Source organism: Bubalus kerabau, chromosome 2 (genome assembly GCF_029407905.1).
Source record: "Bubalus kerabau isolate K-KA32 ecotype Philippines breed swamp buffalo chromosome 2, PCC_UOA_SB_1v2, whole genome shotgun sequence".
Classification (NCBI taxonomy): Eukaryota; Metazoa; Chordata; class Mammalia; order Artiodactyla; family Bovidae; genus Bubalus; species Bubalus kerabau.
In genome coordinates this window covers 131960818-132473739 of record NC_073625.1, presented here as the reverse complement: position 1 = coordinate 132473739, position 512922 = coordinate 131960818, and the positions used below count along the sequence as shown (strand labels likewise).

Below are 512922 nucleotides of genomic sequence, written 5' to 3'. Positions count from 1 at the left end.
TTATGCACATGGAAAATAAGAAACTTAGCTTTATAAAAACATCAATCATATTTTGTCATTTGTTTACTGACATCCTATAACTAAAAAATATTTTATTGGGAGAAAATGAAAGCCCTTAAAATGCAGTTTTTCCAGGTGAGTAATATAGAAATACTGAGGACTTATAAATGTATTATTTTATGTTGATTCAGATAACACTCCTGATATGAAAATATGTAGAGCAAATTTTGGCTAAACACCAGCTGAATCTGTTAACAGCAAACTTTTCACTGTTCAGAACCACTTAAAATCTTTATTGCACATTTTTTACTACAGAAAGTATTGTATTACATCTTTTTTTCTGATTACTACCACCTGCCCTTTTCATTAAAACTTTAAGTGATAGTATTAAAATCTTCAAATCTGTTTTCCAAATAACTGCACTACTATTTCTCACATCAATTAAATTCATTGAACCAACAAATAATTTAAAGCCTATTTAAGATTATGAAAGCATGTTTTCTGCATTGGCTTTATTTACTTATTTATTTTTTATGTTTCTTGTGTGAATTCTGGAAGCAGGTAGCTGGAAGGGATATATTACTTTTACATTAATGCCAACTGGCCTTGGAGAGTAGCATGAACCCTGCTCCAGCAAGTCACCATTTTGAAGATGGGCCAGATGTTTGGCTGTGTTATGGTGGGCAGGAAAGTCTCAAAATAACATGCTACTGTATGACTCATTAGCATATGTGTATGTGTGTGTCCCCAAGCAATGTTTTCGGTCAATTGGTGCTTAAAAATACTGACAATATTTTACCTCAGCTTGAATCTTGTGGTTATCAACTGCGTATTTTCAAGAGAGACACAAAAAGGCAAATGACTAAAAACATATGTAACTAATGGAGGACTGTAGTCCTTTAGGACTGCTGCTGCTGCTGCTGCTAAGTCACTTCAGTCATGTCCGACTCTGTGTGACCCCATAGACGGAAGCCCACCAGGCTCCCCTGTCCCTGGGATTCTCCAGGCAAGAACACTGGAGTGGGGTGCCATTGCCTTCTCCGCCTTAAGGACTAGAAGTAGTTAACTAGGAGCCCAAATTGAGAATATTGCTGCATTAACTTAAATAGAAACCCGGGAAGTAACTAATATATATTTTAAAAACATATATTTGTTGAACTAGTTGGTACAGTTAGATCAAGGAAAGGAAAACATTGGACTTTTTGTTCCCATTGTTATGATCTTTGTTATAATGATGAGCTGCTATGCTTTTCTATTACTCAAAGATACTGAAAAAGACATTATCCTCATTTCCCAATTTAGAGTGCTAAAAAGACATCAGGGTCACAGACACGTGTAGATGGTAAAGTGTTTTAAAGATAGAGTGATGGATTCACTTTTATATTTTCCCAAGCTTCTACTTTAAAGCTGTGATTTTACCATATTAGGAGACATCTCTATTTTTCATGTGTTTGATTGACATTTTCACTTTGTGTCTTTACTTTTGGGGGGAAGGTTGTTTCCAGAGTGGAGTTCTGGCTTTCAAAAGTCATTTTGAGATCCTCTCTCCCCCATGGGAAGGTGAACAGGAAGGATCTGGAGGAAGCAGGTTAAATTTGGGGTTCAAATACTTGTTTTAGAAAATAGGGAAAATGAAGGGAGTAGATGTGGAATGAAAATGTGGAGCATCTTTTCTAAGAGATGCCTATTATGCTGCAAGAGGAGAGATCCTCTACATTTCCCCTTCTAAGGATGATGGTGTGGACCTTCAATGTAAGGAAGTATCAAATGTATCTTAGAAAATCCACTACTTTAAAAGATGTTTTAAATTTAATATTCAAATAGATTCTATAATCTTGTTCTTCAAAATTCAAAATATATGAAAGATTATACAGTGAAAACCCTTTGTCTTCCTTGGACCTCCCATCATGGAATTCCTCATTCAAGAAGCACAAGTCTGATTAATTTCTTTTGTTATTTTTCCAGAGATATTTTATATTTTTCCAAGCAAATTTATATACTTTTTATTCTCTTTTACATAAGTGATAGCATAACATACTTACTGTTCTGCATCTTGCTTTTTCACTTAATACAAGTTGGAATCCTTTCTTTATTCATATAAAAAAGGAATCCCTGCTCTATTTTTATGGTTGCATGGTATTTCATTGTGAGAATGTGCTATAAATTATTTAATCAGTTTAGTATTGATAAATGTTTAGGTTGCTTCCAATCTTTTGTTCTTATATAAATATAAGAAGCCTTGTGTATTGCTGATGGGAATGTGAGATAGTGTGGCCCCTGTGGTAAACAGTTTAATGCTTCCTCAAAAAATTGAACACAGAATTGCCATGTTTATGCTAAGTTGCTTCAAGTATGTCTGACTCTGTGTGACCCTGTGGACTGTAGCCTGCCAGACTCCTCTGTCCATGGGATTCTCTAGGCAAGAATACAGGAGTGGATTGCCATTTCCTGTTCCAAGGGATCTTCCCCACCCAGGGATCGAACCCTTGTCTCTTATACCTCCTGCTTTGGCAGGCGGGTTCTAGCGCCACCTGGGAAGCCCCAAGTGAGCTAAATAAGTAAGGCAAATTCATAGACACAGGAAGTAGAGTAGTAGTTACCAGGGGCAAAGAGGTGAGGATGTGAGTTTTTTTTTAAAAACTTCTGGAAATAAATAGTGAGGTGGTTATACAACAATATGATTGTACTTTAAATTTTTAAAAATTTAAATTCAAATTGAATTATAATTGACATATAATATTATAGTAATTTAAAGTGTATGACATACTGATTCAATATTTTTGTATGTTAAAAAATGATCACAGAAAGTCTGGTTACCATCTATCACAGTACAGAATTATTACAGTATTATTGGCTGTATTCTCTATGCTGAACTTTACATTCTTATGATATTTATTTTATAGCTGGAAGTTTGTACATCTTAATTCCCTTCACCTATTTTGCCTTTTCTCCTCTCCTCCCATCCCTCTGGCAATCACCAATTTGTTCTCTGTATCTACCAGTCTGTTTCTATTTTTTGTTTTGTTTGTTTTGTTTCAGATTCTACCTATAAGTGAAATTATATGGTATTTGCCTTTCTCTGACTTATTTCACTTAAGGTAATACCCTCTAGATCCATCCATGTTGTTGCAAATGCAAGTATTTCATTCCTTTTAGTAGCTGAATAATATCCCATTGTATGTATGTATGCATGTATATATATGTGTGTGTTCCTTTTTTTCCCACATCTTGGCTATTGTAATTAGTGCTGCAGCAAACATAGGTGTACATATATCTTTTCAAATTGTTGCTCTTGTTCAGTTACTAAGTTGTGTCCAACTCTTTGTGACCCCATATACTACAGCATGCCAGGCTTCCCGGTCCCTCACCGTCTCCTGGAGCTTGCTCAAACTCATGTCCATTGAGTCAGTGATGCCATCCAACCATCTCATCCTCTGTCGTCCCTTTCTCCTCCTGCCTTCAATCTTTCCCAGCATCAGGGTCTTTTCAAATTAGTGTTTTCATTTTCTTCAGATAAATATCAAAGTAGAATTGCTGGATTGTATGGTAGTTAGAAGGGCTCCCAGGTGGCTCAGTGGTAGAGTCCACATGCAATGCAGGAGACACAAGTTTGATCTGCTGGGTCGGAAATATCCCCTGGAGGAGGAAATGGCAACCCACTCCAGCACACTTGCCAGAAAAATCCCATGGACAGAGAAGCTTGGCAGGCTACAGTCCAGGGGGCCGCAAAGAGTTGGACACGACTGAGTATGCACATGCACACACATACACAGTAATTAGTGTTTTGAAAAACCTCCATAGTGTTTTCCATAATGGCTGCACCAATTTATATTCTCACCAACAACTGTACTCAAGGGTTCCCTTTCTCCACATCATTCCCAACACTTGCTATTTCTTGTCTTTTTAATAATAGCTATTCTGACAGGTGTGAGATGACATCTCATTGTGGTTTTGATTTTTATTTCCCTGATGATTACTGAAGTTGAGCTTCTTTTCATGTGCCTGTTAGCAATCAGTATGTCTTCTTTGGAAAAATGTCTACTCAGTTTCTCGGCCCATTTTTAAAAAATGGATTCAGGGTCTTTTGTGGTTCCACACAAATTTTAGAATTATTTCTTCTAGTTCTTTGAAAAATGGTGTTGGTATTTTGATAGAGATTGAATTGAATCTATAGATTGCTTTGAGTAGTATGGAATTTTAACAATATTGATTGTTTCAATCCACGAGTATGATACATTTTTCCATTTATTTGTGTCCCCTTCAATTTTTTTCTCAATATCTTATAGTTTACAGAGAGCAAGTCTTTCCCTTCTTTGGTTAAATTTAATCCCAGGCATTTACTATTTTTTGATATAATTTTAAATACAATGCTTTCTTAATATTTATTTTTGATAATTTGCTATTTGCATATAGAAATGCCAGATTCTTTTAATATTGGAGGATAATTGCTTTACAATGTTGTATTATTTTCTGCTGTACAACAGTGTGAATTAGCTATAAGTACACATATATCCCTTCCTTTTTGAGCCAACATTTCATCCCCCCAACCAACCCACAGGTCATCACAGAACACTGAGCTGAGCTCCCTGTGTTATGTAGCAGTTTCCTACTAGGTATCTATTTTACACATAAGTCTAAGTAGCTAAGTCATGTCCAATTCTTGCAGCCCCATGGACTGTAGCCCATCAGGCTTCTCTGTCCATAGGATTCTCCAGGCAAGAATATTGGAGTGGGTTGCCATTTCCTTCTCCAGGGGATCTTCCCCATCCTAGGATTGAACCCGGGTCTCCTGCATTTCAGGCTGATTCTTCGCCCAACTGAGCTATGAGGGAAGCCCTATTTTACATGGTAGTATACAGTAAGGTGAAACAGAAAAACAAATATTGTATATTAATGCATATATATGGAATCTAGAAAAATAGTACTGATGACCTATTTGCAGAGCAGGAACAGAGAGGCAGAGGTAGAGAGCAGACTTGTGGACACAGCAGGGGGGATAGAGGGTGGGATGAATGGAGAGAGTAGCTTGACACAAGGATGGGATGAATTGAGAGAGTAAAATGGACATAAGGGTGGGATGAATTGAGAGAGTAGCATTGACACCCTTATGTCACCCTTATGTCAATGCTGCTCTCTCAATTCATCCCACCCTCTTTCCCCTCCGCTGTGTCCACAGGTCTGCTCTCTACCTCTTCCTCTTTGCTCCTGCACTGCAAATAAGTCATCAGTACTTTTTTTGGCCATGCTGTGCAGCATGCAGGCTCTTAGTTCCATGACCAGGGATTGAACCCATTACCCTTGCAATGGAAGCAAAAAGTCCTAACCTCTGGACCACCAGGGAATTTCCTAGCACCTTTTAAAGTAAGTAGATATATACAGTCCAATGGAGCTGCAATAGTTATCCCTGGAAACTGGCATAATAAAAGGCAACTTGCAGATAGCTGTGATGGAACAGTTATCGCTAGGGCTCTGTTTGAGCAAATTTGAGCAAGTCTTTGGTGTGATTTCTCTTCCCTGGTGGCTCAGACAGTAAAGCATCTGCTTACAATGCGGGAGACCTGGGTTCCATCCCTGGGTCGGGAAGATCCCCTGTAGAAGGAAATGGCAATCCACTCCAGTATTCTTGCCTGGAAAATCCCATGGACAGAGGAGCCTGGTAGGCTACAGTTCATGTGGTCGCAAAGAGTCAGACACGACTTAGTGACTTCACTTTGGTGTGATTTAGACCGGGGCTTCACACACTTGTCCACTGAAGTCTCCCTCCAGCTGTAGACAGCAACACATATGCACGTGCAATCTGGTGAGAAAGCACAGAGTGATGAAGCAATGCTATACTTTGAAGTCTCCAGGTTTTATCTTAAAATTAAGTGGTTATTTTAATAATCTAATAGCAATTATGCTATTTATGCTTATTTATTTATGCTTATTTAAAGTGACAAGGTTTTTTAGTATTTACTGTCAAATGAAAGTGTGTTATTGTCTACAACTATGAGGTATCTCTGGCATACCATCTTAACGGACTTCACTTGGAGGAGAACTGGCTAAATAAAATTGATATGGTTTAGAATATTTGAAGGCCACTTAAAACAGTTATTGTCATACGAGGTCAGGGGTAAGAGGGTGCAGAAGGCAGTCTTTGCCAACCTTCAGTCTAGGACTGACCACACTTTCTAGTGGCTGCTTTCAGTCACAGCCACATGAGGTCCCTGTGTGTGGACAGGGATGGAAGCTCTCCTACAAGCCATGTGGACAAATACAATGCCACTAAGGTGACCAGTGGTGTCTCCCTGCTCCTGGGGTTCTAAGTTAATGGGACTTGAGCTCCAGTCCATGGAGCTTCCCCTTATTTCTTTACATTTCTATGGACTTATTTTCTTTAGGCTTCCTCTGGCTTAGTGTTTGGAATCTGTGAATGGTTTCTGTTTTGTTTTTGTCCACTTGGATGCAAAATTCAATGCCTCCACTAGTTTACTACCCCGTATCTACTCACATCAAGCATTTCCTGAGTTTATAACTTGATTGAATATTTCAGCCTCCCAACAATTTCACTAGCCCTACCACTTCCCTCCCTGCCCTGACTTTCTTTTCTTCCACTCCTTCCCTCTTAAAAGCAAACAAGATTTCTCTCTCTCTAGCTTCTGCCCTGTAGTTTCACCCTCTCCTCTGAATCCTTGGCCTCAGGTCGTATTCCTCCTCTGCAGTGCTCACCTACTATAAGCAGGGCTACTAAAGCATTTTCCAACAAAGGCAGTTCTCTCACTAAGAGAAATTCTCATACCAGCTGCCGAGAGAATAAAATGTTCTTCGTCTAACCCCCCTAATAATAAAGTAACAAAGGTCAAGAGTGATTTATTTTCTTTTTAAAAAATAAATTAGAACAGATTCAAGGTTATCTCAGTAATAATAGCACTGTCTCTCTCCCTTGCATTCCATTATGCTGTCTTGAATGGGAGAGAAAGGCATGAAGTTATACAACTTGTTCAAAAGGAATGGAGTGTAGGGTGCTATCTGTGTATTGCAGGGGACAAAAGAGCTTCTCCACTTCACCTGATGCCTGAAGAGTCATTATCTAGCATCTGCTTCTACATCTCCAAAGTTGGGTTTGCAACTTCCTAGAGCAGCACATAGTCCTTTGGGCAATATTGACAATTCAGAAAATTATTTTTTGTATTGAACTGATGTCAGCCTTCTGGAGCTTCCGTTTTTGTGTTCTAACCCTATTTGCATGAACTTGGACCTGACTACTTCGATTTGAGTTACCTTAACCCAGTGTTGTATATTCTCTATCCTAAAACATATATGTGAGAAACCACTTCTTGCTCAGATTGTCTTGGCAGAATAAAATTTTACTCCCTTAGCCTAGCGATCAATGTCCTTGGTAAGTGCTTCAGACACCCCTTTTCCTCTTAACCTTCTGTTTTCCCCTTGTTTTGTGTCTCCTGATGTTTGAGTTTCTTTAATTCCCTAGGTAGATATGTCACTTTATTTGGTTTAGTTCTGCTTTCCCACCATTATAAAAAGCTTCCCAAACTGCTCCATCTCCACTTGTCAGCACCTTATTTATTTTCCCATGGTATATTCACTGTGAAGCCTTCTTTCATTTCTCCTATGAGTTTTGCTTACTTTAGACATGTGCTGCCACACAATGTAGCCACTAGCCAGACGTGAGTCTTGAGCACTTGAAAAGTAGCTTGTTCACATTTTTTGAGATATGTGGCTAGTTCAAATTGAGATGTGCTGTTAAATATAAATGAAACACTAAATTCAGAGACTTCTTCATACAAAAAACAGGATATGAATATTTCATTAGTAATTTTTTACATTGATTCTGTGTTAAAATAAGCTTTTGGCTATATTGGTTTGTATAAAACTTTATTAAGTTAATTTCACCTTTTAAAGTGGCTACTAGAAAATTTTAAATTAAGTATGTGGCTCACATTATAATTCTACTGGACAACCCTGCTTTAGATCATTGTATGTAATTCAATGCTAAACACCTTGCATTATCACTCTGAGTGCATTTTAGTCCCTACTTCTAGAGTTTCAGTTCAGTTCAGTTCACTCGCTTTTGAACTGTGGTGTTGGAGAAGACTCTTGAGAGTCCCTTGGACTGCAAGGAGATCCAACCAGTCCATTCTAAAGGAGATCAGCCCAGGGTGTTCTTTGGAAGGAATGATGCTAAAGCTGAAACTCCAGTACTTCGGCCACCTCATGTGAAGAGTTGACTCATTGGAAAAGACACTGATGCTGGGAGGGATAGGGGGCAGGAGGAGAAGGAGACGACAGAGGATGAGATGGCTGGATGGCATCACCGACTTGATGGACGTGAGTTTGGGTGAACTCTGGGAGTTGGTGATGGACAGGGAGGCCTGGCATGCTGCGATTCATGGAGTCGCAAAGAGTCGGACAAGAAAGCTGCTAGAGTTTGGGTTCCCTGAACTCAGGAAACTGTAACCTCCTATTCCTTACTGCTCCCCACTTTCATTCAGTGGGTCTGCAACATATGCTAATGAAATACAATAGAAAATATTTTCTCAAAAGAGGTAAGGAACTCAAATGCTTAAGAAAACAGGCAGGTAGCATAATTATATGAAATGTGCTGGGTATAACAAGGATCTTGGTGTCAGGGACACAATAGGCTTAGAAATTGGCAAGCAGGGACTACGGTCAACTGGAGACTGGCTGCTCTGTAAATGAGGCACCACTTCTTCCTATCAGCTGAATTATTACCACATAGGAATGCAGGCCCAGAGTTGCCAAAGTTTCCAATTTTTCAAGAGAAATTGGATATCTGGACTATTTGGACTTTTCTGAAAATTTAACTGGTTTTTGTATGTTGGTTTAATTTTTAAAAGCTTTGTTTGAGCCAACCAAAATAAGTTAGTGGCCTGAATAAAGTCTGAAAATTACCAGTTTGTGCTTCTGGTTTAGAGGGTAAAACGAAATTTAACTGTAGTACCATAGTAGTAGAAGAGTAAAACAAGATTCATTATTGTGGCTTTCATCAAGAAGGGACTAGAATTGGGACCCTTAAATTTGCAGAAAACTATTGGTAGATGGTGTTTCCAAACATTCCCAAACAGTTATACCCATCTGTAGAATTTCTCAACACTTAGGTCCATAAAGAAAAAAAGGGGGAGCTGTAAGTTTATTGACAGGAGAGTAAAACTCTCAACTTAGGGCTAAAGGGAATAACATGTCTCTCATTCTTAAGTCTGTACTTGTTTCAGTTCAGTTGCTCAGTTGTGTCCGAATTTTTGCAACCGCATGAATCGCAGCATGCCAGGCCTCCCTGTCCATCACCAACTCCCGGAGTTCACTCAAACTCACGTCCATCGAGTCAGTGATGCCATCCAGCCATCTCATCCTTTGTCGTCCCCTTCTCCTCCTGCCCCCAATCCCTCCCAGCATCAGAGTCTTTTCCAATGAGTCAACTCTTCGCATGAGGTGGCCAAAGTACTGGAGTTTCAGCTTTAGCATCATTCCTTCCAAAGAACACCCAGGGCTGATCTCCTTTAGAATGGACTGGGACTCTCATGAGTCTTCTCCAACACCACAGTTCAAAAGCATCAATTCTTTGGCACTCAGCTTTCTTCACAGTCCAACTCTCACATCCATACATGACCACTGGAAAAACCATAGCCTTGACTAGATGGACCTTTGTTGGCAAAGTAATGTCTCTGCTTTTGAATATGCTATCTAGGTTGGTCATAACTTTCCTTCCAAGGAGTAAGCGTCTTTTAATTTCGTGGCTGCAATCAACATCTGCAGTGATTTTGGAGCCCATAAAAATAAACTCTGGTACTGTTTCCACTGTTTCCCCACCTATTTGCCATGAAGTGATGGGACCAGATGCCATGATCTTAGTTTTCTGAATATTGAGCTTTAAGCCAACTTTTTCACTCTCTTCTTTCACTTTCATCAAGAGGCTCTTTAGTTCTTCTTCACTTTCTGCCATAAGGGTGGTTTCATCTGCATATCTGAGGTTATTGATATTTCTCCCGGCAAACTTGATTCCAGCTTGTGCTTCTTCCATCCCAGCATTTCTCATGATGTACTCAGCATAGAAGTTAAATAAGCAGGGTGACAATATACAGCCTTGATGTACTCCTTTTCCTATTTGGAACCAATCTGTTGTTCCATGTCCAGTTCTAACTGTTGCTTCCTGACTTGCATATAGGTTTCTCAAGAGGCAGGTCAGGTGGTCTGGTATCCCCATCTCTTTCAGAATTTTCCACAGTTTATTGTGATCCACACAGTCAAAGGCTTTGGCATAGTCAATAAAGCAGAAATAGATGTTTTTCTGGAACTCTCTTGCTTTTTCCACGATCCAGTGGATGTTGGCAATTTGATCTCTGGTTCCTCTGCCTTTTCTAAAACCAGCTTGTTTAGGGTTCAGGAAATGATCAAAGAAACAAACACTTTTTGAATTTTCAGAGCTCTCGTGACCTGCGTGTTTACAGAGGAAATCTTGTGGTTGAATATTTAGCATACATGAAATGACAAGTCTAGAAGGGCTGAATGCTAGTCAGACTAATGTTATTTTTAAATGATAGGGTGCTGCATCTAAGGCAGTTTAGCATTAGTCTTGCCTTGGTTTTCATATCTTTGAAATCCATTCATCTGCTGAAATCCAAAGTCAATAGACCAAGTAATGCAAAAGAACTCTGGCTTAGACATGTATTGCCTATTGAATTATTAGTGATTTTTTGGGGTCATTTTATAAATCTCAGTAACTTGCAGTGATGATAATATCAGAATTAGCTTGTCAAAGTGTCATTATCCTATTGAGTAGGAAAATAAGTGAGAATTCGTGTAACTGCATTTCAATTTCAATTTTGTTATTTTGCATATAAACTGAGCTCCTGAAATCAGAGATTAGAGTGCTGTCTTTGAAAGTCATTCATCATGTATAAATGAACATATGAGAGTTTAAGAAAATTTCCTAAGCAGATAGAAAGAAGGAGTATGTTGCAAGATAGGACATCAATGAGTCAAAATAATAATGTTTCTTTACTTGGGCAAATTATGTGTGTATTAAAAGTGAGGAACAGTTGGTCTAGAAATCTGAAATATATTTATGGTGTTAGTCAAGTAAGTATCTAAAGTCATTCATTCTGACTTGTGGTTTGCCTTTGAATAAGTCCTCAGATCTTTCTTGTTTCTCAGTTTCCCCATTTTTAAAGTAGTTATAATAATCCCACTTATTTCTTAAAAAAATTTTTTTTTAAAGACTTGTTTATTTTTGTCTGTGCGGGATCTTCAGTGCTGCATGGGCTTTTACTAGCTTCGGAGAGCAGGGGCTACTCTCAGTTTGTGGTGTGTGGGCTTCTCATTGCAGTGGCCTCTCTTGTGGAGCCCAGGCTCTCGGCATATGGGCTTCAGTAGTTGTGGCTCATGTGCTCAGTAGTTGCGACCCACGGGCTTAATTGCTCTGTGGCATGTGGGGTCTTCCTGGACCAGGGATTGAACCAGTGTTCTCTGCATTGTGAGATGGATTCTTAACTACTGGACCACCAGGGGAGCCCTAATACCATTTATTTTTTAAGCATAATCATATACTAGTGTAGAAGATTGTGCTACTCCTGGGAAAGTGTCCTGAGATCTGGGCAGATTGATGTGGTTGTTAATTAATATAGCAGCATATTTTATAAGAGCAGGCTGCATTGCTTTACAGCATCTTACTGTTTACAGAATCAACAAGCAGCTGTTATATTATTATATAGCTCCACATGCTTATTATGAAGAGCAGACTACATCATATGTCAAATACATATTTATATAAATGATATAATAATAACATTAAAAGAAATTGTTTAATGGGAAAAAACAACCAGAATTCCAGATAACAAAAAACTGTCATATTTCATATTCCTTACCCTAGTCTGTGTGCATTTGACTGTTCCATGTAATTGTAATTATAATATAGATAAAATTTAGTATGATCTTTGTGACACACACTCTATTTCCCCATATTTCTGAATAATATCCAGCACTACTATTTTATATGACTGTGTAACTATCCATTAAATATAGGCATCATAATTAAACATTTTTCTATTGCTGGCATATGCAAGTCCATGGACTGTAGCCCATGGGCTCCCCTGTCCATAGGATTTTCCAGGCAAGAACATTCGAGTGGGTTGCCAATTCCCTTCTCTAGGAGATCTTCCCAATCTAGGGGTTGAACCCAGGTCTCTAGCATTGCAGGCAGTTTCTTTACCATCTGAGCCACCAGTTCAGTTAAGTTCAGTTGCTCAGTTGTGTCCGATTCTTTGTGACCCCATGAACCGCAGCACGCCAGGCCTCCCTGCCCATCACCAACTCCGGGAGTTTACCCAAACTCATGTCCATTGAGTCGGTGATACCATCCAGTCATCTCATCCTCTGTCGTCCCCTTCTCCTCCTGCCTTCAATCTTTCCCAACATCAGGGTCTTTTCAAATGAGTCAGCTCTTCACATCAGGTGGCCAAAATACTGGAGTTTCAGCTTCAACATCAGTCCTGTCAATGAACACCCAGGACTGATCTCCTTTAGGATGGACTGGTTGGATCTCCTTGCAGTCCAAGGGATTCTCAAGAGTCTTCTCCAACACCACAGTTCAAAAGCACCAATTCTTCTGTGCTCAGCTTTCTTTATAGTCCAACTCTCACATCCATACATGACTATTGGAAAAACCATAGCCTTGACTAGATGGGCCTTTGTTGACAAAGTAATGTCTCTGCTTTTGAATATGCTATCTAGGTCGGTCATAACTTTCCTTCCAAGGAGTAACTGCCTTTTAATTTCATGGCTACAATCACCATCTGCAGTGATTTTGGACCCCCCCAAAATAAAGTCAGCCACTGTTTCCACTGTTTCCCCATCTATTTCCCCTGAAGTGATGGATGCCATGATCTTCGTTTTCTGAATGTTGAGCTTTAAACCAACTTTGTCACTCTCCTCTTTCACTTTCATCAAGAGGCTCTTTAGTTCTTCTTCACTTTCTGCCATAAGGGTGGTGTCATCTGCATATCTGAGGTTATTGAGATTTCTCCCAGCAATCTGGATTCCAGCTTGTGCTTCATCCATCCTAGCATTTCTCATTATGTACTCTGCATATAAGTTAAATAAGCAGGGTGACAATACACAGCCTTGACGTACTCCTTTTCCTATTTGGAACCAGTCTGTTGTTCCATGTCCAGTGGGAAGCCCCCTATTGCTGGTAGATCTGGCTTAATTAACTTTCTAAAGCAGATATTTCAGAAAGGAATAGTGAAAAGTTAAAAATGTTCCAGTTTAACTGGTGGAAAATAGGTTGATGATGAGGAAATTCCATGAGATATCTATTACCTCTCTAAGTCTAGGATCTCCTGAACAACCCAGTGATCTTGTACATTAGAATGTAACTGAGGACACTGGTGAAGATGCCAATTTGGAAGACTTTCACATCTAGATGGTCATTCAAGATGTGGGGCTCTGATGATTTGAGCCAGGTTTAGTGTAACTAATGACAGGACTCTGAAGTACAGTTGCATTTAAAGGACATGTATACCTGTGGCGGATTCATTTTGATATTTGGCAAAACTAATACAATTATGTAAAGTTTAAAAATAAAATAAAAATTAAAAAAAATTAAAAAAAAAGGACATACAGAGGGAACAAAAGGCAAAGGAGACTAAGAAGGAATAAAACAGCAGCATCAGAAACCAAGAGAAACTAAGGCCAGCAGTACTGTTATGACTTGCACAGAGGCGGAGCTGACTCTGGATCTGAGATTATTGATTTCTACCCTGTGCATAGTTCCATCACTTCATGGATAGGCGTAATTTTTCCTTTAACACTTTGTATTTTGTGCCTGGGTCCAGTCAAGGACAGGATGCCTCCATGTACCTAGATCTGTTTTGATTGTTTTAAATTGTGTTAAACTAACTAATCTGAACTCATTAAAATCTAAGAACAGAATAGCTTGTTTTATAAAGCATTGCATTGTGTATTTCCACTGCTGTCTTATGGCAATGTTTTCCAAAGACTAGTTCAAGGACACCAGAAGACATGTTTCAGTATATTTGAGAAGACCTCAAGGGCTTGCACTTTTAGTAGGTTCCCAGGTGATTTGATGCATGTTCAAGTTTGGAAACCCTTGAGTTTTTAACCAGAAAACATAAAAGCTTCACAGAGATTTTAGAATGGCACATCTAGAGATTTGCCACACCAAGGTTAAATAGATATGAGGTATAGTCCCAATTTTCACGACAAATTACTGTCATAAAGAATCAGTCCAGAGTACATATATCTCTTGAACTTTTCCACTATTCAGAGTATTAGGCAGGATTCAGAGTAAATTAAAAAGAAGATAACATAAATGAATAATTGAATGCAATCATAATCTACAGAGACAATGAGATCCTTAGTGGATATTTATGAAAGGGATATACTTCAAAGATAATCTCAGTGAGTGGGAAAGGGAGTCTGGTATCAGAGGATGCTTTCTCCAGACTCCCTCACTTGTGTACTGCTTTGTTTCTTGGCCTTCTCCATGGGAACCATGTGTTACAGTAGTAGAAAGTGCCTTAGACTTGGCATGAGATGCTTTGATTTGGGGTCTTTCTCTGTCCCTTGCCAGCTGAGCAATCTTCAGAGAGTTTCTTAACTTTTCTGAACCTGGGATTCTTATCTATTAAACATGATAAAATCAGCATTGAGAAATGTTTGACAATGTAAACATGAAATAATATTATTTATAATTAACTCTGAAAGGGGGCTTCCCTGGTGGCTCAGATGGTAAAGAATCCACCTACAGTGCAGGAGACCCAGTTTGATCCCTGGGTCGGGAAGATCCTCTGGAGAAGGAAATGCCAACCCACTCTAGTATCCTTGCCTGGAGAATTCCATGGACAGAAGAGCCTGGTGGGCTAAACTCTATGGCATCACAGAGACAGACGTGACTGAGAACTAAACCACCACAAACACCACCAACTCTGAAAGGAGGAAGTTTCTAGTGTGCTTGCTTTTTATAAATATTTGTGACATATCAACATTTAAAATGTTTTAAAATGATTGATTTTAAATATTCTTATCATATTTGGGTGTGCTGTGTATTTAACTGGGTGCCTTTCAGCAATATTTCCTAAAAGCTGCTTTGAGATCACCAGTGGTTCTGGATTGGTAGATCTGGACTGGGACCTTTTAATCTATGCTTTTTCTTAATTATTTTTTAAATTTAATTTATTTATTTTAATTGGAGGCTAATTACTTTACAATATTGTATTGGTTCTGCCACACATCAACATGAATCTGCCACGGGCGTACACGTGTTCCCCATCCTGAACCCCCCCTCCCACCTCCCTCCTCGTACCATCCCTCCAGGTCATCCAAGTGCACCAGCCCCAAGGATCCTGTATCAAACCTGGACTGGGATTTGTTTCTTATATGATATTATATATGTTTCCATGCCATTCCCCCAAATCATCCCACCCTCTCCCTCTCCCACAGAGTCCATAAGACTGGCCTATACATCTGTGTCTCTTTTGCTGTCTTGCATACAGGGTTATCGTTACCATCTTTCTAAATTCTGTATATATGCATTAGTATACTGTATTGGTGTTTTTCTTTCTGGCTTACTTCACTCTGTATAATCCGCTCCAGTTTCATCCACCTCATTAGAACTGATTCAAATGTATTCTTTTTAATGGCTGCATAATACTCCATTGTGTATATGTACCACTGCTTTCTTAACCATTCATCTGCTGATGGACAGCTAGGTTGCTTCCATGTCTTGACTATTGTAAACAGTGCTGTGATGAACATTGGGGTATACGTGTCTCTTTCAATTCTGGTTTCCTTGGTGTGTATGCCCAGCAGTGGGATTGCTGAGTCATAAGGCAGTTCTATTTCCAGTTTTTTAAGGAATCTCCACACTGTTCTCCATAGTGGCTGTACTAGTTTGCATTCCCACCAACAGTGTAAGAGGGTCCCCTTTTCTCCACACCCTCTCCAGCATTTATTGCTTGTAGACTTTTGGATAGCAGCCATTCTGACTAGCGTGAAATGGTACCTCATTGTGGTTTTGATTTGCATTTCTCTGACAATGAGTGATGTTGAGCATCTTTTCATGTGTTTGTTAGCCATCTGTATGTCTTCTTTGGAGAGATGTCTGTTTAGTTCTTTGCCCCATTTTTTGATTGGGTCATTTATTTTTCTGGAATTGAGCTGCAGGAGTTGCTTGTATATTTTTGAGATTTGTTGTTTGTCAGTTGCTTCGTTTGGTATTATTTTCTCCCATTCTGAAGGCTGTCTTTTCACCTTGCTTATAGTTTCCTTTGTTGTGCAGAAGCTTTTAAGTTTAATTAGGTCCCATTTGTTTATTTTTGCTTTTGTTTCCAATCTTCTGGGAGGTGGGTCATAGAGGATCCTGCTGTGATTTATGTTGGAGAGTGTTTTGCCTATGTTCTCCTCTAGGAGTCTTATAGTTTCTGGTCTTACATTTAGATCTTTAATCCTTTTTGAGTTTATTTTTGTGTATGGTGTTAGAAAGTGTTCTAGTTTCATCCTTTTACAAGTGGTTGACCAGTTTTCCCAACACCACTTGTTAAAGAGATTGTCTTTCTCCATTGTATATTCTTGCCTCCTTTGTCAAAGATAAGGTGTCCATAGGTGCGGGGATTTATCTCTGGGCTTTCTATTTTGTTCCATTGATCTATATTTCTGTCTTTGTGTCAGTACCATACTGTCTTGATGACTGTGGGTTTGTAGTAGAGCCTAAAGTCAGGCAGGTTGATTCTTCCAGTTCCATTCTTCTTTCTCAAGATTGCTTTGGCAGGGATGCAAGGATTCTTCAATATCTGCAAATCAATCAATGTAATACACCACATTAACAAATTGAAAAGTAAAAGCCATATGATTATCTCAATAGATGTGGAGAAAGCCTTTGACAAAATTCAACATCCATTTATGATAAAAAAAAAACTCTCCAGAAAGCAGGAATAAAAGGAACATACCTCGACATAATAAAAGCTATATATGACAAACCCACAGCAAACATTATCCTCAATGGTGAAAAATTGAAAGCATTTCCCCTAAACTCAGGAACAAGACAAGGGTGCCCACTTTCACCATTACTATTCAACATAGTTTTGGAAGTTTTGGCCACAGCAATCAGAACAGAAAAAGAAATAAAAGGAATCTAAATTGGAAAAGAAGTAGTCAAACTCTCACTGCTTGCAGATGACATGATCCTCTACATAGAAAACCCTAAAGACTCCACCAGAAATTACTAGAGCTAATCAATGAATATAGTAAAGTTGCAGGATATAAAATCAACACACAGAAATCCCTTGCATTCCTATACACTAATAATGAGAAAACAGAAAGAGAAATTAAGGAAACAATTCCATTCACCATTGCAACGGAAAGAATAAAATACTTAGGAATATATCTACCTAAAGAAACCAAAGACCTGTATATAGAAAACTATAAAACACTGGTGAAAGAAATCAAAGAGGACACTAATAGATGGAGAAATATACCATGTTCATGGATCAGAAGAATCAATATAGTGAAAATGAGTATACTACCCAAAGCAATCTATAGATTCAATGCAATCCCTATCAAGCCACCAACAGTATTTTTCACAGAGCTATAACAAATAATTTCGCAATTTGTATGGAAATGCTTTTTCTTAAGAAATAAAAAAATTTCACACTCTTCTTTAATGTTATATGAAATTTGCAGATAAATTTAAATTCATGACTAATATTAAGGATTAGTTTTCAATATATGGGCTTCCCTGATAGCTCAGTTGGTAAAGAATTTGCCTGCAATGCAGGTGACCCCTGTTCAATTCCTGGGTTGGGAAGATCCCCTGGAGAAGGGATAGACTACCCACTCCATTATTCTTGGGCTTACCTTGTGGCTCAGCTGGTAAAGAATCCACCTGCAATGCAGAAGACTTGGGTTCGATCCCTGGGTTGGGAGGATCCCTTGGAGAAGGGAAAAGCTATCCACTCCAGTATTCTGGTCTGGAGAATTCTATAGACTGTAGAGTCCATGGGTCACAGGAGAGTCGGACATGACTGAGTGACTTTCACTTACACTTTGGAATATACATTAAAATTTGCATCCCTCATTATTTATTCCTCTGAAAAATTGCTGGACTTTAAATTTGCTTTTGTTTTGTTCTGAAAAAGAATAATTGTCTTTCAAAGTCTTTAATGCCTTTTCATTCTGTTGATGGTTTCTTTCACTCTGCAAAAGACATGTAGGAAAGGCAACCTACTGAATGGAAGAAATTATTTGCAAATGATATATCTGATAAGGGGTTAGTAACCAAAATATATTAAAAAAAAACTCTTAAATTCAGTATCAAACAACAAACAATCTGATTTAAAAGTGGGCAGAGAATCGGAATAGACATTTTTCCAAAGAAGACATACAGGTGGCCAATAGGCACATCAAAAGATGTTCAAAATCACTAACCATCAGAGAAATACAAATCAAAATCATAATGAGATATCACCTTACACCTATCAGAATGGCCACTAGCAAAAGGACAAGAAATAATGTGTTGATTAAAATGTAGAAAAGAAGGACCCTGCATACACTGTTGGTGGGAATGCAAATTCATACAACTATGGAAAACAGCATGAAATTTTCTCAAAAAATTAAAAACAGTGCTACTATACAACCTAGCACTTCTGAGCATTTATCTGAAGAAAATGAAAACACTAATTCAAAAAGATATACACACTCCAATGTTTATTGCAGCTTTATTTGTTATAGTGAAGATATGGAAGCAACCTAAGTACACATTGTAGATGAATGGATAAAGAAGATGTCATATGTTTATGTGTGTGTGTTTGTGTGTGTGTGTGCTTGCTTAGTTGTGTCCAACTCTTTGCAATCTCATGGGCTGTAACCCTCCAGGCTCCTCTGGCCATGGATTCTCCAGGCAAGAATACTGGAGTGGGCAGCATTCCCTTTTCCAGGGGATCTTCCCTACCAAGGGATCAAACCCGGGTCTCCTGCATTGCAGGTAGATTTTTACCATCTGAGCCACCAGGGAAGCATATATAAAATGGAATATTACTAAACCATAAAAAGAATGAAACCTTGCCATTTGTGACAGCATGAGTAAACTTAGAGAGTTTCATGCTAAATGAAAGAAGTCAGACAAAGACAAATGCCATGTGATTTCACTTATTTGTAGATATCAAAACAAATTAAAAAACAAAACAAAAACAGACTCAGATATAGAGAACCATCTGGTGGTTGCTAGAGGGGTGATGGTTGAAATGGGGGGTGGGAATTAAGAAGTACAAAATTCCAGTTGTAAAATAAATAAGTCACAGGGATGTAATGTACAGCATAGGGGATATAGTCAATAATGTAATAACTTTGTATGGTGACAGATAGTAACTAGACTTGTCGTGGTGGTAATTTCAGAATGCATAAAATATTGAACTACTCTATGATATACCTGAAACTAATATAATATTGTAAGTCAAGTATACTTCAATGAAATGTAAAGTTTAATCAATTATTTTCTTTCATTCATATTTATTCTTTTTAGCTAAGCTAAAAATATGATCTTTCAATTGCCAATATACATACCTATCTTTATTTCTCTTGTTCTTAAAAGATATGGTTTTGTTTTTATTATTAAAGCTTGTGTGCTTTTAAAATCTTTCCTTCAGTCTTATTAATATTATTCCCTTCATTTTACATGGCCTCTTAGAAGCAACAGGTGTTTCTTTGTGGTGAGATTTGACATAATTAAAATTGAGTGAGAGGAAGGGAAGGAACCTGCTCTGTAGGTTTAGTGCTCTCAGGAAGCTCTTCAGCAAGCATGGTAATGAACTTCCTTCTATTTGCTGAATGAATGGATCTTTATTTAGAGACTCCGCTAGTTGGGAAGAGTAATATTGAAAGACTTTGCTTTAAACAATATCTTAGAGCTAAAAAGACCAATTTGAGTAACTTGTCTTTCCCCATTGACTTAGAATTTAAAGTCGTGACTACTGCCATTTTTCCTTGTCAGTAATTTCCTAAAGGCTCTCAGTGTAAGACTTGTGTGTATGCGCTCAGTCGCTCAGTTGTGTCCTACTCTTTACAACTCTTTGGGCTGTAGCCTGTCAGGCTCCTCTGTCCATGGGATTTTTCAGGCAAGAATACTGGAGCGGGGTGCCTTTTCCTCCTCCAGGGGATCTTCCCAACTTAGGGATCGAACCCACGTCCCCTGCATTTCCTGAATTGCCCCTGGATTCTTTACCACTGAGCCATCAGGGAACCCAATGTGTGAGACTGTAGGTGTAGGGCTTAGTTCTGTGATTTGTTTGAGGTCTCTGTCAACTTGTCTGTGATATTGTTAATGAATTAACAATTTAAAACATGTTTAAGTGCATACCTTAAACTATGAATAATATTCTAATTTTCTTCTGAAAATCTCAATTCCAGAGCCTTAGTGGCCTCATCTGCCTGAGGCAGCAGTGCAGAGGCCTCCTATTTCATCCTGCTGAAGACTAGACTTGCTCCTGTCCCTCCAGGTCCCTTTCGCACATTTGGTCACTTCTGATGCTTTTGAAAGTTGTTTGCTTACTTGTTCTTTGTCTCTCTCCCTCCTCTACAATGTGAACACTGTAAGATCAGAGACTTTTATTCACTGCTGTCTCTCAGTGCATAAAGCAATGGTTGGTCCTCAGAAATAATTTATTGAATGAATATATGCTTTATTTTTTTAATAACAGGGCACACCTATTTTCTGAGTTGTCTTCTTTCTTATGTTTTGACTAATATTTTTTCCCTTTGCCATCTGGAAATCTTCATTCATTTTAAAGGACTTTACCATCTGCTGCTGCTGCTGCTGCTAAGTCGCTTCAGTTGTGTCCGACTCTGTGTGACCCCATAGATGGTAGCCCACCAGGCTCCCCCGTCCCTGGGATTCTCCAGGCAAGAACACTGGAGTGGGTTGCCATTTCCTTCTCCAATGCATGAAAGTGAAAAGTGAAAGTGAAGTCGCTCGGTCGTGTCTGACTCTTAGAGACCCCATGGTCTGCAGCCTACCAGGCTCCTCCATCCATGGGATTTTCCAGGCAAGAGTACTGGAGTGGGGTGCCATTGCCTTCTTCTTACCATCTGCTAGGAGTTGCTAAAATTCTGATTTTCATCTGCATAGAAAGGCCAGCAGGAAGTTATAGAGGCTAGAAGTCTAAGATCAAAATGCTCCCAGGGTTGATTTCTGGTGAGGAGTTTCTTCTTGGCTTGCAGATTGTTTCTTTCCTTTTGTGTCCTCATATGGCCTTACTTTGGAGAAGGCAATGGCACCTCACTCCAGTACTCTTGCCTGGAAAATCCCATGGATGGAGAAGTCTGGTGGGCTGCAGTCTATGGGGTCGCTAAGAGTCGGGCACGACTGAGCAACTTCCCTTTCACTTTTCACTTTCATGCATTGGAGAAGGAAATGGCAACCCACGCCAGTGTTCTTGCCTGGAGAATCCCAGGGACGGCGGAGCCTGATGGGCTGCCATCTCTGGGGTTGCACAGAGTCTGACTTAGCAGCAGCAGCATGGCCTTACTTATGTGTGTGTGTGTAGAGAGAGAACTCTCTGGTGTCTCTTTCTTTGTTTATTAGGACACTAGTCCTATTAGATTAGGGTCACCCTTATGACTTCATTTGACCTTAATTACCTCCATAAAGGGCCTTTCTCCAAGTACAGTCCCACAGGGGGATATGACTTCAACATATGATTTTTTTTTTGGCGGGGCGGGGAGGTGGGGAGGAGGGAAACACCCATTAGTTCATAACAGCAATTATTTTCTTTCAACACCTAACAGTAGTCATTCCATTGTCTTCTGACTTCCATCTTTCATCGTTTCTGCAGGAAAGTTGCTTCTCTGAAGATAATGTCTGTTTTCACTCACCAAAATAAGAATACAATTTTCTCTGTTTTTTATTTGCAGAGGTTTACTATGATGTCATCAGGTGTGCTATTCTTTGTATTTATCATACTTGGAAATCATAGTTGACATCTTTTTTCAGTTTTAGAAAATTTTTGGTCATAATCTTTTCAAATACTATTTTTCCCCCATTCTCTTTCTCTCCTCTCTGTACACCAGTTATAGATACGGTAGTTGTTTTCATCATATCTCATATGTATCTTAAGGTGTCTTCTGTATTTTCCATTATCTTCCTAGTCTGGATATTTTTACTAACTTATTTCTCAGATCACAAATCCCTGATTTAGCTGTATCTAATCTTTTGATAAACCTATTCACAGCATTACTAATTTTATTTCTTTTGTTATTAACTGCTATAAATTTCATTTCATTATTTGACATAGATGCTTGTTCTCTAGTGAAATGTTTCATCTTAGCATTTGTTTTTCTAAATGTATTAATCACAATGATTTTAAAGTCTGTGTCTGACAATTCTAATACCTGGATTATCTGTGGTTCTGTTCCTATTGGATATTTAAATATTTTTATCCTTACTCTTGGTATTAAAAATCATAGAATTCCTGACTGGTTTCCAGAGAGGGGTTTTCTTCAGCTGCTGGTAGATATTTAGAATAGAAGCAGATCATTTTGACTATAATATTATTACTATTAATATGTTATTAGGATGATTAAGATTTGGATTGCAGTCTTTGTAAGGTTCAGGTTATTTCCACATCATTGTTACTTCTAAGGTAGAATTTTATAGGACTCCCAGGTGAAAATTTGGAATTTTTACCAAGGTCTTTTTTCTTAGGCAAATCATGAACTCAAGTTTTTATTTCCCCAGTCCTGTGAGACTACTTGAAACTCTTCTTAGCATCTCAGTCTCTTTGAAACCATATACTTTTCTGCCTGTTGACCTATGCCATTTATGAATTGGTGAATGCCTTGAGAAGAAAAATGACTTAAACTTTTGGTCTCATGTCTCTAAACTTCCTTTCTCTCTGGAACTTCATTCCTTTAAGCTCTGACTGCCTTGGTAGCTCTGAACCCTAATTTATGTCTCTCCAGCTCCTTGAGGCTGCAAAAACCTCTGCTCATCTATACCTTCTTGTCCACTTAATTGCTATTTCCTGCTAGGTCTGTCAACTTCTTTGTGTTACCATGAATTTGGCAGAAGACATATGATTACTGGGTCAAAGACAAGGAATGGTTTATTACTCACAGAAATAGCAATCCTAGAGTATCATCATTTTCTTGTGCCAGTTCCCCAAGCCTCAATTTTCATAGGGCAATATAACAAGTAGTCATACACTTCCAATATAGTAGGTTGTATTACAGTAGAGGAATCCTAAGCTTAGGGAATCCAGTCTTGGGTTACAAATAAGTTTGTCCTTTGTTACCAAAGGAGACATGATCTTTAATAATAATGGGAAGCAAACAAAGTTGCCCTTTGCTATGGAGGCAGACAATCTCTCTGTCTTCCAAGACTATTCATTATACAAACATCCTTGAAGGTAGTTCTGAAAACAAGAGCTATGAGTGTTTCTACTTATAAGAACAAATAATCGAATCAGAACCAATCCCTTAAACCATCTAAGTTTACTATATAAAGCTAGGTGACTTTCATTTTAAATTTCTATATTGTCTTTTCTACTTAGCCTTAAGTACTCTACTTAGGTATAGCACGTTGTGTTAATGAATCCATAGACTCCACTCAGGGATGTGAGGAGAAAGTTTAGGATAATTTTGTCACCTGTAATAACCTTAGCTAATGCAATGAACCTGATCTGAATACAGAGCCAATATGGTATCACTGATCATTTGAGCTAAAGTCAAGAATAGGTTTATAACTGGAAGACTTTCATTAAAGAAAAACTGCTTGTAGGGTGAATATAAATAATGAGTTGGTTATTCCTTTGAAAGCTCCTTAGAGCAACCAAAGGAGGTCTCATTTTGGTGAGATATTTTCAGTTATCTGGGGATTACATGATCTACTAGTTATATTTCTTTAAATATTTAAAAGCTTTGCATTTTTAGATATAGATTCCTGTGTGAGAGGGAAGTCAGTGTTCAGCTTCCACACAAGTTGCAATTGGGAAACAGTCCAGGGACACATATGATACTCTTGGAAAAAAATGTTGTTTACAATTGTTGTGTCAGGTGGCAGAGTGGAGATAAAGTTTCTCCCAGAGGGATAGCTAGTACCTTTTCATGTATAGCTGAGATGCAGCTAAGGCTATGCCAGCAATAGGGATGTACTATTCACATTTGACATGTGAAGCTCGATGGCCTGTTGCAACATGTTAGTCATTAAGTCTGAGTTTGTTGTTCGTTGTTGTTCAGTTGCTAAGTCATGTCCAGTTCTTTGAGACCCCATGGACTGCAGCATACCATGCTCCCCTGTCCTTCACTATCTCTCAGAGTTTGCTCAAATTCATGTCCATTGGGTCAGTGATACTATCTAACCATCTCATCCTCTGCTGCTCCCTTCTTTTGCCTTCAATCTTTCTCAGCATCAGGATCTTTTCCAATGAGTCAGCTTTTCTCATCAGGTGGCCATAGTACTGGGGCTTTGGCTTCAGTATCAGTCCTTCCAGTGAGTTTGCTCAACCTCAAAATGAGAATACTAGGGTGGAAAGTCATAAGACCTCCATGGGTCAGAAGTTAAATTCTGAAAAGGTCCTAACAGCAAGCTAATAGTTACTTTTCAGAAGGAATATATCTAGTATCTGTGTTAGGGAAGCAAGGAGTCCAAAACCCCAGAAGCATCTATGGGTGCAATCTGCCTCCCTTTGCTTGGGCTCCAATAGTCAAAATCATTCGTCCCAGAGCTTTGTAGCTCAGTAGGATCATTAGGCTGTAAGAGCTCCAAAAGCAGAGAGTGTGCCAGAGCTTTTGTATTCCTTAGTTTTGAGGTTGAATGGAAAGACAGTGAGGATATTTTCCTTCTACTTGAGGCCTCAGGCCGAGTAATAAGATACAGAGGGCCACGACCAGAATGAAGCCTTAGAAAAGGGCATGATGCTGGCATCTTAGGCCACTTCTGGCTTAGGTCTTAAAAGTGGAAAATAGATCATTGACTTTATTTCAAGTCTAGGCCTTCAGGGCTGAAGAAAATATGTGTATTGGGGCTCAATGTTCCAGCCAGGAAGAAATAAAGTGGTATCATTTGTGTAGAGTGTTTCCTATACATCCCTTTCCTGGAGAGGTCAGAGTGTGCCTTCTTTAGACTGTACTTTATGCATTAATTTTTTTAAATTGTAAAAAATCTTTGATGTGTGTGTGTGTGTGTGTGTGTATACATGCATGCTAAGTCACTTCAGTTGTATCCGACTCTTTGTGACCCTATGGTCACCGACTTTTTGTGACTGTAGCCCCCAGGCTCCTCTGTCCATGGGATTCTCCAGGCAAGAATACTGGAGCGGGTTGCCATGCCTATATATATATATATATATATATACACATATAGTAAAAAAAGAATAGTCCATAGATTGCATTTTGAAAGTGCATTAGTGAGCCTCTCACTCATGCTAGATCTTCTAATTTCTTTTAAATGGTATTAGTTATAGAAGTGTTTTCATCCTTCTCCCTTTTAATTGTTTATAATTTTTCAAAAAGTAGTTTTTGAATTATCAACCTTGCCCCTGAGACAAACAAGTACATACAACCAATTTCTGAACAGCAATGTTATTGCCAACTATTTCCCATGTCACTCATGTCAGAGAGGATCCGGTTTCATCACCAGTCTCCTGTCCCAGCTTCCCTTTTCTCCTTTTTGCTGATGTCTGGGGAATCTGTAACCTCAGTTCATGGTTCTCTTTTAAGATCCAGACCATTATATGCAACACCTTACCAGACATCTACATCAGGATACAAATCTCGAAAGTGGCATTAACAAAATAAAATAATACATTTCTCAGCCTTGTCCACCCTCAAATCTACTCCCACATCATTTTTCCTTCTCGCAGGCATCAGTCACTTCATTACCCACATCAGAATTTAGTCCTGCCTCCTGATTGTCTCTTACATCTGCCTCCTCTTTGTCACTCCCTTGGCCCTTCCTTGATTCATACTCCCATCTGAACTATCTAATAACTGCCATGATTGCTGGGAATTGGCCATTCCATTATCCACCCTGCAACCCATTATCCACCTTGCACCTATATTTAGAAAGTGATATTTCTAAATATAGAGTTGATCATTTTACTTCTCTACCTGAAATTCTTTAGTAATTCTTGCATCTGTGGAAGGGTTAGACTCCAACTCCCGGCATGGGGATACTGGCCCTTGTTTACCTCTTAGACTAAGTGCTGCTCCGGTGCCTAATGCTGAATTTTTTCCTATTAACCCAGTATTCCATATAACCAGTACGTTTGAAATGGAGTTTGACATGTGAGAATAGAATACTAATTTATATTTCTACATTTAAAATGGCGAAAAGAGAGATGATTCATAGATCTTTTGAAATGACTCAAAAGTCTGATGAAAGGAATCTGTGATAAAAAGTGACTATTTTAAAAACTGAATACAGGACATATATCTTGAAAAAGATTTTTTTTCTGTCTTACGTATACACTTTTATAAAAAGTATTGTTAAGATATAACATTATTGTTTTAAAAAATTTATTGAAATGACAAGAAATTAGGATTATTCTTCCTAGGAAATTTAAAATCTATGATTGCCAAACCTGAAGGAAATTTAATGATTTAAGGCAATTTACTGTTGTTAGAAGTATAAAAAAATGACTTGATAGGATTTTTAAAAAGGATTTATCAAAAGAAATTTATAAGATTCAGATATGTTCTAGGATTTCTTAATTAGAACTCAACTAACTTAGATATTTCTAATAGTTAACCTAATAAAATCTGTAATTCCTAAGATCATGTGGAATTTTACATGGTTTGAAATTTAAAGACATAATACATATTTCAATTAAAAATTTTATTTTTAAAAAAGTGTATTTTAATGTGTGATACAATCACATACTTCAAAATCAAAATATATAATAACTTGTACAATGAAGTCTCTCTCTACTCTGGGTTTCATCTGCTCAGTCTCCTTTTCCCAGAGTCACAGGCAGGAAACCAGGAATATCAGTTTCTTATGCATTTTTCCAGAGTTCCTTTACATACATACAAGTAAATACAAATATGTATTTTTATTTTTATCCATTTCTAATGCAAATGGTAGTATAATGTATACATGATGTCCGTACCCTGGGTTGACATGTTTTCTGCACAGAAAACTCAGGAACTAACTCATAGAGTGTTTCATGGAAATATCAAAGATTTCTGAAATATGTGTTCTTTATATGTACTTATCTGCTTAAGGATTATCTGAGGCAAATAATCCAAGGCTGAACTCTCCCAGCCCCTGAGTAGGCTTCTGAGACTTTCTCCCTTCCCACCAACTTGCTTACATTTCTTTAATAGAAATTAAGTCTAATATTAAGCTACCAGGCTCCTCCATCCATGGAATTTTCCAAGCATGAGTACTGGAGTGGGTTGCCATTTCCTTTTCCAGGGTATCTTCCCGACCCAGGGATCAAACCCGGGCCTCCCACATTGCAGGCAGACACTCTACCATCTGAGCACCTGGGAAGCAGCCTAATATTAAGCTGCAGAAACAGAATTGAAGAGGTAAAATTGCAACAAAGAAAAGAAAATAATAAAATAAATTTCTGGCATTAAATATGAAGAATATTTCTATTTTCTGTAACAGAAAAACTGTGGACATAATTTAAAATGCTCTCATTCTAATCATGTCAGGATGAATTTTACGAAAGTAGGTCATCATCATTCCCTCTCCTGTTGCCTGCCCCTAATCTGTGCTGCTGTAGAAGACTTTAATGTGGAGGGGCCCTTCTCACCAAGATGCTCCAGGTGCCCTCCCAGTCACGTGCCCTGAGGCAAAGACCGAATAGGTTGTAGGAATCAGTACAGATTAGGAAGAGAGCAATCCATTTGCAGTATAAACTGTAGGTTCTAATCCTGGCTCTGCCTCCTATTAAATAGGTAATCTTGTCAATTTGTATAGGTTTATAAAGTTTTATAGGCACCAATATTATGTGAATGAGGCTGATCATTTCCATCCTACCTTCCCTGGTAGGTAGTGGGTAGTACCAAACATGAAGTGTTAACATGCCTCACCACCAGTGTGGTGCCACGTGAATGCTGTTCCACCATGAGCTCTTTGGAATTTCTGAGGGGGAGCTTGTTACTCGATTTTCCTGGTAACTCTGTAAAGGCTTGTGCCCAGCAGTGGGAAAAGAAGTTTTCCAGAAAATCAACCTGAGGGTTTGCCACTAAAATTTTGTTCTTTGGTTTGTAATATTTGTTTTGTTGTTGTCCTTTAGTTTTACTCTTAGGCATATCCTGTTCAGTCTTTAATAATATTATGGTTTTATTTTGGTGGCTAATTTGCTACTTTTTGTAGATTTTGACTTAGAATAGCCTTTTTGACAACTACACAAAAATGTTTAGGTTGTTTCCAAAGACATGTTTCCCTTTAAGACATGATGCAAAACCCCAGGTGTGCCAATAGGACCTGATATCTACTTCATTGGGATCCTTCCCCTCTTTACTTGACAAACGCAATTGTCTGGGTCAGAGCTTTGCAAACTGGAGTGATCATTGCTATCAGCTGGAGGGCTGTTAAAATACTGGTTGACTCACTATTTCTGTTTCACTGTCTCGGGTGCAGGTCCAAGAATTTGCATTTCTAATGGGTTCCAGGTGATGCTGTTGCTAATGATTCTGGTTTGGGGGCCATGCTTTAAGAACCACTGATCTAAAACCTAAGGCAGGGTTTCTTTAAGATGGTTTTAAAAGGACTGCCTTGCTCTTAAAAGGACTGCCTTATTCGGTAACACCCGGCATTTGGTAAGAAGGCAGATCCTTGATTCCAGCCCCAACTCTGAGGAAGCAGATTCTCTGCATTTCGGGAACTACAGATTCCGTCTCAGAGGTGAGTCTCCTGCATTTTAATGTTTGAGAACCACTGGTTTGTGCACAATTCTCATCCCTGTATGCACATTAGAATTATGTGGAGAGTTAAAAAGCAGCCAATACCTACTCCTCCTCCCACACCCCTAGAAATTCTGTTTCAAGTGGTTTGGGGTGGGACCCAAGCAACAGGATTTTTTTTTAAAAAAGCATCCCAATGATTCTAATGTGCAGCCAGTGCTATGGACTAATGAGAGAACAGGTTGAGCTTATTGTTCTATATCTTGGGGTGTTAAGAATCTGTAGGAACTGGCTTGGGTCTTTTGAGGTTCAAGGTTGTTTGGGAATGCAGCCCAAAGTGGTGATAAACTCATTTAAGGCTAAGACTGCTAGTGAAGACGTACCATGGGAAAAGCTGAAAAGCACCTACTTTGAAGAGAGTGAGTTATCCATTTGTAATTATATGTTTATAATTGCAAGCTATAAATCTAATGTTATTTTGCTAACTATATTTTGTTTAGTCTGATATTTAATTAAGTGTGTTTGTCTTATTTTGTGTTAACTGGTTATGTGTCTGATAGCTCTGTTAAATATCTTATACTCTCCTATGAAGACACTTAGATTTATTCCCTATAATAGCAGAGAGAAGAGATAGGTGGTCAGATTTCAATTTAAGATTAATGCAGGAGCTCTGTGGAGGGAGTTTTAAGCAGAGACTGAATGATTAGGGATGGGAAGAGATGTTGAAATAAAAGCAAATATAGGAAGTGGTCATGTTTAAATCACAGGAAACTAGGATTCTACATCCATGAGAATGTAGGAAGCAGTAAGGGGGTCAGCTGTGACCAAATTCTCCTGAACTTTCCAGGATATGCAAAACTTGCTTTTGAAGACATTTTGTATTTATAGCTCCCTCTTTAGTCTTGAAGACCTGGAATACTTCCAAAGGGTCTAGGAACATGAAGCAAACAGTGCCCAGCTGGTCCGTGGAGTTGAAGCTTCTTAGGATAGTGTCTTGGAAACCATATGGAGTTTTGTCCCTGTAGGATTTCACTAGGGCTCTAAGTCTGCAGCTCTGAAGCAGAGACAGTAGACATAGGGCATTAATGGAGTTCTCTGACCTATTTATTTTGGAGGTGGCAGTCAGGACAGTTCAGGTTATCTGGGGAAGTTATACTGGGAGCTCAGTGACCTTGTCTTGCAAACATACCACCAAGTAACAGGCTATTTGAGGTCATTGAAATTGTGGATGTGAAGGGCCTGTGGCTCCTCAAGGATGTGAGTTCCTGTTCCTAGCAAATGCTATTCTGGGTCTGTCTGTAAGTGTGAGCAGTGTTCAGGGTCATTCACAGGGGAGAGAAGGCTCTGTGTCTGTCACTTCCTGATAGAATAAGCACAACAATACACACAATATCTATTTCTCTTCAGTCTGTGGGGATTTTTTTCAGCACAGCTTTTACACATCTGGTCCTGAGAAAATCCACACTGTTGCTACTCACCCAGCAGCCCTGACCACAATATTGGCAGTCATTTTGGAGTTCTAACAGATGAAATCAACCATTTTCAATAGACATTTCCTCCCTGCTTTGCATATTTCCTCTAGCTGCACCCCCTCCTCACTTGACAGATGCTGCTTTCTCTGCATCGGTGGAGTTTTCCAGGCCCCTCCTCTTTACACTGGCCCTTTAAGCAGACATTTACAGAAATTATCCTGTTCAGTGTCATTACTCTGCTCTCACAGCTACAGTCTTAGCTCACTTGAAGGAGAGCTTGGTTGAATTTTTGTCTGCTTCCTAGTTCCTGGAGTTCCACCTCCACTCATCTCGGCTCCTCCTCCTATTTACCTGAGTTCTCTCTGTTGCAGGAAAGCAAATGGAACAACGGAGGCCAGGTTTTCCAGACATCATCAGTCTGTTCAGTATGATAATTTTCAATTAGCAGTCTACTATTCTTAAATATCATTGAGACCATTCATTTTCTCTAAAACATCTTTTGTGTTCTAACAAACATTTTCCATTTCTTAGTACTTTTGTAATACTGATTGATTTTGATTACATATTTGTAGAGTGTTTCTTTTTTCCCTGAAGAGACATAAAAAGCCCTAAACATTTTCTTCTTTCTGTTTGTTCAGGGAGTCTCTGAGACAGTCACACTCACACATAAATGAATGAATATAAATGAGAATGATTGGCCCAGATGAGAGGCCACTAGAATTTTCTTCCTCTTCCAACTGCCTCTACTGGATAGTGTCCTTCACATCCACCTGTGTTGACCCCAAAGCTGCCGTGGCCCTTCCTCACCCTACGGGAGGCCAGTTTTTGCTTCCTGATCTAACTTAATGCAACCCAGGATAGGGTTTGGTGTGGGTGTGGGGTGGGGGTGAATGGTCAGCCAGAGAGTAGCATGGAGGAAGGGAAGAGGAAGCACCAGGGCTGTCTTCACACCTACTTACTGCTCTGGCCCCAGGACAGTCTTATTCTGGCTTCTCCTTCCACAAAGCTCTCTTCCTGGAATCCTCTCTTCCAGCACTTGACATAAAAACAGACATCTGGTGCTCTCCCTGTGCATTGTAGAAACTCTTACTTCATTCATGGTGTCTTGCATGGCCTACTGATGACACCTCCGTACTCTATACAACCTGTGGGTTTAGGTCTCCATGCATGGCCCTCTGGTAGTCCAGAGACCCACTGAAACTATAAAAGAATATGTTTAAATGTGTATGCATATATACATTTTGTTTAAATTGTCTACACATGAACATTCCTCTGAATATGTTTTCCTGGGGGGAGAGTTCATAGCTTTTTATCAGATTCTCAATGAGTAATATGATCCAGAGATACTTTAAAAGGTCAAGGAATAACCACTGATGTGGCAGTAGATGGCCTGGAGACTGTGTTTAGTTCAACAACAAATATTTATTGAGTTTATATAATGTGGCTTCCATAGTGGCTCAGACAGTAAAGAGTCTACCTGCAGTGTGGGAGACCCAGGTTCAATCCCTGGATTGGGAAGATCCCCTGGAAAAGAAAATGGCAACCCACTCCAGTATTCTTGCCTGGGAAATCCCATGAACAGAGAAGCCTGGCAGGCTACAGTTCATGGAGTCACAAGAGTTGGACACGACTGAGCGACTTCACTTTCTTTCTTTCTTTGTGTAATGTGCCAGGAACTGTTCAAGGCTCTTGATACATCAGTGAACAATGACAACATTCCCCCACATCCTTACCACATGAAGTTTTACATTTCAGTTTGGGGAGACAGGCAGCAGACAGTATACACTACACAATCTGAAGTACACTAGAGGGTGTAAAATGCCGTGGAAAAATAAAACAGAGATCAGGGAGGTAGCAGGGGAGAAGGGTGCTATAGTTTCAGGGTAGACCTTATTGAGAAAATGATATTGTAGGGAAATCTTAAAAAGGACAGGAATCATGTGGATATTGAGGGAAGACTTTGCCAGGCAGAGTGAACAGCTGGTGCAGTGACTCTAAGGTGGGAGTAACCCTGGCTTGTTCAGAGTGGTGGGGTAGAGCGAGTGAGGGGGATTGGCAGTGAGTCAAAGGGTAATGCCCTGTGCACGTGTCTGTGTGTGTGTATTTTTGGTTGGGTTGGGAATGCATTATTCTTTTTTTCATTTAAGACAATGAAATATGATCTACTACAATCTGATTTTGTTACTAAAGATCCTTTCAGCAGTGGCTAGGTTTTGGATAATAAGGGATGCCAGAATTAGAAATTCAGTAGTGGAGGGAGGATGAGTTTGAATTATTTGGGTTATAAGGATACATCCTGTTTCCTTGATTAAAAGACCCTCACTCCCTCAAAGAACCTCTCTTCTCTATCCCTACTTAAAACCAATTAAAAAGTAATACAATAGAAATCAGATGGAGAGTAAATCTTATCAGTTTTATTGATGATAGATTTCAGTATTCTAAGCAGTAACACTTTCTAATGTTGATGTTTCCCACTGAGCTGGGTGTAGCAAAAAGGAGGTTGAGATCCGATGTTCCCCACCTGGGACTTTGGCTTAAATCAGCTTCACTGAACTGAGAAATTTGGTCCGATTGCTCTGGTCCACCAAGTGACTAACTCGACCAACCTCCAGGGTGAGATGTGAGGGGCTGACTCTGTGCGATCCCATAGATGGCAGCCCAGCAGGCTCCACCGTCCCTGGGATTCTCCAGGCAAGAACACTGGAGTGGGTTGCCATTTCCTTCTCCAATGCATGTAAGTGAAAAGTAAAAGTGAAGTCGCTCAGTCGTGCCCAACTCTTAGCAACCCCATGGACTGCAGCCTACCAGGCTCCCCCATCCATAGGATTTTTCCAAGCAAGAGTACTGGAGTGGGTTACCATTGCCTTCTCCAGTTATAATACAGGGAGTCATAATTGAAAATTTTCCTCTCTAGCATTGTAGCTGCCAGAGTCACTTTGGTGTTCTTAAGAGAATATGATAGCAGCTCCCTTTTGATGGGGAAAAGGTTTAGTGTGCCACCTGGAGACCAGGAGGCTAGACACATGCAGGCATACACTTAGGGGCCCTTAGTACCCAGGAAAAGAGATGTAATTCCCAAGTTTTATGCTTTGAGTATCTAAAAGTGGATACTATGAAGGATGCTTTTGGAGCGAAGGTGGGAATAGATGAGTACCTGATTGTCCTTGCTGCCTTTTTGAAAATTAGTTTTAGTGCCAGAATATATTTGTTAGGAAATCATAGGCTCCTGTGTATGTGGATGTTTGGGGAGGTGTTTGTGATGGAAGGGAGAGATAGGGAGAAATATAATGATATTTTATTTTTTTAATTTAAAATGAACTTGTAAACTTGTGGCTTTCATTTTTAAAATTCAAAATAAATACTTAAACATTAAAAAGGACTGTAAAAATAAGTTCTCCCTGTTTTTCTCTCAAAATTCCCCTCTCAGAGGTATCCACAATTATCAAGTTTTTGTGAATCCTTCCAGAGATATTTTGTACAATAAATATTTAGTTTGTTTTACATAAATGATTAATGATAAAGACACTTCCAGAGAAATACATTGGGTAGTTTAGTTAAACTTAGAGGCATTTGTGATATATGATGTCAATATTAACTCCACTATGTGATACCTTACTGTAAGAAAAACCCTTTTTATTAGGCATAATTTACATACAATTGATGACTTAAAATCCATTGAAGAGAAAAGAATCCAAGTATAATGGTTATTGAAAAGGGCATCATTTGTACCGATGTGTTTCAATGTGTGTATTTTAGATTTGTTTTTCCTGCAGTGTCTGTCATGTATGTTTCCATGGTTACCAGATAATAGACACAATGGAAATAAAAATGTATAGAGAACTAACGTGGAACAATTAGAGCAGATTTCCTCCACAAAGGACATTCACTGTTACCACTGTTTCCTTTGGGTTATTTGGAAACTTACAGGGCCTGGATATAAAAGGTAGATATATACTTATTGGGTAGCTGGTACTTTTCTCTAAGTATGTCTTTACGTACTTTGGAATTACATTAAACTATCTTCTGAAAACCAAATTTGCAGTAAACAGTGGAGTTAATATCTAGGTAAAAACACTTACTACATTCCCAAAGTTATCAATTCTGGAAGAACTGCTGTGAGAATGAGGTACACTGGCAGTCACAGAAAAAAAAAAAAGCAAAAACTTAGAATCTGTTCTTAAAAGCTGGTGAAGACAAAAGTTGCACAATTTCCTACTTCCAATATTCTGAGGTTTTAAAAAAGGGAAAAAAAGTATTCCCCAACGATAACAACAGAAAGCAGGTAGGGTGGGGAAGTGGCCTGGAGAAATGGAAAACGCTCTGCCCTAGAAATAGTTGTGAGTTATTCTCCCAGCTTTGCGTCCACATGGATGACCTTAATCTTGACTAGATATTCAGCCTCTTCTGGCGTCAGGTTTTCCATCTCTCAGACTTGGTAAGTAATCTCTCAGGTTGCTTCCAAATTCAACATTTTATCATGTTAAGAAAGGACTCAAAGTGATCCATTCTTATCTCAATTCCACACTGAGATTTTTGTCTGATAAATTACTGCATCTCTCTCAAAATACTTAAGAGCTGCCTAGTCCTGCTAATAGTAGTTTTTGTTTAGTTATTCCTCAGCAGCACAATTGGATAATCACAACTAGTCTCAACTGAAAGTTTTTGGTTAGTTACTGAAATCATGGCAGCAGTTGTTTCAATTGCTCATATATATTTTCTTTTTCTTTAACTTATTGCTTCCCTCATGAGCCACAAACAGATTAAACTGAGATTTTAGGAATTAGTAATAATAATTCATTGTTCATTTTTAAAATATACATTTTAAAAAATGATTTAAGGACATTAAAAATTTAAGGACACTAAAAAATTTAGTGAAAACATGCAGGAAAAAAAGCACAAATCAAGAATTTAGAGCTCAGTGAATTATCACTAGGTGCCCATGCCCATGTAATCACTATATGGCATAGAGATAGAATATTGCCAGCGCCCCAAAAGCTTTCCTCATGACCTCTTTATACTCTTCACTTTTTGAAACAAGACTAAACTTTCTTAGTCTTGCCTGTTTTTGAACTTTATGTAAGTGAACTCATATACTATGTATTTTGTATCTAACTTCCTTCACTCAATATTAAGAGATTGTTCATGTCATTACTTGTAGTTCTTTCATTTTAATAGTTAGTATTCTCTTGTATCAGAGAAGGAAATGGCAACCCACTCCAGTGTTCTTGCCTGGAGAATCCCAGGGACAGCGGAGCCTGGTGGGCTACCGTCTATGGGGTCTCACAGAGTCGGACACAACTAAAGCGACTTAGCAGCAGTAGCAGCAGCATACTCTTGTATATCACAACAATTTATGCCTTGATTCTACTCTTAGTCCACATTATGGTTGGTTTTAGTTTGGGGTTTTTAAGTATAGTGCTTCTGTGAACATTTTTGGGCATATATTTGGGGCACATGTGCACAGTTTTATACTGAGTGAGTGACACTCAGTTGTGGCCGACTCATTGTGACCCCATGGATTGTAGCCTGCCAGGTTCCTCTGTCCATGGAATTCTCCAGGCAAGAATACTGGACTGGGTTGCCATTTCCTTCTCTAGGGGATCTTCCCAACCCAGGGATCAAGCCCTGGTCTCCTGCATTGCAGGCAGATTCTTTACCATCTGAGCCACCAGGGAAGCCTACTACTAAGAGACTCAAAAGTATTAAAACTACTAAGAAGCCTACTATTAAGAGTTTTATACTGAGCATATACCTAAGTGTGAGGTTGCTGGATCATCGTATACATATAAATTTAGTAGAATGTCTACCAGTTTTCCAAATTGGTTATTTTAGTCAGTTTGGGCTGCTATTGAATATAACAAAGTATCATGGACTTATAAACAATAGAAATTTATTTCTTATAGTTCTGGAGACTGAAAGTCTGAGATTAGGTTACCAGCATTAGTTAGGCTCTGGGGAGGTTTCTTTTCTGGGTTACAGGGTTACAGACTGCCAACTTCTTGCTATACTTGTATGTGGCAGGCAGAGAGCAAGGGAGCTCTTTAGAGTCCCTTTTATAAAGGCACTAATCCCACCATGTAGGCTCTTGCCTAATTACCTCACAAAGGCCCACCTTCTAAAGACCTCACCATCACATTAGGGGTTAGGATTCAACATATGAATTTGGGGGGGACAGAAATGTTCAGTCCATTGCAGTGATTTTTGCTAATTTACATAATCATAGGTAGTAGATGAGAATTTTCATTGCTCTAAATTCTTGACCTTTGGGATTGATAGTCTTACATTTTAGATGTTTCTATGAATGTGTAGATCTTATGATTTTAATTTTCATTTCTTTGATTACTGTCAAGGTTAACGCACTGGTGAGAGTTCTCGAGAGAAACAGAACCAGTAAGGCATATATAATATTTATATTTATATTTTTTATTTTATAATGCATCTATAAATATACATTTATTTATTGTGAAGAATTGGTTCATGTGATTATGAAGCCTAAGAAGTCCCATGATCTGCCATCTATGAACTGGGACCTGGGAAAGGTGGCATAATTCAGTTTAACCTGAAGGCCTGAAAACTAGAGGAGTTAATGGTGTAAATCCAGTCTTAAGGCCAGAAAAGATGAGATGAGGAGTCCCAGCTGAAGTGTTGAGACAGGAAAAAAGGGGCAAATTCCTCCTTTCGCCACCACTTCATTCAAACCCAAAAGGGATTGGATAATGCTCATCCACACTGGGAAGGGCAATACAAATGCTAATATCATCTGAAAACATCTTCACAGTCATACCCAGAAATAATACTTAATTTGGTTTCTGTGTGCCCAATAAAATTGATGCATAAAATTAACCATTACCCTTAAGTCGATTTTCTGAAGTTTATGGGCCACTGATTTTGAATTAAATTTCTTTATAATCTGATTACTTAAAATCAGGTTCTGTGATACTTTGATTTAATATACCAATATTGGATCTAAATGGTATTCTGTACATGCTTAAATTAGTATTAGCCATGATCATTCTAACATCTATGATAAATAATAAGTAAATAAGGCAATGTATTTAAAAAAAATTATTGGTCATTTTCATTTTTGTGAAGAACTTGGTCAAATTTCTTTATTTTTTCATTTTTCTTTTTATGTTTCACAAATATCTTTCCACAGAAATTTGACATTTTACTCTTGTCTGTGTTTTGATTAGTTGTTGTTCAGTCACTAAGCCGTGTCTGACTCTTTGCAACTCCACGGACTGCAGCACACCAGGCTTCCCTGTCCTTCACCATCTCCTGTAGCTTGCTCAAACTCATGTCCATTGAGTCAGTGATGCCATCCAACCATCTAATCCTCTATCATCCCCTTCTCCTCCCACTTTCAATTGTTCCCAGCATCAGGGTCTTTTCCAATGAGTCAGCTCTTCACAACAGGTGGCCAAAGTATTGGAGCTTCAGCATCAGTCCTTCCAATAAATATTCAGGACTGATTTCCTTTAGGATGGGCTGGTTTAATCTTGGTGTCCAAGGAACTCTCAAGAGTCTTCACCAGCACTACAGTTTGAAAACATCAGTTCTTCAGTGCTCAGCCTTTTTTATGGTCCAACTCACACATCCATACTTGACTACTGGAAAACCATAGCTTTGACTGTACAGATCTTTGTTGGTAAAGTGATGTCTCTCTCTCTTTTTTTAAGTTGTTTAAAAAGATTCTTTATTTTCCTCTCCTTTTAATTTAGATGTTTCTCCTTTTTAATATACTGTCTAGGTTTGTCATAGGATTTCTTCCAAGGAGCAAGGTTTTTAAATTTCATGACTACAGCCACTATCCACAGTGATTTTAGAGGCCAAGAAAATAAAATCTGGCACTGTTTCCACTTTTTCCCCATCTAATTGCCATGAAATGTTGGGACTGGATGCCATGATCTGAGTTTTGATGAGTAGGAAACAATTTTAATGTAATCAAATTTTTGAAATTTCTTTGTATTGTTAGTGCTTTTTGTAATCTGTTTAAGAAATCTTTTTCTACTCAAAGGTCAGGAATATATTCCTAATCTTAGTTTCATTGTTTACTTTTCATGTTTAGATCTTGAAATCACCCAAAACTGAATTTTTATTTTCTATGTGAAGTGGCCAAATTTTGTTCTTTCCTATATAAATAGTTGACCCTGCATATTTTTTTGAAGAGTTGATCATTTTTCCCACTGCTCTAAGTGTTCTATTTGACATTATTCAAGTAGCCATGTAAATATGGATCTATTTTTCCGCTCTATTACTTTGGTGTATATATCTATGCTTATATCAATTCTACACTGTCCTAATTCGTACAACTTTGTAATAAGCTATGTATGCCATCTGGTAGAATAAGGTCTCCCACATCAAGAATTTCTTGGTTATTTTGACCACTTTTATTTTTTTCATGTGATTTTAAAATCAACTTGCCAGTTTCCACACAAAAGCTGTTAGGATTTTGAATGGAATTTTACTGAATCCCAAAGAAAGGCAATGCCAAAGAATGCTCAAACTACCACACAATTGCACTCATCTCACATGCTAGTAAAGTAATGCTCAAAATTCTCCAAGCCAGGCTTCAGCAATATGTGAACTCTGAACTTCCTGATGTTCAAGCTGGTTTTAGAAAAGGCAGAGGAACCAGAGATCAAATTGCCAGCATCCGCTGGATCATAGAAAAAGCAAGAGAGTTCCAGAAAAACATCTATTTCTGCTTTATTGACTATGCCAAAACCTTTGACTGTGTGGATCACAATCAACTGTGGAAAATTCTGAAAGGGATGGGGATACCAGACCACCTGATCTTCCTCTTGAGAAATTTGTATGCAGGTCAGGAAGCAACAGTTAGAACTGGACATGGAACAACAGACGAGCTCCAAATAGGAAAAGGAGTACGTCAAGGCTGTATATTGTCACCCTGTTTATTTAACTTATATGCAGAGTACATCATGAGAAACGCTGGAGGACTGGAAGAAACACAAGCTGGAATCAAGATTGCCGGGAGAAATATCAATAACCTCAGATATGCAGATGACACCACCCTTATGGCAGAAAGTGAAGAGGAACTCAAAAGCCTCTTGATGAAAGTGAAAGTGGAGAGTGAAAAAGTTGGCTTAAAGCTCAACATTCAGAAAACGAAGATCATGGCATCCGGTCCCACCACTTCATGGGAAATAGATGGGGAAACAGTGGAAACAGTGTCAGACTTTATTTTTCTTGGCTCCAAAATCACTGCAGATGGTGACTGCAGCCATGAAATTAAAAGACACTTACTCCTTGGAAGGAAGGTTATGACCAACCTAGACAGCATATTGAAAAGCAGAGACATTACTTTGCCAACAAATGTTTGTCTAGTCAAGGCTATGGTTTTTCCTGTGGTCATGTATGGATGTGAGAGTTGGACTGTGAAGAAAGCTGAGGGCCGAAGAATTGATGCTTTTGAACTGTGGTGTTGGAGAAGACTCTTGAGAGTCCCTTGGACTGCAAGGAGATCCAACCAGTCCATTCTGAAGGAGATCAGCCCTGGGTGTTCTTTGGAAGGAATGATGCTAAAGCTGCAACTCCAGTACTTTGGCCACCTCATGTGAAGAGTTGACTCATTGGAAAAGACTCTGATGCTGGGAGGGATTAGGGGCAGGAGGAGAAGGGGACAACAGAGGATGAGATGGCTGGATGGCATCACCGACTCGATGGACGTAAGTTTGGGTGAACTCCGGGAGTTGGTGATGGACAGGGAGGCCTGGTGTGCCTCCCTCATGGGGTTGCAAAGAGACGGACGTGACTGAGCGACTGATCTGATCTGATGGATAAATTGTCATTTTAATGATACTGAATATTCCAATTTTGAACATAGTATGTCAATCAATTCATTTAGAGTTAAAAAAAATTCTCCCAATAAAGTTTAGATTTTGTTTACAAGTCTTAAATCTTTGTTAAATTGATTACTGATTATTTTGTATTTTTGTATTATTGCAAATAGTACCTTTTAAGGTTTTTTACATACTACTTGTAGCCAACATATATAAATCAATTTCCATATATTTACTTTATATCTGGCAATCTTATTTGTTCTGATTCTAATAATTTATCTGTAGATTCATTTGAATTTTCTGTCTATAACTATTTTGTGAATAATTATTTTTTAAATCTTTTTGAATACTGTCTCATTTCTTTTGCTTTTTTATTCCATGTATATTTGAAAAATGTATATTTCATTTTTTATTCATTATTAAAAATACTAATTAAGTAAAAAGTAAAATATACAGTTGATCTTCGAACAAGATAGGAGGTGAGGTACTGACCCTCTCTCTGCAGTTGAAAACCTGAGTATAACTTATATGTATAACTGACTATATGTGGTTCCTCAGTAGCCATGATTCTTCTGTATTCATGGTACTACATTCATGGATTCAGTCAACCTTGGATTGTGTAGTACTGTAGAGTTTACTGTTTACAAAAATCCACGTGTATGTGGATCCACACAGTTCAAGCCTGTGTTGTTCAAGAATCAGCCACATATGATAGCTGTCAGCTACCTATGATTAAAAAGCAGAGACATTATTTTGCCAACAAAGGTCCATCTAGTCAAAGTTATGGTTTTTCCAGTAGTCATGCATGGATATGAGAGTTGCACCATAAAGAAAGCTGAGCAGCTACTTTTTGATATAGTGCAGGGCTTCTCATCGTGGTGGCTTCTCTCATTGCCAAGCACAGGCTCTAGGCATAATGGCTTCAGTAGTTGCGACTCTTGGGTCCTAGCACTTGTGAGTCCAGTAGGTGTGGTGCATGGGCTTTTAGCTGCCCACTGCATGTGGAATCTTCCCAGACCAGGGATCAAACCTGTGTCCCCTGCATTGGCAGGAGACACTGTACCACCAGGCAAGTCAGATGACTCAGTTTTTATTTGTCTGTTAATATCTATATTTCCCTTTCATTCTTAAAGGGTACTAGCTATAGACTTTTTGGTTGGTGTTTAATATTCTGTTTTCACACAGTTTGGGACAAAGGTATTTGTTTAAGTTGTACTGGGGAGGTTTAGGAAAGATGTTTGATTAGAAAAATTATTGATCATGATGCAGCATATCCTACAGTATATTCTGCAGAGCTAATTCATGGGCTTCCCTAACACAAAAAGAACTTCATGATATCAGATTTCATGAAAACACGTATCATCTATTGCTTTTATTGAAATTCAGTGCATTTTATACCCTGAAGAGGCTGCTGTGATAAAATCCATTTAACTTTGTTAATTCAACATTATCCAAAATTATTTATCAGGAAACCATAGTTCTGGGTTATTGCTAATAAATATTTCAAGCACTTGGTGATATGAAGGCTAACTTTTGGGAGAGCCTTTTTAAGGGCTACATGGTCCTGGGATACCAAAAAAAAAAGAAAAAAAAAATCTGTGTGAGCTTGTTTTTTTTTTTTTTTTTTTTTTTAGGATATTCTGTCCCCTGAAATACTCTTAAAATCTGTTGTTTCAATTTCTGACAAAGTCTACCATGGAACTCAATTTTATAACTGTAATCACAGCACAGTGCTACTGATAAATAGAAGGAATTCTGGTGCAAGTGGTAAAGCTCCTATAAACTGAGATTTGTACTGAGTTAGAGATCTCCATCGGAGAAGGCAATGGCACCCCATTTCAGTACTTTTGCCTAGAAAATCCCATGGACGGAGGAGCCTGGTAGGCTGCAGTCCATGGGGTCGCTAAAGTCGGACACGACTGAGCGACTTCACTTTCATTTTGCACTTTCATGCATTGGAGAAGGAAATGGCAACCCACTCCAGTGTTCTTGCCTGGAGAATCCCAGGGACGGGGAAGCCTGGCGGGCTACCTACCGTCTGTAGGGTCGCACCGAGTCAGACATGACTGAAACGACTTAGCAGCTGCAGCAGCAGCAGCAGAGATCTCTATAATCTGTGCAGAGGGGCATTCTGGTAACACATTTTGTTAAATAGGGAAGCAAGCAGTTATTCATTGTACTCTGAGGACTTCAGAAATTCAGGAAGGGCATGGAGGAAACAGTGAGTCAATCTTATTTAGAGATCTGGTGGGGTTTATTTATAGAGGAGTATATTGTGTCTCCACCCCCACTCCCTGCCTGGCCACCAAAGACCCATCACCCTTTCATTTAAGTCTGTGCAGAATAGGATGATTTTTCTATCATCTTCAAGCCCAGCTGGCATTAAGATCTGATACTAGAGATTACCAATAAAAGCCTCCCAAAGTTGGTGCATCCATAGATCCCTTGGGGGATGTAGAGGCTGTCACACTGGATGTATGTACATGGACAAGGTTGTTGGTGACCTTGAGCAATTAGAGGACCAATGCAACGGCTTCCAGCAACTCAGCCAACAAAAGAGCTGCTTTGCATGTCATCATGTATCTCTATGGCAGCCACCAGCTTCCATGCTTTCTGCTTTCCTTGTAAACTGTCAAGGAACTCAAGAAGCAAACCCTTGCTGCAATCCCCTTCTTATCTTTGATACTGCACACATGTGGCTCTGACACATATTATATTATTAGTTCCTACTTTCTCAGTTTTAATTAAAAACAGAAATGAATTATTTTAATCTACCATTTTGAGAGTCAGCATTATTGCATGTGATTATCCACTGAAATGGGGTTGGCACAGAAAATTAATGATATTTAAAATATTATCTCTACTATTTTAGTTTGCTCTCCCAGCAAATCTTAATTTAGTCCAAAAATCTTCTCTTTACACATGATCCTAAGTAAATAGGCATTTATCCAGTGGATTGAGACTCTAAATGTTAACTTTTCAAGTATTATTTAAACTGTCTTCTGTCATTAAAAACCTCAATCTTTTGGCATATGTAACTGTATAGTATATAAAATATGTTAAACATAAATTATATAATTAAAAATATCCAGTAACTCTTCTATGAGTAGAGTGACCATAGGGCACTCTGTTTTGCCCAGGACAGTCCTGATTTACCCTTGTTGTCCTAGGTCAATTGCAAATAGTAACTCCTTTCACTTTCAAAAGTGTTGTGGGTTGGAGAATTAATTTTATAGTCATTCTATCATAAGCCAATTTCATTCAATATATAAATTATTAGGAAACAATTATTCATTTTGACATTTAAGGACAATGGAAGTTTTTGATTGACAATTAAATATCCTCTGGTAAGTTAGTAGTTCTGGTTGGATATCAGAATCACATATAGATCACCCATAAACTAATTAAAGTTTCTGGAGGTGGAGCACAGGTATCAGTATGTTTAAAACCTTCACAGATAATTTTGACATGAGGTCAAGGTTGAGAATCACTGGATTATATAGATTGTGCATTTAAACTTGACTTCTTTTCAGGATTACTCAAAGATATTTTAAATAATTCAAATTATTTTAAATAATTTTTCTAGCTGACATACCTAGCTAGTGTTCTAATTCAGTTTCAAACTTGTAATGTATATACAGTAAGCCATATCAGTGGATGCTTTTTGAACCAACTATCATAAGCAAATAATCTAATAACTCACAGGCCAATTTAATCATGAAGATAATTCTAATAATTGAGTTAATCTTTGGTTTCTTTTTCTTTCTGCTAACTTAAGAATTTGATAAAGCTTTGAATGGTGAATGTGTAGTTTGGAACTTATAAATAGCTGGTACAGTTGATCTTTTATACATAGATAAAAGGCAATTATTGAGGTGAATATTGTCTTGGGAATTACTGGAGTCATTCATGAGGAGTTTAGGGGTACCTGATAGTTTAGAAGATTAGAGAAATATATGGTCATATATTCTGGAAATGGACCTGAGTATTCATCATAGTATGAGAATTATTATCTCATAGGAATGATATCTACAAAATTACAAAGGGTTTGGGGATTTCTGACTCTTGGGAACAAAAAAATAGCATTATAACTTTCATCTGTGTATTTCCTATAAGATCCCAAAGTCAAAACTCCCCTCAGGAGAGGTCCTGCAATGAGCTGCTGCTGCTGCTGTTGCTGCTAAGTCACTTCAGTCGTGTCCGACTCGGTGCGACCCCACAGACGGCAGCCCACCAGGCTTCCCCGTCCCTGGGATTCTCCAGGAAAGAACACTGGAGTGGGTTGCCATTTCCTTCTCCAATGCATGAAAGTGAAAAGTGAAAGTGAAGTCACTCAGTCGTGTCCGACTCCTAGCGACCCCATGGACTGCAGCCCACCAGGCTTCTCCGTCCATGGGATTTTTCCAGGCAAGAGTACTGAGACAGAGGTAATTCTGTGATTCTGCTTGGTGTCCCTCTATACAAATTTGTTAAATACTTCAGAAGAAAGTAAGTCTTCAAAAGACAGTGAGTCTTCAATATTAACAAAAGATTTAAATATTTTTATTGTTTAAAATGATTTTATTGAATTTATGATTATAACCCCTGTAAATGACTATGTTAATTCTGAGTATCTATAACATAATACTGCTTCATTTTAGTTTGATTTAAAGATAGAAATCTTCTTCTAACATTACCCAGTTATTATGCTTTGAAGGAACTGACACATTACATGAAGTTTGCCATATAGAAGCCATGGTCAATTTGTTCTACAGTTTTTTAGAGTAGTTGATGTTCTATTATAAAATTTCCTCTGAGTCTTTAAGGTGAAAATATTTAGCTGCATTAAGATTACATGACTTCAAAAAGACACAGAGTAAGCATTTGAAAGATCTCAAAACTCAAGACAATGTACCATTTGTTAGAAGGAATTTATCTCAATTTAAATATGCTTTAGAAAAAGATAGAAATGAATTTCTTTGAAGAATTTATTTAAGCAAAAAATACTTTTAGATGAGTTTTACCTAAAGCATATATGAATAAGCTGACTTTAGCCTCTCTCACATGTGACCTGCTATTCATATAATCAAATACATAAGCCTAAGGATAACTTACTGGAGTCTGAGATTTTGAAAATGAATGTGTGTTTAAAGATGAATATTCCAGGGTAGAAGCTTTCAGAGTATGGTCCCTTGATCAGCAGCATCAGAATTGCCTTGAACCTACTATAAATTCAAATTCTTGATTCCCACTCAAGACCTACTGAATCAGATCTCTGAAATGATGCTCAATAATCTGTGTTTTATCAAGCCTTCCAGGTGATTCAGATGCATCCTAAAGTTTGAGATTTTTTTTAGGGACTGAAGTATCAGGTCAATGAGTTAAGGGTGAAATTGATTTGGCATAGCTAGATGATATAGAAGCTTGACTAGTTTAACTGTGTGTTCTTTTAAGAATTCATTAGTGAGACACATTTTAAGGATTGTATGTGCTTGTGGGTGTTTCTTTTTATTTCTCTCAATAAATACAACTCACTTTTTAGCCATAAATATATAGCTAAGAACTGCTCCTTTGAGCATTTCTTTTGCTTTTCCTTAAATCATATAGATACGTATGTTTTTTAAACATGAAGATTTATTGAATAGCTCATGTTTCTGTAATGAAACTTCACAAGACTGAGCAGTAGATTTTCTATGATGTTTTCCCACCTCTAATATCAATTTTTCTTAGAATTAAAAATTAAAAATAGCCTAACACATAGGAAGCATATCACTGAATAAAATAAACAAGGATTCCTGCCCTGTAGACCAACTTTTTAGCAAGTTTCATATACTGTAAATCCAATTTAGAAATAGTTTATAAATACTTGAATTGATAACCTTTATTCTATTATGATAGTTCCTTTTAGAATGAAAAGCTTCCCATGTGTCAGCCTGAGATTAGTTTTAGAGGTGACAATATTGTCAGTGTTCTGTCTTTGGTTTGAGACTGGCAGGTCTTTCAGCTCAGAGTTCCTCAGAGTCACTGGCCCCATGTGTCAAGTAAATGTCTCCAGTTTCCTTGGTCAGTGCTCTTAACTATGAGTTCAGTAGTGGTATACTCAAAAGGAATCAAATGGTTTACATTAGAAATGTCACCTGAGACCAGCCATTTTTTTTATCAGTTTCTCTGGGATGCAAGTGTCGAGAACAGGGAGGAAGTTGGTCAAAAAATACGCAGATGTGCTCCATGCTGAGAGATGAAGGGAGGATCTATAGCTCTTGGTAACTTCATCTTCTCAAGGATGGGCCTTTTGTCCATTGTGGAACTGATTTTTATGGCCTTTACAATTCCTGCTTTCATATTCTGAAAGTGATCATGTGGTTTCATACAATACTTGCTGCCCATCCTAAATTTCCCTGTGATAATTCATGTATGGTAGGTCCAGTAGGGACCTTATCTTTATGAGTCCACGAGGCCCCAACCCCCCTCTTGACTAGTCAAGAGATTGTCAGCACTTCTTAACTATTCTTCCAGAGGTAGTCCAGCATTGACTGCTGAATATGGAGGACTCCTTCCATTTTTATTGAATTTGAGAAATTCAGTAAATGATTTGAAATCATTATTTCAGCCAATTCTAGATACTATAATTATACCCTCCCTCCCTTACAGTCCTAGCATTATGAATATTTATTGTGTACAGTGTTTATGATTAGTATATTTATGTTACATAGTTGTCTTTAGACAAATTGACCAGAGACTTGTGTGGGTGAGAGCTGTACAGAACACTTGTAGAACTGGGTGACACGAAAAAAGTACCTGATTAGGCCTTTGTGGAGAATGTCTGTTGTGACTGTTTGTTCATGTCATCCATCTCATGGCTTTTTTTTTTTTTTTCTTTTGTACTGATACTTGGATATATATATAATGATATTCTCTTATTTGCCATGATTGGGCTGGTATGCTTACTTATTTTTCTGACAAATTTAACAGAATAGAAAAGGTAGTAAGAAGATATTAGATAACAGGGCAAAAGTTGGAAAAGAGTTGGGAAGGGAAATATAAAAATGTTGCTGCCTGAGATGGAGAACTTGAAGAGATGTGGCCTTTTACAGATTTGTAAGCTAGCCACAAGGTGGCATCATCATCTGCTGCTGCTGCTAAGTCGCTTCAGTCGTGTGCGACTCTGTGCGACCCCATAGACGGCCGCCCACCAGGCTCCCCCGTTCCTGGGATTCTCCAGGCACGAACACAGGAGTGGGTTGCCATTTCCTTCTCCAATGCATGAAAGTGAAAAGTGAAAGTGAAGTCGCTCAGTCATGCCCGACTCTTAGCGACCCCATGGACTCTTAGGCTCCTCCATCCATGGGATTTTCCAGGCAAGAGTACTGGAGTGGGGTGCCATTGCCTTCTCCAGGTGGCATCATTTAAGGACAGCTTAGTTGCTTTTCAGGAATTAAAGATAGTTTGCTCTGGGTGCAAGAGTTATTCTAGAATGGAAGAATAAGGTAGGGACCCTACAGCTTTCTGTTCATATGTAAGATATGAAATCTTACAAAGAGCAACTTAGTGAATATTTATTACATTAATAAGTGATGGCTTCTAAACAAATACTTTTATTTCACTGACTTCAAGTAGTTTTTTCTTTATCTTCCCGTTTTGAAAGGAGCTTCATTCTTTTAGTTATCAATATGCTAGTAAGAGAGTAAGACTGAAAATTTACAATGTAAATATCTGCTGTTTCTTCATTGGATTGTTATTTGTATGTGACTTTATGCTCAGCTTTAAAAAAGTGAAGTAGTTGCATATCTAGAGAATACTTTTCTGAAAGTCTGGGACATCATGCAAAAAGGTGTAGTCAAAAAGAGCAGGAAAGAAAACTAGGTAAAGATTAGCGATCACAAGAGGAAGAAGATACAGTTCTTGAAGCTCCATCAGTTGAAAAACCATTAGAGTTTTAGGGATGAGAGGATGCAGTTAAAGTATAATTGTTGTTGATGGTGTTTGTGCTTAAATCTATGAGACTTTGGAAAGACATAAGATGTTTGCAAACTACTAAGAGGCAAACAGGACTTTTCTAACGTAAAAAAGGAGACCAGACAGGCCTTGACTCTGGTTTGGATAGAAAATACAAGTTCAGTTCAGTTGCTTCGTCGTGTCTGACTCTTTGCGACCCCATGAACCACAGCACACCAGGCCTCCCTGTCCATCACCAACTGCCAGAGTCTACCCAAACCCATGTCCATTGAGTTGGTGATGTCATCCAACCATCTCATCCTCTGTCATCCCCTTCTACTCCTACCCTCAATCTTTCCCAGCATCAGAGTCTTTTCAAATGAGTCACCTCTTCGCATCAGGTGGCCAAGTGTTGGAGTTTCAGCTTCAACATCAGTCCTTCCAATGAACACCCAGGACTGGTCTCCTTTACGATGGACTGGTTGGATCTCTTTGCAGTCCAAGGGACTCTCAAGAGTCTTCTCCAACACCACAGTTCAAAAGCATCAATTTTTTGGTGCTCAGCTTTCTTTGTAGTCCAACTCTCATATCCATACATGACTACTGGTAAAACCATAGCCTTGACTAGACAGACCTTTGTTGACAAAGTAATGTCTCTGCTTTTTAATATGCTGCCTAGGTTGGTCATAACTTTTCTTCCAAGGAGTAAGCATCTTTTAATTTCATGGCTGCAGTCACCATCTGCAGTGATTTTGGAGCCCCCAAAAATAAAGTCAGCCACTGCTTCCACTGTTTCCCCATCTATTTGCCATGAAGTGATGGGACCAGATGACATGGTTTTTGTTTTCTGAATGTTGAGCTTTAAGCCAAATTTTTCACTCTCCTCTTTCACTTTCATCAAGAGGCTCTTTACCTCTTTGTTAGTCTCTAACTTGTTTTTTGCTTGTCAGAATATTTTAAAAGTGTGTAAATTTATTTTCATTGTAATTGTTGTACAGCATGAACTTTTAATATAAGCATATAACAATTTATTTTTGTTTGTAATTTTGTGATGCAGGGTTTAAATTGGGGAATATTAACTTCTAGCATTAACCTAACACTGAATCCTATTTTTCAAGTTAGTGGGTAAATAGCAATTACAATTAGAAAATGATGACAAAGAAAATAAAAGCCTTTGTTATCATAAAGAACTAACTTTTTTTATAACTACTTGCTCAGACAAGGGATGAACCCTCATTTAGGTTTCAGTTGATTGCAGAGTAGACCATCAATAAAAGAAGACAAAATAATTCAACAGCAGGAAAAATAAAATTTTATGCCTCTAGCCTCAAACTTCCTCATTAGTGGAAATTCTTTTAAAATACCATGAAGTATTCTCATTGCCTTAAAAATGTAATTTTTAAAGAATATTGTGAGGAAGAAAAATGCCACAATAGAGCTGAGAAAGGTTTGTGTATAATTGTGACTTTTCTCCTGGGCCTCAGGCCCATAAATGCCTCTCCTTCCCAGCTAGCACAGTGGTAAAGAACCCCCTGCCAATACAGGAGGTGCAAGCGACACGGGTTCGATCCCTAGGTTGGGAAGATCTCCTGGAGGAGGAAATGGCCATCTGCTCCAGTGTTGCCTGGAAAATTCCATACACAGAGAAGCCTGATGGGCTGCAGTCCATGGGGTCACAAAGAGTCAGAAACCACTGAACACACACACACACACACACACACACACTAGATGTCTACACTTATATTGTACATACACTTCAAACTTACATGGGAACATCCCTCAACACAAAGAAATTTTCCACTGAATCAGTTCAGTTCAGTCATGTCCAACTCTTTGCGACCCCATGGACTGCAGCATGCCAGGCCTTCCTGTCCATCACCAACTCCTGGAGCTTGCTCAGACTCATGTCCATCAAGTCGGTGATGCCATCCAACCATCTCATCCTCTGTCATCCCCTTCTCCTCCTGCTTTTAATCTTTCCCAGCATCAGGGTCTTTTCCAATGAGTCAGTTGTTTGCATCAGGTGGCCAAAATATTGGAATTTCAGCTTCAGCATCAGTCCTTCCAATGAACACCCAGGGCTGATCTCCTTCAGAATGGACTAGTTGGATCTCCTTGCAGTCCAAGAGACTCTCAAGAGTCTTCTCCAACACCACAGTTCAAAAGCATCAATTCTTTGGCACTCCTCTTTCTTTATAGTCCAAATATTTCCACTGAATATTTCTGTTATATTGATTTATTTTCAATTCCTTGCTTGGAATATGTTTTCTTTTTTTTAATGACTGTACACTCCCTTTTCTCTGAACTATCCCTCCCCTACTCCCTTCTTGACCACCCTGGGGCCTCTATTTTCTATGTTTACATACTCCTGTAGCCTGGAGTAGGAAATGGCAACCCACTCTAGTATTCTTGCCTGGATGAAAAATTCCACAGACAGAGAAGCCTGGAGGCTACAGTTCATGGGGTCACAAAGAGTCAGACTGAGCACAGATACACACACTCATCTAATATACTGTATCTCTGCCTTTATAGCTCTTACAGCACCTTTTCTTGTCAGTATTACTCACTAGATTTAAGCTCTGTGATGGGAGGCCAAATTTACTTTCTCCACTACTACAACCTCAGCAACCCCCTGTCTGGCATATGTTAAATCAACAATATTTGTTGAAGCCAGGACATTGAAGCAACCTAGATGTCCATCAGCAGATGAATGGATAGGAAAGCTGTGGTACATATACACAATGGAATACTACTCAGCCATTAAAAAGAATACATTTGAATCAGTTTTAATGAGGTGAATGAAACTGGAGCCTATTATACAGAGTGAAGTAAGGCAGAAAGAAAAACACCAATACAGTATACTAACACGTATATATGGAATTTAGAAAGATGGTAACAATAACCCTGTATGCAAGACAGAAAAAGAGACACAGATATATTGAACAGTCTTTTGAACTCTGTGGGAGATGGCGAGGGCAGGATGATATGGGATAATGGCATTGAAACATGTAAATTATCATATGTGAAATGAATTGCCAGTCCAGGTTTGATGCAGGATACAGGGTGCTTGGGGTTGGTGCACTGGGATGACCCAGAGGGATGGGATGGGGAGGGAGGTGGGAGGGGTGTTCAGGATGGGGAACACATGTATACCCATGGTGGATTCAAGTCAATGTATGGCAAAACCAATACAATATTGTAAAGAAAAATAAATAAATAAGTTAATTAAAACAATATTTGTTGAGTAAAAATATTCACTTTTATATTCATGAAAATATAAAAGTTTCATGTTTACGGCAAGAATCAGCATAAACAGCACATCAGATACAAAAGGCAGGTTGAATTAACCTTGCTGCACCACCAGCCTCTCATTGCCGATGAAGAAGTATGGGTGCACACAGATGAGTGACAGGTGGATGGTGATGGTAGTGGAGGCAAATGAAATGGAAAACCAGCTTCTTCCTGGTGGGTGCTGGAGCTCTTTCCAGCTGCCCACCTTCTCTCTCTCTCTCTCTCTCCTCCCCCCATTCACCCTGGTTCTAATTATCACCAGCTGGAGCCACTTAATCCTAGCAGTTTAAATATTGCTAAAACATCTGTGTGGAGAAGGCAATGGCACCCCACTCCAGTACTCTTGCCTGGAAAATCCCATGGGCAGAGGAGCCTGGTAGGCTGCAGTCCATGGGGTCGCGAAGAGTCGGACACGACTGAAAGACTTGACTTTCACTTTTCACTTTCATGGCTTTGGAGAAGGAAATGGTAATCCACTCCAGTGTTCTTGCCTGGAGAATCCCAGGGACAGGGGAGCCTGGTGGGCTGCCGTCTATGGGGTCTCACAGAGTCGGACACGACTGAAGTGACTTAGCAGCAGCAGCAAAGCATCTGTGAGAATGTAGTGTGTAAGCTTCAGATGGCACCAAAGCAAACAATTCTTTCCCCTCATTTTTCTTGCTATATCTTTACCTTTCAGAACTGCCAACTCGGAAGAATGATACAGATCAGAATATTTATTAGGGATATAAGAATCTACCTCCTTGGGTCACATCCCAGGGATCAGTCACTTCTAGACTCATCCTGAATTGCATTTTTTATAGCATCATTACTTAATTGATGGATTCAAAGTCCAAAAAATTATGGACAAGAATACTTGTATTTGTCCATAAGATATCTATCTATCCTCCTGGAAGAAACCCAAAGGGTGGTTTTTGAGAACCTAATTCATGTTGTAAAACATTTTTATGAATTAGAGAAATACTGTCCAGCTTATAAACTTGGACATTGGATATTTACGATTTTAGAAGACATTAGACATTAGTTGATTTGCTCATTGTCTTTGATCTTTTTTTTTTTTTTTTTACATTTAAAGTCACTCAGTTGTGTCTGACTCTTTGCGACCCCATGGACTATACAGTCCATGGAATTTTCCAGGCCAGAATACTGGAGTGGGTAGCCTTTCCCTTCTCCAGGGGATCTTCCCAACCCAGGGATCAAACCCAGGTCTCCCACATTGCAGGCAGATTCTTTACCAGCTGAGCCACAAGGGAAGCCCAAGAATACTGGAGTGGGTGGCCTATCCCTTTTCCAGGGGCTCTTCCTGACCCAGGGGTCAGGGTCAGGAACCAGGGTCTCCTGCATTGCAGGCAGATTCTTTACCAACTGAGCTATCAGGGAAGCCCATCGTATTGACCTACTTTTTGTCTACTTAGTCTTTTCTCTTGGTAAAGGAGTCCCTGGAGTGCCTCCCCAAGTCCTTTGCATGGGTAACTTCTGTGTGGTCTGTAAGACTTACCTCAGCCATCACCTGATGGCTCCATTCCTGCTCTTTCTCAACATTTCTTTAGCATTATGGCTACCACAATTCCCCACGCTTTGTTTTCATGGTATCCTATATCTCCTCAACCAATTGTCTTCAGAAACTTTTTTCAGAAAACAACTCCAAAATTCTGCTCTACTAGAAAAGTCAGGCAGTTTTGACCTTTCCACAGAATATGTCATTTATGCCCAGAAAGACTAGAGCTTGGTCTTCTTCCTTCAGGTCTGTCTGCTCTCCATGTCTTCTGAATGTTACTCCATCCCCATACCTCTTTAGTATTGAGATTTCATATCCTGATCACAGCTTGTGACAGGGAGTAAGCTTATGGTATTTCCTTCTGAGAGAGGAACATGCAAGCTGTTATGGACTGAAGGTATGTTCCCAACTCCCTTTCCCCTGATATCAAAGAGTGAAGCCCTAACCCCCAGTGCAGTGGCATTCAGAGGTAGATATTTGGGAGATAAATAGGTTTAGGTAAGATCATGAGGGTAGAGCCTCCACGGTGTATTTACTGTCATTTCAAGATGATGATTCTGGAACGTGCTTTTTCTTCACCATGTAAGAAAACAGGAAGAAGACAAATTTGCAAACCAGGAAGAGAGACCTTATCAGACACCAGATCTGCCAGTACCTTGATCTTGCACTTCCCAGTTCTTAGAAATGTGAGAAATAAATGTTTGTCATCCAGTCTACAGTACCTTGTTATAGGAACTTGAGCTCACTTTTAGTGTTGTGGTAGGGTCAAAATAGCCTGGGTTAGAATGCCAGTGCCTCTGTTTACTAGCTGTGAGATCTTGGGCAAGTTTCCTAACTTGTATGTGGCTCGGATTCCTCATCTGTAAAATGGAATTGATAATATTGTAGTGTCTACTTATGGGGTTGTTATGAAGAATAAATTAATGCATGTAAAACACTCAAAATGGTACCTAGTGCATAGAGCTCAACTGATGTTAGCTGTCATTTTACATGTCCTACAGCTGAACATGAAACACTAATCTTGATGAATGTGACTGCTGCCTCACTCCAGGTCCCTGGTTCCTATATCATGTCTGGCACAAACCTGCCTGTCCTTCCCACTGGAAGGTGGCTGAGCTCTGCCTGGATGGCTAGCATTCCTGCATCCCGCGACACGAATACAACCTCAACATAAACCTTACAAGTCTATTGCGCTGCAGAAGGGCCACTGCTGCACAGCTCTGGAGACAGTGTGATTTCTCTCCAGCCCACGTCTCTCTGCACAATTCTTTCCTTAGCATCCTCCCACAGGCTCCCAAACTAAGAATTCTTATTTCGCCCAATATAGGGAAAAAATGGTTGTTAGTACATAGGTCCCAGTCATTGTTCTAAAATATGCATCTGAGTATATTCAGCACCTTGTTTGCTAAACATTGAATAATTCCTTCTCTCCCATGGGCTTCCCTAGTGGCTCAGACAAAAAAGAATCTGCCTTCAATGCGGGAGACCTGGGTTCGATCCCCCTGGTTGGGAAGATCCCCTGGAGGAGGGAATGGCAAGCCATTCCAATATTCTTGCCTGGAGAATTTCATGGACCAAGGAGCCTGGCAGGCTACATACAGTCCATGGGGTTGCAAAGAGTCAGACACAACTGATTGACTAAATATAGCACAGCATGGGATAAAATGCAGTCATCCTAGAATGCCTTTTATACTTCTTTACTTACGTTCCTGAATCTGGTGTCTTTCCTTTCTAATTGCCCTTTGTTCTCATGCCTGCATATTCTGTCTTCTTACATCTCTCTCTGCCTTGTGCACCCTCTCCTCTCTACCAAGAAAGTTCTTTTTGGCTTGGTGAACTCTTATTATCCATGAAGACTCAGTTCAAATTACCCCTTTTATGTTTTATTGATTCTTGTGGGCAAAGCTAGTTATTCTCTTTCCTAATACAGTCTTTGTATCATCTTATACCTGGTTAGCAGCTTCCCTGGTAGCTTAGCTGGTAAAGAATCTGCCTGCAGTTCAGAAGACCATCGTTCGATTCCTGGGTTGGGAAGATTCCCTGGAGAAGGGATAAGCTGCCCTCTCCAGTATTCTTGGGCTTCCCTGGCAGCTCAGATGATGAAGAATCTGCCTGCAATGCAGGAGACCTGGGTTCAGTCTCTGGGTTGGGAAGATCCCCTGGAGGAGGGCATGGCAACCCATTCCAGTATTTTTGCCTGAAGAATCCCCATGGACAGAGGAGCCTGGTGGGCTACAGTCCAAGGGGTCACAGAGAGTCGGACATGACTGAGTGACTAAGCACAGCAAATACCAGGTTAGTGGGAGCTTCAGCAAGAGAGACCTCCATTTAAGAGTTACCCAGAGCTTTTCTGTATGGGAGGAGACAGCATGTCATCTTGGAAAGATCATTTTTAGTCTATGAAGTATCACCCATGGGGCCTTTCTTAATTGTATTTTGAAGGCTGTCTTGTTTGTTAACCTTTGTGATGAATGGTTCTGATTCTGAAGAGAAACATGTATACTTCTTATCCTATACATTGCAGTGTGGCTGTATTATTGAGTCACATTTTGTTCAATTGATAAATAAATTTCAGGAGTGAGTGAAATGATTTCCCTCTGTGTAAGCTGGTGAAATACCATTGAAAAGTACTGTCGTAGAAAGACTTTTCTCAAGTGCAAAGCCATGATATTAGCTTGTCATCCTGTTGTGGAGTTTCCTCTTTTAATTATGGGTATGCCGCCTGCCTTTAACTATTGTGTTTTATTTACTCGGTTTACATCCATGGAGATGCTCTTGGCCACATACTTTAAATTCCTCAAGATTCACACTTTATGGCTTTTTGTCAACCAATTAAAGTTTATAATCTTCATTACATAATTTATTATATAACAAGTTTGAGCATATATTGCTTTTTATTTGCCATTTGAATTACAGTTATCCAGAAGCATTAAAATATACATTGATAAAGTAGTACACAGATTTTTTTACCCAAAAATTCTGGAACTTCATAGAGGAGTTACGAAACATTATGTTACAATGGTGGCACCATTTTTTTTTTTAAAGTAAAAGCAAGTTCTTTTAAATGCTTTACTTTTCTAGACCTCCCACTCCCCTAGAAAAGGGGAAGCACTGGGGAGGTAAAAGAAAAAATTTTAATTCTGAATATTGTGATAGTGAAAAGGAAGAGTCTATATACATGACTGTATCTAATGGAGTAGCAATTCACTCCAGTTTTCTTGCCTGGAAAAACTCTATGGACAGAGGACCCTGGTGGGTTACAGTTCATGGGGTCTCAAAAAGCCAGCACAACTGAGTGACTGAGCACATAGATATAGGATAAGAAAGTCAAAGGGATAAATTTCTCTTAGGGGGAAGCTCTAATTCACACTTGTCTTAATGTCATTATCAACAATGTCTATCCCATTGTAAAGCCAGCTGACCAGGAATGCTGTCTTTGCCAAAAATAGTCAAATTAAATGATGGAGGAGGGGCTCCCATTGAAAATATACATGTGAATTTTGTAGTGAATGAAAACTGTCATCTTCACATTCAACTCCTGAGAGGATCTGTTGAGGAAAAAGGACTTGGACTGACCCACCTCTTGAAGGATTTTCCATAGATAGAGGGAAGAAAGGAAGGCATCCTAAGTTGGGAGATAGAGGAAGGGTGTTTTATAGGCAAAGTGTAGAGGCAAGGACTCATCATTTTAGCTGGGAGGATAGTAGGTAGATCAGCTCAACTGGCTTGGAGAGTTTGGGAACCTGAGGGTTGACTGATAAGAGTGGATATAAATCAAGGCTGGGTTGTGAAGTAACCTGAATATTACCCATAAAAAGTGTGTGGACCTCGTAGGAAATGGGGAGGTATTACTCTTGGAAGGAAGAGATGGTGTCTCATAACATCTTTTTCTGTTCACTGTCTTTAATACATTGTCTGCCACACTGAAGGCATTCAATCACGTCTGAATTGAATGAATGACCCTGTCAGTCCTTTGGGCTCCAGATTAAAGTATTCAGTTGATATCTTCACTTGGTTGATTGAAAGGAATTTTGAAGTCTATATGTTTCTTATGATTTTACAATTTCCAACCCAAACCTAGTTTCTTTAGTTTTCTCTGTTTCAGTGAATGATCCCAACTATCCACTTACTTACATAAACTGAAAGTCTGAGTCTTAACCTATCCTCTTATCCACCATGCCCAACACATCACCAAGTTTAACTGACTTCTATATTTACCAATTTATATATTTCACCAATTTATATTGGTTTTACCTTACCTTCTAAATATCCCTCATATACACTCACTCTATCCTCACTAGTCCATGTTGTGGGCAGTTCACCCCAGAGCTGCCACAGTCACTTTATTTTTTCATTTAAAACAAGTACTTATTTGAATTGGAGGCTAATTACTGTACAATTTTGTGATTTTTTTTTTTTGCCATATATCAATATGAATTGGCCATAGACATAGGTTTCCCCTCCATCTTGAAGCCCCGTCCACGTTCTCTCCCCACCCTATCCCACCAGGTTGTCATAGAGCACTGGCTTTGGGTGCCCTCTGGAGTCACTTTTGAACTTTTTTTTTTGTAACTACTTTGATTTTCCTCCAGAAAAACTTCTACTCAGCAACCAAAGGGAATTTTTTCTATAGGAAAATGAGATAAGAAAGCTGTGGTACATATACACAATGGAGTATTATTCAGCCATTAAAAAGAATACATTTGAATCAGTTCTAATGAGGTGGATGAAACTGGAGCCTATTATACAGAGTGAAGTAAGCCAGAAAGAAAAACACCAATACAGTATACTAACGCATATATATGGAATTTAGAAAGAAGGTAACAATAACCCTGTGTACGAGACAGCAAAAGAGACACTGATGTATAGAACAGTCTTATGGACTCTGTGGGAGAGGGAGAGGGTGGGAAGATTTGGGAGAATGGCATTGAAACATGTAAAATATCATGTATGAAATGAGATGCCAGTCCAGGTTCGATGCACGATACTGGATGCTTGGGGCTGGTGCACTGGGACGACCCAGAGGGATGGAATGGGGAGGGAGAAGGGAGGAGGGTTCAGGATGGGGAACACATGTATACCTGTGGTGGATTCATTTTGATATTTGGCAAATCTAATACAGTTATGTAAAGTTTAAAAATAAAATAAAATTAAAAAAAAAAATAAATAAATGCTTATGTTACAAAAAAAAAAAAAAAAAAAAATCTTTCAAACTTAAAGTGCTTATAGGCATTCCCATCACCTTTCAGTATCAGTATCAGTTTAGTCGCTCAATCATGTCCAATTCTTTGCAACCCCTTGGACTGCAGCACTCCAGGCCTCCCTGTCCATCACCAACTCTCAGAGTTTACTCAAACTCATGTCCATTGAGTCAGTGATGCCATCCAACCATCTCGTCCTTTGTCATCCCCTTCTCCTCCCATCTTCAATCTTTCCCAGCATCAGGATCTTTTCAAATGAGTCAGCTCTTTGCGTCATGTGGCCAAAGTACTGGAGTTTCAGCTTCAACATCAGTCCTTCCAGTGAATATTCAGGACTGATTTCCTTTAGGATGGACTGGTTGGATCTCCTAGCAGTCCTTAGGATAAGGCCAAATCCTTAACATAGCCTACAAGGTCCTTTGCCCTGAGGCCTTACTTCCTTCTCAGGTGTGTTCAGCTTTTACTCCTAATCTTTGTTTGGATTTCCACTGGATCTCCATTTCTTCAGGGAAGTCTTTCTTGCCCTACTGTTAGTTCCTCTCCTATTATACCATATATCTTGGTTTTCTAGCTTTTTATTATAGTTGAAAAGGTTCATTCATCTGTTTGGTTATTAACACTGGTCTCTTCCACAGATTGTGTTCTCTGTCAGGGTTGAGTCTGTTTTAGTTAGCTCAGGCTGCTATAACAAAAATGCCATAGATTGGGTGGTTTAAACAGTAGATGTTTATTTTTCACCATTCTGAAAGCTGATGAGTCTATGATCAAGTTGTGGTCAGATTTAGTGTCTGGTGTGTGTGTGTGTGTGTGTGCTCAGTTGCTTCAGCTGTGTCCAACTCTTTGCAAACCCATGGACTGTAGCCCACCAGGATCCTCTGTCCATGGGATTCTCCAGGCAAGAATACTGGAGTGGGCTGCCATGCCCTCGTCCAGGGGATCTTCCCCACCAGGGATCGAACCTACATTTCCTGCATGACAGGCAGATTCTTTACCACTGAGCCACCAGAGAAGCCCTTGGTGTCAGATGAGGACCCACTAACTTCCTGGGCTGTAGATGGCCACCTTCTTGCTATATTTGCACATGGCCTCTCCTTGGTGCATGTACATGGCAAGAGAGTTCTTATGACTCTTTTTCTTCTTATAAGGGGATGAATCCCTTCAGGAAAGCACCACTCACATTACCTTATCTAAATCTAATTACCTCCCAAAGACCTCATCTGCTTAGAGCCATCACACTGGGGGTAAGGGCTTCAACCTATGAATTTGGGTGTATACAAGTATTAAGACCATGCAGAGTCTGTTCAGTATTGAATTTCCAGTGGTTAGTACAGCAACCAGTGGCCACTCAATAAAAGATTATAAATTATATGTATGTATATTACTGTAAGAGTTTTGCTAGTGGCTCAGTGGTAAAGAATCTGCCTGCAGTGTAGGAGACATGTACAGGAGACACAGGTTTGATCCTGGGGCCAGGATATCCTCTGGAGAAGGAAATTACAACCCATTCCAGTATTTTTGCCTGGGAAATCCCATGGACAGAGGAGCCTGGCAGGCTAAAGTCCATGAAGTCACAAGAGAGTTGGACACAACTTAGTGACTCAACAACAATATGTATGTAAATATATATCCACACCACTAGTGGACTATATATTGACAAATATATGTATACAGTATATAAGTGTGAACATAATATACAGTCTGGTGATGGCCCAGAGGCTAAACAGGCGTATGTGGAGTTAGGGACTATTAGAATGTTCCAGTCGTGAAATAACACGATCCTAAACTGCCTCTGTGGCAATGAGAAGAAAAATATTGGTTATATGAAGTATTATGAGGAAGGAGTTGATAATGAGAGAGGCAAGAACAGCACAGAGAACCCAGTTTTCTGAATACAGAGCTAATGTCTGGACCTCCGCAAAAGAATTCATGTGGTATAGATGATGGACATCATCCCTCTGCTGCACACACACAGACACGCAAAGGAGCCTTCAGTATGCATATGTTCAGGTGGGACTGATAAATGGACGCTGAAACAGGCGCTTCTACACTGTTTATATTAAGGCTGCCCTTTGATTTGCAGCTGTGGCATCTATTTGCAGAGTTTGACTAATATTTCATTTTAGATTCACGTCCTTCCCATTGTTTTAGCTGAGAAATAAACAGCGTGCTTAGAGTCATCAATGAGAAAAGCAGCTGAAAATCCCAATTTCAGTGCTTTTAAACTGATTGCAGTCATAGTTGATCCTCATGGGTTTACTGCTGAAGGATGTCAACTAGACAAAATGCGAAGCACACCTTGATTGCTCTGTGATACAGAGGTCACAATTTGGTTCCTGTGAAGGACTCAAGGGATATACTTGGAAATTAATTAAACAGATTTCCTCCCTAACTTTTTAAAATCATAAAAACAGAAACGTCATACAAATCATTTGTCTATTTTTATTTTGCATATTTTCTTCTAGTCTTTGAGCATTTACATCTGTGTCTCAGTTATGCTTTAAGTTTTGTTTGCTATATTTCATTTAATATGCACAGTATTTTCCCATGTTTCTGTATATTATTTCTAAATACCTTCTGTCATGAATCCATGATAGCTCCATAGATTTAGGTACCTTTATTTATTATTCTTCTACTTGAATATTTTAGATTTTTTTTGCAAATTTTCACTTTCAGATGATGTTGCAGTACATGTAAGTTTTGTCTTGTTCACTTATTTACCCAGTTATTTATTAATTCCTCAAGATGGGAATAGTAAGTTCAACAGTAAAAGCCCTTTGAACTCTTGATACATGTTGCCAAATTGCTTTCCTAAGTGGTTTGGCAATTATATAACAAAAATAAATGAGTGCAAACAGATATGGTTGCATACTTACCACGTACAACGTCCTGTTTAGGTATAGTTTGAAGTATGAGATATCTCTGGAAGAGAAAAAAATGGCATTACCAGGTTACAACTTGGAATTTTGCTATGGTTGGAAAAACAGAAACACAAGCAGGAAGCAACTCTTAGGATATAAAATTGTCATGCAAGAAATGTTGGAAACCCAGGGAATATTGAGAGAATATCAGGCATATTAAAGATGGGAAACTGGAGTTCTTAAACATAGAGTTGAGGTTGAGTGAGAGAGCCACAGAAATGTTTTAGAATGAACCATGTATTAATTTCCTGGGGCTAAAGTAACAATGTTCCACAAACTCTGTTGCTTATACAACAGAAATCGTCTTGCAGTTTTAGAGGATAGAAGTTAAAAATGAAGTTGTTGGCCAAGTTGGTTTCTCATGAGGGCTGTGGGGAGAGTGTTTCATTTCCCTCTCCTAGCTTCTGGTAGCCTCTCCCTGGCTTCCTTGGCTTGTAGATGACCCTTTCCCTGTGTCTTGCTTTACACTGTCTTCCCTCTAAGTCTCTGTGTCCAAATTTCCCCCTTTTCATAAGGACACAGTTATCTCTAGATTAGGGCCCACCCTAAGAGTCTCATCTTAATTCGATCATCTGCAAAGACCCTATTTTCAAATAAGGTCACACTCACAGATACTTGAGGACTTTGGATTCCAGCATCTTTCTGGGACACTCCAGTCAACCTGTAACAAGCCCTTAATACAAGTTTTTGTGCAGATAAGGGTGGATTAATTGTAGTATAAAGCTTGAGGTTTGAAGTCAGGTAGTGTTCAAACTGCAAATTGAGTTTGAATCCCAATTTGGCTTCTTACTGGTACTGTGATCTTGAGTAATTTATTTATGTCTCTGAGCCTCTAGTTGCCTCATTGTAAAATTAAATGGTTCTTTGAATCAGGTGGCCAAAGTAATGGAGCTTCAGCTTCAGCATCAGTCCATCCGATGACTATTCAGGGTTGATTTCCTTTAGGATTGACTAGTTTGACATCCTTGCAGTCAAGGGACTCTCAAGAGTTTTCTTCAGCACCACAGTTCAAAAGCATCAATTCTTTGGCACTCAGCCTTTTTTATTGTCCAGCTCTCACATTGACAGGTGGAGTAGGGATAATTTTAGCATTTTGTAAAAGAAGAAAAAGTAACTGGAGTAGTAAATGAAGTACTTGTGGCATACCCAGATAGGAATAGGTCTTTATTCAGTGAGAATATGGGGCTACTTACCTGCTCTCTGACCGTGGGCTTTGAATTCATTTAATTGTCATTTGAATTCACTTGGTTCAGATGTGTCTTTCTAAAATTGTTCTTACTTGGGATTTTTAAAATAAAGATACCAGAAAGAAATAATTGAGAATGGTTGAAATGATGCTATGAAAGAATGGTATAAGGTTTATTAAAGTTGTAATAACCAACAAACTATTCCTAAAACTTTAAATGTCTTTTTCTAGTTTGGAAAGTAGTGAAATCCTTAGATTGGTGTAGATATGTCTGCCTGATCCAGATTGTATTTCATTTGTATTTGTGTGCAAAGTGTAATTGTGGCTGAGCTGTGTGTCATTAGTAATCCTCAGCTGCAGCCCATGCTGCTTCACACTTCCTCTATCTTTTGAACTGGTCTTGTCATTGGCTTGAATCAGAGTCTAAATACTCCTTGCCTACAGTTCTCAGCCTCACTAATTGCTTCAAGTTAGAACCTTAGCAGCAAAATTTTGGTACATGGAATGAAATCCTTGGAACTTGTGCTGTTTTCCATGTGTTGCATCTAGAGGAATGGAGAGCCAGTTTCTGGCTTGAAAGATGGTGCAATACTCAGTCGGAACATAAGTAAGACAGGGCATGTTCTGAAGTTAGCAGGTATACTATGGGAGATACCCAGGAAAGTTTTTTCTGTATACTGACTTTCTCTAAGAAGCCTTATAATGTTATATTATTACTTTCTGGGTTGTTCCAGGGACCCAGTAATCCACTAGGTTTTAACTGGCCTTGGAGACATGAGATTGGCCTCCTGGGGATGGAATAACTAGGCCCTCATCTGCATTGTGGGTCCACTGGGAGTTCTAACAGTTTCAACCATAGCAGTAGGTCATCTGTTGTTGCACTGTAATTCTCTAATGGTCAACAAACCATAAGAAGTTCTTAGAAACCCTGGGCTTTTAAAGCAAGAGCATAGAAAAGAAAGCAACTCTTATCTTCTCCCTCCCAGCCCTCAGGGACAGATACTGTCAAAAGTCTTGGTACCCTTTTGTAGGATGTATGTGGTTGGCATCAGAAACTGGAGGGCAGGATCTTCCTGAAAGATAGTTCCTGTTTGAAATGCCTGAGGAGAAGGGATGAGGCTTTGGATAGTCATAGAATACTATAGATGAAGAAAGTTAGTCTTGGCAGTCTGAGCCTAAGGCCATGGCTCAATGTTTTCATTGTGTTTTCTCAAGTTACCTCTCTTGGCCCAAGTGAAAGTCTGTTGCACAGAGCTTTCCGAGGATTAGTCCATTCGAAGGAGGGGTTTCCTTTACATAGCTCAATTGCTTAATCTTGCTTACAAAAAAAAAGTTTAATGCCACTGAAAATTACGACATTCTTTTGATAAAAATCAATTCAAAATACAAAGTTTTTTTTTTTTCTCATTTATTCACTCAAATGATACATTACAAACTAAAGCTTGCATAAGGTAGAAACATTCAGTGTGACCATTGCTTTTTCTTTACACAAGTCAGGAAAATCATGACAATGTTATATTTTCAAATGTATTATTTGTTTATTATTATTTTTATTGAAGCATAGTTGACTCACATATTAGTTTCAGAAGTACAACATACTGATTCAATATTTTTTACAGATTATGCACCTTGCAAAGTCCCTGTGTTATACATTACATCCCTTACTTATTTTATAATTGGTGGTTTGTACCTCTTAATCCCCTTCACCTATTGGCTCATTTCTCCACCACACTGCCCCTCTAGCAAACACTAGTTTGTACCTGTGAGTCTGTTTCTATTTTGTTGAATTTGTGGTCTTCCCTGCTGGCTCAGTGGTAAAGAATCTGCCTACAATGCAGGAGGCATGGGTCTGATCCCTGGATCAGGAAGATCCCCTGGAGGAGGAAATGGCAATCCACTCCAGTATTCTTGCTTGAAGAATCTCATGGACAGAGGAGCCTGGCTGACTTCAGTCCATGGGGTCACAAAAAGTTGGACACGACTGAGTGACTGAACACACACACACAAACACACATATTTGTTCATTTGTTTTGCTTTTTAGATTCCACTTATAAGTGAACACATACAGTATTTACCTTTCTCTGTCTTAGTTCACTTAGCATAATACCTTCCAGATTTATCCATGTTGTCTCAAACAGTAAGATATTATCTTTTTTCCAATAACTAATAAAGAGTAATATTTCTATGTGTATGTATCTTTATACATTAATCTGTTGATGGACACTCAGACTGCTTTCATATCTTGGCTATTATAAATAGTTCTGCAATGAACATTGGAGTGTGTATATCTTTTTGAATTAGTGTTTCTATTTTCTTTGGATAAATATTCAGAAGTGGAATTGCTGGGTCTTATGGTAGCTCTATTTTAAATTTTTCGAAGAAGCATAATGGTCTTCAAACCGTAAACTGTAATGACTGTACCAATTTACATTCCCATCAACAGTGTATGAGTGTTCCCTTGTTTCCACATTCCCATTAAATACTTATTTGTTGTCTTTCTGATAATATCTATTTTGACAAATGTGAGGTGATGTCTCATTGTGCTTTTGATTTGTATTTCCCTCATGATTGGTGATGTTGAGCACCTTTTCATGTACCTGTTGGCCCTTTGAGTGTCTTCTTTGGGAAACTGTCTATTCATATCTTCTGCCCATTTTTAATTGCATTGTTTGTTCTTTGATGTTAAGTTGTATGATTTTTTAAAGATATACTTTGGATATTAAATCCTTATCAGACATATCAATTGCAAATATTTTCTCACATTCAGTAAGTTACCTTTTCATCTTGTAGATGGTTTCCTTCACTGTGCAAAAGCTTTTTAGTTTGATGTGGTCTCATATGTTTAGTTTTGCTTTTGTCGCCCTTGCCAGATGAGACATATATAAAAATATTGCCCAAGACTGATTTCAGAGAACATACTGCATATGTCTTCTGCTAGGAAGGTCTTATATTTAACACTGTAATCAATTTTGAGTTTATTTTATTTATTTATTTTTTTAAATTTTATTTTATTTTTAAACTTTACATAACTGTATTAGTTTTGCCAAATATCAAAATGAATCTGCCACAGGTATACATGTGTTCCCCATCCTGAACCCTCCTCCCTCCTCCCTCCCCGTTCCATCCCTCTGGGTCGTCCCAGTGCACCAGCCCCTAGCATCCAGTATCGTGCATCGAACCTGGACTGGCAACTATTTCATACATGATATTTTACATGTTTCAATGCCATTCTCCCAAATCTTCCCACCCTCTCCCTCTCCCACAGAGTCCATAAGACTGTTCTATACATCAGTGTCTCTTTTGCTGTCTCGTACACAGGGTTATTGTTATCATCTTTCTAAATTCCATATATATGCGTTAGTATACTGTATTGGTGTTTTTCTTTCTGGCTTACTTCACTCTGTATAATAGGCTCCAGTTTCATCCACCTCATTAGAACTGATTCAAATGTATTCTTTTTAATGGCTGAATAATACTCCATTGTGTATATGTACCACAGCTTGCTTATCCATTCATCTGCTGATGGACATCTAGGTTGCTTCCATGTCCTGGCTATTATAAACAGTGCTGCGATGAACATTGGGGTACACGTGTCTCTTTCCCTTCTGGTTTCCTCAGTGTGTATGCCCAGCAGTGGGATTGCTGGATCATAAGGCAGGTCTATTTCCAGTTTTTTAAGGAATCTCCACACTGTTCTCCATAGTGGCTGTACTAGTTTGCATTCCCACCAACAGTGTAAGAGGGTTCCCTTTTCTCCACACCCTCTCCAGCATTTATTACTTGTAGACTTTTGGATCGCAGCCATTCTGACTGGTGTGAAATGGTACCTCATAGTGGTTTTGATTTGCATTTCTCTGATAATGAGTGATGTTGAGCATCTTTTCATGTGTTTGTTAGCCATCTGTATGTCTTCTTTGGAGAAATGTCTATTTAGTTCTTTGGCCCATTTTTTGATTGGGTCATTTATTTTTCTGGTGTTGAGCTGTAGGAGTTGCTTGTATATTCTCGAGATTAGTTGTTTGTCAGTTGCTTCATTTACTATTATCTTCTCCCATTCTGAAGGCTGTCTTTTCACCTTGCTAATAGTTTCCTTTGAAGTGGGCTTTATCCCAGGGATGCAAGGATTCTTCAATATCCACAAATCAATCAATGTAATACACCACATTAACAAATTGAAAAACAAAAACCATATGATTATCTCAATAGATGCAGAGAAAGCCTTTGACAAAATTCAACATCCATTTATGATAAAAACTCTCCAGAAAGCAGGAATAGAAGGAACATACCTCAACATAATAAAAGCTATATATGACAAACCCACAGCAAACATTATCCTCAATGGTGAAAAATTGAAAGCATTTCCTCTAAAGTCAGGAACTAGACAAGGGTGCCCACTTTCACCATTACTATTCAACATAGTTTTGGAAGTTTTGGCCACAGCAATCAGAACAGAAAAAGAAATAAAAGGAATCCAAATTGGAAAAGAAGAAGTAAAGCTCTCACTGTTTGCCGATGACATGATACTCTACATAGAAAACCCTAAAGACTCCACCAGAAAATTACTAGAACTAATCAATGACTATAGTAAAGTTGCAGGATATAAAATCAACACACAGAAATCCCTTGCATTCCTATACACTAATAATGAGAAAACAGAAAGAGAAATTAAGGAAACAATTCCATTCACCATTGCAACGGAAAGAATAAAATACTTAGGAATATATCTACCTAAAGAATCTAAAGACCTATATATAGAAAACTATAAAACACTGGTGAAAGAAATCAAAGAGGACACTAACAGATGGAGAAATATACCATGTTCATGGATTGGAAGAATCAATATAGTGAAAATGAGTATACTACCCAAAGCAATCTATAGATTCAATGCAATCCCTATCAAGCTACCAACAGCATTCTTCACAGAGCTAGAACAAATAATTTCACAATTTGTATGGAAAAACAAAAAACCTCGAATAGCCAAAGCCATCTTGAGAAAGAAGAATGGAACTGGAGGAATCAACCTACCTGACTTCAGGCTCTACTACAAAGCCACAGATGTCAAGACAGTATGGTACTGGCACAAAGACAGAAATATAGATCAATGGAACAAAATAGAAAGCCCAGAGATAAATCCACGCACATATGGACACCTTATCTTTGACAAAGGAGGCAAGAATATAAAATGGATTAAAGACAATCTCTTTAACAAGTGGTGCTGGGAAATCTGGTCAACCACTTGTAAAAGAATGAAACTAGAACACTTTCTAACACCATACACAAAAATAAACTCAAAATGGATTAAAGATCTCAATGTAAGACCAGAAACTATAAAACTCCTAGAGGAGAACATAGGCAAAACACTCTCTGACATACATCACAGCAGGATCCTCTATGACCCACCTCCCAGAATATTGGAAATAAAAGCAAAAATAAACAAATGGGACCTAATTAACCTTAAAAGCTTCTGCACATCAAAGGAAACTATTAGCAATTTTGAGTTTATTTTTGCATATTGTGTGAGGAAATGGTCTAGTTTCTATTTTTTATATGTAGTTGGGCAGTTTTCCCAACAGCACATATTGAAGAGTTTATCTTTTCCTTATTGTATGTTACTGACTCCTTTGTTGTAGATTAATTGACCATGTGCGTGTGAATTTGTGTTGGGCTCTCTGTCCTGTCCCTATAGTCCAGGTGCGGGTTTTGTTCCAGTATCACACTGTTTTGATTACTGCAGCATTGTAGCACAGTTTGACGTCAGGGTGTGTGATATCTCTACATTTGCTCTTTCACGAGATTGCTTGGCTATTCAAGGTCTTTTGTGGTTCCATACAAACTTCAAAATTATTTGTTCATGTCATGTGAAAAATGCCATTGGTCAGACTGTGGTCCACTGGAGAAGGGAATGGCAAACCACTTCAGTATTCTTGCCTTGAGAACCCCATGAACAGTATGAAAAGGCAAAATGATAGGATACTGAAAGAGGAACTCCCCAGGTCGGTAGGTGCCCAATATGCTACTGGAGATCAGTGGAGAAATAACTCCAGAAAGAATGAAGGGATGGAGCCTAAGCAAAAACAATACCCAGCTGTGGATGTGACTGCTGATAGAAGCAAGGTCTGATGCTGTAAAGAGCAATATTGCATAGGAACCTGGAATGTCAGGTCCATGAATCAAGGCAAATTGGAAGTGGTCGAACAAGAGATGGCAAGAGTGAACGTCGACATTCTAGGAATCAGCGAACTGAAATGGACTGGAATGGGTGAATTTAACTCAGATGACCATTATATCTACTACTGAGGGCAGGAATCCCTCAGAAGAAATGGAGTAGCCATCATGGTCAACAAAAGAGTCCGAAATGCAGTACTTGGATGCAATCTCAAAAATGACAGAATGATCTCTGTTCATTTCAAAGGCAAACCATTCAATATCACAGTAATCCGAGTCTATGCCCCAACCAGTAACGCTGGAGAAGCTGAAGTTGAACAGTTCTATGAAGACCTACAAGACCTTTTAGAACTAACACTCAAAAAATATGTCCTTTTCATTATAGGAGACTGGAATGCAAAAGTAGGAAGTGAAGAAACACCTGGAGTAACAGGAAAATTTGGCCTTGGAATACGGAATGAAGCAGGGCAAAGACTAATAGAGTTTTGCCAAGAAAATGCACTGCTCATAGCAAACACCCTCTTCCAACAACACAAGAGAAGACTCTACACATGGACATCACCATATGGTCAACACCGAAATCAGATGGATTATATTCTTTGCAGCCAAAGATGGAGGAACTCTCCATCTTTGGAGAGTTTGTTTGACTATACAATCAACAAAAACAAGACCAGGAGCTGACTGTGGCTCAGATCATGAACTCCTGATTACCAAATTCAGACTTAAATTGAAGAAAGTAGGGAAAACCACTAGACCATTCAGGTATGACCTAAATCAAATCCCTTATGATTATACAGTGGAAGTGAGAAATAGATTTAACGGCCTAGATCTGATAGATAGAGTACCTGATGAGCTATGGAATGAGATTCGTGACACTGTACAGGAGACAGGGATCAAGACCATCCCCATGGAAAAGAAATGCAAAAAAGCAAAATGGCTGTCTGGGGAGGCCTTACAAATAGCTGTGAAAAGAAGAGAAGTGAAAAGCAAAGGAGAAAAGGAAAGATATAAGCATCTGAATGCAGAGTTCCAAAGAACAGCAAGAAGAGATAAGAAAGTCTTCCTCAGTGATCAATGCAAAGAAATAGAGGAAAACAACAGAATGGGAAACACTAGAGATCTCTTGAAGAAAATTAGAGATACCAATGGAACATTTCATGCAAAGATGGGCTCGATAAAGGACAGAAATGGTATGGACCTAACAGAAGCAGAAGACATTAAGAAGAGGTGGCAAGAATACACAGAAGAACTGTACAAAAAAGATCTTCATGACCCAGATAATCACCATGGTGTGATCACTCACCTAGAGCCAGACATCCTGGAATGTGAAGTCAAGTGGGCCTTAGAAAGCATCACTACGAACAAAGCTAGTGGAGGTGATGGAATTCCAGTTGAGCTATTTCAAATCCTGAAAGATGATGCTGTGAAAGTGCTGCACTCAATATGCCAGCAAATTTGGAAAACTCAGCCGTGGCCACAGGATTGGAAAAGGTCAGTTTTCATTCCAATCCCAAAGAAAGGCAATGCCAAAGAATGCTCAAACTACCGCACAGTTGCACTCATCTCACATGCTCGTAAAGTCATGCTCAAAATTCTCCAAGCTAGGCTTCAGCAATATGTGAACCGTGAACTTCCAGATGTTCAAGCTGGTTTTAGAAAAGGCAGAGGAACCAGAGATCAAATTGCCAACATCCACTGGATCGTGGAAAAAGCAAGAGAGTTCCAGAAAAACATCTATTTCTGCTTTATTGACTATGCCAAAGCCTTTGACTGTGTGGATCACAATCAACTGTGGAAAATTCTGAAAGAGATGGGAATACCAGACCACCTGACCTCCCTCTTGAGAAATCTGTATGCAGGTCAGGAAGCAACAGTTAGAACTGGACATGGAACAACAGACTGGTTCCAAATAGGAAAAGGAGCACATCAAGGCTGTATATTGTCACCCTGCTTATTTAACTTCTATGCAGAGTACATCATGAGAAACGCTGGACTGGATGAAGCACAAGCTGGAATCAAGATTGCTGGGAGAAATATCAATAACCTCAGATATGCAGATGAAGCCACCATTATGGCAGAAAGTGAAGAGGAACTCAAAAGCCTCTTAATGAAAGTGAAAGTGGAGAGTGAAAAAGTTGGCTTAAAGCTCAACATTCAGAAAACGAAGATCATGGCATCTTGTCCCATCACTAAATTGGAAATAGATGGGGAAACAGTGGAAACAGTGTCAGACTTTATTTTTTGGGGCTCCAAAATCACTGAAGATGGCGACTGCAGCCATGAGATTAAAAGACGCTTACTCCTTGGAAGGAAAGTTATGACCAACCTAGATAGCATATTCAAAAGCAGAGACATTACTTTGCCAACAAATGTTTGTCTAGTCAAGGCTATGGTTTTTCCTGTGGTCATGTATGGATGTGAGAGTTGGACTGTGAAGAAGGCTGAGCGCCGAAGAATTGATGCTTTTGAAGTGTGGTGTTGGAGAAGACTCTTTAGAGTCCCTTGGACTGCAAGGAGATCCAACCAGTCCATTCTGAAGGAGATCAGCCCTAGGATTTCTTTGGAAGGAATGATGCTGAAGGTGAAACTCCAGTACTTTGGCCACCTCATGTGAAGAATTGACTCATTGGAAAAGACTCTGATGCTGGGAGGGATTGAAGGCAGGAGGAGAAGGGGACGACAGAGGATGAGATGGCTGGATGGCATCACCGACCCAATGGACGTGAGTCTGAGTAAACTTCGGGAGTTGGTGATGGACAGGGAGGCCTGGCGTGCTATGATTCATGGGGTCGCAAAGAGTCGGACACGACTGAGTGACTGAACTGAACTGAACTGGAGACTGTTTTGGATAATATGGACATTTCAACAATTTTAATTCTTTAATCCATGAGCACATTCCTTTCCATTTATTTGTGCTGTCTTCAGTTTCTTGGATTATTTTCTTACAGTTTTCAGAGTATAGGTCTTTCACCTCCTTGTCTAAATTTATTCCTAGATATCTTATTCTTGTGAGGTGATTGTAAATGAGATTGTTTTCTTGATTTATTTTCCCAATAGTTCATTATTAGTGTATAGAAATGCAACAGGTTGCTGTATATGAATTTTTTATCCCGGAACTTTATTGAATGCAGTGATTAGTTCTAGTAGTTTTTGAGTGGAGTCTTTCTTTAAGGTTTTCTGTATGTAGCATCATGCCATCTTTAAACAGTGAGTTTTACTTCTTTCCTTTCAATTTGGATGTATTTTATTTTTTGTCTAATTGCTATAGGAAGGATTTCTGATACTATTGTGAAAAAGTGGTGAGAATGGGCATCCTTATCTTTTTATTAATCTTAGATATAAAAACTCTTAGGCTTTCACTATTATATGATGTTAGCTGTGGGTTTGTCATAAATGTCACTTATTATGTTAAGGTGTGTTTCCTCTAAACCCACTTTCTTGAGAATTTTTATCATGAGAAGATGTTGAATTTTGTCGAATTTTGTTATGGCCTTTTCTTTTTCACTTAAAGAAGACTCTTTAGCATTTCTTGGAAGGCCAATTTAGTATTGTTGAGTTATTTTAGTTTTTGCATGTCTGGGAAACTCTTTGTCTCCTTCAGTTCTGATTGCTACATTGCTGGGTTACGTATTCCTGGTTGTGTTTTTTTTCCTTTCAGCACTTGATCATGCCACCCTCTTCTGACCTTCAAAGTTTCTGCTGAAAAATCAATTGATAGCCTTATGGGGGGTTGTTTGTATGTGACTCTCTGCTATTTTCTCTTGCTGCCTTTAAAATTCCTTCTTTCCCCCCACATTTGCCATTTTAATTAGGATACATCTTGGTGTGAATCTCTTTGGGTTCATCTTGTTTGAGACTCTCTGTGCTTCCTTGATCTGGATCTCTGTTTCCTTCCCAGGTATGGTAAATTTTCAGCTATTATTCTATCAAATATGTTTTCTGCCCTTTTCTTTCTCACTTATTTTGGTTCCCCTATAATGTAAATGGTAGTACACTTGATGATCTCAAAGATCCCTTAAACTATCTTCATTTTTTTTTAATTCTTTTTATCTTTTGATTGGGTGATTTCCACTATTCTGTCTTCCAGGTTGCTTATGTGTTCTTCCATATCACCTAATCTGCAGATGACTACTTCTAGTATATTTTTCATTTCAATTATTCTTCAACTCTGATTTTTAATGTTTTCTTTTTTTTTTGATGCAATTGTTTTCTTTTATTTTTTAAATTTTATTTTATTTTTAAACTTTACATAATTGTATTAGTTTTGCCAAATATCAAAATGAATCCGCCACAGGTATACATGTGTTCCCCATCCTGAACCCTCCTCCCTCCTCCCTCCCCATTCCATCCCTCTGGGTCGTCCCAGTGCACCAGCCCCAAGCATCCAGTATCGTGCATCGAACCTGGACTGGCATTCTTTATTGAAATTCTCACTGTGTTCCTCTCTTCATCTGAGTTTGGTGAGCATTTTTTATGACTGATGTTTTGAACTCTTGATCAGATAAATTACTTAGCTCAGCTTCACTAGGATTTTTCTCTGGGAGTTTTATCTTGTTCTTTCTTTTGGAACATACACTTATCTCTTCTCATCATCTTTGATTTTCTGTGTTTATCTCTATGAACTTGGCAAAAGTTACCTCTCTAAGTCTTGAAGCCTGTTCTGTGTAGGATCATCCCTTTGCATGTTGCTTCTGCCAGGTGGCTCTGGCAAGAGCAGAAGAAGGCTGGAGCTGAAACAAATGCAGACTGTGGGTTTTCCAAGGTGTACTGGGGAAAGGGGAATTGGAGCTGGAGGGGCATTGGAGATGGAGCCTGGCCCAGGCTGGAGTTTCCCTTTGAGTATACTGGGGAACTAGGGTGGGGCTGGAGGCAAAGCCCATGACTTCTCCTAGGGTGCACTGGGGGCTGCTGCCTTGGTAGGGTAGGGTTGGATCTGGAGTTAGGTATGGGCTGAGAGTGTACTGGTGTGGGCATGGCAAGCGGGTGATAGTACCAGGTAGCTATCTACTTCTGCTCTGGGACTCAGAGCAGGTAAATTTGTATATATGGCCTTTAAGAGCTGAGTCTTTTTTCTAAAACTCAGTGGCTCTTCAGGTAATAAGTGTTGCTGGTTTTCAAAACCAAATGAGGGGATTTATCTTCTAGTTGCTGGTTCTTAGAACTGGGGTTCCCCTCACCCCTTAGGGAGAAGCTCTGAATTTGTGATATCCTTTTCCTCTTTTGAATTGCCTGCCAGGAGTGTGGGTCCTAACTAAATCGCTTCTTTTCTCTTTTTACCCATTTCAGTGTGACTTTTTTCTTTCTTTCTATCCTTCATTGCAAAAGAGCTATTCTGTTAGTCTTCATGTTGTTCTCAGAGAGAATTGTTTTATATGTAATTGTAGTTTTGGTTGTTTGGCCTGAGGTGATCCAGTCTTGGAGTCTAGTTTTGGTGTGTCTGTGGGAAGAAGTGAACTCAGGACCTTCCTACTCTGCCATCGTGATCCTGCCTTAAATCTAACTATGTTCTTAAAATATTCCCCCATATAGTTATGTTAATATTATATCATGAGTGATCCATCATTTCCTCGCAGATTTGAGATGCCAACTTTTATGTTCACATATGTGCCTGGTTTTATTTCTGGGTTCTCTTCTCGCTGACCTATTTTTCAATTCCTATAGCAGGACCACTTTGTTTTTAATATAACATTAAGACATATTTTGAGTGGGTTGGACCAGGCTCCATTTTTCATGAATTTCTGTATAATCCTGCATTTATTCTTTGGGAAAGTCTTTTTACTTTAAAGCAAATGTGTTGATATCAGTGAGATTTTTGTTGCACTTTTGAATTTGTAGAGTAACTAAAGGATAAATATCCTTAGCATATTGAACTCTCCCATCCAGGAATGTTGTATATTTCTCCACACTGGAAGTTTTATTTTCTCTCAGCAAAATTTTATGGTTTTCTTTATGCATTGTATAAAGAAAACTTTTCTTAACCAAATTGTATATTTTTTGCTAAACTTATTCTTAATCAAATTTTGTTATAAAATTATGAAAATTTTGTATCTGTTTTGTAAATTAGATTTTAAAAGATTATAGGATTATTATAAAAATTATTAACTTTTGGTATATTTACCTTATATCCAAAATCCTAATAGAAGTAAATTATTATTTCTACTATTTTGTCAGTTGATTTTTCTCTTTTTGAATTGCCTTGGGTCAACAATCATATAGTTCTGTCTCTGATATTTATGCTCTTGATTTCTTGTTCCTGATTAATTTTATAGTCTAGAACCAAAGAGTAATAGCTGTGGGTAGTGGGCATCCTTATATTGTCTCTAGATTTAATGAAAATACTTTGTATTTTATGTTCTTTTAGTTTCCAGTTCTACTGAATTTGAGGAATTTAAATAAATTTCAGTTCAGTTCAGTTGCTCAGTTGTGTCTGACTCTTTGCGACCCTATGAATTGCAGCACACCAGGCCTCCCTGTCCATCACCAACTCCCGGAGTTCACTCAAACTCACATCCATTGGGTCGGTGATGCCATCCAGCAATCTCATCCTCTGTCGTCCCCTTCTCCTCCTGCCCCCAATCCCTCCCAGCATCAGGGTCTTTTCCAATGAGTCAATTCTTCACATGAGGTGGCCAAAGTACTGGAGTTTCAGCTTTAGCATCACGCCTTCCAGTGAACACCCAGGACTGATCTCCTTCAGAATGGACTGGTTGGATCTCCTTGCAGTCCAAGGGACTCTCAAGAGTCTTCTCCAATGCCACAGTTCAAAAGCATCAATTCTTCGGCGCTCAGCTTTCTTCACAGTCCAACTCTCGCATCCATACATGACTACTGGAAAAACCATAGCCTTGACTAGATGGACATTTAAATTCTTTGTAAACTTCTTTATTTCTTGTCTACTTATCCTGTCCTTTTCTGAGAGAGATGAGTTAAGGTTTTCTATTATAATTTTGACTTTGTGACTAAATCCATCTTTTTCTAATAGTTTTTGCATTATATTTTGATGGTACTCTATTTGGTTCTGATGGTTCATGACTGTAGCTATCTTCCTGGGGGAATTACAGCTTATTTCATTATAAACCTTCCTTATCCCGTTTCATGCTTTTTGACTTGAATTTTTACTTTTTTATGTTAATAATGGCACACATGCTTTCTTTTATTGTGATTTGCCTGACATATGTTTATCTATATTTTATTTTTTAAACTTTTGTTATCATAAGTAGCATATTGCTAGAAGTAAAATCTTTAGTTTTACTGATATATTTGGTCTTATTTCTACCATCTTATTTTATGTTTGCATTTTATAATACTTTATATAAAGGGTGTACATGTATATATACATACATATATATCTTATCCTGATTTTACCGCCTAGATGAAATTATTTCTCTGTTCCTTTTCCTCTTTTAATGGCTTGAAAAGAATTTATTTCTTTACCTTAAAATTGTTAACATATTGATATACTTTTCTATGCTAAAAATTAATGATTGGACATTTAGTTTGCTTCTAGGCCTGGCTAATATAAATAGTGCTGCAGTGAACATTGGGGTATATCTTTTTGTATTATGGTATGCTCAAGGTATATATCCAGTGGTGGGATTGCAGGGTCATCAGTTCAACTGCTCAGGAACGTCCAACTCTTTGCAACCTCATGGACTGCAGCATGCCAGCCTTCCCTGTCTATCACTGATTCCCAGAGCTTGCTCATACTCATGTCCGCCGAGTTGGTGATGTCAGCCAATCATTTCTTCCTCTGTCATCCCCTTGTCCTCCTGCCTTCAATCTTTCCCAGCATCAGGGTCTTTTCTAAGGAGTCAGCTCTTCACATCAGGTCCCCAAAGTGTTGGAGCCTCAGCTTCAGCATCAGTCCTTCCAATGAATATTCAAGGTGATTTCCTTTAGGATCAACTGCTTTGATCTCCTTGCAGTCAAGGGACTGTCAAGAGTCTTCTCCGACAACACAGTTCAAAAGCATCAATTCTTCGGCGCTTAGCTTTCTTTATAGTCCAACTCTCACATCCATACATGACTACTGGAAAAACCATAGCTTTGACTAGATGGACCTTTGTTGGCAAAGTAATGTCTCTGATTTTTAATATGCTGTCTAGGTTGGTCATAACTTTCCTTCCAAGGGGTAAACGTCTTTTAATTTCACAGCTGTGGTCATCATCTACAGTGATTTTGGAGCCCCCAAAATAAAGTCTGTCACTGTTTCCATTGTTTCCCCATCTACTTGCCATGAAGTGATGGGACCAGATGCTATGACCTTTGTTTTTTGAATATAGAGTTGTAAGCCAGCCTTTTCACTCTCCTCTTTCACCTTCATCAAGAGGCTCATTAGTTCCTCTTCACTTCTGCCATAAGGGTAGTGTTATCTGCACATCTGAGATTATTGATATTTCTCCCCACAATCTTGGTTCCAGTTTGAGCTTCATCCAGCCTGGCATTTCTCATGATGTACGATGCATGTAAGTTAAATAGGGTGACAATATACAACCTTGATGTATTCCTTTCCCAATTTGGAACCACTCCATTGTTCCATGTCCAGTTGTAGCTGTTGCTTCTTGACCTGCATACAGATTTCTCAGGAGGCAGGTTTGGTAGTCTGGTATTCCCATATCTTGAAGAATTTTCCACAGTTCGTTGTGATTTGCACAGTGAAAAGCTTTAGTGTAGTCAGTGAAGCAAAAGCAGATGTTTTCTGGAACTCTCTTGCTTTTTCTATGATCCAACAGATATTGGCAATTGATCTCTTGTTCCTCTGCCTTTTCTAAATCCAGCCTGAACACCTCGAAGTTCTTGGTTCACATACCACTGAAGCCGGGCTTGGAGAATTTTTAGCATGACTTTGTTAGCATGTGAAATGAGTGCAATTGTGCAGTAGTTTGAACATTGTTCAGCATTGCCTTTCTTTGGGATTTGAATGAAAATTGACCTTTTCGAGTCCTGTGGCCACTGCTGAATTTTCCAAATTTGCTGGCATAGTGAGTGCAACACTTTGACAGCATCATCTTTTAGGATTTGAAATAGCTCAGCTGGAATTCCATTACCTCTATACTAGCTTTGTTCATAGTGATGCTTCCTAAGGCTCACTTGACTTCACACTCCAGGATATCTGGCTCTAGGTGAGTGATCACACCCTTGTGGTTATCTGGGTCATTAAGATCTTTTTTGCATAGTTCTTTTGTGTATTCTTGCCACTTCCTAATATATTCTGCTTCTGTTAGGTCCATACCACTTATGTCCTTTATTGTCCCCATCTTTGCATGAAATATTCCCTTGGTATCTTTAATTTGCTTGAAGAAACCTTAGTGTTTCCCATTCTATTGTTTTCCTCTATTTCTTTGCATTGATCACTTAGGAACACTTTCTTATCACTCCATTCTGTTCTTTGGAACGCTGCATTCAGATCGGTATATCTTTCCTTTCCTTTGCCTTTCACTTCTTTTCTCAGCTACTATTTCCTTTTTGCATTTCTTTTTCTTGGGGATGGTCTTGATCACTGCCTCCTATACAGTGTCATGAACCTCTGTCCATAGTTCTTCAGGCTCTCTTATCAGATCTAATCCTTTGACTCTATTTGTCACTTGCACTGTGTAATTGTAAGAGATTTGATTTAGGTCATACCTGAATGGCCTAGTGGTTTTCCCTAATTTGTTCAGTATAAATCTGAATTTTACAATAAGTAGTTCATGATCTGTGTTACAGTCAGTTCCTGGTCTTGTTTTTGCTCACTGTATAGAGCTTCTCCATCTTTGGCTGCAAGGAACATGATCAATCTGATTTCAGTATTGACCATCTGGTGATGTCTATGTGTTGAGTCTTCTCTTGTGTTGTTGGAAGAGGGTGTTTGCTATGACCAGTGCATTCTCTTGACAAAACTTTGTTAGCCTTTGCCCTGCTTCATTTTGTACTCCTGTTGCCTATTACTCCAGGTATCTCTTGACTTCCTGCTTTTGCATTCCAGTCCCTTATAATGAAAAGGACATCTTTTTTGGGTGTTAATTCTAGGAGGTCTTGTAGGTCTTTATAGAACCATTCAACTTCAGCTTCTTTGGCATTAGTGGTTGTGGCATAGATTTGGATTACTATGATATTGAATAGTTTGCCTTGAAAATGAACAGAGATCATTTTGTTGTTTTTGAGATTGCACCCAAGAACTGCCTTTCAGACTCTTTTGCTGACTGTGAGGGATACTCCATTTTTTCTAAGGGATTCTTGCCCACAGTAGTAGATATAATGATTATCTGAATTAATTTCACCCATTCCAGTCCAATTTAGTTCACTGATTGCTAAAATGTCAGTGTCCACACTTGCCATCTCCTGTTTGACCACTTCCAATTTATCTTGATTCGTGTACCTAACATTCCAGGTTTCTATGCAATATTTTGTCTAACAGCATTGGATTTTACTTTCATCACCAATCATTTCCATTATTGAGTGTTGTTTCTGCTTTGACTCAGCCTCTTCATTCCTTCTGGCGCTATTTCTCTGCTCTTCTCCAGCAGCATATTGGACATCTACCAACCTGGGGAGTTCATCCTTCAATGTCATATCTTTTTGTTTTTTCTTACTATTCATGGGGTTCTCAAGGCGAGAATGCTGAGGTGGTTTGCCATTCTCTTGTCCAGTGGACCACGTTTTGTCAGAACTCTCTACTATGACCTGTCCATCTTGGGTGGCCCTACATGTCATGGCTTATAGTTTCATTTAATTAGATAAGGCTATGATCCATGTGATCAGTTTGGTTAGTTTTCAGTGACTGTGGTTTTTTTCTGTCTGCTCTCTGATGGATGAGGATAAGAGGCTTGTGGAAGCTTCCCGATGAGGGAGGGACTGGATAAGGAAGTCTCTTTATGATCTGTTCCCTGGTTAGCAGTGTGGCCTCATCTCCCTGCTCCAGATTTACACTCTGGCCAAACTGAGTCCCTTGCAGTTCCAGAACATCCCACCCATTGCCTTGAGTATATGAGCTTCTCCCTGCTGGATTATCTGACAAGCAGCTACTGATCTTCCTGATGTCAAATAAGCATAACCTCCTCTGTGAAATCTTTTCTGACTCCCCAGGTGGAAATAGAACTCGAACTATAAACTGGCTTCAGTGATCATATTTATACTAAAATTGTTTATGTCTCCTTTCACCGAACCCAAAACTCCCTAAAGTCAGGGTGTCTTTTATTGCCAGTATATACACTTAGTGTTTGGTATCGAGGAGGTATTAAATAAATGCTAGTTGGATGAACAAGTGAATAAAGAAATTAATATATCCAAGGTTTTTGGGTAGATAGGAAGAAGAATATGACTTTGTATTAGGGAGATAAAATAGTGCAAGAAGGAAACTTTGCTTTGGCGGTGGTGATGAATTGAGGAGTAATATTAAGACCTCACCAAAATAATTTAGCTTTAAAAGTGTATCTGCCATTTTTAGTCTTGAATTAAGAGAACTGTTTTAGAAACTGAGATATAACTTGATTCTAAGAGACTGTGACAGTATGAAAATTGTACCAGAATTCACTGTGCTCTGTTGGACTCCTCATCAACAATAGAGACTTGCAAAATAAATTGATTTAAAAAATACTTATGACTTTTTTAGAAAATCATAGCAAACAGAGAAGTATAGGCAGAAGAATAAAAATCATAGTCCCACAATCAGAGATAACCACTATTAAATATTTTGTTATATTGTCCTTTAAAGTATGTTTTGTTTTACCTGGTTGAAATCATATTCAATGTTGTAGCTTCCTTTTGCTTATTTAAAATTTTATCATAAGCGTGTTCTCATGTCATTAAATGTCTCTATAAACATTTTAATTGCTGCATGTTATTCTGTCTTGTGGCTATACCATAACAGATAATTGTCCATGTAAATTATACATCCTTATTTTAAAAATGCAGACAAAAAATCTAGGAGAGATTGTAAGAATACTTTCTAGAGAGAAAATTACACATAGAGTTTATGTGCACAAATATAACACTGTCTCAATTTCAAGTGAGATGGGATTTTTGAAGTTATGCTGTGTGAGCGTGACATATATAGCACATGTTATACCACAGTGAAAAAGGTAAATGTTAGTGTGTGCAGAGGGCACCAGAGACGCCATGAGAAGAGACTCTAAGAGGCTTTAGGAGAGTGCCATAAACTGAATGTTTGTGTTCTCCATGGCCCACAGATTCTTGTGTTGAAGCTTAATCCCTAATATAATGGTATTTGGAAGTGGGGCATTTGAGATATGATTAAGTCATGAAGGTGGAGCTGTTGTAAATGGCATTAGAGTCCTTGACTTGCCAGTGGTAAAGAACCTGCCTGCCAATGCAGGAGACATAAGAGACACAGGTTCAATCCCTGGGTCAGGAAGATACCCTGGGGGAGGGCTTCACAACCCACTCCAGTATTCTTGCCTGGAGAATCCCATGGACAGACGAGCCTGGCAGGCTACTGTCCATGGCGTTGCAAAGAGTCGGACATGACTGAAGCAACTAAGCACAAAAGAGATTCCAGATAGTCTGGTAACCCTTCCCCTGTGTGCTGCTGCTACTGCTGCTAAGTCGCTTCAGTCATGTCCGACTCTGTGCGACCCCATAGACGGCAGCCCACCAGGCTCCCCCGTCCCCGGGATTCTCCAGGCAAGAACACTGGAGTGGGTTGCCATTTCCTTCTCCAATGCATGAAAGTGAAAAGTGAAAGTGAAGTCGCTCAGTCGTGTCCGGCTCTTTATGACCCCCTGGACTGCAGCCTACCAGGCTCCTCCACCCATGGGATTTTCCAGGCAAGAGTACTGGAGTGGGTTGCCATTGCCAATATAGTAAATAAACATGGCCAGTTATGAACTAGGAAGTGGGCTCTCACCAGATACCAAATATGCTGACACCTAATCTTGAATGTTACACAGCCTCCAGTACTATGAGAAATAAATTTCTGTAGTTTATAAAGTCATCCAGTCTGTGGGATTTTGCTATAGGTTCCTAAGGGGACGAAGACAGGGAATCTGTATGAGTGGTGGAAGTAAAGTCTCCTGATCCATTAATTCATTAAAGAGCCCTTTCTTAATCAGGTCTGTGGTATTCCCCATGCATTTCCTTTAGGCCATGTGGACACAGGGGACTTCAGTCTGGCATCAGGAAGGGTCTATGGATTAGGTATATGGTACCTAATTTTGATTATTTCTTCCTTTGGAAACTATTGGGGAAGCCCTGTTTCCCTGTTTGCATCTCAACCCATTCACAAACATGGAGGGTCAACAATACATCAGTAACGTGTGAATTAAACATTAGATAGTGTTCTAGCTTTTGAGAAAAGCAATAGATAAATTGCAATGAAATGTTGTAGGTGATATATATAGAGAGAGATGAGAAAAAATAGAGAAGAGGGTAAGTAACTCTGCCTGGGAAGGTACCTTTAAAGCCAGATCTTATTGGTTGAGAGGAAGATGAAGGAAGGGTAGGGTTGTGCAGGTTATTCTACATGTGCCCCTCTCAATCAATTCTTTACTGGGCTCTGCCCTGTTGTGTACTCTTGGAAGTTATCCCTCAGAGTCTGCATCAGCCAGGATCCTTTCTGGCTTCCATTTGGATTCAGCAATTGGAGATTATAGCAGGAGGTTAGAGGATAGGAGGAGAGAGACAGTGGAGTATTTCTTTTTCTGCTCCCTCCCAGCTTTGCCACATCATTCTGCCAGTGGTTGGTCTCTCTACATCTGGAATGATAAATTGGAGGCTGATATGACCATCACTGTGTTTTGGGAAGATGGTGGCTGACAGTGCTAAGCTTAGAGTGTAGTGGGAAGAAACAGGATCAAGAAGACTAAAGAGAAGTAACTATTATAGTAGTTCCCACAAGAGATGAGGAAGGTCTGTATTAAGGCCTTTTTGGACAAGGGGGCACATTTCAGAGACATCTCTGAGGTAGCTACTATGAGATTTAGAAATCAGTTAGAATAAGGAGTGAGAGAGGAGTTAAATGTGACAAAGGGTATTTTATTGGGGAAGTTTTTATAAGGAAGTTGGTGACAAGATGATGGGAAGGTGGGGGTGTGAGGAGAAATGGGAAAAAATGAGTTTGGAATACAGTTTTGAGCCGATTAAGTCTTCATTGCCAGAAAGACGCTGGGTTGTACCTATATGCCTCCTTGAATTTATTAAGGAATTTTAAATTAATTTGAGTATCTAAAAACCTACTATGTGCAGCACACTTAAATTACCATGCAGAGATTATAAGATGGGAGTTTTAGCCATGGAAGAGTTCAGTGACTCTCAAATTAGTGATGATACGATAAAGAAAACTTTCATCCAATGCTTTAAAAATATAAAATCATAAGTGAAAATATTTTTGGGAATGTGGAAGCATGGAGAAGATTTGAAGCACTTGAGAATGAGTGCAAAAATAAGTAGCTTCTGTTGTTTATACACATTTTTCTTTTTAAATTTGACATTATTCCTGGCAAAATTTAGTTTTTAAAGGGTAGCTTTATAAACCATTACTGAAGTCAATTTCCAAGGCTAAAGTGTGAGGGATGATTTTCCTGTCATTTGTCACCCAAGAGCCTACACTTTCAGTGCTGTGATTATTTCAAGGTGAAAGGTGAGAAGAAATGCCCCTTAAGGTTTATTCAGCTAGGATGTCAGGAATGGTAATCTCAGTCACTATCGTGTTTGAGCCTGTAGGCTCTGAAAGGATTTACTCTTTTTTCACAAAGAGAGAGCAGAATGGCAGTGTCAAAGATAAAAAGAAATGAGATTTAGAAAAAGTGGATTTCTGTGTCCACAAAATAGCTTTTTATTCAGGGAAGCTTTAATAGGAATTAGTAGTATTGTTTTACATAAAGGGCCAGATCAATGCAGTGCAATGAAAGGTAGATGTATTTATAGTTAAAAATGTATACTTCTCTGTGACATAATTTGAATTAAACAATCAGCGATGCATGTAAGGCTATTTCTTGTGCAATTATTAAAACACTTCTATTTTACATTTATAAGCATATACATAGATTTAGTTTAAACATTTTTAAACTAAAAACTAGAAAGTTCCTTTTTTGTATCTGAGGTGGTGGAAGAGAGCAGGCTAACCCAGGCACTGGGAAACCGGAAGGACCTTCCTTTCTGTAATTTCAGTCAAGGGCCAGATCTCCTTGTTGTTTGACTATGATTTCTGCAAATGGTGGCATTAGACAAACTTTTGGGGGAATCATTTTATATATACTGGAAAAGTTGCAGTGAACAAGAAGATACAGTATCAGCTCTCTAGGAGTTTATAGACAAAATCAGTGGCCTTAGAAGTAAATAGATCTCATTTTAATTGCTTCTGGTCTTGGAATTGGGGTTTTAGAGATAATATCCAACCCATTCATTCATTTTTCAGATGAGAAAACTGATGCTTGGAGATGTTAAATAACCTGCCAAATGTCTCAAAGCTAGTCTGTGGCAAAGCTAAGACAATTTACTTAAGCCCAGTTCATTTTCTGGGGGTACAGCACAGCTCACTTTGAGCACATCAGAGGAAAAGGGAAGAAAATAGGGGAGAAGTATGTTAGTAGGGTCACTCTTTGACTCTGAAGTTTTGGGGTTTTTAATAGTTCCTGCTCATATTTACTATTTTCTCAATGCTGACTTCATTATTTCAGGATTAAAGGTTGTTTTAGAGGTTAAAGTCATAAATTCAGATGAGTGAAGTAAAAGGGAATAGAAGTGAGAGGTTAATGTCAGAAAATCAGATGAGTGGGGTAAAAAGGGAATAGAAATGATGTATGTGTCAGAAGTTTGGGTTTTCTGTGAGCTTCACTGGCTGTGGGATTTTGGACACAGCTTCTCAGGTTCCTCAGCTAATACTTGCTTTTTGATATTACTGTGATGGACATTTATTGGCCTCCCAATATCTCTTTCTCTCTCTCTCTCTTTTTTTTTTTTTTTTCAAAAAAGACAGCAGCTTAATATCCTTTTGGGGATTTATTCATCCCCCTAGTGAGACTATTTCTCAAGGTGTCCTGACTTTCTCTCACCAAAGAGTGGACATTCAAACTAGTCTATTAGTCTTTCTCTGGGACTGTATTTCCTGAGAGGATTTACAGAAAGGTGAAAAAACATGTCTTATTTCTGGCTTATGTTGGTGGTGAATTCCTGAAGAGGCATCTGTCAGTTCTTGCTACTTGGATCCCTAGAATTGTCTTTATTCTTATTTCTTCCCAGATGAACAGATGCTGCTTCGGCCTTCTCTTCAAGTCATCAAAAAGGTAGCTAGATTTAGTTTCTATTGCTTACAACCTGGGTTGATAAACCAATAGACTTACCATGAGGCTAAAATAAGAACTAAGCCTCTGCTCAGATGGATGTTATCATTACTCATGCATATTACTTCTTTCATTCTCCAGTATTTTCTAAATTACATATCTTTTTGGTGTTACATGTCTTACCAACTGGGTATGTTGTGTTCCTCAGTTATTTTATATTTGTGCTGCTCATGTCCACAGAGTATTATCCCTTATTTCTCCCCCATTCCCATGTCATTAGCCCTCTGAGAGAATGAAACATTAAACAGGAAATGCTATATTAGTCAGGAGGCCACCCACAGTGCTTCTTCTACAATGACACTGGGAGAAACCTGTGAGAATACCTTAATCATTTTGTGGGAGGTCCTTTTAAGTAAATATACATAAAGCAGTTGTTCTTAAATTTTAGCATGCATCACAGTTCCTTAGGAGGCTGCCTAAAATGAGGGTTTTGTGTACCCATCTCTAGAATTTTTGATTCATTTGGTCTAGGGAAGATCCAAGAATCTGCATTTCTAATGATGCTAATCTGAGGGTCATGCTTTGAGAACTGTTCATCTAGGATAATATTTTAAGTAATTAATATGCTTTCACTTATTTTGGGGGTACTCAGATTGGATGTTATGATTACTCACATATATTACGCCTTCCATTCTCTGGTATTTTCTAAATTATGTATCTGTTTGGTGTTAAATATCTCATTAACATTTCTCTGAGATGAGGGTTGGGGATTAAATTACGGTTGTAACTGTAGGGGTGTAAAGAAAAAGAAAAAAAAATTAACTATTCCAAAGAAGAGTTTTCAAGCATACAAGGTTGACAGACTTGAAAGTGAGGGTAGGTTGTTAAAGAAAAGAATTCTGTAAACTCCATCTCTTCCTTTAACAGAAGAGGCAAGCCAGCAAACCAGATCATGAAGTTTTTGTTTTCTTTTGCTTTTCTGACTATAGAGTTTTAAATATGAAGGGACTTAGCAAAACAGGGGAAAAAGGAAAAGCTGTGTTTTTTTTTTACCCTCCTAGAGTTAGGGTAGGAAAACTGGTAATGAGATGTCTTTCTATGCTGCAGTCTTACAGGGGGAAGTCATAGATACAGGGATTCTGCTCTAGCTCCTTTTGCAGTCTGGAATCAGGTTACTTCAGCAGCCTGCCTGGCTATGTCCAAGTTACTTTGGCTCAACACGGTTGAAGAGAGTATCCAAGTTATTAGATCTGAGTCTCCCTTAGATCCCATGTATTGTGGAAAGGATCCAGAAGTTCACTTGTGCCCTATGGAGAGATAGGAAAGATAGCTGGTGGTGCGCTTATCTAAAGGGTCTTTCCTTGTGATGGGGACCAAGTCTATAGCCAAGGGCTGTGGTGTAGACACCTGAACCAGAGACCAACTGGGAGTCCCCAGGCTACTTTAGGGAAGATCATAGCCCCAGTGAGAGCTGGGATGGGGCCTAGTTCAGCAAAGAAGTGACCAGTGCTCCCTGAGAACATTGTCTCAGCCCAGAGAACACCTGTAGCCTTCAGCAGCATCAGGTGCCTGCAGAATGATCAGGGATGGAACTAGTCACACCTAACTGGTCAGCAATCTGTGGAGCAGCTAGAACATCCACTCTACTGTGGAAGTCATCGAGTTCCAGGAACAACTTGTGGATGAGAGAATCTAGTTCTCCTCCAAAGCCCCCAGGGCATATTTCTCTCTTACACACCTACATACTTTGTTAAAGAGTCGTGGTAAAGCTCAGAGCTTTGAAACACTGCAAAGTCTTTTAAACAGAGACTGAGTTAAATTAATGGTTTTAACTGAGGTTACCACATAAAACTAGTGTATTCTCCACCCTACCTTCCCCACCTGATACTACACAATCACAGAGAAATAAAGATGCTTTCTTTGTACAATTGAGGGTGGAATGTTAGCTTGTATATTGGGAAAATCTAATAAGAATATCAGGCATCGTTGCCTATAGGGATTCAAAAAACATCTGCAGAATTTTCTTTCTATCTGTCAGGTCTGTTTTATTTTGTGTTGACTTTACTTTCAGGCAGGATTTAACAGGTGGTGGTAAAGAAGTACTCTTACCTGGAAAATCCATGGACACAGGAGCCTGGTAGGCTGCAGTCCATGGGGTCACTAAGAGTTGGGCATGACTGAACGACTTCACTTTCAGTTTTCACTTTCATGCATTGGAGAAGGAAATGGCAACCCATTCCAGTGTTCATTCTTGCCTGGAGAATCCCAGGGGCGGGGAAGTCTGGTGGGCTGCCGTCTATGGGGTCGCACAGAGTCGGACACAACTGAAGCGACTTAGCAGCAACCTGTGCTAAGTAAAATTATGCTTAGTAAAATCCTAACATGCTGATCAACCCTCTGAGGCAGACTCTGACACTGTGCGGTCACATGCTGTCCCACTTGGTGGGAGGGGTAGGGCTAGGTAATCGACATCCTCACCTGGTTGATGAGGAGTCTTTTCTTAAAAAAAAAAAAAAAAAGAAATACTGAACAAGCACTTAAAAGAAATGGTCCAGAACATAATTGTGACCATTGGCCCCACTGTGATCACGATTCTGCCTGATACCTGGGCGGAAATAGCTTAGGGGAAATTATGAAGTGCCCCAGTGGCATTTGCCTGTGTGCTTTTGGAATTTGGAATCTGAGAGAGGCTTATTAAAGGAATTTGAGGAAGCAGTATCCTCCACATGTGTGCCATTACACAATTTTAGTGCAAAGGAAATACCTGTGTTAGGAAAATACTTGAGACAAGATACCATTAGCTCAACTTGGATGTCTGCTAGGTCCTCCACCCTCTTCTTCTTTTGGTTAATTCAGTCTTTATCACTTACCTCAGGCAGTGTTTCCTCCTGGAAGCCCTCCTAGTGCTGGAGAAAGTACCTTTCCATGGTTGCCACAGTATTCCTATGAATATGATCACATAATTTATTTTCTACCCTGGGACACATTTGAAGTCAAAACTATTAATAGTAACTTAAAAAATTATGCTAGAATAAAAGGTGTAAACTGGATTTGTCTGACGCAGTGGAAACTGCGGTCCTCCTAACTACAGATGCCTTGATATGGCAATTACTTACCTGTTTGTCTTCCCAACTAGCTGGTGAGCCATTTGATAATGGAGATTATTTCCTATTCCAAATGCTCAACACAATGCTTGATGAATGCTTTTTAATGTTGAACAAAAAAGTCCCCTGTGGTTCTTGAGGGCTGGCAGATTTACTTAGTCTCCCTAGACCTAGAGGGGTTAATACATGCTTCAGGTACATTTGATCATTTCCCTTCCCCTTCCTCTGTTTATTCTTGAATTTTGATGCAGATACATGTATTTTAAAGGTCTTCCTTCCATATCTCTCCAATTGGATAAGGCTAATTACATGACTATTTTTATCAAATCTGAGCCACCAGTAAAAGGGAATCAGGCTGGTTCTACTAGTGTTTAGATCCAGTAACTAACCCTTTCCTTTAGCTTTATTTGAAAATTCTTATTTCATATATTATCACACTATAAAGCAACAGACTAAACACAGTAATAGCTTAATTTATTTTGCTTTTTTTATGGTAGGTTTGTATATAAATGCATTTTAAAATATAATCTTCTAAACTCACTGATATTCACGATCATTTAGAAATGATTTTAAAAAGTTGTCAAATACTTGTAATTATAGAAATTGTCACTCAAATTACAGAAAGCTTAGAAAAGCTTTATTGCTGTTTAGTTTTGTTTGAATGCTCCCGAGTGTGCTATTGAGAGAGTTGATAAATCGAGAGGGCTGAAAGAAGGAAATGGTCATAGTGTTTAAGTTATGTTACACTTAAATCCATTTAATTAGCTATTTTCACAAATATGGTGTTCTTTTGTAAGAAACATTAAAAAAATCATTTTTATTCTGTGTTTTCCTCTATAGAACCCCCCCAAAAATTATCCCTGCTTGCTTTTGTATTTCTCATTCTTTGGTTTTCTTCCAATGCATGTATATAATTATATGTTCATGTTGTCATGGTGATTCAGAGCCTGAATTGTAAGACTGTTGTAATCATTTGCCTAAGCCTGAAACCTGCTGTCCAGCCCAGCTAAATCAGCAATGTAATGATAGATGGTCAATGTATTCTTTGCTGAAAATTAATCTGTTGTTGAAATATTCTTAAAAATATTTCTTTAACTGTCAGAATTTATTCAATGTATAGCAACAATTTGTATTAGAGAGTTAAAAATGTAGTTCTTCAGCTTCTTATATTTAAATTTCATTATGATTATTTTTTTTCAAAATCATATTGTTAGATGACATCTTTCTTCCTAGCTGTTTTTCTTCCTCCTAAGCATATAGTTTCTTCCAAAAAGGTGTGTGTGTGTGTGTGTATATATATATGTATATATATATAAATTTGTAAAAGTAAAACATGGCATTTAAAATATTAAAGTGTAAAGCGTTGGTCGCTCAGTTATGTCTAACTCTTTGCGACCCTATGGACTGTAGCCCACCAGGCTTCTCTGTCCATGGACTTCTCCAGGCAAGAATACTGGAGTGGGTTACTATTTCCTTCTCCATTAAAATATTAAAAAATACATAAATCCATAAAATAAATGCTTTCTCTATTTTAACTTCCTCCGCCCAACTTAATAGTATCATAAGATAATCCCCTTTCCTTCCTTTTCAGCCGCACAGAACTGGCATGCAGGATCTTAGTTCCCCAACCCGGTATCAAGCCCATACTCCCTGCAGTGGAATCTTGGAGTCTTAACCACTGGATGGCCAGGAAAAGTCCCCCACAAGTTTACTTTATCCTTTTTAACATCTGCATAGTATAGCATCTTTGATAAGTCCCTTAAGTGCCTCGCCTTTATATTGTTTCTTACCTTTCCAACTACAAATTTTAATACCATGGATGAGCATTAGATACATATATTTTTTTGTACTTGTATTTTTGTGGGAAACATTCTTAGTCATCCTTACCTACAAGCTCAATTATATAATACATCTGAATGTGTTTATAGTGGGTCAAAGAGATATGTACACATAAAACCTCAGAATGTGACCTTATTTAGAATAAGGGTCTTTGCAAAAAGAATTAAGCTAAAGATCTCAAGATGGGATTATCCTGGATTTAGGATGGACTAATGATTGGTATCCTTATAGGAGAAAGGAGAGGGAGATTTGACAACAGACATGGATGATAGAGTGCCATGTGAAGACAGAGGCAGAAATTAGAGTGCTGTGTCTACATTCCAAGAACACTAGTTGGCAATCAAGAGACAAAAATTTACCAATCTAGAATTCTGCATCATGAAAAATTATCATTCAAAAGTGAAACAGAAATAGATTTTCTCAGGCAAACAAAAATTGTAAAAATTTGTCACTAGTAGTCCTGCCTTGCAAGAAATATTAAAAGTTCTTTAGAGCAAGGAAAATGATAGTTGGATCTTCATAAAGAAAGGAAGGACTTCAAAGAATGCATAAGTGAAGGTAAACTAAAAATGTTTACTCTTATTATTCTTAATTGATCTAACAGATAGCATATGAATACTTATGAATGGGTATGTACAGGTGAAATGACTGACAGCAATGATACAAGGTGGAGTGATTAGGAATATTTTGTTATAATAAGGCACCTGCACTACCAGTAAAGTGAAAGTGGACTTGGAGTAGTTTCAAATATATAGCCCAAACTTTGGGGCAGCCACCAAAAAGTAAAAAAGTTCAAGTGATATCCTAAGGAAGAAGAGAAAATGGAAGCAAATAAAATGCTCAAACTCATAAAAGGGAGAAAAAAAAACCTAGAGTACAAAAATAGGAACAAATAACAAGAGTAACAGAGAAAACAGTAACAAATATGGGAGACAGATATCTAACCATATCAATAATCACCTTATACATCAAAGGTCTAAATATACCCATTGAAAGATACAGATTGTCAGAGTGGATTTAACAAGACCCAACAATATTGGCTTCATGAAACCCACTTTAAATATAAAGACCCATGTAGATTAACTAACCCATATAGATTGACTGTATAGATCACAACAAACTGTGGAAAATTCTTAAAGAGACAGGAATACCAGACCACCTTACCTGCCTCTTGAGAAACCTGTATGCAGGTCACAAACGGACTTGTTCAACATTGGGAAAAGAGCATGTCAAGGCTGTATATTGTCATCCTGCTTATTTAACTTACATGTAGAGTACATCTTGTGAAATGCTGGGCTGGATGAAGCACAGCTGGAATCAAGATTGCAGGGAGAAATATCAATAACCTCAGATATGCAGATGATGCCACCCTTATGGCAGAGAGCAAAGAGGAATTAAAGAGCTTCTTGATGAAAGTGAAAGAGGAAAGTGAAAAAGCTTGCTTAAAACTCAGCACTTGAAAACTGTTATGGCATCTGGTCCCATCACTTCATGGCAAATAGATGGGGAAACAATGAAAACAGTGACAGACTTTATTTTCTTGGGCTCCAAAATCACCATGGATGGTGACTGCACCTATGAAATTAAAAGATGCTTGCTCCTTGAAAGAAAAGTGATGACAAACCTAGATAGCTTTTTAAAAAACAGAGACAATACTTTGCTGACAAAGGTCCTTCTAGTCAAAGCTATGGTTTTCCAGTAGGCATGTATGGATGTGAGAGTTGGACCATAAAGAAGGCTGAGCACCGAAGAATTGATTCCTTTAAACTGTGGTGTTGGAAAAGACTCTTGAGAGTCCCTTGGACAGCAGGGAGATCCAACCAGTCCATCCTAAAGGAAACCAGTCCTGAATATTCACTGGAAGGACTGATGCTGAAGCCCCAATACTTTGGCCACCTGATGTGAAGACTTGACTCACTGGAAAAGATCCTGCTACTGAGAAAGACTGAAGGCAGGAGAAGGGGATGACAGAGGATGGGATGGTTGGATGGCATCACTAACTCAGTGAACATGAGTTTGAGCAAGCTCTGGGAGATGATGAAGGACAGGGAAGCCTGGCATGCTGCAGTCCGTGGTGTTGCAAACAGTTGGACACGAATGAGTGACTGAACAACATATAGATTAAAAGTAAAGGTATGGAGAATGATATCCATGGTAACAATAATCAAAAGAGTAGGAGTAGAGTAGGTATGTTAATTTCTGACAGCAGGATTCAAAGCAAGGAAAAATATCAGAAAAAAAGAATGGCCTTAATTAATAGCATAATGCTAGAGGGATTAATATGCTAAAAAGACATTACACGCCTTAATGTATATGTACTAACAGTAGAATGTCAAATTATGAGGCAAACCTTGATAGCATTGCCAGGAAAGAGAAAAATCCACTATTAGCAAATCTCCAGCTAACAGTCCTCTATTAGAAATCAACAGATTCAGCAGAAAATCAGTAAGGAAATAATTGAACTCAAAACACCACCAACAACAATCAACTGGATATAATAGAACTTTTCATAGGTTATTTCACCTAACAACTGCAGAAAACACATTCTTCTCAAGTTCACTAAGATTATATTCTGGGTCAGAAAATACACCTAAAGTTAAAAGTATAGAAATCCTACAATGTCTGCTCTCAGACTAAAATAAAATTGAACTAGAAATTAATAAGAGGGAGAGCTGAAAAATCCCAAGGTTAAATGACATACTCTTATATAATACATGGATTAAAGAAGAAATGCCAAGAGAAGTGAAAAGAAAATATTTGGAGCTAAACAAAATCACAGCCTATAAGAATTTGTGGGATGCAGCTAAATCAGTGTTTAGAGGAAATTTATAGCACTGAATGCATATTTTAGACAAGAAGAAAGATTTAAAATGAATCATCTAACCACCCCTTTTATGAAATTAGAAATTGAGGAGCTAATTAAATCCAAAGTAAGCAGAAGAAAAGACTAATGAGCTATCAGGCAAAAGTCAATGGAATTTAAAAAAAATCACAAGAGAAAATCAATGAAACCAAACACTAGTTTTTTGGAAAGATCAATAAAATTATAAGCCTCTAGTCAGGCTAAGAAAAAAAGGAGCACAAATTACTAAAATCAGAAATGAGAGAGAAGTCATCTCTATAGATCCCATGGACATTAAAAGTATAACAGGTGAATTCTATGAACAACTCTATGCCTACAGAATTGATAACCTAGATTAAATGGGTCAGTTCCTTGAAAGACAGTCTTCTAAAACTCACACAAGGAGAAATAGAGAATCTGAATAGGTTTATATCTACTATGGAAATTTAATTAATAATTAATAAACCTCTAAAAGAGAAAGCACAAGGCCCATCCACAAGATGGATTCACTGGTGAATTCTACCAAACATTTAAGGAAGAAATTACATCAGTTCTCTACACTCTCTCAGAAGATATTAATAGAAGCAGAGGGAGTACTTCTTAACTCATTCTGTGAGGTTGGCATTACCCTCATACCAAAATCAGGCAAAGATATTGCCAGAAAAGAAAACTACAGGCCAATATCTCTCATAGGTGTAAAAATCTTCAAATTATAGCAAATCAAATTTAACAATGTATAAAAATATTCATACATACAACCAAGTGAGATTTATTTCAGGTACACAAGGCTGGTTCCATGCTAAAAAATCAATTAATATACTTCATCACAGCAATAGGCTAGAGAAGAAAAATTACATAATTATATCAGTAGATGGAGAAAAAGCCCTGAAAAAATCCAACATCCATGAATGATGAAAATTCTCAGCAAACTAGGGATAAAGGGAAGTTTCCTCAATTTGATAAAGAATATTTACCGGACTTCCCTGGTGGTACAGTAATAATCCACCTGCCAATTCAGGGAAAATGGCTTTGACCCTAGTCCAGGAAGATTCCATATGCCTCGGAGCAACTAAGCCCATGCGTCCCAACTACTGAGCTTGCACTTGAGAGCCTGGGAGTTGCAACTGCTGAGCCCACCAGCCACAACTACTGAAGCCCATGTGCCCTAGAGTCTATAACTCCTGAGCCTGTGTACCTCGAGTCCATGCTCTGTAGCAGAAGAAGCGACTGCAATGAGAAGTCTCCACACTGCAACTAGAGAAAAGCCCACGCACAGCAATAAAGACATAGTGCAAGCAAAAATAAATAAATTAATAAAAAAAACTTTTTAAAATATAAGTTTATTTATTTTAATTGGAGGCTAATTACTTTACAATATTGTATTGGTTTTGCCATACATCCACATGAATCCACCACAGGTGTACACGTGTTCCCCATGCTGAACCCCTCTCCCACCTCCCTCCCCATACCATCCCTCTGGGTCATCCCAGTGTACCAGCCCCGAGCATCCTGTGTCATGCATCAAACCTGGATTGACGTTTCGTTTCACATATGATATTATACATTTTTCAATGCCATTCTCCCAAATCATCCCACTCTTGCCCTCTCCCACAGAGTCCATAAGACTGTTCTATACATCTGTGTCTCTTTTGCTGTCTCACATACAGGGTTATCGTTACCATCTTTCTAAATTCCATCTATATGCGTTAGTATACTATATTGGTGTTTTTCTTTCTGGCTTACTTCACTCTGTATAATAGGATCCAGTTTCATCCACCTCATTAGAACTGATTCAAATGTATTCTTTTTAATGCTGAGTAATACTCTGTTGTGTATATGTACCACACACAGATTTCCTATCCATTTGTCTGCTGATGGACATCTAGGTTGCTTCTATGTCCTGGCTATTATAAACAGTGCTGCGATGAACATTGGGGTACACGTGTCTCTTTCAATTCTGGTTTCCTCGGTGTGTATGCCCAGCACTGGGATTGCTGGGTTGTAAAGCTTTTGCACAACAAAGGAAACTATAAGCAAGGTGAAAAGACAGCCTTCAGAAGGGAGAAAATAATAGCAAATGAAGCAACTGACAAACAACAAATCTCAAAACTATACAAGCAACTCGAGTAGCTCAGTTCCAGAAAAATAAACAACCCAATCAAAAAATGGGCCAATGAACTAAACAGACATTTCTCCAAAGAAGACATACAGATGGCTAACAAACACATGAAAAGATGCTCAATATCACTCATTATCAGAGAAATGCAAATCAAAACCACAGTGAGGTACCATTTCATACCCGTCAGAATGGTGCTATCCAAAAGTCTACAAGCAATAAATGCTGGAGAGGGTGTGGAGAAAAGGGAACCCTCTTACACTGTTGGTGGGAATGCAAACTAGTACAGCCACTATGGAGAACAGTGTGGAGATTCCTTAAAAAACTGGAAATAAAAAAAAACTTGTAAATTTACAAAAACCTACAGTTAACATCATAATTAATGGTGAGAAATTTGAAACTTTCACTTAGTATGCACATGTTTACAGATACATTCTTTCTTAACTGTGTGGAATATTTTCCAGGGTAGACCTGCCTCTTGAGAAACCTATATGCAGGTCAGGAAGCAACAGTTAGAACTGGACATGAAACAACAGACTGGTTCCAAATAGGATAAGGAGTACGTCAAGGCTGTATATTGTCACCCTGCTTATTTAACTTCTATGCAGAGTACATCATGAGAAACGCTGGGCTGGAAGAAGCACAAGCTGGAATCAAGACTGCCGGGAGAAATATCAATAACCTCAGATATGCAGATGACACCACCCTTATGGCAGAAAGTGAAGAGGAACTAAAAAGCCTCTTGATGAAGGTGAAAGAGGAGAGTGAAAAAGTTGGCTTAAAGCTCAACATTCAGAAAACGAAGATCATGGCATCTGGTCCCATCACTTCATGGGAAATAGATGGGGAAACAGTGGAAACAGTGTCAGACTTTATTTTGGGGGGGCTCCAAAATCACTGCAGATGGTAACTGCAGCCATGAAATTAAAAGACGCTTACTCCTTGGAAGAAAAGTTATGAACAACCTAGATAGCATATTCAAAAGCAGAGACATTACTTTGCCAACAAAGGTCCGTCTAGTCAAGGCTATGGTTTTTCCAGTGGTCATGTATGGATGTGAGAGTTGGACTGTGAAGAAAGCTGAGCGCCGAAGAATTGATGCTTTTGAAGTGTGGTGTTGGAGAAGACTCTTGAGAGTCCCTTGGACTGCAAGGAGATCCACCCAGTCCATTCTGAAGGAGATCAGCCCTGGGATTTCTTTGGAAGGAATGATGCTAAAGCTGCAACTCCAGTACTTTGGCCACCTCATGTGAAGAGTTGACTCATTGGAAAAGACTCTGATGCTGGGAGGGATTGGGGGCAGGAGGAGAAGGGGATGACAGAGGATGAGATGGCTGGATGGCATCACTGACTCGATGGACGTGAGTCTGGGTGAACTCCGGGAGTTGGTGATGGACAGGGAGGCCTGGCGTGCTGCGATTCATGGGGTCGCAAAGAGTCGGACATGACTGAGCAACTGAACTGATACCTTATACTAGCCGATAAAAGAAAAGAAATCTTAATATACTTAAGAGGATTAAAATTATACAATATGAACACAGTGGAATTAAATTAAAAATCAACAATAGAAAGAAACTTGGAAAAATTCTCAATTTTGAAAATTTAAAAATACATTTTGAATAGCCCATGGGTCATAGAAAAAGAAAAACCCACAAGAGAAATTAGAAAGTATTTTGAACTAAATGAAAAAAAAAATACAACATTTAAGATTTAAGGTATATACCAAAACAATGTTTAGAGGAAAATTTATATCAGTAAAAGCCTTTACTAGCAAAGAAGAAAAAATTTAAATTAGCTTTAGATTCTGCCTTAAACTTGAAACAATTAACCAAAAGCCAAAGAAAGGGGAACGAAAAAAATAATGAAGTTAGAGCACAAATCAGTTAAGCTGAAAATAGGAAAATACAGCAACATAATTGACAAATGACTGAGTCTTTCATCCCCTGGCAAGGAATGGAGAAGGCAAAAATTACCAAAATCAAGACTGAAAGAGATTTTCTTTCTACAAAATTTAAAAACCAATTTTATGCCAACAAATTAGATAGCATGGATTAAATGGACAAATTCCCTAAAAGAAACAAACTACTAAAGTTGATTAAAGAAAGAATATTTAAATAGACCTGTAACAAACATACAAATTGAATTAGTATTAAAATCTGTCCACAAAGGAAAGCCCAGGCCCAGATAGATTTATTGGCATATTCTATCAAATATCTAAAGAAGAAGTTATATCAGTATTTCAGAAGCTCTTCCAGAACATAGAGTAAAGGGGGACATTTTCCAGCTCATTTTACGAGGTCAGTGTTGTTATTCTGATACCAAATACAGAGCTATCATAAGAAAAGACTAGAGACTGATATATGTCATAAATATATATACAAAAAATCTACAACAAAATATTAGCAAACCACATCCAGAAACCTACAAAAAGGTTATACCTTGTGATCAGGTGGAATTTATCCCAAGAATGCAAGATTTATTTAATATGTGAAAATTAGCGTAATACACTATCTTAAAAGAATAATGGAAAAAAGTCACATGGTCATTTCAATAGATGCAAAGGAAGGGCATTTGGCAGAACCCAACACCCATTCATTTGTGCAGACACCAGGAGATAGTGAAGGACAAGGAAGCCGGGAGTGTTGCAATCCATGGTGTCGCATAGTCGGACACGACTTAGCAACTGAACAACAACTTCCATTCATAATAAAACTCTTAAATTAGGGATAGAAAGGAGCATCCTTGCCCTGATAAAATGCATCAGTACTTAAAAAAAAAAAAAAACCTTAGAGCTAAAATCATACTTGACAATGAAAGACTGAATGCTTTTCTCTGTAAGTTTGGAAATAAAGCAAGGATGTTTACTCTTACCAGTTCAGGTCAACAGCATTCTGGAAGGAAAGAAAGGAGAGAGAAAGAGAGAAGGAAGGGAGGGAAGGATGAAAGAAGAAAGAAAAGAAATTGGAAAGTAAGGAAATAAGGGAGGCAGGGAGCTAGGAAGGGAAAAGAAGGAAGGATAGGAAGGAAAGGGAAGGTAGGGAAAGAAAGGTCAGGGGAGAGAGAGAAAGGGAAGAAAGGAATAAAATTAAATTGGAAAGGAAGAAGTAAATAATTTGTATTTGCAAAAGATATAAAACCTTAAGGAATTCATCGTTGTGAAGAATTTGCCTGCCAATGCAGGAGTCATAAGAAATATGGATTTGATCCCTGGGTTGAGCATGGCAGCCCACTCCAGTATTCTTGCCTGGAGAATCCCATGGACAGAGGAGCCTTGCAGGTTACAGTTCATAGCATTGTGCTGAGTCAGACACAACTGAAGTGACTTAACACACATAATAAATATGCAATGTTGCAGAATATAAGACCAGTATACAAAGATCTATCGTATTTCTCTGTAAAATCTCAAGAGGCATATTTTTGCAGAAATTTGACATGGGAATGCAAAGGATACCAAACAGCCACAATAGTTTTGAAATAGAAGAACAAAGCAAATGTAGGACTTAAACTTCTTGCTTTCAAAAATGACTCTAATGCTACAATAATCAAGACAGTGTGGCACTAGCATAAGTATAGACTAAGAGTTTAAAATGTTTATGGTCAATTGATTTTGGACAAATGTACCAAAGCAATTCAGTGGAGCAAAGGATTGTCTTTTTTATCAGATGTTGCTGGGGAAATTTGATATCCATATACACAAAATGTAAAAGATTGTATCTTCAATATAAAAGCCAAATTATTAATTTCTAGGACAGAATATTTGTGACCTTCAGTTCAGTTGCTCAGTTGTGTCTGACTCTTTGCGACCCCATGGATTGCAGCATGCCAGGCCTCCCTGTCCATCACCAACTCCCGGAGTTTACTCAAATTTATGTCCATTGAGTTGGTGATGCTATCCAGCCATCTCATCCTCTGTCATCCCCTTCTCCTCCTGCCTTCAATCTTTCCCAGCAACAAAGTGAAAGTGAAGTCGCTCAGTCGTGTCTGACTCTTTGTGACCCCATGGACTGTAGCCTACCAGGATCCTCTGTCCATGAGATTTTCCAGGCAAGAGTACTGGAGTGGGTTGCCATTTCCTTCTCCAGGGGATCTTCCCAACCCAGGGATCAAACCCGTTTCTCCTGCATTGGAAGCAGACGCTTTACCATCTGAGACACCAGGGAAGTCTCCAGGGTCTTTTCAAATGAGTCAGCTCTTTACATCAGGTAGGTGGCCTAAGTACTGGAGTTTCAGCTTCAACATCAGTCCTTCCAATGAATATTCAGGACTGATTTCCTTTAGGATGGACTGATTGGATCTCCTTGCAGTCCAAGGGACTCTCAAGAGTCTTCTCCAACACCACAGTTCAAAAGCATAAATTCTTCAGCACTCAGCTTTCTTTATAGTCCAACTCTCAAATCCATACATGACTATTGGAAAAATCGTTAACTTTGACTAGACAGACATTTGTTGGCAAAATAATGTCTCTGCTTTTTAATATGCTGTCTAGGTTGCTTGTAACTTTCCTTCTAAGGGTTAAGCGTCTTTTTATTTCATGGCTGCAGTCACCATCTGCAGTGATTTTGGAGCCCTCCCCCCCCCCAAAAAAAAAATAAAGTATGCAACTGTTTCCACTGTTTCTCCATCTATTTGCCATGAAGTGATGGGACCAGTGCCATGATCTTAGTTTTCTGAATGTTGAGCTTTAAGCCAACATTTTCACTCTCCTCTTTCACCTTCATCAAGAGGCTTTTTAGTTCCTCTTCACTTTCTGCCATAAGGGTGGTGTCATCTGCATATCTGAGGTTATTGATGTTTCTCCCAGCAATCTTGACTCCAGCTTGTGCTTCTTTCAGCCCAGCATTTCTCATGATGTATTCTGCATTTAAGTTAAATAAGCAGGGTGACAATATACAGCCTTGACATACTCCTTTTCTTATTTGGAACCAGTCTGTTGTTCCATGTCCAGTTCTAACTGTTGCTTCCTGACCTGCATATAGGTTTCTCAAGAGGCAGGTCAGATGGTCTGGTACTCCCATCTCTTTCAGAATTTTCCACAGTTTATTGTGAGCTGACTGTATAGAGCTTCTCCATCTTTGGCTGCAAGGAATATAATCAGTCTGATTTCAATGTTGACCATCTGGTGATGTCCATTTATAGAGTCTTGTCTTATGTTGTTGGAAGAGGGTGTTTGCTATGACCAGTGCATTCTCTTGGCAAAACCCTATTAGCCTTTGCCCTGCTTCATTCTGTATTCCAAGGCCAAATTTGCCTGTTATTCTAGGTGTTTCTTAACTTCCTACTTTTGCATTCCAGTCCCCTATAATGAAAAGGACATCTTTTTTGGGGTGTTAATTCTAGAAGGTCTTACAGGTCTTCATAGAACCTTTCAACTTCAGCTTCTTCAGCATTACTGGTTAGGGCATAGACTTGGGTTACCATGATATTGGATGGTTTGACTTGGAAACAATCAAGAGATCATTCTGTCATTTTTGAGTTTGCATCCAAGTACTGCATTTCAGACTCTTCTGTTGACCATGATGGCTACTCCATTTCTTCTAAGGGATTCTTGCCCATAGTAGTAGATATAATGGTCATCTGAGTTAAATTCACCCATTCCAGTCCATCTTAGTTCCCTGATTCTTAAAATGTCAGTGTTCACTCTTACTGTCTCCTGTTTGACCACTTCAAATTTGTGACCTTGGGCCAAGCAGATATCTTAGATACAACAGAACCATGACCAATAAAAAATAAATTGATAAATTAGACTTCTTCAACATTAAAAACTTTTGCATTTCAAAAGACATTAAGGAAATGAAAAGACAAGCTTACAGGATGGAGAAATACTTTCAAATTGTATATCTGATAAAGGATTTATATCTAGAATATATATATAGAACTCTCAAAACTCAATAATAAAATAAAGCAATCTGATTAAAACTAAAAATTTCAGTAAATATTTCACTAAAGAATATATGCAAGTGTCTAAACATGAAAACATCTTGAGCCATTAAGGAAATGAAAACTGAAACCACACTGAGATATCTCTACAATGTCTAGAGTGGCTCTAATTAAAAAAAAATTTAAAAACACAGTATCTAGTGTTGAAAAAGGTGGATAAACTGATAGGACTATGAACTTGTAAAACCTTTTTGGAAAACAGGATGGTATTTTCTTAAAAAGTTAAACAGAAACATACTATATAACCCCCAAAAATTTTATTCCATGAAAGCTACCCAAGATACTTGAAATCAAATGTTCATATAAAGATGTGTACAAAAATATTCATAGCAGCATTACTTATAATAGACAACCACTGGAATAATGCAAACATCTAAGAACTGATAAATGAATAAGCATAAAGTGGTATATCCACACAATGGAATATTATTTAGCCATAAAAGGGAATGAGGTACTGACATGTGCTACAACATAGGTAAACCTGAAAAAAATAATGGCTAATTAAAAGCAGTCATGCACAAAAGATTATGTAGTATATGATTCCATTTACATAAACATTTCAGGAAAGGCTAATTTATAGAAACAGTAAATCAGTGGTTATCTCAGGCTGAGGGTAGGGATGAGGGCTTACTGCAAAATGATATGAGTGAACTCTTTAGGGTAATGGAAATATTTATAGTGATGGTTGTATAATTCTATAAACTTACTAAAAATCATTAAATTGACCCTTAAAATTTTATTATGAATAAAGTATGCCTCAATAATGCTGTTTAAAAATATTGCTGAGGACTTGAAGCCTATAGGAGCAGATTTTTCAAGTTCCTAGAACCTCTTAACTAAAAATAAAACTGAAAGTCTGTATGTTTACGATTTGAGGACTTGTGGCAATATTAAGAAATGTATTGTAGGTGTGATCTGCATTCTGGGGTGTGAGTATGTTATGAAGGCAAAGAAGAAGTTGTAATTTTGTTCTGGAAAGAGAAATCAAGTTAGAGTGGGCAAAAACTGAGGTGGTAGTACACATTTATCATTATTATTAAGTCGGCTGTTCAGTTTCAGTCTCTTGCTAGGCAAGGAACATGTTAATAGTCTTATCCAGATGTCTTGAACAACCACACTTTTATTGTTAAGGCTTGCTTGTGCTTGGTGTGTGGTACAAGATTAGGGGCAGAAAAGTGGAGTGATTTTGAGATTGGGAAAGACAGAACACAAATTCACCATAACCTGAATTGAAACGTACCTAAAACAAATGTTCTGTTTTTTAAAAAGACTTTATTTTAGACTAATTTTAGGTTCACAGCAAAATTGAAGAGCCAGATACAGAGAATTCCCATATACCACATGGTACATTTGTTACAATCAGTGAACCTACACTAACACATCATTATTACCCAAAGACCATAGTTTATATTAGGATTTTTTTTTTTTTTTTGGTAGCACTACATAGCATGTGGAATCTTAGTTCCCTGACCATGGATTGAACCTATGCCCCCTGAAGAGGAAGCAATGATTCTTAGCCACTGGACCACCAGGGAAGTCCTTAGGGTTAATTCTCAATGTCCATTCTATGGGTTATAACAAATTATGATAACACATTATCTACCATCGTAGCATACTACTACCCTGCCCTGAAAATCCTCTGTGCTCTACCTGTTCATTCCTTCTTTCCCTCAATTCCTCCATACTTTTGCCTTTTCCAGAATGTCATATAACTGGAGTCATACAGTATGAAGCCTCTTTAGATTGGATTCTTCCACTTAGTAATATGTATTTAGGGTTTCTCCTTGTCTTTTCATGGCTTGATAGCTCATTTCTTTTTAGCAATGGGCAGTATTCCATTTTATGGATGTTGCGTAGTTCATGTACTCATTTACTGAATGACATCTTGGTTGTTTCTAAATTTGGCCAATTATGAATAACATCTGTGTACAGGTTATTGTGCAGATCTGTTTCCAGTTCATTTGGGTGAATAACAAGGAGTGCAGTTGTTAGCTTGTATAAGCAAAGGCCTTTTTGATAAAGAACAGTATGCTACCATTACTGAAGAAAAGGCATAATGTTAACAATAGATTTAATTGTTTTTTAAATTGTCTGTTGTTTATTTTCCTTGCTACAACTGAAACTCTTTGGGGGCTGGAGCTTTGTTTATTAGCTTAATGCTGTGTCTCTAGCACCTAAAATAGTCATAACCATAGCATCTAACACTTATTGAATGCTTACTTTGTGCATGTCATATATTTTCTTTCATTAAATACTTAAAACAACTTTGTGAAGTGGATACTATCAGTATCTCCATTTCCCAGTTTAAGAGACGGAGACAGACAGTTTGGGTAACTTGCCTCAAACCACACACTGTTGAGGCGGAGCTATGATCTGGACCCAGGCAGCCTGATTGGACCTGTGCTTTTAACCACTGGATTAGACATTTAGTTTAAAGGATGCAAGGTCTAGAAGAGACGTGTCTGGATCCAGTGGAGATAAGGTCATGGCACCTTCAGAACTTCTGGCTAGATGCAGAAACATACACAGCTTTGGGTTGTTTTCCTTGTGGGAGAAGTGAGTGCTTTCCTTTACTGTATGTGTACATGTTGGCATAGCTATGTTAGAATAGATGTCTGTTGATGGTGTAAAGTGCAGTGGACTTTGGTAGTTTTTATCTGCCCAGCACACCTTTCTCTCTTCTTTAGGTATTAGCCTCCCTTTTGCTTTGAAGGGGCTTCCCTGATGGCTCAGGCTAAAAAATATGTCTGCAATTCAGGAGACCTAGGTTTGATCCCTGGGTTGGGAAGATCCCCTGGAGAAGGAAATGGCTATCACTCCAGTATTCTTGCCTGGGGAATTCTGTGGACAGAGGAGCCTGGCTGGCTACAGAATCCATGGGGTCACAAGAGTCAGACTCTAATGAGTGGCTAACACTTTCACTTTGCTTTGAAGAATTTTTCTCCCTGCTTCAGTCAGAGCAAGCTGTCTCCTGCAACTGTCTACTAGAGCATTTCCCTGGGATTCTTATATACTAGACTAGAAAGGGAGCCCCTTCTGTCTTTTTCTCCTCCTTGAGTGTATTAGCATTTGAATTTAGAATTCCATAAAGACAGCAAAGAATTTTCCAAGATTGACTGCCCCTATATTATGGAGTAAAATTACATTCAATTTACAGTAGAATTAAGTTAAGCAAAATTCTTTTCACATAAATGCCAGTAATTATGCCTACTTTAATTCCCAAATATCTCATTAAAGCACTAGGAAAAGCACTTAATTGAATATGATTTGTCTTCTGGTCCAGGAGGTTCCTTTTCTTGTACAAAGTTCTGTTGGTCTTCTGTGAGTTCTACTGTGCTCCTGTGTCTCTCAATAGTCTATGCCAGGGTTAGTTACTTCCTTTCATTGGAGCAGCTTGTTCTTGTAGTGGCCTGAAATATGTGCCCTGCACCCTAGAAAGATATCAAGTCTTAATCTCTGGAATCCGTAAATGTTACTTTATTTGGAAGAAAGATCTTTATAGATATGATTAAGACTCGGGATGGGAAGATCATCCTGGTTTATCCTAGTGGATCCTAAGTGCCATCATGTGTATCTTTATTAGAGGGAAGCAGAGGGTGATTTTGTTCAGAGATGGAAATATGAGGACAGAGCAGAGGGAGATTTCAATATACTGACCTTGAAAACTGAAGTGATATGGCCACAAATTAAGAAATGTTAGAAGCCACAGGAAGTTGGAAGAGACAAGGAACCGTTTCTCCACTAGAATCTCTGGAGGGAACGCAGCTATGCCAACACCTTGTTTTTGGTTCAGTGACACTGGCTTCAGACTTCTGGGCTTTAGAACTGTAGGAAAAGAATTTCTATTGTCTTCAGGCACCAAGTTTGTGGTAATTTGTTACAGTAGCCATGGGAAAATAATACAGTACTATTTCCTGACACTTATTTATCCCCAAATCCTTTGAATTCAAATCTTTGTCAATAGTATTATCAAGGTGGTTTTCATTTTTTCCAAAAATGTTTTGTAGAATGTTGGTTGCCTGCTCTGTTTATTGACTCACATGGTACGCACACCTTTTCCTTCTCTCTCACCTTCCCTCTTTTCCTCTCTCTTTTCCACACACCCTTTGTTTTGGCTATGATATTTTAGTTTGGTCTGTTTCTGTGTTGACTGCCCTCTGGGATGTATCAGGAGAGTCATATTCTCATCCTTCTGATAAAAAGTAACTTTAGTATTGGGAGCCAGACTGATACAAATTTCTCCAATGAGAAGAAATGTGAATATCCCTTATGGCTGCAAAGACCTGGCAGTCACTATTAATGTCATTTTAGATCAGGAAGCAACATTTAGAACTGGACATGGAACAACAGACTGGTTCCAAATAGGAAAAGGGGTACGTCAAGGCTATATATTGTCACCTTGCTTATTTAACTTCTATGCAGAGTACCTCATGAGAAACACTGGGCTGGAAGAAGCACAAGCTGGAATCAAGATTCTTGCCGGGAGAAATATCAATAACCTCAGATATGCAGATGACACCACCCTTATGGCAGAAAGTGAAGAGGAACTAAAAAGCCTCTTGATGAAAGTGAAAGAGGAGAGTGAAAAAGTTGGCTTACAGCTCAACATTCAGAAAACAAAGATCATGGCATCTGGTACTATCACTTCATGGCAAATAGATGGGGAAACAGTGGAAACAGTGTCAGACTTTATTTTGAGGGGGCTCCAAAATCACTGCAGATGGTGATTGCAGCCATGAAATTAAAAGATGTTTACTTCTTGGAAGGAAAGTTATGACCAACCTAGATAGCATATACAAAAGCAGAGACATTACTTTTCCAACAAAGGTCTGTCTAGTCAAGGCTGTGGTTTTTCCTGTGGTCATGTATGGATGTGAGAGTTGGACTGTGAAGAAAGCTGAGTGCCAAAGAATTGATGCTTTTGACCTGTGGTGTTGGAGAAGACTCTTGAGAGTCCCTTGGACTGCAAGGAGATCCAACCAGTCCATCCTAAAGGAGATCAGTCCTGGGTGTTCGTTGGAAGGACTGATGCTAAAGCTGAAACTCCAGTACTTTGGCCACCTCATGCGAAGAGTTGACTCATTGGAAAAGACCCTGATGCTGGGAGGGATTGAGGGCAGGAGGAGAAGGGGACAACAATGGATGAGATGGCTGGATGGCATCACCGACTCAATGGACATGGGTTTGGGTAAACTCTGGGAGTTGGTGATGGACAGGGAGGCCTGGCGTGCTGCAGTGCATGGGGTTGCAAAGAGTTGGACACGACTGAGTGACTGAACTGAACTGAATGCTCAGTAGCATATAAAGTACATTTTCTTTTTGGTATGTCTTAAAATATTTTTGTATACTTTAGTAAGTCAAAAGAAAATTCAGAGGGCTTTATTCAATGTGAATATTTTATTGTGTGAGAAACAAACTGCTAACAGAGAGACTTCAAATGGAAAGTGGTTAGACCTTGGCTTTCAGTAGTTACACTTTTGCTTATAAAGCCTGAATGAATAAGCACATTGTTTTCTCTTGTGATTGGTTAATTTTGTGTTCGTTTGATTGCCTACACTTAACTTGTTTGTAGCTGGCAAGCAAGGAAGCCGAAAAGTCTTGCTGTAAGGACATGAAGAAAGCTTAAGTTTTGTTTATGATCAGCATTTCTAGTAAATTAGGACAGTTCAAGTTTTGGTTATTGACTGAGTTTTTTATTCAGTGGTAAAAAGAGTGACCTCAACTTTTTTTTTCTTTAGCAGAAATAGAAGTGGGCATCTGAAATCAAAGTACCTAGGATTAAATCTCAACTCTTGCACTTCTTAATTGTATGACTTTTTGTAAATTGTCTACACTAACCTGTTTAAGCCTTGGAATTTCTTATCTGTAAAATGTGGATGGTGATAAGGTTATTGTAAGGATTAAATGAATATATGCAAAGCACTGAGACAGAGACAGTGGCACATGGCAAATGCTTGTCAAATGCTGCTTCTATCATCATCATCAAGATCATTGTCAATGTCTAGGGTGAAGACTGTGCCCTCTTAATCTGTTTTTCTGTCAGAGCAGGGATGGTTTTCATTTCTTAACCTTACCTACCAGCTCTTGAACTTGCCATCTCTTTAACCTGGCTCTTCTGCTGTAAGTGGACCCCAGGCATTTTATACATACTTGAGCAGGAGGAATTAGCAAAAGGTTTTCCATTTGAGGCGGGTCTTATTTTTATGAGCATTTATTGGCTGTCAGAAGGAATAATTTGGTGAATTACTTAAAAGAATATCTAAATTTCTCGATTTCACTTTGTACTATATGGGTTCAGGCAAATTTTTCATATATATATATACATACATACACACATTTAAGCAAAATTTTCAAACACCTTTGAAATTTAGGAATGTCTATGGTTTTGTTATGTTAATTTTTTCAGCAAATATATTTTGAATTCCTACTGAGTGCCCAGCTCCTGAGTCAAGTCCTGGGTGCCTAGCAGTGAACCAGACAGACATGTTCCTTCCCCATGGAATTTACAACCCAGTGAAGACAGACTGGGTTGGATGGCATCACCCAATCCCAGGGAAGACAGACTGGTTGGATGGAATCATCGACTCAATGGACATGAAGGTATCATGTCCATTGGACTGGTTGGGTGGTCCATGGACTGGTTGGATGACATCACTGACTCAATGGTCATGAATTTGAGTAAACTCCGAGAGTTGGTGATGGACAGGAAGGCCTGGCATGCTGCAGTCCATGGGGTCATAAAGAGTTGGACATGACTGAGCAACTGAACTGAACTGAAAACAGACTGAAAAAACAAGCTAATAAAATAACAGCAAGTTGAGTCAGGTACTAGGAGGACCACAAGCCAGATTCTGAGATGGAGTCAGAGAACAGCAAGGTTACATGGGGCAGGATGGGTTCCAAGGTAGCTGGGGAAGGGGTGGACATTGAGGAGAAATTGATAGGATGAGAATGAGTCTGATATAAGAGGAGCTGCAGAAAGAACATTCCAGTTAGAGGGTATAGTACATGTTTATGTGTTAGAAGATGACAAAAAATACCAGAGTGTCAGTAGGGAAGAGGACAGGTCTAGGAGCTATAGGAGATGGTTTTGTGGCCATAGGCATGTGCTGCATCATGCAGGAAGTGACGGGTCCTTGGAAGGAGTTTGGATTTCATTCCAAATGCAGTGGGAAGCCTTTGAATAATTTTAAACTGTGGAGTTTTTAACAGGGTTATGGCTGTAAGGGCTGGGGAGGGAAGTGGGCCTTGTTGGTTGGAGAAGGGGAATGAGAGAGGTCAGTTGGTTTGCCCTTGGCATCAGTTCAGACAGAGATAATGTTTTCTGGACTAGGGCCCCAACAGCCTATAAAGAGATTGATCAGCTGTTTTGGGGGAAGGTAAAATCAAAAAGACTTGTCCACTGATGGGATCTGGGGTCTGAGGAAAAGGCAGGGATCAGGAATTATGTCAATGTTGTAAAGTAATAATAGAAGTGTAACTCATGAAATCAGTCATGGTTCTTCTTGTTAGCAAATCATTTTTATCTAGAATGTATGCAGGTAGGATTAGTATATGTACCATACTATCATATAGTTATCTATGTTTCCAAATCAATTTGATTTTTCTCTGGGACCAAAGTGGTTCCAGTGCTTAAAAAGCTCTGCCTTGATCAGTGCCTTTAATAGCCATTAATATAAATAGAAGTGTTTTAAATTTTGATTAGGATAGCTAAATTTTGCAAAATCAGACTGATTGCAAAATTGACTTAAATAGTTTGAGTTATGTAACATTTTTCAAGGGAAATCAGTTTTATTACTTTGAAATTCATAGAGCATCTCAAACTAGACTAAGAAAATACTGCCAAATAGAGGAGATACCATAGGACCCACTTTAGTGATTGATAAGATGGTTTTAATTAGCACTGCAAATATTCTTAATTGAATGTTCCTATAATTTTTGAAATTTTTATTCTACAGTAAATTAAGTGCATCCATTTCAGTTTTGCTTACATTATTTCCTTGATAAGATCCTTTTAAAAATAGATACTACAGGTATTATTCTATGTTCAAATTACTTTCATTTGTTATTAATAGAGTACCAATAACAGAGCTTTATAATTGTATAACTTCTCAGTCAGTATTTAAATGTCTTCAAGTTATACAACATGAAATGTCTGCTTAAAAATTGAAGCTGAGAAGAACTGCAAAGTATCTGTGCACTTGCTTATTTTTCTGTATTGTTATCCCGAGTAGCTATTTCTTAACTTAACATCCATCCATTTGAAGTAGACTAACCCCTCTTCCAGTTAGGCCTCTCACAGCTCTTGACAGACAGAAACAACACATGTGTTCCCTCTATAATCTTTAACCCGAGTGGTAGTTCAGCCTGTCTGAACATTGTAAGTGTTAGGGATAAACCCCTAAATGAGCTCACTTTATTTGATTAGGGATCATGTTAAACTAGATAACTTGTTTATGTTGATATGAAAGTCTCTGTAGCTTTTACTCATTAATTTCAGTTTGACTTACAGAGCTACGCAGGACATATCTGTTGCCCTTCCCCACAAGAGAATGTGGGTATTTGCTTCTACACCCGCGTCTAGATTGACACCCACCTCCACATCTACTCCCCACCTGCATCACAGTCTATGTCTCTGTCTCTCTCTGTTTTGGGAGCTGCATTCACTTAAATGTGAAGCAAAATTTTTCTTTTCTGAAAGGTGTTTTGACTGACCTTCTCTAGTTTCTCTAGATTTTTCCCCCTCATAATAATGAACCTCAGGAATACACTGGTGCATTTTGGGTTGTCCTCTGCTGGACAGATAGCATTTCTTGAGTTAGTTCTGGGGCTATTACCATTTGAAGTTTTGCTACCTCAGGTGTGTTGAGTTCATGACACTGCCATTCTTAGAGTTGAAAACTCCCTTTCTATGCTCAATTTGGGGAATCGTGCAGAAGTGAGGCCACTTTCCCTCCTCAATCATGGAACTCTGAAGCCTTGGTGTTTTCCCTTCCAAAACACTCCAACATGATATCCACAGGCCTAGGGCTTTGAAAACAAAGACCTGTTCAGGGTTGACTTGGGAGTGGCCCAGCCCATCTAACTCTCTTTTTTTTTTTTTTTTTTTTAAACCATAAAAGACTCACCTCCCCCTTAGACCAAGGCAAGTCCAGATTTGAAGGACATAAGGCTTGGCCAGTATTCCATTTTTTCAACAAATAATTGTTCAGTGCTTATTCTCCCTACTTTCTGTCAAGCACTATTTTAGGTGCTTGATAAATAATGGTAACCAAGCCAGACATGAATGCAGTATTTCTGCATTCATGCAGCTTATATTTTTGGTGGAGGGGACAAATGCTAAATGTGGTATACAGCTAAGGATGATATAAGCGTTAAAGGTGATATGTGCTAAAGACAAAGTAAAACACTCTCCTGTTTCATGTGGGGAGTCCCCTTTTTACTCCCAAGTTAAAATAAGAAGTTAGATTTTACAATGTTATTCCCTTATATTAAAAATCCCAATAAATTGCCTAGCTGTAATCATCACTGCCATCCCTGAGTGCCTACCGTGTGGCATGTGTGTGGTAGATATTGTCATATTTAATTCTTACACCAGTACAAATATTACAGAGCACTTACTATATTCTAGGTATATTCTAGATACACACATTCTAGATACTGTGTTAAGCATTTTATGCAATGTTATCTCACCTATCTTACCCTTGGAAAATTAAATATAATATCCTCATTTTGGGGGGCTTCCTGGGTAGCTTAGCTGGTAAAAAATGTGCCTGCAATGCAGGAGACCCTGGTTCGATTCCGGGGGTCAGGAAGTTCCCCTGGAGAAGAGATAGGTTACCCACTCCAGTATTCTTAGGCTTCCCTGGTAGCTAAGATGGTAAATAATCCCCCTGCAATGCAGGAGACCTGGGTTTGATCCCTGGGTTGGGAAGATACCCTGGAGAAGGGCATGGCAACCCACTCCAGTATTCTTGCCTGGAGAATTCCCATGGACAGAGGAGCCTGGCAGGCTGCAGTCCTGGGGTCACAATGAGTTAGACACAGCTGAGTGACTAAGCACATACTCATTTTTCAGAGGAGGAAGTTGAAAACCTATGAGGTTAGGTAGGTTGTTCCAGGTGACACAGTCCTACAGGACAAAGTAGGAATTCAGAAATGAATGAAGTCAGTCTAGCTGAAGCCCACAGCCTTCCCTCAGATTCTGGGCCACCACTCAAAGGTATTACTTTGTCCCTGTGTGGTCCTCTGCTGCCTCAACACTAGCATTTATAGTGGGACATATTTCATTAATGCTGTTATTCATTCATTCCTGGAAAAAACATTGACTGTGCTAGGATTCTGATTTTCAAAGATGGAGAAGCAATAGCCCCGACCCAGAAAGAACTCATGGTCTGATGAGGAAATAGATAAGCAAAAATTTATTTTCATAAAATGTAATTAGTTTTATAATAAAGGTATGTCCACCATGGGGCTTCCCTGGTGGCTCAGATGGGTAAAGCGTCTGCCTGCAACGTGGGAGACCTGGGTTTGATTCCTGGGTCGGGAAGATCCCCTGGAGAAGGAAATGGCAATCCACTCCAGGACTCTTGCCTGCGAAATCCCATGGACGGAGGAGCCTGATAGGCTACAGTCCATGGGGTCGCAAAGAGTTGGACACGACTGAGCAACTTCACTTTCACTTTCACCGTGGCAAAGCTCTGAGGCCCTTCTGACCTCTGAACTTAGAGAAGGCATTTTAGGGTACTTTAGGACTTAGAGTTTTGGGGGTTTATACCTACAATAAGAAATGCATTCTAGATCATGACCAATACACTTGTACACATGCAATTAAAAGTACAATGTTCGACTGAAACAAATATTTCATGGAAAAACAGCTCATGCCGAGTGCAGACACTATTCTAATATGTTTTCTTTAAAACATTTATTTTCTTGAAACAAAACATTTGGTCTTAAGACCTTGTATGAAGATGTGAGATGAATCAGGTATTGCAGGATGAGGTAGGGAAGGGTAATCTGGAAAAAGAATGTCTTCTACAAAGGCCCTGAGGCAGGAAAGGAGTGTGGAAGGGTGAAGGCTGAAGCTGAAGCTGGAAAGATACATGGGCAGCAGCTTGTGAAGGTTGTGACCGGCCTATGGGTGATGAGCTCACATGTGTGCATGTGTTCTAAATCGCTTCAACTGTGTCCAACTATTTGCGACCCTAGGGACTATAGCCCACCAGGCTCTCTCTCCATGGGGTTCTCCAGGCAAGAATATGGAGTGGGTTGCCATGCCTTCCCCCAGGGGATCTTCCCAACATGGGGACTGAACCCGTATCTCTTGCATCTCCTGCATTTAGCAGGAGGGTTCTTTACCACTAGCGTCACCTGGGAAGCCCATTGGTGAACTCACAAATATATTTTATTCTTTAGATCAGTGTGTCTCAGATTTAATGCCCACATGAAACACCTCGAGATCTTGTTAAGATGCAGATCTTGTTCAGGAGGTCTGGAATGGGGTCTGAGTTTTTGCATTTCTAACAAGCTCCCAGGTGATGTATTTTGGTTAGCGCAGCTCTATATCATGGGGGTACTATTGAAGAATTTTAATCAGAAGTGAAATGAGTAGATTTTTCCTTTAGAAAAATTATTGTAATGTCCAGGTAGAGAATAAATTTTGAGAATCTGAGTGGGAACCCAGTTTGGACATTGTAGTTGGTTAAGTCATAGCTGCTTCAGATCCAAATGAGAACAACAGGAATTTGACTAAAAAGAAGAGGAGAAAATGTAGAGGAATTTATAAGATGTAATTCAGAGGTTTTGGTGAGTAATAGGGGTTGAGACTGAAAGACCAACAAGCATGGGCTTGGGATTTATTTCTTGAGAAAAAGTGTTGCTTTTTGCCCAGATAGAAAAGGAAGATTATTTGCTCTGAAAAATGTTTGTTTGAGCTGCCCTTCTCTTTCCTTTCCCTCCCCTTCCCTCACTGTCTCCTCTTATCACCCTCCCCTTTGTCTCTCCGCTCCTGCCCCCACAACTTGTTTCTCCCATTCCCTGAAGCCTTGTGGAAAACAATGAGGTTAATTTTTTAACATAATGAGCGGGCTTTAGGACTAGAGCAGGGGAGTGGATTTGGGAACCATTAGCATACACATCATTGGAGAAGGCAATGGCACCCCACTCCAGTATTCTTGCCTGCAAAATCCCATGGATGGAGGAGCCTGGTGGGCTTCAGTCCATGGGGTCGCTAAGAGTTGGACACGACTGAGCAACTTCACTTTCACTTTTCACTTTCATGCATTGGAGAAGGAAATGGCAACCCACTCCAGTGTTCTTGCCTGGAGAATCCCGGGGACGGGGGAGCCTGGTGGGCTACCGTGTATGGGGTCTCACAGAGTCGGACACAACTGAAGCGACTTAGCAGTAGTAGCAGCAGCAGCATACAGATCATAGGTGATCTTAAAGAGAAAAAGGTGGCCTGAGAATATGTAGAGAGAAGAGGATCAAAATAGAATCTTTCAGGGATAAGGGAGAGTCCCTCAATGAAATTGCTGGAGCCAGGAATGTGGAATTAGAGGCACTGGAGAATCAAGGAGGTGGTCAGAATCCAAGAAGCCAGGGAGAAAGAGTTTCAGGAAAGGTGAGTTAGAGAGTCAACAGACAGTAAGTCAAAGGAGAGAATTACTGCTTTCCTGAATTAGGCCATGGAGAGAGAAGATGAGAGGGTTAATTACAGAACCTTGAAAAATTATATCTTATATTTTTAGGACTGTATGTGACTTAGGAAAGAGCTGGAAGTCTGAATATAGAGATCAAGGAGAAAATTGACTCATATTTATTGCCTGTGAAGCACAAAAGAAAGGAATGATTCAGATATGTTGTTGTTATTTTGGGTCTGGGCACTTATGATAATACATGAACAGAATCAGAGGGAAATCAGAAGGAGAGGGAGCTGGGTTTTTTTGTGTGTGGGAAAGGGCATATAAAGATATTTGGATATGTTGATTTGAGGCTTCAGTGTCATAGCCTAATAGCAATGTCTTATCATTTACCATCTGAGCCACCAGGGAAGCCCATCAGTTCAGTTCAGTTCAGTCGCTCAGTCATGTCCGACTCTTTGCAACCCCATGAATCGCAGCACGCCAGGCCTCCCTGTCCATCACCAACTCCCGGAGTTCACTCAGACTCACGTCCATCGGGTCAGTGATGCCATCCAGCCATCTCATCCTCTGTCGTCCCCTTCTCCTCCTGCCCCCAATCCCTCCCAGCATCAGAGTCTTTTCCAATGAGTCAACTCTTCGCATCAGGTGGCCAAAGTACTGGAGTTTCAGCTTGAGCATCATTCCTTCCAAAGAAATCCCAGGGCTGATCTCCTTCAGAATGGACTGGTTGGATCTCCTTGCAGCCCATAGTTTACCTGAAATGTAGCATTAGTTTGGATAAAAGGCCAGGGTTGGAAATGTAAATTTTCAATAAAATTTATAAGAAAAGGGAACCCTCCAATACTGTTGGTGGGAATGTAAACTTGTGCAGCCACTATGGAGAGCAGTTTGGAGGTTACTTAAAAAACTAAAAATAGAGTTTCTATATGATCTAGCAATCCCACTTCTGGGCATTTATACAGAGAAAACCTTAATTGAAAAAGATACATGCACCCATGTTTATAGCAGCACTATTTACAATAGCCAAGACATGGAAGCAAACTACATGTCCATCAACAGATGAATGGATAAAGATGTGGTATATATATGCATATATATATGTAGTGTGTATATGAATATACATATATATATATACACACACACACACAATGAAATATTAGTCATGAAATAATGCCATTGGCAGCAACATGAATGGACCTAGAGATTAGCATCCTAAGTGAAGTAAATCAGGCAAATATAGTCTGATATCACTTATATGTGGAATCTAAAAAGTGATACAAATGAACTTATTTACAAAGCAGAAATAGACTCACAAACATAGAAAACAAACTTATGGTTATCAAAGGGGATAAAGGTGGGGGAAAGGATAAATTTAGAATTTGGAATTAACAGGTACCACAGTGCTATCTATAAAGCAGATAAAGTCCTACTGTATAGCACAGTAAGTACTCAAAATCTTGTACTTCTTTCCTATAATGGAAAAGAATAAAAAATAATACATATACACATATATATTTACAATTTTACAGTATATGTACATCCATATAAATATATGATGGAATCACTTTGCTGTACACCTGAAACATTGTAAATCAACTATACTTCAATAAAAAATAAATACCATTCACAGAGATGTGATTGTAAGAGTTGGGTTCCTTGTAGTTCTGAAAGGAACACATATTTTAGACCTTGAGTTATTTTGTCTATTTTAGGGAACTCTTGTCTATTTTAGGGGCTTGCTATGTTGAGTCACTTTTAAAATTTGTACACTTCACTGAGATGCCAGAGCGGCAAATAGGGGGTAAAATCTAGCCAGGAGTTATGCTGATCCAGTGTATGCCCTGGGGTGGGGAGGAGGGTGCCATTTAATAACTCATCCTCCCAGAGGAAACATCTTTCATTAATTTGCAGAAAGGCACTATATGTATCAACATGCCTTGAAAGGGAGCCAGGCTGATATGTGGACAGATTAAGGATAATTATTTAGATTATTTACCAACATGAATGGTAATGTTGGTTATGTGCTCTTTGTAAATGAATTGGCCACCAAGTCCCTGGGAAAACCCTTCTGTCTGAGTTTCAAGCTCATTGTTTTATTCTTCACATGGTCTTCCCTGTTGTCAACACAGCTATGCCTTACTGAAGCGTATAAGGTAATAGCACCATGGACATGACTGAGCAACTTCACTTTTACTTTTCACTGTCATGCATTGGAGAAGGAAATGGCAACCCACTCCAGTGTTCTTGCCTGGAGAATCTCAGGGACGGGGGAGCCTGGTGGGCTGCCGTCTATGGGGTCGCATAGAGTCGGACACGACTGAAGCGACTTAGCAGCAGCAACAGCAGTAGCAGTATACGTAATTGGATGTATACCCAGAAGTGGAATTGCTAGTATGGCACTTCCATATTCTAGAAGTTTTCTTTTTATTAACAGAAATTTCTTGCAAAGTCTAGCACTTAAACTGCCATTGTTTTTTCCTTGTAACCAAGGCATAATATATATGTAACTCCTATACCGAGTAATCTGTATTTAGTTCTCTTCTCTGCACCTTCAACTATGCTCTGTCATGTTCCTGGCAGTTAATAACATCTTGGGATATTCCATAACTTTCTAGTCACATATTGTTGCTAAATTCTGGTGCACCCAGTTAAATACTCTAGGCTTCTTACTTTCCCTCCCTTCCCTCGCCCCCGTCCCCCGCCCCCACCCAGTTCAAGCTTGACTGAGCAATTAACAGGGGTAAGGGGTAAGGTCTGCTCTTCTATGTACCTCCCTTCCTGTGTTTATGTTATGGCTCCCCATGGGTACAAGGAGAAAAAGGCCAAGTGCCTACCTCTTGGTCTCTACTCTCCTTTTCTAGACATTTGCCATAGAGAAGCATTTCCTTGGCTGCAACCTGCAAGTCTCTATATTTAGCTTCACCTGCAACAGATTAGGTTACTACTTGGGCCCTGTTGAAACTTCTTAGGAGTCTTTGGCTTTGTCTTCTGCCCCTAACTGATTGGATCTCAGTTGTTTGTGTTGCACAGAATCTGTATATGTTGGTACATGCCTATCTTCCCCTGTTGTCTGATGCCTCTGTACTGACAGCTCCTTGGGGCAGGAATTTTTGTGGATCCATTATGTTTGGATTTTGTTTGTATTTTAAACTTTAAGCTTAGCAATTCCCAGTTGTGGAAGCACATCTCATTTCCTTATCTTAGTGCTAAACACTGAAGCAGGCTTTGGCATAGATTCTAACTTCCCCCTTAGCCTGTGTGCTGTGCTAAGTTGCTTCAGTAGTGTCTGACTCTTTGCAACCTTATGGACTGTAGCCCACGAGGCTCCTCCTCTGTTTATGGGATTCTCCAGGCAAGAATACTGGAATGGGTTGCCATGCCCTCTCCCAGGAGATCTTCCTGACCCAGGGATCAAACTGGCATCTCTTATGTCTCCTGAATTGGCAGGTGGGTTTTTTACCACGTAGCACCACCTGGGAAGCCCTCCCCTTAGCCTGGCCTACCTCTATTTCATAAATACTGCTTGTGGTTTGGTGCTCCTCCTAGTTTTCCTCCTCCTTCATAAACCAACTCATAAAAATAAGAGTTAAAAAAATGTTTAATTTCCTTTAAAAATTGAAATGTAAAAAGAAAATAAATGTCACTTGAAATTACATTATCTGAGAATAAATACTATCGCCACTTTTAATGTACATATCTATATTATATATATAAAACACATACATTTATTTATATATACATATATTTATATATATCAAATATATACATATATAAATATATGTATTTATATATATTTATATACATATATTTATATATATCAAATCTGTGTGCTTAGTCTCTCAGTCGTCTCCAACTCTTTGCAACCCCATGGACTGTAGCTCACCGGGGTCCTCTGCTCATGGGATTCTCCCGGCAAGAGTTCTGGAGGGGATTGCTATTTCCTTCTCCAGGGGATCTTCCTGACCCAGGGATCAAATCCAGGTCTCCTGCCTTCTCTACCATCTGAACCACCAAGGAAGCCTATTTCAAATATACATATTTGAAATCACGTAATATATGGAGCTTTATATCCTTAATTTTTATATATATATATTTTAATATATCCTTTATATCCTTAACTTTTCAGTTAGTATGAATATTTTCCCATGTCAGTAAGAAAAGGACCTCTAATGGGCATACTACATTCTGTTGTATTTATCACAATTTAGTTGATAATTTCTAAATTTAAGCATTTATAATAAAAATATCTAATACCTACTTAGTACTTATGATGTTTCAGCCACAGCTTTAGTGCTTTATATATATTAACTCTTTTAATTTTTGTAATATACTTTTGAGATCCCCACTTTACAGATGAGAAAACTGAGGCATAGAGAGGTTAGTAATGAAAGTCATGAGGTTGTCATTGGAAGCTGGCGAAGTTAAATTGGAACTCAGCAAGTCTGGCTCTACAACTTGAAGTCCTAATCACTATCCTATAACTGTCTGACTCATTGTATAATTATCTTTGTGGAAAAAAATCTTTATCTGCATTTCTGATAGTTTGTACTAGGAAGATTCCTAGAGATGGAATAACTGGATGAAGAGTTATGAAGGCTTTCAAACTCTTGAAGAATGCTGTCCAGTTTACCCTTTGGAAAGCTCATATCCATTTCCATTTACACCAATAGTGGGAAGAGCTTGCAGGCACACTGACTTCCACCAGTGTAATTTAGAGCCTCTTGTATTGCCTTGAAGTTATGGTCTCTCTGAGTGGTTAAAATAGCTGAAGGATCAAGGGTCCCCTAAAAACAAAGGAGGTAAAATTTTATCCAAATGAATCATTTGGGTATATGCCTCAGATAATACTATAACCTTGTTTTCTTGATCTTTACACAAGGGACCTTCTGTATGTCATTACTACTTTATATATGAGTGTATACTCAGACTGCTTGTGCCCAGGATTTGGGGGTCATTACACCTGTCAAGGGTGCCTTTCAAAATGTAGCCTTATTTTGACAGCTGCTGTCAAATTTTTGATATTTACGGTTCTTTCTCAAGCTTTCAGGCAGTTGGAAGCCCTTTTATATTAATGATCTTATACTACCTTTTGGTTTAAAAAATAGCACAGTAAAAATATATCCTGCTCACATGTCTTTTTGCTTTTCATTTGCTTTATGTGATATGCAGAAAGTGTTACATGTATCTGCATTTCCAGGTAATAATAACCTTTAGTAACCCAGGTTTTATCTCTCTGAGACATGAATTCTCTACTGTCATCCTGAATTCAAGGAACACTAAGACTAGCAGGAAGAAATTCCAATTATTTTTTTAAAGAGAAGCTGAAATTTCCTTGCAAGTATAATAGGGAAGAAGATTTTAGCAATTTCTACAGTGATCTGGGCAACTTCAATGGGGAATCTAAATTATTCCTTGTGGTTGGATGAAAATCAATCACCTTTCTTACACTGCTTCTTTGATTTGTATTTTATCATCACTCTTCTTCAAAAGAATCTTCATAGAATCACATGTTTCATTAGGCTTCATTAAGATTCTATTTCTTTTAGTCACAGGTCCAGCTTAGACTTCAAATGATTTAAAATCTAAGAAAAACGTGCACACGGAGAGGCAGGCAAGAGGCTGGTAACCTGGAGCAAAATAACAAACGCATGTTCAGCTGTGTAATATCTTAAAGCCTGTGCTGCTTGGGATTCTTTCTAGTTTTTATTTTTAAGTGTGACTCTTGGTTGAAGCTTTGTCTTGAACACAATGCTGTTGTTAATAGTGAATGAAATGACTGGAGCTGTGCTGAAGAAAAAAAAGAAGTCAGCTGAAGGATTTAAAGCAGACCACTGCAAACCAAACGTTGCAATTATCTGCAGCTGAAAACAAGTAGCTTTTAATGTGTCCATTTGGCCAAGAAGAGAGGAGAATTACAGACCATTGCTCTTTCCTCTCTCACTCTCACACTCTGTCTTCTTCTTTATATAGTTTATCATCCATAATTTCAGGATGTATTTTGCTTCTTTAAGCTGTTTTATCTGTAGGCTTATGAGGTCACTCATGTGTGAATTCCTTTGTTAGTCATCTCACCTTTTGCCTTGATGATAGAAAATTGATCAGGCCTAAAGTACAAGTTCAATAGACAACCCCCTTGGTCCTTTGTCTAGGAGAATAGCTACCATTGAAGGCCATGAGCAGGTTGCTATTAATATGACAGCCTGCTCTATCTCCCACTGTAATTTATAATGAAATACCTAATCTCCATTATTTTGATCCAAGCAGGCGATCCCATGAAAAAGTCTTTTCATCCAGTTCCCAATGGCTGTTACATGAGAAATGGCAAACCAATAATTTTTGTCAAGTTTTTTAAGCCAACAGAAATGCTTTTCCACTGCTACAGTTTCAAAAGGCACAGATAAAGCTCATTCACTGAGATGAATGAAAAAGCCATCTGGGGTTTTTCTTTTTGACTTCCTTTCCTTTTCTCCATCCTTGTAATCAAATTTGAGCAAAATCAAATGGGGCTTTCTATGAAAGTACCTTTTGTTGATCTGAACGAGCTGGTAATTTACAAAATACCCTTCCTTTGTGAGGAAGGCTAAAGAAAAAAAGAATCAGTAGCTTTTAAAGCTGGGCCTTAGTGGGACTCTAAATGCAATGAAAGCAGTCTGTGTTGAGAGATTGAAATGCATTTCAAAGCCAGGCCTGACTCGGGTACAAGGAAGAACAGACCTATGTGCATTTGTAGGAAGAAAAATGTGAATGGAAAAGAGAGAAAGGGAGAGAAACAGGGGGAAATCTGGATAATACTTTAAAGTAACCACAATTTTGGAGATGCATTCGTCTTACTGAAATTGTGTATGTAACCAGTGATACGGAAGTCGGATATTTGCTCACTCAGGATGCTCAGCAATTTAGCCTTTAAAGTTTGGAGCTGCATGGGTTTGTGGAGAAAGTCGGCTGGTGATGTGTGTGATGTTTTTCTCCAACTTTTTCTTCACTGGTTTGGGATCCTTTGGGAAGTACTTCAAGAAAACCTGAAGATGCTAATTTTCAGACAACTAATATTTGCTATTTTTCTCTCCTTTTGCCTGATAGATTTCCTCGTGGCAGTGATTCCTCTTCACCCCTTTGAATTCAGAAGGGTGGCATAGATGTCTTCAAAATAGTAAGTAATGTGTGATATTTTTTTCAATTACTGTTAATAGTTAAACATAGTAAAGCTGAAATTCGGTTTTTGGAGGAGTTTGGAATCAGCATGCATGCTCAGAAGGAAAATACGTTTTGTGCAGCATTTGCGTTATTTGATGTGAATGACTTTTGGTTCGATTTAACTGTTTATCACAATATTGTGCTGATGAGTATCTTTTTCACTACTACTTTACTCTGTGTATTCTGTAATAGCTAAGTTTTGTGTGGCATGTAATGTATGCATTCTTAGCACAACAATTCAAGAAACAATGCACAAAATTGCAGGGAACTATCTTGGAGATGAAAGATAGAAAACTGTCTTTTCTCCATGTACCACACAGTCTTCCTCACACATTTATAGTTCTGACTCCTATCAATCATGCCCTTTCTACTTGTGCTTGAAATAAAATTCTTGTGTAAGCTACATGAGCTTACTTCTTTAAAGTAAATATCCAGAGAGAAAGGCAAGAGTTGTTTTGATATTATAAACTAATCAAACATTTTTAAGGCTCTTTAAATTACATTTCCTGTAATTTAATAAAGTATTATAATTGCAATGAGCTTTGTTGAGAGAGATTATCCCTTTTTAAGAAAAGTGAAAAGTCTATTTTCAGCTTTCTAAAAATAATGGCATGTGTTGTTTAAAGACATGTTACTTTTAATGAAAGCACATGTCACAAGTATTTTTTTTAAACATACATGGAGCATTGGCATTTTTACATAACTATGGTGCATATTTAAAATATGTAAATACTTTAAATTGGAACAAAGGGATATGGGGCAGCATCAGTTCTAATGTCTCCTAGATGAACAGTATCTTCATTAGTGTGGGCACTGCCAACCCGAGTGTGACCTGAGAATTCCACACAGGCAACCCTGAGACCTTTCTCTCTGAAGCCAGAAAACAAGTTTAAATGAAACCGAGACCTATGTTGTTTAACCCTTAAGGTAACCAGTTTCTTAGAGATGATGAAATGGGAAGTAGGATCCAGAAGGTTTCACAGAGGTCTCTATGAGGGCCAAACACTTTCACTTCTAACTATTCCTCATAGCAAAACTAAATTCCTGGAAGTTTGTATTTAAGATGAAATCTGTTTTCTATGTTTTTGCTGCTTTGGGTCTCTTTTCCAACTTCCTACTCATTTATCTTTGCCTGCAGTTTTGAGCCATTTGCTGCCTCCTAATGCCTAACCGTAAAATAGCATGCATGGCAGACTGCCAAGACGGTGGCAGTGGGTATTGGTTTGTATTGGAATTGAAGTTCCAAGGTTGTTGTTACCCATAATTTACAACAGTTGCTACAAAACAGATGATTAAAACCTGAGGGGTGGGAGGGAGGGAGAAGAGTAAAACTAATTGGCACACTTTTTCATGCATCTAAGTGGTTTTTTCCTGTGAAAGCAAGTTGAATTTTTGTGTCATCTACATAGACACCATCATGTTCTAGACCTTCTGTACTGTACCATTGTAATCACTGCCTGTGATCTCAGACTGATAGAGAAGCTCAACATAAAAGAGCTTTTGTTTGAAAGATGTATTTAATGGTAACAGTTACACAGATTTTTCTTATAATATTGATTTCATTCCTTTTTCTAAAAATTAAACTTGTTTGGTAAAGATTGTTGCTAGTTCTTAAAGAGTAAGTTTATTATTTAGATGTCATTTTAGTTTTATTGCTAAGCCAAATTGGTACCTGAACAATAATACTTTGTCTTTTACTTACTAATTTCATGTCTAGTCAATCTTGTAAGCATTTTGCAAAATTGCTCTTGTATGTTATCTTGAAGTACTTGTGGTAAGGGCTAGAGGTAATTTGTTTTGGTGTAGTTGTAAAGAATGATGACGGTGAAGACTTGCTAAGGAATACATAATCCAGTCTGAAATTCAGCGAAGGTTCCTGTTTGCTTGGTTTGTCAAGGACTGCCTGCTCTAGAGCTCTTGCTAGTGGAGAAATGAGTGTTTCCTCTTTCCCTCAACATAGGTATAAACACTGTTCTGTAAACACCTGGATTTGGGGAAATTGGAGAGCATGGTATTTCCCAGCTAACCACTGGGGCAAGCAAGTCTTTTGCTTACAGCCTTCTGTTCCTGGATATAACAAATGATATGCCGTATGCTGTACTATTTGCTAAGCCAAAACAAAACCAAAGACAAACAAGCGAAAACCCACTTCTGGAAAGTTTAGAAACTTTGGTCTTTGTGCTGTCTTCAGAAGTTATCAGAGGAAAGGAAAAGGGCACACATTTGTCAGAACTCTGAAGCACCTGAGATTTATTTTAAAGTTCTGTTTTCTTTTGTGTAAAATTAAAACTTCCTTGGGTTTTGCACTAGGAACTGGATGCTACCTTTCCATTACAGTGATGGTATTGAGGTTTTGATGCTTTCGTGAACTAGCAATAAATTTCAAAGGTGGAGATGAAGCTTGTATAGCTCTAATCTTTCCAGGGTGGGGGCTCTGGCCCCTGCATAAGCTGTGTCATCAGATGCTATTGTCTTCAGTAGAATCAAATAAATGTGCCCATGACTTGATGTCCTGACAAGCTATGGATTGCCTGAGTAAACAAGTGTGTTAAGCACTCACCTTCTGTAGTGCTGAGAATGCAGGAAGGTGATTGGCTGGGTTTTAATTGCAGTTTTGTATTGATGATGGACTGATCACTGGCATTTTTGGGCCTTGCTTCTCTCAGGTGTGATAGAAATGTTATCTGTTGCTTGTTTCTTTTCTTGCCTCCTATGGATGGGGCAGGCATTTTGGTGTGATTGTGATGGTTGGGTCTGATCAGCTTAGTTGGTAGTGATGCAAAGATAAAGAAGATAAAACCAAGTTTCCACAGATGATGCCTCATTGCTAGAGCCAATGCTAGATAATAACGGGGACAAGGCAAGACAGTTTGGGACAGCTTTTAATCAATGCCATGGTCACTCCAAGTATTGGTCATACAACTCCATGAAATTATAGGCAGGGCAGCAGCATTTAACATGGAAGAAGCATGCATTTAACATGCTCCAATTCCCTTCATGTGCTAAAATTCACTATGGGGATCTGGGGAGGATGATAGAAATTCTTTAATACCACTTTTTACAAGGGTTTTGCTGCAGATTGTAATACAACAGAATAGATATAGGATGAGTATATAATTATGAGTAGAAAAAATAAAATTTAGTTTAAAACTCAGGAAGAAACATACAATACATCTGAAGACTACATTTCAATTTTTGTTTGTTTTTATTTTTTTGAGTCATGGACTTGATTCAGGGTTTTCAGCAGCTACAGCAAAAATGGGAAAAAACATCATTAAAAAAGTAACTTCCATATAGTGAGTATTTTGTACATTTTAGCCGTAATCCTTCTGAAAACCCCAAAGCCTGCTATCATTACGCCCATTTTATAGTGGAGATACTGCAGGATCAGAAAGATGCAGTGACTGTTAATATAGGCAGTATGTGACTATGTGGATTAAGTCCCAGTCTGATTTTTTTTGCTCTTTCTTTTTTAAGTTATGAAAGTATATTAACACATTTACCTGAGACTTGGAAAATACAGAACAAAGTTAGATATAGTTATACTATATAATACAATTATTTCTTAAGCAGATAAATTAAGATTTTTAGTTGGTGTTTCAATATCAGACTGTCGAAAATTAATAGAATGAATATACAGAAAAGTAGAAGGATATAGTGGACATGAAAATCACCCTGAACCAGTTCAACATAGTTAAGATTTGTACAATTTCTCTCTGATACCTGGGCCTTCTTGGGGTAACACGGATATTAGCTGACCCTGCTGTCTCTGCCACATGCATAACCTCTTTCTGGTTTTGTCCAAGGTCAACCCACAGTCACAGATATCAACTTTTCCTTATGTTCACCAATAGAACCCTCTTTCACAGAAGAGTGAGCGAGCAGTGAAGATTTTACTGAGGGAAAAATGAGGGGAATAGTTTATATGTATATCTCACGTCAAACCACTCAAACATTCTGGTCTGCAAAGTGCGTTCGTTTGCCAACACTGAAGGTTCTTCTCTGGCCCTTCCCTCATACTTTACCCAGCTTCCCTAGCTCTTCTATCCCTGGCTCCCGCCTTCTGTTTCCATCTTTAAATTACTCATACCTCTATTATGCAGGGGCACATTGACTCGCCCAGCTCCTAAAACTAAAGATGGATATCTAAGCCCATTGATCTGCTTAGCACACCCTCAAAGTCTTCCAGGTAGTAGATCTTATCCTACTTAATAGTCTTGAGAATTATGTAGCAATTGAAAAAAAAAACCATTACACGTTTTCCATGAGGGAAAAAAAATATCAGTATCTTAGCTTGTCAGGCACTTAGTTATGAAAACAGTATTTTTCAGTAGGACTTCTTGGAGGATGCAGAGGACAGCCTCCATGATTCTAGGACATAAAAGGAATTTCACGCACATTTGCTTGTTGCTGCCCATGGGGATGAGTCCAGGGTGCTAAAGCAAAACTCAAACCTTGCTAATCTGTATGGAACTTTGAACAGAAAGTTAATGATGGAGGAAAGGACAATATTAAGACTGAGAAAAGAAATAGAAGAGGGAGAAATAACTCGTTTAGTAATATGCTGGACATGAATTTGAGTCTCTTTTTTCAGTTGTGTATCATAAATTCTACTGTATACTGCAATAGAAACTATATTCTTAATATGCACATTAAATGATCAATGAAGAATCTACTTAAATGATAATAGAAAGTTAATGCCTAGAAAGAGGGCACTGACACCGAAACCAAGTCCGGAGCTTTAACACCACAAAAGTATAGACTTGCAAGAATACATGAAATCACATGATTAGGTACAAGGGCTTTTATCAGTTTGGCCTCTTTTAGAAAATTTTAAGGAAGTAGTGCATGCATTAACTATAATGGCTCAACACATGTAATTTGGAGTTTGGGGCGTGGAGTGAGAATTGAGAAACACTTGACAAACCCTTTTGAAAAACCAGGTTTAGAAAGCTTTTAGCAGTCTTTTGCCTACACACTCATATACTTTCTGCATAGGTTTTCTCTTAAGTTGATTAGGTCTTTGCTTCTGCTTTTTGGCTTAAGCAATTGGTGTTATAAGGTTCTTGGAGCCTTAAACTTGACTGTCAACAGTGTAACTCTTAGGCAAAGATGTCCAATCTGTCAGCCATTCAAGATTGCCTGCCTATGTTGTGATAGTCTAATGAGTATGTCCTTCAAAGAGGAAATTGAAGGCTAAAAGAAATGCCTTTTGATATTCATAGACTCCTTATAAAATGCTCCAAAACCAAGAGCAAGATTGTAGTTTTTTTCTTACAATAAGACAGTTACAAAAACAGATTTAATAATGTTTAGTTTCCTTCATTGAAAGCTTTCTTAACATATATAAGCTAGCTCAATGAGGGTAAATACATAGGTTAAATGGCAAAAATGTACTGTGAAAAAAATAGCCCAAAGTTATTTTCAATTTCTTTCATAAACTGAAGGAAGGGCAAAGCACTTTATCCTATAGTTTAGCAATTTTAACATTTCTAAGATAGGGGCAAGCAGGACACAGTGAAATAAAGATGTGAGCAGAAGGAATGTTAAGACTTCCCCTCTAGTTTCTGCTGTGCAAAAAATGTGAATTCAGCTATGGCTTATGCATGAATTCAGTGAATTTTTCTTGTTTGCTTGGGAATCCAGATCTGGAAAGAAGGCCTCTCTTCTCAACAATGCTTGGATGATTTCCCCAAAGCAACTCAGAAATTTTTTCTTTTTTTGGACTTCCATGTATAACCAAGGACGTGGTCACTTGCATTTATTCATAGAAAATTCCTAAACAGACAAGTTGCTTTTCTGGCCTCCCAAAAAAGAAATGTCCAGCTGTCCACAGGGATAGCACAATCCATGACCAATGCAGTGAAAATAAGAAAAATAAAAGGGGGGTGGGGTTAGAAGTATGAACAGAGGTTAGAGGACAGAGGATGAGGGAAAGAAATGGAAAATGCCCCAAATATTCAGAGATCAAAAACACTTAAGCTCTTTATAACCAAATGTTGCACAATTTTTTAGCTTTGCTCAGTATTAAAGAGCTTCTAACCCTGGGGTTGTCAACTGGGGGGATGAGCAGTAGGAAGGGAAATGTGACTTCAACCCACTATGGGCAGCAGAATCTTCCAGAGGCTGTATACTGTTTCAAAAAGTCTATGAATACATTTAATATTACAGTATAATTTTACATTTGGAAAATTCAACAAGTACTATTATTTTAATAGTTTAAACACCAGAAGCTAATGCTCCACAGGATCATCTTGGTCTGATGGAAATGTACAATCATGCTCAAGCTGCAAAAACTTCTGGGTGAAAGGTGGGCAGCTGTGTCAGAATGTGTTTGGTACTGAGGGGCCATCAGATTTTATATTCTAATAATAAAGAGGGTACAGGATGAAACAGGCTAAGAAATGCTTACCTAGACCAAGAAGAGCAGACTTGGGAGGTATTCTCCATTCAACTAATATTATTGAGCACTCTACTGGGTTTAACATTCAGTTGAAGGTGTCTTTGCAGACAATGGGATCTATAAATATGGAGCTCAAGTTGAGTTTGGGGCTCAAGACAAAAACTTGGGACCATCTTAGAACTGAAGTGTCAAGTATGTTAAGGACTGAGAACAGCACACTGTATTTAGCAACAGAGAGATTGCGATTGACTTTGCAAAAGCATTTTGGGTAGAGGGATGATGTGGAAACCAGATTGTGGTAGGCTAAGAAGAGGGTAGGAAGTGTGAGAGAGGAGACTGCATCCATTCCATGGGCAGTTATTTCAGGCAGCTTCACTGGGGAAGTGTTTGGGTCAAAGGGTTTAGGTCAAAGTTAGAGATGAGCTTGAGCATTAAGGGGAGTTTAAAAAAATTTTTTTTAAGAAAATAGGCTGATCAAATATGACTCAGAAGGAAAGAGGGTGTTGAATCTGAGTGCACCTAGAAATAATCACATTCAGCATGCCCTATTTGCTGATGAAGAAACTTGCTTCTTGAATTAAGGGAAAGTGTTTTAGATAGGAGATAATTAAATGCAAAGTATTTAATATATATAGCTAACCAACTATTAATTCACTAAAAGTTCATTGAAAATACATTATGAGATGGAATGTAAAATAAAGAATGCACAGTTCTTGCTCTAAGAAAGTTTGCAAGCTAGGTCACTCAATAAGGCCAGTCACTAATCACAGTAATAGGCTGGAAATATTATGACCCATCAAAGTAGTATAAATAGTCCTATGTTGATTAAAATATCAAAGATCAAAAGTTATTCACCCCTGTGGGATCAAGAAAAGTATTATGGAGAAAGCAGACCTTGAAAGGATGAAAGATTACAACAGAAGGAGTTTGGGAACCAAACACAAAGAATGTGAAAGGCCATATTAGGTTTGGGGTTATACAATAGTCTTAAAAGATCATGGAAGGCACACTGGACTTTTACTGTGGGGTGCTGAATTCCAAATTCATATGTATGGTTCAATTCTGTGAGCAATTGGAAGGTTTTTGTGTAAGATAAGGATATGTTCCACATATCTACATTAGGAAAATTAACTTGGCAACCACACCTGGAAATGTTTGGAGTAGGTTGAAAGTAAGGAAGCTGGTTAAGAAACTTGTAAAATAGACCTGGTAAGAGGGAACTAGAGTCTCAATCAGAGTAGTGACAGAAGGAATGGAATGAAACAGAATTTACTCACTCATTAATTCAACAGATGTTTACTTCGTGCTTACTATGTGTTAGGCAGATATAGAGTTTTTTAATCTCAAGGAGCTCTCAGCCAAATGTGTGATGTGAATAAGTTCTGTAATAGATAGATAAACTCAACAGTAAGATATTACACAGGAAGGAGAGAGATGTGTGTAGAGGAAACCAGAAACCAAAGGAGAAGACTTGCAAGAAAGAAAGAGTGCTATAACCAAAGGCAAAGAGGAAAAGGAGTCCTGAAATGGTTCAAGACTGCTGGTTTTTCAACATGGAGGATGTTAGTGATGTTAACAGCGGCAATTTCACTGAAGCAGAACTGTTATAGATTCAAGATTGATTGGGAGATGAACTGAGGACAGGGAGACAGGGGAAACATTTTAGAGATAAACATATGGTAGCTGCTGAGGTCAAGGTAATGAAAGATAAGAGAAAGGAGCGATTCTATGATTTTAAGTCTCAGGGAATGATGACATCACTTGGCAAAATAGAGAAGTCAGGAGAAAGACTTAATTTTAAGGGATCTTTGGTTTTCCTCTTGATTGAATTTGAAATATGAATAGATATTTAGCCTATGATTTGAAAAAAGAATAAAAAACTTTAATGTTAGGGCTACATACAGCTAGTTTTGATTTGTATAAAACAGGCAGTTGAAGCCAAAGTCATAGAAAATACAGTTGACCTTTAAACTCGATGGGTTTGAACTGCACAAGTCCACTTACATGCAGTTATTTTTCAATAGTAAACACTACAGACCACATGGTAGTTGGTTAAATCTGTAGATGTAGAGCGACCATGCATGTGGAGGGCCAACTATAAACTACATGTAAATCACACACACGCCTTTCCCCACCCACCACCAGATGCTCAAAGGTCAACTGTAAAATTATAAAAGGAGAAAAGAGTATGGAGGACAGGAGAAAGGGATGAGAAAGAAGATTAGAAGCCAGTGAAGCTGACTAAAAAGAAGTGGTCAGATAAGCAAAGGAAACCACAAATGTGAATTATGGCAGCCAAGGAGAGCTTAGCTTTCATGGTGGTTTAATCTTGGTTAGAATGTTATTTACTCTAAAGCAGAATAAGTACCAAGTAAATGCCATTGATTTTTGAGAGCTAAGAATTTTTGGTTTTCTTGGGAACCATTTGTTCCCAATTGGGAATAGCTGTTTTAGTAGATTGATCAGAAAAAAAAAAAAAAAATAGAAACCGAGTTGCGAAGGGTTAAGGTGTGAGTGGGATTTCTTTTTTATTTTTGCAGGGAAGGTGAGACAAGAACTTAATTTGTGATTGTGGCAGGGCTGAGAGGAAAACTGAGGAAGTTTATATGTATAACTATGTGCAGAGAAAAATAGAGTTATCGGGGTGAAAACTGAGGAAAAGGGGATAATTGATGAAGAAATTTTGGGTAGAACAACCATACGATTTATCTTCCATCTTGATATTTCTATCAGAATTTAATGAGGTAATGAATATGAAGTATCTGATAGATTACTAGTTCTGTAACAAATGTGATCTATTAGTAATTTGGAGTCAAGTGGAATGAAGAAAACAGTCATTGAGCATCTGCTTTATACCAAGCCCATGTTGTTTTTTTTTAATTTATTTTTAATTGAAGGGTAATTGCTTTACAGTTTTGTGTTGATTTCTACCAAGCATCAACATGAATAAGCCATAGGTTTACCCATGTCCCCTCCCACTTGAACATCCCTCCATCCTCCCTTTGCATCCCACCCCTCTAGGTTGTTATTGAGTCCCAGTTTGAGTTTCCTAAGTCATACAGCAAATTCCCATTGGCCATTTGTTTTATGTATGGTAATATATTTTTCTGTATTAATCTCTCCATACATCCCACCCTCTCTTTCCTCCCCTCTACGCAGCCATGCCCATAGGTCTATTAACATTTGTGTCTCCATTACTGCTCTGCAAATGTGTTCACCGGTACCATATTTCTAGATTCCTTATATACGCATTAGTATACAATGTTTTTCTCTTTCTGACTTACTTCACTCTGTATAATAGGCTCTATGTTCATCTGCCTCATTAGGACTGATGCGTTCCTTTTTATGCAAGCCCTTGTTGTTTAACTTCACCTTCACAACAGCCCTCTAAGCCAGGTGTCATCAGTCAGTTATACACACAATAAAACCTAGTGGTTGAGGTCTTGCCTAGGGTCACAGTGACATATTAGCAACTGCAGAGCTGGGATTTGAGCACAAGCTTATCAGATACTAAAGATACCATTAGGCCTTGTAAGTTTTTTTGAATAGTTTTGGTTTCCCATGGGGTAACAGAGTAAGAGAAGTAATTTGAAAGCATTCTTACTGTGCAGGCTTGATGTTCTTTATAAAATGAGAGATTAGATACCTGCTGAGAAGGAGGAGGTCCGTAAAGAGAGACGGAAATGGGGAGGTCCTTATAGAGACAAAGAAATGAGTTGAAATAGCAACTCTAGGGCATTAGTGCATCAGTAAGAGATGAAGAGAAGAAGTGAGGTTGAGGTAGCATGAATTTCAATGAACCTTGTTACATATTGATACCTCAAGGTGAGGTCTGATTCTACAGCTGCTGCTTCTGCTGCTGCTAAGTCGCTTTAGTCGTATCCGACTCTTCAGTCGTGTGCGACCCCATAGACAGCAGCCCACCAGGCTACCCCGTCTCTGGGATTCTGCAGGCAAGAACACTGGAGTGGGTTGCCATTTCCTTCTCCAATGCGTGAAAGTGAAAAGTGAAAGTGAAGTCGCTCAGTCGTGTCTGACTCTTAGCGACCCCATGGACTGCAGCCCACCAGGCTCCTCCATCCATGGGATTTTCCCGGCAAGAGTACTGGAGTAGCGTGCCATTGCCTTCTCCAAGGATTCTACAGCAGGATCTGCTAATTCAGGGACCAGCAAACTTTGTGTAAGGTGACAGATTGTAAATATATCAGACTCTGTGGGCCGTGTGGTCTCTTGCAGCTACTCAACTTAGCTGTTGTATCATAAAAGCAGCCATAGATAATGCATAAATGAGAATTAGCTGTGTTGTAGGAGAATTTTATTCATGTTGGGCAGTGAACATAGTCCTATGATGTCATGATGGACAGTGCCATTATATACTATACACTTATCCAAACACACAGAATGAACAACACAAGAGTGGACCCTAATATAAACTGTGAACTTGGGGGTGATGATGATGTGTCAGTGTAGGCTTATCAGTTGTAACAAATGTCCCATTCTGATGACTGACGTTGATGATGGGGAAGCCTGTGCATGCATAGAGGCAGGGGCTATCTGGGAAACCTCTGCATCTTCCTCTCAATTTTGCTGTAAACCTGAAACTGTACTGCTAGAAAAATGAAGTCCTTAAAAAGAGACAAAATGAGGGACATTGAAATGTTAATATCTACATGTCATGAAATAGTCTTCTTCTTTTGATATTTTTTAAATCACTTAAAAATATAAAGTGAGGATAGCTTGAGGATAGTATAGAAACAAACAATGAGCCATGTTTGGCCTATAGACAGTAGTTTGCCCACTCTTGTTTTGGGTACTTCTTAAAATATAGATTACTGGGTTTTACACTAGACCAACTCAATCAGAATAATTGGGGTGGGGTCCAATAATTTGCATTTTAAAAGGGAGAGAAATTTTGTGTGTGTTTTAATATACCATTCTGAGGCAACTGCTTAAGGCCAGTGCTAGTAAATAGAGAATAAACAGTTCCCTAAAAAATAACAGAGTCCACAGATCTCAAATCACAAGGCAATGCTCAGCAGCACAGGACTGGGAGCCAAGGAGGGCCCATAGTGGTCTGGGACTTGGCGTGGAAGCAGTGGCAGAAAATACAGGGGCAGGGAATTCTAGACTTGTGGTTAGTGCTTCACTGAATGACCATCTAGGGGACCCAGGTTGACAGGAAGGCAAAGAAAGATAGGAGGAGGCTGATGAACTTAAAAAATCAGGAGGGTTAAAATGATTAGGTTCCTAAGAGTAGGACACAGACTTGGAAGTCAAGGATCAAAGGGAGATGAACAGATATCCATGGTCAGAGAGGACAGCAGAAGCGATGTGAACTGTATTGGAGAATGAGGTAGGACTGTGTAAGGAATTGTATGGTGTTGTGGAGCTGGGTATTACTGGAGATGAGAGGTCAAGGACTTTTGAGGCCAGGGGCCTACAAAAAATTATATAACACAAATGGACAACACAGCTAGATAGAGTATCCAGGATAGAAATGCAGATGGCCCGAGGAGTAAGAAGAGAGGCTTGTCAGCCTAGGCTAGCCTGGCCAAGCAGGCCTGAAGAGTGTAAATATGATGTTTAGTAGGTATAAAGCAAGAGGAGGAGGAGGGGGAAAGAGATAGATCTTGGTCATCTGCCCTGTTCCTGTTTAGTGGCTCTCACTCATACCAGCTCATTTGGCCTTTGCAACAAACTGCCCATTGGAGCATTATACACAGTCAGAGGTGAAGAATCTAAAGTTTATAGAGGTCAAAAGTCCAAAATCACACAGAATAAACTGAGAAACTGGTCTTTATGGCTGAGAAGGCTATTGACTTTTTCTTTTTTATTTTGTGTATCAACTCCAATAGGTTTGTCAGTAGTAACTTCCTAAAGCACTGTGTTCAGAAATATTCTGAGGTAGAAACTAAGATCAGAAAGAGTTGTGATTAATGAATTAATGTGCCTTGGGTACTGGATGGGAGGGGGCTTCCCAGATGACACTGCTGCTGCTGCTAATAAATTGCTTCAGTCGTGTCCGACTCTGTGCGACCCCATAGACGGCAGCCCATCAGGCTCCAACGTCCCTGGGATTCTCCAGGCAAGAACACTGGAGTGGGTTGCCATTGCCTTCTCCAATGCATGAAAGTGAAAAGTGAAAGTGAAGTCACTCAGTCATGTCCAACTCTTCGTGACCCCATGGACTGCAGCGTACCAGGCTCCTCTGTCCATGGGATTTTCCAGGCAAGAGTACTGGAGTGGGGAGCCATTGCCTTCTCCGCCAGGTAACACTAGTGATAAAGAATCCGCCTGCCAATGCAGGAGATGTAAAAGACAAGGATTCAATCCCCGGGTCAGGAAGATTCCCTGGAGGAGGCCATGGCAGTCCACTCAGTATTCTTGCCTGGAGAATCCCCATGGACAGAGGAGTCTGGCAGGCTATGGTCCATAGGGTCACAAAGAGTTGGACATGACTGAAGTGACTTAGCACACTTGCACACATGCTATGTTTAATAATAGATTATGGCAGGACCTGGTTGGATGAAGAACTCAGAGGCATGGAAGGAATAAGCCTGTGAATAGGATAACAAGTTCCAGGTTTGGGGTTTGACTTGATCCTGGGAGCAACAAAGGATTTTAAAAAGGAAATGGCATAATAAAAACAATGGCTTAGGAAGTTTTGTCTGGTGGCTGAGAACAGGAATCAACAGAAACACTGTTCTAAAGTTATGAAATGCTGGAAGCTTAGATCAGGGGAGTTATTCATTAGTATGCGAATAGCAGGAATGGAAAGAAAAGAGATATTTCAGAATTATTAGTATTTGTTAACTACTTAGATACAGGAAATAGCATAAATAAACGATGGGAAAGTCAAAGATGACTAAGATTTTATGTGTGTTTTGGTGCAGCTGGTTCTTTCTGAGAGCACCTTCCAGAAAGAGTCCCATAATCAAATATATTTGTAAACAGTATATGCTCAATCCTCATTTTGGAGATTTCATAATACACATTAGCATATAAAAGGCTCTGAGAAGTCCTGAAGAAAAGAAACCTTTTAAATTGTACTTAACTCTTCTTTCCTTCAAATTAACTGAACATGTATCCCTTTCTCACATGAAAGAATGGATATATGACACATACTCTAGAAAATTATGCAGAAAACTGTGATGCCATGGTCAAAAAATGAGGAAGCTCTTTTGAAGAGAAAAGAAGGAGTTTTGTTTGCAGCTATGTTGAATTCGAAACCAGGTATCTTTGAGTGGAGACACTCTAAAGCTTGGTAAGGAGATTAGGGCTAAAGATGTAGATTGCAGAGTAATAAGCAAAAAGGATATTGTTGAAGCTGAGCTATGCTTAGTGACTCAGTCATGTCCAACTCTTTGCAACCCCATGGTCTGTAGCCCACCAGGCTCCTCTGTCCATTGAATTCTCCAGGCAAGAATACTGGAGTGGGTTGCCATACCCTTCTCAAAAAGATCTTCCCAACCTAGGGATAGAACCCAGGTCTCCTGCATTGCAGATAGATTCTTTACCATCTGAGCCACCAGGGAAGCCCAAGAATATTGGAGTGGGTGGCTCCAAAATCACTGCAGATGGTGACTGCAGCCATGAAATTAAAAGACGCTTACTCCTTGGAAGGAAAGTTATGACCAACCTAGATAGCATATTGAAAAGCAGAGACATTACTTTGCCAACAAGGGTCCGTCTAGTCAGGGCTATGGATTTTCCCTGTGGTCATGTACGGATGTGAGAGTTGGACTGTGAAGAAAGCTGAGCACCGAAGAATTGATGCTTTTGAACTGTGGTGTTGGAGAAGACTCTTGAAAGTCCCTTGGACTGCAAGGAGATCCAACCAGTCCATTCTGAAGGAGATCAGCCCTGGGTATTTTTTGGAAGGAATGATGCTAAAGCTGAAACTCCAGCACTTTGGCCACCTCATGTGAAGAGTTGACTCATTGGAAAAGACTGTGATACTGAGAGGGATTGGGGGCAGGAGGAAAAGGGGACAACAGAGGATGAGATGGCTGGATGGCATCACCAACTCAATGGACGTAAGTTTGAGTGAACTCCAGGAGTTGGTGATGGACAGGGAGGCCTGGCATGCTGCGATTCATGGGGTCGCAAAGAGTCGGACACGACTGAGCAACTGAACTGAACTGAACTGAGCCTATCCCTACTCCAGGGGATCTTCCCGACCCAAGAATTGAACTGGGGTCTTCTGCATTGCAGGTGGATTCTTTACCAGCTGAGCTACTAGGGAAGTCCATAGAAGCTAAGAGTGTCTAACAAAAGCTGTTAGTTGGGCAGAGGGGTAAATGCTTGTCTGTTCTCTAATTAGGGAATGGGAGATGGTAGAAGAGTCAGCTGAAGGATACAAGGGATCAATGGACAAACAAGTATAAAGAGAACCTGGGTAGGATATGCTACAAAAAGTAAGGGAGAAAATGATTTCTGAAGGGGTCTGAGCGTCAAACACTTTAGAGTATGAGGCAAGGCCACTGTGTTTGGCAAGAAGGTGGTTCTGGTTACCCAGTAGTCAGGTCATGTTAATGCTAAGAATTCATTCCTCCAAAGGGTCTTGAACATCTTCTCTAAGAGAAAACAGCATGGTCCCTGCTAGTCAGTAACTCAGATCATCTCCTGAGAAGACAGTTGTCACACATAAGTGACACATATGCTAACAGAGATGTCAACTGTTACTGAAGTGTGGGAAAGGGAAAGAATATTCCTGCTTGTCAAAAGCCTTACATGTCTTAGCAGAGGTGGTTCTTGGTGACATTGTGAAGTTGGGGACATGTGTCTGTGGTCGTTCCTGAGCCCCAAGTCTCTGGCCTCTTTGTTGCTGCCCCTTCTCCATCTGCTTGAGCCTCCCCTGGTTCTGCTTACTCTTAGGCGAGAATCTGTCATTCTTCACCTTGAAGCCAAATGGGAAGTTTGATATGCCTCCTTTTAAGTGCCATTACATTATAAAAAGTGATCAAAGCCAGAAATAGAATGCCTGAATTTCTGAAAAGTTTTTCCCTAAACACAAATGTTTAAATGACATTTTAGCATACTAATAGTATATAAGAAAGTGGTTAAAATATTATGTATCTTACATATAATAATGATAAACATTTATAATGGATATAGCACATATGTAGTTTAGTCATGTCCTACTCTTGTAGCTCCATAGACTATAGCCCACCAGGCTCCTCGGGAATTTTCCAGGAGAGAATACTGGAGTGGGTTGCCATTTCCTGCTCCAAGGGATCGTCCCAATTCAGGGATCATACTTGCATCTCCTTTGTCTCCTGCATTACAGGTGGATTCTTTACCTGCTGAGTCTCAGGAAAGCCCATATAGTATACTAATGTACTATATTAATATATATTAAATGTATGTTTATATATATATATATTTTTTGTAAACAAGCATTGACTTAACTCATCAATTAGAAGCCTGTAATCAAAATAGGGGTTCACTATGTTCAAGATTTAGTCATTTTTAATGCTTTTAAGGCATAATATGGAGAAGGCGATGGCACCCCACTCCAGTACTCTTGCCTGGAAAATCCCATGGATGGAGGAGCCTGGTAGGCTGCAGTCCATGGGGTCGCTAAGAGTCAGACACGACTGAGTGACTTCCCTTTCACTTTTTCACTTTCATGCATTGGAGAAGGAAATGGCAACCCACTCCAGTGTTCTTGCCTGGAGAATTCCAGGGACGGGGGAGCCTGGTGGGTTTCCGTCTATGGGGGTCACACAGAGTCGGACATGACTGAAGCGACTTAGCAATAGCAAAGGCATAATATATGAAAATAAAATAATAAGATATTTATAGTTTATTAGCTGTGGTGAGAACAGAGAAAGAAATGAAGTGAATAGCCTAACTATAAAAGAGACATGATTTTACACTATAGGTTCAATTCAGTCCCTCAGTCGTGTCCGCCTCTTTGCAACCCCATGGACTGCAGCATGCCAGGCTTCCCTGTCCATCACCAACTATCAGTAACATTTACACTATCAGTAACATTAAAATTAAACTTTGAAAATTAAATTATGTTCCCCAAAATAAACCGTATCTGTTTCTACAAAATGGCTAATATATTATGTTGGCCTCAGGAAAGGTAACAATTTCATGGAGTGACCCAGAGCAAGACAATTTACATCTAGATGAGATTCCTATGCCTCAGAAATGTGAATAACAATAATAATTGTAATTTAGGAGTGCCTACTCATGACTGCATGACTGAGTGACTGAGCATGTATGCACTCGGTGCCAAGCAATTTATAAAGCATATTTTATGCTATCTTCTTTACAACAATAGGAAGGTAAATATTACAGCAACCAAGCAGGTAAATATTATTACCCCAGATTTATAGATGATAAAACTGAGGCTCAGAGGGGACAGGAAACTTGCCCAGCATCATAAATCTGGGATTTGAATTTGGTCTGTGTAAAACCCCATATACTTTCCACCTCTCTATGTGTGAAGTCCTAGTACTGTTTTGTGTGTGAAGTCCTAGTATTGTGACAAAATTTCTTTTAAGTTGATGTCAGCATCTTCACAAATAATAAAAGGTAGTGGTAGATTATCAGAAGCTTCTTATGATAATAGCAAATGAAGCAACTGACAAAGAATTAATCTCAAAAATATACAAGCAACTCCTGCAGCTCAATTCCAAAAAAATAAACGACCCAGTCAAAAAATGGGCCAAAGAACTAAACAGACATTTCTCCAAAGAAGACATACAGATGGCTAACAAACACACGAAAAGATGCTCAACATCACTCATTGTCAGAGAAATGCAAATCAAAACCACAGTGAGGTACCATTTCACGCCAGTCAGAATGGCTGCGATCCAAAAGTCTACAAGCAATAAATGCTGGAGAGGGTGTGGAGAAAAGGGAACCCTCTCACACTGTTGGTGGGAATGCAAACTAGTACAGCCACTAGGGAGAACAGTGTGGAGATTCCTTTAAAAACTGGAAATAGAACTGCCATACGACCCAGCAATCCCACTTCTGGGCATACACACTGAGGAAACCAGAATTGAAAGAGACACGTGTACCCTAATGTTCATCGCAGCACTGTTTATAATAGCCAGGACATGGAAGCAACCTAGATGTCCATCAGCAGACAAATGGATAAGAAAGCTGTGGTACATATACACAATGGAGTATTCAGATCAGATCAGATCAGTGGCTCAGTCGTGTCTGACTCTTTGCGACCCCATGAATCGCAGCACGCCAGGCCTCCCTGTCTATCACCAACTCCTGGAGTTCACTCAGACTCACGTCCATTGAGTCAGTGATGCCATCCAGCCATCTCATCCTCTGTCATCCCCTTCTCCTCCTGCCCCCAATCCCTCCCAGCATCAGGGTCTTTTCCAATGAGTCAACTCTTTGCATGAGGTGGCCAAAGTACTGGAGTTTCAGCTTTAGCATCATTCCTTCCAAAGAAATCCCAGGGCTGATCTCCTTTAGGATGGACTGGTTGGATCTCCTTGCAGTCCAAGGGACTCTCAAGAGTCTTCTCCAACACTATAGTTCAAAAGCATCAATTCTTTGGCACTCAGCCTTCTTCACAGTCCAACTCTCAACATCCATACATGACCACAGGAAAAACCATAGCCTTGACTAGACGAACATTTGTTGGCAAAGTAATGTCTCTGCTTTTGAATATGCTATCTAGGTTGGTCATAACTTTCCTTCCAAGGAGTAAGCGTCTTTTAATTTCATGGCTGCAGTCACCATCTGCAGTGATTTTGGAGCCCAGAAAAATAAAGTCTGACACTGTTTCCCCATCTATTTCCCATGAAGTGGTGGGACCGGATGCCACTCAGCCATTAAAAAGAATACATTTGAATCAGTTTTAATGAGGTGGATGAAACTGGAGCCTATTATACAGAGTGAAGTAAGTAAGCCAGAAAGAAAAACACCAATACAGTATATTAATGCATATACATGGAATTTAGAAAGATGGTAACAATAACCCTGTATGCGAGACAGCAAAAGAGACACAGATGTATAGAACAGTCTTTTGGACTCTGTGGGAGAGGGCGAGGGTGGGATGATTTGGGAGAATGGCATTGAAACATGTATATTATCGAATGTGAAACGAATTGCCAGTCCAGGTTTGATGCATGATACAGGGTGCTCGGGGCTGGTGCACTGGGATGACCCAGAGGGATGGTATGGGGAGGGAGGTGGGAGGGGTGTTCAGAATGGGGAACACGTGTACACCCGTGGCGGATTCATGTCAGTGTATAGCAAAACCAATACAATATTGTAAAGTAATTAGCCTCCAATTAAAATAAATAAATTTATATTTAAAAATAATTTTTAAAAAAGCTTCTTATGAACGTATATCAGGCTATCTATGTAGTATTATAATATTAGGGAAGAGTTCCAAGACATTCCTTTATTACTTAACACTCAGGTGTTGAATTATGGAATATTTTGAAAATCCTTGGAGGTAGTCTTAAAATTGAACAGTTATAAACCAGAAAGGTGAGTAAACACTAATGGCAGTGAAAAAGAAATTGCTTGTTGACTTTGTTCATCCTGGAGACATATGATAAGTTTGTTATAAACACCAGATGAAAAGTACACACTATCAGGGGAAGTAGTGTACAGAAATATTGTGCCCTGTGTTTCAAGCTATTTTAACCTGTAAGGGAGAAAATCATTATAGGTCATGGTTAAATTCTTTCTTGTTTAGAAAGATTTTACCCAAGGTAAGTTGGAGGCAGAGGATGAGATGGTTGGATGGCATCACCAACTCAATGGACATGAGTTTGAGCAAACTCTAAGAGATCATGAAGGAAGCCTGGCGTGCTGCAGTCCATGGGGTCACAAAGAGTCAGACACGACTGAGCGACTGAACAACAAGTTGAACTCAGTAACTGTATGTTTCAGGGAAGTTTAATCCTTGTTGCTCTCTGCCCTGAATGTGCCCTTCCATTCCGTTGATCCCTGACCTCTGCTCACTGCACGAAGTGTTCCACTCTTCTTATCAAAAATTTCTTGTTCATTTTGTCTTTTTTTTTCTTTTAAATTTTATTTTTAAACCTGAAACACTGTATTAGTTTTGCCAAACATCAAAACGAATCCGCCACAGGTATACATGTGCTCCCCATCCTGAACCCTCCTCCCTCCTCCCTCCCCACACCATCCCTCTGGGTCGTCCCAGTGCACCAGCCCCAAGCATCCAGTATCGTGCATTGAACCTGGACTGGCAACTCGTTTCATACATAATATTACACATGTTTCAATGCCATTCTCCCAGTTTGCTGTAGCCACTCCTAGCTTTGGACTGTCATTATTTCATCTACCTGTTTGCATTTTGTTTTCCCTTTGTGTGGGGGGATGGAAGTGCATTTTTCTGGACGAAACCCTTCAGTAAAGGTTTGTTCTTTCCTCTTGCAGCTTTTGTTGTAATCATGTGCAGCAACACACCCCTATCCCACTTGCTTCCCTTAACTTTAGCCCAAGACCTTTTACCATTCCCTCCAACTCTCTACCAAAATTTTATAGTTTTTACTGTTACTTTTTAAAAGATGCTCGTTTAAGACATTATTAAGTTCTCCAGAATAGTCTCTCTTCATCCTACCTTTCTCTGTTTTTCTTTATTCCTTTATGCTGCTTTCATTTTCTCTCTGATTTAATTCTATCTTTCCTCTTATTTGTACCTTCATATTCCTGCTTTTCTCTTTTCTAGAATTCTGGATGAATAAATTTCTCCCTGTGGTATTCCTTTCCCATAACTTTTCTTGGAAACTCTCCTTTATCTTTTAACTTTAATTCCCTTTACTCTTATTAAACTCCACCACCCCCAAAACCATTAACTTTTCTTCATTCTTCAACTAAAAACCTTTCCTTCAGTCTATTCCAAACCCATCAGATGTTTGAATCACTTCCTCACCTCTGACTTTCTTCTTGACCTTCTCTCAACTACTTTCTCACTATCCTCTGCACTGAAATTGTACTTACCAAAGAAGTTCTAATGACTTCCTTCTGGAGAAATTGAATGTTCTTTCATCTGTGAGCCTCATCTTTCCTGGCAATAACTATCCATAGGCTGGTAGATCATCTTTGAAATACTTTTGAAGCAAGATAGGCTTTTTTTTTTTTTTTTGAACTAACAAAATATCTTCTAGAAAGTGCATTGTTTTCTTTACTTTGCTTATGAGAGTCAGAGACAACTTTCTGTTTGCATTTCTAACAGCTGTCTTTAAAAGTGTCTTGACATTTTCCAGCTGGTTTTAAATGGTCAGAAAATGGCTTTCTGAGTATGGGTAAGGTTCTTTTCCCTGAAGGACAGACTTCTAAGTCAGTGTTATTTCCTTCCCTGCTCCCCGACCCCCAAACATACACACAATTCTATTTCTCTAAATCTAATTCGCAAGTTATTACCACAGTTAGGAAATCTAAATAAATGACTTTTGGGAAATGCTTTCTTTGGTCATTTTAAAGGTCATTTCCTTTAAACCTCCCCAAACTCAAATTCAGTTGAAAATTAGAATTTTAAATATTTCTGAATTAAACTTGAAAAAGTAAAAACACCTTTTTACAATTCTAATTGATGATGAAAAAAACACTTTATGGAGTCTTTACAGGGCTCCATAAGTATATTTTTTATTTTTTTGACTATTTTTGTTCTTGATAAATGTTTATCATATGAGAGTAAAAATAAGAGTAAGAAGTTCCAGTGATAAGGGAAAAAAATGATATATAAAGTATAAATGTTGCTGCTTTGTAACAAAAGCTTAGAATTCCAAGCTCAGGCTGCTGCTGCTGCCTATTTTTCCTTGCTAACTTCAAGGGAGTGTAGTCTTAGACTTCAGTGATTACTTCGTGCAGGTTTATGTCACTCCTATTAACATTATTTAAATATAGCTTTCTTAATTCCTGACAATGGTGCTGAAAATAGTGTTTTGACTTGTTAAATGGAGAAGACAAAGAGACTGAGACAAAAGCGAGATATGCACTGACTGATTTATGTCATTTTAATAACATAATTACTTGATAAGCACTTACATGATTTAGTTACTGATCTTCAATCTTTCAGAGCTAGGGAATGAATTGCTGATATATCATACCAAGGTACTGTCAAAAATTCAGAGCAATGCTGTATTCTGTGGTATTTCAGGAGGCATATTCCTGAGTTGTATCATTAAGTAGCTCATCATATAAAATAGGGGAGTTTAGAGAAAATATTTCATGCTTACATGCTAAGTCGCTTCAGTCATGTCCGACTCTTTGTGACCCTATGGACTGTTGCCTGCCAGACCCCTCTGTACATGGGGTTTTCCAAGCAAGAATACCGGAGTGGATAGCCATGCTCTCCTCTGGGGGATCTTCCTGACCCAGGGATCCAACCCACGTCTCTTACTTCTTCTGCATTGGCAGGTGGGTTCTTTACCACTACACCACTTGGGAAACCACAGTATTTCATAGTAGAACCAGATTGTTTTTGAATTGGTGCTCTCCTTAATTTCTCCAGGCTGGATATATTTTAAAGTAGGGAAGAGAATAATGTACATTTTTTCCTGATTTATGAATAATGAAAAAATTCAGAAGTGTGGTCTAGTCAATATTCCATCAGGATTAGGCAACTGATTACATTTTTAAGAACATCAAGTCTAGGCACTGCCTTGGACTTAGATTCATCCCAAAGAGGTGTGTCTTCTAATACCTGAAAAGGAAGTACTAATCATAATTCTTAGAAATAAACATGCTAGTTAGTCTGCCTGCAGTGAAATCCTGTCCTTAGAGCAAATTACCCAGTGTGACCCTGTCCAACTTCTCTTACAGTGGTGAAATCAGGTTTCAGTGATCATTATGGGCAGTCTCTAGGAGATAAATGTCAACATCCATTTATTCACCAACTTTTTTTTTTAATTGAGTGCTTATTTGATGTAGATATTCTTTGAGATGCCAGGGATGAAGCAGGGAATAAGAAATTGTTCTTAACACATTAGGGGTGAGAGGTGATTAAAATTACAAGTAATTCCTGGTTTTATGGATAATATAGTAGGATAAGTACTACCATAGCTTTAATCCAGTGGTGTAACAGGAACACACAGGAAGTTCATTTAGCCAGGTCTGGAGGTGCATTGGGATGGTTTAGAGGAGATGTCCTGAAGAAGTAGGGGTGAAACTGATATTTGAATAATGAGTAGTGTTGGACAGGTGAAGAGATGGCAGGGAAGGGAGAATATTTCAGGAAGCAGAAACAGTATGTGCAAAGTCCCAATGGTGAAAAAATGTGACTCACTCACAGAGTGTTATATGGTGATAGGAGAGGAGCGGGGAGAAAGAAAGATGGAGAGAAAAGTAAAGCCTGAATCATGACTAGCTTGTATATCCCGTTAAGGAGTATGGCATTTATTCTAAGCGTAATAAGGAGATATGTAAGTATTTTGAACAGAAGACGTATTTGTATTTTAGAAAGATTACCTTAGTTACATCATGATCGCCTTAGTTGCTTCATTTCAGGTGAAGTGGGAACAGATAGAAATGGAAAGCAGGATTTGGTTGTGATATTTTAAATAATCTTTTGGGAAAAGATTTTGGTGCCTGAAATAAGGAGGTGAGTAGATTTGAGGGAGATATAGGAGACAGAATTGATAGAATAAGGTGACTGGATATTGGGAATGAGAGAGAAGGAAGAGAATAGAAGGACTCAAGAGTCTTTTGTAGGCAATTTGAAAAAAAAAAAAAGTGTGCTATTTAATGAGAGAGAACAAGAAAGAAGGGTTATGTTTGGGGGCATAGAATTGAGTTCAATGGATATGTTGACTTTGAATGAGTATTTCAAAGAGGACAGGGCAATCCTACTCTTCTTTGGGGGGTTGCTAAAGGAAGTTTTTCATCAGGCAATTATAGAAGTAGTATCAAGAAGTCTTTTCAGCATTAATTTTATATTTTAGAACTATTTCCCAAAGAAAAGCTGATTACTCACAAAAATAGAGCTGAAGTTTGGCAGAGACTTGTTCTTAGCTCTTCTCTCAGGACTGGCAATAAGGGTTTTCATGGGTGAACAGGCTTGGTGGACAGTGGAGTTTTGCTGCCATGAATTGCCAATGGACCTCTTGATACACCTTGAAGGAACAGGCAGTTGTGTGCTGCAAACTTCAGGCAGGCTAAGGGATTGTCTGTTCTTGGAACCTTAACCAGAAATGCAATCCAATTAAAAACCAAACAGGCAATGTATTCAAGATAAAAACAGAAGCTAGGTGTGCGTTGTACAGTTGAGGAGAAAAGAAATTAAGAGTCTGATGTGTTACAAAATGAAAAGCATAAATATATGAGCTAGGTTATCAAGCAAAGGATATGGAAACTCAGAGGCCTAACACAGAAAGTAATGAGTTTGGTTTGTAAGCAAATGAGCTGCTGTGGGCCTGTCCCAGAGGCTGATGCTAAAGGCAGCCTTTTGAATGTTCTCAGGGTCACCGTGCTAGATATTCACGAGGTCAGCAGTAACACTGTTATCTATGTCTCCATCTTAGGTTCCTTTTTCTTGTAGGCCTGGAACCTCTTCAATTTGGAGGGTAGTTTTAGTGTTAGAACTTTAGGTTCGAATGCTGCTGCTATGGGGGAATTACTTGCTTGGGATTTTGAGTTAGGGAAGGATGGCTGGAATGGAGGAATTTTGGGATATGTAGGCAAAGCTGGTGCCTAACTCTGAGAAGGATTGTAATGTGAATCTTCTTAAAAATGTCAGGGTTATGAGAATCCTTTAAGGAGTGCCTGAAAATAAAGTGTTGATCTGAATAATGTTGTGCTCAGTTGTGTCTAACTCTGGACCCCATGGGCTGTAGCCCACCAGGCTCATCTATTCATGGAATTTCCCAGGCAAGAATACTGGAGTAGGTTGCCATTTCCTACTTCAGGGGATCTTCCCAACCCAGAGGTCAAACCCTATTCTCTTGTGTCTTCTGCACTGGCAGGTGGATTCTTTACCACTGATCTGGATAATAGGTGGTAGTTAACAGCAGCTTCTTTGAGTGGTCCATATGCTGTTCCAAGGAGCCAGTCTCTTGGGTCACTGGCCCTAGCAGGAAAGCTCCTTAACATTTCCCTTGACTGGAGGTTGGTTAGTTAGGAAACTAAGCTTTGGGGGTGGGGCTTTTTGATGATTGATTTTATGTGTCATCTTGATTGGGACACTGGGTGCCAGATTAAACATTACTTCTGGGTATGTCTGTGAGTGTTTCTAGATGAGACTGGCATTTGATTCAGTGGGCTGGGTGGAAGAGATTACCTTACTAATGTGGGTGGTCATTTGCCAATCTGTTGAGGACTTGAATAAAATGAAAAGGTAGAGGAATGGGGGGTTTACTCTGTCTGCCTGACTGGTTGAGCTTGAATATTGGTCTTCCTTGCCGTTGACTGGAACTTACATGATCCACCTTCTGGTTCTCAGAACTACACTGCTGGATTTTCTGGGCCTCCAGCTTTCAGACTGCAGATTTTAGAACTCCTCAGCCTCCATAATCATGCAAGCCAATTCCTTATAATAAATTACATATGCGTGAGCACACACACACATCCTGTTGCTTTGGTTTCTCTGGAAAAATACAAATTTACAATGAAAAGCTCACCTTTGTCTCTCATTGTGTTCTGACCTGGATCTGGAGGCATCTGCCTGTTACCAGCAAAAGGAGACAGGGTGCTTCTGCTGTCAGAGGTCTGCATTGCCATGGAGACCAAAGGTGAGTCCCACTGGCGATGAGTGTCGAGCTTTGGGAACTGGGACCATGCTGAGTGGTCAGACCATTAGAGCACAAGCAAATCTAGCTCTCTGCCCAGGCATCAGTTTTGTAGGCAGCAGAGAAGAGCAGGTTTGGATGAAAATCCACATGAATTCTTGTTTCTCAGGAGGAATGACTGTGGGTGACACATGCAGGGCTCTGAACAAGAACACTTGTGAGCATGGACTCTGCCCCCCCTGGAGCTGACACCGGTTAATGTAAACCATTCCTTTCCCCTAAGAGTTGTTTCCTTCAATCAGTTCCCAGCCATCTGGTCACCTCAGCATCCTGGCTTGGGCACTTCCTCTAAAGCGTCCCAAGGCACACTCATCCTGCATAGGATGGTCTTGATCACATTTAGGCAGAAATCCTAAAGGACACTCAATGAGCTTTCTTTCCTGTCTAGGAACCTGTTGATTTGGCTTTTGTGTGAATCTACTTTGGAGGAACTTCTGAGTTTTCTGTTGTCATATGATTGTGGTCTCTTGTTCCAGTGATTCAGGAGCTTTGACAGAAGGTGGGGGTGATTCATGGTGACAAGAGTGCCCTAGATATATTTGGATGGTGTCAGGGCACATTTAACAGGCCAAATAGAGTTTTGGCTTATATTAAAACAAAAAACCCTCATATGTCAAGCTGATATGCTTATTCTGAAAAAGTTCCAAAGGGATAAAATCCCATCTAACCACTATTCATTCATTTCAGTGTCTCACAGCTTTTAAATATCCTCAGATGTTTTTTGTTACATAGGCAGGGAGCCATGTTTAAAGCATAGAATTAATTAGGATTATAAGGGATGATGGAAATTATAGTTTATTAGTTTCATACTGTTCTGGGGGATAGAAATGAAGGTCTGAGCAGGGAGAGCTGCAGACCTTATTCTTATCCTCATCACAAATACGTAGTATTAATAGCTTCACTTTCAGGTAAGATTCCTTTGCACGGTGCATTTCTTAGCTAAAAAACAAAGAGTTTAAAAATCATTAGTGTACTATGGGCTTTTCAGGTGGCGTTATTGGTAAAGAATCTGCCTGTCAATGCAGGAGATGCCAGAGATTCAGATTCAGTCTCTAATTGGGAAGATCCTCTGGAGGAGGAAATGGCAACCCACTCCAGTATTCTTGCCTGGGAAATCCCCTGGACAGAGGAGCTTGGTGGGCTACAAAGAAGTCCATGGGGCTGCAAAGAGCTGGACACAACTCAGTGACTGATGATGCACACTCACAGTATATTTTATTTTCTTATTTGTAGATGTAAAACCTATTCCTTAGAGCAGTAATATGACCTGCTGAAGAACCCAGAAGCATTGAATCAAGGCAGAGTTTTAGCCTCCTTACTCCAGTCTGGTTCCTTCCTAGTTGTCTCCTAAATTCTCAGTGTGGTTCAGGGACAGCCAATGGCCTGAGTGATTCTGTCTTAAGGCACATTAGAGATACACTAGTTCCATGCAAATTTATTAGAGATTTATGAAGAGAAAAATGTGACTCACGTTAAACAAACTTCGGAAATTCTAACCAAAGTTCTATAGTTTTATCTAGCTTATTTCTCCCCACAATTTAAAATATTGCTAATGTGAATATCAGGCCTTTAACAAGGAGAAACAATATGTGCAGTTTCTCAAATTTAGGTGACTGAGAAATATTCTTTTCATGGAGTAACCTAAAGGGGAAAATCTTCCATGAAACACACCCTGGGAAGTACTGTATAAAAATGTAAACTTACCTCTGAAGATATTGAATCATTGATAATCTAAAAATATTTTGGATATGGAATGTCTTAAGCAGAGTGTGCTCACGTTGAATTGTATGTGTAACAGCACTGGCTGACCAACTGGAAGTTGAGAAGAAGGTTACCCAAGTAACTGCATAAAATGAATTATTGAAAATATCCTTTAGGGAAATGTACATCTGCCCATGATGCTAACTTGCCAACTATATGGATGTTGTAGGTGATATGGGGAGAAGGGGGTGGGGGAGACCACAGTCCCTTTTCTAATTGCAAATGTCTTCAGCGCATCGTAAGTTCAACCATTACAGTCATTCTCTGGGTTACTATACCATTATAATTACCAGTATGAAAACACGACTTAATGTGCCACTCTAAAATATCTATCATTTTACCAACTTGGTTAATAGAAGAGATAGTACTGTACATAAGTTAACAGCAGAGGTTCTAACAGAAAACTTCTCAGATTTGTGTCCCTGCTTTGCCATTTACTGGCTCTGTGATCTTTATATTAAGTCCTAACTCCTCTGTATGTCAGCTTCTTCATCTATAAAATGGGGATACTATTTTTGGAGTACAAGTGTAAGGTTAAGAAACAGTAAAAGATACTGAAGATACACTATAAGATTGAACTGGACTTTCCCAGAGCTAAGACTATTAAAAGATGACTAGAGTAAATTGCAGAGAAGGCAATGGCAACCCACTCCAGTACTCTTGCCTGGAAAATCCCAAGGACGGAGGAGTCTGGTAGGCTGCAGTCCATGGGGTCGCTAAGAGTCGGACACGACTGAGCGACTTCACTTTCACTTTTCACTTTCATGCATTGGAGAAGGCAATGGCAACCTACTCCAGTGTTCTTGCCTGGAGAATCCCAGGGACGGGGAGCCAGGTGGGCTGCCGTCTATGGGGTCACACAGAGTCAGACACGACTGAAGCGAATTAGCAGCAGCAGCAGCAGCAGCAGCAGCAGAGTAAATGGCAACCCACTCCAGTGTTCTTGCCTGGAGAATCCCAGGGATGGGGGAGCCTGGTAGGCTGCCGTCTGTGCGGTCGCACAGTCGGATACAACTGAAGCGACTTAGCACCAGCAGCAGCAGAGTAGGGAATGGCAACCCACTCCAGTTTTCTTGTCTGGAAAATTCCATGGACAGATAAGCCTGGTGGGTTACAACCCCCGCAGTCGCAAGTAGTCAGACATGACTGAGTGAGCATGCATGCGTACAAAGATGAATGTAGGAGTTGAGGTTGCTACCTGAAATATTTACAATGGAGAAGGGAGATTTGACAAAGTAGGCATGAAATTCCATTCAAGGAGGAGAACAAAGTTGGTATCTTCTCTCAGTCTTAAGAACCCAGCTCATCTAATGAACTGATTGTATCTATTGACTTTGTATTCCCACTAGACAGTGGACTTCTGAATGGCAGGAACTACACATCTGATCTGACACATCTTAATTTCTCATTCAGCTTTGTCTTGTTAGCAATTAGTATACTGCAACTTAACTTGTATTTTTATTGGGTGTTGAAAATAAATAGTAGGTTTGGGTTGGAGGATGGATTTTTCTCAAGCAAAATGATGTAATCATTATCTTAAAAAATATGAAAGAAAGCGAAGGCAGTGGCTTCTAGATTAAATCTGGTTGATCAAGCACAAAGTTCAGAAGATTATTTTCTGGTTTAAGAGTTGTGGAAGTCTACCAAATAGAATGATAAGTAGTTGGGAGGATTGATACCACTTTGTAGATGTAAGGTAAAAAATATACTAACTCAAAAATAATTTGAAGTACCTTTGTAGTCTAATCATTGTGCTCTGTGCATAGTTGCTCAGTAGTGTCCGACTCTGCAACCCCATGGACTGTAGCCCTCAAGGCTCCTCTGACCATGGGGATTCTCCAGGCAAGAATACTGGAATGAGTTACCATGCTCTCCTCCAGGGGATCTTCCCAACCTAGGGATTGAACCCAGGTCTCCTGCATTGCAGGTGGATTCTTTACCATCTGAGCCACCAGGGAAGCCCATTGCCTTCACTCAAAATTATCCCATGTGATAATTGTAAAAAAAAAAAAAAAAAGGCTTTATTCTTAAATGTCTCAATAAGTGAAGTTTTATAAACTCCCTGGGAAATTTAAATTTTTATTCATAATTTTTATCTGCTTTATTTCCCCAAATGATTTGAAACTTCTAGTAGTTAATTTTATTTTTAATTAATGAGGTTCATCTTCATTTGGTGCCTGGATTATTCTTCATTTCCTTCAAATCTGCATGGTAATGTTATATTGTCTCAATCTAATTTGGAATTTACAAAAAAAGTTCCAACTATTTTCCTTACAATCCAGATTAGATTTAGGCATTATCCTAAGGATTTAATTGCTGTTGAGTAAAGTAGTAGTATAATTTTCAAGTTCTTTTATTCAATCCTGTATATTGAAATGGGGCCTCAAATGTAGTGGCATCTGGTTTTCTTCCAGAGCCAGATTCACATGCTGCTTTGACGGTCAGTGGCAGAGATAAATCATGACCAACCAAGCTTAGGCGGCAGTTCCAAGACCTCCTAGTACTGTCTGCAGAGCAGTTAACAGTAAACTCATGGCTGGATAATTCAGCAATACGGTTAGTTAATTAAGAGCCCTAAAAGAAAAATCTTTTATTCCCCAACTGCTGAATTATGATTTTTATAATTATAATAATTGTTAAAATATTTTTATCATATTTTGTTTCACAAGTCCTTTACAACTATAATACTTTAATTGGCTCTTCATTGCAAAAAACATTTCTGGATGTTTATCATTTTTCTTCTCATTTTGGAGATGAGGAAACCAATAAAGACTTGTTCTTTGACTTTTGTGAATTTAAGGAATCATTTCTATATTTTATTATCTATTCTATTAAGGTATTTGTGGAATTTGAAAGGGAAATAAAGGGTATTTTACTTAAACATTGATATATCTGGTAGTAATTAGCTCCTATTATTTTAGAGAGATGTTCATGTCAAATTCCTAAATGTATTTGGTTTTAGACCCTTAATATTTAGGCATGTTCAGTGAGCTGGTTGGGTGTATAATTAGGGGAGTGGTCATATATTTTTCTGTTCGTCATTTCATTTGGGGTTTGTTAAACAGAGGTTAGAATACATGGTACGTGTACATCCAATTTTTTAAAATTTGAAAACCACAATTATCTGAGACATTCCCTACATCATTGACTGTAATTAAACAAATATGAGGAAAAAATGAAGTTCTGACTTGGATGCTAAACAATCAAAATCAGGAAATAGTAGACTGAGATTTCATGTCAGTACCCCCAGAGCTTTTACCCAAATATCTTCTCTTGTCATATTGTTCAGTGTTGGCTGTATTTCACTTCCTTTTTATATTTATTTAATAGAAAATCAGAGCAAAATAAACAAAACTCAGTCATCAGTGTTTATGGAGTAACTACTGGGGCCAGAACATGGTTCCCAATGCTTTGGAGAATTGTGATGAAGCCAAGTCCCAAGTCCTTAGGGAAAAAAAAAACCTATCTAGTGGGCAGTGAAGTGAAAGTGAAAGCCGCTCAGTTGTGCCTGATTCTTTGCAACCCCATGGACTATACAGTCCATGGAATTCTCCAGGCCACAATACTGGAGTGAGTAGCCTATCCCTTCTCTGGCAGATGTTTCCAACCCAGGAATCAAACCAGAGTGTCCTACGTTGCAGGTGGATTCTTTACCAACTGAACTATCAGAATGGGAAGTGGGGATACATAAATAGCAATCCTTAGACACTTCTATTTCTCTAGAAGGCATGAGATGAAATTATTCCATAAAGCAAGAACAGAAAAATAGAAATAGACAAGCTGGTAGTCAAGGATGTGTATTAATCTGACATGACCTCTTCTCTAATATGAAATTAGCATGAAAATCTTGAGTCTTTTAGGATGTAGGTATGAAGAGAAACATGTGCTGTAATGTATATGTAAGCGTCGCTAACTCCATGTTTCCAGGATAAAGGAAGGTTCTCTAACTACAGAAGCTTAGCAGGTTTTAGTTTCTACTCACTCCAAGCAGAGTTTTGTGCCAGAGGGGAAGAGAGTGGGTGGAATTATCCCAATAGTGGAAAGATTTTTTTTTTAATTAATTGGTTTTTTTTTTTTTGGCTGCTTCTCATGGTTTGCATGATCTTAGTTTTCTGATCAGATTGAACATGAACCCTTGACAGTGAAAGTGTGGAGTCCTAACCACTGGGATGCCAGGGAATTCCCAGCAGTTGAAAGATCCTTGGGGAAAATGGGTCCTTTCTTGTTCAGTCAGAGGAGGGATAGCCCTTCTGTCAGCCTATTGTGGGTAGATGGTGACTGCAGCCATGAAATTAAAAGACGCTTACTCCTTGGAAGGAAAGTTATGACCAACCTAGATAGCATATTCAAAAGCAGAGACATTACTTTGCCAACAAAGGTATATCTAGTCAAGGCTATGGTTTTTCCAGTGGTCATGTATGGATATTGAGAGTTAGACTCTGAAGAAGGCTGAGCGCCGAAGAATTGATGCTTTTGAACTGTGGTGTTGGAGAAGACTCTTGAAAGTCCCTTGGACTGCAAGGAGATCCAACCAGTCCATTCTGAAGGAGATCAGCCCTGGGATTTCTTTGGAAGGAATGATGCTAAAGCTGAAACTCCAGTCCTTTGGCCACCTGATGCGAAGAGTTGACTCATTGGAAAAGACTCTGATGCTGAGAGGGATTGGGGGCAGGAGGAGAAGGGGACGACAGAGGATGAGATGGCTGGATGGCATCACTGACTCGATGGACGTGAGTCTGAGTGAACTCTGGGAGTTGGTGATGGACAGGGAGGCCTGGCATGCTGCAATTCACGGGGTCACAAAGAGTTGGACACGACTGAGCGACTGATCTGATCTGAAGCAGTGGTATAGACATAGCAGTGACCATGTGTCCTTTTAGGTTGGTTTATAGGGGAAGCCATCAGTGTCTTCTGTTATAAGGTCAGTAAATGTAGTCTTCATCCTTAAGTGACCAGATCGGTAGTAGTAGACCAGATCTGGAATGCCCAGATCAAAACGACCTCTCACTCCCCTTAAAATGTGTAGTTAAATACCAGTCACACACACATTTCAAACATTACATTTGGGCTCAAATACAGACTCCTGTGATATGATAAGGCTGCATCAGCCTGCAAGGACTATAGTTTTAGGGGTCAGTCTATTGACCGAAGAAAGGAAGTTTCATTACAAAGTGTGTCAGTTTCTTGGAAACCTGACAAATAGTATGGTGAATTGAGTAGTTTTCTTACTGGAGCATAGAGCGCTATCTAATTTAGATCTTATATCGATTCTTTAATATAGATTCTAACATAGAATAGCAATTCTAATCTATATTTTAAGAATTAAGAACAGTTCGAGAAGTTGCCATGTGATCCAGCAATCCCACTCCAAGGCAAATATCCAGAAAAGATGAAAACTCTAATTCAAAAAGATATATGCACCCCAACGTTCACAGTGGCACTATTTACAGTAGCCAAGACTTGGAAGCAAACTAAATGTCCATCAACAAATAAATAGATAAAGAAGACGTGGTGTGTGTGTGTGTGTGTGTGTGTGTGTGTGTGTGTACTGGTACATTATTCAGCCATAAAAAGAATGAAATAATGCCATTTACAGCAAGATGGATGGACCAAGAGATTATCATACTAAGTGAAATGAGCCAGAAAGAGAAAGACAAATACCACATGATACTATTTATATGTGGAATCTAAAAAGTGATATGTGAACTTATTTACAGAAACAGACTCACACAGAAAACAAACTTAAATTTATCAAAGGAGAAACGGTGTGGGAGAAGGATAAATTAGGAGTTTGGAATTAGCAGATATGAACTACTATATATATAATACATAAACAACAGGGCCCTACTGTATAGCCACAGAACTATATTTCAATATCCTGTAAATAAACCATAATAGAAAAGAATATTAAAAAGAATATACGTGTGTATATATATGTATATACGTGTGTGTGTATATATATATAGCTGAATCACTTTGTTGTATGCCAGAAATGAACACAACATAGTAAATACACTTCAATAACATAGATAAATAAACTATAAAGAAAAAACAGAAGAAAAGAGGAGCTAATTGGCAGAGAACAGTCCCATTCTTAATTTTGAATTTTGAGTAAATATTAGGAGAAAGTTGGATTTTTTGTTCTGGAAAGAGTTTATACAATGACAAGAGATAAAGGTAATTTTTACTGCCATTTAGAGAATAGCAAAAGGAATGTAATATGGAGGATTCTTATTCAGATATTAAGTTTTTTGGATTGAAGGAAAACAGATAGTACTCTGTTCATTTTATAGATGAGAAAAACTAAGGCTTAGAAAGGTTAATTATTTTTTTTCCTGAGGTTACATGGATAATTAGTACAGGTCTGGGGCTTGAAACAAAGTGTTTCTGAACCCAAAAATCCATGCTTTTATTCTTGACATAATGTAGATATAATAAATATAATAGATGAAATAATTATAGAACCTAACAGTGGATTCAGAGACAGGGAAAGAAATTTGCTTGAGGAAATTGGAAGATAGTGGTACATTTCCCTATGGACCCTCACTAATATTGCTAGATGTTGATTTAATTTATATCAAGAGGCTTTACAGCATCAAGAGTTGGCCATTGACAGATGAATGGATAAAGAAAATGTGGTACAATGGAACACTGTGAAAGTCGCTTAGTCATGTCCGACTCTTTGAGACTCCATGGACTACATAGTCCATGAATTCTCCAGGCCAGAATACTGGAGTAGGTAGCCTTTCCCTTCTCCAGTGGATCTTCCCAACTCAGGGATCAAACCCAGGTCTCCCGTATTGCAGGCAGATTCTTTACTAGCTGAGCCACAAGGGAAGTCCAAGAATACTGGAGTGGGTAGCCTATCCTTTCTCCAGGGGATCTTCCTGACCCAGGAATCAAACCGCGGTGTCCTGTATTGCAAGCAGATTCTTAACCAATTGAGCTATCAGGGAAGCTACTCAGCCATAAAAAGGAACATATTCAAGTCAGTTCTAATGAAGAGGATGAATCTAGAGCCTATTATTCAAAGTAAGTAAGTCAGAAAGAGAAAAACAAATGACATATGTTAATGGATATATATGGATTCTAGAAAGGTGGTACTGATGAACCTATTGACAGGGCAGCAGTGGAGATGCAGACATAGAGAATGGACTTATGGACAAGGGCGGGGGAGAGGAAGGGAAGGAGAGGGTGAAATGAGTGGAGAGAGTAGCATGAAACCATATACACTACAATATGTAAAACAGCCAATGGAAATTTGCTATATGACTCAAGGAACTCAAACCAGAACTCTGTAACAACCTAGAGCGAGTAGGAAATGGTGGGAGGTGGGAAGGAGGTTCACGAGGGAGGGGACATATGTACACCATGGCTAATTCATGTTGATGTATGGCAGAAATCAAACCAGTATTGTAAAACAATCATCAATTAAAAATAAATATAATTTTTTAAAGTTTCTGAAAATTGAATAAAGTATAGGCTCCTTATTTTAATCATATAATAATTATTTTACCAAATTTTTTATTATGAGAAATGTCAAACACAAAGTATACTACAATTAATAACTATATATTCATTATATAACTTCAATAATTTTCAACATTTTGCCAGTTTAATTTCACCTATTTCCTCAATGTTACTGTTGTTTGTATGAATATTTAAAGAATCAACCATTCTGGGGTTTCAATTCTAGATTTTTCAGTATGTATCTCCAATAATAAGGGTTTTAAAACTATAACAGTGATATTATCATCCTTAATAAATAGTGACTCAGTATTCTCTAATATCCTGTCCATTTTCCTGATTACTTCAAAAACGTCTTATATTTAATTTGTTCAAATTAGCATCCAAACAGCATATTCATGTTACATTTGGTTGTTTTGTGTCTTAAATCTCAGTTATTTTGTAACATTTTCTCCTGATTCTTCCTCTCCCTCCACCCTCATCTTGCATGCCATAACACATTTGGAGACACTGGGCCATTTGCTCAGTAGAATTTCCTACATTTTGCATTTGGCTGATTGCATCTTTACAATGTTGTTTATGTTCTTGATATTGTTCCCAAGTCCATTGTACCGACTTTAAATTGGTAATTAAATTTAGAAGCTTAATTAAATTCAGTTTCACTTTGTTTTTTGAAGAAAGTTTTTTTCTTATTTCCTATTGTCTTACACCATGAATCACATTATATTTAGTTGTTCTACTAGTTTCTATAGTGATTGTGGTGGTATGTTGGCCAGATCCTTCCATTATAAATGTTCCCATCAATATTTTGTTAATAGTTTATCAAGCATTAATATTCATTGTCTAGGTCAATTATTTTGTTAAGAGTTAGAAAATGGTGATTTTGTAATATGACCATTTGTTTTGCATTAGCTGGAATTCTTCCATAAATAAATTTCCTTCACTAGCCCTGAACTACTACAGTTTGCACAGGTAGGGCAAGATACTTGTTTGATTCCTTAATCTAAATTATCAGTTTTCATGGTAATGGATTGGTACTCTAGCAACCTCCAATGGTGACCAATGAAACATTTTTAGTATCATTATGAACTTGTGTGTGTGTCTATATAAAATTAATTCAGGTACAATCATTATTCTTTTTGATGCTCAAACTGACTCCCTTAAGGCCAGTGAGAGCCCTTTAAGCTAACTCCTTTATTCTTCCAACATAACCATATTCAGTTAAGTTCAGTTCAGTCGCTTAGTCATGTCCGACTCTTTGCGACCCCATGAACTGCAGCATGCCAGGCCTCCCTGTCACTCCCGGAGTTCACTCAAACTCATGTCCAGCGAGTCAGTGATGCCATCCAGCCATCTCATCCTCTGTCATCCCCTTCTCTTCCTGCCCCCAATCCCTCCTAGCATCAGTCTTTTCCAATGAGTCAACTCTTCGCATGAGGTGGCCAAAGTATTGGAATTTCAGCTTTAGCATCAGTCCTTCCAATGAACACCCAGGACTAATCTCCTTTAGGATGCACTGATTGGATCTCCTTGCAGTCCAAGGGACTTTCAAGAGTCTTCTCCAACACCACAGTTCAAAAGCATCAATTCTTCGGCGCTCAGCCTTCTTCACAGTCCAACTCTCAACATCCATACATGACCACTGGAAAAACCATAGCCTTGACTAGATGGACCTTTGTTGGCAAAGTAATGTCTCTGCTTTTGAATATGCTATCTAGGTTGGTCATAACTTTCCTTCCAAGGAGTAAGCATCTTTTAATTTCATGGCTGCAGTCACCATCTGCAGTGATTTTAGAGCCCCCCAAAATAAAGTCCAACACTGTTTCCACTGTTTCCCCATCTATTTCCCGTAAAGTGATGGGACCAGATGTCATGACCTTCATTTTCTGAATGTTGAGCTTTAAGCCAACTTTTTCACTCTCCTCTCACTTTCATCAAGAGGCTTTTTAGTTCCTCTTCACTTTCTGCCATAAGGGTGGTGTCATCTGCATATCTGAGGTTATTGATATTTCTCCCGGCAATCTTGATTCCAGCTTGTGCTTCTTCCAGCCCAGCGTTTCTCATGATGTACTCTGCATAGAAGTTAAATAAGCAGGGTGACAATATACAGCTTTGACATACTCCTTTTCCTATTTGGAACCAGTCTGTTGTTTCATGTCCAGTTCTAACTGTTGCTTCCTGAGCTGCATACAGGTTTCTCAAGAGGCAGGTCATTAGTCTTTGATAAATTTCTATTTTTTTGTCACAATAGATACTGGAAACTCTCATACATTTCTTGTTCCACTTAGAATCAGCCATTTTCCCTAGTATCCCTGGTTCCTTTTTTGGAAATGGTATTTAGAGATAATAATATAGTAATTAGAGAAAAACATCATGTGTTTATGCTAATATTATAATTTAAATGGAAAACTATGGATTTTTGCTGAAGTTTTATATTTTATGCTTGTATTTTTTTCTCTTCCACTAAAAATCTTGCTCTTCACAATATTAGAATAATCACTTATTTGCTTTATGCTACAATAAACCTATAATAGCTACACTAATAATGATACCAATATTAGTGCTAACAGTAAGACTAAAGAATATAATTTATCTTTGAGACTTTGTGTCCTTATAATATATTCCATGAGAGATTTATAATCAATATTCTGTTTTGAAGTTATTTGAGGTATTTCTCTATGTAGTTATGCCACCAACTTGATGTACAGTTCAGTTTATTTGTTTTCATTTATTTTAATTCTTAAATGTTCTTTTCTGTTTTGATTTTTAATTATGTAAGACAATGACATGATTCCAAGTTCAACCTATGTAAAAAGATACAGTAAACAAATGTTTTCACCCCTGCCCCCTCCACATTTCCTCTTTTCTTCCCCATAGAAACCAGTTTTTATTAGTGTTTGGTTTGGCTCTATATTATTTCTTCTTAAAAATATAAGGAAAATTATTTTCACAGTAGTATTTCCCTTTACCTTTCTTAAAAAAAAGGGAGACCATACCACAAATATTACTCTACATTTTGCTTTTCAAAAAACTTAATATATCTTGGAGACCAATCTTTATTAGTATGTTGCTGCTGCTGCTGTCGCTTCACTCATGTCCGACTCTGTGCGACCCCATAGACGGCAGCCCACCAGGCTCCCCCGTCCCTGGGATTCTCAAGGCAAGAACACTGGAGTGGGTTGCTATTTCCTTCTCCAGTGCATGAAAGTGAAAAGTGAAAGTGAAGTCGTTCAGTCGTGTCCGACTCTTAGTGACCCCATGGACTGCAGCCTACCAGGCTCCTCCGTCCATGGGATTTTCCAGGCCAGGGTACTGGAGAGGGGTGCCATTGCCTTCTGCTATTAGTATGTAGCTGCTGCTGCTGCTAAGTCACTTCAGTCGTGTCTGACTCTGTGCGACCCCAGAGACGGCAGCCCACCAGGCTCCCTTGTCCCTGGGATTCTCTAGGCAAGAACACTGGAGTGGGTTGCCATTTCCTTTTACAATGCATGAAAGTGAAAAGTGAAAGTGAAGTCACTCAGTCGTGTCCAACTCCTAGCGACCCCATGGACTGCAGCCCACCAGGCTCCTCCGTCCATGGGATTTTCCAGGCAAGAGCACTGGAGTGGGGTTCCATTGCCTTATCCTGCTTATTCCTTTTTACAGCTGCATGGTACTCTAGTGTGTAGTGATGCCATAATATATTCAGCCAGTCCCCTGTTCATGGACATTTTGTCTCTATCCAGTCTTTTTCTATTACAAATAGTGCCATGATAAACACCTTTGCACATAGAAATTTTGTTTTGCTTGTTTATATCTTTGGTATAGATTCTAAAAGGTATATCTGACATAAACCTCAAAGGTTAAAGGCACAGGGAAATTACCCTCTGTATGTAATTGTGCATTTTGCATTCCTACCAGTAATATATGAGAGTGCTTGTTTTTCTTAGACTCACCAATAGAATATGTTCTCAATCTTGATTTCAGGACAGACCACTTATAAGGGAGAAAATTATTGTAGACTCCCTGTGTTGACTTAAATGACTTATGTTATTGCTTAAATATGAGAAAACATTAAACTATATATAATATCAATTTTTACACTTATTTATTGTTGCTGTTCAGTAGCTCAGTCCCTCATGTATTTGCCATGAAGTGATGGGACAGGATGCCATGATCTTCATTTTTTGAATGTTGAGTTTTAAGCCAGCTTTTTCACTCTCCTCTTTCACCTTCATCAAAAGGCTCTTTAGTTCCTCTTCACTTTCTGTCATTAGGGTGGTGTCATCTGCACATCTGAGATTATTGATATTTCTCCTGGCAATCTTGATTCCAGCTTGAACTTCACATGATGTACTCTGCTGCTGCTGCTAAGTCACTTCAGTCGTATCCGACTCTTTGCGACCCCATAGACAGCAGCCCACCAGGCTTCCCCGTCCCTGGGATTCTCCAGGCAAGAACACTGGAGTGGGTTGCCATTTCCTTCTCCAATGAATGAAAGTGAAAAGTGAAAGTGAAGTCGCTCAGTTGTGTCTGACTCTGTGAGACCACATGGACTGCCGCTTACCAGGCTCCTCCATCCATGGGATTTTCCAGGCAAGAGTACTGGAGTAGGGTGCCATTGCCTTCTCTGATGTACTCTGCCTATAAGTTAAATAAGCAAGGTGACAATATTCAGCCTGGACGTATTCCTTTTCCAATTTTGAACCAGTCCATTGTTCCATGTCTGATTCTAACTGTTGCTTCTTGACCTGCATATAGGTTTTTCAGGAGGCAGGTAAGGTGATATAGTATTTTCCACAATTTGAGGTGATCCACACAATCAAAAACTATAGCATAGTCAATGAAGCAGAAGTAGATGTTTTTCTGGAATTCTCTAGCTTTTTCTATGACCCAGTGGATGTTGGCAGTTTGATCTCTGATTCCTCTACCTTTTCTAAATCCAGCTTGTACATCTGGAAGTTCTTGGTTCCCATACTGTGAAGCCTAGCTTGGAGGATAGTTTTTATAAAACTGTAAAAGCAAATATACATATTAAGTATAAATAAACTATAAACCCAATACAATTTGAAATCAGTTTATTATAGTTAATGATTTTTCTGAAATGAAAATTTTTCTGCAATGAAATGGCCACTTGAGAGTGTGAATATGGTACTGCCTGTTGCAACGCTCAGCTTCTTTTACATTACATATGAATGTGCTATTGTGTGCCAGATATATTGATCAAGACCCTTTTGGTTACAGGGACAGAAACTCAGTTAAAACTAACCTAAGCAAGATAATAACAAAAAAATAACTTTGGGAAATATAATGGACCACACACACATAATCTGGAATGTTGAAACCAGTATGTAACAAATGGGTAGACCCAGGGGTTTTAGTTCTTTTATTTAAGTTCTGTCTCTACTTCTGCCCTTAGTTTCTTCCATGAGAACTTCATTCTCAGACTCTCTCTCTCAGTCCATATTATAGCAAAGTTGGCCCATAGGCAGCTCCAAGACAAATTCATCTTTACAGATCAAGACTGTCCTGGAAAAAAGATCCTCCGGTTCCTTCCCAGTATCCGTAACCACCAACCAAAAAGGACTTTTAACTGGCTTGCTTAGATCACATGCTCCTCTGAACCAATCACTGAATCTTTTGATCAGTCAGCTCAGATCTTATGTCTAACTCCAAGAAAAGAAGATGGTAGCTCTCTTGACTTTTAGTCTTATCAAAACTACCAAAAGGAAGACTTGCAAGACAGAAAAACTCTTACAGCTATCCACACCATTGTGGAAAGACTCAATTTCCCCGCTACTTTTCTCTATAGAACCTATTGAAAAATCTTAGTCTGGACACTGGTTACCATTATGTGACTTGTTCTTCACTAGATATGGTACAAATTCCTCATTTACACATTGGGTCTTCACTTAATCTTTCTTTCAGCCAGACTGTAATACTGCAATAGAGTTACTTGAAAGAAACATGGTCACTGAAATGACATTACAGTTCTCAGTACTAGCAGGTCATTCAGATACTCAGATGATTTTAATTTGAACTGTCATAACAATGATAACTCAAGATTAAAATATTTGAGGAAACATCCAGGAACCCGTCCCTCCTCTTAATCTATCCAGATGCCATTGAGGACTATTTAAAACATGATTGAGGTTTCCCAGGTGGTGCTAGTGGTCAAGAACCTGCCTGTCAATGCAGGAGACACAAGAGATGCAGGTTCAATTGCTGGATTGCGAAGAGCCCCTGGAGTAGGAAATGGCAACCACTGTAGTATTCTTGCCTGGGAAATCCCATGGACAGAGAAGCCTGGTGGGCTAGAGTGCATACGGCTGCAAAGAATCATACATGACGGAGCACAAGCTAAAGCATGAATAAACATGCAATAATTGATTTCATTAATATAGTTTTCTAATGATCTGAGTGCTTTTAAATCTGCTAATAAATTGAGTATCATATTTGGTATCCAACCTGAAATTTATAAAAGCAAATATTAGCAGAAATATAGAATGAAAACAAATATAATCTAAGTGTATGTGTCAAGTTCAGAACTTAATGTCCACAAGAGCTCCAGCTTTATTTGGTTTACTTAAATCCATTTTTCTGGACTCTCTCCTCCGTATGGTAAGAAATCCAAGTCTCTCTGAATAGCTTTTCTGATACTTGGGACTGTCAGGTTTCTCTTTTCTATATCTTACCTCAGTCTCCCCTCACCTATAATGTGAATTAATTAGGGGTGGAGTTAAAAGATTAGAGAAATTCACTGTACTGCTTAGGAAGTTCAGTCCTAGGAACTGAGAAAAATCTTTGAGATACTCTTAACTATTTAAAAGTATATAGACAAAACTTATTAAGACAAAACTGTCTTAAGAAAACTCTTTTTTAAAGATAGGTGTAACCACTTCAGGATGTGTGTGCATGCTAAGTCACTTCAGTTGTGTCCAACTCGTTGTGACCCCATGAACTGTAGCCCACCAGGCTCCTTTGTCCATGAGATTCTCCTGGCAAGAATACTGGAGTGGGTTGCCGTGCCCTCCTCCAGAGGACCTTCCTGACCCAGGGATCAAACCCTTGTCTCTTAAGTCTCTTGCATTGGCAGGCGGATTCTTTACTACTAGTACCACCTGGGAAGCCTGCTTCAGGATGTGAGGGACAGCAATAAAATGAAGGTTAATGGTTTTGCTTAGCTTCAGAGGTTGTAGTACAGCACTGAGAATATCTAGCTAATTCAGCAAGCACTTCTCATACACCTTATCACCTCTATTAGCCAAAGTTTTCTCATATATAGAATGATACGTGGGCTATATCACCTCCACAAATCCTTGGTATCTTTATTTTGGTTTATAAGACATGGTCTTTAGTGCTGAAGGAATGAAACTGTGGATAAATATAGAAGTTAAAGTAAGACATCAGAAAAAATTTGTTTCCCTGTGAATTTTTACCTTTAAGCAAAGATACCTTTTCTCTCATAAGGACAGATATGGTAAAATGGAGAATCAGCTTTGTGGTTGGCATGAAGCTATCAGGCCTTTGTTTTGAAGTTTCAAATCTTCTCTAATGCTAGAAGTAGTTCTTATAGAAGTAGAGATATAGTTACAAAAAATGAACTGGAACCAGAACTTACAGAAGTTTGCTTTATTAAAAATCCCATATAGATGTATTAAAAAGGAACTCTGATGATAGTTTTTATATTTTGAAAAAAAATTTAATGGAAGAAATTGCCACCAGTAGCTTATAGACCATACTGAAATTATTGTGGAAAGACTGAAGTGACTGAAATCAAGAATAGAGATACTGATTTGCAGATGTGTCCCATGGTGAAAAGAGTAAGATACCAAATCCTGGGTGAGGCTGACTTTATAAAAGATCCATTTTCATGTAAAAACTTGCACCTTTTTAATGAGCCAGAATTTTTGTGGGTGAGTTATGTTAAAGACAATGAGACTTAGGTGTGCAAAACCTTCTCTGTGTCATTGAGAGATGGGATCCTTTAGTATGTAAAGTGTGTTGAAATCAAAGGTAACTTGCATAAGATCCATATTGGTTGCTTAATGCATAGTATGGCTGACATCTAGTGCATGCTAAAAAGCATCCTGAAAACCCCAAACATAACATGGTTTTGTGCATTAATGCTGCTGAGGAAAGTGCTAGCTATTAAATATTTTCAAAGTATTCAATATCTGATATTCAGTCTTATGCAAGATTTTTTAAATCACTTACCGTCATGTTGCAGTTGGTATGTAAATTTTTACAGTTTTACAGTTTAATGCACTTAAACTGTTTAAAAATGCTTCCATTTTAAAATAGTTTGCATCATGTAAGAGTTAATTCCAGCTCTCTCATACCAGTAAAATAATTATTTCATCAAGTGGAATTGAATCTTTATCTCTCAGTTTGTACAAAAAAAAAGAAAATTCAAAAGTGGAATAAGAAATTAAATTGAAGTGTAAGTGATATGTTTTTAGTAAAACCATAATAACATATGGCTGATGTTTTCAAAGCTTGGTTTTTATTTTATTTTAAAATGTGTTTCATGTATAGCTTCAACAGGGTTTTCCAGCAGGTGTCACTGTAGGCAAATATAAAATGACAGATACATGGTTTATGCAGCTTGCTGCTGGTGGTTCCTTGAGAAAAGAGCAGGTTATGTTCAGACTTCTCAATTATTATTTTGTATTTTGTTGTTGTTGTTAATATCAGTCTCCTAGTATTATTTTCTGTTCCTGCTGATGCATTCACAAGTTAGAAATACTACTCAGCTGAGTGAACAGAAGCAGCACAGTGTACACTCTGAAATGATGACATGACAAAGAGCTCCCATTTTCAGGGGTAGAACTGTTATAATTTTGTAAGAGAGAATCTTGAAAAGTCAAATTAAAGACTAATATTTTAATTCTGATGTCTCTTGGGCATCTTCCCTAACAGTATAATAAATTTCTAATTTTTATGGTTACTGTATAAGATTGTTATAAAACTAAAGTTTCATCAGGAAGGAAAAGCTTTCAAATTATTCAGCAAAAGCATTAGTCTGGGATAAGTATGAGAAAGGGAAGAGTAGTAGTAATATTATTGGTTCCTTGAAATTATGCTTTAATAGGTGAGTTAGATTTGAATTCATATTATTCAGCCTGCAAAGAATATCTCATTAGGCCCCAGAACAGCCATTTCTGAGTATATTCTCAAAAGGAAATCCAGAAAACCCATTATTTCTGCCCCCCCTCTTCTTTTTAGTATGCACAGCACAGGGAAAGGGAAGCAGGGTGTTAAGGTACTGATGGGAGGAATTTTTCAGGAGTTATTTTTGCTGATTTCAAAGTTTTGCTGTTTCCTGGTGGCTAAGAGCATCTCTGCATAGCTTTCATAGCTTCTAAAGCAGGGTTTACTCTGCATCTGTAGACTAGATTTGGCTGTTGACAATTTGACATGCGCATATAGAGTTTAAAGAGAAATGCACAACAGAAAGTGGTTCAGCATTCTCTTCTGATCCCATTCTCAATGAAAAAGGTCTGCATGATGGGAAAAATTACATAGTACACAGTTCATTCTTAGGAGGACAAAGTTATATTACATACATCCAGGCAGGTAAGTAAAAATATTACTTTATTCATATTACAATCAACTCACAAACTCTCGGGGAAAATTGCTGGTTTCTCTGACTAGAGTTCTTGAGCCCAAAATAGGAGCCACATCTCCTGACTCACTTCTTTCTTCTAGAACATGTTGCCTAAAATAGGAAGTCTTGTGTTTTTTTTTCTCACATCTGAAAACACATTTTCTTTTTAATAAAACTGCTAGGGTTGATTAAGGCTGATTCTTTACCTGGACTGTGCTAGGTATGTCAAACATGTTCTCTTGGTAGATTTCTCCTTCCTCCTCTTTCCTAGGAGGTGGGGTATGGTGTCCTCCTATGACACTGAAACAGGAACAGATTCAAAGCACTTAACATGTTCCAGGATCCTGTAGCCAGAAAGAATGGAGAAGGGGCCTGGATTTGGGTCTTTTCAAGTCCCAAAGCCTTTTTGTTCTTTTTTAAAAAATTAATTTATTTTTAATTGGAAGATAATTGCTTTACAATTTTGTGCTGGTTTCTGCCACACATCAACATGAATCAGCCATAGGTACACGTATGTTCCTTCTTCTTAAACCTCACTCCCACCTCCCACCCCAACCCACCCCTCTAGGTTGTCACAGAGCACCAGGTTGAGCTCCCTGTGTTATACAGCAACTTTCCATTAGTTATCTATTTTACATATGGTAATGTTTACATTTCAAAGCTGCTCTCTCTATTCGTCCCACCCTCTCCTGTTCTCACTGTGTTCATACTGCTACTGCTAAGTTGTTTCAGTTGTGTCTGACTCTGCGACCCCATAGACGGCAGCCTACCAGGCTCCCCCGTCCCTGGGATTCTCCAGGCAAGAACACTGGAGTGGGTTGCCATTTCCTTCTCCAATGCATGAAAGTGAAAAGTGAAAGTGAAGTCACTCAGTCGTGTCTGACTCTGAGCGACCCCATGGATTGCAGCCTACCAGGCCGCTCCGTCCATGGGACTTTCCAGGCAAGAGTACTGGAGTGGGATGCCACTGCCTTCTCCAACTCAGTATCTGCTGCTGCTGCTAAGTCGTTTCAGTCATGTCTGACTCTGTGCGACCCCTGAGACGGCAGCCCACCAGGCTCCCCCGTCCCTGGGATTCTCCAGGCAAGAATACTGGAGTGGGTTGCCATTTCCTTCTCCAATGCATGAAAGTGAAAAGTGAAAGTGAAGTCGCTCAGTCGTGTCGGACTCTGAGCGACCCCATAGACTGCAGCTACCAGGCTCTTCCATCCATGGGATTTTCCAGGCAAGAGTACTGGAGAGGGGTGCCATTGCCTTCTCCGACTGTATTCATAAGCCTTTGTTCTTAACCTCTACACAAAGTGGACTGTTATATAGGAGAATAACAAAACTCTCATTGGCAAGTCACACAAAAAAACAAAAACATCCCTTTTCCTGCATTTTGTGGGCTTTTAAGTTAAAGCCAGCTTCAGCATGTCTACAGCGTTCGGGTACAATCCTGTGGGGTGACTGGCTATTGCTCAGGGTGATGATCCCAGGATCCCCAGTGCTGTTTCCCTGATTTTGCTTATTAAGCAGAACCATATATTTATATGTTTAAGGCAAGATTCTTAACAAAATCAAAAGCTCTTCTGGGTAAAGAGAAAACTCAGGAGCTACAAACTCTGAGCATTATAATCTCATAGCATATTACATTTAGGGTTAGGGTTAGGGAAGGGTTAGGGTTCTTAGAAGGACTAAGAACTACCTTGAAGTTCAGTTTGTGACATGTTAGAATGGTTCCATTTGAGGCTTTGGAGTCATTTAGACTGTAACTGGTATAACTGTAACATGATTAAGAGTTTACAATGGATTTGAAGTCAGAGAATCCTGGAATGAAACTGTGACTAATCTTCGTAACCTCAATTTTCTCATCTCTAAGATGGGATAAGAGCAAATACCAGCAAAAAAAAATCCAGTGGTTAGTATGTGCGAGGCACTGTACTAAGTGCTTTAAGGCTATTTCACTGTATCTTTCCATAACCCAGTAGGACAGGTGATGTTATTTTATCCCCATTTTACAGAGGAAAGAACTGAGGCTGAGAGGTTAAGTCCTTCACCTGAGACAGTGAGCCAGTAAGTAGTAGAAATGGGATTTCAACAAAGCCTTTGATTCGTAATGGCTCTTAACTACCATAGGAATAGTTATTATGAATATTAAGAGAAAAATTTAAATGAGGTAATGTACAGGAGGCATTTATGTAGGCATATAGTAGAAAGACAATTTTTTGGTCTGTTTTTGAAACTACAGAGGAGTCTGATAAATTTAACCCTAAGAATACAAGAGAAACTAAGAATCTGTCTTAGGGAAATAAGAATCTATTTTAAGGAATCACTGATTATTTGGTTCTCATTTTCCTAGTATTTCATTAGTTAATTCTTATGGTAAAAATTATGCTCAGGTACTTGTGTACACACACAGAGTTTTTAGTTAAAAATAGAATATACAAGAATATACAATATCTTAGAATCATAAAAGTTAATTTAAAAGTTTATGTAAGATATCAGTTTACTTTTAAAAATATAACTATCTACAATATCAAAGGTATGCTCATCATAGAAAACTTGGAAATTAGAGAAATTATATATATAGAGAGAAATCATGATCCTAGCAAACGGAAATAAGTACAGTTAACATTGTATTCTTTTTTAAAATATATATTCTTTTACTTAATCCACATGACTTTATAGTCTTTTAAAATATGCTATTTCTTTATATTAAAATTTGTTATAGATTTGTATTTTTAAAAAAACATTTGAAGTCTCTTGTGATTCTTAACATTAAGACATGACACACTTGGCAATGGAGATTTCACTGATCAAAGTGATTTCTTTTCGGTCCAACAAGGCAACAAGGTGTTTGGTTTTTTTTTTCCAGTATTTGAAAGCAGTCTTCCAGCTGTCTATCCCACAGTGCATTAAACATGTCAGGAGGTTCTTGCAGCACCACTGAAGAGAGATGCTGAGGATTGGAGCAGACTGGAGGTTGTGTGGACTGAGGGGAGGTGGTGTGCTGGGCAGAGTGTGGGAGTTCCATCATTGGGGTCTAGCAGGGTGGAAATACGGGGCTGATGGTATCATGACAGACTGCTGAAGGGAGAGAAGTAATGAAGCAACAAAGCTCCATGCAAGTGCTACGTTAGTCTGGTCAGGCTGCTATAGGAGAACACCATAGGCAGGGTGGCTTATAAACACTAGGAATCTATTTCTCATGGTTCTGGAGGCTAGGAAGTACAAGATCAAGGTACTGGCAGATTTGATTTCTGGGGAGGCCGTGCTTCCTGGTTCATAGACAGTCACCTTCTTATTATGTCCTCATATGGCAGAAGGTGGCAGAGAGCTCTCTGGGGTCACTTTAAAAGGTACTCATATCATTCATAAGGGCTCCACCCTTAGGACCTCTTCTCCTCACAGAGGCCCTACTTTCTTAATACTGTCACATTGGGGGTTAGGATTTTTAACAAATGAATTTTGGGAGAACACGGGCATTCAGTCTACCCAATACTCTATTATGGCTTACATGAGAGAAGAATCTAAAAAAGAGTGGGTACATGTATAACTGAGTAGCTTTGTTATACACATGAAGGTAACATGACATTGGAAATCAACTATACTCCAATTAAAAACACATTCAGTCTGTACCAAGTAGTTGTGCTTTGAAACAGGAAGATACAATAAGCTTAAACTCAATAGAGAAGTGGGAGGACAAAGCAATGTTTTCTCTCTGATAACTATTAGGAGAGCTCTAAAGGCTATAGATGTCAAGACTCTCCAAGACCTTGAAATACTTGATCAAAAACAACAGAAAGATATGGACGTGCCTGGTTCTGTGGTTACTTGATGCTGGAATCCAAAGTATGAGACATTTAAGGCTTTTACCTCAAAGTAAGATGAAAAAAACTGGGATTAGATTAAAATGGTTTAATAATTGTTGAAGCTTAATGGAAAAAGTACTTAATTTAAATTTCTTTCAATTTTGTCCTAAGTTACATATTATAGTCGCCTTATGCTTTTTGTGACCTCTGATCACCGTTTCACTTGGCATACAAAATTATTTACTTCTTTACTTGTGAAAATGGACTTCCCTGGTGGCTCAGACAGTAAAGCGTCTGTCTGTAATGCAGGAGACCCGGGTTTGGTCCCTGGGTTGGGAAGATCCCTTGGAGAAGGAAATGGCAATCCACTCCAGTATTGCCTGGAAAATCCCATGGACAGAGGAGCCTGGTAGGCTACAGTCCATGGGGTCGCAAAGAGTCGGACATGACTGAGTGACTTCACGTTCGTTACTTGTAAAGATGTAAATCGGGTCCCATCACCTGTCTGCTTACAAGTTTTCCTAAATGGCTTCCTGAATGTGACTGGTAGGGCTCTTCACTCATAATTCCCAGGCCAGTGGCCTTTTTAATCTCTATGGAGCACTCTGATTCCAAGCCTGTTCCTGCTTCCACATTTACTTGCTGATGTCAGTTCTCAATTTGGTGTCCCTGCATCCCAGACAAATACAGACCTAAGTACTAAAGAGAATAGAAGCATAGCATTCACTGGAAAAAAGAACAGGTTGTTCTTTAAGAATTATTTATGAAAATGTATGTACACGTATATAGGTGTACACAAACTCACACAGACACACACCTGATATCATTTCCAGGAGCTCAATCAAGTGATTTTAAGGATTACTCGAGAGTATTTATGATGTCAAAGTAGTTTTTATAATTTGGTGTGGGTCACTAACTGGGTTAAATTAAGAGAAAAAATACATAGTTTTAAAATGAGAAGGTGAGATGCTGGTAAAGAGGGGGGGAAAAAGCAGAGATTTGGGCAGTGGACACTTATAAGATTCTAATGTCAATCTCGGTAAGCATGACTTCTCTAAGTAAACTGCCTGAGGTGATATGTCATTTATCCATTCATTCCCTTCATTCTACTATGTATCTTCCTTTTTAATCTTCCAAAAAAATTTTAAAGTATCTTTCTACATTTCCCAGGAGAACTGGCTGTAAAGCATTTATTTTTTAATCCAAAGAAAAAATTGGGGAGATTAAAACTAAGAAATCTTTAACCATTCCCAAAGGCCCATCCATCTATTCACCTATTCATTAATCATCTGTACATACATACATCATTCATTCACTATTAAATACCAACTCCATTCTAGATTCTATCCTGAGAATTGGCATTCAAGGACAAATATCCTTCCCCATTGCTGGGGGTGAGTTTATTACACTATAAAACAGGTTCAAGTTTTAGGATGATCATTGAACTGAGAATCAGAGGAACTGAGTCTGCCTTTTTCTTTTACCCTTACTCATTTCCCTGTTTTCTTCTTTCCTGAGCCCTGGGTACCCATTTCCTCATCTTGTCTGTGAAAAAAAAGTAGACCTCTGACACTTGAGAGGCATTCTCTTGGCTCTAAACATACTGCCCAATATGTAGGCACCTTTAATAACATTTTATCAAATAAATGAATGAATGAATAAATAATTTTACCCAGAGGTCTTCAGGAATCCATATTTGGGAATGATAATAGCAACCTTTCCCTGTCAAATCAATCAAAATATAGCTAGTTGAAATAACCTGTTCAGATGGGAGCAGATGGTAAATGTCAAATTGTGAAGCTCTATCATGATGACCTTTCTTCCCCAACTTAGACCATTTAACCCTTGCATGCTACAAGATCATCCAAGGCCACCTCTGAGTACCTTATGGTAGAGAAAAATACTCATTTGTTTAAAATTATGAGTAAATCCAGAATAAATTTTATGATTTTTACATTCTCATGTAGTGGATAAAAATATAAAACTGCTATCATGATATGTTCTGAGAAATTTTTAGAGTTGGAAAAAAGCTCCTAATGCTTGGAAATATAGGGAAATCATCCTGTGAAATATTATCTTGGGGAAGTACGTTATTACAGGGAAGGCTAGACTGAATGAATGATAGTTAATATTTTCTGAGTGTTCTGGTGCTTTACATGTATTAAATCATTAATTCTCACAGCAACCCCATAGTTGAGCCCTATTATCACTATTAAGATCTGTATTTTAGAGGTGAGAAAAGGTGCACAGAAAGACCAAGACTTAATTAAGTTCTTTGCACTGGTAAGTGGTAGAGCCAGGATTCGAAGACAGCCAATCTGATTTTAAGGTTCACATTTTAAACCGCTTCTTATTCTGCTTCCAAAATATGTTTTGTTCTTCTTTGGTGCTATTTTTGTTAGATCACATCAAGCTAAAAGTTGAACAAAAGTATGTAAGGAAGATGGTTACACACCCAAAAAACCCAGTGGCATCAAACTGTTAATATGCATGTTAAGGAATTTTACTTGTATTTAAAAACTTTAATTTTGGCATTCTTTATATGTAATGATAAAATATATGTATATATTTCTTCTCATTTCTAGGCTCACAATAATTATGTAATTTCCTTCACTTAAGGTAGAATAAACTGTTAATAAATTGAGTGGTTGGCACTTAAAGACTGTTAAAAACCACTTCAAATAACATGGCAATCTCATCTTTATAGTAATACCAGCTTGTTAATTAGATGAACTACCCAAATACAGAGATTATAGTTAAAATCGCTTTGAGTAGGTGGTGGTAATGATGCACTGCCTGTTTTACAACATCCTCTATGCCATGCACTTCAACTCCCATTTTTAAAAATAAAAATTTCCTGCACTACTTAAAAGTTCCTTTTCCTAAGCATGAGATTTTCCTGAAAAAAAAAAAAAAATAAAGGTCTTGCTAATTAAATAGTTCTATAAACAAAGCATCTGTATCAATGTGGAAATATGTAGGAACAAAATGCTCAAGGCAGGAAATTACTTCTACTCTAGGTGCAGAAGGGGAAAATGTCATTCCCATTGAATCTTTTGGTGATGCTAGTTTTAGAAAACTTTAAAGTACCCAGATAGCTGAAGTTTTAAAAAAATATTTTTAAAAAGTCATTTTTACTTTCAGTAGTGGCCACCTTTGTATACTTCTGAGCACAGTAAAGATCTCTCCAGTCTTAATGTCACCACTCATCTCCAGAGAAGGACCCAAGATCTTTTTTCCCATGGTCTTTGATTGTTTCCGCATTCCCAGTAGCAGCGTCTCTCATCAGGATTGAGTCTTGAGCAGTCATAACACTTCTATTTAATTCTGTAGCCAAACAGCATTTGTTCCATAAACAATTCTTAAGTATTGTCAATGTCCCAGGCCTTGAGCAAGAATGGGGGAATACCTTTATGAGTAAGAAATGGCCTTGAACTGACCTTAAGGAAGAGTCTGTCTAAGAGTGTCAGAAAGAGCATTTCAATCAGAATGAAAGGACTTAAAGACTAAGACTGGGGCTGAGGAACTGGTCAGGCTTGAATTTGAGGTCTGTGCTGTGCAGTCTGAACAAGAATCACTGGGAGGATTCATGATAAAGGTATATGATTCCCAGACCCAGTGCCAAGCACAGATATTTTCATAGAGATTCTTTGGGGTGGTTCAGGTCACCTCCTGACCACCCTTTCTAAAGTTACCTCTTACCCCAGCCAGGATCTTTATTTAGTTACATAATGATTACCAACCTCCACCCCCCATCTCCAAGACATACACTGGAATGTAAGCTTCATGAGGGCAAGGGTTTGTCTTGGTCATTGCTATGTCTCCAGCACCTGAATAGTGCCTGGCACATAGTAGGTGCTTAATAAAGATTACCAATATTACTAATGGTATAAAGCATGGAAGTACATGGTGATTCATAGACATTGTATTGCTGTAGATCAGGGCTCATTTACGGGGTAGAGGAGATGAAGCTAGAGGCATACTCAATGTTTTTACTGAAAGCTGCTAAAGGGTTTGGATTTTATCTGGCAGGTATTAGTAGATATTTGAAAAAGAATCAAAGTTCACCTTGTTTGTAGTCACTGGGAGCAGAAAGTCGTCAGCTGATTCTTGGTGTTGTGATTTTAAAAATGCTAAAGCCTCACTTTGAGAAAATTCTCCCAATTTTTCTTCTGAAGGCACTGAAGTCCTATGTGTTTGGAAGGAGTCACACAGACTTTCTCTTCCAGACAAACACTATTCACCTCCATAAAGAAGTAGAATGTTTATCATTTAGATAAGCAGATTTCTATGTTGTTTCTTATTGGTTCAAAGAGAATTGCAACTGGACTTGTTTTTAATTTTGTGAGGGAGGAATGGAGTCTACCCAGATGGTTGTAGAGCCTCTGGTTCTCCATTACGTTTCTTCTATGTGCTCCACTGTCTTTCCCTCATGTTTTGTCCACCTGGCTTCCCTAGTTTGTTCTTCTGGTGAAGCTGCCATTCACAAACTCATTGGGCACAGTGATTGGTTCAGGGATGTGCACCTAACCCAAGCAGGGCAAGTTAGAGTCACCCCTGGGGTAGATACAGATCCCTAAAGGATTACTCGATGTTTGAAATTAAATGTCACTCATTAAATGAGTGGGTTGAATAGGTCATATTTATGTCTTGTCAATATGGGATTGCCATATAACAGTTCACAAAATAGGAACTTCCCAGTTTTATGACATATAATATCTTCCTAAAAACCTGCAGTATTATAGAATAGACTAAACATGAGCTATTTAATTATTTGTTAGATGATGTTACATAGCAAATTAGGTGGTGATGGCATCAATATAGTATAGGATATTTATTTGGCAACACCAAATGAATAGAACCAAGAAATGACATCTTACCTGTCAAATTTATTTCAACTGGATTTATGCTTAATGTTCCCAAAGGCTGCTAAAAGTTTTATGATTATATTAAAAAGATAAAATATTAATTTTGTCCAAAATTGACTCAAGGTGCTTTGACAACATGTATATTTAACCTTTATAAGTATTTTTGTGGACTTCACTGTGAACCCTAGCACTTTAACAACATGTACTTTACAACATATATTCTACAAACATTTTATGCCATGCTTTTCTTTGCTCTTAGCTGCTATAGTACACATCAGGCTCAAAGAGGTTCTTTTTCTCTCCTTGGGCTGAATGGTCCATTTTTCCTGTGGTGTAGTAAGCATCATTTACACATGTGTTGTAGACATTTAGACCTCACTGCCTTGCCAAAGGCTCTGTGCCAAGTGCTGTATCTATAAAGATGATTAAGATACCATGTCTGCCCTCAAGAAGTTCACAGTCCAATGACCAGGTTTATTGTCTATCTGGAACTTTAAAGTTCAAGGGCTGAGCAAAGAGACTAAGAGGTGGCAAGAGATAAAGATGGAATGGCAAGCACAGAATGGATAGTAAAAAATTCTGTTATCTCCCCATTCCCAAATTTGGCCTTTTATTCTGGAGGCTGTCTTCTCTTTGAAAATAAGGAAATAACAGGATTAGATTTGAATGTTAGCAAAAGCACTTTGGTGGGACTGAAGAGCAGGTTAAAAGAGATCTGTTATGAGTTGAACTGTGTCCTCTTTCAAAAAAGACAGTTGATTTTCTAACTCCTAACCCCTCAGATTGTAACCTTGTTTGGAAATAGAGTGTCACTGCCGATGTAATTAGTTATGATGAAAACATACTGAAGTCAAGTGGTTCCCTAACCCAGTATGATTGGTGTTCTTCTAACAAAGGGAAATTTGGACACAGAAACAGATGTGCACAGAGGGAAGATGATGTGAAGAGGCGCAGGGAGAAGATGGCCATCTCCAAGTCAAGGAGAGAGGCCTCGAACAGATAGTTCCCTCATAGCCCTCAGGAAGAACCAGCTCTGCTGTGACAGTAATTTTGGACATTTGCTCTCCAGAACTGAGGCAATCAATTTCTGTTGTTTAAGGGAGCCAACTTGTGGTAGTTTTTTTTATGAAACAAATAACTGAAGATTGTAGGCCAGTTAAGAGGACCAATGAGGGCCTAAACCAAGGTGGGACAGGGTGAAGAGAAAGGATTTGAAAAATATTTTGGAAGGAGAATTGACAGACCGTGGTGACCAGTTGGATATGTGGAGTTAACATAGTGATTAAAATGAACCTAGATTTTTGTCCTGGCTCTCTTCCTCCTCACCTGTTTGAATCTGAACCATAATCCTCTTTATGCTTCAGTTTCTTATCTGTAGAGCGAGTCATGATAGTTCCTATCTCACTGGGTTGTTCTGACAGTCAAGAGAGTGAAGGTTAAAATTTATTACAGTGATATGGTAAATACTTAAGATGATAATCTTGGTAAATACAGTAAATAATTGTTTTTTGTGTTTTTTTTTTTAAATATGTGGGTTGTATGAAGGGGATTGAGAATGACTCAGATTTCTGACTTGGCCATCAGACAGGGCCATGCTGTTATTCAGGGAGAAGAAAAAGAGAAAAATGGATTTGGGAGGCAACATAGTAAATTCAGTTTTAATTAAATTTAAAACATACAAGCAAATTATTTGTCATTAAAAATATACTGCCTTACCTTTTATGTTGACTTTCATAGAGTTCGAGTTTATATTTTTAACTTAACAAAAGTTTATGTTTAACTTAACAATTGGAGATAATCTCACAAGGAAAATGAGATAAGCACCATTGAGTTTTTAGGTTGCTAGAGGGAAAGGATTGTAAAATCATATTTGTTTAAAATTCCTTAAAAAATCTGTATTGATTAAAATGGCTATTATAGTGGTGAATTGAAATATTGACTTGTCAGTTCAACCAATAATTAGCTGTTAATTAACCTTCAGTTGTCACTTATGACCACCCTATCCCTTGGATAATGACATTAGATGTGGTGATCTATACCAGAGAAATTGAGTCATCTGATGGAGGTTATCCTTGGCTAAGTTTTAGTTCTAAGTTTGCCAGATAAAATACAGGAGACCCATTTAAATTTGAATCTCAGATAAACAATGAATACTTTTTAATCTTCAATATACTTCCCCCCAAATTGCACAGGACATATTTATACTAAAAAAAAATTTTTGGCATTTATAATGTGTCACTTAAATCCACCATTAAGTGATATCCTGCATTTTTGTGTGTTAAATCTGGCAACCCTATCTTAACTGTCTTGATGGAATATAGTTCTGTAGAAATATTTTTAAAAAGTATACCTGTGGCGGATTCATTTTGATGTTTGGCAAAACTAATACAATTATGTAAAGTTTAAAAATAAAATAAAATTAATTAAAAAAAAAAGTGAGCTTATAATCATCCTGACTTGAGACACAGTATGCTTATAACTTGGTATACACTATTTCTCAAAAGAATTTCTTGAGCTCAGGGATTTGCAATTAATGAGTTAATGGTGAAAACATAAGCAAGTACAATGGGAATAAACACTGCCAAAGATAACGCATTATTTAATAATGTATAGAGGTCAAAAGGATCAACCACATATACAATTTGTTAGAGTGATATTTTTTGTAAGACTTTATTTAACAGATTAATTCCATGAGCAGCTATTTTGTTTTCTGTCTACTAATGAGTAGATTAAAATATAATGACTGCCTGCTTGTTTAATGAAGATGACAAACCCCCCATGTTGTGCTTATCTTTGTATGATGTTTCATATATAGCTTATATAATTGTACCCTAAGAAATACAGTCATAAGCTACTTTAAAAATTATTAGACTCAGAGTGACATTTTAGATAGAGGATGCTGCTGCTGCTGCTGCTAAGTCACTTCAGTCATGTCCGACTCTGTGCGACCCCATAGACGGCAGCCCACCAGGCTCCCCCGTCCCTGGGATTCTCCAGGAAAGAACACTGGAGTGGGTTGCCATTTCCTTCTCCAATGCATGAAAGTGAAAAGTGAAAGTGAAGTCTCTCAGTCCTGTCCAACTCTTCACAACCCCATGGACTACAGCCTACTAGGCTCCTGCATCCATGGGATTTTCCAGGTAAGAGTACTGGAATGGGTTGCCATAGATAGAGGATGAGATGTGGTTAAATGCCATGTGATTTCAATTTAGGCTTTGATTTTATTCATGAGGCCCCTTTTTGCTTTCTTTCATCTCATCTATTCCTATACCTTTTGAATATGACTAGAAACCATCATGGTTTCTAGTCATCACCATTCTACCTCTGTCTTGAAAATTCATAGCCAAAATATTTGGCACAAATGGGAAAACTGGTAAGTTTTTCTTCTAAATCTAGGCATGTGATTTTGTTTGCTGCAGAATTGTAGTGGTTAGTTTGTGTTTGTTCACTTAAAATTAATCAGATCTTTTGCTACAAGTCATGCTACTTTGACTTTTTAGAATGGTTTATCTTCTTACTTCCTGTAACTTACTATAATGCTTGTGAAGTCATCATGAAGAGATGAAAATTATACTTCTCACTTTCCCAAGTATTTGCTTAAGTATTTTAAATGAATGCTAGTTATTAAAAATACCCAAGAGAAATTCAAAACACAAATACTTTGAGATTCACTCCTAAGAAGAACAAAATAATATCAAGCAGTTCCCAGATTACAAATTGTCTGAGAAAATTCTAATTTATGTTTGAAAAAAGGCAATACAGAGATTGTGCTCATCATTTTTTTTCATTACCCCATGATCACAGAATTGCTCAGACCTGTCTTGCCACTTCTGGAGGCATTCGGGTAGAAATGATTCTTTTCCTTCAGCAAATAAGCACCTCTTTTTCCCTTCATTTTTTTGTTCTTTATTTCTAAGGGACTGTGGAGAGGAATAGAGGGATACATTCATTACAAGAACCATAAGACTACCCTGTAAACATTTGTTACTTCTGGGTTTGGGATAAAAGCAATGCTGCAAAGGAATTTTACAGAACTACAGCATGCATAGGGAGCTTTGGAAGCATTTAAGAGGAGTACCTAACCAATGTCATGATTGAGGGAAGACTGCTGAGAGGAAGTGACTTCTAAACTGAGAAAGAGAGGATGAGTAGAAGTAGATGGTGAAGAGAATATTCCAGGTGGAGGGAAAAGTACATAAAGAGACCCAAGAGCTGATAGAGATCTGCTAATTAGAGAATTGAACTTAGCTTAATTTGCCAACTAGAGTTCTAGGCCAGATTAAGAAAGTGTCATAAATCATAAAAAAGAATTTTACCCTGAAGACTTTGCTGAAGAATCAATGGAAAGTTTAATGCTGTGGAGGACATAGTAAGATTTATACTGTTTCAGAGATGTGGAGAATGGACCTGAGGGTTAAATGAAAGTTGGGAGAGCTGGTATGATGCTTTTCCAGTAATCCAGGTGAGGCGATGGCGACCTGACCAGGAAATTGGCTACAGGAAAGAGAACACTGAAGAGCTCCAAGAAATATTTAAATGGCAGAGTTGACTGAACTTGATTGTTGGGTCATGGAGAATGAAATGAGGGAGGTCAGAGGATGATTTCCAAATATCTGGATTGGGAAATTAGTTGGATAAGCTGTGATATAATAAAAAGTAGAGGAACAGATGTGGACATGGAAGAGTTAAGGGCAAGATAAAAATGAGTTAAATTTTAAGCATATTTTGAAAACTTGTGGATACTGAATTATTCAGTCAACACATATTAATGAAATACCAACTACATGCCAGATAGTGTGAATAAAGGTCTTAGAAGTAGAGGCAGCAGTGATATATTTTAAAGATTATAATCTAGTCGAGATATACAGTATGTAATAAAAATAATAAATATATACAATAAATATGATTCTTGCATGTAGTGGAGGAAAACACATTTATGAATTGATTTGTTTCTACTTAAAAGTATGTTCAGAGACATCAAGTAGATACAATACTGCCTGGCAATAGCATGTTAGTCTCTGATCCACCTTCTCTTTCCTCAGAGTACCAGCAGCCCCTTTTCTCTTCTCACTTTCATCACAATTCACAAAAGAGAAACAATTCATCTTTCTGTTATAAAAATCTATCAGCCAGATTTGTAGATTTATATCCACATATTCTTTCTTCCCATTTGTGCACAAGGATAAGGTGTCTTTATCCTTCCTGAGGTCAAGTTATCTCCTTGTACACGGAAGCCAGTCTTCTCTTTTCTACTCAAGGGCACCGTGTAATAATCCCATCTTAAAAATAAACCATCTTCTCTGACTTCATGTGTTCCTCTACCCCCTACCTTATTTCTCTGCCCTCCTTTATAGCAAAACTCTCTACAAGAGTTGTTGATTCTTTAATATCAACTTCATTGAAATATAATTGCCATGTAAAACTGTAAGATATTTAAAGTGTACAATGTGGTGATTTGATGTGCATATACATAGTAAAAGAATTTTCAGCCATCTAATTAATTAACATGTTCATCTCCTAACATATTTATCTTTTATCTGGGGAAGGGAGTGAGAGCATTTAAATTCTGCTTTCTTAGCAAATTTAAATGGTATGTAATATTTAAAGAGGAATTAATTTATGACAAAATAGGCAAGATCATTCAAGAGGGCAAGCATTGTCTCTTCAATAAATGGTGCTGAGAAAACTGGACAGCCACATGCAAAGAAGTGGTCTATTTTTTTGACAATTAATTTTTATTAATCTTACTCAGTGAATGCATAGAGTATTAAATAATTTTGTAGTGAGATTGCTGAGGAAACTTCAGGGGTCATACTTTGTTTCTTTCTGGCCTTTACTGCTGACTTGGTGACCTTTCTTGCTGAGGATGACTTCTTATCCACTGCCTCGATGACTCCAGTGACCACTATTTGTCTCATGTCCCACACATCACAATGGCCTAGAGGTGGGTACCCAGAGAACATTTCCACACATATGCCCTTGCTGGGGACTATCTGTGCATCTGCACAATGGCCTGACTTCAGGGTCTTGGGGTTCCCTCCAGTTTCTTGCCTGAGCATCAGTCAATCTTTTCCCGCAGCTCAGCAAGCTTGCAGAAGATGTGGGCTGATTGGGAAATAGTTGGGGTGGATCTTCCAACTATTGTGTCAAGACAATCACTTGTGTCATAAAGTTACCAGCCTCCATCTGGTGGGGGAGGGGTCATTCCAGCCATATTTCCATGATGAATGTCCTTCACAGATAAATTCTTCACACTGAAGTCCACCTGTCATCTGGAAAGGCCTCAGGCAGGGTCTCCTGGTGCATCTACCCAGCCTTGACCTCTGAGGTGAGGTTGGTGGGGCAAAGGTGACCTCCATCCCAAGTTTCAGGAATCTAGTTTCCAGAAAGTCCACAGACACAGGGCCAATATTTCCAATCATGTGCACGTCTTGCAGAGGCAGCCTCGGGGCTCATTGACCAGTTGAATGGGTGGGAAAATGGAGTCCAGAGCGTCCAGGAAAGTCATCCCTGTGGCATTTCCCTCCTTCCTCTTGACCTTCCAGCTCTTGAACATGGGCATGTGGATGCTAGACTATGCTAGCCTGAGATGGGCATGAAGGCCATGGCAGCCGAATTATAGCTGATCTTCTTGATGTAGGCTCTCACATCCTTGGTGATCTTGTGGAAGCATGCAGCACTGTGGGTGGGCTTGGTGGAGTCTGTCTTGTTGGCAGCAATGATGAGTGGCTTCACACCCACTGTGTAGGCCAGTAGTGTATTTGCAGATCTGCCTATACTTCAAGAGGCCTACTTCAGATATTCCCATGTTGTTGGCCACAATGACCACAGCACAGTCACCTGGGATGAGCCAGTGATCATGTTCTTGATTAAGTACCTGTGGCCTGGGGCATCAATGATGGTGATGTCGTATTTGGTTGTCTCAGACTTCCACAGTGAGATTTCATGGTGAAGCCACACTCTCTTTCTGCCTTCATTTTGTCCAGCACCCAGGCATACTTGAAAAAGCCTTTGCCCATCTCTGCTGCTGCCTTCTCAAACTTTTCATGGTTCTCTTATCAATACCCCTACACTTGCAGGTGAGATGTCCAGTGGTGGTATACTTGCCAGAGTCTGCGTTGTTGATGATGATAATATTGATATGGGTCTTTTTTACCCGTAATGGCGGGTTCCTTAGAATTGTTGATCCAAATATTACCAAGAGCTTCACAGTCTGTAAAGCAGGAGCTGTGTATTATTGATGCTTCTGTTTCCTACCTCCCTTTCTGTTTGTAAGCCATGCAAAGGAGTATTTTTCTCTTTCACTCCACCGTAGTCTCCTTTCCCGAGGTGTTGGTGACCTCACCAACACCTTCCATCTTACCAAACCAATGTTCAGTTCTGAGTTCATTTTATTTTCTCTCTCAGCTTTTATTGACATCTCTCCCCTCCTTGAAACTCTTAGATTTCCAGATACCAAAGCTTCCTAAATTTCCATCTATTATCCTCAATCTCCTTTGCCAACTCTTTCTTTTGGCTTTTTCTTATGTAGTTCTAAATATGAATTTCCTCTTGGTAATTTCACCTATTCATGTGGCTTTATATACCACATATATCCTGATTTCTAAATTTATAACTCCAACTTTTTTGAACTGCAGTCATATATTCAACTGCTTATTTAATCCCTTGAGATATGGCAACAGAATTCTTAATCCTACATGTCCTACTCTTGCTACCCCTACACCACCAAGCTTGTTCTTCTTCATTCTTGCCCTCTTCATTCTTTTTTTTTTATTTTATTTTTAAACTTTACATAACTGTATTAGTTTTGCCAAATATCAAAATGAATCCGCCACAGGTATACATGTGTTCCCCATCCCGAACCCCCTTCCCTCCTCCTTTCCCATTCCTTATTAAATGGCTTCTCTTTTCAACCAGATGTAGGGTTAAAACACCTAGATTGTGTGCACTACCATTCTCTTTCATTTATGCTCCCCATATTCAGAAGGTTCTGTTGACTCAATCTTTAGAATATATGCCAAGTGTTATTAAATTTTTACTAAATTTACTATACAACATTAACCACCATTGTAGACTATGTCTGTGTAGCCCACTGTTTTCCCCATGTTCCCATTTCTGGACCCTCTCATAATTATTTCTCCACAAAATAATTAGGGCAATCCAATAGTTTCTCATTATATTTAGAACAAAATTCAGACTACTTGCCATGACCTATAAGACCATTCATGACCAGCCCCACCTACATCTTCATTTTGAACCTTTCTCCCCCTTGCCCTTTATAATCCAGTGTAGAGAAGTGAAATGATTTATATCTTAGAAGCTGAATTAATAATTTTGTTAATGGATTAGATATAAGTGATGAGGAAAGCAGTGTATTAAGGACAACTCAAAGGTTTTGGTTTGAGCAACCAGGTGGGTGGTAGTTTGCAAAACTGACCATCAAATGAATGGAATGATGCTGTGAAAGAGCATCTTTCTTCTGAAAGAAAAAAGGAGAAGAAGACTTTTTATTGGTTTGCATTTTTCGTGGAAGAGGGTGAAATAAGTTTATTTAGGACCAAAATACAGTAGCTTTGATTCCTTGTGAATGGGATCTATAGGTAGTTGATTAATTGAAAAATATTTAAGAACAGATTCATTAAAAATAGTACTAACATAACAGAAATCTTTTATTTTGGCTAAGAACATATAAAACTATTTTCATTCACCAGTTTTTTTTTATGTAGGTTCGAGGTATGTTTTTTGACATGGCTCCAATAATTAAATTTCTTCTTTTACATAAACCACATCCATAATATATTATATAATATTTCTAGCTTTGATTTATGTAAAAACTGGAGCTAAAGCTAAAATTCACATCTGAAGAAGTTGTGAGGCAAAAAAATTTCCAGATTTTTATAATTTTCTCCAGTCTTTTACATTTTTGTTCCCCATAAACAATTTAATAGAAATTACTTGTTAGCTACTTGTTCTTATTTTAAAGCATCTGATATATTTTTAGACCACATCGTTTTGTTTTCTCACTTACATTTCATCAGATATATAGTAACACTAATTAAAATTACAAACTCACAATAGCAAGTACCGGTGAAATGAAAAAGTTTGGAAACAAATTTAATCAATTCTTGGTAAGCCTAAATACAACTGAAGATGCAGTTGCATTTGTATTTTCTAGAGAGCAATTTACTAGTTGTGACTATTAAGTATGACTTAGGTTTCAATTACAGTATATGGAGATTACTTAAAGACAATTTCTACTGTGTATATACACTAGATTTCACATACATAAAAATCTATTTTATGTACATACAGTGTAAATACCCTGAAGGCCCTACCTTTCAGGAAAAAATTCTCACAACAGTTTTCCACCCCCTCAGAGTAGTATGGGGTGGGGATGCTCAAGATTGGAGAGCATGACAGCAGTTATCAATCTGAGCAGGATTTTGCTAACTGCAGAGTAGTGTCTTTAAAGAGAACATAGAAATAAAGCAACTAAAATGGCTTTTGTTGAACTTCAAAGTCAACATTTTAGTGCCCCCAAAATGTGCACTAGGACATAATGACTATGTTTGGCAAGAAGGAGGATTTTCTGGGATTGAGAGCACCAGATGGTAAAGACAGCCCTGTCAAGCTTGAGAGCAGGGCTGTGTTCCTGTTTGGGAGGTCCTGGTGTATGTATCAACAGAACATCCTTAAATGTCAGTGTTCACCAACACAAATGAAGTAGATAATGACTGTTACTCAGTGACTTGTGTTAGATAAATTAAAGCCTTAACTATTGTCTTTCAAGTCAACAAACATTTATTGATTGCCTGCAATGAGCATGGCACTGTGCTTTTTGGCTGGTGCTGCTGCTGCTGCTAAGTTGCTTCAGTCGTGTCTGACTCTGTGCGACCCCATAGATGGCAGCCCACCAGGCTCCCCCGTCCCTGGGATTCTCCAGGCAAGAAAACTGGAGTGGGTTGCCATTTCCTTCTCCAATGCATGAAGGTGAAAAGTGAAAGTGAAGTCGCTCAGTCGTTTCCAACTCTTAGCGACCCCATGGACTGCAGCCCACCAGGCTCCTCCATCCATGGAATTTTCCAGGCAAGGGTACTGGAGTGGGGTGCCATTGCCTTTTCTGGTGCTTTCAGCTAGGGATTCACAAATGAAAAACATGATATATCGCAAGTTCATACTCTAGTCACAAGCAGGCATTTCAGAACTAATAATGATATAAATCAAATTAGACAGTGCTAGAATGGCCATATGAATTTTTATTAATTTCCCTTTTCAGTGAATTTTGGTTCAGTGAACTGGTTCCGTGCTTTATGAGGTAAGTCAACTTTCATAACCACTCTTAACTTGTATAGATTTCTCACCTTTCAAATGAGCCAGTCATATTCTGGGCAATAATTCATTTTATTAAAAATGATATTTTCACTGGATAATTCCATTTAAGAGATGCCAATTAATTATCTATCATTTATAGCTGAAATTTGTTTCTTTGGCATCAGCCTTATGTGTCATTCTCCTAGTGTTTTTTTGTTATTGGAGATCCCAGTAGTCTGTCCTTGAAGCCCTGCCACTGAAATGAGTATGAATTTTGGTTAAATTGGATGCTTTAGTGTACCCTGAATGTTAAAAAAGAGTCTGGCTTTATTTAGTAGGCGTTTATTGCTTTTTAGCCTGTTACTTCAAATTCTACCTATCTCTAAGATATCAGCACACTTCCAAATAGTGTCCTTCTAGTTAGGTCAAGGCTCATGGCCAGACACTGTCATAGGACCATGTGCCTTTTCTTCAGAGTTTTGATCTGTTATAATTTTATATTATTGGTGTGATTTTTTAGCTATTTATCTGTCACTCCATTTAGGCGCTAACCCAGTTGGCTCTAAACTTAACAGATCAGGAACCACAGAAGTTTTACTCTTCAGCACTGTCTTAGCTTCTAGCCTGGTGCTTGGCACTGAATAGAGGAATGAACTTTGACTTGAAGTCTTTATTTCCTTCTTGTGTTAACTTTTGTGGGAGGGAGTTTGGGGGTGATGATGCAGATGAATTTGGGTTCTGTAAATTTGCTAATCACTTCTTCCTTCTAGTTTCCTAAACTTATTTTTACTAAAGTTTCAAGGATGCCCCACCATTCTGTTGGGGAACAAGCCTGTGACCATGTTACCCAGATCGTTTGTAATTGTATAAATTTTAATCAAGTTCCCCATTAAGAAGTTGCCTTTCCAGGCTGAAGAGGCCAGTGTTTCAATGTGCCTCAAATAGCAACACCTTAACATGTTGGTTGCTATTTTCTCTGTTCTGTGCCTTCTCTAGCTTCATTATTAAAATTTATGATATGTAAGGAGAAGGCGATGGCACCCCACTCCAGTTCTCTTGTCTGGAAAATTCCATGGATGGAGGAGCCTGGTGGGCTGCAGTCCATGGGGTCGTGAAGAGTCGGACAGAACTGAGCAACTTCACTTTAACTTTTCACTTTCATGCATTGGAGAAGGAAATGGCAACCCACGCCAGTATTCTTATCTGGAGAATCCCAGGGACGGGGGAGCCTCGTGGGCTGCCATCTATGGGGTCACACAGAGTCGGACACGACTGAAGTGACTTAGCAGCAGTAGCATAATCTCACTTAGCATTCAAAAAGTGTAAGTACTGAAGCTTTCTAGGATGCTAATTTCAGTTGGGTTTCTACTCTTCTTCTTTCATTTCTCCTTTCCTCTCTCTCCCTCTTCCTTCCTTCCCACACCCACTCCACCTTACTGCTGCCCCTCAACCCCTCCCATCCCATCCCCCTCCTCTTCCTCCTTATTCTCCTTTTTTCCTCACAGAACTTTTTATATAACTGGAGATTTGTACCTTTTAATCCCCTTTACCTATTTTGCCCCCACCCCACTCCCCAACCTTCTGGCATCTACAAATTGTTCTCCATTGCATCTATAACTCTGCTTTTGTTTGGTTTGCTTGCTTTGTGTCTTTAGATTCAACTTGTATTTAGTATTTTTCTTTATGCATTGATGTTTTCTTCACTTTTCAACCCCATAGATGATTCAGTTAGTATTTTTGGGAAACTAGCAACGACTCCTAGACATGTACTTCCTCTGCCTGAAGCTAATGGTTCAGAGCTGTTCGTTTTATGCCGATGTCATTTATCATAAAATATGTTACCATATACTTTCTAAGTTGAAGTCTACTTATTATTTTTCTATCCACTTGTACAAATTGGTAAGATGTTCCTGATGGCTCAGACGGTAAAGAGTCTGCCTGAAGTGTGGGAGACCTGGGTTTGATCCCTGGGTTGGGAAGATCTCCTGGAGAAGGAAATGGCAACCCACTCCAGTATTCTTGTCTGGAAAATCCCATGGATGGAGAAGCCTGGCAGTCTATAGACCATGGGGTCCCAAAGAGTCGGACATGACTGAGTGACTTCACTCACTTCACTCATACCTATGCTTTACCTTTTTTCTTAGCTACAAATTGGGAGCTTTCACACTGAATAAATTCAGTCTTTTTGAACATTTATAAATGTGTTAAATATGATTGACATTAATCTTGATTCCCAAAGAACTTCACTCTGGAGGAAACTACACATTTATCCCTATTCTGAGTAAAAGTCATTCCTGGCCTACATCTACCCATGATAAAACTGCCCTATGGCACTACAGTGTCCATAGGGATTTCTGTCCTCCTGTTATTCAAAGGTAGGCCAATCTGTGGCTATCGTGCACTAGTATGGCTGTGCTGATGGCTTATGCACAGTGTCCTTTCTGACTGAGGATTCTCTTCTGATTGCTTGAAGCCCAAACATTGCCTATTGTTAATATTTTGAATATTTAAAGTGATCACAAAATCATTAAGCGACATCAGGATTACGTATTATCTCTGGGCTTCATATCCATCTTCTAGGATAAGCCATAATGGATAATTGAGTCACTTTACTGTATCGCAGAGATTGGCACAACACTGCAAATTAACTAAACTTCAATAGAAAAAAAAATGAACAAGAAAAAATAACATTTAAAACTATTGTTTCACTTCTCTTTACTGGGTAGAGGACTAACATAGCCATAAAATAGGCTGAAACAAGACTACTGACGTAAAATAGAGGATTTGAATTATTTGCACACTATAATTATGAAGTAATGGTGCTTTTATAGGTCTGGCTTTAAGGTCATGAATCTGAGTCTTCTGGAAACTGAAAGTTCTTTGGATTTTTCAAATAATGGGAGGATATGTTTCTTGTCTCAGGGAAAAGGAGTGAATCCACTAACTTAATGTCATTCCTCTTATCTCCTTATAAAATAACAGACTTATGACATGTTTTTGTCAGCATGGTCAAAATATATCAGAGCTGTGTGAGAAATCTTAGTTTTCTTTAAAGAGGCTGGGCTATGGCTGCAGAGTCACTGTTAGAGACATGATGGTTCTCTTTTTTAGTATTTTAGTGGAGTCATGTAGACACAGTGGTAAGAGGGGAACATGTCCTTAGCCTGTCATAGAAACCATGGTTTGTATGAAGATCCAAATATTTGTTTTTGAATTTCATAAATCATTAGCAGAAGGAATCCATTTTGAATTGACTTCAATAGGTTGAGATTTAGCAATTATTTTTCAGTAATTTTGCTTAATTCTATAAATTGTTTGTGAAAGTGAAAGTGTTAGTCACTCAGTCATGTCTGACTCTTTGTGACCCCATGGACTGTAGGCCACCAGGCTCCTCTGTCCATGGAATTCTCCAGGAAAGAATACTGGAGCCATTTTCTTCTCCAGGGGATCTTCCCAAGCCAGGGATTGAACACGGCTTTCCTACACTGCAAGCAGACTCTTTACCCACTGAGCTACCAAGGAGGCCCCAAAGTGTTTTTAACTGATTGCTATTCACAATAAACTGTGGAAAATCCTTCAAGAGATGGGAATACCAGACCACCTGATCTGCCTCTTGAGAAATTTGTATGCAGGTCAGGAAGCAACAGTTAGAACTGGACATGAAACAACAGACTGGTTCCAAATAGGAAAAGGAGTTCGTCAAGGCTGTATATTGTCACCCTGTTTATTTAACTTATATGCAGAGTACATCATGAGAAATGCTGGACTGGAAGAAACACAAGCTGGAATCAAGATTGCCAGGAGAAATATCAATAACCTCAGATATGCAGATGACACCACCCTTATGGCAGAAAGCAAAGAAGAACTAAAGAGCCTCTTGATGAAAGTGAAAGTGGAGAGTGAAAAAGTTGGCTTAAAGCTCAACATTCAGAAAACAAAGATCATGGCATCCGGTCCCACCACTTCATGGGAAATAGATGGGGAAACAGTGGAAACAGTGTCAGACTTTATTTTTCTGGGCTCCAAAATCACTACAGATGGTGACTGCAGCCATGAAATTAAAAGACGCTTACTCCTTGGAAGGAAAATTATGACCAAGCTAGATAGCATATTGAAAAGCAGAGACATTACTTTGCCAACAAAGGTTTGTCTAGTCAAGGCTATGGTTTTTCCTGTGGTCACGTATGGATGTGAGAGTGGACTGTGAAGAAGGCTGAGCACCGAAGAATCGATGCTTTTGAAGTGTGGTGTTGGAGAAGACTCTTGAGAGTCCCTTGGACTGCAAGAAGATCCAACCAGTCCATTCTGAAGGAGATCAGCCCTGGGATTTCTTTGGAGGGAATGAAGCTAAAGCTGAAATTCCAGTACTTTGGCCACCTCATGCATAGAGTTAACTCATTGGAAAAGACTCTGATGCTGGGAGGAATTGGGGGCAGGAGGAGAAGGGGACGACAGAGGATGAGATGCCTGGATGGCATCACTGACTCGATGGACGTGAGTCTGAGTGAACTCCAGGAGTTGGTGATGGACAGGGAGGCCTGGCGTGCTGCGATTCATGGGGTCGCAAAGAGTCGATGACTGAGTGACTCATCTGATCTGATCTGATTTTATACATAGTAGTGTAAATCTCAATCCATCCCCAATAAAACATTAAAAAAAAAACTTATTGCTCAATTTTCCCCTGGTCTAGACACTGTTTCCAAAAAGAACCTGAAAATAATTAAGATTTCACTAGGTACAATGTTGTATTACTTTATGGAGTTAAGATTTTCTCTATTCTCTATTCTCTATTATTGGCCCCCTAAGAATGTTCAAGATCAGGCTTGATGATCAGTTGGTGATTTGTTGTAAGCAAATCCTTGCTCATCAAAATGTAGTCCATGGATCAGCAGCATTGCCATCATCTGGGAGTTTGTTAGAAAGGCTCCCTAAAGCCCCAGGTGGACTTCCCAGGTGGCACTAGTGGTAAGAACTTGCCTGCCAACTCAGGAGACACCTGTTTGATCCCTGAGTGGGGAAGATCCCCTGAGGAGGAAATGCCAACCCATTCCAGTATTCTTGCCTGGAGAATCCCAGGGACAGAGGATCCTGGCCAGCTACAGTCAATGGGGTCACAAAGAGTCAGACATGACTGAAGTGATTTGGCATGCACGCATGCAAAATCCCCAGACCTACTCAGTCAGAATCCACAGTTTGTCAAGATACCAAGTGATACATACATACATTAAAGTTTGAGAAGCTTGTTGTGAAGTGTATCTAATTAGGATGAAGTTGGGGAAGGGCCGTGGTAAATATAAATTATCTTTCAAGTTTTATGTGATTAAGTTTCTATGATACACTTTCAAATGGATGTTATTTGGATCTTTCAACATATGACTAGATGGAAGATGGTAGATGGTAAGTTCTAGATGACTATATGGTGAAGGGCATGGCAATTTAACTTTCTTTCACTTTTGCTGTATTCCAGTGTGTACAGGTACTCTAGTTCTTGGCATTACCAATTTTGATTCTGATCTTCAAAAATATGACTGTGGATTTGAAGGCCCTATGAGAAAAATCTTGAACTGGATTTGCCATTTTTATAATTTATCATTGTTAATTATCTCTTATGTTCACATTTTTCTGATCTTTAATTTAAAGCTGGCAATAATGTGTAATATAATTTCAAAGAATGAATTTGGTCTCAGATTTCTTGGCTCTACTGACAACCGTATAACCACACTTTTCTAAAACTAGTCCCCAGGTCTTGCTTTCTACAGTGAAAGTTATACAAATATGTATTTAGCTATTAGCAGCTGCTGCTGGTGGTGGTGGTTTCCTTTTGCCTTTGGATCTGAAAGCAGCTTGAAAATAGAATAATACTTAAATAATTGAATTTTGGGTAAATTTTCTCAAATTCATTTTACAATTCTTCATAAAGCAAGCAAATATGGACTAGTACACACACACACACACACACACACACACACACAGTCTTTGTATAAGTACTTTGAAAAATCTTTAACAAATGAATTGAAAATATATTCAGTACTTTCCTCTTACAACTGTTTCTGAAACCCTTTTCCATTTAATTTCTTCAAATCTGTTAAATCGTCTGGGGAGGTTTGACCATAGCTGCACGCATTTTGTTACAACTAGGGGCTGGGGGTGGGATGGTGCCACTGGCATCTGGTGGTTAGAGTCCAGACATCTTGCCTGAACATTGTACAGTGTTCAGAACATTCTCGCAGCAGAGTTAGCCAGTCCCAATTGTCAATAGTGCCAAAGTTGAGAAGGCCTGTGTTAAACTGAATTGGTTAATGTTTAAACTTGCAGTTAACTCCTGTGCATGGGAATATGCTATTTAGAGACAAAACAATTTATTGACTGTAAATATAAAGTCTAAATACAGTATCATTATTTTTACAAAAGCAATTGAAATGTCAAAATTCAGACTATAAGGCAAGATGAATCCAATAGAGGATATATGATGTTGCAAATGTCAGAAATAAGTTTGACAAGTATCTTCCCTCCCTTTTCCCTTCAACCTCAGCAGTTGAATAGGTTTCCTGTTAAGGGAAGCTAAGCAAAATACTGTCATGAAAATATTGGATATTTCAATTAATAAATTCCAAATAAAAGTGGAATTAAGCTAAAAATTATAAAGAGTCCTTGAATGGCTTGTTGATTAGAAACTAATGTAACTCCTTGTCTAGGATAAAACACCAAACAGGCAGCAGCTGCTGGTAATTTGGTGCAAGTAATTGTAGAGCCAATAAGTTGAAGAAGTGCTTATTAAAAGAAACTGCTTTCCTATCTGCTTGTAAGTTCAATTGAGTAATGCACTCTACATGTGGTCTGACACTGGGTAAATTATACACCTGATTTAAAAACACTCCATCCATAAGAGCTCCTATTTTGCTCATCCATAAAATTTTTACTTTCTTCATTACTACTTGCAGCAGTGTATGGCATAATATCTATCAAATTAGGCTTTGAGGACATCTCAGGCTGGCACCCTGCTGACTTGAAACATGTGCTTAGTATTACTGCAGTGCTTTTAACCCCATGAGTGCCCTGGGTTAGCCCATATAGGCTCACAGGATCTGTTATTTTTATTTCCTCTCTTTACTGCTATATCCTCCACCTACAGAGAATGAGAAGCATCAAAAATAAAGGAGTGGGGGTGGAATTGGGGTGTAGTCACTGGATAGGAGAAATAGTCAAAGTTTATAGAAATAAGATGGACAAAAATGAAAACTGTGTGGTCGACTGTTTCACAATTTTCAAATCTGTGAGCCAGATGTAAACATTTGAAATCAAGGCATTCTATTCATTTGACTTCATAATTTTGAAAAACAAGGGTAAAACCCCACACAGTAGGACTTCTGATGAACTCACATTTAAAGCTAACTTTGAAAGGTATTTTGTTTATGTGTCTGAATGATTTAATTTTAATAAGTATTTATTGCCTTCTCTACTAAGTGCTTGGAGAAGGGCATGGCAACCCACTCCAGTGTTCTTGCCTGGAGAATCCTGTGGACAGAGGAGCCTGGCGAGCCTCAGTCCACAGGGTTGCACAGAGCTGGACGTGACTGAAGTGACGTAGCACACTACCAAGTGCTAAGCAATGTGCTTGATGGTAAAGATGCAGTGATGGGCCTATGTGGCCTGTGACATCTTACAGCTCAGATTTTGCAAAGGGATCAATATTTCAACAATTAACTATAATGTAATGGTAAAATAAAAATAACCTCAAGACTCTTGTTCAACATTCATTCATTCATTTGTTCATTCAGGGCAAATGATGCCTTTAATAATTATTTTACTTACTGGGTCCCATCGGCAGCTCTTGCTCTATTATTGAGCTAAATACACCTGTGACTATCAGACTGATGCTGCTAAATATTTGAGTCATGTGATTATTTCCCCCTATTCTTATTCCATGCTGACCTAGTAGTCTTCTGAATATAATTTAACTTCCCACCTGGAACATTCTTGTGGGGAAAATGAGCTTATGAAAGAACTCCAGTGGTCATTCTTTTTTTTTTTTTTGGTAATACTACTACTTGTTCTAAATAAATGAACTGGTATATTGGTCATAATTTTGCTGCCTATGTAATGCTCTGGGTTGCTGAGCCTTTGATATACTACTTTTCATTATAAGTGAATACTTCATCATTTATCTTGTGAGATTGGTTAATGCGACTTTATCGTCGCATTTTTTTTTGGACCCACTTTCTGAGTGCTGACAAGTCAGGTTTGTGGCCAATCAGATTCCAGAAATTAGTGCAAAGAGTAGAAGTTACTCGAAGATGCGAGACTGTTTAAAAAATAATGTGTGTGGAGAGAGAAAGAGGGAATAAGAGTCATATCAAGGCTAACTTTCAAGGTGTGTCAACCAGCAAAGAAAAATGGAGGACCTGGCTAACAGGAACCCAGAGAGAAAAGGGTCTAGAAAGGAGCAGGGAGGCAGAGATTGGCGAGTCTGAGAAGCAGGCCACTGAATAAGGTAGTTGAGTCCTTCAAGAGAGCAGTGTCAGTGGAGAAGTGGGAGGGAGTAGGGAACCAGATTTCATGAAGTTATGGAATAAATACCTGGCAGAGAAGTGGATGTGGCAAGTGTGGGCTTCCCTTCAAGGAATTTGACAAGGGAATGACAGCTTGAAGTGTTCTCTTCGGAAAGAAAACACCGCAGTGTTTGTGGACAAAATGCAAAGTGCTGCTAGAGAGGAAGGGAATACACGACAGAGTAAATTTCCAGGTAGGCATTCATGCATATCTTTGCTATTTACTCATTCATTCTTTCGTTCATGTAGAGAGCACAGAGTAGTGGTTAGGCACACAGATGTTGGAACCAAATGGCCTGGGTTTGAGTACCAGCTCCACTATTACAGCCTTGGACAAATTAACCTCTATCTGCACCTGCCTCAGAGGGTTATTATAAGGAGTAAATGAATTAATATTTTTAAAGCATGTAGAACTATACCTGGTATATGGTAAGCATTTAATCATATTTGATAAGAAAGGAGTTAGCCTGGAAAAGGAATAAAATATCTGATCCTCTAATAATCAATAATAATTTTTTTCTATATTTCTTGAACTTTTCATAAAATGTATTTGAGATCCAAAATTACCCAGAGCTTGTAGTGAATAAAATTGCTATATAGATCAGCACAAAATGTTCTGACAATCTTATTCCTAGGTACAACTAGGTAAAATTGCAGAATTCCATAAAGGAGTTAAAGGAATTTCCTGAAGAAATTGCCAACTAATTTTGTCACATTTTTGTGGAATTTGGTGGATCTAACTCCAGGCTACTTTCAGAATACCTCTGGCTTCATATCTTTCTTTGAATTTAACTGCCCTTTCTACCCTCTCTCTTTTACTCTAGGTATCATTCAGAGCTCAGAGAAGTAAATCTGTAAAATTTAAAAAAAATTTACTTCTTGTGCTTCTCAATTGACGTTGGCTCAGAGCATATAGGGTTAATTTAATAAATGCATCAGATGGCTCTTCCCTTGGGCATCTCAGTCGATGGGAATGTAATTGCTTATTAATTTGTTGAGAACATTCTGCTATTAATGAGGAAAGATGAGTGAATAATTCACTAAACTCTCTCCCTCCTTTCCTTCTCTTTCTCATGGATATATTCTTTCATTTCAGAGAATCATAAGCATTGTTCATTTTGACTAGCAGCCCACTATTTTTTGAACTCAATATAGGAAAATGAATACATGAATAAATTATTAAATACTTTGGTGGTGTTAGTGGTAAAGAACCTGCCTGCCAGTGCAAGAGGCATAAGAGACTTGGGTTCAATACTTGGGTCAGGAAGATCCCCTGGAAGAGGAAATGGCAACCCACTCCAGTGTTCTTGCCTGGAGAATCCCATGGACAGAGGAGTTTGGCGGGCTACAGTCCACAGGGTCTCAAAGAGCTGGACACGACTGAAGTGACAGATCTCTCGCTTCACTTTTCACAAAACCAAGTGATAGCTTATTCAGAACAGCAACCTGTCTCTCTTTTCCCTAACCTGTTGCTAATCTTGGCTTACTTCATCTCTGTTGTACAAGGAGAGAAAAATGCAAGTGTATATTTAATTTTTAAGTTGCATATTGGAAAATAATCCTAACAGCCACCTTGAGAATAGACTAACAGCAGATGACTGTTTTCATCCTCCTGTCCATCTGGGGACTGTCTCCAAGGCTGTGGTAAAGGATTCTAAGTGGGCGCATTCCAAGGTTTAACTCAATGGTTATTTGAGAACTTGGATCTGGGAGCAGGTCTGGGATACTCTCTTGATTGGAAATGGGAGCTGAAGGAGCTGTCCGCTGGACAGAAGGCATATCATTTAAAATTGTAAATTTCAGATGGCTGCAAAGAATGTGCAGATTCCAAAGTTGAAATCATCATCCCTGTGCTCACCAGAATGTGAATCTCAGGCCCTTTGTATTCTAGCTTTGTGAGCTGGTAAAAATTGTTTAACTTCCTTGGGAATACTCCTTAGACTTTATAAACTTTAGTATACTGCAGATGTTGATGTTTCTCCTATGTTCCCACACAGAAATAGTCTGAATTGGATAAAAGAACATTGTGTACCACATGGAACAACTCTTAGTATTATGATTAGGATTAATCTTAATATCAGTGTTATTGTAGGTATGTGCATACTAAGTTGCTTCAGTTCTGTCCAACTCTTTACAACCCTATGGACTGTAGCCCAGCAGGCTCCTCTGCCCATGGGATTCTCTAGGCAAGAACACTGTAGTGGGTTGCCATGCTCCTCCAGGGGATCTTCCTGACCCAGAGATAGTTAAATTAGAACAGAAGTTGAATTAGAAAGAAGTTGAATTTAAGAGCAGAATTAGCCTTAGTTATTTGACTGAGTAGACTTCAAAAATAGTTAGCATCTCTCCTTTTAAACAGACTGAATAGGACAGAGATATGTGCCAGGAAAAAGATAGGATTTAGAGGCACCAGAGTCCATGACAGTACCTGCTGCACATAGACACTTAAGACAGGCAGCTTGCATGAATGTGCTGGAAAGAAATTTAGATTATTTTAAATTTCTCCTTTATACTTTTTTTGGTTTCTTTCCAAGTTTGATGCAAGCAGGACTTATTAATTTTAAAATTATTAACACCACTATTTAAAAGAAAATATACCAAAACCTAAACATGCAAAATGAGAGTACCACAGAAAATAGGAACAGTGATATTTAGGGGAGGAAACTTGGGGAATGACTAAAAGACCTCACATTTTTGGCAGACTTTTGTACGAGGCATGTGAGAAGTGCTCTGTATGTTTTATTGTATTTAATCCTCTTAACAAGTCTATATGGTAGATGCCAGTATTAATCTCACTTTGCAGATTAGGAAATGGGCACAGGAGATTTCCAACAGATTTCCAAACTCTTATGTCTGGTTGGTGGCCAGGTCAGGATTTACACCCAGTTCGTGTGGCTCTAAAATCTGTGCTCTTAACACTGAGCTGTGTTAACTTCTGAGATGATGTGGACAACTTCCCATCTTGGAAATAACTGACAAGAGCTGCTGTTCTAATTTCAAACAAGTACAAAAACAGATCAAAACAGTCTGCCATACTTAGCTCACTCATTAATCAGTGCTGCTGCTGCTGCTGCTGAGTTGCTTCAGTTGTGTCCAACTCTGTGCGACTCCATGGACGGCAGCCCACCAGGCTACCCCGTCCCTGGGATTCTCCAGGCAAGAACACTGGAGTAGGTATTAATCAGTGCACTATGTCTTAACCACAATCTTTTTTCCTTTCCTCTAAGCTGTATACTTATGTCAGGTTACCCTTGTAACTTGCTAAATTATCCAGCATTCTGATGCTTCTAGCTTTTTCTCAGAAGTGTTCCTCTCTTTTCTCTCACTGGGACTCCAAAAGGGCTAGTCTTTACCTATCTTTGTGCTTATGTCCTTCTTGCCAACTCAGTTCAGTAAAGTTCAGTCGCTCAGTCGTGTCCGATTCTTTGCAACCCCATGAACTGCAGCACGCCAGGCCTCCCTGTCCATCACCAGCTCCCAGATCACCCAAACTCATGTCCATTGAGTCGGTGATGCCATCCAGCCATCTCATCCTCTGTCATCCCCTTCTCCTCCTGCCCCAATCCCTCCCAGCATCAGAGTCTTCTTCACATCAGGTGGCAAAAAAACTGGAGTTTCAGTTTTAGCATCAGTCCTTCCAAAGAAATGGAGAAGGAAATGGCAACCCACTCCAGTGTTCTTGCCTGGAGAATCCCAGGGATGGCGGAGCCTGGTGTGCTGCTGTCTATGGGGTCGCACAGAGTCGGACACTACTGAAGTGACTTAGCAGCAGCAGAAGCAGTTCCAAAGAACACCCAGGACTGATATCCTTTAGAATGGACTGCTTGGATCTCCTTGCAGTCCAAGGAACTCTCCTGAATCTTCTCCAACACCATAGTTCAAAAGCATGAATTGCTCAGCACTCAGCTTTCTTCACAGTCCAACTTTCACATCTATACATGACCACTGGCAAAACCATAACCTTGACTAGACGGACCTTGTTGGCAAAGTAATGTCCCTGCTTTTCAATATGCCGTCTAGGTTGGTCATAACTTTCCTTCCAAGGAGTAAGCGTCTTTTAATTTCATGGCTGCAGTCACCATCTGCAGTGATTTTGGAGCCCAGAAAAATAAAATCTGACACTGTTTCCACTGTTTCCCCATCTATTTCCCATGAAGTGATGGGACCGGATGCCATGCTCTTCGTTTTCTGAATGTTGAGCTTTAAGCCAACTTTTTCACTCTCCTCTTTCACTTTCATCAAGAGGCTTTTTACTTCCTCTTCACTTTCTGCCATAAGGGTGGTGTCATCTGCATATCTGAGGTTATTGATATTTCTCCTGGCAATCTTGATTCCAGCTTGTGCTTCTTCCAGCCCAGCGTTTCTCATGATGTACTCTGCATAGAAGTTAAAGAAGCAGGGTGACAATATACAGCCTTGATGTACTCCTTTTCCTATTTGGAACCAGTCTGTTGTTCCATGTCCAGTTCTAACTGTTGCTTCCTGATCTGCACACAGGTTTCTCAAGAGGCAGGTCAGGTGGTCTGGTATTCCCATCTCTTTCAGAATTTCCCACAGTTGATTGTGATCTACACAGTCAAAGGCTTTGGCATAGTCAATAAAGCAGAAATAGATGTTTTTCTGGAACTCTCTTCCTTTTTCCATGATCCAGCAAATGTTGGCAATTTGATCTCTGGTTCCTCTGCCTTTTCTAAAACTAGCTTGAACATCTGGAAGTTCACGGTTCACATATTGCTGAAGCCTGTCTTGGAGAATTTTGAGCATTACTTTACTAGCGTGTGAGATGAGTGCAATTGTGCGGTAGTTTGAGCATTCTTTGGCATTGCCTTTCTTTGGGATTGGAATGAAAACTGACCTTTTCCCGTCCTGTGGCCACTGCTGAGTTTTCCAAATTTGCTGGCATGTTAAGTGCAGCACTTTCACAGCATCATCTTTCAGGATTTGGAATAGCTCAACTGGAATTATATCCCCTCCACTAGCTTTGTTCATAGTGATGCTTTCTAAGGCCCACTTGACTTCACATTCCAGGATGTCTGGCTCTAGGTGAGTGATCACATCATCATGATTATCTGGGTCATGAAGATCTTTTTTGGACACTTCTTCTGTGTATTCTTGCCACCTTTTGTTAATATTTTCTACTTCTGTTATGTCCATACCATTTCTGTCCTTTATCGAGCCCATCTTTGCATGAAATGTTCCCTTGGTATCTCTAATTTTCTTCAAGAGATCTCTAGTCTTTCCCATTCTGTTGTTTTCCTCTGTTTCTTTGCATTCATTGCTGAGGAAGGCTTTCTTATCTCTCCTTGCTATTCTTTGGAACTCCACATTCAGATGCTTATATCTTTCCTTTTCTCCTTTGCTTTCGCTTCTCTTCTTTTCACAGCTATTTGTAAGGCCTCCTCAGATAACCATTTTACTTTTTTGCATTTCTTTTCCATGGGGATGGTCTCGATCCCTGTCTCCTGTACAGTGTCATGAAGCCCCATCCATAGTTCATCAGGCACTCTGTCTATCAGATCTAGTCCCTTAAATCTATTTCTCACTTCCACTGTATAATCATAAGGAATTTGATTTAGGTCATACCTGAATGGTCTAGTGGTTTTCTCCACTTTCTTCAATTTAAGTCTGAATTTGGCAATAAGGAGTTCATGATCTAAGCCACAGTCAGCTCCCGGCCTTGTTTTTGCTGACTGTATAGAGCTTTTCCATCTTTGGCTGCAAAGAATATAATCAATCTGATTTCGGTGTTGATCATCTGGTGATGTCCATGTGTAGAGTCTTCTCTTGTGTTGTTGGAAGAGGGTGTTTGCTATGACCAGTGCGTTCTCTACTCAGGGATGCACCAAAACCCTGTTAATTAAGGAGTACTCCTTTAAGAAAATGAGTACACAATTATACATTCAAAATAAAAGAAACTATTAATTTTAAAATAAAAACAATAGATTACATTTAAAAAAAAAAAAAGCTGACAAATACTTTGGCACCTGATGATAGGATGTTTAGATAGCGTTACTAACTCAATGGACATGAATTTAGCAAACTCGGGGATATAGTGAAGGACAGGGAAGCCTGGTGTGCTGCAGTTCATGGGGTCACACAGAGTCAGACATGACTTAGTGACTGAACATACACACACACACACACACACACACACACACAGTTGCATGACTAAGGTCACTCTCAAGACTGTGCAAATGGCCCATGCAAGTGAGAATACCTGAACTCCCAGAGTCACTGTCTCTGCCCCAGCTTCTGCTGAGATCAACTGAGCATTGTTGTAACACAACCCCTGTCAGCTCTTCCAGTCCTAAAGAAAAGAGCAGTGATGAAAGGCTTTTCTTTTGGTCTCACACACAAAATCAGAAATTAATAATTAAGTAAACAAAACAGAGACTTGTCACAGTAAAACTTGAAAAGATGGATTTGATATCAATGAATTGGAAAGCAAGGGCAAGGCTAAGTAGTAGGTGTAACACTATAGGCTCCCCACCCCTCCACATTGTGTACTCTAGCAGAGGGTCTTCCAAAGAGTGAGACTGAAATGCCTAGAGAATGAGGTTGGAATCCTGTGTGTTAATAGAGTCAGAGCAATTCTAAGCAGAGAAGAGTATCTCTAGGCTTTTCTCCATTTTGCCTTAATTCTTCTTGAGTAGAGAGGACAGCTTTTGATCTTTTCACTATCCTTGAGGTCCTACCTAAATTGTCCTCCTACTGGCTTCTTAGGAGGTTGGACTTGTCCATAGTGTGAGGTAAAGTAGATGAGATCTCTGGTATAGAGGGAAATCAAGATTTCCTTCAATATTCCATCTTTAAAAAACAAAACAAACAAACAGAACATTCAGCAACTTTGGAAACTGAAATATCTGGATCTAAGTAGGGCTATAGGTTGAAGGCTCAAAAAAATCAGACAAAATAAGTTTAGGCTTCTGCTCAGAGCAACAAGTTAATACAATGATTATTATTTTTTTCTGTAAGGTATTGTTGACTTACAATATTATGTTGGTTTCAAGTATACAGCATAGTGATTCAGTATTTTTATAGATTATACTCCACACAAAGCTATAATAAAATGTTGGCTATATATATACATTATATCCTTATATCTTATTTATTTTATACCTAGTAGTTGGTACCTCTTAGTCTGCCTTCCATATCTTGCCCCCTGACATCTCTCCACACTGATAACCACTAGTTTATTCTCTGTATCTGTGCATCTGTTTCTGTTTTGCTATATATTAAAAATGTTTTATGTTTTAGATTCGACATGTGTGAGAAAACATATAGTGCTTGTCTTTATCTAACTTATTTCACTAAGTATAATACCCTCCAGGTCCATCTTTGTTGCTGCAAATGGCAAAATTTCATACTTTTTTGTGGCTCAGTAATATTCCCTCATATATGTATGTATGTATATGTATTTGTGTGTGTATATTGTTGTTGTTCAGTCACTAAGTCATGTCTGACTCTTTGCAACCTCACAAACTATAGCATGCCAGGCTCCTCTGTCCTCCACTATCTCCCAGAGTTTGCTTAGATTCATGTCCATTGAGTCAGTGATGCTATCTAACCATCTCATCCTTTGCTGCCTCCCTCTTCTTTTTCCTTCAATCTTTCCCAGCATCAGGGTCTCTTCCTCTGTGTTGGCTCTTTGTATCAGGGGGCCAAAGTATTGGAGCTTCAGCATCAGTCCTTCTAGTGAGTATTCAAGGTTGATTTCCATTAGGATTGACTGGTTTGTTCTTGCAGTTCAAGGGAGTTTCAAGAGTCTTCTCCAGCACTAGTTTGAAAGTACCAATTCTTCATATGTGTGGTGTGTTTATGTGTATATATGTGTATCACACATACATATACATATGTACATACATGCTATGCTATGCTAAGTCACTTCAGTCGTGTCTGACTCTGTGCGACCCCATAGATGGCAGCCCACCAGGCTCCCCCGTCCCTGGGATTCTACAGGCAAGAACACTGGAGTGGGCTGCCATTTCCTTCTCCAGTGCATGAAAGTGAAAAGTGAAAGTGAAGTTGCTCAGTCGTGTTCGACTCTTAGCGACCCCATGGGTTGCAGCCTAACAGGCTCCTCCATCCATGGAATTTTCTAAGCAAGAGTACTTGAGTGGGGTGCCATTGCCTTCTCCAAATGTACATACATACATACACATATATATGGACTCAGTAGTAAAGAATCCGCCTACCAATGCAGGAGACATGGGTTCGATTCTTGGGTTGAGGAGATCCCCTGGAGAAGAAAAAGGCAACCCACTCAGTACTCTTGCCTGGGAAATCCCATGGACAGAGAAGCCTGGTGGACTATATAGTCTATGGGGTTGCAAAAGAGTTAGACAGGACTGAACGATTAAAACAACAACAACACACACACACATACACATATACACAACACATCTTCTTTATCCATTTATTTGTTGATAGATACTTAGGTTGCATCCATATTTTGGCTATTGTAAATAATGCTGTTATGAACATTGGGATGCATGTATCTTTTTTTTTTTTATTTTATTTTTAAACTTTACATAACTGTATTAGTTTTGCCAAATATCAAAATGAATCCGCCACAGGTACACATGTGTTCCCCATCCTGAACCCTCCTCCCTCCTCCCTCCCCATTCCAGAGGGATGGAATGGGGATGCATGTATCTTTTTGAATTAAGTGTTTTCATTTTTTTGGATATCCTCAGGAGAGAAATTTCCAAATAATATGACAGGTATATTTTTAGTTTTTGAAAAAGCTCCATACTGATTTTCATAGTGTCTGAACCAACTTATGTTTTCACCAACAGTGAACAGTAAGACCCCTGTGTACAAACCTTCAAGTTGAGAACTTTCAAAGATGCAAACGTGTTTGTGTGTCCAGTCGTGAAGGTTAGTTTACATGTTTGGCATACATTGTCACATGCGTATATCCTCTACTAGTGCTTGTGCTTTTGTGTACTTTATAGAGTACAGTAGGACAGTATCTTTATTTCAGTCCCAGCATGTCCAGAAGCAAGTGTAAAAGCAGAAGTCAGTGATGTGGCTGGTAATGCTAAGAAGTGCCAAGCAATAGTGATGGAAACAAAAGTGAAAATAATTGAGAAAGTGGTGTGAGGCAAAAAGATGGTAGACTTTGCTCCTTCTTAGTACATGAATCATTCAACCATTGGCGTGATTCTAAAAAATGAGGACAAATCATAGAACATGTGAAGTCTGCTGTGCCAATGATATTGACAATAATGTTGAAGAAGCAGGGAAAAGTATGGAAGAGATGAAAAAACTTCTCAGTGTGTGGATGCAGGATCAGCATTAGTATCAAATTCCGTTCAGTTTAATGCTGATTCAAGAGAAAGTTAAAAGCTTCTATGAGGACCTGAAGAAACACAGAGAAAAATCATAGGGCCCATCTTTTAATGCCAGCCATGGCCTGTTTCATCAATTCCAGTGCTAGAGTCTACCTTCACAATGCCAGAGTAAATGGCAAGGCAGCGAGGGTAGATATGAGAGCAGCCCATAAATTTCCTGAAATACTTCAAAAATTATTTGATTTTTTGATATGTGATGAATGCACATATTTACTCGAGCAGGTTTTTAATGTGGACAAGACAGGACTGTACTGGAAGAGGATACCAGACCAAAGTAATATCAGTAAGGAGGAAAAGTTGATGCCAGACCAAAAATCAGCAAAGTGAAAGTTAAGTCTTTCAGTTGTGTCTGACTCTTTTTGACCCCATGGATGGTAGCCTACGAGGTTCCTCCATCCATGGAATTTTCCAGGCGAGAGTACTGGAGTGGCTTGCCACTTCCTTCTCCAGGGGATCTTCCTGACCCAGGGATTGAACTCGGGTCTCCAGCATTGCAAGCAGACGATTTTACTGTCTAAGCCATCAGGGAAGCTCAAAGGGTAGGCTAACTCTGATGTTTGGTGGCAATGCTTCTGGCAGTATGAAACTGAAGCCTCTCTTAGTGTATCAGGTAACCCAAGATTTATTAAGAAAATAGCCATGGGCTCCCTTCCTGTTATGTGAAAGAGTAACCCCAAAGCCTGGCTTACACAGGCTATTTTTCAGGACTAGTTTTTCCACTCCTTTCTCCTGGAGGAAGAGAAATATTACTTAAAGAAGGACATCTGATTCAACATTCTTTTGCTGCTTGACAGTAAAGGCCACTTCCCATTCATGGACAACTTTCATCCTAACATCAGTGTAGTGCCTCTGCCACCAAATACTATGTTGCTCATCCAACCTATGGACCAAAAAGTTATATCGACTTTCAAGAAATATTATTTACATCACACTTTTCATCAAGTAGTAGAGGTGAATGACAAATCAGGAACAATGTTGAAACATTTTTGGAAGGACTACAACATCTACAAGACCATTGACTTTGCTTGGTGCGAGGTTATGGCTGTCACCATGATGGGGTTTGGAAGAACCTTTGCCTACAGTGTGTTCACAGTTTTCATGGATTTGAGAAGGTGGACAAAGAGTCCAAAGAAGTCTTCAGCAACTTAGTGATCTTCAGTGAGAAGTTGTAGCTAGATCTGCAAGAGAATGACTTCATTGCCCTCCTTGTTGTGCAACATGAGGTGCTTATTAATGAAGACCTGATGGAATTGGAGGCCCAAAGAAAGGACAAAGACAGAGAGAAGTAACTGAAGAGCTGAACAGACTCATGACACAGGAAATGGCAAGGGGATTGTCTTTATTTGAGGAAGCACTGCTAGTTTTTGAGGCACAAGACCCAGAAGTCGAATGGTACATGAAAGATGCAGCAGCTAGCTGTTCAGAATGCAATCCAGTGCTACTGTGTCATCTATGATGAGAAGAAAAAAAAAGAGCTACTACCCAGATATCAGTGGATAATTTTTTCTTTAAGAAAAGTTCTTTTGGCCACACAGCACAATATGCAAGATCTTAGTTCCCTGACAAGGGGTTAAACCTGTGTCCCCCTGCAATGGAGCATGGACTATTAACCACTGGACAACCAGGAAAGTCCCTGAATCATATTTTCAAAAGGGTTCAGTTCAGTCAGTCACTCAGTCGAGTCCAACTCTTTGCGACCCCATGAATCACAGCACGCCAGGCCTCCCTGTCCATAACCAACTCCCGGAGTTCACTCAGACTCATGACCATCAAGTCAGTGATGTCATCCAGCCATCTTATCCTCTGTCTTCCCCTTCTCCTCCTGCCCCCAATCCTTCCCAGCATCAGAGTCTTTTCCACTGAGTCAGCTCTTCGCATGAGGTGGCCAAAGTACTGGAGTTTCAGCTTTAATATCAGTCCTTCCAAAGAATACCCAAGGCCGATCTCCTTCTGAATGGACTGGTTGGATCTCCTTGCAGTCCAAGGGACTCTCAAGAGTCTTCTCCAACACCACAGTTCAAAAGCATCAATTCTTCAGCACTCAGCTTTCTTCACAGTCCAACTCTCATATCCATACAAGACTACTGGAAAACCCATAGCTTTGACTAGACGGACCTTTGTTGGCAAAGTAATGTCTCTGCTTTTCAATATGCTATCTAGCTTGGTCATAACTTTGCTTCCAAGGAGTAAGCGTCTTTTAATTTCATGGCTGCAGTCACCATCTGCAGTGATTTTGGAGCCCAAAAAAATAAAGGCTGACACTGTTTCCACTGTTTCCCCATCTATTTCCCATGAAGTGGTGGCACCAGATGTCATGATCTTCATTTTCTGAATGTTGAGCTTTAAGCCAACTTTGTCACTCTCCACTTTCACTTTCATCAAGAGGCTTTTGAGTTCCTCTTCACTTTCTGCCATAAGGGTGGTGTCATCTGCATATCTGAGGTTATTGATATTTCTCCCGGCAATCTTGATTCCAGCTAGTGCTTCTTCCAGCCCAGCGTTTCTCATGATGTACTCTGCATAGAAGTTAAAGAAGCAGGGTGACAATATACAGCCTTGACGTACTCCTTTTCCTATTTGGAACCAGTCTGTTGTTCCATGTCCAGTTCGAACTGTTGCTTCCTGACCTGCATATAGGTTTCTCAAGAAGCAGGTCAGGTGGTCTGGTATTCCCATCTCTTTCAGAATTTTCCACAGTTGATTGTGATCCACACAGTCAAAGGCTTTGGCATAGTCAATAAAGCAGAAATAGATGTTTTTCTGGAAATCTCTTCCTTTTTCCATGATCCAGCAGATGTTGGCAATTTGGTCTCTGGTTCCTCTGCCTTTTCTAAAACCAGCTTGAACATCTGGAAGTTCACGGTTCATGTATTGCTGAAGTCTGGCTTGGAGAATTTTGAGCATTACTTCACTAGCATGTGAGATGAGTGCAATTGTGCAGTAGTTTGAGCATTCTTTGGTATTGCCTTTGTTTGGGATTGGAATGAAAACTGACCTTTTCCAGTCCTGTGGCCACTGCCGAGTTTTCCAAATTTGTTGGCATATTGAATGAAGCACTTTCACAGGTTCATCTTCCAGGATTTGAAATAGCTCAGCTGGAATTCCATCACCTCTACTAGCTTTGTTCGTAGTGATGCTTTCTAAGGTCCACTTGACTTCTCATTCCAGGATGTCTGGCTCTAGGTGAGTGATCATGCCATCGTGATTATCTGGGTCATGAAGATCTTTTTTGGACACTTCTTTTGTGTATTCTTGCCTCCTCTTCTTAATATCTTCTGCTTCTGTTAGGTCCATACCATTTCTGTCCTTTATCGAGCCCATCTTTGCATGAAATGTTCCCTGGTATCTCTAATTTTCTTGAAGAGATCTCTAGTCTTTCCCATTCTGTTGTTTTCCTCTATTTTTTTGTATTGATCTCTGAGGAAGACTTTCTTATCTCTCCTTGCTATTCTTTGGAACTCTGCATTCAGATGCTTATATCTTTCCTTTCCTCCTTTGCTTTTCACTTCTCTTCTTTTCACAGCTATTTGTAAGGCCTCCCCAGACAGCCATTTTGCTTTTTTGCATTTCTTTTCCATGGGGATGGTCTCGATCCCTGTCTCCTGTACAATGTCACGAAGCTCCATCCATAGTTCATCAGGCACTCTATCAGATCTAGTCCCTTAAATCTATTTCTCACTTCCACTGTATAATCATAAGGAATTTGATTTAGGTCATACCTGAATGGTCTAGTGGTTTTCTCCACTTTCTTCAATTTCAGTCTGAATTTGGCAATAAGGAGTTCATGATCTGAGCCACAGTCAGCTCCCGGTCTTGTTTTTGCTAACTGTATAGAGCTTCTCCATCTTTGGCTGCAAAGAATATAATCAGTCTGATTTTGGTGTTGAACATCTGGTGATGTCCACGTGTCGAGTCTTCAGTAGAATTTTTCCTCCCTATGTTTTCTTGTTTCAGCCTTTTCTTTTTCACTTAAAAAAAACCCTCTAACATTTCTTATACAGTTGGTTTAGTACTGATGAACTTTTTTTTTTTTTTTTTTACTTGTATGGGAAATCTTTATTTCTACTTCAGTTCTTGATGATAATATTGCGTATCCTAGGTTTTAGGTTTTTTTCCTTTCAGTACTTTAAAATATATCATGACACTGCCTTCTGGCCTGCAAAGGTTTTGCTGAAAAACCACTCAGTAGTCTTATGGGGCATCCCTTGTATATAACTCTTTGTTTTTCTCAGTTGCCTTTAAAATTCTATTTAGCTTTTGTCATTTTTATTATGATATGTCTTGTTTGGGCCTCACTATGCTTCCTGAAACTGGGTATCTGTTTGCTTCTTTAGGTTAGGGACATTTTCAGCTATAATTTCATCAAATACATTTTTTAACCCCTTTCTATTTCTCTTTTTCTTCTGGGACCCCTATGACATGAATGTTAGTATGCTTGATGTCATTCTAAAGGTTCCTTATACTATTCTCATTTTTATTTTATTTTTAAATAATTTTATTATTATTATTTTTTAAAATTTTATTTTATTTTTAAACTTTACAATATTGTATTGGTTTTGCCAAATATCGAAATGAATCTGCCACAGGTATACATGTGTTCCCCATCCTGAACCCTCCTCCCTCCTCCCTCCCCATACCATCCCTCTGGGTCGTCCCAGTGCTCTGCTGTTTTGAATAGATGATTTCCACTATGTTATCTTCTGGATTATTTATACATTCTTGTGTAACACTTAATCTGCTATTAATTCCTTCTCATGTATCTTTCATTTGAGTTATTGTGTTCTACAGCTCTGACTGGTTCTTTTTTTATATTTTATATGTCTTTGTTGAAGTTCTCACTGTGTTCATCTAATCTTTTCCCAAGTTCTGTTAGCATTATTATTACCATGGCTTTGAACTCTTAATCAGGTATATTATTTATCTCTGTTTCACTCGTTTTTTTCCAGAGGTTTTATCTTATTCTTCTCTTTGGAACATATTCCTTTGTGTTCTCGTTGTGTTTAACTTTCTCTATTTGTGTCTATTAAATAAGGTAAAACATCTAGCTGTCTGGGTCATGAAGGCATGTCCTTGAATTGGAGCATCCATATGTAGTCTACATGTGCCCTGTGGTTCAGTGAGAGGGCTAGATCTGGGGTGAGCGCAGGCTGTATTTTCCCCCAGGGTGTGTGTTGGCAACTTCTGACTTGATGAGAAGTAGGGCTGGATTCAGAGGGGCTGGAGTAATATCCATTGTGAAAGAAGGTTTCTTGAATTTTAGCCTACCACAGCTGTGTGACCCAAGACCTTTAAAGTCACATATTTTCTCTTTGGAATAAGTGTAATAATTCCTTCTTCATTATACCTCACCACAAACTCACCTATAGTGAAATTGTTATGTAAAATGAATTTCTCATCACAATTAAAATATTTTTTCCTAAATGAAGTTTTATACTGACTGAGTAGCATCTTAGGGGCTTCCCAGGTGGCACTAGTGGTAAAGAACCCACCTGCCAATGCAGGAGACTTAAGAGACAGGGATTCAATCCCTGGGTCGGGAAGATTCCCTGGAGGAGGGCATAGCAACCCAGTCCAGTATTCTTACCTGGAGAATTCCATGGGCAGAGGAGCCTAGCAGGCTACAGCCCATAGGGTCACACGGAATTGGACACGACAGAAGCGACTCAGCATGGCACTGCACAGTAGCATCTTAGAGATCTTGAAGGCATGGGGAATACTTGAAACTCTACCTAGTTTACTTTGGTAGCTATACTATACACTGTCTTACATACAGACCTAAAGATCAATGAATGAGCTTTAGATATGAAATAAAAATAATTTATTTTATTTGTTCCCTTATTTGCAAGAAGAATAATTTTCTGTATTCTGGCTTGACTCCAAGTTGTGAAAGTATCACTGGATGTAGGAAATCAATCCTTGGAAGTAGGCACTAAAATAATACAACATCTAAGAATATCAGATAAATAGCAGAGATGAAATTTAAATGCTTTTCATAAAGATTCTACTTTATATTTAGCTAAGTAATATATGGAAAAATTGCCACCTTTCAACACTGAAGTGATTACCACCACTGTTACTGCAAAGGCTGATGCTTGGGCAATACCTGCAGTGGAATTAAATTAATGGAATTGATTTGTAGATTCTTTGTTTTTGTTTTTTTTTTTTTTTTTCAAAAAAGTTGCTTTTGGAGAAAAATACAGATTTGCACTTAATTTTCAAATTTTTCCCATAAATGGTACCTATTTCTAATTGACTTCCTGCTATTGAACCCATATTTCTAGAACAGATCAAGACTTGCTTATTAGACATTTCATATTTTATTAGAAAAACACAGTGATGAAAGCAAAGCTGGTAGCACTTTATATGTAAGAGAAAACATTTAATGGATGCTTATTACATGCCAAATCTGGGCTAATCACTTTACATATGTTGGCTCATTTAATTACTCAAAAGAACAATGTAGGTATTACTGCTATCATATTTTTGCATATAGGCTCTGAGAGATTATGTAACTTGTTCAGAGTCACATAGATGATAAGTGTGGACCTGAACTAGAACCCAGAGTGTCCAAAGTATTTTCTCTCTAGATTCTTCATTTTTCATGAAATGTGCTGAGTGGCACTCTTGACTACCTGTCTTTTCATCACTGCCATTTGATTTAATTTTGCTGTTCAACAACTTGTATGTTTAGGAGATCTTTGATTCTAGAGGGGAGCCATGGGTTTTTTTCTACTCACTTCAACCTTATTTTTATGGATAGATGATTGTGAAAAACTAGGGAAAATGGAGATAATGAGAAGTTCAAGGTATATATTCTATGTGTTAGAATAAAAGAGACAGAATTTTATCATAGTCACAGCCCCATTGTGATTCTTAGAAATATTATTACTAAATAGAAAAGTGAAAGCATGTACTTTGTAATATTTTCATGTTTTCTCTGTTCTAAAAATCTAGTTTTAATTTTGTTTATAATGGAACCAAACCAAAGTCAATGAAGTGCAAAAATAATAATTATGTGTGTGTATGTGTATGCATACATATATGTACAGCTGATCCTTAAGCATCAAAGGTTTTAACTGCACCTGTTCACTTATCTGTGGAGTTTTTTCATAGTATATACTGTAGTACTACACAATACACAGTTGATTGAATCTGTGGATGTAGAACTGCTGAGGTAAAAGCTGGATAATTGACTGCAAGGAAGGCTGGCACCTCTAAACCCCTGTGTTGTTCAGGAGTCAACTGCATATATGTAAATAAATATATATATATGTATATATTTATATTCAGTTCAGTTCAGTCACTTAGTCATGTTCAACTCTTTGCGACCCCATGGACTGAAGCACACCAAGCTTCCCTGTCCATCACCAACTTTCAGAGCATGCTCAAACTCATGTCCATTGAGTAGCCGGTGATGCCATCCAACCGTCTCAACCTCTTTCGACCACTTCTCCTCATGCCTTCAGTCTTTTCCAGCATCAGGGCCCTTTCCAGTGAATCAGTTCTTCATATCAGGTAGCCAAAGTATTGTAGTTTCAGCTTCAACATCAGTCCTTCCAATGAACACCCAGGACTGATCTCCTTTAGGATTGACTGGTTGGATCTCCTTGCAGTGCAAGGGACTCACAAGAGTCTTCTCCAACACCACAGTTCAAAAGCATCAATTCTTCAGCTCTCAGTTTTTTTTATGGTCCAACTCTCACATCCATACATGACTACCGGAAAAACCGTAACTTTGACTAGATGGACTTTTGTTGGCAAAGTAATATCTCTGCTTTTTAATATGCTGTCTAGGTTGGCCATAACTTTTCTTCCAAGGAGCAAGCATCTTTTAATTTCATGGCTGCAGTCACCATCTGCAGTGATTTTGGAGCCCCCCCAAATAAAGTCTTTCACTGTTTCCATTGTTTCCCCATCTATTTGCCATGAAGTGATGGAACCAGATGACATTATCTTAGTTTTCTGAATGTTGAGTTTTAAGCCAGCTTTTCACTCTCCTCTTTCACTTTAATCAATAAGCTCTTTAGTTCTTCTTCACTTTCTGCCATAAGTATTGTGTCCTCTGCATATCTGAGGTTATTGATATTTCTCCCAGCAGTCTTGATTCCAGTTTGTGCTTCATCTAGCCTGGCATTTCACATGATGTACTCTGCATACAAATTAAATAAGCAAGGTGACAATATACAGCCTTGATGTACTCCTTTTCCTATTTGGAACCAGTCTGTTGTTCCATGTCCAGTTCTATCTATTGCTTCTTGACCTGCATACAGATTTCTCAGGAGGCAGGTCAGGTGGCCTCGTATTCCCATCTCTTGAAGAATTTTCCACAGTTTGTTGTGATCCACAGAGTCAAAGGCTTTGGGGTAGTCAATGAAGCAGAAGTAGATATTTTTCTGGAACTCTCTCTTTTCTATGGTCTTACAGATGCTGACAGTTTGATCTCTCATTCCTCTGCCTTTTCCACATCCAGCTCGAACATCTGGAAGTTCTTGGTTCACATACTGTTGAAGCCTCACTTCGAGAATTTTGAGCTCTACTTTTCTGGCATGTAGGAGGAGTGCAATTGTGCAGTAGTTTGATCATTCTTTGGCATTGCCTTTCTTTGGGATTGGAATGAAAACTGACCCATTATTTAGATGTATCAATTGGTAGATAAGGTATGTAGGTACATTTGTATGTAGGTACATATGTAAGGTATGATAAGGTACATTTGCTAGGACTGATGTGACAATCTATATACCTTAGTTGAGGATGGGGAATTATTTATTGAACCTGATTCTAAAGTTCAAATTTATACTTGCAAGGAATTTAGTCTGGAATCTCATGTACAAATAGCAACAATAATATTGGTAGCAGCTAATATTTAAGAAGCAGTGCTTTGTGCCCCTCACAGTGCTCATTGCTTTATGTGTGTTCTCTCATTCTTATCTCCATAGGATAAATTAGGAACTTTCAGAAGTGAAGGCCTCTGGCAGAATCTCAGTGGCCACAATGACAATGCATTGCTTTCTTTGGGTGCTCCTTGTCCCCCTCTTCTGCCCCAAATAGCCTTAGATAAAGGTCTTGAAGAAAAATGTCCTTCTGCCACTATTTTTGTACTAAGTAGCAGTCAGATTTTGGGGGCTTATTGTGGCCATTAGCTATGCGCTTGATCTTGGTGTTCAGGTGTGTTACTGAAATGTTACCTGCTTGTGTTTGCATGAATATTGTCAACCTAGATCCAGCCTCTCAAGAAAACCTGCTAATAACCTGCAGTGCCGAGAGTTCTGTCATTGGCTTCCAAGAACAGTGACTTGCTGTAGGCTGGGTGATTTGTCCTTCTAACCCAGCAGAAAAGGGCAGGACATAGATAGAAAATACAGCAATTTCTTTGATGCATCCTAAGTACTTTCCCAATACCTTAGTACTTTACTAAAACGGAATGAATGACCAATCTGTGCATTAATATATTTCTGTACATCACCAACAAAGAGAGGTTGGTAGTGGATTTTTTTAATTATAAAAATTCCTTGACTTATTCAATACTGCCAAATTGGTGGCACACCTATAGTGTGGTGGCACAAAAATAATTTTTGTGACTTTGCAATCATTTGTAACTATTTGCAATCATTTTAACTATTTGAAAAATAGTTTAAAAAAAAACAAAACCCTAATGAATAACAAATAAGATCTGTGAAAGTGAAAGTCACTCTGTTGTGTCTGACTCTTGGTGACTGCAAGGACTGTACAATCAATGGAATTATCCAGGCCAAAATACTAGAGTGGGTAGCCATTCCCTTCTCCAGGGAATCTTCCCCACTCAGGGATTGAACCCGTATCTCTTGCATTGCAGGCAGATTCTTTACCATCTGAGCCACTAGGGATGCCAAATTGCTATGTTAGAAAACTTTAAACAGGCCAGTAACTTGAGTTAACTCTGGTACCCACTGATGGAATTATTTGAATGACTGATTAGTTCTTTCCTGGCTTCAGATCCTAAAGTAGGGAAGTAAGTATATAGCAGATTTATAGGAACTTTTCTTCCTTGTGTCAAAGGGCATAGCACTCTTTCCGAGGATTGGACACAGAATGCCCAAAGTAGGGCTTGACTTAGCAGAGCCAGAAGACTGACTGGTTTCTATCAGAAGCATAGAGAGAGGAGGTGGGACTTCACAGAAACTGACTTCACTTGCTAATCAAGTCATACTTTGGGTTTTAATCACAGTTATGACAACACTTAGCTCTGTGCTCTGGTAAAAATCACTTTATTCTGTTACTCTTACCCCGTGCACGCTGTGTGCTAAGTTGCTTCAGTTCTGTCTGACTCTGCAACGGCATGGACTGTAGCCTGCCAGGCTCCTCTGTCCATGGGATTCTCCAGGCAAGAATATTGGAGTGGGTTGCCATGCCCTCCTCCAGGGAATCTTCCCAACCCAGGGATCAAACCCACATCTCCTGCATTGGCAGGCAGGTTCTTTACCACTAATGCCACCTGGGAAGCCCACTCTTACCCTCACCATCTCTCAAATGAGTGAGTCTCATGAAATGACACCAAAGGCCTTTCTAACTTCAAGTCGAAGAGCTCTCACTCTGACCATTCACCTGCTGAAACCTTGTGTGGGAGTCTGAGGATTAGTTTGTGAAGGTCTCTGAGGCATTTGTGAAAGTTTCAATTTAGAAAGTAACCAATTTTGCATTGACTACATGAAGCCCCTTATGCATATTTTTGGAAGGGAAATGTGGGGCCACTTAATATTTTTTAACTAAAAGAATCCATTAGTTTGATCTTCAGTGTCATATTTTTCTTAAGAGGAGCATGTAACTTTGTGAATGGAACATTGAGTTTACATTATAGAGGCATCGTCATCATTATTTTTTCTGTATTACCTATATATGATGAAAGTCATTGGATGAAATGCTTCTTTGACATGAATAAGAAACTTAGCTTTTGTGGTTATGGAAAAAGTGACAAAAGATAGGAGTCAGAAAGGTCTGGCTCTTTTTCCCCCTCTAAATTATTTGACTAGAAGTTCACACTTGCACATCTATAGAAGCTTTCATAAGCTTTTCTATGTTGACAGTAAATTCACATCTTTATACCACTTCCCACATTAAACTGAAATCTTGTCTTCCAAATAGCCTGTTGCCCACCACCTATGTCTGTACACAAATGTGGGATATTTCTTGTGGAAGGACTTTAAATGGTACATATGATGTTGTATATTTAGAAAGGTAGAATTCCTTAGTGTATAAGTGACTGCTAAACACACACATATGACGTCTCTTATGTGCAGGATTTTGACTGATGAAAAGCTTAACCCTGTTGTATCTGTAATACTGAATGAAGCCTCACAGAGTTTGGGGGAAAATCTTGCTCCCTGACAAATATTTTCAAGGGATAATAGCTGCTTTTCCAGTTGTAAAAGGCAAGCTGAAACCATCCTATAAGAAGAAACAGTGGACCTAGTAAACCAACATTTTATACTTGGACAAGATATGCAAATTTAAACAGAATTTTTTAAAAAGACAAAAAGTTTTTTTTATTGTTTTTTTTTTTAAATATAAAGTCCTTGCAGTAAAAGAAAAAATTAGTTGTTTTTTTTCCCTCCTACAAGAGGTTTAGGACTGTATAGAGATAGTTACATACATGGGCATCTCAAAGGAGAGGGCACTGAACGCACATGTAATTGGTTGCTTTTTTCTTTCCCTCGGCAGTCTGTAAAAAATGTGAAAATGCTCCTGCTTCTGCCTAGCCATTAAAAGGCAGTGCCTGCACCATACTGTGATTTGGGAGCTGAAGAAAATGGCCAGAACTGACTGATATCTGATAAACAGTAACAGGAGTCAGTTTATTGCACCAATCGTTAAATAATGGTGCTGATTATAAGGCTGCTAACTGCAGATGCTGTAATTGTCTGTCATAAATCTTAGTCATTTGTGACAGGAGCACAATGAAAGGGAGCATCTGCTTGAGGGCAAATGACTTCTGATAAATATCAGCTCTACGAAAATGTACTTGGATGTGTCTCAATATTTTGGAGAGCCATTCATGTTGCTTCCACAAATGTGAAGTTATTATTGGTTTGTATTGATTTTGCCACCCTTTTTTTTAAAGAGACAGAGAGACTCAAGGTTGAGTTGAATAGCATCTCAGCTCTTTATCTGATCTACTCATTTCTCTCAAATGCATGTTTGAGTGAAAAAAAATAATTGCACTTTTTTTCAGTAGATTGCTGTTCAGAAACACAGCCTGGGAAATTCAATATGCAGCTTATAAAAAAATAACAAAAGCCAACATTTGTTGAAGGAGGAGGGAAGGCTTTTGGATTTTTACAAAGGTTATTTTTTAGAAAAGATTTTAAGTCCTAAAGTGCCAATCTCTAATGAATTTTAACTGCATGAAAATGAATTACATATTCTATTATGCCTATTACATATTCTATAGAAAAATAGTGAATATTATCATATTCATTATAAAATTTACTCAAATAATAAAAACCATGTAACAAGGACTTTTAAGTTAAAAAAAGCTTGGAAAAGTTCGTATCACATAAAACTAACAGCCACATCTTTAAAATAGCTGCCTTTTTCCTGAAATATTTATTTCATATTAAACATTTAGTTGCTACATCAAAGACATCTTAGAAAAAGTGCAAAGCAAATAGAGTGAGGAAATACACATTTCCTGATGTGGAAAATCAACCTTGTAATGAGCTCAGACTTACAAATGTGGTTTGAAGATGGTGAAAGTTATTAATAAGTGCAGGCTATATCTGTTTATGGCTGTTGATGATTATCAGAAATATGGGTCTCTTATCAGAAGTTTCCATATTAAGAAAGTAAAAGTTTTGCGATCTGTTCCATGTAATTGCTTAGTTTGGGAGAATCCAGCTGAAGTGGTACAGGGGTGGCTCAGGGTATAGGGCTGAGGGGATGTGAGGACGCATCGTGGAAGTGGGGGGATGCACTCAGAGAGGGAGTCAGCAACTTTCTTCTGGGCTGCCTGGACTCTTTCCTCTAACTTCCTCTGCCTCTATTTACAGCTCAGTGCCTTAGGTTTAAATACTGGGATATAAAGTCACCCATACATCCATAGAACAGACTCTGGGGACCACCTCAGTGATAGTATTTTTGGTTTCACCATCTTATTCACAAGATACACTTTTTCTAAAAAGTCATCTCAGACTTTTCATTCTGTTCTTGACCGCAGGACAACTTGTGCTCTTCGGAATCCCTAATAACTCTAATAATCATAGATATAAAGAGCTTCCTGGTAACAGCCAGGATGTGGGACTGTCTTTAATGACGGATTCCTTTAAAAGGAAGAGTCTCTGGTATTATTATAACTAAATTTCCTGGGAGAATATCTGAAATATAGTGCTCTATAGTGACCCTAATTTTCAAAAAGGCAGATTTGGACAGGTTAGGTAGTCTTCATTGGTATTTTGAAGAAATAGAAAAATAAGTCCTAAATTTCAACCTTTTAAAAGAACATGGGAGGAAGGGAGATATACAAAAAAACAGTATACTTTGGCATCAGATCAAACTATATTTGATTCTCAGCTCTACCAGGCAATTTTTAACCTTTATCATCTGCCATTTTTATAAGAAAGACCATTTTTATTAATACTAGAGTTGTGAGCAAGATCTATAGTATTTATGCACCATTTGGTACAGTGCTTGGCACAAAGAAGACATCCAATAAATGTTTATGCTGCTGCTGCTGCTGCTAAGTCGCTTCAGTCGTGTCCGACTCTGTGCGACCCCATAGACGGCAGCCCACCAGGCTCCCTTGTCCCTGGGATTCTCCAGGCAAGAACACTGGAGTGGGTTGCCATTTCCTTCTCCAAAGCATGAAAGTGAAAAGTGAAAGTGGAGTCACTCAGTCGTGTTCGACTCTTAGCGACCCCATGGACTGCAGCCCACCAGGCTCCTCTGTCCATGGGATTTTCCAGGCAAGAGTACTGGAGTGGGTTGCCATTGCCTTCTCCAAATATATTATATATTAGTAGCAATTATAAATTGTATATGCTTATCTGGATTTGCATTTGCTTGTCAGTCATCTCCTGATTTTAATATTATGATTTATCTTTTTCTTCTGGAAATAAGCTGCTAGGAAACTTAGATAAGTTGTCGATTTCTACTTTTATGGGTATATTCCTATGACTAAGTGAAAAGGTGAAGCAACTATATGTTAAACACCTAGGTCTTATCCTACTGGGGTTGGAGATAACCAAAGGGATTCAGGGGAATAAGTGCTCTGACATTCATCCTTGCTTTCTCAAAGCTTGCTGTATTGTTGGATAGAAAAACAAGCATATAATTATATATCAGTTGCCTCATTTTTATTAAATAGTGTCATGTAATAAAGTGCTGGAATAATTGGAGAGAGGACCTGAGCTAGGCTTTCAAGACCCAATGTGATTTGGATAAGTCTAGTCACCTGACTTCAGGGAGACCAACAGCGTGAGTTGAAACTTCAACTCATGCTCATGTCATAAGCATGGCATGGAATGAGTTTGATGTATTTGAGGGACTCATTGAAATAAAGCAGAGAGTATGTCTTGGAGCAGCATGGGAATAAATAAAGTTGAATTGGTGGTGGTGTTTGAGGTCTGAGTAGTGGTATTACCATTTTTCTCTTTAATACCTAGCACTTATTAACTCTAATGTGCCAAGCATTAAACTAAGTTCTTTCATGGTTGATTTCAGTTATACCCAATGGCAAGCCCATGTGATAGGTAATGTTATTAGTCCTAATCCTCAGGTAAGGAATTATAAATCAGTTTCGATGTGAATTGGTATGGTATGATGGTAAAGAGCTTCATCACTATAACTGGACTGCCTGGGTTTGAATGTCAGCTTTATTAATTACCAGCTGTGTGACCTTGGGCAATTACTCATTCACTGTGTTTCTGTTTCCTTGTCAGTAAAACAGGGATAATAACAGTACCCAGCTCATAGGATTATTGTAAGGATCCAATGAGTTAAGTTTACTTTTAGATATCCTTTGGAATATTACTCGGTATATAGTCACATGTTATATAAGTGTTTGCTCTTAAGTAAATAACGTACAGATATCAATTTTGTGGAAGAAACAGAATCACTATATGACTATTACTTATGTTGACAATTAGTTAAAGCTCAGAGGATAATATAAAGTAATTTATATTCATTATATAAAAAATAGAACATACAAATAAGAAAATTAAAAATCTTTATACTCTATTTCTCATGCATAATCATTACTCTTTGCATGTTCTTTCAAAATGTGTATTTATGAATGTATTATATGACCTGATTTTCACTTAATAACAATTAGAGTTTAGAAACATTTTCTATATGAAAAAATATAGCTACATTGTATTTTTAATGGTTAGTAATACAATATAAACATATGGCATATAAAATTGAACTAATCACCTACCTTTTTATGCTATTTCCAGTTTCTTTTTGCTATTAAAAACAGTGCTGCAATTTATAGAATTTATAAAACTCTCTCCTTAGGATAATTCCTAGAAGTGTAAGTCCCGACACAGAATTATTCCTATTTGTCAGTTACATTATATTTATATATATAAATTTATATACACACACACACACGCATATATATATATATATATATTACCAAACAGCCCTACAGAAACTTTTTGATAATTTCCAGTTCAATCAACAGTGTACGAGAATTGTCATCTCCCATTACCTTTGCTAACACTGGTAATTGCCCTCCTTTTAAATAGCTTTCAGTCTAACATATAAAATGGCATATCATCATTTGAAATTGCTTTATTATTACTGATGACCATAAAACTTCCAATATGCTTACTGAACATTTTAAAATAAATTTTCTATTAATATTATTTCCTCCCAATTTTTTAAAGAAGTTTAAATTTTGTATTGAAAAGAAATTTTCATGATTATGATAATAACCTTTTGTTAAGCATATTTTAAAAATATGTGTGTGAATATGCTTTGATTAGAGTGTGATAAGGGAAAAAGGAATTTGGATCCATTGGAGAGACTTTTCCTAAATTTCAAATATAAGCATATTCTACCCTTGCTTTAAAACCTTTGATAGCTTCCCTTTAGCATGGGATAAAGTCTGCAGTTTAAAACTTGGCATGTTAGTTCCACCATGATTCAGTTCAGTTGACTTTTCTTGCCTCTTTCCCAGCCACACTCATGAACTGGTAGTATGCTAGGGCACAAGAGTTTGTGCAAACAGACTGTGCACATCTCTTCTCAGCTCCACATTTAGTGATGTCACATGTCATGCTGGTGGCTTGAAATCAGCCATGGAGAAGTATTTATACCATGTTACTATTCAGCCACCCAGTCATGTCCGACTCTTTGCAACCCCATGGACTGCGGCACACCAGGCCTCCTTGCTCATCATTTCCCAAAGTTTGCCCAAGTTCATGTCCATTCCATTGGTGATGCCATCCAGCTATCTCATCCTCTGATGCCCTCTTCTCCTTCTGCCTTCAATCTTTCCCAGCATCAGGTACTTTTCCAATGAGTCAGCTGTTTGCATCAGATGACCAAAATACTGGAGTTTCACCTTCAACATAAGTCCTTCCAACAAGTATTCAGAGTTGATTTCCCTCAAGATTGACTGGTTTGATCTCCTTGCTGTCCAAGGGACTCTCAGGAGTCTTATCCAGCACTGTAGTTCAAAGGCATCAATTCTTCGGTGCTCCACCTTCTTTATTGTACAGCTCTCACAACCATACATGACCACTGGGAAGACCATAACCTTGACTGTATGAACCTTTGTCATCAGAATAATGTCTCTGCTTTTCAACACACTGTCTAGGTTTGTCATAGCTTCCATAGACACCAGCAAACACTAGAAATTAGTTGAGTTTTTATTTTTTCTTCCAGAGACTCAATCATTGAATATTTATCAGCATTCCACTACATAATACCCTCAACTCTAGGCATCCTAAACATCTTAACATTTCTGATCCAGTGCACCACTGAGACATGTAAGCATCTCAGATAGGGTAGTAACCAGTTGCTCCTGCAAACCATTATTTGGTCAACATACATCAGCAGTGTGTGGGAGAAGCAGGGAAGCAGGCTCTCTAGTGGCAGGACTCCTGCCTCTTGCCTTTGTTCTGACCAACTTGTTCTGCTCCAACATCGCCTACTCTTTTTAATAACACAGAAAGTGAAAGTGAAGTTGTGTCCGACTCTTTGCAACCCCGTGGACTGTAGCCCACCAGGCTCCTCCATCCATGGGATTCTCCAGGCAAGGATACTGGAGTGGGTTGCCATTTCCTTTTCCAGGGGATCTTCCAGACCCAGGGATCGAACCCAGGTCTCCTGCATTGTAGGCAGACCCTTTAACCTCTGAGCCAGCAGGGAAGCCCTAATCACACAGGACCTGCAGCTAATCAACTCATCCTTATGAAGTCTTAGGCCCACCCCTTGATAGTCTTACCACTCCCTCATCCCCACCTCAAGTGGCTTATCAGAGCAGTTCCTCTAACCATATATGGTCCCTTCCTTGAGGGCCATTCTTCTAAATATAGATTTTTTTCTGTCTTGTTTTAGTACCTCTTAAAGAATAGGATCTAAGACCATAGACTGGCTACCGCCACCTTTAACCTGAATCTACCCTCAAGATAACTTCCTTCCCTATCCTGTGTCTAAGTACGTGTGTTCTTGCTTCCTTTCACCTTCCCCTGCCCATCTGGTTGATAAGTTCCTTCTGACAGTAATCTCTTCCATGTCTACACCCTGTAAGTCTCAATAGTAATAGGACTTATCACATGAGCCACTTTAAGCAGTAACTTTGTATCCATGAGTTTGAGCTAGCTCCAGGAGTTGGTGATGGACAGGGAAGCCTGGCATACTGCAGTCCATGGTGTTGCAAAGAGTCGGACATGACTGAGCAACTGAACTGACTGACTGTATCCTCATCAAAGAACCTTACATAGACAGACTTAGATCATGCTTGGCTGTATGGATATGCTTGAGGAGATAGTGCCACTAAGGAAACATTTTATTAAGGTGAATATTTGGCAGAAGTGTGCAAGGTGACTGAAAGGAAAGAATTAAAATGGTCATTGTTAGGAAAACTGGATAGGGTGTTGAAATTTTGTAGGGAAGATCATCTAGTCATGAGGGGGTAGTGAGCTCCTGGAGGTGGGTGGTAGTAATGAGGACAAAAAGAACAGACAGACAGCAGAACTTAGTGAAAGGCAGCCTAAGAGAAGAAAAGCTAGACAAATTTAAATATCTTCAAGCTTCTAATTTAGAAACAGACATGGAGTCATCTGTGTAAGACCATGAACTCACAAGGAAGAGACCTAAAAAGTAAAAGTAAAAAGTAAAAGTTGAGTATTAGAAAATTTTTACATCTGGAAAAGGGGTACAGAAAAGGAGAAAGAGGAAAAATGATTAACGAACTAGAAAAAGAATCTAAAAATTGTAGTATCCTGAAACCTAAGGGAAGAGATTTTAAAAGAACAAATATGGTTTTAAGGATTTTAAATATTAGTCAAAGGCAAAAGAAAAAAAATTGCAAACCATCACTACCACAACAACCAAAAAACCAAAGGGTAAAAGGACCAAAAAAAAAAAAAAAAAAAATATATATATATATATATATATATATATATATCATAGGTGTTGACAAGAAGGAGATCTCTAGTACCTTTGGAATTGACAGCCTCAGAAGTAATAGAACAGTGGAAAGTCACTAGACCACAACTCAGTGAATCCAGTTCAAATTCCTGTGCCACCTACTGACTGTATTACCTTGGGTAAAAGTCTTAATATCCCAGAAATTCAGTTTCTTTTATAAAGGGAAGATAATTATTGTCCTACTTATTTCACAGGGTTAGTGTGAGGTTCAAAAGACAGATGTTTATGAAAGTATTTTGAAAACTAAGTTTAATAAGAGTTTAATAAGAGTTACTTATTTCCATTACTATAGTCATGAAAGTGTGTTAGTCACTCAATCATGTCTGATTCTTTGTGACCCCATGGATTGTAGCCTGCCAGGCTCCTCTGTCCATGGGAATTCTCCAGACAAGAATACTGGAATGGGTAGCCATTCCCTTCTCCAGACTATTGTCATAATTGGAGCCAAATGAAAGGCAAGAAGGGTTAATGTAATCCTAGGAGGGTTAATGTAAAGAAAGGTAAAGGATGAGAAGGGGAAGGAAGAGATTGAGCAGTACTAGAAGAAGGAATAGGGTAAAATGAAACCCTTATTTACTTTTGTTTGAAGGCACAGGGACCCTGAACATGGGTGAAGACACAAGGGGGTACTTTCAATGTAGAAGAAGGATGATTGCGGGGATGGGGCCCAGAGGAAATAAAGACTGTGATCTTTAGACATAAGGACAGACATCCCCTCCTCTGAGACTGGTAGGAAGGGTGAGACCTTGATATAAAGACATGTCAGGATGAAGATAACATAAATAAAATTGCTCTTATGGAGCACTCTAACCATGTGCTCATAGGATAAGGGAAGGGTGTCCAAGGAGGGTCAGGGAGAGAGTGACGGCATCTGGCTGGAGAATCAGAACTATCATAGCAGAAATACTGTTTGAAATTCTGCTATGATAGTATCTCCTTATGTTGGAAACAATTCCTTGAAAGGAATTGCAAAGTCTAATATCTATGATCTCAACCCCATGTAATCACTGAGCATTAGCTTAGTCCAAGTAGCACAACATGGCCTAATAAGAAAAAGAATTATTCAACTCCTCTGCAATTGAATTAGATAACAAATGTGATCATCTGATTTTCTGCACTGAAGATTTAAGTACATGGTTGGATAAAAAATTTGTATATATTTTCCAGTTTTGAAAATCCATCTTGAAGGTGAACTTTGTACACTGAAATGTTGCATTCTCCAGGACATTTTCATGGTTTATAAGTTGAAAGGAAGAGTCATTTTGCAAATCAGGACTGTCTTCGAAATATGAATCACATGATGCACATCTATGGTGACTTACATCTTGGATAACAAGGGACTCACATTAGGATGTAAATGTGTAAGGTAGAGTCGAGGTGGGATGAGAATATACCTCTATTCCAGCATGGTAATTGATTGGTGCTGAGTAGTGGTTTTTTGTAGAAGTAAGTGCCTTTTCCTCTGCAGTTTGCCTCTACCAGATGTTAAGGTAAAGAATCAATTATCTTTCAATACCACACAGATTCTGTTACTTCTCTTACAATAAAAAAAAATAAGTTCTCTCGTCCCATGACCCTATCAAGTGTGGAAAAGGAAAAGTGAGAGGTTTACATGGTTTACTTTGTCGGGAGAGTGTGTTATTTCCTCGGTTCTGTCTCACCATAGCAAAAATTTGAAGCGATGGACAGACCAGTGTTATAGCTCAGTTTTATTTAGAAAGCAAAGGAAAATACATCCTCAAGGTGTGAGGCCGGATCAGCCCAAAAGACACGAAGAGAAGCCCCCAGCTCAATTTTGGCTCTTCTTTTTATATGTTTTTTTCCTCCTCCCCCTGGGCCTGCCCTATGTAAATTGGTCTAGCCAGGAGGGCTGTTTATTTTACCTGAGGTCCTCCAACCTTCCTTGTTTTATTTTCACGGGCTTTTCCCTTCTTTGCCTTTTAACCACTGCCATTCTGGATTCCTTTTTCCTATTCTAATTACCTAACAACTTCTTCTCTTACCTGACTCTGGTTGACATCTGAGTTTGGGAATCCTACTATAACCCAATGGTTCTCAAATTTAGCTTGTGACACATGATTATACTGAGATCAGTCCTGTGGTATGTTAACTACTTATTTAAATTGGCTAAAGTTGGGATAACTGTAAATAGTAAATTTTGATACATTAAACACTGTCCAAATTTGTCCTGTAATATTATTTCCTTATCACTTATATTCTGATATATAATTTCTTAGGCAGGTGAGAAACATTATGTTAAAGTTAGAATAATGGGAACATCCATGGAATTATGCCACGTGAAGGTACCACTTATCTGTGTGTCCAGAGGGGAAAAAAGTTGAGAACTGATGCTCTGGCAGTTGATGGAGCAATGGCCCTATAGTTATTTTAGATATCACTAAAAAATCATACATGGTGAAGACTTTCTGCAAAGCCATATTCTTTAATTTGATTTTGGTCAAACACATGCCTGGTTGAAGGAGTCAAATAGTTATTATAAGATTCATCTTGAAAAGCCACAGGTCTCCTGAGACTGTGGTTCCCCACCCTGTTCCCACTCCCCTGAGACAACATTTGGGTTAAATGAATAATTTGTATTTGCTTTATGGTAATGTAAATTTTCTTCATAACAGATTCTTTTGTGTTTGGTTGTGTCTGACTCTTTGCAACCCCACGGACTTTACCCTCCCATACCCCAGGCTCCTCTCCATAGGATTTTGCCAGCCAGAGTACTAGAGTGGGTTTCCATTTCCTCCTCCAGGGGATCTACCCAACCCAGGGATCAAACCTGTGTCTCCTGCATTGGCAGCCAGATTCTTTACCACTGAGCCACCTGGGAAGCCCTTGTTATGCTAGTACTAATGTACCATTGGGTCACAAAGAGTTGGACTGAGCGACAGAACCAACAAACAAAAATTGGACTTAATCATTGCCTCATATTTTGTTAGGCTTTTTCCTTAAATTGTCTGTTAGAACTATATTCCTGTCAAATTGTCAATATGTTAGATAAGTTATCAGTTTCATTTTGATTTGGGACATTCCTCCTGAACCCCTCCTCCTTTTTTGCTCCAGCCCAGACTAATTGCTTTCTAGGCTGTTACATAAGCATCGTCTGGGATTTCCCACTGCCTTAGTTCTAGAAATTTACTTTGCTTCTGTCGCTTGGTTTGACTCCCATGTCTAGTTTTTCTCCTTTATTTTCTAATTGTGGTGGTTTCTAGTAGTTTCTTGAGAAAATGAGTAAAAGGGATAAATATTTTTAAATCCTTCATGTCTGAAAATGTTTATAATCTACCTTGACATTTGGGTAGGTGTAGAACTCTGGTGTGGAAGAAATGTATCCTCAGCATTTTAAATAACATCACTTCACTGTATTCTAGCTTTTCAAGTTCCTATTGAAAAATTTAAACTCTGATTGCTGACCCATCAGCTATAACCTCTCTAGAAGCTTTTAGGATCTTCTTTTATCCCTAAAGTTCTAAAATTATCACAGTGATGAGTTCTGACATATAACTTTTGTGGTCTAGTTTGGAATCTGTAACTTTAAGTCTTTTAGGGGTTGGGAAATTATAGTGGTTAGTTTGTGATGGTTTCCTTCCCTTTCTTATGATTTCTCTTTCTGGAATTCCTGATTGTCAGATTTTAAGATTCTTGGATTGATTCTCTATTTTTCTTATGTTTTCTCTCCTACTTTTGCATTATTTTGTCTTTTTATTCTACATTCTGGAAGATTTCTTCAACTATATCTCCTAAACATCTTGTTGAAGTTTTGCTGTCATGTTTTTCAAGATTTCAAGAGCTCTTTATTGGTCTTATTTCATGGATGCAATAGTTTTCTTATCTCACTTTTAATTGCTGCTCTCTGACTTCTTTGTTTTCCTAAAACATTTGGTGATCTATGGATTCATTTCATATTTTTTTAACTTTTTATATACATGTATCCATTCTCCCCCAAACTTCCCTCCCATCCAGACTGCCACATAACACTGGACAGAGTTCCATGTGCTGTATGTAGCAGGTCCTTGTCGGTTATCCATTTTAAATATAGCACAGATCACCAAGAAAGTATTGGGAGCTCTGTGTGTGTGTGTGCGCACACACGTGTGCATATGGGTATGTATACATATGCACGAGCATGTGGCAGGGACAGATTTCCTGATCTAGTTGGTTACCCTGCCTGATGTGAGGTGGCTGCCTACAAAGCCCTGGGGTGTTCTGGGGTTAGTACTGGTGGGCAGAGCCAGGTTCTGGGGTGGATTGTTGTGTGGCCAGGAGTCTCAGATCTAGTGTTGGCCACTGATGAGTGAATCTGGTTCCTAACATAACTGGCTGTGGGGCCTTCAGTGTCCTAAACCTCATGTCACCCTGCTGGTATGTGGGATTGAGTCCCAGGGCAACTGGCTGGATGGTCCAAGATGTCTAGGAGCTGGTGCCAGTAGGCCGGTGGGCAAGCTGTGTCCTGACATTGCAAACTGTTGGCCTGCGGTGGTCCTGGACCTTCTGTTTACCTGCTGATGGGCAGGGTCAGGACCCACTGGATCCCTGGGCTATTCTTGCCCACTGATGGGTGAGGCTCGTCTTGGGGCTAGGCTGTCCTACTGTTGGGCAGAGTAAGGGCCCAGGGTCTCTGGCTGCAGGGACCAAGCATCCCATAGCTGGAGTCAGTCTGCTGATGGGCAGGACTAAGTATTGCCTGCCTAGCTGTTTGCCCTGAGGTGTGCCAGTACTGGTGCTAACAGGCTGGTGGATAGGGTCAGATCCTGGTACTAATACACTACAAGGAGGATTCCAAAACTGCGCTTCTTAGAACCAGTGTCTTTGTGGTAGAATGAGCTTTCAGATGGAGAAGGCAATGGCACCCCACTCCAGTACCCTGGCCTGGAAAATCCCATGGATGGAGGAGCCTAGTAGGCTGCAGTCCATGGGGTCGCTAAGAGTCGGACACAACTGAGCGACTTCCCTTTCACTTTTCACTTTCATGCATTGGAGAAGGAAATGGCAACCCACTCCAGTGTTCTTGCCTGGAGAGTCCCAGGGACGGGGTAGCCTGGTGGGCTGCCGTCTATGGGGTCATGCAGAGTCGGACACGACTGAAGCGACTTGGCAGCAGCAGAGCTTTCAGAATGACTGCCAATACTGTCTATGTCCCCAAGGTGAGCTCCAATTGCTTCCTACCTCTCTGGGAGGCTCTCCAAGTTCAGCACATGGGTCTTACTCAGACTTCTTTCAAATGACTGCTTCTGCCCTGAGTTTTGGAGGGTGTGAAATTTTGCGGGTGCCCTTTAAGACTGAGGTCTCTATTTTCCACATCCCTCGGGTTTTTGAAAGAAAGCCACATTGGCCTTCAAAGCCAAATGACCTGGGGACTCCTCTTCCTGGTGCAGGACCCCTGGGCTGAGGAGCCCAACGTGCAGCTTCAACTTCTTCTTAGGGAAAACCTCTGCAATCGTGTGGGTTGCTCATCCCACACGTGTCTGGACCATACCGTGTCTCTCCTCCTCCTACCCATCTTACTATGGTTCCATCTTTATCTTTAGTTGTAGAATATCCTTTCTTCCAGTATTCTTGTCTTTCTCATCAATAGTTACTCTATAAATAGTTAATTTTATTGTGCTCATGGGAGGAGGTGAGATTAGGATCTTCCTGCTCTACCACCTTGGACACTGGGTTACACTTTAAAAAAAAGGGGGGAGAGAGAAAGATGAAAGAGTGTGATTTCCAAAAGAACAGTGCTCTATAATACCCATAAATTATGCAAAAAAATCCTATTTTTTGTATAATACAGGTGTCTCAAAGGCAAGGCTGCTGGTGTGGTTTCTCGTTTTGTTCAGTGTACGAAGGTGCCTGACCAAGGAACAGGCAAGGGGTAACTTTTTATTCACTCTCAAGATCCCGCTTCTAATTGGCCTCTCCAGAGGGGAACATTTAAAAAAAAATTTTATTTAAGTATAGTTGATTTACAATCTTGTATTAACTTATGCTGTACAGAAAAAATGATTCAGATATATATATATATATATATATATATATATATTCTTTTTCATATTCTTTTCCCTTATGGTTTATAACAGGATATTGGCTACAGTTCCCTGTGTTATACAGTAGGACCTTATTGTTTATCCATCCTGTATATACTGGTTTGTACCTGCTAATCCCAGACTCCCATCCTTCCATCCCCACCATCCTTTCCCCTTAGCAACCACAAGTCTTTCTCTTTTACAGATGGTTCATTTGTGTCAAGTTTTAGATTCCACATATAAGTCATAACACATGGTATTTGTCTTTCTCTTTCTGTTTTACGTCACTTACTGTGATAATCTCTAGGTCCATCCATGTTCCTGCAAATAGCATTATTTCATTATTTTTTATGGCTGAGTAACATTCATTGTGTGTGTGTGTGTGTGTGTGTATACCACATCTTTATCCATTTGTCTGTTGATGGACATTTAGGTTGTTTCCATATCTAGGCTATTGCAAATAGTGCTGCTATGAACATAGGGATACATGTATCTCTTCAAATTATACTTTTGTCTTGGATATATGCTCAGGAGTGGGATTGTTGGATCACATGGCAACTCATAGGGTAACATTTTTAAAATCATCTGCCCAGAGAGTAGCATCTTTTCCTAATTACTGCAAAGTACCTTAGAGGTAGTCCCATTGCAAGATGAGTCCTGAACTGAAGGTCAGAAGAAACAAGACATAAACAATGGCTCATCCCCTGGTGCATAAAGATTTGGAGAGGTTATTGGAAAGCCATAGGAGAAATAAAGCAATATTACAAATACCTCAGAGGAATCGTAGAAGGAACGGATGTTATTTAACTTGGAAAAGAAAAGAGAGCACATATTAAAAGATGTTTAAAAAATAAGAGATGAACTCTTTCAAAGAATAGAATGACTGGTTGCTCTTAAAGTTTGTCCCAAGAGGATCAATAGTGCTTTACTGGAGAAACAAAATCACTTCCTGGCAACGAAGACAATCATCAACATTAGAAGTTGTGGCAGATCCTCTTTAAGAGATGTTATAAAATGAGATGTATGCCCACCTGGGAGGAGTGTTAGTTGATTCCCCTTTAGTATTACAGGATTAACTAAAGTTTCTAAATATAAAAGTTTTGTAGTTATTGTTCCTTTTGGTTGAAAAGGAAGTATGGGAAGCCCTTGATTTTCATAGACACTTAGTTCTAGAGTTCTCCAGTGGGGAGATTCCTGAGTTCCCAAAATTGCAGGGAACTGCTGATGATATTGAGAGTGGTGGGTCTAGAATCAGGAGATCATTTATACTAGTATAAATATCTCTTTGCAAAAAATGTTTCAGTCTTTTTCCTTTCTGCTCCCTTACCTTTCTTTTCTGATAGTCAAAATTTGGTTTCTGGTACAGGCTTTTTTACTTGAAAGTTTATTAAGTTGTAACTACTGTTATTATTATATTAACTTCCTGCTCTGGGCACACAGTGTTCTGCTCTGTTTCCAGTATATACTTCCTACCTTTTCTTACATTCATTTATTCTTGCATTCATTCAACAAATATTTACTAGAGCTGTGTATGTATCAGTAATGTGCTGGTCATTGAGGATTAAATGGTGAACTAGATATGACCCTTACATTCAAGAATGTCTCACTTTAGAGGAAAGATAGGCAAATAAACAAAACTACTTCCCACATCAGATACTCATATCCTAAATGGTTTCCTGCATATGTCAAATAGAAAGATTCTATCTAGTACACCCACCCAGACATTGACTTTGTTTACACATGTGACTTTTCTCATTTATTACTGTATGTACACAGTGTATGTATATGTGCACACACATATATATTGAGTGTGTGTATATACATATATACATAGTGTGCATATTGCTATCATCTATATCTATCTTAAGCTCAACATTCAGAAAACAAAGATCATGGCATCCAGTCCCATCACTTCATGGGAAATAGATGGGGAAACAGTGGAAACAGTGTCAGACTTATTTTTGGGGTCTCCAAAATCACTGCAGATGGTGACTGCAGCCATGAAATTAAGACACTTACTCCTTGGGAGGAAAGTTATGACCAACCTAGATAGCATTTTGAAAAGCAGAGACATTACTTTGCCAACAAAGGTCCGTCTAGTCAAGGCTATGGTTTTTCCTGTGGTCATGTATGGATGTGAGAGTTGGACTGTGAGGAAGGCTGAGCGCCGAAGAATTGATGCTTTTGAACTGTGGTGTTGGAAAGACTCTTGAGAGTCCCTTGGACTTCAAGGAGATCCAACCAGTCCATTCTGAAAGAGATCAGCCATGGGATTTCTTTGGAGGGAATGATGCTGAAGCTGAAACTCCAGTACTTGGGCCACTTCATGAGAAGAGTTGACTCATTGGAAAAGACTCTGATGCTGGGAGGAATTGGGGGCAGGAGGAGAAGGGGATGACAGAGGGTGAGATGGCTGGATGGCATCACTGACTCGATGGACGTGAGTCTGAGTGAACTCCGGGAGTTGGTGATTGACAGGGAGGCCTGGCGTGCTGCAGTTCATGGGGTTGTGAAGAGTCGGACACGACTGAGCAACTGAACTAACTAACTAACTATATCTATCTTGTTCCCAAACTAAATTTTAAGCTAATTAATAACTAATATTTTATTGGTAATTTACTAGATGCTTGGTGGTGTGCCAAGTACTTTATATATAATCATGTTATTTATTCCTCATAGCAATCTCTGAGTGTTGGTTCAATTACTTTCCCTATTTGCATATGAAAAACCAAGCACTGAGAGGTTAGATAACTCGCCCAAGACTAAAGAGCTAATAAGCTGCAAAGCCAGGATTTGAACCCAGAGGTCTGACTTCAAGGTTACAAAGAACTTTAGCTTATATTATCCTATCTGATCCCTGCAATGTTCTATCCAGCAATCAGGGATTTCATTCTCATTATAGATGAAAACCTTCATGGTTTTGTTGACTGAGGGATATTGTTTTTGAAATTTTACTTTTGCAAGGACAAGATGATACTTGCTGGTAATATTTAATGTTCATTTGTGAGTGTATATGTGCATGTGTGTATGTTCAGTCACTTAGTCTTGTCAGATTCTTTGTGACCCCATGGACTGTAGCCTGCCAAATTCCTCTGTCCATGGAATTTTTCTAGGAAAGAATACAAGAGTGGGTTGCCATGCTTCCATCCAGAAGATCTTCCCAACCCAGGAACTGAACCCACATCTCCTGCATTGCAGGCAGATTCTTTACTGCTGAGCCATACCAGGAGAGCTCCTTTGAGAGTTTGTGATGTGAAAGTCACTCAGTCGTGTCTGATTCTTTGTGACCCCATGGACTAAACAGTCCATGGAATTCTCCAGACCAAAATACTGGAGTGGGAAGCCGTTCCCTTCTCCAGGGGATCTTCCCAACCCAGGGATTGAACCCAGGTCTCCCACATTTCAGGTGGACTCTTTACCAGCTCAGCCACCAGGGAAGAGTTTAGTTGCTGCTAAATACATCCAGCAAATTTGGAAAACTCAGCAGTGGCCACAGGGCTGGAAAAGGTCAGTTTTCATTCCAATCCCAAAGCATGGCAATGCCAAAGAATGCTCACACTATCACACAATTGCACTCATCTCACACGCTAGTAAAGTAATGCTCAAAATTCTCCAAGCCAGGCTTCAGCAATACATGAACCATGAACTTCCAGATGTTCAAGCTGGTTTTAGAAAAGGCAGAGGAACCAGAGACCAAATTGCCAACATCCACTGGATCATGGAAAAAGCAAGAGAGTTCCAGGAAAGCATCTATTTCTGCTTTATTGACTATGCCAAAGCCTTTGACTGTGTGGATCACAATCAACTGTGGAAAATTCTGAAAGAGATGAGAATACCAGACCACCTGACCTGCCTCTTGAGAAATTTGTATGCAGGTCAGGAAGCAACAGTTAGAACTGGACATGGAACAACAGACTGGTTCCAAATAGGAAAAGGAGTACATCAAGGCTGTATATTGTCACCCTGCTTATTTAACTTATATGCAGAGTACATCATGAGAAACGCTGGGCTGGAAGAAGCACTAGCTGGAATCAAGATTGCGGGGAGAAATATCAACAACCTCAGATATGCAGATGATACTACCCTTATGGCAGAAAGTGAAGAGAAACTAAAAAGCCTCTTGATGAAAGTGAAAGAGGAGACTGAAAAAGTTGGCTTAAAGCTCAACATTCAGAAAACGAGGATCATGGCATCTGGTCCCATCACTTCATGGGAAATAGATGGGGAAACAGTGGAAACAGTGTCAGACTTTATTTTGGGGGACTCCATGGTGACTGCAGCCATGAAATTAAAAGATGCTTACTCCTTGGAAGAAAAGTTATGACCAACCTAGATAGCATATTCAAAAGCAGAGACATTACTTTGCCAACAAAGGTCCATCTAGTCAAGGTTATGGTTTTTCCAGTGGTCATGTATGGATGTGAGAGTTGGACTGTGAAGAAAGCTGAGCGCCAAAGAATTGATGTTTTTGAACTGTGGTGTTGGAGAAGACTCTTGAGAGTCCCTTGGACTTCAAGGAGATCCAACCAGTCCATTCTGAAGGAGATCAGCCCTGGGATTTCTTTGGAGGGAATGATACTGAAGCTGAAACTCCAGTACTTTGGCCACTTCATGCGAAGAGTTGACTCATTGGAAAAGACTCTGATGCTGGGAGGAATTGGGGGCAGGAGGAGAAGGGAATGACAGAGGATGAGATGGCTGGATGGCATCACTGAATCAATGGACGTGAGTCTGAGTGAACTCTGGGAGTTGGTGATGGACAGGGACGCCTGGCGTGCTGCGATTCATGGGGTCGCAAAGAGTCAGACACAACTGACTGAGTGACTGAACTGAACTGAAATACATCCAGAGCATTAGGAGAGCAGCAGGATGATGGCACCTTGAAGGCTGTCACCTTTTGATGCTCCCTCAGTTTATCTAATCCCAACCCCAAGTCTGAAGAGCCAACAGCTTAAGGGCAGAATTTAGGGGGCAGGCAGATTTGCTTACATAACAATGCTCACTCATAAACATTGCCTTTGCTAAATTGGTTTTCTTTTCAGTTTTTGTAGTTCTTATATTTTGATATTTATCAAATGTTGAAATACTTGCCATCCTTCCAGTTAATCTAGATTTGAGACTTTTGACCCATTCCTAGACTTTCTCCATCCCATCTCATTCAAATCCCTCCCAATTCCTATAGCTGCTTCCTTTGTAAAAGGTTTTGAGTTCCTTAGTACTCAATTCTTTCACTATCTGTTCTCAGTATGTTATGCATGCTTATAGGTAATGAGAAGAAAATACAGAATGAAGACTTTCACTGGCATAGGTGACAAAATTTGTTGTTCAGTCATTCAGTCCTGTCTGACTCTTTGCAGCCCTAGGGACTGCAGCACGCCAGGCCTCCCTGTTCTTCACTATCTCTCAGAGTTTGCTCAAATTCATATCCATTGAGTTGGTGATGCCATCCAACCATCTCATCCTCTGTTGTCTGTCCCCTTCTCTCCTGCCTTCAATATTTCCCAGCATCAGGGTCTTTTCCAATGAGCCTGCTCTTTACATCAGGTGGCCAAAGTATTGGAGCTTCAGCATCAGTCCTTCCAATGAGTATTCGGGGTTGATTTCCTTTAGGATTGACTGGTTTGATCTCCTTGCAGTCGAAGGGACTCTCAAGAGTTTTCTCCAATACCACAGTTTGAAAGCATCAGTTCTTTAGTCTTCAGCCTTCTTTATGATCCAACTCTCATATCCATACATGACTACTGGAAAAACCATAGCTTTGACTATATGGATCTTTGTTGGCAAAGTGAGAGAATAGTGGACAACTATTTTCCTGTGTTTAAAAAATCTTTATTATGAATATATACATAGTAATAATTTTCAAATAATATCACTGAAATTATATGTTAATACTAATTGTACAAAACAAACAGCAGTTTAAATCAGACTGTCTTACACCTAGCTGATGCTATTTACCCAGGATAATGAAGCAGTCCTATTGTAAATGGCAAATCACTTGCTGAAAGAGAATCAGACTTTGAATAAATGAGATTTTACTGTGTTTATGTACCATAGGTTTCTGACCTTAGAGTTAGAAGGTAGGTCCTTGGTAATATCTAGCAAAACCCCTTCCCCACCACCTGCTACAGTGTCTCTTTTACATGTTGAAAGGGGTGATATTATGGACTCATTAGTGCCTCCTCCATTCGTATGTTGAAGTCTTAACCACCAACACCACAAAATGTGACTGTACTTGGAGATAGGGCCATTAAAGAAGGTATTAAGTTACTATGAGGCATTAGAGTGGGTTCTTGTCCAATCTGACTCGTATCTTGACAAGAAGAGTCTGAGACATATAGAGGCACACCAGGATTGTGCATGCACATAGCAAAGGCCATGTGAGGACACAGAGAGATGTCAAAAGGCCTCAGAAGAAACCAGTCCTGTTGACACCTTGATCTTGGACTTCTAGGTTCCAGAACTGTGAGAAAATAAATTTGTGTTGTTTAAGCCACCCAGTCTGTGGTATCTTATTATGGTGGCCCTGGTAAGCTAATGCAAACTAAAACTCTGGCCTTTAGTTCAACTTCTCCAGTGACAGAAAACTTTTGATCTCTAAGCCACCCAATTTTATATTTGGCCTATATTAATTATTTTATAGATCTTTCTAGTATTGAGCTATAATTTTCTGTCTTGTAACTTCTTCCCATTGGACTTATTTCTGACTAGAGTCATATTAAATCTGTTTTTGTTTTATCTTTTTTTTTTTTTTACAAATGATGTTTTCAAATATCTGAAGGTAATTATTTCCCTGTATGACTTGTTTTTTCGACAGAAACATTCCCCACCATCAGTTATTTTCACTGTCTTCACATTCTATTGTTTTCCTGTCTTTATGATGATCATGTTCTTTTCAATCTTATAAATATTCTATTTGTGCTGTGCTGTGCTGTTCTTTGGAGAAGGCAATGGCACCCCACTCCAGTACTCTTGCCTGGAAAATCCCATGGATGGAGGAGCCTGGTAGGCTGCAGTCCATGGGGTCGCTAAGAGGTGGACATGACTGAGCGACTTCACTTGCACTTTTCACTTTCATGGCTTTGGAGAAGGAAATGGCAACCCACTCCAGTTCTTGCCTGGAGAGTCCCAGGGACAGGGGAGCCTGGTGGGCTGCCGTCTATGGGGTCGCACAGAGTCAGACACAACTGAAGCGATTTAGCAGCAGCAGCAGCAGTGGTGTTCTTAGTTACTCAGTCGTGTCTGACTCTGTGTGACAGTATGGACCATAGCCTGCCAGGCTCCTCTGTCCATGGGGATTCTCTAGGCACAAATACTGGAGTGGGTTGCCATGCCCTCCTCCAGGGGATTTGTGAGGACACATAGAAGAAGTTTCCAGGTGGTATATTTTGATCACTAATGTGCCAAATTAGGACTTCCCAGGTGGCACAGTGGTAAAGAATCTGCCTACCAATGTAGAAGACACAAGAGACAAAAAGTTTCAATTCCTGGGTCAGGAAAATCCCCTGGAGATGGGAATGGCTACCCACTCCACTATTCTTGCTGGCGAAATCCATGGAGAGAGGAATCTGGTGGACTATAGTCCATGGAATCACATGGAGTCAAACACAACTGAGCACTCACATATTACGTGTGCCTGTAATGTGCCAAACAGACCTATTTCTTTTAGGTAGGATGAAATTTATGGTAAAAGAGGGAACCAGGAATTTGAAACATCTTTTTTTCCTTAGATGTCTAAAACAAAGTAATCATGCATTTAAGGTAAAAACATGGAGAATTAGTACCACGACTCCTTGTTGTTCAGTCGCTAAGTCATGTCTGACTCTTTGTGACCCCATGGACCGCAACACTTCAGGATTTCCTGTCCTTCACTATCTTCTGGAGTTTGCTCAAACTCATGTCCATTGAGTCAATGATGCCATCCAACCATCTCATCCTGTGTCGCCCCCTTCTCCTCCTGCTCTCTGTCTTTCCCAGCATCAGCGTCTTTTCCAGTGAGTCAACTCTGCATCAAGTGGCCAAAGTATTGGAGCTTCAGCTTCAGTATCAGTTCTTCCAATGAGAATTCAGAGTCGATTCCTTTAGGATTGGCTTGTTTGATCTCCTTGCTGTCCAAGGGACTCACGAGAGTCTTCTCTAGCACCACAGTTTGAAAGCAATTCTTTGGCACTCGGCCTTCTTTATGGTCCAACTCTCACATCTGCATGTAACTACTGGAAAAACCATAGCATTGACTATACAGACCTTTGTTGGCAAAGTAATGTCTCCAGTTTTTAACATGTTGTCTAGATTTGTCATAGCTTTTCTTCCAAAGAGCAAGTGTCTTTTAATTTCATGGCTGCAGTCCCCATCAGCAGTGATTTTGGAGCCCAAGAAAATAAAGTCTATAACTGTCTCCATTATCCCCCATCTATTTGCCTTAAAGAGATGGGACTGGATGCCATGATCCTTGATTTTTTTCAATGTCTAGTTTTAAGCCAGGTTTTTCAGTCTCCTCTTTCACCTTTATTAAGAGGTTCTTTAGTTCCTCTTCATTTTATGCCATTAGTGTAGTATCATCGGCATAACTGAAGTTGTTAATATTCTTCTGGCACTCTTGATTCTAGCTTGTGATTCGTCTAGCCTGGCATTTCTCATGATGTACTCTGCATATAAGTTAAATAAGTAGGGTGACAATATACAGTTTTGATGTACTCCTTTCCCAATTTTGAACCAGTCCATTGTTCCCTGTCTGGTTCTAACTGTTGCTTCTTGGCCTGCATTCAGGTTTCTCAGGAGGCAGGTAAGGTGGTCTGGTATTCCCATATCTTGAAGAATTTTCCACAGTTTTGTTGTGATCCACACAGTCAAAGGCTTTAGCATAGTCAATAAAGCAGAAGTAGATGTTTTGTTTTTTTTTTCCTGGAATTCTCTTACTTTTTCTGTGATCCAACTGATGTTGGCAATTTGATTTCTGGTTCCTCTGCCATTTCTAAATCTAGCTTGTACATCTGGAAGTTCTCGGTTCGTGTACTGTTAAAGTGGTGTTAAAGTGCTGCATTCAATATGCCAGCAAATTTGGAAAACTCAGCAGTGGCCACAGAATTGGAAAAGGTCAGTTTTTATTCCAATCCCAAAGAAGGGCAATGCCAAAGAATGTTCAAATTACTGTACAATTGTGCTCATTTCACATGCTAGCTAGGTAATGCTCAAAATTCTTCAAGTCAGGCTTCAACAGTACCTGAACCATGACTCCTTACTACAAGGCAAAACTAACACTGTGTGCTTGTAGATAGAAACCTACTTTTCTCTACCATCTGTAGCTTGACTTTAAATTTTACTTAAGGGTAATTGGCTGAATGGATACAAAAACAAGACCCCTATATATGTTGTCTACAAGAGACCCACCTCAAAACAAGGAACACGTACAGACTGACAGTGAAGGGCTGGAAAAAGATATTCCATGCAAATAGAAACCAAAAGAAAGCAGGAGTAGCAATACTCATATCAGATAAAATAGACTTTAAAACAAAGGCTGTGAAAAGAGACAAAGAAGGACACTACATAATGATCAAAGGATCAATTCAAGAAGATGATATAACAATTATAAATATATATGCACCCAACATAGGAGCACTGCAATATGTAAGACAAATGCTAACAAGTATGAAAGGGGAAATTAACAATAACACAGTAATAGTGGGAGACTTTAATACCCCACACACACCTATGGATAGATCAACTAAACAGAAAATTAACAAAGAAACACAAACTTTAAATGATACAATAGACCAGTTAAACCTAATTGATATCTATAGGACATTTCACCCCAAAACAATGAATTTCACCTTTTTCTCAAGTGCACATGGAAACTTCTCCAGGATAGATCACATCCTGGGCCGTAAATCTAGCCCTGGTAAATCCAAAAAAATGAAATCATTCCAAGCATCTTTTCTGACCATAATGTAGTAAGATTAGATCTCAATTATAGGAGAAAAACTATTAAAAATTCCAACATATGGAGGCTGAACAACACACTTCTAAATAACCAACAACTCACAGAAGAAATAAAAAAAGAAATCAAAATATGCATAAAAACAAATGAAAATGAAAACACAACAACCCAAAACCTGTGGGACACTGTAAAAGCAGTGCTAAGGGGAAAGTTCATAGCAATATAGGCACACCTCAAGAAACAAGAAAACAGTCAAATAAATAACCTAACTCTATACCTAAAGCAACTAGAAAAGGAAGAAATTAAGAACCCCAGGGTTAGTAGAAGGAAAGAAATCTTAAAAATTAGGGCAGAAATAAATGCAAAAGAAACAAAAGAGACCATAGCAAAAATCAGCAAAGCCAAAAGCTGGTTCTTTGAAAGGATAAATAAAATTGACAAACCATTAGCCAGACTCATCAAGAAACAAAGGGAGAAAAATCAAATCAATAAAATTAGAAATGAAAATGGAGATCTCACAACAGACAACACACAAATACAAAGGATCATAAGAGACTACTATCAGCAATCATATGCCAATAAAATGGACAACATGGAAGAAATGGACAAATTCTTAGAAAAGTACAACTTTCCAAAACTGGACCAGGAAGAAATAGAAAATCTTAACAGACCCATCACAAGCACGGAAATTGAAACTGTAATCAGAAAATTTCCAGCAAACAAAAGCCCAGGTCCAGATGGCTTCACAGCTGAATTCTGCCAAAAATTTAGAGAAGAGCTAACACCTATCCTACTCAAACTCTTCCAGAAAATTGCAGAGGAAGGTAAACTTCCAAACTCATTCTATGAGGCCACCATCACCCTAATACCAAAACCTGACAAAGATGCCACACACACACACACACACACACAAACTATAGGTCAATATCACTGATGAACATAGATGCAAAAATCCTTAACAAAATTCTAGCAATCAGAATCCAACAACACATTAAAAAGATCATACACCATGACCAAATGGGCTTTATCCCAGGGATGCAAGGATTCTTCAATACCCACAAATCAATCAATGTAATTCACCACATTAACAAATTGAAAAATAAAAGCCATATGATTATCTCAATAGATGCAGAGAAAGCCTTTGACAAAATTCAACATCCATTTATGATAAAAACTCTCCAGAAAGCAGGAATAGAAGGAACATACCTCAACATAATAAAAGCTATATATGACAAACCCACAGCAAACATTATCCTCAATGGTGAAAAATTGAAAGCATGTCCTCTAAAGTCAGGAACAAGACAAGGGTGCCCACTTTCACCATTACTATTCAACATAGTTTTGGAAGTTTTGGCCACAGTAATCAGAGCAGAAAAGAAATAAAAGGAATCCAAATTGGAAAAGAAGAAGTAAAACTCTCACTGTTTGCAGATGACACGATCCTCTACATAGAAAACCCTAAAGACTCCACCAGAAAATTACTAGAGCTAATCAATGACTATAATAAAGTTGCAGGATATAAAATCAACACACAGAAATCACTTGCATTCCTATACACTAATAATGAGAAAATAGAAAGAGAAATTAAGGAAACAATTCCATTCACCACTGCAACGAAAAGAATAAAATACTTAGGAATATATCTACCTAAAGAAACTAAAGACCTATATATAGAAAACTATAAAATACTGGTGAAAGAAATCAAAGAGGACACTAATAGATGGAGAAATATACCATGTTCATGAATCGGAAGAATCAATATAGTGAAAATGAGTATACTACCCAAAGCAACCTATAGATTCAATACAATCCCTATCAAGCTACCAACGGTATTCTTCACAGAGCTAGAACAAATAATTTCACAATTTGTATGGAAATACAAAAAACCTCGAATAGCCAAAGCAATCTTGAGAAAGAAGAATGGAACTGGAGGAATCAACCTGCCTGACTTCAGGCTCTACTACAAAGCCACAGTCATCAAGACAGTATGGTACTGGCACAAAGACAGAAATATAGATCAATGGAACAAAATAGAAAGCCCAGAGATAAATCCACACACCTATGGACACCTTATCTTTGACAAAGGAGGCAAGAATATACAATGGAGAAAAGACAATCTCTTTAACAAGTGGTGCTGGGAAAACTGGTCAACCACTTATAAAAGAATGAAACTAGAACACTTTCTAACACCGTACACAAAAATAAACTCAAAATGAATTAGAGATCTAAACGTAAGACCAGAAACTATAAAACTCTTAGAGGAGAACATAGGCAAAACACTCTCTGACATAAATCACAGCAGGATCCTCTATGACCCACCTCCCAGAATATTGGAAATAAAAGCAAAAATAAACAAATGGGACCTAATTAAAATTAAAAGCTTCTGCACAACAAAAGAAACTATAAGCAAGGTGAAAAGACAGCCTTCAGAATGGGAGAAAATAATAGCAAATGAAGCAACTGACAACTAATCTCAAAAATATACAAGCAACTCCTGCAGCTCAATTCCAGAAAAATAAATGACCCAATTGAAAAATGGGCCAAAGAACTAAACAGACATTTCTCCAAAGAAGACATACAGATGGCTAACAAACACATGAAAAGATGCTCAGCATCACTCATTATCAGAGAAATGCAAATCAAAACAACAATGAGGTACCATTTCACGCCAGTCAGAATGGCTGTGATCCAAAAGTCTGCAAGCAATAAATGCTGGAGAGGGTGTGGAGAAAAGGGAACCCTCTTACACTGTTGGTGGGAATGCAAACTAATACAGCCACTATGGAGAACAGTGTGGAGATTCCTTAAAAAGCTGGAAATAGAACTGCCTTATGACCCAGCAATCCCACTGCTGGGCATACACACTGAGGAAACCAGAAGGAAAAGAGACACATGTACCCCAATGTTCATCACAGCACTGTTTATAATAGCCAGGACATGGAAGCAACCTAGATGTCCATCAGCAAATGAATGGTTAAGAAAGCTGTGGTACATATACACAATGGAGTATTACTCAGCCATTAAAAAGAATACATTTGAATCAGTTCTAATGAGGTAGATGAAACTGGAGCCTATTATACAGAGTGAAGTAAACCAGAAAGAAAAACACCAATACAGTATACTGACACATATATATGGCATTTAGAAAGATGGTAACAATAACCCTGTATGTGAGACAGCAAAAGAGACACAGATGTATAGAACAGTCTTTTGGACTCTGTGGGAGAGGGCGAGGGTGGGATGATTTGGGAGAATGGAATGGAAACATGTATAATATCATATAAGAAATGAATCTCCAGTCCAGGTTTGATGCATGATACAGGATACTTGGGGCTGGTGCACTGGGATGACCCAGAGGGATGTATGGGGAGGGAGGAGGGAAGGGGGTTCAGGATTGGGAACATGTATACACCCGTGGCGGATTCATGTTGATGTATGGCAAAACCAATACAATGTTGTAAAGTAAATAGCCTCCAATTAAAATAAATTTAAATTTTTAAAAACCTGTTACTGAAAAACAAATAAATAAATTTTACTTAAGGATAATTAATATTTTTTGTGATATATTTAATATTAAAAGTAATTTTTTAAGCCTAAAACATATAATTTTAGAAGTAATTCTAATAAACATTAATTTTTTGTCATTTTTGAGGATTCATTCATTTTAAAATATTTATTATCTATCCATTTATTATTGAAGTATAATTGTCCTATAACACTATTTATTCCATTGCACAACATAGTGATTCAGTATTTCTATATGTTGCAAGATGATCACCATAATAATTCCAGTTATTATCTGTTACTATACAAAGTTATTACAATATTATTGACTAGATTCCCCATGCTGTGCATTTCATTCTGGTGACTTATTTTATAACTGAAAATGTGTACCTCTTAATTTTCCTTACCCATTTCACTCCTCCCCCAACCTTTCTCCCCTCTGGCAACCTCCTCTTCATTTACTATATCCTTGGATCTGCTTCCGTTTTCAACAAATATTTATTTAGTCTCTATCACATGGCAAGGTTAGTTTGAATTGGGGGCGGGGGGTAGTTTAGAAATCACATGTATCACTAATCAGCAATTCAGCAGCAATAATTTGAATTATCATGCATGTTGCATTTATACTGTTTGTGTCTCCTTTGACAAATGGTAACACAATAATGTATTTTAAAATTAGCCCCCTATGGCCTGGGGTTCAGGGTTGTCCCAGAAAGTGCTAGGAGTATGAAGAGAAAATGAGAAAGGTGGCCAGACATGTGCCCCAGGAAGAATTAGGAGAGGGTGCTTTAGAAGAGTAAGCTTTGTGGATTCACCCACACTGAAAGGAGGAACAGTTCCAAAGATTGGTCTTTTTATAAGGTACCAACTTTGTTTGATTAGTCCAGGAGTTTGAAAGTGATCTGACCCTATAGATCAAAGGCTTTTAGTAACTATAGCTTCAGAAGCAGACAGGACTACTTCAGATAAGAGTAAGAATGGCAACAAGGCAAAACCAATACAATATTGTAAAGTAAAAAAAAAAAAAAAAGCAAACAGGTGATTGAATAAATGAATGAGTGAAAAAAAAAAGTAGCAATGGAAGCACTAATAGCAGTTACCTCAGTACTAATAATAGTTATATGAATATTTATCACCCTCGGAAATGGCACCCCACTCCAGTACTCTTGCCTGGAGAATCCCATGGATGGAGGAGCCTGGTAGGCTACAGTCCATGGGGTCGCAAAGAGTAGGACACGACTGAGCGATTTCACTACTACTACTACTAGCCACTGTTTTAAGTGCTGTACCCTCAAATTCATTTACTCGCTGGACAAACATTTACTGAATGCCTATTATATGCAAAGTCCTGTGAACAAAATATACAAAAGCCTCTGTCCTTAAGTTTGTCTTAGTGAAGAGGTATTTTATTTCATCTTTATTAAATCAAGGACCTGGAATAGGTCCCAGTGAGAAAGTGAAATTTAAGCAAATACTTGAAGAAGAAGCCACATTGGCAGGCAGGTCTGTAGACCGGGGGAGGGTTCCAGGTGATGGAAGCAGTAAGAGCAGAGACCTAAGCGCAGGAGTGTGCTTTTTGTGGTCCAGGAGCAGTGGATCTGTGTGGCTAAAGCTGCTTGAGTGACTGAGGGGAAAGTGGGAGGGTATCAGCAGAGCCAGACAGAGCAGTGTGGAGGACGTTGTAAGCTGTTGTGAGGACTTGAACTTTTACTCTGAATTAAATGTGGAGTCTTCACATGATTTTGATCAGAATAGTGACTTGGTTTGACCAAATATGAATAGGATGACTCTTGGCAGTCATGTAGAGAATAGATCTGTGGGGTTGGAAAACTGATTTGGAAACTAGAGACGGTAGTGACAACCATGGAGGTAAGAGTGGTCAAATTCTAAATTTATGTTGAAGGACAAAGGGATTAACTTATCTGAGGTTACGAAGCTAATAAAAGTCTGAATGGGAAATTGAACACAGGCAATACAGACTCAAAGATAATTCTGATACACAGAATAACCTGACCAATATAAAGAGATGGTAAGAAGATAGGCATCAACTTAGTAAAAAGGCACAGCTTTCTGACTATAAGCTTTATGCCTTATTAGTCATATTATGCCTAACATTATGCCTTATTAATAAGGCAGTGATGTTCTGTGATTAGAGGGGTGTAAGATGAAACAAGAATGCTGTTTGTCTTTGACAGTAAGGAAGATTCATGCATTGGGGATAGGGAGTTATAGAATGACTTTGAGTTCCTTACTAACTCTAATATTCTATAATCCACATACAAAATAACAAGGTTTATTGTTTGTCAGTAGACATTAACAATTCTAATTAATAATTACTACTATTTTAAAAACCATTTTCTTGCCTTAATCTCGTATACTAAGGTATAAACAATACTAGATTTGGCCTCTATCCTTAAAGAAAGGGTAAAACCTTGATATATCTGATAAACCTCTGTTGTGACTCAGAGTGAACCCATGGAAATTGACCTTTTAAATGCACATTTGAAATATCTGTGTATTTGCTGTGTCAGTGCTACTACTAGGCAGTTCAGAGGAGATAAATTAATAAATAAAATAATAGATGGTGGTCTCAGGTTAGGATTCTCCAAAATCATTGCAAAACATCCTTCAATACTCCTCTGAGGGTCTTGGCTTATAGTTCATATATTTCAGGTGCTGTGTCCTGACTGTGTGTGTTGATGGAATATCAAAAGTGAAATATTGTGTTTGAGTTTCTGTTTATGAAACAGACAGCCCTATTCCTGCTTATAGTTGTGGGTTGATGTGCTGGGAGGTAATCCAAAAATATGACTTTATATAAATATTTTTAAATATTCTTTAGCATAATATCAAAGTGTTCTGAAGAAACTCCTTCGGGATATGAAACATCCCACTGCAAGCAACATATGACAAGTCTATAGAATCTACTATCTACTCCCAGTGTATTCAGCAGACAGGAAATGTGGAAATCTGGGAGAAACGTTTTGGAATATTTCTGACTGTACAAAGAAAATATGGGGAGAATAGATGAATGCACGATGTTTGGTGGAATGGGAAAATGAGGAAGCAAAATGAAGTTGAAGTAGATCCTGACAATTGACCAAGGAGATGGCAGGGCCCCTATTTTGGATGAAAGTTTCTTGAAATTCAACTCATCTTGTGAAGGGGGAAAACTGTAGGTTAATATGCTTTACCTGAATCTGGTATATCTGGAGTCCTACTGACTAGTCTTCTCAAAGAAGGAAAATTAAACCCAAAAAGAACAAAGAAAAAAACACTCCTTCCCCACTACATATGAAGTGGAATTTTGGATAGTGTCCCTGTTGGACTGGATTCTGATCTTAAAAGGAACTTCCCAGGTGGCGCTAGTGGTAAAGAATCTGCCTGCCAATACAGGAGAGGTAAGAGACACAGGTTCAATCCCTGAGTCTAGAAGATCCACTGGAGGAGGGCATGGCAACCCACTCCAGTATTCTCCAAAATCCTATGGATAGAGGAGCCTGGTGGGCTACAGTCCATAGAGTCACAAAGAATCTGACATCACTGAAGAGACTTATCACACATGCTGCTCTCAAAAATTAAACCTGGTTCTTCTTTATACTGGTGGTGGTGGGGTGGGTGTGTGTATGTAAGTACTTTCATCATGCAAATGTTCTAAGATATAACAGAGAGAGCCATTAGTTACATGAGGCAATTTACCAGCCTACTATAGAGCATAAGTTCATATCTTAATGGTGACTTCTTCTCATTTGCACTGTTTGAATGGTATATCAAAGGAAGAGAATCTCAAATAAGTTGTCTAAATTTAGTAAAGAAACCTCTTCTCCCTGGTGGTTTTGCTTTATATTTCTTTTGGAACACCATAGATATAATAGATAGCATTAAGAAATCCAGGGCTGATACTGTACTTTGTGAAAAGCTGTGACTTTCATTTCAGATTTTGTTTGATACTAGCAACTGATGTCTGAACCATGAAACAAGACCATATCAATCTTACCTCTTAGAATGTAAAATTGCACTCCTACTTGGACTCTTGCTGTTTAATTCATAGTGCAATTTTAATGAGTTCTTTTTTTTTTCTTTTTTGTTTTCTTCATGTGTAGCATGCAACTTACATACTCTATTAGAATTTTAGGTCAACTTTTATAATTCCCAAATATTAATTGTGGAAAAGTTTTGGTTTGTAAATGTGTACATGTAGAGAACTAGCACCCCCTAGTGTATTAACTGACCCCAAATATTTGGTTTGGCATTTAATAAGCTAATAACAACAAACAGGAATGTGTTCTAATGGACAGGTTATTTGTTAACTTTTATCACTGCCATTATGACATACCTGGTTTAGGCACAGGGCAAGCATGTTTTTAAGTTAACAAAAATCATCAACGGGCTATAAGGATGGAAGTCACATTTCAGATATTGAAACTAAAATTAGATAACCATTGTTGGCTGTTTGAACTGTTGGTGATATTTTAAGACTGTAAAATAAAACAGTAATCTGTGGTCATGTTGTTAATTTTCTAAATTCTTTTTCTTTTGAAAAATTTCAGCAACATACTTACATGTTTATGGAAGACTATAAAACTGAAAGTGTTTAGGATTTCTCTTCTTTGGGGAACTGTTATACTGTGTGTTGCTTAATGAAACTGTAAGCTGAAAATTATAGCTTCATTCCAGAGAGTGAGAGGACTTATTCCAACAGATGGCATCAAAACACCGGTCTAAACTGTATGATCGCTGATTGTTAATTGCATCTGTAAAACAATCCTTTTAAACAGAGTAATGCATTTTATCATACAGATTATAGTTCTACGCTTTTTGGTTTTTCAATGTGTGTTAACATTTTCTGCTCCAATGTAAGATTTAGTGCTTGCATAATTATCAGATTAAACAAGAGAGCAACAGTGACTCAATCATTTTTTAAGAACTGTGTGTAAGAAAGAGAGAACCATGAATCACATTTTTTGGGGGGGGGGCATGCTATTTGAGAAATGTTTGGATTCTTATTTCATTATATAAAACAAGAAGAATGGGCTGGATCTCACCCTCATCAAATTAAAATGGTGGAAACCTATAAAAAGATCTTAAATATATGGTAAACATATACTGTATTTTTAAATATATCTCATGTAGATAAAAGTATGTTTAATCTACATGGATATTTTCAATGAAAAGGAAATATTTGAGGAGCATAGTAAGAAAGGACTGTTCTCTGAAAGATTTAGAGATAAGGCACACAGCTTCCTTTTATAAACTGTTGCAGTGAAATCCTGCCTAGACACAGAGGGATGGGTTAGACAACATCGTGAATATCCTTTCAGTAAGATTCTTCTGGTACAGATGCATTGGGAAGATGGAATATGAAGACTTGATTGTTTGGTTAGTTCTTCAGCCTAAGTGATTTGAATCTTGGAGCCTAAGTGTAGAGATGTGAAGGGAATAATTTAACATTCGTGTCATTGTGAGGCAGTTTTTGGTTTGTGCGTGTCACATGTAATTCTGTTTACATCTAATTATTAAATGTAAGCAGAATTAATTCCCCGCCCCCAACTCTTTCTATTTTGAGTTCTTGTGTAACTACTGGGAAGGGACTATAAATTTGCTTATTGAATTGGAATATGCATTTAGTAAATTAATTTGTGTTAATTCCACTTCTAAGTTTTTGGATATCTTTATCTGATATTTAAGTGCCACTAAGATAATGTCTGATACATGATTCCTCCTAAGTGAAGTATTATCAATATAGATTCTATATAGAAAACATCAGAACCAAAAGCATGAATATAACCACAGAGGATGTCTAAGTAGCAAAAAAGAAAAAAAAATTTTTTCCTTAAGAATCTGCAATAAACCTTTGCCCAGAGCCCACTTCTTTTATTTTATTTTATTTTTAAACTTTACATAATTGTATTAGTTTTGCCAAATATCAAAATGAATCCGCCACAGGTATACATGTGTTCCCCATCCTGAACCCTCCTCCCACCTCCCTCCCCATACCATCCCTCTGGGTCGTCCCAGTGCACTAGCCCCAAGCATCCAGTATCGTGCATCGAACCTGGACTGGCAACTCGTTTCATACATGATATTTTACATGTTTCAATGCCATTCTCCCAGAATTCTGACAAGTTTTTTCTGATTTTAACTACAACAGATTACAAAGGCACCTTACTAGAGGTAAGCACACGGAGTGAATTCCAATGCCTCGCTCTGAGTAAAGAGTTGGAAAACTGTATTAACAAATCAGAGAAATACTTATTAATTACCACAGGGGAGGTAGGACCTTGGAATATCCCAGCAGACACCACCCAAAAGATGATCAAAGTTAACATTACCAGTAATAAGATACATTGCGTCATGGTCCCTGATGTACCAAAGAAATGGCATGGCCTTACGTCTGTTGTGTTTTTGCCAAAAATGTATGCCCAAAAGTCCCAATATAATCACTGGAAAAGCCAGAAAAATTTAAAGACATTCTACAAAATAGTTAACCAGTACTCACCAAAAGTGGTAAGATCATGATAAACAGGTACATGCTGAAGAGCTGCCACAGGTTGGAGGAGACCAAGGAGACAAAACAAACAGTGTGAGAATCTGGGTTGGATCCGGAAACAGAGAAAGGACATTAGTGGAAAAACTGGTAAAATTTGCATAAGGTTGCATGATGTTTATTGTACTAATATTAATTTTCTGTTTTTAATGATTACATTGTGGTTATTTTAAGATAATAGCATTGTGGAAATTGGGTGAAGGGTGTATGTAGAGGTTCTCTATACTATTTTGCAACTTTTAATTAAGTCTAAAATTATTTTAGGATAAAACTATTTTTAATCCTACACAGCTCTAAGTGTGTAATAGTCTGAGGCCACTTAATACATCGACAAAAAGCCCTGTTATATACCTGAGTTGTATAAAATCATTGATAGCCAATATGATGAGCTTCAAGGAAGAGTTATTTTCATTATCATTTGTTTCATGTAAATCATCATGAAATATAGTTTAGAATAATTTATATTAAAATTTTTAATATAAAAAATTTGAAACTATAAATGAATAAATTTCAATTATTTGGAAAACTATTTTTTTGGAAAATTTTATTAATAATGTTGTATAATGAACCATTATTCTACCATAAGAATTTTCTTACCTATGCCAGAATTTTCCCTCAATCCTCTACCCAGAGAGAGGTAAAGTGTTACCTATCTTGTAGCAGTTGTGTAGCTCTGTGACATATCCAGATCTTAATTTGAACCTGCGATAAAACTAGATTTGAAAACTGAGCTGTAAGTTGAAAGAGTTCCATCATTCTGTGATCTTGATATTGTGTGGGAATGGGAAATTCAAATGATTTCCTTCAAGGCTTATCTCTGATCTCTGCTTTACAAACAGAAGTGGGAGACTTGAGTATTTATAGATCAGGTAGTGTTAATCAATCCACAGTTCTCATCCTCAAATCTGTCTGCTAATAATCTCTTATTTTTCAATAAAGAGTGACAACTAGGGTTTTCACCAAAATCCTTATAAGATGGCCCTGAATGCAACAAAGAGTAGAAAGCTCCACTGTTTGGGCAATCAATAAGGAATGGAATCATATTTTTTCATGCTTTTTTTAGCCTACAATTTAGCAAATACGCCTGAATTTCTCTCATGTATACCATTACACTTAATTGTCTGAAAGAAGCTTGTAACAAGTATTTGTTGAACACACACCATGTATCAGTTTGGGTGAGGTGCTGTAGGATTTAGAAGTATGCTTTAGTTCTTCTGTATCTCATAAGAATCTCTTTAAAGGCCTCATGGGGTCTTACAAGATTAAAGATTGTGTACAATTGGAAACCAACAAGACTGTATTCACTTAGGTGTTTAGACCAGTGGTTTCCAACCTTATTGAGATTAAAGGTTCTTTTTAAATGTTAAATATCTCACAGACTCTATCTGATAGTTGATCTGTGTGTAGTACTTGAAATTAGAAAAATACATATAGCAGAAAACAAATATGAATTATTTCAAATTGTGTATTTTATTAGTCTAATGAAAATGAAAGTGAAAGTGTTAGTCACTCAATTGTGTCCGACTCTTTGCAATCCCATGGGCTGTAGCCCAGGCTCATCTGGCCATGAGATTCTCCAGGCAAGAATCCCGGAGTGGGTTGCCATTCCCTTCTGCATGGGAGCTTTCCAACCCAGGGATCAAACCCAGGTCTCCCTCACAGCAGGCAGATTCTTTATCATCTGAGCCACCAGGGGAAGCCTTAATGGTATCTACTTATTTTGAAAAAAACAGCAAGTACTTGTGAGTTGCATATAATTTAGTATATACTTTGGTCCATATAGGAATCCGTAACCCATGAATTCTCCCCATGTCTATCCCATGGATGCTTATCCTCAGGCTGTGAGCCACACTGCTGGAGCAAAATTCCTATAGGAATCCAACTGAGAAAGGTTGACATTGTTAGGGAAATCACCAGAGACTCCCTGGTAGGGCTTAAGGTATGCCCCAGAGTCTACAAAAAACTAGAGTATGCCCAAGGGAAGTCATGGAGAAGCGAGAATGAGGTAGGCATACTGAGAGGCAATGAGGAGCCAAGGCTGGCCAAAGGGAGGGCTGTGTTGGGGAATTAGAAAAAATAAAATGGGTTAAATGAGGCAAAGGGAGATTATAGAGATAATGAAAATCAAGCATAGGAGTGACAAACTTCCATTAAGACAAAGCACTGGAGTGGGACCCAAAGGAATGGTTGTAGTCCTGGCTCTACTGTTGCTAGCCTCAGGCAACTTATATTTTGGAGCCTTGATTTTTATCATTAATATGACTGGGATAATAATACCTGCCACTCAGAGAAGACAGCCATCTGTGAAATTTCCTAGTGGGTTTTCACTGTATTTTGGTTGCATCTGAAATAGGGAACTATCTAAGATTATTGAGCAGGGAATCAGCATGATGAAAGTGATATATTAAAGAAGATTAGTTTGGCAGCAATGTGGCAGGTTGGATTAGAGTCAGGGAAGCCAATGAGAAAACTGCCCCAGTGATCCTGAATCAAAGACTGTGAAAATAGGGACAAAAGGAGGTTGAGATGAAAATTGATTGGCTTTTTTATTTGATAAGGTATCAGGGATAATATGAATCAAAAATAATCTTGAGATTTTAAATAGCTAGTGAATGTAGAAGGATGGTTGAAATGCTGAAAAAGAAAATGGAGGGGAAAGTGATTTGTAGAAAAAGGATCTTGGGTTTGGACGTGGTAAATGGTATATGACTGGTATGCCAACAGTCAAGTAGAAATTGAGTCTAAACTCTTGGGAATATGCAATTGGAGTGAAGGTGAAGTTTGTGCTAGAAATGGCAAGATGTGGGGCCCAGGAGCCGAGTGGTGACGAGCTGTGAAGTGGATGTGCCACTTAATAGAGATTATAAATAGAAAACCAATGATGTAAGATGAAGCCTATGTGATACTTCTCTTAAGAAACGATTCCCAAGGCTGATCAGTTCTTTACTCTGTAGCTAACATAAGATGGAATTGAATTTTAATTATCTTATGGGGTATTTAACTTTTAATTTTTTTTAAAAAATTCTGATGCGCCAAAGGAATATAAATACATTGCTTTTCCTTTCAAGGGAATGACTGATTACTTGCTTTTAGCACTCCTCCTAAGATGAGGCATCGAATGACTCCTTTCAGGTGCTTTCCTCCTGAGTTATGGCAGGGAAGTATGACAACATTTCTGGAATTTCTGGTTGGCAAAGCCACTCACGACAGGCCTGTAACCAAGGGAGCTTCTCTGGCATTCAAAATTCCTCTTGATCTGACTTCTTCATTGTGTATTATTGCCCAGTTCCTTCCATCTGCATGAGTTGGGAGCTAGTCTTATGCTAGCTCTGAGCTCTCTTCCTCTACATGGAATGCCCTTCTCTCTGAATCCTTCAAGACCCAGTCCCAGTGCCTCCTCATCCCTGAGGCCCTGTTGCTAATTCCCCAGTAAGAAAGAATCCTGTCTTCACTGGTGCTTCCACCTCTGTGACACACTCCTTCCAGCCTATATTGCATCATCCTTGTTTGTTTATATCCTTGTCCCCCCCACCCCCCACACCACTACATGGCTATGAACTCCAGCCAGTGGGGGATATGTCTGACTCCTACAGTGCCTGGCCTAGTCTCTCACTCACTGCTTAGCCAACTGTGAAGAAAATGGCAATTTCCTAGCAACAGTTTAGTAAATCAAAAAGAGAGAATAGCAGCCATTGGGGAAAAGGGAAAGAAGAGTTCTCTGTCTTTAGTTGGAAATTGAACACAGCAGAAAAGGAGCTGGTGATGGTCTTAGGGGAGGATAGCCATTTCTGTGGGTGGCTCAGGAGAAAGACACAGGGGGTTGCTCGAGAGTAAACATGAAAGTCTGACCTCCTGTGGAGCTCTGAATCTCAAAGCATTGGAAGTACATACCAAGGACATGACTCCTCTGTGGAGAGTTTTAGGTAATGTGGTGAATTTTAGGAGAACTACTCAGTTGGGGTAGCCATGCGGTATTGGAGGTGGGTCATAGGTTATAAGGCTCTGAGAGGGGCAGCCAGGGGTTGTGGAGTGGGTTGAAAGGAAGGATGTCCAGTCTGAGTACAAAAACTAAATATTTGAGAACTTAAAATTTCAAAACAGGGTAGAGGAAAAGTAGAGGGATTATTTTGGAAAGAGAAAATCCAATTCAGGCTTGATTAATCCAACCCCCAAATTAGCAAGTAAGTAATAACCTATCACATTTGGTTAGAGCTATAGAGCCTTCAATTAAATAGAGTCTGAACATTTAAATTTGATTAAGTAAGGTGACTTCTAATAATACAGGCAATTAGCCTGTGGAATGTGCAGGTGGAGAATGAGAAGGAGGAAACAATGCTGCCTTTTGAAAGCTGGTCTAGTGATTTTTAATATAATAACACCTTCTGCTTTTATAGAACTTTCCATTTACAGTAGTCCCTAATCTTCATTATCTCATTTGAGCCTTGCATCCCCCTGTTGGGCAGGTTAAGAAAACTGTGCTCACATCTGGGTCTCTTCACTTCAAGCCTGGACTTCCTGGGTTCCTTCCACAGGCCTTGCTACCTCTCTGATGGAGATGAAGAAAGATCCAGTGTGTTTAGAGTTCTTAGCTGTCACTTAGTTAATACACAAAAATGTGATTTGGCATAAGCTATTTGAATGAAAGTCTTGCAACTATAGTTTACTTTTGCAACTATTCTGTACACTAGGTGGCACAGTGCTATGCGTGGTAAATATCCACTGATATTTGGGAAGCAAATGAGCTGTTGCATAGTTCCCCTGGGCATCCTAGAGTTTCTGGAAAGGTACCTGAGAGGTAGCTTGGTGGGGGACCTGAGGTGGTGAAGGTGGGCAGGGGAGAAAAACGAAAGGACAGGCCTCTGATGCTCTAGTCTCTTCAACCCCAGCACCCTTTTCTTGATCTTATATAGTAAGTGTTATGGGTTGCCTTGTGGGTCCCACCCCAGAATTCATATGTTGAAGTTCTAACCTCCAGTACCTCAGAATATGAATGTATTTGGAGATAGTCTTTAAAGAGGTAACTAAGTTAAAATGAGGTAATGGGCCCTAATCCATTCTGACTGGTATCCTTGCAAGAAGAAATTTGTATACAGAGGGAAGACCCTGTGAAGACACGAGAAGACAGCTATCCACAAGCCTAGGAGGGAGGACTCAGAAGAAACCAACCCTAATGACACGTTGATCTTCTACTTCTAGCCTCCAAAAGTATGAGAAAGTAAATTTCTGTTGTTTATGCCACCCAGTATGAGGTACTTTGTTGTGGCAGCCTAGGCAAATGAATGCATTAAGATTCCAAGCATTTAAGGAAATTAGAGAAAGAGAGAGAGAATGTTCTTAAGAGAGTTATAAAACTATGATTTTATGGTTTAAGATTACTTTCCATGAGGGTCAGATAAATACTTCTTTTATCCTTAAATCATATAAACTATCAGTAAGTAGTGGTCACTCTTTGAGGTGACCAAGTCTATAGTTTCATTGGGTAAATAGATCAAAACAGCTTCTAAACTTGATTTTCTGGCACTAGAATATTAATCAATCTAGGCACACATTGCATCTTGCAGCATCATAACCACTGTTCTTGAAAAAAGAGGTTAACAGTTTCTAAACTGCATGTGGCACAAACTGATTCCATGGCTGCTGAGTTCTCCACTCTTTTGCACTAACACTTCAAACTAAAGTCCATGAAGAAAAAACTCAAACCATTCCACAAAAGCTGGAAAAGAAACATGGCCTTTTTTGCATAATTTGAACCCTCTGGGGAAGAATTCTAGATTTGTTAATACTACTATTTGTTTCAAAATTATCTTGGTTCCCCTGGAACTGAGCAAATTGCTGAGAAAAACCAAACTAGCTCCCCAAGAAGTTTTAGGATGGTGTGGTCAAATCATCATCAATTAAGGATGTCTTTTTCAGGAGTATCATTGTGAAGAAAACTTCTGCTGCTATTTACAAAAAGAAATTGGTGGGAAGGCATGAAACAAAATTGTTTCTAAAAGTGCTATATATAAGCATTTATGTTTGGGAGCCATTGTCATTTTCCTCGATTTCATGGCTGTATCATTTGCAGATGAAATTAATGTCAGATTTCTATTCTTCATGCCTGCTATGGTAACAATGCTGAAACTGCTCTGAAGGACCCATATTTTGTACTCTCAAGTTTGAACCTAAATTTTAAAGAGATTTGAATGGAGTAAAATGTGAAAATTTCTTGTTTAGTTAAAAAATTAAAGAACAAGCAAAAACAAAACTCACATAGGACAAGAATATATGCTTGCTGCCTTGCACAGTAGACATTGTCTGTATGGTATTCTTTAAGAACGTAAGTGGTTGGAGCCTTTTGAAAAATGATCAGACAATTGTCTAATTAGAAAGTGGAGAAGAAAACTATTTGTTTTACTTACAGTCTAGAAAAATAATGATTCACATGAAAGCATAACTTATCCTGAATGATCTGTTCTGTCAGTATCTGGTAAGTTTTTTAAATGAAGACAATTACGTGTGTATATGCAAAACAGACCATCTATCATTGACCATTTTCTGGTGATGGAATCTGCCAACTGCTTCTTTTATAGCATCATCCTTTCAGGCTATGATGTAAGTAGGTAACAAGACCAAAATGCATATGTGATTACCTTTTTGGCACTCAGAATCCTGGCAGACTCCTCCCATAGAGTCTATTGTGTGGAAAAGGCCTATTGTTTGTAAAAGGTCATCGGTTAGACTGGCTTTGAGCCCAATATTATTTATTTACATAAGTACTGGAGCACATATGACCAGTCACCTTAAAACCTAGGGTTGGTTGGGCAATGAATGACAGAAGTCAACTGCTATGCAAAGGACAAAAACAGAGCACATCTTGTATACGCTGGGAGCTGGCAGTCTTACAGAAGTAATTCTAAATTGTCATTCCCAGCACTCTCTCAAAGGTGGGGATATCTTACAGTCTTGCACTTACTGCCACAGATCACATTAGGTTTGCATAATTTAAGCTGCTTATGAGTGAGACTGACTACAGTATCAGGACAAGAAGCTGTATTTCACTCTACATGAAGGGACTAAAGCAAATTCCCAATTCCTCATGAGCTTGTAGTTCACTGCTGTGAGTTCTAAGTCAGCGTCTCTTTATGGTTTTTAGTATCATGCATTGTTCTTGAAATGATAAATATTCCCTAACTTTTTAAAAGTTGAGTCTCATAAATTTGTTTTCAAATTGGTTCAGAATTCAGAGGATAATTTTTTCCTTTAAAACATGGTTACAAATATGTCAATAAAAGCCTGCGTTTATTAGAGCTAATATAGTCAAAATACTGCAAGGTTTCAGCTGTATTCTTCACTAACAAACAAAACTAGAATAAACTGCAATTAGAATAGTTTCATATTTATCTTAGTCACTGGGGTCTAAGGAAAAGATTTAATTAGAAAAAGATGAGGAAGAAAATGGGGACTTCTGAGTACTTGAAGGACTTTAAAAGGGTGAAGACCTTAATGATGTCAAGCCTAATGATGGAGACGGTTTACCCTTCCTTGACACACATGTGTTGTTAACCATTCTTTAATGCTTATCGATAATAATTAGTATTGTTCTTTGGGCTCACAATGGTGCATAGACAGAGGGTTTGAGAGGGTAAGGGAGAAAACTATTTCTGAAGAAATGAGCAAGGATTAAATGTGTTGGAAAGAGAAAATGAAGTTAAAGAGATATAAGTACATATATGAAAAAAATTTATCAGGATAAAATTTATGATGATTTCAAGGTTGAAATACAAGGAAAAATTATCTAACCTATCATCTCCTTGCCTGCAGGGAGAAAAAGGAGAGAATGGACAGAGGCTTGGGGCTCAATGACTCCCCATTACTATTATTCTGGGTGATAGTATAGCTTGACAGCTACTCGGAATGGGGAAAGGGCAGGAGATGGCAACAAAGAAGGGCAGGAACCCATGGACCAGCTACTTAAATGGGGCTCAAGGATAATTTATTATACTAGGTGTGTTAATATTATACCATTAGAGAAAGATATTATTTATGAGATCATAGCCAGTGCAGTTTTGTGTTGTATGCTTACTATCTTCCAGATACTGTTTATAACATTTATAAGCATTATCTCATTTAACCCTGTAATCCTTAAAGAGATATAATTGCTACCATTTTCCAGATAAAGAAACAGAAGTTACATTAAAGTATCTTGCCCAAAAGAGCAGAGCTCTGAACTGGAGTCCTGAGAGTTGACTCCTGAACTGGCTGCACTGAGCCAGTGCTCTGGTCTGGAATGAGACATGATGGCTCCTCTCCTATCCATATTGAGGTATCATTCCATTAAAAATATAAGAAAAAGTGTACACTTAGTACAGTACTGAGTGCAGACTGAATGTTCACTAAACATTGTGATTATCATCTACCAAAATAAAGTATTGCTTGTTAAATACCAACACGGCCAATATGGGGTCTTGGTATTCACTCTTGATTTTGCTTCTTTCTGCATTTTGGTAGTTTTCTCTCTGCCCTTCAGGCATCTCACTGTCATATATATCTATCTTGGGAATCCACTGATTTCCCTTCCATGTGTTTGCCAGCCTATCATCTCTGTGAGAGTGAGGGACTGTTTTGGTACATAGTAGGCACTCATTAAATATTTGTTAGATTAAATCATTTAATCCAACAGCTGAACTGTTTACTTTGGATGTGTGCATGCATACTTAGTCGCACAGTCGTTTCCAACTCTTTGTGACCCCATGGACTGTAGCCCATCAGGCTCCTCTGTCCTTGGAATTTTCCAGGCAAGAATACTAGAGTGGGTTGCCATTTCATACTCCAGGGGATCTTCCCGACCCAGGAATGGGACCTGAATCTCCTGAATTGGCAGGTGGATTTTTTACCACTGCACCACCTGGGAAGCCCCTTTCTTTGGTAGTAGGGGACAATAGAAAAATTTAGTTCTATGGACAAACACCTGTACTTTAATATATTACAATAAAAAATTTGAAGTAAAACTTTAGAAACATAGGGTATTTTTTGTCCAGAGACTGTGATAACACATTTCATAATTTATCATTAGGCTTTTGAATGTAAATAGTGTATTTTCGTGTTTTCATTAAACTACCAACACGAACAATTTAAGCATTACTCTTCACCAGTTATATAAGACACTTCATTTGAATTCTATTAAACACATAGCACTATGCCTCCCTTCCTACATTTAAAAAAATTACATTTCAAAACAAGAGTGAATATTGTAGCTAGCAAGTTCATAATCATGTCTCTGAGATTTACAGTCTGCCTTCTTTGCTCTGGCTGTGTATCCATTCGTGGGTGTAGAAAACAAGACTATTTTATTCTTGTTCTGATATGTCCTACTAATACATGTTTATGGAATAAAATTGCCATGGTTATTAAAAGAGTCTATGACATTTTCTAAAGAGTGTGGATATTGCCTGCACAGCCTGGCTGAATTCCAGTTTGGGTAATTACATTCTGCTGTCTGGTTACCTTAGCGATCCTTGCTTTTGCTCTGTGGGTCCTCACGGCGGTTGAGCTCAGCTGAGATATTCCTGTTTGCCATCCCTAGTTTCAAATAACAGGAGCTGAAGGGAATCTAGTCTTTGGAAATTTATATTCCATCTATTTTAACAAACTTAAAATTTTGTACACATTCTGAGTCATATAGTAAAGCTTGGTTTTCTAATCTGAATTTTGTTGAACTAGAGTGGGCAGTCTAATCAGGGAGAAAACTGTGAACCTTGGGTTTTTTTCTGGTTTTGATCATATTTATTATTCCTATGGAAACTGGAGCAATTTTCTAAGTCTATTTAATCTCTCCTATCTCTGAGCCTTCATAGCAATTTGCTAGAACTTCTATTATTGTTCTTACAATCTGCCTTGAGGTAGAGCTGCTTGTGGGTTTATCTTAGGCCCAGGATGAATGTTAAATTTCTAGATTATAGGGCCTCTATATTTTTCTTTTCATACTGATAAAAACTTTCACAGAATTGCATGTTGTAGATGTTCAATAAATGATGGATGAATGACATTTCCTTTGGGTTAACATTATTTACTATTAAAGACTGAGCCTATGTTTTGGACACCAGCAGACAATTTATTATGCAGCCTAATGGGATTGTTTCAATTGCAATATTTCAGTTTCTGGACATGGGCATCACTATATTGTGGCAGGTTGCCCATAGAGACAGCTGGTTCCCTCCCTTGTACCCTCCTACACCAATTTTCTCTTAGAAAGCTTAAGGGTCCCAAACCAGGATTATTATAAGATTATTATTGGGACTGCAACCACAGTTTGCTCTGCACTGGAAGATTCAATTTGCTTAGAAAGGGCAATTCAGAGTGGAGAATTTGTAAACTTTGATCTACTATACCAAAAAGAATAGAGGATCTACCTATAGCTGTCCCATTTTTTCTCCCATGGCAGGAAGCATATTAAAATGCAAATACCTTAGAATGACTTTACTATAGAGTTAAATTGGCTCTAAGTTTTGAAATGTAAGTAATTTATAAATGTCTGTATTTTAAGGAATGAAATTCTTGGTCCACATTCCTCCATAGAGCTCCACATGTTCATATCTTACTTCAGATTCCAGTTGTTCTCAGGGACCTCTCAGGAAACTCTGCTATGCATCTCATCTTGGGGAATGGCTCATCCCATTCTTGATACTCCAGTAACATCAAACTTCTATTCATTCCCTGCACACAATGGATACTTCTTTGGCCTGGAATGCCATGTTACTGGCCCTGTCTGGCTGACACGCATACATCTTTAAAGACTCAGTTTCACCAGAAGTGAAAACCCTAGAGGCAGGGTCAGGTCTCCCTCATCCGTGGTTCCCTAACATCTTGAGTATAGCTTTATATATAGTCTTTTTGGTAGAAATGATTTTTATTTTATGTCTTCCTTTATTCTTGGTGAAATGGAACTAAAATTCCTTATGTTGCATGTACATAGCAGAAACACTTGCTGGGGACTAATTATCTTTATTGTGGGGTGACTCTTCTCAGGACTGTAGTCTGCAAGAAGAAAGTAAATACAAAGGACAATGAAAATAAGATGGAGTCAGAGCAAGGAAAATCGTTTTTACCTATGTCTCCTTTTCCTCTTTCCATGTGTTAAAAGTAGTTCAAGTATTTACTGTTTTGCTTTAAAAAAAAAAAAAAGAATTTGTTTTATAGTTAATAAGAAAAGAATTTAATTGCCTTCCAGTTCAGTTCTTAGGAACATCTTTGTAAAAGATTAGTCTGTAAACCTCAATTCTAGCTTCTCTTTTAGAATTGATATTTTCTGTTTTTCAAATTTTGAAAGTTGAACCTTTATGCTCTAGCGAGGAATGAATCATTTTGGTAAATACTTAAAATATTTAAAAGTCAGAAGTTCATAGGTTTTATTCATGACTGACTCACTGCTATGGTGCCATGGTATCAGTGAATACCAAATAAAAAATCTACATTGTACTTGAAATCTGAAAAATGATTATTATATTCTTCAAAATACAGTGTGATATAGTCAGAAGAGTACTGACATAGGGCAGTTGAAGGCTAACATTCCAGTCTCAGGTTTGTAACCAGCTGTGGACTTTGGGAAAGTTATTTGGCCTCTTTGAGGCTCAGTTTCCACTTTTGCAAAATCATGATATTTGGAAGCTGGGCTGATGACAGTAGCAATAGTAGAAACCACAGCAAAATCCAAACTAAAAACTGGAAGACATATCCTGCTGCTCCATGCAAGACAACAATTGGAGGGAACCTAGACAGTTTTTAAACATCCTCCCTTTCATATGAAACATTGCTGGGAAAAAGCTGGCATTGTGGAACCCACAGGAGACTAGATAGAGGTATTGAAGCCATGCCAATCAGCCTCAGTCAAATCTAGGGAGGCAATATAATCTAGTGTTTAGGAACAAGGGCTTTAAATCTCGGGTTTGCTCTTTATCAGTGTGACAATAGACAAGTTGTTTAACCTCTGTGGAAATCAGTCTTCCCATTTGGAAAAAGAAAATAAGGTCTAACCAAAGGGTTTTAAGAAAGATTACTTGTGTCATTGTATGTTAAAGATACAATAAGTGATAACAGTTATTGTGAGGTAGTCTATATGAGTCTCAGAGTCATCTGGTATTGGGCCCCAACCTTGTTAGGGTCATCATTCTCAGTCTTAGTGGCAAGAATCATGTTAATGGTAACAATATTTATAGAATATTTATAAAATAGGTTATAGACTTGCACATAGATTACCTCATTTCCCATCATAGTAATCCTGGAAGCAAGGCAGGTATTACTCCATTTATGGATGAGAAAACTGAATCCACTAATTTAAATGATATAGCTAAGATCGCCCATCTAGTATGTAGCAAAGTTGGGCTCAAATCAAGGTCTTCTGTCTTCTAATCTCATCTGTTCCTTGTGATCCTAGTTATACTTATGATTTGTGGTCTCAGGTCAATTGCCTAACTTGTCTGTTCAGTTTAATAAAATGATTAGAAAAGCTTTAAGATGCTTCTGTGATTCCAGAAATGTCCTGTCCAGTGTGGAGGGTCACTATCTCTTTTGCAACCTACTAGAAACACAGGTGCTGAGTCACGGGAGGGAACACTCCCTGTACTCTTGCAGGAGGGGTGGGGCTGCCTGCATCAGGACTCGGTCTTACTTAACACATGTTGTGGCAACCATTGGATGGAACCACCCTTTGTCCAGTCCTAACTGAATCTCCCGGAGAAGGCAATGGCACCCCACTCCAGTACTCTTGCCTGGAAAATCCCATGGGTGGAGGAGCCTGGTGGGCTGCAGTCCATGGGGTCGCTAAGAGTTGGACACGACTGAGCAACTTCACTTTCACTTTTCACTTTTATGCATTGGAGAAGGAAATGGCAACCCACTCCAGTGTTCTTGCCTGGAGAATCCCAGGGACGGGGGAGCCTGGTGGGCTGCCGTCTATGGGGTCGCACAGAGTCAGACATGACTGAAGCAACTTAGCAGCAGCAGCAGCAACTGAATCTCCTGAAGGAATCCACATAACCTTATGTCAGAGATGTTTTATACTGGATAATCACATCATGGGGAAAGTTTATATTCCCTAATAATCCTGTCACTTCCCATAGTTAGTCTTGACTTTAAATTTGGGACCATAAATTTATTTATATTTCTCTTCCCTGGAACTGTGGGATTGGTTGCAGGACTGTTAAGAAAAACTAAGAAAATCAGAACTTTTGAACAAGTTGTCTTGTTCATGAACAGTCCATTTTGAGGCACAGTTTCAAGTTCCTACTAATCAAACAAAGGTGCAAATGGACAGCACAACTGCCAGCGAGTCAGAATCCTTATGCCATCGCTGCCAGTGACCTAAAGTCACACTGGCACAATGCTTTACAGTTTACAAAGCATGTTCATATATAAGTTGCCTGAGTGTCAGTCACTCAGTAGTGTCCGACTCTGCTACTCCATGGTCTGTAACCCACCAGGCTCCTCTGTCCAAGGGATTTCCCAGGCAAGAATACTTGAGTGGGTTGCCATTTCCTTCTCCAGGGGATCTTCCTGACCCAGGGATTGAACCTCAGTCTCCCCCACTGCAGGTAGATTCTTTACTGTCTGAGGCACCAGGGAAACCCTCATACATAATAGTGTGCTAATACAAATGGTACATCAATTGAAATTGCTAATAATGTTAAGTGATCTTGCCAGTTGAAGACATCAAGGGGCAGAATCTAGGATCAATCAGCTGGTGAAGGCTAGAGCTGGGACTGGTACTCACATTTTTTACTGTAGAAGGCCAAATTGTCTTGGTACTGTTTTATCTGTATTTGCAGCCCTCCATCTAGTGCTTGGGCTTCCTGGGTGGCACTAGTCATAAAGAACCACCTGCCAATGCAGCAGACATTAGTGACACGGGTTCAGTCCTTGAGGAGGGAAGATCCCCTGGAGAAAGACATGGCAACACACTCTAGTATTCTTGCCTGGAGAATCCCGTAGACTGAAGAGCCTGGCAGTCTACAGTCCAAGGGTCAGACATGACTGAAGTGACTTAGCACGCATGCATCTAGTGCTTATTAGCTGGTGAGCTAGTCACTTACACCAGATTGCTGTTATCTTGGTTTTAACTTTCACCTTGCTTCCCTGGTGGCTCTACTGGAAAAGAATCCGCCTGCAATGTGGGAGACCGGGGTTCAATCCCTGGGTTAGGAAGATCCCCTAGAGAAGGAAACAGTCTCCCCTCTCCAGTATTCTCTCCTGGAAAATTCCATGGACTGTGTAAGTCCAGAGGGTCACAAAGAGTCAGACATGACTGAGCGACTTTCACTTTTCTTCAGTTTTAGAGGTTTTAGCCTATTTCCTACTGAAATGATTAAATGTAACCAAAACGCTCTAGAAGTTACCAAATGTCCACAGATTTTAATGATTCTGGGCTATTTATATACTTTACTACTACTCTTTAGAATTTTCCTTCTAGGAACAGGAAAGGGAAGTTGACTTCACCAGAAATAAGGATATCAAGACAAATAGTCCACCACAGATCTGTCACTAAACTAAACAATAATCATGGTTCCTCTCCTGGGGCCCAGGATTTTGTCAGTGGTTCAGGTTAATGCAGAGGTTTTCTTTGCATTTTTGTCTTGGCGTCTAACACATTGACTTGTACAAATTTGGAACTCAATTGATTTGCTTTAATTTTACCCTAGGCCTTACATTCTCTACTTCTAGCCTGTTCTGCTGTGGTTTAAAAAAAAAAAAGAAAAAAGAACAGTTGTGCTCAAATCAGTCAAAGTGATCATTAAAAAGAGAACTACTTCAATGATTTTCTGAAATTGGTGAAATTATTTACACAGGGACTTATGCCTTCTTCTACTATACTTTAAAACTTTATGCCATGTTTTTAAGAATTTCATTGTAAATATCCATTCTTAGTGTGAATTTTACTTATGAGATAGTTAATTAATATTTTCCAGTTACTTTTCTGGGAAATGTCTTTTCTTCCTAGTAATTTATCCAAAGGAAAAATTATGTTTTATTCTTACCAAAGATGAAGACCCTACTAAGTGAACAATGAGTTTGGTGCTTTCACCTGCATGGTGGCATTTAGTTCTCATCACTGACCCTAAGGGATAGGTCACATTATCCCAGTGTTACAGATGAGCAAACAAACTCAAGGAGGTGAAATAACTTGCCATTTACCTGCCATACAGCAAGATGTTACAGAGCAGGTGGATCTGAATCTTTTCATAACATCACATTCTGTACAGAGATGAAAATCAGTGGTGGAGTAATCATTTTGTTTATCAATCCCATAGCTTCTCAATGGATATACAATTAAATGACCAACTACTGTCTTCATGAGATGTCTGGCTTTGTGGCCCACTTCAAAGTGAATTGGACCATTAGTTCAGAAAAAAAGCATTCAAAATTGTGCTTGAACTTAGAAGGAGCCTATTTTCATATGCACTGATTCAGCTAAGCAGAGCAATCTAATCAAAGTCCTACAAAATATATATTATCCTCAAGAGGTCCAGGACGAAACTCATTTCAACTCAACAAACATTTTGTGTGTGTGCATACAAACTTACTAGGTGTCAATACTCTCAAGTGACCATTAATGGTACTCAAAGATAAATAAGATGTGATTTCTGCCCTTCAGGATCTCAAGATCTAATGAAGAAGACTGAGGTCTCTAAATACAAGGCAGGACACGGATTTTTTTTTTTTCTTCTAATTCCTTGACTAGGAGCCTATCCTCAGTCATTTTCTTTTGTTGCTTCTTTTCTTACCCTAAGAAAATCATTTATGTTCTTTATTTCAACCATCACATAATGAACTGTATGATTCTCTCTCCTAGATTCTAGTCTCCTATTTAAAACTATCTTCTGGACATACCCAACTGTGTTCTTCAGATATTTTAAATGTTATATACCCAAAATGAAACCTTGCCTCCTTTTTAATATTCTCTGTTTGATTTGATGGTATCTCTGCACATCAGTTTTCCACGCTAAAAACCTCAAATGCGTGATTTATCTATCAGTCTTCCATTCCTCATGTTCAATTGTTCATCAAATCCTCTGAATTTTTATCTCCTAAATATGCCTTGAATTTGATATTTTATCTCTATTTTCATAGCTATGATTTTAGTTCAGCTACATTTCATCTCTTATCTGAGCTAATACAATCATCTAACTCATCTCAGCCTTTTATTTCTTTTCTTCCAAATCCAGTCTCTATAAGTTGCTTGGTTGATCTTTCTAAAATATAGTTGCTAACATGACTTTCACTTGTCTAAAACCTTTCAATGGTTCCCTCCTATCGACTAAAAGAAGTTCACATTATCCCACATTATTATCACATTATTAGCCCTACTAATCTGTTATTGACCTCAACCTTCCTGCCACTCTTTTTGTGCCAAGCACATTCATTGATTTTGTTTAATTGACTATGCTGGCATGCATAGGTAAGACCATTTTTAATTCTGATTGGTCAGCATACACATCCACTAGTTGTTAAGTATTTTGAATACCATCCTTTTCTTCAGTAATCTACTGTTTTCCATTCCCCTGTCATGTACTTTTGAGCCCTTTGAATAGTCAGTTTTATATGGCAGGAACATTATTCCCTTCTTCTCTACCTGGCAAATTAATATTAATTCTTCAAGATACCTGCTCAGATATCACCTCCTCTGTAGCATCTTTCCTATTTTTCCCTATATACAGCAGAATTTTTGTTTCCTCTGGCCTTTCAAAAACACAGTGTGAATATGCTGGTTATAGCACTTATCACATTATATTGTATCACTTACCAATTTAGGAAATATTCAAGAAAAGTTTTTAAAAATCTCTGTTGTGTAGCATAGTATTTGGTATACAGCAAAAACTATAATAAAATGTTTATTGAATTGATAGATGTATCTAGAAACATTTAACAAAGTGGGATTCAAGTTTTATTTTGAAGATGAAAGAGATTAAGGAGTGGTGTTTTTCAAACTTCATTTCAGCAGGGCCTCTCTCATTAGCACTATGCTATGATAGTGGAAGACGGGGAGCCTGTGAGTGACCACAGTCCAAGAAGGGTCAGATGAATAAAGCTCTATCTAAGTTTAGGGGAGTGCAGAGTTGGAAATAAAGATGAGATTCACTTTGGAGGCAGAATTGGCAAGATTTTGTAACCGATAAAGTGTAAGGTTAAAGGGAGAGAGATTAACAATAATTACAGTATTTCAAAATTGAGGGATTAAGAGACCAGACATGGCCCATCACAGGAGGCTTTGTGGAGTTTGAGTTAAATAAGGCAGAAGAACATAGATGCTGACAGTTATAGACTCATGTTTTCACCCTAAGAGCCCCAATTATAAGGCTTACTTCACATATTTTCTGTGTTTATCTTAATTTCCAGTACAAAACTCACTAGAAAATTCAGAAGCAGTGCTGATAATCATTTCTAATCACTATTGTGTAGACTTGATGAAGATAATTCAACTCACATATCCAGTTAGGAATGTTTCATTTTTACGGGATTAGGGAAGTACAAGATCCATCTCAAACACACTTATTGCCAAAGGCTTTGTTTCATATATTGGAAAATACATTATTTTCATATCATTTGCTATGCCAATACATTATTAACTTAGAGCACAAGAGAAAAGACAAATCTCATTCCATTAACAGGGTACAGAGTGTCTGTGCTATCGGATATGGTAACTACTAGCCTTACATGGTGGTATGCCTGTATTAGTTGTTCAGTCGTGTCCAGCTTTTTGTGAACCCATGGACTGTAGCCCACCAGGGTCATCTGTCCATGGGATTCTCCAGGCAAGAATATTGGAGTAGGTTGCCATCATGCCCTTCTCCAGGGGATCTTGCCAACATTTCAAGTATTCTGTACATGGTTTATCGATCATTTGAAATGTGATGAGTTTAAACTGAGGTATAAAATGCACATTAGATCTTGAAGACAGTACAAAATGAAATATCCTCAAATTTCTCAATTATTTGTTATAGTCATTACATGTTGAAATGATACTATTTTGGATACATTGGTTATATGAAGTGTATTATCAAAATCAATTCCACCTGTTTCTCTTTACTTTTATAATGTGATTACTAGAACATTTAGAATTATATACCATGTTCACATTATATTTCTATATTTCTATTGGGTGATGCTGGAATATTTTTCTTACTCAAAAAACCACCCAACAGATATTTAGTTTCTAGTGTACAGATGGTTATGCTATGTACTAAAATCTTTGAAGTTAGCTGAGGAGTTGCAGTTGCATAAATTATGTATATTTAGAGCTTGATAACATTTCGATCAATATACAGGACATTGGTTAGAAAAGTGGATTGAAATGTCTGTGGATTTGCTCTGTCCCCCTTTAAACGTTAGTTTTATTCCCTTGCACTTTCTCCCCAATATCCTATTTAGTGATTTGTAAGGAACAACTGATTTTCTGTCTGTTATATAACAGTGGGGACTTTGATTTACAAGGTCTTAGAACCCTTGGGCTAGTAGAAAAGAATTAGCTCATATCCACATATGGTGGCCAGGATGCAGAGCCCTGGAATATAATCATTATGCTTAATTCTCAAACTATACTCAACATATCTTACTCTTTTTCTGAAGCATCAGAAGAGACTTACCAGTGTTATAGGCTTTGGGGTCATCCAGAATATTACCTGCTAGCCATGGTACAGAAAAAGAAGAAGAAAGAGGAGGGAGAAGTGGAGAGAGGAGAAGATTATATGCAGTTTATAAATATTGGAATTTTAGATAAAAAAGAATTTAGTTTGTGTTGAAGGCCTTAGTGATAGTGTATTTACACTACCCTTCCAGATAAAACATGTGAATGTGTGTCATTGTATAAAAACAACTGTTTTTTAAAGCAAAATGACTTATTATTGGCCAATATCTTAATTTTTATTTTTTGAGCAAGGCATTTAGTTTTCCATGCCTTGGTTCCTTCACCTTTAAAAATGGAAGAGATTTTTATTCTTTTGTGTTTTGTTTTTATGGAAATGAGAAGTAAATGCTTTATATTTTTAAAAAGCTAAGTTTCTAATTATAATGGAAAGTGCTTCAATGCTACAACAATGTACTGAATAGACTAAAGTTGCAGAAACGAAGTAATACAGAAGATGCAAAATATTCTTTGAAAATGGCGACTTCATTTTAGCTGAGTGTTTCACTGGGTTAGAGTAATGTCAATGGAAATAAATAAGTAGCTGAAAACCATTTATGAATACCAAGATACAAATGCAGTTTAGCTTTGCAATTCTCAATTCCTATGTGGGAACATCTCTTATTTAAAAAAGGGCTGCCTGAATTGAAGTTGTGTTCAGTTGCCGAAGTGCCAGTCTGGCTATGGTTTTTTTTTTTTTTAATTTTGATTACTAAATAGGATTTTATTTCCTTTTTAAAAAGATAATTTGCATCACTTACTGAATAGCCCACATCGTGGACTAAAATGCTGTAAAAGTATGCACAAGCAATGAAACACCAGGAAAATGGCTAAATTTTCAATGAGTAGTGCTCATTTCATGTGTAAAGAATTGCACTATTCAAGGCTAGACTGCATATTCAAATATGAGCTATGCATTTTGCTGAAACATTGTTAACATTTTGTTGACTCTGAATAAGTGTTAATAATACGCAGATTGTACCTGTATATTCTGGCTGCATAATATGCCAAATGTACCAATGTTTCTATGCATTTGGAGTGTTTTTGAGTCAGTATTAAAATATATGCTACTAACATCAGTATCTACTCAGTCTTAAAACATCTATGGCAATAGCATTGTTTCTTTAAAGAATTTATATTCTTTGAAGTATCAATGACACTTAAACATTTTGGTTTTTACTTAAAGCCTTACAATAAAAGGAATTAAACCATTAAAAAAAAAATAGAAGCAGCTTACTCACTGAAGCAAAGGTAGATGAAGTTCTGTCTGTTAGGCTAAGCCCTCACAGAATTAATGAAGTAGACAGGTCTGAAAATATGGAGGAACTGCATTGGCAGCTAAAATAACTGCGAGATTCATCATTCTTCAGCTTCCAACCATGTCTTTGTATTGCGCTAAGTGCTCAGTCATTGGTTCAATAATTATTAAGTTCCTATTATAGGTCAGGCTTGAACAAATAAAACATGATTGCTGGCTTCATGGTACTTCCTAACTAGTGTATGGGAGGTTAGAGTTTACAAATAGTGACTAGGTAATTGTGTAAATAAATATGGCAATAAGAAGTGGCTAACAGCACACACTCAGGACCCAGACATGGGTTGAGTCCTGACTCCACCACTTTGTAGCTGTGGAATCTTGGGCAAGTGATCTAATGTCTCCACTCCTTCTCAACTTCCTCCTCAAGGTTGCTGTAAGATTTTGGTTGGAATATCAATTAGCCTGGCCCATCATAAATGCATTATATTTGTATTCTTCTTCTTTTATTAAACTGTAATAAGGGCTATGAGGGTATGTAATAACACCAGTGATCTATTCTGGAGCTGGCAGTAGGGGTCAGAGAAAGCTTTTCTAAGGAAAAGTTGTTTGAATTAGGATCTGCAGAATGGGTAGGACTTCAGTAGATTGAAGGGATCAGAGGTAAAGAAAGTGGGGTTGAAGTTGTAAAAGAACTTTCCAAGCATAGAGAAAAACATGTGCAAACACTCTGAGGCAGGAGAGAATATGCCTCCTTCAAGGCCCCAAAGTAGCCTTAAGTGGGGTGCAGGGAGAGAGAGGAGGAATGCTGAGACAAGAGGTGGTACTGACTTTGCTCACTGCAGGAACTTGAGCTCCCTTAGACTATTTTTTTTTTTTTTTTTACAGTTTTTCTTTCTCTCCCCCATTCCCACCACTCACCCGCTCCAAGGAACAAATAATTCTTTGTGCTCAGCCTTGCAAATAAAAATAATTCACAAGTGGCTCTACATATATAACCAAAATGCAACATTGTGTCTAAATATTAGATGTAAATTAAATTGCTTCTTGGTGTTCAACTTATCTTTTTGTATCCATTATAATCCTCTATTTATGTTTATGCTCCACAGCTGGAAAGCTGCAACTAGCTATGGAAAAAAAATTATAATACTCCATACAAAAGAGGTGGGGTGGATGGGTACTAATTAAACCTAAGTAGTAAGAGACTTAAGTAAAAAGAGATTTCTGTATCTCTCTTAATGGGATGAATGTCATGTTCCAGTTCCTACTTTATGTAAAATCCATTATACAATATGTAAAATAATTCTCCAAATCTTGATTTCCTCAATTGAAAATGACCCTGAGCAAAAACTATAAGTAGAGGAAGGTTTGAATTTCTTGATCTTTGCACTCTTTTGTTCTCTCCGTACGTGATGTCTTAAATCAGCAGAATAATTTAGGAATGGTAGATATTGAAACAACGAATTTTTCTTTTCTGTAATCTGCATAGACTTCAAAATGCCTACAAAGCACAAAGTGCCAGTTCATATAATTTGTTGGCAAGGATAAAAAGAAGAAAGGAAATTATTTCCTAAGCGTGTGAATCAGCCCAGCTTTAACAGATATTTTTCTGTCATGTGCAGCCTGAGGGCTTATGCCTATCTGAGCTTTATTTGACAATTACCACTTGCCAGCATAATTAAATGATAATTTATAAATACTAAGAAAGCATAATGGGGAAGAGCAAATAGGTGCTTATCAGGGCATTGAATAAAGTTGATCTGCTTCAGTGGCAATTTTCATCTCTTATCTTGGTTGTTAACTGGTCTCACTTTTGTCTGTGTTTTGTTTAGGTTTGATATTTGTTAGGGTGATATTATCTACCTACATATACACATTTTCCTTCCATACAGAATTCTAATATTTCTTTTATTGTTCATTTTGAAGCCAATGTATTTATGAAATATTCCTTGTATTTTAATTCAAAACATAGATTTGGCACCTAGAATTTCACATATTTCCAGAGAAACCCTAAACAAATTAGTAATTTTTCTGTTTACTTCCCCCTCACCTTTTTTTTTTTTTTTCCAGTGAGTAAGTTCTTTTATGTGTTGCATCTGTGATTTTCTTTAATCGGTTTTTTAATCACCTGGGCTTTGCAGTTAATTACATTCCACAGAGTCTCTTCATCTATCTCCTAGAATGCTGGCAGATTTTTTGTAAGAAAGAGTGAAAGCTCACGTTTAAGCCAGGACTGGTGAGAAGGGCTTCCTAACCTTGCGGTGCTAAGAATGATACTTGATATGCAGCACAGAAATTTTGCTGTGTTCCTACTGAATATAGAAATTGCCCACAGAATTCTGTAGGGTAGACAGCTTTTGTTGCATCAGTGTTTCTTCTCAAGGTTCCTTACCTATTATAAATATTAGGGCGGTTCTGCAGAAGCTGTTGTGGGGCCATGGACAGAAACGCAGATTTGTCCTGGGTGACCTACATAAAGCAGTGCAAGAGCAATCCTCTACATGAAAGGCAACAAATCACTAGAATGGCAAATAGACATACATACTGAATTTCCACACTTTTAGAAAAGCATGTTTGAAGAAGTCAACAGGGTGGGGAAAAGCAAGATATTGTTAGTGGGTCGCAAAGAGCCTGAAGTCTTTTTTTTTTTTTTTTTTTTTGACATCATGAAATTAAATAATTTTAGCAACTGCTGATTAGAGTTGTGGTGATTTGAGTGAAGAGCGTGAGGTTGCTTTATCAGAAAAACAACAAAATAAAAGGCTTTGGTGTTAAAGTCGCCAATTCCTTGAATTATTCAGCATTTTGTCCTTATAAATAGCAATTATTTGCCTTTTTAGCACTGAAAAAATTATCTTTCATATTCAAATATTTAAATATACAGAGCCATCATTGGGGCAAAAAAAAATCCTAATGTCAGAACAGATTTTTTATACAAGAAATAATTTGAAAGTGGTGGATTAGTTTCCACCTTTTGAAACACAGTGCTTTCTATAATCTTCAAACATTATTTAGGATAATGGAAGCCATCATCCTGGTTCTCAAATGTTAGCACTTCCATTAGAATTTGCAGCTACCTCTTATTTTTTATATTAAAATACAAGGCTTAAAAGGTATTATCTTACTAAAGGGGGGCAATTGTAGAGATGATTTGATTGAATAAAGGAAAAAGCTGTACAGGCCTTTTAAGATCAAGGATGTATTGATGGAAAGCTATCATTAGAGACAATTAATGTTCTCCAAGGGAAGAAATTGATTATGGACAAAGATGGACCCTAAGGAGCAGATATGTCTTAATGCTCTAAGGCCTTAAGGATTATGCATTTCATTCACAGCATCTGTATTTTAACCCTTTGAAGTGACTAAATACTAGCTTATTCTTGCAGAATGGCATGAATTAAATTTTTTTTATAAGATTGTGTCTTGTAAAAGATGTGATTGACATTTGATTCTTTAAATAATAATAAAATAAATTTGTAGCATCATTTCTCTATATTGCCCTTCAGAGTAGATCTAGACATAAATACATATAATAGAAGGAATGAAATTAGATAGTGATGGCCATTCTTCAACATTATGGAAGTATGGTAATGCCCAATAATTGCACTAAAGATGTGCTTTCATATGGAACCCCTGAACTTCAGCTGCATTTATGTTTCCAAATAATATATCCTTTAACTTTGCTTGTCCTTTCTATAGATCTTATACAAAGCATTCATCATGTTTTTAGCCAGTCCCTCGCAGCCGTGGATCACAATTGGGTACTTAATAAGGTGGCAACCCCACTGGGAACATTTCATATAATTATTCTTAGCAGAAAGAAGATTGTTATGGCTTTTTTTCCCCCTTTTTGAGTTTGGCAAAATTCCAAGTGATTCAGTTTGGGCTCCTAAAAACCAGTTTTATACTATTGGTCAATTATACTTCATGAGTACTCTGTATCCTCACTTCCCAGGAGAATGCTGTATTGCAGGCCAGCAGAGTCAGTTTAATTGTACAGTTGGTCTCCTTGAATCTGTGACCACACCAGAACAAGTGATTGATAAAAGCTGCTTTTTGGCCACAAATTTCAGAAGGTGTCGATCTGAGCATGGAACTGTTTTTAGAAATCAATTTCTCTCCAGACTTCAGGGCACTCTCTGATGGTGTATTATTCCACTGTGCTTAGTCGCTCAGTTGTGTTCGACTCTTTGCAACCTGATGGATGATAGCCCACCAGGCTCCTCTGTCCATAGAGATTCTCCAGGCAAGAATACTTGAGTGGGTTGCCATGCCCTCCTCCAGAGGATCTTCCCCACCCAGGAATCAAACCCAGGTATCCCACATTGCAGGTAGATTCTTTACCATCTGAGTCACAGTACAGTATGCGATGCTATGCTATGCTAAGTCACTTCAGTCGTGTCCGACTCTATATGACCCCATAGACGGCAGCCACCAGGCTCCCCCGTCCCTGAGATTCTCCAGGCAAGAACACTGGAGTGGGTTGCCATTTCCTTCTCCAATGCATGAAAGTGAAAAGTGAAAGCGAAGTCACTCAGTCGTGTCCGACTTCTAGCGACCCCATGGACTGCAGCCCACCAGGCTCCTCCATCCATGGGACTCTCCAAGCAAGAGTACTGGAGTGGGGTGCCATTGCCTTCTCCGACAGTACAGTATGGTTATTGCTAAATATTAGGAGAAGCTCACTCATAGTAGTAAATACCTTATCCAGAGAGCTCTATGATTTTAAGTGTCAGTTAAGGGAAGGGAGGGCTTCCCTGGTGGCTCAGACAGTAACGAGTTTGTCTGTAATGCAGAAGACCTGGTTTTGATCCCTAGGTTGGGAAGATCCTCTGGAGAAGGAAATGGCAAACCACTCCAGTATTCTTGTCTGGAGAATCCCATGGACAGGGGCTCCTGGTAGGTTCCAGTTCATGGGGTTGTACTGAGTCAGACATGATTGAACAACTAACACCTTCATTTCACAAGGGAAGGGAGGTTAGATCCTGGGTCCTAACTTTGGGCTTACTGAGTTTAGAAATAACCTATTTAGTTAGCTCATATCCTTAAAACTGTTTAAATTCCGATATTTAAAGGTATATCTTGATGTTCTTGGACCTTAAAGATGATGCATTTCATTCATCACTAAGTGAAATTTGTCAAAAATTTCAAATAATTTTAAACAAATTATTTTAAAGAATAGTGGCTGAATATACATGATACATTCTGTTGTGGTGCAACTGGATTATGGGTTTAAGTCTCCCAGCTGCTATTGCCAACTAATGTCCCTGAGCACTCAATACTTACTTACTCAAGTGCATACATTTGGTGACTATGTGAGTGGCTGTAAGTGGCTTTTTTGGGTAAGACAAGCACATGTGAGAAGATAGTCTCCTATATGGTTCCTCTTAACAACAACAAATAGAGCACAGGGCATTAATTATCCAAAGGTCTAAATTAAAGAAAGATTATGATTTATTTTTCATATAATTCAGATAAAAAGAAAAATGTAATTTTTTCATAATTTACATAATTTGCATTGGCCACATTGGGCTGGTGAGAAGTGGCTTATAGAAGTCCCTTGTGTGGTTTATGAAAAGAGTGAGAAAACTAATAGGAACTCCAAGTCAGCTAAATACCTATGCAGTTTTGAATTTGAGTGCCTGGGGAGATTGTGGTACCATAGTAAAAATCAATGAGGGAAGCTGGGGTGAGGCATATTGCTTTCGAGGTCTGGTCAAATTGAAGTAGAGATGCTCAGCATGAAATTGAAAAGTTTAGAAAAGAGGTCAAAGTTTAGAATACTGGTTTGGAGATATAATAAAGAATCAAAATGGTAAGAGAAAGAACAGGATAATGCTGTGAAAAAAAAAAACCAAACCAGAGAAGAAACTTAGGAAGAGAGTAGTTAGGTGCCATTAATGAACCAGGGAGTACCAGTGAGAATGAGAACCTAGAAGAAGGCCATTGTGTTTGACCTTTGATAGCTCATTAGTATGCTGAGAAGTCAGATGTTTGTTGTCATTGTTCAGTCAATAAGTCGTGTCCAACTCTCACGCCCCCATGGACTGCAGCAGGCCAGGCTCCTCTGTCCTCCACTAGCTCCCAGAGTTTGCTCAAATTCATGTCCATTGAGTCGTGATGCCATACAACCATCTCATCCTCTGCTGCTGCCTTCACCTTTTGCCTTCAATCTTTCCCATCATCAAGGTCTTTTCCAATGAGTCATCTCTACTCATCAGATGGCCAAAGTATTGGAGCTTCAGCATCAGTCCTTCCAGTGAATATTCAGGGTTGATTTCCTTTAGGATTGCCTGGTTTGATCTCCTTGCCGACCAAGGGACTCTCATGTCTTCTCCAGCACCATAGTTTGAAATCAGATCTGCTTAGGTTTAAATGCTAATTCCACAACTATTAGGGGAGATTTTTGCATCCTTGGGGAAGTTACTTCATCTCTCTAAGCCTAACTAATTTATTGCTCACAGCAACCCTTGAAGTGATAAAGTTATTAGGACACAACTGAGTTGCAAAGAAAAGAGTAGCTTCCCCACAAGAACCACAGCTAGTAATGGCTGGATAGGGATTAGGGTCAGTAGCCAGAAATACAGGAAGATTAAACAAATTGACTAAAGAGGCAGAGTCAAGATCCAAACTCATACCCATCTGAAGCTCAAATAATATCTGTTCACTCCGTCTTTTCCAACTACTGACTGAGATTTTGGAGAGGGGACAATTTACAAGGATAAAAAAATATTGGATATATTCACTTAACATGGCTCAATTTAATGACCTATGACTTCTATAGCCTGATATTAGAAGAACCCAGAGTATATTTTCTGGTCCAGCTGCATTGGCATCACCAGGAAACTTGTTAGAACTGCAGATTTTCTGCCCCACTCAGACCTGCTGACTCAAACTCTGGAAGTGGGGCCTGGAAATCTGTGTTTTAACACACCCTCCAACTGAGACTCTCATGCATGTTAAAGTCCAAGAACCACTGTCTTAATCTAACTTTGTTTACAGGTATTTGTTTCTGTTGGTGACTACTGCCAAGCAGCCAGGTAGATCTGAGTGTGGCTCGAACTGTAGTTCCCAGCCTTGAGAACGTCTAAAGGTTATTGAAATATAGGTGCTATTTTCAGAAATTTTTGTTTAATTGGTCTGGTGTATGGACCTAGGCATTGAGAGTTCTAAAACTTCCCCATGATTTTAATGCACACCTCGGGCTGGAAACATCTTATCTAGAACCATTGTTCTCACACTTTAGTAGGAATCAGAACTTCACCCAGAGATCTGGTTAAAAGTCAGATTATTGGACACTCCTCCCTCTGAGTTTCTAATGCAGTGGGTTTGAGATGGGGTCAGAGAGTTTGTATTTCTAACAACTTTCTAGGTGATTTCTGCTGCTCTGGGAACCACACTATGAGAATTGCTAGTCTAGAAATCACATGTTCAGCTTGTGACATGTGATGAACTGAGCTGGTAATTTTAGTCAGAGTTCCCATTCCTGCCCCCAAGTCGAGGTGAAAGTCCCAGCCAAAGTGTCCTAGTGATTGCTCCATATCTGTGTCTCACTGACAGGGGAGACTTGGTTCAGAAATATATGTACCTGGATAGGGGCTTCTCAAACGTTAGTGCACAGAGCACCAAGGGATCTTGCTAAAGCAGGTTCTGATTCAATGGGTCTGGGACAGGCCTGAGAATCTGTATTTATGACAAGCTCCCTGGTGATGCTGAGGCTGCTGGTCCATGGACCATGGTGAATAGCAAGACACTAACAGTTTTTCTCAAATGTGCCTAATCATCCAAATCACCTGAAATGCTATGGATTTTTGGCTTCATCTCAGTCCTGTTGAATCAGAATATCCAAGGAAAACAGGCTCAATATCATGTCAGTATCTTTGTTAAGCAATTCATTAACTTATTTAAAAAATACTGAACTCTATGCTAGGATCTATGCTACATGCAAACAAGACAAATGCATAGTTCCTGACTTCACGTGGCTTACATTTTAACCAAAGAAACAAACAATAAACAAGTTTGTTTTTTAAAAGTAACTTACAATAGTGACAACTGCCTCAAAGCACACAAAGCAGGGTCATATGTCCAAGTTCATGGTGAGGAAGCATTGAATAGGGTCTTCAAGAAAGACCTCTTAAGGAGGAGCCATCCTGGTCTCACTCAGTTTTTGTGAAGACCGTAAGAAGGGAGGTGCAGAGACTCTGTAGACTGAATTTGGCTGATTGCCAGGAGTTTAGAAGAGGGTGAGGCAGAAGTAGAGCAATTGAGTTCCCCTGGGTGATTTTCATACTTCAGAGGGTAAAGAATCCACCTGCAATGATAGACACCTGGGATTGATCCCCAGGTTGGGAAGATCCCCTGGAGGATAGCATGGCAACCCACTCCAGTATTCTTGCCTGGAGAATCCCCATGGACAGAGGGGCCTGGCAGGCTACAGTCCATGGGGTTGCAAAGAGCTGGACACGACTGAGGGACTAAGCAGGAGCTGCACATTTGGAAAACACATCTAAACTTTCTTACTAGCGGTCAGAGAAGAGTGTAATGCTTGTTGATGAAACCATCATCAGTCACCCCATCACTGGTCCCTAGAGGAGGAATGTAGAAGCTGCCAGTCCCCTAATGGCCAATAAAAAGAAATTACCTCTAAAATGCATAGGATTAAAACTATAATTATTTCCTACTAATTATTTAACTATGCAGAGGTGATCATGTTCACAGAAAGTAATGAAAGGATCAGAGAATTGTATTCCACTTCGAGAATGTTTCTACAACATTGAGGGTCATATAGCATAAAAATACATTTTGGAGGGTTTGTGTAATTTCCCAGAAACACTGTAATTGAAAGGAGCCAGAGAAATTCAGAGAGTCAGGAAAAATATTTGAAAACAAGGAAAGAATAGTGGGGTTTTGGGGAGAAAGTAAGCTTATGGGGTTTTAGCATTGTTACAAATTTGTCTTATGGATACTATTTATATAGATAATAATTTTGATAACATTTTTTCCATACATGCTACATTCAAGAACTATGTAAATGGGTATGAGAGAAAAAAAGAAAAAAGTCTTTGGGCAGAGGCAGCTTTCACCTGTATTTTTTTTTCCTTCAAGCTGTGCGCACTCTTTAATTACAAGTTAAAAAAAAAATTTAAGATTGGTAACATATGTTGTTGTCAGCATGTATTTAGCACCTGCAGAAATGAACATGAAAAATGTGACAGCACATAGGTGGAACACCCACTGCGTTGACTGTGAACACTGTCAACAAATTTTACTTTGTTAATTTTTTCTTATTAAAAAGAAAAAACCTAAGAAAAGAACTTAATAGTGCAGGTGTTCAGAACATCACACAAGATGATATAACGAAGGGGAGGTTATAAACCTTTAGCATGAAAGCCAGGGTCTGGAGTTGTAGATCTTTAAGCTTTGTTTCTCACACACTTCCTTCTCGTTCCTTTAAAAAAAATAAAAATTCTCTCTACTTCTTGGTCTTGGCAGTCTCAGTTGTGGTGGAAGGCATAGGCATGTCTCCCTGAAGTAAGGGTGAGAAGCAGTTGGGACAGATCAGCTGACACATAGGACGAGACACCTTAAATAGTCTTTTCTAGAGCATGGGAATTGAAGTGTTCTGTTTGCACTTAATTTTCTATTAATAAAGTTGTAATAACTGTTGATAAGAGGTCCCATTTCAGCTACTTCCACAGCAGAGGTTTTTTGAGTATAGGTTCTGTCTTCTGAACTCTGTGGTCCCTCTTACTTAGAGCAGAGGCCATTTCATTTAGCGATGGCATTCATTACAATGCAGTGCTAGGCAAGAAATAAGACCTTCCTGAATGATGCTATGCTACCTTCTGATCTTACTGGTTTCTTCACTATTGAAGGAGAACCTTGCGAGTTACTTTCCGTGATCTCCCTTCATTGATGATTTCATTTCCAAATTCTGTAAACTGGTTTACTCAAGAGGAATGAATGGGTAACGCTTTTCCTTTGAAGAGTCATTTCCTCCCCCACAATGAATTTGCCCAGACTGAAAATAAATTACTGATAGGTGTGTTCATTTTTATTTTGAAAATTTTGAACTTCTCAAGTTTTCAGAGTACCCACAGGATCTTTCCATTCTTTCATCCCCTCATTCAACACTTCGGTGTTGGCCTATGATCAGTCCTTTTTTCTGGTAGTTCATCAAAAGACATTTCATAAACCCAAAGTATTTCAGAGGCACAAAATAGAAGGATTTAGGTTAAGTTTGTTCGACCAATTCCCAGGCTCAGCAAAGGCTCTTGACTCTGGCTGCGTGTGTGGGAAACATTTGCACTTCTCACAGCTGAGAGAAGACCCTGGAAATGATACGTTTTTTACACTTCTTAGATGAGACATGGGAGCTAGAAAGCATTTCACTCCCATCCCTCTGGGATGAAGAATCTGTTTGCAGTAATCACTGGCGGTGTTGACAGAGTGTTCAAAACCATCTGCTCAAGGGCAAGTGTTAACTCTATCAAATCCTAATATTTTAAGCACACTGATCCCCAGGCCCAGGAGACCTCCTGACAGAGCTCTCCTTGGGCTATGTGTCAGCCTGCCATCAATTATTACTGCAATGTAGAAAGGCCCGATACACCCGCCAAAACTCAGCGAGGAAAGCAGCAGCCGAGTCCCCTTCATTCAAGTCTTGTTATTAGGAATCTGAGGCTTTCTGTGTCTTGAGCTTCTCTGTAATACATGCATATTTTTAGCCTTTAATTTGTTTGTAAACAGTCTTTTGTGTTTTTTTAGGCCTCATGCATACCATCTTCAGTATGGATTTTATATAAATTCATGTAGGCTCTCTGTACAAATATAATTCTCTACAAGTAAGCACACAAACAGGTTTAAATTAAAATCCTCTACCAAAATTACTTAATAAAACATACAATCCAGCTGGGAGGTTTTTGCTGTATCACCTCACAGCCCTTATTAGCAGCCATCAAGTTGTTTAAACTGGTCAGAATATTTACTTATTTAGTGTTTATATAGTTTGCCAGTACAACTGCACCTCAGAAAAATTATGTTTTAGAATTCAAAGTATAAAGAACAATTTTTTAAAAAGCATGTAGCAGTAAAAACATTACAAAGTCCAATGGGCTGAAAACATCGCCTTATTAAAAGGAAGCCAGTTCAAAATTTCAGGGACATATCTGAGCCACTTTCCCCCAGTAAGGACCCCACTGGAAAACAAATGCCCTGGCCTGAGCCATCTGTAAAAACGTCTTCTTTGTCAGAGACATCTCAGTAAAGCTGATATTATTTGCCATAATAGCTCAGAAGCATTAAGGGAAATGCTAAGAATAAACTCAACACTGAGAGAAAGTTCTCAGCCACAAAACTTCAAAAGCTCAAATACGACATTTTTATTTTTAAATTTTATGTATTTTGAGAATTTCATCCCACGCCACTTACCAGGTCAGTCCATTGTAGATACTCAATAAATAATATGTGTTGAATAAATAGACATAGGTTTTGCTGTACTAGAGCACTAATATTATCTGGATTTATGTTCCAGATATAAAGGAGAGTAATTGGGAGAATTCTGTGGTTACGATCACCACCACCAATGCCACCCGTATAGCTAACATGTGGTGTGTGCTATTACATGCCAAGTACTTTAAGCACATTATCTCATTACCTAACTAAATCAACAGTATTAAGTAGGATCTATTATTATTATTAGCCACATTTCTTTCTGAGGCTTAGAGAGCTAAGTGGATCGGCCAAGATCATGCAACTAGTAAGTAGTAGAGTCTAAATTAGAACCTGGGCAGAGAGTTCCAAAGCTCATCTTCTCAACATAACACTGAACTGTCTCTAAAAGAAAAGTACTTAGTGTCTATGACATTCTTAGAGGCCAAAAAACATAGATAGGACTTCATATTTTCCTGTAGACTCCCACTGAATGCCATCCACTCATTATTGGTCTGACACTATTGAAGGCCAGAGGACATGTGGAGATTGGTCTCAGAGCATAGAACAGAAGTTCTTTACTTTTTTTTTTACTTTTTTTTTTTTATTATTTTTTTTTATTTTATTTTATTTTTAAACTTTACATAATTGTATTAGTTTTGCCAAATATCAAAATGAATCCGCCACAGGTACTTTTATAGTTGCATATCCTATTGAAAGTCTGAAGAAAGTTATGAAATATCATTCCCAGAAAAATGTCCAAATGCATAATTTTGCATGTATTTGCCAGTGTTTTCTTTTTGGGGGGTGGTGTACGGGATGTGGTGTAGCTTTTGACTGTGAACTTGTAGGAGAGGCTGCCATGTAATTAAATAGAGTAAAACTTAGTAGACATTAACAAAAATTCTAGAATAGTGCAAAGAGAAGGTTTGGTAACTGACTTGGAGAAGTCAGGGAAATGAATGTTATTAGAGTTCTATGCATTAAACAATTAGACTAAAACCTATCTGTAGGGTCTCACCTAGCACCCAAGAGTTCTATATTTTAGTTGCTTCATCTGAAGATAGCCTTCAAGATTTCTCATTTGACAGTTTCTGGAGGTGATATAATTCCATATTTCTATTATTTTGTATTTATTTCTGCCATCCAGAGCACATTGTGTGTTGCTCTCAGCATTCAGTGTTTTTGCTGTAGCTCTCATTTTAACTGACCATGGGACTTTGTCTTTCAGTGTGTATGTATGTGAGAGAGAGGGAGACAGACAGAGACTTGGTGAATATATAAACAAATTACAAATTTACTCATAGTTAGTCCTGGTAAATAGAAGCTCTTAGATCATCTGGGCCTCTTGGATCAGTTGCTTTAAAGTTCTGAGCTTCAGTTTCCTCAGCTAAACAAGAATACTTAGTTTTCAGGGTTATTATAAACATTAAGATAATATGAAAAAAGAATCAGTACTTTATCTGGCTCATTTTAAATGTTCAGTGAATATTAATTCCCTTCTCTTTTCTCCTCTTCTCATCTTGGGTTTTCCATTTGCCATTTGTAAAAGCAAACAATGTTAGTAACCTTGGTTCACAGGGAAAGAAAGGTACCATAATGGCATATACATATAAAACTCTATGGAGAAAGGTTCCTTGAAAATTAACTTTTGCTTATGTTTGATTATTGTGCCTTTTGTGATTGCTTGAGATAAGGCTACAAAAAATCCTATAATTAAAATAATACATGGGAATGATAGTTGCTGTTTAAAGATTTTTTAGAGGGGTGATTTTTCCTTGTGCCTGTATCTTGAGGGCTAACCTTTGGAGTTCTTCTGAAATATGTAGAGCTCTGCACTGGTGCTCTCCCCCTCAGTATGCTACCATTTATTTTTTCAAACACCTGTGTTGGGGTAGAATGCAGCACTGTCCCAGGTGCTGAAGGGACTGTCAGAAATTAGAAGAGCCATAGATTCAAGACTAGGTGATTATGAGCAATAATTTTTATATGTATATGTGTGTACAGGTAACAGATGTTCTCAAGGGTGTCCTGTACCTCTGACAATGGAATTTGGGAATGATATACAAAAGCACTCTCTAAAATTCCAACTTTAAAAATTAAAGCAGATAATAAGCATAAAGCATCTGTTGTTGTTCAGTTCCCCCATCATGTCCGACTCTTTGTGACCCCATGGACTGCAGCAGGCCAAGCCTCCCTGTCCCTGTTAATTCACAGTAAATAAAGCCCTGTGTTAATGTAAATGACTATTTTTACCTCAATTTCTAGGATAATCCCCAGGAATAAAATGAAATCTTTATAAGGTGTGAGTGTTTTTTGCTTATTTACATTACTAGTAAAGAAGTTTAATATTTTGTATAAACAGTGACTTCCAAAAGTATAGACAGAGCATTCAACTTCTCACAGATGGCTGGTTTTTTTGGTTTTGTTTTGTTTGAAAGGTCTTCTGAAGAATGTTAATCTGTTATTTACTCTCATTTACAAGATGTGTTCTAATCTCTCTAGTGCCCAGGAATTATATTCTTTCAAGAATCTTGACTCTTGGTCATTTGGATTTTCCTGAATGATAGGAAGCAGGAGGTAGCATTCACCTGTGGAAGGTGAGAAGGGGAGAGTGAGTCCCAGCTACCACTTAGAGAGAATAACAGTAGTGAGCATCCCCTTTTTTTTCATAGTTAAGGCCTAATATAGATGAATGGCTTTACCCTTTGGGAAATGAGGATGCAATAGAAGAATTGCCAGTGTGGATATATGTCTTGGGAGAGCCTTGATCACAGAGGCCATGAAGGTTCAAAGGGGCAGATGGAAGACTGAAATGTGTATTAATTTTTTCTATAGGCTGAAATGGGAAGGGGGAAATTACCTAAGTCCCCCTTAGAAGTAAGGGTCTTCCTAACTCTCTGTGGGCATTTAGGGAGTATCACAAGCTGTGAGTGTCTCTGAGTGCATCTTGTCTCTTGCTTTTGCCTCGCTGAGCCCTTCCCTCTGTGGATCCATTCTTCTAACTGCTTCTGTAAACTCTCCCCTGTGGCATCTAATTCCCCACGGCTGCTCAAATATGATTCCCCCAAGCCTCCCTTCCTCTCCAGCTGCATCTGTTCACCTCCCCTGCTGATCGGTCCACTTCTTTAGCTCAGGGACAGTGAGAGAAAATGATTCCAGCAGCTAAACAGCTTTTATGCAGAGAGAATATTTAAATATTCTCAGTTCGCATGATTCCCTTCACCTCATGCTATGATCAGAGGTTAATGGAGACATTTGGGGCTTCTCTCTGATGGTATAGACAGGAAAACTTTCTGAAATGAAGGCTAAGGTCTTGTCAACACCTTCCCTCAATTTCCCCCCAAATGCATTTGTTTATTTAAGAGAGTAACAGTACCTTTCCTTGTCAAAGTCCTTTTTAGATAGTAGACCATTATCCATACCCTAACTCTGGGTAGGATGCCAGCCAAATCAGAAGCTGTTATTAATATTTATTGTTTCTGGTGGTTGGAATTAAAAAATGAATTTTGAATTCTAAGTGTTTATATCACTAAAAATTATCTTTTGCTATATAAAGTGTATTTTTATGATGATACTTAGATTTTTTCCCTTTTTTTGAAATAAGTTTATTTTTGCAAATTTGAGCTGTGAGACATTGTACAAAGTAACTTTCCAGGCAGGCTTGTCCTAGGTATTAAATATACTGATAACCTAGCACAATGCCTGACCAATAATGCCTAATAAATTAATTTATAAATATGTATTAGGAGCTTTGTGCTTCCCTGATGGCTCAGATGATAAAGAATCTGCCTGCAATGCAGGAGACCTGAGTTTGACCCCTAGGTCAGGAAGATCCCCTGGAGAAGGGAATGGCAACACACTCCAGTATTCTTGTCTGGAGAATCCTATGGACAGAGAAGCCTGGCAGGCTATAGTCCATGGGGTTGCAAAGAGTTGGACATGACTGAGTGACTAAGCATACATATATATATGTGTGTATGATATATATCCTTTATACACTTGTCCAATATATGTTTATCGTTTCATTGATTTTTGGGGCTGCTCATTGCTGCTTTCTCTAGTTACAGCAAGTCGGGGGCTACTCTCTAGCTGCTACATGTGGGTTTCTCATTGTGGTGGCTTCTCTTGGTGTGACGCATAGGCTCTAGGGTATGTGGGCTTGGTAGCTGTGGCTTAGTTGCCCCACGACATGTGGGATCTTCCAGGGATCAAACCTGCCTTGGCAGGCAGTCTTAAGCCACTGGACCACCAGGGAAGTCCTATACATGTTTATCTCTTAACTGATTGTATAGTGTCTCCTTATGTTGTAATATCAGTTTTCTTTTCTATTCCTTATTCTTGACAATTTATTTCCAGTTTTCTTTATCTCCCTCTCTCTCCTTTCCTTGTTTTCTTCCTTCCATTCACCCTTGTCATTTAAAAATTTCCCTCTACAGCTTTTCTTTCTACAAGCCTTCTTCCTTTATTTTTTACTTTGTTTTGTTACTCCAAGAGATATTGAGAAGAACACCCCCATATGTCTCTTTTTGGAGTCTTCACTGTTGTATAATATCCCCAAATAAAATTCCTAGATCAAGAATCGGAACAATGCTTGTCTAGACTGGAGTTGAGCCACATTCTCACAGTAATGTACACTCTTATATATGCCAGATTCTTCACAGTCCTACCAGCAATGGGTTTTCTTATTTTTCATTTATTTTTGTGTATTTGGTGTTTCTAATGGGACTTTCAAAAGTTTTTTTATTCTATTAGCAATTATAATCTTTCCATTTGAAATTTTCTTATCTGTAAACTATCTTCTTATACTTCTTATTCTGTGAAATCTGGGTAATGATATAATATAGTCCTTACAGAGTATTACATATTTTGAGTAGTAACCCAACTAGAAATATTGAGTGACTATTTTGTGCTAAGTGTTGTTCAAGGAACAATAGGGAACTGGAGATATAATGGCAAAAACATGGTTTCTGACTTTCAAGAGGTTTGAGAAATATATCTAGTGAAAGGTGACAAGTATATAAACAGAGTGCATCATAGTGTAACATATTTTGTGATGGAAATATGTCTAGGGTTCAGTGGCATCACATAGGAAATGGGATGATTATTCAAACCAGGGAATAAAGAAAGTTTTTTATCATCGAGGATCATAGAAGAAACCTTCACCAGTTACATCTGTCATTTTTCTTCTTTTTGATTCTGTTGGATCTGTGCTTGATAGTTTAACAAATCAACTCCTTTGCTTCCATTTGCCTGGTAATGCCATAGCATTTATGACTCGATGGTAATATGTGTATGCAACACAGCATCAGGTACATTTAATATGATGAACATTTTAGGGTTTAAGGTGAAAATAGAATGCAATTAATGCTGAAAGAGACATATTCACCCTTGCATTGTTTATTTGAAGCCCCAAGTAGTGATCTTGCACACAAGTGCCATTTGGGCTTGATCCTCTCGTGCCTACACACCATGGGACTCTAATATATTCCTACCAGGAAGTGCATGGGAAAGTGTCTTAAGGAACATAGTGACCTCTGAAATGTTTCCCTCCAAACTTCCTACTCCTGAGTACTCAAACAACTGCAGAAACTTTGACCTTTCTGGTATATCTTACAGAAAGATCTTCAGAAAGCTCTTCCAGTCTTTCTAAATGATAGTGGTGCAAAAAGGTCCTGGATTCTAGGGAACAGAGTTTATCTAGTTTTGTCTTCTGCTAGCTTTGACAGATCATTTTTTGGGTGGACCAATCATAGCTATGCAAGAACTACTTCCATGCAATTTTTAAGAAGAGCCACATGAAAATGTCCACTTTTTTCGCTTTTGGAGACCCAGCCTCACTTTCCAGATTTTTATTTCTCTTCCCCCTGTACTACTTGCTTTTCTCAAATGTGATTATGTAAGTCCATGAGCTGCTTGAGGGCAGGCGTTCTGTTCAGTCTTCTTTGTATCCCATACATATAGCACCAGGGCTGGCTCATGGCGGGCCCTCAGTAGTGCTTGCCATATGAATGGAGCATGCTCATCTTGTCTCTGCAGTTACCCTAACTGTGGCTCTTCTTTTTCTTCAGTTCCGTTCATTCGCTCCGTCATGTCTGACTCTTTGTGACCCCATGGACTGCAGCACACCAGGCTTCGCTATCCATCACCAACTCCCAGAGCTTGCTCAAACTCATGCCCATTGAGTTGATGATGCCATCCAACCATCCCATCCTCTGTCATCCCTTTCTCCTCCTGCCTTCAGTCTTTCCCAGCATCAGGGGCTTTTCCAGTGAGTTGGCTCTTCTCATCAGGTGGCCAAAGTATTGGAGCTTCAGTTTCAGCATCAGTCCTTCCAATGAATATTCAGGGTTGATTTCCTTTAGGACTGACTGGTTTGATCTCCTTGCAGTCCAAGGGACTCGCAAGAGTCTTCTGAAACACCACAGTTCAAGAGCATCAATTCTTCGACACTCAGCCTTCTTTATGGTCCAACTCTCACATTTATACATGACTACTGGTAAATTTATTTTTCTTAGTGTCCAGTAATAATATGACGTCTTTATGTGCCCAGATTTCCAACTCATGACCAGATTCCATGTGAGAGAATTGGTTTGACTCCAGGAGTTTGTATATCCACTAGAGGGCACTGTTTTGTCAGAGGCTTTCTTTGATACCTAGATAGATACCTTAAACTTCATGGTCCATCCCAGCTTCAAGTTCTTTTTATATTTGCTAATAAATGACACTGAACTTCCTATCACAACTGCACTTGTAAAAATAGAATCACTATAGTATATCATGACCAAAGATAGTTGTAATAAGTTAGATATAAGCTAATATTACTAATTGATATGGCAAATATGTATTTAACAACAGAAGGACATATACTGAATATGAATGCTCATACACATATTTCTCTGTTCTTGCTCATTATTTTTTAGATTTTCTTCTAACCAAAACTAGAAGGGCAAGTGAAGTTTTCATTGTCTCCAACTTCATTTTTGCATGTCCCAAATATAAGCATTATGCTGTGACTGGACAAATTCCAAGCTAAATACTTTATATCTGAATTCCAGAAGTAACTCCCAAGGAAATTTGTTTTAAATAGAATGGCGATATCAAGTCTGCTGCTACTTTTTAAGCTATAAAATCTACATTTCCTGAAGGTTATTTTTCCCTTTCCATCAGTTCTAATCCCACAGAACTATCTTTAGGCAGAATCAAATGAGTTTCCTGGTCTTTAATGTCAAACAGTTCAAGTTTGCAAATATTGTCAGCTTACACGTGAATCAACACAGGATACATGAGAAGACAAAGCTGCTTGCACTGTCAGTGAGCTTCCAAACACGTCATTAACCCAGTGGTAACTCGTGAGGCCCCACTGGAGCTGTCTAAGGAAGCTGCAAAAGAAGGAGAAGCCAATAGGGAAGGTATCTATCCCAAGTTTAAAATCTTAACTGGGAATCATGTCATAGAATTTAAGGAGCTAGTGGGGCCCAGTACCCTATCAAATACAAAGGGATAGACCTGTAAATAAGAACTCTTAGAGTCTTCTCCCAAGAATTTGTGATGATCTGTTAGTAAACTCTATTTAAATTATGCTTAAAGGCTTAAGCGTTAGTTGCTCAATCCTGTTCGACTCTTTGCCATACCCACAAGGCTCCTCTGTCCATGGAATTCTCCAGGCAAGAACACTAGAATGGTAGCTATTTCCTTCTCCATGGGATCCTCCCAACCCAAGGATTGAACCCAGGACTCCTGCTTTGCAGGCAGATTCTTTACCATCTGAACCACCAGTGAAGCCCTGAAGACTTGAAAAAAAGTGGGACTTTTTTTGTGTATCAGGCAGCAAAGCCATTTGTGAAGTGTTTAATTAAACTTACTCTGACTAAAAATGTAGGCTTAAAGATTTGTTGATTTTGTGACAAATTATAGATGCTAATTGTCTTGACTGGTTTTATTTTGTATTTTCCAGACAACAGGATCATATATGCATAACTGTGGTTGGGGGAACAGGAGAAAAAATACAATTTTTGAGAAGAAACATGTATTTAAGTTAGCCAAATGTTATAAAACCATATATATAGGAACCATATATATTTTTCCTGAGAGAAAAATTTGGAAGACATAGAAAAGGAAAAAAATGAAGTTCCTCTCTCTCAGAATTTGCATCTAAAAGAAATGGATGATAGGTTTTTTTTTTCTTTCACAAACTTTGAAATCTAGCTTCCTACTCAGTAATCCTAACATTTAGATGCTTGTAAATGATACCATTCCCTTAAATACTATACTTCTTTTCTGGAAGGCTTTATAACTTTTAATAAGGGGAGAAACCATTTCTCTCCACCTATTTGATGTAGCAGATTATTTATGGCGCCAACATGTTGACACACTATAAACTGTAAAAAATGAGACCTAATAAGGTTAATTGTCATCTGAACCTTCCTCTGTAGGCTGCAATCTGTAGGCTTTGATTGTTTCTCTGGGGGAAACTCTGCCCAGATGGTGAAATCTTCAAGGCCCTGACCCACAAGAGGCCTGCAGAGATGGAGAACAAGGTGCTTCTCCACAGACTAATTAATTTACTAGTATAGCACCTGTTCCAGAATAGATAGGGCTGGAAGGGAAGGCAGTCCCTGGGCACAGTGGCAAGCTCGCGAGTAAATGGATTTCAGCTGATTATATTAAGCTGATGCTTTGATCATCTAAAGGCGTTAAAATGGAAATATGTTTTTTTCTGGCTGTTGGCCTCTGTGAGTGTGGCTTATATTATTATTATTATTATTATAAATGTTGGGAATAGAAAAGGCTGTTTTAGATTTCAGCACGTTCCATTTGGAAAGTACGCCATATATTTGTCTATTTCTTTTTCCAGTTTTAGAAATGTGTGTTGTCATAAAGCTGTATCTTTTAAACAATTCTGCTTTCTTGTTTCCATTTTATTCCAGCCAAATTACTAGCTGGAAATCAAACACCAGCACAGATTCCTTTTAGCTAGAACATTTTATTATGTACTCACACCTTTAATTCAATGTGTGTAATTAGGCTTTAATCAGCTGAACACTATTTGTGAAAAAATATCAGACACTTCTTTAAAGAAAATTCTGGTAAAGTCATGCTATTAAGCTTTGGTGACTATTTACTGGCACAAATAAATCCTTGAGTAAACAAGGCTTGGTAGTAAATGGATTTACAATGTGAGTCTTTCTGCACTCAATTTCACTTTATTGCCTCTTTGATTCCCAAAAGGATTAGAGGTAATTTTTTCAGTCCTTTAGATGCCATGAAACTGTTTCCCTTTCCAAATTAACACTGTGATCTTCCATGTAATGTGTTTGGCAAACACTAGGAATTTATAAGACCATTAGTCTGATGTTGCATAGTAATAGAGATACAAACATGATGTTTTAGATGTCATGACCTTATAGTGGCCAGCTTTCACCAAGGTTTTGAAAGTTTAGTTTTTTGAGAATAGAAAAATAATTATTGGTTATATGGAAACCAGCTTAAAGAATGCTCGTGATTTGGTTAGCTAATGACTTGAACTATTTCTTTTACCATTATGTGTTAAATTCTGACGTTGCAATGGTGAAGTGACAACAACTAAACTTGTCCTCCTTTAGGAAGATATCACACAGAAATATGAAAACAGAACAAGTACATGAATTTAGTATATAATCCTAGGCCTTATTTCCAGAGAGTCCTATCTGATTGTGTCCTCATAATCCTTGGAACTTTTTGTTTTGTGGAAGAAATTGAAAATTTTATGGCTGCTTTTCTTTGGTTTTCTCTTCCAAAATTCCAAAAGCATCTTTTAAATGTTTGTCTTAGTGGGTTTATTTTTAATATACGTTCTTTTTTTAAAAATAAGTACAGCGATCTATATAGTGAAAATAGCTCACCGTTCCGCTCCTCACCCTGGTCCGTCTCTTTAGCTCCCCTCATTGACCAGTTCTCTGTGTGGACCTCCAGAGGTATTTTAACCACATTTGGTATAAACTAAAGGACATTTGGGTTGCTTCCAGGAATTGACTTTTAGAATTGCTGCTGTAATATCCCTGAGTATGTATCTCTGGGCCAGATGCACCTATAGGATATATTTCTAGAAGTTTTTGGATAAATATTAAGTGGTGCTCCAAATATGATGTATGAATGTGACTTCTTGCCCATAACCAGCTTTGCTTCCCCCTTCCCAATCTGAAAGTTTGTACTGTATCTTATTATATTAATTTGCATTTGTTTACTTATGACTGAGGTTGAATATCTTTTCAAATGATTCAAGATAAAGATTACGTCGTTTTCTTTTGATGTGAACAGCCTGTTTATGTCCTTTGCTAGTCTCTCTATTGGGCCATCAATGTTATTCTTGTGGGCTTGAAGAGCTCTTTATGGAATAAGGAAATCAGTATCTGTCTGCCAATGTGCAGCATTTGTCACCTCAGTGGCATTTCCCCTCATATCTGTTGTCTCTAATTTACTATGCCTTCTCTTCCTCCTCTTTTATCATTGCAGTCTGGATTTAGGGTTGCTTAATAACTCCTGGAAACTGGAAATGATAATGTCATGGGAAAGGGGTTAATTTAGGTGGTTTTCTAACTTTGACTTTTGATTAAGTAGGAGGAGAAGGACTGAAAGGGCAAAATTAAAAAGAGGGTAAAGTGACTACTTTAGTGATTTGAAAAAGGGGCTTTTATACTGACAAGACCTTGAAAAAATAATATTTATACAAAAAAAGCAATTTATTTTACCCATCATTTTCTGCTTGCTTCTGCCATTATTACAGGTATTTGTGTTAGAATAAGAATTCCCTTTCTAGAAGCTTTGGCCATGCAGTCATATTTCTGCATTTTGGACATTATAATTTGTGGTCATGAATTGAAAGTGATTGTTGGACCACAAATTCAGCACAGTGACCTTGATCTTGGATGGAGTGGCGAAGGAAGAGTGAGAACAGCAAGACTGAAAGCTTTTTTTTAAGCACAAGTAACTTTTTATGTTCAGCTCCAATTGATAACAAAGTAAACACAGAGACAGGTTTTAGACATTTCGGGCTCAATGTCAAAATATCTTTGTGATGTCCTGAAGTTATCACTGTTATCTTCAGAGTAATGATTAAAAACATGGGCTTTGGAATTCAACAACTTGGGTTCAATTCTTGAGTCTTTGACTTTTTAGCTGCATGACCTTGGTTAAGTTCACATCTATAAAAGAGATATCATCAGAAAAATGACTTCATAAGTTGTTTTGAAAATAAAATGAGGTAATATATGTGCCTGTCAAAAATGCCATTAATTTCAGTTCTCATTAGCTTTACTAATTACCAGAGAATATTTGTAAAATATTATCTAAATTGTTGTGTAGTCAACCTGATTTAAAGTAAGTGAATGAATGTCTGTGAAACTTTCTTACATGTGGTAAATATGTTGCAGCCTTCACTTAACCACATCTGAATAGTTTCTTGGTAAGTTACTTCATGATATCTTTCCTCTCTTTGGAATTCTTGTCCAAACCAAGTTTAAAAGTTAAAAACATGATACTGTAGTAGAAGCTATCAGAATGAAGTTTGCCCTTGCAAGAGGTCTCATATACACCTCAAGTCTTACAGTAACTAAGACTAGCTTGAGTCCACCTCAGTCCCCATGGCCTTCATGTGTTTGCTCATGCTGTTCCTCTTGTTTGAAATGCTGTTCCTGGTTTTACCATTCACATAGAAATATATACGTTACTCTGTCAGTGAAATTGGTAGCTAATTTTTATTCTGTTGATGAAGAATATCAAGGAACACTGCTAAATTGGATATGACTATCCAGTATTATGGAGAAGGCGATGGCACCCCACTCCAGTACTCTTGCCTGGAAAATCCCATGGATGGAGGAGCCTAGTGGGCTGCAGTCCATGGGGTCACAAAGAGTCGGACACAACTGAACGACTTCACTTTCACGCATTGGAGAAGGAAATGGCAACCCACTCCAGTGTTCTTGCCTGGAGAATCCCAGGGACAGGGGAGCCTGGTGGGCTGCCGTCTCTGGGGTTGCACAGAGTCGGACATGACTGAAGCGACTTAGCAGCAGCAGCAGCATTCAGTATTATCAGGAATATGTGTGCTTACTTATTAGTTTTAAGTGAATGACTTTCAATCACTTCAGTCAACATTTCTAATGTGAATATTTCATGTGATATTACTGGTATTGTGTTGGTTAGTTCTGCAAATCAGAACTTGTTTGCAGAACCCTATTGGGTTAATATATCTTATCATAATATTTGCCAATACCACAAGTTTTACAAATTAGTTATTGTGACTATGGTTTTCTATTAACATGAATTTACTGATTAATTTATTTACTTTATGAGAATTCATATAGCACAATGCCCGAGTTCAATGGCTAAGAGTGAGTACAGGGATTCGTGGTATTAAAGACAACTGTCACTCATTGGACATTTTTATTCTGGGTCTACATGCCCAGAAAATACGTGGTAGAAAAGATTATAAAATAGTCACTTAGGAAATTAATTAGTAACATTTCAGGCAAGATCCTGAATCAAACCTATTCAATTTATGAGGGTTCCTTCATGAGTAATTGCACTTCATCAGAAGAAGATCACTAGAATTGTAGTTCCTAACAACAATTTTCCCCTAGATAAAAAAAATGAAAATAATGACCAAATGTCATTTCTATCTATCAAATAGATAAAAGTTCCTAAAGTAATGATAAGTTTTTTAGAATGTAATGAGATGGGTACTCTCACTGAATGGTTGGTGAGGTTGTGTATTAGTGCAACTCTCCTGGAAAGTAATTTGGCAAACATATGAAGAAACTAAAAATGGCCTTCTTGGCAAAATGTTTAATGGAGCATATGCATCTTTCCTCCCTGCCCTGCAGGTTTCCATTCTATCACCAATAACATGTAGAGATTGTTAAGTACATAGACTATGCTACTGCTATAACTACTGCTATTACTATCTGAACCCAGAATGCTAGTTAACAAAAAAGTTGGGAAATGGTTGAGTGAAGGACAAGGAAGAAGTGAAGCGTGCTATTTCTTATCTAATTCAGGAGTCATTAGATGCTGTTTCACTATGGGAAAAAAAATGTGCATGTATGTGTCTGTGTTAAACTTAGTCACTAGAAAGATTCAAACAGAATATTTTCCATATTACCAGGGAAACAAGTATAGGACAAAATAAGCATGGTGCAAGATGCCCCCCGCCAAAAAAAAATAAATAAATAAAAAGAATAAAGAATGAAGAAAGTAATATAATAATAATAGAGAAAATAACCAAACAGATAGCATATCAAACTTGAGTTCAGTGATGTGTGAACAACAAGAGCAGTTAAATTTTATAATTCAATTTTTAAATTGTAAATAATGGCTATAGAGGGGGACACAATCTGGTAACCAGAATAAGCAAGAGGACTCATTCTGGATGTCAACAGGCATGGCCTGGCTCTCATATTAAGCCAAGAACTCTGGTTATAAAAATAATCTCAGTTACCAGAATAAGAGGGTTCATAATTTTCAGTCTAGAAAGATTCAGTAACCCCAGTTAATTTCCATGGAAATTGTTATCCCTTATTATACCTATTTCAACCCCAGGAAAATTATAATTAAATATGAAGGGGCAAAAAGAATCAAAACTATAATATATAAATATTTTTGTGTTTACAAGTTACATGTACATATTTAGTATCTTATATATTTGGAAGTATTGAAATTAACTTGCTGTATTAGAGTCAATTCAAAATTGATTAACTTGGGTCTATTATAACTTGTAACTCCAATTTAAATGTATCAGATGGTTCAGTTCAGTTCAGTTGCTCAGTCGTCTCCAACTCTCTGGGACCCCATGGACTGCAGCATGTCAGGCTTCCCTGTCCATCACCAACTTCCAGAGTCTACTCAGACTCATGTCCATTGAGTTGGTGGTTAATTTTATATGTTAAATTGAGTAAGTGTTTTAGATTTGCATTTTAAGTTGAAATCTAAGCACCATATTTGCAACTAAAATAACAATTATATTTTTAAATGTAAACATTGAAATTTTTATTTCTGCACCTAGAAAAGTTAGGTTTGTTGAATCAGGTAACTGAAGTACCTAAAAACATATCTATATATTAAGTGTACAAATAGAGTGTTAAATGTTTGAAGGTGTTTAATTATCTGCAAATGTGATTGAGCATTACCAAAATTCCCTTAGAAATGATTTCTGACATCTCCAAACTTATAAATAGAATTTTAAATTTCTTAGTTCAGTTGCTTAGTCGTGTCCAACTCTTTGTTACCCCATGGACTGCACCATGCCAGGCTTCCCTGTCCATCACCCACTCCTGGAGCTTGCTTAAACTCTTATCCATTGAGTAGGTGATGCCATCCAACAATCTCATCCTCTGTTATTCTCTTCTCTTCCTGCCTTCAATCTTTTCCTGCATCAGGGTCTTTTCCAATGAATCAATTCTTCGCATCAGAAAGCCAAAGTATTGGAGCTTCAGCATCAGTCCTTCCAATAAATGTTCAGGACTGATTTCCTTTAGGATGGACTGGTTTGATCTCCTTGTAGTCCAAGGGACTCTCAAGAGTCTTCTCCAACACCACAGTTCAAAAGCATCAATTCTTTGGTGCTCAGTTTTCTTTGTGGTCCAACTCTCACATCCATACATGACTACTGAAAAAACCATAGCTTAAGCAGAGACATTACTTTGCCAACAAAGGTCCATCTAGTCAAGGCTATGGTTTTTCCAGTGGTCATGTATGGATGTGAGAGTTGGACTGTGAAGAAAGCTGAGTGCTGAAGAATTGATGCTTTTGAACTGTGGTGTTGGAGAAGACTCTTGAAAGTCTCTTGGACTGCAAGGAGATCCAACCAATCCATCCTAAAGGAGATCAGTCCTGGGTGTTCTTTGGAAGGAATGATGCCGAAGCTGAAACTCCAGTACTTTGGCCACCTCATGCAAAGAGTTGACTCATTGGAAAAGACTCTGATGCTGGGAGGGATTGGGGGCAGGAGGACCAGGGGATGACAGAGGATGAGATGGCTGGATGGCATCACTGACTCGATGGATGTGTGTTGAGTGAACTCCGGGAGATGGTGATGGACAGGGAGGCGTGGCGTGCTGCGATTCATGAGGTCGCAGAGTCGGACACTACTGAGTGACTGAACTGAACTGAACTGAATTTGGCTAGATGGACCTTTGTCGTCAAAGTCATACCTTTGCTTTTTAATATGCTGTCTAGTTTGGTCATAGTTTTTTTCCAAGGAGAAAGTGTCTTTTAATTTCATGGCTGCAGTCACCATCTGCGGTGATTTTGGAGCCCAAGAAAATTAAGTCTGTCACTGTTTCCATTGTTTTGCCATCTATTTGCCATGAAGTGATGGGACCAGATTCCATGATCTTTGTTTTTTGAATGTTGAGTTTTAAGCCAACTTTTTAACTCTCCTCTTTCACTTTCATCAAGAGGCTTTTTAGTTCCTCTTCACTTTCTGCCAGAAGGGTGGTGTCATCTGCATATCTGAGGTTATTGATATTTCTCCTGGCAATCTTGATTCCAGCTTGTGCTTCATCCAGCCTGGCATTTCATAGGATGTACTCTGCACATACGTTAAATAAGCAGGATGACAATATACAGCCTTGGCATACTCCTTTCCCAATTTGGAACCAGTTAAGTTAGTTCCATGTCTGGTTCTAACTGTTGCTTCTTGACCTGCATATAGGTTTCTCAGGAGGCAGATCAGGTGGTCTGGTATTCCCATCTATTTCAGAATTTTTCACAGTTTGTTGTGATCTACACAGCCAAAAGCTTTAGTGTAGTCAGTGAAGCAGGAGTAGATGTTTTTCTGGAATTCTCTTAAGCTCAACTTAAAAATAAGGAAAAACCAGATTTTAAAAAGTGTACCTTATTTCACATCTATTTCATATCTATATGGAAGATTAATAAGGTGGTAATTTGGGAGTTTATTTCTTCACTGCTGTAGACTTTGCACCTAGAGTGGTATCTGGCAGATAATAGGTGTTCAATAAATATTTATTGAATTATTAAATTGAAATGCACCCAAGCATTAATAATGATGATTTCTGAGTGGTAGGATCATGGGTGTTTTTTGCTCTCTTTATACCATATTTTCTAATTTTTTTTACTATATATATTTATTATATTTAAAACAACAACAGCAAAAGAACCTTTAAATTGGGCCAGAAATTCCTCTATCACCAGTCTTTATACTAAGAAGAACCCATTCTTTTCTTCCCTCAAGATTTTTTTCCCCAAGAGACAGCAACGATGGTGTAGTCTTCATCATCCGAGGTAAATCGTATCACCCTGCTGCTTAGGAGTTCTGAATGTTTGCAAGCCAAATTTAGCACTCAGATTCTAAAATATGGTCCCAATATAGCTTCCTAACTGAATCACCAACTCTTTCATGTTAAGACAATCCCTTACCATGTTCATTCTCTGTTCTTGGTCTTTGCTTCCAGGGAACATCCAAGACTATTCCAGTCAAATGGTCATCTTGCTCTCCCTCTATCCCAGTCTTCACAAGTCCTGCCAGTCCTCACACTCCCTCATGATTTGTCTCAGTGTCTCACCCCACGTGAGTTCTCTCTCTCTGTTGTCCTTCAGCACATATTGCATCTACAGATTCTTTTGACTCTTACCTGTGCCCTCTTACTGTTTTTCTGAAATGTTTCATAAGTGGTTGTTTGATTTCCCCAAGGTACTAGTAAACCTTGTTGGGTTAGGGAGAATGATGCTTGCTTCTTTAAATCTTATCAAGCCTGGCACTGTACATTGAATATCATAAACACTGAACATGTATTTATTGAAAGTGGCTAGATGCTGTTCAGTTTTGACACTGGTCAGAAAAATTAAAAAAAGGACAACTTGGGAGTATGATAAACTGGGATTCCCACCTCTGTTGATTACTATTTAACTTTGTGATCTTATATTAGTAAATCTCTTTGAGCCTTTAATAGCAGTTTACTATCTTCCCTCATAGCTCAGTCAGTAAAGAATCTGCCTGCAAGGTAGAAGACCCAGGTTTGATTCCTGGATCGGGAAGATCCCCTGGAGAAGGCAATGGCAACTCACTCCAGTATTCTTGCCTGGAGAGAAGTGCCTGGCAGGCTACAGTCCATGGGGTCACAGGAGTCGGACCCAACTTAGTGACTAAACCACCACCACCACAGAAATTATAAGATTTTCCTCCATCTTCTTGGCTCTGTCATTTACTGTTTGATCTTGGGAAATTTTTTCTGCCTCTTTAAGCCTCAGTTTCCTCATTTGTTAAATAGAGACATAACAACCCATCAACTCATGGCATTGTCACAAAGATTAAATAAAGCTTGGCAAATCCCTTAACATAGTTCAGAGCATATTTGCAAGGCTTGCTCATAAGATTACATTTATTTTGGTATTTGAGAGGACAGTAGTGGCAAATAAATGGTGTTATTTCTGAATTTACCTAATAGAATTCCAATAAATGTTAAATGAAAGATGCTTAGCCTGATTCTGGCTCAATAGGTGCTGGTGATCATTATTTTAGCTTTAGGTACAATGGATTAGTAATATTTACTTTGAAGAGCTTTGGTTTGAGTTCAATGTGAAATTTGTATAATGCATGCAATTCATAGATTATAATTTTCCTCTTTATCCTCTTATTTCTCTTCCTTTAATCCCTATACCTGATTACTAATTTTGGACCAATTTATATCAGAGTACTGAACACCTGAAGGACTGTTGGGGTATTCTAGTAATGTCTGAATGTAGAAATGCCTTGTGGAAAAATGCTGGTCTCCACCAAGTTTCTCTCTATGTTGTTTGCCCCCCAGTGGCATTTACTTTGTATGTTTTCAAACTGAAGGGAAGATTATATTCAGATTGTAGCAGCATGAGACCAAATGGAACCACAAATTCAATAATTTGTGTATGTAAAAATGTGAGACCCAGACAGGTTCTGTTGTTTACCTAAGGTCACACCACATGTTGTCTCTGTAGTCCTATGCATTGTGCAAATCTACATTGCCTTTCCTCTCCTGAGCTTGGTGATTAGCTGTTACAACTCTAGGACCCATGTGAGAATTGCATGTCATTCTTCAGAGAGCTGCAATTAAGTCTACCTCATCTTCTGCTGGATCTCCCAGAAAATACATTTATATTAAGGTTCTTTGCTCTTATTTTTTCCCCAAAGCTCATGTTAGTCATTAAATGGCTATTTAATATAAAGAAACAAATTAAACAGGGGAGGGGAAGAAACGCATTTCTTTAATTTTTTTTTTCCCAGTTGCTTTTTGTGCAGGTGGATTGCTGCAGGAGTCCCCTCTTCTGAAGCCCATCTGGGATGTTAGTTTAGCTCTATTGATGTTTAAGACTCCGTCTTTCATCATAACCACATGCCAAGACAATAAGTAATTGAACCACATGTTTTGCCTTTTTAAAAAGGTGTAATCTCCTTCTGAAGTGTAGAGATGTTTAGCAGGATTTTTCTAATTTATCTGTCATCACACCATGCAGGCTAGGCTCCAAGCCCCGAATGCAGTGTCTCTTTATCACCGTCTTTTGATGAACACCTGTTTCCAGCATACAAGTATATCTGCTGAAATGCAAAATTAAAATAATTTCAACAGTATAGGAATAATTAGGAACCTTTTTTTTGAAAGGTCCACCTGTTCCAAATATGAAAATATCATATTTAGTTGTATGTACTTCCCTTTATCACTATATATTCTTTATGCTAGGTATGTATATACTTGATAATAATTCTCCTCTGATATTCCATTAAGTAAAAAAAAAATATTTTCATTTTTAGATATTCAATTGTAAGCAATTTTTAAAAAACAACCAGAATTATCTAAGTTGCTTGGGAAAGAGAAATTCTCTTTAGAAATTTATCTCCAAAACTTTTCAAGGGAAATTACTCCAAAACTTTTTAAGGGAAGAGACTTTGCAAATGGTCTGTTATTTATGACTGACTGTACCTTTTGTTAAGGGTTTGACTTTATAAATATAACAAAGATTATGTGAATCTTAAGTTAGTTTCAGTAGATATTAGTTTTTAAGTGGTAAAGATATAAGAGCTCTTGAAAATATTTTTTCCAAAGTTTGGTATATGAAAACAATTAAAGCAACAGACTTAATATGAAGAATTACTTTTTAATTATCATTCATGTCACTTTATATTTAAGACTTTATCCATCATGTTTCCTTTTGGCTTTCCCATAAACTATGGGTGGTTGATGCCTTCAAAGTGAAATTATGTAGCAACTGTAATCCCCTATTTGTGGCCTGACAATGTGAGAGAAAAGATCCCCATTCCCAAGAATTCATATTGCAAAAAGAGAAGCCCACACAGATTTATATATATATATACACACACACACACACCCAGAGCAAGAGACCTTATATACAACAAGCTATGTAATGATTTCCATTTAACATTAGTCATAGTGGTGTTCACTCAATAAGAAGTAACCTTATATTTATTATCCAAACACCCAATAAAGCAAAATTCTCAGATGAAAGCCAAGTTAATGTAGAATTGTATTATAATTGGTCTTTATTTCAAAAAGTGAGATCTGAAGTGCCAGATTTTGTGTTTTTCTGACAGCCATGCAAAAAAGTAAATCACCAGTTGCCTGGCTGTTGTTACATGCAAAGTTGTCCACTAGGCATTTATGTGGCTGGTTGCTTTTTAGCTGTCAGGGACATTTTGGGCAGTCTTATATACATAAGACTAATTATACTAATTAACCCACACCAACGTGTGAGCAGTAAGCATGACTACTATTAGGATGTAATTTTTTTTAATCCTTTATTGTGTACATTTAGAGACACAGCAGTTTCAGATTTACCATACAATAGGAAAAGGAGTTATCCAAATTGATTAAATATACATTTTAAGTTGGGCAAATACATTAATGTATGGCACATGTAACCTACACTTGTGTTACAAATATGCCCTTGCTTAAGAATGATTTTCTGTGTAGGTGTATGGATTGTAGCTTTTGTGGTCATTAAATTGTGGGGCTCTCTATTCACTTTGCTTAATATAATGTAGCAATATCACATTAAGTCTATAGCTTTTACTTCTGATGTGAGTAGTTGTATTAGGTGGATTAATTGCCCCTCAGAAATATCTGTATTCTAATCCTCAAAATCTATGAATATGTAAGCTTACATGACAAACAAAAACAAATAACCTAGTAGATGTGATTTAGACAAGAATTTTAAGGTAAGGAGCTTATCCTGGAGTATTTTAGTAAACCAAAGTAACCCCAAGGGTCCTTCTAAAGAGGGAGGTGGGAGAGTTGGTGTCGGATATGATGTAATATAAGAAATGAATCAGCCTGTTGGTTTTAAAGATAAAGAAGAGGCCATGAGCCAAGGTATACGGGCAGCATCTAGCAACTGAAAATGGGAAGCATGCTAATTCTTCCCTGAACCTCCAGAAAGGAATATAGCCTTGCTACACCTTGATTTTAGCCCACTGAGACTTCTAGAATTATAATATAATAAATTTGTTATGTTTAAAGCTGCTAGGTTTGTGGTAATTTGTTACATCAGAAATAGAAAACTAATATGGTTGGTTTGAGGGGGGATTTTTTTCATTTCTCAGAGCCCCAGATTCCTTGTCTGTAAAGAACTAATAACATTTGCTTATTATTTTTATAAAAACTAATGTATGTAAGTTCAGTTCAGTCGCTCAGTCATGTCCAACTCTTTGCGACCCCATGAATCACAGCACGCCAGGCCTCCCTGTCCATCACCAATTCCTGGAGTTCACTCAAACTCATGTCCATCGAGTCGGTGATGCCATCCAGCCATCTCATCCTCTGTTATCCCCTTCTCTTCCTGCCCCCAATCCCTCCCAGCATCAGGGTCTTTTCCAATGAGTCAACTCTTTGCATGAGGTGGCCAAAGTACTGGAGTTTCAGCTTCAGCATCACTCCTTCCAATGAACATCCAGGACTGATCTCCTTTAGGATGGACTGGTTGGATCTCCTTGCTGTCCAAGGGACTCACAAGAGTCTTCTCCAACACCACAGTTCAAAAGCATCAATTCTTCAGTGCTCAGCTTTCTTCATAGTCCAACTCTCACATCCATACATGACTACTGGAAAAACCATAGCCTTGACTAGATGGACCTTTGTTGGCAAAGTAATATCTCTGCTTTTTAATATGCTATCTAGGTTGGTCATAAGTTTCCTTCCAAGGAGTAAGCATCTTTTAATTTCATGGCTGCAATCACCATCTGCAGTGATTTTGGAGCCCCAAACAATAAAGTCTGACACTGTTTCCACATGTATTTCCCATGAAGTGATGGGGCCAGATGCCATGATCTTCATTTTCTGAATGTTGAGCTTTAAGCCAACTTTTTCACTCTCCTCTTTCACTTTCATCAAGAGGCTTTTGAGTTCCTCTTCCTTTCTGCCATAAGGGTGGTGTCATCTGCATATCTGAGGTTATTGATATTTCTCCCGGCAATCTTGATTCCTGTATGTAAAAGTGCTTTTAAATATTTAAAATATTACAACATAAGGTCATTTATAAAATAAGTAAAACTATTTTTAAATTTTACAGTAACTAAGAGACTGTCAGTGTAAGACTTAATCATTTAAAAATCTTCCCTAAATCCCTATCAATTAAGAACTAGTGACTAGAGAACATGGAATATGTCCAGCTTCATTAGAAAGCATCTGTCAGAACGTATCCAGGCAGCCAGAGAAAGGGATTGAGTAAATGACCTGGACAGTATGAAAAGCCAAGAACATAACTGATGTCAACAGGGCAGCAAAGATTCAACGGACAGGAAATTATCTCAGCAGGGCTGAGGAAAACAAAAAATACAGGGACTCATTAAAAGACCAAGCTAGATTATTTACAGCAAAAAAATAGCTTAAATGACCCTTAAACACTATTTTCTGAAAAGATGGGTAAACAATTCTTTTTGCTCAGGGGCATTCAGCATTAAATTATTTTAATTAGAAAAAAAATTGGAAACCATCTTTTATGTCCAACATTAGGGAACGATTAAGTAAAATATGGTTTAACAATAGCATTTGATACTGTAATTAGAAGTACTTATCAAAAGCTTTTAATAACCTTTGGGGGAAAATAGATACATATATAGAGTATAATAACAACTATGTAAAAATTCTCTTAAAAAGCTAGGAGGGAATATACAAATTAAAATGTTATCAGTGGCTACCTCTGAAGATGGAGTAATGGTGATGTTTTCCTTTTTTCAATTTTTCCCTTTCCAGTTTATAAAATACATATGCATAACTTTATAATTTTCCCAAGACAGCACATATTTCAGAAAAGTATACATAGTCTTAAGAGGATCTTCTAACTGGGCAAATTTATTCACTCTTGCTATTTAGCAATTAATGTCCATCTCCTCTCACTTTTACTTTAACCCAGTGACATTTATTGGATACTTTGTTGCACTTACTTTGCTTTGTTGGCTGTTGGTTTAGTCCTTCAGTTATGTCTGCCTCTTGCAACCCCATGGACTGTAGCACACCAGGCTTCTCTGCCCATGGGATTCCCCAGGCCAGAATATTAGAGTGGGTTGCCATTTCCTTCTCCAGAGGATCTTCCCAATCCAGGAATCAAACCCAGGTCGCCTGCATTGCAGGCAGTTTCTTCACTGACTGAGCTATGAGGGAAGCCCTGAGCTATGAGGGAAGCCCAAATTTACTTTGCTAGGTGGTATGAAAAATATAACAGTGAGTAAAATATAGTATTATTAATGTAGTACTTAATTTACTATAATATTGACCTCTGGGATTTATAGGCTAGTGGGCAGGAAATGAAAATAAACATTACATCCAGGTTTGAGGTATAAAGACAAAACTGGGGAAGAATAGGGCTAAGTGAGAGTCACCTTCCATGAGGTGACTCATGGAAGTCATAGCGTCTTAGCAGGGACTTTCTAGGTGACTAGGACATGAGTAAAGAGATTGGGGAGGAGGGGAGCATGTGTGGGTAGACATTGCCATTGGTGCTGTCATAGAAGGAGGAGAGGACAAGGGTATGTTTAGAGAACAATGGATTTTCCCAGTTAGAATTTGAGGAGAGTCATAAGAGGAAGAGGTGGAAGGAGAAAAGAGAGTTAGAAAAGAAGCTGAAGGCCTGGTTGTAAAGGGCCCTGAAGTCTTAGCTGATAAATCTGGTATTAGCTTTGTGCACATTAACTTCTTGACACTTGACCATCACGACAGAAAAGCTAAGAAAGAAAGGCTACACCATCACCTGAATGGTTGACAGCAAGATGTTTGACTACCTGTTAACTCTTCATTCAAATGATTTACAATGTTGAAGTCACACCCATAGGAAAAGTGGATTCTATTCATTATGTTTACTCTTCATTCAAATGTTTTACAATGTTGAAGTCGGACCCATAGGACACATGGATTCTATTAACTATATCTTCTGAGGCTGAATTTTATTTTATTTTTAAAATTTTTATTGAAATATAGTTGATTTGGGTTTCCCTGTTGACTCAGTGGTAAAGGAAATGACAACCCACTCCAGTATTCTTGGCTGCAAAATCTCATGGACAGAGGAGCCTGGCAGGCTATAGTCCACGGAGTGCAAAAGTGTCAGACATGACTTAGCAACTGAACAATCGTTGATTTACAACGTTGTGTTAGTGTCAAGTATGCAGCAAGGTGATTCATGTATATGTATCTGTGCTGCTGCTGCTGCTAAGTCGCTTCAGTCGTGTCCGACTCTGTGCAACCCCATAGACGGCAGCCCACCAGGCTCCCCCGTCCCTGGGATTCTCCAGGCAAGAACAGTGGAGTGGGTTGCCATTTCCTTCTCCAATGCATGAAAGTGAAAAGTGAAAGTGAAGTCGCTCAGTCATGTCCGACTCCTAGCGACCCCATGGACTGCAGCCTACCAGACTCCTCTGTCCGTGGGATTCTCCAGGCAAGAGTACTGGAGTGGGGTGCCATTGCCTTCTCCGTATGTATCTGTAGCAGAATTTTAAAGTGATTCCGACTGGCCTTCTTGTCCCAGCAGACCCCTGGGGTGAATCTTGAAGCAATATGTAACTGGAATTCAAATTCAGAGCTTTAGAGCCTGGCTGCTTCCATATGCAGGAAGTCCCCCTCTCCTCTAGCTTCTTTATTTGGTATTTGTACACATACTATTTCCTCTCCAAAACCATAGCTTTTCAGTGGACACGAATAGTGTAATCTTATGTTTGTTCATCTCCTTTCTCCTATTTGAGCATAGACAAATAACCATAAAGTTTTAATATTAAGTGAACTGTCATCCTATCCATTTGTGTCAATTCATGTGCAGCAGTACCTGCTCAGCATTTAGATTTAAAAGAGTTCTTTGGAAGAAGCCATTGCCTGAGATATTTGGAAGGATCATGGCAACATTCTGAGTCCTCTGATGTTATTTTACCATTTTCCCCATTTCCACTACATTTTCTGACTGAACATGTAGCTTTGGATGGCTCATAATTTAATTCTCCTTTTTAAACTGCTAATGTAAGTGTCTGGACTGAGAAAAATAATCTGTTTTTTTTTTTTAGGAGGTTTCTTTCACATGGTATTTTAAAATCTTTTCTGCCTTCATCAGTTGTCTGATCGAATGGCAGTTCTTGCTCCATTCTCTTAGACTCTGTTTAATGGCATGTTTTCCAAGCCTTTTGTCATTATTACTACCCTTTGGATTCTTTCCAAATTAGCAATCTTATTTTTTTAACATAGAAAGAGCCCAAAATTGCATGCAGTTTTCCAGACAGAGCTTTAGGAGTATGGTGAATAATAGGATAATTACTTCCCGTGTGAACTTTATTGACACCCAAAGAGATTTGTAGGCATTCTCTTTTCCCTTTTTATCCCAAAAGATGATGTTCACTAAGAAATGATCAGATCTTTTATTAGGGAAAATTTAATGAGAAGTTTTGCTAAGTAACAAATTAGGTGATACCAAAATACTGTTAATTATCTAAAAGATGGACATTTCTCTTTGGAAATACTAACTTTGGTATAAATTTTAAGCTCCATTATTTTGTTCAGTAGTAAGAGTAGAGACACTCTCAAGGAGTGGTTTGGGGTGGGAGAATACCTCATTAACTCCACATTTAATCATGCAGCATGGGAACTTCCATAAAAAAACGGTCAAGAACATAAGCAGGGGTGAAACTGACATCAGTTAGCATTGCATCCTACATATATTTATATATGTTCATTAAATATTCTGTGTAGTGCATTAATCTGTAAGCTCTGGCTGTAAATGTGAACAAAACTGTTTCTGGCTATAAACCAAATTTTTTCACTTCTCAAAAATCTCTAGTAGCTTCCTCTCTCACAAGGATAAAATACACATTCCTGACTCTGGTTTACAAGACACTTTGGAATCTGGGCCCTGCTCCCTCTTTGACCACATCAACAGTCTGCTGTCACACAGAGGGCCTCTGCCAGAATAGCTGGGGCCCAGCGTGGAGCTCAGAGAATCACTATCTGTTAACTCTTACCCTATGCCAAGCACTAAGCTAAACGTTTTACAGACATTGTTGTAGTCAAGCCAAAGAAGAAAGATACCTTTAACTGATTCTATTATTTTTTACTAGTAGTATGTTGCTGCTGCTGCTGCTGCTAAGTCGCTTCAGCCGTGTGACTCTGTGCTACCCCATAGACAGCAGCCCACCAGGCTCCCCCGTCCCTGGGATTCTCCAGGCAAGAACACTGGAGTGGGTTGCCATTTCCTTCTCCAATGCAAGAAAGTGAAAAGTGAAAGTGAAGTCGCTCAGTCATGTCTGACTCTTAGCGACCCCATGGACTGCAGCCCACCAGGCTCCTCTGTCCATGGGATTTTCCAGGCAAGAGTACTGGAGTGGGGTGCCATTGCCTTCTCCGAGTAGTATGTTAAAGATTACTAATATTAGTAGTAATATTAGACCATTATTACTGTCTTATTGTTATTATTAAAGAAGAGAAAAAGTTATTGAAGAGAAGTAGTTCATAGTCATTCAACTAATAGTTGATTGAACCAGACAACTGTGTTCGAAAGACTTCCTTGTCCTTGGATACTCTGTTGAAAGATTTCAACAGAGTTGAATTGTGTAGATAATGGGAAAAAAACTGCTTTTCTTCAAGAAACTTTCAATTTAGTACACTTACTGTATGGGTAACAGTCATTCAGTTTACTTTCTGAGTCTAAAGAATAAACTGTTCTACAACTGACTTCCAGTTCAAGATGATTATTTGGATCTAAGTATTTAATGTTCCCCCTTTCCAAATTTCTATTGAAATTAACAAAGAAGTGTAAATTAGGAGGAAAAAAACTGTTTCAGACCTAGAAAGGTGGAAAAGATTGACCAATAGAGCAGAAACCCAGAATTTATGTTATATCCTGCAAATAGAATTGCATAACCTCCTGCTGTTGGAGTGCCCCAGGACTTTGGCCTAGGTACCTTCTTTCTTCAATTATATACAATGAAACCTATCTCTATTGCTGCTTTGAATTTTCTCCAGAACTCTAAATTTGTATACCCAACTGACTCTTGGACATCATCCATCAGTACTCAATGGGAACGTCAAATTTAAAGTAGTCAAAACAGAACTCATAATTCTTCCACCGTCTGTCAAACCTGTCCCCCAACCAGGCATTTCCATTTCAGTAAACACGCACCATTATCTACCCAATTGCTAAACATAAAAATCTAAATATAATATTGGATACTCCTCTTGTTCTTACCACTCACCCACCACAAATTCAAACCATCAGCAGGTCCTGTGATCTCAGTATCCAAAACATGCCCTGAAACTGATGTCTTCTCTCTGTCTCCATCACCTGTGGTCCTATTGATGCTCTTGTTTCTCCTAGAATAGTTTCCCACACAGCAGAAGTGGGAGCTTTTACAAGAAAATTGTATTATGTTACTCCTTCCCCACAGCAAAAACAGACACAGAAACAAACCCCACAATTTAAAACCCATAAGAGCTTTGCATCACACTTAAAAGCCATACTCCTTGTGATTTATGAAGTCCTACTTTATCTGGTAACTGCCACCTTTTATCACTTTCTCACTCTCTTAATATGCACCGGCTCCTTTCAGTTTTTCAAAACTCACCAACTCAGAGGGTGGGACAAATTGAGAGTCTAGTAGTGACATAATATACCACCATGTATGAAACAGATAACTAGTGGGAAGCTGCTGTATAACACAGGGAGCTCAGCTCGGTGTTCTGTGATCACTAAGTGGGTGGGATGGGGCGGGGTGGGAGGGGGAGGGGATATATATATATATACTTATGGCTGATTTCACATTGTACAGCAGAAATAACACAACATTGTAAAGTGATTATACTCCAATTGAGAAATACATTTTTAAAAACCCACCAACTTTTCAATCTCAGTGTCTTTATACTAGGGCTTTCCTTTCCCCAGTCTCAGGAGAATCATTACTGATCTTCACCCTATTGGCTGTTTCTCATCAAATTGATGTTTGTCCTTTAGAGAGACCTTGCCTAACCTCCCAATTTGAAGTATGTAACCCTTCTTTCTCTATGTAGTAATTATTACTGGCTGAACCTTTTCCTGTATATTTGTTGTCTATTGTTCTTTTCACCTTCTAAGAAAAATCCCCCAGAAACAAGGACCATATCTGTTTTGTTTAGTGCAGAATTTGTCCTAACTATGTGATATATAGTAGGTACTCAATGAATATTTTAGTGAATGAATGATTTTTAGTATGGTTTTGAAATGTAATACAAATATCAAAAATAATAATTATTATAATCTAAATATAAAGATCATTTCACCAAAATCTAACCAGTATGGTAAATCTATATAAAAGAGTTATCATAAGAAATACAAAATAAGATGATAGAAGCTAGACCAAATGCTACCAGTTACTACAGCAACTTTGGGATAAGCTCCACCATTAAACAACAAATATTTCAGATTGGGTCTCAAAATTTAATAAAACTGCTTGATATTTATAAGACATACCTAAAGTAGAAAGATAAAGAAGAGCTATAAATGAGAGGAAAGGCAAAGAAAAATCTGGAATATGGAAAAATGGGTTGTAATAACAGACAAAACAGCAAAAAAAGAGACGTGTATTTTACGTTGATAAAATGTACAATTACAGAGAAACTGTAACAGTGATATAGTGATACCATTGTGCACTCAATAACATAAAATTAAAATATATAAATTAGTAAACTTAAAAATTCCACATTAAAAAATCACAATCATAGTAGTCTTTAGTATACCTTTTTTTGAGACTTTGATGAAACAAATATAGAGGAAATAACACTGTCACTGATAACTTTTTGTTTAAATACATATGGATTTTTATACTCTACTAACAGAGATGAGAAAACCAGACCACTTGACCTGCCTCTTGAGAAACCTATATGCAGGTCAGGAAGCAACAGTTAGAACTGGACAAGGAACAATGACTGGTTCCAAATAGGAAAAGGAGCATGTCAAGGCTGTATATTGTCACCCTGTTTATTTAACTTCTATGCAGAGTACATCATGAGAAACGCTGGGCTGGAAGAAGCACAAGCTGGAATCAAGATTGCCAGGAGAAATATCAATAACCTCAGATATGCAGATGACACCACCCTTATGGCAGAGAGTGAAGAAGAACTAAAGAGTCTCTTGATGAAAGTGAAAGAGGAGAGTGAAAAAGTTGGCTTAAAGCTCAACATTCAGAAAACGAAGATCATGGCATCTGGTCCCATCACTTCATGGGAAATAGATGGGGAAACAGTGTCAGACTTTATTTTGGGGGGCTCCAAAATCACTGCAGATGATGATTGCAGCCATGAAATTAAAAGACGCTTACTCCTTGGAAGGAAACTTATGACCAACCTAGATAGCATATTCAAAAGCAGAGATATTACTTTGCAACAAAGGTCCATCTAGTCAAGGCTATGGTTTATCCTGTGGTCATGTATGGATGTAAGAGTTGGACTGTGAAGAAGGCTGAGCACTGAAGAATTGATGCTTTTGAAGTGTGGTGTTGGAGAAGACTCTTGAGAGTCCCTTGGACTGCAAGGAGATCCAACCAGTCCATCCTAAAGGAGATCAGTCCTGGGTGTTCATTGGAAGGAGTGATGCTGAAGCTGAAACTCCAATATTTGGCCACCTCATGCAAAGAGTTGACTCACTGGAAAAGACTCTGATGCTGGGAGGGATTGGGGGCAGGAGGAGAAGGGGACGACAGAGGATGAGATGGTTGGATGGCATCACTGACTCAATGGGCATGAGTTTGAGTGAACTCAAACTCAGGAATTGGTCATGGACAGGGAGGCCTGGCGTGCTGTGATTCATGGGGTCGCAAAGAGTCGGACATGACTGAGCGACTGAACTGAACTGAAGCAGTATCAAACTGCAAGAAAACTAAACATTCTATTTAAAAAAAGTATTTCTCAAAAAGAACTGAAAACTTCCACTGTTAATGAAATTAATACATTTCAAAATTTGTGAGATGCAGCAACAAACTCATACAGAATAAAATTCATAAATTTAAGTGCTTTCATTAAAGGATTAATAAACTAAGCATATGAATGAAGACTTTTAAAAGCAACCGAAGAAGCATGAAAAAGAACAGATATTAATGAAGAATAAAATAGAAAATATTGAAGTATATTTCATTCTCCTATGAAGGCTGAAGGTCCTGATCATATTCTCCCTGGATGGAGGTCCTCTGTACATCAGCAGTGGAGCAACACAGTAGTTCAATCAGATCCATGTTTTGAAATCTAAATATTCAGAAGCCCTTCCTTTCACATCATTTCACAGATACTGCCTCCATCCTCTCTGAGTGCTTAGTATATGCTGCCTACTTGATAATCATCAGTTCAGTTCAGTCGCTCAGTCGTGTCTGATTCTTTGCGACCCCATGAATCGCAGCACGCTAGGCCTCCCTGTCCATCACCAACTCCCGGAGTTCACTCAGACTCACATCCATCGAGTCAGTGATGCCATCCAGCCATCTCATCCTCTGTCGTCCCCTTCTCCTCCTGCCCCCAATCCCTCCCAGCATCAGGGTCTTTTCCAATGAGTCAACTCTTCACATGAGGTGGCCAAAGTACTGGAGTTTCAGCTTTAGCATCATTCCTTCCAAAGAAATCCCAGGGCTGATCTCCTTCAGAATGGACTGGTTGGATCTCCTTGCAGTCCAAGGGACTCTCAAGAGTCTTCTCCAACACCACACTTCAAAAGCATCAATTCTTCAGCGCTCAGTCTTCTTCACAGTCCAACTCTCACATCCATACATGACCACAGGAAAAACCATAGCCTTGACTAGACAAACCTTTGTTGGCAAAGTAATGTCTCTGCTTTTGAATATGCTATCTAGATTGGTCATAACTTTCCTTCCAAGGAGTAAGCGTCTTTTAATTTCATGGCTGCAGTCACCATCTGCAGTGATTTTGGAGCCCAGAAAAATAAAGTCTGACACTGTTTCCACTGTTTCCCCATCTATTTCCCATGAAGTGGTGGCACTGGATGCCATGATCTTCGTTTTCTGAATGTTGAGCTTTAAGCCAACTTTTCCACTCTCCACTTTCACTTTCATCAAGAGGCTTTTGAGTTCCTCTTCCTTTCTGCCATAAGGGTGGTGTCATCTGCATATCTGAGGTTATTGATATTTCTCCCGGCAATCTTGATTCCAGCTTGTGTTTCTTCCAGTCCAGCGTTTCCCATGATGTACTCTGCATATAAGTTAAATAAACAGGGTGACAATATACAGCCTTGACGAACTCCTTTTCCTATTTGGAACCAGTCTGTTGTTCCATGTCCAGTTCTAACTGTTGCTTCCTGATCTGCATACAAATTTCTCAAGATGCAGGTCAGGTGGTCTGGTATTCCCATCTCTTTCAGAATTTTCCACAGTTGATTGTGATCCACACAGTCAAAGGCTTTGGCATAGTCAATAAAGCAGAAATAGATGTTTTTCTGGAACTCTCTTGCTTTTTCCATGATCCAGCGGATGTTGGCAATTTGATCTCTGGTTCCTCTGCCTTTTCTAAAACCAGCTTGAACATCATAACTTTATTTAATTTTTGCAAAGACCTGTGGGTATTATTGTCAATTCCATATTGTAAATGAGGAACTACCCCAATTCATGCAGCTAGTCAATAATAAAACTAGGGGATTTAAACTCATGTCTGTATGACAGCCCAAGCCTGTGATTGCAGCCACCACTAACCCACACCACCTTCTCCCTAAATTACCAAGAGTTCTATAATGCATTAGTGTCAGCAGTATTTACCCTTGATACAAAAAATACATTAAAGCAAGAAAGTAGGTTTTGTCTACTCAGTTCTAACATATGATTTTTTCTCATTTTACAGTTGAAAAAGTAGCATTTAGGTTGTTTTACAGTTTTAGGTGTTATAGAGTTTTGGCCAGAGTGATGCAACTCAGACTTTAATGTGCATCTACTCAAGGATGTTGTGAAAATGCAGATTCTGTTTCAGCAGGTTTGGGGTGGGGCCAAGAGTCTACATTTCTAATAATTTCCCAAATGATGCTGATGCTGTGGTTCCACCAAACATACTTTGCATATCAAATGACTAAAGGATCATCACCAACTTTTAGTTTTCTAAATCTGGAATAGTTATTAGGTATGAGATGTTGTTCAATTTGTTGTTCAGTTACTCAGTTGTGCCTCACTCTTCGTGACCCCATGGACTGCAGCATGCCAGGCTTCCCTGTCCTTCACTGTCTCCTGGAGTTTGCTCAAATTCATGTCCATTGAGTCATTGATGCTATCTAACCATCTCATCCTCTGCCACCCCCTTCTCCTTCTGCCTTCAATCTTTCCCAGCATCAGGGTCTTTTCTAATGAGTCAGCTCTTTGCATCAGGTGGCCAAAGTATTGGAGCTTCAGCTTCAGCATCAGCATCAGTCCTTCCAATGAATATTCAGGTCTGATTTCCTTTAGAACTGATTGATCTCCTTGCAGTCCAAGGGACTCTCATGAGTCTTCTCCAGCACCACAGTTCAAAAGCATCAGTTCTTTGGTGCAGGTATGAGATGAGGAGGATGAATCACTAGCCTCCAAGATGACATAATGCTTTCCAACAGAAGAAATTGGATGTATAAACAAGTTCTAAAGGCTTTGATTACATATTTGCCTAGAGGTTCTTGGCCAAAATTAGCTCACGAGTTGAAGGAGTACAGGAACAAATATTTACTGAGTGATCAGGGCCAAGCTCTGTGCTGGATACTTCTGTTATCTTGTTAGTCCTTCCCAGATCCCTGTGAGGAGGATGGTACACACCCTGTACCCCTACATATCATAGAAATGGTATAATGTGGAGGACGATGGAGGGCAAGTGTAGAGAGGAGCAGAAACAGCTTGTGAGCAACACCATGTTCTTATATTGCACCAGGCACTTGCATTTATGTCACTTCATTTCAACCTCATGTCTGACATGTGAAATAAACATTCTTACCTCTGTTTTTTCTAAATGAGAAAACTGAAGCTCAAAGACTTGTCTAAATTTATTAAGCTCTAAGGTGACAAGTGTAAGGTTAAAATCTAGAATTGCCTGACTCCCCAGTTCCTGTTTTCTGCCACACCCTAATGTATTATCAACCTCTCCTCACTTTGTAGAGACATGGATGACAACGTTTTATTATAATTAGAGCCCATGATTCATGGTTTATAGCACACCTATTCTAACTCATAAACACAGGTGTAAAACAAGTCAACATGACTGAAGTCAGCCTTGTTTACTCATTTTACACACATCTAGGTTTGTGAAGTCTTTCTTCACCCAGAGATTAGAAAAAGGAGGCTGCTATTTTGTAGTGATAAAACTGTGTTCATTGCCCCAGTTGGGCCGTATCCAGTAATGGATTCCATAAGCACTGCATGCCTTTCTCCTTACATTATCTCCATTGGGCTTTATCTCCTTTGTCCTGGGGCTGTTTCTGGCATCTTCATTTTGATTGTTGAGCTCTAGGAAGGAGAAGGCTCAACTCAGCACCTCATTTGACAGATCCAAAAGGAGATCAACAAAAGAATAAAAAATTGAGGTGGCATTCTCCCCCTATTCCCTCCTTGGAGACACTGCTGCAGTGAATCCTTTTCCACATCCTGGACCTTTGGTCCTTTCACAAACCAGCTGATTTTTGTCTGGAAGCGCAGTGATGATATCGAGATGACTCCCTCTGGCAACCCTGCTCAGAGTGGTTTCACGGGTCATGAATTAGCTAATCTGAAGAGAGCAGATCAAAAGTAAAAATGTGAGTCCAAAAGTAGCTAGTAACTTAAAAGTTCTAAACAGAAAGTGTGTTTGTGTACACATGTACGTTACATTAGAGGATGCCTCTGACATCTAATCAGGTTATTATGTCCATGTATTTGTTTAAACATAGGCTAGAAAAAACAGGGTAGGGAAATACAATTGAAAATGTTTCCTACAGATGGCTACTGATGTCGGACAGTGTTTTCTGTACAGAATCAAATGATGGCTGAGACTGGAGAGGAGGGGGGCAGAGAGGAAATCAGGAATAGAAATACTCACACAAGAAAGGAGACAGAAGCAACAACCTCCTACTAGCCCCTCGGAAAGAGAGAGAAGAAGCTTGATTGTTTTCTGGGGAATAGTATAGGAAGGCTGAACAGGAGGTGAGTGTCTGAGGGAATTTCAGAATTTCTTCTGAAAATTACTTCTCTGGAAAAGCAAGAGAAATGAGTCTTAAGGAGGGGGAAAGTTTGTTATGAACAGACTTGACATTTTGCCAACATTCTGAACTTAAAACAGAGTAAAATGTATTTCTGACCACTGCAAGAGAGTTCTTTTAAGTTATTTTGTTACTTTCCTTATCAAGACACGCAAACATTTACATTTTGCATAATTTTAAGTTGGTGAATTGTCTCCTAAAACCTTCCCATAAAAGCACCAGATGAGTGTGGAAGTGAGGTGAACATGGTCAGTAGAGGAACTAGAAGGAACATGGGTGAAGAAGGGAAGGAAACAGAATTGGAATTTTAAAGAGAACAGTGAGTTCTGTTTCATTGGATTCTAGGATTCTTGATGTGGAATAAAACAGTAATTGGTTGGAAGTTCATTTGGGATAAGATCACAGAAGTCTTAAAATTTTAGAGTGAGGAGTTTGGAGTTTGTTCAATATACAGAGATTTTGGAGACAGAAGTGGCAACCCACTCCAGTGTTCTTGCCTGGAGAATTCCATGGACAGAGGAGCCTGGCAGGTGATAGTCCATGGGGTCACAAAGAGTTGGACATGACTGAAAACATACACACAGTTTTGTTCTGGGTACTAAGTCACTTCAGTTGTGTTCAACTCTTTGAGACCCCATGGACTGTCGCCTGCCAGGCTCCTTTGTCCATGGGATTTTCCAGGCAAGAATACTGGAGTGAGTTGCCACTTCCTAGCCAGAGGATGAACAGTCTGTGAATGCTTAAACCTCCCATCTTTGAGACATTCTGAACAGTTTTCATGTGGTCTGGCAAGTCAGGTCCCTAGTTTCCACAGCCATGCATTTGATATTGGTCTTTCTTCCTTCCCATCTCTCACTCGCCCTGTTTCCTCCCTCTTCCTTCCTGAACTCATCTCCTTCACCCAAGGCCTTGTCTCTGTCTCTGCTTAGTGGGAACCCAAACTATGACAGTAATACATACTTTCTAGAGCTAGTCAATTACACAAATCAGCCTGTCCTATATAGATCCTGTTTGTTCTTATTTCAAAGTGAATGTGTAAGTAGTTTTAACTTTTCAACCAATTACTGTGTACCTATTATGTATTCAACACTGTGCCAAGTCTTAAAAGAATGCACTTTGGAAAAAAGCATGATGTTGGCACTCAGAAGACCAGGTTTCAGTCTTGGCTTTGCTGTACACCATCTACTACTTGGAACATTACTTAAATTCCCTAACCCTTGCCTATAGAATAAGGAAAATAATAAAGTCTCTTTCTGGGGAATGGGGAAAATATTGCTAATATTTTAATTAAGCATGACAGTGTATGTATGCATTCATACATACATATGACAAATTCATACATACATATGTACAAATACAAATGTATTTGTCAATTAGTAAATTATAGGTTGGCTTAAAAATATGGAATTGTTGTCTAGGTAAGTGACACAATCAGGGTGGTCACTTTTCAAGTTGCTTGTACATAGGTTTTCTAGATTCCTGATTTGTATGCTAAAGAAAATAGCATCTTATTAGTTTTGTAATTGTAAATGATAATTTGTGTGTGTGTGTGTGTGGATGAGACAGAGGCAGAGGCACAGGGACAGACACAGAGGGAAAGGGAAAATCAGCTCCCAAATGACTGTTTGCATCTCCCCAAAAGCTGTATCTTTGGTGACTAGGAAAAGATCCTACTGAGATAGGAGACAAATGGTAGCATGCAGAATAAATCTACTAAATGTTAATCCATTTCAAGAACTTGTGTAAAGCAACTATCAATACATCAAGGCTCAATCTTGAAATTTGAGCATATTGGTTTAGATGGCGATTTTAAGACACAAAGCAAGCAAAGATCATTGAGACAGAGGGTAAATATAAGCATTTGTGCTATTACAATAACTTGACATCAGTAAATTTTTCAAGGTTTCTCCAAATAACTTGGAATTTCCAAAGGATTCTTATGCAGTGCTATCTGGAACTACCCCAAAACTAGAAATGTGTTTTGTTTTAGTTTTTGTTATGGAAAACAAACTGAAAGTAATGCTAATCAACTTTCAAAGACAATGACTTATATCATTTCCTCCTGCCTGATGGGTTTATCTTTGTGATCCCCCCTAGTAACCCCCCAAGTGTTTCCTATCTAGTTTTAAGAATAGATTAAAGATTTGGCTGAGATCTTTGGACCAGAGTTAGAGCCAGGCTTTAGAGGTAGTGGGGATTGTCTATCCCTGTGAGTCTTATGTCAGGGGGGTCAGAGCCCTGGACCAACAGGCACAGGTTCATTCTTTGTGGCAGCACTTCATGAGTCTGATCCTTGATGATAACAAGGTTGGGGGAACAGATAAATTAAAGCAGAGGCAATCTAACCCTGCTGTAGGGCTTCCTAAATTACCACTGGTGGTATCTGAGATAATTTTAAGTGATTTATAAAAGACCACTTTTTAATTTTAAAAGATGTATGTTTATTTCAGTATTATGTACCTTCTATATTATGATAAGTAATTACAGTTGTGGAAAATAAATACATAAAAAGGAGCGAGTCAACTAAAAGATGTTGGCTGCTTTCAACAAATAGGATTCATATGACACATTAGATGGTTTTAGATGATACAGAGATGAATATTTCTTAACCTTTTTAAAACTGGGAAATAAAACATATATACAAAAATGTACATAAAACAAGATATAGAGTTTACTGATTTGTCAGAAAACAAACACCCATGTAACTACCACCAAATCAAGAAAAAAAAATTGGCATTACCTTAAACTCTGCATTTGCCTACCAATCTCTACCCTCTGCTGCCCCACAAAGAACCACTATCTTAACTGTTGCTGTACTAGGTTCTATGCTCTTCTTAGTTTGTCTGTATTAGGATGCACTCCTCAATACCATCAAGTTAGTTTTGATGATGATTTAAATTATTTGTGAATGGAACTGTGTATTATGTATTATTTGTGCCTGGCTCTTTTAGCTTTTGCTTATGAGATTCATCCATGATGTTGGATGTAGCTCTAGTTTCTTCATTTTCATTGCTGCATAGTATTATATTGCTGCATATGCCATTATTTATTCTGCTGTGGATAGATATTTATACATCTTCCAGTTTTCAACTATTAACATTAATACTGATTTGAACATTCTTGTACATGTCTCTAGGGATGTATATGCACGCATTTCTGTAGGATATGTAGTGAAAGAATAGAATTGTTGATTAATTCAGCTTTACAAGATGTTGAAACTGGTGATGATGAAAACTACTTTCATAGTTTTACCAATTTCTATTATATGATTGCTTCAAATCCTAATTTATACTTGTCAGTCATTTTAAATTTCAGTCATTCTGGTGATATGTGTAGTGATATCACGTTTAGTTTTAATTTGCATGGTCCTGACTCTTAATGAAAATTAACACCTTCTGATATATTTTTGGACATTTGAATATCCTCTTCTATAATGTATCTGTTCAAATTTCTTGCCCTTTTCTATTTGGTCATTTTGCTTTTTCATATTTATTTTCTCTATATATTCTAGGTACTACTTTTGTTGCTAAGATATGAGTTGGTTATCACTTAATGAGAAGTTTTTAATTTTAATATAATCATTTTTTATTGCTTAAAATAAGTGCTTTTTGTTGTTTTAAGAAATATTTCCTCTCTCCATATCCATAAGTCTAGGAGGAGAGGGTGAGATGTATGGAAAGAGTACCATGGAAACTTACATTACCGTATGTAAAATAGCTATCTATTATGCCAATGCGAATTTCCTGTATGGCTCAGGAAACTCAAACAGGGGCTCTGTATCAACCTGGAGGGGTGGGATGGGGAAGGAGATGGGAGGGAGGTTCCAAAGGGAGGGAATATATGTATACCTATGGCTGATTCATGTTGAGGTCTGACAGAAAACAACAAAATTCTGTAAAGCAATTATCCTTCAATTAATAAATAAAATTTTTAAAAAGTATTAAGTAACCAATAACAATAAATCAAGGAATCAAATACAGGAAAAAAAAAAAAGAAGAATAGGTCTGGAGTTGGGTGAAAATCTGGGCTAGAGGTATAAACTCGGAAGTGGCATCATGTAAGACGTTTTATTGCATATGATTAAATATGAAAATAGGAATGTGGTTCTAAAAATACAAAATTATATGAAGCAGAAAGAAAAGGTATTTCCTATCTTAAGGTCATGAAAATATATTCCTATATTATTTTCCAGCAACTTTGCTGTTTAGTCTGACATATTTAAATCTATAATCCACCTGGAACTTAATTTTTGAATAAGCTGTTAGATAGGGTGCAATTTTCTATTTACATCACTATTTATGGAAAACACTATTCTTTCTTCACAGCTCTGTAGTACCATCTTTTCATAAATTATGCCCTAATATGCAGAGGTCTGTGCCTGAGATCTCTATTCTATTCCATTGTTCTATTTGTCTATTCTTTGCCAGTACTATTACTATATTGCCTTAATTCTTGTTGCTTTTTAATAAGTCATGATACCTGGTAAAGCTTGTCTTCCCACTTTGTTCTTTTTCTTCAAATCTGTCTTAATTGGTCGGTTCTTTGTTGTTGTTCATTTCTGTATCAATTTTAGAAGAAGCTTAGTAGTGTGCAGGCTAATGGGTTCCTAGGGGGAAAAAATTTTCTGATTTGTTAGTATTTGTCAACTTCCATAGGTTAAATATTTCCAAAATGGTTGGTTTCAAGCCACCACAAACACTAAAATAACTATTTTGGCTTGGGTTGCATTGAGCCTATACATCAGGCTGAGAAAAATAATATAATGTATAATATAGAGTTGTCCAGCCCATGAATATTTTCTCCATTTATTTAGGTCTTTAATTTCTCTCCATAATACTTTATAATGTCTTTCTTTTTTATATACTTTTTTGTAAAGATCTTGCTCATATTTTTTAGTTAACTTTATTACTAGGAATTTGACATATTTTATTAAATGTAAATATATTTACATATAAATATATAATTTATAAGGGCTTCTCTGGTGGTTCAGATGGTAAAGAGTCTACCTACAATGAAGGAGACCTGGATTCCATTCCTGGGTCAGGAAGATCCCCTAGAGAAGGGAATGGCAATCCACTGCAGTATTCTTGCCTGGGAAATCCCATGGACAGAGGAGCCTTATGGGCTACAGTCCATGTGGTCTCAAGAGCTGGATAGGACTGAGCAACTAACACACGTGTAATTTATATGCTATTAGAAGTTTGTTTTGTTTTTTTAATGTTTGTTGCTGATATAAAGAAATGTATTTTTTAAAAAAGGTTATATTGTCATTGTACTCAGCAATTCCCTAACTCACATACACATTTTAAAATTTATCCGTACATTTTTTTCATTTTCTATGTATGCATATTTTTGTGTGAATGATGATTTTATTTCTTTTTTATTCCTTGTTCCTTATATTTCTTCTTCTTGCCTTGCTGCACTGTATTTCCGGTACAATGTTAGATAAATTAGTGACTGCTTTCATTCTTTTTCTATTCCAGGTTTCAGAGTAAAAGCTTCTAGCATTTTACTGTTAAATATGACTTTCTGGTATAGGGTTTTTTTTGTTGTTTTTCGATTTGTTTTTCTTCATTTGTTTTTATACATTCCCTGTATTGAATTATGGAGGTTCCCTTCTTGTCTTAGTTTGATAAAGGTTTTTAATTATATATGAATGGTTGCTGAATTTTATCAAATGCTTTGTCTCCATTTATATAGACCATATTATTTTTTCTTTTTTATGCAAATGTAATGAATAACACTAATCACTGTTTTAATGTTATATCAATCTTAAATTCTATATAAACTAGTAAATATATATTACTGGTTTCAGTTTGCTAAGTTTAACATTTTTACATCTATGGATATGAATATAATTACCTGTAATTTTCCTTTTATCTTAATATCCTTGTCAAGTTTTATTATCAAAGTATTCTGTTTTATGAAAGAAGATAGGGAGTATTCCTTTTTTTCTATTCTCTGGAATAATTTGGATTTATTTCTAGGATTGCATTGGATTTATTGTTTGGTTGAATTAACTATTAAAAATAAGAAATTATATTAAAGAAAATAGGGCTGTTCAAGTTTTTTACTTCTTTTTGTGTTAATTTTGGAAAATTGTATTGTTAGAAATTTCCATTACTTAAACATTTTCAAAATTGGCAAAAAGTTGTCCATATTACCTTAAACTTTTCCAGGTCTATATAATCCATACTGATCATAAGGATGTCCCCGTTTTGTTGCTGATACTGATTTTTTCATGCCTTTCTCTTTTTCTTTCATTAATATCAACATAAGGTTTTAAAAATTTTACTAATATCCTAAAAGAAACAATATCTGAATTTTGTTGATCTTTTCTGTTATTTATTTTTTATATCACTTTATGCTGTTAACTTTATTTCTTCCTTCCCTCTATTTTCTTTGGATTTTATTTTATTGTTTTTTAACTTTTTAAGATAGATGCATAACTCACTTTTAGCTTTTTTTCCTTTTGAATACATAAATTTTTTTTCTTTTTTTAATATTTTATTTTATTTTTTAACTTTACAGTATTGTATTGGTTTTGCCATATATCAACATGAATCTGCCACAGGTATACATGAATACATACTTTTTAAACCTTTAAATTTTCTTTAAGCATGGCACCATATCTTATGTATTTTGATACTTAGTAACTTCATTATCTTCAGTTAAAATATTTTATAATTTTCAATATATTCTCTTCATTGAGCCCTAATTTACTTAAGCCTGTATTTCTTAATTTCTAAATTAACAGAAATATTCCAGGGAAATATCTGATACTGATTTCTAGTATAATTGCATTGTGACCCTAGAATATACTTTGCATGACTTTAGTTGCTTGAAATTTGTAGAACCTTACTTGATTCATAATATGATAAATTTTTGAAATATTCCATGTGTATGTAAAAAGAATGTGTATTATTCAGTTTTTGTCTGTATTATTCTATACATGTTAATTAGGTTGTTTACTCTTCATGTCTTTCCACTTTATCCGAACTGATTTTCTGTTTGCTTTCATTATAAAGAGAAGTATATTATCACCTTTCACTATAACTGTGTGTTTATCTATCCCTTTTTGCTGTCAGTTTCACATAGCTTTTGAAGGCTATGTTCAGTTCGGTTCAATTCAGTCGCTCAGTCGTGTCTGACTCTTTGCAACCCCATGGACTGCAGCACACCAGGCTTCCCTGTCTATCACCAACTCCCGGAGCTTATTCGAACTCATGTCCATCGAGTGGGTGATGCTATCCAACCATCTCTACCTCTGTTGTTGTCCCCTTCTCCTCCCGCAAAGCTATGTCATTAGACACAAAAACATACAGAATTTTCCATAAAATATTCTTACTTTTTCCTTAAGCTCTGTTTTCTGATATTATGGTTATGCAAACTTTTATTTAATGGAATTTTTTTTACTTGCAATCTTTTTATGTCAGTAGATTTTAGATATTCTCTCAAAAAGAATATAATTTTTAATGCAATCTGATAATGTTTATTTTTTAATTGGAATATTATGCTCTTTATATTTAGTGTACTTACTGATATTTCAGTTTAAATCTACCATTCTATTATGAGCTTTCTATTCTGTCTGCTTTGTTCTTTCCTCTTCATTCTCAACTTCATTTATATTGATAAATTATTATTCTATTTTCCTTCTATTTCCCACAAAGTTATACACCCTTACTATTAAGTGGTTGGCTTACTTACTGTAGCATGTATTCTTGGCTTATGAAAATCTAGTTATCAATTGGTTCTTTCAGACTCTACCCAGAAAATGAAAGTAGATCAAAGACATTAAATAATTTCATTCACCCTCATTTTACTTAGATTGATTTAATTTTATGTATCTTCCTTTTAAGTATAAATGCTATTATTTGGTATGTATCTTATTTATGTATATATTACAAGCCAAACAAAACCCAATTATGACTCTCTTACGTAGCCAATAATCTTTTTTACTCATTTATTTAGCTATTACAGTCAGTTTTCAAAAATAGAATAACCACTCAGCCAAAAATTTGTTTAGTTTTCAATACTGATGATGCCATACACATTTAAACAGGGTATGAAAATGTTTATTACTTACATAATGAAGCTGACTGAGGAGAGCAGGGCAGATCTCCTAAGATGGTCTCAAAAATTTGGGAGAATTAGAAGATGACACTTGTTGTTCAGTAGCTCAGTCATGTCCGACTCTTTGCAACTCCAAGGACTGCAGCACGCCAGGCTTTCCTGTCCTTCACCATGTCCTAGAACTTGCTCAAACTCATGTCCATTGAGTTGGTGATGCCATCCAACCATCTCATCCTCTGTCATCCCATTCTCCTCCTGTGTTCAATCTTTCCCAGCATCAGGGTCTTTGTTAATAAGCTGGTTCTTCACATCAGGTGGCCAAATTATTGGAGCTTCAGCTTCAGCATCAGTCCTTCCAATAAATATTCAGGACTGATTTCCTTTAGGATGGACTGGTTGGATCTCCTTGCAGTCCAAGGGGCTCTCAAGAGTCTTCTCCAACACCACAGTTCAAAAGCATCAATTCTTCGGCACTCAGCTGTCTTTATAGTCCAACTCTCATATCCATACATGACTACTGGAAAAACCATGCTGCTGCTGCTAAGTCGCTTTAGTCGTGTCCGACTCTGCGACCCCATAGACGGCAGCCCACCAGGCTCCCCCGTCCTTGGGATTCTCCAGGCAAGAACACTGGAGTGGGTTGCCATTTCCTTCTCCAATGCATGAAAGTGAAAAGTGAAAGTGAAGTTGCTCAGTCGTCTCCGACTCTTCACGACCCCATGGACTGCAGCCTACCAGGCTCCTCCATCCATGGGATTTTCCAGGCATGAATACTAGAGTGGGGTGCCATCGCCTTCTCTGACTGGAAAAACCATAGCTCTGACTATATGGACCTTTGTTGGCAAAGTAATACCTCTGCTTTTTAATATGCTGTCTAGGTTGGTCATATCTTATCTTTCAAGGAACAAGCATCTTTTAATTTCATGGCTGCAGTCACCATCTCCAGTGATTTGGGAGCCCAAGAAAATGAAGTCTCTCACTGTTTCCATTGTTTGCCATGAAGTGATGGGACTGAATGCCATGATCTTAGTTTTTTCAATGTTGAATTTTAAGCCAGCCTTTCACTCTTCCTCTTTCACTTTCATCTAGAGGCTATTTAGTTCCTCTTTGCTTTCTGCCATAAGTGTGGTGTCATCTGCATATTCGAGGTTATTGATATTTCTCCCGGCTATCTTGATTCCAGCTTGTGCTTCATCCAGCCTGGCATTTAGCAGGAGGTACTCTGCATGTAAGCTAAATAATCAGGGTGACAATATACAGCCATGACATACTCCTTTCTCAGTTTTGAACCATTCTGTTGTTCCATATCCAGTTCTAACTATTGCTTCTTGATCTGCATACAGGTTTTGCAGGAGGCAGGTAAGATAGACTAGCTTGGAGTTTTTATGGTGGTTAGAGGGTGGGCTAACATGAGGGTTTGTATGTAAGTAGGGGCCTAAATCATTCAAATCTCACACTGGTACCAGAGGGAATACCCAGACATTTTTCTTAACCAGTTCAGAAATGGAGCAGAACAGAAAGTCAAGAGGGAGAAGGGGTAGTTTAAAAACTTTTAGCATTCAAACATCAAAACATGGAGCCAGGCTCCCTAATACATAGGCTTTCCATTGCTTTTAATGACTTCCTACATTTCTAAGTTTCCATCTGAGATGGAAACTTTTCATTGTACCTGAAGAACATCCTTTAATATTTATTTTAGTGTGTCTCTTTCTGGGAAATTATTTTGTCAATCTGAAAAGATTTCTTTCACTATCAATTTCAGAAGATATGAGGTTGAAAGTTGTTATGGGGCGGTCCTAAGATGGCGGAGGAATAGGATGGAGAGACCACTTTCTCCCCCACAAATTCATCAAAAGAACATTTGAATGCTGAGCAAATTCCACAAAACAACTTCTGAATGCTGGCAGAGGACATCAGGCACCCAGAAAAGCAGCCCATTGTCTTCGAAAGGAGACAGTTGACATCCACCAGGAGGGTTGCAGCCAGAGATCAGCTCCACAGAAGAGACACATGGCACACTGGAGACAGGCACATCTACTGCAACCCAGGAATCTGAGTAGCTGGGATGGGGAAGTGATAAGATGCACTCGCCACCTGCGGAGAGTGCGCTTGCCAAGCACCTGGTCGCCTGAACTGCTCGTACCTGGGAAGGGGACAAAACGCAGGCCCAACCAAGTCTGTGCCTTTGTGGAGTACCTGAGAACCTGAACCTGAGTGGCTTAGACCTGGGAAGTGCACGCAACCCAGAGCCTGCTCCCTGCAGAGCAACCTGGAGCCAGAGCAGTGTAGACTGGGAAAGCACACTTGCCGTGAGTGGGGGCAAACCCAGTGTGGCCCAGACACTGTGAGCACTCCCCACACATGCCAGTGATATTTGTTTGCAGTGTTCCTTCCTCCCCACAGCACAATTGAACAAGTGAGCCTAAATAAGAGACCACCTTTGCCCCCTTGTGTCAGGGTGGAAATTAGACACTGAAGAGACCTACAAACAGAAGAAGCCAAATAAACTGAGGGAACCAATTTGGAAGTGACAGGTGCAACAGATTAAAATCCCTGTAGTTAACACCGGATACATTGGAAGGGGCCTATAGGTCTTGAGAAGTATAAGCTGGAACAATGAACTATCTGAAACTGAACCGACCCCGAACTGACCCCACACTGCCCGCAACAGCTCCAGAGAAATTCCTAGAAATACTTTTACTATTATCATTTAAAAAATTTTTTTCTTTTTTTATGTCCTCTATTACTCCTTTAAGTTTCATTTTTATAACCTACTATTACCCGCAAAACAAACAAACAAACAAACAAAAAAAACCCTATTTTTAAAGCAAACTTCATATATATTTCTTATACTTTTTGTGATATTGTTTGGTTTTTATTAATATTGTATTTTTGAGAGCCTAATTTTTAATCTTTGCTTTATGGTGCTGCTGCTGCTAAGTTGCTTCAGTCGTGTCCGACTCTGTGTGACCCCATAGACGGTAGCCGGTATTTGTTATCAATTTTGTACATTTAAGAATCCAATCTTCAGTACCCATTTTTACTTAGGAGTGTGATTACTGGCTTGATTACTCTCTCCCCCTTTTGACTCTCCTTTTAGTCCCCCAGGTCACCTCTATCTCCCCTGCCACCTTCTCTTCTCTACTCAACTCTGTGAATCTCTTTGTGTGTTCTGGGTTGTGGAGAACACTTAGGGAACAGAGTAATGCCTAGATCTATCTCTCTCCTCTTGATTCCCCCTTTTCTCCTGCTCACCTCTATCTCCTTCCTCCCTCTTCTCTTCTCTATGTAATTCCGTGAACCTCTCTGAGGGTTCCAGACTATGGAGAGCACATAGGGAATTTTTTTACTGGCTAGATTGCTTTCTCCCCTTTTGATTCCCCCCTTCTCCTCCTGGTCACCTCTATCTCCCTATCTCTCTTCTCTTCTCCATGTAACTTTGTGAACCTCTGGGTGTCCTTCACTGTGGAGAATCTTTTCACCATTAACCTAGATGTTTTATCATTGGTGCTGTATGGATGGAGAAGTCTTGAGGCTACTGTAAGAATAAGACTGAAAACCAGAGGCAGGAGGCTTAAGCCCAAAACCTGAGAACACCAGAGAGCTCCTGACTCCAGGGAACCTTAATTGATAAGAGATCATCCAAAAGCTTCCATCAGATCAGATCAGATCAGTCGCTCAGTCGTGTCCGACTCTTTGCGACCCCATGAATCGCAGCACGCCAGGCCTCCCTGTCCATCACCAACTCCCGGAGTTCACTGACCTACACCAAAACCAAGCATCACCTAAGATCCAACAAGTTCCAGAGCAAGACATACCATGCAAATTCTCCAGCAACGCAGGAACATAGCCCTGAGCTTCAATATACAGGCTGCCCAAAGTCACACCAAACCCATAGACATCTGAAAACTCACTACTGGACACTTCATTGCACTCCAGAGAGAGGAAATCCAGCTCCTCCCACCAGAACACCGACACAAGCTTCCCTAACCAGGAAGCCTTGACAAGCCACTCATCCAACCCCACCCACAGGAAGGAACCTCCACAATAAAGAGGAACCATAAACTGCCGGAATACAGAAAGGCCATCCCAAACACAGCAATTTAAACAAGATGAAAAGGCAGAGAAATACTCAGCAGGTAAAGGAACATGATAAATGCCTACAAAACCAAACAAAAGAGGAAGAGATAGGGAGTCTACCTGAAAAAGAATTCAGAATAATGATAGTAAAAAGGATCCAAAATCTTGAAAACAAAATGGAGTTACAGATAAATAGCCTGAAGACAAGGATTGAGAAGATGCAAGAAATGCTTAACAAGGACCTAGAAGAAATAAAAAGGAGTCAATCAATAATGAATAATGCAATAATGAGATCAAAAACACTCTGGAGGGAACCAACAGCAGAATAACTGAGGCAGAAGATAGGATAAGTGAAGTAGAAGATAGAATGGTAGAAATAAATGAAGCAGAGAGGAAAAAAAGAAAAAAAGAATTAAAAGAAATGAGGACAACCTCAGGGACCTCTGGGACAATGTGAAATGCCCCAGCATTCAAAGCATAGGAGTCCCAGAAGAAGAAGACAAAAAGAAAGGCCAAGAGAAAATACTCAAGGAGATAATAGTTGAAAACTTCCCTAAAATGGGGAAGGAAATAGCCATCCAAGTCCAAGAAACCCAGAGAGTCCCAAACAGGATAAACCCAAGGTGAAACACCCCAAGATACATATTAATCAAATTAACAAAAATCAAACACAAAGAACAAATATTAAAAGCAGCAAGGGAAAAACAACAAATAACACACAAGGGGATTCCCATAAGGATAACAGCTGATCTCTCAATAGAAACTCTTCAGACCAGAAGGGAATGGCAGAATATACTTAAAGTGATGAAAGAGAAAAACCTACAACCCAGATTATTGTACCCAGAAAGGATCTCATTCAAATATGAAGGACAAATCAAAGCTTTACAGACAAGGAAAGGCTGAGAGAATTCAGCACCACCAAACCAGCTCTTCAACAAATGCTAAAGGATCTTCTCTAGACAGGAAACATAGAAAGGGTGTATAAACTCAAACTCAAAACAACAAAGTAAATGGCAAGGGGATCATACTTATCAATAATTACCTTAAATGTAAATGGGTTGAATGCCCCAAGCAAAAGACAAAGACTGGCTGAATGGATACAAAAACAAGACCCTTATATATGCTGTCTACAAGAGACATACCTCAAAATAAGGGACACATACAGACTGAAAGTGAAGGGCTGGAAAAAGATATTTCACACAAATGGAGACCAAAAAAGCAGGAGTAGCAGTACTCATATCAGATAAAATGGCCTTTGAAATAAAGGCTATGAAAAGAGACAAAGAAGGACACTACATAATGATCAAAGGATCAATCCAAGAAGAAGATATAACAATTATAAACCAACATAGGAGCACAGCAATATGTAAGGCAAATGCTCACAAGTATGAAAGGGGAAATTAACAATAACACAATAATAGTGGGAGGCTTTAATACCCCATTCACACCTATGGATAGATCAACTAAACAAAATTAACAAGGAAACACAAAGTTTAAATGACACAATGGACCAGTTAGACCTAATTGATATCTACAGGATATTTCACCCCAAAACAATAAATTTCACCTTTTTCTCAAGTGCACACAGAACCTTCTCCAGGACAGATCACATCCTGGGCCATAAATCTAGCCTTGGTAAATTCAAAAAAATTTGAAATCATTCCAAGCATCTTTTCTGACCACAATGCAGTAAGATTAGATATCAATTACAGGAAGTAAAAAAAACAACCTAATAACTCCAACATATGGAGGCTAAATAACATGCTTCTGAATAACCAATAAATCATAGAAGAAATCAAAAAAGAAATTTAAAAATGCTTAGAAATGAATGAAGAAAACACAACAACCCAAAACCTATGGGACACTGTAAAAGCAGTGCTAAGGGGAAGGTTCATAGCAATACAGGCTTACCTCAAGAAATAAGAAAACAGTCAAATAAATAACCTAACTCTACACCTAAAGCAACTAGAAAAGGAAGAAATGAAGAACCCCAGGGTTAGTAGAAGGAAAGAAATCTTAAAAATTAGGGCAGAAATAAATGCAAAAGAAACAAAAGAGACTATAGCAAAAATCAACAAAGCTAAAAGCTGGTTCTTTGGGAAGATAAATGAAACTGACAAACCATTAGCCAGACTCATCAAGAAACAAAGGGAGAAGAATCAAATCAACAAAATTAGAAATGAAAATGGAGAAATCACAACAGACAACACAGAAATGCAAAGGATTATAAGAGACTACTATCAGCAACTATATGCCACTAAAATGAACAACTTGGAAGAAATGGAAAAATTCTTAGAAAAGTATAACTTTCCAAAACTGAACCAGGAAGAAATAGAAAATCTTAACAGACCCATCACAAGCACAGAAATCAAAACTGTAATCAGAAACCTTCCAGCAAACAAAAGCCCAGGGCCAGACGGCTTCACAACTGAATTCTACCAAAAATTTAGAGAAGAGCTAACACCTATTTATAGCATATTCAAAAGCAGAGACATTACTTTGCCAACAAAGGTCCATCTAGTCAAGGCTATGGTTTTTCCTGTAGTCATCTATGGATGTGAGAGTTGGACTGTGAAGAAGGCTGAGCACCAAAGAATTGATGCTTTTGAACTGTGGTGTTGCAGAAGACTCTTGAGAGTCCCTTGGACTGCAAGGAGACCCAACCAGTCCATTCTGAAGGAGATCAGCCCTAGGATTTCTTTGGAAGGAATGATGCTAAAGCTGAAACTCCAGTACTTTGGCCACCTCATGCGAAGAGTTGACTCATTGGAAAAGACTCTGGGAGGGATTGAGGGCAGGAGGAGAAGGAGACGATAGAGGATGAGATGGCTGGATGGCATCTCTGACTTGATGGACGTAAGTCTGAGTGAACTCCGGGAGTTGGTGATGGACAGGGAGGCCTGGCGTGCTGCGATTCATGGGGTCGCAAAGAGTCGGACATGACTGAGCAACTGAACTGAACTGAGCACCTATCTTAGTCAAACTCTTCCAGAAAATTGCAGAGGAATGTAAACTTCCAAACTCATTCTATGAGGCCACCATCACCCTAATAACCAAAATCAGACAAATATGCCACAAAAAAAGAAAAGTACATGCCAATATCTCTGATGAACATAGATGCAAAAATCCTTAGATGCAAAAATTCTAGCAAACAGAATCCAACAACATACTAGAAAGATCATACATCATAACCAAGTGGGCTTTATCCCAGGAATGCAAGGATTCTTTAATATCCACAAATCAATCTATGTAATACACCACATTAACAAATTGAAAGATAAAAACCATATGATTATCTCAGTAGATGCAGAGAAATCCTTTGACAAAATTCAACATCCATTTATGATAAAAACTCTCCAGAAAGCAGGAATAGAAGGAACATACCTCAACATAATAAAAGCTATATATGACAAACCCACAGCAAACATTATCCTCAATGGTGAAAAATTGAAAGCATTTCCCCTAAAGTCAGGAACAAGACAAGGGTGCCCACTCTCACCACTGCTACTCAACATAGTTTTGGAAGTTTTGGCCACAGCAATCAGAGCAGAAAAAGAAATAAAAGGAATCCAGATTGGAAAAGAAGAAGTAAAACTCTCAGTTTGCAGATTACATGATCCTCTACATAGAAAACCCTAAAGACTCTACCAGAAAATTACAAGAGCTAATCAATTAATATAGTAAAGTTGCAGGATATAAAATCAACACACAGAAATCCCTTGGATTCCTATACACTAACAATGAGAAAACAGAAAGAGAAATTAAGGAAACAATTCCATTCACTATTGCAACAAAAAGAATAAAATAATTAGGAATATATCTACCTAAAGAAACTAAAGACCTATATATAGAAAACTATAAAACACTGGTGAAAGAAATCAAAGAGGACACTAATAGATGGAGAAATATACCATGTTCATGGATCAGAAGAATTAATATAGTGAAAATGAGTACACTACCCAAAGCAATCTATAGATTCAATGAAATCCCTATCAAGCTACCAATGTTATTTTTCACAGAGCTAGAACAAATAATTTCACAATTTGTATGGAAATATAAAAAACCTCGAATAGCCAAAGCAATCTTGAGAAAGAAGAATGGAACTGGAGGAATCAACCTGCCTGACTTCAGGCTCTACTACAAAGCCACAGTCATCAAGACAGTATGGTACTGGCACAAAGACAGAAATATAGATCAATGGAACAAAATAGAAAGCCCAGAGATAAATCCACGCACCTATGGACACCTTATCTTTGACAAAGGAGGAAAGAATATACAATGGATTAAAGACAATCTCTTTAACAAGTGGTGCTGGGAAAGCTGGTCAACCACTTGTAAAAGAATGAAACTAGAACACTTTCTAACACCATACACAAAAATAAACTCAAAATGGATTAAAGATCTAAACATAAGACCAGAAACTATAAAACTCCTAGAGGAAAACATAGGCAAAAGACTCTCCAACATACATCACAGCAGGATGCTCTATGACCCATCTCCTAGAGTCATGGAAATAAAAGCAAAAATAAACAAATGGGACCTAATTGAACTTAAAAGCTTTTGCACAACAAAGGAAACTATAAGCAAAGTGAAAAGACAGGCTTCAAAATGGGAGAAAATAATAGCAAAGGAAGCAACTGACAAACAACTAATCTCAAAAATATACCAGCAACTCCTGCAGCTCAATTCGAGAAAAAAAAAATGACCCAATCAAAAAGTGGGCCAAAGAACTAAACAGACATTTCTCCAAAGAAGACATACAGATGGCTAACAAACACATGAAAAGATGCTCAACATCATTCATTATCAGAGAAATGCAAATCAAAACCACAGTGAGGTACCATCTCATGCCAGTCAGAATGGCTGCTATCCAAAAATCTACAAACAGTAAATGCTGGAGAGGGCTTGGAGAAAAGGGAACCCTCTTACACTGTTGGTGGGAATGCAAACTAGTACAGCCACTATGGAGAACAGTGTGGAGATGCCTTCAAAAACTGGCAATAGAACTGCCATGTGACCCAGATATCCCACTGCTGGGCATACACACCGAGGAAATCAGAATTGAAAGAGACACGTGTACCCCAATATTCATCACAGCATTGTTCATAATAACCAGGACATGGAAGCAACCTAGATGTCCATCAGCAGATGAATGGATAAGAAAGCAGTGGTACATATACACAATGGAGTATTACTCAGCCATTAAAAAGAATACATTTGAATCAGTTCTAATGAGGTGGATGAAACTGGAGCCTATTATACAGAGTGAAGTAAGCTGAAAATAAAAACACCATATATACTAACGCATATATGGAGAAGGCAATGGCACCCCACTCCAGTACTCTTGCCTGGAAAATCCCATGGATGGAGGAACCTGGTAGGCTGCAGTCCATGGGGTCGCTAGGAGTCAGACACGACTGAGCGACTTCGCTTTCACTTTTCACTTTCGTGCATTGGAGAAGGCAATGGTAACCCACTCCAGTGTTCTTGCCTGGAGAATCCCAGGGATGGGGGAGCCTGGTGGGCTGCTGTCTCTGGGGTCACACAGAGTCCGACACAACTGAAGAGACTTAGCAGAAGCAGCAGCAACGCATATATATGGAATTTAGAAAGATGGTAATGATAACTCTATATACGAAACAGCAAAAGAGACACAGATATATAGAACAGTCTTTTGGATTCTGTGGGAGAAGGCGAGAGTGGGATGATCTGAGAGATAGCATTGAAACATGTATATTATTATATGTGAAACAGATTGCCAGTCCAGGTTCAATGCATGAGACAGGGTGCTCAGGGCTGGTGCACTGGATGACCTGGAGGGATGGGATGGGGAGGGAGATGGGAGGGGGCTTCAGGATGGGGAACACATGTACACCCATGGCTGATTGATGTCAATGTATGACAAAAACCACTACAATATTGTAAAGTAATTAGCCTCCAATTAAAATAAATTTTTAAAAGAGTTTTTATAACACTTTATAAAGATACTATTCCATTCTTAGGTGATATTCATTGTTTCTGCTGAGCAGTCAGCTATGTGTCTGATTATCACTCTTTTAAAGGTAATAGTTTCTATAACTTTTAATTTTTTTCCATTTGGGGGTTTTAGCAATTTTATTATTTAGTGCCTCAGTGTAGATTTCTTTTTAGGATATTCTTCCTGGGATTTATAGTCATTCTTGAGTAGATAGCTTGATGTCTTGGTTTTAGAAAATTCTCACCTACTATCACTTCAAAATTCACTTCAGTCTAATTATATCTCTCTTTTCTTTGTACTTCAGGTCTATTATTTTTCTCCTCCATTTTTAGGACTCTATTGAAATGTTATACCTTCTCACTGCATCTTCTACATCTGTTATCATCTCTTCTGTTATTATCATTTCATTTTTACTGGGCTTACTAAGGATATTCCAAGTTATTAATCTCACTTAGATTGTGTATATTCTACTATTAAACCCATCTATTGATTCCTAATTTCAGTTCTTATTTTTAGGTTTAAAGATTTCATTGAGTTTTCTTTCTCTGCCAAACTTCTTGATCTATTTTTTATTTTCTTGAACATGAGAAGCAGATTTATTTTAAAGCTTTTACTTGGTTATACCTATTTCTGAAGTTCCTACAGATTAATTTCTACTGTTGTAGTTTCTGCTGGATTTTTCTCATATTCTCTTGCTCATCATGGAGCCGTTTTAAAATTATGTGCTAGAAATTATAGCTTTAAATTGTTTATAGGAATAATAGAGTGCCTGAGATATATTACACTATGTAGAAAGGCATTTGAGAACTTCAGCAAGATCTGAGTGCACAGGCATTCTTGGATACCGAAGACTAATAAATTGGTATTACTTTAATTCTATTTCAAGGATTAAGATAATTCAAGGCTGAGCTACAAGAATTTGTCTATTCTGACTTACCCTGTTCCTTAGGATATATCCCTTTATGGTCTCATCCCAAAACAGGAGTATTCAGTGTGTCTGTTCATCACCTTGCAGGGCTCTGGACTAAAATCTTCTTAGAGCCTCATGAAAATGTCAAAGTTTCACTTAGCCTCTCAGTTGCTTATTCCAAAATTAGAAAACTATACCAAGGGAAATGGAGCTCTAATCTTCGGTTTCACCTCTGACCATCTCCCTCTCCTGCACTGTGAGCCAGGAATTCTTCATTATCTTGTTGGCTTTTTAGTACCTTCAAAATAAAATTTTAAAAACTATTTTGCCTGATTTTTGTCTTTTGTCAGAACAAATGAAAAAGTTACATAGTTTGACATTACTGGGAGTGGAAACTGGTAGAGTGAATATTTTTACAACTTCAGTAATTAATTGTTTATATAAATTTATACCAGAAAGACTGTTAGTATATCCAAACTATTATTTCATAGATATAATTTCTTAGAATGAATTAAAAACTTAACCAGCCAATTGGAAGAATATATTCAGGTAATAATAGGTAATGATGGCAAAAATTATGAAATTTGAATGAAATTAATTATGTGAAACTACAGTTCAGTTCAGTTGCCCAGTTGTGTCTGACGCTTTGCGACCCCATGAACTGCAGCACGCCGGGCCTCCCTGTCTATCACCAACTCCCGGGGTTTACTCAAACTCATGTCCGTTGAGTCGGTGATGCCATCCAACCATCTTATCCTCTGTCATCCCCTTCTCCTCACGTCTTCAATCTTTCCCAGCAACAGGGTCTTTTCCAATGAGCGGGTTCTTTGCTTCAGGTGGCCAGCTTCAGCATCAGTCCTTCCAATGAATATTCAGGACTGATTTCCTTTAGGATGGACAGGTTGGATCTCCTTGCAGTCCAAGGGACTCTCAAGAGTCTTCTCCAACACCACAGTTCAAAAGCATCAATTCTTTGGCGCTCAGCTTTCTTTATAGTACAACTCTCACATCCATACATGACTACTGGAAAAACCACAGCTTTGCCAAGACAAACTTTTGTTGGCAAAGTAATTTCTCTGCTTTTAAATATGCTGTCTAGGTTGGTCATAAATTTTCTTCCAAGGAGCAGGCATCTTTTAATTTCATGGCTGCAGTCACCATCTGCAGTGATTTGGGACAGAAGCCCCCAAAACTAAAGTCTGACACTGTTTCCACTGTTTCCCCATCTATTTCCCATGAAGATGGAACCAGATGCCATGATCTTTGTTTTCTGAATGTTGAGCTTTAAGCCAACTTTTTCACTCTCCTCTTTCACTTTCATCAAGAGACTTTAGTTCTTCTTCACTCTCTGCCATAAGGGTGGTGTCATCTGCGTATCTGAGGTTACTGATATTTCTCCTGGCAATCCTGATTCCAGCTTGTGCTTCATCCAGCCCAGCATTTCTCATGATGTACTCTGCATATAAGTTAAATAAGCAGGGTGACAATATACAGCCTTGACGAACTCCTTTTCCTATTTGGAACCAGTCTGTTGTTCCATGTCCAGTTCTAACTGTTGCTTCTTGACCTGCATACAGATTTCTCAGGAGGCAGATCAGGTCATCTGTTATGCCTTTCTCTTGAAGAATTTTCCACAGTTGGTTGTGATCCACACAATCAAAGGCCTTGGTGTAGTCAATAAAGCTGAAGTAGATGTTTTTCTGGAACTCTCTTGCTTTTTCAGTGATCCAGCAGATGTTGGCAATTGGATTTCTGGTTCTTCTGCTTTTTCTAAATCCAGCTTGAACATCTGGAAGTTCAACAGTTCACAGCACTGTTTAAGTCTGATGGAGAATTCTGAGCATTACTTTGCTAGCTTGTGAGATGAGTGCAATTGAGTGGTAGTTTGAGCATTCCTTGGCATTGCCTTTCTTTGGGATTGGAATGAAAAACAGACCTTACACAGCTTCTTAGAGTAATTCAGCTTCTACAAATATTTTCTTCCAGGGAATCCACTATTGCCCTAAATAATTCCTTACTAGAAAAACACTTTCTGTAACATTGAGTTCACAATTTTGTGTACCTTGTGCTGAAAATTAAGTACCTATTTATTTGAATCAATGCTAATACTGTATAATAAAAAGTTAGACATTGTTTTTTTTTTTATCATTGGCTCTTTATATGAGATTATTGATGTTGTGATGGGCCACAAAATTCCACTGAGGCCCCAGAGGAGTCCTATTTTATTATGGGTATAAGAAAGTTGCAAGTCTGTCACCAAACTTTAACTGTTCTAGTTATTTTCCTCCAGTGCTTTCTAATGCTTTATTATACATATAGTACTAAAGTCAAACATGATTGAATGACTGAACTGAACTGAAAATATTTTCATTTTATTTTTGACTAAACATTTTTCTTAAAGCCATGAAAATATATAATTTCAAACCATAAGTTTTCTGTTTGTTTTGCCACATTCACTAGAATTCTATTTTTTCATCAAAGTGTAGTTGATTTATGCAATATTGTGATAGTTTCAGATGAACAGCACAGTATTCAGTTATATGTACATATATATATTCTTGCTCATCATAGGTTTTATAAGATATTGAATATGGTTCCCTGTGCTATACAGTAGGTTCTTACTGTTTATTTTATGTATCAGTTCAGTCCAGTTCAATTCAGTCGCTCAGTCGTGTCCAACTCTTTGTGACCCCATAAATTGCAGCACACCAAGCCTCCCTGTCCGTCACCAACTCTCAGGGTTTACTCAAACTCATGTCCATTGAGTCAGTGGTGCCATCCAACCATCTCATACTCTGTCATCCCCTTCTCCTCCTGCCCCCAATCCCTCCCAGCATCAGGGTCTTTTCCAATGAGTCAACTCTTCACATGAGGTAGCCAAAGTATTGGAGTTTCAACCTCAGCATCAGTCCTTCCAATGAACACCCAGGACTGGTCTCCTTTAGGATGGACTGGTTGGATCTTCTTGCAGTCCAAGGGACTCTCAAGAGTCTTCTCAAACACCACAGTTCAAAAGCATCAATTCTTCAGCGCTCATCTTTCTTCACAGTCCAACCCTCAGATCCATATATGACCACTGGAAAAACCATAGCCTTGACTAGATGCACCTTTGTTGGCAAAGTAATATCTCTGCTTTTGAATATGCTATCTAGGTTGGTCATAACTTTCCTTCCAAGGAGTAAGCATCTTTTAATTTTATGTATAATGGTGTGTATTTGCTAATCTCAAACTCCTGATTTATCCCTCCCCTACTTTGATAACTGTCAGTTTATTTTCAATAAGTCTGTTTTGTAAATAAGTTTTTGTATCTTTTTTAAAACATTAGCTTCCACCTGTGAGTGATATCATGTGATATTTGTCTTTCACTGTGGGTTACTTTACTTTGTATGATAATCTCTAGGTTCATCCATGTTGCTGCAAATGGAATTATTTCGTTCTTTTATATGGCTGAATAATATTCCATTATATGTATATACCACATCTTCTTTGTCCATTTATCTTCTGATGGACAAATAGATTGCTTCCATGTCTTGGCTGTTGTGAGTAATGCTGCCTTGAAAATTGGTGTGCATGTATATTTTGGGGTTTGAGTTTTCATCCTTTCTGAATATACGTCCAGGAGTAGGATTCCTGGATCATAGGGTAACAATTTTTAGTTTCTTAAGGAACCCCCATACTCTTCTCCATACTGGCTGAACCAATTTACATTCTCTTTACAATAGCATGGGAGAGTTCCCTTTTCTCTACACCCTCTCCAGCATGTATCATTTGTAGACTTTTTGATGATGGCCATTCTGACCAGCGTGAGGTGATACCTCACTGTAGTTTTGACTTGCATTTCTTTAGTGAATAAAGAATAATTAGTGACATTGAGCGTCTTTTCCTGTGCCTGTTGTCCATCTAGATCTTTCTATAGACATGTCTACTTAGTATTTGGAGTTTTGTTCCAGCCACCCTGAAGGAAAGGTGTGTTGACCTGAGTACAGCCTGGCCTATGATGACCATGACAGCCTAAAAAGTGGCCTTGCCCCACCATGGGCCACACTGCTGCCCCACTGGGGCCCAAACACTCCCATGGGACAATGTGGCCTGGATAGTACGGTCATTTTAACAATATTGATTTTTTCAATCCAAGAACATGGTATATCTTTCCATCTGTTGTGTTGTCTTCAATATTATCAGCATCTTATAGTTTTTTGGAGCACAGGTCATTTGCCTCCTTAGGCAGGTTTACTCCTAGGTGTTTTTTCTTTTTTGATGCAATGGTAAATGGGACTGATTCTTTAATTTCTCTTTCTGATATTTTATTGTTAGTGTACAGAAATGCAACAGATTTCTGTATATTAACTTTGTATCCTATAACTTTACCAAATTCATTTATGAGCTCTAGTTGCTTTTTGGTAGCATTTTAAGGATTTCTTATTGTTTAGTTGCTAAGTCATGTCTGACTCTTTGTAACCCATGGACCGCAGCACACCAGGCTTGCCTGTCGTTCACTGTCTCCCAAAGTTTGCTCAAACTCATGTTCATTGAGTTGGTGATGCCATTCAATCATCTCATCCTGTATCATCCCCTTCTCCTCCTGCCTTCAATCTTGAAAGTGGTTGCATCACAGCCTTGCCCATCCCAATGGCCTATGAATAATTTTAATATTTAAAAAATATATAGAGAAGTTGTATCATAGGAAATAACAAAAAACAAAGACAGATCACCATCTAAGTCAGAAGTTATTATTTGAAAAGATTAATAAAATAGATATATCTCTAGGAAGATTAAGAAAAAGCAAAATGGGGAGATAATAAATAAAAGAAATTATATAACTATAGGTGGAAAAGAAATGATAGATGATCATAAAGCTGGGGATTTAGAGGATTGGAGGATGCAACTTATTCTCATATCCCAGAGTAAAACTGAGAATGCTTCTAAGTGACAAAATCTGATTAAAACTTAACTTTGGAGTCATAGGCTGAATTAAAGATGTTAGGGGTGCCTTAGGTTGAATTGATTATTGTGATAGCTGGTCAATCTTTTCAGGGACACAAATGGCTTAAAAGAACCTAAAGGTATAGTGCCCTCAGAGAAGTCTGATAAAGTTCAACAGAGCCTCCATGGAAGACTGGAGAAAGAGAGGCATGTCTTGAAAGGAATTGCCTATGTGGCTGTTGGTACAAAAAAGCTGATGAACTTGTTGGGAGAATTACGCTGCCAAAATAGCCATGAGCCTAGGATAAAGGAGATCGTGTCTGTTCTAAGTATAAGAGCAGGAAGCAGGAAATTCTTAGCTCCCAATAGTACATTTTCTCCAGTGCCCTTTTCAGAGGTGGCCCATTAGAGTAATAGAAAAGGAAGAACTGCCCAGAGGTTTGAGTCAAGAGTTGTCTATAGCGATGGGCTGGGGAGCTGGAGACAGAGCGGAATGAACTTAATCCAGAGGCATTTCCACCCCCAGTGTTGGAGGGCCCTCACAGCATTTGCCCAGTGGAATTTCAGAACTGCTATACTTGGCAGACTGTTTTAGTTCATGGGTCTTCAAATGAAGAGGGACTATATCTGGACCCGATGTTCTGGACCTGATGTTAAGGTGATCATAGAACCCTGGACCTAGAATCTGATGATTTAATGGATACATCATTTAAGCTGTTTCCCCTGAGGTTGGGGAAAGTATATCATTACCTGGAAGAACAAGAAATGAATAATTGTAACCAAAAGAACAAACTTGGGTCAGTTTTATTGTTTCCCCCTATTCACTGTCATTTCCTAAAAGATGATTATGCATTCCTGTCCTTGGCCGTGTATCTTGTAGTGCTCCTCCCTGTGATATACCTTACTTACTTATAACAGGCTTGGCCAGTGAAACGTGATGGAACTGAGCCATTTCCAGCAGAAGTTTTAAGAGTCATCCATGGTGTTGCCACTGCTCTTTTTCCTTTGCAATGAGACTGAGATGGAGCTACTCCTGTAGTCTGAGTCCTGGAATGGCAAAGACCCAGAACAAAGTCAAGGCTGACTCACAGACACACAGCCAGCCTGTACCAAATGTGTGCTGCTGCTGCTGCTGCTAAGTCTTATCAGTAGTGTCCGACTCTGTGCGACCCCATAGACGGCAGCCCACTAGGCTCCCCTGTCCCTGGGATTCTCCAGGCAAGAACACTGGAGTGGGTTGCCATTTCCTTCTCCAATGCCTGAAAGTGAAAAGTGAAAGTGAAGTCGCTCAGTTGTGTCCGACTCTTCGCAACCCCATGGATTGTAGCCTACTAGGCTCCTCCGTCCATGGGATTTCCCAGGCAAAAGTACTGGAGTGGGGTGCCATTGCCTTCTCCGGTACCAAATGTGTACTTGAGCAAAATATTCAATATTTCTTTGTATAAGTTACCACTGAAGCATAACTTAGCAAAGCAGATTAATATAGGAAATATATATAAGTAAGAAAAATTGAAAGGAAAAACAAGAGAATTGTAAGCACAAAATTTGAGATAATAATTACCTTTAGTGGGGAAGCAAGGGAATACAGGGAGGAGCACATGGGTATTTAGGTGATGTATATATGGGTGTTCACTTTATCATGGTTTTACCTGACAAATACAGTCAGTTGATTGACAGAGCATATTATATAGTACATATATACACGTGTATAAATACATACATATGCATATATACATATGTACAGTCTTTATACAAATATAGTTTTATATTCTATTGCTTGTGCCAACATTTCATAATCATTAAATAGGAAAGTATATTAAAACCATGAAATAATAAACTGAATACATGCTTTGACCTATTCTTCACAAAACCATACTAAAACGACAGCATGAAAACAAGGAGAACGGGAGAGGAAAAACAGCAACCAGATTTTTGACTTAACAGCCCAGAGAAAGCTGAAACCTAGACTAGCAGCTTGACAAGCCTAGACTCAAGATGCTTCAAATCAAATTACTCCAGAGAAGTTCAGGAACTGTAGGCACAATGGACCTCTGAAGAAGGGTGTTCAGTTAAGGATGAAAACAGAAGAGTTACCTTAAAATGCTATAATTTGCAGTTGGACCCTCAGATCTGCTCCTTCATCATAAGAAGCTGAGTTACTGTTCATTCTCTATCCTGCAGAAGATGAGAGGTTTAATTCTAAAGATGTTGAACTCCAGGATGTCAGGCAAAGCTGATCACAAAAATAGCTTTCTAAAAAACAGATCAAATAAGAATCCACAGTAAAAAATGTTCCTCCAGTTTTTGCAGTATTCAATACCAGAATTACTCTGAAAGAATAAGCAGTTAGTCCTACAAAGAAATTAAAGTGATCATTCTCCTAGGGCCATTACAACTCCTAAAATGTTGTATATGTGGGGAATCCTCAATTTAGTTGTTCAAAAAAATATTTGAATAGCTTCTTTATGGCAAGACTGCCTTAAACAAGAGATAAAGAAATTGTCCTGAGTTCTTTCAAGAGGTGAGTGTTAGAGGGGATAACAAAGCATTAAATAAATGATTATACAAATTATTAACCAATTACAATGGTAATAAGTGCTTCACTGGTGACCAACAGCCATATTTGTAAATATTTTGTACATAAAAATATTTAACTGTTATGGCGTGGATATCAACTAGACTAGACTGGTAAACATTTCCAGTGCCTCCCAACTAAATACTGTCACTGAATATAGGAAGTAATAGGCTCTCACTCAAAGTATGGTTACTCCATATTTATTACTAAAATTGGAAAAATAGAAGGAAGACCCTTTAGACTTGTCTAAAGGTCATACTATGATATTGCTCTGCGGCTAAGTCACTTCAGTTGTGTCTGACTCTGTGCGACCCCATAAACGGCAGCCCACCAGGCTCCCCTGTCCCTGGGATTCTCCAGGCAAGAACACTGGAGTGGGCTGCCATTTCCTTCAGTGCATTAAAGTGAAAAGTGAAAGTGAAGTCACTCAGTCGTGTCCAACCCTCAGCAACCCCATGGACTGCAGCCTTCCAGGCTTCTCCATCCATGGGATTTTCCAGGCAAGAGTACTGGAGTGGGGTGCCATTGCCTTCTCCAACTGTGATATTAACAACAGTTAAACTGGAGTGCCATTCTTGAGGTCACATGACATAGTATTCTACTTAAACACAGTTAACTGATTTTCCACACTTTCAGGACAAATGAGGAACAGTAAAAAATAATCATAAAACCCTGGATTATTAACTGACCAAACAATTCTACAGTACTCATTTAATTTTTACATGCTAAAGTTAATATATTGGGGAGTAAGAGAGTTGGCAGTCAGGGAAATGTGGAAAGCAGGTTTTTGAGATGACAATATTAAGACCTATAGTTAGTACAGAGGTTAGTTTTCCCCTTCCCTTAACTATAGGATCTGGGATCTTAAATTTGGATTATGGAAGTCTGAAAGGGTAGGAATCTAAAGGGTATAAGAAATCACCTACAGAGTGGAGGTTAAAAAAACAGTCTTCTTGATGTGTTTTGAATTCTTCGAGAGCATCTATCTTGTACAAAGCAGCCTTTTTTCTCTACTAACTCTGCTCTTTCTGCCTCCCTCATATTCTTTTTCTCTCCTATCCCCCCTTCCAAACTTCAAGGTGACCTCCCCCTCGTGGTGGGCAACTGATGTATGAAGGAGACCACCCGGCTGGGCCTACCGCACACTGCAAGTGCCAGCCCAGTCTGGTAGGGTTCAGGAAGGCCCCCCCATTTAGCACGCTTTGTATTTTTTGTTGTATTGTTCCCCTAGCACTGGATAAAAAACATGGCATGAACAATAGAGCTGTGTGAGATTTAAAATATCTGAATACATAATAATTTTACCCAGCTTTCAGAAAAAAACTAAAAAGTAAATAACAAAAACCACTCCTCAGAATGTGTGAGCCTAAATTTTCAGTCACTTTGGAAGCATTTTTCTTCCTTTTCTGGTTTTTCATTATCTAGGCCAGTTGGCAATAAAACAGCATTTAATTATACACAAACGTGAGAACTCTGGTGAGAGAATATGGATTGTGATCTAGTCAGAACTAGTTTAGGGCCAGAAATTGTTCATTCTTGATGGCTTCATTCTTATCTGCTTTTCCCCTATTTATTTTGTACTTTTATTTTCCCCTGCAGTTTTCTTTCTCGACTTTTTTTTTTTTTTTTTTTTTTTTTTTTGCTATATGGTCTTCATTTTCTGTTCCCTTTCATTATTTTCTCTTTTAAAAGTCCCACCTTTACCAAGGTACAAGCAGTCTCCTGGCAAGGAAAAAAAAAAAGAAAACTATTTTGTTCGGAAATAATTACCCAAAATTGGCAAATTTTTTCTGCAGCAATGTAAATCATAGTCACATTAATGAGATCACATTTTACAGTGAAAGGTACTTTTAGGGAAGGTATGATAAAACATGCTCCATTTAAGTCTGAAGCCTCTCCTGGAAATACATCGAGGGCTTCATTTGAATAAAATTTATCCTATGAATCTGTTGCTTCTTATGGATTTTGAGAAAGTGCCCTGTTCTTCCTGTCAGTGGCAGACGGCATCTCTTTAATTTTTTTTTTCCCCAATAATATTGCAGTACTTCGGTACTCATTTTAAAGATAGATGGATTTTTTTCTCTCATAAAGAAGAACATTGTGGGGGAAAAAACGCTGGATGTGATTTCAAAAAATGTCAAAATATGTCAAACGCAGATACCACTCAAGGGTTTCATTAACTGAAGCTTTGGTGATAAGTGTCATCTTGTCAAAGACCCACCCATCTCTTCCAATACATTACCAAATGTACTAATTTCCTTGCCGAGCTTGATGTTTATTGTATAGCTGAAATTGAAAATGGTCGGTAATGGAGTGAGCTTCAATCCAAGACCAATTCTGAATCTAAATTACTTGCTTCTTTCAATAGCATCGACAGAGGAGAGCTTTATGCACCTTGTACCTAATCAACCCTTACTGTGACCCTAAATTCAGCAGTCTTCAGAGATTAATAATAAAATCCTCAGTTCAAACAATTATTTGCCCTGAACAAGTTGCCCATTTCTTATGCTGAGAATGAAAGAATGTGACATTATTTTTTAAAAGCTCTGCATGTTGTGGCCCACCATTTATTTTTGATCTCTGACCCCCCCGCTGAAGCATGATTGCAAATCCTACATGCTTGCTTGAATATTTTTTGGAGGGTGGGGGGGAATTGAGAGGAGATTTCTTTGTTAGCGTTTTAACATGCCTCTTCTCATTCCATATCCCCTTACGACTGTGGTTTTCACAAAATAAATGAGATACATCCTAGCAATATATGTATTACTAAAGTTTTTAATACAGGTCTTTAATGATCATGGAAAGCATGACCTAATTCTGGCTTTGTATAAAACTATTTGTAATCTCTAGAAAATAAACTCTGGGAAAAATCAACTATATCTCTACTTTTTCAAATAAAAAATATCAAATTCAGGGAATGTCTTCCTGAGACTCAAACCATAAATTTTTTAATGAAATGTTTTCCTCACTCAATCCCATTGGGCATTATAGCCCTTGAGAGATTAGCTGAGCAATATCATTCTTTTACTCATATTTACAGTGAAAAAATATTCCTTCACATTCAGGGCCACAAGGTTGTGGGATTTTTTTTTTTTTTGTATTTTGTGTTTTCAACTTCGTTTTGTCCAGTTAGTATTCATTAGTGTGGTTACAATGATAGACAGAAAGGCTCAATCTCTGCTTTTTATAATGTTTGGGTTGGAGGAAATATCTGAATCAAAAAGGTAAAGGAAACATTTGGACACCCGAAATGGATGGTTTCTTAGATTGATCAGTAAGAGTCACTTCTACGTCCGGGAACCTGCTGGGGGAGGGAAGAGACCCATGGTACGTTGCTGCCCTAGAAATTCTGCCTGACATTTGACATGGTCGACATTTCCTCTGGCTGGCTGCTTTTGGAGGGAAACCCTCCCTAAGGACTGCCCTGGTTGACAAAATGAGTGTTTCCAGGAGAGTCTCATGCCTCTTGAATGCACTTTTTAATGCCCGACAGCAATAATGGCCATCTAAGTATTGATTATATAATATGTCTGCTGAGGTGGCAACTACGTTATTGTTGCAAGAGGCCAAGAGGCTAAGAAACTAGGTTATCTATGAACTGTCTCAGCCATTGAGCATTTTCTTGAGCAAAGGTCAATATACAAAGCTATCTTTGGACCTTATTATACCTTATTCTATGATTTCAATTGACAGATAATACAACGAGATGGCCAGCATGTTCCAAGTCCTTTGAAAACAGCCTCAAGTTTATCATGGCATAGGCATAATTTGTTCATCACCACAAGGGGACAGTAGTCTTATGGAGGTCTGATTCACGAGGAAGACTAGGAATGGCCCAGGCTGTTGCTCTATGAGGGCACCCTGATGCTAATTAGCAGCAGTGAATTGGTTAAGTAGACTTTGAAAGGCAGTCAGGAAATAATTTAATATTTTTTCTTTCATCCAAAAAAATACAATGGATGGTATATAGTAAGTCTGCTGCGTATAGTAACAGCAATAAGGGCACTGAGCTTTTATTATACACTGAATTACATCCCCTGTGTGGGGACACTAGACAGCCTATCATGTATTAAGAATTCAGCTGAGATCACAAGCTTGCCTCACCTAAACCTTCTGTGATGTGATGAGAATGACTTTTGGTTACTGTACATCAAAGAGGGTCTAGCAGGCTAAACAGTGATTGATCCATTCTCCTCTTTCAAGCCCTCTCTTCAAAAATAGCTTTAAAGCAATCATCTAATAAGTGTCAGAATAGAAGACAGAAAATGTTAGTACAAGCACTAGGCATATATCTACACCAGCTAAATTTCTGCAAGATGTTCAATGACTGAACAAGGTTTTTAGAGCAAATGCTATCATCTCATAAGAGGCAAGAAGTACCAAGTGGACTGCCATTGACATGGAAACTAGGCTGAGACTTAAAATGATTCAAGGCGAGATACTGTGATTTGCTCGACTAGCAGAGAATTCTATTAAGAAAATTTGTGAATAATTTTATTTATGCACAAAATCTGCTAAAGGGGTTACCTTCTTGCTTATGCACACAAAAGCAATAGTATCTTCACAATATTTATTCACAAAACTGCATTGATTGTTTCTTTCAATGAAAGCTGAGTTAAATGGACCAACCATGTGAGTGTTCCAGCATGGGGATCATTAGAGCTATTCACAAGTACTGTGATTCTCTTCCTCTTCCCTCAGGTCAGATCTGGCTACATGATTTTCTCTGGACAATTAAACGTGAGACAAAGTAACCTGAATAACATGTGGATGGGAGCTTTAAGAGCTAGTAGAGGATTTGCCACATCCTTGTTTCTCTGTCTTGATGACTCAGAAAGCTTGAGTCAATATGGAGCCTCTTTCAGTTTCTGAGTCATTAATGTAAAACCTCTCTGCTGACCTGCACTGGACAAGTAGCACAAACAAGAAATAAATCTGTTCTATGTTAAGCCACTGAGATCTTTGGAGCTGTTTGCTACCACACCATAACCCAGCCTATCCAGACAGATACATAAGAGCTAAGTAACTTAAGAGCTCCATTAGGTCTCTGAATAATGAAAAATGGTGTAGAGTGGGGCATCGTTATGGATCATATGCTTTCTTTTGTCCAGGCAACAAAGATTTATTAAGTGCATACTATGTGCCAGACAAGGTGCACATGAGGATAACAAATAACTGGAGAGTGTGGTTTGATGTGTTACCTTTTGTCACCTCTTTGCTAAATCCCCAAGGAGTAGATGAGTAATAAAGCTTGAAGTTTTCACTACTTTAAGATAACTAATCAAGAGAAAAATAATCTAAGATTAGTGGTGTTTTGACATCCTTTTGAATGAATGGCATTTTTCAGAGGACAGTTTATTGGAGAAAAATGATTTTGGCAAATCCTGAGATTTCTTACATTGTCCAAAAATCTGTAATTGTTAACCCTGACAGTCCAGTCATTTATAACCACATCAGGCATTTCCTAGGCTTGTTCAGGCTGTGCTCTCTACCTTGAGCACTCTTAGCCTCTTCTCATCTTTCAAAGATCAGCTCATGTGTCGTCCTTTACATGAAATTTTCCTTTCTCTGCCTCTCCACAGCATCAGGTGAAAGTGAAACTGAAAGCTGCTCAGCCGTGTCTGATTCTTTGAATTCTCTAGGACGGAATACTGGGGTGGGTAGCCTTTCCCTTCTCTAGGGGATCTTCCCAACCCAGGGATTGAACCCAGGTCTCTCACATTGCAGGCGAGATTCTTTACCAGCTGAGTCATAAATGAAGCCCAAAAATACTGGAGAGGGTAACCTATCTCTTCTCCAGCAGATCTTCCCAACCCAGGAATCAAACCAGGGTCTCCTGCATTGCAGGCAGATTCTGTACCAACTGAGCTATCAGCATCGGGTACCTATCTCTGAATTGAAAGTGTTAGTGGCTCAGTCGTGTCTGACTCTTTGTGACCCCATGGACTTCTACAGGCAGGAATACAGGAGTGGGTAGTCATTCCCTTCTCCAGGGGATCTTCCTGACCCAGGGATTGAACCCAGGTCTCCTACATTGCAGGCAGATTCTTTACTATCTGAGCCACCTACTTAGCATTTATTTCAGTCTGCATTATGTTATGATTATTGTTTACATGATAACTTTCTGCTGCAAGATTCACTACCCCCCACATTAAGGCTGTGCATTCATTATAAGTAAAGGACTTTTTATTCTGTTTTATGTATCTCCAAACTGACTCCCCTGTCTACCACTTGGTTCATGTTAATTGATATTTTAATTGATTTGAGAGATGTGTTTGGGTGGATCATGGATTTCTTAAAACAGATAGCAACTGCCCTGATTTGGAATATTGAAGAAACAAAGAAACCCTTTCAGCTGATACTTTTGGCTACTAGGGGGAATTAGTTCTGTCTTGGCCAAGGACCAAAGCCTGCCTCCTGAACACCCATCACACTTAGCTAATTTCCATTCTCCCCAGGGACCAAGACAGAAAGACAAAAGAAGAGGGAAGTAGGCATTTCAGAAGAGTTACCCACCCACAAAGAGCTAGTTGAAAGGGAGAAATGAAGAGGGGAGGAGGAAACTGGTGTTAAAAAAAATTACCAAATGAATGTAGAATTTAAATTGCATTTCATTATCCATCTTCTCTGCACCATACCAATAACTCTCTAGACTTGCTCTCTCTCCCCGGGATGAGTCCCCGATTGCTCAGAGATTGCTGCTACTGGAGCAGAGATCAGAAACCTTCAGTGTTTGTGCCAAAAATACCAAGCCACTACATTCAGTCCTTCTCTCTCCTTACCATTTCTTCTTCCTCACTCGACCCCAGCATTTACCAGCCAGGACACCACTATTCCCTTGATACTTGACCTGATGAGTACTAAATATGAGAGATGAGCAAGTGGTTTTTCTCTCCTGATTTATCCACCACACAGGCAGTTTCTAACCTTTCATTCTTCAGCAAGGTAGAGAAAAAATGACTTTGGCTTCAAGCAGATGGAAGATGTAATCCTAGTTTAAAAATGTGCCTCAAATACCTTAGAATGTTAACCATTTAGCCTATTTCCTCATCGTGTGAAATAGAGTTAAGTACATCTATATAAAGTGATTGTTAATATGGATGGGTGAGATATGATTGTAGGCACATAGTGATCAGTAAATATCTTACTATTGTTATTACTAGTAAATATTTCTCCATGATTTTTCTCCTCTCCATGATCTTTCCACTGTGATGATCTTGATTGTATCCTAATGATCCCATGTCTAATATCATGCAGTCTCTTCTAAGTCATCTTCCTAAAACTAGAGATCAGAGCATGACACCTTCACAGAAGACCATTCCATGTCTCTAAAACTTTTAAAAATTTTCCAACTTTCCAGTCATTCTTAGGGATTTATAAGGAAAAAAATCTTAACATAGTATAGCACAGGAAGGCTGAAGCAATCTGGCATCTATATCCAGTCTCATTGCCCATCATTCCCCTCGTTGAAACAGTGAGAGTCTGTTTCTCTATAGAATCCCAAAGAATCACACCTCCAAGGGTCCATGTAATAGTGCCCTCACATCTTGAGAATGGGCTTGGCTGTGTGACTTGCTTTGGCTACTAGAATATCAGCACATGTGACTCAAGTAGAAACTTGATAAGTGTTTATGCACTGGAGCTTCCCCTCTTGAAACTCTGCTGGCACCATTTGAAGAAGTACAGCCCAGTCTTTTGGGAGTGAATGACTTCTCGGCAAGAGGAGCTTAGTTAGCCCAGATTTTCCAGCTGAGTCCAGCCCAAGCCAAGCCTCCAGAAAAATAAGCTGCATTTGTGCATGCAGCCAAAGCTTCAGAACATCCATCCAGCCAACCCACGCAATTGTGAAGAATTTTAAACGTTGTTTAAAGCCATGTTTCGGAGTAGTTTGTTACACAGCAATAGATAACTGATACACAATGCCTTTATCTCCAAAATAATGAATAACTACAGTTCAATGAAAATGTTATTTTTTGTCACACACCCACTTTTTGTGCTTGTAATGCCCTATACCCTTGTCTATTACCCTTTGTATCCCGGTGAAGGCTGGTATATACTAAGTGTTTGATAAAGTTTCAATGAACACACTTAAAATGTCAAAATATGCCACAAAACCTCCAAAGGTCTACACTAGATTCACCATTGTTCTGATGGGATCTTACATAGAAATGCATCCATGTTGCTGCTTTTGTGAAAGGAAATACTAGTTTATATGCAACCATACACTTATATATCTGCTACTACAGAATATGTCTTAGCTTCAAAAAAGATTTAATTTTTTAAAAAAGAAATTTAGTTTTAATAAAAAGGAGACAAATTCTTTCACTACTTAGATAGCAACTTTAAAATTATATGCCATCAGACATTGCTTGTACTTGGGAAAATCAGGGTAATATTTGAGAGATGAATTCTGGTGCATGTATTAAGAGCCACAAAATGTATATAGGGCTCCTTTGATACACTAATTCCATTTATGGAAACGTAACTCATAGGAATAATACAAAATACAGAAAAATATGCACAAGAACCCTGAGCATGCACTGTTTGTTTTGAAAAGTATAAATAAATTAGATTCTGATCACCAGAGCTTGGCTCAGTCACTTTTGGTGCATCCATTCAGTGAAACATCATGTGGCCATTTAATAGCTATGAAGTCTGTCATGAAAAATACAGAAGAGCAAATATTAAAAGAAAAAATAAGATACATAATAATTGTATGCACCCAAAGATGACAACAGTATAAAAATATAAATGTGAAAATAGTTGTAGGAAATTATGGATCCCTTCCTCCTCCACACCAGATTTTCTATAATCTTGTAACATTATAATTTAAGTAGAAATTAAAAAAAAATAATAAATTATATCTCTAATTCTGTAAAATATAGTATTATAGAAGTAATTTTGATGCTGAGCTTTTAATTTAATTCTCTACCTGAGAATGATCCCTCATAGTAATTGCTATTACTTTACAGAATCCAGGAATCATGGTGTTCCACCATCTGGTTTATGCCATCTCTTTAATCAATATTTATGAATATACTTCACAGGAGTTTTGTGAGTCACTGTACCTTATAGAATTTTTAAATGGAATCATTTTGTGAATATTACTGACACTCCTGCGTTTGTGAAAATTATTAATACTTATTGCCTTTTGCATGGGTCAATTTATATTGGGAAGGTTTCCTCAAGACAGTGGGAACATTCTTTGCCAGGATGGATTTGCATATTCCATTTAAAGAGCTGCATTTTAGAGAGAGATCCCCTAGCCCCAGATACATCCCCAAAGAAAATCAATGAAGCATGACTCATGATAAGGGCCCAGTGACTTCAACTCTTCCTGCAGGTTGGAAGATCTCCAAAATTTCTATCTCAGCTGTTAGGACTTCCAAAAGGTCCAATCACAGACTTCTAGATATATTTCTACTGGCATGATCTGCTTTCACTGAAACTCAATACAACTAAAGTGGCCCCAACTGATTCTTCTCCTGACTTCCATGTTTCTCACGTAAGTCACTTAAACTCTCCAATTAGAAAATTAATGAGTTTTCTCTCTCCTTCATACATACATATGAAACCAGTAAGGCCAGTCAGTTTTAATAATGCTTCTCAGATCAAAATCCTTCTCTTTGCTTTTCCTTGTCTTCATGGTTGTTTAGGTTTCATCACTCTACCAAAAGTCTCCTAATTAATCTGTCTTCCTCTACTCTTCTTCTCTATCTAATCCCACTATTATATGAATATATCTTGAGTGGTCATATGCAACTCCCCAGGACACTAAAAAAATTTCAGTACTTTTCTCATTACCAGCTGGGCTAAATCAGGTGCAGCATTCAAAGCTCTCTGTCATTTAGAGCCAGTCTACTGTACTAGCTTCTTTCTCTCAAGGCTGCCACATTACACAACTCTGAGGGCACCCTTTACACTGCAGAGTACGTAGGTTACACCATACGATGTAACCTTACACCACAGCGGGACTGCTGCTTCTTGGAAGCATGTGAATCGTGGCTCTGTAACCCTTTTCTCTCCTATACCACCCAGCCAAAACCCATTCTCGAAAAGGCCTTTTGGCATCTGCACCTTTAGACCATCTCACCTAGCAAGTCTTGCCCACTCTTTAATATCCCTTCTCCTGGAAATCTTGCTTGGTTTCCTCAACCCTTTTCCTCTCCTCTGGTATCACTCTAATTACAGTTGTTAACTGCATGTACTGAGATAGGTCAGAATTGGACAGAGTAATTTTTAGTTGTTCCTCATTTCAGCACTGTCTCTATGACCTTGGAGAAGTTACTTCTCTACGCCTCATCTGCCTGTAGACAGAGATACCTGTACCCATTCCCACAGAGCATAGGGAAGATTAAACGATATCATGAATGTCATGTAACACTTTTAGCATGGTTCCCAGCACATGATAAACGCTCTGCATATGTTAATTGTGGTGGTGGAGGTGGCAGCTACTGCTGAGGGGACAGTTGTAGGTTTTATTTATTCTATTAGCTGAGAAAGTAGAGCCTGGGGAGATGGGTTTTATGCCAGGCTCTGCCATGCAAAAGCTGTGAAGCCTTGAACAAGCTCTCTTTACCCTGCTGAACCTTGTTTTCCTTTCCAATAAAATGACCAAATGACACAATGGAAAAGAAAATGCTTTGCAGACTAGCAGACTATATAAATGTAAGGTGGCAATGGGAGCAGGTTGGCAGGGTTTTCATTCATCTCTTATCCCCCTCTGGACCTTGCACTCAGTGTGGGTAAGTACATTCAGTGTACTACTGTACAACCTATTAAATATTTGAGGAAAATTTTGTGAGTCCAAAGGGTTGTGGAACATGGTTGTTAATGTATGTTCAGGGTTTCAAGAGATTTCAGAGGTTATTTGCTTCAATGCCCCATCTCACTATCACCTAAAGTCATACCCAGGGTCATAAAGAAATTAAGCAGTTGAACTCAGATCTGTATCTAATTTTTCAGGTTTTTCTTCCCATCATTCTTGGCTAACTCCCTGGATTAAGATCTCTTTGATGAAAAAGGGAATACATTTCAATGTCATTAGTTTTATTTTAACCCAAATCTTAGCAACCTAGTTAAGGAAATTCATGGAAAGTTTTCTTAAATACAGTAGAAAAATTAGAAATAATGACTACTGGAATTTAGCACTGTTCTGCTCTTCAATGTTTTTTTTCCTTCTACATGGAACAACAGTCATTGTAGCTTTGGGTCTGAGTCCTCTTGAGAAGAGAAAGGTGTGGCTAGTGACTGACATAGAGCAAACAACTGGGGCCAGACACCTGGGACTTGACTTCTCTAAGCCTCATCTGCCTGTCAGTGGAGATAATAGTACCCAATATAATTCAGTGTAATGTGTACCCACTGAATTCTATTGAATTCACATTATATTGAATCATAATATATTGAATCTTTTGCCAATGTTTAAAAATTGGGAGATGTCACATTTTAAAAGAATCCAGATTTTTCTGGAAAACCTCAGCAATGGTGAGCTCATATTCCCATTCCCTTTTGATAAAGCAGACACTGTCCTGTGTGCCACGGTAGTGGTCACTGACCTAGACAGTAGTCAATTGCCATCTATTGGTCATGTTCAAAGTCTTAAAAATCCTCACTCACATTGCTTGCTTACATGACTTGCTTAGCCTCATTAGGTGTTAAGAGCTTACACCTTTGGCTTTAGTCAGTATCACAGCGCCTGCCCACACTAAAGAGGAAAAAAAGATGAAAGGGAGAGAAATTTTAAGTTAGTAGTAATAATAGTTACTGAGCTGTTGCCATGGGTGTGCACTACGCTCTTTTACATACCCTCACTACGTACTCTGTGCATGAAGAACTAGTCTTATCACCATTTTCTAGCCAAGACTATGGTTTTATATGTTAGGTAACTTGTCCAAGGCTACAGTTCATGAATGTTTATAATTTGGATATTTCTGCCTCCAAAGCCTATCATTGGAACTGCTACACAGCTTTTGTACTCTTTCTTAACATATAAATGATGAAATCAGCACCATAATATACTTTCTTCATCTCTCAGAAAAAGCAAATATTGATTAACTACACTCAAGCAATTTTAAATTAGGCAGTCAGTCTTGAAGTGCTCCAAATCTTGCCTATTTGTGTTCGTGCAGTGGTGGGCTGGCATTAATAATACGCCTGGGTAAATTCTCGCAGCATTTGGTAGTTTGAAACATCCAACATACAGGTGGGAGGATGTGTATAGCAAAGTAACAGAAAATCTCTTTCTTTTCTTTCCAATTGAACTTATTGTGACATGTAGGGAATTCATTCTGAAAGATGGTGGGTTTCTTAAATGGTGGCTAATTCTGATGCATCTGCAAACACTTGACTCCTTGGGTACCCAGGCTCCTTCTGCAGTTATCTATGCAGAAGGGGACATTATCGCTGAATTAGAGGAATTAGAAGCAACCCACACTCTCTGTGTCATATGCTCAGGCCCCCTTGCAGAACGGAAAGGCTTTTTTGCACTCTTTCCAGTAATAGCTCCTATGTCTTAATCAAATACATTTCTCCCTGTTTCAGTTTTTTTCTAGCAACCTTTCATGTTTTTTCTTTGTAGTTCTGCCCTGTGAATTTTGGGGGTGGGATGGGAATTCTTATCTAAACCAAATCTCTATCCCTCCCCCCCACCGTTATTAAGCAGCATTATAATAGCAGATCTTATTGGCTGTTCCACATTGTGCTGAAGCCACGCAAGGCCTTATCTAATTGTTTATATAAAGGGCTATGTATGGAGAAACCCTGAGCTCATCTGGTGAGGCTGCAGTGGAATAGAAAGTTGCCTCATTCAAGGGATAACCACGGTATCAGAAGGATTGCTGCTTTGTTTTTAAGTGAATGTCTTGCAAAAACAAGTGCCCACAACCAAGGCACAGGAACATTTATTAAACCTATTTATTGCACATTTCATTACCATAAACCTTCTAGGGAGTCATAGCCTAAGCAGCAGCTTGGCCACATGGGGACAAATGATCAGTTAAGTCTAGTTGGAGACAATTTTATAGATTTTAAATTGTTTTTCTCCTAGTGGGAAGAGTGTGTTCTTATGGCTAATGTAGACATTTGAATTCAATCAGAAATTGCATTCCTAAGAACATCCTGGATTACATTGTATGTTAGGATATCAGACTGCATATTAATGTCTTCTTAAGTGTCCAGTTCACTGGTTTGTGCCCTTTTCATTTGACAGCTGCTACGAGAAGCTCCTTTCCGAAGCAACTCTCTAGAAATGTGATTTCTGGGGTGCTGAAATCCACTCTCAAATCCCCACCCAAGAATATGCTACCCTCAAATTTTCCTCCAGGCTGAGAATTCCCATCATTAGTCACTGCTCTGAGAATGGAACTTTGTCCCTGAGAGAAGGTCCACAAATCTGCCACTGTAAAATTGATACATTGAAGACGCCTCTGGTCTTACCATCAGTTAGTCCATCTCCATACCTAGGCAGATATTTGGAATGGTCTTACATCTCTTTGCCCCTTCTCCACTTACTTCTCAAAATCAAAGGTCTGGCTTAAATATTACATTCCCCTTAAAAATCATCCCTAACTGTCCCAGCCAAAGCACTGCCTACCCATATTAATGCCTTTGGTGCATATTTATGCCTTCACTTATTCATCATTAAATGTAGACTAGGAGCTTAGAAAAATGGTGAGAACAGAAAAATAAACATGGGCATTTACCCTTGGGTCATGTCTTCCAGGGAAGCTCTTCCCAAAGTAATAAATATCCCAAGGTGGGGTATATGTAATGATTTTAGATTATGAATTGATTATTTTTTAAATTTCAATTATTACATATTTACATTTACATTTACTGTCTAATTACATTTACCATCTAAATGATCCTGGTTTTTCAGTCATGGAGTGATATAAAGGTGTTTTAACAATAAATGTATTTAACTAAAAAGCATTAACGGAAAGCTTTTTAAAATTATAACACAGGCAATACATAGATGTAGGGGAAAAAAACAAAAGCAAAAAGCCATGAAGTACCGAGCAATTATAGGCATGAGAAGAATCATTAAGGGAATATGTGAAAAGCAAAAATTTAGAAAGTTGTTTTAGGAAAAGCAGTTTGATAAAGACTGTGATAATGTTATATAAAGATATTAATACCTCTGGAGGAGCCTATCGAGGTATCATCAGCTTGGGATGGAGCATCAGAGCCAAACAGCTTGTTTACTGCTCATGTGATCCCCCATATCTGATCATGTTTGGGTGTGGATCTCTTTTCCTTTGAGACCATGTAAGGTGGCCCTGAGGGAAGGATTCACTCTGCAGCCTTATCCCTCCACACAGTAGTGCATGGTGTGAACTAATCATTGTTCCTATAGCTAATATCTAAGGAGAGGTATTATTTTTCAAGGATCTAGCAGATAAAATAGAAATGTATATGTATGTCAGACTTGTCATGTTACTACTTCCAGATTCATAATCTTTTGTTTTTGAAGTATACTTGACCTCCAGCACCATGTTAATTCCATTTGCACAACTTAGTGATTTGATTTTTCTATACATTACAAAATGATCATCACAGTAACTTTAGTTACCACCAGATTTACAATCTTGGTATCTTTTAATCAGTAATCAGAATGCATTCATTTTTTATAATGTGTCCTGGCAAGTGAGCTAAAGATCTTGGGATACACCTTTCCAAAAGAGATTCTGTTTAAGAATAACCAAAGTCTGGCAAAATAGGGCTCTGTGTATGGGGCAAGGGCTACCTATAAATCCTAAAACTCAATATTTACAAGATGACGAGACCTCCATAAAACAGATGAGCTGGAGACCTGAATAACTGCACCTCCTTTGGCTCTTTCCTTTCTGATTTCTACTGCTTCTGCCCTCTGGAGTGTCCATGGAAGGCATATCCCCTGGAAAATAGCAAAATGTCTGAGAAGAGCCCAAGATTGGGTGTCACACACCCTGAATTTGAGTCCTAGGTCTGCCCTTTTGAGCTGTATGACCTCAAACATGTTACTTAGACTCTTTATGTTTTTTCATCAGTAAAATGAGCTTCATAGCACCTTATCCTTGCAAGATTTGCTCTGAGAATCTGAGATAAAGAATATAAAGCACTTGGCATATATCATAAGAATCATTTTGTAATTATTATTGTATGAAGGAAAATCTCTCTGAAAACAGTGTTATGACATTAAGTGGTAGAAACACCCCTAATATCCAAAGTTCAAGATAAGCCAGCTGGTAAGAAGGAAAGAGAAGTCGATAAAGCAGTGAAGGAGCTGTCAGATCCTTTCACAGCAGCTGAGATATTGTTAGAAATGGGGAATCTCAGGCCCCACCCCATATCCACTGACTCAGAATCTGCATTTTAACAGGATCCCCAGGTAATAGGCTTGCACATTAGAATGGGAGAAGCACTGTTGTCAGATACTTCCTCTGCTCACATTTGTTGTTCAGTTGCTCAGTCATGTCCAGCTCTTTGCAGCCCCATGGACTGCAGCACACCAGGCTTCCCTGTCGTTCACTATCTCCTACAGTTCCTTCCTTTTTTACAGACGAGAGGATCTTGTCAGGCAAATGCAGTCACAAATTTCTTTTCTTTAAGCAGCTCAAAAATAATGATAATAACAAAAGGAGTAATGGTAAACATCATGTGTGTGCACTTGACATATATTAATTTAACACCCATGAAAGAACTGGCAATGGATACTGTTACCATTCCCATTTTACAGTTGAGAAAACCAAGGCACAAAGAAGTTCTTTACTAGGGGTTATATAGTAACTGCAAGTTCTGGGATGACAACCCAGGAATTTTGGCTCTAGAGTCCTTGCTGTCAACCACATTGATTCCATTGATCCAAGCAATGACGCACTTGCCTCTTCCCTCGAGGCAAATATTATTCCCCTAAACTTCCGTGAATCTACAAGCAAATCTAGGAGTGTAGGTTCACCAGTTTTAGTATTTCCCCGCTGCTTCTGTCCGAGTTCAGAGCTGAATTTCTTCTTCCTAGACTTAGGTAGTAGCTTCCTCAGCTGACTTGCCTGTGGTCTTTCTCCCACTCTAGGCTGTTCAAATATTATAGTCACAGATATCTTTCTAAAGGACAGCTCTGATCACCTGTTCCCATGTCAAAACTTCAAAAGCTTCCCAATTTCAACATAACCCACCTGCCTCTACTCAAGATTCCAGTTTATGCTTTGATCCCACCTTTCCAAAATTATTTCCATCCCCCCAACACATGCGCACTCATGGAATGACCCAGGTGCATGCTCATTTTTGGAGGTCACACCTTTGCCTGTCTCTAAAATGCCATTTCCCACATTCCACCTGTCTGAGACAACTTTAGTCCCATGTAGGTATTATATTCTCAAGAGGCTTTTTTACATGTGTAGAGCCAAGAGTCATCTTTCTCTCCCCTCTTTTCCTGTTCAAATTTGTGACTGGCTCTTGGAGACATCTTGTATTAATATTGGGCAGGTGCCCTTTACAAGGCTAGTTAAATGTTCTTTGAGTTAAAATATTGACTGTAAGTAATGAATTCTACTCAATCTACTTTCAAACTTGACTTCCTGAGACACATATATCCAGGTTTCTCTGTGGAGTATGTGGCATTTAGTCAATTATATGATAGTATATAAGGGGAGGAGATAGTGGCATTTAAGCAATTATATGAATATCAGGGGAGGAGATAGAAGTTCCCCTTCACCCTGCAGCGGATCACTCTGAGAAACCTGATTCAGTCATTGATTTTCAACAAACTTGAAAAGCCATGAATCTTGCATGAATTGCAGTGAATAGCTTCATGGTGTCCTACTCCATTCATCTATTCTCCCATTTTACCTCTTTGTCTTACACACATACATATGTTTTTAAGCATTTGTTGTTGTTCAGTTGCTCAGTTGTGTCCAATTCTTTGTGACCCCATGGACTACTATCTCCTGGAGATTGCTCAAATTCATGTCATTGAATATTTCCAATGAATATTCAGGGTTGATTTCCACTAGAATTGACTGGTTTGATCTTCTTGCAGTCCAAGGGATCCTCAAGAGTCTTCTCCAGCACCACAGTTCAAAAGCATCAATTCTTTGGCACTCAGCTTTCTTTATAGTCCAACTCTCACAATCCATACATGACTACTGGAAAAACCATAGCTTTGACTTGAGCTCTATCATTTTCCAAAGAAGTTCATTTTCTAAAAAATGTGCATACCTTTGATGTGACAGCTTACCTGTAGTAATCCTAAGAAATTATCATGGTTGTTCAACTGCTCAGTTGTGTCCAACTCTTTTTGACCCCATAGACTGCAGCATGCCAGGCTTCCCTATCCTTTACCATTTCCCAGATCTTGCTCAAACTCATATATCATGGATACATGCGAAGATTATGATACAATATGATCTATGATACATGCAAAGATGGTGATATAAACCATTACAGGGTGGTTTATGTTACCAAAAATTCCACATTAATTTAAATGTCCAAAATGGTAGTGATTTAAAAAATCATAGTATGTTCTACCCATGCTTTAGGGTAGAACTTTAGGGAATAGTGATATTTACTATTTACTTTAGGGAAAGTGATACTGAAAATATTTTGTGGGAACAGGTTCATAATATATTTTTAACTGAACAAAATGTGTATGAAAAAATAGAGAACCTGGAAATAGTCCCACACAAATATGTCCAACTGATTTGTGACAAAGATGCAAAAGTAATTCAATAAAGGAAGAATAGTCTTTTCAACAAATGATGCTAAAGCAATTGAACATCAGGCAAAATGTGAAATAAAATAGGTAAAATCTTGACATATTGCATTTTATAAAAAATTATTTTGTAATGGATCATAGATTTAAATGTAAAGTGTAAAACTAGGAAATATAGAGAAGAAAACAGGAGAAAGTCTTTGGAACTTAGGGATGGGCAAACAGTTCTAATGTATGAAACGCTAAAGATGATCCATAAAAGAAAAAAATTACAGTTGGAACTTCATCAAAATTAAAAATTGTTGCTCTGTAGAAGACCTCACTTAAGGGCTGAAAGGATAACCTAAAGGCCAGGAGAGACTACTGCAAACCACATATGTAACAAAGGACTTGAATCTAAAATATGTGAAGAATTCTTAAAACTCAGCACAAAATAAAGGATAAAAAGACCAAAAATCTGGCTAGAAAATGGGTAAAAGACATAAATAAAACTTCCATCAAAGAAGAGATATAGATGATAAATGAACACATGAAAAATTGTTCAATATTATTAACCATTAAGAAAATACAAATGAAAACCACGAGATGTTACTTCACATGCATCAGAATGGACAAATGAAAACTGATAATATCAGATGTTAGCGAGGACATGAAAAAACTGAATAACTTGTATATTGCTAACTGGAATGTGAGATGGTGCAATCATTCCCAAGTCTAGTTCAGCAGTTTCTTCAAAAAAAAAAAAAAAACTAATCATGTTCTTACTGTATAACCCAGCAATTACATTTTGGGGCATTTATCCCAGAGAAAGGAAAACTTAAGGCCACACAAAAACCTGTGAATGACGGTTCATAGAAACAACCCAAACAATCTTTAGTGGATGAAAGATAAAAATAAATTTTGGTATATCCATTCTGGAATACTACTCAGCTATATAAAGGAATATATTATTGATGTATGTAACAATTTGGATGAATCTCAAGGGAATTATGCTGAATGATAAAAGCCACCCTCAAAAGGTTGCACATGCATGATTCCATTTAACATTTTCAAAATGAAAGATTATAGAGATGAAGGTCAAATTAATGGTTACCAGAGGTTAGAGATGAGGTGGAATAGGGAAAGATGTGACTGTAAAGGGTTAACACAGGGATCTTCATGATGATGGATAGTTCTGAATCTTGACCGTGGTATAGATTACATGAATCTACATATGTGTTATAACTACATAGGCTACACACAGATACAAACACAGGAGTGCAAATGAGTATATGTAAGATTGGTGAAATCTGATTATAAGATCTGTGGATTGCACCAATATCAGTTTCCTGGTTTTAATATAGCACTGTAGTTATCTAAGATGTTACCATTGGGGGAAAGGTATACAATACCTCGGTGTAATACTTACCTAACATCTTGTAAATCTATAATTATTTTAAAATAGAAAGCTGAAAAAAACCTGATTTGCTACATGTGATAACTTGGACAGATCTCAAGGACATTATACTGAGTGGAAAAAAAAATCTCAGTTACATACTGTATAACTTCATTTATAGGAGACTGTGTATTGGTTGGTTAATGAAAATGTTACCAGAGGCCCACAAGAATTTCACACTAACTTCCCCCAAGAGATATTATCTAATATTTGCATGTTAGTATTTGCAGTGACTTTATAGAACAATACCATGAATAACATGAATCAACTGTATATAATTCTCACAATAGCAGATAGATAGAACAAATTAGTAGTTGCCTAGGGATAAGGATGAGGAAGGTGGTAATGAAGGGGTAGAGTGTAAAAGATTTCCACAGGAGAGTTTTATGTAATGAAACAGGTTTGTATACGGTTATGGTGGTAGTCATACAAATATATACATGGGATTAAAATGCATAAAAGCATATACAGGTGTGTTTGTGTGTATGTGCCCATACATGGGTAGAACTTTGTAAATTCTCAACAAAGCAAAATATTTAGTGGTATTGTACAAATGTCATGGGCTTCCCAGGTAGTGCAATGGTAAAGAATCTACCTACCAATGTAGGAGACATAAGAGATATGGGTTCAATCTCTGGGTTGGGAAGATCCCCTGGAATTGAAATGGCAACCCACTCCAGTATTCTTGCATGGAGAATTCAATGGACAGAGGGGCATGGTGGGCTACAGTCTATAGGATCTCAAAGGATTGGACATGACTGAGCACACACATACACACAAATGTCAGTTTCATGCTTTAGCTACTGTATTACATTTATGAAAGATGTAACCATTTATGTAGGATGTAACCATTGGCTCCTCTGTCCATGGGATTCTCCACACAAGAATACTGAAGTGGGTAGCCATTGCCTACTCCAGGGAATCTTCCCGAGCCAGGGTTGAATCCAGGTCTTCTACATTGCAGGCAGATTCTTTACCATCTGAGCCACTAGGGAAGTTCTCAGCCATTGGGGGAAGCTGGGAAATTTTGTACTACTTTTGCAACTTCCTGTAGTTTATAACTATTGCAAAATTTTAAAAGTCTACAAAACAATATGTATAATACAATCGCATGCATATATAATTTAAAACATATCCACAACTTAAAATTTCAAGTCTTAATAATAATTGCTGATCAATATAAAAGTTAATGAGGAAATACCAAAATCATCTCAGATATAATTGTGTGCCAGCAGCAAAATTTCTTTTCATTTAAACTTAGACTTGACTATAATTAATTTAATTAGGATTTAGATTTAAATTTTATTAAATATAGAGAAAAATTTTAATGTAACATAAATGTAACACACAGTGTTAGTGTTTTTCCTATAAATTTGAAAATCACCTGTAAATATTGATAGTTTACTCTTTACTTTCATATAATATTTAGTTAAATTGGAATATTAGAAGTTCATTGACCACTCTAATGTATCCAGTAGATTAGCTTATGTTCCCATTTAAAATATATCAAATTATTTAAAATTTTAGTTTCGATTTGAAAGTAAAAGAATTTTATTAAGATTATAATATTATTGGAAGTTTAAGAAAATTTAAGGTTTGTCATATTTAAAGGTTTGATATAATAGATTTTAAAAAGTTAAGTATTAGAGGAGATTTTTTTTAAACAGTTGAAGTATTTAAAATGTTAATTTCATCTTCAACATATAAAATATCATGTTTATGAATGCTATAAAGCTTAAGGGAATTTTATTCAAGTTATTAAATACTTTTAAAAGTGATAAGGATATATCAACAGAAAATTAAGATAAGTCAAGTTTAAAATCTTAAGGAAAAATGAAATTTATGATTGTGTGACTTTAATAGATAGAATGTTAATATTTTAAAAAGTAGCCCCAGAATAGTCCCTTTTGTGTGTCCTCAAAAGCCAAATATCATGTTTATATTGTGGGATGTAGATACTGACTTCATTGATATGTTGGCATTACAAAAATAACTTTTTGTTTTTGTATTTTTAGTACATTGTATATGTGTTTCATCATATATGTATATATAATATATGTGTATTTTATTATGTAATTAACATAAGAAAATGATGGTAATAAAAAAAAGGTAACAATGGCACCCCACTCCGGTACTCTTTCTTGCCTGGAAAATCCCATGGACGGAGGAGCCTGGTAGGCTGCAGTCCATGGGGTCGCGAAGAGTCGGACATGACTGAGCGACTTCACTTTCACTTTTCACTTTCATGCATTGGAGAAGGAAACGGCAACCCACTCCATTGTTCTTGCCTGGAGAACCCCAGGGACAGGGGAGCCTGGTGGGCTGCCGTCTATGGGGTCGCACAGAGTCGGACACGACTGAAGCCACGCAGCAGCAGCAGGCACTTTATTAAAAGGATGTCCTGCCTTTCCCCTTAAAGTTATTGTGAATCTTGTACTTAACCATGCCTGGTGTGTGCTTCCTAAGCTGCTTCAGTCGAGTCTGACTCTTCGCCACCCTATGGACCATATCCCACCAGGCTCCTCTGTCCATGGGATTCTCCATGCAAGAATACTGGAGTAGGTCCTTCAGGGAATCTTCCTGACCCAGGAATCAAACCCACATCTCTTATGTCTCCTGCATTGGCAGGTGAGTTCTTTACACTAGCGCCAGTGAGTCAGGTAAAATGGGATATGTATTTCTGAATGTGCATATCACCCTTGGCCTTAACTATTTTTCAATCTTTATTTCCCTTTTGTCTTACCTTTCTCTGGTAAATACAGTAATCTCATTATATTTTTGTCTGGAGCCATCTTAAGTCCTTGTGGAAGCTGTTAGGTGGAAGGCACTGAATAACTGTTGGCTGGTGTTGGCTGCACCATGATCAGACACCAGAAAAGACTCCCTCCCTCTGTCTCTGCAGTGGACAGGTCTTCTTGGGTTTATGAGAAACCATCCTGCTCTAAGTAGACCCAGAGTTCCATTTAGAGTAGGATGCTAAAGCTGAAACTCCAGAACTTTGACCACTTCATGCGAAGAGTTGACTCATTGGAAAAGACTCTGATGCTGGGAGGGATTGGGGGCAGGAGGAGAAGGGGACGACAGAGGATGAGATGGCTGGATGGCATCTCTGACTCGATGGACGTGAGTCTGAGTGAACTCCGGTAGTTGGTGATGGACAGGGAGGCCTGCCGTGCTGCGATTCATGGGGTCGCAGAGAGTCAGACACGACTGAGCGACTGAACTGACTGACTGAGTGAAGAAGTGGCAGTCAGAATCATCTAATACATTCAGCACTTGACTCCTCAAGTGACTATTAGCTGCTCTGTGTAAAGTTTACAGCAAATTCTTAATCTTCAGCCAGCTTTCATCTGTCATCTAGCTTTTATCTGTCATCTAGCTATTTTCTACATCTAGGGAATTAAAGTTGGTGTTTGTAAGTAACTAAGCAAAATACAATCAGAAAGAAAATCTGTATTTTAAAAGAAGTTTATGATACATTGTCTGAGATTGTAATCTGGCTTTTTGTTTAATCTCAGCAGTTAACGGTAATTTATTTTCTCAATTATTGATCAGATATATAATTTTTCCCATTAAAAAGTGTTGTCATTGAAAGAGAGAGAACTCACCTTCTCTAAATTTTAAGAGTGAAAAAATCCATATACATATAAATATGAAAATATGTTCTATGGTTTTGAGTGAGATCAGTGTATATGTATGCTATATATATGTTTAAAATTCTTCCACCTGGTCAAAATGCTTTCGAAAGAGAAAGAACAGCTGATGCCTCTTGTTCAGACTGGAAAGTATTATGATTACACTGAAAAGCATAGCCCCTCTTGAAGTTTAGTTTTTTACTTCCTTTATTTGAGTATAAAGCAAAAAACGGAGGTTTCTCTAAGATGTCCTAATAGAAGCTCTTGAATGCAGAGGTAGCATTGAGGTGAATGGAGTCCATCAAGATTTGCCAGAAGTATGAAATAATTATCAGAAGGATTCCATTAGAGACAAAAGCTACCTAGACTTAATAGACACAGAAAAGGCTGACCCTTTTCAGACTCCTTAACTTTCTCTAATGGATGGCCTTAAGTTGAAATCAAGACTCAACTGAATCATTGATTCTTAAAAGAAAAATATTGAACATAGAGGCATATAAGCAAAAGCTGGAAAAATGGTCATAGATTTATCTTTTAGTTAAAGCTTGCTGTTGGCTTTTGTTTTTATTTGGTTTGTTTTTAATTTTGAGCTCACAGGAATGGAGGCTAAATGATGGGATATGTTCTGATGACATAAACTTTCATTTTAATAAATAAATGAAGGCTTCTTTCAACAAGTACAGCATGATTGTCAACAAAAAGGAATCTACAGATTTTTTAAAAACAGTTTCCATTGTATGTTACCTATTAGGTAATGCAGAGGATTCTTTACCTAGTAATTGACCCATGTGTCAAATTTTGCACTTCCCTTTGAAGGGACCATGGTAGTATTTCTCCCACACAAAGTCTTAGAATCTATATTTTGCAGTGCACACTTTTGTAGCTAATATGTAATGCACAGACACATACCTTTCCAGGGTAAAAAGGATCAAGTACCTGAAATTATCTAAAATTTCTTGTGTTTGTTGAAAGCAGCAACTGATGCCTTTGCCTCTAGTTATTCCAAAGCACATTGCTGCTGTATAGAAGGTTTTGAGTGTCAGATTGGTAATTAAGTGGTCCCTTATGGAGGGAAAATTGTGAATAATAAATACATGTACAACTATTGTCTGAGTATAGAGAAATCAAGAATGTTAAGGAGAGAAGTGAAATTGTGGATCAAGCATTTTGGTTGTCATTTAAATTAATATTACGCTGCTCTTGATAAGTAAGATGGGTTGAAGGTAAGCTAAGTCACTTCAGCCGTGTCCGACTCTGTGCGACCCCATAGACGGCAGCCCACCAGGCTCCCCCGTCCCTGGGATTCTCCAGGCAAGAACACAGGAGTGGGTTGCCATTTCCTTCTCCAATGCATGAAAGTGAAAAGTGAAAGTGAAGTCGCTCAGTCATGTCCGACTCCTAGCGACCCCATGGACTGCAGCCTACCAGGCTCCTCCGTCCATGGGATTTTCCAGGCAAGAGTACTGGAGTGGGGTGCCATTGCCTTCTCTGAGGATGGGTTGAAGTGGCCAGTAATATGAAAGTGGAAGTAAAGAATCTATTTTAAAATCTCAAACATAGAGCCAGGATGAATAAAAAAAATCTGTATCATTTTAGTGGGCAGGTCTGTGTATTCAATATATGGTTAAATACTAGATCATTAATAAATAAAATACTAGATCATCAGTACTCAAATTAATAATATCCTGAGAGACTATAGGAAAACTGAGAGTACAGTTAATGAATTTCTTAAAGGGAAATTGTATACAGTTGGTATCATTTTACATTGAGTGTAACAAATAATTCCATATCAATGACTCAGCAGATTCTGGAAACATTTCTATCAGAATTTTCTAATTTATCTCATTGAAAACTATACATGTTTTAAATTAACAAATTAAGTACTATTTAACCAATAAACAAACATCATTTATATAAATCAATATAAACACTTAAATATATATAAGATAAAGTAAAATCATATATAGTTTAACTTATTAATAAAATAAAATGTTTTATGAAATATAAAATAATTTCTCTTAAATATAATATGGCCCTAAATGTTACTCTGAATATTTCAACTTTAGAGTAACTTTTCCTTCATCATGTCTCTATTACAATAACTGTACAGTTATACTTTTCAAAACAAGTTTTCATATATATATTTTTCAATCCTCCTTTAACAGTTCTATGAGGTAGATGAGACAAATATTACTGTTAGTTTTGTTCTGTGGATGAGAATACTGAGACTCAGAAGGTTCAAGAAAGTGATTTACCTAAAGTCATATAACAAGAAATTGGTGGAGTCTGGAATTGAATGTCTTCTATGACTCCAAGGAGTACAGAGTGTGGGTATGGGCAAGTGGAGGGTTCTTATGACTCTTCATAGTTGAAGATGCTCATGCTGAAGGTCTTTGTGATACAGAGATTTGCTTAGTAACAAAGATATGGGGGAGAGGGAGAGAAGAAAGAAGAAAGAAAATAAAACATCTATAGATGGGTCCAGTTCATACAGTGCCTATTTGGTGATGTTTGACTCTAAGATGATGTTTGGTGAATGTTGACTTATAAGATGTTTTTGTTTTGTGACTTGCTTTTATACCTTCCCAACTACATGACACCCTTGTTCAAAAAAGATAACTGCAGCACAGAAAATGAAAATTGTCAGCCAAGCCAGCATCAACTCATGGGGACTAAGTTATTTGCAGGAGAGCATCATCACAAGTATGGCCTTTGGGAACATGCCATAGGTTGAAACTAAATTAGAATAGATGATGATAGCACTTGATAGTATTAGAAGGTTTATATTAAAGCTTTTGAAATAATTATATCAGTTCAGTTCAGTTGCTCAGTCATGTCTGACTCTTTGTGACCCCATAAATCACAGGATGCCAGGCCTCCCTGTCCATATATTGGAGTTTAAAAGTGAGACTAGAAGGTTTATTGTGATTTTTGCTTAAAAATCTCTTATATCTAACTCATGAAAAAAAGTATTCTCTGTACTATACTATACCTAGAAATGCCTGCATGGACCTTTTAGTATGGTGAGTACAATTATTTCATAATTCACTATTCAAAATATAGTGAATTTTATAATATTCACAGATGTAATGTGTCTTAATGGGCTAGGGTAATTTGTAGTTAACTCTTAGACATGTCTTAAGAGGTAAATAAATCAATGATTATGAAGTGCCTTCTACAAATTTGACTCTTGCCATAAGGGAGTGACCCAAACTAAGTTTCTAGCAGCATATCTGTGTCATCAGATGGAGTACATAAATTGAGGATTTATCAAAGATCTTAAGATATGGATAAGGAAAATATTGAAATGCCTACTCAGTTATCTGCATTACAGTGAGAATCTGGTTGAATGGGTTTCCCCTCCTCACCCAGTATGTTTATAACTATAATTTGCTTGTAAAGCAAACTCTAATGAAGTCAGAATATTTAAGTATTGCATACTTCATTTGTTGACAGAATTGATCAAGTCCAAATATTATTTTTGGTCTTGCAGACATCACTGATGTATAATTTGGAGGGGAGAACACTAGAGTATGAAAGTTCTCGAAATGCTGAAATGTTTTCAGTATACATCAAAATATAAGTCCCACTAATTATGCATTTATATTACACTCTGAGCAAAAAAAAGGAATTCTTCTCTAGTATGTTTTTCAGATTTCCAGATAACTATCATATGCTGAACAGATAGCCCAGCTGGAGTGAGTGGGCCCAAAGTGGTGAAAATATATAGGGTAATTGGCCTGCCAATAAAATGAAAGGGTTTTTAGGTTTCTCAGTTATACAGGAGAATCTGAGAGTCCACATGTCATGTCAATGAGTAAGTAACAATATTTATGTAAAAATTTAAACCAAGCTAACCTTATGGATTAATGTTAGGATACAATGTTATAATATACATATTCTATATAGTAAGAAAGGAGACAAAGCATTTGGCTCTTATATGAAATTAACACTCTAAGAATATTTTCAGGGCCAAGTGTTTCAAAACATTGACATGTTACTAGGGTTCTTTGCCATTAAATATAGACAAGTATATTTAGAATATAGAGAAAATATCCAATTGAGGAACCCTTGGAGAAAATCTGCCTACTCAGTCAGCTGGTCCTGAGACATGGTTCAAGGGCAAACAGAGGAAGGGAGGAAGGTTCATTTAAGTTTAGATTGATAATAATAATAAATTTTGAATTGGGTTTGCATCCCCTTTCAAATGGAAAAAAGTGATTCCTTGCTTTTTCTATTTTGCATAAAGAGAAAGAAAAAAAATCTAATATTATCAAAGATTTAACAGGTTCAGAGGTCTAAAGAAAGAGCTTATCCCCCAGTTAATAGCTTTATTCACAATATCTTTAGTTGAAAAAGTTTTAAATGCGATTTACATGGAACAAATCAGTTTTTGGTTCCAACATATATTTCAGTCTGAAGCAGTGTGCAAAATCCAGCTAAAGATAACCACCAAACATTTCATTTATTTGAGGTAAGCATGGGCATTTGCAAATGAGTTTCCCTTTATAATAGAAAAATAGCACCAATTTTTACTTAGAATTTTATTTTTTTGTTGTTATACCTTAGGTCCTAATTTTAGTTATTATTGCTTTCTTTCTCACCTTAATTAAATAATTTATTTAGAATTCTGTCAGTTTCTGCCTCCCTCCAAAATCTACCCTATTAAGGGTCTGCCTAGTTGAGGTTATATAACCTCAACAGTTGACTAAATGCATCTTTTTTATGCCTCAGTTTTTGTTTTGAGCAAATAGAAAAGCAACTAACATTAATTTGTTTTTCTTTTTGCTATGTTTTGTGAGAATCAGTCAAATTATAGGTGTTTAACTGAAGGTTGGGCCTTATTTATAACCATTGTGCACTAAAAACACTTCATTTTGTGTCTACAAAGATATAGGTTACAGAAATGTCAACACAAAAATAATCTGAAGTTTTATTTCAAAATGCTGATGTATGGAGATTGGGGCTGCCATTGTGCTGATAGGGAAATGAATGAAGTATTTCCCATGGATAGATGAAAATCTTGAGTTAGACCTTGAATTTCCGATTTTTCAATTATATACATTAGCATTTGGTACATAGACATTGACCAGGCTATTCTCAAAGATGGCTATTCTCCTTATTTTCCAATGAGATGTCCAGTGGAAGATTACATACTGCATCTCAGGAAGAATCAAATGCTGGATGGTGTTTGGGCTGGTGCAAAATGAAGCTAATAAACTAGAAAAAAATGTTCCACACTTGCTTAACAAACTGTTAAGTCTCCAGTGTTTTACCATTGTTTGAAATGTTTAAACATTTTGTCACATATTTAAATTACGGATGGGCCATTGAGTCATTTCCTTTATAGCACATCACCCACTGTTTGTAAATTATCTGTGAGCTTGGGACAAGCAGCCATCTGTGTGTGGGATTTAGGGGAACGGAGTTCTTTTCTTTTGTTGCAGAAAGTATTACTTCTGCCTTACTTCATTCACTTGATTTAACACTTCAAAAACTGACTTTTTTACCTGTCCATGATTTTCCTGCCTGTTTTGTACATCGGACAAGTAACAAGCAACATCTTGAATTAGGATTTAATATCAGATCTAGGTATAATTTTCTATGAAAAATAAAATGATTATATTTTTAAAATTATTCTTAAAAAATAATAGCCAAAAGAGAAAGAAAAAATTTTTAGACTAATATTAATATAAGTTTGAGGATGAACATTTTCTAAGCCAGTAGAATAATAAGCCTTTTTCCTGACATATAGCCGCAAGTAATACTATAGAATTAAAAAATGTAACCTTAAAGATGTCTCATTTTAACACCTCTATTTACAAGTGAAAAAGCCAAAAACTCCTAGAGTCAGGTGCCTTGCCTAAAATTATACTACAAGTGACCAGGAGAGTTATGTATCCACTTATTAAAAAAAAATATCATTGGAGAGCCTATTATATATTAAACATGGTGGAAGATTCAAAGATGAAAAAGATCCAGACCATATTTGATGCTCATAGGAAATTTTTGTGGTAATAGAGAAGAAAGATATACAGAAGTAACTAAACTATATATAAAGAGAATATGATTTATATCATAAGGCTGATACAATAAAAGGAATTTAGGATTTGAGAAAAAAAAGCAAAGTTTAGAACTCTGATTTTTTTCCCCTGGTTTATCTCTACCCCTACTAGAGTATTAGCTCCATGAAGGCAGGGGCCTTACCGTGCCTGATAAGTGGGGTATATTAAAACGCAGTGAATGAACAATTGAATGTTCTTTCCACACTTTAATGCTGCCTCTTAAAAGTAGCAAATGTGTATGTTTCTCCTAGAAAGCATTTATCCTCCTCACAGTGATTACAAAATCTGTTCTTTTATTGACTATCCTGTGCTTAATACCATTCTGGTGATCTGTCAGAGTATAATATTCCTACTTTACCGTATTTTAGCAATCTCAATGTTTATCTTTCAACTTAAAGCATACAGTTTGCAAATTATGAATTCTACGGTACAGAGTTAAAAACATGGACAGAGTCAATCTCATTGTTTCTAACATGTTCCTAGCACATATACCATATGTGTCTTGTAACTGGGAAGATGGGTTTTTTCCCCTATATAAAGAAAGAAAGAAAGTGAAGTCACTCAGTTGTGTCCAACTCTTTGTGAACCCATGGACTGTAGCCTACCAGGCTCCTCCTTCCATGGGATTTTCCAGGCAAGAGTACTGAAGTGGGTTGCCATTTCCTTCTCCAATAATAGCACTTGAAAAAGATAAATTTGGCCACTTACCATTGTGAAACTTTTTGATTTCTAGGATACAGATTACTATTTAAGTCCTCAAATATACATGCTCACAATTAAAGAACTTGGAAAATTTTCTAATAAGAAAAGTGGGCATTGTCATATGACCATGCAAGAAATCCTTATGCTTTTAATTATAATTTTTCTGGTTTAAAGGAGGAAAACAGGATAAAAAGGAAAGTCATTTCTAGGTCCTCTATTTCATTGCATAAGGGATGGACTGACCCAAAATGTGCCACAACCCTGTTTGGCCCTTCATATGTAAAACAAAATAAAAAACAGAAAGAAAAATCATGTTATTTTCAGGCATGGGCACTTGTTCTAGCCAGAATTTTTCAGATAGTTTTCTTTAATTACTTCTTTACTGTGGCATAAACTTGTTTAGAAATTTTCATGAAACCCATCACTCTGGACATGAATTATTATTGAAGAGTATAAGGAGTGTATTTTTTTTTTTTTGCTGAGGAAAATATGTCAAATAGGACAATACTAGAAGTCAATATTTTTGGTAGTTTCATGTAGCATATTATTTACATAAAAATAAAAGCATAAGATAATACCTTTTTACAATTTTTCTTGGATAATATTCAGTTATAGGAATTCATGTTAACGTTTGGGGGTCTTCAGGTAGATTTCACCTCTGAATTCTAAAACATGAGCTAACGTATATGTTATATATTATATAACATATGATAATCAAGTTGAAATTCTGGGCATATCTAATACATGGATCATTTGATAGAAAATAAATTTTCTTACCTTTACCCAGAAAGGGGAGAGAACATCGATTTAGGTTTAAGGAAGGGCTAATTTGGATAATTATAGATATCATTGGTGTTCATATATTGTAGGTTACTTGAATACCATATGAATATTTGAGTTTAAATGTGAAAATTTCATATACAAGTATCCTTAGAAAAATCTGATTAAAATAAAGAAAACATATGTATTTAAAATTGAGGCAATAATAGAGATGATATAACATTTTGAGAAATCCACATTTTAAAATTATTTAGAGATGTTATGAAAAGTACTCCAGCACTTTTTGGCATTCTTGCTGTTTAAACAGATTAAATTTCAAAAATATATAATTGTACATAGCTATCAGAGTAGTCCTGTGTCATGAAGGAATTCGTCACTATGTACTTGAAAAGATCTTAATGATGATTATATAAGATTTTTTGAAATCACCTCAGATTTGGTTAATCATAAATTATTATTGCTACATGGCAAGAAGTTATAAAGTCTCATAGTGCTGGCAAAAGCTGTTTAAAAAAAGTAATCCTAACTAATGTAATGCAAAAGTAAGTGTCCCTCCCTAGTAGTGGAGGTAAATATTTTAAATTATGGTGGTTTGTGACTCGGTATTCAGCCTAATGAAGTCTAGGGATTATGCAATAAGTAAAAATCTTATGACAAGACTATAAAATTTCTAATCCAAAACCATAAAAGTAACTGCTTGACATTTTATAATTTTGTAAAGAACAGGGCAAAAAATACAACTTCTGGTTACAAAAGTCTAATAAATAAACCTTTGCATGGCTGACTTTGAAGTTCTTCCTTATAAATGGACAACGCATTTTGTATTTTTTGGTCGTATTCCCCAAGTGCCTTTCAGTTTTAACAATCTGAGTTCAGTTTTCCTAAGAAAGAAGCCCCTCTTTCTCTTTCGTAACATCTAAGAGGTTAGAGAATATGTTTAAACAGATATATTTTCTTTTCGTCTAACCTTGTCTGGAAGATATAGGAAAACTAATTTGCCTTATTTACATATGGCACAATCTATCCAGTATTCAAGGGTTTGTCAGAAACAGGAACCTTGTGCATTTCCATGGTAACCGATGGCATGCTGACAGTATCTGGCTTGTTGCAGCTTCGTCTAGGCAGGCCGGCAATTAATCAGCCATCTACATGCACAAAATTCTTTGTGAGTGAATGGCAGCGCGCCTCTGTAGTGCTGTCTGTGCTTTTACAATTTTGTATTCCTGCCGGGCAAAGTACTTTTTTGTCTCTTCTATTCATTTTCCATAGCTCCCCAAAATGTGCTCGAAAAGAGTGTGAGGGGGTGGGGGAAAGGGGAACACATCTACCTGTAATTTCAAAATGACATTATTTCTTCCTGGCATCAAATACACCAGAGTACATTTCTTCCTTTTATTTGTAGTGGGCTTGCCTTTTATTTCTTCCTGAGTTTTCTTGGGTTAGTGCTAGATGGTCCCTTAATCTATGTCTCAAGGTCCTTTATTGTTGGTGCAAGTGGGACATACCTACTGAAGCCCAGTCTGTGTGTAAATCATGGCTGAGTCTGTGGTATGAAGCCTGCAGTCCTTTTACTCCTTATGTAAGACCTATAATTCAATCAGTCTTTTGTCCTTGAAAGATGACAAAATGATTTGCATTGAACGGAACTGAGTAAATTTCTTTCTTCAAAAAGGAAAAAGAAACAATCTGGGTAGTTGACAAATCTCAGAAGGATTTGGTCATTAGTGATTTCACAAAATTCACAGAGCAAAAAATTTGGTTGTCTTCAAACTCAAGTGAAATATCTGAAGAAAATTTTAAGTATATTGGGGTATAGAGATATTAAGTTCTTGAGAAGTTTCACACCGTAAAAGAAAAGTTTCTGTTGGAAAAGTTTTGATGCAAAAAAACTATCAGCAAAGCTGTTTATTCATAGAATGGAAGGAATACAGGTGAAAATACAAGTAATTTTTAGTATCTCTGTAATATATAAGGTCATTTTTATTATCTTAAGAATATAAATATATATACCTACTTTAATCAGGAAGAATTACTTATTTATCATGTAATTTTTCTTTAAAATTAAAAACATTTCTTAAAAATGTGATCTCAGTTTGAAAGTCAAACCCATTTCAATAAAATAATGATACGGATGCTTTTTCATGCAAATATTTTGCCACTCTCTCTTCCAGTTATGTTTCATTTATTTAATGAATGACAAGATTTCTAATGTAACTGTTTTCTCCAATTTTGTCTTTCTGTTTAGAAAAAAAAACAACAACAACAGTGAATTGTGAGCACAAAGCTTCTGTTTTCTTCTAACCAAGTACTGTTTTCTTCTAACCAAGCACCTTTTAAGTGCTGCAAACATAAGGGCATCATTTGTTCTTCCATGCTCACCTTCTCTTACTTGTTTATGTACTAAGTAGCACACTAAATAATATTTCATCTAACATTTAACCCACTTTATAATTTTATTTATTTATTTTTGTCTTTGTTGCTTTGCAGGATTTTCTTTCGTTGCAGTAGTTGTGGTGTGAGGGCTTCTCATTGCAATGGCTTCTCTTGCTGTGGGGGCTTCCCTGGTGGTTCAGCTGGTAAAGAATCTGCCTGCAATGCAGGAGACCTGGGTTTGACTCCTGGGTTGGGAAGATCCCCTGGAGAAGGGAACAGCTACCCTCTCCAGTATTCTGGCCTGGAGAATTCCATGGGCTATATAGCCCGTGGTGTCACAGCAGATGACACCATCCTTATGGCAGAAAGTGAAGAAGAACTAAAGAGCCTCTTGATGAAAGTGAAAGAGGAGAGTGAAAAAGTTGACTTAAAACTCAACATTCAGAAAACTAAGATCATGGCATCTGGTCCCATCACCTCATGGCAAATAAATAGGGAAACAATGGAAAACAATGACAGACTTTATTTTTTTGAGCTCCAAAATTACTGCAGATGGTGACTGCAGCCATGAAATTAAAAGACGCTTGCTCCTTGGAAGAAAAGCTATAACAAACCTAGACAGCATATTAAAAAGCAGAGACATTACTTTGCCAACAAAGATCTGTCTAGTCAAGGCTATGGTTTTTCCAGTAGTCATGTATGGATGTGAGAGTTGGACTATAAAGAAAGCTGAGCACCCAAGAATTGATGCTTTTGAACTGTGGTGTTGGAGAAGACTGTTTTTTTTTTTAATTAATTAATTTTACTTTACAATATTGTATTGGTTTTGCCATACATTGACTTGAATCCGCCATGAGTATACATGTGTTCCCCATCCTGAACCCCCCTCCCTCCTCCCTCCCCATCCCACCCCTCTGGGTCATCCCAGTGCACCAGCCCCAAGTACCCTGTATCATGCATCAAACCTGGACTGGCGATTCGTTTCACATATGATATTTTACATATTTCAATGCCATTCTCCCATATCACCCCACCCTCACCCTCTCCCACAGAGTCCAAAAGACTGTTCAATACATCTGTGTCTCTTTTGCTGTCTTGCATACAGGGTTATTGCTACCTTCTTTCTAAGTTCCATATATATGCGTTAGTAGACTCTTGAGAGTCCCTTGGACTGCAAAGAGATCCAACCAGTTAATCCTAAAGGAGATCAGTCCTGAGTGTTCATTGGAAGGACTGATGTTGAAGGGCTGAGGTTGAAGCTGAAACTCCAATACTTTGGCCACCGGATTCGAAGAACTGACTCATTGGAAAAGACCCTGATGCTGGGAAAGATTGAAGGGGGGAGGAGAAGGGAAATGACAGAGGATGAGATGGTTGGATGGCATCATTGACTTGATGGACGTGAGTTTGAGTAAACTCCAGGAGTTGATGATGGACAGAGAAGCATGCTGCAGTCCATGGGGTTGCAAAGAGTTGGACATGACTGAAGGGTTCTAGGGTGTATGGGCTTCCGTAGTTACAGCACATGGGCTCAGTACTTACTTCCTGGCTCTAGAGCACAGGCTCAATAGTTGTGGTGCTCAGGCTAAGTTGCTCTGTAGCATGTGGTATCTTCTAGGATCAGGGATCGAACCCATGTCTCCTGCATTGGGAGGTGGATTTTTTTTTTTTTTTTTTACTACTGAGCCACCAGGGAAGCCCTAACCCATTTTAAAACATCCTATTTCCTCCAGAGTTCAATTAAATTTATCAGTGATATTCCAAATCTGAATGCTGTTTTGCTCTTACACCTAAGTCCTTTCTTCCCCAGTTTAAGATATCTTATGTTTATGTAAGAATCTGTCCATTTTTTTAGTATAATATAGCTCACAGTATGTGATCTCTATAATTTTTTGCTGTTTTAGAAAAATCAGCCCCAAACCTTCTCTGCATGGATAATGTTACCATGAGTTTTGCAAGTTCTCATTTTTTCATATTAGTAGTTTTAATTAAGGAGGGATTCTGTCACATCATTCACTCAGTCATTAATCAGGTATTTTTTGAGCTGCATTATTTGACTGTTTGGCAATCTACAGCACCACTGCCACCTCCCAATAATAAAAAATATGGGAAATCTTCTCTATGGTAGAAATTATTCTTATCAATTTGGATATAATAAATTTGAACACAGGTAGTAGTGGATTAGTTTCAGATGTGACTTTATATCTACCTTTTTAATTTCTTTATATCTATCTTTTTAATTTCCGAGGTTATAAATGAGGATAATAGTACTTCATAGAATTTTTTTAGAGTTAAATAAAATGCATGAGGCATCTGGCTGATTTTACACACTCCAAAATGGTATAAATCTGAGGTATCCAGAGCAATCAAATTCATAGAAACAGAAAGTAGAATTATGGTTACTAGGAGTTGGGAAGAGGGGAGAATGGAAAGTGACTGTCTAATAGGTACAGGATCTCCTTTGGGGTAGTAAACAATATTCAGGAACTAGATGGAGATGATGGCTGTACACTGAGTGTACTAAAAAACATTATATTGTACACTTTAATTGGATAAATTTATGGCATTTGAATTATATCTCAACAAAGCTATTTTTTAAGCTAACGTTAAAACAGAATATTGTACACAAAATTCCAATTTAACCTCCTTTGGAAAAGTCCTTTGATCTGATACCACCACCCACATGGTCCCTCATAAGGTTTCTAGTTGTTTAATGGGTATGGAGTTTCAGTTTTGCAAGATGAAAAAGTACTGGAGATCTGTTTCACAACATTGCAAACATACTTAGCACAACTGAACTGTGCACTTAAAATGGTTAATAGTAAATGTTATTTACATATTTTTAGCACAATAAAAAATAATAACAATTAAAATTAAAAACAATGAAATAGTTGATAATGTGTTATTAAGATTTTTATGTTTATTATCATTATTACTTCTCCTATTAACTTGTTAGTCTTTAATTTATTGAAAAGGTTAGGCAGAGACAGAGAACTCTGGAGTAGTAAAACTTAATAATGATATGTATATTAGATCAAACCATATGCAATCACAATATTCAGCCATGTTTGACCCACAAAATGGCAATTTCAAATGATTCAACCTATTAATTAATGAAAATGTCCTAATGTAACTAAGAGTATAACATAGTGATTTTATTGATTTGCTGTTATACATATTTGAATTCAGTACAAAAGTATATTTATTTTTAGCTTCTTAATGAATCTCCACTTCAGGGCCCAATAGAAATCATTGCTTTGTTTTGTTTTTCTTTCTGAGTAATTTTCAACCTTGGTTTCCTTATCTGTGAAATAAATGACAAATAGCACTGAGATCAGGAATACATGAAACAAATTTTGAGAAATGCTAAATCCGGAACCTGGCACAAAGTAGATACTCAACAAATACAATACTTCCTTTCTCCTGGGTAGCAATATATGTGACAATATGGCATATTGTTAATGGGTATATGAACTTGAGTTAGATATGAATTCCAGCTGCTGATTGTAGGTAGATTACTTTTCCTCACTGAGCTTTAGTCTCATCAGAGAAGAGCTACCTCAAAGGAATGTGAAGATTAAAACACCCTACCCAGTTCTGTGAACATATTAGGTCTTGACAAAGTACCCTAACCATGGATTTATTGTTTTCATAATCTTTTTTCCCCAGTGGAGAGGGAAAGACTGCGGAAAGAGGAGAATGGTCTTACAAACTTAAAAATGCACCCATTTCCTTTCCTCAGAATGTTCCTCCCACTTTTGAACATTTATTCTTTTTTCTCTATGCATGTCCCTGATCCCAGGGTTGTCCCAAATCCTATATGTAGGCCAGGATTTCTCTTACCTTCCATCTTGGGCACTTTGCCATGTTCCCAAAGTCCAAGCAGATGGTGAGTAGAAGAAACATTAAAGTGGGCTCCAGTAACCACTGATTTGTAACATTGGTCAGTCATTGCCCCTGTGAAGCATTTGGAGCAGTTCAGAGTATTCTAAACTCCAGTTATGACCAGTCTAAGATGAAGAGAAAAATAAAGACAAATTTATGTAGCTATAACATTTAATGTATATTTATATTTGTATCTATCTTTCTATTGCTATACACTTATACCTGTCCTTGCTTAGGAGAGGCTGTCCTTGATACTGAGATGATGCTGTTCTTCCTCTTTGTTTCCAAATGCCTATTCATTTATGGGATCACAGCTAAATAGATGGTAGATTGTATGTAACTTCCTCACTTGGCGAAATAAAAGGCTGGCAACTGTCCATCTTTCCCCATAAAAATTGTAAAGACTAAAAGGCTGGACCTTTTGACTTAGTTAATTCAAGGATATTTCTCAATTTGACATTCAGTTCTTCTAATTAGAATTCATCAAACCCATAGATCCTTAAGTGGTTCTTTGGCTTAAGGATTAGAGAGGCAGCCCTTTTATAAACTCAATGAAATCTGCACTTCTCCAGGTTTTGTCCCCAAACATCTTTGCTTCACCAATATAGAAACATGGATTGCTTTTATGACTTTATTTTTTACAGCAGTTTTAGATTTACAACAAAACTGAGAGTGGGATACAGAGATTTCCCATACATGCAGAGCCTCCATCACTCACCAAACATTTGCTGACATATCACAATTACCCAAAGTCCACATTTTACCTAAGGGCCCCTCTTATACATTCTGATTTTGAACAAATGCATAATAACATATGCATCACTATCATACGCTGAAGAATATTTTCATTAAACTAAAAAGCCCCGTGTTCTACCTATTTATCTCCTCACCCTCTACCTTTTTTCAACTGCTGATGATTTTACTGTCTCCATAGCTTTACCTTTTTCAAAACATCATATCGTTGGAGTCATACAGTGCGTAGCCTTTTCAGATTGGCTTCTTTCACTTAGCAATATGCATTTAACTTTCCTCCATGTGTTTTCATGGCTTGATAGCTCATTTCTTTTTAGCACTGAATAATATTTAATTGTCTGCATATACCACAATTTATCCATTCACCTACTGAAGGACTTCTTAGTTGATTTCAAGTTTTGGCAATTATGAATAAATTTGCTATGAACATTTGTGTACAGGTTTCCATGTGGACATAAGTTTTCAACTCTTTTGCATAAATACCAAGGAGTACAATTGCTAAATTGTATGCATGAGTATGTTGGGCTTTGAAGAACCCTTCAAATTGTCTTCCAAGGTGGCTGTACCATTTTTAGTCTCACCAGCAAGTGTCCCAGTTGCTTTGCATCCCACCAGCATTTGGTGTTGTCAGTGTTTTGGATTTTGGCCATGCTAAAAATTATGTATTGACAATTTATTGTTTTAAATTCATTTTCCAGATGGCACATGATATACAGTATCTTTTCATATGCTTATTTGACATCTATATATCTTCTTTGGTGAGGTGTCTGTTAAGATCTTGCCTGTTTTTTAATTGGATTGTTTTCTTATTCTTGAGTTTTAAGAGTTCTTTATGTAATTTGGGTAACAGTCCTTTATCAGATATGTCTTTTGCAAATATTTTCCTCCCATTCTATGGCTTGTCTTCTTATTCTCTTGAGGTTGCTTTCACAGAGCAGAAGTTTTTAATTTTAATGAAGTCCAGCTTAGCAATTATTTCTTTTATGTATCATGCCTTTGGTGTTGTATCTAAAAAGATATCACAATAACCAGAGTCATCTAAGTTTTCCCCTGTTATCTTCTAGGAATTTTATGGTTTTGCTTTTTTACATAAAGATCCTCATGCTGGGAGGGATTGGGGGCAGGAGGAAAAGTGGACGACAGAAGATGAGATGGCTGGATGGCATCACTGACTTGATGGACATGGGTTTGGGTAGACTCTGGGAGTTGGTGATGGACAGGGAGGCCTGGCGTGCTGTGATTCATGGGGTCGCAAAGAGTCTGACACGACTGAGCAACTGAACTGAACTGATCCAGTTGTTACAGCACCATTTGCTGAAGAGACTAACTTGCTCCATTACACTGTCTTTGCTCCTTTGTCAAAGAACAATTGACTATCTTTATGGGGGTCTATTTCTGGACTCTGTTCTATTGATCTAGTTGTCTATTCTTTCACCAATACCACACTGTTTTAACTACTGTAGCTTCACAGTGAGTCCTAAAGTTGGGTAACATCACAGTCCTCCAACTTTGTTTTTCTCCTTCAATACTGTGTTGTCTATTCTAGGTCTTTTGCCTCTCCATATAAACTTTAGAATCAGTTTGTCAGTATCTGGATACAAGTAAATTGCTGGAATTTTCTTTGAGATTTCATTGTATCTATAGAGTAAGTTGGGAAGAACTGACAATATGGTGTCTTTTTGTCCTTGAACATAGACTATATTTACATTTATTTAGTTCCCCTTTGGTTTCATTCATCAGAGTTTTCTAGTTTTCCTCATATAGGTTTACACATATTTTTGTTCATGGTAAACTTTTGAGAAAGAAAAACTTTCTTTGTGCAAGTTGGGTTCTGGCACATCCTAGTAAGTATGAGACATGTGTTAGGTTAAACAAGGAAGCTCATTATATAGAATTTTGTAAACAGGAAAAAAGTATGTATTATATGCATCATCAGTTATTGAATTTTTATTTTTCTCCACATAATGCATAATATCAGAGTTTTCTTTTACAGCATTTATTATAAATGGAATTATACCTTTACTAGTTATAAGTATATGGGGTTACCTTCCTATATTTTAAGCTCTGTGAGGGCAAGGATGATGTTGGTATATTCATCATGGTGTGGCTGGCATGTGCTCTGCAAATATGAAAAAAAGTGGTGTGTGCCATAAGAGACGGGGGAGGATCTCAAGTTCTAAAGTGAGATCAGTGAAAACCTTTCCAAAAATGGTAGGTAAAGCAGCTTAAGTCGTGGCTGGTGTTTCAGCATACAGATATGAAATATTACATGGTGTTCAGTATAATTATAAAATAGAGTTCACTTTAGTGTATACTGGTGACTTGAAAATTGGTAATTTCTATTTATAAGGCAAACCTAGACAGCATATTAAAAAAGCAGAGACATCACTTTGTCGACAAAGGTCCATATAGTCAAAGCTATGATTTTTCTAGTAGTCATGTACAGATGTGAGAGTTGAACCATAAAGAAGGCTGAGCACCGAAGAATTGGTGCTTTTGAATTGTGGTGCTAGAGAAGACTCTTGAGAGTCGCTTGGACAGCAAGGAGATCAAACTGGTCAATCCTAAAGGAAATCAACCCTGAATATTCATTAGAAGGACTGATGCTGAAGCTGAAGCTCTAATACTTTGGCCACTTGATGTAAAGAGCTGATTCACTGGAAAAGATCCTGATGCTGGGAAAGACTGAGAGGAGGAGAAGGGGATGACAGAGGCTGAGATGGTTGGATGGCATCACCGACTCAATGGACATGAGTTTGAGCAAACTCAGGGAGACAGTGAAAGATAGGTAAGCCTGTTGTGCTGCAGTCCATGGGGTTGCAAAGAGTCAGACACGACTGAGTGACTGAACAACAACAACTTAAAGGAAAAGAGGAGCTGTAGAGATTAACACAGATAAAGAAATAAAGAAAACCTGACCTAGTAACTCAAACAAGCAATTCTCTTAACAGTTCCATGATCACTTTTGTAGGAAGAAGTTTGTAAGAAGTTATTAAACTCAACAGGCAAATATAGCCAGGGCTGTTATGAGTCAGACACGACTTAGCAACAAACAACAATTTATAAGGCAGCTTCTGAATAATCTGGAAAACAAAAAAAAACCCTGAAATTATCAGATCCGTTTACCCTAAAGCCAGTCTAGGAAAAAGGAAGTTTCTCCATATGAAAGGTAACATAGAGGAAGGGACTGCAAAGTCTTAGCCACTAAAAGATGTCAAGAGTTAAGCATTATTCCAAATGTGTTAACTTAATAGACCAGTGAGCACAATCTCCTTTTGATAAAGAGACTGAGCCAGAGAAGAATTTATATAAGAGATAAGGAGCTCTGTTTCCATCTACCTGCAAAGTAATTGATAAAGCAGAAAACGTAGAGACAAATTGTAGGCACAAGGCAGCTTGCCATGTGGAAAGAGCTTTGGTATTAAACAGATTTCGTCTTTACCTTCAGCTCTACCACTAACTAGCTGGTAACTTGGGACATATGAAATAAACTTACTAAATCTCAGCTTCTTCTTTGGTAAAATGAAGATAATACTCTTAAGATTTTTTATTATAGATAAAATAATACATGTAAAAAGGACTAGCACAGAATTTAAAACATAGTAGGTGTTCAGGAAACACTTTTCTCTCCACCCTTTCTTTGTCTATTTTGTCTGTTTCAGGTCTTGAGTTTAGCTTTTTCTAAGAAGAGACCTATTCCCTGGTTACCACATAGGCACTTTGTATGTTCCCAAAGCTGGAAGCAAATATTTAAATAGAATAACAATTCAATGAGTCTAATAGTAATACCAAATTAACCTGCAGCATCAAAGGCTTGAAAATTAAAGTTTGGAGTCTTCACTTCTGTAAAATGCTTAAAACAATTTATTCATTTAGTCTTCTTTCTCTGTTATTTTATCAAATTAAAAGAGAATTAGAGGTCAAGTTTACAGCTCATATATAGATTACTGTATATCAAATTCTGTATCAAAACTCATTAAGGTCAGTGAGGTCCTGGAGTGGTGACACAGAGTTTCCTGTGGGAGGAGGTGACTGGAAGAACTATGGAAGTTAAATGGAGCAGGAGCCAAACCATTTATCACTATGTGCTGACAAGCAGCTTATGACTGTTCAGACTGCTGAGTTTATAGTTAAAAGAATTCTGCTTGAGCCCTTGGTCTCATGCTTATTAGCTTAGCATCCTGAATAGTACCCACCTGAGTTCCCAAAAGAAAAATGGTGCTTCGATAGTGCTGACCTGAAGTAAGTTCTTCCCCAATGCCTCAGCAGTAAAGAATCCACCTGCAATGCAGAAGATGTAGGTTTGATTCCTGGGTGGGGAAGATCTCCTGGAGTAGGGCATGGCAACCCACTACAGTATTCTTGCCTGGAGAATCCCATGGACAGAGGAGCTTAGCAGGCTATAGTCCATGGGGTCGCAAAGAGTCATACATGACTGAATGAATAAGCACAATAAGACGAGCTCCCCCGCAAAAAAAAAAAATTGTGCTTCCATAGTGCTGACCCAAAGTAAGTGCTTAGTAAATATTTGTTGAGTGAATAAATGTGACAGAAATTGACATCAATCCTTAGTTCTCATGTGTTTATGATGTGGTCCCCTACAGCTTCCCTTAAGCCCACAGACTATGTAAAATCACATTTAGATAAGTTAATCCCCAATATTTGACCAGAAATATGTGTGTGCCTGTTATTCAATGAAAGTAACTGGCCAAGAAGACTGACGTATCACTTGTCATCTTTAATGTTCCTTCATCATACGATCCCTTCATGGATTCATGTATCACCTGTCAGGTAATCTTCTGGAGAAGCTTGACTATAGCAGTTTGTTCTGTAGTTTGGATGATGAATGAGATGAGTTAGATCACTTAATTCACTATATGGCACCCAAATGTTAAAGCTGAAGAAAAAGAATGTCTGACAAATTGTTTGTTGTCATTAAGGTTTATTTCTCAAATGTCTTAGATGGTTTCCCCCAGCTCACTCATTGTCCCAACACACAAAGCTAACTATTATAAAGAAGACAATACTTAATGGATGCTAGACAAATGATAGTTGAAGCTGTCTGTTGTATTGCCCGATAAGTGAGAGCCAAATTATAATGTCATTAGATGGGATGCCTCAAGTTATTATAAAGTTGTGCTTCCCACAATGTCCTTCCTTTACACCCAGCATGTTTCCTCCTGGCATCTGTTTTCACTCAGCAGCTGCATTGTTTTTATAACAGCTGAGATCAAGCTTTGAATCTTCTGTTAAGCCAATTTTTAAATGTCCTCAACCAATACCTACAAACATATTTGGGGATCATACAAACATCAACTTTAAAAGCAATAGAGCTCACAGGGACATTGGGTATATATTTCTGTATGTATCCACTTAACACTATCTCTGGGGCTATTTTCTCCAGGCACAAATTATCTTCTTAGATTGTACATTCTTGTGTCCATTTCACAGCCAGCTTGGAATAGTAACACTCAGTTAATAACTGAAGAATGAATGAAGGAAGGAAAGTACTTTCAAAAATACAGATAGAAGCATACTAAATGCATTTTGGTGTAGAATATTTTGGTACTAGTTGACTACAGAGAAAATGAATTCTACTTATAGTACAGGAAAGTTAGGATACCTTGGCATTTTTATTGGCAACAAACTGATTATCTTCATTATTTTTTTTAAAAGTGGCTTCATAAGTACACTTACCTTTCTCAGATTTAAACAGTGCCTGACAAACAGAGCTATGGATTTACTTGTGTATTTGAAATGCAAAAGAGGAAGCTTTGTTCTTTTTTGGTATTAAGCACAGCACCCAACCGAATTACTCATTTGACTTAATGACAATTCATAATATATACTATATTAGTGACTGTTACATTGTCTCCTTAAATAGAGCTCAGAAAATGTACTGACACATTTGAAATGTTGTCTTGCCATTTCACTGATGTGAAGGCTTTGAAGTTAGATATATCTGTGTTCAAATCCTGACTTTACCAATTATAGACTATGAGATAAACTACTTCAACTGTGTGCCTCAGTTTCTCCATTTTTAAAATGAGAATAAAAGTAGTTTCATCATAGAGTTGTAATGAAAATTGTTCACCTATAGAGAATTTAGAACAGTTTGGCAGTTAATAAGTGTCAACAATGTTAGCCAGTATTATAAGGTTGACTTTAGCTTTAGTCTTGTTATATTTATAAGGGATAAAGCAAAAAGGATTAAAGGCTGCCAGTTTCCCTTGCACATCTGTCGTTAGTCCCAGCCTGGTCCCTATACTAATACTGAATAAATATAGTGAGAGCTGCATATATAATTTCAAATTTTCAGTAGTAGGATCAAAAAAAACTAAAAAGAAACAGGTGCAATTAATTTTAATATTCTTTTAACCACACATATCCAAAATATTATCATTCTAATATGTAATCAATGTGAAAAATTAATGAGGTATCTTATATTCTTTTTTTCCTACAGAAGCTTCAAAATCCAGTATATATTCTATACTTGTACCACATCTCAATATGGGAGCTAAATTTTGATTAGAAAGATTTGATTTACATTACATAAATTGACAACTGAAAAAAGCAAACTCACATATCTGTTGTTCCAAACATACTTAAAAGTTTTACATTAAATTTAGTTTTTAAATTTAAAACTCAGTTCCTCTGTCTCACTAACCACATTTCAAGTTCTCAATGGCTTCATAAGGCTCGTGTTCATTAGCAATCTCAAGATGAACATACCTGAGATCCTACCACCCTACCCAGCATGAAGCTGAGCTGCACCTCCAGCTGTAATGTTGGGAGCAGGATGGGGCCAAAAGAAGAGGCTGACTTCATATGACATCCCGAACCCGCTATAAAGGAGAAGAAACAATGGTGGGGTTGGTGGTTAGGGCGTAAGTGACCCAAAGGATATCCATAGAAACAGAAACTTTGGCTACTCATGACTATGCAGACTGCTTGGTCCCCTCTGCATCTTTGTCTGTACTACCCACCCTTTCTGGTTATAAATGGGCCTATTGACCTGTGACTAGAACTCTCAGGCAGGTATCACAAACATATGAGCACAGTTCTTTATTAGTGTCCAATAATATAAATACCCAGCTTTGAGGGCTAAGTGTTCCTCAGAACCTTAGGTTCTCTGAATCAGGAGGTTTACTTGTTGGCTTATTTTTACTCTATATGTTTCATTAAAAACATCTTATCTGACTTTATAATATAAAATTTTTAAAAATAGATTTACCACCAAGTCCACTAAATAAGTGGACTTTAAGAACTATTTAGTAATACCTACTTTGTTGCATGCTCTCTGTTAAGTACTGAGAACACAATGGTGAACTGTCATAGACAAGCCTCTGTCCTCATATAACAGCATCTGGTGAGTTTACAGGTTAGTAAATGGATAGCTGTATCTCAAGGTGACATATCTTAACAATAAAGGCAATAGAGAGGCTACAGGAGCAGAGAAGAGAGGGAGCTAAGCTTGAAGCAAGGCATTGTGGGGGGCGGGGGGGGTTGGAGGTCAGAAAAGATTTTGGAAAGGAAATTATGTCTAAATGGAGACAGAAGAATAAAAAATTATTTAGGGAAGACACGTCAGGAAAAAAAGGAATAGATGTGACAAGACCTGGGGGAAAGGATGAGAGAAATGTGCAAGGAAAATTCAGTATGACTGAAATATCAGGATGAGGACTGAGTCAGAGAGATTAGGCTGGGAAGGTTAGCAGTGGTCAGATTATCCAGAGCTCTGTGAGCACAGTGGAGAGTTGGAGGATGACATAATGAAGTTTACATTCAAGAATCATCACTCTGGCTGTGATGTCAAAGAAGAAGGCAAACAGGACAGGAGGCAAAGGGGCTTCATAAGAGACCATCTCACAGTAATGCAGGCAAGAGATGAGGCTGGGTTGAACCAATAATTTAGCAGTGGGGATACAGAGAAAGGATGGACTGGAGAGGGATTTGGGAGGTAGAGGTCATGGGGTTCAGTAATAGATGAAGGGGAGACACAACAGAATCAAGACCTATGCCCAAGTTTCTGACTTGGTAGTGTTTCCATTATTTGGACTGGGGGGAAGAGATTGAGTGGTTCAGGAATAACAGTTCAGATTTAGGCATGTTAAATTGAGATATTTGGGGGATAAACTAGTAGAAATTTTCAATTGACAGGTATGGCTGCAGGTTTAAAGCTCAGGTTAAAAAAAAAATCAGACTGAGATGGGATTCTTGGAATTAGCATGTAAGGAGTAACTAAATCTGGTAACATTGTGAGGACACCTGAGGAAATTATATGGGAGAGGAAGAGATCAAAGGCCAAGATAAACCTCTGTGTGTGTGTGTGTTAGTCAGCCAGTCATGTCTGACTTTTGCAATCTCATGAACTGTAGCCTGCCAGGCTCTTCTGTCCATGGGGAATCTACAGGCAAGAATACTGGAGTGGGTAGTCATTCCATTCTCCAGAGCATCTTCACAACCCAGGGATCAAACTGGGGTCTCCTGCATTGGCAGGTGGATTCTTTACTGTTTAATTTACTAGGCAAGCCCAAGATAAATCCCTATGGAATGCCAAGCTTAATGGAAATAACAGAGGAAGCAAAGTGTACAAAGGAGACGAATAGCCGAACAGGTAGGTGCATATCAAGAACACAGAGTGTCAGGAAAGTAAAAGGACAAAAGGATGGCACGAACGAAAGAGTGGATAATGGTGGCAGAAGTAACAAGACTATTGGTGACCTTGGTGAGGTCAGTTTCAGAGGTGTGGTGGAGACAGAAACCAGCATGCAGTTGGCTGATGAGAAAATAGGATATGAGGGAAGTTGCATTCTTTGACTTCTTGAGTAAATTTCTCATCTTAATTTTTGACCAAAATGCAGTGTAGGAAAAGAGAATATTGTGTTTAATGCACAGTTTTCCCTGGTAGCTCAGCTGGTAAAGAATCTGCCTGCAATGCAGGAGACTCTGGTTCAATTCCTGGGTCAGGAAGATCCCATGGAGAAGGGATGGGCTATCCACTCCAGTATTGTTGGGCTTCCCTGGTGACTCACAGGGTGAAGAATCCACTTGCAATGTGGGAGACCTGGATTTGTTCCCTAGGTTGGGAAGATCCCCTGGAGGAGGGCATGGCAACCCACTCCAGTGTTCTTGCCTGGAGAATCCCTGTGAACAGAAGAGCCTGGCAAGCTGCAGTCCATGGGGTTGCGAAGAGCATGACTGAGTGACTAAGCACACACACACACACACACACACACACGCACGCACACACACGCACACACACACACACGCGCGCACACACACACACGCGCGCGCACACACACACACACACGCGCGCGCACACACACACACACGCACACACGCACACACATGGCCAGAGCCACTGGTAGTACCACATTTTTGACGTCAGTCAAGTAGTCCAGAATAGAGCAGTATTAGTAATCACTCTAGAGGTCAGGGTGCCAAGCCTTTCTTTAGTTGTTCTCCTGTAAACAAACTGGAAGCAGAGAGATGAGAAGACTGATAATATAGGTTCTTGGAAACCCAGACTAGGAATGGAGAATAGAAATGCTCAGCAGGGAAATTCCAAGTACTCACCCCCTCTTCTTAAATTCCCTCCTTCCCCCTTTTGTGCTCTCCTTTTATTTTTCCTTTTGAAATTCCATTTTAAAACGCAGGGTCTTTGAAAGTTCTTAGCATCTCAATTAAAAGTGAAGTTTTATCAGAGTGATTGGGAGATGAAATACTGAGGAGGAGAGAGCAAGTGCAGAAGCAAAGAGCTACAAAACCTGACTTTTGTTTACCTCACAAGTTTTACTTAAGTGTCAGCTGCTTTCCAGACTCGTTGTGAAAGCCATCATATTCATGGGAAGTCACATGAGAGCCATTTCTGTCACATACTCATTACCCCTGACTACCGTCATCTGGACAGTGTAAGTTTTGTAAGTGCTAATCTGACAAACAGACACATTACAAAGGTCATTCCTTGTTTCATTTGGTAAGGAATCCGCCTGCAATGCAGGAGGCTGTCTGCAATGCAGGAAACCTGGGTTTGATCCCTAGGTCTGGAAGATCCCCTGGAGAAGAAAATGACAACCCACTCCATAATGCTTGCCTGGGAAATCCCATGGACAGACGAACCTGGTGGGCTACAGTCCATGGGGTTGCATGACTTAGCAACTAAACCACCAGTAATGGTGAATCTAGAAAAAACTTAAAAGGTGTTAAAAATTCTCTTTAAAACCAGAATTCACTCAGAAGTCTGTGTTGGGTGGAGATGGATGGATGGCTAGTGAGAAGAAGGAAAGCAAGAAGGTCTTCATAAGAGGTCCTGTGGTTATAGTTATTATTGTTAACCTTGTTTTAACATTAGAACATATTACATGCCATTCACTCCATTTATGGTGGGGAAAGCACAGGTTTTGGAATAAGATGACTGTTACCTTCTGACTTGTGTTCTTAGGGAATTCACTTTCCTTTTCTGAGTCTCATTATCTCATCTGTCGAGTGGTATTATACTGCGCACATTATGGAGATGTTACAAGCGTAACAAATCTTTTATGTAAAAGATCACGTATGTAAATTATGATGCACTCCACATACACTAGTTATTATTCGGCATCCGAGTACAATTTATCTTCCTGGAGGGAGGATTGCCTAGATATAACCTATTGTGAACAAGTGTGAGAACTTTTAATACACTAATAGCCTTAGGCCTCAAATCCTGGAGAGCTTATTAGTGCTCGTTAGTGCCCATGCAGTAAGACCTTGCTGACTCTTCTGAGTGTTTTGTGTGCTATAATACTCTTTCAAACTGTTTTCAGTTATTTTCCCCATATACTTCCCCTCCAAAGTGCCCACTTTTTTCTCTTGCAAGCTCTTTCTCCATGCTTAGCTTTTCCATTTTATAAAGTAAATAATCTTACCCACTGCCACCCACTGGCATACTTTTAATCGCTGCTGATACTTAAGCATAGTTTTATGCTTCTACTTCCTCTGTGACAAACATACTCCGAGTGCTAATTAGGACCAACTTGAGCATATGTCAGCAGCCCTTTAACTGTTCTTTTTGAAACAGTTCCAGTTAGTCCTCTTAAATGAACTTCAGAAAAGAACACAAATTAATTTGCTTCTCAATGTCCTATGGTTCAAACATTGGGTTTCTTTTTCTGCATGGTGACTTCTGGTTAGCAATCAAAGAGCTGCTTTTCTACATTATGATTTTAGCTCAACTTCCTGGGAGTGGAAAGATTCAATCATTTATGAAACTCCATGATTACTCTTGTCTTTACATTTTGTACTTCCCCAAAATGCTTTCCCTTCTCCTTAACTCTATCTCTTGTTTCATTTAGATTATTCTTTGAGGGCAATATTTCTCATGAAGAGTCATACCAGAAAGTCTAAGATAGGAACATATCTCTAGGGCTTAAAACTGGTCACACAGTCAGCACTGGCTACAAAATATGTGGGTCCCCAGACAAAATGAAGCTGTTAAAGTGTTGCACTCAGTATGCTGACAAATATGGAAAACTCAGCAGTGGCCACAGACTGGGAAAAGGTCAGTTTTCGTTCCAATACCAAAGAAGGCCAATGCCAAAGAATAGTCAAACTACTGCACAGTTGCACTCATTTCGCATGCTAGCAAGGTCATGCTCTAAATCCTGCAAGCTAGGCTGCAATAGAACATGAACTGAGAACTTCCAGATGTACAAGCTGAATTTAGAAAAAGGCAGAGGACCCAGAGATCAAATTGCCAACATCCATTAGATCTAGAAAAAGCTAGAGCATTCCATAAAAACATCTACTTCTGCTTCATTGACTACACTAAAGCTTTTGACTGTGTGGATCACAACAAACTGGAAAATTTTTAAACAGATGGGAATACCAGACCACCTTACTGGCTTCCTGAGAAACCTGTATGCAGGTTTCAAGTTGCAACAGTTGATTCAAGAAGCAACAGTTAGAAGTAGATATGGAACAACAGACTGGTTCCAAATATTGGGAAAGGAGTACATCAAGGCTGTATATTATCACCCTGCTTATTTAACTTATATTCAGAGTACATCATGCAAAATGCTGGGTTGGATGAATCACAAGTTGGAATCAAGATTGCAGGGAGAAATATTAGTAACCTCGGATACACAGATGACACCAGCCTTATGGCAGAAAGTAAAGCAGAATTAAAAAGCCTCTTGATAAAGGTGAAGAGGAAAGTGAGAAAGCTGGCTTGAAACTCAACATTCAAAAAACAAAGATCATAGCATCTGGTCCCATCACTTCATGGCAAATAGATGGGGAAAAATGGAAACAGTGAGAGACTTGATTTTGGGACTCCAACAGTACTCTTGCCTGGAAAATCCTATGGACGGAGGAGCCTGGTAGGCTGCAGTCCATGGGGTTGCTAAGAGTCGGGCATGACTGAGCAACTTCACTTTCACTTTTCACTTGCATGCATTGGAGAAAGAAATGGCAACCCACTCCAGTGTTCTTGCCTGGAGAATGCCAGGGACGGGAGAGCCTGGTGGGCTGCCGTCTCTGGGGTCACACAGAGTCGGACACGACTGAAGCGATTTGGCAGTAACATTACTGCAGATGGTGACTGCAGCCATGAAATTAAAGGACGCTTGCTCCTTGGAAGAAAAGCAGTGACAAACGTAAATAGCATTTTAAAAACCAGAGACCTCACTTTGCCAACAAAGATCCGTATAGTCAAAGCCATGGTTTTTCCAGTAGTCATGTATGGATGTGAGAACTGGACAATAAAAGAGTTGAGTGCTGAAGAACTGCTGCCTTCAAACTGTGGTATTGGAGAAGACTCTTGAGAGTCCCTTGGACAACAAGGAGATCAAAGCAGTCAATCCTAAAGAAAATCAATTTTGAATATTCATTGGAAGGACTGATACTGAAGCTCCAACATTTTGGCCACCTGATGTGAAGAGCGGACTTGTTGGAAAAGGCCCTGAGGCTGGGAAAGATTGAGGGCAGGAGGAGAAGGGGACAACAGAGGATGAGATGGTTGGATGGCATCACTGACTCAATAGACATGAGTTTGAGCAAACTCTGGGAGATAGTGGACAGGGAAGCCTGGAGTGCTGCAGTCCATGGGGTCACAAAGAGTTGGATGTGACTGAATGACAGACAAGATGAAAATGCAGGGATATAAAATACTTTTAAGAATTTTAGGACAAGAATAGCATAACATTGAACCAGATGCACAGACTTCCTGCACCAGTATCCTATGTAACGGGTCACACATGAGGTCCTGCATACAACCAGTGTGGTGACACAAATTGATAGTCTTGTTCACTTTACATCCTAATCATGAACTTCACATTTTAAAATAGGTACGTACCTTCGATAATCTCTGTAAATAGGTTCTTACTAGATGAGAAACTCAACCCATTTGGCAACTTTTAGTAACTCAGTTATTTTACTTTTATGTGAATTTTCTGACACCCTTTAGCCAATGCCTACCTTAGCTTTGGATTGTAAAACTAATTGGAACGTTTCAGGGAAATTGGATTCTCAGATAGCCATACTTCAATAATGGCATTAACCCAGAAATTGCATTTATTGCGGTTTCATTTGTTAACACAAGTACATTTATGGTGCTGAGAGCTTTTAAAGTCCAAAAAACACTAGAAAGGCATAAACACGAAAGAGTATGCAGTCTGGTAAAACCCTGAAAGCATTTCACGCATGTTTGGGGGCAACCTACGGTATCTGAATTGATTGTTAAATATATTTAATGCTAAATTTGATGGCATCATTACAGTGCCTTGTGTTCTTACATGCATATTTTCAGACCTTCTCCTCCTCCACCTGGGCTAGCCACCACTTAGCCCTGCAGGAAGCTGAGTTTCTATGCTTATCTGCAAGGCTAGGGGAGAGCGAGTGGTGTTGATTTTGCTGTATGTGGCCAATTATCTTGACCTTTATGATGGATCAAGCCGTGGCAGGACTAGGAAGCCAAGTCTCCCTCCCATTTACATCTCCTTCGAGGGAGCATAGCACATTGCAGTCATGTCAGTTTGTGGTCTTATATTTCACTCCCCAGCAATGCACATCTTGAGACACTGTGATTAGCATCCCTAATTCCTAAAAATTGACTTGCCTTGTTATAACTGGAGAGCTGTCGCCTAAAAATACTTCACCTACTGTTCAAAAGGGTATTATTTTAGTGCCCTGGGGATAGGAAAAGTTTTCAACCCACCAGTGCAGGGATTCGTTTTATTTTAAAGTATTTGAAGTGTTTTAGATAACTTAGCTAAGAATGATCCAAGTTCAGCGGCCTCCCAAGAGTCTTTAAAAATCTGCTTCAAGTCCTTATCTGACAACAGTGTGTAAAAAGATGCTTTCATTCTGCATAGCATATTTGGACATCAAGCTCTCCCTCCCCTACGTGTCAGAAAAATTAAGGCACCTTCTGCATCAACCAAACACAAAGGGTGATTTGTTGGGATAAATAGCTTTCTCTTTGAATAGAATTTCTGACTGAATCATCTAGATTTAATCATATGTCTATTGAATAGCATGTGCACTTTTCCTTTTTTTCATATCCCTGTCCACTGAGCAAATAAAGGCATTTCTCTTTTTATTAATTGGGGTATTCATAATTGCCTGTATAATTTTAGAGAAATACACAATTTTGTGATTCACTTAGAGTCAGGTTAAAGTTATATCTCTGAGACACTGAAAGAGCATCATCTCTTCAAATGATCTCTATTCACCAGCTTCATGAGCCACTGACTGACTTAAACCAGTCAGATCAATGTATATGTGCAGACAGTTTGAGTCAGACAGCTAGCGTGAATAGGTTTTTTTCCTCCCAAACCATTGAATTAACTGACTAAACTAACTGGACTTTTCAGTGGTAATTTGGAAGTGGTATATTTTCTGTTTTGTTTATGAACCTGTGCAGTGAAACCATATGTACAAGGCACATGAAGAAAGCATCTGTTTTCATTTTTTTCATGGTTCTTCACCTGGGTAGGAAAGGATGACATGCTGTCCTTCCCCTCAATAGCAACACGATTGATGAGAGCTGCTATCAAAGAGCTTCCATCCTCATTCATGATTATGACTCCCCTTCCTAAGTCTCATTTTTGAGAGGGAGAATCTGAGACAGCCATACGAAGTCAAACAGATTAATCAAATAGGTGTTTTGCTTCTGTGAGTTTCTAAGGTATTCTCTGACCGTGTTAATGATTGCTCACAGCTGCACAGGTATTCAGTGTGGTTTGACAAAGTTATTTTGCCAGTTATTGCTTGAATGCCAGGCTACTGTCCTCCTGTTGGTACCTACAACTCTTCATCATTTCATGTAGAGCTCATGATCTAAGTAGGGCTCTTAGATGATACAGTTAAAGAAGTCATGTGTCTAGAGTTTAGCATGTTCAAGCCATAGGTTACTACTCTTTCTCTATAGACATGTGATTGGTGCATGTTGGTTAGAGAAGAATGATAAACTAGTTAAAACCATGTATTCATATTTTTATGTATTTTTTGTTTTTGTTTTTTTAAATTAATTTATTTTTTTTTACTTTACATTATTGTATTGGTTTTGCCATACATCAACATGCATCCACCATGGGTGTACATGTGTTCCCCATCCTGAACCCCTGTCCCACCTGCCTCCCCATCCCATCCCTCTGGGTCATCCCAGTGCACCAGCCCCAAGCTTCCTGTATCCTGCATCAAACCTGGACTGGCGATTCATTTCTTATATGATATTATACATGTTTCAATGCCATTCTCCCAAATCATTCCCCCCTCCTTCTCCCACAGAGTCCAAAAGACTGTTCTATACATGTGTCTCTTTTACTGTCTCGTATACAGGGTTAGTGTTACCATCTTTCTAGATTCCATATATATGCGTTAGTATACTGTACTGGTGTTTTTCTTTCTGGCTTACTTCACTCTGTATAATAGGCTCCAGTTTCATCTACCTCATTAGAACTGATTCAAATGTATTCTTTTTAATGGCTGAGTAATACTCCATTGTGTATATGTACCACAGCTTTCTTATCCATTCATCTGCTGATGCACATCTAGGTTGCTTCCATGCCCTGGCTATTATAAACAGTGCTGCGATGAACATTGGGGTACACGTGTCTCTTTCAATTCTGGTTTCCTCGGTGTGTATGCCCAGCAGTGGGATTGCTGGGTCGTATGGCAGTTCTATTTCCAGCTTTTTAAGGAATCTCCACACTGTTCTCCATAGTGGCTGTACTGGTTTGCATTCCCACCAACAGTGTAAGAGGGTTCCCTTTTCTCCACATCCTATCCAGCATTTATTGCTTGTAGACTTTTGGATCACAGCCATTCTGACTGGCATGAAATGGTACCTCATTGTGGTTTTGATTTGCATTTCTCTGATAATGAGTGATGTTGAGTATCTTTTCATGTGTTTGTTAGCCATCTGTATGTCTTCTTTGGAGAAATGTCTAGCTCTTTGGCCCATGTTTTGACTGGGTCATTTATTTTTCTGGAATTGAGCTGCAGGAGTTGCTTGTATATTTTTGAGATTAGTTGTTTGTCAGTTGCTTCATTTGCTATTATTTTCTCCCATTCTGAAGGCTGTCTTTTCACCTTGCTTATAGTTTCCTTTGTTGTGCAGAAGCTTTTAATTTTAATTAGGTCCCATTTGTTTATTTTTGCTTTTATTTCCAATATTCTGGGAGGTGGGACATAGAGGATCCTGCTGTGATGTATGTCGGAGAGTGTTTTACCTATGTTCTCCTCTAAGAGTTTTATAGTTTCTGGTCTTACATTTGGACCTTTAATCCATTTTGAGTTTATTTTTGTGTATGGTGTTAGAAAGTGTTCTAGTTTCATTCTTTTTTTTTTTTTTAAACTTTACATAATTGTATTAGTTTTGCCAAATATCAAAATGAATCCGCCACAGGTATACATGTGTTCCCCATCCTGAACCCTCCTCCCTCCTCCTTCCCCATTCCATCCCTCTGGGTCGTCCCAGTGCACCAGCCCCAAGCATCCAGTATCGTGCTTCGAACCTGGACTGGCAACTCGTTTCATACATGATATTTTACATGTTTCAATGCCATTCTCCCAAATCTTCCCACCCTAGTTTCATTCTTTTACAAGTGGTTGACCAGTTTTCCCAGCACCACTTGTTAAAGAGATTGTCTTTTTTCCATTGTATATCCTTGCCTCCTTTGTCAAAGATAAGGTGTCCATAGGTGTGTGGATTTATCTCTGGGCTCTCTATTTTGTTCCATTGATCTATATTTCTGTCTTTGTGCCAGTACCATACTGTCTTGATGATTGTGACTTTGTAGTAGAGCCTGAAGTCAGGCAGTTTGATTCCTCCAGTTCCATTCTTCTTTCTCAAGATTGCTTTGGCTATTCGAGGTTTTTTGTATTTCCATACAAATTGTGAAATTATTTGTTCGAGCTCTGTGAAAAATACCGTTGGTAGCTTGATAGGGATTGCATTGAATCAGAAAACGAAGATCATGGCATCTGGTCCCATCACTTCATGGGAAATAGATGGGGAAACAGTGGAAACAGTGTCAGACTTTATTTTTCGGGGCTTCAAAATCACTGCAGATGGTGACTGCAGCCATGAAATTAAAAGATGCTTACTCCTTGGAAGGAAAGTTATGACCAACCTAGATAGCATATTCAAAAGCAGAGACAGTACTTTGCCAACAAAGGTTTGTCTAGTCAAGGCTATGGTTTTTCCTGTGGTCATGCATGGATGTAAGAGTTGGACTGTGAAGAAGGCTGAGCGCCAAAGAATTGATGCTTTTGAACTGTGGTGTTGGAGAAGACTCTTGAGAGTCCCTTGGACTGCAAGGAGATCCAACCAGTCCATTCCAAAGGAGATCAGCCCTGGGATTTCTTTGGAAGGAATGATGCTAAAGCTGAAACTCCAGTACTTTGGCCACCTCATGCGAAGAGTTGCCTCATTGGAAAAGACTCTGATGCTGGAAGGGATTGGGGGCAAGAGGAGAAGGGGATGACAGAGGATGAGATGGCTGGATGGCATCACTGACTCAATGGACGTGAGTCTGAGTGAACTCCGGGAGTTGGTGATGGACAGTGAGGCCTGGCGTGCTATGATTCATGGGGTCGCAAAGAGTCGGACACGACTGAGCGACTAATTTGATCTGATCTGATAGATGGCTTTGGGTAGTATACTCATTTTCACTCTATTGATTCTTCTGATCCATGAACATGGTATATTTCTCCATCTGTTAGTGTCTTCTTTGATTTCTTTCATCAGTGTTTTATAGTTTTCTATATATAGATCTTTAGTTTCTTTAGGTAAATATATTCCTAAGTATTTTATTCTTTTCATTGCAACGGTGAATGGAATTGTTTCCTTAATTTCTCTTTCTATTTTCTCATTATTAGTGTATAGGAATGCAAGGGATTTCTGTGTGTTGATTTTATATCCTGCAACTTTACTATATTCATTGATTAGCTCTAGTAATTTTCTGGTGGAGTCTTTAGGGTTTTCTATCATGTCAGGATCATGTCATCTGCAAACAGTGAGAGTTTTACTTCTTCTTTTCCAATTTAGATTCCTTTTATTTCTTTTTCTGCTCTGATTGCTGTGGCCAAAACTTCCAAAACTATGTTGAATAGTAGTGGTGAGAGTGGGCACCCTTGCCTTGTTCCTGACTTTAGGGGAAATGCTTTCAATTTTTCACCATTGAGGATAATGTTTGCTGTGGGTTTGTCATATATAGCTTTTATTATGTTGAGGTATGTTCCTTCTATTCCTGCTTTCTGGAGAGTTTTTATCATAAATGGATGTTGAATTTTGTCAAAGGCTTTCTCTGCATCTATTGAGATAATCATATGGCTTTTATTTTCCAATTTGTTAATGTGGTGTATTACATTGATTGATTTGCAGATATTGAAGAATCCTTGCATCATGGGATAAAGCCTACCTGGTCATGGTGTATGATCTTTTTAATGTGTTGTTGGATTCTAATTGCTAGAATTTTATTAAGGATATTTGCATCTATGTTCATCAGTGATATTGGCCTGTAGTTTTCTTTTTTTGTGGCATCTTTGTCAGGTTTTGGTATTAGGGTGATGGTGGCCTCATAGAATGAGTTTGGAAGTTTACCTTCCTCTGCAATTTTCTGGAAGAGTTTGAGTAGGATAGGTGTCAGCTCTTCTCTAAATTTTTGGTAGAATTCAGCTGTGAAGCCATATGAACCTGGGCTTTTATTTGCTGGAAGATTTCTGATTACAGTTTCAATTTCTGTGCTTGTGATGGGTCTGTTAAGATTTTCTATTTCCTCCTGGTTCAGTTTTGGAAAGTTGTACTTTCCTAAGAATTTGTCCATTTCTTCCACGTTGTCCATTTTATTGGTATATAATTGCTGATAGTAGTCTCTTATTTTTTGAATTTATTTTTTAATTGGAGGAAAATTGCTTTATAATGTTGTGTTGGTTTCTGCTATACAACAACACAAATCAACCATAACTAATATATATATTTCCCTCCTCCTCTCCCCCCATCCCACCCCTCTAGGTATCACAGGGTGCCAGACTGGGTTCTCTGTGTTATATAGCAACTTCTCACCAGCTATCTACTTTGCACATGATAGTGTATTTATGTCTATGCTACTTTCTCCATTCATCCTACTCTCTCCTTCTCTCACTGTGTCCACAAGTCTCTTCTCTATATTTGCATCTCCCTTCTTCCTTGCAAATAGGTTCATCAGTACCATTTTTCTAGATTCCATATATATGTATTAATATACAGTATTTTTCTCTTTCTGACTTACTTCATTCTGTATAACAGAATCTATATAACATTCTGTATAACAGACTCTTCATTCTGTATAACAGACAGGTTCATCTGCCTCACTAGAACTGACTCAAATTTTTTTTCTTTTTTATGGCTGAGTAATATTGCTGAGTATATATGTAGCACATCTGTCAATGGATATCTGGGTTGCTTTCATGCCCTAGCTATTGTAAATAGTGCTGCAGTGAACATTGGGGTACATGTGTCTTTTTCAGTTATGGTTTCCTCAGGGTATACGCCCAGTAGCAGGATTGTTGGGTCGTATGGTAGTTTTGGAGAGGGAAATGACAACACACTCCAGTATTCTTGCCTGGGAAATCCCATGGACAGAGGAGCCTGGCAGGCTACAGTCAATGGTGTAGCAAAGAGGAGGACACACCTGAGTGACTGAACAACAACAACAATGGTAGTTTTAGTCCTAGTTTTTTAAGGAATCTCCATGTTGTTCTCCATAGTGGCCATATCGATTTACATTCCTACCAACACTGTAAAAGGTTTCCCTTTTCTTCACATTCTCTCTAAAATTTATTTGTAGATTTTTTTATTATGACCATTCTGACTTGTGTGAGGTGATATCTCATTATAGTTTTGATTTGCATTTCTCTAATAAAATTAGTGATGTTGAGCATCTTTTCATGTAAAACCATGTATTTAAAGAGGCAGTTACCGTGATTATATTACTTAGGGCTCGGCTGAAGAAGGAATTTCTTAGTAAGACCCTGAACTGTAGACTGAATGAAGTCAAAGGCACTGGTAGCTCATTGCATAAAAGTAAGTAATAATATAGAGCAACGTTTCTCAGCCTCAGGAATATTGATGTCTTAGATTGGATAATTCTTTGTTGTGATGGGCTGATCTGTGCATAATGGGATGTTTAGCAGCATCCCTGCTCTCTACCCAATAGTTCAGTAGTTTACCCTCTCCCAGTTGTAACAACTAAAAATGTCTCTAGATATTGCCAGTTGTCTTCTCAGGGCAAAATTCCCTTCACTTGAGAAATGTTGGTACAGAGCTTTCCAATATGGAAAGCACGTTGATCTTGTCAATAATTCTGTTAGAGATTTTTTTAAACCCTTATTTTACAAGAGGAAATTGACGTTCAGAAAAGTAAAGTTACTTGCCTAAAGGCTCACAAGTAGTATGTGATGGAGATGGAATTCAAACTCAGACAGGCCTTCTGAAACCATATTGGGTGTTCTTTTATTACACAAGTGAAAAAAGATATAGTATCATTTCTGAATTCTGTTTTTACTTCTTTTAGTTGGGTTTCCCAGGCTTTACATTATTGAATTGAACCAAAATTATTCTCAATGTCCCAAGGGGCACTTAATGTTCAGTCTTTTAGTAGGACATTAATTTCTTATTTGGTCTTTAGTGCCAATAGCCCAACATTCAATATGTTGACAAGAGTGCATCAGGTTAGTGTTAAGAGCTGTACAACTTTTCTTAGAAATCATCTTAGATTTTAGTAAGATGAAGAAACATTTTTTTTACTTCAGAAAGGTTGTAGATATAGATTTCTCTTCAACTTAAAATTTGTTAATGCTTCAAGTCCACATTAACAATTCACACTCAAATGTTGGTTGATTAAAAAATAGATTCACTTTTTTATGTCACAATCTCTAAGCAATCAAGAAGAGAAAAATTGTTTAAGATATCCTCATGTGCAAATAAAGAACTGTCTTTAAGAACCAACTTCAGATCAATCTGTGTTGGCACATTGAGACATATTCCATGGCTACTGAGTACCAAGGCTAGTATTCAAATATTTATTCTTTACCACAGTGAAACCTTTCTTACAATGCCAGAAATAAAATGCAGCATATCTTTGTCATAAGACAAAATCATTTAGTCAAATAAATAAATGGACAGTAACCTCTAAGATTTATTTAAGTTTCAAGGTTCATTCATAATAGAACCTGTACATAGGCCTACAGTTCAGCAAGACAACTCTGTAATGGCTGAATTTTAATGTACTCAACACATATTTCAATAAAGAGACTGAGGAAACTGTTCTAATTTCCTCTTAAAATGTTCCTCTGTTAAAAAGGAAGAAGAATGGTATGAACCTGCCAGTATTGCTAAGGAGGCATATAGTTTCTGCTACTAGATGATAGTGGCATTTCTAAGGCATACAGAGTAATGGTAGTTTAGTGGTTTCTCAAAATGTCAAGCATAGACTTGCTGTATGGCTAGACAATTCCACTTCTAGATATATACCCAAAAGAATTGAAAATAGAGATTCAAACAAATGCTAGCAAAAGTTCATTAGCAGCGTTATTCATCAGCATCCATCAACAGATGAATGGGTAAATAAAATATGGCATATATAAACAATGGAATATTATTTAGCCATAAAAAAGGAATGATGTTCTGGTACATGCTACAACATGAATGTATCTTAGAAACATGCTTAGTGAAAATAAGGCAGACACAAGAAAGCAAATATTGTATGATTCCATGAGTATCTATAAATATCTGGAATAGGTAAATTCATAGAGACAGAAAGTAGATTAGAGGTTATCAGAGACTAGGAGAGGAAAAAAAGGAGGACATTTAATGGCTTCAAAGCTTATGTTTGGGATGATGAAAAAGTTTTGGAACTAAGTAGTAGTGATGATTACACAACATTCTGAAAATGATTAATGCCAATGAGTGAAACACCTAAAATGGTGAATATGGCAAATTTAATGTTATGGGTGTGTATATTTACCACAAAAAGTGAAATATTTTAATTTATGTGATAAATTAAAGGCTGAAATTCCTAATGCACAAATCAACTTGAAAGCCATAAGGAAAAGCTCAATACTCATCAAAAAATGGACAAAGGAAATAAGTAGGCAATTTACAGAAGAAATCTTATGATAATAAATATATAAAAATATGATAATATGATCATCCTTGCTTGTAGTAAAATAAAGAAAAATAAGATATTACTTTTATTCCTAAGGGAAAAGGAGTTAAAGGACACTATGCAATCAAAGAGAGTGGCTGAGTGGATTAATAGACAGAACCCAGCTACATGCTGCCTATAAAAGACTCACTTCAGAAATAAGGACACAGAGGGAAAATGAAAAATGAAGGGATGGAAAAATATATTTTGTGCAAATGGAAATAAAAAGTAAGCTGGTCTAATTACACTCATATTAGACAAAATAGACTTTTAAACAAAAACTGTAATGAAAAACAAGGGTGTTACCTAATGATAAAGGAGTCAATCCAGCAAGAAGAAATGACATTTATAAATATATATGCACCTAACATAGGAACACAAAAACATATAAAACAAATATTAAAAGACCTAAAGGGAGAAATTGAGAGCAACACAATATTGCCGGGGACTTGTACACCCCATTTACATAAATGGCTAGATCAACAAAAAAACATAGAGCATATGTTAGGCCATAAAACAAGTCTCAATAAATTTTAAAGGATTGAAATTCTTTATACCACAGTGGTATGAAACTAGAAGTCAATTACAAGAAGAAAACTGGAAAAATTACAAATGTGTAGAGATTAAACAATATGCTACTGAATAACCAATGTATCATTGAAGAATAAAAAAATTAAAAATACAGATAGACAAATGAGAACAGAAATACAATATACCAAAATTGACGGGTACAGCAAAAGTGGCTCTAAAAAATAAGTGCACAGCAATACAGGTCTAACTCAAGAAACAAGAAAAATCTCAAACAGTCTAACTTCACACCTAGAGGAACTAGAAAAAGAAGAACAAATGAAGCCCAAAAATAGTGGAAGGAAGGAAATACTAAAGATTGGAGTAGAAAAAAAATGAAATAGAGACTTAAAAAGCAAGAGAAAGCAATCAATGGGAAACTAAGAGCTGGTTCTTTGAAAAGATAAACCAAATTGACCAACCTTTAGCTAAACAAGCCAAAATAAAAAGAGGGCTCAAATAAACAAAATGAAAAGGAAAGATAAGAAATTACAGCTGACACCACAGAAATGTGGAAGATCATGATACTACTGTGAACAATCTTATGCTAACAAACTGGACAACCAGTCACAGCCATTAGGGAGACAAAAGTATTCAAATTGGAAAGAAAGCTATTCAGATTGTAAAAAAAGAAGTAAAACTCACTGTTTGCAAATAACAAGACTCTTTATACAGAAAACCCCAAAGATTCCACCCCAAAACTGTTAAAATTAATAAATGAATTCAGTAATGTTGCAGGATGCAAAATCAATACAAAATGTGTTTCATTTTTATACACTAATAATGAACTAGCCAAAAGAAAAATTAACATGATCCCATTTACAATTGCATCAGAAAGAATAAAATACCTAGAAACAAATTTAACCAATGATGTGAAAGACTTGTACACTGAAATCTAAGACACTCGATGAAAAAAAACTGAAGAAGAGGTACAGCTGCAAGTAAGGTAAAACTGAGGTGAAACAAACAGAAAATTGTGGAGGTTTTGTTGGGATGGAGGTGGGATCAAGATGGTGGAATAGGAATACTCTGAGCCCACCTCCCCTCATGAACGTGTCAAACTGTATATAGAGCAACTCTCTCTGAGAATGACATGAAGACTGGCAGAACAGCTCTTCTACAACCAAGATTATAAAGAAAGAACCACAAGGAGTCTGGTAGGAGGGGAGAAGTGATTTTCAAGTCAGGACCACACCCCGGTGTGGGACCCAGAAAAGCAGGGGGATATCACAGACTCTGAGGTCTTCCCTGAGGGTTGAGGGGCTCAAGCCCTGTACTGGTATCTCAGTCGTGGAATCCAGCACTGGGAAGATTAATCACCTTGGCTGGTTTAAAAATAAAACAAATGAAGATAACAAAATAAAACTCCTTGATACAGAGAACAAAATAGTGATAGCCAGAAGGGAGGCAGTTGGAGGTGAGGGTGGGGAAAATTGGTGACAGAGGTCAAGAAGAACAGTCTTTCATTCATAAAATAAAAATGCCATGGGAAGTTGAATTGAACATAAAAAAAGGTCATGGAGATGTAATGTACAGCATGGTGATTATAGTCAATAATATTATATTGACTATTTTGTAACTTTGGTGACAGAGGATAACTTACTGTGATCATTTCACAGTGTATTCAAATATGAAAATATTATGTTCTGTACTTGAAACTAATATAATGTTATATGTCAATTATACTTCAATTTTTTTTAAAGAAAAAGGGATATTATATGTATGCCTAGTTTTTCTATTTTGTATCTTTTACAATAAAGAGGTAAATAAAGGCTAATAAAGAGGTAGGCAAATGGGAATATTTCTTTACAGGAGAACTTTGTGCTATGTCTGTGATTAAATCAATCACATGTATTCTTTAGGTTAAAATAATATGTAAATCACAGTATTTCTATTTACTGCCTTTCAGTTCAAGAACTGAATATGATAATTTCAGTGTTTCAGAGGGTAAAAATAGCCCAAGACTCATAGAAAAAATTTAGAAAAATTAGTTACTTACTAAAAAAAAAAAAAAATTGGAGTTGGTGGTAATGAAACTTCACTTTTAAAATTCAGTGAGGCATAATCACTAATCTTCAGGGAGGTCAGGTTGAGGAGAGAAGAAAGATGTGGTTTAGAGAACACTTTTGAAGAGGATGAATGATTTAAGTACTGAGGGGCTTCCCAGGTGGCACTAGTGGTAAAGAACCTGCTTGCCAATGCAGGCAATGGCACCCCACTCCAGTACTCTTGCCTGGCAAATCCCATGGATGGAGGAGCCTGGTAGGCTGCAGTCCATGGGGTCGCACAGAGTCGGACACGACTGAAGTGACTTAGCAGCAGCAGCAGCCAATGCAGGAGACTTAAGAGGCATGGGTTTGATCCCTGGGTCAGGAAAATCCCCTGGAGAAGGAAATGGCTAGCCACTCCAGTATTCTTGCCTGGAGAATCCCATGGACAGAGGAGCCTGGCGGGCTATGGTCCATAGGGTTGCAAAGAGTCAGACGTGACTGAAGCAACTTAGTACGTACCAGGCATGGTTAAGCCCAATGGGGATGAGTGAGGACAGTGGGTCTCCAAGCCCCATGCTCACCGAAGACCTCCTGTGGGCTAGCCAGTTTCAACACAGAGATATCCTGACAGGTCAGGCAGAAGGAAACTCTCTTGCCCTGGTACCAGTCATACCAACTGGGGTACACTGAAAATCGATTTTTGTAAATATAATTTTTATATTGACAATCATATAGCATTGTATTTTACATATATTTATAGCACTAACATATTAGGCATTAGTGCTATAAATATAGCATTTTAAACTTTAAATATAAAACACTTTTGCTAACTCTGCTTTAAAATATTTTAATAAACCAGGAGTTTCAAAATATGAAAGGGCCTGGGCTTTGTCCAACCTCTGAGAGGCATTTATCATGGATTAACAAATTGGAAATGCTGAAAATCCCCTTATAGGGTTTGTCAATTTGCAGATTATTTACCTGGATATGTAATTGAGCAATACTGTGACTGGTCTGCTAGTTGTGATTATGGGGGCCTCCCAGGGGGTCATATTAATACCAAAATTACTTAGCTCTTTATTAATCAATTATGGGCTGCTTTATTTAAGAGATGCAGGGAGTTTGCAGTGGTGGAAAATCCACTGGGCTTTAAAGTTTCTTATTAAATCTTCTGCAGGTTTTTTCCAACATGTGATACATAACAGAGTTCTATGACATGATAAGAAAGCAAAGTATACCATTTGCAATTCTAAAAGAAAATTACAGGTAACTGAACTCCAAAAGCAATAATAATTAGAATAGCAAGAGGTGCTGAGACAACAGCAAATAAAATCCTATGGACATCTTGTGGTTGTTTTGGAGAAATCATTACCTACTTTAATCATTTGGATTATGTGTACTGGGAATGCACTCGTCATTAGGGGTTTGATAGATGTGTAATTTGACTCTGGATGTCAATAGGATCACAACTCTAGATAGTAAATATTGTAAACAGTAAATATTGCCAGTTGCTTATGATGCCTGCATAACAAGTGGAAAAAAATCTTACAAATTGTAACTTGGATCTCATCAGTATATTTGCTCTATTTATTAGTTTATGGCTAATAAACTTCTTTGTGAGAAGGAACATGACATTTCTCTTGGGAAGTTTTATTTTCTCTTTCATTTTTTTCAACTTGAAAAAATGTTTCTGGTCCAAATGGACTGATATACAGATCATTCAAACTGATATTTTTGTTTGCTTGCTTGTTTCCCTTAAAAAGACTAGTCTTTCCTGTTGGTAATAAAAAATAGTGCATTGGTCCAGTGGTTAACACAACTATATTAAATTGACAGTATAACTGCATACTGATCAGACTATCCAAGACACAGAGGTAAAGCCTGGTACTAGGGAGAAAATCAGAGGGACTCATTCATGTAGGAGATATGCTCTGAACTTAATATGTGCCAGATATGATACCAGATGCCCTGGGTATGTCCTCTTCCTTGTTATGTGGCCAACACCAAAAATTGCTAAATTCAACTCTGAGTCTTTACTGGGAAGCCACAAATTAAGGAATGCCTTTGTTGGGTTTGAAGTTAATTATTAATAAGTGGATGACCAAAACATCTTTTTCTCTCATGAATTTCCAAAACCTTAAACCCTATCGTAAAAACAATGTTAAACCTTGTAGAGGATGAAACTACCTTAAAATAAATCAGTATTTTCGAAAGTTTTGCTATTTATAGTACATATTTGAGCGTTTTGCAGTAGAAAGGTGATTTGTTCTTTACTTCCTAGAAAAATGACCAAAGTGGAAAGATGTGATGATACATTTAGTGGAGAAAGTTAAATTGTGGATTTATCAGAAATTTGGAGAAATGAAGATAAGGATTGGGGGGCTGTACTTGGTTACCTATTCCAGTGATCAAAAACATGATGCTGGTACAACAGCAATACCAAAGAAACAGATCATTTCTGACCCAGCATTTGCATGACTCAGCTTCACTCACCTCACCCTAATTCAGGCCTCAGCACCATGTCACCAGCCCAATGGCCTCTCACAACCATTCTATCCCTCTCCTTTGACAGATGGGGGTTGGGTTGGGTGAGGTCTCAGGAACCTGAGCTATATCAGGACTTATTATCTGCAGATGCAATTGCCAATATTAATAGCAGGGTCCTAAAAGAAAGGTAGGTAAGAGGCAGAATAAATAGCCCACGCTGGTGGAGGGCAGGGAGGTGGGGGTGGAGCGGTTTCAAATGGAACTCAAGGTAGAAAGGCAGCCAAAGGACAAAGTTAGAGACAAAGATAAATGTTGCTGCTGAATGAGGATGTGGGAAGATGAAGTATAAATCAGTGTTGGTCGCTTAGTCGTATCTGACTCTTTGCAGCCTCAAGGACTGTAGCGCACCAGTCTCCTTTGTCCATGGAATTCTCCAGGCAAGAATACTGGAGTGGGTAGCCATTCCCTTTTCCAGGGGATCTTCCTCACCCAGGGATCAAACCTGGGTCTCCTGCATTGCAGATGGATTCTTTACTGCCTGAGCCACCAGGGAAGCTGGAACCTGTGATAGTTCCTGAGTCATCTGTGGACAGTCTTTTGGTATCCAGTTTCCATAGCTTTTAGGAGAGCTCCCAGAGCTTTGAAAGTGCTGGCCAGAGACAAACCATTTATTTGTTTTGGTATTTCTAATCATCTGACAATACACCCTGCTGAATTTATGTACTTTCCCCATTATATCAACCTTATACTACTTTTATTTCAGTCTTGAGAGAAGGGAGCTCAAGATACTGGACATGTGCTCTCCTTTCTGGAAGACCGATAATACGAGGACACTCTCAATGGGGTTGAACGCGGCCTCTTAGCAGTCCTACAGTGGACCAGGCAGCTGCATACCTGAGGCTCAAAAAGGCTGAATAAATTATCCAAGAAACTGGTAGAACTTGAATGAGCCCAACCCAGGAAGGCTACTAAGGAAAGTTCGAAAGCTTGAAGTGTCAACAAATTTAGCAGCCTCTCAAACAACCAAGAAGCATTTCTCATATGCACTTTCTTCTACCACCATCATCACCACCAAATTCACAGGGGTACATTTCCCGAGGATAGTTTGTCTAATGAGCTAGTCAATCTGAAAACAAAAGCCCCTTCTGGGAGTTTCCATTGTGAGGAAGTTTTCTGCTCTTTGTGATGAAAACGGAGGAAGCTGATGCCCCAGAATCTAAATCTGCCTTGCTCAATTTCTGCATAATAGGTTAGAAGGTACAAATGAGAGAGAGAAGAAAAATGAATATTTTTAATACTTGCATTTGTTTAATTTCTTAGGAGAGTGTATTAATAGACTATTCTTTTAGAAGAAGTAAATTAACTTTATACAATGTTTAAGGAATACTGTATATGTAAGATCAAATGAGGGGAAAGGATAGTTTTGCCAAAGGCAACTGTTATCAAGGTTCTAAAATTAATTGGATGCTTTAATTGAGGTAGATTACTAGCTAATGCTTGCTTGAATACAGTAATTCTCCTATTAAATTATCTTTGAATAATTACCTGAAATTTCTCAGCTGCAGGGACTGATGGCTATTTAATTGCACAGTGATGTTGCTATATAATTACTTAACAAGGTGTCCTGTAATAGTTTAATTCCCTTTTTACTGAAAAAAGTGGATGATAAAGTAACTACAAATACCTCTTTCATAAAAAATAAATTGCTATAGATTTTTTCCTTCAGATTATTTGATATTCCAAGGTAAATGAAATTATTTCTAAATTTTTTATTTATAATTCAAGTATTGATTTTTAAAATAGACTAGAGCCTCTCTAACACATAATACATTAGATAACATTTCAAAGGGTTGGAATTGTCATTTTTAATTTTTACTTATCATGAGTATTTTATGTTATTAAATGCCCAGGAAGCCACTCTTTTCATTTTTATTGCATAGTTTATCTAAGGTTTTCAAATTAGGTATGTAATCATTAAATGAATAATTAAATATTATTTAAATGTGGCCATATGTCATGTAACAGTAGTATGACAGAAAATTAAATTAATTTCCTTAAATTATTTTGCAAACAATCTCCAAAGCAGGTAGTTTCCACCAAGACATCAATTTATTAGCATTTAGAATATTGCTACAAACATTACTGGAATATCAATAGCAAATATCATCTTATCAGGTTAACCTAATTGACCTCTATAACAATCTTGACACTAAAGTCAAAAAGCAAAAGACACAATATATTTTGACAACTTTTCTTTCTTATATAATTTGGTGATATAGAAACTAGTAAAATCTTAAGAAGGTACCACTGATTGGGATATTGCCTGAAAAAGCAAATTAACATTAGTATATTTCCAGTCTTGCACATTAAATATATTTCCAAGATTTGTCCTAATGATTTAACATTGTATAAATGACCTTGGTCCTAGAATAACATGTTTGTTGAGCTTGAAAAACTAGAATTGAACACTGTTTAAATAAATTAGGAGGATGGGTCACAATAACAAGATGAAGTTTGACAGATTCAAGGCAATTTCATTCCCATACAAAAGATAGACAAGAATGGTCTTTTCCGTATGGCAGAGATAGTACTGAGTCACTGTGGAAAATAACTAAATATGAGACTTTCTGTTAGACCTTTCTTTAAGCAAAACTAATACTGAAATATATAGATGAGAATGCAGAATACAGGTCTAACCATCTTAAACACTGGTTTATAAAGAACTGGGGATACCAAAGTTAATTTCCATTTTTTTTAAAAATCCAAGTTCATAGGTATAATATATGCATCACACGTATTATTAAACCCTTCAGTATCTTCAAGGTATTTGTCCTGGCTCCATTATGAACAGTTTAATTCTACTTGTGATAAAATTTTTAAATCAGGTGAAAATATGGCACAGAATACCACTTGTGATTATTAGCTAGGAATATAAACAATGCAGATGAAATCATTCTCATACATTACAGCTATAGCTGGATCCGCTGCCTGAGAAGTACAGCACACAGGGAAATGTATACTGTGATTTGTGCAAGGATGCATAATCTAACACCCTGGCCCCATGGACGTAGGTATAATGAATTCTGATTCTGCAGCTAGGGAAAACTATAGCAGCCACTGTATCTTTGAGATCTTTAAGATTAAAATGGAGTTTTAAAATTATGTTAAATGAGAAAGCAGAGCCAAGGTGTTGGGTCATTTCCATCTTTTGGCCCCTAACAATGTTTAAAACCAAAGTCAAACAGAAACCACTTGCTACAGTCTGTGAGGAAGAAGGAGTGAGGTGATGCAGAGTCAAGAGGGAATTTGGTGGGATGGGAATGGTGGAGATGGAAGTGAGGAAGATACAGAACATGAAACAATAATCTTAGTGATTCCCAAAAGGTTGTGTGTCCCAAGATGAAATTCTTTGGTTGCTTATGAACACTGCAATTGCGATCACTCTTTTATGGCCCATGTCACTCATATTCTTCTAGTATCATGGTTATTGTTTAGTCGCTCAGTTGTGTCTGATTCTTTGCAACCCCATGAAAGGCAGCACGCCAGACTTCCCTGTCCTTCACGATCTCTGTCCTTCACTAGTATTGTGGAGAGGATGCCAAAAAGCAGCAGGATTCTGTCTCAAACCTGTGACGAAAAGGAAAATTGGTAAAGTCCTGTTTTTGGAAACCTTCTCCACAATGCAGACACCTGGCCAAGCCTGTGATGAGCACGTACGTATGGCACTCCTTCCCAAGAACCTGTCCCACTGGTGTGTGGGGACAAGGCACCCATGGTACAAGACGGTGGGCCCATTTGCCGTGTACACTCTGGTAGTTAATTTTTCTCTTTAATAATAATACTATGGCAAGCATAACAAATAGCCTCAGAGGTTTCCTGTGGATGCTACAGTTTCTTGTTTCTGCAAGTAGCAATTGTGGATAAGTCTCTCTTTTCATTTAGGAAATATGTTCTTTACCAGAAAACTCAGTACCATTATCTTTTTTAAAAAAAAGGCCTTAATTTTGTTTATTTAAAATTGGAGCTCTATTCTAATCACATGATTTAATCAGTGGGAGTGGTAGTCTCGTACCACTGTTGTGTTTGACTTCAGAATCAGCTATGTTTGCTTTCAAAAATAGAAGTGGTCCTTGAATAAAATGAATAGTCTGATTTATTAAGAATGGACTTCATTTTCTTGTATGGCTTTTCCTCAAATGGAAATATGTATCTCAGAAGTAATTACACAGGAAATCGTCCCTCAACTCACACATCCGCTCACCCCTAAAATAAAATGAAACTTCTTCATGTGGTTCCAAAAGGAAGGAGACATCATCTCTGTTCCTTGTCTCAGTAATGCATCTTCTGCCAAAAGACAAATGTCAAATTAAATAGACAAGACAAAACAGAACTGTCCGCATCGGGAGCAAGCAGCTCTGTCTTGCATGGTGTAGATGTGTGTCTACAGTTGTGTCCCTCACTGTTCAGTGATTGAGATCAATTCTTCATTGGGATTCATGTTTTCACCATAAATGAAAGACCACAATTAGGTCAAACTTTGATCAATCTTTCTGCCAACAGATCTGAAATCAAATTTTAAACCTGACCAGAGCTCATGTTCTTCCTTTATTCCAGTACAAAAGCTTGGAACCACAGCATCACTGAAGCATCCTTGAAATCATTTGTGTTTCACTGGTGATGTGAGATACGGCAGTTCTTTCATTCCACAAACTAGATGGCTTTTTTCTACTTTCATTGAAGGAGAATTATTTAAGCTTTTATGGCCTTGTCCTCTCACTGGCAGACCTATGATTTCAAACGATGATGAGTATTTCCCAAACTTTATCGTGCTTCATAATCACCTGAAGCTTGATAAAAATGCATTTTTCTAGGCCTTCCACCAGAGATTCTGGTTTAATAGGACTGGGGTGGGCCTCAGGTATCTGCATTTTTAACACATTCCCCAAATGACTCTTCAAACTTTGAACACACACTTAGATATCTCTGTGGTCTCTTTAAGATTCTAACAACTGCCATCCATTTGTGAAATCCTAGAGCTGGCAGGTCTGCTAAAAATTGAGTGCAATTATGTATAAACTGGTTGCATAATACAGATGATGAACTGTGTCAGGTAACAATAATTAAACAACTAACAAACATTTGTTGAATATTTCTTAAATTTAGGCAAATGTTATTTTAAGGACTTTGTATTAGCTCATTGATCCTCAAACAGTATTAGGAGGAAAGTAATATTACTATTGTCTGTTCCAAAGGTGTGGGATCTGAGGCCCAGAGAGGTTAAGTTGTTTACTCAAGATTGGACAGGACTTGGGGGATGGGCAGGCACCTGCCTGTGTTGAAAAGAACATTCTAGGTGGGGAGAGCGGAAGGAGCAAAAGCCCAGATCTATTAAGTTTAGGAACTATTCAACGATAGCAAGTACTACTATGCCTGGGGCTCAAGTGGCTTTGGGAAGAGTGTGAGAAGGGAGGAGGGAGGGGAGAAAAGAGAAATTAGACCTACCTAAAACCGAAAAAATAGCTCAGGATCTCATTTATGGAGGGACTTAGGTGGTATGGAATTTGGGCTCTTTTACCTTTTTACTTTCTGTTATAGAGTTAAACTGGCAAAAGAAAGGTCAGTTGTATTTATAATGTCCATATCCTTTATAATCCAAATAATTTCAGTCCTAGACTTTTAAATGCATAAACAGAAATGCATGTTAGAAGTTATGTACAAGACTATTTTTATCACAGTTTATAAGTAACTTTCAAATTTTAACTAAAATTTTGGCAACAATGTAAATGTTTGACAATAGGAGATTCCTGCAATCAATCTTTGTATATGCATATGATGGAACTTCATTTAGCCATTCAAATAATTTTGGCAAATATTTAAGGTCAAAAAAATGTTCAGAATATAATATTACTCTTAAAAGCAAATTTATGAAACAAGTACATAGAACAGTATAATTTCAATTTTATGAAAATTATGTAAAGATGTAGAGTTATACTATTATGATGTATACTTAATACTAGTACAATGTATGCTTAATATATATGTATTAAAAATACTGAAACATTGACAGGTTCTCACATCAAACAGTGATTATGCATGGTTTTCATATTTTTAATATTTGTCCATGTTTTATAGGTTTTTCTCTATGAATCAAAGTTTTATTTTGTAAAATAACTATAATAAAACATATCATTTAGAAATATTATCAATATGAACTGAAGCAAAAAAAATTTTCTAGTAACCAAAGCATTTAATCAGGAAACCCTAATTCTATGAATTCCAGTTAAATTTGTTTCCATTTTCCAAACACAAATCTTCAGCATCATCCCAAAGTTTTGTTTGTTGCTTTCGTATCTATTTTTTCTGTGAACTCACCTGCATGGAAATTCAGAAGCTTTGCAGCTTAGCAGTGTTTCCTCACTGCTCTGCAAATTCACAGCGAGGCATAATGCCATAACATAACAGTGTCCATGCCGTGGCTCAGGGATCCTCTGTGTGGAGGGTGAGAGGGAGGGGGAAACTAGATTATTTCTTCTTTCTCTTCTGGCCAAGCAATGTAGAAAGTGACTGTGGCGGTGGTAGCTGGCTATTTCCAAAACTTCCCAAAGCTTCCTGAGGCTAACCACAATCAATACTCATTGAAAAAAGAGATTAAAAGCTGTTTACAATTCTCCCCTTAAAGTCTAAAAGGCTTTGCTGAAGAGTGGCTAGCGCATGAAGTCTAGCTAGCACATGAAATTTTTGAGGCATATGGCAGTTGTTTGGACAAAAGAGTAATGGTCTTACGTACAGACAATAGAGTCTTTGGAGGTGGAGAGTCTGATGTTTTTTATTCCATAGACAGCATTCTAGGTGTACTCTCTAGTGCTGCCACCATGGTGTTAGCCAGCTATAGGGAAATAATAATAAATATAGTGCTCCCTCTGTGCTCTATGTGTTAACTTGACATATAATATTCACAATCACCCTATGATATAGGTGACATTGTTATCCCCTTTTTACAAGTGAAGAAACTAAGACACAGAGAGATTTAAAAAATTGTCCAAGGTGATATTATCACCATATCTTGGGAATTTATACATGTCATTCACCAGTGGCTCAGGATGACAAAGCACTACACTATAAGCACTTTATGTGGTCCACCAGAGAAGGGAATGGCAAACCACTTCAGTATTCTTGCCTTGAGAACCCCATGAACAGTAATGAAAAGGCAAAAATATAGGACACTGAAAGATGAACTCCCCAGGTCGGTGGTGCCCAATATGTTACTGGAGATCAGTGGAGAAATAACTCCAGAAAGAAAGAAGAGATGGAGCCAAAGCAACAACACCATCCAGTTGTGGATGTGACTGGTGATAGAAGCAAAGTCCAATCTGTAAAGAGCAATATTGCATAGGAACCTGGAATGTTAGGTCCATGAATCAAGGTAAATTAGAGTGGTCAAACAAGAGCTGGCAAGATGGAACGTCGATATTTTAGGAATCAGTGAACTAAAATGGACTGGAATGGGTGAATTTAACTCAGATGACCATTATATCTACTACTGTGGCAAAAATCCCTTCAAAGAAATGGAGTAGCCATTGTAGTCAACAGAAGAGTCCAAAATGCAGTACTTGGATGCAATCTCAAAAACAACAGAATGATCTCTGTTTCCAAGGCAAACCATTCAATACCACCGAAATCCAAGTCTATGCCCCAACCACTAATGCTGAAGAAGCTGAAGTTGAATGGTTCTATGAAGACCTACAAGACCTTCTAGAACTAACACCCCCAAATGATATCCTTTTCATTATAGGGGACTAGAATGCAAATGGAAAAGGCAATGGCACCCCACTCCAGTACTCTTGCCTGGAAAATCCCATGGATGGAGGAGCCTGGTAGGCTGCAGTCCATGGGGTCGCTAAGAGTCGGACACGACTTCACTTTCACTTTCACTTTTCACTTTCATGCATTGCAGAAGGAAATGGCAACCCACTCCAGTATTCTTGCTTGGAGAATCCCAGGGACAGCGGAGCCTAGTGCGCTGCCGTCTATGGGGTGGCACAGAGTCGGACACAACTGAAACGACTTAGCAGCAGCAGCAGAATGCAAAAGTAGGAAGTCAAGAACTACCTAGAGTAACAGGCAGATTTGACCTTGGAGTACAGAATGAAGCAGGGCAAAGGTTAATAGAGTTTTGGCAAGAGAACACACTGGTCATAGCAAACACCCTCTTCCAACAACACAAGAGAAGACTCTACACATGGACATCACCAGATGGTCAATACTGAAATCAGATTGATTATATTCTTTGCAGCCAAAGATGGAGAAGCTGTATACAGTCAGCAAAAAAAGACCGGGAGCTGACTGTGTGTGGCTCAGATCATGAACTCCTTATTGCCAAATTCAGACTGAAATTGAAGAAAGTAAAGAAAACCACTATACCATTCAATATGACCTAAATCATATCCCTTATGATTATACAGTGGAAGTGACAAATAGATTCAAGGGATTAGATCTGATAGATGAGTGCCTGAAGAACTATGGATGGAGGTTTGTGACACCGTACAGGAGACAGGGAACAAGACCTTCCCCAAGAAAAAGAAATGCAAAAAAGCAAAATGGCTGTCTGAGGAGGCCTTACAAACAGCTGAGGAGTCAAAAGCAAAGGAGAAAAGGAAAGATATACCCATTTGAATGCAGAGTTCCAAGGAATAGCAGAGAGAGATAAGAAAAGCCTTCCTTAGTGATCAATGCATAGAAATAGAGGAAAACAATAGAATGGGAAAGGCTAGAGATCTTTTCAAGAAAATTAGAGATACCAAGGGAACATTTCATGGAAAGATGGGTACAATAAAGGACAGAAATGGTATGGACCTAACAGAAGCAGAAGATATTAAGAAGAGGCGGCAAAAATACACAGAAGAACCATACAAAAAAGATCTTCATGACCCAGATAATCACAATGGTGTGATCACTCACCTAGAGCCAGACATCCTAGAATGCAAAGTCAAGTGGGCCTTAGGAAGCATCCCTATGAACAAAGCTAGTGGAGGTGATGAAATTCCAGTTGAATTATTTTGAATCCTAAAAGATGATACTGTTAAAGTGCTGCACTCAATATGCCAGCAAATTTGGAAAACTCAGCAGTGGCCACAGGACTGGAAAAGGTCAGTTTTCATTCCAATCCCAAAGTACTACTACTACTAAGTCACTTCAGTCGTGTCCGACTCTGTGCGACCCCATAGACGGCAGCCCACCAGGCTCCCCTGTCCCTGGGATTCTCCAGGCAAGAACACTGGAGTTTTTTGCCATTTCCTTCTCCAATGCATGAAAGTGAAAAGTGAAAGTAAAGTCTCTCAGTTGTGTCTGACCCTCAATGACCCCATGGACTGCAGCCTTCCAGGCTCCTCTGTCCATGGGATTTTCCAGGCAAGAGTACTGGAGTGGGGTGTCATTGCCTTCTCCGAATCCCAAAGTAAGGCAATGCCAAAGAATGCTCAAACTACTGCACAACTGCACTCATCTCACATGCTAGCAAAGTAATGCTCAAAACTCTCCAAGCCAGGTCAACAGTATCTAAACTGGGAACTTCCAGATGTTCAAGCTGGATTTAGAAAAGACAGAGGAATCAAATTTCCAACATCTGCTGGATCACTGAAAAAGCAAGAGAGTTCCGGAAAAACATCTACTTCTGTTTATTGACTATGCCAAAGCCTTTGACCGTATGGATCACAACAAACTGTGGAAAATTCTAAAAGAGATGGGAATACCCGACCACCTGACCTGCCTCTTGAGAAATTTATATGCAGGTCAGGAAGCAACAGTTAGAACAAGACATGGAACAACAAACTGGTTCCAAATAGGGAAATGAATATATCAAGGATGTTTATTGTCACTCTTATTTAACTTATATGCAGAGTACATCATGAGAAATGCTGGGCTGACTGAAGCACAAGCTGGAATCAAGATTGCTGGGAGAAATATCAATAACCTCAGATATGCAGATAACACCACCCCTATGTCAGAGAGAGTGAAGAACTAGAGAGCCTCTTGATGAAAGTGAAAGAGGAGGGTGAAAAAGTTGGCTTAAAGCTCAACACTAAGAAAACTAAGATCATGGCATCTAGTCCCATCACTTCTTGGCAAACAGATGGGGAAACAGTGGAAACAGTGACAGACTTTAATTTTTTGGGCTCCAAAATCAGTGCAGATGGTGACTGCAGCCATGAAATTAAAAGACGCTTACTCCTTGAAAGAAAAGCTATGACTAACCTAGGCAGCATATTGAAAAGCAGAGACAGTACTTTGCCAACAAACGTCCATCAAGTCAAAGCTATGGTTTTTCCAGTGGTCATATGTGGATGTGAGAGTTGGACTGTGAAGAAAGCTGAGCGCCGAAGAATTGATGCTTTTGAACTGTGGTGTTGGAGAAGACTCTTGACAGTCCCTTGGACAGCAAGGAGATCCAACCAGTCCATCCTAAAGGAATTCAGTCCTGAATATTCATTGGAAGGACTGATGTTGAAGCCGAAACTCCAATCCTCTGGCCACCTGATGTGAAGAACTGACTCATTTGAAAAGACCCTGATGCTGGGAAAGATTGAAGGTGGGAGGAGAAGGGGACGACAGAGGATGAGTTGGCTGGATGGCATCATCGACCCAATGGACATGAGTTTGGGTAAACTCCAGGAGTTGGTGATGGACAGGGAGGCCTGGCATGCTGCAGTCCATGGGGTCGCAAAGAGTCAGACACAACTGAGTGACTGAACTGAACTGAACTGATAAGCACTTATAGATTTTTAACTTAAAGCCTTGTAACAATCCCGAGAAATATCAGTATGTCCATTTTTCAGATGAGGAAACCAAAGCTCATTTTGAGAGACCATAAAATAACTAAAGGAAGAATTGCCAGGTGGGGAGGAGCTGCCATGCCAGGGCCCCTGTTTTTCCTGCCCTGTATTTCCCCTTCCCCCTTCTGCTGTCACCCTCCAGGCTTCCACTCCTTAGAAATCAGATCCAAATATGGATTCAGACACCATCAAGAAAGACTCTCATAAGTCCCTGAGAAGAGGAACACAAGTCTACAGAATCAGACAGAAACAACTGAATCCGGACTGTGCCATTTAATGGTGGTTTGATTTTGAGGAATTTTTTTTTTTCATTTTCTCAAGGCCTCCTTTTCCTCATCTGTCAAATGGATGGTACTTATGTCGTATAGTTATGGTGAGGATTAAACAAGGTTATTCTTATCAGGAACTTAACAAAATGTACTTGGTAAATAATAACAATAATAATATTGGGGGGAATGTTGATTTTTAAGGGAATTGATTATACCAGTATCAAACTGTGAATCATTAGTTCATGATATAATAATGGAACTCTATAAAAAGGAAGAGGAAGGTAAAAAGCATAACAAATATAGGAAATTTTGATATAAAAGATTTTATCATAGAACTCTACCTAGCCTTTAATAACCACCATTATTGGTGAAGCTGTTTGAAGGCAATATAGGAGGTAAGTTTTCCTAACTCATTTGATCATTATTTTTCTGGAGTCCTGTTAATTTCTAATGAATCTTTGGGAAACTCTCAAACAGACAAACTCTGGTTGTAACTTAAATTATTCGGAGAAGTAGGGAATTGTTTTATTGCCAAACAATATGCTCCCACATCAGAGACTTTGAAAATATATATTCTAACATTTTCAAATTCACATAGCATCCCATAGGCTAGAAAACCTAGGGCTTTAGGAAAAGTGAGTTATGATTCCAGTATTATTTGATAGTAACTAACATGGGATTGAATCTCTCAATACAGAAAGAAAGCCAGGCTTGGGGAAGGACAGAGCGGAAGGCAAAAGAGACTCCCCCAACCACCACCACCACCTAGGAGAAGGGGGAAGGGAGAAGATGTGGCAAGTGGGCACCTTCTGGAAAGATGCATGTGGATGGGCTCCAGGTTTCAGAGAAAGACAGGAAAGAGAAAGGAAAATATCCTTGTAACCCTGGGGAATCAACTAGGAGGGGCACCCTGAGGATGCCAAGCACAGGGTCCCGACTTTGCTAAGCACCACCTTGTTTGCCCTCAGCTGTTTCTGTGTAACCAGAGGCAGTGTGTGTAGGAATTTTTGTCCCACACAAGTGCACTTATTTGCAAGTCAATGGAAACAATACCAGTGAAAGTCAACACTGCTTTGAATGATTTGTCAGTTTCTTTGGAACACATGGTTGACTGTGTCGTAAGGGCAGCTCCCAGGTGATTCCATAGTGAAAGTATGACTGCATGTTCTTCATGGTGGAATTGGTATAGAGTGGTTGCTGAAGTCCAGAAAGATTTCTTAGGGCACCCTAAGGCCAGCTCACAGCATAAACCTGGGGGAACACACCAGTGAGATGCACTACCTGCCTTCTTCTCATTCGCCTCCTCAATTCAAGTCTTCCTAACAACATCCAATGTTCTATTTTGTTTTGTTGTAAAATTGTTAAATAAGTGCTTCCTCATAGAAAAATTGACAAGCGGATGAAAGGAAAAAGAAGGGGAAAATCACTCTTGATCCCACTGTTAGTATTTACTAGTATTTTTTCATTAAATTTTCTATCAATTCTAAATACAACTTTGAGTCCAGATTCTTTTCACATATATATATATATATATATATATATATCCTTTTCCATTTTAAGTTGTTATAAGATATTGAATATTGTTCCCTATGCTATAGAGTAAATCCTTGTTGTTTATTTTATATATAGTAGCTTATATCTGTTAATCCTATACTCCTGATTTATCCCTTTCCTCTTTCCCCTTTGATAACCATAAATTTGTTTACTATGTCTGTGAGTCAATTTCTGCTTTGTAAACAAATTCATTTGTATTATGTTTTAGATTCCACAGGTAAATGATACCATAAAATATTTGTCTTTGTCTGACTGACTTAGTATCCAGATTTGTTTGTTTGTTTTTCCCCAAATCTATTGTTGACTGTCTTGCTCTCCCTCATTTACTGCAACTTTATTTCAGACCTTTTCTCACTTGAAAGTATTTCTCATCCTTAAGGACACGGGAGTGACTGAAGAAAGCAAGAGCCCTTCTCTCATACAGCCTGAAAGCAATATCAATCAATCTTTTCCCTTCTTCAACAGAGGTCTCATATAGTTCATATTCTTCTGTGGCTTGTTTTTCCCTCTTAACATTATATCTTGAAGATCATCCTCACTCTTTCTTATTAATACATTGTCTGTTATTTCCTTGTATCCTTGCGTCATAATGTAACCAACCCATGTTGACGGGCCTTTAAGGTGTCACCAGTCTTTACTACTGCAAATAGTACTACAGTAAACAACCTTGTACATGTGTCATTTCACACATGTGGGAACAGAGCTGTAGGATAGAAACCTGGGAGTTGGCTTGGGTAGACTTGCCAGACTGCCCGCCATACAGGTTTACCAAGTAACATTTCCTCAGCAACCTGTCAGAGGGCCAGTTTCCCCACCACCTTAAAAAGCTCTCCTCTTTCTCCTCTGAAACCCACTTCGTGGCTCTGGGAAATCCCATAGCAGAGAGAACTGAAGGAGATGGGAAGGGAAAGGGCAAGCTTTCTTTCTCCCTCGGGCCACCAAGGAACTTTTCTCCATGGAGGTCTGGGCTGATTTTTTAAGGTTCCTTTATTCCTTAAAGAAAGAAACTGCTACAGCGCTACTATGTAGGGGCCCTTTGAGGGGACGGATTTCTCTCCTGTGTTTCCATCTAAGCCAACCACTTAAAAAGATAAGGGGCACCGTTCAGGGTTGTTGGAGCAGTAGGGGAACACATGGCTGATCAGCAATCAAATGACCACTCAGGAGAGCAATCTGTGTGCTCTCCCCACCGAGCAGCCAGTTTCAACCGGCACCTAGGCAGAGCCCATTTGCCAGCTTCTTTGTGCTGTGGCTATGCTCCCCGTCTTGGGGGCTGGGGCAGGTTAGGAGAGAGCGCCCATGTTGTACGACAGGATATCTGAGCCGCCCTTTATGCCTACCTATTTCTTTCCCTGTTTTCACCCTTTTGTGTGTTTTTAATGGGGATAAGTGTGAGATGTACTGGAGTGCAATCACATTGTGGTCTTAAAAGGATCTCTGATGACAGAAAATATGTCAATTTATTATTTCCCTCGGGACAGAGGGAAAAAGTACAAAGGTTCAATGGATGATGAAGATAATACTTGTGCGCTGTATAGCATTTTCCAACAAAAGATTTTAAGGTGATTTTCCTTCAAAAAAAATATTTTAGTCCCATTTTGTAGGTGGGGAGACAAGAAGATTTCGTAGTGACTGAAACGTCCTAGTGGTGGGACCCTGCCTAGAGTCAGCATCTCTATGATCCTTTCTGGGCTCTTTTCACTCCCTCTAGCGGAATTTGGTTCTTCACATCAGAGTTTCATACAGCAAATAGCAAGCACTGTGCTATTGTGTGTGATCTTTTGGGTACCAGGGCCACAGTTTCATCAAATCTTCAACCCAATGGCTCTGTCTGTGATCAGAACCGTCTCCTGTACCTACAGCTCCATTTTCCTTAAATAACAATTAGCCCAACAGATCCTAGGCTGTTCTCAAACGCAGGCAGCTTTGTGGTGAGGCTCAAGCAAGGAGGTAGCCGCTTGTTATTTGTCACGCAGGGTCATTCATAATGAATCAACAAAGCATTGACAATAGTTTTCTTGTAAACTGAACAAACCTTATAAATGGTGTGTGGTCTCCCCTCCCCCATGAATTAGTTCCTTTGTCCTGAAATGTGTGGTTAGCACAGATATTCATTCTGCTCTGCTGGGAGAGTGGCGGGAGTCTAGGGAGGCACCCGGAATGTGCAAGACAAGTCGACATTTTATCTTTTGGTTTTCTGTATCAGAACTGGAAATATCTCACGTGTACCTTGAAAAGTCAGAGAAAAACCTAGGTGGAAAGCATAGAAAACTTTCTGGACTGAGTGATCAATTTTAGGACATGAACGTGATGGCTACTTCCTCTCTTTTATGTGTACAAGGATGAAAGGAAATTAAGACTGTAGAAACAGTTTTTTAAGCGCTTTGTATGGCTGCTTGAAATTCATTGTATGATTGCCTGTTTTTTAAAAACCTAAAGAAGGAGGCCGAAGGTACTTAGAAGGAAACTAATTGCTCTAAGCTTTTCCTCCTCAGTGTATGCTATTCTCTGCTGTTATATAATCTTGGATACTGAGCAACTGAATGAAAGAAGCAGTGTCTTACTTAAAGTAAATAGACAAACATTATTTGCTGCTGGCATCTTCTTTGGCTCCTGGGATAGGGGTGAGAGGGTATATTTTGTAGTTAAAGTTACCATGACTTAGAGTTCATAATATCGATTATCAAAAACTAAAACAAAAATTCACAGAATTGCAAAGAGCAAATTTATGTGGAAGGTTTTTAAAATCTTGAAATGTTCAAGTATTGCTGCTTGTCTTTGTAAAAGGCAGATTATGATGGCATAATTTCTGATGTGTTGTTACCAGATAGTGTGTCGGAATGTGTATTAGATCAAACTGATAGACTGCCACATGAAAGAGCTGCAATATTCAAACGACTTCACGTATAAAATTATTTACAGAATTATACCACATTAATAGCATTTATTTCGTGTCAGATATAATTTTACTTAATGGTAAATTTTTATTAAGGCCTATGAATGTGTTTTCACCTCTTTAAAAGAATTGCCAAAATCACTGCTCACACATGAAAACAAGTCAGTGATTAAGATCACATAAACCCATGTAATATGTATATTCAAGCCAGAGTTGTTTTAGGGTCATTGTAGCCATAGAGTTTTCAAATAAATTATTTGAATATAAAAGTAGATTATGTATTTCCCCTGTGGCTGGCCAAATGTCTTTTCAACAAAGGGTAAAATAAGAAGGCTATTTTTTTGTGTAAAAGAGTGATCTTTTTAGTCATGCTTGGCTGCCCTTTCAGGACTGTCTCCATTTATAATGAGATATTCTTGAACTCATTTGAACCAGAAAGTTTAGTAAATTTGTGGCACATTTTTACATGAAATATCATGATTTGTTTAAAATGATCAGGGTAGAGCAAAGGGAGAGTAGATTAATGGTTGTTTTGATGTCTAGATTATAATTTTTGAGCTGGCATTTAAATTGGACAAAATCTAGAATATTGAAAATGTATATGTATTTACTTTATTTCAAACTTCTTGGCAGTTCTCATTTCATCTTATTGCCTGCTGAAAGGTATACTTGCCATTCGGATCTCAGTTAACTCTCAATTGAAGCTGTCATAAAGACTATCATAACAATAGTTTTTATAGTAGTATTTTTCAGGGTTCCTGACATTGAAAGGTGGTGATGGCCCTTCCAAAATATTGAAGAAAAGTGTTTTTCTATAATTTCATGGCTCTGATTTGTAGTAGATGTGACTTATACGCAAATTTATAAATCATGAGTTTTTCCTTTTCTTTATAAACATACTTAAAAAAAAAAAAAAAATCCTGAAAATGAAAACATACACACACCAGTGGTGAAAGGGATCTTTGGAAAACTGAAAGTAAACTTTGACATGTTCATTAACATATGAAAACACATTTATGTTATTCTCTTATATTTTAACTTTCTCTACATTTAATTATTTTTCCTCACATACCTGAAGGTCATTTAAAAGACTCTTAGTTATATATATTTTGCCATTTCAAACAGAAAAATCAGTTAATAGACCTTAACCTGGTATCAGAAATCAATTCTATATTGTACTCATTGCCAATCTTATTTCTTTAATTGTGCTTTGAAATGGCCTCATTACTTGTTTTACATTTGTGTTTCTCTCAAACCCCCTATTTTCTCTATAACTGCTCTACAACAAATGCCATGTTTTTCTATTTTTTTGCCTTTCCCTGATTTTTACAGCAAATGATGTGTCATCTCTCTCCTGAAATTGGCCATTCTTTTCAGAAAAGATTTTTTTTTTTTTTTGGCCTGTGGTGTTACACTGAAAAAGTCACCCAGCTAAAATGAGTTACTTCATTTCCAAATAAAAACAATGGTGTTTTCATGCCTGCACTTATTATTATTCTGAGAATGTACTAATTTGTTACATCCAAGATGACGGTTCGTTGGGTCTGTGAAAAGGGCAGTGTGCCAACTATCGCAGGGAAGTAAAAGGCCTTCTTTCACGGGCAGTAGTGGGACAGAAAGTAGCCCGCGGTTCAGTGGTAGCAGGAGGCTGCCAGTGGAGTCATCCCAGTGTCAGGGTTTCCTGTGCTGGGTTCTGAATCAAGCAACAACTATGATTTCACTTAATGTCAGCCTGGGCAGCCAAATTTTCAAACCCACTATTGCTCTAAGGAGCAACTGATAAATGTTTTATCCCTGCAGGCACTGGCTGATGTGGCACAAGGGTTTTGAATGTGTGCAGTGCATTATTACTTTTGGCATTAAGCTTAGATAATTGTCTACTTACCCTGAGCCGGTAATAGCAAAATACAAGTGGAGGTTACTCTTATAAAGTAAAACTACAAAATAGATTTATCTGTATTAGGATGAATTTTTTTATTCCTGTCCTCCCCCCTATTAAATTTAAATGATAATGAAGTTTGATTCTATACCTTTATTTGGCTCTAAACCAGGGTGGTCTCATAATTTTGCTTTACATGCATGACATTGCTTAAGGTCATTAGCTGTAAATCGTAGTATAAAAAGGCTGAAAATATATTCAGTACTTTGTAGTTTCCGAATACACATTTAAGAGCTGCTATGAAAAGTCGAGACCTACATGGCAGATTTTCTGGCACTGAATGGTCAATTTAGTGATGTAGATTAGTGAATCCACACAGTAAGTGGAGAGAAACGATAATAATGCTTTGATATGTCCCTCTGTTGAAGCATATCCTGGCTGATCTATTTTCTGTTGTAATATTTTTCCTTGTCCTGTGGCAAAATGCTCTCTAATTTTTAAAAAATATAACCCAGATAAAACGATCAGTTTTTAAAAATTATTTTCATCTGCTTTGGGACCACTGAAATAATAAATGAAAGGCATTTGGATGAATGAATTTTATTTTGTTGGAGTAAAAAACTTCCCTTTGAGAATGTTTGCTTTTTGTTCAACATGTATTTGTTGAGTTTTCTTTTCATATAAAGTTTTAATTCATGGTCATTTTTTATTTTAAAGGGGAGTGTTCTTGTTTAACATTTAAACAACTCTTTTAGTAATAATGATGATGACGATGATATTTTATCTAAATCTTGAAATAGGTCTTGCTTAAAATATGACTGACCTTAACATGGTGCTTTAGTCTTATTTCATTTTTTGTAACTGTTCATGTTCCTGGAAAATGACAATGAGTTCTGCATTTTGTAATTTTTCCTAGGTTACAAATTTGATTTTCTTGACAACTTCAAAATTAAGGGCGTATGTATTATTATTTTTCATTTCAAATGGAAACTAGCTGAATTTACAATAAAGGCAACTGAAAATTGGGATTGTTTAAAAATTAAAACAAAAATACACCGTTGTAACAGATTTTAAATGAAGTAGATTATCAAGTGGACTGCTAATTTTGCCTTTCCAAAATGTTGGATATTTAACCCTCAGAATAATTAAATATTTGTAATAAAGCAGTTAATTCAAGCAGTTTATTGCTGTAATTTGCAAAAGTACATTGAGCTGCTTTCTTTTCAGCTCATTGATGGAGGAACAAACATTTCTTTAATAAGACTACAGCACATTCTAATTTTGTTGCAAAAGCTTAGATAAGGATCAGGCCCCCTCTGAATCACTGCATTGACCTATGACATTGAAAGTGCTGAAGCTCTTTGGCAAAAGAAGAGTTAGACAGTCATTATTATGCACAGGACTTTCCAGTTCTAAAGGGGCTCTGTGCTTTCTCTCAGATAGACTTTGTTTGTTGGAAATGAGAACTGTATTTTGGCAGCAAAGGACCAGAACTGAAGCTACTCTGCAGGCAGACTCATTATGACATAATCCTTCATTAATCCTCATTCTCTATTAATAGATCATGCAGCAGTTTTGCTTTAGTTGATCATCTTCATCAAGGAGCTATGAAAAAGCATTATTGGTGAAATGCCCACCTCTGGTTTTAAGGCTGCTGGTTTATATTCATCTTTATTAGCTGCAAAGATTAATGGTGAAAATAATTTCTTGGACTTTGCTTAGTATACAAATGACATATGAGCACCTAAAAAATCTAAAGTAACTGGATCTTGGTGTTTGGGTGGGGGAGGAGTAGGTAAAACTCACCTGGGAAGAAAATATACCATTTAACAATTTAAAAAAGAAAGGTTTATCAGGCTGAAATTTCCTCTGGAGAGATAAAGGGGTTCTAGTTGTAGAAGTGTGGGAATAGTGGCTGAACAGTCCAAGTTCCCATAGTGCTTCAGAAAACTAGTGATCATAAAACATAATCTGTTACTGTGTAGATTGGAACAATCTTGAGAAGCTGAACTTTTCGAAATGAGTGGGTAGGGGCGCATTTCCCTTAGAAATATGTATGTGTGCTTGTTTTCATCCAAGTTATCTGCCCCAATCAGAGATGAGAGCTGTAGCATTCTGTTAGATTTTCATGTTACCCTACTGCATTTTGGAACCCATGTAAAAATGTAGGAACAATAAATAAATGTGCTTTGCTGGGGTGTTTTGTCATTTCTTAAATTGAAATCTATAACACTCTTGGGGTCACTGCTGAGCCAGAAGTTCCCACAGCAAGTCTGCTCCTCGGCTCAGCCTGATATTCCCCGAGTCCAGTGACCTCCTACTTTGCCTGACTCTATGCACCAAGACTTTGATGTACATTTGTTGATAGACCCAAACCTTATCAGAAGGTATAATTAGGAGCAATAGGAGGAGGTTCTAATGATATTTCTTTCATCTTAAGTCCACAGAGTGTGAATATTACAAAATAAAATACTATCAATGGGGAGATTATTTGGCTGAGAGTATGAACATTTTACTAGAGGAATATACTGGAAAACCTTTTTCTGTGGTTGACAGGTGATTGTTCTGGTACGAATGTACTCATAGTGTTGAATCATTAATGGAGATTGTGCCTCTTTGGAACGGGTGACAGCCCTACATTGATCCCTGATAGTAATGCCACTAATTCTTAAAATATTAGAAAATATGCAGGCTGCAACAAAACTGTGGGGATGTATTTTTTGTATTGTCTTGCACATATTTGTGAGTTGAATAAACCTCAAGGAAGGTAATGAAGTTGTCCCTAAGCACCCAACTGTAATGGTTTAATTTGGTTTTTATCCAGGCCTTCTCATCTCTTAATGTTTGGTCTTGGGTTTTCTTGCTGAGTTTTCTGGTGTTTGGATATTAAAAATTTATATTCTATAGTAAGAGAATTAAGGTTTACTGAACAGCTCTTATAAATGTACCACCTCCCTAGGCACTTTACATAAGTTATCAAAATTAATTTTAGAGTTAATAGTCTAAGCTAACTGAGGGAGAATTATTGTAGAACTGTGTTTTCTAGGCTCTTGATATTTAAACTGTGTTGGAACTTGGGTTGACACCATGGTAGAGGACAGTCCAATCAAAGCCTGAGAGATCAAAATATGACTGAGGCTTGAGATCTAGTGGCTGTCTTTCTTCACAAGAAGTGGCTGGCGGTGGATGGAAAGGCAACATAGACTCCATGTAGAGAATATTCAGCCCTCAAATGGGTATCTTTACAATAGCAAATAAGAAGCTGCTAAATAAGAACTTTGAAATTACCATGACCAAGCTAGGACCTGCAAACCTGAAAAATCAGTCAATCTCCCCAAGGTGGACAGCTTCTTAGAAATGTTTGACCACCTCTTCATTGATTTGATTTAATCTGAGGCTTTGCCTGGGGCTTCCCTGGTGGCTCAGATGGTAAAGAATCCGCCTGCTATGTGGGAGACCTGGATTCGATCCCTGGATTGGGACAATCCCCTGGAGAAGGGCATGGCAACCCACTCCAATATTCTTGTCTAAAGAATCTCATGGTCAGAGGAGCCTGGCAGGCTACAGTCCCTGAGGTAGCAAAGAGGCAGACATGACTGAGTGACTAAGAACAGCACAGCAGAAGCTTTGCTTCGCAGCAATAGCATGGCATTTAGTTAGTTTCTATTTAAGGAGATTCAACACAGCAAAAGTATTGTTGCATATAAAAAAATAAGGACCAGACAATGTCTAAGAAATGTATTTAACATTTAATAAAAACATAGATCATAGCAATTTGGTCTTGGGTTTTCTTGCTGAGTTTTCTGGTGTTTGGATATTAAAAAGCCTCAGAGTTCCCCATAAAACCATTGCAAATTGCTCCTGGACAGAATTCATTCTCCCCTATGTTATTCTCCTATTGTTGTGGTAATAAATTAACCACAAACTTAGTGGCTTAAAACAACCCAAATTTATTATCTTACAGTTATGGAAGTCAGATGTCTAAAATGAGCCCACAACACTGCATTCTTTTTGGAGACTCAGGAGAGAATCTATTTCCTTGACTGTTTCAGCTTCCAGAGGCCTCATACATCCTTTGGCTTGTGGCCCCTGTCTCCATCTTCAAAGGCAGCAAAAAAGCATAGTATGTTCACATTCCCTTCTTTCTATCCCTTTCCTTCTGGGGTCACATACCTTCTGTCTGATTCGGACTCCTGCCTCCCTCTCATAAAACCCCTGTGGTGACATCTCAGGCCCACCTGGACAATCCAGGATAAACTCCCCATCTCAAGATCTTTACCCTGATCACCTCTGCAGAGTTCCTTTGCCATTCCAGGTAACATTCATAGGTTCCAGAGACTAAGGTGTGAACATCTTCAAGGACCATTTTTCAGCCTAACACATCCCCTGACCCTCAGGAAAGAATAGGGCTTGTATTCCTTTTCTTCAGGCATGAAATGGTGCTGAGATCAGCAGTTCCCCACCTTGGCTGGGGATTTTTTTTTTTTTAACCCTAATGCCTGCAATGTACCCCAGATCAATTACATCAAATCTGTGGGCGTGGCTCACAAGGCATAGGGTATTTTATGCTCCCCAGATGATTCCAAAGTGCAGCCAAGGTTGAGAGCTAATCATTAAGAGTGTTTCCTTTTCTTTTTGAAGGCTGTCTTGGGGCATGACCTGGATATATGAGAGTGCCTCAACTTTACCAAACTAATTTCAAATTTTGTTAAGAGGTACATGAAAATGTCTAGAAGAATGCATATTTTTGTTCATTTTTATTGAAGTATAGTTGATTTACAGTGTTTCAGGTGTACAGCAAAGTGATTCAGTTAGACATTGATATATACACATATATGGAGAAGGCAATGGCAACCCACTCCAGTACTCTTGCCTGGCAAATCCCATGGACGGAGAAGCCTGGTAGGCTGCAGTCCATGGGGTCACTAGGAGTTGGACACGACTGACTGACTTCACTTTCACTTTTCACTTTCATGCATTGGAGAAGGAAATGGCAACCCACTCCAGTATTCTTGCCTGGAGGATCCCAGGGATGGGGGAGCTTGGTGGACTGCCATCTATGGGGTCGCACAGAGTCAGACAGGACTGAAGCGACTCAGCAGCAGCAGCAGCAGCATACACATATATACACACACATCAGTTATGGTTTTCTCTGGATATATACCCAGGAGTGAAACTACTAGATCATATGGTAGCTCTATTTTTAGTTTTTTAAGGACCCTCCATCCTGTTCTCCATAGTGGCTGTACTAATTTACATTCCTACCAACAGTGTAGGAGAGTTCTTTTTTCTCCACGCCGTCTCCAGCACTTATTACTTACAGACTTTTTGATGATGGTCATTCTGACTGGTATGAGGTGGTAGCTCATTGTAGTTTTGATTTGAGAATGCATATTTTAATTGTTCAGAATTTGTTAGATTAGCCTTAGGATGCTATAGTCAAGAGAGTGGGATGAAGACAATCTATTCTGTAATTACCGAGTTCAAGCAATAATGATTTAAACTAAGCACTTTTTAAAAATAATTTTTCCCTTAATAGTGTGAATTCAAAGCAGTCTCTTCCATGCTGTTATGAGCTGTAAATCAATGATACTGAATGTAACCCAACATTCTGAAATTGAAATTGACTTAACAGTGAGTTGCTGCTGCTGCTGCTAAGTCGCTTCAGTCGTGTCCGACTCTGTGTGACCCCAGAGACAGCAGCCCACCAGGCTCCCCCGTCCCTGGGATTCTCCAGGCAAGAACACTGGAGTGGCTTGCCATTTCCTTCTCCAATGCATGAAAGTGAAAAGTGAAAGTGAAGTTGCTCAGGTTGTCTACTTGAAAGTTATACAGTTGTGTCCGACTCCTAGCGACCCTATGGACTGCAGTCAACTAGGCTCCTCCGTCCATGGGATTTTCCAGGCAAGAGTACTGGAGTGGGGTGCCATTGCCTTCTCCAACAGTGAGTTATATGGATTCAAATATGAAATAATTCCTTCCTTTTCATATTTACACTGTATTTCTTCACTTAAAGTTTACCCTTCCACATGGCTAGAAGCCTTGGTGATTTAGAAGGGCTTATGTTGGTTGACATTTGAATAATTGATTAACTTATTGTCACTGAATCATCAAGACCTTTAAGTCATCACATAATCTTGACTCTCTTCCAGTGTGAAAATATACATTATATTGTATCTCTAGATAATTACTACTAAAAAAGAGAGACAAAAGAGTTCAGATATTTTCCTCCCTTGACTATTTAAATTGTCTGTAGGCTTTACTGGTCAATTCTGTTTCCTAGGATTGGAAAAGGTCAGCTCTGTATTGGGCTCCATCGAGAAGGGTTTAGGAGACTGTTACAAGATGCCATTAACATAAAATGGTCTGTTGGTGTTTATGCTTTGATGCTACAGGACAAGGAATACAGTGGCTACATTTTTTTGAATTAGGACATAAAGTCTAAGGAGCAACATTTGCCCTATTTCCACATAGAAGAGGAAGTGTGGAAAATGTTGCATCCATACTAAATGATGGGAGATTGCTCAGGACATTTTCATATATCATGGGGGCAATGAATAAAACATTTAAAATCAAACTGATTATTTTCAAAAGTAGGTTTGGTTGTAGGTAATTTATTAGATTCTTATTAGTAATTTAAATAATGGAAACTATTCATTAAGAATAAATAAATACTAATATAATAAATAGCATGGACTGCAGCCCACCAGGCTCCTCCGTCCATGGGGTTTTCCAGGCAAGAGTACTGGAGTGGGGTGCCATTGCCTTCTCCAAATATATCAATTTGTTCAATTACATTTGAGAAAGGAACGTGTTCTATTAGGATTTTTGACAAACACTAAAAGCACACAAAAATCCTACACTGAAAGTACTATATCAATGCATATGTAATAAATAATAGCTACTACTTAATACACTTTATTTAAATTTATTTAATACACTTTAAATAAATTAGCTCATTTAATAGTCACAGTAACTTATATAAATGCAAATACCCCATTTTACAGATGAGAAAACTGAGAACTAGAGAAGTTTCATAACTCCATCAAAATCATACAACTAGTAAGTGGTAGAAGCAGCAGGCACACCTGAATGTGAGTCTCAACTCTCCTGACCACTTCAGTTCCAAGGAGTGAAGGCTGTAACTAACTTTCAAATGCTCTGAATTCACAGTTGTTAAGTACTGTAATCCCAGATCAAGAGATAAGAATAAACACAGGCCAAAGCTTTGTAGCCAGGTTGGTTTTCAGGGCATGATGAGATAAGAATGAGAATTTTACTACAAAGAAGAGGTCTCCAAGAAGGTTGATTTTTCATTTGGAATTGTATCATATGCATGTTAAACTATCCTCAAGATGATATTGATTCCTCTATTTGTGTGTGTTCCACTTTGAAAATCCCGATCATTTAGAGGTAAATTAATTTGCTTCGTTTTATTTTAGCCTATATATAAAATATCTAGTTTTATTTTTATGAATCAGTGTTTCTTAACCCGATCCTTAAATCACAAGGATTAAAACTACCTGCTTGTTAAAAATATACTTCCTGGATTCCATTTTAGATCATCTGATTCACAGTCTCTAAGGTCGGGGCTTGGAGAAGATGTTGTTCATTTTATAAACTAATCAGGTGATTTGCTGTAGAAATTAATTTCACTTGCCCAAAATTTAGATTCTAAAATCAATGCTCATTACAGTGATTTAGAGACAGTGCAAGGCTTCCGAGAAGGACAAAGCTAATAATATACTTCATATACTCTTTTCCTCTATCTTCATTTCTTCATGTTACTTCTTCCTTCCTTTTTCTTTATTCATCAAACACTAGCTGATGCTCCCACAACGTGTGGCCACTTGGCTAGCCTGGATGCATGACTACTGTCACAGTTTGGGAGATTTCACTGTCCCTGCTCTTGCATATTAGTAGTTCCTGCTCTAAAGAAATCTGTTTGATATTGTTAAGTCCACCATTTTCCAATCATATTTACCCACATATGTATCCTTTTTCAAAGACTATTTGTTATCCTGGAGAGCAACTTTAGAAAAAGGGAATTTGACAATGATATTTTAAAGCATATTAACATATAAGCAATAATTGGCAGGATTTGCGGGTAGTGCATTTATTGCCTTTTTAAAATAACTATTGCCAGGATAAAAGACTTCTGGTAGATTACCCATGCCCTGAAGTTTCTCTTGGAAGACTTGACCTGTACTAAAAGGAAATAGAGACAATCCTAAGCGTTTTTGATTATACCAGACTTTAGGTAAGAATCCTAATATATATTTCTACTCCTTTTTAGAAAAGTGCAAACTCAACCAATTCACCTATTTTGTTATAAATTTGGGTAAATGATTCAGTATTATCATCTTGATCTCTAACTGTTAATTTTCAGTTTGTCTTTACTTGTTTTTAGATGATTAAAGGAACATGTATATTTTAAAAACACACAAATAAAACAGAAGCATATAAAGTACACAGTAAGAACCAAAAATGATTTCCCATTCCTATTATGTCAGTCTCATTCCCTAGGCATGCTTCTGCATCTCTTTCTGTTTTTCCTCTATTGTGTTTACACACATACATGCAATGTATGAGGAAATCAGTATGTATAATATGCAACCCTGGAATTCTCTTGCTTTTTCTATGATCCAATGGATGTTGGCAATTTGATCTCTGGTTCCTCTGCCTTTTCTAAAACCAGCTTGAACATCAGGAAGTTCACGGTTCACATATTGCTGAAGCCTGGCTTGGAGAATTTTGAGCATTATTTTGCTAATATGTGAGATGAGTGCAATTGTGCGGTAGTTTGAACATTTTTTGGCATTGCCCTTCTTTGGGCTTGGAATGAAAACTGACCTTTTCCAGTCCTTGTGGCCCCTGCTGAGTTTTCCAAATTTGCTGGCATATTGAGTGCAGCACTTTCACAGCAACGTCTTTTAGGATTTGAAATAGCTCAACTGGAATTCCATCACCTCCACTAGCTTTGTTTGTAGTGATGCTTCCAAAGGCCCACTTGGCTTCACATTCCAGGATGTCTGGCTCTAGGTGAGTGATCACACTCTCGTGGTTATCTGGGTCATGAAGATCTTTTTTGTATAGCGCTTCTGTGTATTCTTGCCACCTCTTCTTAATATCTTCTGCTTCTGTTAGGTCTATACCATTTCTGTCCTGTATTGTGCCCATCTTTTCATGAAATGTTCCCTGGGTATCTCTAATTTTCTTGAAGAGATCTCTATTCTTTCCTATTCTGTTGTTTTCCTCTATTTCTTTGCACTGATCATTGATCTTTCTTATCTCTCCTTGTTATTTTTTGGAACTCTGCATTCAAATGGGTATATCTTTCCTTTTCACTTCTCTTCTTTTCACAGCTATTTGTAAGGCCTCCTCAGACAGCCATTTTGCCTTTTTGCATTTCTTTTTCTTGGGATGGTCTTAATCACTGCCTCCTATACAATATCATGAACCTCCGTCCATAGTTCTTCAGGCACTCTCTATCAGATCTAATCCCTATTTGCTCAGAATCTATTTGTCACTTCCACTGTATAATTGTAAGGGATTTGATTTAGGTCATACCTGAATGGTCTAGTGGTTTTCCCTGCTTTCTTCAATTTAAGTCTGAATTTGGCAATAAGGAGTTCATGATCTGAGCCACAGTCAGCTCCTGATCTTATTTTTGCTGGCTGTGTAGAGCTTCTCCATCTTTGGCTGCAAAGAGTATAATCAATCTGATTTCAGTATTGACCATCTGGTGATGTCCATGTGTAGACTCTTCTCTTGTATTGTTGGAAGAGGGTGTTTTCTGTGACCAGTGTGTTCTCTTGGCAAAACTCTGTTAGCCTTTGCCCTGCTTCACTTTGTACTCCAAGGCCAAATCTGGAGTTATTCCAGGTGTTTCTTGACTTCCTACATTTGCATTCCAGTCCCCTATGATGAAAAGGACATCTTTTTTTGGTGTTAGTTCTAGAAGGTCTGGAGAAGGCAATGGCACCCCACTCCAGTACTCTTGCCTGGAAAATCCCATGGATGGAGGAGCCTGGTGGGCTGCAGTCCATGGGGTCGCAAAGAGTCGGACACGACTGAGTGACTTCACTTTCACTTGTCACTTTCATGCATTGGAGAAGGAAATGGGAACCCACTACAGTGTTCTTGCCTGGAGAATCCTAGGGACAGCGGAGCCTGGTGGGCTGCCGTCTATGGGGTTGCACAGAGTCAGACATGACTGAAGTGCCTTAGCAGCAGCAGCTAGAAGGTCTTGTAGGTCTTCATAGAACCATTCAACTTCAGCTTCTTCAGCATTAGTGGTTAGGGCATAGACTTTTAATACTGTGATATTGAATAGTTTGCCTTAGAAATGAAGAGAGATCATTCTGTCATTTTTGAGATTGCACCCAAGTTTTGCATTTTGGGCTCTCTTGTTGACCATGAGGGCTACTCCATTTTTCAAAGGGATTCTTACCCACAGTAGTAGATATAATGGTCATTTGAATTAAATTCATCCATTCCAGTCCATTTTAGTTCACTGATTCCTAAAATGTCAATGTTCACTCTTGCCATCTCCTGTTTGACCACTCTAATTTACCTTGATTCATGGACCTAACATTCCAGGTTCCTATGCAATATTGCTCTTTACAGCATTGGACTTTATTTCTATCACCAGTCACATCCACAACTGGGCATTGTTTTTGAGTTGGCTCCATCTCTCCATTCTTTCTGGAGTTATTTCTATACTCTTCTCCAGTAGCATATTGGGCACCTACTGACCTAGGGAGTTCATCTCTCAGTGTCCTATCTTTTTGCCTTTTCATACTGTTCAGGGGGTTCTCAAGGCAAGAATACTGAAGTGGTTTGCCATTCCCTTCTGCAGTGGACCACGTTTTGTCAGAACTGTCCACCATGACCCTCTATGGGTGGCCCCACACAGCATAGCTCATAGTTTCATTGAGTTAGATAAGGCTGTGGTCCATGTGATCAGATTGGTTAGTTTTCTGTTTTTGTGGTTTTCCTTCTATCTGCCCTCTGATGGATAAGGATAAGAGGCTTATGGAAGCTTCCTGATAGGAGAGACTGACTGGGGGGGAAACTGTGTCTTATTCTTATGGGCAGAGCCATGCTCAGTAAACCTTTAATCCAATTTTCTGTTGATGATTGGGGCTGGGTTCCCTCCCTGCTGTTTGACCTGAGACCAAACTATGGTGGAGGTAATGAAGATAGTGGCCACCTCCTTCAAAAGGTCCCATGCACACACTGTTGGACTCAGTGTCCCTGACCCTGCAGCAGGCCACCACTGACCCACGCCTCCACCAGAGACTCTTGGACACTCACAGCAAGTCTGGGTCAGTCACTTGTGGGGTCACTGCTCCCGTCTCCTAGGTCCTGGTGCGCACAATATTTTGTTTGTGCCGTCCAAGAGTCTGTTCCTCAGTCCTGTGTAAGTTCTGTAATCAAATCCCACTGGCCTCCAAAGTCAGATTTTCTGGGTGTTCTCAGTCTCTTTGGCAGATCCCCAGATTGGGAAATCTGTTGTAGTTCCTAGAACTTTTTTAACAGTGCAAGAATTTCTTTGGTATAATTGATCTGCAGTTTGTGGGTCATAAAAAAAGCAAGAGAATTCTAGAAAAACATCTACTTCTGCTTTATGGATTATGTCCAAGACTTTGACTGTGTAGATCACAATAAGCTGTGGAAAATTCTTAAAGATATGGGAATAGCAAACCACCTTACCTAGCTCCTGAGAAATCTGCAGGTCAAGAAGCAACAGTTAGAACTGGACATGGAACAGCAGACTGGTTCCAAATTAAGAAAGCAGTAGGTCAAGGCTATATATGGTCACCCTGCTTATTTAACTTATATGTAGAGTACATCATGTGAAATGCTGGGCTGGATGAAGCACAAGCTGGAATCAAGATTTCCGGGAGAAATATCAGTAACCTCTGATGTTCAGATGACACCACCCTTATGGCAGAAAGTAAAGAGGAACTGAAGAGCCTCTTGATGAGAGTGAAAAAGTTGGCTTAATATTCAGCATTCAAAAAACTAAGATCATGGCATCCAGTCCCATCACTTCATGGAAGATAGATGGGGAAACAGTGGAAAGAGTGACAGACTTTATTTTCTTGTGCTGCAAAATCACTGCAGATGGTGACTGCAGCCATGAAATTAAAAGACACTTACTCCTTGGAAGAAAAGCTATGACAAACCTAGACAGAATATTCAAAAGCAGAGACGTTACTTTGCCAACAAAGGTTGGTCTAGTCAAGGCTATGGTTTTTCCTGTGGTTATGTATGGATGTGAGAGTTGGACTGTGAAGAAGGCTGAGCACCGAAGAATTGATACTTTTGAACTGTAATGTTGGAGAAGACTCTTGAGAGTCCCTTGCACTGCAAGGAGATCCAACCAGTCCATTCTGAAGGAGATCAGCCCTGGGATTTCTTTGGAAGGAATGATGCTAAAGCTGAAACTCCAGTACTTTGGCCACCTCATGTGAAGAGTTGACTCATTGGAAAAGACTCTGATGCTGGGAGGGATTGGGGGCAAGAGGAGAAGGGGACGACAGAGGATGAGATGGCTGGATGGCATCACTGACTCGATGGACGTGAGTCTGAGTGAACTCTGGGAGTTGGTGATGGACAGGGAGGCCTGGCGTGCTACAATTCATGGGGTCGCAAAGAGTCGGACACGACTGAGCGACTGATGTGATCTGATCTGATTGCTTTCTGAAATATCTAAGTATAATGTGGTTAGTTAATAATGCCTCAGCACATTATTACATGAGAATGTATTCTCATGCATCAGTTGTAAGTGTGCCACATGACTTTCGCAACCACATTCTATACAAACACATTTTTGCAAAACAAATACTCTTTAAATATGCTAGAAGACATTTACTATTTAAAGCAAAGCTGGCACAAATTCTATTTTACATCTAGGAATTCCACTGAAAGATAATTCCTCCCTAATTCATGAATCTGAGAAATCTGGGCTTTTATGAATCAAACATGTGGTTATTGGGAAGACTTTACAACCTTCCAAAACAACAAGATAACAAAAACTTACTATTACAAGGTTTATGTCATTTCCAAATCATGAACCATAAGAAAGATAAATATAGTTCAGTTCAGTTCAGTCACTCAGTCATGTCCAACTCTTTGAGACCCCATGAGTAGCAGCACGCCAGGCCTCCCTGTTCATCACCAACTCCCGGAGTTCACTCAGACTCACATCCATCGAGTCAGTGATGCCATCCAGCCATCTCATCCTCTGTCATCCCCTTCTCCTCCTGCCCCCAATCCCTCCCAGCATCAGAGTCTTTTCCAATGAGTTAACTCTTCACATGAGGTGGCCAAAGTACTGGAGTTTCAGCTTTAGCATCATTCCTTCCAAAGAAATCCCAGGGCTGATCTCCTTCAGAATGGACTGGTTGGATCTCCTTGCAGTCCAAGGGACTCTCAAGAGTCTTCTCCAGCACCACAGTTCAAAAGCATCAATTCTTAAGTGCTCAGCTTTCTTCATAGTCCAACTCTCACATCAATACATGACCACTGGAAAAACCATAGCCTTGACTAGATGGACCTTTGTTGGCAAAGTAATGTCTCTGCTTTTGAATATGCTATCTAGGTTGGTCATAACTTTTCTTCCAAGGAGTAAGGGTCTTTTAGTTTCATGGCTGCAGTCACCATCTGCAGTGATTTTGGAGCCCCCAAAAATAAAGTCTGACACTATTTCCACTGTTTCCCCATCTATTTCCCATGAAGTGATGGGACCAGATGCCATGATCTTCCTTTTCTGAATGTTGAGCTTTAAGCCAACTTTTTCACTCTCCACTTTCACTTTCATCAAGAGGCTTTTTAGTTCCTCTTCACTTTCTGCTATAAGGGTGGTGTTATCTGCATATCTGAGGTTATTGATATTTCTCCTGGCAATCTCAATTCCAGCTTGTGCTTCTTCCAGCCCAGTGTTTCTCATGATGTATTCTGCATATAAGTTAAATAAGCAGGGTGACAGTAATACTTTTCCTATTTGGAATCAGTCTGTTGTTCCATGTCCAGTTCTAACTGTTGCTTCCTTACCTGCATGTAGGTTTCTCAAGAGGCAGGGCAGGTGGTTTGGTATTCCCATCTCTTTCAGAATTTTCCACAGTTTATTGTGATCCACACAGTCAAAGGCTTTGGCATAGTCAGTAAAGCAGAAATTGATGTTTTTCTGGAACTCTTGCTTTTTCGATGACCCAGTGGATGTTAGCAATTTGATCTCTGGTTCCTCTGCCTTTTCTAAAACCAGCTTGAACATCTGGAAGTTCATGGTTCACATATTGCTGAAGCCTGGCTTGGAGAATTTTGAGCATTACTTTACTAGCATGTGAGATGAATGCAATTGTGTGGTAGTGAGCATTCTTTGGCATTGCCTTTCTTTGGGATTGGAATGAAAACTGACATTTTCCAGTCCTGTGGCTACTGCTGAGTTTTCCAAATTTGCTGGCATATTGAGTGCAGCACTTTCACAGCATCATCTTTCAGGATTTGAAATAGCCCAACTGGAATTCCATCACCTCCACTAGCTTTGTTTGTAGTGATGCTTTCTAAGGCCCATTTGACTTCACATTCCAGGATGTCTGGCTCTAGGTGAGGGATCACAGCATCGTGATTATCTTGGTTGTTAAGATCTTTTTTGTACCGTTCTTCTGTGTATTCTTGCCACCTCTTTTTAATATCTTCTGCTTCTGTTAAGTCCATACCATTTCTGTCCTTTATCGAGCCCATCTTTGCATGAAATATTCCCTTGGTATCTCTAATTTTCTTGAAGAGATCTCTGCTGCTAAGTCACTTCAGTCATGTCCAACTCTGTGTGACCCCATAGATGGCAGCCCACCAGGCTCCGCCATCCCTGGGATTCTCCAGGCAAGAACACTGGAGTGGGTTGACATTGCCTTCTCCAATGCATGAAAGTGAAAAGTGAAAGTGAAGACGCTCAGTGTGTCCGACTCCTAGCAACCCCATGGACTGCAGCCCACCAGGCTCCTCCATCCATGGGATTTTCCAGGCAAGAGTGCTAGAGCGGGCTGCCATTGCCTTCTCCAAAGAGATCTCTAGTCTTTCCCATTCTGTTGTTTTCCTCTATTTCTTTGCATTGATCGCTGAGGAAGTCTTTCTTATCTGGTCTTGCTATTCTTTGGACCTCTGAATTCAGATGCTTATATCTTTCCTTTTCGCTTCTCTTCTTTTCACAGCTATTTGTAAGGCCTCCTCAGACAGCCATTTTGCTTTTTTGCATTTCTTTTCCATGGGGATAGTCTTGATCCCTGTCTCCTGACAATGTCACGAACCTCCGTCCATAGTTCATCAGGCACTCTATCAGATCTAGTCCCTTAAATCTATTTCTCACTCCACTGTATAATCATAAGGGATTTGATTTAGGTCATACTTGAATGGTCTAGTGGTTTTCCCTACTTTCTTCAATTTAAGTCTGAATTTGGCAATAAGGAGTTCATGATCTGAGCCACAGTCAGCTCCTGGTCTTGTTTTTGTTGACTGTATAGAGCTTCTCCATCTTTGACTGCAAAGAATATAATTAGTCTGATTTCAGTGTTGACCATCTGGTGATGTCCATGTGTAGAATCCTCTCTTGTGTTGTGGAAGTGGGTGTTTGCTATGACCATTGCATTTTCTTGGCAAAACTCTATTAGTCTTTGCCCTGCTTCATTCCATATTCCAAGGCCAAATTTGCCTGTTACTGCAGGTGTTTCTTCCTACTTTTGCATTCCAGTCCCCTATAATGAAAAGGACATCTTTTTTGGGTGTTAGTTCTAAAAGGTCTTGTAGGTCTTCATAAAACCATTCAACTTCAGCTTCTTCAGCGTTACTGGTTGGAGCATAGACTTGGATTACTGTGATATTGAATGGTTTGCCTTAGAAACGAACAGAGATCATTTGTCGTTTTTGAGATTGCATCCAAGTACTGCATTTCGGACTCTTTTGTTGACCATGATGGCTACTCCATTTCTTCTGAGGGATTCCTGCCCGCAGTAGTAGATATAATGGTCATCTGAGTTAAATTCACCCATTCCAGTCCATTTTAGTTCACTGATTCCTAGAATGTCTATGTTCACTCTTGCCATCTCCTGTTTGACTACTTCCGATTTGCCTTGATTAATGGATCTGACATTCCAGGTTCCTATGCAATATTGCTCTTTACAGCATCAGACCTTGCTTCTATCACCAGTCACATCCACAACTGGGTATTGTTTTAGCTTTGGCTCCATCTCTTCACTCTTTCTGGAGTTATTTCTCCACTGATCTCCAGTAGCATATTGGGCACCTACTGACCTGGGGATTTCCTCTTTCAGTATCCTATCATTTTGCCTTTTCATACTGTTCATAGGGTTCTCAAGCAAGAATACTGAAGTGATTTGCCATTCCCTTCTCCAGTGGACCACATTCTGTCAGACCTCTCCACCATGACCCGCCTGTCTTGGGTGGCCCCACAGGCATGGCTTAGTTTCATTGAGTTAGACAAGGCTGTGGTCCTAGTGTGATTAGATAAACATAACTCTTTGAATAAAGAATAATGTTCTTTCCACAGTGTCATTACTGTCTTCAGTCTTTTCCCTTTTGGTGGGATATCAAATGGAAGATAGTTTTAATTTATTTATACTGAACTATTGATGATTTATTTAAAACAAAATATTTATTTGAAGCGATTAGCCATCATTATATTTAAAAATTGTATTTACAGTGTTTTGTAAAATAAAGCAAACCATGTACTTGATAAAAATGCTCAGGTGGTTTAAAAAAGATACTCAAAGTGAAATCTCCCTTTTCAAATCTCATCCCCAACAAGCAGTGCCACCCCCCAAGATAACTATGGTTTATAGTACATTGTGTTTATCCTTTCTGAAGAAAAGTCTGTTATACTCCAGACCTATATATTTTTTTATTATTTTCAGATAGGATCATACCATTTATTTTTTTATTCTCAGATAGGATCATACCATATGCAATTCTGAACCTTATCTTTTTCATTTAATAATATATGTTAGGATTCATCATATTGACATGAACAGATTTATTTCATTGTTTTTTAACAACACTGCATTCCTCCTTATCACTTCACTATGATTCATTTAATTTAGCCTTTGTTTGGGATCACTTAGATTGTTTCTTTCTTCTTGCTAATATAAACATTGCTACAGTGAACATCATTATGCTTACCTACCTTGGCACAGTTTTCAAGAATATCAACGGATAATTTTTAGCAGCGATGTTACTCACAGAGGTTAAGATGCATGATAATACTCAACATTCAAAAGCATGTCAAATCAAAAGTTTTCTAATACCGTAGCGGTAGTACAAATTGATGCATACTCCTGGGAGGGCAATTTGATGATGACCCAACAAAATCTGAAACTCTCTTAATTTTATCTAGGAATTTTGCTGTCAGAAACTAACATAATGATATATGTCAATTATATATCAATGAAAACAAAAAGAGAAATTGACTCTATCAATGTGTGCTAAGTTGCTTCAGTCATGTCTGACTTTTTACAATCCTATGGACTGTAGCCCCCCAGACTCCTCCATCCATAGGATTTTCCGGGCAAGAATACTATCAATTCATATAATAGCTTTTTTGCATAGAAAGTTTTTGTTATTGAAGTATAATTGATTTACTGTATTATATTAGTTTCAGATGTACAGCATGGTGATTCAGTACTTTAAAAAATTATGCTCCATTTAAAGTTATTATAACATAATGGTTATATTTCCCTATCTTGTTTACTTATTTTATTTATTTTATTTTTCTTTTCTTTTTTTATATATATATTTTTTTTAATTTTATTTTATTTTTAAACTTTACATAATTGTATTAGTTTTGCCAAATATCAAAATGAATCCGCCACAGGTATACTCTTCCCACTGGTAACTGCTAGTTTGTTCTCTATATCTGTCAGTCTGTTTCTATTTCATGCATTCATTTGTGTTATTTTTTAGGTTCCACAAATAAGTGATAACAGGGTATTTGTCTTTCTCTGACTTGTTTCACTAATCTTAATGCACTCTAGGTCCACCCACATTGTTGCAAATGGCAGAATTTCATTTTTTTATGGCTGATTAATAGTCCATATTCTTTATCCATTTTTATGTTGAAGGACATGGGTTACTTCCATATCTTGGCTATTGTAAATAGTGCTGCTACGAACATTGGGGTGCATGTATCTTTTTGAATGGTGTTGGCTCTCTTTTCTGGATAAACACCCAGGAGTGGAAGTGCTGGATCATATGGTAGTCCCGATTTCAGTGTTTTGAGGAACCTCCATGCTGTTTTCCATACTGGCTGCATGAATTTGCATTCCCACCAACAGTGTACATGAGTTCCCTTTTCTCCACATCCTTGCCAACATTTGCTATTTGTAGACTTTTTGATGTTAGTCACTCTGACAGGTGTGAGGTGATGTCTCATTGTGGTTTTGATTTGCATTTCTGTAATAATTAGCAATGCTGAGCATCTTTTCATGTGCCTGCTAGCCATCTGTATGTGTTCTTTGGGAAAATGTCTGTTCAGGTCTTCTACCCATTTTTTGATTGTGTTGTTTGGCTTTTTGATAATGAGTTTTATGAGGTGTTAACCCCTTATCTGTCATATCATTGGCAAATATTTTCTCCCGCTTAGTAGCTTGTCTTTCTATTTTGTCAGTGGTTTCTTTTCCTGTGCAAAAGCTTTTAAGTTTAATTAGGTGCCATTTATTTATTTTTGATCTCATTTCTTTTGCCTTAGGAGACAAATCCAAAAAAAAAATATTGCTACAATTTATGTCAAAGAGCATTCTGCTTTCTTCTAGGAGTTTTATGGTTTGGGGTTGTACATTGAGATCTTTAATCCATTTTGTTTATTTTTGTGTATGGCTTAGGAAATGTTACATAGTATCATTTCTTATGGACACAACCTCTTATATTACATCTGTAAGAATATTATGTAATATAAGAGGAAAGGAATTTGGAACTTATCTACTCCAATTTCTGAGATCTAAGAGGGAAAGTTACATAGCAAACAGATGCCCTGTAAAAACTATTACACAAGTTCAGGACTACCAGCTAGCTATGCTAAAAGAGATGGATAATTAGACACATCCTTTTCCTCTCAGACCTCCATATCATTGATCATAGTCACTGTATTGCTCTCTCTTTCCCTTGCCATGTCTATTCTTATGTTGTTATGTCAGATCTTTATCAAAGGTATAGCTATGGAACACTGTTCTAGAAAATAGGTCCACTTTGTATGGTTGAGGGCAGGAGAGAATAGGAGCGAAACCAGGGTTAGATTAGGAGAGCGAGAGAAGGGGCCTGAAATTTGTTCCATTAAGATAGAAATTAAAAAGAGTCAGGGGTCAGGGTGGTGTCCTTAGTTCCCAGAACCGGTCCTGATCTACCATGACCTCAGTCATTTCAAAGAGGAAAAGCATCTACTAGTTATAGGTTTGTAGAACCCACAGTGTGAGACATAGATTGCTGCTGCTGCTGCTGCTTAGTCGCTAAGTCACGTCTAACTATTTGCAACCCCATGGACTGGAGCCTACCAGGCTTCTCTGTCCATGAGAGAAGGCAAGAGTACTGGGGTAGTTTGCCATGTCCTTCTCCAGGGCATCTTCCCCACCCAATGATCGAACCCATGTCTCCTGTTTGGCAGGCAAATTCTTTACCACCTGGGAAGTCCCATAGATTTCTGAAGCTGTCATCAATTGACTGGTCAGTTAGCAGGTGTTTTATCAAATGATGATTTTACCTGTAGATTTTTAATACTCAACATCTCAATATACTGTATGTATGGCAAACAGGTATACATACATGTATGTAGTAGGACATCACCAGGCAATTGAAACAAACAAAAAAGGGAATTACTCACCAGAAATGGAGGAAAATGTTCATTTTAATTAGAAACAAAATAAAAACAATCAAAAGGTACTATTTCCTGTTCAACAAGTTAACAAAAAATGTATTTTTCCAAAAATACTTAATTATATTAAGTATTTAATATACTTAATTATACGGGGACCTTGGGAAAATACAGCTGAGGGTACAAACCTAAACATCGAAACATCTGGGGCCAGTCATCCTACTACTAGGAATTTAGCCTGAGAACATCATTTGGAAATGAGGTTGCTTGCTATAAGCTGTAGGATATTCCCATCAACTTTATTTTTTAACTAGAAACACTGTAAACAGCCTTCAGTCCTATCAGCGAGGAATGGTGGGTGAAATTGTGGCACGCCAAATGGATTAAACATTAAATAGATGATGATTACCAAAGCCATTTAACTCTATGAGCAGATACTGTGATAGAGCCATAAAACAAAGACGTGAAATTGTACACAGTGATTGGCACACTGAGTGTATGTCTGTGCTTGGATAAATTTTGGAGGAATACCCACACATACAACATACAAAATAGACTATATTAGAAGAAGAATATGCTGGTTTCTCTCCTTTTGTAATTTTCTGATTAACAATAATAACAAAATGAAACAATGAAAATAACAAATCTAAAAAGGTCAATAAATATTTTCACTTATAAAATTTTCTCCTGCTCAATCTATATGTATTCTTGGTTGTTCCCACCTAGGATGTCAAGAAGGGACATATTTTGGTCAGTATATATAATTTCATGTAGATTCTTTCAGAGTTTAAGCACAATTCCAGTGTGCTCTCTTAATTCATTTTGGAATAAGAAGACTCTAACAATGTAATAGAATAAAATCAAGCAAGACTTTAAAAGTGGTTATTTTTTTTTAATTGAAGAAGATGTGTACTGATTCAGTATTTCAACAGCATATTCAATTTATGAATTTCCATTCACTCATGATAAAGGTATTAAGCTGATTCTCTGTTTAGAATGACAGTAACAAGACTGAAAGCGGGGAGACCAGTTTAGAATCTTTCTCATTAGTGTTGATGAGAAATGATGAAAACTGAACAGAATCAGCACCAAAAAAGCGGAAGAACAACTTTAATACATATTTAGAAAACAGATCAATCAGACTTAATGACTAAGTCCAGCCCAAATTCAAGGAGAGAGTATTAGTTTTCACTTCTTAATAAGAGGAATAGAAAAGAATTTATGGCTATCTTTTGCCTGACACATCCTCCTTCCATATTCTATGCATTTGTTTTAAAAATCTGAGCTCATCAGAAACCCCAGACATCTACAATGTTTCCTCTTTTAATTTTAAAATCTCACTTTTCTTCCTCCACTAAGAGACACTTTTCTTTTTATGGTTTTAAGGATTTTTAAAATTCTGTTAAGATTTGTGTCCACAGAATAATCTAGATCTTATATATTAACTTTAAAAAATCCATTTTTCAGAATTCTAAACAGTGCTTCTCAACTGTGAATGTACACACACATCACTAGGAGATCTTGTTAAAATGCAGTTTATGATTCTGTAGGTTTAGGTGGGGCCTGAGATTCTGCATTTCTCACAGGCTCCCCAGATTATGCCCTGTTGCTAATCCTCACACCATACTTTGTGTTGCAAGAGTCTAGAGAATCCTATCTAATTCCAACATTGCTTAGCTCATGTGGCTCCATGACACTCTATCAGTCAGTTCTGCCTTTGGGGAAAGAGTAAATTTCAGAATGATATTATTTCCTAGACTTTTTCAAGTGATGTAATTGGAGACACGTCAAACCAATAATTTATCAAAGACTCTGCTTAGTGAAATAAAAGTCCAGATAGCTATAGATACATCTTGTCACTGTACCTATTCCATACGCTGTAAGGTACTGATAATATTTTTATGGAGTCACATAGCAGTCATATGAAGCATTTATGATTATCTTCTCTAGATGAAGAAACAGGCTCAGAGAGGGCAGATCCAACAGCTGGTATTCAGTTAAGTGCTGCTTCCCTAACTTGGATCATCAGACTCTTAATTATATAAACCTGAAAGAAAAAAAAGTCTGATGAGGGTTCCTAAGGTCAGCATTGATTATCTACTAATCATATGAACCAGTATCCCAAACCCAGAGTACCCCTAAAATACGGGATAATAAAACTCAAGTGAGGTAGCTGGGTATTTGGAAACCATATATTTTCACATGAGATCATCCTTGATCCATTTTCCATCACAAGGCATAGATGAAGAGACACTCTCACTACCTCCGGACCCGCAAACATTAGTTTGCCATAATGACATGAACGACAAGTCTCCCCACTCCCCAGTCCCCCAAGAACACGCTTAGGTGCAGCGCCGGCACTGTCATGTTGCGGTTGTATTGAGAGCTTTTCTTCTTTGTTGAACACCAAGAATCAGGTCTGGGGAAAAAAATCTGTAAGTACTATAATTAACTTCAATTTAATTTCTGGGTGTCTTTTTTTTTCTCCCAGCTGCTGCCAAGGTTCTCCTTCTGCCACATCAGTTAGAGCAATATACATGAAACTCAGGTCGGACATCCTGGAGCAATTTTTGTGAGGTTTCAGGGTGATGTACTCAAGCCCTTCTAGGAAACGGGAGTCAAACTAAAATCAGGATTGATTGTTTTTTTAAAAAAAAAAAGCATACCAGTTTCAAGAAGCCAGTTTATTTTCTCAGTTTGGGGAAAAACTTTTAGGAGCTGAAATTTTAATACTTCATGGTTTTCAACTTGTTCGGGTAGAATACGTTTAATCTTCAGTTCATTTTCTTTGTCATTTGTTAATATTTTTATTATTCCTTCCTTACCTATTACTATTACTTTTCCCTATGGGTGTTAATTGTTCCCCTGGTGGCTCAGAGGTAAAGAATCCACTTGTAATGCAGAAGACTTGAGTTCAGTCCCTGGGTTGGGAAGATCCCCTGGAGGAGGAAATGGCAACCCACTCCAATATTCTTGCCTGGAAAATCCCACAGAGGAGCCTGGTGGGCTATAGTCCATGGGTCGCAAGAGTTGGACACAACTTAGCATCTAAATCACAACCATATATCTTCATACATAGCTCTATGCGCATTTATTCTGCTAAGAATGAAGATCACTAAATGTCTCAGAAAATGTATCCCTCTATTCTACTCCAGGGCTGTTTAAATTAAGGTCCTCACTTCTTTTAAAATCCAATTTATGTTACTTGGAAGCCACATTTCATATTATCCATTATAATGCCTGTTTACCCACAAATTAATAGTGTACCAGACAGAACAAATGGAATAAAAATAGGATCTATTGTAGAAGTTAGGCTTCAGGCATAAAAAAGGCCTACTGTATAATAAGCCATAGAGAGAGGGCAGGACGAGGGCACTGGTGACTGGCCCAAAGGCTAGAAGGCATCCAGTATTATTCTGGCATTAACTGAGGAGTAAGACTGTGCATAGTGTACTAATTGGGGGTTTAAAACATGTACACGATTTCTGTCTTCAAGATGCTCACAGTGTATACAGGGAGACAGATGAGAAGATAGAAAGTGAATAGAAAGAGTAATGCCATAGGAATAGTGTAGGAAAGAGATTCCTTTCCGTGGAGGTAGAGGAAACTGGGAAAAGTTCACAGAGATTATTGCATGTGAACCAAAACTTACAGAATGGATAAAAATTAAATAAACAGGAATGAATGGTAAGGATAGTTACAGAAAATAGATTACGCTATTATCATCTACAGAGGTGGGAAGGTGGAAGGCATGCACAAAGAATGTGTGATTAATTGAAAAATTACAGACTGTAGAATTGAAAGTTAGAAAAGTAAACCTCCTTTTTCATTATTTTGCCAGTGGTGTATATCCTCTAAGACCAAAGTGTCTCACTTATTTTTTTAGCCCATTTCCTTTCTGTAAGACTCCTAAGAATAAAAATTGAGATTTTTGTTTTTATTGATAGGTATAAATAACAGGTTTAATTTTCCTTGTTGGGCTTCATAGCAATGTGTCTCCTATATATAATTCCCTATCACTTTTCAAGCATGTCCATATTCCTGCAAAGTGTAGATGTCTAGTCACTTAAAGATAAGATTAAATATTTTAAATATGAGATGGATAACACAATTTATACTCAGGGTTTAATGAAAGCAGAATATAAGTCATTGACATGTCTTTTCCTTGCTCAGTTTACTTTTAATTCTATTCCATTGTGTAGTTCATATAGGATGTTTCCATTTATATCTTGAGAGCAATTGAAAGATACTGATTAAAATAATTTAATAATAACTAAATAATTATTAATAAGTAGTTAGTACTGAACTGATTTGACTTGATCCTAAATTGCCATATTCTGACTTTCCTCTTGGCTCAAGTGTGAATGTCTGTTTTTGTTATATTCTTAAGTTCAAATTCAGTGTCATACTTTCCCAATAATTCTGACTAAAACACATCTAAATTTTATCCACTCTCTGGGCTTCAATTACTTCCAGAGTAACATGGATATTACAGAATTTTAGGAATGCCATTTCTTTTCTCCAGGGGATATTCCTGATCCAGAGATCGAACCCAGGTCTCCTGCCTTGCAGGCAGATTCTTTACCATCTCAGCCACCAGGGAAGCCCCTTTAGGAATGTCAGTCATTCTAAATGTATGCAAACTGCCTTATTCTTTAAATTTGTCCCCTTATAGAGCGTAGCTTAATTATTTAATCCATCGAAAGGTTCTGAACAAGACTTTTGACAGGACAGGAATTGAGGGCCATCCTCCACGTCTGGAATTTTCTTTTTGACTCTCCCACTTCAAAATCCTACTTTGGACAGCAAGAAAATGTTGCATTGTGGAAGGTTATTTGATTTTTGATAGGTTTCCCTAGGCTTACATCTATCTATTATCTTAGGAGCCAGAAATCCTCTTTTTTTAGGAAAGTGTTTCATCATTATTTTGTTAGACTTATAAAAAATCACAGTATTTCAAGTGACTATATTGTTTAAAGTGACTATTCATGTGCGTATTGAACATATCGCAGGTCACAGATAACTCTTCATCCAAACGTTTACTGATAAGGGTAGCTGGGTTCTGTTTTCACTTTCATTTATCTCTTTTTCAAGATGTGAAGGCAATACATTTTTTCTTGCCTCCATCTGCTTCCCTCACCCCCTCTTCTTTTGCTCACAGCATGGAAACTAGAGTTACAGCTTAGCCTGTTTTGTTTATGGAACTGTGCCAGAAGCAGTTTTGAAGGTGTTTTAAAAATGAAGACATCTGGCAGCTGGCATACTTACAATTCATTTGCCAAAGACAAGTTGCACGCTGCTGGAATTTTTAACTGAAGGTCACACACCAGGTAAGATGCAGTCAGGTGGAGCTGGTGTGTAGGAAGCCACACTGAAAATTTGTTAGCCCTGTGAAGTTGGGTGAACTAAATCAAGAAGCATGCCTGCCTCCTTGTCCACCATCTCCCCCATGTCACCAGGCCCCCTTAGAAGAAGTAAGAGGAAAATAAATCCAAACCAGAAAAGCTGACAGTGAATCACAAAGCTCTGACATGTCCTCAGAAGCCCTGGAAAATAGACAAGAGGAAAGTGTTAAGAAAATAGAGATGAAAAGAGTTTTTAGCATAGTGTTGGATACACATGGTTCTTTAAGTTGAATGGTTCAGTTTTTCAGAAAGAAATAGCCTAAGAGATTATTGGGTTTATGACTCACCTCACCAACGAATAACCCACTCCAGTATTCTTGCCTGGAGAATCCCATGGACAGAGGAACTTGGCGGGTTACAGTCCATGGGGTCACAAAGAGTCAGACATGACTGAAGCGACTTAGCACACACACACACAAACCACTTAATGCTCTGTGATTGAAAATTGACTTGGTGTCTGATAGATTTAGAGTAGTTTTTTGGGGTTATCTGTTTTACAATCTTTTATTGTAACTGGAAATAACTAAACACTAGTGCCAGATCAATTTGTTTTGTAATTCTACACTGGGATTAAATTAATCTGTGTTTTATACTTTTGTTTTTCTGCAACAGGAATTTAACATATAAACATGGGCATTTCATTATGAGATTAACACTTAACCTAACAGAGGAAAGGAGGGAAATTATCCCACTATGTTGACAATTTCGCTCTGACAAATTTCAGCACTTTAAAAGTAGTGTGGGCCATATTTGACATATAGGCAATGAGATACACGTTTATAAATCAAGAACTAGAGATGACTTCTGTTAGACCTTGATATATTTCCATGTAAAAAGTCTGAGCTTTTTTCCTTCTGTTCTAAGTCTAGGCCTGTTGTCTTGAGTGTTCTTGTTCAAAATATTATGTCTAGGGGTATTGGTTAGTGGAGAAGGAAGGAGATAGTATTGCTGTTATGATTCTGTTGTTGGACCCTTACCTCACTGCAGATGGAGACAGAATTGCTGCCCTTACAGAGGCTGCAAACCTGTAGTCTAAGTGCAGGATCTAGTCCAAATATATGTTCATGTGACTCACTCACTGTCAATTTGCAGAGTGTTCATAATTTTTTAAGTAAGTTGACAGGAGAGTTCACATTTTTAAAAATTTTGATTTCTGGTTTCTTTTTCAAAATCAGAAAATCAGGCATCACCACCCACAATCCCTCATGAGAGTGGTCTGTTGGCCCTGGCCCCCACGATGCTATGGTGCAGGGGTCCTCCAGTCACCAGGCCCTGACACCCCTATTCTCTCCCCAGGGCTGAATGCAAATTGCTACTTCTCTTTGTTTTTGCTGTTACTTTTCCAAACTCAGAGTCAAGAGGAAAGTGAAATGTTTCTTATATCTTTGTCTCTGACAAAAATGTGGAAATAGAAACAAGTCAGAGAGACATGTTTTTCTAACACCAGGCCCTTTACCCACAGTGATATTATCTCTCTTGTCCCAGTCCATTTCCTTCCTTACATGAAGCACCTCCTCTGTCCACCTCAAATTCTGGGGCTGGAGACTGCAGGAGTTCAAGCTGCTTCCTGGCCCAGCCAGGATCACAAAACCTGTACCCCACATCAGAACTGCTGCAATATCGCAAGTGGAGTCTTCTATTTTAAAAAATGAATTTATTTATTTTAATTGGAGGATAATTACTTTACAATATTGTGATGGTTTTTGCCATCCATCAACATGAATTTGCCAGAGGTATACATGCGTCATCCTCCCTCCCTCAGTTCAGTTCAGTTCAGTCGATGAGTAGTCTCCAACTCTTTGTGACCCCATGGACTGCAGCATGCCAGGCCTCCCTGTCCATCACCAATTCCCGGAGTTTACTCAAACTCATGTCCATTGAGTCGGTGATGCCATCCAGCCATCTCATCCTCTGTCGTCCCCTTCTCCTTCCACCTTCAATCTTTCCCAGCATCAGGGTCTTTCCCAGTGAGTCACTTCTTCACATCAGGTGGCCTGAGGATTGGAGTTTCAGCTTCAACATCAGTCCTTCCAGTGAATATTCAGGGCTGGTTTCCTTTAGGATGGACTGGTTAGATCTTCTTGCAGTCCAAGGGACTCTCAAGAGTGTTCTCCAACACCACAGTTCAAAAGCATCAATTCTTTGGCGCTAAGCTTTCTTTATAGTTCAACTCTCACATCCATACATGACTACTGGAAAAACCATAGCTTTGACTAGACAGACCTTTGTTGGCAAAGTAATGATTCTGCTTTTTTAATATGCTATCTAAGTTGGTCATAGCTTTTCTTCCAAGGAGTAAGTGTCTTTTAATTTCATGGCTGCAGTCAACATCTGCAGTGATTTGGGAGCCCAAAAAATTAAAGTCTGTCACTGTATCCACTGTTTCCCCATCTAATAGCCATGAAGTGATGGGACTGGATGCCATGATCTTAGTTTTCTGAATGTTGAGCTTTAAGCCAAATTTTTCACTCTCCTCTTTCACTGTCATCAAGAGGCTCTTTAGTTCTTCTTCACTCTCTGACATAAGGGTGGTATCATCTGCATATCTGAGGTTATTGGTATTTCTCCCAGCAATCTTAATTCCAGCTTGTGCTTCATCCAGCCCAGCGTTTCTCATAATGTACTCTGCATATAAGTTAAATAAGCAGGGTGACCATACACAGCCTTGCTGTACTCCTTTCCTTATATGGAACCAGTCTTTTGTTCCATGTCCAGTTCTAACTGTTGCTTCCTGACCTGCATACAGGTTTCTCAAGAGGCAGGTCAGGTGGTCTGGTATTCCCATCTCTTTCAGAATTTTCCACAGTTTATTGTGATCCACACAGTCAAAGGCTTTGGCATAGTCAATAAAGCAGAAATTGATGTTTTTCTGGAAGTTTCCTGCTTTTTCGATAATCCAACAGATGTTGGTAATTTGATCTCTGGTTCCTCCTCCTTTTCTAAAACCAGCTAAAACATCTGAAAGTTCCCAGTTCACGTACTGTTGAAGCCTGGCTTGCAGAATTTTGAGCATTACTTTACTAGCGTGTGAGATGAGTGCAATTGTTCGGTGGTTTGTGCATTCTTTGGCATTGCCTTTCTTTGGGATTGGAATGAAACCTGACTTTTTCCAGTCCTTGTGGCCACTGCTGTTTTCCAAATTTCCTGGTATTTTGAGTGCAGCACTTTCACAACATCATCTTTTAGGATTTGAAATAGCTCAAGTGGAATTCCATCACCTTCACTAGCTTTGTTCGTAGTGATGCTTTCTAAGGCCCACTTGACTTCGCATTCCAGAATGTCTGACTCTAGGTGAATGATTATACCACTGTGATTATCTGGGTCATGATGATCTTTTTTGTATAATTCTTCTGTGTATTCTTGCCACCTCTTCTTAATATCTTCTGCTTCTGGTAGGTCCATACCATTTCTATCCTTTATTGAGTCCATCTTTGCATGAATGTTCCCTTGGTATCTCTAATTCCCCTCCCCCACCCCAATGGAGCCTTCCTAAAGATACACAACATATGGGCCATCCCTGGTTTCAAAGGCTGTTAAGGGATTGGAGGATGGAAGGGTAGGAGACCTGGGAGAGGGGGACAGTGCACTCTTTGATATTATTTCAGTTAAAAATGTACTTTTTTTTTTTTATTGTTGTTTAGTTGCTAAGTCATGTCCAACTCTTTTGTGACTCCATAAACTGTAGCCCGCCTGGCTCCTCCGTCCATGGGATTTCCCAGGCAAGAATACTGGAGTGGGTTGCCACTTCCTTCTCCAGGGGATCTTCCCCACCCAGGGATTGAACCCAAGTCTCCTGCATTGGCAGGGAGATTTTTTACCACTAAGCCACCAGGGAAGCCCTTTGTTCATAAATTTACTCATAAATTGGTATTGCCTGTGAGGGATTTTTCTACAATCAGGCTCTACTGCTTTTATTGAAACTGACTAGTTATAAAACCTGGGAATGTTTCTCTTTCTTTTTCTTAAGAGAAACCACTATAAACACATACAGGGAAAATGGTACATGGTAGAAATGAAGACATTTGCCTGGTGATTTTAGTGATTGGTTATGAAAGCAATGATGCAGTAACTACTCTTTTTACCGGTCCATCCATTTAGTGTAATTGCTCTCTAAGGAGAATTTTATAGTGCTTGGAATTGTCACTCTGTGAAGTACTAGCAAACTCTACCTCATGTAATCTATACCAAAGTCTCAAGAGATGAATTATAAATGCTTAGAAATGGGTTTCAGAAAGAAAATTGATGATTTGTTAACTCTCCATCTTTCCTTTAAAACTTGTTTGTTATTGACAGTCAAGTGCCTATCAGATGAGGCCAGTCTAAAATCTCTGCTATGTTTTTTATTCATCACATAAAGCTATTTATTCAGACTTTATAATATATAAAGCTAAACCTAAGGAGTACTGTTTAATTACAGGATCTCAGATCTCTAAAATGACCATGGAAATTAATTTCTATAACTTTAGTTCTCATTCTCCTTGTGGATAATTTTAGGTCTTTTCTTATTTATATAGAATTTTATTACTGGGTTAAACAGAAGCAAAGTGTACTTTATAGACAGCAAATATAATCTTCAATAAGATCTCTAATCAAAAGGGAGGTGGAAAAGTGAAAAATGTAGATTATTGGAAGTAGGTGCATTTTCAAAAAATGATTTTTGGTTGTGTGTGTATGTGTGTTGGTAGTAGAGTGGCAGAAACACAATTTATTATTTTCAGCATTTAATTTTAAAAGGTAAAGGAGATGGTTATGTTCTCCTTGTTGTTACTATTGATTTTAAAACATAAGAGTTTGCTCAGATGGCATGATCTGGAGATTTTGTTTTAAATTTCAGGTTGGTCATTCACTCAGCCAACATTGAACAAATGCTAAACGGGTTTTCCAGGGGACACAATGGTAAAGAATCTGCCTGCAAATGCAGGAGACATAAGAGATGTGAGTTCAGTCCCTGCGATGGGAAGATCCCCTGGAGAAGGATATAGTGACCCACTCCAGTATTTCTGTCTGGGAAATTCCATGGTTAGAGGAGCCTAATGGGCTACAGTTCCATGGGGTCACAAAGAGTTGGACATGACTGAGCTACTACTGAGCATATATGCTAAATACTTTAAAAGGTTCTGGGGCTACAACTCAAAATAAAACAGACATGACCAGAAAGTTTACAGGCTGATTGGAAAGAGTATCATTAAATGAAATACCACACTTACTTGTAGCCCAGGAACATACTACGCCTGCTCCTGCTTTGGGCCATTTGCACTCACTATTGCCTTTGCTCACACTTCTCTTCCCCCAGATAACTGCATAGCTCCCTCCTTCACTATTTTCAAGTCTTTACTCAAATGTCACTCTCTCAGTTGAACAATGCAGAATTCTAAATCTAGCTAAATGAACGCCAAATATTAAGATACGATGAAGGTATTTTTTAAGAAATCCATTCAGAAGGAAATGTTCAAGGAAGTAGTCAAAGAAAACAAAAAAGATTTCAGGAGAAAGAAACACATTAAATACAAAAAATAAGAGAGAAAGAGAAACCAGTGAGACATTTGACTAAGTGTAGATGCTAACAATCATGTGAACTTTTAAAAATACTAATAATTTGGAACAGAACTCCAAATCAGTTCAATATGAAAGCTGAAGGTGATACCAATGTCATTGAAGGGAGAAATGATAGCATGCTGTGGTTCACTTTCTTTTATTAGGAAAAGGTTATATATTTTGGGCTTCCCTTGTGGCTCAGCTGGTAAAGAATCTGCCTGCAATGTGGGAGACCTGGGTTCAATCCCTGGGTTGGGAAGATCCCCTGGAGAAGGGAAAGGCTACTCTCTGCAGTGTTCTGGCCTAGAGAATTCTATGGACTATACAGTCCATGGGGTCGCAAAGAGTCGGACACAACGGAGCAACTTTCACTTATACACATTTAAACATATAAGTTTAAAAATTCATGGCTAACCAATACAGGAATAGACACAGATATATAATTCTTAAATCTCTAGAGAAGGAAAAAGTGGAGAAAACGAAATTAAACCCCTCCCCCAAAAGACAGAGAAAGTAAAGAAAAAAAAATTTTTTTAAGGTAAATATTAAATATTTACTAGTGGTAATATCGGAGAAGGCAATGGCACCCCACTCCAGTACTCTTGTCTGGAAAATCCCATGGATGGAGGAGCCTGGTAGGCTGCAGTCCATGGGGTCGCTAAGAGTCGGACACGACTGAGCGACTTCACTTTCACTTTCACGCATTGGAGAAGGCAATGGCAACCCACTCCAGTGTTCTTGCCTGGAGAATCCCAGGGATGGGGGGGCCTGGTGGGCTGCCGTCTATGGGGTCGCACAGAGTCGGACACTACTGAAGCAACTTAGCAGCAGCAGCAGTGGTAATATGGCCAAATATTTTAATAATTACAATGAATGTAAAATGTTAATTATCCTATTAAAAGGTAAAGATTATCAGATTTTATTTTTATCTAACTATGTACTAATTCGCTGCTGCTGCCACTCCTAAGTCACTTCAGTCACGTCAGACTCTGTGCAACCCACCAGGCTCCTCCATCCCTGGGATTCTCCAGGCAAGAACACTGGAGTGGGTTGCCATTTCCTTCTCCAATGCATGACAGTGAAAAGTGAAAGTGGAGTCACTCAGTCATGTTCGACTCTTAGCGACCCCATGGACTGCAGCCCACCAGGCTCCTCCATCCATGGGATTTTCCAGGCAAGGGTACTGGAGTGGGTGCCATTGCCTTCTCTGACTAACTCGCTGCGACACTTCCAAAACAAAATGACACAGCGTAATTGAGGAGATGGACACAGGTATATCAGAAAGATGCTAAGTAGCCAAGAAAAAGATTAGTTAAAATAATATCAACATGATTTAAGAGGTCAGACTCATTTATTTGGACAAAGAGGAAGATTTCACAGTATAAACAGAATAATCTGTCAAGATACAAAAATCAATAGAAAACAAAAATTTTATGTACCTAACCATCCAGCTTTCACATATATAAAACAAAAACTATTAAAAATGCAAGTAGATATAGGTAAACCCATAATCTTAGCAGGAGTATTTAGTGCAGCTCTCTTAGAATTTGATGATTAGAGTAATAAAATTATAATAATAAAGGTACATAGGGTTTTAATAATACATATAACAAATTGCATATGTATACACATACATGTCCAGTAAAAAAAGAATACACATTTATTTCAAATGCAAGTCCATTATTTATTTTTAAAAATGTATCACATATTATGCTTCAGTAAATAATCTCAAAAATTTCAAAGGAAAACTGAAACTACACACACATGTACTGACTTCAGTTCAATAAAATCAGAAATCAATAACAAACTGATGACTAGACACAATCTAACTACTTAGGTACAGTTTTTAAAACTATTAAAATAATTCCTGAGCTAAGAAGGATATTTACAAAAGTGAACAATAATAAAAACACACTGTAAAAAAACATGGAGCTTCCCAGGTGGCATAGTGGTAAAGAATACACCTGATAATGCAGAAGATGCAGGCTCAATCCCTAGGTTGGGAAGATCCCCTGGAGAAGGAAATAGCAATCCACTCCAGTATTCTTGCCTGGAAAATCCTATGAACAGAGGAGCTGGTGGGCTACAGTCCATGGGGTCACAGAGAGTTGAACATGCCTTAGCACACATACACATACAAATACATATAAAAACATGTGATATAATTCTAGGTAAATATATAGCAAAATATAAAAAGAATAATATTTTAGGAAAAGATAATTTAACATTTAGAAATGTATTTATGTCCTTCACTCTAGTAACAATAATAAAGAATGATAAAAATATGGTCATCTCAATATATTTCAAATTAAAAAAAATTCAATAACATTTTTTGTTAAAATTCTTAGTAAACTAGGAAAAGAGATAAGCCTCCACACTTTAACAAGAAATATTTATTCATCTTACAGTATACCAAAATCAATAGTGAAACATTATAAAGATCTCCATTAAAGTCAGGAATAAGTTTCCATATTCAAGATTGTACTCTCTGTCCTAAGCAATGCAATAATAAAGAATAATAAATTATATTAATTATAGGACTTAATAATATTAAATAAGAGTTATAAATGTTAGAAAGGAAGAGAAAATTCATGATTTATAAATAATATAATCTTATATCTTGAAAATCCAAAAGAAATAATTAAAATTACTAGAACTGAGAAAATTTAATAAAGTAAATAATAATTTTAAAATGCACAGCTTTCATATAGACCAATTAAAAACAATTAGAAAAATTTTGAATATTGTCTTTAATTGCAAAAAGGGAAAAAAACACAAAATAAATAGGATATTAATATAATAAGAAATATACAAGATTTACATGGAGAAAGTAGTAAAATATGGCCTCAACGATGGATGGAATTAGTATAGTAAGCTCACAATTCTTTTCAAGTTAATCTGCAATTCAACGTATACCAAACAAAACTTAAAAGCTAATTCATTTTAATATATATCTGTAGGTGAGAATAGTCAATAGCGTAAAGAAAAATGGAGGTAGAGTATATTTTTAAATCTTCTAAAATATCAGGACATGTTAAGAAATTAAAAGAGATTGATACTGGGGGCAGAAAAATAGATAAATAAATGGAATGGAAAGTCCATAAAAACAAATTTAAGATATCATAAAAAATTGCATTTTAAACCATTAAATACAGGAAAATATTTTTATAATACTCGAGTAGTACATGCACTGTTAAGAGAAAAACTAAAAGCTAAGAATCAAATTATTGATAGATTTGATAAAATTTAAAACCTATGTATGATCCAAAAAATATGCACAAAAAATTTGTCAAATGCAGTATATTTGGAGAAAATGTTTGCTTATATATATATATATAACAAAGGATTCCATATAGGATATGTAATAAAGGATTATATATAAGACATATGAAGAATTCCTAATAATTAACAAGAAAATGATTACCACACCACAGGAAAAAAAAAGTCAGCAGAATATGATCAAGCAATCTTAAAAAGAGGAAGCATGCATGATTAATTAACAAGTAAAAATGTATTCCACTTCAGTAGTACTCACAGAAATGGAAATTAAATCAGAAGTTAGATATAATTTCTCAGTCATCAGATTAGTACTTTATTTTTAATGGCAGAGTTCCAGCGTAATGTAGTATCATTAGAGCCAGCACTTCTACTCCGAGATGTCTGTGGTGGACACTGTTAGCTGCCCATCTAGCATTTCATCCTTCCAGAGCACTGATTTCTGCAGTATTGCTTTCCCCTCCCACCCCAGGGACGAGTCTGATTGAACCAAAAGGTAATCTTAAGCCCTGCCCTCTCAATCAGTGATTGGTCAAAATTTTTGAGAGGCACGAGAGAGAGAGATAATTTTGCAAGTGTTTAGAACAAGTTCTTCCTTACTCTTAAGGAGAATATCAAGAAGCAAAACTTACTTTCTCTCACAAGATATGAAAAAATGGCACAGAAGTCCAAGTATGCCTGGCATGTTTAAGGAAGAACAAGAAACCCTGAGAAGAGAAACTGTTTTATGGTGGTGGAGGGGAGACATCAGGGGTTTGGTTCAGTTTCTCTGTTTGAGATAGTGTATTTCAACGTGGAGATGTCAAGTAGACATTTGGATACTCAAGTCTGGTTTTCAGTGAAAATATTGGTTTGGAGGTAAAACTTTGGGAGTTATCAGAATTCACAAGTCATTTGATCATGAGAAATGTTTACAGATCACCAAGGAAGTCAATAAAGAGAGGACACTGAAGGACATGGTTCTAGGGTCCCACTCCAGTGTAGATATTTAGGAAAGCCAGAAAGAGGAACAGGCAAGAGGAATGGGAAGGAGAGGTCAAGAAGATAGGGGAACACAGGTATACCTGTGGCGGATTCATTTCGATATTTGGCAAAACTAATACAATATTGTAAAGTTTAAAAATAAAATTAAATTAAAAAAAAAAAAAGAAGATAGGGGAAAAGTTCAGGAAAGCATAGTGTCCTGAAAGTCAAACAAAGAAAGTGATTTAAGGAGGAGGCAGCAATCAACTGAGACAAATACTAGTGAGTCAGTATAATGTAAAGTCTAAGATAAGGCTCTGAAGCCATATGCCAGGTTCAAATCCAGCAGTCAAATTTACTTGCTGTGTGACCATAAAAAAGTCATGATACCTCTCTGTCTCCACTCCTCATGTAAAAAAGGTATTATAATGGCTCTGATGTCACATGTTATTGTAAGGCTTAAGTGTCTAAATATGTTTAACACACTTAGAATAGTGCCTGGATATGGTAAGTGCTCAATAAATGGCAGCTAGGATTACTTTACTGTTGGATATTTTTTATTTTTCTCTTCAAGTTTTATTGAGGTATAATTGACGCAGCACTCTAAGGTCTACAGCATAATGACTTTACTTCCCTATCCATATATACATATATGTGCTGTGCTTAGTCACTCAGTTAGGTCCAACTCTTTGCAACTCCATGGACTGTAGCCCCCCTGGCTCCTCTGTCCATGAGACAGAGTTCTGCAGGCAAGAACACTGGAGTGGGTTGCCATGCTGCCTCATATACATATATATACACAGACATATATACATATACTATTTTTCAGATTCTTTTCCATTATAGGTTATTATAAGATTAAATGTGCTATAGTAGGTCCTTGCTGTTTTTCTATTTTATATATAGTAGTGTGTATCTGTTAATCCCAAACTCCTAATTTATCCCTCTCCCCCCCAACCTTTCCCCTTTGAAACCTTAAGTTTGTTTTCAGTGGGTCTATTTTTGTTTTATATATAATTTCATTTCTATCATTTTTTTTAGATTCCACTATAAGTGATATCATAAGATACCATCGTATTTGTCTTCGTGTCATTTCAATTAGTATGATGATCTCTAGATCCATCCATGTTGCTGCAAATGGCATCATTTCATTCTTTTTATGGCTGCATAATACTCCATTTTAGGTAAATACCACATCTTCTTTATCCATTTATCTGTTGTTGAACATCTAGGTTGCTTCCATGTCTTGGCTATTGTAGATAGTGCTGCAAAGAACTTTAGGATGCATGTACTTTTTAAAATTAGAGTTTTCATCTTTTCTGGAAATATGCCAAGAGTGGGATTGTTGGGTCACACAGGAACTCTATTTTTAGTTTTTTAAGAAACCTCCATACTGTTATCCATAGTGGCTACACCATTTCACATTCCCACCAATGAGTGTGGGAAGGCTCCCATTTCTCCACACCCTTCCCAGCACTTATTATTTATAGACTTTTTGATGATGGCCATGCTGACCAGTGTGAGATGGTACCTTATCATAGTTTTGATTTGCCTTTCTCTAATAATTAGCAGTGTTAAGCATCTTTTCATGTGTCTGTTGGTTATCCATATGTCTTCTTTGGAGAAATGTCAATTTAGGTTTTTTGCCCATTTTCTTATTGTGTTGTATATGTTTTGGATATTAAGCTGAATACACTGTTTGTATATTTTGGAAATTAAGCCCTTGTGAGTTACATAATTTGCAAATATTCCCTCCCATTCCATAGGTTTTCATTTTGTGTATAGTTTCCTTTGCTGTGCAAAAGCATTTAAGTTTAATTAGGTCCCATTTATTCATTTTTGCTTTTGTTTCCACTACTCTAGAATGCAGATCCAAAAAAATACTGCTGCAATTTATGTCAAAGAGTATTCTGCCTGTTTTCCTCTAAAAGTTTTAAAATATCTGGTCTTACATTTAGGTCTTTAATCCATTTTCAGTTTATTTTGTGTATGGCATTAGAAAATATTCTAATTTCATTCTTTTAAGTGTAGCTGTCCAGTTTTCCCAGCATCACTTATTGAAGAGACTGTCTTTTCTCCATTGCATATTCTTGTTCCTTCTGTCATAGATTAACTGACTATAAGTGTGTACATTTATTTCTGGGGTTTCTATCTGCTTCCATTGATCTATATTTCTGTTTTTGTGCCAGTACCATACTGATTTGATTACTATACTGATTTGAATAGTCTGAAGTCAAGGAGCATGATTCCTCCAGCTCTGTTCTTTCTCGAGTGTTTTGCTATTCAGGGTCTTTTGTGTTTCCATACAAATTTAAAAATTTTTGTTCCAGTTCTGTAAAAAATGCCATTGGTAATTTGATATGGGATTGCACTGAATCTGTAAATTGCCTTGTATGGAATACTCATTTTAACAATATTGATTCTTCTGATCCAATCTTTCCATCTGTTATCTTTCATTTCTATCATCAGCATCTTATAGTTTTTTGAGTACAGGTCTTTTGCCTCCTTAGGTAAAGTTATTCCTAGATACTTTCCTCTTTTTGATACAATGGTAAATGTGATTGATTCCTTAATTTCTCTTTCTGATACTTCATTGTTAGTGTATAAACATGCAACAGATTTCCATATTTTCCATGTATTTTGCATCCTGCAACCTTATCAAATTCATTGATGCACTCTAATAGTTTTCTGGTAGCATTTTAAGGATTTTCTATGTTTGGTATCATGTCATCTATAAACAGTGACAGCTTTACATCTTCTCCAATTCAGATTCCTTTTATTTCCTTTCCTGCTCTGATTGCTGTGGCAAAGACTTGAACAAAAATGACAAAGAGTGTATATGCAAATCAATCAATGTGATATACCATATTGAAAAATTGAAATATAAAAACCATATGATAATCTCAATAGATGCAGAAAAAGCTTTTGACAACATTCAGCACCCATTTATTATAAAAACTCATTAGAAACTGGGCATAGAAGGAACCTATCTCGGCATAATAAAGACCATATGTGATAAACCCACAACAAATATAAGTCTCAATGGTGAAAAACTGAAAGCATTTCCTCTAAGATCAGGAACAAGACAAAGGAGCCCACTCTTGCCAGTTATTCAACATAGTTTTGGAAGTCCTAGCTATGGCAATCAGAGAAGAAAAAAATAAAAGGAATCCAGATTGGAAAAGAAGAAGTAAAACTCTCACTGTTTGCAGATAACCTGATACTATACATAAAAACCCAGAGATACCATTAGAAAACTATTAGAACTAATCAATGAGTTTAGTTAAGTTGCAGGATACAAAATCAGTACACAGAAATCACTTGAATTCCAATATACTAACAACAAAAAAATAAATAGGAATTAAGGAATCAATCCCATATACCATTGCAACAAAAAGAATAAAATATCTAGGACTAAACCTACCTAAGGAGAAAAAAGAGCTGTATACAGAAAACTAAGACACTGATGAAAGAAATCAAAGATGACATAAACAAATGGAGACATTCCATGTTCCTGGGTTGGAAGAATTGATACTGTGAAAATGACTATACTACCAAATATAATCTACAGATTTAGTACAATCCCTATCAAATAACCAATGGCATTTTTCACAGAACTAAAACTAAAAATTTCACAATTTTTATGGAAACACAAAAGACCCCAAATAGCCAATCTTGAGAAAGAAGAATGGAGCCAGAGGAATCAACCTTCCTGACTTCAGACTATACTACAAAGTTACAGTCATTGAGACAGTTTGGTACTGGAACAAAAACAGAAATCTAGACCAATAGAACAAGATAGAAAGGCCAGAGATAAATCCACACACCAATAGGTACTTCAGATCAGATCAGATCAAATCAGTTGCTCAGTAGTGTCCGACTCTTTGCGACCCCATGAATCGCAGCACGCTGTTGTCCATCAGCAACTCTCGGAGTTCACTCAAACACACGTCCATCGAGTCAGTGATGCCATCCAGCCATCTCATCCTCTGTCATCCCCTTCTCCTCCTGCCCCCAATCCCTCCCAGCATCAGAGTCTTTTCCAATGAGTCAACTCTTCGCATGAGGTGGCCAAAGTACTGGAGTTTCAGCTTTAGCATCATTCCTTCCAAAGAAATCCCAGGGCTGATCTCCTTTAGAATGGACTGGTTGGATCTCCTTGCAGTCCAAGGGACTCTCAAGAGTCTTCTCCAACACCACAGTTCAAAACCATCAATTCTTCAGCACTCAGCCTTCTTCACAGTCCAACTCTCACATCCATACATGACCACAGGAAAAACCATAGCCTTGACTAGCTGGACCTTTGTTGGCAAAGTAATGTCTCTGCTTTTGAATATACTATCTAGGTTGGTCATAACTTTCCTTCCAAGGAGTAAGCGTCTTTTAATTTCATGGCTGCAGTCACCATCTGCCGTGATTTTGGAGCCCCCCAAAATAAAATCTGACACTGTTTCCACTGTTTCCCCATCTATTTCCCATGAAGTGGTGGGACCGGATGCCATGATCTTCGTTTTCTGAATGTTGAGCTTTAAGCCAACTTTTTCACTCTCCTCTTTTACTTTCATCGAGAGGCTTTTAGTTCCTCTTCACTTTCTGCCATAAGGGTGGTGGCATCTGCATATCTGAGGTTATTGAGATTTCTCCCAGCAATCTTGATTCCAGCTTGTGTTTCTTCCAGTCCAGCGTTTCTCATGATGTACTCTGCATAGAAGTTAAATAAGCAGAGTGACAATATACAGCCTTGACGTACTCCTTATAAACACAAAAAGATGTTCAACATTGCTCATTATTAAAGAAATACAAATCAAAACTACAATGATATATCATCTCACACCAGTCAGAATGGCCATCATCAAAAAATCTACAAACAACAAATGCTGGAGAGGGTGTGGAGAGAAGGGAACCCTCTTGCACTGTCAGTAGGAATGCAAATTGATATAGCCACTATGGAAGACAGTATGGAGTGTCCTTGAAAACCTAGTAATAAAACTACCATATGGCCCAACAATCCCACTACTGGACATATACCCTGCTGCTGCTGCTGCTGCTAAGTCGCTTCAGTCCTGTCCGACTCTGTGCGACCCCAGAGACGGCAACCCACCAGGCTCCCCCGTACCCAGGATTCTCCAGGCAAGAACGCTGGAGTGGGTTGCCATTTCCTTCTCCAATGCATGAAAGTGAAAAGTGAAAGTGAAGTCGCTCAGTCGTATCAGACTCTAGCGACCCCATGGACTGCAGCCTACCAGGCTCCTCTGTCCATGGGATTTTTTAGGCAAAAGTACTGGAGTGGGGTGCCATTGCCTTCTCCACATATACCCTGAGGAAACCATAATTGAAAAAGACACATGTACCCCAATGTTTGCTGCAGCACTATTTACATAGCTATGACATGGAGGCAACCTAGATGTCCATTGACAGATAAATGGATAAAGAAGGTGTGGCACATATACACAATGGAATATTACTCAGCCATTAAAAGGAACACATCTGAGTCACTTCTAATGATGTGGATGAATCTAGAGCCTGTTACAGAGAGTGAAGTCAGGAAGAAAAAAACAAATATTGTATATTAATGCACCTATGTGGAATCTAGAAAGATGGCATGGATGAACCTATCTGCAGGGCAGCAGTGGAGACACCGACATAGAGAGCAGATGTGTAGACATAGAGGGCAGGGGGAAGGAGAGGGTGGGACAGATGGAGAGTAGCATGGAAGCATATGCACTACGATATGTGAAATAGATAGCCAGTGTGATTTTGCTGTATGACTCAGGGAACTCAACCTGGGGCTCTGTGACAATCTAGAGGTGTGGGATGGGGTGAGGGGTGGGATGGAAGTTCAAGAGGGAGGGGAGATATGTATACCTATGGCTGTTTCATGTTGATATATGAGAGAAACAAGCATAATATTGTAAAGTAATTATCCTTCAGTTAAAAATAAATAATTTTTTTAAAAATGGCAAGATTAGTCATCCTCATCTTGTTCCTGATCTTAAAGGGAATGCTTTCAGCTTTTCACTGTTGAATATGATGTTAGCTGTAGGTCTGTCATATATGGCCTTGATTAGGTTGAGGTATGTTCCCTCCATGCCCACTTTCTGGAGAATTTTTATCATAAATGGATACTAAATTTTATCAAAAGTTTCTTCTGTATCTGTTGAGATGATCATATAGTTTTTATTCTCTAATTTGTTAATGTCATGTATCACCCTGATTGATTTGTGGATATTGTAAAATCCTTGCCTTCCTGGGATAAATTTCATTTGATCATTGTGTATGATCCTTTTAATGCATTGTTGGATTCAGTTTGTTAGTATTTTGTTGAGGATTTTTACATAATGTTCATTAGTGTTATTGGCCTATAATTTTATTTTTGTAATATCTTTACCTGGTTTCGGTATCAGGGTGATGGTGACCTCAAAGAATAAGTTCAGAAGTATTCCTTCCTCTACAAATTTTCAGAATAGTTTCAGAAGGATAGCTCTAAATGTTTTGTAGAATTCACCTGTGAGGTCATCTGGTCCTGGATTTTGTTTGTTGGGAGTTTTAAAATCATTGATTCAATTTCAGAACTTGTAATTAGCCTATTCATATTTTCTATCCTGTTTACTTTAAATATACCTTTAATCAGAGGTTGGCCTTAGAGAAGTCATTCTGAGGACTTGCTGGTGGAGGACAGAGAAGATGGAGGGATGCGGAGCTCCAGGCACTGCATGTTAAATGTACTTATTTGTTATTATATCTCTATCACATACTACAATGTAAGCTCTGTAAGAGAGGGCCCTTATTTTAGTCCCTGCTATATCTCCATCACCTTTAACAGTTCCCAGCACACAGTAGGTATCCAGTAAATATTTTTAAATGAATAACTACTTTCAGTAAAAATTTGAGGCCCAGAAAAGTTAAATAAAATGCTTTCCCACCTTATTATGTCAGAGTTTGATCTAAAACCTGAGTCTCTTGGTTCCCATTACAGGGACTATTCCAGTAATAGGAAAACCTGGGTTTCAGAATTTATATCCCATCCTTCAAAATGGTATCAAAGTTGTAACAATTTCAAAGGCAGAAATGAGACAGAAAAGAGTAGAATGAATTCCCACTTCTTTTCAAGATTATCTGAAGTCATTGCATACACAGTTTTTATTTTGCTGAAAAGTTAAAACTTTTGTTGATGATGTGGCTGCTAAATAATTATAATAGAAGTCTTAAAAAAATCCATAAATAATCTAACAAAATTAGTCATTTATTGAACATTACCTCCTTCTTGTTGCACACATTTTATGTATTTTTCAAGGACTACAATTGAAAATTTGAGAATATAATTCTTTATAGTAAAAAGTTAAATTGTGTATAAATATAACAGATACTTATTTCCACAAAACTCACCAGTAATATGACATTTATGCAATTAGAAATAACCTTGAATCTCTTATCCCTCAGTTTAATAATCTATATATAGCATAAGACTGAAAGGTTAAGAGAAGAATTATATTTCTCTGTACTATTTACTCTTAGATATTTAAGTGGCAATATTAAGTAGCGATGAATCACTTCATCCATATGTAAAACTTCATAGTTCTGTAAATAACTAGCTAGAACTCGGGAAATATTTTTAGAATAGCCAGGGACTATAAAATGAAGCTAATTCATAGAAGTCTCCAGTTAATTATAGAGAGATTACTAGACGATTTCTGTAAAAATATACAAAGTAGGTCTAAATCAACACAGATGGCAACATGTAACATGTCTGTATAAAGAAATTGAAAATTGTGTCTCCAACCATGTAATCATAAAAATGTCCCTCTTGCTAAGTTTCTAAAAACCATAACATTGTAAAATAAAACAAATAGTTTGCCAGAGTTTTTTTAAAAAAATTTTTATCTTAAAAATGGCCTTAATTTTTGATCTAGAAAAACTCACTTTTAGAAGATTACTCTATGGAAATAGTCAAAAGGAAGGAAAATGCTATATGTTTTGAAGATGTTCACTGTGGTATTATGTATATAACTGGAGAATCTAAAAACTTAGATGTCCAACAACAGGGAGATATTTAATTAAACTGGAGTTGATCTACTTAATATATATTCATTAAACACAGTATAAAATGCTCCTTGTAAAAAAAAATGTTTAATCTGTATGTGTATCATTAAAGAATTCAATCCAAATCAACTCAGCTACTGTCATATATGTGTGTGTGTGTGTGTATGTGTGTATACACATACATACATAACTGTGTGAATGCTACTTAGCCTTAAGGGTAGGGAAAACAAAAATAGAGAAGTTGCACCCCTTATACAATTCTTAAGAATGTTTAATTCTGACTGGTTAAGCCACATGCACATGACACAGTGATAAAGACTTTTAGGTTCCGAGGGTAATTACAAGTCACACCTAAGCAATCACCATTTAGACTTCCTGATTCATTGCAGCTAACCTGAAGCAGAGAAATTTAGTGTATTTATTCTGGGTATTTTGCTAGCCTCTTCGAGTCATTTTGGAATCCTTTATAGGCGATATGAAGTAACTGTATATTTCAGTGCACATCTTTGCTATAGAAACATGATTTTCAGCTTTGCAGCCCAAGGATGCTTTCCATGTATGAATAGGGTCTTTGTGAAACAAGAGTAAAGTCATCAGCTTTTATGCTATGAAGAAGAAATGTTCATCTTCTAATGTGCATATATGTAAGCCACCTCTTTAAAATCAGCCCCCTTAAATGGCAATGAGTATGCTTGTGTGTATGACACATCAATGTCCATTAATTGCATGAAGAGAACTGAGATTCCAATGGCAAAATCTGTAAAAGTAGATATACAAAGAAAAGTGGAAGCATCTGTTTAATATATACGACATTAGAATTTAATTTTACCTCTGTGATGCTTTTGTGTGACTGCAGTGTTACAGCAGAGCACATAAGCATAGCCGTGCAGTGTCAGCAGGTGCATGCCACCAAATTACTGCTTTTAATTTGCATATTCATCTGCTAAGAAGCATGTCATTATCATATCAAAGGGATACTAAGCAACATCTAGCTTGGAGAGATGTGGCATAGTTTCAATAGGAGCAATTAATGCAAGATGAGGACTCTCTTTCTGTCATGTCTCCCAGGGCTAGCTGTAATCGGGCTGATTATTGGATACCAATAAGACCGAGGGCCCAGTTGGCACAGAATAAGAGAAGAACTGGAAAGAGAGCCTGCGAGTCCTCTCCACTGTACACTTGATGGCAACGTGATGCTCTGGTCACTCAAAAGAATCCTGTCCTTATTATAGATGCTATCTCTCTGCACTCATCTATTTCAGATGTCATTAAATGACCAAATGCATCCCAAAAGTAATTTTATATTAAAAGAAAAATGATCTTGACTTTAGAGAGCATGGGAAAATTTTTTTGAAAAAGACATTAAAATTGTATTTTAATAGAGGTTTTAGTACTTTAGGTAAATTTCATTCAAGCAAACATTTCTCTTCCTCCTTCAAGCAGTTACTGAGCACCTGAGTATATATCAGTGGAGAAGGCAATGGCACCCCACTCCAGTACTCTTGCCTGGAAAATCCCATGGACGGAGGGGCCTGGTGAGCTGCGGTCCATGGGGTCCCTAGGAGTCGGACACGACTGAGCGACTTCACTTTCACTTTTCACTTTCCTGCATTGGAGAAGGAAATGGCAACCCACTCCAGGGTTCTTGCCTGGAGAATCCCAGGGACGGAGGAGCCTGGTGGGCTGCCGTCTATGGGGTCGCACAGAGTCGGACACGACTGAGCAACTCAGCAGCAGCAGCAGCAGCAAGTATATATCAAACAGTGCCAAGTGATGGAGGTGCAGATGCAAACTAGTCACAGTCCCTAATCTCAGCTTGCAGTTGAACAGGAGGAGACAAACATGTAAACCAAGCAAAACTTGAGTAACATTTCTTACTTACTGTTTATTAGGAGAGGTCACAAACATGCAGAACCATCTTTTTGATATAATAGTTAGGACATGTGGTGTCATTTCTTTGTGGAAAGACTTTAAGACCAGAATTTTAAATTTTATTTTACTTTTAGAAATGATCTCACTTTCTCTCTCCTAATGGTAGTAGCTAAAACAGTGTACAAATATGAATACTTGAACAGTAGAAGTAGAGACAATTGTTTCAATTATTCTGTTGTTCTTTAATCTTTTATTGGATGTATTAGTATAAGCAAGTGCTTTTTAAAAACAGGAACCATTAATAGCTTGCTTCCTATGGTGTATAAAATGGGATGGTATACACACACACTTTCATTAATTTATTCAACAAATATTTTTTGAGCACTCACTATGTGGTAAGCACTGCTGTAAGCACTGAGGGTACAGCTGTGAACAAAATGAGCCAAGTGCCTGTCCCTGAGTTTATACTCACACATGCTCCTCTGTGTGAATATATGCACTGAGCATATGCCTAATGAAAAGTTCAATGACATTCATTCAACAAGCACTTAATAACCACCTTATGTGGCAACTTCACTTTCACTTTTCACTTTCATGCATTGGAGAAGGAAATGGCAACCCACTCCAGTGTTCTTGCCTGGAGAATCCCAGGGACGGGGGAGCCTGGTGGGCTACGGTCTATGGGGTCGCAAAGAGTTGGACATGACTGAAGTGATGCAGCAGCAGCAGCAACAGGAAAATGAAAGGAACATGAAGTTTACTTTGGAAACTACAAGCCAAGAATGAGTACAAGAGAGCTACCAAATGATCAGTAGACCTAAAAACACATGTCTTATGTGAAACTAAATTAAATCGGTATTCTTTCATGGTTGTCCAACCTTATAAGTAATTTCAGATATCAACCAATCATCTCAGTATAACCCCAGAAAGTTCATCAACCACCTTCTTATCAATTGCTATTAAAATTTTAGGGGCGAAGTGTTGAACCTTATTGAGCATCAGAGCTAGGCATTTTGGGTGCATCATCTTTCTTAATACTCAGACGAACACTCTGATAAATGCTAATATACCCAATTTGCTAGTAAGGAAACTAAAGCTCAGAGAGTTTTATATCTTCCAAGGTCACTCAGTTAGTAAGTGCCAGGTAGAATCAGAACTTGGAATTTGCTAATGCCTAATATGTGTTCTAACCAGTTCTTTGGGCTTCACTGGTAGCTCAGCTGGTAAATAATCCACCTGCAATGCAGGAGACCCCTGTTCAATTCCTGGGTCGGGAGGATCCCCTGGAGAAGGAATAGGCTACCCACTCCAGTATTCTTGGGCTTCCCTGGTGGCTCAGTTGTTAAAGAATCCACCCTGCAATACAGGAGACCTGGGTTCAATCCCAGGGTTGGGAAGATCCCCTGGAGAAGTGAATGGTTACCCACTCTAGTATTCTGTCTTGGAGAATTCCATGGACAGAGGAGCCTGGCAGGCTATATAGTCCATAGGCTCTCAAAGGGTTGGACACAACTCTTTTGCTTTATTATAGTGGAAATTATGGGTTAAATGATATATATCTCATTAGAACTACTGACTGAAAATTTAAACAAATGAACAAAAATATAATCTCTTTAACTGTATATTACTACTCTGGCTGACCTTTTCAGCAAACGAAGAGGATCTTTTTTCTTTTTAATTAACCTTATGCTGAGAATTGTAGACTCATTTTGTCTTGTTTAAATTGGTTGTTTCATAGAGCTGAGCTACTGACTTAGAGTCAGAAAGTCTGAGTTTAAATCCTAGTTGCTTGAGGAAGATCCTTAGCTGGTAAGAGCTTCAGTCTTCTCATCTACAAAATGAGGAATTTAATCTATATGCTATATTAGGTTTCTTCCAGGTCTGGCTTTCTATGAGTCTATGAAAAACAGCTAGAGAGGATCATAAAATATTTAAACATCCTATACTTCCTGTATCCTACTTTCCTGCAAAAAGAAAAATAAAATTCTCTGTTATGTTTTTAAATAATACCTTTAGGTAAAACATCAGTAAATACTAATTACTGATTAAATGTTTTCTTCTCACAAAAGTTGACTTCATTACAGCACTGAATGTTCATTTATTTCTTTTTTTACCAAGAATAAAGGAATGAATGGAGGAAGGAAATAGAAAAGGAAAGAAAGAAAGCCATATATGGGTATATGTACATTTATATTCATTCATATAACAACAGTTGTGTATGCGTGCCTACATGTATGTACGTTATATGTACACAAATGAACATATTGAAAACCTCAAGTTCTGTAATTTTTTTTCTGCCATAGCAGAAGGAGGAAAATGTTGCCCTTTAACAAATTCATATTTCAAGGAGCTTATGGCCTTCTTCCTCTAAGTGAAATGGTGGGTTCCACAAATGGTGGAGTGTCACAGAAAAGTTTATTTAGTTCTCCTGTTTTATCAACAGGAGTCAGCTTTATGAATCAATCATGAATTGGTTGGATGTATATCTATTTATAACTATTCATAGTTTTTACAACTATTAGGTTAAATATTATTCAATTATCATCTACTCTGGCATCTGGGCATTTTCTAATTGGTTTGTTTAAGTCTGCATTCACACAAAGAGGTCTTCAAAGATCACTCTGTTCTTTTCAAGAGACTATAATTCATATCAAAACCTTAACTGATCTCAAACAGAAAAACTTTAATCACATACACGACTCAGTTGAGGACATACTCAAAAGACAGAATCTTTTGCAAATAAATCACATCTTCACCTATCAGTTCATCTTGTGTCCTTCTGTCAGTACAAATTCCCAAACTTCTTTACAGTAATTGTAGGCCTCAAATAAATGCTAAAACTTTTCAAACTATGAATAGGCTTTTTAAGCATAATTCATGAAGGAAATTTTTTTGTCAGTTCCTATCTTCATGGCTTATATGAAATTTGTCAGCAAATTCACTCACAAACCTGTCCGCTCCATGTTTGTCTGCTATGGTAGAAAATGAGAACCTCAGTGCTCTTACAGGGATGATTCAAAGTACTGCATCCACCTTAAGTAAACATAAGTTTATTAGTATTTGTGTAACATGTTTATTGTCATCCTGCTTATTTAACATATGCAGAGTACATCATGAGAAACACTGGGCTGGAAGAAGCACAAGCTGGAATCAAGATTGCCAGGAGAAATATCAATAACCTCAGATATGCAGATGATACCACCCTTATGGCAGAAAGTGAAGAAGAACTAAAAAGTCTCTTGATGAAAGTGAAAGAGGAGAGTGAAAAAGTTAGCTTAAAGCTCAACATTCAGAAAACTAAGATCATGGCATTTGGTCACATCACTTCATGGGAAATAGATGGGGAAACAGTGGAGACAGTGTCAGACTTTATTTTTTGGGCTCCAAAATCACTGCAGATGGTGATTGCAGCCATGAAATTAAAACACACTTACTCCTTAAAAGGAAAGTTACGACCAACCTAGATAACATATTAAAAAGCAGAGACATTATTTTGCCAACAAAGGTCTGTCTAGTCAAGGCTATGGTTTTTCCATTGGTCATGTATGGATGTGAGAGTTGGACTGTGAAGAAGGCTGAGCGCCAAAGAATTGATGCTTTTGAACTGTGGTGTTGGAGAACACTCTTGAGAGTCCCTTGGACTGCAAGGAGATCAGTCCTGGGTGTTCATTGGAAGGACTGATGTTGAAGCTGAAACTCCAATACTTTGGCCACCTCATGCGAAGAGTTGACTCATTGGAAAAGACCCTGATGCTGGGAGGGATTTGGGGCAGGAGGAGAAGGGGACGACAGAGGATGAGATGGCTGGATGGCATCACCGACTTGATGGACATGAGTTTGGGTAAACTCTGGGAGTTGGTGATGGACAGGGAGGCCTGGCGCACTGTGATTTATGGGGTCACAAAGAGTCGGACACGACTGAACGACTGAACTGAAAGGAAAGATATAGAAGCTGCTTTCATTAGTGTATGGGTGTATGTATTAGCAACAGTAAAGCCAAGTGGTGTTACTGGATATGGTAGAATAAGAAAATAGGTGTTCTTTAGGAAAAAAACTAAACTTTATTGATACAATTCAAATGGCCAGAGATAACATTTATTTGTCTCCAAAAGAGAAAACTACAAATGAAAAATATTAAGTGATGTCTACAACAAATTATTGCAGTTGAAACTGAATAAAGAATTCCAGTATCACACATCAGCTTTTCTATTGGTACAGGAGGAGAGATATGAATAGAAAGAGATAAAATTATGCCATTAATAACATGGGAAAAAGTGAATCATAGACAAATCTATTATTTTAACTATATAAGATATAAAGAGTAGTAGATTCATCATATGCTTCTGTTATGCAAAGTCATAGCTATAAAGCCTTGGTCCATTTCTATAGCTATATGTTGATAGATATTAACTAGACTTATGATCATTTCACAGTATATACAAATACCAGAACTTTATATTGCACATCTGAAACTAATATTGCATGGCAATTATGCCTCAATAAAAAAATTAAATAAGAAATCCTTGATCTAGTTAGGAAGAAATACTTGGTAGAAAGATAAATAATTGATTACTTAATTAAAATGCAGCTAAAACAAGAGCAAATTTTGAAACCATCCACACCATTTAACAGTAATATATTTACATGGCAAAAGAGAATTAAAGCAGAACAGAAAATTGGTGACACCCAGATATGGTTGGCTGCTTTAAAAGAAGGGAAATATTACCATAAAAATATCTAGAATTTCTTTCTTTTTAAAGAAAAACAAAAGATCTGAAAGTACTGCCTGTATTCCTATATGACAAGTGGCAGGAGCTAAGCAGTGAATGTCACCTTTAGTTGAGTCTCTCCTGGTTTGCTATAGTCGCCACCAGCCCTTCTCACCTTCCAGCCATATTGCTTTACCTTTGTGATGCCTTGGTGGCTTTTGAGTGTTCAACCCCTGATATGCTAAATAGCACTTTCTCTGTAAACAGTACCTTAAAGATTAGAAAGTTCAGGCCAGTCATTCTCAAAATCAGCTACATATTAGAATGACCTGAGAAACTTAAAAAAAAAAAAAAAAAAATATATATATATATATATAGATAGATAGATATATGGACCCTGTCCCAGGCTATAAATCAGAATCTCTTGAGGTGGCATAGGTTTTTTTTGTTTGTTTCTCAGCTAATTTTAATACATAGCCAGGGATGTAGTTTAGGTATTAAAGATGATTTCTAGTTTGCTCTTAATTCTGATTTTTTTTTAGTTGTGTGTATGAAAATGAGAGAGTCATTTCCTAGGCAGGTTGATAAGGAGTCTAGGGGTCCCCAAGGAGAGAGGGGTCTGGAATTCTCAAGGAGGAAGAAAGGACAAACTTTCTTTCCTTCTCTACATTCCTTAGGATTATATAACAATAATGTATGCTGCCTGAGGACAGTCTTTGGATTAAACCTTCTGGCTAATTCTGTTATCTTAAAATGTAAATTATGGGAGTAGGTCTGATGAGGTCTTTACAACCTCCAGAAATTCTTTGGAATATATAACTTCATTGTTAACACTAGAAAGCGGGTACTCTTTCTGCCCCCTTCTGATGCCTATGTCAGAAGCTTTCTCTATCTCTTTTATACTTTAATAAAACTTTATTACACAAAAGCTCTGAGCGATCAAGCCTCGACTCTGGCCCCGGATAGAATTCTTCTCCTCCGGGGGCCAAGAATCCCCGTGTCTTCACGTGATTCAACAACAACCTTTCAAAAACACATACACAGAGACAGACGTTTGGCATTACAAAAAAATCCTGCACTTGTTGAATGCTTTTAACATTTGAAAGTGTATTATATTGTTGTTGTTCAGTCGTTCAGTTATGTCTGACTCTTTGTGACTCCATGGACTGCAGCACACCAGGCTTCCCTGTCCTTCATTATCTCCCGGAGTTTGCTCAAACTCATGTCCATTGAGTCAATGATGCCATCCAACCACCTCATACTGTTGTCCCCTTCTCCTCCTGCCCTAAGTCTTTCCCAGCATCAGAGTCTTTTCCAATGAGTTGGCTCTTTTCATCAGGTGGCCAAAGTATTGGAGCTTCAGCTTCAGTCCTTCTAAAGAATATTCTGGGTGGATTTCCTTTAGGATTGACTGGTTTGATCTCCTTGCTGTCCAAGGGACTCTCGAGTCTTCTCTAGCACCACAGTTCAAAAGCATCAATTCTTCAGTGCTCAGCCTTCTTTATGGTCCAACTCTCTCATCTTTACATGACTACTGGAAAAACCATAGGTTAGACTATACAGACTTTTGTCATCAAAGTGATATCTTTCCTTTTTAATAAGCTATTTAGATTTGTCACAGCTTTCCTTCCAAGGAGCAAGGGTCTTTTAATTTCATGGCTGAAACCACTGTCTGCAGTGATATTGGAGCCCAAGAAAATAAAGTCTCTCACTGTTCCCATTATTTCCCCATATATTTGCCATGAAGTGATGAGACTGGATGCCATGATCTTAGTTTTTTGAATGTTGACTTTTAAGCCAGGTTTTTCACTCTCCTCTTTCACCTTCGTCAAGAGACTCTTTAGTTTCTCTTAATTTTCTGCCATTAGGGTGGTGTCATCTGCATTCGGTTCAGTTCAGTCACTCAGTCACAAAGTCCAACTCTTTGTGACCCCATGAATCGCAGCACGCCAGGCCTCCCTGTCCATCACCAACTCCCGGAGTTCACTCAGACTCACGTCCATCGAGTCAGTGATGCCATCCAGCCATCCCATCCTCTGTCGTCCCTTTCTCCTCTTGCCCCCAATCCCTCCCAGCATCAGAGTCTTTTCAAATGAGTCAGCTCTTCTCATCAGGTGGCCAAAGTATTGGAGTTTCAGCTTCAACATCAGTCCTACCAATGAACACCCAGGACTGATCTCCTTTAGGATGGACTAGTTGGATCTCCTTGCAGTCCAAGGGACTCTCAAGAGTCTTCTCCAACACCACAGTTCAAAAGCATCAATTCTTCAGCACTCAGCTTTCTTTATAGTCCAACTCTCACATCCATACATGACCACTGGAAAAACCATAGCCTTGATTAGATGGACATTTGTTGACAAAGTAATGTCTCTGCTTTTTAATATGTTATCTAGGTTGGTTGTAACTTTCCTTTTAAGGAGTAAGTGTTTTAATTTCATGGCTGCAATCACCATCTGCAGTGATTTTGGAGCCCAAAAAATAAAGTCTGACACTGCTTCCACTGTTCCCCCATCTATTTGCCATGAAGTGATGGGACCGGATGCCATGAGCTTAGTTTTCTGAATGTTGAGCTTTAAGCCAACTTTTTCACTCTCCACTTTCACTTTCATCAAGAGGCTCTTTAGTTCTTCTTCACTCTCTGACATAAGGGTGGTATCATCTGCATATCTGAGGTTATTGATATTTCTCCCGGCAATCTTGATTCCAGCTTGTTCTTTTTCCAGCCCAGCATTTCTCATGATGTCCTCTGCATATAAGTTAAATAAGCAGGGTGACGATATATAGCCTTGACGTACTCCTTTTCCTATTTGGAACCAGTCTGTTGTTCCATGTCCAGTTCTAACTGTGCCTCCTGACCTGCATACAAATTTCTCAAGAGGCAGGTCAGGTGGTCTGGTATTCCCATCTCTTTCAGAATTTTCCACAGTTTATTGTGATCCACGCAGTCAAAGGCTTTGGCGTAGTAAATAAAGCAGAAATAGATGTTTTTCTGGAACTCTCTTGCTTTTTTGAAAATCCAGCGAATGTTGGCAATTTGATCTCTGGTTCCTCTGCCTTTTCTAAAACCAGCTTGAACATCTGGAAGTTTATGGTTCACGTATTGTTGAAGCCTGGCTTGGAGAATTTAAGGTCAGTTTTCATTCCAATCCCAAAGAAAGGCAATGCCAAAGAATGCTCAAACTACCGCACAATTGCACTCATCTCACACGCTAGTAAAGTAATGCTTAAAATTCTCCAAGCCAGGCTTCAGCAACATGTGAACTGTGAACCTCCAGATGTCATCTTCATATCTAAGGTTATTGAGTTTCTCCTGGCAATCTTGATTCCAGCTTGAGCTTCATCCAGCCTGGCATTTCTCATGATGTATTATGCATATAAGTTAAATAAACAGGGTGACAATAAACAGCCTTGATGTACTCCTTTCTCAGTTTTAAACCAGTCTGTTGTTCAATGTCTGGTTCTAACTGTTGCGTCTTGCACACATGTTTCTCAGGAGCAAGTAAAGTGGTCTGATAAATTTTCATCTCTTTAAGAATTTTCCAGTTTGTTTTGATCCACACAATAAAAGGCTTTAGTGTAGTCAATGAAGCAGAAGTAGATGTTTTTCTGGAATTCTCTTGCTTTTTCTATGATCCAACAGATGTTGGCAATTTGATCTCTGGTTCCTCTGCCTTTTCTAAATCCAGCTTGTACAGCTGAAAATTCCTCGTTCATGTACTGTTGAAGACTAGCACAAAGGATTTTGAGCATTACCTTGCTAGCATGTGAAATAAGCACAATTGCACAGTAGTTTGAAAATTCTGTGTCATTGCCCTTCTTTGGGATTGGAATGAAAACTGACTTTTTCCAGTTCTGTGACCACTGCTAAGTTTTCCATATTTGCTGGTATATTGAGTGCAGCACTTTAACAGCATCATCTTTTAGGATTTGAAATAGTTTAGCTGTAATTCCATCACCTCTACTAGCCTTGTTCATAGTAATGCTCCCAAAGGCCCACTTAACTTCACTCCAGGATCTCTGGCTCTAGGTGAGTGATCACACCATCATGGTTATCCAGGTCATTAAGATCTTTTTTGTACAGTTCTCCTGTGTATTCTTGCTACCTCTTCTTAATATCTCCTGCTTGTTACTGTATTATATAGACAAAGAATTAACAAACCTCCTAAACTGAGTTTGTTTTGACCCAATTCTACATGGAGTTTGTATAGCCTGGTTTGTTAAAGTACTGAAACAAAGCAAACCTTTGAATATTGGTGCCTGTTTGCTGTAGGGATCAAATATCTTCACAGGACTAACATTCAACTTCGCATGTATTAGGCCCAACCAGGCCTCTAGCTACTTTGAATAATTAAGTTTTAGCACAGGTCATGGCAAAGCTTGTATCTTTTCTGATGCTTCAGGCCTGTTCTTGGTACTATATGCAAAGCTCAGTTTGATCAGTCAGTCAAAAAATGATATTGGTTGTTAACTTTTTTAAAATAAGAAATTGGACTAATTTAACTCATCAAATCTACTAAGGTAGATTAGTTTGTATGTGTAGACCATCTACAATATTAATGCCATTATTGTATTTTATTAAGTTGTTGAAAAAATTCAATGTAATTTTTATGTGGATCAATTCAAATATTACTAGATCTGGAGAGAAGGAAGAAGAAAGTAGAAAATATAATTATTTAGTCCTGGCAAAATGTGACACAATTTTTGCTTTAAAATAAACTCCATGCATTATAGATGAGTATTTGTTTTTAGAGGCTTGTTCAGTCAGGGGAAAAAAAAAAAAACAACTTGCAAATTACTTCCTTCTTTTGGAATATGTCTTTACCAGTAAGTGTACTGGAAATTATTCTACATTAGAGTGGTTTCTAAAGTGGTCCTAAAATTAGAAAATTTACTTCAGACATAACTTATTTTGATACATCATAAAATTTTGTGAAGAATAATTTTGAAGCGAGGTTTAAGATTGCAGTGTTCTCTATTTTAGTGAATAGAGAGCTGGATAGTAAATTTCAGAATTTGGATATTCATCCAAAATTAGAAGCTAAAGAAGCACTGGAGTTTGCCACAATTAAGGCATGGATGTGTGGAGGCCTCATAAGCCTACTTTCTCAGGTCACCAGTATATGTTAAATAATCACTCAGCATCTGTAAAAATCTGTCTCAGTTAATTTTAGCTCATTTATTCTCAAAGCATCTTCATCAGTAAGAACTGATAAAAATCTATTTTACACACAGAATACAGTAGTGGTAGTTTACTCTCTAAGTCATGTCCAACTCTCTGTGACCCCATGAACTTTAGCCTGCCAGACTCCTCTGCCCATGGGATTCTCCAGGCAAGAATACTGGAGTGGGTTGCCATTTAGAGACAAACTTTGCTAAAGATGAGGTTGAAATTGCATAAAGTTTAAATTGCAAACTGAGTACAATATTGCAGCCTGTATAACATGTGGTGGGTAGGAGGAGGGAGGGTATGTATGCATAGGCATGTATGTATATATACATATAATACACAAATATCAAATATATATAATACTTATAACAGACTTTGATATGAAGGTCATAATATCAAAATTTTAAAAAATTTTTATTGGAGCAGAAAGTGAAGAGGAACTAAAAAGCCTCTTGATGAAAGTCAAAGTGGAGAGTGAAAAAGTTGGCTTAAAGCTCAACATTCAGAAAATGAAGATCATGGCATCCTGTCCCATCATTTCATGGGAAATAGATGGGGAAACAGTGGAAACAGTGTCAGACTTTATTTTTGGGGGCTCCAAAATCACTGCAGATGGTGACTGCAGCCATGAAATTAAAAGACGCTTACTCCTTGAAAGGAAAGTTATGACCAACCTAGATAGCATATTCAAAAGCAGAGACAGTACTTTGCCAACAAAGGTCTGTCTAGTCAAGGCTATGGTTTTTCCTGTGGTCATGTATGGATGTGAGAGTTGGACTGTGAAGAAGGCTGAGCGCCAAAGAATTGATGCTTTTGAACTGTGGTGTTGGAGAAGATTCTTGAGAGTCCCTTGGACTGCAAGGAGATCCAACCAGTCCATTCTGAAGGAGATCAGCCCTGGGATTTCTTTGGAAGGAATGATGCTAAAGCTGAAACTCCAGTACTTTGGCCACCTCATGCGAAGAGTTGACTCATTGGAAAAGACTCTGATGCTGGGAGGGATTGGGGGCAAGAGGAGAAAGGGACGACAGAGGATGGGATGGCTGGATGGCATCACTGACTCGATGGACGTGAGTCTGAGTGAACTCCGGGAGTTGGTGATGGACAGGGAGGCCTGGCGTGCTGCGATTCATGGGGTCACAAAGAGTCGGACACAACTGAGCGACTGATCTGATCTGATCTGATAGTTGCTTTACAATGTTGTGTTAATTTCTACTGTAAAGTGAAACAGTTATATACGTATGTCCCCTCTTTTTGGATTTCCTTCCCATTTAGGTTACCACAGAGCATTGAGTAGAGTTCCCTCTGCTATAGAGTAGTTTCTCACTAGTTATGTATTTTATACATGGTATCAATAGTGTATACATGTCAATAAAAATCTCCCAATTCATCCCGCCCCCCTTCCTTCCTTCTTGATATCCATATTTGTTTTCTACTTCTATGTTTCTATTTCTGCTTTGCAATTATTTACAATACATTGATATTATCTATAGCAATTTCTTCAGATTCCACATATATGCATTAATATACAGTATTTGTTTTTGTTTTTGACTTCGGTCTATACAACAGTCTCTAGGTCCAGATACATTTCTACAAATGATCCAATTTTGTTCCTTTTTATGAGTGAGTTGCAAAGAGCTGGACATGACTGAGCAACTGAACTGAACTGAATATTCTATTGCACCTATGTACCACATCTTCTTTGTGCATTCCTCTGTTGATGTACGTTTGGGTTGCTGCCATGTCCTGGCTATTGTAAATAGTGCTACAGTGAACACTGGGGTGCTTGTGTCTTTTTGAATTATGTTTTTCCCTGGATATACACCCAGTAGCAGAATTGCTGGATCACCTGGTGGTTCTACTTTTTAAGGAATCTTCATACTGACTGTATCAACTTACATTCCCACTAACAGCGCAGGAGGGTTCCCTTTTCTCTACACCCTCTCCAGCACTTATTGTTTGTATATTTTGTGATGATGACCATTCTGACTGGTGTGAGGTGAAATCTCATTGTATTGTTAGTTTTGGCTTGCATTTCTCTAATAATTAGAGATGTTGAGCATCTTTTCATGTATTTGTTGGCCATCTGTATACTTTCTTTGGAGAAATGTCTATTTAGGTCCTGCACCCATTTTTTGATTGGGTTGTTTTTTTGAATGATATCAAATTCCTTATGATAACATAAGTTTTTTAGTTAGAAACAATAAACCCCAATTCAAACTAACAAAAAATAAATCTTATTTATTAGCTGACATAGACCTGGCTTCATTCAGTGGCAAGTGGTGCCATCATGGAATCTCTATCTTGGATTTTTTCGCAGACTGTCTCCACTTGGCATCCAGATGTACTGAGAAGCCTCCCTCTCCCCAAACCTCCCTTCTGTTGTGGACATTCTAGCTACCCCTCCAGAAAGAATTGTTCTTCAATAGCTCTAACAGAAAAGCCCAGGACAGCACCCTGATTAGCCTGGCTTGGGTCACCAGCCTGCCCTGTACCAATCACTATGGCCTGAGGGAAAAGTGTCCTCTTACTACCTAGGGCTAGGTCATTTGCCCACCCTTGTATCTGGGTGAAGAATGAAGGGGCTTGGGTCATTCTGCCTCTCCAAGCCACGTGCAGAGGGTCCTCTTCCTGGAAGAGAGAGCTCAGTTACCAGGAGGGTGTGGAGAAGAACAGCAGTTAAACAAAAACAACATATGCTCCACTTGAACATACAAGGCTCATTGCATTTGGCCCCTGCCTTCCAGCAAAGCCTTATTAGTTCTCATTTCCCATAAATACATCAGTTACTAGAGTTTCCTGAATTTGATATGTTTGCTCGATGAATTAATGAACAACTGTATCAGTAAAGGTGAAAGTGAAGTCGCTCAGTCATGTCCGACTCTTTGCCACCCCGTGGACTGTAGCCCACCAGGATCCTCCGTCCATGGGATTCTCCAGGCAAGAATACTGGAGTGGGTTGCCATTTCCTTCTCCAGGGGAATCTTCCCGACCCAGGGATTGAACCCAGGTCTCCCGCATTGCAGGCAGACGCTTCAACCTCTGAGCTACCAGGCAAGCATTGAGTTTTGAGGCAGAGCACTTTCTGTTTTCTGAAAATAGGATGGCTATTTTCCTTCAAGCAGCTATCAAGTGCTATAATTTACATATGTTTATTTAATAAAGAGACTCTGCTCTAAGTATAAACATTCTGACTTCATAGTAGTTGTCCAGATCACCCTGTATAATAAAAATTGTGTTGTCTTGTTTTTAGGTTGACGTTGAGTACTGGATTGTTTTAGAAATATTAGAGTCTATGGGTGAGAGATTTCCCTCTACTATTTGCAGCCAGATTAGTGTAACCTGTTTTTGTTTGTTTTTTTTAATGATATGGAGATTTTTAGAAGGCAGTAAGAATATCCACAAATTATAATTTATTCTGTGAACTTTTTCACTTTAAATATAGGTCAAATCTTCCATTTATGCTATTATTAATAAATAATATTAGCATAGTAGTTTATAGTCTATAAACTGCTTTCCTGTTTATAAATTTCTTAAGGTCATAAATTTCATAAGTCACATAAAAAAACCACTTAGGGTTTTAGTTGACAGCAAGTGAACCAATAAATGTTTAGTTGCCAAGAAATGTAACACAATTTCAGACTGCATTAATAGAAGTGAAGTATCTGAACTAAGGAGGTGATAGTTTCACTGCGGTTTGTGCTAGTTAGAAAACATCCGGGCCATTGTGTTCAGTTCTAGGCGTCACTGAGTCTTAAGACAGGCAAAGATTGACACAACTGGAGCTTGTCCAAAGGACAGCAACTAGGAGGATGTGAGATCTGGGAAGGCCAAGTCACATGAGGAACACCTGAAAGAGCTGATGATATTGGGTCTAAAAACATAATTGAGAAAACAGCAACTGCCTTTATTAATAGGGCTATCATAAGAAGGAAGAATTAGACCTTCCCAGATGTCTATTTAGAATACAGAACTGTGACCGAGAGCTGAAAGCTACATAATTCAGTTCAATATTTTTTAAAGCCCTACCCCTCAAAAAGTTGTTTTCAATGACATAATAATTTACCTGTCACTGGAAGTGACAACTCAAAATCTACATGATTATTTATCAGGAATACCAGCTCCACCATCTGTTAGTATGTAACTTGGGACAAGTTACTTTCCCTCTGTAAGCCTCAGAGTTTTTTTTTTATCTTGAAAACAGATTTTTAGGATTGCTGTAAGGAATACATGATGTGATGCAAGTTAAGCCATCAACACAGTCAAGCATTATTATCAGAACAGCTTGAGAAGGGCATCTCTAAACAATGCAAGAATAACAAGTAAGGTAAATATAAGAGTTTAATGACGTAGGCTCTTAAACACAACCCAAGGTTGACAAAGGTTTGCCCTCATTATGTCATACACTGATTTTAATGATTCTCTTGTCTTGAATTTTACTGTAAGCCTTAGCCAAGGGAATTACCATTTTTCTTAATAATAAAAAACTTTTTATGGAATATCTCACTGATTTTATGGAATGCCATAGAGTATTAATGGTAAGCATTTGGGAATGAGAGTTACTCAAGAGGCAGCAGAAATCAAAGAGTGTGGTTGTTGAGCCAAGTAAAGGTCAACTTACAGTTTGTGATGTACCATATGCATCTGAAATAACTCAGGACACTTAAAATGAAATACTGAGAACAGAAATATATAATTTATGGGAATTTATCCCATTCACATTGCAAACATTTATTAAGCACCACGTGTCAGCACTGAAAGAATAAAAGCTGAATACAGGAAATATAGAAATAACTATAGGAAATGATGCCTGTCCTGAGGATTTTATACAGTATAGTCTAAGACAGAGAAATACTAGAACTCAGCATAAATCCAAACAAAACAATTTTAACCAAATGCTGTCAGAAAACAGAGTAAGAAGCAATGAATATAAAAGAACCATAATTCTAGTGCAGGGAGCTGGGCAGGTTTTGCAGAAGTGAAATTTGTAGGTCCCATCTTTGTTTCCATGATGAAAGGAGGACAAACATTTAAGACCTTGGGGATAGCATTAATCAAGGTGAGGAGATATGGAAGAGCGCCAGTCTTGCAGGGATGGCAAGCTGTCTGGAGTGACTTGAATACAGGAGGTTGTGGGGAAGAAAGGAGTGACAGATGAGCCTGGAAAGGCAAGTGTGGTCAGATGTTAAGAAGTGGAAAACCATGCTAAGTAAATAAATCAAGATAGGATAATTGGGGCATAAGTTTCATGAAGTATATTCACTGTTATGTATTCCATGTGGGGCTGTTAATAACTTCTTTAGACCAGAAGGCATCAAAACATCCCAGAAAGGTGCTTGAACTTATATTGAGACAATAGGTAGATATGGTTCCTATAGTCAACCACTGTCCTGAGTTTAAAACAATAAAAACATAAACAAACCAAAGAAAAAAATGAACACACTATCTTATTAAAAGTCCACTTGTTTATTTCCCAATTTTAGTTCTATCCGATCTCAAAAGCCTCTTAAGCATATAGTTCCTGCACTATGGAAGGAAACTCCTGCATATGATACCTAATTATTATTCATTTCCACCAGTAATACTTGTAAGGAGTAACCAGCAAATAGGCTTTTCGCTCTTTGAAGTTTTCATGAACAAATCTACATGTAATTTCTGCTATTTACAACCTGGAGTATTCTGAAGATGACAGTAGAGCAAGCTTTTACGTGTGTGTGCACGACAATTCTGGGCTGCTACTAAGCGCAACCTGTGAATAGGGATGCAATTTCCTCTCAGTTTATTGTCTTAAACTAAAAACATATCAAAAATATCAAAGATCATAATATTTCCAATACCCTTTGACTCAGCTTTCTAAGAATTTATCATTGAAAGTTTTCATACATATATTCAAAGATTTTATTGCATGGATATTTTTGCCTTCAAGAACAAAAGGAGGGCAATCTAAATGTCCCATAAAATAGAATTAATTAAATTATGACACAGCTATATGACGGCAAAATATTTTACAGCCTAATAAAAACAGTATCCATTATGCTCACAATATAGTGTTAAGTGAAAAAGCATATCACAAAATAGTCTGTACTATATACTTATTTTTATAAAAATTAATGCACATGCATAAAAAATGGTATTTATTTTTACATTATTCTTTGGCCTTTCTGTATCTTATTGAATAAATACATAGAAAATAATATTTCTTAAATAAAGGGAAAGAACTTGAAAGTTATTATTTTAATGGCATGTCAGTAGACTTTTATTTTGAAGCTTAAAACATCAATGCATTTGTAACATTCAATTGGTGGTTAAGGCATTTTTCAAAACAACTTTAATTCTTCACTTATGTGAAACTCGTAACAGTGAGAATGATATCGTCTAGGACCCCCAAAAGAAAAAAGATGAATAGTTTAATTGTAGTTGAGAAGTGATTTTTTTCCCCCTGTAACTGTATAGTCAGAATGATTCTTTGGGTCTTTTGGTTCAATCTGACAGTCCCAAGCTCTACATCTGTTGGTCGTATATGTGTGAACCACATGGAGTGAGTTTGGAAGAAGTCAAGGGTATAAAAGTGATGAAAAGGGGCTTTCTGCTTGGATGGGTCTGCTTTGAATGCTAGTACAACTGTGACAAGAAGGGAAATACCTTTGAAAGAAAGAATCAGGAAGCTACTTGGAAGAGAGAGAGAAGGATCTCTGTGGTTAGAAGGAAAGCTTTATAGCAGCACGTTTTCATGCTAGAGATGAAAAAAATGGCTTTCCAAAGAGCAGAACTGAGATTATGAAATGACTGATGTGACTTTCAGTGTCCTGGGCTGTGTGATGATCAGATGCAGGATGGCCAGTGTGTGGCACTGTGCTCTGCAGAACTTGAACTGCTCACCCACCCCTTGGCCAGGTGACTCAGATAAGAAACCTGAGACCTCTCATGAAAATGATGGGGGAGATAGGGGAAGAAAGAGAAAGGCAAATCTTGAGATATGTGTATAAAAACATTGGCATAAGAAAAAAGCACAGAAACATAATTTGATATGGTGTGATAATCAAACTAAAGCCCTTAGTGAAAAGAGATGTAGTTTCTCCATCAGTCAACCCAGTGAAAGATGAAATAATACAGATGAAAGGTTAAGAAAGTCATGGCTATCATCATGACCATAGGAGCTACTTTTAAAGAAAGATACTGCAACCAGAGAAAGTGGGAGCCCTCTTGCATGGTATGCCTGATTTAACGTCCAAATGCACAATTCTGATAGTTTTCAAGACTCCGTCCTCAGAAACCTTCCATGTCCACCCACCCACCCAGTGCCTATGAGAGGAAGCTCAGATGTATTGGAAGTATTCCCTGAACTAGATTCAGCCTCCTCCACAACTTTACCTCCCACTGTTCTCTTTCACACTCTCTCTGCTCCAGCCAGGAGGCTTCCCTGATGGCTCAGTGGGTAAAGAATCTTCCTCCAATCCAGGAGATGCAGGAGACACAGGTTTAATCCTTGGGTCAGGAAGATCCCCTGGAGAAGGAAATAGCAATCCCCTCCAGTATTTTTGCCTGAAAAATACCATGGACAAGAGAAGCCTGGTGGGCTACAGTCCAAAGGATTGCAGACAGTCAGACACAACTGAGCTACTAAGCTCCAGCCAAATAGGATTATGCACTGACCACACTCTGCCTTTCCCTGTTTCCCACTTTCGCATACATTGTTTTCTCTACTTCTTCCTCATTGTTAGATAGCTACTCTCAACTATGCTTCAGGGTCTCATCTCAAGTGCCATCTGATCCTTTCCACTGTCACAAATAAATTCTTCCAATGCCAAACTTCCTCTTAGTTCAGTTCAGTTCAGTCGCTCAGTCGTGTCCAACTCTTTGCAAACCCATGGACTGTAGCACGCCAGGCCTCCCTGTCCATCACCAACTCCCAGAATTTACTCAAACTCATGCCCATTGTGTCGGTGATGCCATCCAACTATTTCATCCTCTGTCGTTCCCTTCTCCTCCCACCTTCAATCTTTCCCAGCATCAGGGTCTTTTCAAATGAGTCAGTTCTTCGCATCAGGTGGCCAAAGGATTGGAGCTTCAGCTTCAGCATCAGTCCTACGAATGAATATTCAGGACTGATTTCCTTTAGGATGGACTGGTTGGATCTCCTTGCAGTCCAAGGGACTCTCAAGAATCTTCTGCAACACCACAGGTCAAAAGCATCAATTCTTCAGCACTTAGCTTTCTTTATAGTCCAACTCTCACATCCATACACAACTACTGGAAAAACCATAGCCTTGACTAGACAGACTTTGTTGGCAAAGTAATGTCTCTGCTTTTTAATATGCTGTCTGGGTTGGTCATAACTTTTCTTCCAAGGAGCAAGTGTCTTTTAATTTCATGCCTGCAGTCACCATCTGCAGTGATTTGGGAGCCCCCCAAAATTAAGTCTGTCACTGTTTCCACTGTTTCCCTATCTATTTGCCAAGAAGTGATGGGACCAGATGCCATGATCTTAGTTTTCTAAATGTTGAGTTTTAAGCCAACGTTTTCACTTTCCTCTTTCACTTTCATCAAGAGGCTCTCTAGTTCTTTGCTTTTTGCCATAAGTGTGGTGTTATCTCCATATCTGAGGTGATTGATATTTCTCCCAGCAATCTTGATTCCAGCTTGTGTTTCATCCAGTCCAGCATTTCTCTCAGGTTCTTTCTATTCAATTTAACCAGAATTTATTGATTACACATGTATGAGATACTCTACCAAATACCAGAAATACCTCTACACATGCACACAAATTTCATGTCCTCAAGAAACTAACAGTATCAATGAAATAATGAGACTAATAACTGTGTATCAGTGTGAAAAATTCAAAGAGAGAATCATGTACTAAATATACCACCAGGGTCCCAAAGGAGAAATAAGTCCCCATCTCAGTAAATGGCCCTAGCATTTACCCAATTGCTCAAGCCAAAAACTGTGGTGGTCATCTCAGAGTCCTTTTATCCACACAGCCTCCACATCCAGTCTGTCAGCAAGCCTGTAAACCCCCATTTCAATGCATATCCCAAATACTTTGCTCCTTTTCTACTACCATCATTTTTCCCCCATCAGTCTCCTTGTGAGTCTCTCTGCTTCCAGTCTTGCCTTCCTGCAAGACTAGAAGAGAAATTAGGGTGAACTTTCTACAACATTGATTGAATCATAGCCCTTTACTGTTTATAACTTACTGTAGTGGTTCCTAGCTACACATAAAATCAAAACTTCCATGGCTTATGAAGTCTACGTGATCCAACCTCTGTTCCCCTTACTACCTTTCTCATCCTCTCCACTTTTTTCCCATTCATTCTGTCCCCATTTCTGTCCTCAGATACAAATTTGTTCTAATTTTGCCATCTTCACATTGTCTGTTCCTCCTGCCTGGAGCACACTTCTTTCAAATCCTCTCATAACTCTTCACATTATTCATCACTAGTAATGAAGACTTTTACTCCCCCATCACTTAAAGGTCACTTCCTTGATCATCCTACTTTAAATAGATGACAATGACAACTAATATTACTACTCTCTATTATCTCTCTGCTTGTGTCCTTTTTTTTTTTTTTTTTTTTTTTTTGCTAAATGCAAGTAAATCAAGTGTTTATCTTCAATAATTAACTAAACGACAGCTGCTGCTGCTGCTGCTGCTAAGTCGCTTCAGTCATATCCGACTCTGTGCGACCCCATAGACGGCAGCCCACCAGGCTCCCCCGTCCCTGGGATTCTCCAGGCAAGAACACTGGAGTGGGTTGCCATCTGCTTCTCCAATGCATGAAAGTGAAAAGTGAAAGTGAAGTCGCTTAGTCATGTCCGATTCTTAGCGACCCCATGGACTGCAGCCTACTGGGCTCCTCCATCCATGGGATTTTCTAGGCAAAAGTACTGGAGTGGGGTGCCATTGCCTTTTCTGTGTTTGTGTCTTTTATAAAACATTTGAAATTCAAAATTATCTTTATTTACTTATTTATGGTCTGTCTCTCTCACTACAAGGCAAGGAACTATTTACTTCACTTCTGCCTCTCAATAAAGCTTAGCATGGTACCTGGCATCTTGTAGGTACACAATAATTATTTTTGAATAATATTAACTCCAGTTAACATTTATACTATACCTACTGTGTCCCAGGTACTGTTCTAACACTTTATAGAAATTAACTTAATCTTTGCAACAATGTAATAAAATAGATTAAATATTACTATCATCTTTATTTTATAGGCAAGAAATAGAGACTCCAAGGGGCTAAGTAACTTGTCCAAAATTATATAACTCCTTAAGTGTCAGAACTAGCATGCCAAACCTGAGTCTAACTTTAGAGCATTTGTTCCTAATGTCTACACAATATCACTTCTGCAAATGAACTCAGTGTTGAACTTTGCTTATGTGGAAAGGATAATTACTCTGAGAAGAAAATGCTCAGGTGGAGTTTTGAAGGACAACTAAAAGTTTGCCAGAGAATAAAGGACAGAAAGGCATTCTAAGTTGAGGGAAGAGTGCATTTAAATGTTTGTATTTTGTAAAATCATTTGTATATATCTTTTCATATCTGCATATACTTTACATTTCAAATAGTACTTATTATGTACCTACATGCCCTGAGTGATGCACATATACATTAGTTTTTGTTTATTTATTTATGGCTGTGCTGGATGTTCATTGCTGCATATGAGCTTTCTCTAGTTGAGGCAAGTGGGAGCTACTCTTTGTTGCAGAGTGTGGGCTTCTCATTGTGCTGGCTTCTCTTGTTGCAAGCATGAGCTCTAGGTGCACAGGTTTCAGCAGTTAATGGCGTGTGGGCTCAGCAGTTGCAGCAATAGGCTCTGGAGTGCAGGCTCAGTAGTTCTGGCACACAGACTTAGTTGCTTCATGCACATGGAATCTTCCTGGGCCAGGGATTGAACCCATGTCCCCTGCAGTGGCAGGAGGATTCTTAACCACTGGACCACCAGTGAAGCTGCAAATGTTTTTAACATTTTTTCTGGAAGGAGCTTTGGACAAGAATCTAGAAAAATCTGCGTTCTATCCCCTAGCATTCTAGCATTTAAAATTTCTATGACCTCTTAAATGTACTCTCATCCTCAGTTTCCTTACCAGTAGAATGGGAATGATAATCCTACATTTGGAGATGCTGGGAGTGCTGAAGGAGATCATGGATGTAAAAGATGAGTGACGACCATAACAGGCAAAGAGAAACTTTATGTTCTCTCCCTCACGTAACTTAGTTTAATAATTACAATAATTTTCACAAATCTGTGAGATCTTTAGTCTTGTTCTGACATTTATACCTTTTCTATTTTCCCCTTCATCAATCATACTTCCTCTATAAATTTTTCTTTTCTAGTTTCTAGAGGTAAATGTCTATATCTGTTATGTCTAGTTTGGCTTTACATGACCCTCAAAGCATAACTTTAACTGTATTCCACAAATTTTGATATGTAGCATTTTCATTATCATTGAATTCAAATATTTTCTAATGTGCAGAATAGTTTTTTTCTTTGACACCCCCTTGCATATTTAAAAGTTTATTATTTAATTCCTAAATCTGTGGGGTTTTCAGCATTGTTGTTATTGGCATCTAATACATTTCCACTGGGTTTCCCAGGTGGCGCTAGTGGGCAAGGACCCACCTACCAATGCAGGAGACATAAGAGGCACAGGTTCAGTCGCTGGGTCAGGAAGATCCCCTGGAGGAGGGCATGGCAACCCACTCTCGTATTCTTGCCTAGAGAATCTCTTGGACAGAGGAGCCTGGCAGGCTACAGTTCATGGGGTCACAGAGTTGGACACAACTGAAGCGACTTAGCACACATGCACATATTTCCACTATGGCCACAGAAAATGCTCTGAATTATTTTAATCTTTTGAAATTTTTTGTGACTTGTTTTATAGTTTGGCTCATATAAATTTGGATAAATATTCCACATTCACTAAAAAGAAAGCAGTCTAGGGTGAAGTTTAAATCTTGTGCTGTTTAAATCTTCCATATTCGTATCATTTTTTGGTCTGCCTGTTTCATCAGTTATTGGGAGAAGTATATTAAATCTTCCAACGTGATTGTGGACTTGTCTCTATCTTCTTTTAATTCTGTCCATTTTTCCTTTGTATATTTTAAATCTCTGTCATTTGGTGCCTACAGTCAGAAACCTTAATCTTCTTGTTGAGTTGAAACTTTTATCATTATGAAATGTATAAATGTACCAATGTGCTATCTTTTAATTTTGTCTGAGAATGCCTTCATTTTTGAAAGATGTACTCACTGAGGATAGAATGCTAGGTTGACAATTATGCTCTTTCAATGCCTTGAAAACATAATTCCTTTGTACTTTGATTTACATTGTTTCTTTTGAGAAAATATATTATTCTTGCTTCTTTGAAAGTAATGTTTCTTTTTTTCTCTCTGCTTTTAAGATTTTTATCCTTGATTTTGGTTTTCAGTTGTTTCAGTATTATGTGCTTAGCAATGGTTGTCTGTAGTTGTTCTGTGTAGGGTCTGCCATGCTTCTTTAAAATGTGGTTTGGTATCTTTTAGCTGTTTGGGAAGTTCTTTCCTATTATCTCTTCCACTAGTGCTTCTTTCTGTATACAAATATATCTGATATGCCTCTGCTACTTTTTTTCTGTATTTTCATTGTTTTATATGCTTGTCTGATGCTTCTTCCTGAACTGTGTTCTGCTTCATAAATTCTTTCTTAAACTGTGTCTAATGGGCTGTTGAATCCAGTTATTCTATTTTTCATTTCTAGAATTTTTACTTCATCCTTTTTATAACTTTCAATTTCCTGTTGCGGTTCTCTTCCTTGCCTTGCCTTTTAATTCCTTGGACATATGAAACAGTTATTTTTAAGCCTATGTCTGATAATTCCATTATCTCCTGTGTATTATTTTCTAGTATCTGCTTTCCCTTTTTCTTCCATTATTTTACAGATATGTTGAGGCTTCAGATAATAGTATTTTTCTCTAAAGAGGATTTACATTGTGTGCATGCTAAGTTGCTTCAATCGTGTCTGCCTCTTTGCAACCCAACCCTATGGATTGTAGCCCACCAGGCTCCTCTGTCCAAGGAATTCTCCAGGCAAGAATGATGGAGTGGGTTACCATCCCCTCCTCCGGGAGATCTTCCTGACCCAGGGAATGAACCGACATCTTTGTGTCTCCTCCATTGGCAGGCACATTCTTTACCACTAGTGCTACCTGGGAAGCCCCAGGTCTACATTGATTTCTGGTAAAAAGACAGGCTCGGACCACTGCCAATCTTCAGATTATCTTAATCCAATTAGAAAATGAATTTATTCAAATCTGGGCTTTAATTCTGGTAAGGTACAGTAAGCCTAGGCTACCCATGAGCTCGGGCAGGTGGTGGGGTGCTCATGAACATTGCAAGTTATCTTCCTATAAGGGATGCTACTGAACTTTCTGAGAAGCTGGCCAGAGTGCCTGGGAACTCAGCAGGAACCTGCTTGCTGGGGCAGCTGCTCTATTTGCCAGAAGTCACCTTCATGTCAGGGGGAAGGATGTCTGAAATTCACTGGGTGTGAGCCCCAGTGGGTACACAAGAGTACTCACTGAGCAGCACCACAGCAAGGAGGAGTAAGAGCACACTCAAACCAAGCAGGAGAGAGGTTTAAAACTGCTCATTCCCACATTATGTTATTAAAGAACTGAAAAGAAACGTCCAGCATTAGTGGAACAGATCAATAAAATATACTCATAAAGAAGTTTCACATAAAGTAACTTGGTCCTACATGCAGCAATGTAGACATATATCAAAATATAATTTTTAGTGAAAATTACGGTATTATAAAGTAACTTTTAAAATATACAAAGCCATACAAATGTGATATATACATAGGAATGTATCAAGTTCAGGATGTTGGCTACCTCTGGGAAAAGTAAGGAGAGAATAGGATTGGAAAGAGACACACAGGAGAATTCAATTATTTCAATAATATTTTATTACATCTTAAAAGATCTTATCAAATGGAAAATGACTAATGTGTACCCATAGTTTTATAATATTCTTGTTTTCTATATGTTTGTCATTTTATAATAAGAGACTTTTTATAAGACAGGATGGGTGGAGTGTCTATTATTTGTCTGTCACAGAAGGTATTTCATAAGTAGTCATAAGCATTACTGTTTCAAGAAGGCCATTCCACAGAGATGATTGAAATCTGAGACTTGCCCAATCTGTGCACGTTGCTATTGTTGTTCAGTCACTCGGTCATGTCCAGCTCTTTGTGACCCCATGGGCTGCAGCACATCAGGCTTCCCTGTCCTTGACTATCTCTGGAGTTTGCTTAAACTCATGTCCATTGAGTCTGTGATGCCATCCAACTATCTCATCCTCTGTCACCCCCTTTTCCTCTTGCCCTCAATCTTTCGAAGCATCAGGGTCTCTTCCAGGGAGTCAGCTCTTCTCATCAGGTGGCCAAAGTACTGGAGCTTCAGCATCAGTCCAATCTGTGCTCTGGATGATTCTAATAGACATTCCGCAAGAAAAAAAAAAAACTTCTTGCTTAAACAGATGACTCTTGACTGGTTATAATATATATTGGCATATTCTGAAGGACAGGAGAACATTTTTTTAAAAAATCCATTTAACCCAAACTTTCTTGGCCCCAGATCTTTCTTCTGTGTGATACTCGTTGGTATCTTACTGAACCCTCTTCTATGCAGCACAACAAGTGCTGATCTGCTAAATAAACTGTGGTTATAACACACATAATTCAAGCTGTAAATTTAAGAGACAAAATTATGCTATTAAAGAAATCATCCCTTTGTTTAAGTTGAGTATGATTTCTCAAGTGATAAAGACAGTTCTCCCAGTATTTGATTTTACAGCCATACCTTATCAACCCATTTGTGATACCTTAGTTTAAGGCTTGATTTTCAACTGAAGCATCATTTATAGTAGAAAATATTACAAAGGAAAAGTGGTGTGACCTGTATGTCCATTCCAATCCCACCAATTTTCCTGATTCTACACAAGCTCAATCAGTTGTAACACCCTTTAATTATCCACTAAAATAGTCGTTTTCCAGTTCAAAGCATTCGAAACCTACAAAAGCTTATGTTTGGGGCAGTGATTGACAGTACTCTTTAGGGGTGGGACCAGAGAAATGCAGCTAATTCTTCACTATTTCTTCTTATGGATGTTCTCATTATTGAAAAGCACAAACTCAGATTTTGTAAATACTACTTGTCTAGTCAAAGTGTTTGATTCTTAAGTGAATCAAGGAATGCATAAAAGCAATCTAAATGAAAATATACCATCAGGTCACTTGCTGGAACCATTTTATGTAATTTGCAGACCTCACCATTTGTCAGTTTTTCTATAAACACATAAACTTCAGTATAATCTTAATTTGTAAAACAGTAAGAAAGGCTTGCCAGGGATGACTTATTCAACAGTTGAAAATTGGCACTACATTTAAGCATTGAGAAAGGATTATCCTCCTTTAAAGTTCTTTCATATAAGCAGTTGACTCTCTCTGGTATCACAAAACTGTTTATTCCCTCATTCATTTACTCAACAAAGGTTTGCTTTTTTAACATGCCAGGCATTAAACAGCTTTAAGCTAATTTTGGCCAAATCAACTCCTCTATAAAAATGATCAGTGAGATAACAGAAAAAGCTTTATGACCTTGGAATGGCATTATCCCTTTATTCAATGAATTTTTGAGTACCTACTATGTGCCATACATTTTTCAAGGCACTGGGATTATAACAGAGATGAACAAAAAAGACAAAGTTTTCTACCAGTCTAGTGATTAAGAGAGATATTAGGCAAGTAATCATGATAAAGTATGATTATTATGACTACATGGGAAATACAGGCTGCTCTTTGAGAAGTTCATTTATTGACCCTTGTTCATTTATTTAGCATATATTTTTATTATTTAATATGTACTAGTCATTGTTCTAGGAACTGCTGGTCAGCAAGAAACAAATCAAAATACCTGTTCTCATGGAGCTTCTGTTCTCATGGAGGTCAAATCTACAATACTGGTCTTTATCAGCACCACACACCAAACCAGTACTTTCCAAAGTGTAGCATTCGTAACACATGTGAAATCTGAAATTATGTAGGCGGTACACAGACTAATGCATTAGTAGTTTTACATTTATATGTTATTAAATTTTATTCATGATATAGGCTGTTTGTGACAGTTTAGGCAATGACTTCTTCCTAATTGAATTTAATTTTAAAAAGCTGAGTTCAGTCAAAGAAAAGTATTTAGTAAATAAGTATAGACTGTATATTGACTTGGGAAGATGTTACGGTGATACGTATATTGCCAAAAAAAACAAAACAAAACCAAAAAAAGAGTGGAACACAGCTTTCACCTTAAATAAAATGTTGTCCAGATGTCAACAGTATCATTACATTGCCCAAATTCTCAGGATAAACTTTTCATTATTTTAAAGTTTTACAGCTATATGACATAAACTCAATGGAGTGGGGAAGAGGGAGGTAGGGGTAGAGAAAACAGATTTACATTTTTTTTCTTCCACTCTTCTGTAAACTGAAAGTAGGGAAATTCTTATTCATAATTTTCAACATAGTATACAGCAATTAATAGATGCTAAATAAATGCTAGGTGAAGGAATGAAAGAATCAATTAATGAAATGGGAAATGCCCTCTTGTACCATTCAAACGATAGTGAATGCTCTGACCTGACTGAATGTAATTAGCCACAGGGCACGAGAAGGAACAGTCTCTCTGAATCAGTCTACAAGAACAATTTAGGACTCTGCCCTGAAGATTCAAGAGCTGTTTTTCTAATAGAAGAAACATAAAAGAGATTAACCTTTCTTCTGTGTAACTACAGACCAAGTGGTACAGCTTGCCTTCTATCACTGCCACAGAAGAACAGAGATAATGAAATACCCTCACCAAGTTTGTTATATGCATTTTTTTAAAGAACCGATTAAATTATCAATAAGACCCTATTAGGTAATCTTTCGTCATCACCAGGATCTCTGTATTATGCTAACAATCAAAGAGAAATCATAGAAACTGCAAATTATAGACAGTTCTCTTTGAACCTATAAAAACTAAAAAAAGGGGGGGGGAGGGGCAAGGGGTAAGTAACCTTTGAAAAGTAGCATCCTGACCAAAAAAATACTAAAATATGGTTACTTTCCAGATTTTCTGCAGCTTAAGAATAAAATTTTACATCCCTTATTTCAAAATGTTAATTCCTGCCATCTTTAACTGCTGAGGAAACCATATTTTCTATTTTGAGAGTTTGAAGAATTAAAAGGTCATTAAACTTTTGCTAATAGAAAATCCTAATAGCTAAATTTCAAAGAACTAAGGATTCAATTATGATGAATAACCCATGTTCTTATTTTTTACTGTGACAATTTAAATAATGATTCTGTAAGAGGCAGTCTTTCTCAGTCATATCAGTTCAACCAGGAATTATCTTCTTTCCTGTCCAAACTCTGATTGCCTCACAGTTATCAACACACAAATGAAGTAAATATCCTAGTCCTGTTGATGTCATGCTTGGGTTTTCTTGTCAACTGTCATGAGAAGTCCTGTCATTAGGCAGGTTTGGTAGATGCCCACTGCCAAGTCCTCTTGCCTCATTAGACCAATTTCATAAGGCTTTCTGAATCTATTTGGTAGAAATGGGATCCAGACATCCACGTCTGAAATTAAATTCTCCCAGCAATTGCCTCTCAAAGAGCGGTCCATCTCTCTGCTCTCTTTTCACTGGCTGTGGTATGAGTTGACTAGCATAGGATTAAGATGGACTGCTTGGCTTTTAAACTTGCCATTCTCCAAGGAACATGAATATGGTCTCCACAATTTGAACCACTGGGAGCAAGATTCAGTCCCTGATCTTGCCTAAGTTCACTGTAAATAGCTTGACAAGGGGGGCAAATGGCTTTCTTCTTGCTAATACATCAATATACACTGTCTAGATCCACGTACAAGTAGTTGCTCGACAGTTCTTTGACTGCCTTTGCAAATCAGTCAAAGGATCTAACCATTTCTCTGTAACAAAACAAATGATTTCTTAGTACTGACCGATACTTCCACGATAAAAGAGACTTTACAAGCCTGCATTTTGTAAATCAAAACTATGGTAAATACAACATACAGAGCATACTTACTTTTCAGGGACTAAATAAGCAAGGATTATTTATTCATTTATTTATCCACGTATTTACACTCACATTTTTGTTTGAGGATATGTCAAGTAAGAGATTAGAAGGCAATTTTCACACACAAGCCCCAAAGAAACATGATGTTATTCTGTGGAAGTTATTTGATTGTTCTTCATAGTCTTTTCCTTTCAATTGGCATTTAGAGAACTAGCCACACAAGCTGCTCCGTACCTTCCTGCATGATACCATTCCTTCCTGTTCTCCTTATCTGTACCTGCAAGGATGCACAGCTTTCTCTTTTTTCTTTCTTGTGGGTTTGTGCAGTTTCTTGATGTTTGTGACAGGCCACGATAGGGGAAGCTTTTATCACCGTGGGGTTTGGAGGCCTCAGTAAATTGAAAATTGCAAATGAAATCCACTGGGCTTGAATTCATCAGCTATTATGTCAGATGACCTTTGGCAGCTGCTGATAAAAATGAGAGAATGTTAGCTCTGATCCAATTTTCAGCACTAACCATTCCTTTTCAAATCCATTCACAGTCAGGCAGCAGACACATGGGAAGTGAAAATGATAGGGTTTCAAGAGAACGGCATTGTGTTGCAGATTAAGATTTTCTCCCCCTATTTCTAGAGGTCGGCCCCCAGGCCTCTGTCTGGTATCTACCTATTGTCCAATCAGTTTCAATATCTGCTTCAGAGGACATGTTAGCCATCCTTACAGATAAGTGCTTACAGGAGAGAATGTTGGACTTAATAGTTTTGCTTAGGAGGCATCAAGGGTCGCAGTGTAGCAATATTGACTGGCACATGTTAGTTTAATCTGACATTCTAAGGAATGTGACACTAGATTCTTTCAGAGTTGTTGATATCTAGGTGATTTTTTTGTTACCAGCTCTGGTTTTATAAAATTTATTTTTGTACAACTATTTATATTCATGAGTCAGAGATATTCTAAAATGTCTATCATAGCCAAGCAAAGCAGCCTAAGCTTGTCTAAATAATGTACAGATGCCAAAACTATGAAACTGGGAACCAAATGACATGTGCGCTGTTCCTGCAATCCAGTTGAAGGTTAAATGTCATCAAGAGTATTTCAGCAGCTGGACTATCCTGAACTAAATGAGTTCTTATAGCTGGTACTGGTTCCCCAATAAATGTAGATTTTTATTTTGCAGGGGGATAAATTAGACTTAGTATTTTCCGCACAGGTAGCATAAACAAGCAAAATAACACTATGGATAGTTGAGTCATCAGTATCATTTCCCTACCTATGAAACTTTCAGAGGCCTTCTAAAAGCAAAGAAAATTGAAGTTAATCACTTTTTCCTTCATTTGACTGTTCAGAAAGGCGGGGGGGAGGTCTCTCCTTCAATTCTTTGAAAATGCCGAGTTCATTGTGGGAACAGTCTCAAATAAATATGAAGTCAACAAGCATCAAATAATTGAAATCCATGTATCATCATAAGCATTTTCAAGAGAATCTAATAAACTGAAAAATATTTATTTAGGTTTTCTTGGTATGCAGATTTAACTTTTCTATTTGCCCTTGACACTGTTAGTTAACAATACATTGAAAATAGGTGTTTATATGTAAATAGGGTTATAAAAATACTTTTCATGGCATAGCAACTGCTTTCTTCACGCATAAGATTATAGAACTATAAAGACATTTAGATGACTCCTCCAAATGTAAGTATTTGGGTGGGAAGAATATGGTTCTATACACTACTTCTAAAAAAAAAAGTAAGTGCATATAGGATGTGTAGTATGCATACAGTATATCTTACTTTTGAAAAGTAATTGGGCTTCCCAGGTGATGCAGTGCTAAGGAATCTGCTTGCCAATGCAGGAGATGCAAGAGACATAGGTTTGATCCCTGAATCAGGAAGATCACCTGGAGTAGGAAGTGGTAGCCTACTCTAGTATTCTTACCTCGGAAATCCCATGGACAGAGGAGCCTGGAGGGCTGCAGTCCATGGGGTCGCAAAGAGTCAGATGTGACTAAGTATGCACAGTTATTTAAAATCAGTATGTTTTCCCCCTGCCTTTTTCTGGTACTCTTAAGCCCTTTTAAGAGAAGACAATAATCTATTGCCCAATGAGCTTGTATAAATAAAATGCCTAATGACGGTGTCTAAAAGATTCCAACCCTCCCCAAAATATGCAAATTAAAGTAAATTATTGTTGAACAATATTTAAAGGAATCAAAGTCACGTTGTAAGCACTTATTGGATCTAAAAACAAGAGGCACCAAATAACCAAAAAAGTATGGATTCAGTATATTCGGGGCTGCCTTTAATTTCTCCAGGTGGTTTATTTTCTACTTTTTTTTTTTTTTTAAACTAATGAAGACACATTTAGACTCAGATTTAGAAAACTTGATACATGGTACTTCTGTCCTACATCAGATCAGATCAGTCACTCAGTCGTGTCCGACTCTTTGCGACCCCATGAATCGCAGCACGCCAGGCCTCCCTGTCCATCACCAACTCCCGGAGTTCACTCAGACTATGTCCATCAAGTCAGTGATGCCATCCAGCCATCTCATCCTCTGTCATCCCCTTCTCCTCTTGCCCCCAATCCCTCCCAGCATCAGAGTCTTTTCCAATGAGTCAACTCTTCGCATGAGGTGGCCAAAGTACTGGAGTTTCAGCTTTAGCATCATTCCTTCCAAAGAAATCCCAGGGCTGATCTCCTTCAGAATGAACTGATTGGATCTTCTTGCAGTCCAAGGGACTCTCAAGAGTCTTCTCCAACACCACACTTCAAAAGCATCAATTCTTCGGCGCTCAGCCTTCTTCACAGTCCAACTCTCACATCCATACATGACCCCAGGAAAAACCATAGCCTTGACTAGATGAACCTTTGTTGGCAAAGTACTGTCTCTGCTTTTGAATATGCTATCTAGGTTGGACATAACTTTCCCTCCAAGGAGTAAGCGTCTTTTAATTTCATGGCTGCATTCACCATCTGCAGTGATTTTGGAGCCCAGAAAAATAAAGTCTGACACTGTTCCCACTGTTTCCCCATCTCTTTCCCATGAAGTGATGGGACCAGTTGCCATGATCTTCATTTTCTGAATTGTCGAGCTTTAAGCCAACTTTTTCACTCTCCACTTTCACTTTCATCAAGAGGCTTTTTAGTTCCTCTTCACTTTCTGCCATAAGGGTGGTATCATCTGCATATCTGAGGTTATTGATATTTCTCCCAGCAATCTTGATTCCAGCTTGTGTTTCTTCCAGTCCAGCATTTCTCATGATGTACTCTGCATATAAGTTAAATAAACAGGGTGACAATATACAGCCTTGACGTACTCCTTTTCCTATTTGGAACCAGTCTGTTGTCCTACATACCTCTGTCCATTTGGATCTCAGACAAATGATGCCCTGGCTGGCTCTGTAAAAACACCACCTGGTTGTTTGGCTGAACCACACTTCTGACAGCGTGGACAGCAATTCTTATCAAAAGGCTGAAGTCTTTACCTTCACAAATTTATCAGTGACTAAGGTCACACATGGCTCAATTCATCCATCGCATACAGCAGGACTTGTTTCTCTGAGTTATAGTTTCCTCAAACTTCTACCTGCCTTTAGGTTTTGCCATGGATACTAGCGCTATTTCTAAAGAAGCAAAGGGCAATAGTGAGCATGTTCTTAGGGAACTGCAAAAGTGCCAGGCCCAAGCCATTCAGCTTGGACCCACTCAGCTAACAGGTCCCTGCCAGAAGAAACAGCGGCAACACACTTGGCTAGACCCGAGCCTGGCTTTCAGCCACTGTGATCTGCATACTCAGATAGATAGAGCAATTAGATAGGCCTGTTAGGTTTTATGTCTTCATTATTGATTTATAGTATGAACTCAGCATGACAATTGAACCAGAGCAGCCAATAAAACAACTAAGTCATTGAGCTTTACATAGGCACATATTTCCAATTTATATTTGGGGAGGAAATACATGGATATACCATTATTTCTGGTATTTTGTCCAAGGACTTGAACAGAGATTTGGGTAATTCATTATTCCCACTTCCTGATCTTTCATTGCTGTTCCTTCTATAGAAACACTATCCAATAGAACTTTCCATTATGATGGATATGTTGTACTCTATCCTGTTCAGTATGGTAGCCACTAGCCACATGTGGCTATTAAACATTCAAAATGTGATTAGTTGGACTGAGGAAGAATTAAAATTTTAAATTATTTTATTTTCATTGGAATTTAAACAGCCACATATAGCTAGTGACTACTGTATTAGACAGTGCAACAGCTTTATAGTGTACTAAATTTCTCCTCCCTCCACCAATAGCTTTTTCACCTTTTCAAAACTGTTTGAAAGCTATGCCTTTGATAAAGTCTTTATTGACTCCCCCATCTCAACATTCCCTAACTCTTCCTGAATATATTTCATTTTGTATCTTTGATCATTTTCTGCCATTTATTACAATTATCTGTTCTACAATGCTACAAACTGCTTGAGGACAAGGACTGTATCGACCCAGTGACGTGCTCAAATATTTGAGAAATTAAACTGAGTTGTAGTTGTTATAGGGAGAGAGGATATAATTGTTTTAATACATGCTAATTAAGAGAAGAACTGACACTTTGTCATCCTTCTTTTCATGCACTCTTTTTAAATTTACAAAAAGGCCTATTATTTCCCTCTCCTGATCTATAGGTAGAAGTATAAAACAAAAGTATTACATTTGTTCTTTTGAAGGCAGTAAACTTGGGGATACTTCTTCCTCTCTTTATAAATGATAACAATGTGTAGAAAAAACTCAGTACACACTTCTTGAGTCAATTAGTAAATGAAAGAGAATTATTACTCAAGTTTCAAGTGTATTTGAAGTCCCTGAATCAAGGAGATGTACTTACATAGGCTTCTAATTTTAGAAAAATTCTTTCTAAATATTCATGTAAATAAACTCTAAGAGCTGTCCTATATAGTAGTTATACAACTCTATGTATTTGGTGGAGCTCTGAACTATATACACTTGGGGGTGAATTTTATTACAGTGTATTAGTTTTTTAAAAGCAAGGGAAAATACCATGTATTTTAGTGTATGCTCATAATTTTAAAGTAGCTGCTTAGCATTTTAGTGCTAAATTAATTATATTTATATAATACTAATTTTATTCAGTCGTGTGTTCCTGTGATGCCATATGACATCTAGGTGTCTTTTGGGGAATAGTGAAGAAATCTGAGACAGTTGTAGAAACTAAATTCTTCCACTTACTAATTAGGAATACTACTACTAATTGCCACATTATATTATAGTAGCTTATGATTACTGAACATATGCTACATGCCAGACACCATTCTCAGGCATCTATTTAGGATAACTCATTTAATCTCTTGCAACCCCATAAAGTTAGTATTATTATCCCCACTTTAAAGATGAGGGAAGTAACATACAGAAGGATTCAGTGCCTTGGCAAAGGTCACACGGCAGTTAAAGTGGCACTTGGCCACAGTAGATTCTCCATTATTTTGGGTCCATGTGAATATTAGTAGGTAGAGTCAGGGGATAGGTTTTAGCAGCACACACTGGCTCTATTGGCTCTTACAATTTTACAACAGCTCTGACCTTGTATTTTCTTTAATAAAAGAAAGATTATTTTTTAAGCATTTCATGGAGAACGCTGCAATGAGGGCTGAATGAGATATTAATATGAAAATACAATTATCCATTTACTAGCTGTGCTTGTTAGCTGTGTTTAGTGTTTAAAATTACAGTTCATGTGCCTTTTTGTGTTTGCATGAAAGCCATATATACCTCATTTCTGATAGATGTCCTCCTCACTCCCAAGTTCATAGTTAATTAGTCATGACCGCCCTTGAAGAAATCCAGGGAAAGGAACAATAAAGATTTCAGTCTTTTGACACCTAATTATACAGCAGGGCCCTTTAACTGTTTTTCCTTTGTGAAAAATCTGGGGAAGAGGAACAGGAAGAACAGATGAGAAAGGAAGGGACGGGAGGTTGAAAGGAAAGTAGGAGAATCCCCCAGAGCTCACTGTGAAAAAATCAATTAATTCAACCAAGATGAGACTTTCTAGCACTTTCCTCTGCCCTCTTCCATTCACCTCAGCTGGGTAGTGTCAGATTCCCAAAATGCTGGACACTGAAAGGATTCTAGAGTAAAATGTTTAAAAAGAGTAATAAAACAGTTAATATCAGAACACAAATTGTTTCTCATTCCCAGAAATATAAACATGGACTATATGAGGGATGGAGGGTGTTAATGAGGTTAAGTTGTTCTACTTAGTGTTATTTTAGACATTTTATAGCTAATCATTGTGAAAATGTCCCTGCATTTAACTTTTTTAGCCTATCAGTCAGTTCAGTTGCTCAGTCATGTCTGACTCTTTGTAACCCCATGGACTGCAGCATGCCAGGCCTCCCTGTCCATCACCAACTCCTGGAGTTTACTCAAACTATGTCCATTGAGTCAATGATGCCATCCAACCATCTCATCCTCTGTCATCCCCTTCTCACCCACCTTCACCCTTTCCCAGCATCAGGATCTTTTCAAATGAGTCAGTTCTTCGCATCAGGTGGCCAAAGGATTGGAGCTTCAACATCAGTCCTTCCATTGAATATTCACGACTGATTTCCTTTAGGATGGACTGGTTGGATCTCCTTGCAGTCCAAGGGACTCTCAAGAGTCTTCTCCAATACCACAGTTCAAAAGCATCAATTCTTTTGCGCTTAGCTTTCTTTATAGTCCAACTCTCACATCCATACATGACTACTGGAAAGACCATAGCTTTGACTAGACGGACCTTTGTTGGCAAAGTAATGTCTCTGCTTTTTAATAAGCTGTCTAGGTTGGTCATAACTTTTCTTCCAAGGAGCAAGCATCTTAATTTCATGGCTGCAGTCACCATCTGCAGTGATTTGGGAGCCCAAAAAAATAAAAGTCTGTCACTGTTTCCCCATCTATTTGCCATAAAGTGATGGGACCAGATGCCATGATCTTAGTTTTCCAAATGTTGAGTTTTAAGCCAACTTTTTCACCCTCCTCTTTCACTGTTATCAAGAGGCTCTTTAGTTCTTCACTTTCTGTCATAAGGGTGGTGTCATTGGCATAGCTGAGGTTATTGATATTTCTCCCCACAATCTTGATTCCAGCTTGTGCTTTATCCAGCCCAGCATTTCTCATGATGTACCCAGCATATACATTAAATAAGCGGGGTAACAATATACACCCTTGATGTACTCCTTTCCTAATCTGGAACAAGTTTGTTGTTCCATGTCCAGTTCTAACTGTTGCTTCTTGACCTGCATACAGATTCTTAAGAGGCAGGTCAGGTAGTCTGGTATTCCCATCTCTTAAAGAATTTTCCACAGTTTGTTGTGATCCACGTAGTCAAAGGCTTTGGCATAGTCAATTAAGCAGAGGTAGATGTTTTTCTGGAACTCTTTTGCTTTTTCTTAGCCTACAAATACACAAAATTATGTCCAAAAGATTTACAACTACAGACTAAACTTTACTAATCAATACCTTCCATCAACATATTGTACTAATTTCCTTTTTATGAAATCAATCATTCATTCAGATAAATAAGAAATAGTGGCATTAAGAAGTTCAGGTTAAGTGGAGACCTTAAATAAATAAATATAAAATACTTTCTATACTTCTTCAAACTTCTTGTGAAAACAGCCTCCTGAGAATATACATTTTTTAAGTAAGGTTAGAGAGAAGTTTTCAGAGTCAGAAGGAAATTGTTTCAGTCTATCTGGCCAATGAATATTAAGTACCACTGAAGTCTAAGGCTACCGCTGGCCATTCCTTTTGATGGTGAACAAAAATAATAATGGTCATAGCTTCTATTCCTTGTTTCCCATCTGCATACATAAGGAAAGGTAAATAACTGTAGCTGCTACAATCAGTAAACCCCCAAATCCAAGTTCTTAAAAATATCTGCTAGATATCAGGAGAATCTGATATGGGTCAGGTGGCTCTTCTTTACAGTTTTCCTCTTCTTTGCAGTTTTCCTCTAAGAAAACACTTTCCTTCCATTCTGCAACTCTGCAATCTCTGAGTCTCTCTAGTAGTGATGGTGGAATAGAGAGGATTCCTTCCTTCCTCAACCTGTAAATGACATAACACTTCCCTTTACATCCCATTGGTGAGATTTAATCACACTACTTTACCTAGGTCTTGGGAGCTGAGAAATAAAGTTTAGCTACATGCCAAGGAAAATGAAATGGATGGTGAGCCCATATGTTATAATCTGCCACAGCCAGACACTTTACATTTGTTATATGTGATTAATATATTACATGTTACATATATTAACGTTAATGTTTATAAGAACCCCAGAAGGTATATGATATTAATCTCACTTCACAAAAGGGAAGCCAGAGATGCTTTATACAAGTTTAAATAAATTGCTAAAGACACACAGTGAATTGTGGGACCAAGATACAAACACAGTCTGTCTTCAATGGATTTAAAAAAATAATATTTTATAAATGAACATGCAAAAATATATATGAATGGCCAAAGGATATAGAAGGCAATGGCACCCCACTCCGGTACTCTTGCCTGGAAAATCCCATGGACAGAGGAGCCTGGTAGGCTGCAGTCCATGGGGTTGCTAAGAGTCAGACATGACTGAGCGACTTCACTTTCACTTTTCACTTTCATGCGTTGGAGAAGGAAATGGCAACCCACTCCAGTATTCTTGCCTGGAGAATCTCAGGGATGGGGGAACCTGGTGGGCTGCTTGTCTATGGGGTCGCACAGGGTCGGACACGACTGAAGCGACTTAGCAGCAGCAGCAAAGGATATAGAAAGAAACAAGAGCTGGTAACTAAATTATGAGAAATGGTCAGGCTCAAAAATACAGAACTATTCTAAGCTATCAGAACGTTAGTGGAGAGAGAGTACTATCACATAATAAAATGGAAGCTATCATGTGCTACCTAATAGTAATTTCAATCATATAGAAAGCAATGTAAAGACTATAGATGCAGAATAAAGTGGTTTTAAAAGACCAGATCCTGACAAATTGGTCAGAGTAATATTAGGGGATAGTGGGTGCAGGTGGGGGTAGGGTCAGGACAGAAGGATGAAATGTTTCATAGTGCTTATATTTCTCGCCATTTGCAGAAATCCATTTTCAATTGATCGGCCAATTCAGACATGCCTCTTTTAGCCGAAAAGGGAGACTCTAACCACCTCTGACCTCTCATTAAGATACCATGTCAGCAATACAGACATGAAACGTATTTAAAGACAAGTCATTGCTCATATTTCCTGTATTAAGAACAAATTTTCATGAAAATCAATTGATAACAAGACTTGAATCTTTAAGTAAATTTTGAGAGAGTCCATTAGAGTCTAAAAATCTATAGATAGTAAAAGAAATTCTGAAATAAGATAGTGACTAAAGCCAATTTAGACCAGCATGGGACTAGAAGAATATAGCAAAAGCAAAATAAAAGTAAAAAACATACGAAAAAAAGATCTCTATAACCTGGAAAAAAGAATATTTTAATATGGAAAATATTTCCCTGATCTTTTACTTAAAGGCCCATTTCACTAAATCCAAATAGTCGGTTTGCCCTGCTAACCAATGCCATCGCCTTCTCCACAACTAAAGACATAAGAGTTGTCAAAAACAGTTAGCGTCAGCTATTTTGTAATATGGCCAGTTATTAAAGCATTTTAATGCAAATTTCTCAGGTGTAGTGTACACAGTACCTCTTCTGAGATACAGGAATAGATATTCTATAAATGAAGATTTTGTGCTGGGTGAAACAAATCATGAAAAGATTTACAGTAAAATTTAGCAAAACCTTGAATACTAGTACTTACTATGGATCTGAGATGGGAAGAGGGATATACAATATTCAGTGTTTCACCAGTGGACCCTTTTATTTTGCCATGAAGCATATGGTGGCGCTAGTGGTAAAGAACCCACCTGCCAATGCAGGAATGTAAGAGATATGGGTTCAATCCCTGGGTTGGGAAGATCCCCTGCAGAAGGGAGTGGCAACCCCATTCCAGTATTCTTGCCTGAAGAATCCCATGGCTAGAGAAGCCTGGCGGGCTACAGTCCATGGGGTCACAAAGGGTTGGACATAACTGAAGTGACTTAGTACATACTGAGGGACGAATGTCTTTTGGATCATTCTTTGGAAGTACTGATTTGGCACCACTCCTCTCCATCAACAGAGGCCTTTGTTTTCAGTTGTCAAAAAGGGGATAATGCAGTTAGGAGTTGTAAAAAGCAGTTGGGAAAGGGGGGATAATGGTTAAGAGTATGGACTCTGGAGTCAGACTGCTGGCGTTCAAACTCTGGCTTGCTGTAGGCTCTTGGGCAAGTTACTTGAGCTCTCCTTTTTCTTTATTTCTAGGATGGGCATGAGAGGAGTAACTAGCTGAGAGAAAGTTACGAGTGTTAAATAACTGGACACATTTAAAGTAGCTGGAACAGTTTCTAGCATATGGTAAACTCCCAATATTAGCTCTTGGCTACTAAGGCAAGGAACAGTTGCTCCAAATAAATATCTTTACTAGGACAACTCCAAATCTAGTTTGGGTTATACTATGTATGTGTGTGTGCATTAGTCGTTCAGTTGTGTCTGACTCTTTGCAACACCAGGGACTGTAACCCACAAGGTTCCTCTGTCCATGGGGATTCTCCTGGCAAGAACACTGAAGGGGGGTGCCATTCCCTTCTCCAGGAGATCTTCACAACCCAGGGATCAAACCTGGGTCTTCAGCATGGCAGGCAGATTCTTTACCATCTAAGCCACTAGAGAAACCCAGGTTATGCTATACAGAACATCTTTATTTTGTAGGGAGGTTTTTTTCCTAAGACTACTTCTAAAAATCATATTTTGAAATTTAAAACTTGTTATTATACTCAGGAAAAATTTTTTATTTTTCCCCCTAGATTAAAAACATGACCATTTAAACCTTCATTTCTTTCACTTAAGATCCTAATTTTCAGTAGGTTGCAGTGATATATTAATAGATGAGGATATTTTTCATCTTTGTTTTACTATCAGGACTCCAAAGATGACCAGATCCTTCTACTAAGGAATAGCTCTTAAATTCTGCATCCATGAGTAACCAGATAACTAACGCTTGATTAGCACTTCATCACTGACAGTATGTTTTCATATACATTAGAGCACTTATAGTTCTTCCTGAACCATTTTCCTTTAACCCAGGCTGTCTCCTTGCCCCTACCTGTAGTTTCAGCCATATGTATATTCACCTCCAAGCAGAAGTATGAATTATTTATTACTCGTAAATCCATTTCACTTCAGAAAGATTTCAGACAAATAACAAAAGATTGACTCAGGATGAACATTAGCTCTATTCTTATCACCTGCCTCCCCAGCAAGTGTCCAGCTGCTCAGATACCCAGTAACTGGCTCTGATTCCACTGCTCCAGCTCTCTCCTACAGAGCTCACATACTACCATCACCTGGAGCCTGTCTTGTTGGCCCCAAAGGCCCTTTATTCCAACTCCCAGATTCCAGATAACCAGGTCTCCTATATCACAGTCTGTTCTGAGGAACAGAGAATTCTTGTGGGAAATCCATCCAAAAGTTTCTCAGTTTTCTGTTTAATTTTGCAATCAAAAAACCAACGGAACCTGTCCAATAAATCCTACTAATGAAGTAATGGATTGTCAAGCACAACTGGCCAAAGTGCCTCCTATGTCTTTGAAGCTGATGTCCAGATTACTTAACAACCTAAAGAATGTAGGTGTAAGCATTGGTGGTTCAGTGGTAGAATTCTCACCTGCCACGCTGGAGGCCTGGGTTCAATTCCCAGCCAATGCAAGAGCACTGCTACTGGGTTTCCATGGTCACTCCGATGGTAAAGAATTGCCTGCAAAGCGGGAGACCTGGGTTCGATCCCTGGGTTGGGAAGATCCCCTGGAGGAAGGCATGGCAACCCATTCCAGTAATCTTGCCTGAAGAATCCCCACGAACTGAGGAGCCTGTCAGGCTGCAGTCCATGGAGTCCCGAAATGCCAGACATGACTGAGCAACTAAGCACAGCATGAAGAATGTAGATATGCTCAGACTGAGGAAAAAGAGAAAAGCAGGAACCCAAAACTAGTGTTTCATACCTGAATGGTATGTACTAATGGATTTTTTTTTGGACTGATTTATTCAGATTTTTCCATTAAAGAATTCCAAAATACAGCTTAATTTTTCTGATATTTACCTGCTCCTTTAGCTTCCCTAAATAATGCTGCCCCAATTTGAGGTTATATTTTTATTGTGGTAAAATCTATGTAACATTAAATTTTTTAATGTACAATGCATCGGTATTAATTACATTCACAAAGTTGTGTGGCCAGCACCACTATGAATTTACAAAACTTTTTCATCACCCAAATAGAAACTCTGTACTCATTTTAAGCAGTAACTCCCCATTCTTCTTCCACCCAGCCACTGATAACTTCTGTTCTACTTTTTGTCTCTATCAATTTGTCTGTTCTAGATATTTCATGTAGGTGGAATCATACAGTATTTGCCCTTTTATGTCTGGTATATTTCACTTGTTCTCAGGGTTCATCATTGTTGTAGCATGTATCAGAATTTCAATCTTGTTACGGCTAAATAATATTGTATTTATATACCACATTTTATTTATTTGATGGTGCTTGGATTGTTTCAACCTTTTGGCTAATGTGAATAATTCTACAGTGTGTACAAGTATCTGTTTGAATTCCTGTTTTCAATTATTTGGGGGTATATACCTAGATATCCAGGAGTTTAACTGCTGGGTCACGTAGTTATTCTATTTTTAGCTTTTAAAGGAGCCTCCAAACTAGCTTACACAGCCACTATACATTCCCACTAGCAATGTATAAGAGTTCAAATTTCTCCACATTCTCAGCAGTAATTATTATTTTGTTTTTTTTTTAATTTATTATATCCATCCTAGTAGGTGTGAAATGGTATCCTGTTGTGGTTTTTATTTGCACTTGCCTATTGGCTGATAATATTAAGCTTCCTTTATGAGCTTGTTGATAATTTGTATATCTTCTTCAGAGAAATGCTTATTTAATTCCTTTGCCTATTTTTTAATTGGGTTGTCTTTTTATTATTGCATTTTAGGAGTTCTTCATATATTCTGGATATTAAACCTTACCAGATAAATGACTGTAAATAACATTTCTCATTCTGTAGGCTGCTTTTTAAAAATAATATCTTTTGATTCAAAAAACTTTTTCATTTTAATGAAGTCAAATTTATCTATTTTTTTCTTTTGTTGCTTGTGTGTTCTGTGTCGCTGATCCACTTTGAGTTAATTTTTATATATAGTATGAGGTAGGAATCCAACTTCATTGTTTTGCATAGGGAAATCTACTTGGCTCATTATCTTCTTTGAGGAAACTATTCTTTCTCCTCTGAATGGACCTAGCACACTTGTCAAAAATCAACTGACCACAGATGTTTACTTCTGGACTGTCAATCCTATTCTATATGCTTATATATCTATCCTAATGGATCATGGAAAAATGAAGAGAGTTCCAGAAAAACATCTATTTCTGCTTTATTGACTATGCCAAAGCCTTTGACTGTGTGGATCACAATAAACTGTGGAAAATTCTGAAAGAGATGGGAATACCAGACCATCTGACCTGCCTCTTGAGAAATCTGTATGCGGGTCAGGAGGCAACAGTTAGAACTGGACATGGAACAACAGACTGGTTCCATTTAACTTATATGCAAAGTACATCATGAGAAACGCTGGGCTGGAAGAAGCACAAGCTGGAATCAAGATTGCCGGGAGAAATATCAATAACCTCAGATATGCAGATGACACCACCCTTATGGCAGAAAGTGAAGAGGAACTAAAAAGCCTCTTGATGAAAGTGAAAGAGAAGAGTGAAAAAGTTGGCTTAAAGCTCAACTCAGAAAACAAAGATCATGGCATCTGGTCTCATCACTTCATGGGAAATAGATGGGGAAACAGTGTCAGACTTTATTTTTGGGGGCTCCAAAATCACTGCAGATGGTGACTGCAGCAATGAAATTAAAAGATGCTTACTCCTTGGAAGGAAAGTTATGACAAACCTAAATAGCATATTGAAAAGCAGAGACATTATCTTGCCAACAAAGGTCCGTCTAGTAAAGGTTATGGTTTTTCCAGTAGTCATGTATGGATGTGAAAGTTGGACTGTGAAGAAAGCTGAGCGCTGAAGAATTGATGCTTTTGAACTGCAGTGTTGGAGAAGACTCTTGAGAGTCCTTTGGACTGCAAGGAGATCCAACCAGTCCATTCTGAAGGAGATCAGCCCTGGGATTTCTTTGGAAGGAATGATGCAAAAGCTGAAACTCCAGTACTTTGGCCACCTCATGAGAAGCATTGACTCATTGGAAAAGACTCTGATGCTGGGAGAGATTGGGGGCAGGAGGAGAAGGGGACGACAGAGGATGAGATGGCTGGATGGCATCACTGACTCGATGGACGTGAGTCTGAGTGAACTCCGAGAGTTGGTGATGGACAGGGAAGCCTGGCGTGCTGCAATTCATGGGGTCGCAAAGAGTCGGACACGACTGAGCAACTGAACTGAATGTCAGTATCACACTGTTTTATTATTGCAGTTTTGTATTAAGTTTTCAAAATAAATGGAAGTTCTCAAACTTTGTTCTTGTTCTTCGAGATTACTCTAGCTATTATGGGTCCTTTACAATTCCATATGAATTTGAGGATTGGCTTTTCCATTTCTGGAAAAAAAAAAAACGAACTTGGAATTTTTATAGGAATTATACTAAATTTCTAAATAGCTCTGAATAATATTGACATCTCAAAAACTGCATTTTCAGGCTTAAGCACTTGAGCAATATGTAGGGTTTAGTAAGTTTAGGAATATCACATACTATATTCCATATAATTTTTATTCTTAAAGATTCAATCTGCACTGGCATATTAAATACTCAGAGAAATTCTGTAAGATATAAGTTTTCAAAATTTGGTTTAATTCTGCATTTCCAAATCCGTTGACCCCAAAATCCTTTTTCATCTAACAGCTATGCTGTACTATTGAGCTCTGGAGTCAAAGAGCCCAGTTCAAATTCCAGCTCAACTGCCTACCAATGACATTTATCTAATCCTCACATCCCTTATCTATAAAATGGAAATAATAACTAATATTATTCAAAGACTTGTGAGCACTGGATGATAAAATGCATAGAAATCACATACTAAGTACTAAACAAATTTAGCTAAAACTGTTGTTAATAGTTCTCAAAATGAGAGTTTATAGAACATAATTTGAAAATGGAATCATAATTATTCAATAACAGCATAAAATGCATACACAAATAATTACTGCAGGTCTATTATATACCAGTGGGAATGTAAAACTTATTGGAAGGCTTTCAAGTAGCACATATTTGTGAGAAGGTTTGCAGTCCTGGCAAAGTGAGGCATTTTCATTCAGGGATGAAGGACCATGTAGTGTCATGCCGTTGCTGAGATTTGCTGATGTCTCTATCAGTTCAGTTCAGTTCAGTTCAGTCGCTAGGTCATGTCCGACTCTTTGCGACCCCATGAATCGCAGCACGCCAGGCCTCCCTGTCCATCACCAACTCCCGGAGTTCACTCAGACTCACGTCCATCGAGTCAGTGATGCCATCCAGCCATCTCATCCACTGTCATCCCTTTCTCCTCCTGCCCCCAATCCCTCCCAGCACCAGGGTCTTTTCCAATGAGTCAACTCTTCACATGAGGTGGCCAAAGTACTGGAGTTTCAGCTTTAGAATCATTCCTTCCAAAGAACACCCAGGGCTGATCTCCTTTAGAATGGACTGGTTGGATCTCCTTGCAGTCCAAGGGACTCTCAAGAGTCTTCTCCAACACCACACTTCAAAAGCATCAATTCTTCGGTGCTCAGCCTTCTTCACAGTCCAACTCTCACATCCATACATGACCACAGGAAAAACCATAGCCTTGACTAGACGAACCTTTGTTGGCAAAGTAATGTCTCTGCTTTTGAATATGCTATCTAGGTTGGTCATAACTTTCCTTCCAAGGAGTAAGCGTCTTTTAATTTCATGGCTGCGGTCACCATCTGCAGTGATTTTGGAGCCCCCAAAAATAAAGTCTGACACTGTTTCCCCATCTATTTCCCATGAAGTGATGGGACCAGATGCCATGATCTTCGTTTTCTGAATGTTGAGCTTTAAGCCAACTTTTTCACTCTCCTCTTTCACTTTCCTTAAGAGGCTTTTTAGTTCCTCTCCACTTTCTGCCATAAGGGTGGTGTCATCTGCATATCTGAGGTTATTGATATTTCTCCCGGCAATCTTGATTTCAGCTTGTGCTTCTTCCAGTCCAGAGTTTCTCATGATGTACTCTGCATAGAAGTTAAATAAGCAGAGTGACAATATATAGCCTTGATGTACTCCTTTTTCTATTTGGAACCAGTCTGTTGTTCCATGTCCAGTTCTAACTGTTGCTTCCTGACCTGCATACAGATTTCTCAAGAGGCAGATCAGGTGGTCTGGTATTCCCATCTCTTTCAGATGTCTCTATAGATGTTTGCAAACACAGAGATTGTCCATGAAAGGATAAAGGTAAAGCTGGTGCTCAGAGGCAGATAAAGAAAGGGCAAATGAGAAGGGAGTGCTAAGTCATGAGACTTCTCTTATTCCAATCAGTAGTATCTATCTTCCCATTAATATAACCCTGTTTCTCAAATACAAACAACAAAAAAGATACTCTTCTTAGTGGCTACTTTTCCAAAAAAAAAGATGAATCATGTTCTTTTCCTTTGAAACAGAAAGTGGTAGAATTAAGAGAAAATACTACCAACTGTTTTTCTTTTAAAATGGAAGGTTTGTTGAAACCATACTCTGTAAAAGAAGATGTGTGTGTGCTTAGTCACTAAATCATGTCTGACTCTTTGTGACTCCTTGGACTAAAGCCCGCCAGGCTGCTTCTGTCCATGGGATTTTCCAGGCAAGAATAATGGAGTGGGTTGCTGTTTCCTTCTCCAGGGGATCTTCTTAACTCAAGGACTGAACCCGTGTGTGTCTCCTGCATTGCAGACAGATTCATTACCCACTGAGCCATTTGGGAAGCCCCATAAAAGAAGATAATACAGAGTAAATACAGCAGACTTTATTTAGATTGATGTATTAGAAAATTCATAGGGAGACAATAAACAACTAATATTGCCATTGTCTATATATTTGTAGAGCTATTTTTCTATACAGCAAAGTATAGTTGAGCTATTGAAAATCCTAAAGATGATGCTGTTAAAGTGTTGCACTCAATATGTCAGCAAACTTTGAAAACACAGCAGTGGCCACAGGACTGGAAAAGGTCAGTTTTTATTCCAATTCCAAAGAAAGGCAATGTCAAGGAATGTTCAAACTACCACACAACTGCACTCATTTCACTTGCTTAATAAGGTAATCCTCAAAATCCTTCAGCTAGACTTCAGCAGTTTGTGAACTGAGAACTTCCAGATGTACAAGCTGTATTTAGAAAAGGCAGAGGAACCAGAGATCAAATTGCCAACATCCATTGGGTCAGAAAAAAGCAAGAGGATTCCAGAAAAACATCTACTGCTTCACTGACTACACTAAACCCTTTGATTGTGTTCAGTTCAGTCAGTTCAGTTGCTCAGTCGTGTCCGACTCTTTGTGACCCGTGAATTGCAGCACGCCAGGCCTCCCTGTCCATCATCATCTCCTGGAGTTCACTCAAACTCACGTCCATCAAGTCAGTGATGCCATCCAGCCATCTCATCCTTTGTCGTCCCCTTCTCCTCCTGCCCCCAATCCCTCCCAGCATCAGAGTCTTTTCCAATGAGTCAACTCTTCGCATGAGGTGGCCAAAGTACTGGAGTTTCAGCGTTAGCATCATTCCTTCCAAAGAAATACCAAGGCTGATCTCCTTCAGAATGGACTGGCTGGATCTCCTTGCAGTCCAAGGGACTCTCAGGAGTCTTCTCCACCACCACAGTTCAAAAGCATCAATTTTGTGTGGATCACAACAAACTGGAAAATTCTTAAAGAGATGGGAATACCGGACCACCTTTTCTGTCTCCTGAGAAACTTGTATGTAGGTCAAGAAACAATAGTTAGAACTGAACAAGGAATAACAGACTGGTTCAAAATTAGGAAAGGAGTATGTGAAGGCTGTATTTGTCTCCCTGATTATTTAACTTATGTGCAGAGTACATCCTGTGAAACGTTGAGCTGGATGAATCACAAACTGGAATCAAGACTGCTGGGAGAAAGAACAACAACCTCAGTTACGTGAGATACTACTCTAATGGCAGAAAGTGACGAGGGCCTCTTGATGAGGGTGAAAGAGGAGAGTGAAAAAGCTGGCTTAAAACTCAACATTCAGAAAACTAAGATCATGGCATCCAGTCCCAACACTTCATGGCAAATAGATGAGGAAAAAGTAGAAACACTGACAGATTTTATTTTCTTGGGCTCCAAAATTACTGCAGAGAGTGACAGAAGACATGAAATTAAAAGATGCTTACTCCTTGGAAGGAAAGCTGTGACAAACCTACACAATGTATTAAAAAGTTGAGACATCACTTTGCTGACAAACGTATGTCTAGTCAAAGCTATAGTTTTTCCAGTAGTCATGTATAACTGTGCGAGTTGAACCATAAAGAAGGCTGAGTGTTGAAGAATTGATGCTTTTGAATTGTAGTGCTGGAGAAGACCCTTGAAAATCCCTTGGACTGCAAGGAGATCAAACCAGTTAATCCTAAAGGTTATCAACCTTAAATCATTGGAAGGATATCATTGGAAGGACTGATGCTAAAGCTGAAGCTCCAGTACTTTGGCCCCCTGATGCAAGGAGATGACTCACTGGAGAAGACCCTGATGCTGGGGAAGACTGAGGGCAGGAGGAAAAGGAGGCAACAGAGGATGAGATGGTTAGATGCCATCACAGACTCAATGGACATGGGTTTGAGCAAACTCCAGATGATGGTGAAGGACAGGAAAGCCTGATGTGCTGTAGTCCATGGGGTTGCAAAGAGACAGACAGGACTTAGCAAATGAACAACAACAAAGTATATTACATAATATCGAAGAAATTTTATTATCTAAATATCACTTTGGTGTTGTAATAATTTAATCACATTAACACAAGAGAAAATGGAAGTTTTATTAATATTAATGTACAGTTGTGAAACAAATAGACTAAACTCTAACAGCTGAATAGCTGTTTCTGTTTTGCAATAAAAATAAATAAATATGTTTTCTACAGGGTACCTTGTCCCACGCTTTTCTATGATTAAGCTGCCTCTTCAATGCATTAGTCACTCAATTTATAGGATACCATTTATGGCTCATCAAGAAATATTTATTCAACCCAGCATTACATAAGTAGTTTGCCTAATGCATTATTCCTTGTAAAAATGTTTATCCTTCCTGAATATGATGATGAGCAGTTGATTTATTTGTTCATGTCTCTTTAAGGATGATTTATCAATGTCAATGATACTTAAGAGTTCTGAAAGCAATTAATGTTTTGCTTCAAGAAAAGTTAATATGGCAGCTCCACTGAAGGTAGCCAGGGAAAACAATACTTCTTGAATGGTTAATTTAAGATCATGGACTTCTTTCTGACTGAAACTCTAAAACAATCAACCTCAAGAGTTCATTGTATTTTTGTGGGCAAGTTGGAGAAAGAATAGGGGGTATGCACAAAAAACTATTCCTCTAGTTCAAATGTTACATTTATACAAACAGAGCCAAGATAATCAATGTAAACCTGACCTCTTTGCTTTTCCTTTTGCAGCATGCAATAGTTTAATGTTTTATTTTGATATTACAGAAATTTTAAAGTAAAAGAATTATTTGTTGTACAAATTAAAATATCTGAATTGAACTATAGCATGTTTCTGACTCCATCAAAATCCAAGATCCATTCAAGCTGCTATCTTCTGATAATCTCTCTGATCAGATAAATCTCAAAACTCTACTCTTGCAAGGTAGCTGCAGAAGTCAACTCTTTCAGCAGGATTTGTCTTGCTGCCCAACCCTGGTGATGTAAGGGAGGTGAAATGCAGTTGGTAGGTAAAGAAGCCTCTCCTAATGGGAGGGGTTGGGAAGTATAAAATGGTGCTGGTGCCAGGTACAACCTCACTTAATCAGAAATCGGAATCTGAGGGTTGAGACAAGAGAGTGAAGAAAAAATGACATGAGCTCATCTCTGTTCATGAAAACACCAAAATCACACACCTTGACATGGCCCTGCTCACCAGAGACACAAGAC

At 38.3% G+C, this 512922-nt stretch overlaps 1 long non-coding RNA gene and 1 other non-coding gene across 3 annotated transcripts; both read left to right on the top strand.

The window, feature by feature from the left end:
- Positions 1 to 28582: 28582 nt before the first annotated feature.
- LOC129643831 (uncharacterized) lies at positions 28583 to 352367 on the top strand. Of its 2 annotated transcripts, none has more exons than XR_008710530.1 (3): positions 28583 to 28882; positions 120109 to 120178; positions 320531 to 324576. It is a non-coding gene; the product is annotated as an uncharacterized LOC129643831 (long non-coding RNA). The 2 variants fall into 2 exon arrangements; XR_008710529.1 differs by lacking the exon at positions 320531 to 324576 and adding an exon at positions 350444 to 352367 and having other exon boundaries at positions 28585 to 28882.
- A 152047-nt stretch (positions 352368 to 504414) lies between these two features.
- Positions 504415 to 504485, top strand: TRNAG-GCC (transfer RNA glycine (anticodon GCC)). The gene has a single exon. It is a non-coding gene; the product is annotated as a tRNA-Gly (tRNA).
- Positions 504486 to 512922: the final 8437 nt, after the last annotated feature.